Here is a 576,716-nt window from a genome sequence, read left to right as displayed (position 1 = left end):
GTTTTGATTCAGTTTTTTATTTCTACTTTTTATTATATTATTCTGTTGGATTATATTTGTATTATATTTTAGTCCATTTTTTATTCTAATATTTAACTATTTTTTTCTTGTCTATATTTCTTTTCTGTAACAGTAGAACAATTTACATCTCATTATGTCTAATCTTAACATAAAATGGAAGATAAAAGGTGGTTAACACATTAACCTTGAGGGCTCATCTCAAATTCTCAAATACTGAACTCGACTGTAGTGAAGATAGGAGTCAGAACTAGGCAATATACTGTATGTAATTAGTAGTAATAAATCATCTCTGCCTGGAGATAAATGATGATCCATTATGAAGTCAAAATACTAGCATCTGCTTGAGATATATACTTTAATACTGCACAGATTTATCTTATCCCCTGTAAATATCGCTGACCACATTGGATTTCCTATGTAAGATGTACATTTTTAAAGGTCAGAAAATGTAAATTGCCTATACATTTCTAACATTCGGAATAATGCAGTTGTGCAATCAGCCTACAAGTCACCAGAAAGTTTAGTGGCCCTTGACAAGTCTCTGGAGGGTCATGACTTTCAAATAAAGATCAAATAAATAATGTAAGACTACTTTCACACCTCCGGTGTGAAACTCCAGCATGGCTGTTCCGGCAGACAAGAGGAGAATCGGCCAAACACAAACCGCAGTATGCTTGTCTTCACCAGTCTCCATTATGCTTAATGGGGCCGGCGGACATTCCATCCGCATCCAGCAGCATGCCGGAATTCAAAATGGAGGTGTGAAAGTAGCTTAAGCCTTACATACAGTATGTGACCCACTCCCATCTCTCATCCATGTGTACATGTTAGATATCTTATTTACAAACCGTGGTTGCAGCTGATACAGGTGTTGGAAGGTCTCTAGGGCAATGTTCCTCAACTCTAGTTCTCAGGACCCAGCTGCCGCTCATAATTTGAGAATATCCCACAGAATGAATATCTGTGGGATATTCTGCTGCAATGACACTAATTATATCACTTGCTCAATACTAAGGAAATCCTGAAAACATGACCGGCAGATGGGCCCTGAAGACTGGAGTTGAGGAACACTGCCTTAGGGCGGTTGGCCCTATACCGTCAAGCCAACCCAAGTGCTGCAACCAATGGCTGCAGATTTTACCGTAAAAATTGTAAGTCCATTGGTTGCCGTGGGTGGGCAAAGCTTGGCCACATGTGGCTGGCTGCACCATGGGGTCGTACCTTGAAAGGGGGTAGCTCATAAAGACTTGTTGAATTAAAAAAGCTAATACAGAACCTGCTGGTGATCAGCTGTGATCGTCAAAATGGTGGCCACTGCAGGAAAATCACTGTATTACATAGTAACTATACATGTATGTACGGGTAAGATCTGCCAGAGCATAAGCCACTCTTTTACATTTAAAAAAATCAAGACAAAATATAATTTTTAACATTTTATGATACAGTTCAAAGTAAAAATAAATATATTTTGTAAAAAATACAGTATATTAGTATTTCTAAGCCTCTAATGCAATCTTATCTTATTTGGGCCTCATCAGTGAAAAAGTAGTGAGGCTTGGACCTCATCAACATGTGGTGTGGATAGGGTTTTGCAAAACATTTCTAAAGTTTGACACTGACCCCATAATAATGTCAACAGTTGTAATGTGGTAACATACAGTAGTTACAGTTTGTAACCTTAAATTATAACCTAAAATATTAATTAACTCCAGAAATTTATCTAGGTTTCTCTTGAACTCCTTTATCGAGTTTACAATCACCACCTACTCTGGCAGAGAACCCCACGCAAAGTCTTACTGCTCTTACAGTAGAGACCTCTATTTTGTAACTGCTCTTACAGTAGAGACATCTCTAGTGTGACTGCTCTTACAGTAGAGACCTCTGTAGTGTGACCACTCTTACAGTAGAGTTCCATAGTGTGACTGCTTTTACAGTAGAGACCTCTGTAGAGTGACCACTCTTACAGTAGAGTTCCATAGTGTGACTGCTCTTACAGTAGAGACCTCTGTAGAGTGACCACTCTTACAGTAGAGTTCCATAGTGTGACTGCTCTTACAGTACAGACCTCTGTAGAGGGACCACTAACAGTAGAGTTCCATAGTGTGACTGCTCTTACAGTAGAGACCTCTGTAGAGTGACCACTAACAGTAGAGTTCCATAGTGTGACTGCTCTTACAGTAGAGATCTCTGTAGAGTGACCACTCTTACAGTAGAGTTCCATAGTGTAACTGCTCTTACAGTACAAAGCTCCATAGGGTGGCTGCTCTTACTATAGAAAGCACCACTGTGTGACCGTTTTTACAGTAGAGAACTCCATAGAGCGACTGCTCTTACCCTAGAGAGCTCCATAGTATGACTGTTTTTACATTAAAGAGCTCCATAGTGTGAGATTTTCATGGTGTGACTACTCTTACAGGGAAGTACCATAGTTTGACCGCTGTTACAGTACAGACCTCTAGAGTGTGACTACTCTTACTATAAAGAGCTCCATAGTGTGACCGCTCTTAAAGTAGAGAGTTCCATAATATGACTATTCTTACATTAGAGATCTCCATAGTGCTACTTCTCTTAGAGTTGGACCTCTATAGTGTGACCAATCTTACAGTAGAGACCTCCATTGTGTGATTACTCTTACAGTAGAGACCTCCATAGTGTTACCACTCTTACAATATAGAGCTCCATTGTGTGATAGCTCTTGCAATAGAGTTTCATAGTGTGACTGCTGTTACAGTACAGATGTCCATAGTGTGACCATTCTTACTAAATATAGTTCTATAGTGTGGTTGCTCTTACAGTACAGAGCTCCATAGCATGACCTGTCTTACTTTAGAGAGCTCCATAGTGTGACAGTTCTTACTATAGAGAGCCGCATAATGTGACTGCTCATACCATACAGAGTTTCGTAGGGTGACTGTTCTCACAGTAGATGCCTCCATGATATGGATAATCTTACAGTAGAGACCTCCATAGTGTGACTGTTCTTACAGTCGAGCTCCATAATGTGACTGCTTTTACCTTAGAGACCTCTATAGTGTGACTATTCTTATTAAAGAGCTCCATAGTGTGACTGCTTTTACAGTAGAGATTTTCAAAGTGTGACTGCTCTTACAGCAGAGACCTCCATAGTGTGACTGCTCTTACAGCAGAGACCTCCATAGTGTGACTGCTCTTACAGTAGAGACCTCCATAGTGTGACTGCTCTTACAGTCGAGCTCCATAATGTGACTGCTTTTACCTTAGAGACATCTATAGTGTGACTATTCCTATTAAAAAGCTCCATAGTGTGACTTTTTTTACAGTAGAGATTTTGAAAGTGTGACTGCTTTTACAGTACAGAGCTCAATAGTGTGACTGCTCTTACAGTATAGAGCTCCATTGTCTCCATGTGGGTGTAGAAACCTTCTTTCTTCTAGAGGTAGAAGATGCCTCCTTGTTACTGTCACAGTCCTGGATATAAAATGGTCATGGTCGAGATCTCTGTACTGATCGCCCTTGTGGCCAATTTCATAGTAAATTGTATTTTTTCAAAATGTCTTGAAAACATCATCAGTTCTTCTCTCTACATTTGCACAGTTTTTGAAGGAACTCAACAGATAAGTTTTTCTTTACATCTTAGAGAACTAACCACAGATTTTTTTTGTGGATGTAGGCTTGCTCTAATCCTTCAGTCTCTTCATGTAATGCCAGACAGACTAGATGATTTGGAAATCAGGACTCTGTGGGGGCCATATTATCACTCCCAGGACTTCTTGTTCTTCTATACACCGAAGCTGGTTCGTAAGGACATTGCCTGTATGTTTGGGGTCCAGTCATTGATGGCACTGCATGATGTGTAAGTATCTGCCTGTATTTCTCAGCATTGAGGACACCAGGAATTCTGACCAAATTCCCAACTCTATTTGCTGAAATGCAGCCCCAAAATTACAAGGAACCTCCATCATGCTTCACTGTTGCCAGTTACCAGTTGGTAACTGGTACTCCCGGTCTCTGTGTTCCTCCCTGGCTTGGAGTGGAGGTTGCTTTGTGGGCAGGGATCAGTGGTACTCTGCCCTGCTACCAGCACATCAGCTAGGCTAGTCTGTGGGGAGTCAGTCTCTGGACAAGAGGATAGGGGAGGGCAGAGGCCAACTGCACTCTGCCCAGATGCCAGCTCTTCCGCTGGGGTAGTCTGTGGGGAGTCAGCCTCTGGACAAGAGGATAGGGGAGGGCAGAGGCCAACTGCACTCTGACCAGATGCCAGCTCTTCCACTGGGGTATCAAGACGATGCTCTTCTCTCCCTGCAAAACATACTGCCGCTATTCTCTGAAAATCCGGCTGCCTTTGGGGATCTGGGCCGACTGCACAGCATCACTGTAGGGCCGGTGGAGAGACCTAGGTCCCATATCCACCTGCCATATGGGGTTCCCCACAGGACCAGTCTATGAGGTCCCCTACCTCCGCAGCTGGTACTGAAGCAGGGGATACTTCAGTCGGGTCTTCCCAGCTGTAGGGTTGTAGGTCTGGGACTGCCACCCAGCTCTCCGGCAGTGTATATTGGGGTCGAATTGAGCTGAGGAAGTATTAGTAATCCTGCTCCAGCTCCCACTCCATTGTCACTAGAGATGCCAGGTCTTGTCTCACCTCTCTCGCTGTAGCCCAATCATGCATAGCCTCCCTGTAGTCATAGATATCCCAGAACCGGGACTCTCCAGCATCTCTGAACTCCGATTCTGCGAAGGCCTCAAACAACAGGCCAGGGCCATCATAATCCTCGCCCTCGGGTCTGTCATGCTCAGCCATCCAGGAGGAGTGCCGAATCACGTACCACCAGAGTGCCTGGTAGGCGTCGTCTAGCCACAGCTCCTTCCATACCAGGCTCTCGAGTTCTGTCACCCACTCATCCAGGGGCTGCTCTCCCAGAAGGGGCATTTTCCGGGCCACTCGCCTCCGCAACTGCTGCTCCTCACTGGGAAGACTCTCGCCCCATCAACGCTGTACATCTTCCAGGGCCTCGTGCCAGACGCCTTTCCGGACTGCATCCCTCCAGTCCGGGTTATCCTCCTCCTTGTAGTGGAACGCTGTCCAAAGACTAGACGATTCCATCGTGCTGTAGCCAGGGGCGCTGTACAGATACTAGCGTTGCCCTCACTATACTCCATGAACGGTGTCTCTGAGCTGCTTCTCCTCGCACTAGGACGCCATTCCACTGCTACCACCACTGTGCAGTACACAATTGTTTTAAGCCTGCCCTGAGCCAACTACTACTGAAAACAAACTTTTTTTCAATATCAATACATAATCGGCAGCCATTTTATGCAACAATAGTGCACCAGCACAGGATATCTGCATGTCTGCAAGTCCAGAAATACTGCTTTGAGACACTGTGGTAAAAAAACAACAACTTTTTTTCATATAGTGCACATCTAGGATTATCGCTGCATAAGTGACTGTAAAATTTAGGCCAGAAAAACGGCTTTCTCATACTGGGGCATACTGGGGCGAGAAAAAAAACATCTGTTTCATATAGTGCACATCTAGGATTATAGGTGCATAAGTGAGTGTCACATTTAGGCCAGAAATACAGCTTTTTGCTTACTGGGGTTAAAAAACCTTCTGATATACTGCACATCTGGGATTAGACGTGCATAAGTTACTGTGAAATTAAGGCCACAAATGCGGCTTTTTGCTTACTGGGGCATACTAGGGTGAAAAAAAAACATCTGTTTCATATAGCGCACATCTAGGATTATAGGTGCATAAGTGAGTGTCACATTTAGGCCAGAAATACAGCTTTGGCATACTGGGGCATACTGGGTGAAACAAACCCCTCTGTTTCATATACTGCACATCTGGGATTAGACGTGCATAAGTTACTGTGAAATTTAGGCCACAAATACGGCTTTTGCTTACTGGAGTTTAAAAAAAACCTCTGATATACTGCACATCTGGGATTAGAGGTGCATAAGTTACTGTGAAATTTAGGCCACAAATACCGCTGTCATATAGAGTAAAAAAAAAATTTGAGTGCAATACCCTACATCAGGGTTTTTATTGGCAGTTAATTATTTTTAACAGACTTAACCACTTTTTACTTTGCTCGGTGAACAATAACTATGAGGCAAACATCTAATAAGGGACGCCGTCATGGCAGCGGTGGTGGTGTTGGTGGAGCCTCTGGTGCAGGGAGAGTACGTGGCCGTTCTGCCACAGCTACTCGTCCTACTGAACCTACTACCTCAGGTCCCAGTAGCCGCGAGAATCTACAGCGATATTTGGTCGGGCCCAATGCCGTTCTAAGGTTGGTAAGGCCTGAGCAAGTACAGGCGCTAGTCAATTGGGTGGCCGACAGTGGATCCAGCACGTTCACATTATCTCCCACCCAGTCTTCTGCAGAAAGCGCACAGGTGGCGTCTAAAACCCATGCCCATCAGTCTGTCACATCACCCCCGTGCATATCGGGGAACCTGTCTGAGCCTCAAGTCATGCAGCAGTCTCTTATGCTGTTTGAAGACTCTGCTGGCAGGGTTTCCCAAGGGCATCCACCTAGCCCTTCCCCAGGGGTGAAAGACATAGAATGCACTGACGCACAACCACTTATGTTTCCTGATGAGGACATGGGAATACCACCTCAGCACGTCTCTGATGATGACGAAACACAGGTGCCAACTGCTGCGTCTTTCTGCAGTGTGCAGACCAAAAAGGAGGTCAGGGAGGAAGACTGGGTGGAAGACGATGCAGGGGACAATGAGGTCCTAGACCCCACATGGAATGAAGGTCGTGCCACTGACTTTCAGAGTTTGGAGGAAGAGGCAGTGGTGAGACTGAGCCAACAGCGTAACAAAAGAGGGAGCAGGGTGCAAAAGCAGAGCAGCCGTCGCCAAAACTGTTCGCCTGCTACTGGCCACCGTCACCAGAGACCGAGCACACCAAAGGCAGCTTCAAGGAGTTCCCTGGCATTGCACTTCTTCACACAATGTGCTGACGACAAGACGCGAGTGGTTTGCACGCTGTGCCATCAGAGCCTGAAGCGAGGCAATAACGTTCTGAACCTTAGCACAACCTGCATGACCAGGCATCTACATGCGAGACACGGGCTGCAGTGGAGTAAGCACCTTCAAAACCAAGAAAGGGCTCCTGCTCCCTCTTCTGCTGCTGCCTCGGCCTCTTCCTCCGCCTCTGGAGAAACGTTGGCACCTGCCACCGAGCAAACAGAGGATGTGCCACTAACACCACCACCTCCGTCACCAAGCATGTCCACCGTGTCACACAGAAACGTTTAGCTCTCCATCTCACAAACCTTGGAGAGAAACTGTAAATTCCCACCTAGCCACCCTAGATCCCTGGCCCTGAATGCCAGCATTTCTAAACTACTGGCCTTTGAAATGCTGTCATTCAGGCTGGTGGAGACGGACAGCTTCAAACAGCTCATGTCGCTTGCTGTCCCACAGTACGTCGTTCCAAGCCGCCACTACTTCTCCAGGAGAGCCGTGCCCTCCCTGCACAACCAAGTATCGGATAAAATCAAGTGTGCACTGCGCAACGCCATCTGTGGCAAGGTCCAACTAACCACAGATACGTGGACCAGTAAGCACGGCCAGGGACGCTATATCTCCATAACTGCACACTGGGTAAATGTAGTGGCGGCTGGGCCCCAGGCGGAGAGCTGTTTGGCGCACGTCCTTTCGCCGCCAAGGATCGCAGGGCATCATTCTTTGCCTCCTGTTGCCTCCTCTTCCTACTCGGCTTCCTCCACCCTTCTACCACCTCCGCATCCGGTCAGTGACAGACCTTCACCACCAACTTCAGCAAAGCAAGGGGTAAACGTCAGCAGGCCGTTCTGAAACTGATGTGTTTGGGGGATAGGCCCCACACCACGCAGGAGTTGTGGCGGGGTATAGAACAACAGACCGACAAGTGGTTTGTGCCAGTCAGCCTCAAGCCCGGCCTGGTGGTGTGCGATAATGGGTGAAATCTCGTTGCAGCTCTGGGTCTAGCCGGTTTGACGCACATCCCTTGCCTAGCGCATGTGCTGAATTTAGTGGTGCAGAAATTTATTCACAGCTACCCCGACATGTCAGAGCTGCTGTATAAAGTGTGGGCCGTCTGTGCGTGCTTCCGGCGTTCTCATCCTGCCACCGCTCGGCTGTCTGCTCTACAGCGTAACTTCGGCCTTCCCGCTCACCACCTCATGTGCAATGTGCCCACCAGGTGGAACTCCACCTTGCGCATGCTGGAGAGACTGTGCGAGCAGCAGCTGGCCATAGTGGAGCTTCAGCTTCAGCGTGCACGGGTGAGTCGCACTGCGGAACAGCACCACTTCACCACCAATGACTGGGCCTCCATGTGAGACCTGTGTGCCCTGTTGTGCTGATTCGAGTACTCCACCAACATGGCCAGTGGCGATGACGCCGTAATCAGCGTTACAATACCACTTCTATGTCTCATTGAGAAAACACTTAGGACGATGATGGAAGAGGATGTGGCCCAGGACGAGGAGGAGGAGGAGGAGGAGGAAGAGGGGTCATCTCTAACACTTTCAGGCCAGTCTTTTAAGAAGTGGCTCAGAGGGAGGTTTTTTGCAACAGCAGAGGCCAGGTACAAATTTGACCAGCCAGGGCCTACTACTGGAGGACGAGGATGAGGAGGAGGATGGGGATGAAGCATGTTCACAGCGGGGTGACATCCAACGCAGCTTGGGCCCATCACTGGTGCGTGGCTGGGGGGATATGGAGGACGCAGATGATACGCCTCCCACAGAGGACAGCTTGTCCTTACCTCTGGGCAGCCTGGCACACATGAGCGACTACATGCTGCAGTGCCTGCGCAACGACAGCAGAGTTGCCCACATTTTAACGTGTGCCGACTACTGGGTGGCCACCCTGCTGGATCCGCGTTACAAAGATAATGTGCCGTCCTTAATTCCCTCACTGGAGCATGATCGGAAGATGCGCTACTACAGGCGCACGCTGGTAGACGCGCTCCTGAGACCATTCCCGACTGACGCCGGGGGACAAGTGGAAGCACAAGGCGAAGGCAGGGGGGGAGGAAGAGGTCACCAACGCAGCTGTGTCAGAGCCAGCACCTCAGAAGGCAGGGTTAGCATGGCCGACATGTGGAAAAGCTTTGTCACCTCGCCGCAACAACCGGCCCCAACTGCTGATATGGAGCGTGTTAGCAGGAGGAAGCATTTGAACAACATGGTGGAACAGTACCTGTGCACATGGCTACACGTACTGACTGATGGTTCTGCCCCATTGAACTTCTGGGTCTCCAAATTGTCCACATGGCCAGAACTTGCCCTGTATGCCTTGGAGGTGCTGGCCTGCCCTGCAGCCAGTGTACTCTCTGAACGTGTATTTAGCACGGCAGGAGGCGTCATTACAGACAGACACAGCCAATGTGGACAAGCTCACGTTCATTAAAATGAACCAGGCCTGGATACCACAAGACTTGTCTGTACCTTGTGCAGAATAGACAGTTCTAACAGCCTCTACCATCCATCCTTGTACTCAAGTGCACTTATTCCTTTTTTTTTTTTTATATGTCCCAATATTTTGGGGGATACCCCTATGTAAAAATGCAAAATAACACACATCTGTGTTGGCTACTAGGGATGAGCGAACTCGAACTGTATAGTTCGGGTCCGTACCGAATTTTGGGGTGTCCGTGACACGGACCCGAACCCGGACATTTTCGTAAAAGTCCGGGTTCGGGTTCGGTGTTCGTCGCTTTCTTGGCGCTTTTGTGACGCTTTCTTGGCGCTTTTTGAAAGGCTGCAAAGCAGCCAATCAACAAGCGTCATACTACTTGCCCCAAGAGGCCATCACAGCCATGCCTACTATTGGCATGGCTGTGATTGGCCAGAGCACCATGTGACCCAGCCTCTATTTAAGCTGGAGTCACATAGCGCCGCCCGTCACTCTGCTCTGATTAGCGTAGGGAGAGGTTGCGGCTGCGACAGTAGGGCGAGATTAGGCAGATTAACTCCTCCAAAGGACTTGATTAACTGATCGATCTGCAGCTGTGGGTCATTGAGCTGCTGATCCTCAATTGCTCACTGTTTTTAGGCTGCCCAGACCGTTTGTCAGTCACATTTTTCTGGGGTGATCGGCGGCCATTTTGTGTCTTGTGGTGCGCCAGCACAAGCTGCGACCAAGTGCATTTAACCCTCAATGGTGTGGTTGTTTTTTGGCTAAAGCCTACATCAGGGTGAAGCTGTCACACCAAGTGCATTTAACCAGCAATAGTCTGTTTATTTTTTGGCCATATACTACATCAGGGGCAAGCTGCGCCTGTCACCAAGTGCATTTAACCCTCAATGGTGCGTTTGTTTTTTGGCTAAAGCCTACATCAGGGTGAAGCTGTGTCACCAAGTGCATTTAACCAGCAATAGTCTGTTTATTTTTTGGCCATATACTACATCAGGGGCAAGCTGCGCCCGTCACCAAGTGCATTTAACCCTCAGTAGTGTGGTTGGTCAAGCTGTGACACCAAGTGCATTTAACCAGCAATAGTCTGTTCATTTTTTGGCCATATACTACATCAGGGGCAAGCTGCGCCCGTCACCAAGTGCATTTAACCCTCAGTAGTGTGGTTGGTCAAGCTGTGACACCAAGTGCATTTAACCAGCAATAGTCTGTTCATTTTTTGGCCATATACTACATCAGGGGCAAGCTGCGCCCGTCACCAAGTGCATTTAACCAGCAATAGTGTGGTTATTTTTTGGCCATATCCCAGTCTAATTCTGTCACTAAATCCATACCTGTCACCCAGCGCCTAAATACTAGGCCTCAAATTTATATCCCGCTAAATCTCTCGTTACCGCTGTCCTGTTGTGGCTGGGAAAGTTATTTAGTGACCGTCAAAGCACATTTTTTGTTCTGGGTTGAAATACAATTCCCAATTTAGCAATTAAAAAATTTAGTGGTTTCTGCTATATCAGAGCTATTTGAAATCTATCCCTAAAAGGGTATATAATATTCAAGGTGCACATAGGGTCATTCAGAATAACTTCACACACACACGCTACTGTGCATTTCCAAGTCTAATTCCGTCACTAAATCCATACCGGTCACCCAGCGCCTAAATACTAGGCCTCAAATTTATATCCCGCTAAATCTCTCGTTACCGCTGTACTGTTGTTGCTGGGCAAGTTATTTAGTGTCCGTCAAAGCACATTTTTTGTTCTGGGTTGAAATACAATTCCCAATTTAGCAATTTCATAATTTAGTGGTTTCTGCTATATCAGAGCTATTTGAAATCTATCCCTAAAAGGGTATATAATATTCAAGGTGCACATTGGGTCATTCAGAATAACTTCACACACACCCGCTACTGTGTATTTCCAAGTCTAATTCTGTCACTAAACCCATACCTGTCACCCAGCGCCCAAATACTAGGCCTCAAATTTATATCCCGCTAAATCTCTCGTTACCGCTGTCCTGTTGTGGCTGGGAAAGTTATTTAGTGTCCGTCAAAGCACATTTTTTGTTCTGGGTTGAAATACAATTCCCAATTTAGCAATTTCATAATTTAGTGGTTTCTGCTATATCAGAGCTATTTGAAATCTATCCCTAAAAGGGTAGATCATATTGAAGGTGCACATAGGGTCATTCAGAATAACTTCACACACCCGCTACTGTGCATTTCCAAGTCTAATTCTGTCACTAAACCCATACCTGTCACCCAGCGCCTAAATACTAGGCCTCAAATTTATATCCCGCTAAATCTCTCGTTACCGCTGTCCTGTTGTGGCTGGGAAAGTTATTTAGTGTCCGTCAAAGCACATTTTTTGTTCTGGGTTGAAATACAATTCCCAATTTAGCAATTTCATAATTTAGTGGTTTCTGCTATATCAGAGCTATTTGAAATCTATCCCTAAAAGGGTAGATCATATTGAAGGTGCACATAGGGTCATTCAGAATAACTTCACACACCCGCTACTGTGCATTTCCAAGTCTAATTCTGTCACTAAACCCATACCTGTCACCCAGCGCCTAAATACTAGGCCTCAAATTTATATCCCGCTAAATCTCTCGTTACCGCTGTCCTGTTGTGGCTGGGAAAGTTATTTAGTGTCCGTCAAAGCACATTTTTTGTTCTGGGTTGAAATACAATTCCCAATTTAGCAATTTAAAAATTTAGTGGTTTCTGCTATATCAGAGCTATTTGAAATCTATCCCTAAAAGGGTATATAATATTCAAGGTGCACATAGGGTCATTCAGAATAACTTCACACACACGCTACTGTGCATATCCCAGTCTAATTCTGTCACTAAATCCATACCGGTCACCCAGCGCCTAAATACTAGGCCTCAAATTTATATCCCGCTAAATCTCTCGTTACCGCTGTACTGTTGTTGCTGGGCAAGTTATTTAGTGTCCGTCAAAGCACATTTTTTGTTCTGGGTTGAAATACAATTCCCAATTTAGCAATTTAAAAATTTAGTGGTTTCTGCTATATCAGAGCTATTTGAAATCTATCCCTAAAAGGGTATATAATATTCAAGGTGCACATAGGGTCATTCAGAATAACTTCACACACACGCTACTGTGCATTTCCAAGTCTAATTCTGTCACTAAACCCATACCTGTCACCCAGCGCCTAAATACTAGGCCTCAAATTTATATCCAGCTGAATTTGAATACAATACATTGGGCCAAATAATATTTTTGTTGTTGTGGTGAACGATAACAATGAGGAAAACATCTAGTAAGGGACGCGGACGTGGACATGGTCGTGGTGGTGTTAGTGGACCCTCTGGTGCTGGGAGAGGACGTGGCCGTTCTGCCACATCCACACGTCCTAGTGTACCAACTACCTCAGGTCCCAGTAGCCGCCAGAATTTACAGCGATATATGGTGGGGCCCAATGCCGTTCTAAGGATGGTAAGGCCTGAGCAGGTACAGGCATTAGTCAATTGGGTGGCCGACAGTGGATCCAGCACGTTCACATTATCTCCCACCCAGTCTTCTGCAGAAAGCGCACAGATGGCGCCTGAAAACCAACCCCATCAGTCTGTCACATCACCCCCATGCATACCAGGGAAACTGTCTCAGCCTCAAGTTATGCAGCAGTCTCTTATGCTGTTTGAAGACTCCGCTGGCAGGGTTTCCCAAGGGCATCCACCTAGCCCTTCCCCAGCGGTGAAAGACATAGAATGCACTGACGCACAACCACTTATGTTTCCTGATGATGAGGACATGGGAATACCACCTCAGCATGTCTCTGATGATGACGAAACACAGGTGCCAACTGCTGCGTCTTTCTGCAGTGTGCAGACCGAACAGGAGGTCAGGGATCAAGACTGGGTGGAAGACGATGCAGGGGACGATGAGGTCCTAGACCCCACATGGAATGAAGGTCGTGCCACTGACTTTCACAGTTCGGAGGAAGAGGCAGTGGTGAGACCGAGCCAACAGCGTAGCAAAAGAGGGAGCAGTGGGCAAAAGCAGAACACCCGCCGCCAAGAGACTCCGCCTGCTACTGACCGCCGCCATCTGGGACCGAGCACCCCTAAGGCAGCTTCAAGGAGTTCCCTGGCATGGCACTTCTTCAAACAATGTGCTGACGACAAGACCCGAGTGGTTTGCACGCTGTGCCATCAGAGCCTGAAGCGAGGCATTAACGTTCTGAACCTGAGCACAACCTGCATGACCAGGCACCTGCATGCAAAGCATGAACTGCAGTGGAGTAAACACCTTAAAACCAAGGAAGTCACTCAGGCTCCCCCTGCTCCCTCTTCTGCTGCTGCCGCCTCGGCCTCTTCTGCTGCTGCCGCCTCGGCCTCTTCCTCCGCCTCTGGAGGAACGTTGGCACCTGCCGCCCAGCAAACAGGGGATGTACCACCAACACCACCACCACCACCTCCGTCACCAAGCGTCTCAACCATGTCACACGCCAGCGTTCAGCTCTTCATCTCACAAACATTTGAGAGAAAGCGTAAATTCCCACCTAGCCACCCTCGATCCCTGGCCCTGAATGCCAGCATTTCTAAACTACTGGCCTATGAAATGCTGTCATTTAGGCTGGTGGACACAGACAGCTTCAAACAGCTCATGTCGCTTGCTGTCCCACAGTATGTTGTTCCCAGCCGCCACTACTTCTCCAAGAGAGCCGTGCCTTCCCTGCACAACCAAGTATCCGATAAAATCAAGTGTGCACTGCGCAACGCCATCTGTAGCAAGGTCCACCTAACCACAGATACGTGGACCAGTAAGCACGGCCAGGGACGCTATATCTCCCTAACTGCACACTGGGTAAATGTAGTGGCAGCTGGGCCCCAGGCGGAGAGCTGTTTGGCGCACGTCCTTCCGCCGCCAAGGATCGCAGGGCAACATTCTTTGCCTCCTGTTGCCTCCTCCTCCTTCTCGGCTTCCTCCTCCTCTTCTTCCACCTGCTCATCCAGTCAGCCACACACCTTCACCACCAACTTCAGCACAGCCCGGGGTAAACGTCAGCAGGCCATTCTGAAACTCATATGTTTGGGGGACAGGCCCCACACCGCACAGGAGTTGTGGCGGGGTATAGAACAACAGACCGACGAGTGGTTGCTGCCGGTGAGCCTCAAGCCCGGCCTGGTGGTGTGCGATAATGGGCGAAATCTCGTTGCAGCTCTGGGACTAGCCAATTTGACGCACATCCCTTGCTTGGCGCATGTGCTGAATTTGGTGGTGCAGAAGTTCATTCACAACTACCCCGACATGTCAGAGCTGCTGCATAAAGTGTGGGCCGTCTGTTCGCGCTACCGGCGTTCACATCCTGCTGCTGCTCGCCTGTCTGCGCTACAGCGTAACTTCGGCCTTCCAGCTCACCGCCTCATATGCGACGTGCCCACCAGGTGGAACTCCACCTTGCACATGCTGGACAGACTGTGCGAGCAGCAGCAGGCCATAGTGGAGTTTCAGCTGCAGCACGCACGGGTCAGTCGCACTACAGAACAGCACCACTTGACCACCAATGACTGGGCCTCCATGCGAGACCTGTGTGCCCTGTTGCGCTGTTTCGAGTACTCCACCAACATGGCCAGTGGTGATGACGCCGTTATCAGCGTTACAATACCACTTCTATGTCTCCTTGAGAAAACACTTAGGGCGATGATGGAAGAGGAGGTGGCCCAGGAGGAGGAGGAGGAGGAGGAGGAGGAGGAAGAGGGGTCATTTTTAGCACTTTCAGGCCAGTCTCTTCGAAGTGACTCAGAGGGAGGTTTTTGGCAACAGCAGAGGCCAGGTACAAATGTGGCCAGCCAGGGCCCACTACTGGAGGACGAGGAGGACGAGGATGAGGAGGAGGTGGAGGAGGATGAGGATGAAGCATGGTCACAGCGGGGTGGCACCCAACGCAGCTCGGGTCCATCACTGGTGCGTGGCTGGGGGGAAAGGCAGGACGATGACGATACGCCTCCCACAGAGGACAGCTTGTCCTTACCCCTGGGCAGCCTGGCACACATGAGCGACTACATGCTGCAGTGCCTGCGCAACGACAGCAGAGTTGCCCACATTTTAACCTGTGCGGACTACTGGGTTGCCACCCTGCTGGATCCACGCTACAAAGACAATGTGCCCACCTTACTTCCTGCACTGGAGCGTGATAGGAAGATGCGCGAGTACAAGCGCACGTTGGTAGACGCGCTACTGAGAGCATTCCCAAATGTCACAGGGGAACAAGTGGAAGCCCAAGGCCAAGGCAGAGGAGGAGCAAGAGGTCGCCAAGGCAGCTGTGTCAATGCCAGCTCCTTTGAGGGCAGGGTTAGCATGGCAGAGATGTGGAAAACTTTTGTCAACACGCCACAGCTAACTGCACCACCACCTGATACGCAACGTGTTAGCAGGAGGCAACATTTCACTAACATGGTGGAACAGTACATGTGCACACCCCTCCACGTACTGACTGATGGTTCGGCCCCATTCAACTTCTGGGTCTCTAAATTGTCCACGTGGCCAGAGCTAGCCTTTTATGCCTTGGAGGTGCTGGCCTGCCCGGCGGCCAGCGTTTTGTCTGAACGTGTATTCAGCACGGCAGGGGGCGTCATTACAGACAAACGCAGCCGCCTGTCTACAGCCAATGTGGACAAGCTGACGTTCATAAAAATGAACCAGGCATGGATCCCACAGGATCTGTCCGTCCCTTGTCCAGATTAGACATTAACTACCTCCCCTTAACCATATATTATTGGACTCCAGGGCACTTCCTCATTCAATCCTATTTTTATTTTCATTTTACCATTATATTGCGAGGCTACCCAAAGTTGAATGAACCTCTTCTCTGTCTGGGTGCCGGGGCCTAAATATATGCCAATGGACTGTTGCAGTGGTGGCTGACGTGAAGCCTGATTCTCTGCTATGACATGCAGACTGATTCTCTGCTGACATGAAGCCAGATTCTCTGTTACGGGACCTCCCTCCTCTGCCTGTGTGCTGGGCCTAAATATCTGACAATGGACTGTTGCAGTGGTGGCTGACGTGAAGCCTGATTCTCTGCTATGACATGCAGACTGATTCTCTGCTGACATGAAGACAGATTCTCTGTTACGGGACCTCCCTCCTCTGCCTGGGTGCTGGGCCTAAATATATGCCAATGGACTGTTGCAGTGGTGGCTGACGTGAAGCCTCATTCTCTGCTATGACATGCAGACTGATTCTCTGCTGACATGAAGACAGATTCTCTGTTACGGGACCTCTCTCCTCTGCCTGTGTGTGTGCTGGGCCTAAATATATGCCAATGGACTGTTGCAGTGGTGGCTGACGTGAAGCCTCATTCTCTGCTATGACATGCAGACTGATTCTCTGCTGACATGAAGCCAGATTCTCTGTTACGGGACCTCCCTCCTCTGCCTGTGTGCTGGGCCTAAATATCTGACAATGGACTGTTGCAGTGGTGGCTGACGTGAAGCCTCATTCTCTGCTATGACATGCAGACTAATTCTCTGCTGACATGAAGCCAGATTCTCTGTTACGGGACCTCTCTCCTCTGCCTGTGTGTGTGCTGGGCCTAAATATATGCCAATGGACTGTTGCAGTGGTGGCTGACGTGAAGCCTGATTCTCTGCTATGACATGCAGACTGATTCTCTGCTGACATGAAGACAGATTCTCTGTTACGGGACCTCCCTCCTCTGCCTGGGTGCTGGGCCTAAATATATGCCAATGGACTGTTGCAGTGGTGGCTGACGTGAAGCCTCATTCTCTGCTATGACATGCAGACTAATTCTCTGCTGACATGAAGCCAGATTCTCTGTTACGGGACCTCCCTCCTCTGCCTGGGTGCTGGGCCTAAATATATGCCAATGGACTGTTGCAGTGGTGGCTGACGTGAAGCCTGATTCTCTACTATGACATGCAGACTGATTCTCTGCTGACATGAAGACAGATTCTCTGTTACGGGACCTCTCTCCTCTGCCTGGGTGCCGGGGCCTAAATATCTGAGAATGGACTGTTCCAGTGGTGGGTGACGTGAAGCCAGATTCTCTGCTATGGGACCTCTCTCCAATTGATTTTGGTTAATTTTTATTTATTTAATTTTTATTTTAATTCATTTCCCTATCCACATTTGTTTGCAGGGGATTTACCTACATGTTGCTGCCTTTTGCAGCCCTCTAGCTCTTTCCTGGGCTGTTTTACAGCCTTTTTAGTGCCGAAAAGTTCGGGTCCCCATTGACTTCAATGGGGTTCGGGTTCGGGACGAAGTTCGGATCGGGTTCGGATCCCGAACCCGAACATTTCCGGGATGTTCGGCCGAACTTCTCGAACCCGAACATCCAGGTGTTCGCTCAACTCTATTGGCTACCTATTCCTCCTTTGCCGCCGCTTCTACCTAGACCGCCACGTGAGCCTACACGGCCACATCCACCCATTCACCGCCTCCTCAACCTCTTCCTCCTACATCATTCCTAATTTTTATTTTTTTAAGGTCTTCTATGTTTTTTTATTCATTTCCCTATCCACATTTGTTTGCAGAGCATTTGCCATGCTCTTAAGCACATTTTGCTGCCTTTTGCAGCCCTCTAGCTCTTTCCAGGGCTATTTTAGAGCCATTTTAGTGGCCAAAAGTTCGGGTCCCCATTGACTTGGGTTCAGGTTCGGGGTCAAGTTCGGGTGCCGAACGCTAACTTTTTTTTCAAGTTCGGCCGAACCTGCCGAACCCGAACATGCAGGTGTCCGCTCAACTCTACTGTTTACCAATGGGTTGTGCTATATCGTGTTCCTTGTTTGAAACGTTTAGATCATTTTTAGAATGGGTTGTGAAGCAAGAAGCGGGTTGGAATTCGATGTTGCACTATCTGGATGATTTTTTGTTTCTTGGGCCGACAGGGTCGCAAGTTTGTTCAGTTTTTTTGCAGATGATGGAGCGGTTGGCGGACAGGTTCGGTGTGTCTTTAGCATCGGAAAAAACTGAGGGGCCTGCTACATCGGTTACGTTTTTAGGTATAGTAATTGATAGTGTGGCAATGGAATGCAGGTTACCGGGAGATAAGGTGGTGGATTTCAGCAGCGAGGTAGCTTTCCTGCGTAGGGTGAAGAAAGTGCAGTTACGTTGAGTGCAGTCTGTTTTGGGTAAACTGAATTTTGCTTGCTGGGTCGGGTGTTTTGTAGGTGCCATCTCAGCCAGCTCATTCTCCCGCGGTGTTGCGATTGCTTCAGCACTTGGTCCTCAAAGGATTAAGATTGATTGCTTGTTTTGTGGTGGTGCAAGTCCCTGGCGTTGATAACTCAATTGCTGATTCCCTTTCTCGTTTTCAGTGGGACCATTTTCACAGATGACTGCCGAGCATGGACGCGAGGGGTCTGTCCTATCCTCAGGGGCTCTGGAGCGTGGCCTTGGGGTCTCCTCAGATCTGATTAGGCGGTCCGTGAGTAGGAGTACGTGGTCAGCTTATTCTTCTGTGGGAAAAGTTAGTGGATCAGGTAGGGGGCTGTAAGGTTGTGGAGGATTTTCATTTGTTACTGGTTTATTTCGTGGAGATGTCTTATAGTTCGGGCGTGTCTTTCTCAGTGGCTTCTAAAAGGGTTGCGACACTGGCCTTTTGGTTGCGTTTACATGGTTTGGCCGATGTGTCCAGAAGTTTTTGGGTGCACCAGGCTTTAAAAGGTTACCTGCAGTAAGGAAGGACACTCGTCGTCCAGTTTCTTTTTCAGTTTTGCAAAAATTATGGGATCAGGTTGGTGTGGTGTGCAAGTCTTGGTATGAGGTGTGTTTGTTTCGAGCCGCGTTTTCTTTGGCTTTCTTTGGTGCCTTTAGGGTCTATGAGCTGGTGGCTCGTAATCGGGCGGGAGGTGGTGTTTTGTTGCGAGAAGACATTTCCTTTTGATGAGGACGGATTGCGATGTGTGTTGCGTAGGTCCAAAACTAATCAAGAAGGTAGAGGTGTATGCATTTTGTTGCGCCCTTTGGGTGGGTCAGTGCTGTGCCCTATTCTGTGTTTAGAAGAATTTTTGACTCTTCGGCCGTGTGTGGCTGGTTCTTTGTTGGTACATTAGGACGGATCGTCTATGTCTCTTTTTCAGTTTGTTGCGATCTTTAGGTGTCTAGCTGCAGCAGGTTATCCGGCCATGGAGTTTGCGTCTCATTTCTTCAGGATAGGTGCGGCAACTGAGGTGGCTAGATGGGGTCTAGGTGATAAAGCTATTAAGTGGATTGGCAGGTGGGAATCAGAGTGCTTTCACGTATATATTCGTCCTCATATGTTATAAGTGGTGGGCTTCCTGAGCAGATGTTTGTTTTTCTGTTGTTTGTTATAGTTGTTTGTTATAGTTGCATGGCAAGGTCAAGTCTCATTGTGTTTGTTTACAGGGTCATCACCGTGTTTGGTGTGGATTCTTGGCCATTCCTATGTTCACTGGGGAGCGTTGCGAGCAGACGTCGGGAGGAATGGAAGGCAATTGGGTTTCCAGCCTGAGGATTTGCAAGTGCGGTGGATTGGTTTGCGGGGTTTCTTGTGGTGTCGGGTGTTACCGGAATTCCATGCTTTTGCTACGTTGGATAGGCCCCCCGACATTTTGGTTTTGCATGTTGGTGGTAACAATTTAAGTGTACGTCGTTCGAAGGATGTGATACGTGACATCAAATTGGACCTGTTAAGGTTGCTTTGCGATTTTCCAGATTTGTTGGTTGTTTGGTCCGAAGTGGTCACTAGAAGGTCATGGCAATTTACGAGATCAGTGGATTGTATTAACAGGGTACGGGCGAAGCTAAACAAGGAAGTCGGGCGTTTTGTACAATGCCAGGAAGGATTTGTGGTGCGCAATAGGGAATTGGAGGCTGCGTTGCCTCATTTCTTGAGGGCAGACTGTGTACATCTCAATGAGGTGGGTATTGATCTGTGGGCCTTGGGGATTCAAGAGGGTCTAGAGACAGCCCTGAGGGTGTGGCGGGATGTCCATAGGTGAGTTGTCACCTATGTTCATTGGTGGCAGGTTAATGAAGGGTCCTGGAAGGCGATACAATGTTTAATAGGTGCATGACACGTTGGAGTGTGCATCTCATGAGGTTCGTTAAGCTGATGGCTGGGGCTCCTGTTTGGGCTAAAAGGCCTACAGGGGTAGATGGAGATATCATTTTGGAGGATTTGGTGCCCTTGGGTCGGTGACTGCGGCCAAGGGCAAGGTGGAAAGTCAAGTGGAGATGGGGAGTGAAGAACGCAGCTTGCTTGGGTTGCCTTCTAGGATCCTTCCACAATGTGTTGGAATGTTATTGCACTTTATTTATGTGTTTATGTGTTTATTATTATGATAATTGAAAAAGTTGATGAAGAATGTGTTGGTTTAATAAACGGGCTGCTATGGTCTTTTTCACCAAGAAGTTGGTCTCAGAGTGTTATTTGGGGGGAGAGGGTATTAAGTGGTAGGTCTGGCAGCTGACTGAGGTGATCTTCCATCCTATTAAGTCAATGTACTTAAATGCAATGTACATATGGTATTTATGCTATGTTGTGTGGACGTGATGTTGTTCGGGTTCTGATTAGGCAACTTGGGGTCCTGGGTTGCTAGGACTGGTGGGCTGCAAATCACATCATCGTTTCCATGCCCTATAAAATGGTCGGCATTTAGAATGACTCACTTGTCAGCTATCTGGAGGAGGTGCCAACATTGGTGTCTGCCCAGGAAGAGCCTGACACTGACATGCTAGAAGGAATAGGGAGGAGCTGATAAAAGAGTGTGTTTTGGAGCTGAGGGGCAGAGTGCAGGTGGTCCCCATGTGGTGTCAAGCAGACCTTTGGTTGACCTGTGTATAATGGTAGGCCTGGGGCTTGTCCATAGGAGGTGTGTAAGTTAGCTGGAGGCCAGAGAGACTTGTTAATCACAAGAGATGCAGCGAGGCAGGAGGCTAGTTTGTCATACAAGGGGCCTATAGTGATGCTGCATAATGGGTCACCTATCTACAGAATCACTTCCACTTAGTATAGTGAGGCTGCCAATAGTCTAGCCATGTAAAGTGATCTGTACAAGCTTTTGCGAAAGCCCAAGGTGGGTGGGGTCGTGCAAGACTGAAACCGGGGATGGCTACAGGTAAGTTTGGATGGGGTTGTGTGTTACCCACATTGGTGATCAGGGAACTGAAAAGGAGTGGTGGTAGGAGAGGTGGATTTTAAAAGCGCTTTTAGGAATAGGACTGGAAGAAGTAGTAAGCCATCTCCTATTGTGTGGTAAAGTTGAACTATGAATTGATAGCCAACAGCTACAAATTCTGGAGAACAGTGTGAAGATAACACTGTCCTGGAGGTCTGTGGGAGGTGACACTGATCTGAGATTAATCTAACTAAGTTATAATTGTTGTATGCTAAAAACTGTTCAAGTATTAGCACTACCTGGAGTAAACTGCAACCTCTGAGGTTCTGTGCCTTATATCAGAAATTATAAGCATTAAGCATGTTTGTGAAAAATGAAGCTTAGTTATGGTACTGGCTCTCCTTAAAGAGACCAGCTCTGTATGGAGGCTTACTGGAAGTGCTCCATGGGAAAACAATATCCAAAGAGATATCTCCCAAGGAAAGATAATCATCTCCCTAGCACCACATTGTAGAAGTGTCTCCTTTTGTGTCAAAATCCAACTTTTTAACAAGCCTTGGGAGAGGACAAGGGAAAAGAGCCAAGCCAAATATCCATTCATAGACAGCTGTTTCGGGGTACTTACCCATCATCATTATGGAGTAGAATTCTGCCTGTCTAAGGGCAATAACGAAAAAAATCCAGCTCTATGATACATTGAATGCATTAGAGTTATAAAGAGTAACAGTAAATCCAGCAGAAATAATAACTCCTAAAATTACATAATTTATTAGATCCTCATAAAATGGGGAATAGAACCCCAATTATCCAAAAATAAATAAAGATGGCCAGTGATATACAAAATCTATAGGCCAGACATACAAACAAAAAATTAAGGGACCTAACAGGTGCAAATAGGAAGAGGAAACGATGAGATGGGGTTGGACCTAATCAGCTCTTTGCTACCCCAATCTATCCCTTTGCCCAGGGAAAACCCTGGATGGTAGGACCCCCCTGTCCTCGTACCTAAAGCTATATATGCCCTGTTTCTCCCTACACTCAATAATTATTACCTCTACCTCGACGACGCGTTTCACCCTATCTAGAGGGTTCCTCAGGAGGTTCTGATGATAAGTCAGCGATAGAAAAAATTATCATAAATCGATAAGCTAATATCAAAGAGTCATAAAAGTTGTGGCAATAACAATCATAAATACCACCGCTTCGCAGCCATGGCAATTCTATATTATCTCAACGTCTTCCATACGTTACTCCAAGTGTCTAGCCATTCAAATACCATCACAGTGGCACACACTGGTCTGAACCCTTAGATGATGGTTCACCTTGTGTCGCACCAAACTGACCACAAAGTATGGTTAAGGGTAAGTTATTATGTTCACAGTGAAGAGATTGCAATCAGTCAGGAGTATCTCTTCCACGTGCGTCCTCTATACAGGACGTCAGGAACACATGTTGCAATGTGCTTTAGTGACCCGTCAGATAACGGTCCTGCTCAAAATACAGCCATCTTTCAGAATATACTTCTTATGACGTTCAGATGGTCTAGACATAAAACACTTCGGTCAGGGGAAGACGTTGAATCCAGTGCCAATAGAGCTGCAGTCCCAATTGAATGAAGCTTAGTTATGGTACTGGCTCTCCTTAAAGAGACCAGCTCTGTATGGAGACTTACTGGAAGTGCTCCGTGGGAAAACAATATCCAAAGAGATATCTCCCAAGGAAAGATAATCATCTCCCTAGCACCACCTTGTAGAAGTGTCTCCTTTTGCGTCAAAATCCAACTTTTTAACAAGCCTTGGGAGAGGACAAGGGAAAAGAGCCAAGCCAAATATCCATTCATAGACAGCTGTTTCGGGGTACTTGACCATCATCATTATGGAGTAGAATTCTGGCTGTCTAAGGGCAATGCCTTGGATGTAGCTTAGATAGGGTGCAGGAATGGCTTAAAGAGACCAATCCTGTATGGAGTCTTACTGGAAGTGCTCCATGGTATGAAGACTTATTGGCAATTCTCCATGGCAAAACAATATACAGAGAGGTATCTCCAAAGGAAAGAGAACGATCTCACTAGCACCACCTTGTGGAAGTGGTTCCCTATGGGTAAAAATCAGACTTTTAAACTCAGCCAGCCAGAATCCTACTACATATTGGCGAGGGGCAAGCTCCCCGTAACAACTGTCTATGGATAAATATCTGGCTTGGCTATTTTCCCTTGTCATGTCCTAAGGCTTGTTAAAAACTGGGATTTTGACTCGTAGGGAGTCACTTCCACAAGGTGGCACTAGTGAGATGGTTCTCTTTCTTTGATAGATACCTGTTTACATATTGTGAAGAATGAAAAAAAAGCAAAATCATGCTGTTTTTACTAATGTTATCATCGATTTTTTCTTTAAAGGGGGACCACCTGACCAAACACTCAGGTTTTGTTTTTGTTTTTTTGTTTTTCGTGTGAAATGTCTAATTCTAAAAATAAGATAAAAGAAGCATAAAGGCCAACAAACATAATAAAGCAAAATAAAAGCAATGCTGATAAAGAAATGGAAAGGTATTGGGCCTGACGCGGAGGATAAGGGGGGAATTATCAGCCTTGATTTGCTACACTATGGCATTTTTGCAGCTGCATTTGCAAGCAAATGTTTAGTGAGTGGGAGTATCAGAGCAAGCGCCTTTATCCATCACATTACCCTAATAATTAAACTGTCAGCTTTGGATGTCAGGGCTTCAGTACTGGAAACAGGGGGGGGGGGGAGCAACTGGAAAGGAAACTGTGTTAAAAGAACTATGACTATTCTAAGCCATAAGCCTGTAATTTCTTCTTCATGTGATCATTGTGTTTTCACATATCTCACTGCTAAGAACTTTTCATGTACTTAAATAGGCTATAGTATTAGTATTATTATTATTATTATTTTTTTTTTTGCAGAGTGGGTTACTTAACCAGCCTGCAATGCACATCACCCTGTGTGGACATTTCTGGTGTATTTTTGATCATTTTAAGGAGTGTATCACTCTTACACATGGGAGGGGCGATAACTAAGTAAATAGGTGCCAGATTCAAAAATATTTCACTGTCCCCATTGTAGATTCCCTCAAGACCAAATGTAGATGGGTCCACTGCGGGGCTTCTTCCATTGGTACCAATAATTAAGGTGGAACCTTAAAAATAATTGCTACAAATTTTATCTTAACATAACTGGGATCCTGGATTTAAATCCGACTAAAAGGTTTGTATATTTTGTTTGGTGTATTTCCTCTGGTTACCTCCCACATTTCAAAATATAAAAGTATTTCTCAGCTGCAATACTAGTCACCTCCCATTGACAGATGTGGGACTATTTTTGCAAGGAAGAGTAGCCAAGATTATGGACAGCCCCTTTAAAGAGGGGTTTCATATTTGAGGAATATTAACGTCTTGGCAGTTAGGTCTAAAAGCTAGGACCCCACGGATCCAAATGGAGGTTCCATATATCCCTGGGGAAGTAGAGGCCATGGTCACCTTTATAGAATAAATTGACCTAGAACCCCCTGTTTTGGAAGTTGGGACATCTTGTCTTCAGACTTCCACTTGTCATGTCTAATGTTGAGGAAAAACTTTGAGATCTTTTAAGTCAAAAATGGATTAGAGCGTGTGCCTGGTTATAGAAATGAAATGTATCTAATGAAACCTGATACTTTTTGACCTTCCATAGAACCAATGTATTGATAACTCCACCCCAGAGGATCCACCTGAAGGCAAAACTTTTTTCTTTCAGTTCCAGTAGGTGTTTTTGGCCAATACATCATGAGTCATTTGAGCGCCCACCTCACCCAGAATTGTCTTGGGGGCCCTCAGGATGTTACTTTTTTAGAAAATGGGACAACCCTACTGATTCACTTATCTTTGCACTTATTGTGACCTTTCGTAATTGCTATAAATTACTAGTCAGCATTTCCTAATCACGATCTGCAAATGCATTTCTTGGCTGCTGATGCCGGGGAGATAATGAAATGTTTGCTTTGACTACAAAATAGATTTTTTTTTTTACCCAATTTATCCCAGCAATCTGCAGTCTATTGTCAATGTGGCTTATAAATAAACATCTTTGTCTATGGTCGTCATCAATTAAGACCTGAATTATAGTGAAGACTGCAGGATTTTTTAAAGGAATTTCCTAGACTTGTTTCACTTTCTTACTCTTTAATAGATTCAGTGATGCCAAAGCTGAATATATTAGGTATCCAGTAGAAGCTCCAGCGTTTGGGGAAAGATGGATATTAATTTTGTTGGACATTATAGAGTTGGACACCTTATAAAAATGGTTCAAACTCTTCTACAAAAGGGAAAATCCGACAGCGTATGATTTGTTACCTTCAAGAATGAATTCTTAACGAGGATCTGTCACATCTCCTACCATGTATATTTCAAAAATAATTCTTATATCTCTGTGTTGTGTCATTTCTCTGTTATTCATAAATTTCTATGAGGAATAAGGCTACTTTCACACTAGTGTTTTAGTTTTTCAGTATTGAGATCCGTGATAGGGTCTCAATGCCGGAGAAAAACGCTTCAGTTTTGTCCCCATTCATTGTCAATGGGGACAAAACGTAACTGAACAGAACGTAATGCTCCAAAATGCATTCCGTTCCATTTGGTTGTGTTCTCTCCGTCATGGGATGCGGAGCAAGACAGATCCAACATGACATACAATGCAAGTCAATGGGGACGAATCCATTTTCTCAGACACAATAGAAAACTGATCTGTTCCCCATTGACCTTCAATAGTGTTCATGACGGATCCGTGTTTGCTATGTTATAACGTTCATAACGGATGCAGATGGTTGTATTATCAGTAACGGAAGCGTATTTGATAAGCCCTACCGGATCCAGCAAAAATGCTAGTGTGAAAGTAGCCTAACACAGGAACTCTACTCAACATAGAATTCTAAGAAAAGCTCCAGTCCAGAACTGCGATACCATGGAAAACATACTTACTAACATAGCTCAGAAATGGAGATTGATCATCTTTAAATAAATCTGAAAGCCTCTAGTAAATGGATGGGATCCCATGGCCCTGATGGAAGGGACACAGGTTCAAATCTTCGTGGCATAGGAGACATCACATTGCTAGAACTGCAGGAGGGTAGAGAGCAGAATAAGTTGAGTATTGGTTATGTGGTGTCCAGGGTGGAACTATAATCACTGTCCAATTCACTCTCCCATCAGTCAGACTACGATCACAGTGTGTGCATCCTTCCATCTAGGTAAACTACAAACTGAAAAGAATGGCATGGTATCAGCAGGAGGTGCTCAAACCCACATGCAGTCGTGCATATATATATAGGGGAGCAACTCCTGCACTTGTGGCCCGTTGCTAATGACGATCCCCAGCAAAAATGCATACGGTGGAGGATGCCCACAGCGAACCACAAGTAACACAATAGACATCCTACACAAGGTAGCAATTATGTGGATGTGATAATCAATATAACAATATAACAAAATAATAACAAAGACAGGTGCACTCTGCGGTCTTACTAAACCCTCAAACTGATTTTAAAATTGAGAGATTAGTCAACATGTCCTACGGTGTAGGACATGTCTAAGCCCGGGCACCACACCAAGGTTTCTCAAGTAGCCCGGGACCTAACACTCTCCTACCTGAGCCGTATGGGCAATACCAGGAGCAAGTGGGCAAATTACAGGAGCATGAGGCCGACTCACAAACAACTCACCAGTTACCTCCAGCATGTAACCATGCTTGCAATGGGAGGAGGGAGGAGTCTGCAAGTCCCACTCAAGACTGGCTGATATGGCCCAGGCCTCACAGGTGCACCTAAATGTGGCCTGTAAACCTTGGCGTGGTGCCTGGGCTTAGACATGTCCTACAATTTTAAAATCAGTTTGAGGGCTAGGTAAACTACCCCTAATATATTTTTGAAAAACATTTAGAAAAAACCCCACAAATAATCGAGGACCAGATTTTACTGGCGTTACTTAAAGTTTTTTCAGAGCATAGAATCTCAAAGTAACTATAATCTATCGTGTCAGTGTTGTACCGTATGAAGTTTTCAAGAGCATTAAAATTAGTTTGGTTGATTTCATCCAATTGTTGAACATGAATCTGACCATAGATTTTGGGAAGACTCAGGATGACTCTTGTTTCTGGGTCAAGGATGTAAATTACAGATGTTTTCTTCCTTACTTTTCCTCTTGGCTCAAGATATTCCAGGATGAGTGCTGCAAGTGTAGGGGCGAATAACAAACTACATTTGTAGCAGACCAAGGTAGTGATTGGGCCAAGGCTTGTGATAAGGGTTTGAAGGAGGAAGCTAGCACTAGGTCATCAGTAGAGAAACCACAAACCACGATAGGGATCTCCACCTTGGTGGATTTTTGTATGACACTTGGGTGATAACATTTCTTAAACGAGTTGTCATGGTTGACTCTTATCTCAGGCTGGCATCCTGCTCTCATCTTCCACTGCTTGGGCTGATGTCCCACTCTCAGCTCCTGCTGCATGGGACAACGTCCATGCTCTCTCCATATAAGTTCCCTTCTATTGCCCTCTTGCTGGGATCTCTGGTACTCCTGCTGCGATCTTTGATACTCCTTTTGACACGTTTGCCAACTTTTGGTTTTTAATGGGTCAGCAGTACATCTGCTATTCCTATTCCCTGCAGCTCCACTTCCCATAATTTCCAGTGCTCTTGTAATTGTGTCTAGCCTGTTCTTCATTCCTGACCTTTCTTGTTTATTTGACTATGTCTTTCGCATGTCCTAAGCGCTGCCAGTATACATTTCTGACCTTACAGTACATTACCAGCCACAACCCCTGCTCCATTTGACTATGTCTTCTGCCTTCTGAATTGGTGATACATCCTGGTGTCATCTGTGCTGTGTCACATCAGTTATTGGTAATGGAGACTACTGATGAGGCTTAGCAAGCTTGGGGTTCATTTCAGCTAAGTCCAGGTCCCTAGGGGTTTAAGTTTGCATACCATTACACTCCGCTCATGGGTCTAGCCCTAAGTCAAATCATTTGCAACTAAGGATGAGCAAATTTCTTAAAATAACTTTTATTCTGATTCGTCTGAATTGGCAAAGAAAGATATGCACAATAGACTTCCTTCCAAAAGAAAAATAAAGGTAAGGATGCCTTTGCACATGGAGAAAAAATCCACCAGAAAATACGCAGCTGCAGATTTTTACAAAGGCTAAGGGTACCTCCACAACACCACCAGAAATCTGCAAAAGATTTTTTCTTTTGGAACAAATGTAAATTTGTTTCCCCAGAGGAGGGTTCCCTGGCCTATAAGACTCTGCATGCCTACTATGCATTCCCCATAAGGTGGAAATAGTACCCATTGGATCCTGACCAAGATAAGCCAGTTCTCCCTGGTCTGCACTGATGAGGAGCAGTCACCCTAAAACAGCTGTCTGCAGATAAGATCCAATTTATGCTTCAAGGCCTGTTTAAAATTGAATTTGCCTGGCCTATAAGACTCCTCTCACCAAATAGGCACTCTCCATAAGGAGGGAATGTCTCTCTCACAAAATTCTTCCTGAATGAATCTGAAGGATCTGTTAAATTTTAATTCTAACACATTGATTCCTTCATTTCTAGTTGCAACCCATTGGTTGCCTCCAGTAGCCTCTTTATAGGAGTTGTCTGAGAATTGGACAACCCCTTGATGGCCTTGAAAATAAGAAGATTATAAAGTTTCTATCATGGTTATCATTAATGTTCTACTCCAGCTCCACACTAAATTGGTTCTGTCACAGCAATATTGATGTGTGAGGTGTGATGACGTGTTGTCTATAGTAACACCACATAGTGTCCCTAAGGTAGCCAATGGCCACCATGATTAAGCAACATGGTATCTACGCCAAAAGATGAGTATTGAAGTATTGGGACTAATGAAGGACAGTGGTGGACAACTGCAGTAGATTTAGTATTTTCTTATATGGAGGACCTTCAAGGGGTTTACCACTCTAAGCAATCCCTTTAAAGGGCGATTCTGATATTTAAATATTATTTACCTATCCTTAGGGTAGGTATTCAATACCTGATTGGTGGGGGTCTGACTTCTTGCCCCCCTGGTGACCAGATGGGGCACCATTTTGATAGTGGGGGTAAGATAAGTGGACACCACGCAAGAGTGTTGCCGATTATCCCCTCAAGGAGATAGCATATCTAAAAGGCTAAAATCCAGTATACAGTATTTAACATTTCACTGCACCGTAACGGAATCGATCTTGACGTTGTTCCACTTGAACCCTCCTTCATCGGTTGTCAGCTAGAACAAACTTTTTAGCTAATTACAGGATGCCTTTGCATATGCAGCGATTCATCTTAGTTGTTCAAGCCGCCTGAAATGTATTGTGTTTTTTACTAAAACGCGTGTGCATCGAAGAAAATAAACAAAGTGAATCATTTGGCAAGTAACATGTATTGACATATTCAACCTAGCAGAATTAATTGACATATCCTAATTAACTAATGGACTGCAGTGATCTGCAACAGAATGCAAAAATATAAGCGCCTTGCTCGTATTTTCCACCATCTGAAATGTCTGTGTGAATTCAAATCTACCAGGTTAGTCAACAGTATTGATATCATCGCATAAGAACACTCGAGACAGCGAATGGGTCGTGAGATTATACTCAACATTTTTATTTTCTATATTTACGGTTGCATATATAGCACCAACATATTCTGCAGAGACTTTCACCAATCGCATCTGTCCTGATTCTCTGGCATTACGGGTGATGTTACGGGACACATGCTGCTGTAAGGCTGGGACTTCACACCGTTAAAAATATTGGCGGCTGGGGACAGAGTACCGCGGGACAGCCGCCGTCATCAGGCTGCGGAAAGCCTCAGTGTCCACAAGCCTAAATAGCAACATTTACAGGGCCAGCAATTTGGAAAGGTGCACATTTACTGCTATGGCCTGTGGGTGGGTGGCTGGGTATTTGCGCTTTCGTTCAAAGGCCCGGGGTACAGACATCTGTACGCTGCGCTGGGACACAGAAGTGGATGTGCTAGCTGATTGTGCTTGTGAAGGTCCAGGTGCAGGGCGGGAAGTATCTGGGCCTGCGTCTTGGACAGGGGATTGGCCAGTCCGTAACACAGGGGAAGAGGAGGCAATGATGTTACCTGCAGACACTGATTGTGGACCCAGGTGTTTGGCCCACCTATTAGGGTGCTTTGATGCCATGTGGCGGATCATGCTGGTGGTGAGGTTGCTAGTGTTCACGCCCCTGCTCATTCAGGTTGCAAATGACAATTCTTTTATCGTCCGCACTTTCCTTAAAAAAGTGCCAGACTGCGGAACACCTACCCCTTGGCAAGGGAGATTGCAGCAAGGGGGTGCTCCGGGGAACAGTTGCGGGCCTGTTTGGTGTGGCCCGCCTTCTCTCTTTTGCCACCCCACTGCCTCTTCCAGCCTGTTGCGGTGCTGTGGATCCCTCCCTTTCTGTACTGCTGTCCTTGCTCGGCTTGCCACCTTCCAAGGTTGGGTCAGTGATTTCATCGTCCACCACCTCCTCTTCCACTTTCTCACTCTGGTCATCCTCCAGACTTGTTGACCTAACAAGAACCTCACTTATTGACAACTGTGTCTCATCCTCATCATCAACCTCTTGAGACACTCATTGCCATTGACCCATTGGCAACTGTGTCTCATCATCATCATCCACCTCGTAAAACACTAATTGCCGTTCCCCACCATCATCTTCTTCTGACTATGGACTGCTCAAGAGTTTGGGAAACAGTGCTCAAGATCTCCTCATGTCCCCCCTCATTCCCCAAATCAAGGAATAGCGATGAAAAGAGCTCCTCCAAAAATCAGAGTGTGGGATCACTTGTTTGCCAAGACTCTCCATGGTGGGAGGAAAGAGGATCTGTTGACCAGACTTTTGGCTACTGAGACTGTACTTTGTGGAAGAACAGGGTGGCGCTTAACCGACTGGAAGCATTATCTCCTGCAATCCAACCGACCACCTGGTCGCACTGCGCCGCCCTGCAAACTGAGATATGAAGCTAGGTATCGTGGATGAGTGTGTTTCTTGTGCTCTGGCGGCAGGCACAGTTTCACTGCGCGCAGGGCCATGGCCTCGGCTTGCACCATCAGCAGCACGGCCACTTCTTCGTCCCTTTCTGCTCGCCTTGCGCATATTAAATGGTATATATGCTTGCAAGTATGTCACACGTACAGTAGCACAGGTTTTGTAAGTGTATGTGCAAATAAATTACACTAAATGTCATAGATATTTAGGATGCGCAAACGTTATACAGGAGATGTAGCGCAGGTAATGTCGCTGCCACCACCAGCAAAAAAATTACACTGAATGTCACAGATATTTATTGTAAGCAACCAGACAGAGGTTAAACAATAGTGGATTTATAAAATAAATGGCAGTACAGTCCAAACCAGTAAGCATATACAGGTAACCAACCCGAAAAATAACCTGTGCAGGGAAACACCAAGGGGACAGCCAGTGACCAGGCCAAAGTTGTTATGCGCAGTATTAGTCTGTGTAACGTGGTACCTAGGGATGAGACGTCAGGATTTCCAGGGTCCGATCCAAGGTCATACACGAGACAAACTGTTCAGCAAAGATGAGGTATCCAGAGGCAGTCTCTAGAGATAAATCAAGGAAGGCAGAGGTCATGCACAGGTAGTCTGGAAGAATATGAACCGCAACATACATCCGGGTTGTCAAAACAACAGTGGGCACTGACCAGCCAGGGAGATCACCTTTTAAGAACCTGCTAGCCAATCACACAGTGCCATGTGTCTACGCCTCATAGGTCATATAATGATCCTAATCCCTGACACTTGTGCAGCCTAGTCTGGTCCTTAGTCACTTAACCCATGCCTGCCCTCTAATCAACTAGAATTTACGTACAGGTATTTTCCCTGTCAAAGGCCGGCGTAGCGAATAAGATGCGTGTACGTTCGGCCGCGTATCCTTGTGCGAACCTCCTCTCAAGCGTGCACGCGGATGCTCGAGCGGACCAGCATGAATACATGATTGCGTCGGCACGGACGCCGGAACGGAACCCGCAGGTGATACCGGAGACCGGACCGGCCACTGCGTGCCGCCTCCGAAAGCACAGTGGTCTTCCCCTCCTGCAAAAAAAAAAAACCTTATACAGCTGCATCTATGGAAAAATAAAGAAGCTATAGCTTTTGCAAGGCAACAATGAAAAAAATTGCCTGGGTCCAAAATGCATGCAGATGCAATGATGCAAATTGATTTTATTGCTTATTTTTTACAATTAGGAAAGAGGGGCAAATTGTATACATGAATAAATTATATACTTGTGTGCCAGTTTGTGCTAAGGTATTAAAATCTTTCAATCCTTCAAGTGCTGTGGGCCACGGCATTTACTTGGCATTGCCGGGTGTGGAAGCTGGCCCAGACTCTCACACTTGAGGCTTTAAACTTTATAAAACACACAGTAGTTTAAGCAAAAATCATAGCGAGAGGTCAAAGCAGTAGCAAGAACTAGATTTCAGACAACCCTTGACTCCAGTAGACAATGCATCTAAGCTGGAATCACCAATCAAAGATGTCTCTTAACATGCCTTCTAAAGAGATACTTACCATGAAAGCTAATAGACCTTAGTTCTATGCATTTGTTGTGAAACATAACTTAAAGCGTCCCTGAGTTGTCAAAAAAGTTTGCATAATGGCTGTGCTTCATAATTGTGAAGGAACAGTTATGTTTGGGCTTACTTAAAGTTTTTATTAGCCATATTGTTCCCTGTTTCAGCTGCACAGCTAGATGCATTTCTCTCAGAAGCATAGGGTGTCTCCTTCTGTATGCAGTGATCTCACTTCCCTTATGTCCCACTATCTTTGTTTTCAGGTCCGGAGTTCACAGAACAGGTAAGGAGAGGGAGATGTCACTTACAGAAAGGCTCCTGTGATGTTAAAAAGCAGTGCATAAGCAGTTATTTTATCAGGCACAGGATTTCGGCTAGTTCTGACACCCCCCATTTCCTCTCGGCCATCTTCTGAGTCTGTTACCAGGGACAGATCTTGGCTGACAGCAGGCAGTGGACTGCAACTTTGGTGGAAGTGCGACCCCTAGTGGCCATGACTTTACAGCTTTTTTTTTCAGGTGGATGCAGACAGATTTTTTTTTATGAAGTGATTTAGAAATTAGCTATTTACACCATTCTCTATTAAATGAAACGAAATTGTGTGAAAGTACAGCGACTCAAACGCTACCTAGCATGCACAATATTGGCATTGTCTTACATGGCACATAGGACCCTTCAGGCACTAGGGCCCAGGTGCAGCTCCTAACTCTGCATCACCTATACCTTATTATACAGAATTCAAGCCTTTCCTTTCTTTTTTTATTCCAGACGGCCAATACTCCCCGTGTAGTTACGATGACTCTCTTGTGCTGAGCTGTCATGGTACGTTACCCCTTGTTTGATTTTTTAATGACGTCTCCCTGTTGGATTTGCCTTTCCATATCTCCTGGCACATTTCAGACAACATGTGGAAGGTATTGGCCCTGGACCTAGCACAGGAGATGGGCATATGCTGCTGCCTCTGCCAACCACAGCTATTTTAAGGTAAATTACAAGAGCAGAAAATGACAGGGAATAAGATAAACGTAGGCAATGCTTGAGATTTGTTTGAAGTTTTGTGTTGATTTTTTTTGTTTGGTTTTCATACGCAAGGCAACTTTATCGTGTACATGTGACGTTTCGGTCCTACTTCGACCTTTTTCAAACACTAAATGACAAAATACAAGAATTCATATTAGTATCAGAGAATTACAGGAAATGAGAAAACAAGATTATACAACATCCGTCTGTGATATTATATATATGGGATGGCCTAGTAGAGTCAAAATAAGTTTTCCCGAGCATATGATATAAAGTGGTATTGTCACAGCCTTTGCCGTGTGCGCCGTGACACTTGTGCCATGCTTGCGGTTGCCGATAGCAACGTGTTGCTGTTATGGCATGTTGTGGCAGTGTCTCGGCTTTGGCTGTGTGCGCCGTGACATGGTTGCCACGCATGCTGTTGCCAATGGCAACATGGTGGCTGGTGTGTGCACTTCCCCTTAAGTTGTAGCCTTCCCCTGTCCGGTGCTGTAAGGGTTAACCCCCTGATTGGGTGTGGTCACTAGGTGCTTCTTATACCTGTGGCCTTTGGCCAGGAGTCAGTTGTACTCCAGCCTTGGTGTGTGCTGGAGTTAAGCTCCTTGTCTGGATGTTCTATCTTCCTGTGTGAGGGCCACCTAGTGGGACATCGATGTCATCAGCGATGTCTTCCCATTCTATCCTCAATGTCATCCCGGTGTCTCCTTCCCTTCCTGTCCCTATTTGTATGGAGTGGGTTATGTTCAGGGAGTTGATATGTCTAGTTTGGTGTTACATGTCTGGTGGTGTTTGGTGTCCTGCATGTTTACTAGACATTCCCCTGTCTGATGTTTATTGCAGCTATGGGTGTCCTGGGTTCCTGTGTGGTTTGTGGTGTGTGCTGTGTCCTTTAATGTTGGTGTGGACAGCAGCACTAGTGCACAGGTTCCAGTGTGTCTGTGGCAGGCAAGTGTGTTATTGGCTCCGCTTACCTGCCATCTCTTTATGCTGTATGTGTTCCCCTCTCCTTGCAGCCTGGCCTCAGATAGAGACTCCTGTTCCTCCATGACTGGGATGAACAGGTTGTCTCTTCCCGGCTCCTTAGTGAGGGATTACCAGGGCGACTCAGGGTCTATAGGAATCCAGAGTATGAGTCGTCCTACCATCGGGGTCCGCTCATACGGTGAGGAGTCAGGGAGAGGATTATTACTCCTTTTGGCCAGGCTGATTCCCTTTTACCCTTTGACACCACATGGTGGGGGGTTTCCCCCACTCCCCACCGTGACAGGTATGTCGAGTTCAAACGAGCACTACTGAGGTAGAGTGTAAGCGGCAAATGTTGAAATCTTCCTATAGGGGCTGCATTGTATTATATCACATTATGGATAGGTATAAATGAAAATAAAGCTTGTCTAAGACAGCAATAGCCAAAAACGGAGAAGGACGACAAAGACAAAAACAAAAATTGGGCAAAGCGTGTAGATATGACACAGACATTTGTTTGGGCTGATTCTTCAATAATACATGATAAGGTATTAATCAGAACAGGCTGTTAATTACAAAACAGACGTTAGATGGTTCATGTAGATCGAGGTTAAAGGGAACCTGTCACCAGTTTTATGGTGTCCTAACTAAGGGAAACATAAATAAGTGACTAATTCTCTTAACAAAATGCTGGGTCACTTTCTTTAATTGACCCAGTCAATCTGCCAACATCTTGTATTAAAAAGCTCCAGCTGATAATGATGAGTCATGAATATTCATGAGCTCCTGACGATCCCCGCCCACCTGCTGATGAATGACAGTTTGTTTCCATATGAATCAGCAGCAGGTGGGCAGGGGAGTGGCTATAGCTCTGAATTAAATATACGCTGGACTCAATGACATCACGCTGGACTCGAATCAGCTCATTAGCATGCGGCATGCGACATCTTTGTGTGTATATTATGAGGTAACCATCTGTCACACCAGTAAGTGAATACATCTAAGGTACTTTTTAGTAGTTAATGATTGTATATAATTAGTTAGATTATAATCAAATATCCACATAAAAGGTTCCTTTTAAGGATGACAATATTGCTACATATTATGGGATACATCCAATTTCACATATTGACAAATTGAGACCTATTGGATAGACTATACTCTGCCGGGTCCCCTTGATGTTCGAAAGAAAGAACGAAACTCACCTAGTTGCCATGGGATGAGAATGAGAATAGTGGTTTGAGGAAGGTGTGCTCGTAAGTGCTTGTTTGAACTCGACATACCACTTTATATCATATGCTCTGTAAAACTTCTTTTGACTCTACTAGGCCATCCTATATATATATATGTATATATATAATATCACAGGCGGATGTTGTATAATCTTGTTTTCTCATTTCCTGTAATTCTCTGATACTAATATGAATTCTTGTATTTTGTCATTTAGTGTTTGAAAAAGGTCCAAGTAGTACACATTAAAGTTGCTTTGTATATGAAAACAAAATAAAAAAATCAACACAAAACTTCAAACAAATCTTAAGGAGTGCCTTAGTTTATTTTATTCCCTGTCTTCTATGGGGTTTGGGACCCCACAACTAAAGCACCTGATTAAAAGTAGAGATGTCCTGAACTATTCGCCGGCAAACAGTTCCCGGCGAACATCGCTTGTTCCCGTTCGCTGCGGCGGGCGAACATATGCAATGTTCGGTCCGCCCCCTATACGTCATCATTGAGCAAACTTTGACCCTGTACCTCACAGTCAGCAGACACATTCCAGCCAATCAGCATACCCTCCCTCCCAGACCCTCCCACCTCCTATAAAAAAGCAAGGACGGCAGCCCTCTTAGATTCATTCTGAAGCTGCAGTGTTAGTGAGAGCAGGGAGAGTGCTGCTGCTGCAGAATTAATAAGGAAATCAATAGCTAGGCCAGTGTATTCAGTGTCCACTCCAGTCCTCAAAGACTCATCTGATCTGCTGTAAGGACAGCTTCCTGACAGCACCCCAAAAAGCCCTTTTTAGGGCTGGTACATCAGTCTGCTTTTATATTATTTTTCTAATAATATATATTGCAGTTGCCTGCCCGTGTGTGAGAGGCCACAGGCCCACAGACTGTACTGTGTGCACACCACTCATATAGGGTGGTACAGTACCTTGCAGATAAAAAAGTAATTAAATTTTTCCTCTATAATATAATTGCAGTTGCCTGCCAGTGTGTGTCAGGCCCACAGACTGTACTGTGCCCACTGCCCACCACTCATATAGGGTGGCACAGTACCTTGCAGATAAAAAAGTCATAAAATTTTTCCTCTGTAATATAATTGCAGTTGTCTGCCAGTGAGTGTCAGGCCCACCGACTGTACTGTGCCCACTGCCCAACACTCATATAGGGTGGCACAGTACGTTGCAGATAAAAAAGTCATAAAATGTTTCCTCTATAATATAATTGCAGTTGCCTGCCAGTGAGTGTCAGGCCCACTGACTGTACTGTGCCCACTGCCCACCTCTCATATAGGGTGGCACAGTATCTTGCAGATAAAAAAGTGCCCACTGTAATTTTTCCTCTGTAATATAATTGCAGTTTCCTGCCAGTGAGTGTCAGGCCCACAGACTGTACTGTGCCCACTGCCCACCACTTATATAGGGTGGCACAGTACCTTGCAGATAAAAAAATCATTTAATTTTCCCTCTGTAATATAATTGCAGTTGCCTGCCAGTGTGTGTCAGGCCCACAGACTGTACTGTGCCCACTGCCCACCACTTATATAGGGTGGCACAGTACATTGTAGATAAAAAAAGTCATTTAATTTTTCCTCTGTAATATAATTGCAGTTGCCTGCCAGTGAGTGTCAGGCCCACAGACTGTAATGTGCCCACTGCCCACCACTCATATCGGGTGGCACAGTACCTTGCAGATAAAAAAGTCATTACATTTTTCCTATGGAATATAATCACAGTTGCCTGCCACTGAGTGTCAGGCCCACTGACTGTAATGTGCCCACTGCCCACGACTCATATAGGGTGGCACAGTACCTTGCAGATAAAAAAGTCATTACATTTTTCCTCTGTAATATAATTGCAGTTGCCTGCCAGTGAGTGTCAGGCCCACAAACTGTAATGTGCCCACTGCCCACCACTCATTTCGGGTGGCACAGTACCAGCAGGGAGAGTGCTGCTGCTGCAGAATTAATAGGGAAATCAATAGCTAGGCCAGTGTATTCAGTGTCCACTACAGTCCTCAAAGACTCATCTGATCTGCTGTAAGGACAGCGTTCTGACAGCACCCTAAAAAGCCCTTTTTAGGGCTGGTACATCAGTCTGCTTTTATATTATTTCTCTCTCTCTCTCTATATATATATATATATATATATATATATTGCAGTTGCCTGCCCATGTGTGAGAGGCCACAGGCCCACAGACTGTACTGTGTGCACACCACTCATATAGGGTGGTACAGTACCTTGCAGATAAAAAAGTAATTTAATTTTTCCTGTATAATATAATTGCAGTTGCCTGCCAGTGTGTGTCAGGCCCACAGACTGTACTGTGCCCACTGCCCAACACTCATATAGGGTGGCACAGTACCTTGCAGATAAAAAAGTCATTACATTATTCCTCTGTAATATAATTGCAGTTGCCTGCCAGTGAGTGTCAGGCCCATAGACTGTACTGAACCCACTGCCCACCACTCATATAGGGTGGCCCAGTACCTTGTAGATAAAAAAAGTTATTTTATTTTTCCTCTGTAATATAATTGCAGTTGCCTGCCAGTGAGTGTCAGGCCCACTGACTGTACTGTGCCCACTGCCCACCTCTCATATAGGGTGGCACTGTACCTTGCAGATAAAAAAGTAATTCAAATTTGTCTCTGTAATATAATTGCAGTTTCCTGCCAGTGAGTGTCAGGCCCACAGACTGTACTGTGCCCACTGCCCACCACTCATATAGGGTGGCACAGTACCTTGCAGATAAAAAAGTCATTTATTTTTCCTCTGTAATATAATTGCAGTTGCCTGCCAGTGAGTGTGAGGCCAACTGACTGTACTGTGCCCACTGCTAACCATTCAAAAAGGGTGGTACAGTACCTTGCAGATAAAAAAGTCATTTAATTTTTCCTCTGTAATATAATTGCAGTTGCCTGCCAGTGTGTGTCAGGCCCACAGACTGTACTGTGCCCACCACTCATATAGGGTGGCACAGTACATTGTAGATAAAAAAAGTCATTTAATTTTTCCTCTGTAATATAATCACAGTTGCCTGCCACTGAGTGTCAGGCCCACTGACTCTAATGTGCCCACTGCCCACCACTCATATAGAGTGGCACAGTACCTTGCAGATAAAAAAGTCATTTAATTTTTTCTCTGTAATATAATTGCAGTTGCCTGCCAGTGAGTTTCAGGCCCACAGACTGTACTGTGCCCACTGCCCACCACTCATATAGGGTGGCAAAGTACCTTGCAGATAAAAAAGTCATTTATTTTTCCTCTGTAATATAATTGCAGTTGCCTGCCAGTGTGTGTCAGGCCCACAGACTGTACTGTGCCCACTGCCCATGACTCATATAGGGTGGCACAGTACCTTGCAGATAAAAACAAGTCATTCAATTTTTCCTCTGTAATATAATTGCAGTTGCCTGCCAGTGAGTGTCAGGCCCACAAACTGTAATGTGCCCATTGCCCACCACTCATATCGGGTGGCACAGTACCCTGCAGATAAAAAAGTCATTTTATTTTTCCTCTGCAATACAATTGCAGTTGCCTGCCACTGAGTTTCAGGCCCACAGACTGTACTGTGCCCACTGCCCTCCACTCATATAGGGTGGCACAGTACCTTGCAGATAAAAAAAGTCATTTAATTTTTTCTCTGTAATATAATTGCAGTTGCCTGCCAGTGAGTGTCAGGCCCATAGACTGTACTGTGCCCACTGCCCACCACTTATATAGGGTGGCACAATACCTTGCAGATAAAAAAGTCATTAAATTTTTCCTCTGTAATATAATTGCAGTCACCTGCCAGTGAGTGTCAGGCTCACTGACTGTACTGTGCCCACTGCCCACCACTCATTTAGGGTGGCACAGTACCTTGCAGATAAAAAAGTCATTAAATTTTTTCTCTGTAATATCATTGCAGTTGCCTGCCAGTGAGTGTCAGGCCCACTGACTGTACTGTGCCCACTGCCCACCACTCATATAGGGTGGCACAGTACCTCACAGATAAAAAAGTCATTACATTTTTTCTCTGTAATATAATTGCAGTTGTCTGCCAGTGAGTGTCAGGCCCACTGACTGTACTGTGCCCACTGCCCACCACTCATATAGGGTGGCACAGTACCTTGCAGATAAAAAGTAATTTAATTTTTCCTCTGTAATATAATTGCAGTTGCCTGCCAGTGAGTGTCAGGCCCACTGACTGTACTATGCCCACTGCCCACCACTCATATAGGCAGGCCACCCCGCAGGGGCCGTCGTGGTCGTGGTGCTGTGATTTATTTTGGCCCTAGAATAATGCCCAGTGTTCAGAGTCCACGTATCCTGAACTCGAAATATTCTGAGGACATAGTTGACTGGCTTACACAGGACACCCAATCTTCTACAGCTTCCGCTCGGAACCTTGACGCACCATCCTCCAGCTCAGCTTCGGGCACCTCTTAAGTTACCATTTGCCTGCCCGCCGCCACCACCAACACTAGCACCACAGCCGCTTCACTTGATCAGAGGAGTTATTTACACATCAGTCGGAAGAAATGAGTGATGCGCAAGCATTATTGCCAGAGGATGTAGATAACAGGGATTTGTCTCAGTTAGGCAGAATTACACACATGGACGTACGGTGTGATAATGATGATGTTGTACCCGCTGCTGCTTCCTTTACTGAGTTGTCAGATACAAGTGAAACGGTTGATGATGACGATGTGTCCGTGGATGTCACGTGGGTGCCCGCTCGAAGAGAAGAACAGGGGGAAAGTTCAGATGGGGAGACAGAGAAGAGGAGACGAGTTGGAAGCAGGGGGAGGTCGTCGCAAGGAGCTAGTGGCACAGTCAGACAGCATGTATCGGCACCCGGGGTCAGCCAGACAGCACGCCAATCAAGGCCTGCTGTCACCACCACCAGAATGCCGTCATTGCAAAGCTCACAGTGTGTCATTTTTTTTGTGTGTCTGCCTCTGATAACAGTGATGCCATTTGCAACCTGTGCCAAAAGAAACTGAGTCGTGGGAAGTCCAACACCCACCTAGGTACAACTGCTTTGCGAAGGCACATGATCTCACATCACAAATGCCTATGGGATCAACACATGAGTAAAAGCAGCACACAAACTCAAAGCCACCATCCTCCTCCTGGTCCAGCATCTTCAGCCACGTCAACCACTGCTGTCCTCCTTGCCCCCTCTCAACCACCTGCAACTCCGCCTCTCACCTTCAGCAGTTCCTGCTCATTTGCCCACAGTCAGGTATCTGTCAAGGAAATGTTTGAGAGTAAGAAGCCAATGTCACAGAATTACCCCCTTGCCCGGCGTCTGACAGCTGGCTTGTCGGAACTCTTAGCCCGCCAGCTTTTACCATACAAGCTGGTGGAGTCCGAGGCCTTCAAAAGATTTGTAGCTATTGGGACACCGCAGTGGAAGGTACCCAGCCAAACTTTTTTTTTCACAAAAGGCAATCCCCAACCTGTACTCTAGCATGGTCAGGGCAGGTATATCACCTACACTGCGCATTGGGTAAACCTGCTGACTGCTGCCAAGCATGGAATGCGTGGCTCTGCAGCAGAGTTGGTGACACCGCCACTACTTGCAGGCAGGCCTGTTGCCTCCTCCTCTACTCTTCTACTCCATCCTCTTCGCTAACCTCCTCGACTGAGTCCTCTTCTGCTGCTGCGTCTTGCTCCACATCAACTGCACCCCCCCAGCTCCCCAGGGGCTATTCCACATCCCGGATATGACAGTGTCACGCCGTCTTGGGGTTGACTTGCCTGAAAGCAGAGAGTCACACCGGACCAGCACTCCTGTCCGCCCTGAACGCACAGGTGGATCAGTGGCTGACTCCGCACCAACTGGAGATCGGCAAAAATTTGGGCAAGTTGACACATGTGCCGTGCATGGCACATGTGTTAAATCTGATCGTACAACGCCTTGTGTATAAGTACCCAGGCTTACAGGACGTCTTCAAGAAGGCCAGGAAGGTGTGTGGCCATTTCAGGCGTTCCTACACGGCCATGGTTCACTTTTCCGATATTCAGCGGCGAAACAACATGCCAGTGAGGCGCTTGATTTGCGACAGCCTGACACGTTGGAATTCAACACTCCTAATGTTCGACCGCCTGCTCCAACAAGAAAAAGCCGTCAACGAGTATTTGTATGACCGGGGTGCTAGGACATCCTCTGCGGAGCTGGGTATTTTTTTGCCACGTTACTGTAGGCTCATGCATCCTTTTGAGGAGGTGACAAACCTAGTCAGTCGCACCGAAGGCACCATCAGCGACCTCATCCCATTTGTTTTCTTCCTGGAGCGTGCCCTGCGAAGAGTGCTGGATCAGGCCGTAGATGAGCGTGAAGAGGAATAGTTGCGGTCACCATCACCACCAGAAACAGCCTTATCATCATCGCTTGCTGGACCTGCGGCAACGCTGGAAGAGGAGTCTGAGGAAGAGGATTCAGAGGAGGAATGTGGCTTTGAGGAGGAGGAAGACCAACCACAGCAGGCCTCCCAGGGTGCTCGTTGTCAACTATCTGGGACCCGTGGTGTTGTACGTGGCTGGGAGGAAGAACAGACCTTCAATGAGATCAGTGAAGACGAGGAAAGGGACATGAGTAGCGCAGCTTCCAACCTTGTGCAAATGGGGTCTTTCATGCTGTCATGCCTGTTGAGGGACCCTCGTATAAAAGGGATGAAGGAGAACGATCTATATTTGGTGGCCACGCTACTTGACCCCCGGTATAAGCAGAAAGTGGCTGAAATGTTACCGAATTACCGAAAGTTGGAAAGGATGCAGCAGTTCCAAAACAAGTTAAAAAGTATGCCCTTCACAGCGTATAAGGAAGATGTCACAACTAGGGATGAGCGAACTCGAACTGTATAGTTCGGGTTCGTACCGAATTTTGGGGTGTCCGTGACACGGACCCGAACCCGGACATTTTCGTAAAAGTCCGGGTTCGGGTTCGGTGTTCGTCGCTTTCTTCGCGCTTTTGTGACGCTTTCTTGGCGCTTTTTGAAAGGCTGCAAAGCAGCCAATCAACAAGCGTCATACTACTTGCCCCAAGAGGCCATCACAGCCATGCCTACTATTGGCATGGCTGTGATTGGCCAGAGCACCATGTGACCCAGCCTCTATTTAAGCTGGAGTCACATAGCGCCGCCCGTCACTCTGCTCTGAATAGCGTAGGGAGAGGTTGCGGCTGCGACAGTAGGGCGAGATTAGGCAGATTAACTCCTCCAAAGGACTTGATTAACTGATCGATCTGCAGCTGTGGATCATTGAGCTGCTGATCCTCAATTGCTCACTGTTTTTAGGCTGCCCAGACCGTTTGTCAGTCACATTTTTCTGGGGTGATCGGCGGCCATTTTGTGTCTTGTGGTGCGCCAGCACAAGCTGCGACCAAGTGCATTTAACCCTCAATGGTGTGGTTGTTTTTTGGCTAAAGCCTACATCAGGGTGAAGCTGTCACACCAAGTGCATTTAACCAGCAATAGTCTGTTTATTTTTTGGCCATATCCCAGTCTAATTCTGTCACTAAATCCATACCGGTCACCCAGCGCCTAAATACTAGGCCTCAAATTTATATCCCGCTAAATCTGTCCTTAGTGCTGTAGCTGGGCGAGTTATTTAGTGTCCGTTCAAGCACATTTCTTGTTCTGGGTTGAAATACAATTCCCAATTTAGCAATTTCATAATTTAGTGGTTTCTGCTATATCAGAGCTATTTGAAATCTATCCCTAAAAGGGTATATAATATTCAAGGTGCACATTGGGTCATTCAGAATAACTTCACACACACCCGCTACTGTGTATTTCCAAGTCTAATTCTGGCACTAAACCCATACCTGTCACCCAGCGCCTAAATACTAGGCCTCAAATTTATATCCCGCTAAATCTGTCCTTAGTGCTGTAGCTGGGCGAGTTATTTAGTGTCCGTTCAAGCACATTTCTTGTTCTGGGTTGAAATACAATTCCCAATTTAGCAATTTCATAATTTAGTGGTTTCTGCTATATCAGAGCTATTTGAAATCTATCCCTAAAAGGGTATATAATATTCAAGGTGCACATTGGGTCATTCAGAATAACTTCACACACACCCGCTACTGTGTATTTCCAAGTCTAATTCTGGCACTAAACCCATACCTGTCACCCAGCGCCTAAATACTAGGCCTCAAATTTATATCCCGCTAAATCTGTCCCTAGTGCTGTAGCTGGGCGAGTTATTTAGTGTCCGTTCAAGCACATTTCTTGTTCTGGGTTGAAATACAATTCCCAATTTAGCAATTTCATAATTTAGTGGTTTCTGCTATATCAGAGCTATTTGAAATCTATCCCTAAAAGGGTATATAATATTCAAGGTGCACATTGGGTCATTCAGAATAACTTCACACACACCCGCTACTGTGTATTTCCAAGTCTAATTCTGGCACTAAACCCATACCTGTCACCCAGCGCCTAAATACTAGGCCTCAAATTTATATCCCGCTAAATCTGTCCTTAGTGCTGTAGCTGGGCGAGTTATTTAGTGTCCGTTCAAGCACATTTCTTGTTCTGGGTTGAAATACAATTCCCAATTTAGCAATTTCATAATTTAGTGGTTTCTGCTATATCAGAGCTATTTGAAATCTATCCCTAAAAGGGTATATAATATTCAAGGTGCACATTGGGTCATTCAGAATAACTTCACACACACCCGCTACTGTGTATTTCCAAGTCTAATTCTGTCACTAAACCCATACCTGTCACCCAGCGCCTAAATACTAGGCCTCAAATTTATATCCTGCTAAATCTCTCGTTAACGCTGTCCTGTTGTGGCTGGGAAAGTTATTTAGTGTCCGTCAAAGCACATTTTTTGTTCTGGGTTGAAATACAATTCCCAATTTAGCAATTTAAAAATTTAGTGGTTTCTGCTATATCAGAGCTATTTGAAATCTATCCCTAAAAGGGTATATAATATTCAAGGTGCACATAGGGTCATTCAGAATAACTTCACACACCCGCTACTGTGCATTTCCAAGTCTAATTCTGTCACTAAACCCATACCTGTCACCCAGCGCCTAAATACTAGGCCTCAAATTCATATCCAGCTAAATCTGTCGTTAGTGCTGTAGCTGGGCGAGTTATTTAGTGTCCGTTCAAGCACATTTCTTGTTCTGGGTTGAAATACAATTCCCAATTTAGCAATTTCATAATTTAGTGGTTTCTGCTATATCAGAGCTATTTGAAATCTATCCCTAAAAGGGTATATAATATTCAAGGTGCACATAGGGTCATTCAGAATAACTTCACACACACGCTACTGTGCATTTCCAAGTCTAATTCTGTCACTAAATCCATACCGGTCACCCAGCGCCTAAATACTAGGCCTCAAACGCAGCCGCCTGTCTACAGCCAATGTGGACAAGCTGACGTTCATAAAAATGAACCAGGCTTGGATCCCACAGGATCTGTCCGTCCCTTGTCCAGATTAGACATTAACTACCTCCCCTTAACCATATATTATTGGACTCCAGGGCACTTCCTCATTCAATCCTATTTTTATTTTCATTTTACCATTATATTGCGAGGCTACCCAAAGTTGAATGAACCTCTCCTCTGTCTGGGTGCCGGGGCCTAAATATATGCCAATGGACTGTTCCAATGTTGGGTGACGTGAAGCCTGATTCTCTGCTATGACATGCAGACTGATTCTCTGCTGACATGAAGCCAGATCCTCTGTTACGGGACCTCTCTCCTCTGCCTGTGTGCTGGGCCTAAATTTATGAAAATGGACTCTTACAGTGGTGGGTGACGTGAAGCCTGATTCTCTGCTATGATATGAAGACTGATTCTCTGCTGACATGAAGCCAGATTGTCTGTTACGGGACCTCTCTCCTCTGCCTGGGTGCTGGGCCTAAATATATGCCAATGGACTGTTGCAGTGGTGGCTGACGTGAAGCCTCATTCTCTGCTATGACATGCAGACTGATTCTCTGCTGACATGAAGCCAAATTGTCTGTTACGGGACCTCTCTCCTCTGCCTGGGTGCTGGGTAGTGTTGAGCGCGAATATTCGAAAAGCAAATTTTTTTCGCGAATATCGCAACTTCGCGATTTCGCGAATATTTCGAATATAGTGCTATATATTCGTAAAAACGAATATTCGTTTTTTGTTTTTTTTCCCCCCCCCACAAAATTACAGTACACATATAATTGATTGTTTCCCAAAGGTCCAACAGCTCAGATCTTACTCACATTGCCTAGAAAGTGATTGAGGCGCGAATCTTCGTAAGGCGATGTTATTAGCGCACATGCGAATATCGGCACGTCCCAGAACAGAGGCAAAGGGCTTTGCATTCATACATTAGTGAATTGAGTTGCGAATCTTCGTAAGGCGATTTTATTAGCGCACATGCGAATATCGGCACGTCCCAGAACAGAGGCAAAGGGCTTTGCATTCATACATTAGTGAATTGAGTTGCGAATCTTCGTAAGGCGATTTTATTAGCGCACATGCGAATATCGGCACGTCCCAGAACAGAGGCAAAGGGCTTTGCATTCATACATTAGTGAATTGAGTTGCGAATCTTCGTAAGGCGATTTTATTAGCGCACATGCGAATATCTACACTTGTCCCAGAACAGAGGCAAAGGGCTTTGCATTCATACATTAGTGATTGAATTGAGCTGCGAATCTTCGTAAGGCGATTTTATTAACGCAAATGCAAATATCTACACTTGTCCCCAGAACAGAGAGGCAAAGGCCTGTGCATTCATATAGTATAGCACCATATTCGCGAATACGTAGAACTTCGTAAAATTCGATTTACGAATATTCGTATTTTTTATTTTACTTTCCACCTTACAGATTACATTGATCTGTACTCTGTCAACTACTGTCATCACCCCCCACTGTATCTCGATTGATTCCCAAAAGTCTCACATTCCCTAGAAAGTGATTGAGGTGCGAATCTTCGTAAGGCGATTTTATTAGCGCACATGCGAATATCTACACTTGTCCCAGAACAGAGGCAAAGGGCATTGCATTCATACATTAGTGATTGAATTGAGTTGCGAATCTTCGTAAGGCGATTTCATTAGCGCACATGTGAATTTTGCATAGCATATGTATTATGCGATAATTCGAATTATCGCATATGCGAAATAATAACGAATTTGAATAATCGCGAATATTTTACGAATATTCTTTCGAATATTCACAAAATTTCGCGAATTCGAATATGGGACATGCCGCTCAACACTAGTGCTGGGCCTAAATTTATGACAATGGACTGTTGCAGTGGTGGCTGACGTGAAGCCTCATTCTCTGCTATGACATGCAGACTGATTCTCTGCTGACATGAAGCCAGATTCTCTGTTACGGGACCTCTCTCCTCTGCCTGTGTGTGTGCTGGGCCTAAATATATGCCAATGGACTGTTGCAGTGGTGGCTGACGTGAAGCCTCATTCTCTGCTATGACATGCAGACTGATTCTCTGCTGACATGAAGCCAGATTCTCTGTTACGGGACCTCTCTCCTCTGCCTGTGTGTGTGCTGGGCCTAAATATATGCCAATGGACTGTTGCAGTGGTGGCTGACGTGAAGCCTCATTCTCTGCTATGACATGCAGACTAATTCTCTGCTGACATGAAGCCAGATTCTCTGTTACGGGACCTCTCTCCTCTGCCTGGGTTCCGGGGCCTAAATATCTGAGAATGGACTGTTCCAGTGGTGGGTGACGGGAAGCCAGATTCTCTGCTATGGAACCTCTCTCCAATTGATTTTGGTTAATTTTTATTTATTTAATTTTTATTTTAATTCATTTCCCTATCCACATTTGTTTGCAGGGGATTTACCTACATGTTGCTGCCTTTTGCAGCCCTCTAGCTCTTTCCTGGGCTGTTTTACAGCCTTTTTAGTGCCGAAAAGTTCGGGTCCCCATTGACTTCAATGGGGTTCGGGTTCGGGACGAAGTTCGGATCGGGTTCGGATCCCGAACCCGAACATTTCCGGGATGTTCGGCCGAACTTCTCGAACCCGAACATCCAGGTGTTCGCTCAACTCTAGTCACAACATAACGGGAATCTAACAGGGGAAGAGGTGAAAGTAATCCTCCTCCTACCACGACCACGCCGGCAAGGACAGGATGCTTTACAGACGTGTTGTTGATGGAGGTCATGCAGAGCTTTTGAAGTCCTACGCATCACCACAGCCCTTCGGGGTCCACCCTCAGAGAACGACTTGACCGACAGGTAGCAGACTACATCGCCTTAACTGCAGATATCGACACTCTGAGGAGCGATGAACCCCTTGACTACTGGGTGTGCAGGCTTGACCTGTGGCCTGAGCTATCCCAATTTGCGATAGAACTTCTGGCCTGCCCCACTTCAAGTGTCCTGTCAGAAAAGACCTTCAGTGCAGCAGGAGGTATTGTCACTGAGAAGAGAAGTCGCCTAGGTCAAAAAAGTCTAGATTACCTCACCTTTATTAAGATGAATGAGGGATGGATCCCGAAGGGACTGACAGTGGGCGATACATTCGACTAAAAAAGGCCTGATAACTAAGATGAGCTGCCTTAGCCTAAAAATGGTCCACACGCTGCTGTATTTTATCTCTGAATGCCGGATGACTTGTGTGACTTATCCACCACCAACTAGGGTTCAAGCCGCAATGTTTTAGGGCACTTTCTGCCTGGAAAACATAAATTTTTCTGGCCTCTGGTGCTGCACTGTGGCTGCAAAAACAAAACAAAAAAAAAGGCACATACATGTGCATACAATTCCCCTTCGTGATCGTTACCTTGTTGTGGTGAAGGGGCTTGCGTATCACAATGAAGCGATCACCTCTATGAGTGCGCTGGCAATGTTGGCACACCCCAGATGATAAGCTTGTTGCTTCATTGTGAACAGACCAAAAGCGATCAGCTGGATAATTTTTCATAGAAAAAACATTAATTTTCTTTGTGATCATCTAAGGTGATCATTAAAGCCTACTAGGCCAACAATGGGCCCACACTGCAGAATCATTGTTTTCTGGGTCACTTAACTGTCACTGAACTACCTCAGCACGACCATAGGCTTTGATAAACCGCCATCGCCTGCAATCTCCCGAACGTGCGCACGAGCACAGTCATCACTACACCAAGATTGACGCATAGAGGAATAAAATTTATGTCATGAGTGTGTCAACTATTGACAACTCTTTGCGGTGCGTTAAACGGGGAGTTTGGTCTGTCACTGTGAAGCGGGCGTAACCCTTACACTACCTGATCGATACAACATTTTACCTGATCGCATACACACACTGGATGTTTTAAAGCACGTTTTTCCAAACAATTTAGGAATGTTAGGTGATTTATGCCCTTTATGGATTAAAACCCGACTCTGCGTCAACTACGTAATTTTCCATGGGAGTTTTGCCATGGATCCCCCTCTGGCATGCCACAGTCCAGGTGTTAGTCCCCTTGAAACAACTTTTCCATTACTATTGTGGCCAGAAAGAGTCACTGTGGGTTTTAAAATTCGCCTGCCTATTTAAGTCTATGGCGGTTCGCCCGTTCGTGAACATTTGCTTAAATTCACGTTTGCCATCAGCGAACGGAAAATTTTATGTTCGCGACATCTCTAATTAACAGTACACGAGTACCACATTCTACCAAAAGTACTACGTCCCGATACGTGCTGTGCCGAGTCAAGTACAACGTTTTCGTATAACCAGGAGGAAACGGACACAATTTTACCACAAGTAACACTATCAAGAGAATTCCTACAAACTCTGGCGTCGGAATTCAAGGCCCATGACTTTGAAAGGGAATCACGCAGGTTACTTAATTATGAACTTCATTGCGCCACTTTGGCAAAGTGCTTAAGAGTACAAAGAATCACGAGGGGCCTACGCATGTCAATACATCCCACTATCTTCAAGGATGATCCAGCATTCTGTGAACAATTCGAGCAGATCCCCAATAAATGTTCTTTAGATCTGATGACCCTGACTATTTCATATCTACAGCAATCCATCTTGACAACGAAAGAGCTCATTACTGCAGTTGAACAACAACTTAACGTGACCACACCATCTGAAGCATTTCACCAACTCCAAGAACGGGTGACTACAAGACTCCAGATGCACAAAAAGGAAGTAGAGGCCACAAAGAGGAAGGAATTTATACGAGACTCGGAAGACTACAAGAATAATAGAGTCTACAGATGGCAAGATTCCTACTCTTCAGACCGACCTCATCAAGATTATACTTCAGTATAGAAAGAAGCTCCAATACAACATAAGCCTCCACTTATTTTTTTTAGGGAGAAGAAACCAGTCAAGAGGCGACCGACGCGAAGGGGGGGGCCAGTGTTTCCAAAAGAAATCGGGACCCAATGACCACTTGATCACAGGTAAGACAGAACCTTTGTGCTCAGTACTGGAGACCATATCTCCAGAAGGATATTGATACTTTGGAGAGAGTTCAGAGAAGAGCTACTAAACTGGTACATGGATTGCAGGACAAAACTTACCAGGAAAGATTAAAGGACCTTAACATGTATAGCTTGGAAGAAAGACGAGACAGAGGGGATATGATAGAAACTTTTTTTATTTTTTTTAAAGTTTTTATTTGTCATTTTAAGAAATAAACATTTAGAACAGTTCAAAGAACCAGATTAACACAATTCAGTGAAAGTTTGAAACATGTTGGCAACGGTTTGGCACATTAAACAGATGTCATAAAAGTCTGGCAGTGTGATTCCTTCAGGGCTGCCTTTTCACCGTTGCTTCATAATAAATATCTTATACATTTTAATATCATTCACTCTCTCATACACCCCCCCCCGCAGCGCCGCCGGGCTCCCGCATTCCTTTAGACCACCGACGTTCTAGCAGTCAACCACAGTTCCCAACTTTTGTCAGATCTCTCAGGATTATTTCTAGCAAAATATGTCATTTTATACATTGGTAAGGCTTCATCTATACGTTGCATCCAATGTTGGATTGAGGGGGCTTTCAGGGGCTTCCAATTCAATAGGATAGAGTTTCTAGCATAGAACATTAGAAGTCGATATAGTTTTTTAGAGTATTTGGTTTGCAACACATCATCCACAAGTCCTAACAGACTATTTTCAGGGGAGCATACCGCTGGCAATCCCAGTTTCAAGTTCAGAAACTCATGAATTGCTAACCAGAATTCCGCAATTTTTGGACATTCCCAGATCATGTGCATTAGAGTGCCAGTCGCTCTTTTACATCTACAACATACAGAACTATTAAGTTGATGCATTCATTCCAGCCTGACTGGAAACAAATAGACTCTGTGTAACCCCTTCACCTGTTATACTTGAGCTCTCTTTCATGCCTGTCTTCTAGTCTAGTGATATCCTTCTGCCACTTTGCCAATGCTTTTGTCAGCGGAGAGGCCAATTGGGACATGAGTACTGAGTAGAAGGAGGATACTGGTTTACATAGATTTGTGTGTCTAGCAATTTTTTCAATCTCTCCATATTCTATCTTGATCCTTATGATAGAGACTTTTAAATACACAAAGGGAATCAACAAGGTAGAAGAGGAGAGAATATTTAAAAGAAGAAAAACTGAAAAAATGCCTAACCCACTACATTACGAGGAATATCATATACAGAATATTAAAAGTAATATAAAAAAAGATAGAATTAAAGGGAACAAATTTAAAGGGGACAGAACCAATCAGTGGTTAAAAATACCCATACAACACAACTATGTTCTGCCCAGCCGAGTTTGAGAATCATTACAGATCACGTCTTCCTCAGTTTTGGTATTTCTGTAGTGATTAGTGTGGTTATTGCACCATCTGTTTTGCTGTTACAAAGACTGCTGCATTGTGGGTGGTGCAAAGTATTGTGGGAGTGAAAAGCATCCTGGATAAGAGAAGCCTCCAGTCTCCAGGGCACATCAGCAGAGCTGTCCTGTTGCATATCTCCTTCTCAAACTCCACCATCCTTGTAAAATCATATCTGGTGAGAGATTTACCTTTGTTTCAGGGCCATTATGTTATGCAGAGCTGTTTAGTTAGTTGTTATTGTTACTCAGGGAGTTACTACTGTTAGCTAGCCATGCAATCCTATGTATAGGCAGCCATTTTACCATGTGCTTTCACTGATGACTGGTAATGTTATAGTACATGCAATTGTATGCTTAATACTTATACGTGCTATTTGTATTCTTGTAGTTTTACCAAACAATCCTGTTTTGCCAATCAACGATCCTGTTTTACAAATAAACAAGTTAGACTGCAAAGAACAGTCCTCTTATTAGGAAGACAGGAATGGTTTACGCTGAATGTCAGACTGCACACTGTGTGAACCTGTAAGAAGACAGAACAATCTATCTATCTATCTATGGTATGTATCTGCAGTCTATGGCATATCCAGCTAAATGTAGCAGCATCTGACCGCCATAACCATCATCTATTCCACAGACCAAATGTTGGCTCCAATAGCCTGAAGATAAATATCTCATGTCTGTGGCAAGCCTAATTCTAGTCAAAGACTGGTGACAAGAGCGATATGGATCATGCTGCTGGATTTCAACATGCTCACTTCTTTTGTTTTTATGGGATGCAACCCGCAACCAGAGTTGTCTGGTACTGGCATACTCCCCTATCCCTATTCAGAACACATTCATACTCAGACAAGTCGAGCATGCATAGACAGTTTTTCATAAGTTTTCTTTTATCTACTACCAAATAAATTCCATATTTTCAGGGTGGCTTGGTGATGTTGTCAGCAGTAGCAGCAGATCAATCGAGTGACTCTCAGGGAGGATCATTTGTGGCAGAGAAGATGCGTTCCTCCATGTTTTTGCCTGGCTATTGCGATACAGCAGATGTATGGTTTATGGTAAGGAGCACAAATGCCTCCACGTCTGGGAGATCGTACATTTTTTATGATGCCGCGGTGAAACACATTCTGTCTGCATTCGGAAATAACTGTGGAACAGATGGATAAGGTTCTTCATAAACTAATGTTGTGCATTAAAACATAATTCTCTCGATTTACAAGTAAAGTAATTATCCGCTATAGCAACAAAACATCCATTACCAGAAGTAACTGAAAGATAGGCAGAGTGAAAAATGAGGGGCAGGCGGGATGGAGGAGAAACCTAGTCAGAAGATGAGAAATACTGGACCACCAGACTAAGCCTAGAACTCAGGCCCATATAAATATATCTATATCTATATCTATCTATCTATCTATCTATCTATCTATCTATCTATCTATCTATCCATCTATCTCATATCTACTATATCTATTATCTATCTATCTATCTATCTATCTATCTATCTACCTACAGTATTTATTATCTATCTCACATCTATTATCTGCAGCAAGCCCCTGGGGAATCAAGAGCGGAGAATGGAAGTGGTAGTAGCCCGATGATGATGTGTCACAGTGTACTCCCTTCATGCTCCCTGGGGTTGATGCAGTCAAGGAAGGGCACCCTATATACCCTTTAAAGGGACACTGACAGGCCCAATAAGCATATTTAGCTATATATATGACTGCACAGGTCTTCTAATGTGTAATAAAAACATATAAGTATAACCCCTGTCCACCTTAGAAAAACAGTAAACTGATGTTTTATAACCTGATAGAATCGTCTTCTTTCTGCCCAAGGTGCGGGGTTTCAGCTTCACTTGCGCCCAGCCAGCCTCGCCCCAACCGCCGTTTTGAAGCGCCACCCAGCTCATCAATATTCACTTCGCTGGGCGGCTTCAGATGTGTTTGAGAGCAGCGCTCTGAAGTGCTTCTCAGAAGAGTGCCCGGCGCAGGCGCAGAACGCAGAGGCTTGAAGCGGTCTCAAAGAAGCAGAGGGGACGCAGGCGCGATGCGATCCCAGCCAGTGAGGGTGCCGGGCGCATGCGCTGAAGCTGAAATGGAGTCCGATGCCCATAGCTTTCTATTGGGCATGTGCCGGATCTCGGAAGGTCGGGGACAGCAGAAGCCGCCCAGTGAAGTGAATATTGATGAGCTGGGCGGCGCTTCAAAACGGCGGTTGGGGCGAGGCTGGCTGAGCGCAAGTGAACTGAAACGCCGCCCCTTGGGCAGAAAGAAGACGATTCTATCAGGTTATAAAACATGAGTTTACTGTATTTATAAGGTGGACAGGGGGTATACTTATATGTTTTTATTACACATTAGAAGACTTGTGCAGTCATATATATATATATAGCTAAATATGTTTATTGGGCCTTTCAGTGTCCCTTTAAGGCATTCCATGTGTAGTGTCCCACTAGGTAAAGGTGGGCACTACACAAAGGGTTAATATGTCTATTGCATTAATGTGATGTTTTATGTTCATTTCCCTGTGTTATCTGGGTATCAGGCCTGTTAGGGTGTAGTTCAGCCTCCTAGACATTAGAGGGAGCTAGAGAGCCCTGAGTATATATAGGTAGGCCCAGACAGGGGAGAGTTAGTGCAGTCCAGGTGGCTAGTAGTGTAGTCTAGCCAGCCTGAAGTTCCTGAGTCTATGTTAGCTCCAAAGAGTCACCCCATGAGAAGAGTTTTCCTCCTGGGAGAAACCTGCAGTTCCCACAAGCAGAGCAGAGCCTGTGTACCAGCTAATCAAGTAAGCTGAAGGGCAGAAGGGACATCGAGCTAAGGCAAGTGATATATACCTGAGGAAGATTGCTACCAAGGATAAAAGCCAGCATTTGGGCATACGGGCCTTGGAATATAGCCAGCCAGAATAACTGAGGAATAGTGCAGCCTGGTCTGGGAAGTGTTGATTGTTACCCTCTGAGTATCTTGCAAAGAACATTTGTCTGCCAATTATAAAGAGCTAATCATTATTGCTTCAATGTGGAACTGAAACTGAACTGTATAAAGTTGAACTGTTGTTCCAGTAAAGCAAAGTTTGGTTTACCTTACCATCGTGTTCCTCATTTACTACAACTAGAAATCGGTGTGCCACCGTTACAGGCACTGAGGTCACGTTTCTTAAAGGGACCTTTCCCCAGGCACATTAAACACCTGCAACATCCAGGGCACCTCATCCACCATCAGGCCTGGTCCCTATATACAGAGTGTGCCCCAGAAGACCCCTGTGCCAGCCTCTCCTTCACTGCTGTACGCCTGCCCAGGGTTTTCCTACAGAACTGTGAGTAACCCTCGCTTGCCCATAAACCGTGACCTCACAATCGCAATACCCTGCGTGATGCACATGTAGCTGTGGGCTCCCTGCCTGATGGTAGTTTGGGGGTATCCGTGATGTGGGTGCTAGGCAGGGCTTGATGTGATGCAATAGTGGAATGGTAAGTTCCACTCTATCTAAAGGTAGTCTCTGTCAGATTTATACCACTACACTGGACAACTTGCATATAACAACATGACACTTTGCTGGTGTTGGTACCGTTGATGGTAGAAACCAATACAATGGTGGCAAACAGACTAGCAATAAGAATGTAGGAGTGATAGTGTCCCTTTGGGCCACTACAATAACCAGTGTGGGATGTTAGGAGCAGTGGTGTGCCTCAGGTGTCTAACACTCGCGACGGGTCCTTTCTCTGACACTTCCCAATGTTTTAAAACATTTTTCCTCCTCACAGTAGTTATGTCCCCATTGTGCCCCCTCACAGCAATTATGCCGTCTCTGTGCCCCCTCACAGTAGTTATGCCCTCATTGCGCCTCCCCCTCATAATAGATATGTCTTCTCCGTCCCCCCATATCAGTTGCTATGCCCTATCACAGGAGTAATGCCCTTTCTGTGCCTCCTCAGTGTTAGGCCTCATGCACACGATAGTATTTTTTTGCGGTCCGCAAAAAGGGGTTCTGTTGTTCAGTGATCCATGTCCATTTTTGTTTCTGTTTGTCCTCCTTTATTTTTGGAGGATCTCCAGACATGAAGGAAAGTAAAAAAAAATCTAAGTCAAGTTTGCCATGCAAATGATAGGAAAAAAAACGGACGCGGATGACAATCTTGTGTGCCTCCACGTTTTTTCACGGACCCATTGACTTGAATGGTCCGCAAACCAACAGGTTATATTTTTTTGACGGACTGAAACCACAGATCACGGAGGAGGATGACAAACGGTGCATTAGCCGAATTTTCAACGGACCCATTGAAAGTCAATGGGTCCTCAGAAAATCGCAAAAAACGGAACAACGGACACGGATCGAAACAACGGTCGTGTGCATGAGGCCTTAATAAAACAGTAACTACTCACCTGGTCCCATTCCTGATCACAGATTGTGCTGCAGCACTGTGTGGGAGGTGCACAGGCAGATTCCCGGGTTCTTCCTACACAGTCCACAAGAGCAATCTGTGCCTGCAGGGCTGTATGGTGACGCGGCCTCTTTTAGCCTCCGAAAGACGCCAGAGGATAAGGAGGAGAAAGGAGAACCTGCAGTCTGTAAGTAAATAAGTGTCTGGGTTTATCTGCTTATTCTGTGTACAAGAGAAAGCACCAGTGTCCTAAATATCAGGATAGGAGTAGTAGTGCTCTTATTCTTTATCTATATATATATACACACACACTACTGCTCATATTCAGATATTTAAGAGACTGGTGCTATCTCTTGTATACAGAATAAGCAGATGTGGCCACAGATACACAACCACTCACACAGTAACACACACAGATACACAACCACTCACACAGTAACACACACAGATACACACACACAGATACACAACCACTCACACAGTAACACACACAGATACACACACATAGATACACAAACACACACAGACAAAGATGAACACAAGACTACGGGGGGAGCATTATATATAAACTGCCTATGGGCCAGTATACTAAGTGGGGGAGTACAGGGTGGCATTGTACTTAGTGGGGGACTACAGGGGGTTCCACAGGTGAACTACAGGGGTGCATTATATTACAGGGGGGCATTATACTACAGGTTGACATTATACTACAGTGGTGCATTATATTGCAGAAGTGAATTATACTACAGGGGGATTATACTACAAGGTGGAACACTACACGGAGGAAGGAGTATTATAATTAGGGTTGAGCGAATCGAATCCAACAAAGTAAAATTCGATCCAAATTTCAGGATTTAATCTGAAATAGTGTAAAAACACCAAAAAAAATTGCTGCCATCATCTTGATTGAAGATCTTGGCCAAAATCCTGTCCATGGTGACGTATGATGTCACCTCGTCGCGATCCAATGGAGGTGGTAAGTATGATTTCATTTTTTTTTACACTGTTTTTACACATGCCGCGATCATGTATGAACGCAGAATCTAAGGGGTACAATGATGGGGAGCAGCACAATTGCTGCTCTCTGTCATTGCACCCGCTACTTACAAAAAAATGCGTTTCATGACAAAGTAATTCGTCACAAAGCAAGTTTTTTTGTAAAATTTGGCGAAGCACCCGACTCGAATTTTGAAGACATTTGCTCATCTCTAATTATAATATAGGGGGAGCACCGCAAAGGGGCATTATAATACAGGGGGCACTGCAGCTGGGCTTTACAAATACTGGGGCTACTAAAGGGGACCTTATTACTACTGTGGGCTCTATAGCGGTGACTTATAAATTGGTTTTATTACTACTGTGGGCTGTAAAGAGGTGCCTTATAGAGGGGCCGTGTTACTGCTGAGGGAACTATAAGTGAACCTTATTTCTACTGGGGGTACTATGGGGATATTGTTACTACTCAGTTACTCTGGGGCAATATTATTATAGGGCACAATATTGAGGGCATTACTACTACAGGGGCAGCCCATTCTTGCTATTGGGGCACCGCAGGGGGCACTATTACTAATGAGGGCACTTTCAGAGAAAATTACTCTGGGACTGTGGGACTTTAGGGAGCACTTACTATGGGGGTACTATCCGTATGCGCTATTATTTTTGCAGTATACTATTTGGGGTCATTGGGGAGCATAGCAGGCACAGTATTGGGGTTAGCAGCAAGATAACAGCTTTGGGGGCACCAGGAGGGGGAGGATGATGGAAAAGTAATGGATCTAAGATGTCTGTGTGGTAAGCTCTGCAGACACGAGACGTGGGTGAAAGAAGGTGTCAAGGTGTTCTGGTCCGAAGGGAGGAGAAGAGGAAAGAGAATATCAGAGGAGACATCACTAGATGTAGGAGGTGTGTATGTACAGTACATCTATCTATCTAAAAACAAAAGATGAGGCAGCACTCCAGGTATGGTGAAAGGGTGTTGGCCCATTTATTCCCGAGCAATGTTTCAGCCCAGCACAATGAGGCCTTTGTCTTTTGTTTTTAGATTTATTATTGGAGGAATACCCTGAGGAGGAATAATCTTCCCAGAGGGATTGCACCCACACTCACTTATCCTGCCTGTGTTGCTGTCTTTTTTGTAATTTGTATCTATCTATCTATTATCTGTAACGCCCCAAAGTGGCATTACCACTTCTGCACCCCACTACTATCTCCTCTGGTAACCTCATGTCATTATGTGTATTTATTTAAGGTATAAACACTGTTATTGTTCATGTATTTTACCTGGTTCACCAGAAGGTGGCAGCAAGCATGGCAGAGCTACTGTTAGAGAGAATAGAAACCTTCTTTCCATTCTAATTCTCCCTCTAAGGAAGGGAGGGTTTTAGATAGTTAGAGGTCAGTTCAATTTGCCCCCTGCCAAAGGAAGGGTGTGCAGCAGGTTCATGTCCCTGCTGGACGTGCCTTGCCTAAGCCAGTCAGAGCACCTTCAGCCCTTCTGGATGTGGAGGCCACAGCTTGGAGCCTCTGAAGCCAGGAGGAGTTTTCCCTGGACACATCTAGAGTCAGACTACAGAGAGAAGTTGCAGCAGACAGCTAAAGCAAAGTTATTCAGTCAGTATGTCAGCACAGCAGAGCCAGAGAGCAACAGATGTAGCAGAGTTGAGTTTGTTCCCCTGCCAGAGATAATGCTAAGGCCTGCTGGGAACCAAGACAAAGCCTGAAACTGTTGGAGAAACTTTTATTGAAAGTAAAGCTGTTATTGAACTTCATCACAAGGTCTGAACTCAATTTATTTAATCATCACATTCATCAACAACCCCCCATTTTATTGATTGAGGGCCAACACCTGGGGTCCAGCGCATCCAGGTAGGAGTACCGTGACACGTGCACCAACATTAAGGGACATTTAGGACACCCTACACCACTCTGACATTCCTAAACCTGGGTACCATCCACAGTTTTACTAAAAGGGGCCCTGTGCCCTTGTTGCTTCATTGCAACTGGCATCAGGAAACAAGTACTAGTACTGTTAAAGGGCCTTTGGGGGAAGCGCCCGCTGGATATCTATCTATCTATCTATCTATCTCTTATCTATCTATCTTTCATTATCTATCTGTCTATCTATCTATAAATCATTAAAAGGGTTAATTAATACCCCAAAGGTATTATAATTATATTATTATAACAACCTATACAGAACTCATTTAATGTCACTGCACTGTGCGTACAGTCACTGCCACCCTTTTATGCTCAGTTCATTCTGCAATACATACTTTCGGTCAGTTAATACCGCCATGCTTTGCTCAGTTAGCACCATAATAACATGCTCAGTTAATGACACATTACAGACAGTGCTTGGTTCCTGCCTCCGTACAGCAAGCAGTGCTCATAGTCACTATACAGTACTTATATTATGTCGCCACATTGCACTCATTTAAAAAGGACTTATAATTTAAGAAATAATTATATTTCCCATAAAATATCAGTTCTGGAACATTGAATTGTGCCTATTCTCTATTATTCATCCTAGAAATGCATGATCAAAGGGGTTATCCAAGTTCGAGAATTCACCCCCATAAGCCCCGGCTCCTCACACACAATGTACTTACTCCGCTCCCTGGCACCCGCGTTGCTTCTCATACCGGCACGGCCGCTGCTGCATCCCCCCCATCTCGCAGATGAAAACATCCGGTGTGGGGGCAGCCAATAGCAGACGGTGACAGGGGCGAGCTTCCTTAGCCTCACCTTCAATGCTAGGTAAGCACGTTGTGTGTGAGGGGCCCAGGCATATTGGGGTGGATTCTAGAACTTGGATAACCCTTTTAATTGACAACTGGGCGTTGCCAGTTGAGGCTGACTGCCTACAAAGTCTAACGCTTTTCCAACTTCACTTGCATCACTAGACTGTGAGGTGATGGACCTCTTTAACATGTCCAGTTACCAATTTACAGTATTAAAACATTTCTAAAAGGAATAACACAGGAAGAATGCAATGTACAGTCGTGGCCAATAGTTTTGAGAATGACACAAATATTATTTTTCACAAAGTTTGCTGCTAAACTGCTTTTAGATCTTTGTTTCAGTTGTTTCTGTGATGTAGTGAAATATAATTACACGCACTTCATACGTTTCAAAGGCTTTTATCGACAATTACATGACATTTATGCAAAGAGTCAGTATTTGCAGTGTTGGCCCTTCTTTTTCAGGACCTCTGCAATCCGACTGGGCATGCTCTCAATCAACTTCTGGGCCAATTCCTGACTGATAGCAACCCATTCTTTCATAATCACTTCTTGGAGTTTGTCAGAATTAGTGGGTTTTTGTTTGTCCATCCGCCTCTTGAAGATTGACCTAAAGTTCTCAATGGGATTAAGATCTGGGGAGTTTCCAGGCCATGGACCCAAAATGTCAACATTTTGGTCCCCGAGCCACTTAGTTATCACTTTTGCCTTATGGCACGGTGCTCCATCGTGCTGGAAAATGCATTGTTCTTCACCAAACTGTTGTTGGATTGTTGGAAGAAGTTGCTGTTGGAGGGTGTTTTGGTACCATTCTTTATTCATGGCTGTGTTTTTGGGCAATATTGTGAGTGAGCCCACTCCCTTGGATGAGAAGCAACCCCACACATGAATATTCTCAGGATGCTTTACTGTTGGCATGACACAGGACTGATGGTAGCGCTCACCTTTTCTTCTCCGGACAAGCCTTTTTCCTGATGCCCCAAACAATCGGAAAGAGGCTTCATCGGAGAATATGACTTTGCCCCAGTCCTCAGCAGTCCATTCACCATATTTTCTGCAGAAGATCAATCTGTCCCTGATTTTTTTTGGAGAGAAGTGGCTTCTTTGCTGCCCTTCTTGACACCAGGCCATCTTCCAAAAGTCTTCGCCTCACTGTGCGTGCAGATGCTCTCACACCTGCCTGCTGCCATTCCTGAGCAAGCTCTGCACTGGTGGCACTCCGATCCCCAGCTGAATCCTCTTTAGGAGACGATCCTGGCGCTTGCTGGACTTTCTTGGACGCCCTGAAGCCTTCTTAACAAGAATTGAACCTCTTTCCTTGAAGTTCTTGATGATCCTATAAATTGTTGATTGAGGCGCAATCTTAGTAGCCACAATATCCTTGCCTGTGAAGCCATTTTTACGCAATGATGGCTGCACACGTTTCTTTGCAGGTCACCATGGTTAACAATGGAAGAACAATGATTTCAAGCATTACCCTCCTTTTAACAGGTCAAGTCTGCCATTTTAACCCAATCAGCCTGACATAATGATCTCCAGCCTTGTGCTTGTCAACATTCTCACCTGAATTAACAAGACGATTACTGGAATGATCTCAGCAGGTCCTTTAATGACAGCAATGAAATGCAGTGGAAAGTTTTTTTTGGGAATAAGTAAATTTTCATGGCAAAGAAGAACTATGCAATTCATCTGATCACTCTTCATAACATTCTGGAGTATATGCAAATTGCTATTATAAAAACTTAAACAGCAACTTTTCCAATTTTCAATATTTATGTAATTCTCAAAACTTTTGGCCACGACTGTAGAAGTATTAAAAAAGATGCTGCAGACGTGTTTCTTCCGATGGAATGCAATTATTAACTGAAATATACATGCCAGGGGTAGTGACCTCCTTAGGAAAGTGGTGGAGTTCTTCTAACATGACATATTGCAGTGAGATTTACTAAGCAAAATGCACCAAAATAACGGAGTATATGCGGCACATTCATTCAAGCCCCTTGTTTTTGAAGCGGCTGTAAAAAGAGACAAAAACAAATCGAAAATGAGGAGCTAAGTATTTTCTTAATTGCACGCCAGCCATGGGATAGGACAAGGAAGAAGAAAAGGCTATAATTTTCAAAAACATTCACTCCACGGCGCCTCCAATTAGAGATGGCCTTGCGGTTCGCGCCAAACGGGCGAACATATGGCGATATTCGCACCTGCCATATTCTTTTACATTGTGAAGAACTTTGACCCATGACACATCCATCAGGTGGTACAGGACAGCCAATTGAGACGTTTCAGCACATGGACTCACCTCCTACCTTATAAATAAACCCGATCTGGCTGCCATTTTACATTCTGTCTTTTGCCAGTGTAGGGAGAGGTTGCTGTGTGGAGCAGGGACAGGCTGTTAGAGACACCAAACGCTAGCTAATAGGGCCACAAAAGCCCTTTTAAAGACCGGTATAGGTGTGCTATCGATAGGTGTGACATACTGAGGGGTGTGATATACTTATAATATATTTTCTAAAATAGAAAGTATATTATAGTGCATTTGTATTGTGCAGCAGTTGTGTGCGGTTCAGCTGCGATACCGCAGCTACACAGAGTGACAAACACTATTGGAACAAATAGTTTCTACTGGTGTGATATACCATTTGCCCCCCAAAAAAACTGATTGAAGTAGGGTGTGATATACCAATAATATACATTCTATATAGTGCATTTAGGTAGTGCAGCATTTGTATGCAGTTCTGCTGCATTACTGAAAGGGATTTTTCATAATTTTATTATTGATACATCATAGACTATACACGATATGCAAGCCTCATCTCTTATGGAATACAGTACCCGAATTAGCACATCTCACACCCTTTGCAAGTTGCTGGACACAATAGCAGCACCTTCCTCCCTTAGAAAAGGCTATTTAAAATCGCACCTCACATACAATGACAGCAAACTATGACAAGTCATTCAACTTATTAGCATTTAGATCAACCTGGTCAATATGTAAAATAACCCTTTCATGTATTGTATATAGCAGATTTATACCAGTACTGTTTAACTTGTATCTCGCCACACATTATGTTCCCACCCCCAAGGCCTCCTAAGAATACCAGTATTGCTTCAGTTGTATCTTGCCAAACACTATGTTCCCACCCCCAAAAAGCCCTATAAGTATGTGCTGTGAAATAAAGATTTCAGATATTTGACAACCTAAGTTGAGTCTGGGCTGTCGTATCTCCTGGCCAGAGCAAATCGTATATTCATTGTACAGGGAAATATTCACGGGTTGGAGGTCTGATGCCTTATCGTATAACCATCATAAACCTGCCTGAAGGAAAACCGCTAACAGTTACCTCAGCTACACAGAGTGAAAAACACTATTTGTAGTCTGACGACAGTACCCATATCAGCCCAAGGAGGGTGGTCCCCGCTGTTGCTGCCTACTCCAAGATCTCTAATGTCAGTGGTGGTGACGATAATGACGTGTCGATGGACATCACTTGGGCGCCCACAAGAGAGAAAGAGGAGGGGAGTTCAGAGGGAGAGACGGAGCAGAAGATAGGGAGGAGAAGAAGGAGAAGCAGGCAGAGCTTACAGTGCACAGGAGGCAAAAAGCAGACTACAAATGTATCTGGAGCGAGCCATCCACCATGCACAGTCACATCTTGCGCTCCCAGGACACCGGCACATGGCTCCGCAGTGTGGGCTTTTTTTAACGTGTCAGCTGCTGACAATAGTGTTGCCATCTGCAGCCTGTGCTGTCAACGTATAAGTCGCGGTAAGCCCAACACTCACCTAGGGACGACTGCCTTAAAAATGCACCTGTCCTCCCATCACCGAGCCCAGTGGGAGCAACACTGTCCGAACCCACAAAGCCACACTCCTGGCGCTTCCGGTCCTGCCTCTTCTTATTCTCCTTCTCCTCTCTCCTCCCAGTTGTCCTCCACTCCACTTTCCACCGTGCTGTCGTCGCTTTCATGTGGCAAACGGCAGGCCTCATTGCCCCAATTGTTAGAGCGAAAAAAGATGATAACGCCGGATAACCCTCTTGCCCAACGGCTGACCAACTACTGCCATATATACTGGTGGACTCGGAGGCCTTTAGAAAATTTGTGGCCATAGGAACACCACAATGGAAGGTCCCCAGAAGGAAATATTTCTCCCAGAAGGGCATCCCAGAGCTATATGGCCTTGTTCAGCGGCAAGTGAATGTATTTCTGGCACACAGTGTCAGTGCCAAGATACATCTGACCACAGACACGTGGTCTAGCAAACACGGGCAGGGAAGGTACATAACTTTTACTGCTCATTGGGTGAACCTTCTGACGGCCGTCAAGCATGTAACCCGTAGCACCCGTGTGGATTTGGTGTTACCGCCACGGATTGCATGTAGGCCTGCCTCTTCTTCTCCTTCTCCTACTCCATCTTCCGTCTCCTCCTCGGCTGACTCCTCATTTTCCGCTGTTACTGCCTCTTCCGTTGCCCCCCCAAGTCTATTCAATGTGCCAGGTGAGACGTTGGCATGCTGTGCTGCGGCTGTTGTGCCTGGAAGCCAAGAGCCACACCGGTCCTGCACTGCTTTCAGCTCTGCGGTCACAGGCCGATCAGTGGCTAACCCCGCTCAATTTGACAGTTGGTAAAGTGGTGTGCGACAATTGTGCCAATCTGATGAGTGCGCTGAAACAGGGCAAAATGACACACGTGCCGTGCATGGCACACATCCTGAAATTAGTCGTGCAGCGATTCGTTGCCAAATACCCTGGGGTCCAGGACGTCTTGCGGCAGGCCAGGAAAATCTCTGGCCATTTTAGAAGATCTTACATGGCCATGGCTCGCCTTGCTGACGTTCAGCGGCGACACCACCTGCCCGTCAGATGTCTGATTTGTGACTGCCCGATGCGATGAAACTCCACCTTGCATATGCTTGATAGGCTGCTCCAGCAGAAACGTGCAGTTGACCACTACCTGTACGAACTCTGCAGTAGTGGCTGCTCATGCGCGACGCATGCAGACTTCTGTGGCCGTTTGATGAGATCACCAAACTGGTCAGTCACAGCCAGAGGGCCATCAGTGACATCGTACCTTACACCTTCTTTCTGGAGCGTGCATTGCGTTGTGTCATTGATCAAGCCGTCGAGGAGCAGGAGCAGGAAGATGAGGAAGTCGCAATGCTTGATGAATTCCCAGGGGGGACTAGTCCATCTGAAGGTACATAACAGGAGCCTTAAGAGGAGTCAGAGGAGGATGGTGCCGGGGTGAGGAGGAGGAGGAGCAAGAAGTGCAGTCTTTAAACGTTTCTGGGATCTCTGGAGTGTTCCGTGGCTGGGGGGAGGAGAACGAGGACGACATTATCCTGGATGATGAGCAGGAGCCAGGCCACTCCAACGCTTCCAGTTTAGTGCAAATGGGGGCCCTCATGCTCCAATGTTTTAAAAAGCATAAAGGGCAAGGACCAGTACTGGGTGGCAATGTACTTTGACCCCGGGTACAAACACAAAATGGCAGAAATGTTACCACCATCACAGAGGGCTGTCAGAATGCAGCACTTCCAGGCCTTGCTTCGAGAAATGCTGCATTCTGCTTTTGAGGGCGCTGGCAGAGGAATTTCCACTCACAGAAAAACAGTTGCGGGTATCAATGCAACAGCGCATGCATGAAGAGGGCGTTTTGAAGATATGTTGGTCACTTCGGATATGAGATAATTCTTGCAGCCAACCCATCCACAGCCGTCCTCCGGATCCAGCCTCAGGGAACTCCTAGACCAACAGGTGTCCGACTACATCGGGTTAACAATCGATGTGGACGCTCTGAGAAGCAATGAACCCCTGGACTACTGGGTGTGCAGGCTTGACCTGTGGCCAGAGCTGGCACAATTTGCCATGGAACTGTTGGCTTGCCCCTCGTCCAGTGTCCTGTCCGAATGGACGTTCAGTGCAACAGGGGATATTGTGACCGATAAGCAGTGTGGACTACCTCACATTTCTAAAAATGAATGAGGCATGGATCTCAGAAGAATTCAACACATGTGACTTGTCGACCACGTTTAATTGAATTTCCTCATAACAGCCCACAAATATCCGCCACCGACCCAGAACAATGAATAGTCCCTGTCTTAGGTAAATACAGCGGCATAAAAGGCCTTTCATGTCCGTTGAATGCCTAATTTTTTTGTACTGGCCGACACTTACTTATTTATCCTGTGACCGCCTAATGTACTTCCAGCCACAGAATCCAAAGTTCTTTGCTGTCAGGTGAACGCCTATTGCCTAATTTCTGGGGCCTGTACTGGCCGACAGTTAAATTTTTTATCTCTAGCCACATAATCACACCCTTGTCTCACTCCTCTGCTTCTTATTATGGTGGCGTATGAACCGCATTCACCATAAGGACCTTCTAATATTACAGGGTTATGTGACTTTGCCCCCCACCCTGTACTTTGCCCCTCACCCTGTACTGTGCCCTATTACCACACCCTGTGCAGTGCCCCTAGTCATTCCCTGTACTGTGCCCTCTTATACCCTTGTATCCGGTCACGGTATGGCGGTGTTATCCGGTCACTGTACAGAGGTGTTATCCGGTTAATGTATGGTGGTGGTATGCAATATCTGGATGGCCATAACTCTATCCCTTTCCCTGCCCACGCCATCCTTTTTTAGACCTGGCATGAGTGGGAAGAATATGCAGATTGCGGTGTTTGCGCCACAATCTGTGTCAGAAATACGCCTAACATAGACGTATTTCTATATAATAAATGATCTCCTAATTGTATTATTATTCGGGGGTAGGGCTAATATCTTTATATTATATAGATTCTAGTGTATTATACTGTGCCCTGTATTTCCCAGTAGAAAATGATCCTTGGGAAGCACAGTCCTCATCCCTGACCACCAGGACCAGGTAGCGCTCTGTCAGTACATGGCCGCCTCCCCTCTCCGCCACGCTGCTCCGCTGTGTACTGCTGCTTATTCTGACACTAGGACTGGGTTCACATTCTATTTTTGCCATCCATTTAATGCATACCAAAAATGTATGCGTTAACAGATGCCTCAGACTGATGCCGTACAGTGGCGCCCGTTCACCATGCAGTTCCATGGTAGAAATAAAATTTACGTTAACGTATGCATTTTTTTTAATGGACTCTGCAGAATACAAAAACATGAAGTGCTGCACATTTCTGTACATCAAACCGATAGGATATAACATTTTTCTAGGCTCCAGCAGGGCACATTTTTGAGAGTTTCCCTTTAAGACGCATAAAAATGGCCCCTGATTAAAATACATATTTTTTGTGGGAATTTTTGCCAATGATCCTCCTCTGGTATATCACTGTCCATGTTGTGGGACTATTTGTGCACTTCTAGTAAGTGTTTGCTGGCTGCAAATATGAGCTGAAGGTTTTTCAGGTTCGCCTGCCATTAAAGTGAATGCGTTTCGCGAACATTTGATCGCGTTCGCGAACCGTCCCAGCCGATGTTCGTCCATCACTACCTCTGATACATTGGGGTAATTTACTCTATTCTAGCCAAGTGGTACATTTATACATACCACAACACTGCTCTGTGCACCACGGTGGCTCAGTGGTTAGCACTGGTGCCTTCCAGTGCTGGTGTCCTAGGTTCAAGTTTGACCAAGGATGACATCTGTATGGAGTTTGTAGGTCCTCCCTGTGTTGCATGAGTTTCCTCTGGGTTCTCTGGTTTCCTCCCACACTCTACAGTCAGTGCTATATGAGTAAAATAAATAATGTAAACAATAGGTAAAACTGTTGTTGAGATGGAGTCCCCCTCTAAGGACCATGAGGCAGATATATAGATTTGCTTTAAGTTCTTTTTTGGCACTACTATATATACGACTTTCTACTTTTTTCAAATTTGCAAAATTTTTATGACTTTTCTCCTCACTTGTCAAATTGGGAAAATGGTGATAAATGTTGGTGTGGTCTCCATGAAGACATAACTCAGGTCAGAATGATCACGTGAAGTCGGGCAAATGGTTTTGATGAAAATCTTGTTCATAGCAGACATCAAAAGATAAATTCAGCATATTGCTCCCCAATTAATTCTCCCAGTTGTTAGTCTTAGCAAATGTGGACCTTCTTGGACCTCATGAATTGGAGATGAACAAATTTGCTGTGTCTGAATCGGCCAACAAGTTCCATCCAGGTACAATTCAATTCTTCCCGAATCGAAGGTCCTTTCAATGTCTGGAAAATCTCTCTATCTCTGGAAAAATTCTACCCAAATGAATCTGACGGGATTTAGATTTTTACCAAATCAGAATTTTTTTCAGAAGTTCAGATCGAATTTTGATTCTAGCGAATCGATTCGCTCATCTCTAATGTGAATCTAGAAAATCTCTAACCTAAATCAGAAAAAAAATGGTGGCAAAAAACCTGCCATTGCTACCCTGCCAAAGAATTATCAACATGGGCCGCTCACATGGAGTACCCGTGTAGATAAATCTTCCCACTTGTGATTTACTACAAGGTTTTCCTCTTGAGTTTGCAAAGATAAGTGTCTCCTGTATAAAGAAAGATGTTTATGCTGGAACCAAGGGGATGGGGGGGGGGGGGGGGGCACATCTTCTGAATGGCTGCCAGTAATAATATCATAGATTTGCGTTAATGATGGAAATAACACCGACAACAGCTGTTCCAGAACACAATGAGATCTCCCATCCATTAGGCAACGTTACCTCTGGCGATATTGACACTGCAGACATCTAAATGCTTCATGTGAAAGCTGCAAATACTTAAACACTCCAAGCAGCGAGCATAAATCACTGGTAACCATGGAAACCAAACGCATTCAAGACATACACTAAGGAGTAAACTTAAATGTTTGACTCAAAGTACAATGGAGGTTTTATAATAAACACGTTCCTTTGGGATTAGGGGTTGAACTTTTATCATAAAGATGCTCAGAATGATGGAATTTTTTTTTATAAAAGATTATACTCATCTCACTGATCCCCTGCTTTTCCCGTTCCGACATTTCCCCAAGGTCCCATGCTGGTCTCTACTTTTTGGTCATTTTCAACTACTCATCCAATCTCAGGTTGCAACGATAACCCACTTCAGTCAGTTAATAGGCGAGTGCCTTTTCTTTGTGTGTGGAGCAATACTTGGTAGTAGACACCGGTGGATGACCCTGGAATTTTTGGCACGGTAAGGCCTCATGCACACGATCGTTGTTTTGGACCGCATCCGAGCCGCAGTATTTGCGGCTTGGATGAGGACCCATTCACTTCAATGGGGCCGCAAAAGATGCGGACAGCACTCCGTGTGTTGTCGGCATTCGTTGCTCTGTTCCGTGGTCTGCAAAAAAAATATACCCTGTCCTATTCTTGTCCGTTTTGCTGACAAGAATAGGCAGTTATATTAATGGCTTTCCGCACCGTTCTGCAAATTGCGGAACGCACATGGACGCAATCCGTGTTTTGTGGATCCGCAATTTGCAGACCGCAAAACACACAACGTTTGTGTGCATGAGGCCTAAAGATGGGGATCTGTGCAGAAAGTATGAATGTTTTAAAAATAATATCTGGACAACCTGGGAGAGGACAACTCCCTGAGAAGACAGCTCACTGAGATGTTGAATAGACACTTATTGTATAAACAAGTCGGGCCGAATTGGCGAGAAACTGGCTCAATCTTCACATGGTGTTTGCTTAGAGTTTGCTTGATCCTCAGCAACCCATTTTTTTTTTTAACGTGGCAAACTGACAGTTTACCATAGTGAGATTGGTGGTGACCCACTGTTGCCAATTAGGCCAATTAGTTCCAATTGTTGGCTAGAGAGCAGGATGAGCTTGCTCATGTCTCCATGGAGCTCAGTGTTGTTGAAAATCTCTGAACACACTTATTTGTCTATTTCAGCTCCACCATTGAAGTCTATCGAGAAGGATGCTGATCCATGAGTACATTTTGGGGTTTTGTATAACAATTGGGTTTTCTATCTGTAACACTTCTCTTATACAAGGATACAAACCTATTTGGCCACTTTTTTCTGCAGAATTCCCATCGGCTAGATCTTCATTTTTAACTTCTTCTCACTTTTTGTTTTCCACTTCTACTTTTTCTTAAAATTCTTCTTCATACAAAAGTTGTTTTTCTATCAGCACCACTTACGTTCTAAGGAAAACAACCTGATGGCTACCCTTTTTTTCAAATTTCCCATAATCTAGATCTTCTTGGTGTTTACACTTGGGGTGATTTCTAATTGAGCTTCTCCATCTTCTTGACTCTTGTTCTCTTTTTTTTCTTTCTTCTTCTCATTCTTTGTCTTCTATATTCTTCTGTGTCATCTTCTTCTGCGTCTCCTCATTATCTCTTACTATTCCTTTTCTTTAGGTTCTTCATCTTCCTTTTTCTTCTTCTTCTTCCTTCTCCATTCCTTCTCCTTTTTTTCATTTGGTCTTCTTTTCTCAACATTCTTCCTCTTCTTCTGTGTAATGTGGGTTAAAGAGCTATTCCCAATGTGGACATTCATGGGAAATCTGTAGGCTATGCAATAAATGTTTGATAAATGTGGGTTCTACTTCTGTGACCTGCAACTATAATGAGAACTTGGGTTGCCCAAATGACCTGGTGAGGAGGTCTCCACATTCAAGTACAGGATGAATGCAGAGTTTTCACATAGGTGCAGCTTCCATAGGCTGGGAACAAATTAATCAGATCTTTGTTGCATATTCTTTGGATAAGCCAAAGGTATCCAAGTTGGCAATACCCCTTTGAGTTCAGTCGAGTACCTTTGTGCTCCCAGAACTGCTGATATCCATAGCATAGGTCATCAATGTGTAATGGAATGCTGAAGTGTTGTGGCCCTTGCACTTCCACAGCTTACATATGGTTGTGTCAGGTACTGCAACTCAGCCACTGCTCAGCCCTATCAACATGGATGGAACTGAGATGCAGTGCGAAACAAAGATATGAATAGCTCGGAGGTGGGTACTGCCATGAGGGGGCGGAAAGCTCCTGTAAGCTGCTGATTGCTAGGGGTCATGGGAATCAAACCACCACTGATCACATATTAAATCCATTATTTATTGGGATCAGTCGGATAATTTTGATATCTGACTAGAATTTCTATTTAGAAAGTTCATCTAGAAATAAAACTATGAACCTGACATGAAAATGTTTTTTCAATCCCTGACATCATTCATCACTCGGACTGTCTGATCATCCCTGATTTCACATCTGGAACCACTTAAACCAATCACTATTTCCCGCCTATACGGCAATTATCTATGCGATGAGTTTGCATGTCATGAAAATTACATAAATTTACCTTATTATCTAGATGCTTCAACGTTCCAGTAGTACCACCACCAGTAGACTGAATTTTTCTGTCCTATAAAATAAAGTTTAATTTTTTTTATGGCTTAAACTTTGATTTTGAAATGTCTTTTCTATATTTCATTAGAGAAATATAAAAGAGGCACTCTGGTGTCCCATGTGAGTTCTCCCCCCAATGCTTCTGGCAACTTTTCAACTGTAGGTTTCTGAGTAAAAAAATATCAGGCAGAATGTGTGTGTGTGGGTGGTTCCATGGCAATACAGGAATAATCTAGGTGACATTCAAAAATGTGCATAGCCCTATGTGAACTGCTGTTGTCACTCAGTCTCCTCCACTCTTCTTCCAGTGTCCTGTAGATGATGTAAAATTATTACATGCCCCTCCATGTAATAAGGTAAGGTATGCACACTGCCTGTGATGTCCTGCGTGCTGCTACAGGGGGCACAGTCTTCTACCTTGCTGGTGACTTACCGTTGCATCTATGTCTCTCCAACAGAGATAAACAAATTTCTTGAAATTAATTTCAGGTCCTATTCTAAAATGAAATCAAAAGTCTTCAGATTGCCCTGAAAAGTCATGTAAGTCACTGAGAGTTCACCTAGGACTGTATCCAACCCTTTTCAAGTTCTTTAATGTAAAGACAGCTGAATCAGGATCGCTAATGTTTAAGTTAATTCTCCCTCCATCGCACAACTACTGAGCACCCACAAAGTGCCACTGTAATACATAGAGATGACTCCTAAGCCACACACACATTGAGAGGACTCCAGGGCCACATGCACATTGAGAGGACTCCTTGGCCATATGCACATTGAGCATACTCCTTGGCCACACACACTGAGAGGACTTGTGGGCAACACGCAGATTGTGAGGATTCCTTGGCCACACACACATTTAGAGGACTCATGAGCCACACACATTGAGGACTCATGGACCACAAGTATATTTAGAGGACTCATTGGCCACACACACATTGAGAGGACTTCATGTCCACACACACATTAAGTAGACTTTTGGGCCACAGACACATTGAGAGGACTAATGGGCTACAGACACATTGAGAGGACTCATGGGCTACAAGTACATTGAGAGAAATCATGGGCCACACGCACATTGAGAGGACTCCTTGACCATATACACATTGAGCATACTCATTGACCACACACACTGAGAGGACTTGTGGGCAACACGCACATTGTGAGGACTCCTTGGCCACACACACATTGAGAGGACTCATGGACCACAAGTATATTGAGAGGACTCATTGGCCACACACACATTGAGAGGACTGCTTGTCCACACACACATTAAGAGGACTTATGGGTCACAGACACATTGAGAGGGCTCATGGGCTACAATTACATTGAGAGAAATCATGGGCCACACGCACATTAAGAGGACTTATGGACTTCATGCACATTGAGAGGACTTATGGGTCACACATACATAGTGGCGAGAAACTTCTAAGCGCCTGCACAAAAGTCCTTTTAATGGATTTAAGGAGCACTTTGCAAGGGAACAAAGGGGGAGTAAGGACATATAAATTAGCAATCCCCATTAAGCAGGTGCCTGTACAATTCATATAGTACTGCCTCTAAAAGCACCCCAGGAGAGTGACAGACCTACACAGTATAATAATATACTTACACGTTTTTACAGATTCATCATGACTAAACATGCTGGTTAAAGGCATAAGCATCTTATGATTCACATTAACACCTTTGTCCCCCCAGTCCACCCTAGAGAGGAAAGAAAGCAGTCCTGGAAACATACAGAATCACAATAGTTGCAAGTAAAACAGAGTAACTGTCTATATCATGCAAAATAAAACATACAGGGAGTGCAGAATTATTAGGCAAGTTGTATTTTTGAGGATTAATTTTATTATTGAACAACAACCATGTTCTCAATGAACCCAAAAAACTCATTAATATCAAAGCTGAATATTTTTGGAAGTAGTTTTTAGTTTGTTTTTAATTTTAGCTATTTTAGGGGGATATCTGTGTGTGCAGGTGACTATTACTGTGCATAATTATTAGGCAACTTAACAAAAAACAAATATATACCCATTTCAATTATTTATTTTTACCAGTGAAACCAATATAACATCTCAACATTCACAAATATACATTTCTGACATTCAAAAACAAAAGAAAAACAAATCAGTGACCAATATAGCCACCTTTCTTTGCAAGGACACTCAAAAGCCTGCCATCCATGGATTCTGTCAGTGTTTTGATCTGTTCACCATCAACATTGCGTGCAGCAGCAACCACAGCCTCCCAGACACTGTTCAGAGAGGTGTACTGTTTTCCCTCCTTGTAAATCTCACATTTGATGATGACCACAGGTTCTCAATGGGGTTCAGATCAGGTGAACAAGGAGGCCATGTCATTAGATTTTCTTCTTTTATACCCTTTCTTGCCAGCCACGCTGTGGAGTACTTGGACGCGTGTGATGGAGCATTGTCCTGCATGAAAATCATGTTTTTCTTGAAGGATGCAGACTTCTTCCTGTACCACTGCTTGAAGAAGGTGTCTTCCAGAAACTGGCAGTAGGACTGGGAGTTGAGCTTGACTCCATCCTCAACCCAAAAAGACCCCACAAGCTCATCTTTGATGATACCAGCCCAAACCAGTACTCCACCTCCACCTTGCTGGCGTCTGAGTCGGACTGGAGCTCTCTGCCCTTTACCAATCTAGCCATGGGCCCATCCATCTGGCCCATCAAGACTCACTCTCATTTCATCAGTCCATAAAACCTTAGAAAAATCAGTCTTGAGATATTTCTTGGCCCAGTCTTGACGTTTCAGCTTGTGTGTCTTGTTCAGTGGTGGTCGTCTTTCAGCTTTTCTTACCTTGGCCATGTCTCTGAGTATTGCACACCTTGTGCCTTTGGGCACTCCAGTGATGTTGCAGCTCTGAAATATGGCCAAACTGGTGGCAAGTGGCATCTTGGCAGCTGCACACTTGACTTTTCTCAGTTCATGGGCAGTTATTTTGCGCCTTGGTTTTTCCACACGCTTCTTGCGACCCTGTTGACTATTTTGAATGAAACGCTTCGATGATTGTTCGATGATCACGCTTCAGAAGCTTTGCAATTTTAAGAGTGCTGCATCCCTCTGCAAGATATCTCACTATTTTTGACTTTTCTGAGCCTGTCAAGTCCTTCTTTTGACCCATTTTGCCAAAGGATAGGAAGTTGCCTAATAATTATGCACACCTGATATAGGGTGTTGATGTCATTAGACCACACCCCTTCTTATTACAGAGATGCACATCACCTAATATGCTTAATTGGTAGTAGGCTTTCAAGCCTATACAGCTTGGAGTAAGACAACATGCATAAAGAGGATGATGTGGTCAAAATACTCATTTGCCTAATAATTCTGCACTCCCTGTATATCCATAACCATCAGAGCCATGTGCCTATATTATCAGTTTTTGGTAGGGTGATTGCCCATACTTACCCCCATCTTTTAATAGGTTCCATCCTCGGCAGCTCAGTTTATCTCAGGCTCATTAGTCTTGGCTAGTTTGGTATAAAATCTTGATCCTTGGCAAATATCAATAGAAGCAGTTCCGGGTTGCATTTGTACATACAGACATACCAGAACATTTATATGAATACTCACCTGGTAGTCTGATACATTGCAGCCCCCTCAGTCCACTGGAGGTCATGCTTTTAGAGCCGGTAGGGGGAAGTTGCAGCAAAGTCCTCTATTGCAGTAATATTGCCAATATAAATTATCTTTGTGTCAAGTATCATGTAGGATACAATCTGTGGAACCTAAGGATCTGACAAAGGGTGGCTGACATAAAGCAGATCCTCCTGGACCCCAATCCCCTCAGTACTTTCTCTAGAGATTTTGGTGGGCTTGCACTTATAGACAGCAGCCAATCTATCCAGGCAGAGCTTCAGTACAAAACATAGGGACAGAGCAAATGTCTCTGAGCCTCTAGTGAGATAGAAGGTGGATTTCAGACTACCTCAGACTCCAATGTTTTCTATAGTTTTACTGCCCTTGGAAGGAAAGTCCCATTTTAATAGAAAGTTGACAATAGCTGGTAATTTGGCCTCTAATGCATCTTGGATGAACTGGAGCCTTCATTGTCTCCATAACTACATTTACTACTTAGAAGAACATCTGCTGCATGTTTTGTTCTAGTAATTTCCAGAACAATAGCTTATCACATCTCTTCCCGTGTTTCAGAATCTGTTCGCTTTATTCCTGGAACTCCATATTCATGTACTTTGCAGGTGGAATATAAAGGGGCTAACCAGACTACAGATATTGATGACATATTGTTAGGATAGGTCATTAGTATCAATGGTGAGGGTGTTTGACACCCTGCACCCTCACTGTCCAGCTGTTTTGGGCAGCCTCAATGCCGGAAACTATGCAGAGTACGGAGCAGAAGCAGAAGGCTTCGTGCACTCAGTAGTTTCTGGCACCAGTCTATTCCAGTTTAGCTCCCATTCATTAGAATAAAAGCTGTAGTATCCCAGCATGGCCATTACACAGTGTATGGAGTCTTCTGTTTCCAGCTTGGTACACTATAGTTTGGCACTGTGGCTGATTAGTTAGGGTACTGGGTATCCGACCCCACCAATCCGATATTGATGAGTTATGGTATAATGAGAATAGGTCATCAATATCTGCAGCCGGACAACCCTATTAATGGTGAGAAATGTCCCTTTGCTCCAATATTAGGAAAGTCGCTATTTTTTTTTCTTTTACTACAGGTCAGAACAAAAGACTTGTATCTTTTTTGCGTATATCTTTTGCATATTCAGTCGTAATCTGCGACTTTTCCCTACTCATGCCAGGTCCAAAAAAGTGGGCGTGCTGTGGGTGGGGAAGGGGGTGGGTCAGCCAGCAGACCCCTCTCATTTATCATTTTCTATGCCTGTTTTAGGCAGGGGTAGATTTAGGCCGGCGCCTCTAAATAACTTAGGTGCATCATGCACCAGTGCATGCCGGTCTTAACAAATGTCCCCATTCGTGTCTAAACCAATAAATAATTATGAAGGTAGTCATAGACCTTTAATAGCTGATGGCTGAATGAGCAGTAGGCAGATGGCCATCCCTTCCGTCACCCTCATACACATGTAAACTCAAAATAGCCACCTATCAATACCTCTGATGGTGGCCTACCTGCCTTGAGAAAAGATCAGGCATGTTGAAATCCAACTGACATCAAGGGAAAGTTTCCAAACCTCCATACAAACAGGTGAAACTTGAAAAATTAGAATATCGTGCAAAGTTCATTTACAGTTGCAAGAAAAAGTATGTGAACCCTTTGGAATGATATGGATTTCTGCACAAATTGGTCATAAAATGTGTTCTGATCTTTATCTAAGTCACAACAATAGACAATCACAGTCTGCTTAACCTAATAACACACAAATAATTAAATGTTACCATGTTTTTATTGAACACACCATGTAAACATTCAAAGTGCAGGTGGAAAAGGTATTTGAACCCTTAGACTAATGACATCTCCAAGAGCTACAGACGTGGACAAAATTGTTGGTACCCTTTGGTCAATGAAAGAAAAAGTCACAATGGTCACAGAAATAACTTTAATCTGACAAAAGTAATAATAAATTAAAATTCTATAAATGTTAACCAATGAAAGTCAGACATTGTTTTTCAACCATGCTTCAACAGAATTATGTAAAAAAATAAACTCATGAAACAGGCATGGACAAAAATGATGGTACCCCTAACTTAATATTTTGTTGCGCAACCTTTTGAGGCAATCACTGCAATCAAACGCTTCCTGTAACTGTCAATGAGACATCTGCACCTCTCAGCAGGTATTTTGGCCCACTCCTCATGAGCAAACTGCTCCAGTTGTGTCCGGTTTGAAGGGTGCCTTTTCCAGACTGCATGTTTCAGCTCCTTCCAAAGATGCTCAATAGGATTGAGGTCAGGGCTCATAGAAGGCCACTTTAGAATAGTCCAATTTTTTCCTCTTAGCCATTCTTGGGTGTTTTTAGCGGTGTGTTTTGGGTCATTGTCCTGTTGCAAGACCCATGACCTGCGACTGAGACCAAGCTTTCTGACACTGGCTAGTACATTTCTCTCTAGAATTCCTTGATAGTCTTGAGATTTCATTGTACCCTGCACAGATTCAAGACACCCTGTGCCAGACGCAGCAAAGCAGCCCCAGAACATAACAGAGCCTCCTCCATGTTTCACAGTAGGGACAGTGTTCTTTTCTTGATATGCTTCATTTTTTCGTCTGTGAACATACAGCTGATGTGCCTTGGCAAAAACTTCGATTTTTGTCTCATCTGTCCACAGGACATTCTCCCAGAAGCTTTGTGGCTTGTCAACATGTAGTTTGGCATATTCCAGTCTTGCTTTTTTATGATTCGTTTTCAACAATGGTGTCCTCCTTGGTCGTCTCCCATGTAGTCCACTTTGGCTCAAACAACGACGGATGGTGCGATCTGACACTGATGTTCCTTGAGCATGAAGTTCACCTTGAATCTCTTTAGAAGTCTTTCTAGGCTCTTTTGTTACCATTCGGATTATCCGTCTCTTAGATTTGTCATCAATTTTCCTCCTGCGGCCACGTCCAGGGAGGTTGGCTACAGTCCCATGGATCTTAAACTTATGAATAATATGTGCAACTGTACTCACAGGAACATCTAGTTGCTTGGAGATGGTCTTATAGCCTTTACCTTTAACATGCTTGTCTATAATTTTCTTTCTGATCTCTTGAGACAGCTCTTTCCTTTGCTTCCTCTGGTCCATGTCGAGTGTGGTACACACCATATCACCAAACAACACAGTGATTACCTGGAGCCATATATATAGGCCCAATGGCTGATTACAAGGTTGTAGACACCTGTGATGCTAATTAGTGGACACACCTTGAATTAACATGTCCCTTTGGTCACATTATGTTCTGTGTTTTCTAGGGGTACCATCATTTTTGTCCATGCCTGTTTCATGAGTTTATTTTTTTACATAATTCTGTTGAAGCATGGTTGAAAAACAATGTCTGACTTTCATTGGTTAACATTTATAGAATTTTAATTTATTATTACTTTTGTCAGATTAAAGTTATTTCTGTGACCATTGTGACTTTTTCTTTCATTGACCAAAGGGTACCAACAATTTTGTCCACGTCTGTAATTGGAGTGAGGTGTCAGCCAACTGGAGTCCAATCAATGAGATGAGATTGGAGGTGTTGGTTACAGCTGCCCTGCCCTATACAAAACACACACCAGTTCTGGGTTCGCTTTTCACAAGAAGCATTGCCTTATGTGATGATGCCTCGCACAAAAGAGCTCTCAGAAGACCTACAATTAAGAATTGTTGACTTGCATAAAGCTGGAAAGGGTTATAAAAGTATCTCCAAAAGCCTTGCTGTTCATCAGTCCACGGTAAGACAAATTGTCTATAAATGGAGAAAGTTCAGCACTGCTGCTACTCTCCCTAGGAGAGGCCGTCCTGTAAAGATGACTGCAAGAGCACAGCACAGACTGCTCAATGAGGTGAAGAAGAATCCTAGAGTGTCAGCTAAAGACTTACAAAAGTCTCTGGCATATGCGAACATCCCTGTTAGCGAATCTATGATACGTAAAACACTAAACAAGAATGGATTTCATGGGAGGATACCACAGAGGAAGCCACTGCCGTCCAAAAAAAACATTGCTGCACGTTTACAGTTTGCACAAGAGCACCTGGATGTTCCACAGCAGTACTGGCAAAATATTCCATGGACAGATGAAACCAAAGTTGAGTTGTTTGGAAGAAACACACAACACTATGTGTGGAGAAAAAGAGGCACAGCACACCAACATCAAAACCTCATCCCAACTGTGAAGTATGGTGGTGGGGGCATCATGGTTTGGGGCTGCTTTGCTGTGTCAGGGCCTGGACGGATTGCTATCATCGAAGGAAAAATGAATTTCCAAGTTTATCGAGACATTTTGCAGGAGAACTTAAGGCCATCTGTCCACCAGCTGAAGCTCAACAGGAGATGGGTGTTGCAACAGGACAACGACCCAAAGCATAGAAGTAAATCAACAACAGAATGTCTTAAACAGAAGAAAATACGCCTTCTGGAGTTGCCCAGTCAGAGTCCTGACCTCAACCCGATTGAGATGTTGTGGAATGACCTCAAGAAAGCGATTCACACCAGATATCCCAAGAATATTGCTGAACTGAAACAGTTCTGTAAAGAGGAATGGTCAAGAATTACTCCTGACCGTTGTGCACGGCTGATCTGCAACTACAGGAAACGTTTGATTGAAGTTATTGCTGCCAAAGGAGGTTCAACCAGTTATTAAATCCAAGGGTTCACATACTTTCCCCACTTGCACTGTGAATGTTTATATGGTGTGTGCAATAGTGATGAGCGGGAGGTGCCATATTCGATTTCGCGATATTTCGCGAATATTCGAATGAATATTCGTGTTATATTCGTCGAAATCGAATATTCGTAATTATTCCAATTATCGCGAATAATATACGAATTTTTTTCGCGTATTGCGATTATTTATCTTGATAGTATAAGGCAACGTTCCTATGCTAATTGACTATGGCTAGGCTAATATGTGTATTTTACGAAATTTCGTGATTTGCTCTAACTTCGTCTCTTAGAATATTACGAATATTCTAAAAGACGAAGTTAGAGCAATATTACGAAATTTCGTAAAATACACATATAGATTGTAATTTAGCTAATATACTGCTATAATCCCTTTTTTTGCCTCTAATTTTTTTTTTGCCTCTTCTGAACTTAAGTTTTGTAAAATATGTACACTATTAACAAATATTACTATAGCAGTATATTAGCTTAAATACAATCTATGTGTATTTTACGAAATTTCGTAATATTGCTCTAACTTCGTCTTTTAGAATATTCGTAATATTCTAAAAGACGAAGTTAGAGCAATATTAAGAACATTTGCAAAAGCCGAAATTGCGATGCGAGTAATATAATACGAAATAATCGCATGAAGATTTCAACTTAGCAGTGCTATATTCCATATTCTAGCCTAGTATGGAATATAGCAGTGCTAAATTGAAATCTTCATGCGATTATTTCGTGTTATATTACTCGCATCGCAACTTGCGAAATTTCGTAAAATACACATATAGATTAGATTGTAATTTAGCTAATATGGAATATAGCAGTAAGTTGAAAACACCACTGACTGGAGCAGCCAGGAAGCCAGGAATCCAAAGGACAGGTAAGAACAACTTTAGAGAAGTGGGAAAGAAAAAAAATATTATAATAAAAAAAAAAAATACGAATATTCGAATTCGCGAATATATAGAACGATATTCTAAATATTCGCGAAATCTCGAAATTGCGATATTCGAGAAAAAAATTCGTAATTCGAATATTCGCGCTCAACACTAGTGTGCAATAAAAACATGGTAACATTTAATTCTGTGAGTGTTATTAGGTTAAGCAGACTGTGATTGTCTATTGTTGTGACTTAGATGAAGATCAGATCGCATTTTACGACCAATTTGTGCAGAAATCCATATCATTTGAAAGGGTTCACATACTTTTTCTTGCAACTGTATTTCAGTAATGCAACTTAAAAGGTGAAACTAATATATGAGATAGACTCATTACATGCAAAGCGAGATATTTCAAGCCTTTATTTGTTATAATTTGGATGATTATTACTTATAGCTTATAAAAACCCCAAAGTCTTAATTTTGAGGTCCCCTTTGCTCAGGGGGTATGGATTAATTAGCTGGCTAGAGTGTGACACTTTGAGCCTAGAATATTGAACCTTTTCACAAAATTCTAATTTTAAGCTGCATTAATGCAATGCCTTTTCATTTGCATTACTGAAATAAATGGACTCTTCCACGATATTCAAATTTTTCGAGTTTCACCTGTATAATAAGATAGTCAGCCGGTCCTGCCACAATCATTGGTTTTGCCCAACTTTGCTCTTTTGAGACTGTGCAACTTAAAGTTATTTCCTTCTGTTTTACCCTGTAAGAAAACATGGATATATCCAAGTAGTTCTCCAGACCAAATAATTAAGGGTTTTCTTATCATGGAATCTGTTGGCATATCACTATGTCCCATTAGTGGGGATCCAACCATTGCGATCTGTGCTGTTCACAGCCTTAGAAGTGGTAGGCGCATTTAGACTCTTGGTTTGGGTGCATAAATATTTTCCCTCTAGATATTTGCTGAGTTTTCAGCCCCTTCCTGATTCCTAGGATATCCAGGGAAATAACCGAGCAAGTCAAACAATTAATCTATAGTACTTCTCTTTCCCATGACTCTGGTTAACACTGGGGTTCCCGGCTGGTCCCAGGAATTATTTGCCATTAGCTTTTGTGGTGGTTGAATCCATAGATAACTGAAGTGGCCAAATGGAGTGGTAGGAGGTATGTAACCATAACTCCTACCCCTCCTATTGACAAATGTAGAAGTCAAACATAGTATGGAGATACAAACCTATTATGTGACTAATACATCTAGGTTTGGCACTGAAGACAGTAAATTGGTGTTTTAAAAATGGCACCTTAGCTCTCTGATTGACTGTGTGCTCTGTGCATAGTTCCTGGGGTATCCTTTCCTGCCCTGTCTTAATACTCATTGTGGCTGTAGCTGGAGAACTGAACAGATGGTGATGGACTGAGGGAAGGTGAGTATCTACATCTCCCTCCTCTCCCCTCTGCGTATTTTATTTAATACTCTAGATATCATTTTAGGGAGTGATTCTGAAATTTTACAGATATGCTGCATGGGAGAAAGGCACTAAAGATTGCTAGAAGATGCCACCCCTACTGAAGATGAGATGAATGCCACCTCTACGAAAAATGAGGAACATGTCACATCTACAGAAAATAAGGAAGTTGTCACCTTTAACGATGATAAGGAAGATGCCACCTCTACTGAAAATACCGTACATGAAGAAGATGCCACCGCTACTGAAGATGAGGAAGATGCCACCTCTACCAAAGATGAGGAACATACCACCTCTACCGAAGATGAGGAAGAAGCCACGTCTATCAAAGATGAAAAAGATGCCATCTCCACTGAAGATGAGGAAGATGCCACCTCTACTGCAAATTAGGAAGATGCCACCTCTACCGAAAATGAGGAATAAAGATGAGCAAATTTTTCAAAGATTCAACAACTTGGTTCACCAAATTTTTTAGAAAAAATTTGATTTGATCCAAATATATTCACGGCAAATTTTGTTAAAAAACAGCTATTTTCTAACTGCAGAGAGCCTTTATAGGGGTATAGAACACTGTGCCTTGCAGTAGTGAATAATACTGTGAGTCAGTAAGACATGCAGATGACAGTCGTCGCTCTTAGAATCACTGCACACTTCACTTATTTGGGCAGTCATGGGGCCAAAACTGACCAAATAACTCAAGTATGAACTCAGCCTTACAGGTCGATGTTAGCACCAAGAAGCAGCAAGTCGTCAGCTGATTCCACATAGATGTCTACAGAACCTGTTCTATTAAACCCTTATACAAGTTGAGGCCCCCAGACAGAGTGGAGAGGGTGTCAGCAGTAAGTTTGTGTTGACATCACTGATTATTTTGCCCTTCCTGTGATCCGTCAGAACAATAACCCCCAAAAAAACAGACCCAAAACAATGCACTGACTGACTTCTACCGCCGCTGCCTCCGTTAACCAATGCACCGCTACTTCCCAGGCATTCTACCCCGGGAACATTTGGCTCCCGACCTCCCACTGCTGCCACCCTGCTGACTCCTGGCCACGCTAGCGATTTGCTGGCTCCGCCGCTGCCTCACGGGCAAGCAGCCACCCTCTTCTCCCAATGATGAAGGCCCTTCATCAGAGGGGATGAAGACGTGATGACATAGGTTTGCTACATCGCTCTGCCCTGCAACCGCTCTATCCCACCGCACTATGCAAGACATGAGCCTCTTTATCTGAACCACAGGACGCCCCCACCTCTAGGCCCTTTGCGTTCTGCTGGACTGTACTCTCGGCGGATCCCCTCCGTTCGTCCGCCTTTTCTGGCGGTGTCTGCTTGCTGTCTCGCTCGCAGACAGTGATGTTTCGGTCTCCGCTGCTTCCTGCCTTGGATCTTCAGTGTCGGCTGGGACCTGGTTACAGGTTTGAAGTTTGAAGTATTGAATATATGTTGCTTCGTGTCCTCCTCTGCCTCCATGTTTGACCCCTCCTCCCCTATGCTCTATGTAATCGTTTTGTCGATCTCCCCGCTTCGTCTATTCATTTATAGGGGATATGGGACAGAAGGTTAAAATTTCTTAACTTTATAAAGTGTTTAAAAGTTTAGGCCTCTCCCCTGTGCAGGGCCTGGCACTTCTCTGTCTGACATACTGTTAGATCAAATAAATAAATAAATAAATAGGAAATTAAAACACCTAATAAAACTCTCACTTCAGCACACAATGGCTAATAAGCCTTTTTTTTTTACTACTTACACGCCAAAAAGGGCTTTAGAACATATAACTGCACCGCTAAATGGCAAATATATTTTACTTTTGCCACTAATACACACCAAAAAGGGCTGTAATTTTCGCACTTCACTACACAACGGCTAATAAGCCCTTTTCCCCCACTAATACAAGCCAAAAAATACTTTAGAACATATAACTGCACCACACAAGGGCAAATAAGACATATAAATATTTCCTTGTAATAAACCCTGTTAATGGCTGTATCACACAGCACTTGCACCCCAACTGTATGCTGGAATTACAGAGCTGTATAATGGCAATGTGGATACGCACTCAGTGCAGCAAGGTGTAATAGGATTGTTCCTATCACCCAGGCTGTAACCTCCCCGACTGAACCCTGTTCTACATAAATGCTGTGGAATGATTCCTTCCTATCCTTTCCCTACACCTTGAATAATCTTTCCCTGCACTTGTAAATCGTTTTCTTAGCACAATGAAGTCTTTCCTATCACTGTCCCTAGCGCCTGCTGACGTCTCTCCCTGCACTAAGTACACTGGAAAATGGCAGAATCTAAGATGGCTGAGACAACTATTTATAGGGCTGTGACATCACAGGGCAGGCTGGCTGCTGATTGGCTGCATGCATAGCATTATGGGTGATCTTGCTTTCCCAAAGTTCCTTTCTCCATATCCTCACACGTGAAGCAGCCATTTTAGGAAAACATTTGATTCGTTGCCACAAAGCGCAAGGAAATTTGGCTTCGGTGCAAAATAAATTTTCAATTCGCTCATCTCTAATGAGGAACATGTCACCTCCAACTTATCTGATAAACAGTATTACAAATATCTACAGTATATATTCACATGTACTACAGATTTATGCAATTAAGTCATTTAATTTTAGGTGTGAATTTAGAAAAATAAGGAGCAGGAAAATATGGTAATGATCACATGGAGAAGATAACTGAATATTGGGAGTTTTGAGACAGATGTTGTGGAGCACAATTGGAATCTCATTGATGATGTTTTGGGAGCCAGTTGACTATCCATTACATCTCTGTCCAGATTCTTCAAATAGACATTGTATCACAGACGATCTGAAAAATACTAAGGGAATTTTAATAAGATTTTACTTCAAGACACTGAGGCTCCTATTGCTTTAACCCTTTCTTTACTGTCCACCAATAGCAGCAAAGAAAACATGACATAATGGAAGAAACCATGGCAATGACCTTCCTTTCCTGCCCCCACCGCATATCCAGGTCCGCGCCAAACAGGCGCAAGCTTTGATGGATCAGGATCTTTCGGACCTCTACCAGAAAGGGGCGGTGGAACGGGCCCCAGACGGACATTCGGCAGTTGTTAGCAGCATTTTCCTAGTGGAAAAGAAAGGAGGGCAGATGCGCCAGTAATCAATCTCCGAGCTTTGAATGCGTTTGTGAGGTACCGCCACTTCAAAATGGAGGGTATTCACATCCTCAGAGATCTTCTTCTGCAACGAGATTGGATGGTGAAGCTCGACCTCAAGGATGAATATCTGACCTTCTGCGTTTCCTCTGGAAAGGGGACATTTGGCGGTTTACATGTCTCCCCTTTGGTCTCTCTTCAGCTCCTTGGTGCTTCACTAAATTAATGCGTCCAGCTATGCCTTGACAACATCCTCATCATGGCTCAGGACTGATCCATCCTTCTCAGTCATCTAAAGTCGTGGCCAAAAGTTTTGAGAATTACATAAATATTGGAAATTGGAAAAGTTGCTGCTTAAGTTTTTATAATAGCAATTTGCATATACTCCAGAATGTTATGAATTATGATCAGATGAATTGCAGAGTCCTACTTTGCCATGAAAATTAACTTAATCCCCCAAAAAACTTTCCACTGCATTTCATTGCTGTCATTAAAGGACCTGCTGAGATCATTTCAGTAATCGTCTTGTTAACTCAGGTGAGAATGTTGACGCGCACAAGGCTGTAGATCATTATGTCAGGCTGATTGGGTTAAAATGGCAGACTTGACATGTTAAAATGAGGGTGATGCTTGAAATAATTGTTCTTCCATTGTTAACCATGGTGACCTGCAAAGAAACGCGTGCAGCCATCATTGCATTGCATAAAAATGGCTTCACAGGCAAGGATATTGTGGCTACTAAGATTGCCCCTCAATCAACAATTTATAGGATCATCAAGAACTTCAAGGAAAGAGGTTCAATTCTTGTTAAGAAGGCTTCAGGGCATCCAAGAAAGTCCAGCAAGCGCCAGGATCGTCTCCTAAAGAGGATTCAGCTGCGGGATTGGAGTGCCACCAGTGCAGAGCTTGCTCAGGAATGGCAGCAGGCAGGTGTGAGCGCATCTGCACGCACAGTGAGGCGAAGACTTTTGGAAGATGGCCTGGTGTCAAGAAGGGCAGCAAAGAGGCCACTTCTCTCCCAAAAAAACATCAGGGACAGATTGATCTTCTGCAGAAAATATGGTGAATGGACTGCTGAGGACTGGGGCAAAGTCATATTCTCCGATGAAGACTCTTTCCGATTGTTTAGGGCATCAGGAAAAAGGCTTGTCTGGAGAAGAAAAGGTGAGCACTACCATCAGTCCTGTGTCATGCCAACAGTAAAGCATCCTGAGACCACTCATGTGGGGGGTTGCTTCTCATCCAAGGGAGTGGGCTCACTCACAATATTGCCCCAAAACACAGTCATGAATAAAGAATGGTACCAAAGCACCCTCCAACAGCAACTTTTTCCAACAATTCAACAACAGTTTGGTGAAGAACAATGCATTTTCCAGCACGATGGAGCACCGTGCCATAAGGCAAAAGTGATAACTAAGTGGCTCGGGGACCAAAACGTTGACATTTTGGGTCCATGGCCTGGAAACTCCCCAGATCTTAATCCCATTGAGAACTTGTGGTCAATCCTCAAGAAGCCGGTGGACAAACAAAAACCCACAAATTCTGACAAACTCCAAGAAGTGATTATGAAAGAATGGGTTGCTATCATTTAGGAATTGGCCCAGAAGTTGATTGAGAGCATGCCCAGTCGAATTGCAAAGGTCCTGAAAAAGAAGGGCCAACACTGCAAATACTGACTCTTTGCATAAATGTCATGTAATTGTCGATAAAAGCCTTTGAAATGTATGAAGTGCATGTAATTATATTTCACTACATCACAGAAACAACTGAAACAAAGATCTAAAAGCAGTTTAGCAGCAAACTTTGTGAAAACTAATATTTGTGTCATTCTCAAAACTTTTGGCCACAACTGTAGATTTGACAATGAATCTCCTGTCCCGTCTGTGCTGGTACCATTTCGCACCATGGACTTTCTGGGCTTCACGGTGGATTAGACCACATCTACGCTATGCCTCCCTCGGGAAAAAATCCATTTCATCCCCAAGGAGTTGTGCCGAGTTGTACCATTTTAGGTACACTTTTCTGACCCAGTATAATAGTAAAATAGGCTATATTAAAAATATGATTCAAAAAAACTGGCATATTCTTCAAAATGACCCTATACTTAGTAAAGATTTACCACTGAAACCTCCTGTAGTATTTAAAAAAGCAGATAATCTCTCCAATAAATTGGTCCGTAGTGCTAGTCTCGCCACCAACAAAAAACGCACCAATACCATTAAGGGTAGGTTCACATGGTGCGGCTTTTGCTTACCTTGCAAAAACCGTATCCTGAAACAACGAGAAAGATGTGTGGATCACGTCATATCCAAAAAGACAAAAGAGACCATATTTAAAATTAAGGGACATTTTTCTTGCAACAATGTTGGAGTCATCTATCTTTTGGAGTGCCCTTGTGGCCTCCAATATGTAGGCAGGACTACACGGAGCCTTAAGACTCGGGTGCAGGAGCGCATTCGTAATATCAAAAAAGACCCATAGTGTTTCGTTGCATTTTAAGATCCACCATGACAAAAATCCGAAAGGTCTCCGTTTTACTGGATTAGAATTAGTGCATACCCCCATTCGAGGGGGGGACTTTGTTGCCTTAATGAATAAAAAAGAGGTTGAGTGGATGTTTCGTATGGGCACCATTCAACCGCAAGGTTTGAATATCGAATGTGACATTAACAATTGTTTATTTTAATATATTCGCCGTCAGCTGTCCAGTCCTTTTAATGTTTTAGTTTTATTTTGTGTGTATTTGTTTTAACCTGTATTTTTGGAAGAGCCTATGATGTCATCCAGGGGAGGTTCCCTGTCTATTTAAAACACAGTGGTTTGCAATTACCAACCAACGCCCCAGACGAAGCATCAACGCGAAACCCGGGTCGGGCAACACTTCTGATTTTTATATGTTTTAGCTGTAATTTTTACCAATATTAAATTGTTTTCAATCTGACCTCTGGTACGCACATACTTCCCTTGTGGCTTTTTCCCCTGAGAGTTTCTGGACATCGAGTATGGTTGTAATCCAGGATTTGAGCGACCTATAGAAAATCTTATATGCGCACCTGACAAGTGAAGCCCTGTAAGTATAATCTGTTTGCAGGCAGTTTAAGTGTTGTGATATACTACACTATAGTCCTCTTTTCCATAGAGCTCTATCTTGATACCATCGATATCTATACACGCCTTCACTTACAAGGGATCTTGTGAGTATAAATTTGTTCACATGGAGCGTTAGTCGTTTGGAACCTGCTACACCATAGTGCGTTTTTTCATCATCCGCAGGTTTGCACACTTATGTTGGATTGTGAGGTGGCTTGTGATTCTACTAGTTGAAGATTCAAAAAGTGAACTTTATACACAGAGAAGATTTTCCTCTTGCAGCGCAGTCTTTTTCCGTATATTTTTGCCAAGTAATAGACTTTTCCCACATTGTCTTCAGACTTGCAGCGCTCGAGGATATTGGTGTATTTAACAGAGACTCTTTCTTTTTATTGCTTGTGCCGAGCCTTGATGGCTCCCCAGATCTCGCTGTGCCATCTGGCCCGCATTATCGGCCTCCTGGCCTCCTCAATTCAGGCAGTCTTCCCAGCCCCGCCGCCTTGCAACGTTTGAAGATTGCCCACCTACACGCGGGTGCTTCATATGGAGATCTCGTCTCACTGGATTCGGATCCCAGAGACGAGTTGTTATGGTGGATCCACAATCTCTCATCCTGGAACGGCAAGGCGATTTTTGGGCCCCAACCAGACTTTACGGTGGAGTTGGATGGCAGTCTTTGAGGTTGGGGCGCTCACTGCGAAGGTGTGACCACCGGAGGATGCTGGTCGGACGAGTCCCACCTCCACATCAATGCTCTGGAACTTCTGGCGGGATCCTTCACGATTCTCAGTTTTGCGAATGGGGTGGCCAAGGCGTGCAGCAGGCTGCACATGGACAACGTCTCGGCGGTGAGGTACGTCAACTCCATAGGAGGCACTCATTTAGCTACGTTATCTCGGCTAGTGAAGGACTTTTGGGCGTTCTGTCTGGCCAGGGACATTGTGGTACTGGCGGAATACCTTCCGGAGCTCCACAAAACTCACGCGGACTGGAGCTCTCAGTATATCAAAGATGGCAGCGATTGGAAGTTTCACGAGCAGGTGTTTGCTGCTTTATCATCTCACTGGGGAATTTGAAAACTCAGCTTTCCTGTTTTTACAGCTGGCGCCTGGACCAAGACGTAGCAGCGGTGGGCGCCTTCCTACAGGACTGGTCGGCGTCCCTGATGTACGCTTTTCCGCCATTTTCCATGATTCCACGGGTCCTGAGTTAAGTTCACCAGCAATTGGCCAAGCTCGTTTTGGTTGTCCGCTTTTGGGACACCCAATCTTGGTTTCCCCAATTGCTAGATGTGACAGTTGACACACTCTTCCTCCTGCCTTGCTTTCTGGATCTCTTACAAGGGCCATCGGGGCTTCAGCATCCTCTCATACTGGACGGCTCTCTTCGGCTCCTGGCATACAGAATTTCGGGAGCTCCTGGGAAATCCGGGGAATTTCGGAAACGACTCGATGTCTTTTGGAGGACGCATGGGCTCCCGACACAAGAAGATCTTAAAGAGCAGTCTGGAGATCTTGGTCTAACTGGTGCCTGGCTCGGGACTTGAATCACTTTTCGGCTCCTGTAGCGGAGATTTTGCAGTTCCTTACTTCCTTGTTCAGGTCGGCTATCTCCTCTGCTCACCAAGGTTTCGACGGGCGTCTACTCCGTGGTTTGCGCCTGGCTAGGCCCCCGAGGCCTCGGTTCTCCACGACTTGGTATGTGTCTTGTGCTTTGTCTTTTTTCTCTACCTGGCCATCCAACCCGGATCTCTCCTTTCGCCAGTTGTCGGCCAAGCTAGTTACACTCTTGTGTCTCATCTCTTGTAAGAGAGTATCCAATGTCCGGGCTCTGGATTATGATGCCCGTTCGTTCATTCCAGATGGTGTTACCTTCAACATTACTCGCCGCACCAAGACGCACATCCACGTGGTACATTATCCTGCTTTCCCTTCGACCCCAGCACTCTGTCCGATACTCTGCCTCAAGGAACATGAGGCTCATACGTTAGAGCATCGCTCTCCCGCGTCTCCCCAGCTTTTTCTTTCGTTCCGTCGGTCCTTCTCCCCTGTCACCAGCGCTACATTGGCTCAATGGGTTAATTGGGTTATGTCCTTAGCGGGAGTGGACACGTCAGTCTTCACGGCTCACTCCACCAGAGGAGCGGCGACCACTTCTATGGCGGTAGCAGGTGCTAAACTGGAAGACGTCATGAGGTTGGCGGATTGGTCCAGAGTATCCACCTTCAGGGACTACACTACATGCTTTCTCATCTGTAATGGGTCGGCTTTGAACTCGCAATAGGAGCCCCCGTGTCTTGAAAAGAAATTGCATGATTTTCCTATTCTTGTCACGACTGAGGATGGGGGAAACCCTCAGCCGTGCGGTGAAGGAAGATGGTCGCTGCTTGACCAGGACAACAGGATTAGGGAGCAGGTCACCTCCTATCGCGTCCCTAACCTGACCCTAACTCCTAGCTGCATGGGCCGACCTTTAAGGTAGGAGGCAGGGGCGTAGCTATAGGGGGTGCAGAGGTAGCAGTTGCTACCGGGCCCAGGAGCCTGAGGGGGCCCAAAGACCCTTGGGCTGCATAAGAAGATACCAGCATTATAGAAAGTGCATGCTAATCAAGATACACCTCTGGCTGGAGGGAAGGGGTTCGGTCAAGAATTTGACATGGGGGGGTGCTGTTAATTTTTTTTTCCTTGGGCAGCACAAAGGTTTGTGCTTCCCTGCCCCTGGCCACAAAGCACTGAGGGAAGGCGGGGCCCAAGCTGAACTCTTGCACTAGGGCCCATGAGCCTTTAGCTACGCCCCTGGTAGGAGGACCCATGCTCAGGAACCTCGGAGCCCTAACTCACCCTCCGACCGGTCCCTGGACTAGGAGTCAGGGTAAGACAACCTGTTCCTTCTGGATACGGAGGAACAGGAGTCTCACTGGCCAAGCTGCAAGGAAGGGAGAACAAATACAACCTATGGCAATGGCAGGTACTTGCTACAAACATAACACTCACCTGCCACAGACAACAAAGCCTGGAACCCATGTGGAAGTACTGCCCACAGACAACAGGACTCAGCACACAACACACAACACACGGGAAGCCAGGACCATAGGTGCAATAAAGAAACATAAAACCAAACACATCTTCTAGACACCAAAAGACATTATATTTGCTATGACCACTGGCAGTTGGTAAGTAACCAGGGGGATGTCTCCAGCCAGCATGGCTGAAGCACCCTCTCTGACTACTGCCTACAACTGAGGCTATATAGGGCCAAGAAGCCACACCCCACAGTCGGACACACCCAGTGACTCACACACACACACACTGGTGTTAACCCTTCCAGCACCAGGGAAGGGAAAACACAACTTAAAGGGGAAAGTGTCCAAACAACGAACACACTGTGGCTGTTGCCGCAGGCAACGACATGGGTGGCAACCATGTCCTGGGAGTCAGCCCGAAGGCCGGGACACTGCCACCACATGTACAACTCCAACCAAACGTTGCCACGGGCAACCACAGTGTAGGAAAGATGGCGGTGCACACCAAACATAAAACAGAGTGCACACAGACATACAAAAGTGCATACATACACGCACACAAACTTCAAGGGGACCGCACACATAGCTGTTGTCCGCGGCAACCGCACTTGAGGCCAGCAACATTATGCCTCCAGCTGCGGTTGACACTACAACCCAAACCGCGGGCAACTGTATGCGGCTCCCAAGGAGTCACGGCCATAAACATGGTCGTGACAATTCTATGACGTAAAATCATGATTTTATGAAAGACACGGAGGCGAGTATTGCCCCATCCTTTTGCCCGCCCTGGCAATCCTTTTGGTGTCAATATGTGATTTATTTTGCCTTGATTAGTTGCATTGATAATGATATTTATCTTCAGGGATGTTTGCCCTTTTTAGGTGTAATTCCGCAATTTCTGTCTTTCTTGTTTTGCAGGGTAGAATCATCGAGATCATTAGGAGCTTAACAGTGTGGCTCCAGTGCAGAGTTCGCCAGGCCGTGGCGGTGTTTCCAGTTCCGGAGAGTTCAGCAGTTTATGCTGCATCGGTTGAAAGGAATGTTCCAAATTTTTCCTGTTATTGAGTTGGTGTCACCTCGCTAAGAAAGAGGAAGGACTTAAGGATGTTGGGTCTATTATACTGGCACAAGATGGGGAGGGGCCTGTTGCCATGGTTTCTTCCTTTATGTCATGTTTTCTTTATTTCTATTGGTGGACAGTAAAGAAAGGGTTAAAGCAATACTCGCCTCCGTGTCTTTCATAAAATCATGACTTTACATCATAGATTAGGAAAATCATGCAATTTCTTGTGTTACATCCATTCACCGGTTTGATTGGTTGATATATTAACGCTTAGGACAGGTAGCTAACAATATCTTACACAGTAAAAGTTCAGAAAAGTTGAGAAATCTTTTTAATGGTCCAAGCTAGCAGAAGAGAAAATTGAAGCTGTCACGGGGAATGATTTGTTCCTCGCTGTACAGGACTCTAAAGAAGCTGAACTAGTGAAAGAAGAAATATGTGACATGCGAGTGACAGACTGGTGGCAGGTGCTAAAGACGTGGTTCTTTGGCATGTTCCCATTCTTATCACTTTGTATTACATTTTGATTCATTACTTAGCATTGATGGCTTGTTGACTGTCATGTCATATTAGAACATTTTCTTTTCCAGTGACAAGATGTTTTAGAACTTTTTTGTCTTCAGGTCAACCATCTAAGACATCAACCTTAATGGTGAATCCTAGGAAAGGAAGGACCACAAAGGAAGCGTTCTAAATGGGCCCTGATTTTGTTGCATGGCTATACCAAGGAAGAAGTTACATCTTATTTCGAGAAAAGATGAAGAACATTTTTATTACTGGGATCTTTAAGAAAATGTGTCAACTGAAAACAGATTCTATTGGGAATCACACCAATCTGGAGAATAGGAAACCAAGCACATACAAATCACTCTCCGTTGAAGTGTTTCTTTAGACAATTCCTACTTGTTCTAAGCTACCTGGACAATAAGCTGATCAAAAAGTGTCCCTTTGCTGAAAAAAAGTTTATGGGGTTGTCTGGGAATACATTTTTTCCTTTCCTTGTGGTTGCCCTGCCAGGCCTTGCAACTTACTAATGTACTTGAGTTGGGTGTGGTCCTCTGTGGAGACTGGATTTCTTCTGATGTCACGACCAGGCCTCCCATGATCTCTTCTGTCAGAATCCACACCCAAATAGTTGTGATGTCATACCTATGTGATCTTGATCAACAAGCATGGCAGGTGGAGTCACTGCTTGTCATATCGAGGCTGTGTGGGAGGAAACAGTAGGAAGGGGACGCAAAGGGATGAAGAAAGGTGTAGTCGGCTGAGTTTTGACCCAGAGAAGAGTGTAGTAGGCATTTACATCTTTGGATGATCTCTCACCACACAGCACTGTAGGAAGTATTGTGGCTACTGCCCATCTACGCCCACAAACTGGAAGTTCGGGTTTTAAATAATGGAGTTCAGAGAGAGCATGGAGATTAAAGTGAAGACTCAGGAAAAGTTGTCAGGTATACTATTATAATCTGTAGTTGTCTAGATGAGGTTTAGGCAATTAAATTACATTTTATTATGATCCCATACAATAATTTTAAGAGCAGCCACCCGAACCATGTACCCTACTGATCATACTTTCATGGTGATTCTGAAACCAGCCTCCCTTTGGCCTCAGGTTGTTGGGTAGGCCCTGCTGGTCCTGACCACAGTGCTGCTACAGTCCACTCCCAGCAGCTGCAGCTAATCATGAAAACTAGATCCTCCTACATCTCATCAGTCTATGAACGCATTTAAACATACTTCCATCATGTTAAAAGTAAAATTTGGGGCATTAAAGACTCCACCCCTGACTGCCCCCCAAAACATCTGGCAACTTTTGCAGCCTTGTTCACGGGATTGTCCCAGCAAAATCAGGACAGTTGGCAAGTATGTTTAAAGGGCTCATCACCTCGCCTGTGTTTAAAGGTATATCCTTTGCATGATTCTTGTTCTCATTTGCTATTGTTTCTGACCCTGACCTTGGGTTAATTAATGGCTTACACTTATGCCTTGCCCCTCGGTATTGATGCCTTATACCTGTTGTTCTACTCCTGGTTCTGACTCCTGACCCATTCTGGATTAGTAGAACTACAAGTAACAGCACTCTGCTAGTCAATTGCACAAAGATATAAGCAAACACTGAAAGAATAAATTCTTGGTGGTCATACTTACTGCAAATGCAGCTAGAAGCTTTTGCGAATATAATTGATCAAAAATATTTCGGGCCCATCTACCAGTCGACAAGGTAGCTTCTAATCAGATGGGTCCTACTCTAACATGCCTCTCCGGGGCTTACAGCCTACAATCTGGGCAAAGTAGTACCAAGCTGTATCCTACGCATGCCTCTCCCAGGCTATGAGCCTGCAGTATGGGCTGAGTAGAATACAGCTGTACAAGCTATCTAATAAAAGCACATGGTAAATGGGCTGGTGGTGCACGGTTTAATCTCACCACCAGGGGGAGCCACCCCCCTAGTGGCAGTGACAATGGGGAAGAAAAATAAACGAACCAGCACCCTGATAACAAGTGAATATGAGAACGCAGGTGCACGCTACCTTGGCTGAAATACAATTGGATTAGTAGAACTACAGGTAACAGCACTCTGCTAGTCAATTGCACAAAGTTATAAGCAAACACTGAAAGAATAAATACTTGGTGCCATACTTACTGCAAATGCAGCTAGAAGCTCTTTGCGAATATAATTGATCAAAAATATTTCGGGCCCATCTACCAGTCGACAAGGTAGCTTCTAATCAGATGGGTCCTACTCTAACATGCCTCTCCTGGGCTTACAGCCTACAATCTGGGCAAAGTAGTACCAAGCTGTATCCTACGCATGCCTCTCCCAGGCTATGAGCCTGCAGTATGGGCTGAGTGTCACAACCAGACAGCTGAGAAGCTCTGACAGAGGCCTTTCAGAACCTCCTCCTTGAATTTCTGTGTTGTGGTATTCAGCTCCTCCTCTCGTCAGCCTCTCTCAGCTGTCATGTGTTAATTGCTTCCCTTTAAATGCCTCCCCAGAATGCTTTTCTGGGCGGCTTATATTACTTCCTGGAGTGTGTGTGCACGCTGATCTGTCCTCCTGTTTGCCTCAAAGCTAAGTGTACCTTTATCTGTTAATATCTGTTTGCTGGATCCCAGGTGACCCTGACTCCCTCCGTGTCTTGTGTAGGGAGCCGGTGGTCGTGTCCCCTCACTATTGTAGGGTGCTCAGGGCTTTATAGTCAAGGTTCGTGGATATGCAAACCTCCACCATTCGGATCTTTGCATAGGCTGAGCAGCCAGGGAAAGTGCCAGGTCTTCTGCAGGGGTCTCCCTTGGTTCCTTAGCTTCTGGATCCAGCGAGTCATTTATGCATGTTGTTTTGCCTTGTTTCCTGTACACCGTCCGTGACATTATAAGCCGCCATAACCGTCTCAAGCATGGATCCGGTTTCACTTTTGGCTGAACGCCTTCAGGGTCTTTCATTGGAGGTAGCTGATCTCCGCAGGACTTTTTCTCAGCTTCAAGTGACCGGTTCAGCTGGCGTTCATGGAGTTTGCTCTGAGCCTAAGATCTCGCTCCCGGATACGTTCTCCGGGGGTAGTGAGAATTTTGTGCGTTTTAGAGAGGCTTGCAAACTCCATTTTCGCCTTCTTCCCCATTCTTCTGGTGATGAGGAACGGAGGGTGGGGATCATTATATCGCTGCTCAGGGGTAACGCTCAGTCCTGGGCCTTTTCGCTGCCGGAGGGGGCACGGCCCCTCCGTTCAGTGGATGAATTCTTTTTAGCCCTGGGTCAGATATATGATGATCCGGATCGTATTGCTCTGGCGGAGTCTAGATTACGTCTCCTATGCCAGGGTAAACAATCCGCAGAAATATACTGCTCAGAATTTCGGAGTTGGGCAGCTGATACTGGTTGGAATGATGCTGCACTCCGAAGTCAATTTTGCCATGGTCTTTCAGAGGGATTGAAAGATGCATTTGCCTTTCATGAAAGGCCTATTTCTTTGGACTCTGCTATGTCTCAGGCCGTTCGTATTGACAGGCATCTTAGAGAGAGAGGAGAGATCTCTCCTTCCTGTCATACTCGGTCCCAGGACTGTGCAGCGGTCCCATTCTCTGCGCAGGGGTCTCAGTCGCTGTCAGCCCCTTCTGAGCAGGAGCCCATGCAGCTGGGGTTGATTGCTTCTGACAATAGAAGATTCAGCCCGCTTGGAGGGTTTGTTTTTGTTGTGGAGGTATTAATCATTTGGCAAATATTTGTCCCTCTAGGAGATTCAGGCAGTTCTCTGGGTATAATAAAGAAACAAAGAGGAAAAAATCTTTGAAAAATGTTCCGTCTGTTACTATTGGCAGGGTTGAGGCGGAGATTGAAGGTTTTCCGTTTGCTTGTAGTTCCCGTTTTGTCCTGCCGGCTAGGGTGGCACTAGAGAGCAAGAACATTTTTTGTGAGATTTTTGTGGATAGTGGAGCAGCGGTCAATCTCATTGATAATCACTTTGCGATAACTCATGGTTTCCAGGTGTGCGCTTTGAGAAAGGATATTCCTGTGTTTGCTATCGATTCCGCTCCACTTTCTCAGAAGTCATTAAAGGGCATAGTTCACAATATCCGTTTAATTGTGAGTGATGCTCATGTTGAGGATGTGTCATGTTTCGTCCTTAGCGGTTTGCCGACTCCTCTAGTGTTGGGGCTACCCTGGCTCACTAAACATAACCCCACCATTGATTGGCAAGCGAGGCAAATAAATGGTTGGAGTGACTTTTGCAGAGAGAATTGCCTCACGACATCTGTTTCTGAGGTTGCTACTAAGACTGTACCATCTTTTCTCTCTGAATTTTCGGATGTCTTCTCTGAGAGTGGAATTCAGGATTTGCCCCCGCACAGGGAGTACGATTGCCCTATTAATCTCATCCCAGACGCCAAGCTGCCTAAATCTCGTTTATACAATCTTTCCCAACCTGAGAGGATCGCTATGCATGCTTATACCTCTGAGATTCTGAGAAAAGGACACATATGACCCTCGAAGTCACCTGTTGCCGCTGGTTTTTTCTTTGTTAAGAAAAAAGATGGTTCTTTAAGACCTTGTCTGGATTTCAGGGAGCTGAACAATATCACAATTCGTGACCCTTATCCGCTTCCTCTGATCCCGGACCTATTTAACCAGGTTGTTGGGGCTAAAGTCTTTTCCAAATTAGATTTAAGAGGGGCATACAACCTGGTCAGGGTCAGAGAAGGGGACGAATGGAAGACGGCCTTCAATACCCCTGAGGGCCATTTTGAGAATTTGGTTATGCCTTTTGGTTTGATGAATGCCCCAGCCGTTTTTCAGCATTTCGTGAACAGCATTTTTTATCATTTGATGGGAAAATTTGTATTGGTGTATTTGGATGACATTTTGATTTTTTCTCCCGATTTCAAAACTCATAAGGAACATTTACGTCAGGTCTTGCTCATCCTGCGGGAGAATAAATTATATGCGAAACTGGAAAAATGTGTGTTTGCGGTTCCAGAAATTCAATTTCTGGGGTTTCTCCTCTCCGCTTCTGGTTTTCGCATGGACCCCGAGAAGGTCCGCGCTGTGCTTGAGTGGGAGCTTCCTGAGAATCAAAAGGCGCTGATGCGTTTTTTGGGCTTTGCCAATTATTACAGGAAGTTCATTTTGAATTATTCTTCTATTGTTAAACCACTCACTGATATGACCAGAAAGGGGGTAGATTTTTCTTCTTGGTCAGTAGAGGCGCGTAAGGCTTTTTCTGATATCAAGGAGAGTTTTGCTTCCGCTCCCATCTTGGTGCAACCTGATGTTTCGTTACCCTTCATAGTTGAGGTTGATGCTTCTGAGGTGGGTGTGGGGGCGGTCTTGTCTCAGGGTTCCTCTCCTGCCAATTGGCGACCGTGTGCCTTTTTCTCAAGAAAACTCTCCTCCGCAGAGAGAAATTACGATGTGGGAGATAGGGAATTGTTGGCCATCAAGTTGGCTTTTGAGGAATGGCGCCATTGGCTAGAGGGAGCCAGACACCCTATTACCGTATTTACTGACCATAAAAATCTGGCCTACTTGGAGTCAGCCAAGCGTCTGAACCCGAGACAGGCCAGATGGTCGTTGTTCTTTTCTAGGTTTAATTTTGTTGTCACGTTCCGCCCTGGAGTTAAGAATGTGAAGGCAGATGCTCTGTCACGTTGTTTTCCGGGAGGCGGGAATTTTGAAGACCCGGGTCCCATTTTGGCTGAAGGTGTGGTGGTCTCTGCTCTTTTTCCTGAATTGGAGGCAGAGGTGCAGGCAGCCCAGTCAGAGGCTCCTGATCTTTGTCCTCCTGGGAGGTTGTTTGTGCCTCTCGCTTTAAGACACAAGATTTTTAAAGAACACCACGATACGGTCCTTGCTGGGCACCCGGGGGTAAGAGCCACACTGGATCTCATTGCTCGGAGATTCTGGTGGCCTGCGCTTCGTAAGTCGGTTGAGGGTTTTGTGGCAGCCTGCGAGACTTGCGCTCGTGCCAAAGTCCCTCATTCACGGCCATCAGGTCCTCTCCTTCCCTTACCCATTCCTTCCCGTCCTTGGACACATCTGTCCATGGACTTTATCACGGACCTGCCTCGTTCCTCGGGGAAGACTGTGATTCTGGTGGTGGTGGACCGTTTTAGCAAAATGGTGCATTTCATCCCTTTTCCTGGTTTGCCCAATGCTAAGACGCTGGCGCAGGCATTTGTTGATCACATTGTCAAATTGCACGGTATTCCTTCAGACATAGTCTCTGATAGGGGCACGCAGTTTGTTTCCAGATTCTGGAAGGCTTTCTGTTCTCGCTTGGGGGTTCGGTTGTCATTCTCTTCTGCTTTCCACCCGCAGTCGAATGGCCAGACAGAGCGCGTCAATCAGAATCTGGAGACATATCTGCGTTGTTTTGTGGCGGAGAATCAAGAGGATTGGTGTTCTTTTTTGTCCCTTGCTGAGTTTGCTAAGTCACCATTTTTTGGTGCATATGGGTTTCATCCACAGTTTGGGACTTTCTCGGGAGAGGGGTCTTCTGGTTTACCTGATGAGGACAGATTCTCCTCGTCTTTGTCATCTATTTGTCAAAAGATTCAAGATAATCTAAAGAGCATGAGTGAGAGATATAAGCGTGTGGCTGATAAGAGACGTGTGCTTGGTCCGGACCTGAATGTTGGTGATCTGGTGTGGTTGTCTACCAAGAATATCAAATTGAAGGTTCCCTCCTGGAAGTTGGGTCCTAGGTTTATTGGGCCTTACAAAATCCTGTCTGTCATCAATCCTGTTGCATACCGTCTTGATCTTCCTCAGACTTGGAAGATCCATAATGTTTTTCATAAGTCCTTATTGAAACCTTATGTTCAACCCATTGTACCCTCGCCTTTGCCTCCTCCTCCGATTATGGTTGATGGGAATCTTAAATTTCAGGTATCTAGGATTGTGGATTCTCGTCTTGTCCGCGGTTCTCTTCAGTACCTTGTTCAGTGGGAGGGGTATGGTCCTGAGGAGAGGATGTGGGTCCCAGTGACGGACATTAAGGCCTCTCGTCTCATCAGGGCTTTCCATAGGTCCCATCCTGAGAAGGTGGGTTCTGAGTGTCCGGAGTCCACTCGTAGAGGGAGGGGTACTGTCACAACCAGACAGCTGAGAAGCTCTGACAGAGGCCTTTCAGAACCTCCTCCTTGAATTTCTGTGTTGTGGTATTCAGCTCCTCCTCTCGTCAGCCTCTCTCAGCTGTCATGTGTTAATTGCTTCCCTTTAAATGCCTCCCCAGAATGCTTTTCTGGGCGGCTTATATTACTTCCTGGAGTGTGTGTGCACGCTGATCTGTCCTCCTGTTTGCCTCAAAGCTAAGTGTACCTTTATCTGTTAATATCTGTTTGCTGGATCCCAGGTGACCCTGACTCCCTCCGTGTCTTGTGTAGGGAGCCGGTGGTCGTGTCCCCTCACTATTGTAGGGTGCTCAGGGCTTTATAGTCAAGGTTCGTGGATATGCAAACCTCCACCATTCGGATCTTTGCATAGGCTGAGCAGCCAGGGAAAGTGCCAGGTCTTCTGCAGGGGTCTCCCTTGGTTCCTTAGCTTCTGGATCCAGCGAGTCATTTATGCATGTTGTTTTGCCTTGTTTCCTGTACACCGTCCGTGACACTGAGTAGAATACAGCTGTACAAGCTATCTAATTAAAAGCACATGGTAAATGGGCTGGTGGTGCACGGTTCAATCTCACCACCAGGGGGAGCCACCCCCCCTAGTGGCAGTGACAATGGGGAAGAAAAATAAACAAACCAGCACCCTGGTAACAAGTGAATATGAGAACGCAGGTGCACGCTACCTTGGCTGAGACGGAGAGGCATGCGTAGGATACAGCTTGGTACTACTTTGCCCAGATTGTAGGCTGTAAGCCCAGGAGAGGCATGTTAGAGTAGGACCCATCTGATTAGAAGCTACCTTGTCGACTGGTAGATGGGCCCGAAATATTTTTGATCAATTATATTCACAAAGAGCTTCTAGCTGCATTTGCAGTAAGTATGGCCACCAAGTATTTATTCTTTCAGTGTTTGCTTATATCTTTGTGCAATTGACTAGCAGAGTGCTGTTACCTGTAGTTCTACTAATCCAATTGTGTTTCAGCCAAGGTAGCGTGCACCTGCGTTCTCATATTCACTTGTTACGGAGGTGCTGGTTCGTTTATTTTTCTTCCTTCTGACCCATTCTGTGACAATGTCTTTATCTGATTCTCTGGCTTGTTGCATGCTGACCGCTATCTCATGGTTACCTTCCTGATTACACTTCCGTTTTCTGTAGCCACCAATCAAAGCTAGGGACTTTGACTTGGGAATTTGACCAGGATATTCCATACATTTTTGCAGAGATTAAGATTCCATACATCTTCGTGGGGTCATTTATTAAATCCTTCACACTGGCTTGCTAGCATCAAAATGAGGACAGTCCATTGATTTGAATGGACACTGTAGTTTTTCCTGTGAAGGTACTGCAGGAAAGTTGAAAACTTACTGCTGGATTATTGAATGCTGTGGGACCAAGCAGCGGGTTGTTCTGTGATCAAATTTTCAGAGAATTCTTTTAACATAACAAGTGTTAGAGGAGAACTATAGTGACACAGAAAAGAGAACTATAAGGTTCCATTCACACGTCCGCAAGTGTTGTCCAATTGCGGAACGGGTGCGGACCTATTATTCTCTATGGGGACTGAATGGATGCGGAGAGCTCCGGAAAAAAAATAGAGCATGTCCTATTCTTCTCCGCAATTGTGGACAAGAATAGGCATTTCTATGGGGGTGCCGGCCGGGTGTATTGCGGATCCGCAATACACTACGGAAGTGTGAATTGACCCTAAGACTTCATTTTAATATTCATTAATATTTAATTTGTTAAAAATGTATAAATTTGTTTTCTCTTAAAATGATGCTGTAGTTCAGTCAATTGTAGTAAATATCTACAGTAATTTTGGCATTCTCTCAATCACTAGTAACAAATTAGATAATTATGGGCGACCACCTGAATCAGACAAGAGAATATGAAATGAGTGGTCAGAATTAAAACTTAACATTTAATATGATAATTTTTAGAAAATAGGTCCCATGATAATTAAATACAAAACATAAACAAAAAGAAGCAACGCGGCGGTTTGCCACACAGGTAGTAATAGTGCACAGAACCCAGTCATACAAAAGAGATAAGGTGCTCGGCGGCACCAGATAATAACCAGGTGGTCCTACCGCTCTGATGAGAAGCTCCTTGAAACAACAATTGTCTAATCGGCGTTGATAGATGAGCACACCGTTGCTAGCGGCAGTTGTTTTGAAACAGGGCTGTCTGTAGTGCTGGCTGGCCCTACTGATACCCTAGAGCCCTACAATGGCCTACGTGACCGGATAACGGAAACCCGCAACCAGTCACCTACAGGAACCTCACCCTGGAATTAGTGCGCCCTAGAAAGCCCTTGCCTACCTGGTCCCTACACGCATGTTTCGCTGAAGGAGAAAGCTCATCAGGGGAAACACGGGAGCTTGGGCTGACACTGTGCAAGGTGCACTGACAATAGTGTCAGATGTGCACTCTGCACAGAGGCAAAGTATGACCACGATCCAGATATGGATCAACGTGGGCAGACTAGCTATAAAGGAAGAGGGGAAATCGGATATAGAACCCCTCTCCTGATAACAAACTCTGGCGCATGGCTGATGTAGCCTAGGTAGCGCAGAAAACCGCTACCCTTTTAAAGAGAGAGCCAGCCCCAGAATGAGGCTTGGCTAAGACACTCCTACCTCACTCGGAGGATGCGGTGCATGCTTGCGCATGCGCAGAGCGGCGGATCGCTTAGAGAGAGGGAGGTCAATGGGCGGACGGAAGTGATAGAGGTGACGCCACCGAGTCCTATCTCGCTCGACGCTGATACATGCCAGATGACGCGACAGTTGCCAAGCAAACAGGACGCTGTTTCCAGGCACCGACGGGCAGCGCAGCTCCAGATATGCAGCTGTGCTCAATGTATATATGGTATTTAATGGCAAAAAAGGGGGGAAATAGTAGAATCTTGAATATATTGGCGGTATATGAACACATATGAGGAGGAAAAGAGAGGATAGTGACACATATGAGGAGGGGCAAGGGGGGCGAGGAAATAAAAGGGATTAAAGGAGACAGCAAGAAAAACGGGCAAGAAAGATATATATTGAATTAAAAAGTATATAATTAAACGCAAGTTGGCTAAATGAAACAGCTGTAGTTGAGCTGTTCATTAAACATTAAGGCCCGTGGGTGAGACTGTTCCTAGTGTGTAAATCCAGCGGGATTCTGGAGTAGCACACGGTCCCAATCTCCGCCACGGGTTGAACGCACAACTTTTTCAATTCCCATTGCCTTCAGGCAATTGGGGTTCCCCTGATGGTAGTCATGGACATGCCTCGACACTGCTGTGTCCCTTTTGTTGGCAATGTCGCCAAGATGTTCGCCAAGGCGAAGCTCACGTCTGGTTTTTCCCACATATTCTATACCGCAATCGCAGGTGATCTTATAAATAACGCCCTGCGTCTTGCAGTTGATAAAATCCTTAATGGGAAATGTTTTTTTCAGGTTGGAGCTAAAAAAAAGTTTTACCTGTTTGAATAAAACCACAGGCTACACAACCACTGCACCTAAAGCAGCCCGTGGGACTACGGTCAAGCCAGGTGCCTTGTCTCGGCACCGGTGTAAAGTGGCTGTGCACGAGGAGGTCCTTCAGATTGCTACCCCTTCTGAAAGTTATCTGGGGGTAGTCGTGTATGACTTCCTTGATATCCGGATCCATCATTATGATGGGCCAATGCTTACTGAGGATCCCTCGTATTCTGTTGGCACAACCATCAAAGGTAGCTAGCAATCGGATCTTCTGGTCCTCAGGTGTTCTCGCCCTAGGCACCAGAAGGTCCGAGCGGGCCGTGTCGGTCGCCCTGTGGTACGCCTGCCTGAGTATATTGTCAGGGTACCCCCTATTTAGGAACCTAGTCCTTAGATCATTCGCCCTTTTCTTAAATTCTGGTCCCTCGGAGCAGTTACGCCTAAGGCGTAGATATTGGCCACACGGGATACCCCTCTTAAGGGGGGTAGGGTGGCTACTGCTCCAATGAAGGACCGAATTAGTAGAAGTGGGCTTTCTGAAGATAGTTGTTGAGAGTTCATCAATGCCTTTTTTAGAGATGGAAATATCGAGGAAAGGAAGGCTCACTGGATCAGATTCATGTGTGAATCTCAGACCTATGTCGTTACAGTTCAATTTGTTGACAAAGTCAGAGAAAGATGATTTGGAATCGTTCCAGATGATGAAGATGTCGTTGATGTAACGGGCCCACAAGCCTATGGGCCTGGTACTCGACGACATCTCCTCAGAGAACACACTCGTTGCCTCCCACCAGCCCAGGAGCAAGTTTGCATAGGCCGGCGCACAGGAACAGCCCATCGCCGTGCCCCTAAACTGGTGGTAGAGCTTCGTACCAAAATAAAAGAAGTTGTGCGTCAACAGATACTCAAGGAGTCTCAGCACAAAAGCATTGTGCTGAGAGAACTGACAGCCCCTCATGCTCAAAAAATGACCTACTGCCTTAAGGCCGGCTAGATGGGGAATGGACGAGTATAGCGCCTCTACGTCAATACTGCCCAAAATAGCCTGTGGTTCGATACTGACGCCATCAAGTCTTTTGAGTAGGTCCATAGTGTCCCTGACATAGGATGGCAGGGACACTACGAAGGGCATAAGGACTTTATCAATGTACATACCCAGATTCTGGCTAATACAGCCAACACCCGAAACGATAGGCCTCCCTTTAAGGGGAGTTGTCTCCTTATGGACCTTTGGTAGGCTGTAAAAAGTGGCAAATACCGGGTGTTTAGGATACAGAAAGTCCAGTTCTTCCGCGGAAATTAACTTTTTTGTTTTAGCGTCCTGCAGGATATCCCTGAGTTCTACTAGGAATGAGTCTGTTGGATTATATGACAGGACTTCATAGCTTTTTTTATCCCGAAGGATCTGTTCACACATAACCCTATGATCGTCCGTATCCAAGATCACCGTGTTTCCCCTCTTTGTCCGAGGGCTTCACGGTGACCGAGGAGTCGTTTTTAAGCAAAGTAATGGCTTCCCATTCTTCCCTAGTGCAATTATTGCAAGGGGGAAGTGATGTTATTTGTTTGAGGTCTGCTGTCACAAGTTGGAGAAAAATATCCAAGCACGATACATCACTAGAGGGGGGGGGGGGGCATCTTGGTGCCTTGGCACCTTGGCGAACATCTTGGCGACATTGCCAACAAAAGGGACACAGCAGTATCGAGGCATGTCCATGACTACCATCAGGGAAACCCCAATTGCCTGAAGGCAATGGGAATTGAAAAAGTTGTGCGTTCAACCCGTGGCTGAGATTGGGACCGTGTGCTACTCCAGAATCCCGCTGGATTTACACACTAGGAACAGTCTCACCCAAGGGCCTTAATGAACAGCTCAACTACAGCTGTTTCATTTAGCCAACTTGCGTTTAATTATATACTTTTTAATTCTATATATATCTCTCTTGCCCGTTTTTCTTGCTGTCTCCTTTAATCCCTTTTATTTCCTCGCCCCCCTTGCCCCTCCTTGTGTCACTATCCTCTCTTTTCCTCCTCATATGTGTTCATATACCGCCAACATATTCAAGATTCTACTATTTCCCCCCTTTTTTGCCATTAAATACCATATATACATTGAGCACAGCTGCATATCTGGAGCTGCGCTGCCCGACGGTGCCTGGAAACAGCGTCCTGTTTGCTTGGCAACTGTCGCGTCATCTCGCATGTATCAGCGAGATAGGACGCAGTGACGTCACCTCTATCACTTGCGTCCGCCCATTGACCTCCCTCTCTCTATGCGATCCGCCGCTCTGCGCATGCGCAAGCATGCACCGCATCCTCCGAGTGAGGTAGGAGTGTCTTAGCCAAGCCTCATTCTGGGGCTGGCTCTCTCTTTAAAAGGGTAGAGGTTTTCTGCGCTACCTAGGCTACATCAGCCCATGCGCCAGAGTTTGTTATCAGGAGAGGGGTTCTATATCCAATTTCCCCTCTTCCTTTATAGCTAGTCTGCCCACGTTGATCCATATCTGGATCGTGGTCATACTTTGCCTCTGTGCAGAGTGCACATCTGACACTATTGTCAGTGCACCTTGCACAGTGTCAGCCCAAGCTCCCGTGTTTCCCCTGATGAGCTTTCTCCTTCAGCGAAACATGCGTGTAGGGACCAGGTAGGCAAGGGCTTTCTAGGGCGCACTAATTCCAGGGTGAGGTTCCTGTAGGTGACTGGTTGCGGGTTTCCGTTATCCGGTCACGTAGGCCATTGTAGGGCTCTAGGGTATCAGTAGGGCCAGCCAGCACTACAGACAGCCCTGTTTCAAAACAACTGCCGCTAGCAACGGTGTGCTCATCTATCAACGCCGATTAGACAATTGTTGTTTCAAGGAGCTTCTCATCGGAGCGGTAGGACCACCTGGTTATTTTCTGGTGCCGCCGAGCACCTTATCTCTTTTGTATGACTGGGTTCTGTGCACTATTACTACCTGTGTGGCAAACCGCCGCGTTGCTTCTTTTTGTTTATGTTTTGCATTTAATTATCATGGGACCTATTTTCTAAAAATTATCATATTAAATGTTAAGTTTTAATTCTGACCACTCATTTCATATTCTCCATTCTCTCAATCAGCATGATGAAGTCTCCTAGAATGGCTTTCCAACAGTCTTGAAGGAGCTCTCGGAGGTGCTGAGCGCTTGTTGGCTGCTATTCCTTCACTCTGCAGCTCAACTCATTCCAAACCATCTCAACTGGGTTAAGATCGAGTGATTGTGGAGGCCATGTCATCTGATGCATCACTTGATCACTCTCCTTCTTGGTCAAATATCCCTTACGTAGCCTGGAGATATGTTTGGGGTCATTGTCCTGTTGAAAAACAAATTCCCACTGAGCACAAACCAGATAGGATGGCATGACACCTACAAAGCACCTCCACATCATCATACCTCCTCGTCTTCCATGCTACACATGTAGAAACCATCCGCTCACATTTTCTGTGTCTCACAAAGACATGGGGGTTGGAACCAAAAATATCAAACTTCATTTCATCAGACCAAAGCACAGATTTCTGTTGGTCTAATGTCCATTCCTTGTGTTTCTTAGACCAAGCTATTCTCTTCTTCTTGCTCCTCAATCGTGGCTTCTTTGCAGAAATTTAGCCATTAATGCCTGATTCTCGCAGTCTCCTCTGAACAGTTGATGTTGAGATGTCTGGAACTTGATATCTGTAAAGCAGTTATATAGGCTCTAATCTGACGTTCTGTTAAAGGGGTTCTCTCACTTCTCACTTCAGCAAGTGTAATTTATCATGTAGAGAAAGTTAATAGAAGGCACTTACTAATGTATTGTGATTATTCATATTGCCTCCTATGCTGGCTTGATTCATTTTTCCATTAAATTATACATTTTTCGATTCCAGTGTTACGACCACCCTGCAATTTATTAGTGGTGGTTGTGCTTGCACACTATAGGAAAAAGCATTGCCTCTTTGGTGGCCGGGATCGTGGGAGTGCACATAGGCTGGCGGTTTTTCCTATACAGTAGTGTGCAAGCTCCTGCGGGCAGTGTGAAGTAGCCAAGTTTTCTACAGCATAGATAACTCTTAGTCTACCTTTCCTGAGGAGGTCCTCCTGACAGCCAATTTCATCATAGAGTTTGATGGTTTTCATGACTGCGCTTGAGGATTCCTTCAAAGTTCTGGACATTTTCTGGACTGACTGACTTTCAAGTAATGATGGACGGACGTTTCTCTTTATTTGAGTGGTTCTTGCCATAATGAGGATAAGAACAGTAGTAGAATAGAGCTGAACATTATACAGACCTGTGGACCAATCCTACCTCTGCACAACACAATGGATGGGCTCGAACAAATTATAAAGGCAAGAAATTCCACAAATTAACTCCTGACAATACATACCTGTACATCTTCAGTATGAATCTACAATATAGAAAATAAAAAATAAGAGAAACCATGGAATGAAATGATGATATTATTATTATTATCTATTATTATAAGCAAAAATATAAGGTTTGATAACCATTTTCATAATGGACATTCTAATCATGATATAAATGTTATCATTATTATTATATACAGAAATCTAAGGTTTTATTACGGTATATTATTTTCATGCATAATATCAATTAAGTTATTACTACATAATTTATCCAAATTGTTACATATCATATATTATTTGACACACATTATTTTTGAAGTGCAATTAACAATAATTAAAGGGATTCTATCATCAGCATTGTCCTATGGAGCTATTTACATGTATCTACTGTCTATGCTCCCATCATTCATAAAATGGGTTTTGTTTAAGCTCAAAAGTATCACGTTTATGTCAAAAATCAACTTTGAAAATGTACCTGACCTCACCAACAGGTAGCTCATGAGTCATTAGTGTGTTGCACAAGACAAGGCAAGTCAAGCACTGACTGGTGTCTGCAGTCCTGTGGCTCCAGAGGCTCCTGCGTCACAGCAATCAGCTGACATCAGTTCCAGCGCATGTGCAGTAAGCAATTGAAGCCGAGGTGTCAGGATTGCAGTAGCACGCGGAAGACTTCTGCACCCACATGAGATTTCGCACTGCCAGATGCTAATGTCAGGAAGGCAATCTGAGGTCTGTAAGAGGGAGATGGGTGAGAGAACGGAAGGGGGTGAAGACTCGTGACTAGGGATGAGCGAACTCGAACTGTATAGTTCGGGTTCGTACCGAATTTTGGGGTGTCCGTGACACGGACGCGAACCCGGACATTTTCGTAAAAGTCCGGGTTCGGGTTCGGTGTTCGTCGCTTTCTTGGCGCTTTTTGACGCTTTCTTGGCGCTTTTTGAAAGGCTGCAAAGCAGCCAATCAACAAGCGTCATACTACTTGCCCCAAGAGGCCATCACAGCCATGCCTACTATTGGCATGGCTGTGATTGGCCAGAGCACCATGTGACCCAGCCTCTATTTAAGCTGGAGTCACTCTGCTCTGATTAGCGTAGGGAGAGGTTGCGGCTGCGACAGTAGGGCGAGATTAGGCTGATAAACTCCTCCAAAGGACTTGATTATTGATCGATCTGCAGCTGTGGATCATTGAGCTGCTGATCCTCAATTGCTCACTGTTTTTAGGCTGCCAAGACCGTTTGTCAGTCACTTTTTTCTGGGGTGATCGGCGGCCATTTTGTGTCTTGTGGTGCGCCAGCACAAGCTGCGACCAAGTGCATTTAACCCTCAATGGTGTGGTTGTTTTTTGGCTAAAGCCTACATCAGGGTGAAGCTGTCACACCAAGTGCATTTAACCAGCAATAGTCTGTTCATTTTTTGGCCATATACTACATCAGGGGCAAGCTGCACCCGTCACCAAGTGCATTTAACCTTCAGTAGTGTGGTTGGTCAAGCTGTCACACCAAGTGCATTTAACCAGCAATAGTGTGGTTATTTTTTGGCCATATCCCAGTCTAATTCTGTCAGTAAATCCATACCGGTCACCCAGCGCCTAAATACTAGGCCTCAAATTTATATCCCGCTAAATCTGTCGTTACCGCTGTACTGTTCTGGCTGGGCAAGTTATTTAGTGTCCGTCAAAGCACATTTTTTGTTCTGGGTTGAAATACAATTCCCAATTTAGCAATTTCATAATTTAGTGGTTTCTGCTGTATCAGAGCTATTTGAAATCTATCCCTAAAAGGGTATATAATATTCAAGGTGCACATAGGGTCATTCTGAATAACTTCACACACACGTTACTGTGCATTGCCAAGTCAAATTCTGTCAGTAAATCTATACCGGTCACCCAGCGCCTAAATACTAGGCCTCAAATTTATATCCCGCTGAATTTGAATACAATACATTGGGCCAAATAATATTTTTGTTGTTGTGGTGAACGATAACAATGAGGAAAACATCTAGTAAGGGACGCGGACGTGGACATGGTCGTGGTGGTGTTAGTGGACCCTCTGGTGCTGGGAGAGGACGTGGCCGTTCTGCCACATCCACACGTCCTAGTGTACCAACTACCTCAGGTCCCAGTAGCCGCCAGAATTTACAGCGATATATGGTGGGGCCCAATGCCGTTCTAAGGATGGTAAGGCCTGAGCAGGTACAGGCATTAGTCAATTGGGTGGCCGACAGTGGATCCAGCACGTTCACATTATCTCCCACCCAGTCTTCTGCAGAAAGCGCACAGATGGCGCCTGAAAACCAACCCCATCAGTCTGTCACATCACCCCCATGCATACCAGGGAAACTGTCTCAGCCTCAAGTTATGCAGCAGTCTCTTATGCTGTTTGAAGACTCCGCTGGCAGGGTTTCCCAAGGGCATCCACCTAGCCCTTCCCCAGCGGTGAAAGACATAGAATGCACTGACGCACAATCACTTATGTTTCCTGATGATGAGGACATGGGAATACCACCTCAGCACGTCTCTGATGATGACGAAACACAGGTGCCAACTGCTGCGTCTTTCTGCAGTGTGCAGACTGAACAGGAGGTCAGGGATCAAGACTGGGTGGAAGACGATGCAGGGGACGATGAGGTCCTAGACCCCACATGGAATGAAGGTCGTGCCACTGACTTTCACAGTTCGGAGGAAGAGGCAGTGGTGAGACCGAGCCAACAGCGTAGCAAAAGAGGGAGCAGTGGGCAAAAGCAGAACACCCGCCGCCAAGAGACTCCGCCTGCTACTGACCGCCGCCATCTTGGACCGAGCACCCCAAAGGCAGCTTCAAGGAGTTCCCTGGCATGGCACTTCTTCAAACAATGTGCTGACGACAAGACCCGAGTGGTTTGCACGCTGTGCCATCAGAGCCTGAAGCGAGGCATTAACATTCTGAACCTGAGCACAACCTGCATGACCAGGCACCTGCATGCAAAGCATGAACTGCAGTGGAGTAAACACCTTAAAACCAAGGAAGTCACTCAGGCTCCCCCTGCTACCTCTTCTGCTGCTGCCGCCTCGGCCTCTTCTGCTGCTGCCGCCTCGGCCTCTTCCTCCGCCTCTGGAGGAACGTTGGCACCTGCCGCCCAGCAAACAGGGGATGTACCACCAACACCACCACCACCTCCGTCACCAAGCATCTCAACCATGTCACACTGCATCGTTCAGCTCTCCATCTTACAAACATTTAAGAGAAAGCGTAAATTCCCACCTAGCCACCCTCGATCCCTGGCCCTGAATGCCAGCATTTCTAAAATACTGGCCTATAAAATGCTGTCATTCAGGCTGGTGGACACAGACAGCTTCAAACAGCTCATGTCGCTTGCTGTCCCACAGTATGTTGTTCCCAGCCGCCACTACTTCTCCAAGAGAGCCGTGCCTTCCCTGCACAACCAAGTATCCGATAAAATCAAGTGTGCACTGCGCAACGCCATCTGTGGCAAGGTCCACCTAACCACAGATACGTGGACCAGTAAACACGGCCAGGGACGCTATATCTCCCTAAATGCACACTGGGTAAATGTAGTGGCAGCTGGGCCCCAGGCGGAGAGCTGTTTGGCGCACGTCCTTCCGCCGCCAAGGATCACAGGGCAACATTCTTTGCCTCCTGTTGCCACCTCCTCCTTCTCGGCTTCCTCCTCCTCTTCTTCCACCTGCTCATCCAGTCAGCCACACACCTTCACCACCAACTTCAGCACAGCCCAGGGTAAACGTCAGCAGGCCATTCTGAAACTCATATGTTTGGGGGACAGGCCCCACACCGCACAGGAGTTGTAGCAGGGTATAGAACAACAGACCGACGAGTGGTTGCTGCCGGTGAGCCTCAAGCCCGGCCTGGTGGTGTGCGATAATGGGCGAAATCTCGTTGCAGCTCTGGGACTAGCCGGTTTGACGCACATCCCTTGCTTGGCGCATGTGCTGAATTTGGTGGTGCAAAAGTTCATTCACAACTACCCCGACATGTCAGAGCTGCTGCATAAAGTGCGGGCCGTCTGTTCGCGCTTCCGGCCTTCACATCCTGCTGCTGCTCGCCTGTCTGCGCTACAGCGTAACTTCGGCCTTCCCGCTCACCGCCTCATATGCGACGTGCCCACCAGGTGGAACTCCACCTTGCACATGCTGGACAGACTGTGCGAGCAGCAGCAGGCCATAGTGGAGTTTCAGCTGCAGCACGCACGGGTCAGTCGCACTACAGAACAGCACCACTTCACCACCAATGACTGGGCCTCCATGCGAGACCTGTGTGCCCTGTTGCGCTGTTTCGAGTACTCCACCAACATGGCCAGTGGCGATGACGCCGTTATCAGCGTTACAATACCACTTCTATGTCTCCTTGAGAAAACACTTAGGGCGATGATGGAAGAGGAGGTGGCCCAGGAGGAGGAGGAGGAGGAAGAGGGGTCATTTTTAGCACTTTCAGGCCAGTCTCTTCGAAGTGACTCAGAGGGAGGTTTTTGGCAACAGCAGAGGCCAGGTACAAATGTGGCCAGCCAGGGCCCACTACTGGAGGACGAGGAGGACGAGGATGAGGAGGAGGTGGAGGAGGATGAGGATGAAGCATGGTCACAGCGGGGTGGCACCCAACGCAGCTCGGGTCCATCACTGGTGCGTGGCTGGGGGGAAAGGCAGGACGATGACGATACGCCTCCCACAGAGGACAGCTTGTCCTTACCCCTGGGCAGCCTGGCACACATGAGCGACTACATGCTGCAGTGCCTGCGCAACGACAGCAGAGTTGCCCACATTTTAACCTGTGCGGACTACTGGGTTGCCACCCTGCTGGATCCACGCTACAAATACAATGTGCCCACCTTACTTCCTGCACTGGAGCGTGATAGGAAGATGCGCGAGTACAAGCGCACGTTGGTAGACGCGCTACTGAGAGAATTCCCAAATGTCACAGGGGAACAAGTGGAAGCCCAAGGCCAAGGCAGAGGAGGAGCAAGAGGTCGCCAAGGCAGCTGTGTCACGGCCAGCTCCTCTGAGGGCAGGGTTAGCATGGCAGAGATGTGGAAAAGTTTTGTCAACACGCCACAGCTAACTGCATCACCACCTGATACGCAACGTGTTAGCAGGAGGCAACATTTCACTAACATGGTGGAACAGTACGTGTGCACACCCCTCCACGTACTGACTGATGGTTCGGCCCCATTCAACTACTGGGTCTCTAAATTGTCCACGTGGCCAGAGCTAGCCTTTTATGCCTTGGAGGTGCTGGCCTGCCCGGCGGCCAGCGTTTTGTCTGAACGTGTATTCAGCGCGGCAGGGGGTGTCATTACAGACAAACGCAGCCGCCTGTCTACAGCCAATGTGGACAAGCTGACGTTCATAAAAATGAACCAGGCATGGATCCCACAGGACCTGTCCGTCCCTTGTCCAGATTAGACATTAACTACCTACCCTTAACCATATATTATTGGACTCCAGGGCACTTCCTCATTCAATCCTATTTTTATTTTCATTTTACCATTATATTGCGAGGCTACCCAAATTTGAATGAACCTCTCCTCTGTCTGGGTGCCGGGGCCTAAATATATGCCAATGGACTGTTCCAATGTTGGGTGACGTGAAGCCTGATTCTCTGCTATGACATGCAGACTGATTCTCTGCTGACATGAAGCCAGATTCTCTGTTACGGGACCTCTCTCCTCTGCCTGGGTGCTGGGCCTAAATATCTGACAATGGACTGTTGCATTGGTGGCTGACGTGAAGCCTGATTCTCTGCTATGATATGAAGACTGATTCTCTGCTGACATGAAGCCAGATTGTCTGTTACGGGACCTCTCTCCTCTGCCTGGGTGCTTGGCCTAAATTTATGACAATGGACTGTTGCAGTGGTGGCTGACGTGAAGCCTGATTCTCTGCTATGACATGCAGACTGATTCTCTGCTGACATGAAGACAGATTCTCTGTTACGGGACCTCTCTCCTCTGCCTGGGTGCCGGGGCCTAAATATCTGAGAATGGACTGTTCCAGTGGTGGGTGACGTGAAGCCAGATTCTCTGCTATGGGACCTCTCTCCAATTGATTTTGGTTAATTTTTATTTATTTAATTTTTATTTTAATTCATTTCCCTATCCACATTTGTTTGCAGGGGATTTACCTACATGTTGCTGCCTTTTGCAGCCCTCTAGCCCTTTCCTGGGCTGTTTTACAGCCTTTTTAGTACCGAAAAGTTCAGGTCCCCATTGACTTCAATGGGGTTCGGGACGAAGTTCGGATCGGGTTCGGATCCCGAACCCGAACATTTCCGGGAAGTTCGGCCGAACTTCTCGAACCCGAACATCCAGGTGTTCGCTCAACTCTACTCGTGACTAGAGATGAGCAAATCTAAGTTGACGAAGTGAAATTCGATCCGAATTTCAGTAAAAATTTGATTCACGCCAAAGCCGAATTTCCTCACGCTTCGTGGTAACGAATTGCATTTTTTCCTAAAATGGCTGCTGCACCTGTTAGGGCATGGAGCAAAGAACTCTGGGAACGAGGGATCACCCACAATGTCATACATGCAGCCAATCAGCAGGCATCCAGCCCTGTAATGTCACAGCCCTATAAATAACCTCAGCCATCTTGGATTCCGCCATTTTCCAGTGTACTTAGTGCAGGGAGAGACGTCAGCAGGCGCTAGGGACAGTGCTAGGAAAGACTTCATTGTGCTGAAAAAACAATTAGCAAGTTTAAAGGGATTCTGTCACCAGTTTTTTGCCCCTCCATTTAAAAATATGGTTATGTTCAGGGAGCTTTAGTGATTCCTAATGTGGTCTTATAACTGAAATCTGTAGGCTCATTTTGTCTAAAAAACGTTATAACTAACCTGTCATTCATCCAACTAAGGTGCCCAAGGGGATGTGTATGTCTTCCAGATGCCGCCCGCACCCACCGCCGTTCGTGCCCTGCTCCTCCTTTTCTGACATCAGCGCCGCCTCAGAATCCTTTGTTACGCCTCCGGCTCTCCCTCAATCCCCCCTCCTTCTTCTCTAACATCTCGCGCGTGCGCACAGGCCTGTGCCTGATGCGCCCGTGCGGACTTCTCCGTTCGGCTTCATGGAGCGAAGTGCGCATGCGCCGGCACTTCGCTCAACCTCCCGATGACCTGAACACTGGAGCCAACAAAGGATTCTGAGGCGGCGCTGATGTCAGAAAAGGAGGAGCAGGGCACGAACGGCGGCGGGTGCGGGCGGCATCTGGAAGACATGCACATCCCCTTGGGCACCTTAGTTGGATGAATGACAGGTTAGTTATAACGTTTTTTAGACAAAATGAGCCTACAGATTTCAGTTATAAGACCACATTAGGAATCACTAAAGCTCCCTGAACATAACCATATTTTTAAATGAAGGGGCAAAAAACTGGTGACAGAATCCCTTTAAGGAAAGATTAGTCAAGGTGTAGGGAAAGAATAGGGAGGCATCATCTACACTTATATATATTTATATATGTTATATTTCTTTCTTTGGGGTGTATTAATAGGAAAAAGAATATGTCTTAATTGCTGTTCTGCTGTGAATTGTGATTCATTTTTTCTGGGGGTGGAGTTTATTAATCAGAAAAAAAAAATATATGTCTTAATTGCCGTTCAGCGGTGAAAAAAAGGAAATATACGTATATCCTATTAGCCGCTCTGCGGTGAATTGTGATTGTTATATTTATTTTTTTGGGGTGTAGAAATAGTAAAAAAAAGGAAAAAATATAAGTCATAATTGGCATTCATAGGTGAAGTTACATTGTTCTATAGCCATTTACGTGGTGTGGAAAAAGGAAATATACATACGTCTCATTAGCCGTTCTGTTGTGAATTATGATTGTTAGATTTCTTTTTTTGGGATATAGTTATAGGAAAAATAATATGTCTTAATTGATCTTCTGCTGTGAATTGTGATTATTATTTTTTTCTTTGAGGGGGAGTTTATTGATCAGAAAAAAAAAATATATATATACTGAGCAAAAATAGAAACGCAACACTTTTGGTTTTGCTCCCATTTTGCATGAGCTGAACTCAAAGATCTGAAACATTTTCTACAGACACAGAAGACCCATTACTCTCAAATATTGTTCACAAATCTGTCTAAATCTGTTAGTGATCACTTCTCCTTTGCCAAGATAATCCATCCCACCTCACCGGTGTGGTTTATAAAGGTGCTGATTAGACAGCATGAATATAGCACAGGTGTGCCTTTGACTGCCCACAATAAAAGGCCACTCTGAAATGTGCAGTTTGATCACACAGCACAATGCCACAGATGTCGCAACGTTTGAGGGAGCGTGCAATTGGCATGCTGACTGCAGGAATGTCTACCGGAGCTGTTGCCCTTGCAATGAATGTTCATTTCTCTACCATAAGCTGTCTCCAATGGCGTTTCTGAGAATTTGGCAGTACATCCAACCAGCCTCACAACCGCAAACCACATGTAACCACACCAGCCCAGGACGTCCACATCCAGCATTTTCACCTCCACGATCGTCTGAGACCAGCCACCCGGACAGCTGCAGCAACAATCAGTTTGCATAACCAAAGAATTTCTGCACAAACGTCTCAGGAAAGCTCATCTGCTCGTCGTCCTCATTAGGGTTTGAACCTGACTGCAAGTTCGTTTTTGTAACTGACTTCAGTGGGCAAATGCTCACATTCGATGGTGTCTGGCACATTGGAGAGGTGTTCTGTTCACGGATGAGTCACGAAATTCACTGTTCAGGGCAGATGGCAGGCAGCGTGTGTAGCGTCGCGTGGGTGAGCTGTTTGCTAACGTCAACGTTGCGGATGGAGTGGCCCATGGTGGCGGTGGGGTTATGGTATGGGCAGGCGTATGTTATGGACAACGAACACAGGTGCATTTTATTGATAGCATTTTGAATGCACAGAGACACCGTGACGAGATCCTGAGGCCCATTGTTGTGCCATTCATCCACGACCTTCACCTCATGTTGCAGCAGGATAATGCACGGCCCCATATTTCAAGGATCTGTACACAATTCCTGGAAGCTGAAAACATCCCAGCTCTTGCAGGTGCAATGAGCAGGATACGGGAATTACACGCTAACACCAAATTATGTAGGTGTAGATGATAGTCTATGTTTTGTAGTTGTTCGTGACGCCAATTGCAGCGTGCGCAGGGTACTATCACAGTGCCCTTCCAAGATGTTATAACTCACGCCCCAGGTTAGGAATGCCAGAGTGGTGTGATTGCCTATAATGTCTCTGTATGGTGATGGTAATGGTGTCAACGGTGTCTCCTACCTGGGTACGGCTGGACTCCTGGCTCCAGGCTCACTTGCAATAAATTGAGTGTAGTGATAGTAGGGGTAATAGAGGGATTTTGCAGCAGAAATTGATGTCCAGACCTTTGGTGAAGTTAAAACTTGTCTTTACTGAGGATAACTTTCATCCAAGCAATGTACAGCTTTGGTCTTAGGTCCCAGCAGGTTTTAGCAATGGTTGGCAGGAATGGATCTTCTGCTCTATAAATCTGGAGCTTGCAGGAAAGAACGTCTGCTTAGTAGCTCTAAAACCTTTGTGTTTGTTAGATGTATATTTGCAGCCACACTGCGACGTGCACCTGCGCATTGGGATGTGCTGACCCCCTTTTGTGTTTCTAGTATTATATATATATACATGGGTGTGGATACACCATAAGCTCTACTTCTCCTATGGTCTCTCCTCCTTCTTATGGCAACTTGTGTTTGATAAAGGTCGTATGACCGAAACGTCACAAATTGGTGAAGTTGCCTAAAATAAAAACGAACACATAAGAATTCAATTTGAGTGCGGTTGTTATTCCGTTTATGTGTTAGTGTGGCTGGGAAGCCAACACAACCAGCACCATAACCTCAAGAGATAAGTGTGCCACGTCTTATCTATACAAAATATATATATATATATATATATATATATATGTATAAGAGTAGTGGCTGACTCCTATATGCTGGGTCGTGCACTCCCCTAGCCTCTTCTGCCTTACAGGCTGATTTTAATTAGCATGAGTATATAGTCAGCTCAACATGCATGCTGGTATTTGTAGTCCCTGGATTCCATGAAGGCCATTTTGGCTCCACACAGATATGGATCAACAGGGGCCCAGCATGCATGTGGGACCTGCACTTCCTGGATTTCATGGTCGCTGTTATGGCACCCAACAGGTGAGCTTTAGTGTTAGGACCCGTCTTATAGAGATCGCCTTGGCGTGCGGCAGATGGGCTGAAATGATTTTGTACAAAATGTATTTGCTAAGCATCTCTAAGTTATTAGCATAGCATTTACAATGTAATATACTTTTGTACTCTACCTTTGGTTTGTAGAGTGCTGTTGCACTATGTGTTTGTTAGATGTATATTTGCAGCCACACTGTGACGTGCACCTGCGCATTGGGATGTGCTGACCCCCTTTTGTGTTTCTAGCTCTAAAACCGTGGCAGGAATTTGGCTTCTGCATTTTCTTTCTATCTTCTGCTTTATGGGGACTGTCTAGCTGAGGAGAAATATGACTTCCCCTAGGTCTCTGGACTTTACTCACAGATATATTCTCAGGGAATGCTGTCGTCCTGGAACTCTGGAGATTGTCTGCTGTCTTGTCATCCAGCTGAGGCTGCAGGGCTCAGGCTGGGGGTTGTGATCAATGTTTCAGCCGAGACAAGATCCTGGCTTTGTTCCCTATATCAGGGAGCTCCTAACACACACACCCTACCCCACTAACTTCCTTCTTCACCCAGGGTGTAGGCTGTGGAAATAGTCCACACCTCCACAGAGGGGGAGCTAAGCTGGAATAAACCATTCCAGCATTCCATCTTAGAAATACTAAACAGTCCTTACCAGACCATTGCAGCCACCTGCTGGTGAACATGGAAAATACAACAATAATGGAATTTACCATTGGTTTATGCACATTTGTGAATGACATAATGTAAAATTACATCATATGAAAAGGTAAATGCTCTTAGCAGATTGTAGCAGGGTAGAAGAGTTTAGTAACACAACTCTGGGGGGTTACACATAGCCAGCATACTTGCCGGACATGTCACCCATTGAGCATGTTTGGGATGCTCTGGATCGGCGTATACGACAGCGTGTTCCAGTTCCTGACAATATTCTGCAACTTCCCACTGCTATTGAAGAGGAGCGGACCAACATTCCACAGGCCACAATCAACAACCTTTTCAACTCTATGCGACGGAGATGTGTTGCACTGCGTGAGGCAAACGGTGGCCACAACAGATACTGACTGGTTTTCTTTCTGACCCCCAGTAAGGCAAAACTGTGCACATTTCAGAGTGGCCTTTTATTGTGGGCAGTCTAAGACACATCTGTGCAATAATCATGCTGTCTAATCAGCACCTTGATATGCCACACCTGTGAGGTGGGATGGATTATCTCGGCAAAGGAAAAGTGCTCACTAACACAGATTTAGACAGATTTGTGAACAATATTTGAGAGTAATGGGTCTTTTGTGTATGTAGAAAATGTTTCAGATCTTTGAGTTCAGCTCATGCAAAATGGGAGCAAAACCGAAAATATTGCGTTTATATTTTTGCTCAGTGTATATATGTCTTAATTGAACTTGTACTACAGCCTTTTTTGGGGGGTATTTTTTTAAATGTAATTCTTTTATTATGCATTATGTCAGGCAGACAGATGACAGGCCCTTCAAAGGGAACGGGCAGAGGACAAAAAGTTTCTGTGACAGGCAGCAGAAGAAGGGGGTGTGGCTGCAGGAGTCACAGCAAGAGGCCTGAGCTCCCTGTTTCATCTTGCAGTCAGGTCTTGACCAGCAACCCAGCGGTGCTTGAATGGTTGACTCGGTCTTCGACTTTGTCGCAAGTGACATCAGACACCCGTAGCCAAGTGTCGGTGGGTTCCTCTGACACGACGCTTAGTTGGCATGGCCCGGGAGCAGGCCCTGTGCCCCCACCTGTCCTGAACCATCCTCTGTCATTTTCAGTTCCCTCAGTGCGAGAAGTATTTTATGCCGTAGACTCGGCTACATTTTTCAGTGAGGACGAGCTACTAGAGGACAGTCAGCAGCTACTGCCCAGCCAAAATCTGGAGGAGACATCCGCTGCTTCCTCCGGTAGGCGGGCAAGTAGTGATGATGAGAGTCGTGTGGGAGCAGGTGTTGCAAGCAGTCAGGTGCCTGGCCCTGAGACCGTTGAAGGGGACATCAGTGACATGCAGACAGTAGTGGATGATGATGATGTAGCCGATCGCACTTGGGAGCCGGGTGAAGAAGGGGCTTCATCATCATCAGGAGAAGAGGGTGGTAGCTTGCCAGTGAGGCAGTGGCTGAGTCAGCAGGGTGGCAGCAGTGGAAGGTCGGGAGCCAAACGTGCCTAGGATAGACCACCCGTTTCGCAGGAGCCTACCGGCCCGGAAAGTAGCGGTGCAGGGGTTCACGGAAGCAGCAGTAGCAGGCAGTCAGCGCAGAGTGTTCGGGGGAAAATGCCATACTCAGCGGTGTGGCAATTTTTTGTTAGGCCGCCGGAGGAGGTGAACATAGACATTTAATGAATTTGTGGGCAGAAGGTGAAGGGTGGCCAGGTTGCCAATTTTGGCACCACGGCCCTGCGTCAACACAAGCTGCGTCACCATAAAGTGGCCTGGTTGAACCGTGGCTCCGATGTGGTTGTCCAGCCTGTCGCAGCAACCGGTGGCACGCACCCAATTTTTTACAGTCAAGACTTCACCACCTCAGATGAAGGGAGCTGTCTGTCCTTCCTGATGCTCCTTCTACTCCTCGTCAGTCATTCCGTCAGCAATTGATCACAAAAGCGATTGCCAAGAGACGACAGTATGCGTGCACTCATCCAACGGCGCAGAAGCTGAATGTGCTCCTGGCCAAGTTGCAGGTGCTGCAGTCCCTCCCTTTCCAAGTGGTGGACTCTGCACCTTTCAGAGAACTGATGGCTTGTGCCGAGCCGAGGTGGAGAGTCCCAAGCCGTCATTTCTTTGCCAAAAAGACAGTAGCAGCCCTGCACACATATGTAGAACAGAAGCTGGGCCAGTCCTTGACCCTGTCAGTGTCTGCCAAAGTGCAAGGCAGTGCCGATGTGTGGAGCTGTAACTACAGTCAAGGACAATATATGTCCTTTACGGCCCGCTGGGTAAATGTGGTTCCCAGACCAGCCACACCAGCAACTTGGCCAGGTGACGCCGCTTTCGCCTCCACGTTCTCACGCTGTTGGTCCTGCGACAATGTCCGCCTCTGCCTCCTCATTCTCAACTGTGTCCTCAGCCTCCACTGCAGGGACAATTCACAGTGCCCCTCCAGCATACCACATGTGCAGGGCATGGCAGTGTCATACAGTTCTGCAACTAGTTTGAACGGAGTCACACAGGGGAGGAACTGCATTGCGTCCTTAATCAAGAAATTGAATCCTTTCTCCTCGACAACTTAATGTGCACCTTTGCCCATCCTCACGCAGGTATGACCGGCGGGGCCCTCTGTGCTCAAGTTCCACTGCCATAGCTGCTGGGGAGGGGTTGGGTGGCAGGAGCAGTACCAGCTCCATTAGCAGCAACTTAAGTCTAGAGTCGCTGATGAGAAGTTTTCTTAACCCCCACTGAAGAAACTTCTCACCAGCAGCAGCAACTAGCAGGTTGTGGCATACTTGGAGTGCACCCTGCCACCCCACATCGAAGATCCCCTGGACTACTGGACAGCCAAACTTGATTTATAGCCACAACTGTCCGAGTTTGCCCCGGCCAGCAGTGTGAATAAACTGACCTTTGTGAAGATGAATCAGAACTTTGTGAAGATGAATCAGGCGTGGATCAGCCAGGATTTTCAAACACCAGTGACTGATGCATCAGACTAGATCATCCATGGTGCCACACCAACACTTTGACAAAAGAGACCTGTTTCTTCTGGCTACCTGCTTCAGCTACTATTCTGATGCTGCCATCTGCCACACCTGCTGCCAGGTGCTCCTACTGCCAGCCACTATCACGGGGTGCCAAAGGCGCACTCGGTCTCCCATCAGCCGCAGACCTGCTGCTTAGCTTCAGGAGCGAGGTTCTGTGTTTGGCCTCGTTCCCAGGGCGGCTTTGCTAGCTGGGAGGCTCCCTGCTCCTAGGTCTGCCTTGAGCGCCGAGCTGATCACTCGGTGCTCGACTTGTCTGTCTGTCGGTCATGTGACGCTGGCCACGTCACATGACCCTCAGACCCCACTATAAATACAGGCAGCCTGCTGGCCACAGGTTGCCTGTTAATTTTAGGTGTCTGGTGATTGTTTTGTTCCTGCATACTTACCTGATCCTCCTGTACTGCGCATCTCTCCTGGTATCCTGACCCCGGCTTCCACCTGACGATTCTTTGCGGACTCCTGTTGTACTTTGTTTCTTTCCTGGTATTTGATCTCGGCTTTTCCTGACTATTCTCTGCTCATTCCTTAGTACTGCGTAGCTCTCTAGGTATTGACCCAGTCTGTTCACGTTCCGTTATTTGTCTTATCTGTCTTCCCAGCACGTATCCATCCTAAGTTAGGGACTGCCGTCTTGTTGTCCCTTGTCATTAGGACTTGCGAGGCAAGTAGGCAGGGCCAGGGGTGAGGGTGGAGCGCAGTGGTCACTATCCTCCCCCCTGTGTGTAGTGTACGTGACCGTCACAGCCACCATCTTCAGGTGGTACTGGTATTGCCCCCCACCTCCCTACTTAGTCACTGGGCCACTCTGTGGTCTCCTCATGCTGCTGCCACATCACTACTCTGTGGTCTCCTCATGCTGCTGTCACATCACTACTTTGTGGTCTCCTTATGCTTCTGCCACCTCAACACTATGTTACTGGGCCACTTTGTGGTCTCCTCATCCTGGTGCCACTTCCCCACTCTGTGGTATCCTCATGCTGCTGCCACCTCACTACTCTGTGGTCTCTTCATGCTGCTGCCACCTCAACACTATGTCACTGGGCCATGTTGTAGTCTCCTCATGCTGTTGCCACTTCACCACTCTGTGGTCTCCTCATGCTGCTGGCACTTCACCACTCTGTGGTCTCCTCATGCTGCTGCCACCTCAACACTCTGTAGTCTCCTCATGCTGCTGCCACCTCACAACTATGTCACTGGGCCACTCTGTGGTCTCCTAATGCAGCTGCCACCTCACCACTATGTCACTGGGCCACTCTGTGGTCTCCTCATGCTGCTGCCACCTCAATACTATGTCACTGGGCCACTCTGTGGTCTCCTCATGCTGGTAACACCTCACCACGCTAGTTTTCGGCCACCCTGTGGCCTTATCATGCTGTTCCCACCCTCCCCACTCCATGACTATGCCCCTATTTTGCCCTTTTAGCCTGGTTGTCATCATAATTTATTTGACCCTTCTTCTGATCTGTCAGAAGGAAGAAAAAATGAGACGCACAACGGATCCTTTGTATGTAGCAGCTTTAAGGCCTGTATGACATGGTCCCTATTTTGCATCAGAATTGGCTTATGATTTGGTAGCCAAAAGCAGTAGTGGGTACAAAACACAGAAGACATGCAAATATGTCATTCACGTGTCACCTCTGTCTTGTATACACTCCTGTTTTTTTATTGGCTTTAGCAATACTGATGGATTACTGACCAAATGCTGACCGAGTGAAGGCGGATGCTCCACAGACAGGATCCGTTTTTTGGGGGTTATTGTCCTAAAGGATAAGAGGAAGGGCAAAATAATCTGTGACGTCAACACGAACTTGCTGCTGACACCCTCTGCTCTCTGTCGGGGGGGGGGGGGGCCTCTACTTGTATAAGAGTTTAATAGAACAGGTTCTGTAGACATCTATGTGGAATCAGCTGAGGACGGTGTAAAAGGAGCGTGCTTCCTCTTTACACTAATATCGACCTGTAAGGCTGAGTTCACAATTGAGTTATTTGGTCAGTTTTGGCCCATAACTGCCCAAATAAGTGAAGTGTGCAGTGATTCTAAGAGCAACGCCTGTTATCTGCATGTCATACTGACTCACAGTATTGTTTCACTACCACAGCAGCACAGTGTTCTACACCACTATAAAGGCTCCCTACAGCCCGGAAATAGCTGTTTTTTAACACGATTTGCCACAAATAAATTTGGATGTATCACCATGTACCACCATATGGTTCTACCATGTGGCACTGTTCTCTCCAACTTCTAAGGGAGCATATGCAGTACAGTAGAGTCTCTTTCACCTCTATGGGCACCATATAATATCCTTTTATGACTCATCAGAAGTTGTAAGGAGCTGTTTATGAGGACCTGTTATACTGCGTTCAGAAGCTTCTGGCATTAAGCTTCTGGACCCAATATAACAGGTCCATTATGTACAACATGAAGGACCTATTTAAAGGGAACCTGTCACCTGGATTTTGGGTATAGAGCTGAGGACATGGGTTGCTAAATGGCTGCTAGCACATCCACAATACCCAGTCCCCATAGCTCTGTGTGCTTTTATTGTGTAAAAAAAACAACATTTGATACATATGCAAATTAACCTGAGATGAGTCAGAGCTTGAAAATATGACTCTTCTCTGGTCACACAAGTAAGATATGACTCTTATGTTAATTTGCATATGTATCAAATCGGGTTTTTTACACAATAAAAGCACACAGAGCTATGGGGACTGGGTATTGCGGATGTGCTAGTGGCCATCTGGTAACCCATGTCCTCAGCTCTATACCCAAAGTATAGCTTTTTAAGTTTGTCATCTTTTGCATTTTTTATGTTATTTTTATATGATTGCATTTTATATCTTTTTGATATAATTTTATTTTTTATATTGTTTTTTTCATATTTTTTATATTATTTTTTCCATTTAAAGGGAAATAAGACATGTTTCCGAATTTTTAATTTTCTAAAAATTCCTTTAAGATAATTTTTTTTTGTCTTTTCCATACTGCAAAAAGTTTTAACTGGGATCTCTGGAGCAGCAACTATTTTAAGCACATTTCAATATTGCATCACTGTCCTAGTCAATTGGTGGCTTCACGTTGCTAGGTTTCGATGCATCTATTGGCAGCAAAACCAACGCTTGAGATACTCCCTTTCCTAAAGATGCTTAAAATGCGTGGAAATTTCCATCCATATGAAAGACTGAAGAAGCTGAAATGGTATTTATGTCGTTTTCAAAGGATCTACATGGTAATTAAGTATAATGGTGCAGCTGGTCAGGAAGTCACTGAACACGGTGAAGTCACTGGACCATTATTACAGTCGTTAACGCTTAAGGAGACAACGCGAGGTTCTCTTGTCTTCCAGTATAATGGAACTGTGGCCCTTCGGTCATGCAAATAGTTAATGAATACTGTACATGTTATTAGTGCAACTCACGCTGAATGAAGACAGATTTAATCCTGACCCATTGCAAGGGCTAAAATAAGCCACAGGGCATTAAATATATGCTGATAGGTTTGAGACACTTGAGCCTTGGTTCCCGTAAGATTCTGAGATTGTAAACTATGGGACTAAATGTAGAAAAGCAGTTTTATTATTTATTCCATAGTCGTAGGGTTCATGCGCAGAGCCCTTTGGGTGGCACCATACTACAAAGGTGTAGGAACTTCAAGTGCCACCATATGGTGCCGCCATGTATCAAACTAAAAGAAACCTTCGTACAACTCCATATGCAATTGGGGCATACGGAGCCTGTGTAGAGGTTGGGAGTGGTAGTGGCCCGGATGAAGTGTTATGTCATGGTGTACTCCCTCGGGTCGTTGATCCCTGGAGATTGGTGCTGTGGAAATGTAAGGGTACTTTCACACTAGTGTTAAAGTTTTCCGGTATTGATTTCCGTCCTAGGGGCTCAATACCAGAAAAAAAACGCTTCAGTTTTATCCTAAAGCATTCTGAATGGAGAGCATTCCGTTCAGTATTTTAGCTTTTAGGATGTCTTCAGTTCAGTCACTATTACGGCATTTGGCCGGGGAAAATAGCATGCTGCGGTATTTTCTCCGGCCAAAATTCCGGAACACTTAATTCCCATTGAAATGTATTAGTGCCGGATCTGGCAATAAAATTGCCGCATTGCCGGATCCAGTTTTCCAGTCTGCGCATGCGCAGAGCTTTAGAAATGTGAAAATAATAAACACCGGATCCATTTTTCCAGATGACACCGGAGAGATGGATCTGGTTTTTCAATGCATTTGTCAAATGGTTTCCGTTTGCACACATTTTTGCAGATCCGGCAGGCAGTTCCGGTAACAGTATATTATATGACCATGAGCATGAGGAGTCTTCAAGGCAGCACATGGAGTACCTTCAGGTGAATGGTGACTCGGTGAAGGGTTTATACATTGATACTTCACTTCCCTTCACTCTGGGAAAAAGTTCCTTTTGCTGTCTTAACATTGTATCTAAACACCCTGGGCAAGGCAAAATGGCTTGTCAATGTTCCCCTCCCCAGGGCACATATTCGGATATCTTCCCCCCATGGTTACGATCCTGTCTCCATGCATCTGACAAAAAAACGATTCTCCGATTCTCATGTCAGAGGGGCTGCCTGGGTGAAAATGGGGATATGTATGGGTTCAGCTCTGAACCCGGACAAACCCTTTAAGTAGAAGCCTGAAAATGATGCAAATTCTGGTGCAAATCCCTGCCTATCCATGGTTCATGGTTTTATTTTTCAAATGCAGCAAATTCATTAAGGCAGAAGTATTGGTGGGATTCCTAGTCGCTATCCAGCAGATGTTCAGCCCTGCACTCATGACCTTACCACTGGACCTTCATACACCTGCCATCCATGGGCTTCTGAGAGGTGACAAAAAGGTACATTTTGTTTATTAGGTGACACTTCTTTTGGAACATAAAATTTATCTAAAGAATATGTAAGTTGTTTGTTTCCCACTACTTCACCTGGATCTTGTCCGATTTCTTTCATTGGGAAAAAAAAATCTAACCTTAAACCTTTAATCATATAAAAGGAGTACTTATGAAGCCCCAAGGTCCCAGTACAAAATATGCTTCAGGGCCCCTAACCTACCATATCCCATGTAGCAGAGGGACCTTTGAGCTCCCTAGGAGACTAGCACCTGGCTGCAACTAATATTTCTGCACCCATACAGCTAAGCCTCTGAGGATCACACTTGGGACCACCCCTGAGATTCTAAGGCTTAGAGCCACTTGGAGGCCTTGGTGCAATGATGCTTTACATGCTATTTGTATTTGAATAGCATCTGTAATCAATGCTGTCTGGGCTTGGAGGAACTTGGCTCCTGTTATGTAATAAGAATATTCTCTGCAGGGATGTAACTTGAAGTTCAAGTCCCAGCACAAAATATGCATCCGGGATCCTCACTTACCATGGCCCTTAATGCTAGCATCTTCTTATGTAGTAGAATAGCATTTTAGCTCTCCATGGCACCAGGTGCACATTTTATTTCTGTACATCTTGCGACGACCCTCGAGTAGTTAGGACCAATAGCCTTGAGAAAAAAGCAACTCTCATTTGCAGACCTTGTAGCAACTTTGAATGACATGGAATGTTTTATTGATTGGCAGCTGTGTAATACAACCTTTTGACACAGTTGTGTTGTCCCCCTGAACCCTTCCTGATATGATGTGACTGAAACACAGTGATTATATAGGGAGGCTGTCTTCTGAGGACAGGTTGTTCTAATGTTACAACCACTTGGAGGTACCGCCATTAGAATACTGGATCTGCTTTCAGTAATTTATACACTACAACCTGTAGACAGGATCGGTTGCTGAAAGAAGTAGCCATGTTTATTTAATCCTGGACACCCCTATCAATAGGGGTTGTCACAGAATAAGGACAGCCCCATCCACAGGAACGGTGTTAAGTGCCTGATTGGTGGTGGTCCGACCACTTGGACTGCACCATCATCATCTCCAATCTGGATAAAGTTGCGGTTGAGCATGCATAGCCTTGAGACATTATGGGACTGACGAGATAGGCACTCGCTGTACTCATCTACCTTTCACAGTTCCATAGGCATCCAGTGGTATGGCAGTGTGCATGCTCATCCTCCACTCCATCTGAAAGGGGTAAATGGTACCTATGTTCGACCGCTATTACCCCCATCGATCAGACAATTATCACCTATTCTGTGGATACATAACACGCTGTCATTCTAAGAAAACCCCTTTAAGCCACTGACATGTAGTGAATGGCGCATATGGGAACATATAGAAATACCAACTAACGAATTTCCACAAAGTAAGCTTTCCGAGTGATTCAAATCAGGCCATTAAACTCTAGTACTTGAGTTATTGCAGTAATAACCATAATTTGTTCTTTAATAGTACCTTACATCCTATCATCTCAATGCACTTCCAAGGCAAGCGGAACGCTATTATTACCTAATTGGTACTCATTTCACTCTCATTTTATGCTAGTTCAGAAGCCGGAGAGGTGATTGATCGGGACAGAACACTACCTCTTGTGTCGGTTCTGTTTTCCAAGATGTTACAAGGTCTCGATGAACCAGTGCGATGGGTGTTCGCTACATATTAACTTTCATCTTTAGGCCCCAATGTTATGAAATTATTTGCAGAAGAAGAGTCGGCTGATACATTGTGTCAGAGCTCATTTAATTATTATGCTCAGAAATTACATATCCAGGGATGAGATGCATGCTGTTTCTGACTTTTTACTGCCGGTCGTATTCATTATTGTAGTCATTTTTTATTTAATTTTTTGCAATTTTTGCCTTATAATCATTTTATGGCACAGGGTGGACTCGGTTCTGTCTGAGAGCAGCTTACGTTAAAATCCCATTGCTTTTCGGACATTGCATTGGGAAATGCTTCTTGCATGTACCGTATTTTTCGGCAAAAAAAATATTAAATTCTATTTTATTAGGCCTTCCCTGGTGGTTTAATGAAGTGGAGGGGTCAAGGTCACTAACTTGGTAATTTTTTTTACTCTTTTACGATCATGACATTATAGAAATATACACACACAGCTCTGCTGTATGCAGATTATAGAGACAGCAGTTTAGTCCGCACATTACACTGTGCACACACAGCTCTGCAGCATACACATTCTACATGTACACAAACACATTATATACACACACATACAGCTCTGCTGCATACACAGCTGACATATATACACAGCTGACAAACACAGCACTGCTGCATACTCAGCTGACAAACTCAGCTTTGCTGCATGTGCAATGAGCTGGACCGGGGTATGCACTCTGACGCCATAATATGCAATCGCTAGGTCAGATGTAGGTGATAGTTTATAGTTTTGTTTGTGACGCCAATTGCAGTGTGTGCAGGGTACTGTTACAGGGCCCTTTAAGGTGTTGTAACTCACGCACCAGGTTAGGAATGCCAGAGTGGTGTAATGTCTCTGTATGGTAGCCAATGGTGTCTCCTACCTGGGTACGGCTGGACTCCTGGCTCCTGGGTCACTTGCAATAAAATGTGGTGCTAGTAGGAGTAATAGAGGGATTTGCAGCAGAAATTGAGATCCAGACCTTGGGTAAAGTTCAAACTTGTCTTTACTAGTAGTAACTTTCATCCAAGCAAGGTATAGCATTAGTCTATGGTCCCAGCAGGTATTGGCAATGGTTGGCAGGGATTTATCTTCTGCTCTATCGTGTACCTGGAGCTCTGCAGGAAAGGACATCTGCTTAGTAGCTCTGTAATGTGGCAGCAATTTGGCTTCTGCACTGACTTTCTTCTGCTGTATTGGGACTGACTAGCTGAGGAGGAATATGGCTTCTCCTGGGGTCTATGGACTTTACTCACAGTTAGCTTCACAGGGTATGCTTCTTCCTGGAGTTCTGGAGTTTGTCTGCTTGCTTCTACCAGCTGAGACTGCAGGGCTCAGACTGGGGATGATGATCAATGTCTCAATCGAGACAAGATCCTGACTTTGGATCCCTATATCTGGGAGCTCCTACACGCACAGCCTTCCCCTAGCAGGTGTCACGAGGGTGTCAAGAGCCACGTCTGACTCCGTTATACCCGGGGTCAGGAAGTCGCAGCGGGTGGCTGCGCGCTCTATGTCTAAAGATCACGTTGTTTCTTAGTGATTGTTTTCTGTGTTTGCCTTGCTATCCTTTTTGTCTCACTCAGGGATCCGTAGCTTCTCCTCCTCAGCTGTTTCTTGTCTGCCACTCCCAACCTCCTTATATTCTCCTCTCACACTTCTCTAGTTGCCAGTTATAGAGCTTCCTGCCTAGACATCTATACTGACCCACTGGAGCTGTGAATCCTGGTTGTTGTTCCAGAGTGCTACCCTCCGGATCCCTGTTGGGCTTTTTGTTGTCTCCTATTGTCGCCCACCTGGGATTATATGTTTAGTCTGTATTGTCTGTCCTCCCCTTGGTGTTTTCCTTTAGAGCTAGTGGTGCGGACTAGTGTTCCCACCGCCCTGTTGACTATCTAGGGCTCATCTTAGGGAAAGCCAGGGTTTTAGGCACGTGATCGGCGTACGGGTGAGGAACCCGTCTAGGGACGTCAGGGCAGCCAGGTGCCAGCCGCAAGGTGAGTCAGGGGTCACCACCTTCCCTCTCACTTGGGCAGGGCCTTCCTCTTTCCCTCCCTCTGTGTCACGTATGTGATAGTCACGCCGATCGTGATATTATAACTGGCCCTTATTTTTTGAGAAAAAAAAATAAAAAAAAATAAAAAAAATTTCTCTCTCTACTTAGAATCCAATATGGATCCTATTGCTGCTTTGGCAAAACAGCTTCAAGGCCTGTCTTTGGAGGTGGCAGGATTGAAGGCGTCTGTCCTCCAACAACGAAGGCACGCCGAAACGCGCGTTGGGGTAGCGCCATCCTGGTTTTTCTGTTCACACCTGGTCCCATCTTGGTGAGTGTTTGATCACAGTTGTCCAGCCATGGCTATGTGCTGCCAGTGTTGAGCTATTTTGCCCGGTCCATTATTGCAGATCCATTGGTACACTGTCTACATTTAGCATGATCTATGTTCTCTGTACCAGTCATTATGCACTATAGCCATGGCGGTCTGACCCTTTCTTTGATCTCCACTCACCCTTTACCATTATTTATCTGGTCTGCACCTATGGGCTGGTCATTGTACCACACATCAGTAGTTGTTTTTCCCATATCCGCAGCAACCTCATTGATAGATTATTACATGTTGTGACCAGTGTGTCCATCCAGGATGGCGCTCGTTTTCTTTTCCTCTGCTCCCTCACCCTATTCTTGGCATCTACTATGTGTATTTTTATCATGAATTTATTAAAAACGTATATTCTTTTAACCAATGGTACTCTCAGCTCTTTTCTTCTGCTTTCTGTCCTCCAACAACAGCAGCAAATGCAGCAGACCGCAAGCTCAGCGGTTGCTATGGGTAACCAGGTTGTTACAGAACCCAAGGTTGTTCTTCCTGACAGATTTTCTGGGGGAAGGGACAAATTTGTGACGTTCCGTGAGGCCTGCAAATTATATTTTAAGCTGCGCCCTTACTCCTCATTTAATGAAGAACAGCGGGTGGGGATTGTTATTTCCCTGCTTCAGGGGGACCTGCAATCCTGGGCGTTCTCGTTACCCCCTGGTTCCCAGGCTCTCCGGTCAGTGGAGGGATTTTTTGGGGCTTTGGGTCTCATATATGATGAGCCTGACCGAGTCGCCCTGGCTGAGTCGAAGTTACGGAGACTCCTACAGGGAAATCGGCCAGCAGAGGAATATTGCTCAGAGTTCCGTAGGTGGGCTACGGATACTCGGTGGAACGACCCGGCTCTCAGGAGTCAGTTCTGCTCTGGGTTATCTGAAAGGGTTAAGGATGCGCTGGCGCTGTATGAGACCCCCCTTTCCCTTGACGCTGTTATGTCATAGATAGACGTCTTAGGGAGAGATCGAAAATTCCTGAGCAATCGGTAACCTCTCCCAAGCAGCAGTTAGTCTGTACTGACTTAGATGAGCCTATGCAGCTAGGAGGGACTTCTCGTCAGGTCCGTCCTCCTGAGGTTCGCCGTAGGGGGGGGGCTTGTTTTTTCTGTGGGGGGAGGGGTCATTTCATTAATGTCTGTCCCTCCTTTCTCAAAAACAAAAGACCGTCGGAAAACTACTAACCCCAGGCTGTGCGGAGGATGTCAGCCGGGGGGTATACGTTTCCTCCATACGAACATCTCAATTTGTGTTGCCAGCGGTTATTGTTTTTGGTGTGAAGACGGAGTCTATTTCTTTTTTTCTAGACAGTGGAGCAGGGGTAAATTTGATAGATGCCCATTTTGCCCGCACTATGGGTTTGTCTCTCTGTACGCTGCAGAGACCTATTCCCATATTCTCTATTGATTCTGCTCCTCTGTCTCAGAGAAACCTCACTCACATTGTCCATAACTTACACCTTCGGGTAGGGGACCACCATAATGAGTGTCTTTCATGTTACGTTCTGGAGGGCCTTCCCTCTCCTGTGGTATTGGGTCTTCCCTGGTTGGTAGCGCACAATCCAGTGGTGGATTGGCAGGCCAGGGAGATATTGGAGTGGAGTGAGCATTGCAGAGAGAATTGCTTAAATAACAATTGCTTAATCGCCTCCATAGCTTCCCTACCTACATTTATTTCGGACTTTGAGGACGTTTTTTCTGAAAAGGGTTGTCAGAAGCTACCACCTCATCGTCCTTATGATTGCCCGGTTAACCTGATTCCCGGTGCAAAATTACCCAAGTCCAGGTTGTATAATCTTTCGGGTCCCGAGAGACAAGCCATGAAAGATTATATCTCCGAGAGCTTGGCTAAGGGACACATCAGACCCTCTTCTTCACCCGTGGCTGCAGGGTTTTTCTTTGTTAAAAAGAAAGATGGGGGCCTGCGTCCTTGCCTAGATTTCCGTGAGCTAAACCGGATAACCATCCGAGACCCATACCCTCTTCCTCTCATTCCTGACCTTTTTAATCAGATTGCGGGTGCTAGGTGGTTCTCCAAACTTGATCTTAGGGGGGCCTACAATCTGATTCGTATCAAGGAAGGGGATGAGTGGAAGACAGCTTTTAACACCCCTGAGAGGCATTATGAAAATCTAGTCATGCCTTTCGGTCTGACCAATGCCCCTGCTGTCTTCCAACATTTCGTTAATGATATTTTTAGTCATCTCATCGGCAGGTTTGTAGTCATATACCTAGATGATATCTTAATTTATTCGGCTGATCTGAAAACACATGAAGTACATGTCAGGCAAGTACTGCAGGTCCTACGGACGAATAAATTATATGCGAAAATTGAAAAATGTGTCTTCGCCGTTCAGGAAATACAGTTCCTGGGATATCTATTATCCGCTTCAGGTTTCCGTATGGATCCTAGGAAGGTCCAAGCAATTTTAGATTGGGATCTTCCTGAGAACCTTAAAGCTCTACAACGGTTTTTGGGTTTCGCAAATTTCTATAGAAAATTCATTAAAAATTATTCAGTGATCGTTAAACCCCTTACTGACATGACTAGGAAGGGGACTGATTTTTCTAAATGGTCTGACGCCGCTAAAATTGCATTTTCCTCTCTAAAAGAGAGATTTACCTCGGCACCTGTTCTAATTCAACCTGATGTCTCCCAGCCTTTTATTGTTGAAGTAGATGCGTCAGAGGTGGGAGTGGGGGCTGTATTGTCTCAGGGTCCGTCTCCTGGCAAATGGCGTCCTTGCGCTTTCTTTTCCAAAAAGTTATCTACAGCAGAAAAGAACTATGATATTGGAAATAGGGAACTGTTGGCGATTAAACTGGCGTTTGAAGAGTGGCGTCACTTCTTAGAGGGGGCAGTCCACCCCGTCACGGTGATTACGGATCACAAAAACCTTCTGTACCTAGAATCGGCTAAGCGTCTCACCCCTAGACAAGCTAGGTGGTCGCTATTCTTTACCAGATTTAACTTTGTAATCACCTATCGTCCTGGGGCAAAAAATACCAAGGCAGACGCATTATCTCGTAGTTTCCCTGGAGGGGGTAATGTTAGTGATCCGGTACCTATTTTACAAAGAGGAGTGGTTGTCTCTGCTGTACACTCTGTTCTAGAGGGAAAGGTGTTAGAGGCCCAGGGGGATGCCCCGGCCTCTTGCCCCTCAGAGAAATCTTTTGTACCGTTAAACCTGCGTCTTGAACTATTAAAGGAACATCATAATTCGGCACTTGCTGGGCACCCGGGTAGTAAAGCAACCTTGGAGCTATTGTCTCGTCGTTTTTGGTGGCCAAGGTTGCGTCAGGATGTAATGGATTTCGTGTCTACTTGTTCTACTTGTGCACGCGCGAAAGTCTCTCATACACGTCCAGCAGGGTCTTTATTGCCACTTTTCATCCCCAATAGGCCATGGACACATCTATCAATGGATTTCATCACTGACTTACCTTTGTCTGCGGGTAAAACAGTTATCTTGGTAGTAGTAGACAGGTTTAGCAAAATGGTACACTTTATTGCGCTACCCGCACTTCCTAATGCTAAGACTCTTGCTCAGGTGTTTATCAGTGAAATCGTGAAGCTTCACGGGGTCCCTTCCGATGTGGTTTCGGATCGGGGAACCCAGTTTATTTCTAAATTTTGGAAAGCTTTTTGTTCCCGTTTGGGGGTACACTTGTCCTTTTCCTACAGCTTTCCATCCTCAGTCGAATGGACAGACTGAGCGTACCAACCAAAACCTAGAAACATATTTAAGGTGTTTTGTGTCTGAAAACCAAGAGGTGTGGTCATCATATTTACCGTTAGCCGAGTTTGCCATAAATAATCGCTGTCAGGAATCCACTGGCAAGTCACCATTTCTTGGTGCATACGGTTTTCATCCCCGATTTTGTACTTTCAAAGAGGGGGGTCTTCTGGGGTTCCCGAAGAGGAACGGTTTTCTTCATCTCTTTCATCGGTATGGCAGAAGGTGCAAGCTAACTTGAAAAATATGAGTGGTAAATATAAATGCATGGCCGATAAGAAACGGTCGCCAGGTCCGGACCTAGGAGTGAATGACTGTGTGGTTGTCTACTAGGAATATTAAGTTGAAGGTTCCCTCTTGGAAACTGGGTCCTAGGTTCATTGGTCCTTATAAAATAGTAGCCGTCATTAACCCTGTGGCTTTTCGCCTGGAGCTACCTCAGACTTTTAAGATCCATAACGTCTTCCATAAGTCATTACTCAAGAAGTATGTTCCACCTCTAGAACCATCACCGCTGCCACCTCCTCCTGTTATTGTGGATGGTAATCTGGAGTTTCAAATATCCAGAATTGTTGATTCTCGTCGGGTCCGCCGCTCTCTTCAGTATTTGGTGCATTGGAGGGGTTACGGTCCCGAGGAAAGAATGTGGGTTCCAGCGTCAGAGGTAAACGCCAACAGGTTAATTCAGGCTTCCCATGCCTCTCATCCTGAGAGACCTGGTCCTGAGTGTCCGGAGGCCCCTCGTGAAAGGGGGGGTACTGTCACGAGGGTGTCAAGAGCCACGTCTGACTCCGTTATACCCGGGGTCAGGAAGTCGCAGCGGGTGGCTGCGCGCTCTATGTCTAAAGATCACGTTGTTTCTTAGTGATTGTTTTCTGTGTTTGCCTTGCTATCCTTTTTGTCTCACTCAGGGATCCGTAGCTTCTCCTCCTCAGCTGTTTCTTGTCTGCCACTCCCAACCTCCTTATATTCTCCTCTCACACTTCTCTAGTTGCCAGTTATAGAGCTTCCTGCCTAGACATCTATACTGACCCACTGGAGCTGTGAATCCTGGTTGTTGTTCCAGAGTGCTACCCTCCGGATCCCTGTTGGGCTTTTTGTTGTCTCCTGTTGTCGCCCACCTGGGATTATATGTTTAGTCTGTATTGTCTGTCCTCCCCTTGGTGTTTTCCTTTAGAGCTAGTGGTGCGGACTAGTGTTCCCACCGCCCTGTTCACTATCTAGGGCTCATCTTAGGGAAAGCCAGGGTTTTAGGCACGTGATCGGCGTACGGGTGAGTAACCCGTCTAGGGACGTCAGGGCAGCCAGGTTTCAGCCGCAAGGTGAGTCAGGGGTCACCACCTTCCCTCTCACTTGGGCAGGGCCTTCCTCTTTCCCTCCCTCTGTGTCACGTATGTGATAGTCACGCCGATCGTGATAGCAGGGGGCGTACTACACACTAAAGTAACTTACTTCTCTCCCCATGAGGCAGGAAATGGGCGCAGCCCACTTTGCTCAAAGACGGGGAGCTGAACTGGAATGTACTATTCCAGCCTAGGAACACAAAACTGGCTTAAGTCCCTACTAACACATTGCTGCCACCTGCTGGTGAACATGGAAATCACAGCAATATACATTTAACAAGGATTTCAATGCACATTTGTGAGGATATTATGTGAAATTACACAAGATGACAAGGTAAATGTTTTTAACAGATTGTAGCGGGGTAAAAGAGTTTTGTAACACAACTCTGGGGTGTTACATTCCCCCTTACTTCGAGTTAAGCCGCCCTTGGCTTATGCTTAGGAGGGGAGAGGAATCAGCTCTGGGGTGCCCAAATAAAATACAGAGTGCTGCATGTATTACATATATGACATACATAGACAAAACATAAAACGGCTACCCTAGGTTCCTGCCCGCATGAGTAGGGTGTCCTAAGTAACAGTTTCCCTCTCGGTATAACCAGTGAACCAAGGTCTGCACTAAGCAATCACTACTGACTAACTTTGAAGTGTTCTGGCCTTTAAACACCAAAGGAAGCATGGGGGTGTCTTTACTCTGTAGTCCCACCATTATGTAATGAAATGCCCGCAAATGGAAGGGTGGCTTTATCCTGTATTCCCTTCCCTGCACCAAAGTCAAAATATAAGGCTTAAAACACGATCACTACAGTGACTATGGGTAGCTAAATGGCACTAAGGTTTGAGGCGCCATACCTTAGGCAAAGGTACTTCTGGCAGTCACAGGAGGAGGGTATAATAATCCCATGAAATTCCTGGAAGAAACACCTCAGGATGGGAGCAATCCTGAACATATAACAAGCGGGAAGGAGGGGTCAAAAACTCCTCTAACCATTCCCGAAGCAGCGGGGTTACCCGTGTAGTTACTAGACCTGCCGGGACTTACCACTTGGTCCTACCTGTGCACTATGAGTAGGCCATTAGTACTAAGCGTCCGTATAGGCAGTCCGTATGAAGGGGGGAGAGAACAAGAGCTGTAAAGTAAGGCACACAGGAGTAAGTTGCTACTGCTCTGGCTAAAGGCAAAAGTTAGTGCAGTTTCACAAAAAGTGCATGAGGTCACATTGCGGCACCTAGAAGAGAATACACACAATGGGCATATTATTCTTGAACGTTACATAACCTGTAAACTGGAAAAATGAATGTAATCATATCACATAGGAATCACAAAGAGCTCAGGTATGTGTTTGAGTCTTTTCTTTGGGTGCAAGTTTCTAATGTTTGCAGTAAACCATTTTTAGAAAATAGTGCAAATTTATTAGTGAAAGAGTATGCTCAAATATAACTTGAGTCCTTTTGCTTCTTGAAGGGCTTAATGTAGAATCCTCTGAAAACTGTAAAAGTCAATTGTAATCCATAGGAATAGTAAAAGTTAATTGTAATCCATTGGGAGATATAAAATGTCACATAAAGGTTATCAAGTAACCTGAGAAAGGGGATAAAACGATGTGAACTTGGATGCAAGGGGTTAAATGATGATGGAGGAAGTCCTTACTGCACATGACATCAGGGCGAGGACAAAATAGGGCCACCTGTAAAAGAAAAACATTTAAAAAATACCAACGGGTCTTCACTCATCAGGAACAGTCCGCGACGTGGCTCCCAAATAGTCCTTATTTTTAGAAAAGGATGGCACTTTAGAGAAGGATGTCCAGGTTATTACTGAGCTGCTGAAGCGCATTAGAGGGCGCTCTTGTCTCTCTCTTGTCTCAAAGTCGCAGCTGTAGTAGTACGCCACTGCCCTCTAGTGGTGTCCTTAGAATTTGGCTGAGCAGACAGCCTGGTGAAAGCAGTAGTGACATGCTGCAAGCCGGGATCCCTAGCCGATGCAGAGGTGGTCAAAACCTCCGCCTGAAGGGGTTCTGGTAGGCAGACAGAGGGTGCCTGGGGTTGCTTCCATAGTAAAACATATGGCTGCACTCTAGGGTTAAAAGTGAGAACCGAGTTATTTATCTGGCCCACCCGCAGCGTTGGTTGCGCAGCCAGGTCAGGGATGAGTGGTCGAGGCTCAGGCTGCGGCTGTTCCCTGAAACGTAATTCGCCATCCTGAGTTTCTTGCAGACAACAGACTCTCCATGCAGAGCCTGGATCTTCCTGTCAGGTCGCTGGGGTAACTGCAGGGGTTAAAGGTTTGGCCAGCAGGGTCACTCCGGCAGCAAATGGGCCTTGTATGGAGCGCATAGGGGTATATTCACCTGATCCCCTGCGTACAGGTTGTGACGGGCCTGGGACAAGTATTGGCGCTTGACAGAGCGGCAGCCCACAAATATTTCCTCCCCACTATGATTGTCCTGCAGGAATCCGATGCCTCTCTCCACTGAGAACCAGAGTACGGTCCCAGTGCGTCTGGTTAGCTTAGGGTCTCCTGGCTGGGGATCATCTATAACTTGTTTCACCCATTCTTCCACGGCTGATTTATATTCACACAGATCAGTGTCCGGCAGGAAGAGATAGAAGTGTGCAGATGCATAACTCTCTCATTGATCCAGCAGAGTGCTGTGCTGGACAGTCAGGGAAGTCTGGCACAGCTGGGGGACCATAGGGAAAGTGACAGGACTGTTATTAAGGTACTGCTCATCTATGGCAAAAGACCTTACTGCCCGTGGTATAGGTATATTGTTTCGGCACCCACCACACTTCTAGCATGGACTGGACACCTATGGAAGGTCTGCACCCCACTGTGGGAACTGCATTATGTCTATGGTAGGAGCCTTACACGTCTATTATCAATTTGCAGCGTTGTTTGGATTCAATAGAGGAGAGACTCAGAGATACAGTAGCTGCTATTCTGCCTGCTTTCCCAATTACAGCCTTGGAAAAAGTGTGTGTATGCTCTGGAGAGAACATATCTTTACAAGTGTGATCTGCAAAAAAACTGCCTTATTAAAGAGACTGTTATTTGTAAGAAAACGGGCAATAACACATCTCCATGATATCGATAAATATCGAAGGGTTAACCATCCAAACCAGGGGTAGAATTACCTTTTGTATCTGACAATGCCTCCTGCATCTCCTTCAATTGAATAGGGGAGTTGAGTATGTCCGATTTCTTGTTCGGGATATCGATCTGGCCCAAATAAGCCTCTATGTTCTTCTCTTTACCATTTAATTCTGAATGATATAGAACAGAAAAATGATTTAAGAATTCAAGCATAATCTTACCAGAATTATTCGTTAATTGTCCCGAATCTAATTTTATTATAGCCTCTTTGATCGGCAACTACCGCAGCGAGTAACTTCCCTGGCTTGCCCGCGTCACAATATTGTCTCTGACCTTGAAAGAACATTTTATGTTGCGCCTTATTATTAAGAAAATTTTTATATTCATCATTAGAGTCTTTTAACTGAAACTGGGTCTGCTCATCAATCTTTAATGCGATGGCCGCCTCAAGCGTCTTAATCCTCTCCTCCAAAGACTTCTCTTTTTTTGAGAACTCAATTCTCTTCTTTCTTATTTTGCTATAATATAGTCACCTAATAAAAGCCTTCAGCGCTTTCCACGCAAAATGATAATGTGTTGATCCGATGTTTTGACACCAAAATTGGGAGATTTCTTTACTAATCAACTCCTGTTCACTTATTATATGTATCCAGTGAGGGTTGAGCCTAAAAGGTCTTGAGCAGCTCTTAGATCTCTTTCCTTAATCAAAAGTAAAATCGGAGAGTGATCCGAAATGCCATGGGCCTCATATTTCATTTTTCTTATTTGATCAATCATATCGCTATAAGCGAGTGCGAGGTCAATGTGTTACTATAACATGAAAAGACCTTTCTGTCACCGTATAAATATCTCCAAATATCAATGAGCGCCATTTTCTGACATCAATTATATAATACTGAATATTTCCCGGAGTTTTCCTTTTAATTGGAAAGTTTAGATACTCTATCTATATTGGGCTCCGTAACACTGTTGAAGTCCCCCGAGATGAATACCGAGCACTTATCTTTACTACAAATAAACGAGGCCAAACAAAAGAAAACACTTGAAGAAAAAGGAGGAGCATTATATATAAAGGCTAATATATACGTTTTAACGGCCGTATAAAAAGACAAATCTGCCCTATTTATCAATTAAGTAATCCAATGGTTCATAATCCACCCCTTTATGGACGTATACACTGAGCCCGCGTGAAAAAGAGGACAGACAAGAATGATATTCCAGTTTAGCCCATTTCTTTTTTCAATGGACCGGATTTTCGGAGGACGCATGTGTTTCCAGCAAAGCTACAATTGCCGGCAGGTTTTGTGGTTTTGCCCCCCAGCCCTTGAACGTTCCAGGTCAACCCTTTTGAGGGTCATAGAATGACTTTAAAACGTGTAAAATAAAAAAATAAAAAAACTACCGGTAGTCCCACTGTTTCCAGCGATGGCAGGCGTGCCCATCCTCCCCCAATCCCAACCACCCTACCCCCCAACCTAACACAGTGGTTCACAAGGACATTAACATTTACAAGTAATAAATGAGTCTCAATCAGAGTAGAGACTACCCCCTTCTTTGAGGGAGGCATCAGTTAAATTTTGAAAAAGGGGAAAGATGATAGTGATAGTGGGTCTTATTAGCTTTTGAATACGGATTACAAGATCTTGGCCAAATTGTTAGCGAACCGACTCAAAAAAGTAATATCTAGCCTGATCCAGCAGGATTCATTCCGGGACATCAAATTCAGTCCAACATCCGTAGAGCTTTTTTGAATATACCGATGGGCGAGGGGGGGGGGGGGGGGGGGGGCGCTCCATCCTGTCTCTTGACACTGCAAAGGCATTTGACAGGGTGGACTGGTCCTTCCTCTGGCAGACCATGGACCGGATGAAGTTGGGAAATAAGTTTATAGAGCTAACGCAGTTATTATATTCCCAGCCCATTGCTAGAGTTAATATGAATGGGTTAAGTTCCCCAATTATACCGTTACAGCGTGGTACCAGACAGGGTTGCCACCTCTCCCCCCTGCTTTTCTCCGTCTTTATGGAGCCTTTGGCTTGTAAAGTCAGGTCCGACGAGGGGATAGCAGGGTTTGGGGGAGGAGGGACAACAGGCAAAATTAGTCTTTACGCTGATGACGTTTTAATATTCTTGAATGATGGATGGAAAGCAGTGCCTCCTTTTACCCAGATTATAAATTATAGATGAATTTGGTGGAATATCGAGCTATCAAATTAACTGGTCTAAATCTATGCTACCTCCTTTGAATCGCACTGCCCCGAATAAAGATATCATAGTTTGAGTTTTGTCCCCCCTGGATCATTTAAATTACCTGGGGATTAAAATAGGCACACAACTACAAAGCTATAATGAGTTAAATGTTACCCTCATGATCAATAAAGTTAAAGAGAAAATTAGTACATAGTACAATAGCGCTGGACGGGTTAAAAAAAATAATAAAAAATAAAAAAATGTAACTCACCTTAGTCCACTTGATCGAGCTGCCCGGCTTCTCGTCTGTTTCCTTTGCTGAACAGGACCTGTGGTGACGTCACTCCGGTCATCACATGATCTTTTACCATGGTGATGGACCATGTGACATGGACCATGTGATGACCGGAGTGACGTCACCACAGGTCCTGTTCCTGAAATGAATGCTTACCACAGGTCCTGTTCAGCAAAGGAGACAGAAGAGATGCCGGCTACGCGATCAAGTGGACTAAGGCGAGTTCTTGAGGCTCAGTGTTAACTTCCCTTTTGTTATTTTGGTGGTTATCGACATTGGAAATGCTGTATTTATGTATTTTTTATATAAAAAAAAAAAAAAAAGACTGTTATTTGTTTCAACTAAACAGATCTGGCCATTTACTCCACAATCATCCACCAGCCCCTACTTCTGCCCTTTCGCCTTGCACCCATCTACCTAACATCAAGAGCACCCCCACCTAACACTAGGCCGGAGCTGCAATACCACGGTAGAAAGGGGGTGCCTTCCATTCACTGCAGGCCCCAGAGAGCGTTAGGGTGAGGAGGACAGCCACTATGAATCAACTACTACTCTTATCAGTCCCACAACAACCATTCCTCTCCTCATGGCGGTCTCTCCCCCATGCAGGTCGCTGCACAGACATGCACTAGTGTAACGTCAATTCTTCAGTGGGAGTCAATGGCAAGTGTATTCAGTTGTTTAGTTATATACACCACTGTATAGCATGTGGACATTTCTCACACCTCTTAGCTGGAACCCTAGCATTGAGAGTGCTTGTTTGTAAGTAAAATTACAGAAAAAAGGGATAAGAAGACATGGTGAGCACCATATTGTCTCTCTCTTTTGGATTTCCATTGGATTTACTGTATATGCTTTTAGTTGTGGCTGTGACTGGTTTTACATTCCAGTCACATTCACTAAAGTCTCTCTCAGTTGTAATACCAGGCACATCCACTATCATAAGGATGGTGCTGTGGCTCTTAAAAAATGAGAGAGAAGTTATCTCATCAGAGATGTGGATTCTCCAAGCCACAATAACTGAAGTGCAGAGTCTAAGAAATATCCTCTCCTTTCTTCACCATTAACATTTGCCTGGAGGTATGCACTTTCCTGATTGGACTCCCATATCACAGGTCTAGCCACTGAAGTAGTATGACGCTAGGTTCTCGTCTGCTGAGTTGTTTCAGCTAAGTTAATTCCCTGGTAGAGCAGATCTTGCTCAGGACAGATAGGCAGTGGTGGTGCAGCAGAGCAGAAGGACAGGTGCAGCAGAGGTGGTGAGCCAGGGCAACAAAACTGGAGAACCAATGCACCAGTGCAGCATAGCTAAAGAACCAGGAGCAGAGCAGGTGGTTCGGTGTCATAGAGTTGTAAACCCAATGCAGCAGAGCTAATGGTCTGATGAAGCAGAGTTAAACAGAAGACAGATAAGGCAAAGTAAAGTTGATGCAGCTCTGGAAAACAATACTGCAAAACTGATATAGCAGGGTTGCTGGAGACTGGTATTGCATACTTGATGTAGCAGAGTTCTGGAGACTAATATAGTAAATTGATGTAGCAGAGTTTTGCATAGCAGAGCAGATGTAGCAGAGGTTAATATAGCAAAGCTGATCTAGCAAAGTTGACGCAGTGGAGTACTAGAGACTAATAAACTGGGTAGACGGTAACCAAACTGAATAACCAGGCGGTGTCCTACAATCTGAGCTGGGTTAAAATGACCTGCCAGAGGAGGGGAGCAAAGCAGTGCATGGTGCTGGATCCCAGACAGGTGAGTCAGGCACATATAGTCAGGCACTGAGCCAGCAGTATGATCAGGATGCAATCGACTAGAGGATGAGATGGGACTGTAGTCAGGAATGCAATCAGGAGTAAGAGCCAGGAGCAGAACAACAGGTAACAGGCAGACAATCCAGAAGGCAAGACAGGAATGATATCTAGGAACAATTCTGAGGTCAAGGTCAGGTTCAATCAGGAGTCAAATTCAGAAACAGTAGCACCAGACCAAGAGCCAGGAAAGGGTATCTATGATCCTCAATTTGAGGGCAATGAATGACAGGCTGAATGCCACCGCTGTGGTTAGAAGAGCTGTAGCTAGATCCAACAAAGTCTCTGTAATGACCGGCGTCACGCACAGGGAGGGAAAAGGGAAAGCCCTGCCCAAGGGAGAGGGAAAGGTGGTGACCCCGGACTCACCTTGCGGCTGGCACCTGACTGCCCTGACGTCCCTAGACGGGTTCCTCACCCGTGCGGCGATCACGTGCCTAAACCCTGGCTTTCCCTAAAATGAGCCCTAGATAGTGAACGGGCCGGTGGGATCGCTAGTCCGCACCACTGACACTAAGAGGGAAACACCAGGGAGAGGACAGACAATACAGACAAACACATAAACCCAGGTGGGCGACCACAGCAGACCACAAAGGTCCAACAGGGATCTGGAGGGAAACGTTCTGGACCAACAACCAGAGAACGCAGCAACACAGCTCCAGTGGGTCAGTATAGAAGTCCAGGCAGGAAGCTCTATATCTGGCAACCAGAGAAGTGGGAGAGAGGAATATAAGGAGGTTTGGGAGTGCTGGACAAGGAACAGCTGAGGAGAAGGAGCTACGGATCCCTGAGTGAGCCAAAAAGGGTTGCAAAGCAAACCCAGAAAGCTACCATAAAGAAACAGCCCTATCTTACATAGATCGCGCAGCCAACCGCTGCGACTTCCTGACCCCGGGTATAACGGAGTCAGGCGTGGGTCTTGACACCCTCGTGACAGTACCCCCCTCTCTACGAGGGGCCTCCGGACACTCAGGACCAGGTCTCTCAGAATGAGAGGCATGAAAGGCCGGAACTAGCTTGTCGGCGTTTACCTCAGACGCAGGAACTCACATTCTTTCCTCAGGACCGTAACCTCTCCAATGCACCAGATATTGAAGAGAGCGGCGGACCCGGCGAGAATTAACAATTTTGGATATCTGAAACTCTAGATTACCATCCACAACAACAGGAGGGGGTGGCAGCGGTGACGGTTCTAGAGGTGGAACATATTTTTTGAGTAACGACTTATGAAAGACGTTATGGATTTTAAAAGTCTGAGGTAGCTCCAGGCGAAAAGCCACGGGGTTGATGATGGCTAAAATTTTGTAAGGGCCAATGAACCTAGGACCCAGTTTCCAAGAGGGAACCTTTAATTTAATATTCCTAGTAGACAACCACACATAGTCATTCACTCCTAGGTCCGGACCTGGCGACCGTCTCTTATCAGCCATGCATTTGTATTTACCTCCCATATTTTTCAAGTTAGCTTGCACCTTCTGCCATACCGATGAAAGAGATGACGAAAACCGTTCCTCTTCGGGAACCCCAGAAGACCCCCCCTCTTTGAAAGTACAGAATTGGGGATGAAAACCATATGCACCAAGAAATGGTGACTTGCCAGTGGATTCCTGACGGCGATTATTTATGGCAAACTCAGCTAACGGTAAATATGATGACCACAACTCTTGGTTTTCAGACACAAAACATCTTAGATATGTCTCAAGGTTTTGGTTGGTACGCTCAGTCTGTCCATTCGACTGAGGATGGAAAGCTGAGGAAAACGACAAGTGTACCCCCAAACGGGAACAAAAAGCTTTCCAAAATTTAGAAATAAACTGGGTACCCCGATCCAAAACAACATCGGAAGGGACCCCGTGAAGCTTCACGATTTCACTGATGAATACCTGAGCAAGAGTCTTAGCATTAGGTAGTGCGGGTAACGCAATGAAGTGTACCATTTTGCTAAACCTGTCCGCTACTACCAAAATAACTGTTTTACCCGCAGACAAAGGTAAGTCAGTAATAAAATCCATTGACAGATGTGTCCATGGTCTATTGGGAATGACGAGTGGTAATAGAGACCCTGCAGGACGTGTATGCGAAACTTTTGCGCGCGCACAGGTGGAACAAGAAGACACAAAATCCAATACATCCTGACGCAACCTTGGCCACCAAAAACAACGAGACAATAGCTTTAAGGTTGCTTTACTACCCGGGTGCCCAGCAAGTGCCGAATTATGATGTTCCTTTAATAATTCGAAACGCAGGTTCAACGGTACAAACAATTTCTCTGAGGGGCAAGAGACCGGGGCGTCCCCCTGGGCCTCTAACACCTTCCCCTCCAGAGCAGAGTGTACCGCAGAAACAACCACTCCTCTTTGAAGAATGGGCACCGGATCACTCACATTACCCCCTCCAGGGAAACAACGAGATAGTGCATCAGCCTTGGTATTTTTTGCCCCAGGACGATAGGTAATAACAAAGTTAAACCTGGTAAAAAATAGCGACCACCTAGCTTGTCTAGGAGTGAGACGCTTAGCTAATTCGAGGTACAGAAGATTTTTGTGGTCCATAATCACAGTGACGGGGTGGACTGCACCCTCTAAAAAGTGACGCCATTCTTCAAACGCTAGTTTAATAGCTAATAGTTCCCTATTGCCAATATCATAGTTCTTTTCTGCTGCAGATAGTTTTTTAGAAAAGAAAGCACAAGGACACCATTTGCCAGAAGACGGACCCTGAGACAGTACAGCCCCCACTCCCACCTCTGACGCATCTACTTCAACAATAAAAGGCTGGGAGACATCAGGTTGGACTAGTACAGGTGCCGAGGTAAACCTCTCTTTTAGAGAGGAAAAAGCAACTTTAGCGGCGTCAGACCATTTAGAAAAATCAGTCCCCTTCCTAGTCATGTCAGTAAGGGGTTTTACAATAACTGAATAATTTTTAATGAATTTCCTATAGAAATTTGCGAAGCCCAAGAACCGTTGCAGTGCTTTGAGGTTCTCAGGAAGATCCCAATCTAAAATTGCCTGGACCTTCCTAGGAATCATACGGAAACCTGAAGCAGATAAAAAATAACCTAGGAATTGTATTTCCTGAACGGCGAAGACACATTTTTCAATTTTAGCATATAATTTATTCGTCCGTAAGACCTGCAGTACTTGTCTGACATGCGCCTCATGTGTTCTCAGATCAGACGAATAAATTTAAATATCATCTAGGTATATTACCACAAACCTGCCGATTAGATGACTAAAAATGTCATTAACGAAATGTTGAAAGACGGCAGGAGCATTGGTCAGGCCGAAAGGCATGACTAGATTTTCATAATGCCCCTCTGCGGTGTTAAAAGCTGTCTTCCACTCATCCCCCTCCTTGATACCCCCTAAAATCAAGTTTGGAGAACCACCTAGCACCCGCAATCTGGTTAAACAGGTCAGGAATGAGAGGAAGAGGGTATGGGTCTCGGATGGTTATCCGATTTAATTCGCGAAATTCTAGGCAAGGACGCAGACCCCCATCTTTCTTTTTAACGAAGAAAAACCCTGCAGCCACGGGTGAAGAAGAGGGTCTGATGTGTCCCTTAGCCAAGCTCTCGGAGATATAATCTTTCATGGCTTGTCTCTCTGGACCCGAAAGATTATATAACCTGGTCTTGGGTAATTTTGCGCCGGGAATAAGGTTAACCGGGCAATCATAAGGACGGTGAGGTGGTAACTTCTGACAACCCTTTTCAGAAAAAACTTCCTCAAAATCCGAAATAAATGTAGGTAGGGTAGCTATGGAGGCGACTAAGCAATTGCTATTTAAGCAATATTCTCTGCAATGCTCACTCCACTACGATATCTCCCTGGCCTGCCAATCCACCACTGGATTGTGCGCTACCAACCAGGGAAGGCCCAGCACTACCGGAGTGGGAAGCCCCTCCAGAACATAACATGAAAGCATCTCATTATGGTGGTCCCCTACCCGAAGGTGTAAATTATGAACAATGTGGGTGAGGTTTCTCTGAGACAGAGGAGCAGAATCAATAGCAAATATGGAAATAGGTCTCTGTAGTGTACAGAGAGACAAACCCATAGTGCGGGCAAAATGGGCATCTATCAAATTTACCCCTGCTCCACTGTCTAGAAAGAAAGAAATAGTCTCCGTCTTAACACCAAAAACAATAACCGCTGGCAACACAAATTGCGATGTTCGTATGAAGGAAACATATACCCCCCGGCTGACATCCTCCACACAGCCTGGGGTTAGTAGTTTTCCGACGGTCTTTTGTTTCTGAGGAAAGAAGGACAGACATTAATGAAATGACCCCTCTCCCCACAAAAAAAACAAACCCCACGCCTACGGCGAACCTCAGGAGGACGGACCTGATGAGTAGTTCCTCCTAGCTGCATAGGCTCGTCTAAGTCCGTACAGACTAACTGCTGATTGGGAGGGGTTACCAATTGCTCCGGTTTTTTCAACCTGTCCCTAAGGCGTCTCTCTATTCGGATAGAAAGGGACATAACCGCATCAAGGGAAAAAGGGGTCTCATATAATGCAAGCGCATCCTTAACCCTTTCGGATAACCCAGAGCAGAACTGACTCCTGAGAGCCGGGTCGTTCCATTGGGTATCCGTAGCCCACCTACAGAACTCAGAGCAATACTCCTCTACCGGCCGCTCTCCTTGTAGGAGTCTCCGTAATCTTGATTCAGCCAGTGCGACTCGGTCAGGGTCATCATATATGAGACCCAAGGCCCCGAAAAACTCATCCACTGACCGAAGAGCGTGGGAATCAGTGGGTAAAGAGAACGCCCAGGACTGCGGGTCCCCCTGCAGCAGGGAAATAACAACCCCCACCTGCTGTTCTTCATTACCAGAGGAGTAAGGGCGCAGTTTAAAATATAATTTATAGGCCTCACGGAATGTCAAAAATCTGTCAGGGAGAGGGACCTTGGGTTCCGCAACAACCTGGTTACCAGTAGCAACCGATGGGCTTGCGGTCAGTTGTAATTGCTGCAGTTGCAGGAGGACCGACGCCTTCAATCCTGCCACCTCCAAAGACAGGCCATGAAATTGTTTGGACAGAGCAGCAATTGGATCCATACTGGATTCTAAGTAGGTAAAAAATATATATATATTTTTTTATATATATTTTTTTTTTTACCTACACAAAATAAGGGCCAGATATAATGTAATGACCGGCGTCACACACAGGGAGGGAAAAGGGAAAGTCCTGCCCAAGGGAGAGGGAAAGGTGGTGACCCCTGACTCACCTTGCGGCTGGCACCTGACTACCCTGACGTCCCTAGACGGGTTCCTCACCCGTGCGGCGATCACGTGCCTAAACCCTGGCTTTCCCTAAAATGAGCCCTAGATAGTGATGGGATCGCTAGTCCGCACCACTGACACTAAGAGGGAAACACCAGGGAGAGGACAGACAATACAGACAAACACATAAACTCAGGTTGGCGACAACAGCAGACCACAAAGGTCCAACAGGGATCCGGAGGGAAACGTTCTGGACCAACAACCAGAGAACGCAGCAACACAGCTCCAGTGGGTCAGTATAGAAGTCCAGGCAGGAAGCTCTATATCTGGCAACCAGAGAAGTGTGAGAGGGGAATATAAGGAGGTTGGGAGTGCTTGACAAGGAACAGCTGAGGAGAAGGAGCTACAGATCCCTGAGTGAGCCAAAAAGGGTTGCAAAGCAAACCCAGAAAGCTACCATAAGGAAACAGCCCTATCTTACATAGAGCGCACAGCCAACCGCTGCGACTTCCTGACCCCGGGTATAACGGAGTCAGGCGTGGGTCTTGACACCCTCGTGACAGTCTCCTGCTGATGTCATGACCAGAGGAGAAGACTAGAGCTGAGTGAGGTAATAGAAATCATTAGAAGAAAATGAATTAAAGTCATGTAGTGTCCATTCCTCTAGAGGCCTTTCAGACTTGCTCTGCTACTGTCTTACATCTGATATATCCCAATTCAAAGTGGAGGTACAGTGTACACAATGTCTTTCATATGATGGAATCTTAACCATTATGTTTCTGTGTCTTGAGCTGCATTGGAAAATATCTTCCCAGATGAAGCAACCTGGTGATGGTGATGTATTCTGTTGGGACTGAAGCTTCATATCATGGGACAACATGATGGTCCTACTGAATTAGAGGCCATCAGAAGACATGCTGCTCCTCAAGAACCATGGGTAACCTTGCCAGTAAGCATCACACTTGGAAGTAAAGAACACCAGACTGCTCCACCAATGTACCAGAGGACCATGCTCTAGCAAAAGACAACAATGGGGGTTTTAACTTTACACCTCGAGGCTCTGCTCTCTCCACAACTTCTGCACCCTCTGGACTTTGACTGACATGAATAGGCAGTGAAAGCATCATCACACCTTGTCCTTTTAATTAAAGTGCAGAGGGTGCAGCAGTTGCAGAGAGAGCAGAGCCTCTAGGTGTAATGGTAACGCCCCCGTTGCTCCTAAATGCTCATTGGCATTAAATAGAACATCATTTTTCTCAGCAATGTGGGCACATTTGAACATGGGACCAACACAGATGCCTTCAGCTGCCAAGTGCACATGTAACAGGTCAGCCAGTGTCATAGGGACAAAACTGCTGACAGAGGCCCTTTAAAAATGGTGGTGCATGTTCTATGTAGATGTTAAGTGGACCCTCAGACTCATCTCTTCTGGTTGTAGACACAAAGAACCACTGTTAATAATATCTAACTGCACCTAAATGGTGCTTAATGACAAGCCCATCCTGCAATTCTCAAGTAGACAGAAATTGTATCCACTCTCCTTGTGTAAATAACTGACTTTAAGGCTATGACATCATGTTTTGTATTGGAAAAATTAGCCCGATCTGATATATTCCTACCGAAATCTAAAAGTGAAGGTTATGGGAATATTTGTTAAGCATGAAGGCTTCCTCACAGATGGTAGGTACACATTAACAGATGTTACAACTCAGACGAGACCTCCATAAGTCCATAAAGCATCCTTTATAGTGCTTTGTGGCTTCTATTACTACTGTGTTATGTTTGGCCACAACGGAAAGCGAGATCACGGACTCAATATTGACTAAACATGTTTTCCAAGCTAAGTAGATGATTCAAGGGTTAAACAAGCATTCTCCGAGGTATAATTATCCTTGCATGGCTTGGACTGCAGCTAATAAAATTGGCAGATTTGCTTCCATTTTGCATGGCTCGAGGCTACCGAGAGGCTCCCCTGGTTTGTTCCAAGTAAAATATTCAGCAACGAAACCAGATGGACGATGAGGTGTTTGGAGCTTATTTTTATACCGATGCTATTTAATCCATGAACAAGCTCATACATGTTCAGACTCAATGGGAAACGTCAGGGCTCGCGTCGAGCTATCTATCTCGTGACAGGACGCCTGATATATCCTCTATGCAAGCAGCAAATAGAAAATTTACCAACAATAAATAGAGAATAAAGAAACCTGGATGGTAATCAATCAAGCAGATTGCGTTGGTGAGATTCAGGCCCATCTGTTAAATGTTTCCTGCCAATGTTACTGCGATAATGAATAAAGGCAAAAGGTTCCACTTGTGGCTTTTGTGTTTTCTTCAGCAATATTCTGCTTTCATCCCATATCGGATTGTTTCTCCAACACTGAGAAGATGCCAACGACACAGCGAGAAGAAATGGAATGGCTCACGTTATGTCAGGATCTATTGGGTGGTTTAGTCGTCACTTCTATCATTTATGTTCATGTAATTAGCAGAGAAGTGGAGAATATAGGTATCAAAACAGGGGTTCAAGTTTTGGCCCTCCTCCTGATCCAGAGAAGTTCTTTCTCTGGTGGACCTAGCCAAACCTTGAATCACATAGCCCAAGGGCATAACTGGAGGTACTGGTGGGGCAAGTGTTGGCTTTGAGAGGATAAGCCGTTCTGCCTTGTCCTAAATATTTACCCCAGATGACCTATTTGAATGGTTGTCAAGTAATGCTACATGTCTGGTCGACACCAGCTCGCCCGCAATATCACCGGGGCTTTCAGCAGCCAAAACTAACCTTCTCCCACTGAGAAAGTTCTTCATTTAGGTTAGAAAAAAGTTGGTACTGGAGTGATAGGCTTCAGGAAGTTGCACAGTGAAAGTGAAAGTGAATAACGGAGAGCTCCCAGAGACTATTATTGAGTTGACATTTGCCAATCGGAGTCATCGGGATCCTCCAGTTCTTCAATGGTTGAATACCCAAATTGCTGTCCTCACAAGATGGTTGGGGTACACCACGGTGATTCTACTGCCATGCTTTCCTCATGTCTGACTGTGTGGGCAATCAGATGGCCTGAAGAAGGTCTGCTGCCCAAAAACATTTGCCACTTCTAATGTGTTTTGCCCTTAAGAAACCAATAAAAACATATTGAATATAAGTTTCAGTTATCAGTTAGATTCATCATCTGCATCAGGTGCAAGATACAGGAGGCTGGATCAAGGGTCAGGCCAATGGTTGGTACGCAAGAAATTAGAGCAGAGTCAAGCAAGAATGGAATATACAAGAATAATCATGAAAACATCAGGAAACACACAGGATTAATAGCAAAGCCAGAAAAATATGGAAAGGACTGTGCCGCCATTAAGGGTCCATTCAGACATCCACAAGTGTTTTGCGGATCCGCAAAACACAGATACCGGCCATGTGTGTTACACATTTTGCAGACCCCACATGGCCGGTCCTGTGATAGAAATGCCTACTATTGTCTGCAAATGCGGGCAAGAATAGGACATGCTCTATCTTTTTGCGGGGCAGCGGAGCGGAACTACCGTGTGCTGTCCACACCTTTTGTGGCCGGATTGAAATGAATGGGTCGCACCCGTCCGGCAAAATTGAGGAACGGATGCGGACCCTAAACTATGGACGTCTGAATGGACCCTAAGTGTTATCTTAATATAATTCAGCATCAGAAACGAGTTACTTTTGTAATTTACTGTTAGAAAAATGCTTCAGCGTTACGATGGTAGCCCATGTCTGCCGCTGCCCCGCTACTTCAGGCTAGCACTCACCCTGTCTGTTGCAGTTTCAGTACTCCAGCAGCGGGTCCGGCATCTGTGTCCTGTGTGTCTATTCTTATTATTCTGATATTCTTCATGGAACCTCACCTCATTCTGCAATATTGTAAAGGCTAAAAGCAAACAAACAAGGCAACGGCACTCTGCAAACACAAATACTAACGTCAATACAATAGTGCTACATTATAAATGTGAGATTCTTAGCAAATACATTTTGTACAAAATTATTTGTGCCTGTCTGCCAGCGTCTAGGTAATCTCTCTAGGACAGGAACCTAACACTAAATACTACCTCCGCTGGTGCCCCACTGGCCTCTATTGAATTCAGGAAATGCCTGCTCCACATGCACGCTGAGCCCACACTATATTGTACCTCTTTGGTGCCACAATGGCCTCCATTATGTTCAGGGAATGCAGGTTCCACATGCATGCTGATCCCACTCTGCATTCCACCTCTCCTGGTGACAAATGGCTTCCAATATATCCAGGGAGAGTGGCTACAGCTTTACACTTGCACTAATTAAAATCAGCCTATGGGATGGACAGGCTAGTCAGGTTCTGTGCGCAGCTGCTGTTATTGTGTTAAAGGGGTTCTGCAGTTTGTTTAAACTGATGATCTATCCCTGGATAGATCATCAGCATCTGACCGACTGGGGTCCGACACCCGAAACCCCAACCGATCAGCTGTTTGAGAAGGCAGCGGGGCTCCAGGAGCGCCGCGGCCTTCTCACTGTTTACCGCAGGCTCAGTGATGTCACGACTATTATCACTGGCCTTGGCGCGGCTAAGCTCAATTCAAGTAAACAGAGCTTAGCCAAGCCCAGGCCAGTTGATACTAGTCGTGACGTCACTGGGCCTGCGGTAAACAGCGAGAAGGTCGCGGCGCTCCTGGAGCCCCGCGGCCTTCTCAAACAGCTGATCGGCGGGGGTCCCGGGTGTCGGACCCCAGTCGGTCAGATGCTGATGATCTATCCAGAGGCTAGATCAGAGGATAGATCATGAGTTTAAATAAACTGCAGAACCCCTTTAATCAGCTCTCGTATATATTCTGTGCTGCCTGTCTCACTCTCTTGCTAGATCCTGAAAAGGTGCTATAATCTGCTTGTCTGCCTGTGTACCAACTTCTGCCTGCTTCCCGGATTCTGACTTTTTGTCACCTGACCTGATCCCTGCCTGTACACCATACGGACCCAGTGCTGCCTTCCCTGACCTTCTGACTTGTTTCATGTTTGTATGAACTCAGCCGGTTACTGACCCCTAAGTGCTCCAACCCAGTGTCTTTAACCCAAGTGAGTCAGCTGCCAACCACGCTGGGACTGCTCCAGGAGGTACAGGTCTGGTGCCTCCCCTGCAGTGAAATCTAAATCCTGATAGAGAGGTTAAAGGGTGAATACCAGGGGACTGCCAGGATAACACCCTTAGGTTTAACCTAAAGTCAAACTAGTTGGTTGACACAGTGGATCCACACCCACTGATCGTAGCATCCAGTTGTGAGATATTGTCTTTACTTCATTCTAATGGTGCCCTTTGGCGTTTAATCTGTATAGTGAAGTGCACGTCCACCTATTAGTCCACCTAAGTGGTTGCATGTGCTCAGTTCCATCCTCAACCTGCAACACAAGCAGCATCTACTGTTAGAAGCTGTGTTAGATATAGGGAGAAGGCTGCACCAACCCCCCAGAGATATATATATAAGGGACTAAGGGCCCTTTCACACTTGCGTTGTCCGGATCCGGCGTGTACTCCGCTTGCCGGAATTACACGCCGGATCCGGAAAAACGCAAGTGAACTGAAAGCATTTGAAGACGGATCCGTCTTCAAAATGCGTTCAGTGTTACTATGGCAGCCAGGACGCTATTAAAGTCCTGGTAGCCATAGTAGTAGTGGGGAGCGAGGGAGCGGTATACTTACAGTCCGTGCGGCTCCCGGGGCGCTCCAGGATGACGTCAGAGCGCCCCATGCGCATGGATGACGTGTCCATGCGATCACGTCATCCATGTGCGTGGGGCGCCCTGATGTCACTCTGGAGCGCCCCGGGAGTCGCACGGACGGTAAGTATGCTGCTCCCCCGCTCCCCGCTACACTTTACCATGGCTGCCGGGACTTTAGCGTCCCGGCAGCCATGGTAACCATTCAGAAAAAGCTAAACGTCGGATCCGGCAATGCGCCGAAACGACGTTTAGCTTAAGGCCGGATCCGGATCAATGCCTTTCAATGGGCATTAATTCCGGATCCGGCCTTGCGGCAAGTGTTCAGGATTTTTAGCCGGAGCAAAAAGCGCAGCATGCTGCGGTATTTTATCCGGCCAAAAAACGTTCCGTTCCAGAACTGAAGACATCCTGATGCATCCTGAACGGATTTCTCTCCATTCAGAATGCATTAGGATAAAACTGATCAGGATTCTTCCGGCATAGAGCCCCGACGACGGAACTCTATGCCGGATCCGGACAACGCAAGTGTGAAAGGGCCCTTAGCTGCAGCAGAAAGGACATGCCCCTTGACAAAGGATACACCCCTGAGTTGCCAGTTTGAAATATCAGTAGCAGTAAGCTAGACCTGCCTGAAATAAATCTAGCAGAGTAATTCAAGAAATGAATGGTGAGATCTCTGGATCCAGGTGAGGTACGAGACTGGTTCTAACTTAGATAGAAAGAGGTGTTCATGTCCTATATGATGCTTTCATATGTTTAAATTAATCATAGGATAATCTCTTTAAATCTATTTTCAGTGATCATGAACCAGGTATCAATCACGCGTAAAGAGCGGTGGTGTCGCTAAGGCATGGGACACCATGGCTATTGGTGGGTCAATATCAACCCCTGCTAGGTAAATGTAGCACCGCTTACAAGGTTTTTCCAGGATCTTTTTACTAATGACCTCTCCTCTGGATAGTTCATCAGTATCTGATCAGTGGGAGTTCAACATCTGGGCCGAGACCCCCGCCGATCAGCTGTTGCGCTCACAGTAGCGCTGAGGCCTTGTCTCTGCTCAGCAGCGCCATTCATTTATAGTGGCTGTGTCTGGTATCGCAAGTCAGCTCCATTCATTTTAATGGGGCAGAGCCGCACCTAGACCATGTGACCGAAGAACATGACGTAGGGAAAGCTGCGGGAAACCCACTGCGCTACTTCTCAAACAGCTGATCAGCGGGGGTCCCGGGCGTCGGACCGATCAGATACTGATGACCTATCCAGAAGATAGGTCATCAGTAATAATATCTCAGAAAACCCCTTTAATTCACGGTCAATATACGGACACAACTGTTATATAATTACATTGTTTATCCATTTTTCTAAATATGTAAATAAAAATGTCGTAGATAATAGTTACACGTTTTCAATTAATAAAGTAAATATGTAAATGTGTAGAAAACTGAGCCAATTATGCCGATGTCACAGATCCTGTACATTGCGTTACATGTGGTGTCAGTGTATTCATTGTCTTCTCATTATTAGGCATGAAAAGGATTAGAAGAGTCAATTTAGCGAGCCTAATAATATTATCCAACACAAGAGAGACATGACAAGCGGACGACGGGCCCGGCCGCTAACAATCTTACATTATTCTCTATCTTACAGTGAAGTTAAAGGGAACCCTAAGAGGAGAAGTCTATTACCAGCTGCCAGGATGCATGGGGGCTGTCATGTGGACGTTCCTATACAGTGCAAGCTCGTTTTCTTGGGTATCACTTTCTTTTATAGTAGAAATGGGTAGGTATTTGTAGCCTGCAAACCATGTAGTTTGATGAAGACGTCAGAGGGTGTGAAGGAACGGTAGATGTCCATCATCACTACTACATCTGTAAAATTAAAACTAAAGTTGGAGAGGACGGATAAAGCTAAGCCATAGGCTTATAAAATGGTGTGATATATCTGTATGGTGGAGCTCTGAATTTATGACTTGACGGATGAAATAATTCTTGCTGTGTGCAGCCGCCACTAGGGGGAGCTCACTGTATTAGAAAGGCTTGTATTTAAAGGAAAGCTGTTAAGGTTTATGCAGTTTTGCACATTTAATGCAGTCCTAATTGCTAGCAGTGCGATATGTTTTACTCTAAAATGCTGCAATGTCTCATTGCTTGGATCTCCCCTGGCTTTAACCCCTTAGTGACCACCCATACGCCTTTTTACGGTGGTCACTAAGGGGCCTTAGGCTGGGCTGTCTTTTCACAGTGGCCCGGTCTAAGCACTGCATGGGTCCCCCGAGCGGGGGCTTGTCCAGCAAAAAACAAGCCCTCATGCAGCGACAGAAAATAAAAAAGTTATAGCTCTTGGAAGGTGACAATGAAAAAAGGAAGAAAAACGCATATAGGCATATTTATTATCCCCATAGTCAGGGTTATCTGTGATATACATTTATAACTGATTATTGCTGAATAGCATATACAATAAAACACGTTTTTTCATAAATTTTTTCACATATTTAAAATTTGTTAAAAACACTATATCTATATATATATATATATATATATATATATATAAACCCCATAACAACGTATAACTTGTCCTGCAAAAAAGGCCTCAAACAGCCACATGATAGTAAAAAAGATAAAAATAAAATTATGATCTCTGAATGATGGTCAAGCTGAGTTCTGAAGGAGCTAAAAAAGATCTAGTATGACCGAGCCCTAGGCTTATTTCACTTCGTCCTATACAGTAAACCAAAAAAAGGTCTGTTTCAAAATTAAAACATATGGAAAAGTATTCCTGTTGTAAGTGAACACTAATAGAAGGGGGCTCAAGTTTTTTTTTTTTTTTAACATAATCTAAAATACAAAAGAAATACAAATAAATGTATTAATAAATGAAAACATGAACAATAATCATTATAAAAAATTCTAACATTATAATAATATAATAATATATTAAAATAATATAATGATAAAAAAATAATACTTGAATACTAATAGATAACTAACAATAATAACAATAACAAAATACAACATAATCATAGCAGTAAGCATAAGGCCTCATGCACATGACCGTATTTTGTTTCCGTGTCCGATCCGTTTTTTTTTTTCGGATAGGATGCGGACCCATTCATTTCAATGCCCTATTTTTTTCTAGTTTGCGGACAAGGATAGGCATGATTACAATGATTCCGGAAAAAAAAAAAACGGATCCCCAAAACACATACGGTCGTGTGCATGTAGCCTAACAGTAATAATAATTATAAATAGAATTATGAGTAGTAGTATGAGTAGTAGTATACTATATTATAGTATAAGTATTAGTATAAGAATAATAATAATAAAAAGTAACAATACTATTTTTATTATATTAAAATGTAATATCATAATTATTATTTTATGGTATCTAATATAATAGTAGTAATAATAATGAATGATAATATATGGTAGAATAATCAAAAAAAGCACTAGCGTTGGATAAAAATAATGCAAAAATAATAAATTGTGCAATATGGTGAATATTAGTAAAATAATAATGATGATAATAATAAATAGTAACATAATAATAATGATAATAATAAATAGTAAAATACTGGTAATAAAGTATAATAATTTTACTAATTGTCGTTGCCTTTTTATTTGCAGTATGAGATTAAATGAATAATCTGTGGCTTTACTGTTAAATAAAGGTATTTAAAAAATGTCCTTTCTGCTTCATTTATCAAAAAGATGAGTAAAGGTTAAGCAGCATTATTATTACAGAATGGGTTTTTTCATCATCTCCGGCGGTTTAATAAATCAGCCGGTGTCCAGGAGAATATGCTCCATTATTGATTACAGATTATCTGCATTCCTGAGCATCACTTGAAAGAAGAAGAAGAAGAAAATCCCTTTATTGTTCCTCAGTGGGGAAATTTTGGCATAACAGCAGCAATCACATTCACAACAGGAGCAAATATAAGAGTAATTAGAAATTAAAGAGTAAAAATACAAGAAAACCATTTACTTAAAAAATTCACTACAGTTTTTTTGGGAAACAGTGGTGGTTAGAAATCCTAACTGCTGCTGAGAGGAAGGACCTCCGATAACGTTCCTTCGTGCACTGAAGGAGCTCTCCAGCTCCACAAAAGCTTCATGATGGATGGGGTGGAAGCAGGGCCGGTGCAAGGATTTTTGCCAACACAAGCAAAGCTACATTTTGGCGCCAACCCCCCTACCCCGGAGCTCACCTGGCCTTGGCCCTGGTCCTGTCTGCAGCAGCTGGCTTCTCCTCTGTGTGGTCCTGGTATCTTCGCTCTGCTTCATACCATCGCTGGTTTAAGGACCATATTTTCCCCCCTATAAGACGCACCTTGGTTTTAGAGGAGGATAATAAGAAATTTTTTTTTTCCATTACACCTCAGGTCAGACCAGCAATCAGACCCCTAATGTTAATCAGACCTCAGCTCACAGCCCCAATCAGACCACCACAATGTTAATCAGACCTCAGATCAGCCCCCCATGTCAGCCATTAGCCCCGCATGTCAGCCATCATGCCCCAATGTCACATTTCTCCCCCTCCATGTCACATCAGCCCCCCATGTCAGCCATCATGCCCCCCATGTCACATTTCTCCCCCTCAATGTCAAATCACCTATGTCACATCAGCCCTCCATGGCATATCACCCCCTCCTTTTTACATCACCCCTATGACCCCCTATTGTGTCACATTTCTTCCCCCCCATGGCACATTTCTCCCTCTCCATGGCACATTTCTCCCCCTCCATGGCACTGCCACTGTCACAGACTACAGACAACCCCCCCCCCAATTAATGTTGTGTAAGTAAAGTAAGTTAGTAAACATTATGTGCTCTGCTCTGCGTGCGTGCGCTCACCTACCACTGCAGTGGGCAGTCTGGCTGTGTGTGACTCACAGACTCACAGCATGAGTCACCACCAGCTCCCTCCAGTACCTGCTGCTGCCCGCCGCTGCTGGCCGCAGCACCACTTGCCACGCCAGTCACACCCCCTGACCGGTCCTGCTCACTCACGTGCTGCTCTGTGAGTGAGAGCTGCACCGGGGCTGCACACACGGCACACATGCACACAGCGCAGGCTGGGGCGGGCGCCCGGTGGCGCTGCGGTGCAAAAACTACTCGGAAAAAAAAAGTTCATTTTTCCACCCACCCTTTCTCTGCGCCGGGTGCGCCCTAAGGAAGCAGCTTGGTCTGCCTTATGATAGCGCTGGGTCTGGGTGGAGGACATTGTCTAAGGGTCCATTCACATGTCCGTTGTTGAATTCTGCATCCGTTCCGCAAACTTGCGTAACCTTATGCGGACCCATTCATTTTCAATGGCCTCCGCAAAAATGCGGACAGCACAATGAGTGCTGTCCGCATCCGTCATTCCGTTCCGCGGGCTCCGTTCATGCGGATCCGCAAAAAAATATACCTTGTCGTACTATTTGTCCGCATTTACGTTCCGTGGTCCGATTGTAGTCAATGGATCCGCAGAAAATGCGGATGACATGTGGAATTCAGCAATGTTCCACATGTCATCCGCATTTGTGGATCCGTTTACAGGAAACTAAAAAAATATAAGACCTGCCCCTTGTGACATGAGTTTCAGTACCAAGGAAAGCTGTGTAGCGAGCAAGTAGACAAACAAAATGGCCTATGAAGTTGAGCAATTGATCATCAAAATACAGGCGCGCCATTCCTTGTGGGACACTAGGAAGGACGAGTTCCACGACCGTGCACTGAAGGACCGAAATTGGGAAGAAATTGCTGCCAACTTTCTGGGAATCGGCAAACATTGCCAAAAGGAACAAAATAAGTGAGTATAGAAATTTTTATATATAATGTGTAATTTTTTTGTATAGATTCAGACATAAGGTCCGTAAGTGTGCCATAAGCCCTGGAACAGCGTGGACAGTGTACGTCTGAGTGACAGGGAATCTTGGATGCTCATTAGAACATTTTCTATGCTGCTTCAGGACATGGCCACTCACTGTGTTTTCTAGATGAGTGATGCTCAACCTGCGGACCTCCAGTTGTTCTAAAACTACAACTCCCACCTTGCCCTTCTGTAGGCTGATATCTGTAGGCTGTCCGAGAATGATGTGAGTTGTAGTTTTGCAACAGCTGGAGGGCCGCCGGTTGAGAATGCCTGTTCTAGATTTTTTTGTACAAGGCCTAGTCTTTATAGCTTTGCATACATTTATTATTCCCTTTCTGCAATGCATTAATCAACATGTTGCATAGCAACCGTGGTCCCATTTTTAAAAAAAAAAATTCAAAACTTAATTAACTCCATTATATAGCATAAATTTACATTTTTGGTATAAAATTTTGTTTTATATTGATCTCTTTCATAATTTCTAGTTGTTAGGCAGAAGGATGTGGCGGCAGCAGGGTCCGTCTGGCTCTTCCTGCGGGGGATCAGACTTCTGGATCCATTCTAAAGGTGACGCTTGATTCCTGCTCTGGCCCATTATATTGAATGGGGCTGGAGCGGAAATCTAGCAGCACAGTAGTATAGCTTAAGCACGGATTCGGCTGGCTGTTCCCCCGACGGAACTTGCTTCCGCCAGTAGGAAATTAGATTAAAAAAAAAATTCTCGGTTTTCATTTTATATTGATGAGCTCCTATCTGTGTAGGTCACCAATATAAGATGATTTTACAAAAAAAAAAAGATATATATATATATTATAGTCTAAAAATCAGCTTATAATGATACACAACATGATGGTTTGTATTGTTTTAATCACAACAATGCATTACCAGCCTTTAGCTGAATACAAACAATAAAAATCATCATGTGCTGTCCCCTTAAAATGCGGATGTTCTGTACTTACCTTGTCTGCAGAGAAGTTTATTATTTGTGGATCGCGGGGCTGATTACGTCATGTGTTGTTCTAGTTCCAAGATGAACCCAGACATATCCCCTTAAAAATGATTTGAAAAACGTGACATTAAAAAAAAAATATATACATATTATTTAACTTTTTAAGACGTAATTAGAAATGAGGTATTAGAAGGTATTTACACCAAATTTAAAATAAAATTTGGATTTTACAAAATACCTCAGCCCGCAAGCCCACGTCAAGGGTCCTCATTCTCTTGCGAGTCCCTAATCTAAACTAACAACAGCGGATCTAGCTAAACTAAGAAAAATGTATTTTTAGCAAAATTTAAAACCAGATTCCAGCTGAAATCAACGTCTTCCATGGATGGCATCGAACTGCCACGACAATGCCCCCTCAGGGCTGCAGAAGTAGTCGGGGTAGAGTTCCTGAATAGCTAGTCCAGCCGTTCCAGGGCGTTCAGGCGGGCTCGGGTCTAAAACGACAGGATATGTCATATCTAGGCCCAATTCTGCATCTGTGGAGGCGTTGTGAATCCTGGTGAAGTTGTGAAGCAGTACACAAGCCTGTATCACCAGGGTGGCATTGTCTGGATTCATCTGTATGGATGACATGAATACTCTCCACTTTGTGGACAGTATTCCGAAAGCGCACTCCACAGACCGACGGGTGCTAGTCAATCCATAGTTGAAGATGCGCTACCGGTCATCCAGATGGCGTCTAGGGAAGGGCCGCATCAGGTGGGGTGACAATGCGAATCCTTTGTCTGCCACGACCACAAATGCAGCCGGCGGACCTGCAGATCCGGGAAGTCTACTGGGTTCTGGCAGGGCAAGCTGGTTTGTCTGAAGCTGATCACCCTGTCACGGAACGCCGAGGATCTTGCTCTCCTCAGCGCCGTCGGCGTCACTTTTCTGTGCAGGAGAGAGGATGCGCACAGCATCCTCGTCTCCTAGGTAACAGGGGGCTGGACGGACTGGCCCTGCACTTCTCCACCGTGCGGCCGGCGTCCTCAGTTCCCCCAGTAACCAGGGGAGGTCTGAGCACCGAGCTGGACACTTGGTGCTCAGCTGTTCTCCCTGGTGTGGGTCATGTGGCGCTGGCCACGTCACATGACCTCAGCCTGCCAGTATTTAACACGCAGCCTGCTGGCCACAGGTTGCCTGTTAATTAGGTATCTGGAGATTGTTTGGTTTCCTGCCTACTTACCTGATCCTGTTCCCTGACGATCCTCTGCCTGCTCCTCCTGTACTGCGCATCTCTCCTGGTATTCTGACCCAGGCTTCCACCTGACTATTCTTTGCGGACTCCTGTTGTACTTCGTTTCTCTCCTGGTATTTGACCTCGGCTTCTCCTGACTATTCTGCTTATTTCTTGGTACTGCTTAGCTCTCTAGGTATTGACACGGTCCGTTCACGTTCTGTTATTTGTCTTGTCTGTCTTCCCAGCACGTATACTAAGTTAGGGACTGCCGTCCAGTTGTCCCCTGTCATTAGGACTTGCGAGGCAAAATTGCGAATTTTTGTGAATTTTTCAAAATTTGGGGAAAATGTGGGATTTTTTCATAAATAAAGGTGAAGTACATTGACTCAAATTTATGACTATAATGAAGTACAATGTGTCATGAGAATACAATCTCAGAATGGCTTGGATAAGTAAAAGCGTTTCAAAGTTATTACCACATACTGTAAAGTGACACATGTCAGATTTGCTAAATTAGACCTAAATTAGAAGGGGGTAAATGGCCCGGTCTGGAAGTGGTTAAACAAATTTTTTTTTATGGTTTCATTACAGTTTTAGTTCATAAAAATAGTGAAAAATTCACATCTTTAATAGGCGTCTATCACCAGTAAATGCACTGATACACTGATAAACCTGACACCATGTCTTCTATGGCTAGATGAGCTGAATGATACCTTTTAGCAATCCATTGTTTCATCCTGGAGAAAAAGTACTTTTAGTCCATATGCGAGTGAGCAGTTAAGTGCACTGAGGGCGGGCCCAAGGCACTCTGTGCACTTTCTCCAAAAGAGATCAAATAAGATCCTCAGGGAGCTTTATATGTCACGCCCGTGTGTGGGAGGGAGACACCACACTGGACAAAGAAGGAGAGGGAACAAGAAACAAGGCCGGAAAGCTAGGGAAGAAAGAAGGATACCTCCTAGTTAAATCCCTAGTCACAGTCCTGACTGGCTATCAGTATGAACAGACCCCAAAGGTAGGTGAGCTCATACGCAGGAGTACCTAGAGTCCAAACTCACCCTATAAGACCCTGGAGATAGTGACAGGACTGAGACTACCTGTTCCTCCAGAAAGAAAGGATGACCAGGAGTCTCCCTCAGGCCTATAACAAAGGGCAGGGGAAAAACAACACACAGATAAACAAAAACAAAATGCAGAAGAGAAAGAAAACAATAAATTTTCCAGTAGCTATGGCAGCAACAGGAACTCAGCCGAGAACCAAACATCAGCAGACCACAGATACCACTGAGGCTATAAACCGCACAGCATTGTGGGAGAAGCAAGTATAAATAAGGAAAGTTAAATGACCACAATGGCAACACCTGGAGGTTAGAGGTGTGGCCAGTATCAGAAACAACACAGACGTCTATTGATCCACAAGAAAACCTGTCAGATCAAAGCATGTGTTGCCAGTCGCGGGGACATCCATATGTTTCAGTACGTCCGTGACATTATAATTCTGTACATATTTTCTCCATGTGCAGATGTGTCCTTCCTTACCTTTCCCGAGAGGGGTGGTGTGAGATGACCTGTTCCTTCTTAGCACGGTGTGCGGACATTTAGCTCCATTCAAAAATAATAACCACAGCTGAAACTGCAGTGGATTGTGATAGCACCAAAATCCTCCCTGTGGACGTACTATAAAAGGGTGGACATATTTCTAGAAGAAGCCCCAGTAACTCCATTTAAGATGGTCCTACACATAAGATGTCCAACCATCGAATGCATAAGAGGGATCTTGAGTCTTCCTCAACTGTAGATGTTGGAGGAGAGAAGGATCAGACAGTAGGATTTCAACAAGCCTGATCCTTTTCTTCTCAAAGGAGGTACTCTGCTGCCAGATTTCTTGTTAATATAATGTTCTTCAGTTTGAGCCCATCCTCGTTAGGGTGACTTAGGCCACCAGAATTTCACGTGATCTAACAATATGGCTTGATAATATTTTTGAATATCAGGTGAGCCCGTTCCAACATATTTCCGACTTGTGGTCATAACTGAAATTTGGGTTCCGGGATTTACTGCCGGACCATATGAGAGAATTAATAAGTCTTTGTAAATTTTTAAGGACACCTTCACAAGCGGCAGATTTTGTGGCAGAAAATTCTGCAACTGAAAATCATTTTCATTCACCGTAGGGCTCATGTACATGACTGTATGTATTTCGCGGTCGCAAAACACAGATCCTCAAAAAATATGGATGACATCTGTGTGCATTCCGTCTTTTGCAGAACGGAACAACTGGCCCCTAACAGAACAGTCCTATCCTTGTCCGTAATGTTTTTTTTGTTTAATCTCTTTTTTATGAAATCAAGATTCAAGATTCATAAAAGTAAAGTCATTCCAGTGTACATCAGGTATGGACCACATACAGCAGTCACAAAATTCACAAGTTGATAATAGAATATTGACAGTATGTATGCAGTGGCGTAACTACCGGGGAAGCAGGGGAAGCAGCTGCTTCGGGGCCCGGGCTGCCAAGGGGGCAGCGTGTGTGACAGTTTATTTTTAAGTTAGTTAAATATCGTGTTCAGGGCCCCTTCACAGCAGCCGCTAGTGTGATCTAATTTTACTGTCTGCTAAAGTCTCCTGGTCTGGGATTCGAACCCACAACCTCCAATCTATTAGTGAATCAGTGGCAAAGCATTTACCCTCACAGCCATAAAGGCTGCATTACAACTGACTGTAAAAAAAAAAAAATACATCTATACACATGACAGCTGCCCAAACACACCTAGCACTGCTATATCTGTATATGACAGCTGTCCCTGCACACTCAGCTCTGCTATATCTCTATATATGACAGCTGCCCCAGCAAACCCAGCTCTACTACATCTATACACATGACAGCTGCCAAAACACAGCCAGCTCTGCTACATCTATACACATGACAGCTGCCCCCAACACACCAGGCACTGCTATATCTCTATATGACAGCTGTCCCAGCACACTCAGCTCTGCTATATCTCTATATATGACAGCTGCCCCAGCAAACCCGGCTCTACTACATCTATACACATGACAGCTGCCGAAACACAGCCAGCTCTGCTACATCTATACACATGACAGCTGCCCCCAACACACCAGCACTGCTATATATCTATATGACAGCTGTCCCAGCACACTCAGCTCTGCTATATCTCTATATATGACAGCTGCCCCAGCAAACCCAGCTCTACTACATCTATACACATGACAGATGCCTAAACACACCCAGCTCAGCTACATCTATACACATGACAGCTGCACCAGCACACTCAGCTCTGCTATATCTCTATATATGACAGCTGCCCCAGCAAACCCAGCTCTACTACATCTATACATGACAGATGCCCAAACACACCCAGCACTACTACATCTATACACATGGCAGCTGCCGAAACACAGCCAGCTCTGCTACATCTATACACATGACAGCTGCCCCAACACACCAGCACTGCTATATATCTATATGACAGCTGTCCCAGCACGCTCAGCTCTGCTATATCTCTATATATGACAGTTGCCCCAGCAAACCCAGCTCTACTACATCTATACACATGACAGATGCCTAAACACACCCAGCTCTGCTACATCTATACACATGACAGCTATCATATATAGAGATATAGCAGAGCTGAGTGTGCTGGAACAGCTGTCATATAGAGATATATCTGAGATACTGCTATATCTGTATATGACAGCTGTCTCAGCACATTCAGCTCTGCTACATCTCTATATATGAGCAGCTGCCATGTGTATAGATGTACACTTAGCCAGCTATAACAGTAGAAGTCTCATATTTTTTCAGCCAGCATCAAGGCAGCTCCTATGGTCTAGTGGTTAGCTGCTCTGCCTCTGAAGCAGAAGGTCGTGGGTTCGAATCCCAGCAGACTCTTTTCTGAAATACAAGCACTGACTCCATATAAGGACATACAGGGCGGGACACAATACAAGGCGGGACACAGGAAGAGGCTGCATCGCATCGCTGACATGGAGGTAAGTAGAAGTGTTTATTTTATTTTTTTTAATACCCACTGTTACTGCCATGGGGGGAGCAGAAGGCACCTGATACTGGCACATGGGGGGGAGTGGGGTTGGCACCTGATACTGGCATGGGGGGGGGAGAGAGGCACCTGATACTGGCATGGGGGGGGGGGGGAGGGAGAGAGGCACTTGATACTGGCACTTTTTTTGTGGTGGTGGTGGGGGGGAAGATGGCACTATGATACTGGGACATGGGGGGGGGGGAGGCACCTGATACTGGCACCTGGAGGGGAGAGGGGGGGTTGGCACTTGATACTGGCACATGGGGGGGGGAGGCACCTGATACTGGCACATGGGGAGGGGGGAGGGAGAGAGGCACTTGATATTGGCACTTTTTTGTGGGGGGGGGAGATGGCACTATGATACTGGGACATGGGGGGGAGGAGAGAGGCACTTGATACTGGCATGTGGGGGGGGGGGGTTGGCACTATGATACTGGCACATGGGGGGAGAGGCACTTAATACTGGCACTTTTTTGCGGGGGAGATGGCACTATGATACTGGCACATGGGGGGAAGAGAGAGGCACTTGATACTGGCACATGGGGGGTGGGAAGGAGAGAGGCACTTGATACTGGCACATGGGGGGAGATGGCACTATGATACTGGGACATGTAGGGGGGGAGAGGCACTTGATACTGGCACATTAATGGGGGGCATTATGGGGGACACTAGGCTGGCAGCCTATCAGAGGCCGGGCACTGAGGGGCATCTACTGGGGCACTATATATGGGGCATTTTATACTGGTACATTTTGGGGGGCACTAGCAGGAAGGGGGGAGAGGAGCACTATGGGGGAATTTACTGGGGGCACTATATAGGGGTATTTTATACTGGCACATTATGGGGGCACTATGGGGACATTAGCTCAACTGGGGGCATTACAAGGGTGTATTTTTTGCACTGTCACATTATAAGGAGAATTATTACTACTGGGGGGGGGGGGGGGGGCATTATGGTGGGTTTTATTACTGCCCCATGGTATGACCCCCTAGTAGCAGCACCGGCCTCTCCCTGCTTTGCTATCCCTCTGCCCTTTCTCCAAATCCTTATTATAAAATCTTTCTCATTAGGATAAAACACATCAGCTCCGCCGAGCCCCCGGCCAAAGTGTGGAAGTGGCGTCCGAGATCCCCAAGGGCCGAGCCAAGTAACTGTAAGTGTTCATGTGGAGTATGTTTATGTTATGCACATATAGCCTACACTGTGCCCCACAATGTACAGTATACTGCTACACTGTGCCCCACAATATACAGTATACCACTACACTGTGCCCCACAATATACAGTATACCTCTACACTGTGCCTCACAATATACAGTATACTGCTACTGTGCCACACAATATACAGTATACCTCTACACTGTGCCACACAATATACAGTATACCGCTACACTGTGCGACACAATATACAGTATACCTCTACACTGTGCCTCACAATATACCGCTACACTGTGCCACACAATATACAGTATACCGCTACACTGTGCCTCACAATATACCTCTACACTGTGCCACACAATATACACTATACCGCTACACTGTGCCTCACAATATACCTCTACACTGTGCCACACAATATACAGTATACCTCTACACTGTGCCACACAATATACAGTATACCTCTATACTGTGCCACACAATATACAGTATACCGCTACACTGTGCCAAAGGAGTTGGGTTTACACAGGAGGAGGGAGGTGCGAAGCGCGCTGAGGGGGGCCCTTACAAATATTTGCTGTGGGGCCCAGTCACTTCTAGTTACGCCCCTGTATGTATGCATAGTTCTTACATAAGCTATGATCTGTGTGCTAGAGCCGAGTGAAAGGTATGCAAGATTTCATTAACACCATGAACTAAGAACTAAAACAATCATCGGCTAATTGCCAATCAGTCACCTATCAGTGACCTAAAGTCAACTGACCGGGTAAACAATCAGAGGCTTGAGACAATCTTATAATCTGGTATAAGGTTATGGGAAAAAGAAAGGTTATTTTCACCTTTTAAGATGATCACAACGTGGTCTTTTAGTACTGTACGTTCCTCCAAGGTTGCCAAGTCCTAAGATATCTGGCCCTGTCTCCATTCTCTCAACCTGCTAGTTCCACCATCCTGTTCACTTGCTGCATTTTTTCTTTCCACATGTCTATTGTGGGAGGTGAGGTTTCTTTCCATTTAGTTGAAACAAGTAATTTTGCTGCAGCTATCATATCTGTAATGAGGTCATGTTGGGAGATCCAAAATGTTGGAGAGGTAACCATAAGAGTACCAGATCCGGGGTTAAAATAATGGAGGACGAACAGATGTCATTAATGTTTTTTTCTATTGTCTTCCAGTATTCTGTAATCAATGGACATGTCCACCAAATATGGAGCATGGTGCCATTATCTTTTTTGCACCTCCAACAGCAATTGTTTGGTAGTAGGCCAATCGAATGGAGGAAGTCAGGCGTTTTGTACCATCTAGTAACCGTTTTATAGGAATTTTCCTGAAAAATGATAGACTTAGAAAAACCACATGCATTTGACTGAATGTATTTTATCTCCTCTTCTGAGAAGTTCCTCCCCAATTCCCTTTCCCAATAACCAAAGTAATAAGGTTTCGGATGAGCCTGCCTATTCAGAAGGTTAGTATATGTCAGAGAAATAATCTTTTTTGGCGGGTCTGTGCATAAGTTAAGATTTTCTAACCATGTAGGATCTGGTAGCCATTTGGGTAACATCCCTTTAAACCTATTACAGGTTCGTTAAAAATGTAAGCTGTGTATATTTAGGGGGCTACCCAACTGTAATTTGGTGAATATCTCTGTTAAGGTTATCTGGGAAGAAGGAATGATGCCTTCTATTCTTATGTTGCATAACTTATGCCACCATCCTGTTGTCATTAGTAATTTGTGGTCTATGAAATTAGGAATGACACTCATGGGTGCTAGTTTAGAAATAGAACTGTGACATTGTGGTAGGAGAGAAGATTTTCGGCATACTTTTATCATCCCTTTTGTCATGTCACATATGTATTTTGTTGAGCCGGCAGTGGATTTTGTGTCCAGACTAAGGGATGTAAATACCGTCCCATTAGGTGTCTCTCTATGTCTAGGTATGTTGTCGTTAAATTCTTGTTGGCTATTAATGACCATCTAGCTAGTTGTATGGATTAGTGGGCAAGATCAGGTAGTGAAATCCCTCCTTTATTCTTTTTTTGGATGAGCAAGGAATGGGCTAACCTGGGTCTTCTTGCTTTCCAAAGGAATGAGATGAATAAACTCCTGAAGTGGGCAAAGTAAGAGGAAGGGATTGTGATAGGTAGTGCTTGCATGACATAAAGTATTTGTGGGAGTAGATAGGTAGATAGAAGGTTTTTCCTACCAAACTAAGACATGAACGGGATTTGGATATTGTTCAGAAAGGCTTTGGATGCCCAGGTATTTTAGGGCTTTGGAAGGCTATTTAAAAGGAGAGGACCCCTTGAGATCCTGAATTAAGTGTGGAGGTATATTGATATTTAGTATTTCAGATTTAGTGAAATTAATTTTGAAGTTAGATTCCACACCATAATGTTCTAAAATCTGCATTATGACCGGGAATGCCTTATTTGGGTTGGAGATTAGTAATAGCATATCATCTACAAATGCTGCAGTCTTATGTGTGTATCCTCCCATGGATATTCCCTGGATCATCTCTCATTGTCAGATTTTTAATAGAAACATTTCCAGACATAATATGAATAGGGAGGGTGAAAGTGGACAGCCCTGTCTAGTGCCATTTTTAATAATGAACTCCTCTGATAGGGTGCCATTAACTATAACTTGTGCTGATGGTCCTGTGTATAAAGAAAACACTGCATTGATAAACTGTTGTGGGTAGTTTTTCCAAAGTTTTTTTCATGAATTCCCAATTTACTCGGTCAAACGCTTTTTCTGCGTCGGTTCCTAAAAGCAACAAAGGGATTTTACTTTGCTTTGCTGCATGAATTGCGTTTATTATTCTCCAGACATAGTTTTTGCCTCCTCTCCCAGGAATGAAACCTACGTCTTCTGGGCCTATTCAATTATTTAAATGGGGGGCTCTTCTTTGTGCTAGTAATACTAATTTTGACCACCACTTGAGGTCGTAGTTGAGTAACGATATAGGCCTACCTACCAAAATCTTCAGGGTCTTTACCTTCTTTCTGAATGATAGTGATGTGGGCTCTTAGAGCTTGGGGGGGGGGGGGGAATGACACACCTTTAAGGAGAGCAATGCATAGGTCCAAAACATGTGGCAGTAGCTGTAAATTTTTTATAGTAAATAATTGGTAGCCCGTCTGGACCTGGGCTCTTCCCTGACGGGATGGCGTTAAGAACTTTTTCTAGTTCTGTTACTGTAACTGGGGTTAGCAACTGCTCCTGCTCTTCTTCTGAAAGCATAGGAGAGTCAATATTATTGAGGAAAGATGAGATGACTGAGGTTGTTTGGTCGGTCTGATTTAGTTGTTGTGTTAAAAGGTTATATAGATTGGCATAATATGCCTGGAAAGCTTTAGCTATGGCCGGGGTTGTATTGACTTTTTGTGAGTCTTGCGTTTTGATCACTGAGACAAAAGTCTTCAACCTTCTTTTTTATAATGAGGTGGGACATTAATTTATTCCCCTTGTCTCCATGAGCATATATTTTGTATTTCAGGAGTTGTAAGGATTTAGCCGCTTTAATATGCCTTGTGTGCCTCCCAGACCATAGACTCAGATATTTCTGGTGTGGCATTGAGTTCAAAGTAATCTTCCAACTTTTTGCTTAATTTTTGCATATGAGTTGGGGATTCCAAAAGAGTATTATTAAGTCTCCACGTCCATGCCCTGGGAGGCAGGCACTTTAAAGACAACGACATCATGATTGGGGCATGATCCGAGATAACTATATTTCCAATTTCTACTCTGCTAGCTGTTTGTATGTGGGAGTCTGATAAAAACATATAGTCTATTCGATGATATGAATTATGGACTTTAGAATAATATGTGAAGTCCTTTTCTGTGGGATGTGTGAGTCTCCACATATCTGTTAAGTGGGCAACTGCAAGTGCCATCGTAAGTTTTAACAGTTGTCATTTTGAACATCTTCCTATCTTGTGTTCTAATGGATCTAAGGCAGTGCTTCTCAATTATTTTCTGTCATGCCCCCCCTAGGAAGAAGAAAACATTTCGCGCCCCCCGCGCGACTGTAAATAGTATGGTGGGATCTGTGGATGACGGACACTTATGGGGGGGATCTGTGGCTGGCACTGTTACAGGGGGATCTGTGGCTGGCACTGTTATATATGTGCCATCCACAGACCCCCCCACCCCATAACAGTGCCATCCACAGTGCCCCCCCAGCCCATAACAGTGCCATCCACAGACTCCCACCCCTTAACTGTGCCATCCACAGATTCCGTGTGCCCGCCGCCGTTTAAAGTTATTAAACATGCCCCCCTCACTCCTAATAGTACTGTATATCCGAATTTCTTCTGTGTAATGCCGGCAGGCAGGCCGGGCGGCCGGCGCGTCCCTCAGTGATGTCACTTGTCTGCGCCGCCTGCTTCATTCATAAAGCAGGCGGCGCAGGCACGTGACATCACTGAGGGACGCGCCGGCCGCCCGGCCTGCCTGCCGGCATTATACAGAAGAAATTCGGATATACAGTACTATTAGGAGTGAGGGGGGCATGTTTAATAACTTTTAATTCAATAATACATTTTATATTAGTATACCGGAGGGAGCGGTGGGGCGGGGCTATAGTACAGTGACCGCACCGCCCCACCGCTATTGCCGGCCCCCAGCTCCTCCTCCCAGTCTCTCCCCCGGCCCCCGCTCCATACATCGCGTCCAGCGCCTGCGCCGGCCTCTGATCAGAGGAAGGGAGATGAGCGCTTCCACAATGGAAGCGCTCATCTCCCTGCCGCATATTACACTGCGAGCTGTCGGCCGCCCGGCGCCCAGCCCGCACACCCCAAAGGCCGGCCCTGAACGAGCCCCCCTTTACGGAGCCTGGCTACCCCCCTGGGGGGCGCGCCCCACTATTTGAGAAGCACTGATCTAAGGGGATGTTAAGATCTCCTCCCACTATTGTCATCCCTTCAGCGTAATCTCTCAATTTTTTAAGTGCTTCAAGTATTCACCGTATTTGGTTCCTATTAGGTTCATACATATTTGCAATCATGACTTTAGTGTTGAGTAGTAGTCCTTGGATAATTATTAGCCTGCCTTCTGGGTCTGAGTATGATTTTACAAGTTGGAATGGTATAGAGTCTCTGATAGCAATGGACACTCCTCTTGAGGCTGATGAATGTGTGGAATGGAACCATTAAGAGTATTGTGGTGAGGGTAAGTTTGCTATATGGTTATGGTGGAAATGGGTTTCTTGCCAAAGTATTATGTCAGCTTTCTGTTTGCGTAAGAGACTAAATATTTGTCTACGTTTTTGTGGGATATTAAAACCATTAATGTTATGTGACCATATGTGTATGTCAGACATGGTATTTTTGTGTTTTCCCTGGTAGTGTGACCATTTCGCAAGCCTCTACGAACATGAGCGTTTACAATAACAGATATACATAACATTTAACATCTGTAAATACATACAGTATTAATGGTACAACCATCTCCAAGGACCACACCCAGAATCTTATTGCATGTATAATGTACCAGGCAGATATCATCTGGAGTAGGGCCAGGGAGGTGGGCTGCACCTGTTGAAGAGGGAGAAAAGCCATTATTGGCCAGAAAACTAGAGAGCTTATAAACTAATGAACTAGTGTATAACAGGTTACAGTTATATCTAAGATAGATTAAGATCCATTAGTTTGAGTAGATGAGACGAAGATACCCCAAGTTTGAGGGACCATCCTCCCATCTCTGCGCATTTAGTGCGTATGGATCTCCTATTATTTAACTTCTTCAGTAGGAATAATGGTTACACTCACTCAGTGGCGACTCTAGGAACAATATATAGGGGGGGCACAAAGATACCACAGTCAAAAATGGGGGGGCACAAACAAAATAAGTATATATCAATAAGATTACAAAATACGAGTGAATTGCGATATGCAGGGATACAGTTATAATAAAGCAATTTACTTACAAAAGAAGCTACTCAGTCGTCTGCTGTGCCGTCCTCTGCTTGCATCCACGTATTCTTTCCCCTTCTTTCTGTCTCTCGTCAGTGCACAGGCACACTGTTATGGTGGATCTGTGGAAGACACACTGTTATGGGGGCATCTGTGGATGACACATTATGCCTCTCATTAGCCCTCATTATGCCTCTCATATCAGCCCCCATATCAGCCCTTATGCCTCATTAGCTCCCATATCAGCCCTTATGCCTCATTAGCCCCCATATCAGCCCTTATGCCTCATTAGCCCCCATATCAGCCCTTATGCCTCATTAGCCCCCATTATGCCTCTTATTAGCCCCATTATGCCTCTTATTAGCCCCCATATGCCTCCAATTAGCCCCCATATGCCTCCTATTAGCCCCCATATGCCTCCTATTAGCCCCCATATGCCTCCTATTAGCCCCCATATGCCTCCTATTAGCCCCTATATGCCTCCTATTAGCCCCCATATGCCTCCTATTAGCCCCCATATGCCTCCAATTAGCCCCCATATGCCTATTAGCCCCCATATGCCCCCATATGCCTCCAATTAGCCCCCATATGCCTCCTATTAGCCCCCATATGCCTCCTATTAGCCCCCATATGCCTCCTATTAGCCCCTATATGCCTCCTATTAGCCCCTATATGCCTCCTATTAGCCCCCATATGCCTCCTATTAGCCCCCATATGCCTCCTATTAGCCCCCTTATGCCTCCTATTAGCCCCATATGCCCCCATATGCCTCCAATTAGCCCCATATGCCTCCAATTAGCCCCCATATGCCTCCTATTAGCCCCCATATGCCTCCTATTAGCCCCCATATGCCTCCTATCAGCCCCCATATGCCTCCTATTACCCCATATGCCTCCTATTAGCCCCATATGCCTCCTATTAGCCCCATATGCCCCCATTTGCCTCCAATTAGCCCCCATATGCCTCCAATTAGCCCCCATATGCCTCCAATTAGCCCCCATATGCCTCCAATTAGCCCCCATATGCCTCCTATTAGCCCCCATATGCCTCCTATCAGCCCCCATATGCCTCCTATTACCCCATATGCCTCCTATTAGCCCCATATGCCCCCATTTGCCTCCAATTAGCCCCCATATGCCTCCAATTAGCCCCCATATGCCTCCAATTAGCCCCCATATGCCTCCTATTAGCCCCCATATGCCTCCTATCAGCCCCCATATGCCTCCTATTACCCCATATGCCTCCTATTAGCCCCATATGCCCCCATTTGCCTCCAATTAGCCCCCATATGCCTCCAATTAGCCCCCATATGCCTCCAATTAGCCCCCATATGCCTCCTATTAGCCCCCATATGCCTCCTATTAGCCCCCATATGCCCCCATATGCCTCCAATTAGCCCCCATATGCCTCCAATTAGCCCCATATGCCTCCAATTAGCCCCATATGCCCCCATATGCCTCCAATTAGCCCCCATATGCCTCCTATTAGCCCCCATATGCCTCCTATTAGCCCCCATATGCCTCCTATTAGCCCCCATATGCCTCCTATTAGCCCCCATATGCCCCCATATGCCTCCAATTAGCCCCCATATGCCTCCAATTAGCCCCATATGCCTCCAATTAGCCCCATATGCCCCCATATGCCTCCAATTAGCCCCCATATGCCTCCAATTAGCCCCCATATGCCTCCTATTAGCCCCATAGGCCCCCATATGCCTCCAATTAGCCCCCATATGCCTCCAATTAGCCCCCATATGCCTCCAATTAGCCCCCATATGCCTCCAATTAGCCCCCATATGCCTCCTATCAGCCCCATATGCCTCCTATTAGCCCCATATGCCTCCTATTAGCCCCAAATATGCCTCCAATTAGCCCCAAATATGCCTCCAATTAGCCCCAAATATGCCTCCAATTAGCCCCCATATATGCCTCCAATTAGCCCCCAAATAGCCCCCATATGCCTCCTATTAGCCCCCAAATATGCCTCCAAATGCCCCATATGGCTCCAATTAGCCCTTATATGCCTCCTATTAGCCCCCATAATGCCCCCAGCAGCCACATTTTTTATAAAATAAAAAATAAAAACACTTACCTCTCCTGCTCCTGGACGGACGCCGCCTGCCATTTTCTCCTCAGTCGACTGTGCTCTAAACTGGCGCGCACAGCGTGAGGTCACAGAGCGCCCTCACGCTGTGCGCAGCCCTGCACAGCCGACAGCCGAGGACCAGGAAGTGGTGAGTACAGAGCGTTCACCACTTCCTGGTCCTTCGGTACTAATGAGCGCTTCCATAATGGAAGCGCTCATTAGTATTCACTCTGGGGAATCAGCGGGGGGGGGGGGGGCACCCGGGGGGGCAAGGGACAACATAGGGGGGGCAATTGCCCCCCCTCGCCCCCCTCTAGCGACGCCACTACACTCACTCTCTTAAGCAGAGAGAGAAAGGGTTGGAGAGAGTCTGGAAACATCTCCACACCCTAAACCTGGGAACATGAGTGTAATCCACAGTGAAGGTCAAAACATTTCTTTCAAACTTATAACAGCAAAATATACTGGTTCAATCTCCTTCTTAAAAAGGGAGAGAGAGTCATGTGGTGTTTCTTTCTTGAGGTATCTTCTTAGTCTTGGGGGATCTTGCTGTGCGGACCAGTTGCCATGATGGTATTTTAGAGAGGTCCGGTGGCAGGGGGTCTGCTGATAGTGGTAGCCACGACAGGATTTCTAATGGGGTGATCCCCAGGTTATCCCAGGCTTCCGCTAGATCTTGTGGCCGTCTTTAACTGAAGCTAGGCCAAACGGGAACAGCCATCTCACCGGTAGTTTGTGCGCCCTGAGTGCGTCTGTTAACGGTTTCAAAACCCGGCGCTTGACAAGTGTACTAGGAGCCAATTCCTGGAAAACTTCGATCGGGGCTCCTTTGTATGTGAGATCGTTCTTATCTCTGGCAGCACGTAACAGCACTGCTGTGTCCAGATAGTTAAGCAGGCCACAGATTATGTCTCTTGGGGGGCCTCCTGAGGGCGAGCGGGGTCTTAGTGCTCTATGGGCTCTTTCCACTATAATGCATAAAGCTCTGTCTGCGCCTATTAAGGAAGTGAAAATTCCAGACACTGTTGGCATCACCGCCTCCGGGCGCCATCTTGTTTTTACATGCTGGCGATGTTCCTCTCTTTTTAAAGTATTTATCCATCTCCGACTGAGATTTTCCAGTTCTTGGTGTGCTAGGAATACTCTCTGAGCGATCACGGTTTGTCTTGACCATGTTGAGGTTGTTGTAAGCCTGTTATGCTGGAAAAGGCAACAGCTTCGGTGAGGAGCTCTGAGATCAGGAGTCCATCACGTTCCGTGGCTAGCTCTGCCCCCCTTTTCCGTAATGTTGACAATAATAGGACATGTTCTATTTTAGGGCGGAATGGACATACCGAAATGGAATCCACATGGAGTTACTTCAGTTTTTTTTTTTGGACCCATTGAAATTAATGGCTCCGCATATGGTCCGGAAAAACTGAACGGACTTGGAAAGAAAATATGTTCAAGCGCATGAGCCCTAGATTTGTTAGGGATACCTATATTATATCTTTGGGATTTAACATCATTTATGTTGTCGTTGGACACTTTTCAGTAATTATTTAGGACAGTTTGGGCTTCAGCCAGAGATTTTGGGGGATCACATAATGTTAAAATTATTTCATCAGCATAAAATCCAATTTACTATATGTTCAGTGTATCCAAATGTTAATCCATAAATGTTGTTTTTTTGTACGAATTGCTTTGGCAAAGTATACCATGATTAACCCCTTCCTGCCTTCCCAGACCCATAATGTTTTTATTTTTCCATTCACACAGCCGTATGAGGGCTTGTTTTAAGCTGATCAAATAGCACTTTCTAATGGCACCATATTGCGTACGATGTAGTGGGAAGTGAGAAAAAAATTCCTAATGTGGAATGGGGGCAACACAATTATGCCTCGGTTTTATGGGTTTTTGTTTTTACGGTGTTTTACCCTATGTGACAGAACTGACAACTGACCTGTTCCCTTCAATCTCTGGATCAGTACGATTACAGCAATACCACATTTATATAATTTTTCTTGTGTTTTAATACTGGAAAAAAATAGTTTTTTTTCATCACCATAATTTGCCCATAACTTTTCATTTATGTCTACAGAGCTGTGTGAGGGCTCATTTTTCATGGGGTGATCTGTAGTTTTTTGTGATAATATTTTGGGGTGTGTATGACTTTTTGATCACTTTTTATGAAATTTTTTGGGGTGGTGGAGCGACGAAAAAACAGCAAATTGGCCATTTTGATTTTTGCTTCCGTTACAGTGTGCACAATATGGTATAAATGCATCTATATTTTAATAGTTCAGGCATGTGATCTTTATTTTTTTAATTGTTAACTTACTTTTACTTTTATTATGGGGAAATGGATTTATGGGGTTCTAAATTTTTATGTATTTCTTTTATTTTCTTTAGATTTTTTAAAACTTTTCTTTCCTTTTTTTGAATGTTGTTAGCCCCCTAGGGGACCTGAAAGTACGATCATCAGATTGCCTTTCTCACACTAATGAGAATGTGATTTTATACATTTGTGTGTGTAGAATTCAGTATATACTTATGCAGTCCTGCCGCCTACACTAAATCCAGTAGTTGCACAGGCAAAGTATCCAGCAGCCGTCAGTAGTAATAAAATAATATAAGCTTTATTTCTTCAATAACTAAAATCCAGATGTGCAAATCATTTAACTCTGATGCTGACATGGACTATAAGAAAATGTTGCAGGCCAACATTTCAATATACCTGTGATGGGCCTGGTAGGCTTGTACAGGCTCAGGCCTATCACCACTAAGGAATGCCTTCTCCGATCTCAATGAGGGAAAAGTGTTTCTACCCCAGGAGTGCAGCACTCCCCGGGGAAAGCCGCAGTTCACCACAGTTTAATGTCTGCAATCAGCGTTATTACCGAGTGCAGACACTAGCCCTGGGTATCCGCTGTGTGAAACAGCAGGCACCTGATAGCTATGCCATCCATTTTGCTCCGGAGTGGTTGTCATCTGTAAAGACCTGACATCCACCATACATTTACGGCATATCTTACTATATGTGATAATGTTTTCACTGTCTGGTCCTATCAAAGTATATGGGGCATGAGAGAGCAGAGCCTCTAGGTGTAATGGTAACGTCCTTGTTGCTCCTAGAGGCTCATTTGCATATATTAGAACATAATTCTTCTTAGCAATGTGGGCACATATGAACATGGGACCAGCACAGATGCTTTCAGCTGCCAAGCGCACATATATTTATAATATTAATATACATGTTATATATATATATATAAAAAACACAAATGCTGCAGCAGCACAGTCAGAGTTGGTGGACTGGGTGCAAATCCCCACAGAGGTAGGCTTCTTCCTCCACGATGTATAAAAAATAAATAACGAGGCAGCACTTCCAGCTTTAGTGAACGGGTGAAGACCCCAAACTTTAATCCAAGCGACGTTTCGGCCTGCTCATACTGTATATACAGTACAGACCAAAGAGTTTTATTTATTTTCATGACTATGAAGGCATCAAAACTATGAATTAACACATGTGGAATTATATACATAACAAACAAGTGTGAAACAACTGAAAATATGTCATATTCTAGGTTCTTCAAAGTAGCCACCTTTTGCTTTGATTACTGCTTTGCACACTCTTGGCATTCTCTTGATGAGCTTCAAGAGGTAGTCACCTGAAATGGTCTTCCAACAGTCTTGAAGGAGTTCCCAGACATGCTTAGCACTTGTTGGCCCTTTTGCCTTCACTCTGCGGTCCAGCTCACCCCAAACCATCTCGATTGGGTTCAGGTCCGGTGACTGTGGTGGCCAGGTCATCTGGCGCAGCACCCCATTACTCTCCTTCATGGTCAAATAGCCCTTACTTTCATAGTTTTCCCAATTTCTCGGCTGACTGACCTTAATTTCTTAAAGTAATGATGGCCACTCGTTTTTCTTTACTTAGCTGCTTTTTTCTTGCCATAATACAAATTCTAACAGTCTATTCAGTAGGACTATCAGCTGTGTATCCACCTGACTTCTCCTCAACGCAACTGATGGTCCCAACCCCATTTATAAGGCAAGAAATCCCACTTATTAAACCTGACAGGGCACACCTGTGAAGTGAAAACCATTTCAGGTGACTACCTATTGAAGCTCATCAAGAGAATGCCAAGAGTGTGCAAAGCAGTAATCAAAGCAAAAGGTGGCTACTTTGAAGAACCTAGAATATGACATATTTTCAGTTGTTTCACACTTTTTTTGTTATGTATATAATTACACATGTGTTAATTCATAGTTTTGATGCCTTCAGTGTGAATCTACAATTTTCATAGTCATGAAAATAAAGAAAACTCTTTGAATGAGAAGGTGTGTCCAAACTTTTGGTCTGTACTGTATATGTATATATATATACACTATGTGCAGAATTATTAGGCAAATGAGTATTTTGACCACATCATCCTCTTTATGCATGTTGTCTTACTCCAAGCTGTATAGGCTCGAAAGCCTACTACCAATTAAGCATATTAGGTGATGTGCATCTCTGTAATGAGAAGGGGTGTGGTCTAATGACATCAACACCCTATATCAGGTGTGCATAATTATTAGGCAACTTCCTTTCCTTTGGCAAAATGGGTCAAAAGAAGGACTTGACAGGCTCAGAAAAGTCAAAAATAGTGAGATATCTTGCAGAGGGATGCAGCACTCTTAAAATTGCAAAGCTTCTGAAGCGTGATCATCGAACAATCAAGCGTTTCATTCAAAATAGTCAACAGGGTCGCAAGAAGCATGTGGAAAAACCAAGGCGCAAAATAACTGCCCATGAACTGAGAAAAGTCAAGCGTGCAGCTGCCAAGATGCCACTTGCCACCAGTTTGGCCATATTTCAGAGCTGCAACATCACTGGAGTGCCCAAAAGCACAAGGTGTGCAATACTCAGAGACATGGCCAAGGTAAGAAAGGCTGAAAGACGACCACCACTGAACAAGACACACAAGCTGAAACGTCAAGACTGGGCCAAGAAATATCTCAAGACTGATTTTTCTAAGGTTTTATGGACTGATGAAATGAGAGTGAGTCTTGATGGGCCAGATGGATGGGCCCGTGGCTGGATTGGTAAAGGGCAGAGAGCTCCAGTCCGACTCAGACGCCAGCAAGGTGGAGGTGGAGTACTGGTTTGGGCTGGTATCATCAAAGATGAGCTTGTGGGGCCTTTTTGGGTTGAGGATGGAGTCAAGCTCAACTCCCAGTCCTACTGCCAGTTTCTGGAAGACACCTTCTTCAAGCAGTGGTACAGGAAGAAGTCTGCAAGGTAAGAAAAACATGATTTTCATGCAGGACAATGCTCCATCACACGCGTCCAAGTACTCCACAATGTGGCTGGCAAGAAAGGGTATAAAAGAAGAAAATCTAATGACATGGCCTCCTTGTTCACCTGATCTGAACCCCATTGAGAACCTGTGTTCCATCATAAAATGTGAGATTTACAAGGAGGGAAAACAGTACACCTCTCTGAACAGTGTCTGGGAGGCTGTGGTTGCTGCTGCACGCAATGTTGATGGTGAACAGATCAAAACACTGACAGAATCCATGGATGGCAGGCTTTTGAGTGTCCTTGCAAAGAAAGGTGGCTATATTGGTCACTGATTTGTTTTTGTTTTGTTTTTGAATGTCAGAAATGTATATTTGTGAATGTTGAGATGTTATATTGGTTTCACTGGTAAAAATAAATAATTGAAATGGGTATATATTTGTTTTTTGTTAAGTTGTCTAATAATTATGTACAGTAATAGTCACCTGCACACACAGATATCCCCCTAAAATAGCTAAAACTAAAAACAAACTAAAAACTACTTCCAAAAATATTCAGCTTTGATATTAATGAGTTTTTTGGGTTCATTGAGAACATGGTTGTTGTTCAATAATAAAATTAATCCTCAAAAATACAACTTGCCTAATAATTCTGCACTCCCTGTATATATATATTGTGATACAGTGAGGGGAATGGTCTGAGCCCGCGAGACCCCAGTATTATGACTTATTTCACCTCTTGCAAAAGTGGCTGCAGCCTGAGTCCCATGGCTATGCTGGATCGACTATTAGCTGATATGTTCTAGAGGGCTCCAGCACTGGATCGGCCAGGTGTCTCCTGGCAATGCCCTGAAGATGGTGGACCTGGTGGAACACTATGAGGCTACTAAGAATCTACAGGGGGTTTATTTTGGGAGGGGGGCAGTCAAACTCCGGAAATCTCCACCCCAGGCCCTAAGATTTGAGCCAATGAAACCCACCAGGGATGTACCCACTATGGGCCTGGCTCCGTTAGTCTGCTGGCAGTGTCAGGAGCCTGGCCATGTAAGAGCTGACTGTCCTCATCGGGTTGAGCCCATGGACACTAATTGTGGTTACCGTCAGTCGCTATATGCCAGGAAACTGTGTGCAACAGGTTCCCCCGGAATCTCTAGACCACTTGTGCCAGATGGAAATGGGAGACACTCAAGCAGAGGTGCTGCTGGACTTAGGGAGCTCGGTGACCCTAGTAAGGGATACCCTAGTGCGGTCCACTGAGTATACTGGCCGGAAAGTCGGGGTGATGTGCACCCATGGAGACTTAAAAGACTACCCCACCGCGCTGGTGTCTTTAACCATGGTAGCCAGCAGGTGGACCCACGAAGTGGCAGTCACCACAAATCTACACTACGAACTCATAATAGGGAGAGACTTTCCGGGCTTCCTGGCCCTATAGCCAGTTGTAAGAGTTACTGATACCCGTGAGTCAGGGGTAAACCCAGGAGATTGGCCTTATTCAGGAGGAAGGCCAGAACACTGGGAACCTGAGGCCGAAGGGCCAGCAGTAGGGGTGACCGCCACTTCGGTGGAAGAGGGGGAGACAACCCCGCTGAGTGTAATGGTGGGAGACGTGAAGGTCTTGCCACTGGGCCCTGAGTTGGCAGACCTCAACGTCTCCGGGGAAAATTTCGGTACAGCGCAACGCCAGGACCCAACCCTATCTTGAGCCTGGGAGAATGTGGTAATAATTGATGGTGAACCACAACAACCTGGGGCCGAGTCGATGTTTCCCCGTTTTGTGGTACATCAGAATATGCTGTATTGGGTAAACCAGCTGCGGGGAGAACATATTAAACAGTTGGTGGTGCCCCAGGCTTATCGCAAACTCGTGTTAGAGTTAGCTCACCAACATGTTCGCGGGGGTCATCTGGGAATGCAAAAAAACACAGGACAGGATATTACAACGGTTTTACTGGCCCAGTGTGTTTAGCGAGGTGGACGAATTTTGCAAGTCTTGCCCGACCTGCCAAACAACTAGCCCCCAGTACCTTTTCTGCATTCCCTTAGTACCTCTCCCGATCATTGAGGCACCGTTTGAGCGAATCGCTATGGACCTCATAGGCCCAGTACCGAAGTCCGCTAGAGGACACCAACACATCTTGGTCGTCCTAGATTACGCCACTTGGTATCCTGGAGGCGGTGCCACTGCGACATACATCAGCCAAACTTCTAGCTAAAAAGAAATTGATTCTGGTCCGCGCTTCTGCCAGCAGAAAGTAGCCAATTGTGCACACAGGCACTGTGTTTCTCACAGGCAGACGCCCTGTTCCTCACTCCACGCTGCCAAGCAAAATATCATACACTCCAGCACAATCGTCCACTTGAAATCAGCATTAAAATGTTTAGTCAGTCCGCTGTCCGCCCGACCCGGGTTTCGCCCAATGGTTTCTTCAGGGTTAAACTTATAGCTAAAGAGTTAATAGAGATGTTTTCCTGAGTGGGGCTACCTAAAGACTGACTGACCAGGGGACCCCTTTTATGTCCAAGGTCATGAGGGAACTCTGTAAGTTGATGCACATAAAACAGCTATTGACAGCTAAAGAGTGGTGTCTAAGGATGGGAAGGACTGGGACCTCCTTCTGCCCTATCTTATGTTCGCAGTGCGAGAGGTGCCCCAGGCTATATGGCAGACATCCTCGTGTTCTGTTGGGCATAGCCAAAGAGGTGTGGGAGCAACAACCCACCCCGTATAAAAGTATTATTGAATAAGTCACCCAGATGCAGGAACGTATGGAAACAGTGTTGCCTCTTGTAAGAGAGCATATGGAGGCAGCTCAGCGAGCTTAAAGTCATGTCTATTATACTGTGTATATATATATATATATATATATATATATATATAAAGAATATTCCACGGCACTCCAGAAAAGTAAAATGAATGTGACACATAGTATTCTTTCTTACTGCGTTTTTGGCGATTGGATCGCTTCAACATCCGCTGGCACCCTTTTGCTTTTGGAAGTGCGGTGCCGTTCATACTATATATATATATAAATAATACGTTCTGAATTGGGCAGCAATATCTTGAGGGTTACTGATTTTTTTTGCCATTTGGATCAAGTAAGTGGGCAACACGTTGTTTAGCGGTTTGTGGTGAAACTGCTGTGCTGGAAACCTACCAATTGAGTTTATATCCTATTATATCATAGTTGGACTTTAATGTTGGGTAAAGTTCATCTCTTCATTTTGTAAGGGTCATGGAGTGATTGGGAGGAGGGGACTTTTTGTTTTCTAGCTTTGTAATTTCAAAAAGGTTGTTTAGAACTTTTTTATTTCTTATTTATAATTTTTTTTAATAGAGGCCGAGTTTTTAATAAATAGTCCACATATAAACGCTTATGTGCATTCCATATGCCGCAAGCCCTGGAGGAGTGGAGCAGAGGATGGGAGTGGTAGTGGCTCTGGCTTCATTATTTATTGACAGTGGCAATCCTTACTGTACATCGATGGTCCCTAGGGCCAGGGCAGTGAAAGGAGGGTGCATCCTTTCTTCCCTTGGGGCACACCCTTATGATGGCAGTCAGGGTGCCCCTGATGCTAAGGTTTTGTATGTCTGCAAGACAGGGAGTGTAGGGGCTGTGGCCGATGAATGGTGCTGGAGTCAGTAACCAGGCCAGACATAGAAAATAAATATCTCTCTTTACTAAAGTGCAGAATGGGAGCTGTAGTACATCCAGCGGTATCAAAATACAGTTCCAAGTTATTCACAGTGCAAATCTTTCCAAATAGCAATGTATTGATTTGAGCAAGGATGGGGATTGTAGTACTCCTTCCTTCTATCTCTACAAAATCTCCCTGCAGAATCTAAGGCTGGTGCCTGGCAATAAGGTTATTCCAAAGTTGGCTGTAATTCTCAGCTAGGGTATACAGGATTGACATATGGTTGGCCAGACCGTTCCAAAGTGTGAAGGGTGTATCAGCAATGCCCCTCTCACTGCAGTAAAGTCTCTATCAGCCTTAAACAGCAAGTACCTTACTGAACGACTCCAGTTCTCGGCCATGCATATTCTGACCCTTCTTGGTTCTTTCTATATCTTTTCCTGGAGTAGAAGCTAGGGGCAGATCTAAGTCCAACACCTAATTTCCTACAGGGGCACAGTCAGGATTATTAACCCTAACTGATCCATACAAAACTATACTGGGCTGTACAATGCATTAAATAATATCACCTAACATCACATAACAAGAACAGCTTGCAAGTTCCCTATTCTGGGATGCTGCACATACCGACAATAGGGTTAGGGGCAGAGTGAGCGTTAAAGTAAAAAAAATCCTAGTAATGTGCTAAAATGTAGTTCTTTAGATGCCAAATATAAACCGGAGTATTGTGTGTGGGTCTGAAAATTCAATAGATATCGGGACGTGATCTGACAATGAAATGAGGCCTATTGCGATGTTCTCAACCCTAAACAGGTCTTGAAGTAATATTCAAAACATATCCAATCTATATTATGAAAGGTGGGAGGCGGAGAAGAAGGTGAAGTCCTTCACAGATCCATGTTGGCTGCACCAGATATCCAAATGACCTTCAATAATAATTAGTTTACGTATAGATGAAGAGACTCTAGTGCTGGATCTGTATATGGAAACGTGACTTTATTTAAGTCATCTCCTATCAAAACATGTCCACTACCTCCCACGGTAGTCTGGTCAGTATTTTGTATAAGTTATGTGATTTTACTGAGGGCAAATGATACATTATTTTAATTGCAATCATAACCCCTCTACTTTTGCTATCTGTACTGGATAGAAGGATACGGGGAAATTTAGGATGGGAAAACTTGTTTTTTTCTTTATGAAAGTACTTCTCCTGTGTGAACAAGACATCACAATTTTATGTGGTAGCTTCTGTCCACATGAGATGTCTTTTATGGGAAAAGGTGTTGTCCCATCTCACACACTGGAGGAATATTGTTAGGACATGCCACCTTTGTATAGATATATCAGGGAGCAGTACAGGGATCACTCCCATCATCTATTTATCCCCAGGACTGTGACGAGGGGACATCCTCTGCGTCTGGAGGAAAGAAGGTTTGTACACAAACATAGAAGAGGATTCTTTACAGTAAGAGCAGTGAGACTATGGAGCTCTCTGCCTGAGGAGGTGGTGATGGTGAGTACAATAAAGGAATTCAAGAGGAGCCTGGATGTATTTCTGGAGTGTAATAATATTACAGGCTATAGCTACTAGAGAGGGGTCGCTGATCCAGGGAGTTATTCTGATGCCTGATTGGAGTCAGGAAGGAATTTTTTCCCCTGAAGTGAGAAAAATTGGCTTCTACCTCAGTTTTTTTTGCCTTCCTCTGGATCAACTTGCAGGATAACAGGCCGAACTGGATGGACATTTTTTATTCAGCCTTATAAACTATGTTACTATGTTCAATCTCTAGAAAGGGTTCCCCAAAGCGAAGGAGAAAGCACTCTGCTTTCTCTATGGGAAAAGAACCGAGTTATAAAAAAGAAAGAGACAGGAGGCCGCGCCTCATGTGTGTTGCTGTTTTTACAAGAATTATATATCAAGACTTCCTGCTCTTTGAGAGCAGCCATATGGGACATAGAAACAATGGGGGAGATTTATCAAACTGGTGTAAAGTAGAACTGGCTTAGTTCCCCATAGCAACCAATCAGATTCCACCTTTCATTTTTCACAGCTCCTTTGAAAAATTAAAGGTAGAATCTGATTGGTTGCTATGGGCAACTAAGCCAGTTCTACTTTAAACCAGTTTGATAAATGACCCCATTGACTTCTATGGGAGTTTTCTGGGTATGACAGGACAGAGGTGATATCAGCTATTGTAATCCTGCCTGTAATGATAATGAGATGGTCACTAAAAGGTTACCTATACAGACCATAAGGTCTCTACATATTATTAGGCCTAGTGGCCAGTGTGAAAAAATACTTGATTTTAGGCTATTTTTTAGTGATATGGAAAATTTACAAACATCACCGATCAGCTGTTAGAAGAGGCCGGGCACTCTGTGAACAGCATGGCCTTATCCTAGGCCATGTGCAGGGGTGTAGCCAGTGGCGTACCTATCATATAGGCAGACCACGCAGCTGCTATGGGGCCTTTGAGAAAGAGGGGCCCGAAGTGGAGGAGAGGCCCCGCCCCCTAATTGCTCCTGTTTATCTTTCTAAAGCTAAAGGACCTTTGATGATATCATCAGAGGTCCTGTAAGGCCTCTTTCACACGGGCGTCAGTATTTTTGCCCGGATAAGAGGCGGGTGCGTTGCGGGAAAATGCACAATTTATCCGCGCGAGTGCAAAACAGAAGTTCGGGCTTGGGATTGATGTTCTGAAGATTGTATTATTTTCCCTTATAACATGGTTATAAGGGAAAATAATAGCATTCTGAATACAGAATGCAGAGTATAATAGTACTGGAGGGGTTAAAAAAAATAAAAAAGTTAACTCACCTTATCCTCTTGATCGCGTAGTTCCCGGTCCCTTCTTTACTAGCTGTGGGCTAAATGACCTGTGGTGACGTCAGATCACATGCTCCAATCACATGGTCCATCACCATGGTGATGGAGCATGTGATCTGACATCACCACAGGTCCTTTAAACCACAGCTAATAAAGAAGGGACCGGGAACTACGCGATCAAGGGGATAAGGTGAGTTAACTTTTTTATTTTTTTTTAACCCCTCCAGTACTATTATACTCTGCATTCTGTATTCAGAATGCTATTATTTTCCCTTATAACCATGTTATAAGGGAAAATAATACAGTGAATAGACTGTCAGCTAGCAACCATGCGTGAAAATCGCACCGCATCCGCACTTGCTTGCGGATGCTTGCGATTTTCACGCAACCCCATTCATTTCTATGGGGCCTGCGTTACGTGAAAAACGCAGAATATAGAACATGCTGCGATTTTCACGCAACGCATAAGTGATGCGTGAAAATCACCGCTCATGTGAACAGCCCCATAGAAATGAATGGGTCAGGATTTAATGCGGGTGCAATGCGTTCAACTCACGCATCGCACCCGCGCGGAATACTCGGCCGTGTGAAAGGGGCCTAAGGGAACTGCACAGTCTAAATGTAGTTCCCAGGTTAGAACAGTGCATCTGCCAGGACCTGTGATGACATCATCTTCAACATCACAGGTCCTGCAGAATCTAGCAAAGGAACTGCACCAAAAATGGTGTAGTTCCTAGGTTTCAAAGGTATATCTGCCAGGACCTGTGATGACATCATCACAGGTCCTTCAACCCCTAATAGCAAGTATTAGAAGTTCACAAGCAGCTCTGCATTGATCCATACAGACTGGAATGGTAAGAGAGGCCCTCCACTTTTTATCATTTACCCCCCCCCCCCCCATGCCCTGTTTTTACTCATTGCTCACTCATATATAATACTTCAGACAGATACAGTGACCACTACCTCATGTACCTCACACACCACACAGTGACCATAATGTATAACTGACCACATATTTCTGAAAACACTGCATCTACAGTATTATACCTTGTATGTCTCACATCAATAAACTGCTCTGTGTGTATATATATATTTATATATATACACACTGCATATATTACAGTATTATAGATGCAATATGTACAGATATATAGTATATACCGCAGTGCACTGATATGTGAGGGATAAGGTATAATAGATGCAGTGTGTACAGATATATAGTATATACAGCAGTGTACTGATATGTGAGGTACGAGGTATAATAGATGAAGTGTGTACAGATATATAGTATATACAGCAGTGTACTGAAATGTTAGGTACGAGGTATAATAGATGGTATGTACAGATATATAGTATATACAGCAGTTTACTGATATGTGAGGTACGAGGTATAATAGATGCAGTGTGTACAGATATATAGTATATACAGCAGTGTACTGATATGTGAGGTACGAGGTATAATAGATGCAGTGTGTACAGATATATAGTATATACAGCAGTGTACTGATATGTGAGGTACGAGGTATAATAGATGCAGTGTGTACAGATATATAGTATATACAGTAGTGTACTGATATGTGAGGTATGAGGTATAATAGATGCAGTATGTACAGTTATATAGTATATACAGCAGTGCACTGATATGTGAGGTACGAGGTATAATAGATGCAGTGTGTACAGATATATAGTATATACAGCAGTGTACTGATATGTGAGGTACGAGGTATAATAGATGCAGTGTGTACAGATATATTGTATATACAGCAGTGTACTGATATGTGAGGTACAGGCTCTCAATACACTGCTGTATTTACTATATACCTGTACACACTGCATCTATTATACCTTGTACCTCACATATTACACTACTGTATATACTATATACCTGTACACACTGCATATATTATACCCCGTACCTCTGTTGTGCATTTTCATACGTATACAATATTATCTAATGACATTATTATAACCAAAATGAATGCTCATTGCCTTTAAGAAGAAATCAGCTTGAACCAAAGTTCTATTATGTGGCTGAGGAAGCCAAGATGAGTTCATGGCAAGTTCAGTTTATATAAAAATAATTGTGAACATGAACGGACATTGTATTTAAAAGTTATTACTAAAGATATGGGATTATCTATAAGGAGTAAACTAACTTCCTCAGACATGTCTGTCTGGAGGGAACAAGGTTGTTTCATGGATAAGCCATGACGTGATAAGGATTCATATCCTTGAGGCACACCTGCTGTATGAGGTTCAATTTATATATTCATAATATATGTATGGTATATTTAGTTTACAACATATGTTAATCAATAATTCATATAATGTGTTATCTATGTGTAACAATGTATTGATTTATATAGATATTATACCATGTATTTATCATTTAGAAGGTATTTTAGAAGGTACAGAAACATTGAAGTAAGTTTATATTAATTGGATTTTTGAGAGGAGTAAATGTTATTTCAAAACAATAGTTATTCATGGATGTAGATAAGTGAAATATACAAATTCCGATGCCAAGCATCAAAGCCGTTATATAAAATTTTCATCAAGTCAACCTATATTTCTAAAAGATAGGAGAAGACAGCCAACTCCAACAAGTCCAGGATATAGATAATTAAAAGTGTCAGGAAAAGACCTTCCTCAATGATGTATATAAAGAAGGTCAAGGAAGTCATGTGAACGTAATATTATATATTTCGTTTTAATGCTTAAAAGTTGTGATGTTCATCTGCAGTACCGCAGTACCATCTGGAGGCAGATGGACAATATTATATTATTTCATTATTTGTTCTATACCATATTAGGAGTTAATATGACATCATGGTGTTATTAGCATGCGAATATACCCACCTTACCTGGTTGGGAATCCCTAATCTAAAGGGGATGATTCTTAGATAAGGGGGGGAATAATTACTCGTGTGCGGAGCAGCAAGGGAGATCCAGAGGGATCCATATAGATCCATATTAAGCCTTAGATCCATCCATCCATTTATTCAATCAAAAAGAAAACTTTACCAGAAGAAGATTTTTTGGGGGGATTACTAGGAACGTTCTTCAGAACTGGTCCCATCTGAACTCTGTCTACCTTTGACCCGGTACCGTATATTTTGTTTACTACTCGTGATATTAGGCCGAATGCACACGGCCATGTTCTGCGGCCGAGAGCGGTCTGTGGTAACATGGCCTGGCATCCTGTTGAGAGCAGGAGCGCACGGCGTCATTGGTTGCTATGATGCCATGCGCTTCATGCCGCCGCTGGACTACAGTAATACACTTTAAGAGTGTATTACTGTAGTCCAGCGGCGGCATGAAGCACACGACATTATAGCAACCAATGACGCCGTGCGCTCCTGCTCTCAACAGGATGCCAGGCCATGTTACCACGGACCGTTCTCAGCTGCGGAACACGGCCGTGTGCATTCGGCCTTAATAAGATATTTCTCTCGGTATATAGCCAAGAGTCCCCATACTGTGGGAATATATAGTGTTAGGCGCCTCCATAATGCTGATTATTCTCATAGCAAAGATGCATATTGTTAATGGAAAATCTGACATTTGAAAAGAGGACTAAAACCCTTGGAAAGTTATTTTACATAGTCTGATTGCCGAGCTGAATATTTTATCATATTAATATCATATATTTTTGATTGGTCATAGGAAAACAGAGTCAAGGGATAACAGTTATTTTCCTGTATATCCGTGTTTTATTGCTATAGCCTGTTTGATAAACAGAAGATCCTAAGTTTCTCTTGGTATATGAGTCTGTTTGTTAAAAGTATGACACTGGTTGTCATAAATCACTAAATCATACTGTGCTGATCAGATAGGGGTGTGTTAACACCACCGTGTGGTACATTTTGGGTATTATTTTGTAACTTCATAATTTGTTTTGCAATTGTATTGATTTTTATATTCTTTGTTTTATAATAAACGATTATTTATTTTTGCATATACAATTGTCCCTTTGTTTCACTGCTTGCACAAATCAAATTAAGATACTTGATAAAAAGAACTTAGAGGCGTGTTTATGTCCGCCTGAAGGATAATATCATTTTTATGTTTTTTTCATCCTCTCTTTTATATGATTTTTTTTTTAAATAGAAGATATATGACACCTCAGATATCAGTACACTGCTGTATATACTATATACCTGTACACACTGCATATATTATACCCTGTACCTCAGATATCAGTACACTGCTGTATATACTATATACCTGTACACACTGCATATATTATACCCTGTATCTCACATATCAGTACACTGCTGTATATACTATATACCTGTACACACTGCATATATTACACCTCGTACCTCACATATCAGTACACTGCTGTATATACTATATACCTGTACACACTGCATATATTATACCCTGTACCTCACATATCAGAACACTAGGGAATATACTATATACCTGTACACACTGCATATATTATACCGCGTACCTCACATAACTGTACATTGCTGTATATACTATACATCTGTACACACTGCATTTATTATAGCTCTTTTGTGTGCCAGGGCTGTTTTGTAATCCCAATCCGGCCCTGGTGGCATAAATTATAAAACGCAGCAGCAAGAATAGTTCATGGAACAAAGGGAGGGGCTATAAAAGGGGAAAGGGGGCCCAATTTAGATTCCTGCTATGGGGCCCAGTGATTTTTATGTACACCCCTGGGTGTAGCTAAAGGCTCAGGGGCCCTGGTGCAAGAGTTCTGCTGGGGCCCCCCTTCTCTCAGTGCTTTGTGGTCAGGGGCAGGGAAGAACATAGCCTTTGTGCTGTCTGAGGCAAAAATCAAAATGCCACCCCCTCCCCCAATGCCAAATTCTTAACCTAACCCCTTCCATCCAGCCAGAGAGGTAACTTAACCTGCATGTACTTTCTATAATACCGGTATCTTTGTATGTGGCACATGGGTCTTTGGGCCCCCTCAGGCTCCTGGGCCCGATAGTGATTGCTACCTCTGCACCCCCTATAGCTACACCCCTGGCCATGTGACATCATTGTAAATTAGTCACGTGGCTTAGGCGGCGCTCAGTCCAACTAAAGTGAATGGGCTGCAATACCAAGCGCAGCCACTATATAATGCCTGGCGCTGTGCTTAGAAAGCACTCTCAAGAGCTCTGGTGAGCCTGACATCTTCCTGAAACAGCTGATTGGCGAGGGTGCCGTGACTCAGACCCCCACCGATATAATAATGATGAATAGGGCTGAACGAATTGAGCTTTGGATCGTACATCCAAAGTCACCGCTCCAAACTTCGGTTTAATTCTGTATGGAGATCCGTCTCAGTACAGCACTAAAATGTACGGCCTCCGACGAGAAGAAGTAATCCAAGCTGAGTTTGGATCAAAGTTTTAAAATGTTTTTTCAGTTTAAAAATCGAATACTGAAGTCATTCACCAAAGTCTCAAGAGACTTTGGAAATAACTCACTTTGCCTCTTCGGAGGCCATACAGTTTAATGCTGTATGTAGAGGGATCCGACGATTTGAGCAAAGTGACTTCGGATCTAGGATCTAAAGCTCGCTTCACTCATCACTAATGATGACCTATCCTGGGGATAGATCATCATTATCTTTACCTGGATAACCCCTTTAAGAACAGCTTATTTCCTGATGACACATTCTCTCATATTTTTTGCACACTATTCTGTTCTCCACTGATAAAATTGTTCCTATGTTTTTCGTTAAAGGGATCATCCCACCGTTAAAGGGATCACCTATCCAAGAACGCATCATGATGCTCAAGTCAATGTCTATAGAACTGATCAAGATAGCAAAGCACTATGCTCGGCCATCTTCATCAGTCTCATAGACTTTTAAAAGTGTGTGACCACCACTCCATTTCAACTCCTCTGTTATGGAAGCTTGGGACCCTCATTCTAGTGACTAGTGCTGGTGGGGTGTCCAGCAGTCAAACATTTAACACCTATCTTTTGAATGGGCAATAAGTGTTTTTTATGTGACATCGCCTTTAAAAACCTAATTTCACAACTGTTTTTATCTCTATGTAGTTTCCTGCTGGTCCATTGACTGGGGTGGCCTGAGTTGAACATTGATTTGTATTGGCACACCTTGTAGACACAAACTGTTCTTGGAGAAAAACATTTTGACTGTCATTGATTTGATGAGAGAGTCTTAGTTGTGGAATCATTTACATGTCTGCTTTCTGCTTTCATCATGGATATCCTTGGCCCAACCAGTAGTAAATCACGAGGAAATGATTTTGTTATAGCCGATGAACTTTTAATCAATACATTGTCCTTGGTGGAAACGATATCTTCTGGAAGTCTTGGAAGTTTGTTCTCCTCCATTCTGATCTTCTGCAATTGGTCTCTCTTGGTGAGGCATCGATATGGTGTGTGAACTCTGAGTCGTGAAGGTTTTTGTTCATTCACATAGACACTGTCAGCCATTGTTGCAATTTTTTTCATTTGTGCCTCTTTCACTTGTGCAGGAAGGTCTAATGGAGCCAATTTAAGTGGTCGCTTTTGTGGGAAATTGTCGACGTTTTTTGAATCGGTTGATGAAACTTTTAAAGAATTGAGATTGTTGCAAAGACCCCCAATGGTTATCACTTCTCCTTCCATCAGAGCAGTTTCTGGACTTGAGATCAATAATTTTTTCTTTAGAAACTTTCTGTCTTTCTTTAGAGATGGTTTTACTAAGCCAATTGTGGTACGTTTGACCAAAGTCGGAACATCGTTGTCAATTACTGTATTTTTTTCATTTTTTCTGTTACAAGGCTCAAGCACCTCCTCATTCAATGAGGGCTGAAAATAAAAAAATAAATGCACATAAGAATATTAAAATTACAATACTAACTAAACACAATAATATGTTTCTATGTGATGAGAACTCTGTCTATCTATCTATCTATCTATCTATCTATCTATCTATCAATCTCTGTACCTCTTTCTATCTATCTCCATCCTTCCATAGTTTTTTCTCTGTTTATTTATCTCTCTCTAGTGCTCTCTTTCTCTAGCTTTCTATTTATGAAAACCAGAGAGACATCATAGATATACAAGATCTACACCAGAGACACATCATAGATATACTGGACCTACACCAAAGAGACATCATAGATACACTAGATCTACATTGGAGACACATTATAGATATATTAGATCTACCCAAGAGAGACATCATAGATACATTAGATCTACACCAGAGAGACATCATAGATATTCTAGATCTACACCAGAGAGATATCATTGTTATACTAGATCCACCCAGGAGAGACATCATAGATATTATAGATCTACACCAGACAGATGTCATAGATTTACTAGATGTACACCAGAGACATCATAAATTTACTAGAGTCAGGGGGGAACTAACTATCCTTAGGGAGAGAGCACCTTAATCAGTGTGAGGAGACTCATAGGCCATACATGCCCCTCTGGAATTCTGGGAGGGAAGGGATGCAAATGAGCTCTTAACAAGCTCTGCCTCTAATGCCACCAGATGTAAGGCAGCTATCCTATAAGTCAATGTCCAGCTTTTAAAATAAGCCTTGAGACATGATTTGGATATTAAATAAGTCAGCACCTCATCTGCAGACACCTGTTTCTGGGTGATTGCCCCTCATCAGTGCAGGGTGAGAGGCTAATTTTAAGAGCTGAACATTGACTTATAGGATAGCTGCCTTACATCTGGTGGCATTAGAGGCAGAGCTTGTTAAGAGCTCATTTGCATCCCTTCCCTCCCAGATTTACTAGATGTACACTAGAGACGCATCATAGATATGCTAGATTTACCTAGGAGAGACATCATAGATACATGCAATCTACACCAGAGAGACATCATAGATATACTAGAATAGATCTTCACCAGACAGATGTCATAGATATTCTAGATCTACACCAGAGAGACATCATAGATAGATTACATCTACACCAGACAGACATAAAAAAAGACCGGGCACACACCAGAGATACTCACGGGGTGAATTGATGTTGTATGAGTTGGCCTCCTGGATCTTAAATGCTTTGTTTCCATGGTCATTGGTGGTTCGGACTCATCCTCTGGAAGCATCTCTTTCTTCTTTCATCATGAGGAAAGACTTTCCTCTGAGGTGGATTATGCAGATAAAGATTAAGGTCAGACGTATTTATGGAATCGTCTTAGTAAAAGTGAAGATTACACAATCCTGATGTGAGAACTCAATGCCACGAGCTGGTCACCTTGTGCATGTGTTATCTGATAATCTCTCCTGCTCTGGATTGAGGCCAATTTAAAGGTTTTTCCTGTTGAATTTTAATCTGCTGTGGAAAAGAGACAATAAAGCTTTGGTTGGTGGGCGTCTGATCCCCGAGACCCAAATTTTTGTCAAGAACGGAGCAGTTTCAGCCCAGACGCCTCCTCTACGTTCCAGTCATTTAATGGATATAAATGTGCAGTCTGTAAGCCTGTGGCTGCTCGGTAGCAATTAGGGCTACCATTCAGCCCTGTCTTGAAATATGAGGAACTTCCCTTTAAAGAGGCTTTCCAAGATTCCAATATTGATGACCTATCTGTAGTAGTGTTGGGTGCGAATTCGCAAATTTTAATCGCAAATGTCGCCACTTCGAGAATTTGTGAATATTTAGAATATTCTCGAATATTCTAGCTTTTTTCTTCATCAGTACCCTCCCTTCATGCTTGTGGGCCAATGAGAAGACAGCAATACCTTTGTCTGAGCTTAGCAACATCCTTAGCAACCAATAGGAAAGTTGCCTACCCCTTACTATATAGGAAACACCCCAGCAGCCATTTTCTGTAGTTTTATGGAATTCTGAGAGAGAGCAGTGTCATTGCTGTATTCTGTGCTTTACTGTTTAATTACGGTACATTAGTTAGTTAGCTTATATATATAATACAGACAGCCAGTGTAGGTTAGATCCTGATATAGTGTAGCTGATAGGTTCCAGTGCAGGGTGTTAGGTAGTGTGATAGGTTCTGCTGTCCATGCAGTCATAGTGCTGTGATGTCACAACAATACTTAGTGCACCAATCAGTAATATGTAGTCAGACCTGCTAAAATGTGAAGTTGCACGTATTGCGCTAAAATATGTGCATCATTAGTGCCGATTTGCGCAATTGCAAATATATTGGAGCACTCTATCTGCATATAAAGCTATTGTAATGTTCTGCCGTGCCAACCATTTTCTCCAGTCTCAAGAAACGTCTAGCAGCTTGAAAAATGTAGCAACAGTGAGCCACGCCTGTATTGCGCGCAGAATACGCAAATATTACATTGCCGATTTTCGCAATCAAGAAAATAATCGCGAATTCATGACGAATATTCGCGAAATATCGCGAATTTGAATATTGCCCCTGCCGGTTAATCACTAATCCTGTCGGATCTATCCTGCCGCTATTTCATGTGTGCCCCCGGACTGTCGCTCAGTCCCCATTGACTATAATGGGAGTGGGGGCGGAGTTCCGGCGGTAGCACGGCAGCGCACACCGAGAGGCAGCCGGACTAAAAGTACTGCATGCAGTAAACCAGTGTAGGTGGTAGGTGAGAGAAAGATACTATCCAAGCTGATCTCCATGCCGGAGAATAACTCCCATCCCATGCATGAGATGGTGATAGTATTGGGCAGTACCGTCAATGACCGACTGCTTCACCCCAAGTGTGAGAAGGAGCGCTATCGGAAGTCATTCCTACCTGCTGTGGTTAGGGTGTACATTCAACACCGGAGGTTCCTGTGGATATCATCCCATCCAGAGACTCAATTCAATGAGCTGTGATATTTATAGCCCTTGGGCCAGATTTATCATTAGCTCAAGTCAGAATAATGGAGTGAAAAAGTCACAAATTTTTGCGCAATCGCTTAAACTGCGCAAAAATTTGCGACTTTTTTCTGCTCTGCGCTATGCTCGCCAGTTTTCTGAAAGTGGGCGTGTTTTCTTATGTAAATGAATCTCTAGACAGATTTACTATTGGGACATTTAAAAAGTCGCAAAAAAGTCGCAATTTCACTCCAGTGAGGACCATGCTTATCTTATGAGACTTTTTAATAGAACATGCGACTTTTTCATAAAAACGTGTGACTTTTTCGTAAAGATGTGCGACTTTTGTAAAGCTGCTTACTGACGGATAAACTGCTACCGTCAAACCACATTTATTACAGTCTTAAAGGGCCGATCATAAAGCTGACTTTAGCCATATGTGAAAGTGGAGTGAGCTGTAATGATAAATCTGGCCCCTTATTTTTTACATTCTTTTATCTGTAATCTACTGTCACTGTAATGCATTTATTTTGGAGGTTTTGTATTCCCTGTGCTGCTGTAACACTGTGAATTTCCCCATGTGGGACTATTAAAGGATTACCGTATTTCATCTTAAGCCACAAATGTCTGATAGGGGTGGGTTCCACCTCTGGCATCTGCTTCGATCCCAAGAATGGGTCCCCCTCACGCCACCTGAAATGTAGTCTCCATTCTCTGTAGCAGAGCAAGTGCGCTCATTTTATGGAAGTCTCGCAGCAGTGAATGTAGAGAGCCGCAACGGCCGGACCTCCTCGCTCTTCCTGGCAGCGTTCGATGGACCCCATTCAGGAGGCAGGAATGAGTCCCAGAGGTAGGACTTGCACCTGTCAGACATATATGCACATCTTGTCCAGGATTCACAAGCTAGAACCATACCTTAAAGAGGTTTTCCGATGATATGGCATCGCAGTCTGATCAATGGGGTGTGACTTTTTTTTAGCTTTTTTTTTTACACTTTTTATTAGCTTTATTTGCTTTTCTCACATTTCTTTCATTATTTTGTAGCAACATTTGAACCAATCTTGCACACGAACGTTGAGTGTTTTGCAGTCCGCAAAATACGGATACCGGCCGTGTGCACTCTGCATTTTGCAAAATGGAAGGGCCGGCCCCTAATAGAACAGTTCTATCCTTGTTCGTAACGCAGAAAATAATAGGACATATTCTTATTTTTTGCGGAACGGCCATGCGGACAGATGGACGCGGAGTGCACAAGGAGTCTTTTCATTTGTTTAAAAAAAAATTTGCAGCTCCACTATAATAAATAGTTCCGCATACGAGCCACAAAAAAAAAAAAAAAACGGATATAGAAAAAAAATCCTGAGACTTTGGCTCAGTGACCTCACCTGTGAGCTGTTCACATTTTGTGCATATCTCAGCAAGCCATTGACTTAACCCCTTACCTAGGACATACTGTATACCAGGGAGGGCTGTCATTACTGCACTTGTCCACTAGATGTCTCACTCTTGTCAAGTATGAAGCTGCACCCAGACTAGAGTGAAGTAATGATCTGCAGAGCTCCAGGTATTGCCAGGCATCTAAAAATCATAATCCCCAAGTACATAGAACCTTTCCGTCATCCTCTTCTGTCAAGTTGTAAAAAATATTTTTAGTCTTAGGGTTTATTCACACAACCGCACGTATTCTGCGGTCCGCAAAATGCGAGTCTGAGTAAAATACGGGTGATGTCCGTGTGATGTCCGTGTTACACCCATTATGAAAATGCATATTCTTGTCCGCAAAACAGACAAGAATAGTAAATGTTCTATTTTTTATGCAGGACTGCGGAACGGACATACGGATGGGAACAGCACGCAGTGTGCTATCCATTTTATTTTATTTTTTGCGGACCCATAGAAATGAATTGGTCTCTGTCCGTTCATCTGCAAAAAATGTGCACAGTTGTGTGAATAGGACCTTATTTATATCTGTTCCTGGGAAAGCTGAGTGATGAACGCTATGGCCACCAGGGACGTAGCAAGTGACAATGGGGCTCCATAGCAAAAACTTGGGTTGTACCCCATGCATCCTTCCAGGGCTTGTACCACTCACCTCTACGGCTACTGGTTCATTGGACGGAACTGGGAAGCTGGTGTGTCAGAGCTTCTCGCCTGGATGGGTTTCGTTGAGGGCGCAACACCCGATACAAGTCTGGCTGGTGCTGCCAGGCTTCTCCCTCCAGGTGCCACGTGCCAGGCTAAGAATCCAAAGACGAAGAGGGTGCGAGATACAGCAACGGCGCAGCCAGGTAAGTCCAGATACCTTGTATTTTTAAAACATTTCTTCATTGACGTTTTCTTTACAGTCATTCAACCTGTTGTCCTTTGGTCTGATGAAGGGGCCGGTGCGGCCCAGAAACGTGTCACCTGAAATGAAAACTTCGATAAAGAAATATTCAAAAGATACAACGTATCTGGACTGATTGCGCCGGTGCCGTGTCCCGAACCTTCAGCTCTATGAGTGTCCTCGTGAGTGGAGATCTTCAAGGTCAAATAGGACTCAGGTGGGTTCGGAGATTTGATAAGAGAGAGCAGTAGAGGCGCACAGACCACCTACGGCGTGCGGAGTGCCCCTTGGTTAGAAGATATGTAATAACAGTCTTGTCGTTTTTTGCCGCATGGAGGGATGAGCATTTTGGGATTTTTTTTTGCTATTTTTTTGGATTTCTAAAGTAAAAGTGACGGAATCTCAGCTGTGAAGTGTCTAGATGTAAAAAGGGAACTCGCAGCAGGAGGCCGGAAACCCATCCTGACCTTGTTTAGCTCTCAGAGCTGGAGTTTGTTACAATGTATCAGTGAAGGTAAGAGCTATCTGCCTGGAGTCAGGAGAGATCTGCCAAGAAATGCAAAAAAAAGTGACAAATAATAAACTTTTTTTGGGGGGAAAAAAAAGATTAAATAAAACACCATGAATTTCACAGATTTTTTAGGCAACTTTTTTTTCTCCTTTTTAGAATGAAGTAAGCAGAGGATCTGGCTGATCTCGCGACCTTGAATTTGCCTCGGAGCCTGGCAGCACAATTACCCATTGTAGGTCACTGGTGCTCGGCGTGGACAGGTCCACACAAGCCTTGCCTCCAGGTCCGCTCGCCTCCATCGGCTCAGGCCTCCTCGCCCTCCATCCATCTCCTGCTCTGAACTTGTCTGAGGTCAGGAGCAGTGACAGAAGAGGGAGCAGGTCTTCACAGCTCACAGGATGAGGAGTTTAACCCCTTAGTGACCACCCATGCTTTTTTACGGCGGCCCAGTCTAAGCGCTGCACGGGTCCCCGGCTCTCACATGAGAGCCTGAACAGCACGGCGCAGACGCGAGATTTAACATGCACTCAGGGCCAGCAGGAGGATGCGAACGTCGCCTAGCCCTGTCAATCAAGTCTCGGAGGTAGGTGACAGAGGTGGGAGAACGGAGCCTCTAGGAGCAGGAACAACGCCCCCCCCTCCCCCCCGCTTCTAGAGGCTAATTTGCATATTATATAAGTTACATTTATGGAGTAACAGGGGCATAGATAACACTAGGAATAGGCTAGTTAGGTTCAGCTGACATTAGCACATCGCTAGTGTCTAGGGTTGCCACCTTTTCTTCAAGACAAGTGCCGTGCCCGCACCCCCCCTTCCAATTAATATTTTTTATTAAACACTTCAAATGTTTTAAATAACTTTTTTAGAAGTTCAGAGGTCCAGGTGTGTGGAGAGGACGGCAGTCACGGTGTTGGTCGCAGAGGTCGACTCCCAGACGAAAAGAAGAAGAAATTGCTCCACGCGCAGGCTGCCGGAGAATGATTTCTCCCACGCTCCCTCTCTATCTCTGATGTCACTTCCTCTCACTAGCAGAGAGAAGGAGGGAGTGTCTGAAGACAGCGCCGCCCTGCTCTAGCATCACTTACAGCTGACCGCCACGCCGGTAGTGACAGCTGATCGTCCGCTGCTTACACCTCATCGCCGGCCGCTCATGGTCACCACTCGCCGCCGCTCATCGCCAGCTGTCAGGTGAGCAAGTCTGCAGCTAGAAATGAATCCTGTGCCCGGACTGTCTGGGTCATTCCCGTACGGGTGGCAACCCTGCTAACGTCAACCAGTTTAATTTGGGTATTTCTGGTGACAGAAACCCTTTAACGCATTTAACTCTACACCTGTAGATAGATAGATAATAGATATGAGATAGATAGATATATGATAGATAGACAGGACCGTATTTACAATTAGGCACCCAAGGACACATGCCCAGGTCGCCTCCCATCAGAGAGAGTATTTCTGGATTTTGTTTTATTTTTTTCCCCACTTCCCATACCAACTGGGAAACCTGACCACCAGGTAAGGGGTGGGGAGGTTTATGGCTAATTTCTTACAAATTGAGAGAGTTCTGCACAAAACAGAAATGATTAGAGCAAGACCTGAAGGACCTGTGATGATGCCAGTAGGGGGCAGAGCTCAGTCATGGAGAGTACAAATGGTGGTGAAGGACCTGTGATGATGTCAGGAGGGGACGGAGCTCCGCAGTGGAGCGTACAAGTGGCGGTGAAGGACCTGTTCAGATGTCAGGAGGGGGCAGAGCTTAGCAATAGAAAGTACAAGTGGTTGTGAAGGACCTGTGAAAATGTCACTGTCATGTGATCAGTTCAGGAGATGACAGATGACAGCAGTGAAAAGCTGAAGTGGTGAGGTAAGACCTGTGATTACGTCTGTGACAGGAGAGGGGAGCTTTGTGTGGTGTGAAAAGCAATTGGTTCAGTGTAAGAGCCAGAGAAATTCTGAGAGTTGTAGTTCTCTCTTAACTCCTCCTCATCTGATATTGCATAATAATGACCTGAACATGCTGGGAGATGTATTTCTCTTATTTTTCTTCCCTGTAATGTCTTCTGATATCACACAATAACAGCCTGGACATGCTGGGAGTTGAAGTTCTCTCCTCTTATACCTTCTTCTTATTAAATGTCGTTTGATCTCACACAATAACAGCCTGGACATGCTGTTCTCTCCTATTATACCTTCTCCCTGTAATGCCCAATGGTTCCCCGCTCCACCTTCTCCTCTCCACATCTGTAAACATCTGGTTTGACATCGCTGCAGCCAATCACTGGCTGCAGATCCCCTTGCGTCATGTGACCATTTGTCATGAAGTAAAGGGAAGCAGTCACCACTGTGACCAGGCATTGGCTGCGGCGATGTCAAACCAGATGTTTACAGAAATTGAGCCCAGCGGAGTATTGTAGACCTGGAGGAGAAGGAGCCGAGAGCCAGCACTGGCAAGCAGGTAAGTAATCTTACCAACCTCCCCTCCCTCCTGTTTGCCCAACCTCTTTAAGTATGTGCCAAAGTACCAAACAATGAGATGTTTGATAAATTTGGTGCTAAGTACGTAAATGCAGACTCAAGCTAAATTGCTGACATCAAAAATTCCCGTCATGATACAGTAAATTCCCCGTTGTCTGAAGGCCTCATTAGGGGGGAAGAAGAAGATGTGGAAGAGTTATACAGAAGAAATTAGGAAACACACTCTCTACAGGTGTCAGGACCATAATCTCCTGCTCAGCATGTCTCCTTGGAAGTAGAAGGTCTTGGTCCGTCATCAGATGAAGAACACAGAGAACCTCCTCAGTAAATCACTTATGGTACACGGCTGGAGAGTTCACCACCACCATAATCATGATGTTCCCAGCTACTTTCTCAGGCTCAGAAGTGATGAGTAGACTCATCTAAAGTCTTTAAGACCTGTTTGCTCACAGACCCTTGGCCAAGGACTCTCATTTATTTTTTACTTCTTGTTGGTTTCTCTCAGAATATGGTGTATAATTTTAGAAGCCACAACCCAAAAAAAGACTCGCTGGAGAGGGAACGTATAGTCAAGATGTTTTTCTTCTTGGGTTCGACCACATTGTTTGGGAGAATAAAGAATTAAGCCATCACTTAAATGCTGAATATTTTTAGTTTACAATTTTTTGTTTTATGATTGGGCTTCTTTATAATTTTGTACCGTAAAGTTAATTCTATGGGGATGTAAGCTTGGTTCAGAAGAACCTTAGGGTTTCAGGTGTTTAGTATGGATTGGGACAGCACTGGGCACCAGAGCAAGAACAATTTATGGGCCCCTTACTCTTCAGTACATCGTTATTGAGCACTTAGTATGGTTCAGTAACAATCTCACAAAAATTTTCAACCATGAGATTCATTAGCTTGGTCCCTTACAGTCCTAGTGGGCTTGCTACCTGGAGCCTCTACAGTACAGTACCTCCTCATTGCTCCTATCTCATGTTGAGGCATAGAGAAGAGACATGACCTCTGTTCATAAGACATTCAACAGAGCTTTTCAGCAGCACACATCGTGCACAGAGAGCCATATGGTCACTGCTATATTGAGGCCATGCACACAACATGGGGCTTTGCTCTAGGTGGATAAGGGGTTGTTTGAGATTAAGAATTGGGAAGAGTAGGGTCTTTAGCATAGGCAGCCTTGCCATCAAGGTCAGTGGTGCCACCACCAGTAGTCACAGATGAGAAGACCTGCCAGGGCTCGTTTTTCAAGAAACATTGCCACCCTTCTATATAGTCTGTGTGTAGTATTCCAGCATAGCAAGTATTATTTAAAGGGGTTGTCCAGGACATGGCTGCTTTCTTCAAAAGCAAGCAAAAAAAAAAAAAAAAATCCTAAAAATGATCTTATCTTTTTCAGACAGATTTCTTGGGTTGATGAATGCCTGTTCGGCGAGGCGTTAATATATGGAGGCAAGCTGCATTTGGTTAAAAAATAATTTTCCTATAAAGCCATTTGCATCGTTCCAGGGATTTTATTACATGACTCATTTACTTAAGTAAAAGATCTGCTTTTTTCGCAGAATCGTTGGCAAATATAACAGAAAGTACAGAAAGTAATATATACATTCCCCTCTAGTGGTCCAAGTGAGGAGTCTGGTCAGATTAAACCCTTCCCCCTATGGACATATTGGTACATCTACATGATCACATGGACATGTGATGGTCACCATCAAATGGTCGTGTCCAGTAGTGATCACATGAAGAGCCAATGGGTAACTATGCCCTGGCTGACAAAGTGCTCGGCCAAGCGAGTGACCCAATTCCCCTCAAAACTAGCTGCACCACCAGTACCTCCTAGTTCTGCCCTTGATATTATGTCATATCACAAACACTTAACTCATAGTCTCTTTGGAGACAAAGGGACAGTGCCCATGGACCCTTGTGCAGGAGTGTGATTCATGACTATGGCTAGGAATAGAGACAGTTTGTTATCCCCCCATCCCCTTTAAGCTATGTGGAGGCTCCTTTCAATTAGCTATCACCCCCCAATATGGGCCCACTAGGTTTCTATTGATTGCCACAAGACAACCCAAAGCAGTAAGAACCCTCTGATCTTCATGGAGATAGGGAAAGAGCTTGCAGGTCACGGTCCTCCAGACAACCAATAATGGTCAATGGAGATGAAAAATAAGTCTGGCTTAGTTATGAGATTAAGTGGGTCATGTGGCCCTGGTGGACGGACCAAGTCATGAGAAAAAATGGTTCATGGAGCACCAGAAGGCAGTAATGGCCATAAGACATGTTAGGTTGAGTAGAAAGATGTACTCACCAGACAAGTTGGATTATAAGAAACTCTACAACTGAGGTTTGTTACTTGAACCACAGGGAATTTGCTGTGTGTTTGTAATGGGGTGCAGGAGGCCAGAAGCTACATATGAGAGGCCCACATGATGTCTAGAAGGCTCACTGAGGTTTTTGAGTAAACATTGACAATGATTTCTTGGTGTTTTCTACTGAATGATCAGAGCCTTGGAAGCACTTGCTTGAAATTTTTATGACTTTAGGGCTCATGACTTTAAAAAGCTGAGAGACATTGATCTACAGGCTGAAGTTTAATTAAGATGTCTGATGGAGCATGAGGCTGGGAATATTAATATGCCATTGGATTTAATTTAGAACTACGTTGGGGTTTTCAGATCTGTAAAAGTTGGCAGAACTTGTCTTATTTAGGTTGTGCATTAGCTCATTGTATTAACTGGTGCTGGGTCAGTGCATGAGATGAAAGGTCCTCTGATAACTTCTTAGAACAGTAGCTAAGGCCACCGAAAGTTTGTTCTCCATCCATTGCAGTGTACCCACTTGCGTCGTGCATCGTGGTCATGTGAATTTTGCTACTGGTACAATTTATAGGGAACATATCGCTAGTAAATGGGGCAATAGATCAATCAGGTTTTTACTATAAACATATATTGTAGAGTTTTTTTAATGTATAGAAATGTTTTTACACTGGCTATTAGGGCGAATCTGATAGGTTGACACTTCCTCTTTTCTGTAGCTCCCTTCTCAGCTTTGCTGTATAGACTGGGACTGGATGAGCAGAGTCATCTCATTATCATTAGAGGGCAGTCATAGCTAAAGAACAGCTTTAGAGAAAGTGAACCTGTTTGTGACCCACCAATGAGGCCAGGTGAGGCGATCGCGTCAGGCAGCACCAGGTAGGGACAAGAGGGGGGCAGCGGAAGGGCCATCGGCAATGAGCGTTGTGGCAAAAGGGTTAGGTTAAGAAATTGGCCCTTCATTTTTAGGATTGATAGGAGATCATACCTCCACTGATGATATTCTCATTACATGACATCCCTTTATAAAATGGGAATAACCCTTTAAGTCATCGGGGTGTCATGATACAAGAAGATAAATAACGCAATGACAAATCCAGCTCTGCTACGTCTGCACCTTAAAGTATGCAGTTGAAAAAACTCAATAGGTTTAGCTGCAGTCCCATGGGCATCCCTAGTAGTGTTGAGCGCGAATATTCGAAAAGCAAATTTTTTTCGCGAATATCGCAACTTCGCGATTTCGCAAATATTTCGAATATAGTGCTATATAATCGTAAAAACGAATATTCGTTTTTTTTTTTTACAAAATTACAGTACACAAATAATTGATTGTTTCCCAAAGGTCCAAAAGCTCAGATCTTACTCACATTGCCTAGAAAGTGATTGAGGCGCGAATCTTCGTAAGGCGATTTTATTAGCGCACATGCGAATATCGGCACTTGTCCCAGAACAGAGGCAAAGGGCTTTGCATTCATACATTAGTGATTGAATTGAGTTGCGAATCTTCGTAAGGTGATTTCATTAGCGCACATGTGAATTTTGCATCGCATAATATGTATTATGCGATGCGAAAATTCGAATTATCGCATATGCGAAATAATAACGAATTCGAATATTCGCGAATATTTTACGAATATTCTTTCGAATATTCGCGAAATTTCGCGAATTCGAATATGGGACATGCCGCTCAACACTAATCCCTAGATGACATATCACATTATCACAATGAGCAGTGCCATATCACAATCTCAGCTCTGCTACACAAGGTCCCAGTTCACCTGCCTCTTCTATGAGAACTGCATCACAGTCTACAGCATAACTCCCATCCTCTTCTCATTCCACAGCGACAGCCATGCAAGTAAAGACACGCTCAATGTATAACCTCATGCTATACAAGAAGAAACTGTATCATCTCGACAGTCACGCCACCACGGCCCTAGAAGAACTAATGAGATGCAACCAAAAGATCTATTTGGGTGTAGACCACTTTACGTCTGGAGCCACATCAAACATTGTGGCTAGAAGGAGAACAACACCCTTGGAACGCAATAAGACGTAATCAAGAAGGGTTCAATCATGACCGACCTGTAATAGAGCTCTTCAATGTCCTAGGGTCATGTTCTTAACACAATGTTCCAGGAGCTTGGTCCCACCAGAGGTGCGGCTGAGGGTTACACAGGCTGCCCTGAGACAAACCTGTGGAAGGTACAGTAGTAGCTCCAGTATAAGACGTGCGGCAGTTTGCTATGCATCCAGTAAGACCAGTGAGACTGATCCTAATGCGTGACAATATCACTTATCTCAGTGGCCAAAAAAAACAATCTACATGGCAAAGGTGGCATCTAAGGCACCAAACAGATGGAATCAGGTTCAGCTCCAATCCAGGGCAGCAGGAATCCAGCTGACACTGCTGAGCGCAGCCATACAATCCTGCCACCGGGACCGTAAATGTACTGTGCAAGGTGGGAAGGGGTTAAATGATAGGCTTTCCCTTTGAAAGCGTAAGGGATGGAAACGCTGCCGAGGATTTTTGTGTCGTAAATCCGCAGCGATTTCCAGTGGCAGTTAAGTGGACGAGATTTTAAGAAATGCTAATAAATCCGATGCGTCAATTGACCCGCAGTGTGGATTTCTTCAGGGTTCGGACGCGGTTTCGCATTTTGCGTGCCACGGATCGACCCATAGTTTTAGCCCCGTTTCATCGGGCTAATCCTAATGCGGATACTTGCTGCGGTTTCCTGAGGTGGAAACGGGCAGAAATATTGGCTGGCGTAGTTTTTTCGCCAAGAGCCAAACTGCCATAGATGCACCTAATTTACGACGAGGCGCGCGCCTTATCATAGCACATCGCAAGGGGGAAACTAAGACCGGCGTAGTAAATGTGCCTTGATGTGTACAGAGCCCAAGGTCACTTTTCAGGCATATAGTTGAATGGGAGCTCGGTAGGTAAAGGAGTCAAGTTGTTTCTTGCTCAATTCTCTCAGTATATCAAGTCCTGCTCTCCGCTGAGGGTTCGTTACAATTGTATCCAGTCTACGCAATGCTCTGAGAGCTAAACACATCAGCAGCAGTTACACAGCTCTCTCTGTCAGTTTGCTACAATGTATCAGTCCAGGCTGTTAAGCTCGCAGAGCACTGTCTAGACTGGATAAATTGGCCACCATTTACTAAGACTGGCTTTTTACGCTGGTCTTAGACTCCTGCACTGATGTTAAGTTTGGCCAATTTGCGCATAAAATTAGATGCATTTTCTGCACCTGGAGTACCTGGCTTTTCTGCCAACATTTTTACGCAAGGAAACAAGCTAAGGGTTCATGCACACGACCATTGCGTGTTTTGCGGTTCACAAATTCCAGATCCGCAAAAAACTGATATGTTAATTCCACATTTTGGGGGAACTGCATGTCCAGCCCATAATAGGACTTTCCTATCCTTGACTGTATTATGGACAAGTTCTAATTTTTTTTTGCTGACATATGGCCATGTTTTTTATACGGACCCATTGAAGTGAATGTATCCAAATACTGGCTGGAAAAAAAAAAAAAAAAAGCATGGAAGACACATTGTGTGCATGAGCCATAAATGTTAGTAAATTTGTCGGATCCAGATCTCAGCCCCGCCACGCCCAAGTGATTAAAGCTGCACAAAAACACCAGTTCAACAAAATATTGTTTAAAAAGTCACAAAAAGGGGGATTGCAAGTTTTTCAATGCCTATGATCTCAGATTTCTGCTTCCGATTAAAACTGGAGCACTCTCATTCAATGACAGCAAGCAGAAATCCTAAAAATGTTGAAGAGTTGAAACAAAAACGGGGTCATTTATTCAGGGACTTAGGACTATAATTGTGGCAAGCCCCTTTTTTATCTGGCCCAGCGACAATATATACGCACGGCTGGTTTCATGCCGCGTTCGGCAGTTGATGGGGAGAGGAGCGTGTCGGGGGACATGCTGAATATTTCCTAACATTCACTAACTGCAAATTTACTAACGGAAGGACTGCCATAGACACGCCTCATCATAAGACCTCTTTCACACAACCGTATGGCTTTTTCAGTGTTTTGCGGTCCGTTTTGCATGGATTCGTTGTTCCGTTTTTTGTTTCTGTTCCGTTTTTCTATTCCGTTTTTACTGTATATACCATAGGGAAAAACGGAATGGAAAAACGGAACAGAAACGAAAACTAAAAACGGAACAACGGATCTGTGAAAAACGAACCACAAAACACTGAAAAAGCCATACGGTCGTGTGAAAGAGGCCTTAGGGTCCATTCACACGTCCGTGGTGTACGGTCGACCCCCCCCCCCCCCGTAATTGCGGACAAGAATAGGACATGTTCTATTTTTTTGCGGATGGAGAGAAGCAGGCGTATCCTTTGGCGTATCCACCGCCAGTCTAAATCTATGACAGCTTCCTTGCTTGCTTAAATTTAGACCTTTTTCTAGCCTAATGTCCATGCCCACGTCACGCCCCCTTTATTAGACCGGGCATGAGCGGGAAAAAGTCGCGGAAGTATGCCAAATATAGGAAAATTTATTTTAGTAAGTGACCCCCTAAAATTTGCCCCAAAATTAGGAATTTAATTAAAAGGGTTTTCGGAGACTTTTGGGTCCATTCACATGTCCGTAGTGTATTGCGGATCTGGAATACACCCCCATAGAACTGCCTATTCTTGACAAGAATAGGACATGTTCTATTATTTTCTGGAGCCGCGGACCGGAAGATCCAGCACGTGCTCCGGAACTGCGGATGCAGACAGCGCATCCATTCCTGCCCCATAGAGAATGAATGGGTCCGCACCTGTTCCGCAATTTGCGGAATGGATGCGGACCCATTCTGAGGACGTGTGAATGGACCCTAATACTCATGACCTATTCTCTGGATAATCGGTATCTGATCTGTGGGGGTCCAACACCTGGGACCCCCGCCGATCAGCTCCTCTGATCACTGCAGCCTTCTCCCAGCTAAGTTATAGTAGGCAGAGTCTGCCCTTGTTCTTCTGTAGCACTGGCCAATCGCATTGCAGAGAAAATAACCTCCCAGGCTGTGAGCTCTGCGCTGCGATTGGCCAGCGCTAGAGCAGAACAAGGGCAGACTCCGCCTACCATAACTTAGTGACTGAAATCTCCGCCTACTATAACTTAGTGAGCGGAGATACCGGAGGGCATAGCGGGAGAACGGAGCGGCGCCCAGGGATAATAGTAAGTGCAGTGAGATCCCCGGACGCCGCTCTACATGTCTGTATACTTAGTTCACAATGTCAGGATCGGTGAAAGGTCCTCTTTAACTGTTGTAAAATCCCTTTAATCTTCATGTACAACCTCTTTGACGTGAGGGTTTGACTGCTAGATTTTTTTAATGTATTTTTGGGTTATGGTTTTCTTTTAATTTTATTAGATTTTCTCAGTTTCCATTTTTTCTTTGAAGTCCATTTTCCTCCTTTGGGGTGAAATATTGGGGTCCACGCCCTTAGATACCTGCGTCCCCATTGCTGCCATAGGATGTTATATTGGACTAATCTGCTTATTTTTCCTGATGAAAGAAAAAAAAAATATGCAAGTTTTTATGAAAGTTACCTAAGAGCAGTAAAAAAAAGAAAACCCATCACTGCCTGATAAATGCCCCACTGCTCCAGGAGGCCGCGCGGTCCTCATCGACCCTTCAGTGGCACCTTAGAACCGAACCCGAGTTCGGGAAATGTTTTTTTTACAGTAGAGAACAATTTCTGAAGTCATCCCTAGTTTCCAGTAAAGCTGTTCTGGAGGAGAAGCCGGTAAATCTGTGCAGAGCTGGAGAGCCTGCACAGTCGCATCCTGTATGCAGGTATGGCACCGAGATTAGAACTGTGGCATTAAAAGTTGACCCAAACCCCCGTAAATCTCCTTTTCACATGATTTTCTGGTTTCAGAAATGAACAATTTGACGGGCTTCTAATTTAAAATAATTGACGTTTCAGATTCTCACAATTTTTCAAGACCTCTGCTTTCTGTCAATGAATGAGACCACTGTGGTTTCTATTCAGAGGCAGTCAACCTGCTCTGGCCAAGTGGATACAATTGTCATTCAAAGGAACTTTCAGTGTTTGCGTCGAGGGAAAGCAATCTGTCCAGTCACAGGAGGATCAGACACATCTCAGGCTACTTTCACACTAGCGTTTTCGTTGAATCCATCAGGGCTCAGCAAAAACACTTCCGTTACTGATAATACAACCGTCTGCATCCGTTATGAACGGATCCGGTTGTTTTATCTTTAACATCGCCAAGACGGATCCGTCATAAACGCCACTGAAAGTCAATGGGAGACGGATCCGTCCCCTTTTTATTTCACTCTTTTTGCACTGGATGAGGATTTTTTTGTATCTTTTATTGTAAACATTTTTCATTTTCTTTAATACATGTCTGGACTGTGCAGTCATCCGCTCCCTTCGGTGACACAGTACAAACTGCCATACTGCTCCCGTCAGTGCTTTAGTCAACTAGAACGGCAGTGAAATGGTTAAAGAAAAGGACTCCATGGCTTCCATCACAGACAGGTCCATGGATCCCTTCCTCATATTACCCAGCTACAATATCAGCTGATATTTTATTACCCATTATCTCCCTTGACCACATTGTGTATTACCATTAACCCCTAGAATCCCAGCAAACAACCCCTTATATCTCAGCTTCCCAGACTGGAAGGAGTCTGATTATAGGAGAAGCTGTGACTGATGACAACTCAGTTTTTAGATTTTGAATGAAAAGTTTTATTTTTTAACATAACTGATGGAATTCCGTTTGGGTGGGTCTGTGCCGTGCGTCTCAGGGTCTAGCCTCGCGGTCCTGCCCTGTGCATTTAATGTATGTAATTTACTCTAAAAATAGTGTCTGTAGGGCACCGAGTAAAGGCCACGCTGTTTATAAGTATTTGAAAATTCTTTTGAAAATGACCACAAGCGTCTAATTGTGAAAGAAGTCTTTAATTCAGATGAGCGAGGAGGGGGCAGCACCGGGACGGACCCGGACAGAGCTCTGTAAGTGGCTGCCGGTACCGCCGCTCTCCGCCGTCTGCATGGTGGGCCCGGCGTTAGGTCTCCGCCGTCTGCATGGTGGGCCCGGCGTTAGGTCTCCGCCGTCTGCATGGTGGGCCCGGCGATAGGTCTCCGCCGTCTGCATGGTGGGCCCGGCGTTAGGTCTCCGCCGTCTGCATGGTGGGCCCGGCGTTAGGTCTCCGCCGTCTGCATGGTGGGCTCGGCGTTAGGTCTCCGCCGTCTGCATGGTGGGCCCGGCGTTAGGTCTCCGCCGTCTGCATGGTGGGCCCGGCAATAGGTCTCCACCGTCTGCATGGTGGGCTCGGCGTTAGGTCTCCGCCGTCTGCATGGTGGGCTCGGCGCTAGGTCTCCGCCGTCTGCATGGTGGGCTCGGCGTTAGGTCTCCGCCGTCTGCATGGTGGGCTCGGCGCTAGGTCTCCGCCGTCTGCATAGTGGGCTCGGCGCTAGGTCTCCGCCGTCTGCATGGTGGGCTCGGCGTTAGGTCTCCGCCGTCTGCATGGTGGGCTCGGCGCTAGGTCTCCGCCGTCTGCATGGTGGGCTCGGCGCTAGGTCTCCGCCGTCTGCATGGTGGGCTCGGCGCTAGGTCTCCGCCGTCTGCATGGTGGGCTCGGCGCTATGCTGCTGTTCTGGGGCTTCTGATTAAGAGAGAATGAGAACTGTAATAGTGACACTGTAACTGGTGCTACTATAGGACACTGCTACTGGTACTACTATAGGACACTGCAACTGGTACTACTATAGGACACTGCTACTGGTACTACTATAGGACACTGCAACTGGTACTACTATAGGACACTGCAACTGGTACTACTATAGGACACTGGTACTGGTACTACTATAGGACACTGCTACTGGTACTACTATAGGACACTAGTACTGGTACTATTATAGGACACTGCTACTGGTGCTATTACAGGACTCTGCTACTGGTACTACTATAGGACACTGCTACTGGTACTACTATAGGACACTGTAACTGGTGCTACTATAGGACACTGCTACTGGTACTACTATAGGACACTGCAACTGGTACTACTATAGGACACTGCTACTGGTACTACTATAGGACACTGCAACTGGTACTACTATAGGACACTGCAACTGGTACTACTATAGGACACTGCTACTGGTACTACTATAGGACACTGCTACTGGTACTACTATAGGACACTGCTACTGGTACTACTATAGGACACTGCAACTGGTACTACTATAGGACACTGCTACTGGTACTACTATAGGACACTGCAACTGGTACTACTATAGGACACTGCTACTGGTACTACTATAGGACACTGCAACTGGTACTACTATAGGACACTGCAACTGGTACTACTATAGGACACTGCTACTGGTACTACTATAGGACACTGCTACTGGTACTACTATAGGACACTAGTACTGGTACTATTATAGGACACTGCTACTGGTGCTATTACAGGACTCTGCTACTGGTACTACTATAGGACACTGCTACTGGTACTACTATAGGACACTGTAACTGGTGCTACTATAGGACACTGCTACTGGTACTACTATAGGACACTGCAACTGGTACTACTATAGGACACTGCTACTGGTACTACTATAGGACACTGCAACTGGTACTACTATAGGACACTGCAACTGGTACTACTATAGGACACTGCTACTGGTACTACTATAGGACACTGCAACTGGTACTACTATAGGACACTGCAACTGGTACTATTATAGGACACTGCTACTGGTACTACTATAGGACACTGCAACTGGTACTATTATAGGACACTGCTACTGGTACTACTATAGGACACTGCTACTGGTACTACTATAGGACACTGCTACTGGTACTACTATAGGACACTGCAACTGGTACTATTATAGGACACTGCTACTGGTACTACTATAGGACACTGCAACTGGTACTACTATAGGACACTGCTACTGGTACTACTATAGGACACTGCAACTGGTACTACTATAGGACACTGCTACTGGTACTACTATAGGACACTGCAACTGGTACTACTATAGGACACTGCTACTGGTACTACTATAGGACACTGCAACTGGTACTACTATAGGACACTGCTACTGGTACTACTATAGGACACTGCAACTGGTACTACTATAGGACACTGCAACTGGTACTATTATAGGACACTGCTACTGGTACTACTATAGGACACTGCAACTGGTACTATTATAGGACACTGCTACTGGTACTACTATAGGACACTGCTACTGGTACTACTATAGGACACTGCTACTGGTACTACTATAGGACACTGCAACTGGTACTATTATAGGACACTGCTACTGGTACTACTATAGGACACTGCAACTGGTACTACTATAGGACACTGCTACTGGTACTACTATAGGACACTGCAACTGGTACTACTATAGGACACTGCAACTGGTACTACTATAGGACACTGCTACTGGTACTACTATAGGACACTGCAACTGGTACTACTATAGGACACTGCAACTGGTACTATTATAGGACACTGCTACTGGTACTACTATAGGACACTGCAACTGGTACTATTATAGGACACTGCTACTGGTACTACTATAGGACACTGCTACTGGTACTACTATAGGACACTGCAACTGGTACTATTATAGGACACTGCTACTGGTACTACTATAGGACACTGCTACTGGTACTACTATAGGACACTGCAACTAGTACTATTATAGGACACTGCTACTGGTACTACTATAGGACACTGCTACTGGTACTATTATAGGACACTGCTACTGGTACTGTTATAGGACACTGGTGCTACTATAGGACACTGCTACTGGTACTGTTATAGGACACTGTAACTGGTACTACTATAGGACACTTCAACAGGTACTATTATAGAACACTGCTTCTGGTACTACTATAGGACACTGCTACTGGTACTATTATAGGACACTGCTACTGGTACTATTATAGGACACTGCTACTGGTACTGTTATAGGACACTGCTACTGGTACTACTATAGGACACTGCAACTGGTACTATTATAGGACACTGCTACTGGTACTACTATAGGACACTGCAAGTGGTACTGTTATAGGACACTGTAACTGGTACTACTATAGGACACTGCTACTGGTACTGTTATAGGACACTGTAACTGGTACTACTATAGGACACTGCAACTGGTACTACTATAGGACACTGCAAGTGGTACTGTTATAGGACACTGTAACTGGTACTACTATAGGACACTGCTACTGGTACTGCTATAGGACACTGCTACTGGTACTACTATAGGACACTGCAAGTGGTACTGTTATAGGACACTGTAACTGGTACTACTATAGGACACTGCTACTGGTACTGTTATAGGACACTGCAAGTGGTACTACTATAGGACACTGCAAGTGGTACTGTTATAGGACACTGTAACTGGTACTACTATATGACACTGCTACTGGTACTGTTATAGGACACTGCAACTGGTACTACTATAGGACACTGCAAGTGGTACTGTTATAGGACACTGTAACTGGTACTACTATAGGACACTGCTACTGGTACTGTTATAGGACACTGCTACTGGTACTACTATAGGACACTGCAAGTGGTACTGTTATAGGACACTGTAACTGGTACTACTATATGACACTGCTACTGGTACTGTTATAGGACACTGCAACTGGTACTACTATAGGACACTGCAAGTGGTACTGTTATAGGACACTGTAACTGGTACTACTATAGGACACTGCTACTGGTACTGTTATAGGACACTGTAACTGGTACTACTATAGGACACTGCAACTGGTACTACTATAGGACACTGCAAGTGGTACTGTTATAGGACACTGTAACTGGTACTACTATAGGACACTGCTACTGGTACTGCTATAGGACACTGCTACTGGTACTACTATAGGACACTGCTACTGGTACTACTAAAGGACACTGCTACTGGTACTATTATAGGACACTGCTACTGGTGCTATTACAGGACTCTGCTACTGGTACTACTATAGGACACTGCTACTGGTACTATTATAGGACACTGCTACTGTCACTATTATAGGACACTGTAACTGGTGCTATTACATGACCAGCGTATTGTCAAGTCGCTTTACCTCACACTCTCCCCTCCTTCTCCAATAAAGACACAACTCCTCCGGTGGATTTTATTGGCCACAGCAGCCATTTATTTATTAATAATAATAATTTAAGCATAAATAACATATAACATAACCAATCCAAGGCCTTTCCTTGTGAAGGCCCCCCGCCCAAGAAAAACGTCCCCAAAACACAGAGAAACATGCCCAGCAGGAGAGGGTCCTTGGAGCCCCGTAAAACCTGACGGGTAACAGCCCGTGCCCTCAATTAAATTACCTCCAGCCGATAAACGCCAGCTCGGAGGCAGAACCAGAAACCATGGGCAACAACCGTGGGGCAGATACCCGCCATATCACACCCCAACATCCAATATCTGGGGTGTTCAGAGCCCCTTTGGCTCCCTCCCCACCATGCCAGAGCCACCATAACCACCAACTCCAAGGACCCACCCCCGCCACGACCCAGGGGGGTGACGCCTCACCTCCTTGCGTCCCGCCACACCCACAGAGCCACTTCAATTCCATCCTGTATACCTGAACACCACAGATCGATACCCACCGCATTACAAATGAACCCCATCCGCCCTCCAGAACCCCCCTCTCCCGCCTCCAGCTCTCTATGCCAGACCGCAACACCGCCATTCCTCACCACGAACCGGCCCACCGCCCTATTAACCTTTATCCGGGCTTTGTTCAACCTCTCTACCGACCTAGCGTCCCTCCAATGCTTATGCGGCACCATATCCGACCAGACCGTAACCATACCAGGACACTGAGCCCACAAACGCAGCAAATCGAACTTTATGTCCCTCGTAAGCTCTCGAAAAGGGCGCCCCCCCCAAATCGTTACCCCCTACATGTAACACCAAAACCCCCGGATACGAGTCTAACCTGGTAAAACTGTAAAATTCTGGAAGAACCCGGCTCCACGACATACCTCTAACCCCAACCAACGAACCACCGCCACCTCTTTAGAAAAGCCCAACTGCCTTCCATCCGACCTGACCGCTGCTCGCAACGCTCCCCAAAACACGTACGAGTGCCCCATAATCCACACCAGGCACGCCACACCACCTGTAAGAAGCACAAAATAAAATACGTCAACCAGGCAGCAAAGAACAGCTCCCCACCTGTTCCCCCAGCCCAACAACACTACCTCCAACCCCCCCCCCCCCCCGTTATAACAACGCGGGCCTAACATAGGACCGGAACCGCAGCGACTCCCATCGCCCAATGCGACGAATGGCCTCCTCATTCAATCCTCTCCTAGCCGCCTCGGTGGCAGCACCGATCCGGAATGAATGCCCCCCAAACAATGCTGGATCCCTGCCCAGCCCTTTTAAACAGGCTCGGAAATACCGCTTTTTAAACTGGAATCTAGAAAGGAAGGACCCGTCACCATGCACCAACAACGGTCCGCTCCCCCCAACCTCCTGCCCCCAAAAATTCCTAAGACACCGAACTGGGCATGCATCCGACCCCGCCACCTGATATAAAACCACCCGACAACCCCGGTCCAACTGATCCGTTTTTTCGACCGCCGAATAACAAACTCCACCCTGTCCTGAAATAAAACCACGTCCTCACCCTGCAGTCCCCCTGCTCTACACTTACTCAGGCTAACCAATTCTCCAATGCGCAATGCACCAAAGAAAGCCAACGAAAAAGCCAACTTAAACAGCTTAACTTCACTAACTGATACACAGACCTTTTCCAACTGCTCCAACATATCCCCTAACAACTCGAAAGAAACCGGCCTGCGCGGATCCCCACCCGGTGCCCGCCTCCTCCAACCCTTCAAAGCCTGCAATACCCAGAATGATTTAGTCACATCCACTATACCCTGACCCTTACAACCAAAAGCCACCCCTGCCATAAACTTACTCATTCTGGACACTGACCATCCCTACTCTCTGCAGTGCCCCACAAAAAGCAACATCATAGCCCCTTCCTCCAACTCGCACCCCTGAAAATGCTCCCTCCATTCTTCCCATAATCCCCAAGCCCTGTCGTACGCCGCCCAACTCCCCACCGACAGGGATCCCCTCACCAAGTCGCCAGCCGACCAAATGGCAGATTCCACAGTTCCTGCGGGAAACTCGTTCCTTGCACGTCCGCTTCTGGTGACAGCACCCGAAACCGCTCCCACTGAAAACGAGACAAAGCATCCGCAATTGAGTTACTCACCCCTGGTACATGGGACGCTACAATCCAAGCATTCAACGATAAGCAACTCAAAACCAAATGTTAAAGCAAACAGACAACCGGCGGAGACGAGGCCGAAACACGGTTAATGGCCTCCACAACCCCCAAAATATCACAGTGGAATCGCACCTTCTTGTTCCTGAAATGTTCCCCCCAAATGGACACTGCTACCACAATGGGAAAGAGTTCCAGCAACACCAGATTCTTCACCCAGCCCTCCTCCTGCCATTGCGTAAGCCACTCCCCTACACACCAACGACCCTGTAAGTACACCCCAAACCCGTACCCCCCAGCCGCATCCGTAAAAAGGTCAAGATCCGCTGCCAACACCCCGTCCGCCATCCACAAAGACCGGCCGTTATACCGTTTCAAAAAGGAAGCCCACACCCACAGGTCCCCCCGGAGTTCCCGGGTAAGCCGTACAAAGTGATGAGGGGCCTGAACTCCCGCTGTCGCCTGTGCCAACCTTCTACAAAAAATCCGCCCCATGGGCATTATCCGACAGGCAAAGTTAAGTTTTCCCAGCAAGGACTGCAATTCCCGCAGACGCAGTTTCTTCCTCCCAGAGGACGCCGCGATCACCCCTTGCAGGTCCTCAACCTTGTCGTCCAGCAACCGACACTCCATCGCCACCGTATCAATGACAATCCCCAGAAAACAGTGCCATCGCAGGACCCTCTGTCTTTTCCGACGCCAAAGGAACCCCAAACAGTCGTGCCATAACTTCGAACGAATGCAGCATCACCGAGCACCCCTTCGACCCCAGCGTCCCAATAAACAAAAAATTATCCAAATAATAGATAATAGAACCCCAACGCGACCATTCCCTCGCCACCCATTCCAAAAATGTACTAAACTTCTCAAAGTAGGAACACGAAACTGAACAACCCATGAGCAAACAGCGATCCACTAAAAAAAAAAACGTCCCAAAACAACCCAACAAGTGCTGACAGTCCGGATGAACCGGTAGAAGACAGAACGCTGCCTCAATATCTACTTTCGCCAGCAAAGCCCCTTGCCCATAAAACCGAACCCAACGAACTGCCTCATCAAACGACGTATACACCACCGAACACAACTCCGGCGCGATACCGTCATTAACCGAATCCCCTTTTGGAAATGATAGGTGATGTATAAGGCTTATTAGGCACCCTCTTCGGTACAACCCCCAACAGCGATAACCGCAAATCCGGCATCGACAGATCCTTGAAGGGGCAATGGCACCTCTTTTTTAATTTTTCCGTCACCACCCCTGGAAGCTCCCTCGCCGACCTCAAGTTCTTAGACTCTTGCAAAATTTCCCCCTCCACGAACGGGATACGAAAACCTTCCTCAAAACCCAACAACAAAAAACCCGCCGCTGCCACATTCAGATACCTATTTAGGAAGGGCACCATCTCGGTTACCCGGATGGGTGTCTGCCCCTTTTCCAGCCGAATCGCCCCAACCCTTCCCTTTTTCGACCGCTGAAGCACCGCTGTGCTCCATGACTCCCTCCACATGAGGAACATTCGTGCTTAAACTTGCACTTGTCCCTATACTTACATCCCCCTTCATTGAACAGGAAGCATAAACCCTTTTGCGAGGCCGCCGAGCGTTCCGCTTGCCCAGAACCCCCGGCTCCCCCTGGAAAGGACTGCCCCCTCCTGACCGGAGCCATCACCCTCATCCACAATCCGATGTCCTTATGGTCCCACTGGATGGTGGACCGAGCCGCTTTCCGTTGCCTAAATTGCTCATGGTACTGCAACCATCCCATCCCCACATATGTCCGATAAGCCTCGCCTATTGCATCCAGGTAGCAGAAAAGCACGGAACAATTTTCTGGCACATTTTCTTCAATGACACTGGCCAGGATCACAAACGCCTGCATCCAGTTTGAAAAAGTCTGCGGAATCAAACGGCACCGCCGCTTGTCTTCGTCCTCCTTCCTCTTATCCTCCCTCCTATCTCTATCCAAATTAAACCGTTCCAGCGGGAGCAAAGAGAATATGTCCACGTAATCCCCTTTTCATATTTTTTCCTTCTACTCCGACATAAGGTGGGCCCCCAGCGGCCCTTCAAAACAAACGTACACCTCCCCTCTTGCCCCATCGTCCAACCGTGGTTCCACCCCATCCCTTTCCGTACTCGCTTCCTTATCTCTACCCCCGGCCTTGTCCGCCGGACCTGCCACGGGAACCCCCGACGACCCACCGGTCCCTGCGCCCACGATCCCGCAGTCCCCCGGCCTAACAGACCCAGCCGACTGCCCCTGACCCCCAGACCCTGCCCCTTGTACACCCCAGGCCGCCACCGGTGACCCTGTCCCTGGCCCCACATTTACCAACCCCATCACTAAATCCCTCAACCCCCCTAACAATGCCTCTAATCCCCCCGCAACAGACCCCTTTGGGCCCCCCCCCCGATCCCAGGACTCCCCCCAATACAAGCCACCGCTAATGCTGATTTCCCCAGCATCTCACCTGGCTGCGTGGACGCTGTGATTCCACCAGCCGAAACGTGATGTCGTGGATCTTGACCGGCGCTGATCTCCCCTCTGGACGATCTCCAATCTTCAGCATTACCAGTGCCCACTCTTGCTGCTTGAGATCGAAGAGCCTGCAGTTCCGGAGCATTTCCCCGGATGAAGCTGACACTGGAGCCTGCAATACTGGAGCTCGACCACTGGAGGCCGCCATTTCCACAGAAGACGTCGATGCTGAGCAAGCTCCGCGCTGCCCGATCAGAGAATCCTGCTCCCGGCCACCATCTTGACCACGCCGTCCCCCAGATGGATATCGGACTTCACTCCCACGCCCTGCAAGGGGAGCCCACTCTGGCCCACCTGCCGATCCTGGTCCCGCTCCCACGTCGCCTGATTCAGGGGTGGAGATGTCAGGTCTCTCCTACCCAGGGCCCCGCCGTAAGTCCAGATTCCTCCCGGCACGCGACCGCCCGGCTCTACTGCTCTTACCTGCTGCGCGTGCCGGAGGGTCCCTGGTGGGGCTCCGTACCCGGCGCCGGACCCTCGGGGTCTCCTCCGGACTGAGGCGCGCCGGAGGCCTGGTCCTCCGCGGCCGGCGAATAGGGAGGGCTGTGGAGGCCGAATCCCTGACCCCGGAAGCAAGCCTTGGACCGTCGCCTGGAGCCATTCGGGTCCTCTGCTCTTAGCCGCCGCCCGGAGCTGCGCCAGCAAAGCTTCCACAGAAGACATCTTGGGAAAAGGTCAGTCACTACAAGAGGTAACACAGCAGCAGGACAGGGGCTGCTGCTAGACTGATGTCCCACATAAGATGACCCTGATCCCGCCTCTCGCTGCCCTTAATAAACCCTACACTCCTCCCCCAAGGTCCCCACACCCCCCATCCTTGCAATACCCCTTAACTCCGAGCTTCCCAACTCACTCCCTCCAAACCCCTGTCATGCCAGGCCTACCCCCAGTCTTGCAGCCTTAAATCCGGCCTGTGCTGGACACTGCTACTGGTACTATTATAGGACACTGCTACTGTCACTATTACAGGACACTGTAACTGGTGCTATCACAGGACACTGTAACTTGTACTACTATAGGACACTGCTACTGGTACTTCTATGGGACACTGCTACTGATACTTTCTTTCTCTCTTTCTTTCATCTATTTATCTATCTACAGTGGGGAAAGTAAGTATTTGATACACTGGCGATTTTGTAAGATTTCCCACCCACAAAGAATGGAGAGGTTCGTGATTTATATTGTAGTACACTTCAGAATAAATAAAAAATCTGGAAAATCACATTGTATGATTTTTAAATAATGAATTTGCATTTTATTACATGAAATAAGTATTTGATACAACAGAAAAACAGAAGTTAATATTTGGTCCAGAAACCTTTATTTGCAATTACAGAGGTCAAACGTTTCCTGTAGTTCTTGACCAGGTTTGCACACACTGCAACAGGGGTTTTGGCCTAGTCCTCAACACAGATCTTTTCCAGATCTTTCAGGTTTCGGGGCTGTCGCTGCGCTACATTGAGTTTGAGCTCCCTCCAAAGATTTTCGATTGGGTTCAGGTCTGGAGACTGACTAGCCCACTCCAGGACCTTGAAATGCTTCTTACGGAGCCACTCCTTGGTTGCCCTGACTGTGTGTTTTGTGTCATTGTCATGCTGGGAGACCCAGCTACGACCAATCTTCAATGCTCTTACTGAAGGAAGTAGGTAGTTGGCCAAAATCTCATGATACATGGCCCCATCCATCCCTCCTTCGATACGATGCAGTCGCCCTGTCCCCTTTGCATAAAAGCACCCTCAAAGTATGATGTTTCCACCCCCATGCTTCACAGTTGGGATGGTGTTCTTGGGGTTGTACTCCACCTTCTTCTTCCTCTAAACACGGCAAGTGGAGTTGGTACCAAAAAGTCTAGAATGGTCATTGGTGAACTTCAAATTGGCCTGGACATGTGCTGGCGTGAGCAGGGGGACCTTGAGTGCCCTGCAGGATTTTAATCCATGACGGCATAGTGTGTTACTAACGGTAATCTTTGAGACTGTGGTCCCAGCTCTCTTCAGGTCATTGACCAGGTCCTCCCATGTAGTTCTGGGCTGATTCCTGACCTTTCTTAGAACCATCCTTACCCCATGAGACAAGATCTTGCATGGAGCCCCAGACTGAGGAAGATTGACAGTCATCTGGTGTTTCTTCCATTTTCTAATAATTGCACCAACAGTTCTTGCCTTCTCACCAAGCTGCTCACCTATTGTCCTGTGGCCGATCCCAGCCTTGTGCAGGTCTACAGTTTTGTGCCTGGTGTCCTTAGCTCTTCGGTCTTGGCCATGGTGGAGAGCTTGGAGTGTGATTGATTGTGTGGACAGGTGTCTTTTGTACAGGTAACGAGTTCAAACAGGTGCAATTAATACAGGTAATGAGTGCAGAGTAGGAGGCCTTCTTAAAGAAAAACTAACAGGTCTGTGGGAGACAGAATTCTTGCTGGTTGGTAGGTGATGAAATACTTTTTTCATGCAATAAAATGCAAGGGAATTATTTAAAAATCATAAAATGTGATTTTCTGGATTCCCCCCCCCCCCCCCCCTAGATTCTGTCTCTCACAGTTGAAGTGTACCTACGATAAAAATCACCGACCTCTCCATTCTTTGTAGGTGGGAAAATTTGCAAAATCACCAGAGTATAAAATACTTGTTTTCCCCACTGTATCTCTCTATCTATCTATCTGTCTATCTGTCTATCATCTATCTATCTACCGTATCTATTTTCTAGTCTATCTAATCTATCTTATTGTGTGTGAATGTTAGCCCTCAAACTATCTATCTATCTATCTCATATCTATCTATCTATCTATCTAGAAATCTATCTATTCATTTATATTCATTTATATTCATAAATATATAAATTCATTTATCTGTTCATCTATCTATCTATCTATCTATCTATCTATCTATCTATCTATCTATATATTATCTATCTGTCTATCTATCTAATCTATGTGGGTGAATGTTAACACTCTCTGTTATTCAGGGCCGGTGTCAGCACCCGGCATACCTGGACAAGTGCCGGGGCCCACTGCTCCTGGGGGGGCCCACTGCGCTGCTATGAGCACTTCCATCAATACCATCCCCCTCAGAGCCCCTTCCACCTACTTGCTGTGTCCACCCCTCTTGTCCATCCATGGCCCCGGGCCCCTGTCTCACTCCTCTGCCTCTCATTATGGTGGTGTCTAACCTGTATGCACCATAAGGACCTTCTAACGTCACAGGGTCACGTCACTGTGCCCCCCAACCCGTACTGTGCCTCTTATACCCTGCATTGTGCCCACTTACCATACCCTGTACAGTGCCCCTAGTCATTCCCTATACTGTGCCCTCTTGTACCCTTTTATCCGGTCACTGTATGGTGGCGCTATATGGCGATGTTAACCAGTTACTGTATAGCAGTTTTATCTGGTCACTGTATAGAAGTATCCAGTCACTGTATGGCGGTGTTAACCAGTTACTGTATAGGAGTTTTATCTGGTCACTGTATGGAAGGATCCAGTCACTGTATGGCGGTGTTAACCAGTTACTGTATAGCAGTTTTATCTCGTCACTGTATGGAAGGATCCAGTCACTGTATGGCTGTGTTATCCGGTGACTGTTTGGAGGCGTTATCCAGTTACTGTATGGTGGTGCTATCCAGTTACTGCATAGCAGTGTCGGTCATTATATGGCGGTTTTATCTGGTCACTGTATGGAAGTATCCGGTCAATGTATGGCGGTGGTATCCAATAACTGTATAGCAATAACTGTATCCCTTTCGCTGCCCACGCCATCTTTTTTACACCTGGCATGAGAGGTGAAAAATTGCAGATTGTGGCGCAAAGGACGTTTGCGCCACAATCTTTGTCAGAAATAGGCCTAATATAGGCGTGAAATGATGTGAACCCACCGGGGGGGTTCGGGGGGATGGGGTTTCGTACATAAATTTACTGTGGGGCCCAGTAGGTTCTATCTAGTGAGGGCCTCTTACACAGTATAATAACCCCAGTGCCCCCATACAGTATAATGATCCCCAATGACCCCATACAGTATAATGACCCCCAGTGCCCCCTGCATACAGTATAAGCCCCAATGTAGGGGCCACTGGAGGGTCATTATTCTGAATGGGGGGCCACTGGGGGATCATTATACCTTGTGGGGGCATTGGGGGATCATTATACTGTGTGAAGGGCCACTAGTGGTCATTATACTGTGTGAAGGGCCACTAGTGGTCATTATACTGTATGGGGGCCTCTGGGGTTCATTATACGGTGTGGGGCCCACTGAGATTTATCGCACAAGGGCCCACATGAACCTGGAGCAGGCCTTCTTTTTTTTCTACTTCCTTTACAGTTGAAGGAATCATCGTTCTGTTATCTTTCTCATAGTGATATGCGGTGATCGGACTCTGTCGTAAAACAACGATAGAACTTTCTCTGCCTTGTTTAAGTCTATTTTACGTTCACAGGAAACTATTTTACTTACGGTAAATTCTGTAATCCCCCCTAACACCAGCGATAAGCTGGAATGATGTCAGGCGCAGATTAAGTTCTAGAAGTTCTATTTGGGATCTGATTATTAAAATACACCTGGATGAAAATAGTGACGGAATCCATGACACCTCCTGTCTGCGCAAAAGTATTCACATCCCCCAACCAGGATTATAGTCACCGAGGATTACACGTATCAGTATAGGAACTGAGGAGAGGAATAGAATTCTATTCAGGCGCAAAAGACAACAAATTCTGCAGAAATCAATAAATCTTTTATGACGTCGTCAGAAGTAAATCATTAGTGTCAGTCTCAATCCCGAGCTGAACCTGGAGTTCTAGAGCCCAAGGCAGAATGAGGTGATCTGCACATTGTAAGCAGCAGGATCCGATTTCAAACATTACAAGACGGATCAGTCAGCAGAAGAAAAGTATTTCTCAGCTTCCAGGACAAAAACATGTCAAGTGTAGGTTACGTTTCCATCATTAGGGGGCAGTATTATAGTAATTATATTCTTTAACATGGGGAGAGTATCATAGTACTGTATTTATATTCTTGTACATAGGAGCAGTATTATAGTAGTTATATTCTTGTACATAGGAGGCAGTATTATAGTAGTTATATTCTTGTACATAGGAGCAGTATGATACTAGTTATATTCTTGTACATAGGAGCAGTATTATAGTAGTTATATTCTTGTACATAGGAGCAGTATTATAGTAGTTATATTCTTGTACATAGGAGGCAGTATTATAGTAGTTATATTCTTGTACATAGGAGCAGTATTATAGTAGTTATATTCTTGTACATAGGAGCAGTATTATAGTAGTTATATTCTTGTACATAGGAGCAGTATTATAGTAGTTATATTATTGTACATAGTAGGCAGTATTATAGTAGTTATATTCTTGTACATAGGAGCAGTATGACAGTAGTTATATTCTTGTACATAGGAGCAGTATTATAGTAGTTATATACTTGTACATAGGAGCAGTATTATAGTAGGTATATACTTGTACATAGGAGCAGTATTATAGTAGTTATATTCTTGTACATAGGAGGCAGTATTATAGTAGTTATATTCTTGTACATAGGAGCAGTATTATAGTAGTTATATTCTTGTACATAGGAGCAGTATTATAGTAGTTATATTCTTGTACATAGGAGCAGTATTATAATAGTTATATTCTTGTACATAGGAGCAGTATTATAGTAGTTATATTCTTGTACATAGGAGGCAGTATTATAGTAGTTATAGTCTTGTACATAGGAGTAGTATTATAGTAGTTATATTCTTGTACATAGGGGCAGTATTATAGTAATTATATTCTTGTACATAGAAGCAGTATTATAGTAGTTATATTCTTGTACATAGGAGGCAGCATTATAGTAGTTATATTCTTGTACATAGGAGCAGTATTATAGTAGTTATAGTCTTGTACATAGGAGCAGTATTATAGTAGTTATATTCTTGTACATAGGAGCAGTATTATAGTAGTTATATTCTTGTACATAGGAGCAGTATTATAGTAGTTATATTCTTGTACATAGGAGCAGTATATAGTAGTTATATTCTTGTACATAGGAGCAGTATTATAGTAGTTATATTCTTGTACATAGGAGCAGTATTATAATAGTTATATTCTTGTACATAGGAGCAGTATTATAGTAGTTATATTCTTGTACATAGGAGGCAGTATTATAGTAGTTATATTCTTGTACATAGGAGCAGTATGATACTAGTTATATTCTTGTACATAGGGGCAGTATTATAGTAATTATATTCTTGTACATAGAAGCAGTATTATAGTAGTTATATTCTTGTACATAGGAGCAGTATTATAGTAGTTATAGTCTTGTACATAGGAGTAGTATTATAGTAGTATAATTCTTGTACATAGGGGCAGTATTATAGTAGTTATATTCTTGTACATAGGAGCAGTATTATAGTAGTTATATTCTTGTACATAGGAGCGTATTATAGTAGTTATATTCTTGTACATAGGAGCAGTATTATAGTAGTTATAGTCTTGTACATAGGAGCAGTATTATATTAGTTATATTCTTGTACATAGGAGCAGTATTATAAGTAGTTATATTCTTGTACATAGGAGCAGTATTATAGTAGTTATATTCTTGTACATAGGAGCAGTATTATAGTAGTTATATTCTTGTACATAGGAGCAGTATTATAGTAGTTATAGTCTTGTACATAGCAGTATTATAGTAGTTATATTCTTGTACATAGGGCAGTATTATAGTATATATTCTTGTACATAGAGCAGTATTATAGTAGTTCTATTCTTGTACATAGGAGCAGTATTATAGTAGTATATTCTTGTACATAGGAGCAGTATTATAGTAGTTATATTCTTGTACATAGGAGCAGTATTATAGTAGTTATATTCTTGTACATAGGAGCAGTATTATAGTAGTTTATTCTTGTACATAGGAGCAGTATTATAGTATTATATTCTTGTACATAGGAGCAGTATTATAGTAGTTTATTCTTGTACATAGGAGGCAGTATAGTAGTTATATTCTTGTACATAGGAGCAGTATTATAGTAGTTATAGTCTTGTACATAGGAGCAGTATTATAGTAGTTATATTCTTTACATAGGGCAGTTATATAGTAGTTACTATTCTTGTACATAGGATGGCAGTATTATAGTAGTTATATTCTTGTACATAGGACGCAGTATTATAGTAGTAATATCTGTACATAGGAGGCAGTATTATAGTAGTATATTCTTATACATAGGAGGCCGTATTATAGTAGTTATAGTTCTGTATGTAGGAGCAGTATTATAGTAGTTATATTCTTGTACATAGGAGGCAGTATTATAGTAGTTATAGTCTTGTATGTAGGAGCAGTATTATAGTAGTTATATTCTTGTACATAGGAGGCAGTATTATAGTAGTTATAGTCTTGTATGTAGGAGCAGTATTATAGTAGTTATATTCTTGTACATAGGAGGCAGTATTATAGTAGTTGTATTGTTGTACATGGGGGCAGTATTATAGTAGTTATATTCTTGAACATAAGGGGCAGTATTATAGTAATTCTTAAATGTATTTCCACACTGTGTTTAACTATTAAAGGGGTTGTCAATTTTATTTGTAGTGATGACCTCCCCTAAGGTTAGGTCATCAATCTCAGATTGGCGGGGTGCCGACTTCCAGCACCCCCGCTGATCAGCTGTTTGACGAAACTGCCCTCTCTTCATTGTTTACCTACTCGACATCACAACCGCTATAGTGAGTCGGTGTAATTACATCTCAGCTATCCTATTTAAATGTCTCACCTCTGTTTTGGACTTTGAGGACAGGAGTAGCGAGGCAGGAGATGGAGAGAGAGAGCCTTCTGGTAGAAGGTAGCATGGAGTTGGTAAAAGAAGTTGTGACGTCACTGGTCAAATGTTGCCTACGGTTAGATAGTAAGAGGTATTATAGATATAGTGTGTACAGATAGGTAGTATATACAGCACGTACTGATATGTGAGGTATGAGGTATAAATTACACCTCGTACCTTACATATCAGTACACTGCTGTATATACTACATATCTTTGTCTATTATACCTCATGCCTCACATATCAGTACACTTTTGCATATATTATATTTCTGTACCCACGGCATCTATTATACCGTATATTACCTGATGTATGTGTGTGTGTATATATATATATATATATATATATATATATATACAATGGATATAAAAAGTCTACACACCACTTTTAAAATGTCAGGTTTCTGTGATGTAAAAAAAATGATACAAAGATAAATCATTTCAGAACTTTTTCCACCTTGAGGCCTCGTTCACACTTCAGTGTTTGGTCAGTGATTTCCATCAGTGATTTGTGAGCCAAAACCAGGTGCAGCTCTAAACATAGAACAGGAGCAGATCTTTCCCTTCTACCTAATGTCTATGGAGGCTCCACTTCTGGTTTTGGCTCACAAATCACTGATGAAAATCAGTGACCAAACACTGAAGTGTGAACTAGGCCTTTATGTGACCTATAAACTTTACCAGTCAATTGAAAAACAAACTGAAATCTTTTAGGTGGAGGGAAGAAAACAAAAAAAATAAACAAATAATGTGGTTGCATAAGTGTGCACACCCTCTTATAACTGGGGATGTAGCTGTGTTCAGAATTAAGCAATCCCATTCAAAATCCTGTTAGATAGGAGTCAGCATACACCTGCCATCATGTAAAGTGCCTCTGATTAACCCCAAATAAAGTTCAGCTGCTCTAGTTGGTCTTTCCTGAAATTTTCTTACTTGCATCTCACAGCAGAAGCCATGGTCCACAGAGAGCTTCCAAAGCATCAGAGGGATCTCATTGTTAAAAGGTATCAGTCAGGAGAAGGGTACAAAAGAATTTCCAAGGCATTAGATATACCATGGAACACAGTGAAGACCGTCATCATCAAGCGGAGAAAATATGGCACAACAGTGACATTACCAAGAACTGGACGTCCCTCCAAAATTGATGAAAAGACGAGAAGAAAACTGGTCTGGGAGGGACCAAGAGGCCTACAGCAACATTAAAGGAGCTGCAGGAATATCTGGCAAGTACTGGCTGTGTGGTACATGTGACAACAATCTCCCGTATTCTTCATATGTCTGGGCTATGGGGTAGAGTGGCAAGACGAAAGCCTTTTCTTACGAAGAAAAACATCCAAGCCAGGCTACATTTTGCAAAAACACATCTGAAGTCTCCCAAAAGCATGTGGGAAAAGGTGTTATGGTCTGAGGAAACCAAGGTTGAACTTTTTGGCCATAATTCCAAAAGATGTACTGCGCTCCTTCTTTTGTTTTTTCTGATATACCCAACAGTATATAGTAGAGTAGTATAGCACCCCACAGTATACAACACACCACAGTATACAGTAGAGCAGTATAGCACCCCACAATATACAGCACCCCACAGTATACAGCACCCCACAATATACAGCACCCCACAGTACACAGTATAGCACCCTATAGTATACAGCACCCCACAGTATGCAGTATAGCACCCTATAGTATACAGCACACCACAGTATGCAGTATAGAACCCCACAGTATATATTATAGTATTCAGACCGGAGTGTTCCTCCCAGGGTGGCGTTTTTTCACCTCCCTGCTTCCTCTCTCTCTTGTCCCCCTCATCTTTTATATGAAAAACATTTTATATTTGTCATATCATAATAAAGGATTTATTACATTTATCATCTGGCGCCTTGGCTCCTTCTTTCGTTTTTTCTGATATATGCACTCGGGAGCCTGTGCCAAGGTATTCTCTAGGGGTGTGATTGTGGGTGTACTGGGTGGGCACGGGCCCCCCCCTTCTTCTTTTTTCCCCTTTGTAGCACCCCTGGGGTCGCCCCATTGTTTCCTATATACTGTTGGGTGCTGTATACTGTGTCATGAGGAAGGATCTGTAATATATGTTGATCCGAAACATGTTGATGAAATGAGCCAGTAGTTTGGTTTTTAAGTACATTTCCTAATAAAATACGCACTGCGAGGTGAAGCTGGACAATCTACTTTTTTCGCTATTTCTCAGCCTTGGTTCCGGTTCTGTGTCCGTGCTCCTCGGTGGTGTATGGTGAGGTGAGCTCCAACTTGGTGTTTTTACGTTTCTGTATACTGTGTGGTGCTGTATATTGTGGGGTGCTATACTGCTCTACTGTATACTGTGGGGTGCTGTATACTGTGGGGTGCTATACTGCTCTACTGTATACTGCGGGTTCTGTATACTATAGTGTGCTATACTGCATACTGTGGGGTGCTATACTGCATACTGTGGGGTGCTGTATACTATAGGGTGCTAAACTGTGTACTGTGGGGTGCTGTATACTATAGGGTGCTATACTGCATACTGTGAGGTGCTGGGGTGCACTGTAACGCTAGGGTGAGCTGAGCCCCGGTCTCCTTCCTGCAGAGCGGTGCCCACTTCCAGCCTGAGCCCAGCTGCTCAGAGCACTAATCCTGAGCCGCTAGAATCTTCAGAACTGGAAGTATTTACAGTCATTCACTGTACTCTACCAGGTGTGTGGATTTTTTGTGTGTGTTGTGGTGAGGGCGTGATTGCATGCTAGGGTGTGGTAACGCGGGATCCAGGGGGCCCAAGTAAATTTTTGCCCAGGGTCCAATCAATATTAAAGATGGCCCTATCTATCTATCTATCTATCTATCTAATCACTATATTTCTATATCTATTGTAAGCTTTGGGGTCTTTAAGCTCCGCGAGACAAGTGCAAAAAACCGTGTCAGTAAAGCAAAGGGTCTTTATTGGTGACCAAACAAAACAAAATAAAGCTTTTCTTCAGCATCCAAACCGTCACAACAAAAGTCCTGCTTGTTTCCAGCACAAATTAGGAAAACAGTCTTTCTTCAGAAAAACAACCAAAAGAAAGGCACATACGTTTTTAGTAGAGGTCCTTCAGACCTTCCCTGCAGACACAGCTTCCCTTCCAAACTACTCAAAAGTCCTCTCTGAGCAGCTAGCAGACTTCCATCTTATCCTCACAGGTGCACTCTCCCAACCCACACCCTCCAGCATCACTTCCTGCTTTAATGGGTGGTTGTCTGTGAGATCTTAACCCCTTGTGCGCTGGCTTCCAGGGTTTAGGAGTGGAGGCTTCATCCCACCCAAATAACACTTTGGAGCCTCCAAAATTCCAGGCCCCAAACTCCTTTACTAAGATAGAGAAGACTGCGAGCCAGTCCTCTCTGAATTAGCGCCTGCCTGGAACTTTTCACCCACTTTTGGGTGACCCCCTGAACCTTCTACCTCTATTTAAATGGACCATAGTCCAAACAGTGGTGCCGTATAGCACCCGTCCAGGACCCACCCCCGGTGTCCTGTACATATCCCCCCCCTCTGCCTCAACGCGGAGGTGTTGGAGGCAACAGTAGACACCATACAATGGACTCGGGAGAGGGCATCGGCATTCTGATGCTGTCTCCCGGGTCTGTGCTCTACCATGAAATTGAACTCCTGGAGAGAAAGGAACCACCTTGTTACCCTGGCATTGGTGTGTTTATTCTGTCTCATCCAGGTAAGCGGAGCATGGTCTGACACCAAGCGGAACTTTCTGCCCAGGAGGAAATATCGCAGGGAGTCTAGAGCCCACTTGATGGCCAGACACTCCCGCTCTACCACCGCATAGTTTCTTTCAGCTGCCGTCAGCTTCCTACTAAGAAAGACCACAGGGTGCTCCTCCCCATTGATTTCCTGAGACAGGACCGCTCCTAACCCTTCGCTTGAAGCATCTGTCTGTACTACAAAATCTTTTGAAAAATCTGGAGCTACAAGCACCGGATCTTGGCACAAAGCTGTCTTAAGCATTTGAAAAGCCGCCTCGGCCTCGGCGTTCCACTTTATCATCACTGACTTTCTGCCTCTGGTCAGGTCGGTCAGTGGTGCAGCAACAGTGGCAAAGTTGGGGACAAACCTCCTATAATAGCCAACTATGCCCAAAAACGCTCTGACCTGCTTCTTGGTTAGGGGACGGGGCCAGTCCTGTATGGCCTCCACCTTACTCATTTGGGGCTTCACCAGCCCTCTACCCACAATATACCCTAGGTATTTTACTTCCTCCATCCCAATGGCACACTTCTCGGGGTTGATGGTGAACCCTGCTCTTCTTAAGGAGTCTACGACTGCCTGAACCCGGGGAAGGTGGGACTCCCAATCAGTGCTGAAGATGACTATGTCATCTAGGTAGACAGAAGCGTACCGTTGGTGTGGACGCAGAGTTTTGTCCATGGCCCTTTGGAACGTGGCCGGGGCTGAGTGTAGACCAAATGGCATCCTCTTATATTGGAAGTGGCCTTCTGGGGTAGAGAAGGCTGTCTTCTCCCTGGCTTCCTTAGTCAGGGGAATCTGCCAGTACCCTTTTGTGAGGTCTAGCGTGGTAATGTACCTGGCAGGCCCCAACCTTTCAATTAGCTCATCTACTCGTGGCATGGGATATGCGTCGAACTTGGAGACTTCATTAAGCTTTCTGAAGTCGTTGCAGAAGCGGAGGGCGCCGTTGGGCTTGGGTACCAACACAATTGGACTTGACCATTCGCTCTGCGACTCCTCAATGACTCCAAGCTCGAACATTCTTCTAACCTCTTCGGACACTGCCACCCTATGAGCTTCTGGGATACGGTAAGGCTTTAACCTGACTTTTACCTTGGGCTCGGTCACAATGTCATGCTCGATGACGTTGGTGCGACCGGGCAACTCTGAAAACATATCTCTATTTTTTTGTAGAAACTCTTTTGTTTGCTGGGTTTGAGGTCTAGTCAGGGTAGAAGCAACCTGCACCAAGTCGATCCCTGCATGGTCCCCTGACTGTACCCCTACTACCGCTGACACTTGTTCTCTGTCTCTCCAGGGTTTCAACAAATTGATGTGATAGATCTGGTATGGTTTTCTTTTCCCTGGCTGGTGTACCTTGTAGTCCACCTCACCGAATTTCTCTACTACCTCAAATGGGCCCTGCCATTTGGCCAAGAATTTGCTCTCTACCGTGGGTATTAGAACAGCCACCCGGTCTCCTACTTGGAACTGTCTAATTTTAGCCGACCTGTTATACACTCTTCTTTGGGCATCCTGGGCCTTCTGCATGTGCTCCTTCACCAGTGGCATCACCTTAGCCACCCTTTCTCGCATTTGAGAGATATGTTCTACCACCGTTTTGTGTGGTGAGGACTCACTTTCCCATGTCTCTTTTACCAGATCGAGTAACCCCCGGGGCCTTCGTCCATACACTAATTCAAATGGCGAAAAACCTGTGGATGCTTGTGGGACCTCCCGGATAGCAAATAACAGGGCAGGGAGTAACATATCCCAATCCCTTCCCATCTTTCTGGACTACTCTTCTCAACATGGACTTTAGGGTTTTATTAAATCTTTCGACTAGGCCATCGGTCTGTGGGTGGTAGACCGACGTCCGCAACTGCTTAATTTGGAACAATTTGCATAAGTCCGCCATTACCTTTGACATAAAAGGGGTACCCTGGTCTGTCAGGATCTCTTTGGGGAACCCAGTTCGTGAGAACATTTGAAACAACTCCCTGGCGATGGCCTTAGAGGAGGCTTTCCTCAAAGGGACAGCTTCTGGATACCTAGTTGCGTAGTCTAGGATGACCAATATATATTGGTGGCCCCGTGCCGACTTTACCAGGGGTCCCACCAGATCCATAGCGATCCGTTCAAACGGGACTTCGATAATCGGCAAGGGCACCAGAGGGTTTCTATAGTGTGGCGCTGGGGCGGTTAACTGGCAAATGGGACAAGACGCACAGTATCTTTTAACCTCGGCCTTCAACCCTGGCCAGTAAAACCGGTCGTTTATCCTGGCCTCTGTTTTCTCCGCCCCCAGGTGTCCTCCCAGTGCATCGTTGTGGGCTAGATCGAGGAGCATCCGCCTATACGGTTGGGGAACCAGCAACTGCTCTATAGTTTCCCCTCGGCTCTCAGCCACTCGATACAGTAAGTCCCCCTTCAACGCAAAGTGAGGGAACCTCTGATCTGCATCTGGCATTTGCGGGACCCCATCAACAACCGAAACCTGCTCTCGAGCATTGACCAAGGCAGGGTCCCGTAATTGGGCGGTACCAAATGCACCTCTGGACACGTCTAGATCTGGATGTACTGGCCTTGAGGATGTTTCCCCTTCATCCTCCTCAACTGGGGAGAGCTCCTCGTCATCCTCCCCCAGCATGACTTGTAATGGGAAGACCTCCCCCCTCTCAGAGATCAACCCGGGTTTAAGACCTGGGTCAGGGGCATTATCCTCCACATCAGCATTCCCTGCGACTTCATTATCAATGGTAGGTATTTCTATATCAGAGGGGTGTATTTCAGCTCCGGACCCTGTCCCTTCCAGGCCCAGTGCCCCCAGTTCCCCCGGTGGTGCCATTTGCACCTCGTTCCATAGTTCCAGAAATAGTGGACAGTCCCGCCCCACTATGATGTCATGAATTAAACTGTTTACCACCCCGACCTCCTGTGTAACTGAGGCACGGCCATAAGAGACAGTCACCGGAACCAAGGGGTACTCCTTGGTATCCCCATGAATGCATACCACCCGAAGAGTTTTAGTCACTGGTCTAAGCCTCCCAAGTACCCTGGCATGTACTAATGTTACCATGCTACCGGAGTCCAGGAGGGCCCTGGCAGGAAGGTGGTTCACCCACACTTCACACTCAAACCGTCCTGCAGCCAGGTCAAGATGAGTGGTACACACACTTCGCACATAGAAGGAGCTTCTCCGACCGGTTCCGCACTCCATAGGCTCCTCCTGCAGTGGGCATTGTGCCCGGGTATGCCCCCAGGACCGACATCGCCAACATTGTATGTCTCCCATCTTTGGTACAGGAACCGACCTCCGTGGTTCTAGGGCAGATGGTGTAAACCTGCGGACGCCAACATCTGGCAAGGCTTCTCTCCTCAGGTTGGTGGCTGGTCTGGGTGTCCTTGGCGTGGGTTCTCGACGCTTGGCAGGCCCAAGCAGGTCCTCCACCACGGTATACCGTTCAACCAGCTCGATCAGCTGGTCAGCATTAGTAGGGTTTCCATGGCTTACCCAGCGCTGTAGGTCATCTTGTAGGGACCGTAGGTACCGGTCCATCACCACTCGTTCCACCATTTGTGGACCTGACAACTTTTCTGGCTGCAGCCATTTTTTAACTAACTGAATTAGTTCATGCATCTGGGACCTGGGTGGTTGGTCTGATTTGTACCGCCAGCGATGCACCCTCTGAGCCCGGACAGCTGTGGTCACTCCCAGGCGGGCCAGGATTTCAGCTTTTAAACGTTCATAGTCTTTGATGTGCTCAGCTGGGAGGTCAAAATAGGCCTTTTGCGGGTCACCAGTGAGAAAAGGCGATATAATGCCGGCCCATTGGTCCCGGGGCCACGCTTCTCTCTCTGCTATCCTTTCAAAGGTGGTAAGAAAGGCTTCCACGTCATCGCTGGGTGTTAGTTTCTGCAAAAAATGGCTGGCTCTAACAGACACTGGGTTGCTAACGGCAACGACCGCTTGCGCTTGTCCCTGAGCCAGCTGCTGTACGGCCTCCTGCAAGGCAGCCACCTGTGCTTGAGTGGACTCCTGCTGGGCCGTAAGCTGGGCGGATAGCAGCCGTGTATTTTCCTGCTGCGCAGCTATAGCCTGTGCCAGGGCCTGCTGCTGCTGAGCCATTGCTTCCTCATGGCGACGGTTTGACTCTGCTGACGCTTGCTGCTGGGCCACAGTGGCTTGCTGCTGGGTCACAGTGGCTTGTGCCAAAGCCTTAACGACCTCCTCCATGCCTTTGTCTGCTGTTTGTAACGCCTGGGCTGACTTTACCCACGACATGCCATAAGTATACTGTCTCTTTAAATGTCAGTTTTAAACGGTTTTTTTTGCGCCTGCAAATGCACTTTGCCCGCATCCTCCACCAGTTGTAAGCTTTGGGGTCTTTAAGCTCCGCGAGACAAGTGCAAAAAACCGTGTCAGTAAAGCAAAGGGTCTTTATTGGTGACCAAACAAAACAAAATAAAGCTTTTCTTCAGCATCCAAACCGTCACAACAAAAGTCCTGCTTGTTTCCAGCACAAATTAGGAAAACAGTCTTTCTTCAGAAAAACAACCAAAAGAAAGGCACATACGTTTTTAGTAGAGGTCCTTCAGACCTTCCCTGCAGACACAGCTTCCCTTCCAAACTACTCAAAAGTCCTCTCTGAGCAGCTAGCAGACTTCCATCTTATCCTCACAGGTGCACTCTCCCAACCCACACCCTCCAGCATCACTTCCTGCTTTAATGGGTGGTTGTCTGTGAGATCTTAACCCCTTGTGCGCTGGCTTCCAGGGTTTAGGAGTGGAGGCTTCATCCCACCCAAATAACACTTTGGAGCCTCCAAAATTCCAGGCCCCAAACTCCTTTACTAAGATAGAGAAGACTGCGAGCCAGTCCTCTCTGAATTAGCGCCTGCCTGGAACTTTTCACCCACTTTTGGGTGACCCCCTGAACCTTCTACCTCTATTTAAATGGACCATAGTCCAAACAGTGGTGCCGTATAGCACCCGTCCAGGACCCACCCCCGGTGTCCTGTACACTATCTACAGTACCACACAGAAGTGAGTACACCCCTCTCATTTTGGTAAATATTTTATTCTATCTTTTCATGAAAGAGCACTGAAGATCTGACCCTTTGATACAATGTAAAGTAGTCAGTGTACGGCTTGTATAACAGTGTACATTGGGTGTGCCCTCAAAATACCTCAACACACAGACATTGTCTAAACCACTGGCAACAATAGTGAGGACACCCCTAAGTGAAAATGGCCAAATTGTGCCCAATTAGCCTTCTTGCCTCCCCGGTGTCATGTGACTCGTTAGTGCTACAAGGTCTCAGGTGTGTTACATTTGGTGGTATCGCTCTTACATTCTCTCTTACTGGTCACTGGAAGTTCAACATGGCTCCTTATGGCAAAGAACTCTGAAAAAAATGAGTTCTTGCTCTACATAAAGATGGCCAAGGCTATGAGAAGATTGCCAACACCCTGAAACTGAGCTGCAGCACGGTGTCCAAGACCATACAGGAGTTTAACAAGACAGGTTCCACTCAGAACAGGCCTCGCCATGGTCGACCAAAGAAGTTGAGTGCACGTGCTCAGCGTCATATCCAGAGGTTGTATGAGTGCTGCCAGCATTGCTGCAGAGGTTACAGGGGTGGGGGTTAGCCTGTCAGTTCTCAGACCATACACCGTACACTGCATAACATTGGTCTGCATGGCTGTTATTCCAGAAGGAAGCCTCTTCTAGAGAAGATGCACAAGAAAGCCCACAGAAGGAAGCCTCTTCTAGAGAAGATGCACAAGAAAGCCCACAAACAGTTTGCTGAAGACAAACAAACTAAGGACATGGATTACTGAAACCATGTCCTGTGGTCTGATGAGACCGAGATAAACGTATTTATTTCAGATGGTGTCAAGCGTGTGTGGCGGCAACCAGGTGAGGAGCACAAAGACAAGTGTGTCCTGCCTACAGTCAAGCATGGTGGTGGGAGTGTCATGGTTTGGGGCTTCATGAGTGCTGTTGGCTATGGGGAGCTACAGAACATTGAGGGAACCATGAATGCCACCATGTACTGTGGCATACTGAAGCAGAACGTGATCCCCTAAAACTGGACCGCAGGGAAGTATTCCAACATGATACCGACCCCAAGCACAACTCCAAGATGACCACTGCCTTACTAAAGAAACTGAGGGTAAAGGTGCTGGACTGGCCAAGCATGTCTCCAGACCTAAACCCTATTAAGCAGCTGTGGGGCCTCCTCAAACAGAAGGTCTCTAACATCCACCAGCTCCGTGATGTCATGGTGGAGGAGTGGAAGAGGATTCCAGTGGTAACCTGTGAAGATCTACTGAACTCCATGTCCAAGAGATTTATTGAGTTCTTTGGAGGGCACACCAAATTGACACCGTTATACAAGTGTAACACCCCAGAGTGGTGTTACCACTTCTGCACCTTGCTACTATCTTTTATGGTCTAACCTGTATGTCACCTATATATTTATTTCCAGGTCTCTCAACACTGTGCATTTATAATGTTATGTAACTGTTCATGTAATGTGCCTGGTTCACCAGCAGGTGGCAGCAAACACGGCAGAGCTATAGTTAGATAGAATGGAACTCATCATTCCTGTCTCCCCCCCCCCCCCCCCCCCGCTTTGGTCAGAAGTGGACCATTCCTGCTTGCTAACAGAAGGAGATGGGGCAGTTCTGGTTGAGACTCCATGTTGGAGCTGCCAGGATTCTAACCTATTCTTTGGCTGAAGATAAGTCCGACGAAAAAGTGCAGCATAAAGAAGAAGAAGCCAAGTTACCAAGTCAGCTTGTCAGTAAAGCAGAGTGAGAGAAGGATTGAGCAAAGTTGGGTTTGCCTGCCAGTTTAATGCTAAAGCCTGCTGAAACCAAGACAAAGCCTGAAACTGTTTGAAGAAACGTTCATTCAAGTAAAGCTGCCATTGAACTTCATCTCAAGGTCTGGACTCAAGTTATTTCTTCAAATCCCTCAATTATTCCCCCTATGTATTGCTTCCGAGCCAAAGCCTGGGGTCCAGTCGTATCCAGGTAGGAGCACCGTGACACACATAAAGAGACATTTTAGGCCGCAACATACAACTCAGCATTTTCTACACCTGGGACACACGTTATAGAGAGGGCCCTAGGGGGAGGCGCCCATTGCACAAGCTGTAAACTGACTACTTTACATTGTATCAAAGTGTCAGATCTTCAGCGCTGTCCCATGAAAAGATAGAATAAAAGATTTACAAAAATGTGAGGGTTGGACCGTGTATTCACTTTTGTAAGATACTGTTTCTACCTATCTATCTCTATCTATCTATCTATCTATCTGTCTATCTGTCTCTATTATCTATCTATCTATCTATCTATCTATCTATCTATCTATCTATCTATCTGTCTCTATTATCTATCTATCTATCTATCTATCTATATCTATTATCTATCTCTATTATCTATCTATCTATCTATCTATCTATCTATCTCTATTATCTATCTATCTATCTATCTGTCTCTATTATCTATCTATCTATCTATCATCTATCTATCTATCTATCTATCTATCTATCATCTATCTATCTATCTATCATCTATCTATCATCTATCATCTATCTATCTATCTATCATCTATCTATCATCTATCTATCTATCTATCTATCATCTATCTATCTATCTATCATCTATCTATCTATCTCTATTATCTATCTATCTATCATCTATCTATCTATCTATCTATCTATCTCTATTATCTATCTATCTTATCTTTCCTCGTTCTTTGTGTCAGCGAATCGATTTAACCTGAAATAGTATATAAAAAAAAAAAAAAATTCATACTACCCTCCTCCATTTGCTCGCAACGGGCCGCCAGCCTAGCCGGCGTGTTGACGTAATCTCGCGCCGCACAGGATTTCGGCTGAGATCTTCAAGCAAGATGGCGGCGGCCGGCCCGTCGCGAGCAAATGGAGGCGGTAAGTTTGATTAATTATTTTTTTTTATTGTTAATTTTACACTCAGATGCGGTGATCATTTATGAACGCAGCATCTCAGGGGTACAATGATGGGGGCGGCGCCATCGCTGCTCCCTGCCATTGCACCCGCTACTTACAAAAAGAAATGCGTTTCGTGATGAAGTAATTCGTCAACTAGTGAATTTTTTAGTGAAATTCGCCGAATCGAACTTTTAAGAAATTTGCTTATCTCTATATATCCTTCTGTCCATCTCATTCTCTGTCTGTACGTCCATCTGTCTATCTGTCTGTACGTCCATCTGTCCATCTGTCTGTACGTCCATCTGTCTATCTGTCTGTACGTCCATCTGTCTATCTGTCTGTACGTCCATCTGTCTATCTGTCTGTACGTCCATCTGTCTATCTGTCTGTACGTCCATCTGTCTATCTGTCTGTACGTCCATCTGTTTATCTGTCTGTACGTCCATCTGTCTGTACGTCCATCTGTCTATCTGTCTGTACGTCCATCTGTCCGTCTATTTATCTATCATATTTCTATCCCAGCATTTTTCATGTATTTTACCAGTAACAAAAATGACTTTTCAGGTTTTCTGCTTTTTAAAATCCGTTCCGTCGGATCACGTCCTGTTTCTTCCTGTAACTACTGTACCCAAAATTCCCCGGCGCCTGCTGCCGTCCCTGTCACACTGTAAGGTTATTTCGGATGCTGCATTAAGGGGACAGAAATACCCAGAAAAGTGGAGCTGCTCTATAATTGTAGAGAGTTGTCCCTGTGTCTCCCATGGTGGCTTCTGAAACTCTATCTCCTGCCTCCCGGCCGCCCCTCCTCTGTGCAGCAGCTCAGCCTCCCTCGTCTGCCCCACACTTCTCCGCTCTCATCCCCTCCCTGCACTGAAGCCACCGTCCAGTGCCCCTGCACCAGCTTCAGGATCATTGTCCTGGCAGCAGCCACCAACCAACTCTGGAATTCCATTTATGTTTGGTGGCTTCTCTGCCCACCTCGTCTTCTCGCCTCTCCTGGGATTTTGGGATGTAGTTTGATCAACTTTTTGCACTTTGTTGCTGAGACTGAACTTATCTGGGAAGCTGAGAGAGAGGTGGCATCTCTGCCTGGTGCATCTCTGCCCGGTGTATCTCTGCCTGGTGCATCTCTGCCCAGTGCATCTCTGCCTGGTGCATCTCTGCCCGGTGTATCTCTGCCTGGTGCATCTCTGCCCAGTGCATCTCTGCCCAGTGCATCTCTGCCCTGTGTATCTCTGCCCGGTGTATCTCTGCCCGGTGCATCTCTGCCTGGTTTATCTCTGCCCGGTCTATCTCTGCCCGGTCTATCTCTGCCTGGTCTATCTCTGCACGACGGTCTATCTCTGCCCGGTGCCCGCCTGACTCCTGGATGACTGGTAATTTCTACTAGGTATGTAAAGTTATTTATCTACAATGTGTTGTATCTCATATGTGGTGCCGACATGTGCCATAGCGCGGTACATAAACATACTCCCATCAGTTCCCCTCGCCAGAAGAGCTCACAATCTATTGTCCCGTTCAGTTTCATATGGGACCAGTCTGCTAGAAGTTTCTTGTAACTTCCACCTGTCTTTGTACTGCATGTGGCTTTGGCATGAGGGGAGGGGGCAAATAACTATAATACATGGCAGATGTAGCAGAGCTGACTGTGTCTTCTGGCTCAACAACAAGTTTACAGATCAACCGAATGCATTTTTTGATGTTACTAAGGTGCTCAAAAACCCTATTCAGCTCTGCTACATGTCAGCGGTAACTGTAGAAAAGCTCTAATACTACAAAAGGCAGAGGACGACACTCGGGCAGTTTTGTGATCTTGCACTCGGTCAACTCTGCTAAATTTTGTTAGGAGAAATTAATGAGGCTGTCTCACCACGCTAGGAAATGCCCCCAATGTCTGATAGACACGAGTCCCACCTCTGGGACCCGCACCTGTCTATAGAACGGTAGCCCACAGCGTGAAGCAGGGCACACAGCGCATGCGCGGCCGCCCTCCATTCATTCCGATGGGAGCGCAGAAAATAGCCGAGCTGGAGGCTTGGCTATTTTCGGCAGTTCGATTGAAATGAATGGGAGGCGCACCCCGCCAAAGCGCAGCCTCCGCTCCATTCACTTCTATGGAGCTGAAATACCCAAGCCAGCGCTCAGCTATTTTCGATGCACCCATAGAAATAAATCAAGGGTGGCTGTGCCTGCGCAGTGCGCCTCCTTCAATTTGCCGGCTCCGTTCTACAGATAGGTGTGGGTCACATATTGGGGGCTTATCCTAGCAATATGCCCCCAATGTCTGAGGTGAGACAACCCCTTTAGGATTATTGTGTAATGGAAAGAAAGGACTGGATGATCGGAGCTTTGTAATGGGCGTCCAAAAAATAGGACATGTTATATTTTTGGTCGTTTTCATGGCCAGACGGACCCCACAGAATTTTTTTTTTACAGTTGCTAAAAATTGTTACAAGGGCCTTTCAGGGTATAACTCGCATCATCCACGTGCACGAGCAGGGACATGTGCTCTTCACTAGATGCAGCAGGACCTGATGACATCACATGATCACGCTGGGAGCACAGGTCCTGCAGCATCCAGCGAGGAGCAAGTGGCCCCACGGGTGGGTGAAATGAGTTTTTTTGGTCTGTAGTATACTGGGTGGTGTTAAGAGGGGCATAAAAATGTAAAATACTGGGGTACACTATGAAGGGCCTTATATATACTGGGGGGCACTAAGATAGGCCTTATATCTACTGGGGGGCACAAAGATAGGCCTTATATCTACTGGGGGGCACAAAGATAGGCCTTATATCTACTGGGGGGCACTAAGAAAGGCCTTATATCTACTGGGGGGCACAAAGATAGGCCTTATATCTACTGGGGGGCACTAAGAAAGGCCTTATATCTACTGGGGGGCACTAAGATAGGCCTTATATCTACTGGGGGGCACTAAGAAAGGCCTTATATCTACTGGGGGGCACTAAGATAGGCCTTATATCTACTGGGGGGCACTAAGATAGGCCTTATATCTACTGGGGGGCACTAAGATAGGCCTTATATCTACTGGGGGCACTAAGATAGGCCTTATATCTACTGGGGGGCACTAAGATAGGCCTTATATCTACTGGGGGGCACTAAGATAGGCCTTATATCTACTGGGGGCACTAAGATAGGCCTTATATCTACTGGGGGGCACTAAGAAAGGCCTTATATCTACTGGGGGGCACTAAGATAGGCCTTATATCTACTGGGGGGCACTAAGATAGGCCTTATATCTACTGGGGGGCACTAAGATAGGCCTTATATCTACTGGGGGCACTAAGATAGGCCTTATATCTACTGGGGGGGCACTAAGAAAGGCCTTATATCTACTGGGGGGCACTAAGAAAGGCCTTATATCTACTGGGGGGCACAAAGATAGGCCTTATATCTACTGGGGGGCACAAAGATAGGCCTTATATCTACTGGGGGGCACAAAGATAGGCCTTATATCTACTGGGGGGCACTAAGATAGGCCTAAGGGTGGGTTCACAACACGTTTTATGCCTCCGTTTGATATATACGGATACATAAAAAAAGGATACAAAACCTCAGCACATGATATATATACGTTTTTTAATAATTGAAACTCTATGGTGAACGGATGCCACTGTAGGGCATCAGTCTGAGGCGTCCGTTTAACGTATACGTTTTTTGTAACAGATGGGAAAAACATGATGTGAACCCAGCCTTACAAATACTGGGAGGCACTAAGAGGGGCCTTATATATATACTAGGGCGCACTAAGAGGGGCCTTATATATACTGGGGGGCACTATGAGGGACATTATATATATATACTAGGGCACACTAAGAGGGATCTTATATATACTGGGAGGCACTGAAGGGGACATTCTATATACTGGGGGGCACTAAAAGGGACATTCTATATACTGGGGGGCACTATGAGGGGCATTATATATACTAAGGGGCACTCAGAGGGGCATTATATATACTAAGGGGCACTAAGAGGGGCCTTATATATACTAGGGGTACTAAAGGGGACATTCTATATACCGGGGGCACTAAGGGAGCTATTATAATATATATAATGGGTGACACTAAGGGGGCATTATATTTACTGGGGTCACTAAGAGGGGCATTATATATACTGGGGTCACTAAGAGGGGCATTATATATACTAGGGGCACTAAGAGGGGAATTATATATACTGGGGCACTAAGAGGGGCATTATATATACTGGGGGCACTAAGAGGGGCATTATATATACTTGGGGTGGGGCTCTAAGAGGGGCATTATATATACTGGGGGCACTAAGAGGGGCATTATATATACTTGGGGTGGGGCTCTAAGAGAGCCATTATACTATATATACTGGGTGGCACTAAATGAGGCATTATATATACTTGGGGTGGGGCTCTAAGAGAGCCATTATACTATATATACTGGGTGGCACTAAAGGGGGCATTATATATACTGGGGGCACTATGGGGCCATTTGATACCCAGGGGGCACTATGGGGGGCATTACGTATACTAAGTGCAGTGTAAGGGTGGGATTAAAAAAAAAAAAAAAAAAAAAAAAGCTTATGAAATGAAATTCATCTGTTTTTATTGCCAACTTTTAATGACCATTACAAAATGGCCACTAAAAATAGTCATGGCCAGAAAATGGAGGCTCACACTGATGCAAAATGACCATGAAAAATTGACAGTGTATCCGTGAATAACCCCATAGATTGTAATTGGTTCTAATAATGGCTGTTAGGGTTGAGCGAAGCCGCACTTCGGATCAAAGATCCAAAGTCACTTTGTTCGAACCCTCGGACTTTGATTGTACAACTTGAAAACCATCCGACTTCCGATTGCTGTTTTACAATGATTTTCAAGTTGTACAATGGAATGCCGAAGTTCTTAACGAACCAGGCTTCGCTCAACCCTAATGGCCATGGGCCAGCCGTTTTATTACCTCCGTGAATGAGGCCATGATACTACTTCTACAATTACCCCTACTACTCCTAACGGGATCTTGTCCCCTCACGGCAGCATAGTGATAGTGACAGAGCCACTGATTTCAGCAGGCTAATAATCAGTACTTTTACGCTACTAACGGCTGAATTTCGCAGTGCGCAACAGTGAAGATCAATTCAGGATTTTTTTTTATTTTATTTTATTTTTTGGGCCAAAAAATCACCAGGTTCAAAACTGTGTGTGAAGAAACCATAACGCAAGGTTCCCATCTGTGTTCAGAAATCCGTCAGGTTCACCGCATGCGGCAGAGCTGGTCACTTCCTTTCCCTCCGGATCCCCATTGACTATAATGGGATCCAACAGGGATCCGGCCACTTTCCAGAAGAAGTTCCAGCTTTCGCCAGACAAAACGTCATGCATGCAGGACTCGTTCCAGTCCATGTTCTGGTCCCCGGACTGTTTACATCCAGTGGTGCATGGACATGGTCACATGCTCTGCTGCAGCCAATAACTGGTGACGTGGCCACAAGTGGCACATCACCGCTGAAGCCAGTTATTGGCTGCAGCAGAGCCTGTGACCATGACCATGCAGCATTGGAGGTAAACACTACAGGGACTGGAAGTGGATATGCGGGAACCAGCACAAAGGACTGGAGAAGGTAAGTACAAATCTTCTATTACGGAGGGCAGGCTGTGGACATTAGATAAAATGTCTTCACTCCCGGAGAACCCCTTTAATGCTTCTTCTGCTACAGCGCATCATAATGATCCAGCAGGAGGAGCTGAGCAAATGGATATATAGTTTTATGGGAAAACATTCAGTGTAAGTCCTGCTCTTTCTGCACTTGATGTCCTACAGGGATGGCTGCCAGTCACTGAACTCCTAAGCCCAGAAAGAGCAGGAATTTAAAGGAACTATGCAATGACTAGAGGCCAAGCATTGCCTTTCTGGGCATCGCGTGAGAGGACCTATCCTGTAGTCACTTGCAGCAGGGCACTGACACATCCCAGCACCAGGAATTAAGCTTTTCATGTTGGCCCCCGTCAACACCTGCTGCAGTTTTATGTGCACAGCTCGAGGGGCCCACGGACGTTACTGATGTTATTTGTGTATGACTCCTGGCATTGTGTGTCATCTGCTGCTTGTAATGTGCTAAATAAGTCATCACTGTCGTGTATGATATGTGCTTTACAGACAGCTTGGAAAAAGCAGTGCTGCAGTGTAAAGCATGATAAAAGTAGCACTTCTGATGAAACAGAACAATTTTAGACCACCTTAGACTCCCATAGACAATGCAGCTAAGCTGGAGTAATTGATCATAGATGTGTCCTAATGGATTAGAGCTAAAGTTCAGGCAATGTGGGCAGGGGCGGCATAAGAGTATTATAGGCCCCGGGCTGTTTACCCATCTTGAGCCCTCTATTTACCCCGACCATCCCACCTGTCACTTCTGCCCCATATTTTTTTCCTGGTAAATATAAAAAAACGATTCTACATATATAATATAACACCCCCAGCCCCTCATAGTGTATAGTGTACAACACTCCACAGGGTGCAGTATATAACACCCCACAGTATATAATACACCACCCCACAGCATACAATATATAATACAACATATATAACACCCCACAGTATACAGTATAACACCCCACAGTATACAGTATAACACCCCACAGTAGACAGTGTATAATAAGCCACACAGTATACAGTATACCACCCCACAGTATACACTATATAACACCCCACAGTATATAATACACCACCCCACAGCATACAGTATATAATACAACATATATAATATAACACCCCACAGTATACAGTATAACACCCCACAGTATACAGTATAACACCCCACAGTAGACAGTGTATAATAAGCCACACAGTATACAGTATAACACCCCACAGTATACACTATATAACACCCCACAGTATACACTATATAATATAACACCCCACAGTATACACTATATAATATAACACCCCACAGTATACACTATATAACACCCTACAGAATACAGTATGACACCCCACAGTATACAGTATAACACCCCAGTAACATACATATCTTACTGGTCGCATGGTGATGATGTCATCACAGGTCCTTTCCCCTATGAGCATTGTCCTTTCCTTCCTTGTAATGGGCAGTGATGGGCCCCACAGAAATATTGGGCTGGAGCTACAGACCCAAGCACCCCTATTTTAATCCGCTCCTGAATGTGGGAGGAAATGAATGACGCATGAGCATCACATGGATCAGCTAAATATATATATATATATATATATATATATATGTATATATACACACAGCATGTCCGTCTGTACAGATGAAGGAACAGGTGCTGGTTGATAGTCATGAATGGCCGCCATTACTGTTTGTGCTCTGAACTATCATTCTGCAATGCTGTATAGAGTCATACCTCTTCTTACAGCTCTCTTTTCCTTGCTCTCTGTGAAAGTGTCAGTCTTCACTGTCAGTCTGCAATTTTATTCTAAAAAGGGCAAAATATCTAAATTAGTCGCTAAAAGAAAAGTCCATTTGGCCACCTGGCAGGCGCCTTCTCCTCAACACAGTCTTTAAGGGAACTTCCAGAGACTGGTAGGAACCTGCTCAGGGTCTACGTTTGATGGTGGACAATTATATGACGGCTATCTTTCTTTGTTACCAAATGTACAGAATGTCCTACCATGAGACCCAAGGAGGAGAAGAAGCCAGCCACTTCCTCCCTCACCGTTATGACTACGAAGGACAATTCCCAGCATCCTTTGCTTTCCCTCTACCCGTAGTTAGCCTCTGAATGACCAGGGGACAGAAAAAGACTTAATAATGCTTATACCTACCATGGGAGAAGCTGAAAAGTGCTGCTACAAGCCTCCCGAGTGGCCTCCTTCAGCCACCACTAGAGGGAGCTCACTGCCTTTAGTACTAGGTGTACAAATCCATTTTCAGTGAGCTCCCCCTAGTGGTGGCTGCAGGTAGACAGCATTCTCTAATTTAACAAGTCAGGAAACAGAGCTTCCCTATGCAAATATATTATGAAATGGGCTTCAGTACTTTTGGTGGAGCTCTCAGTGGACGCCATCATGAATACTGTGATTGGAAGGGGGGGCTCGACTATTTCTGCATATACTTATCGTATATCTCCCAAGCATTTTAGTTTAGATAAGTCTGGAAAAAAAAAACTGACTGTATTATAGTCCAGATCTCCATTTTTAATTCTGCTAGATGGCACTGGAAACAGTCAGTAAGCTTGTTGTCAGACACACCCTCTAAATGGTATATAGACTGCACCTCTCAATATCACTGCAGACATCGAACTAGCAGGGAATGTCAGGAGATTTCAGCTCTGAGGCCTGAAGAATTTATTTTACCAGCCAAATGCTCATTATCGGTTGTATGAATCCGCCTCCGTGTGGTGAGTTATCATGATGAGAAAACGATGCAGCAGAGTTCACTTACACATTCAGCTCTGCTACATCTGTCAGTATAGCGTTCATATCTCAATCTCTGTACATTCCATTGGAAACCTCGGATGTTCTGGTCTGCTGGATGTTTACCTACAATCCACGCTCTGAAATGCGGTTTTCTAGTGGAGGTCGGTGCGTGTATAGCACGCAGGCGAGGTATTCCTTTGATACGGGGATAATGCTGTTTTCTTGTACATACCGTGAAGAGGCTCCATGCCCGTCTGTAAATATAGATGTACATGTCCTGATAATGAGGAGACAACGCTCGCCACCTACGTGGTCGTCGGCGTGCCAAACTGACGCCTTCCCTCAAGGGCGTAAGTACATAGGTGATGTTGGTGCAGTGTGTGTCCTGTAGGGGGCTCCAATGAGAAGCTGGCAGAGCAGGGAAACAGCGCGGGGAGAACTGAATCTCCGTCTCCTGTAGTAGACTGCTGGTAAAGCTGCGCTGACCCGGGTCTGCCTCTGGTGAAGGGTCCGACGGAGCAGCAGCAGCAGAAGAAGAGAGGTCACAAACTTTGTGGGACAATTCGCATCAAAATGTTCCCAGGACTGGAGATTTACTGGAACTCGATTTAAATTTGATTCGGGTCCAAATAAATGTGACTGGTATCAAAAGTGCTCCGCTTACCCTGAGTAGTCGCGTGTGACACGTTGGGGTCTCCGTTGGCCGTATCCAATACTGACTGCGTCAGTAATGTCAGAGGGACAGTGACCTACCTGACCGTGGGTAAACGGGGGGAGCCGGTAGTTAGAATTTTTTTTTATTTTTTACGTGAAAGTAAAATATGAGTTTTATGACCCTAAAAAATTTCTCTTTTTTTGTTGCAAATGCTCCCCGTTTAGTATACACATACATTCTCCTATATCTTATCTTATCTATCTATCTATTTATCTCATATATATCTATGATATATTTGTCATTATCTATTTATCTATATCTATCTAACTCATATTTATCATCTATCTATCCATTCATCACTCTATCTGGTTCACCGTACATTTCTCAGGAGGAGGTCATCCACTTTGAACGTCTCTCTCTCTCATGGTACATCCATAAATTAAATCAGTAATGCACTGAACTGACTGAGTAATGGCAAACAGAATATGGCAGCACACCATTATACGTACAAACAATTGAACTAGGGATTAGGGATTATTCTGGATTACAGCGGTTTTATACTTACTATACATGGAAAATGGAAGCTCTCTTCGCACATTTTCGATTAAACGTGTCAGGCCCATCTACCAACGTCAAGGTGGCTTCCACAGATGGGTTCCTAACACTAGCAGAACTGCCTCTCCTGGGCTTAACCTAAGCCTACAATCTTCAGGGTGGTGTAGGAACGGTAGGTGGTGATGGGTGATGGGTCATCTGCCCAGGGCTTCTGAGCAGAGTATAAATATAGCTGGTACCTACACCGCCCTGAACATTGTAGGCTTAGGTGTTAGGAACCCATCTGCAGAAGCCACCTTGATGTTGGTAGATGGGCCCGATACAGGTTTGATCAAAAATGTGCGAAGAGAGCTTTTATTTTCCATGTATAGTAAGTAAAGAACCGCTGTAATCCAGAATAATCCCCAGTTCTATTATCTGCATGTGTAACAGTGTGCCGCCATATGTATTGTTTGCTGTTTGTATTTAGCCTTATTGATGTGCACCTGTGACTTCTGACATGCTAGTCTTAATTTTCTTGCACTGAATGAGTAATACTTTGCTTCTCCTGTGGTGGCGCTGCAGGAGAATTGAACCTTTGCTGATGGATTCCTCAACAGATTACAATTAATTGTTGGGGTCTCGGGGGCAGGACTGCTAATGACGGACTATCATCATCATCATCATCGCCACAATCATCTATATATATCAGATATAACAATCACTAAGCAATAGACTGGCTGCTTCTATCAGTGGCTCCTCCATGACTGTGCAGTTTGACAAGACACTGCCTTAATTGGCCTAAAAATTGACAACCATTTTTGTAAGTCAGAAATGTTCTTATAGCAGTTGTCAGTTCCCTTCCCCCCCACTCCTTTTGGCAGCTCAAACATTGTACGTTTCTCAGCAGAGGGCGCTAATGAGCAGGTCCCCATAGGTGGCGCAGGTAACTCCATTTGGGTGACTTGGCTGAGAAATTAGGTGTCATGTATTTTTTAGATGTTTTTGTCATACCCCACACATCGTCCGCTGCATTTACATCAAGTCTTTAGTCTATAAACCTATTAATACTCAGCCAAGTAATTGGTAGAAACCATTGTGAATGTGAAGTTGTACAAAGCCGCTTTGATGCGGGGGTCTTAGGAGTGGATTATACTATTACGAGGGGGGGAGGAAAAGTGCAATACCCCACACAACGTCGGAGCGCGCATTCCTCCAGCGCAGATTATGCAAAGTCTGAAAGAAGATTACTCAAGGATAAATTTACTCAAGACGAGCGGAATTCTCTTCAAATTCAGAGGAAGACATGAGCAGAAATGTAGAGGATTCATTAAAGGGTCTTTCTCCTTTTTTTCTCATGTCTGTAGGCTGTGCTTGGTATTGCAGGTCAATCAAAACTTTATTAGTCGTTAATCAGCATGTGAACAGCGGCGCTGTACGCCTCTACTGTAGGAGTCCACCAAATGCAGACAAATTGATACATTTGTTACAGGTGAGCGGATGAGGCGGATTGTAACGTTTCTATCTGCTCAGATGACGGATGCTTCTGTTCCTTCTGTCGTAAGGATTTTTACAATGGAAATAATGAATGATGATTTTCCATAATTAAAAATGCTGAGGGAGAAGGATGAAGCCTCCCGTCTGTTAATCTTCATTACCGCTAGAACAATGGCGTGACACCGGATCAATTAGCGCAGCTCCGGAGCCCCCATTACTCCAGTCTTCCTAATTGCTGCCATATAAATGTGTCCTGGAGCAATAATTCATGAGGAGCGGCTAGAAGATGGACCCTGAAGGATCTTTAATACGATCAAACACGGGGTGGACTATTAATTGGGGCCATTAACATCCGTGTACCCATGGCAACACTGAACTAGCAGAGAACAGGGCAGGATGCTTTATCTTGAGGATTTTGCGCCAAAGAATGTACCTATGAGGATGATAGACTTCATGAGCACAGGTCAGGAAGGGTTATCTTGGATTTACATCAAAACTAGTGTATCCAAAGTGAACTTTGATATGAATTTTAGGAAAAATTAGATGCGTCACGAAGCCGAATTTTTTTGCGCTTTGTGGTAACAATTTTTTTTTTCCTGAAATGGTGAGAAAAAAAATACTCACCTTGTCCACTTGATTGCGGAAAGGCCTGTCTTGATTGAACACCAAAGAACCTGCGCTGAGCGTGATGACATCACCACGTGATTGCACTGGCTGCGCACGGTGATGTCATCAGTGGCACTGATCCCAGACACCCCTTGGCAGTGACTGTGATCAGAGATAACTCCAGTCATGGATATATAACCCTTAAATTTCCATGGTCAATTGCGACCATGATCATTTATGAGGGGGGGGATAGTCCTGATAACCAAATGGTACGTTAGCTGGGAGCCTTTCGAAGGCTACCAGGCCTGCCATAGTAAGGATCCTGTTAAGCATTGCCTTAGGCAGGGCTTAATAGGAGCACAATGATTTTCCTATACACTGCAATAGTAAAGGGCCGATTACACGGGCCGAGACTCCCAAAGATAATTGCAAACAAGTGTTCTATGGAATGCTCGCTATGGATTATCTAGCGGTGTAAATGTACCGCTAATTACCCAATGAACAAGTGAAACTTTTTTTGTTCATCAAGTAATTTGATCATTTGTGCGCGCACAAAAATGATCGTTTACTGCAGCAGATTGTGCTGTATAAACACGGTATACAACGAGTCAGTATGAGGAAGAGCAATGGCTTTAGCGATCACTCTTCCCCATACTGTGGAGGAGATCGCTGCCTGTAAACGCAGCTTTCTTCTCCGCTGACAAGCAACAGATTGTTAGGAAGGAAAGCTTCCTTCCCCACAATCTGCTGCTCTGTTGTCCCCTGTAAAGGGACCTTTAGTCATTGCAGTCTATGTTAGAGGTGAGCTAATGATTGCATGTTCAAGTCCCCTAGGGGGCTAAAAGTCAAACCAATAAAAAATTTTTTTTACAAATTCAAACCACCCCATTACCCAAATTACACATAAACAATTAAAGATGAACATCATTGGCATCATCACATTCAAAAATGGCAACACTTAAAATATGAAAGTATTTTTCCCCTATTTGCGAATCGTCATTTTTTGGGATGAATAGTGTATTTTTGTTTGAATTTTTGGCTTCTAAACAAATTAAATAAAACATGTTCAAAAAGTCAAACATACTCCAAAATGGTATCGATAAAAAGCTCTGTAAATATTGTATTTTTTAAATTTTTTTATTTGTTTTATTATTTTTAAGTGATAAAGCATAAAAATCTGTTGGTATCATTGTAATTACACTGTGATTTAACCACACAGTGAATGGCCTAAAAACAAAACTCGTTTTGAATTGCGTTGCAGTGTGATGTCACCATCAAATCCCGGAAAAAAAATTGAACAGGCTTTTGGGAAAGGGTTGGTGCCATTAAGCTATTTACGGTATTTATGCAACTCGACGCAGACGATACATAATTCATACAATATGCCAGTTCACGCACGCTGCCGTTCTCCATCGTTAATGCCGTCCAAATGATATAACACTATTCCTAAATAATCTAAATACTTCAACTCAAAAGGGCAGCATACCTACAGTCTGTACATGAATATGTATGCAAAGTATGCTCCATAGATGGGGAGCATGTGCGAGCATGCCCTGGAAACCCTCATCTGCCCTTCCAGCCTGAGGTGTTTCACACTTCTCTGCTGTTTCACAGCTTTGTGCCTTTACACTTGTACAGAGAAATGAAATCTCGTATGGTTATGGAGCCCAGCACTTGGTGGGTTCTGTAATGCCCTTGGCCACTTGTCTATTGATAGCCATGAGAATGAGCTATGATGTCGTAAAATAATTTTTGGGATTACTCTCTTACTATTCAATATCATCAGTGGATTAACACAAGGTGCTGGACAAAGTCCTGTAGACTTTAGGTGCCATATTTTTTTTTTTTGCAGCCACATAACCGGAAAGGTCAATAAAAATTTTTTCAAAAAGTTGGCCGTAAGCTTCAAATTTCTAAGAGACTTGGTGGCCGCTTTTCTGCCTAGCTTTTGGTTGCCCCTACATATGTGACCACTGTGGTAAATGACTGGCCTCAAGATGCATGGCTCAAGACAGCTGCGGCCAGAGTAGACGAAGCCTCCTCGCTGCGGCCAAATAAACAAAGACTAGTGGGGAGCATAGGACCAGCTCATATGGAATGGGATTAGGACTTTTATTATTTTTTGCCATCGCCCTCTTGGCTAGATTTTATCAAGACCCCTTTGAGTACACATGGTAGTTTTATAGTCAGATTGCTGATTCTTCTTTCTCCTGCACCTATAGACTTTAGACAGTTGATGATCCTGCTAAAACTGTCAGGTTCAGCTGCCATTTATCCAATGTGTACATAGACATATGTACCTGTGTAGGCAGGGGGTATTTACAGTATTAGCTGGCATCTTGTAATATACAGGCATGCAGGCACATAGGTGAAGAAGCATGAAAAGCACAATCCTTGACATTGGTGATGCCACAGCAATCCTAAGTGGCATTAAATCGACTGTGCTGCACAGAACTGGCCAAGATAATGAAAATAAACCACTTTAGAGTAATGGTGAGATTTTATAGGGAACATTCAGGTATTTTTAGGTATTTTACCATTTTTAGCCTTCACAGCAAAAGAAGAATCATCTTATTCCTGCCAATCTGCAGTGTCTCAATGGCTTTGCTCCTCTTAATAAAAACATGTCGTAGATATATAGGAGATGATCCTCAGCTCATCTAATCCTCTGAATCCTGCGATCAGTTACACTGTATAACTATATAATACAGTATTAGTGATGTTTCTTCCGCTGTACTACCCTCAGGGCACAGATCTGTTTCCCACATTATAAACCACGTTATTATCACACTAGCCTGAATTATAATTATAGCTGTCAAGAAAATATGAATGAAAGTTCTGTATAGGGAGCGCGCGGTGCAGCATTCATGAAGAATTATGATATGTAAAATGTAAGATCTAGGTCCCATTCACACAACCTGATATTTGAGCGATTTTGCAGAATGGATTTGGACACATTCATTTCAAAGGAGCCGCAAAAGATGCGGGCAGCACCCGGCGTGCTGTCCGCATCTGCACTTCCGTTCCGTAGCCCCACAAAGTACGCCACTGCGGCCAAGAACATGCATTTCTATCATAGGGCCGGCCATTCCGTTCTGCAAAATACGCAACGCACATGGCCGGTATCCGTGTTTTGCGTATATGTAATTTGCCGAAAGCAAAAATGGATGAGCCCTAACCAGAAGATATGGAACGGAGGATCATATGAGATTAGAAAAATAAGACTACTTTTTAGAAACAGCGCCACACTTGTCTATGGGCTATGTCAGGCATTGGAGGCTGAGCTGCAATACTGTATATAGCCCATGGACAAGAGCGGTGACATTTTTTGGGGAAAATTAATTTCATACAACCATTTTACTCATTGTACGATTGAACCTTAATATTAGATATAAAGAAGTCTTCCAGAGTTGTCCCCACCTATGGTGTGCATACCTTTTGTTACAATCTCAATGCATTTGGTTTTAGTGCACCAAGGGTGGGACAGAGCTGCTCGGTGCACCATAGCTCCTCCATTTTTTCCTCCCTGATTGACAGGGCCACACTTCTCCAGCATCAACGCACCGGGCCCTAAAATCCTGCACCTGGGCCATTCATACAAACCTTGGTGCATGTACAAAACAGTTTCTTTAGGCCGGCCCCGGGCGAGGGTTGTTCTGCTCACATGTGGTGTTCGAATTTCCAGCCCAGGCATGACATTTTAGGTCGTAGTGCAGTAACACTGTATTATTTGGGGTACTCCTCTCACCCACCCTAGAAACATTGTTTTCTTCACCAGTTCTCTCAGCCACTGGTCTTAGTGGTCACTCGTCACAGCCAGTGATTGGCTGAATGGCCTTTTCCTGTGTGTCAAGCCAAGACGGGAAGTGGTCAGCGACAGGGACTACTGGAATGGCAGGGGAATCGGTGAGCTGTGTAGTTTGTAGAGCATCTTTGTTATTTTGAACCTTTTCTGGCCCCAATTTTTAAGCCTGTTATCTACCTGGAACAACCCTTTAACTCGTCATGCAGGGCACCCATTTTATTCTGCTGTCTAATAATGAAGGGGGTTGTCACAGACCCTCCCCCATGAGCCTTTTATACCTTTTTGATTTTGGTGGTATTTGTTTCTTTTCTTCGACTTGTAACAAGTCTTTGTTATTAGAAGGTTCTTTATTTCAGCTACGAACAGTCTATAGATGAGAGTCCTGCTGAGCTTTAGTATCTCGTATTCTGTATTGATCCAGCGAGTCTATTGCTCTGGAGTTCCATTCACTGCCTTGTTATGGAGCTATAGGAAGGGAGTTGCTTTTATGTTCACTTTGGTATTGTGCTTTTTCTGAATGTTGTGATTGTTGGCAGGTTGGAGGAGGCACTTTGCAGAGCAGCAGGTGCGGAGTCAGGGCGGACGTAGATTGTGTTCTAGCTCTGCATTTTTCATTATTTGCTTCCTTACACTTGTTAAGTGTCTTATGTATATTATTGGTTGATCATTAACTCCTTGGAGTCCCCTGTGAACCTGGAAAACAGAGGCTACAATCTATCTTTAACCCTGTCAATCCCCTTTAGAGAGAAAAGTAGAATGCACTGGGGCCCATTACAGTACCCAATTGGTGCTGGTAGAAGAGAGGGACTGCAATACAGACTCATGGCAAGAGTTTGATCACTCCATCCACAGTACTGTGTAAAATGCAATTAAGTGGTGATTTCTTTAGTCATTAACGAAATTACGGCCAACGTACCCGGACCTTGGTCATGGTCTTAGTAGTGAGAGGGCAGAACGAGTCATGCAACATCTCTGGCGCTGGAGGAGCTCCCCCTTACGCACAGGCACTCTGCAGTCTCTTATAACGGTCCTAGAGGCGGCCATATTCGAGGCGCACACTTCCTTCCTGTATTATCTGCATAGGCTGTGCAAGAGGGCATGTAAGTTTTATGGCAGCTGCAATGACTGAGAGTCAATTCACTGAGAAATCTAATTCTCCAGGTAGTGGTAAAGTATAGTTATTTCCCCCCAGGGAGCTAATGGGGAGCTTTATACAGATTCTTATCTGTGTGTATAGTGTTATCTGAATACATCCTAAAAGGTATCATGCAGTTTATGAAACCTATTTTCATACACCGTAATAGGGAAATCTGGAATATACAGGGGGGTCCCTTGTATTATTCAAGATCCTCATCAGAGAAGAAAGAGGTTACATGGAGCCTTCCACTCTGGAGGACCTGTCCTGTCTTGCAGTACATAGACAACTCATTCATGTGAAGGGCAGTGGGCACTATGTAATGCCTATTTTCCCCTGCGGAGGTGCCGTAGGGAAACTGCACACTGCCAGGTTTCCTCACAGGTCCAATTAGCAGAACCCTTTGTGATCTGCTTATTATGAAATGGAGGTGAAGCGCTCCAACTGTTGACTGGTTTATTAAAAACATAAAAAAGGGAAGATAAAAACATTAATAAAGTGCTACCCATTTTGAGCATGGACTACTCTTCATTAGACATAAACCTTCCTATTGGGAATGACTTTTTACTTGCGAGTTTCACCCTATGTAGTGCCCCATCCATTTCATCCTGCTTAATGTCAAGGGATTCTTCTGATGCGTAGGGATTGTCCAAAGTGGAAAAGCCTTTTAAGTTGGTCATATACATTACAGAAAAGTAAACAGGCTGTCTATCTAAAGTTTATAAGGTCAGCCTAAGGACCCATTTACACGGGCCGAGGAACTGGGCAATTATTGGGGACCAACGTTGTTACGAGCACCAATCACTCAACAAATGATCAATGAGTGATCGAATCTTTCATGTTCGGCTGAAAATCCTCGGCTCAACACCTTTGGACAATAGAAGTGTTTGGGGATGAACGATCATAGTAATGATTGTTCATTCCCATACAGTACCGATAATTGCTGCATGTACTGTAAACTCTTCTAAAGAGCCAGTGATGATCGAGTATGAAAGATGCTCATTCCCGATCACTGCCCACTTTATTAGTCCATGGAAAGAAGGGGGGAAGGGGCAACTGTCAGAAGAAATTCAAGCTGAAAAGAAGGGATTGTAACCCAACAAATCATTTATTTGCTATAGGGATAAGCGCCACAAAGTCACATGTCAAAAAAATGATTATGGTATGGCCAGCATGATTTGCATTGCTTCCACGTACCGATACGTTTTCATGGCTTGGAATGTATAAGTAGATGCCGTACGTCGCTTGTGGATTCTTTTTCCCAACTTAAGTCCCTTGAAAAAACTGAAAGAAATGTACATCCAGAGTGAAGTCTTACTCTCAGGACTGTTCCTGCATCCCTCGTGTTCAGACATGAAACAATTAACCCACTCTCACAACAAAGGCAGATTATTATCACGCGGCATGAAAAGTGAACTGATACTTTGTAGCAAACTCAGTATTTTACTGTAGGGATCAATTACTTTTTCTTTTTGTCTAAAAATGTAAAACGTTTATCCTACCAGATTTTAAAGGGCATCTGTCAGCAGTTTTGTACCTATGAAACTGGCTGACTTGTTACATGTGCAGCTGAAAGCATCTGTGTCGGTCCCATGTTCACATGTGCCCGCATTGCATGAGAAAAATGAAGTTTTAATATATGCAAATGAGACCATAAGAGCAATGGGGGCGTTACCATTACACCTAGAGGCTCTGCTCTCTCTGCACTTTGACAGGACCAGGCAGTGTAAACATCATCAAATCTGGCCCTGTCAATCAAAGAGCAGGGGGCGCAGCAGATGCAAAGAGAGCAGAACCTCTAGGTGTAATGGTAACGCCCCCATTGCTCCTAGGGATCATTTGCATAAATTAAAACATTTTTCTCAGCAACGCGGGCACATATGGACATGGGACCAACACAGACTCCTTCAGCTGCTAAGCCCACATGTACAGTAACAGGTCAGCCTGTGTTATAGGGACAAAACTGCTGACAGATGCATTTTAAGTTTCAGTAGCCTGCATGTTAGTAAAAATAGACTTCCCTATGATAAATTCTGTTAATGTTCAGTGAGAGTCGACTTTTTTGTCCTTAGGGGAGGGCTCGGTGGACACAATAGGCTCTTGTTCTCGGTGTATCATTTTTCAAGGGGAACCGGCTCAATAGAAATTAGATGCTCAGGAGATTGTGTTCTTTCGTTATCCTCAAATGTTAAGGACATAAGAGGACAAGGAAATGTATGTGACCTAAAATTTTGCAGCACCTCTGGCAGATGTTATTGAGATTCCATAAGGAGAGTTTGAGTTTTCTAATAAACCCCATTTATGAATGTTAGATCCTTGGGGGCCCCACCGATCACTAGTATAAGAGTCCCGGGACTCCTCATGAACCCGAATGAAAAGACGACAAGGTTGTCAAATGTTTCCATAACTTCCAAAGAGATGTATTGCATGGTAATGAACACATAATGTATCCCCACTGTAGTATTGGGGAGGGGTGGGAAAGGGGTATCTAGAAAGCTTCCATTGAAATAAACAATTATTTCTACTACCACTAGGGGGAGTTTAATTCATATGGATATGGATTTAATAAGTAGCCACTCTATAACTCCCTATGAGCTCCCCCTAGTGTTGGCCTCCAGACAAACAGAATATTATCAGCAGGTAACATGTCCATGGCTGTGTGAAGGGGGGCGGGCAGGAAAATTGAGCTCTGACCCTAAAAATAATTTTGGATCTACTTTAAAGGGGTTGTCCAAGTTATATTTATTGATGACCTATCCTCAGGATAGGTCATCAATATCAGATCGGCGGGGGCCCGACACCCGGCACCCAGTTTGAAGAGGAGGCGCGCGCCGTGCCAGCACTGCCTCCTTTTCACTGCTTACCTTCTAGCCATTGGATCTGCAGTGGTGAGCAGGTGTATTTACACCCAAGCCGTCCCTTTAATTTCAATAGGACGGCTTGGGTGTAATTACACCTGCTCACCACTGCAGATGCAATGGCTAGAAGGTAAACAGTGAAGAGGAGGCAGCGCTGGCACGGCGCGCGCCTCCTCTTCAAACAGCTGATCGGCGGGGGTGCCGGGTGTCGGACCCCCGCCGATTTGATATTGATGACCTATCCTGAGGATAGGTCATAAATAAATACAACTTCGAAAACCCCTTTAAGTAAGTAGAAAAAAATACACTGATGAGCAAAAGGGTAACAATGTTTTGAACTTTTGACTTTCAGGCTTCATACCTCACCATCCACTACAGCTTTGAACATGAGACTACGATAATTTTATAGATCTTGGTTATCTCATACATAAATTGGACCTGCAACTATTTAGCATATAATTAGTTATACAGAGTTTGGTCATGTAACTGCATTGTTACTGTTTTTCTCCTAAAATTAAAAAATGTAATTATTTTTATTATTTTGTTAGTATTTTGTAAATCTACCTTTGGCTTTCCATACTGCCTGAATCCTTATGGGCATGCTCTCCATCAGATTCAAGCATGTCTCAACCGAAATCTGTTCCCAGGTCGCTTCTACATGTTCCCAACGTTGATGCATACTGGTCGACTCACTTGGGTACAAATACAACTTTTTCTTTAACTCTACCCACAAGTGTTCAATTGGGTTGAGATGTGGGGACTGTGGGGGCTGATCCAACACCTCTACTTCATTGTCATTGAACCATTTCTTCACCAATCTCAGTTATGAGACCCCCATCGATCTTGGTCAAGTATCCAATGCCTTTGGCTGTGAAACAACCCCATATCATCAGACTTCCTCCACCGAACTTGACAGTTCCTTGAATTTGTCGATCTGTTAGCCCTATTTTCCCTTGTTTCTTCCATACTCATTTGCACCCATTAGAGCCCAGTCTATTGACTTTTGTTTCATTGCTCCAAATCACACATTTCCAATCTTCTACTGTCCACTGTTCGTACTTTTTTGCAAACTCGAGTCGACACTTCTTATGATGATATTGAAGTCGAGGCTTCTTCACCTTATTCCAGACTTGTGTAATGTGCATTGCATGGAGCTTGCATGGATGTCTGTGATTTTACTTTTATGAAGCATATGAGCCGCCTCCACTGCTGTGTTTGTCGCTCCAGAACTGATAGACCTTGTAATGAGCTGACTTGTTGACTCTGATATTTTGCCTGGATGTCCACCTCTTGGCTTTGGAATGGATGGACAGACTCCATTTCGTATTCTTCCAACTGCCATGGACCTCACATGTGTCACGGACGGTGTACAGGAAACAAGGCAAAGCAACATGCATAAATGACTCGCTGGATCCAAAAGCTAAGGAACAAAAGGGAGACCCCTGCAGAAGACCTGGCACTTTCCCTGGCTGCTCAGCCTATGCAAAGATCCGAATGGTGGAAGTTTGCATATCCACGTACCTTGACTATATAACCCCTGAGCACCCTACAATAGTGAGGGGACACGACCACCGGCTCCCTACACAAGATACGGAGGGAGTCAGGGTCACCTGGGATCCAGCAAACAGAAAATAACAGATAAATGTTCAACACTTAACTTTGTACCAGACAGGAGAACAAGGTCAGCATGCACACACACTCCAGGAAGAAGTATAAGCCGCCCAGAAAAGCATTCTGGGGAGGAATTTAAAGGGAAGCAATTAGTCCAACACATGACAGCTGAGAGAGGCTAACGAGATGAGGAACTGAATACCACAACAAAGAAACTCAAGGAGGAGTTTCTGAAAGGCCTCTGTCAGAGCTTCTCAGCTGTCTGGTTGTGACAACATGAGGCAGTTTGGCAATTTTCTTGGCTGAGATACCACCATCGATTTGCCGAATGATGCTGTTTCTCTTTTCTAGGGAAATCTTCTTCATGGGAATGTGAGAACAGGTTGTAATTTGTAGTCTACAAGAAGAAAAAAATTCTTCCACCACCAGGAGCAAAACAGTAACAATGCAGTTACATGAGAAGAATCTGCGGAACTAATCACATGCTAAATAGTTCTAAGTCAAATTTATATATGAGATAGCCAAGATGATTGTCTATAAAATAAAGGTAGTCTCATGTTCAAAGCTGGATTTAGCCCAGTTCCACATCATTATCTTGATGTATGATGGTCAGCTAGTCAGAGTACAAAGCTTCTATTGTGAGTCTGATCTCTGCTCCTGACTCAATCCTCCACCAAGCAGCCACCAGCCCTTGGTCTCTGACTTTATGTTGACCAACTGTTTCTGTGTCAGTTGTCGATGATATAGGATAATCTGGTGATACAATCTGTGTGTTGACCACCAGGGTAGCAATTCTCCTGCCCCAAACTCTTAAAACCTGAGGGGCTTAGAAACCCATCTTCACCTACTTAACTGGTTATTTGTAAGTTAGTAGAGAGGGCTCTCATGTTTTAACTATATCAGAGAGAGACCACAAAGAGCGCCTCCTACTCTAGAGGACTGTTGGTGCATTGTATAAAAAAAAGTCACTCAGCCCAGTGTGCTCCTGTGGAGGTGCTACAGGGAAGTGAAACACACACTGCACAGATTACAACTGATCTGAATTTGCTTTCTATAGGTTGGACATGGATGCTGAAAGCCCTAACAAAGACAGTCACATTTTGCAGGTGGTTTCAAAATATGTTAATGTTGCCACAATCTCTTTGCATAGAACATGCTGTTTAGTCCAATGGTGATGCTTACTAACCAACACGAGAGTCCACTGTGGTCCCTACTGGGTATATGATCCCATTGAAGTAAACTACTGAAGAAAAAGGTTCCAAAGTATATGCCTAATGGAAACAGCCACTCCTCCAAAGGCAGCCATACCTGATAGTTATGGGTATCCCAATGGTCATCTGCTATCACCTGCAGAAGATTTGGTCAGACCTTAATTTCTGCAGTAAATGTTATGGCTTACTATGTACTACTTGGATGGTCTGCCAGAGTTGGAGACTATCTTTCCATTCTGGCTCAAGAAAGGGGGAGTTCCAAGTTTGGGATCTGTTTTATGGTGTTGAATTGATATTCCCTAATAGGATGTCCTCCAGAGACTACAAAGGGCCAAAAGGGAACCATTCAGAGAGTTAGATACTACCAGCATGGTATAACTTTACTTTAGGTCTTTTCTGATATATCATGACATACTTAGAAGGCCTTATTGTTTTAACAAGTATCTCTAAGCAGAATTTACCTTTTTTAAACCAGTCATACTGCCTTGTACGGTTGATCCCGCTGATTAAAATGATGCCTATCTTGTGAAAATAAGTTGCAGCATTCCAGAAAAAAAAGATGTTTACTCTACATCCAAGTGAGGGCTTCGGTGCACCAATGGGTGGGGCCTAGCCCCTCTGTGCACCTACGCTTCTAGTGCTGGCCACGCCCCTCAGTGCTCTGAAGCTCTAATTTCCATCATGAACAAAAGTATTTTTTTCTCAGGAAATCCACAACCGATTTTCCCAAGACAGGTATCATTTTAATTAGCAGGATCAACCTTATCATTTACTATGGATTTATAAGGCTAATCCTGTTGACAGATGCTGTTTAATATGACCTTTAAGATAGATCCAACTTAAAGCACCCAAATGGTTTGTAGACGTGACTCTAGTTGTCCACTATGATTTACAAGGTGCTTGCCACTGACGTGGGTGATTAGGACAATGTGAAGTTCCGCTACTATTTTGGGGCTGTTATATGACACTTGTCACACATAGCAGTGTTAGGGGTCTACATTCAGCGTTAAATTAAAGTAAGATGTTTTGAGGACATCCCTTGCTTTGAAGATGAGATGAAACTATTTATTTTGTCTCTACCTAAGTATATCCTGGATGATAAAACCTGGGATGTGTGGAACGTTACTCGGGACGGTGCTTGCCTTTTTTGATCATTGTGACATTTAAGCCCCTTGGATGTAATTAAGTTCTATATCTCTCTATCATGTAATACTACCACACCACAGGAGTAATGGTAGGCTGGCCATGGCTATACAGGCTTAACTGGTGTTAAACATATTTAATGGGTCTGGCCCTCTGACTGATTCCTCATGTGAAGACATCTACCTTAGGCAAAGTCAAACCACTGGGTAATACTGTATATTAGTGTTGAGCGCGAATATTCAAATATCGATTTTTTTTTAGCGAATATCGGCACTTCGCTAATTCGCGAATATTTCAAATATAGTGCTATAAATTCTTTTTTTTTTTTTTTTTTTATATTTTTATCTTTCCCACTTCCCTAAAGTAGTTCTTACCTGCCCTTAGGATTCCTGGCTTCCTGGCTGCTCTAGTCAGTGCCCGTTGCCACTTCTGCCGACTTCCGTGCTCATGGAGCGTCCCCATCACCATGGGAACGTCTCCATACTAGAATGTACTGTCGGATTTGAGAATTACGTTGAAATCGCAATTCGATTAATTCAAGTTATAATAATCGAATTGCGATTTCAACTTGGACCTTGCTTTTACTATGGTTGGCTTTGCTAGAATTAGCGAATATGACGAATGTATTCGTCATATTCCTCAAAACGAAGATTTGTCAACTTCGCTAATTCTAGCAATCAAATAGGAAAGTTGACTATAGAGACAGCTAAGTTTAATTCGCTATGCGAATTACTTAGCTTTTTTTTTATAAATAGAATAATTATAATAATTATCAAGTATTATAATTATTCTATTTTTTTTTTTAAAAAAAGCAAAGTAATATAATCGCATAGCGAATTAAACTTAGCTGTCTCTATAGTCAACTTTCCTATTTGATTGCTAGAATTAGCGAAGTTGATGAATATGGAGCTAAAACGAAGATGGAGAATACTTTGTTATCTTCGTTTTGTGGAATATGACGAATACATTCGTCATATTCGCTGATTCTACCAAGCCAACCATAGTAAACCTGCGCTAGCTCAGTCCCACCCACTTGACCGAGGCTGAGCTGCAGAAACGTCATGTTGCCAATGGATGTGATATCACAGGCCAAGGAAGAGGCCACAGTGCTCCACTAATCGTTGAAGGTGCCAGAATTGAGTCCCCCATTGACTTGATATTGATACCCTATCATCTCCTGGTCAGTACTGACATATTGTTTTCTTCTCACATAGGTGAAAATTTTTAATGAACCCATGCCCCTGTAAGGACTTGTGGAAACCATGCGGATCACCATGGGGTGGCGAATATTTTGCTTATCACTCCTGATCTTGGTCCTGGTTTTTGGAGGAGGAAACTCACAGGCACAGAGAGCCGGTAAGGTGTTCCACTACATACAATGAGCATGGCTGACAACTACCCGGAGCTACAGTATGCCTAGTGCTGGATATTATGGGAAAGCAGAAAAAGATATCAAGACTAATCCACTGTCCCCTCAGGTCCTGCACTAGACACATACCTGTATAAGCAGAACTCTCTACTGAAATCAATGGAAGTTATGGGAGCAGCCAAGAGTTGCTGTTTCTGTAATTCCCTTAGACGACAATAGATAGAGGTAAATTTAAGGGGTTGTAAACAATTAGAAAAACATGATTTGGCACCAAATTATAAGTGGGTTGTGTCAGCTCTACTGAAGTTTAAGGAGTTACCCACTTTATTTTATATTGGTTACCTCTCCTCTTTATAGGCCATCAGCATCTGATTGGTGGGGGTCTGACTCTCGACACCCCCGCCGATCAGCTGTTTGAAGAGAAAGCACAGCTTGTGCGAGCGCTGCCTTCTCTTCTTTTCACAGCGGTGAGCAGGTGTACTTACAACATAGTCGTCCTCATTCACTTCAATGGGACAATTCCTTCCAATTCAAGTGAAGAAGACAGAGCCATCCTATTGAAGTGAATGGGACGGCGTAGTTGTCATTGCACCTGCTCTTTACTGCAGATCCAATGGCGAGCAGGTAAACGGTGAAGAGAGGGCAGCACTCGAATGCTGCTTTCTCTTCAAACAGCTGATCGGCGGGGGTGCTGGGAGTCGGACCCCACCAATCAGATACTGATGACCTATCCTGAGGATAAGTCATCAATATAAAAAAAGTGGACAACCCCTTTATAAAGGATGAGACTTCTTTGAACAATAATATAACTGGTATATTTCTTCTCGCTATGTCAAAAATATAACTGCCTTAATACTGTTTCCTATGTGCAGGAATATAACTATTATAATACTGATCCTATGTATAAGAATTTAACTACTATAATACTGCCTCCTATGTACAAGAATATAACTACTATAATACTGCCTCCTATGTACAAGAATATAACTACTATAATGCTACTCCTATGTACAAGAATATAACTACTACAATACTGCCCCTATGTACAAGAATATAACTGCTATAATACTGCTCCTATGTACAAGACTATAACTGCTATAATACTGCCTCCTATATACAAAAATATAACTACTATAATACTGCTCCTATGTACAAGACTATAACTACTATAATACTGCTCCTATGTACAAGAATATAACTACTATAATACTGCTCTTATGTACAAGACTATAACTACTATAATACTGCTCCTATGTACAAGACTATAACTACTATAATACTGCTCTTATGTACAAGAATATAACTACTATAATACTGCCTCCTATGTACAAGAATATAACTACTATAATACTGCCTCCTATGTACAAGAATATAACTGCTATAATACTGGCTCCTATATACAAGAATATAACTACTATAATACTGCTCCTATGTACAAGACTATAACTGCTATAATACTGCCTCCTATATACAAGAATATAACTACTATAATACTGCTCCTATGTACAAGACTATAACTACTATAATACTGCTCCTATGTACAAGAATATAACTACTATAATACTGCTCTTATGTACAAGACTATAACTACTATAATACTGCTCCTATGTACAAGACTATAACTACTATAATACTGCTCTTATGTACAAGAATATAACTACTATAATACTGCTGCTATGTACAAGAATATAACTACTATAATACTGCCTCCTATGTACAATAATATAACTACTATAATGCTACTCCTATGTACAAGAATATAACTACTATAATACCGCCTCCTCTGTACAATAATATAACTACTATAATGCTACTCCTATGTACAAGAATATAACTACTACAATACTGCCTCCTATGTACAAGAATATAACTACTATAATACTGCCCCTATGTACAAGAATATAAATACTATAATACTGCCACCTATGTACAAGAATATAACTACTATAATACTGCTCCTATGTACAGGAATATAACTACTATAATACTGCTCCTATGTATAAGAATATAACTACTATAATACCGCTCCTATGTACAAGAATATAACTACTATAATACTGCTCCTATGTACAAGAATATAACTACTATAATACTGCTCCTATGTACAAGAATATAACTACTATAATACTGCTCCTATGTACAAGAATATAACTACTATAATACTGCCTCCTATGTACAAGACTATAACTGCTATAATACTGCCTCCTATATACAAGAATATAACTACTATAATACTGCTCCTATGTACAAGACTATAACTACTATAATACTGCTCCTATGTACAAGAATATAACTACTATAATACTGCTCCTATGTACAAGAATATAACTACTTTAATACTGCTCCTATGTACAAGAATATAACTACTATAATACTGCTCCTATGTACAAGAATATAACTACTATAATACTGCTCCTATGTACAAGAATATAACTACTATAATACTGCTCCTACGTACAAGAATATCACTACTATAATACTGCTTCTATGTACAAGAATATCACTACTATAATACTGCTCCTATGTACAAGAATATAACTACTATAATACTGCCTCCTATGTACAGGAATATAACTACTATAATACTGCCTCCTATGTACAGGAATATAACTACTATAATACTGCTCCTATGTACAAGAATATAACTACTATAATACTGCTCCTATGTACAAGAATATAACTACTATAATACTGCCTCCTATATACAAGAATATAACTACTATAATACTGCCTCCTATGTACATGAATATAACCTTTGCCCTGGTGCCTATGGGGGCTGGTGGGGGGGGGGGGCAACAGCCCAGGTGCCACAGCAGGATGGTAGTATTACACATAGTATCTGATATTTTGGGAGCCCCTGATGCAGATTTTGCATCGGGCTCAGAACTTGATCAAACTCCTTTGGGCTCACATATATCATATCTTTTGTCCTTGCCATGTCTCTATAGTCTTTAAATCCTGCCAAATGCTAAGTTTCCCCCACAACAAATCAAAACATGCGGGATTCTTTCACGTTACCTTGTTTTCGGCAGAGGTCAGCGGAGATCTGACATCCACCACCGGCCTTGTCAATCTTCTTTCTAAGAGAAGGAAACAAAAGAGGCACAAGAACAAAAACGCGCAGGAATGGGGGGGACATGGGAGAGCAATTCCCTAAAGAGATGCAAAGTCGATACATTGTATTTCCTGCAGAGCTTGGGGGTTTTGTATGGAAAGAACCTGAAATAAATGTTACTTACTGCAACCAAATAATGAGAACAATATTAAGGCTACTTTCACATTAGCGTTTTTACTGGATGCGGCAGGGTTCAGCAAAAACGCTTCCGTTACTGATAAAATAACCATCTGCATCTGTTATGAACGGATCCGGTTGTATTATCTGTAACATCGCCGAGACGGAGCTGTCATGAACTACACTGAAAGTGAATGGGGGACGGATCCATTTTCTATTGTGTCAGATTGTGTCAGAGAAAATGGATCCGTCCCATTGACTTGCACTGTGGGTCATGACGGATCCGCCTTGCATCGCATCCCAGGATGGAAAGCAAACCGCAGCACGCTGCTCTCCGGTATGAGAACGGACTGTAATGCATTTAGGAGCACTCCGTTCTGTTCATTTACGTTTTGTCCCCATTGACAATGAAAGGGGAGAAAAGCGTTTTTTTTTCCGGTATTGAGACCCTATCACGGATTTTAATACCGGAAAATATTAACGCTAGTGTGAAAGTAGCCTAATACTAATAGTAATATTGGAGTTAAGAACGAGATATATAAATAATATGATATAATTAAAATATGATTTAAAGAGTATAAAAATAATGAACTAACAATACATAATAATTAAGGGCGAGCGAATCGAGCTTCGGATCTCAATTTAAATCCTTCCACTTTGTTTCAATGCTGTACGGAGGCCTGAACAGTGCCCCAATTGCCCTTGAAAGTTGTGTATGATGCGTTGAGCTCCCCTAGGAATCAGTTCACACATGTCTAGCTTTTAATAATAATAATGATAACAACACAAAAAAAGATTTAGACTTCTGACTCAACCCTCTCAAAAAATATAGACCTCCAAACCAGACCCCATAAATTCAGACTCAATCCCTCTAAACTAATACAGACCCCATACACTTAATGTACTCAGCTCACTCCTTACTCACCATTTTGCCTTCTTGCTGCTCTCCCATGAAGTTTGAGGACCTGCTGAGGTCATGTGACCATGAGCAGGTCCTTTGGGTCTTTGGAAAAAGCAGCCTTGTTGTAGTTTTTTGTCATGCTTTGCAGCACACAATGCAATACAACCACAATGCACTTCAAATGCTGTATTTGGGTTAGGGATCATTAGGATCATTGCATTGTGCATCATGCCTTGAGGCATCAAACCGCTCATACTGTAATGGGCTATTGAACCCTCCGATTGATTTTCCTACACTGTGCTTGGGCAGGAGGAAAAGTATAATCATTTTGCCATAGCACAGGTCAGGCAGCAGTGCCACTTGTTTCTGTGGTCATTAAAAAAGAAAAAAAATGTTTTTTAAAAAACAATGTTAAAAAAGTAAAACAAAAAGTACATCCATTTATCCTATCCTCTCCTGTCATCCTCACTCACTTCCCCTCCTCTCATTTCACCATCCACCACATAATGGTGGATGGATTTCCCAATTTTAAGGTGACTGCTAGTAGGTTAAGACATTAATTGTTGAGATTCCCCAAAAAAATCTTTGCATACTCTTCTAAAATAATATATTTTTAGCTATTTTTTTTATTGCTGATGTTTTTAAGTGTCAAATTATCCAAAGAAACACACTTTGAATAATACAAATTATAATAATACAGTAATAATAATCTCACAATCGAATTTCTTTTTTAGGTTGTAAGAATGTCCATTATGATTTGGTCTTCATCTTGGACACATCCTCCAGTGTAGGCAAAGAAGATTTTGAAAAAGTCCGTCAATGGGTTTCAAACTTGGTGGACACTTTTGAGATTGAGCCAGATAAGACAAGAGTGGGAGTTGTAAGATACAGCGGCAAACCATACACGGAATTCGACCTGGGGAGATATCAGACTCGAGATGATGTGAAAGAAGCCGCCAGGAACATTAAGTACTACGGTGGAAACACCAATACGGGAGACGCTCTTAGATACATCACAACATATAGTTTTTCTGAGGAGGCTGGTGGAAGACCCAGAGAACGAGCCATTAAAAAAGTTGCTATCCTTTTGACCGATGGAAGAAGTCAAGACTTGGTATTAGAACCTGCAACGGCAGCTCACAAAGCTGGGATTAGGATTTTTGCTGTAGGTGTTGGGGAAGCTCTTAAAGAAGAGCTGGAAGAGATTGCATCGGAACCTAAGTCGGCTCATGTCTTCCATGTCTCTGACTACAACGCCATCGATAAAATCCGAGGGATATTGAGGAGAAGACTTTGTGAAAGTAGGTAACTTATTCTTGAAACTTTTGGTTCCTAGAGCTGAGCGAATATTATGATCTCATATTTTATGGTGAGATTTGTGTTGTTTAATATGCCGATTTATAGACATTCACAAAGATTCAACTTTTTTTAATGGACACATATTGGACAATGGTTGACTGCATGATTAGGGCTAGTTTTGCCCTGAATACAAAAACAAAAGGTCCAGTTTTACTGCTGCCATATACATAGATGTCATTAAAATTGATATTTGCTTAAGAAATTCTCAGAACAGTTAAAATAATAAAAAGGAGTAATACCTTACTGATTCCCTGCCTCTCCCATTCCGATGCTTCCTGGGTCCCTCGTTGGTTTCATTTATTACTGGTCCCTCAAAATATGGAAGTTTGACCACTCAGACATTTCTAATGGCTGGACAAAACCCCTTTAAAGGGAACCTGTCATCAACTTTATGTTGATTGTACTGAGGGCAGTATATAGTAGTGACAGAAATGCTGATTTTAGCGGTATGTCACACATCAAGTGGTTGCCGAGAATCGGTTTGTTTCAGACCTGAACATAAACACTATGGGATTATTTTTTACATCAGAGATCCAGGAATCTCAAATCAACTTTCTGGATTTAACCATCTTCAGGGACAGGATGGGCAATATTGGCACACGGCTTTTCCGCAAGGAGACTGCAACAAACAGCCTCCTTAGTTGGGACAGTTGCCACCCCCTGCCCCTGAAGAGGGGAATTCCAAAAGGGCAATACCTTCGGGTAAGGCGTAACTGCTCCAGTATGTCGGATTTCAGAACGGCATCCAGTGATCTACGAACCAGATTTAGGAGTAGGGGGTACCCACAACATGTACTAACTAAAGCGTACCAGCATTCACTGGCACAAAACCGGGATGCCCTCCTTACCCCTAGGTCGGGATCGGCTGGAATGGACCAGTTGCGCATCATAGCCACATATGATGAAGCACACAACACAGTGCGTGACTTGCTGACGACCTACTGGGGTATTCTTAAATCAGACCCAGATATTGGGGATATGATAGGCGATGTACCTCTAATCACGTACAGACGTGGACGTAGTTTGAGAGATCGCCTGGTGCACAGCTTTTTTCAGGGCCCGACTACATCCACATGGCTGAGTACCAGCCTCAAAGGGACCTTCCGCTGTGGCAGCTGCGTGGCTTGCCCTGCAATCCAGACTGGCGCTACATTTATCTGTAGCGTCACCGAACAGAGATTTACTATCAGATCATTTGTCAATTGCAAAACAAGAGGCCTGGTATATTTGGCCACTTGTGTTTGCGGAAAGCAATATGTGGGTAAAACCACAAGAGAATTCCGTAGAAGAATAGCAGAACATCTAAATGACATCCGCAAAGGGGCGGATACCCCGATTGCTAGACACATATCGACCATGCACAACGGTGATGTGGATGTCATCAAATTTCAGGCTGTGGAGGTGGTCAGAAGATCGCCAAGAGGAGGCGACTTTGATAGGCGGTTATTGCAAAAAGAGACACAGTGGATTTACCGCCTATGTGCGCTCCAGCCCCAGGGACTAAATGAGTATAATTCCTTTGTGTGTTTTCTCTAGATCCCTGGAGCTGAGGTGCAACGGGGGAACATTAGGGGTGATGACATACTGCCCACGATCCGTGTGTCTCAGCGGCATGGACTACTAATGACTCTATGTCATTAGATCACCTAGGCAATTGAGGGGGCTAGGAGATACCAGGGGTGTGATAGTGTAATTATTGGTTGTGGATTACTTATACCACATTATACCATACACTGCCCCTTTAAATCAGCCTGATCACAGTATTGCCGTCTAGTAAAAATGCTGCTGGGTCTTTCCTGACCCTCCTGTATTGTCTCCACCACCACCGATTGATGTCCTCAATTAATTAAATAAAATAAACAAAATTAAATAAAATACAATGTAGTTCATACCACTTCATGATCCCTGTCCCGATCGGAGCTATACAAACGTTGCCAGGGTAGTAAGTCGCCGTATATATTTACTCTAACTTTAATGTAGAATGTTATTACATTCATCTGGGCCGGTCTCATCGAGGGGGCGGCACAATGGGGGCGGGATGGATGATGCGGCGATGCCGTGCCTCCTGCGTCCTCATTGGCCGTTCTGCAGGCGGGGCTCAGTTGAGGGGAGGAGGACTCTCCTCATATTCTGTGCACCTGAGCGGCCGCGTTCGGCCACCTCGTACTTACAGCTGCAGCCTCTGTAATGGAGGCTCAGCAGCTTTGAATATTTATCCTGCGAACCACAGATACACGCTCCTGACGAGCCTTATGGCGAAACGCGTTGAGTGTGGTGTGGGGATGAATCAATGTTCATTTGTATCTGCTTTGCGCTCACACTGCAGTTGAGGTCTGCGGTTCTCAGCCCTCTGCAGTTAGATGAGCAACAGCAATCCAGATCTGCCTGTTTCACCCAGCTTAGCTTAGATCCAGTGATTCGTGTCTGCAGGGCCGATTCTTAGACATCCGTTTCACATGAACGGATGGATTCAATTGAGATCGGCTTCTGCAGGCAGATGTTTATCACTGGATTAGTCTATCCATAACTTTAGTCGAGGGATCCATGAGCTGGCAGTGATTCAGAGCACACTGACCGCACCTTAGTGCTTACTTCTGTGGAATCAATTAGCACGGCCCCATGGCCCTCTGCTTTCACTTGCAGTATAGCACTAGCCTGCGGCATTTCTAGTGACCCCATCCGCAGCTGCATTTACCGTGTATGCGGCTTATAGGTCCTCATATCGACCCTATACTGAATGGATGGTGTCCTAGAATTTTAATATAGGTTAGTCCCCCTTCCCTTTTGTTTTTCTGATTAATAAAGTAACAGTTTTAACAGAAATGTAGCGTTCCAAACGACAGTGATTTGATTTTGATAGGTGGAACGTATACCATATATCAGTTATACCAGTGAAGTTGCCGAGAACCAGCATCATAATCATTGCAGCCCGGGCCTTGAAAAGAGTCAAATCTACCTGAGAAGAGTCATAGTTATTCTTAATCTCCTGCTCTCCCGTCCATCTGCTGATGATTGGCAGTTCTCTTCTAGAGAGAAAGAGAGAAAACTAGGTAGAAGACTGTCAGCCATCAGCAGGTGGGCAGGAGAGCAGGAATTTATGAATAACCATGACTCTTCTCAGGTGGCCGTGACTCTTTCCAGACCCAGTCTGCAATGTTTGTGATGTTGGTTCTTGGCAACTACTTACTTTTAACGTTTAAATTACAGACTCACCTGTCTCTACTTTATTCTGCCGTTAGTATGGGCAGCATAAAGGTGATGACAGGTTCCCTTTAAGCACATGGAGCAATAAATGTGTAACAGACATTGGGAGTGGACCCACTGTGCTAACTGACCAGTTGGCTTTGGTCTTTTCCTAAGGGAATTATCCTGGAAGTCCCCTGGTTCACACCCTTAAACCCCCTATACAAGGATCAGGCCGTCGCAGCAGGAGAGCCTCCAGGCTGCTACCTCCTGGAAAAGTCCCTATGTAGTTGGCAGCTGACCCGCTGGGGTCAGAGGCACTAGTGCAAAGAAACAAAGGATCAGATCATACTGTCACCGCCAGACATCTGAGTAGCTCTGACAGACGTTCTTCAGAACCTCCTGCTTGAGGTTCTTTTGTTTTGCTTTTGTTTTGTCATCTCGTTTCCCTCTCTCAGCTGTCATCTAGTTGCACTGATTGCATCCCTTTAAATCCCCTCCCATACTGCATCATTTTGCGGTTTATACAACTTCCTGGAGTGTGTGCATGCTGGATGCTACAACTGATGCTTCTACAGATAAGTCTGTTCATTTATTTGTGTTTTCCTGTTTGCTTGATCCTAGGTGACCCTGACTCCCTCCGTATTAAGTGTAGGGAGCCGGTGGTCGTGTCCCCTCACTATTATAGAGTGTTCAGGTGTCATACAGTCGAGGAACGAGGGTATGCAATTATCTACCATAGAGATTTTTGCATAGGCTGAGCAGTAAGGGAGAGAGCTAGGGCTGTTACAGGGCTTACCCTTTGGTTCCTTAGTTTTGGATCAAGTCAGTCGGATATTCATTTGTGTCTTCTAGTTTTCTGTAACACCTTTCGTGACACATACTAGTAGTCAGAAACAGGCTGAGGTCAGGGCAGGCAGAGTATGTGCATATCCGTTAAACAATCAGAGGTCAGGGCAGGAAGCAGAGAGTCAATAACATAACAAGGCAGAAGTCAGGGCAGGCAGTGGAGAGTAAGAGTCGATAAAACGGTACATGGGCAGGCTAACAGAAAACCACTCCTTAACTGGAAACTAGCAAGCTAGAAAACTGAAGGGGTGGCCATAAATACCCAAAGGTGACCAGCCATTGGATAATTGAAACAATTATTAACTAACCCTTTAAGAGCTGTGAGATGCACGGGTGCCCTAAGGAAGACAGGAAGCCTTGCAGCTTGGTGCTGGCTACCGCCTTAAATGTAAGAAATAGGAGTACAGAGGCAGTAAGGAAAGCATAGAAAAGTGGGGATAGGTGAGTAATGTGGCATCTGTGCCCACCCTGGGTAGTGGGATAGCAAAGGGGCACAAAGCGCCTCCATGAGAGAATGATTCATCAAAGCCTAAATTGTAGTAATTATGGTAACAAAAACAATTGGCCCTGACTAATAAAAATATAGGTCATCTGTTCGCAAATTTATTGCCCAAATTTTCTTGGTTACATTCAGTGTTATCATTGACGTTATTGGTGTATTCTGGTTGTTACAAACTATCCCCTATCTGGGAACCCCACCAATCATGAGAATTGACTGGAACACATGCTCAGTTGCACATTAGATTATCGACGGTTGAACCCACCAATGTTGACCTGACCGGCCGATTATCTAATGTGTGTGGGCAAGTTTAATTTCATCCCTTTGCTCTGGAAGGAGATAAACAACCACCAGATGTGTCTGGCAGGGGCTTTTTCCTCTATTTCCATTGAAAACACATTCCAAACTGGGCATGCATGTATGTGGGGGAGTTGGGGGGAAGAGTTGTTGGCTAAATGGGATTACTTATTGAACTGTGAAATTTTTTGACAATTTCAGTTGGGTGTTTTTTTGTTTTATAAGTTTGGTTATGGTTGTCTCACAATGACTACTAATCGAGCTAAACTGAAAAGGTCTACAGCCCCGAGAAAGCCTCTGTCTGTGCATCGCATTGTGAGACAAATGATGGATTGAGTTGTCTGTGGTCATGACGGGTCCCACCAGCTGAGGAGCAAAAGTGCACAAGTTCTTTGACCCCTTCATCATTCAAATGCTTTGACATTGGTGTATTCTGCCCTAGATGTGACAATTTTGGATGTCCTACAATTTAGTTTTCCCTTGATACAAGTTCAGCTGAGGCTTTACCAACTTTTTCAGTCTTTTACGAATCCATGACTATACTTCCCTCAGGACAATTGGTTGTCAACTCTTGAGTCCAAGTTGAGTTTCATTGTTGGTGGCATCTCGTATGTTGCATGTTTCTGGAAACTTTAGGATTTCTGCAATCCTCAAATCACTGTGAATTTATTTTAGCAAATGTGCTGTTGTTAGGTCACTGTTCTCTCCTTGGTTCATGCTTACAGAGGACACATGGACGCATTTAAGGTCACCTCAGCTGTGACAAAATGTCACATGTTGAAGTTGTCTGGTTACTACTGGGTGACCATGTGTAACCATTGACAGGGCCAGATGAGATGACTATGTAGGAACCTGGTCCTGTCAATCACGAAGAGGAAGGAGGAGGAGCAAAGGTGTACAGAGTGGCTGCCCTAAAGACACTTTACTTTTTTATTTATTTTTTAAGTAGTAAAGCGCAAGAAAAACCATATCAATTTGGCATCGTTGTAATTGTACTGACCTGCAGAGCCAAGGTAACATGTCACTTTCAGCACACAGTGAACACCGCAAAAACAAAGCCCCATAAAAATCATGGCAGAATTTTTATTTATTTTTTATTTTACCCCACAATGATTTTTTCCCACTTTCCAGTACATAATATAGTAAACAAAAAACACAACTTATCCTGCAAAAAAAAAAAAAAAAAGCTAAGACAGCTACGTGAACGGAACAGTAAAAAAAGTTTTTGGACAAACAAAAATGAGAAAAAAATAAAAATGTTTAAGGGTGGATTTCCTTTTCTGTGTCTGTTTTTGTGTCCCTCAGAATAGTCAGGTCAGAGGTCAGAAGGTCGCTGGACATCTCTCTGACCTTCTCATGTCACATGCTTAATAGTAGGGTCATCCACTAGGAATTCTGTTATTTTACCCACTGACGGCACAAAAAATGTGTCTCCAAAATCCCAGAATGTATTATTTATCATATAAAATGTACCCTGCAGATGTGACTGTGGATCTGCACGGTGAAGAGAACTTTCCTGTATGACCGGAGCTACACTTTTACTTGTTGACCCTTTGTATACTGTAAATGCTATCGTTTTCCTTTATCAGCCCACGCTCGATACTATGTATCATTTTTACACTAATATTTTTTTTTAAAGTTGCTTCACTGTCAACATGGTCTAGTCAAGAAGCCAAAAGCCAGACGCCTGCTGCAGGCGGAGGAGCACAGAGGTGGAGCTATTCCGCAAGTTCGTGTCCCATTGCTCATGATTGATGGGGCTACGCTTACACAGACTCCGCTACGCCCTGACTTGTCAGACAAAATAACGACCAGACAAAATATTCTGTCTCAACTAGTAAAAGTCACTCTGGTTATTGTGTGTGTAATAGACATTACCTGTTACTTCCATTTACATCAAACAGCGCCTTTCAGCAGGGTCAGCCCTATTGAATAGTCATTCTGCCTGGTAGGGTTGATTCTGCTGATTAAAATTATACCTGTCTTGTGAGAATCCATTGCTGCTTGTGAGAATCCATTGCTGCTTTCCCAACAATACACTTTTGTTATTTATGCAAATCAATGCTTTATGCAAATTAGGGCTTCTGTGCACCAAGGGACCCCTCAATGCACCTCAGCTTTTCAGTGCTGACCACACCCCCTTATTTGCATAAAGAATAGAAGTGTTTTTTCCCCCCTCCTTTGGAAAGTGATTTGCAAGACAGGTATCATTTTAACAAGCAGGATCAACCCTACCAGATAATATTCTTCAAATGGGTCGATCCTGCTCTTCAAGTCTAGGTGCCCAAGCTATAGTAGGGGGTGACCATATGTAGAAGTATCTCCGTTGTATATAAGATCTTTAGGGGTGTTCACAGCTCTCATAGGGCCCCATAGCAAAACTTAGATTGCCCCACCCCAATGGTTTTTATGACAAAATATAAATTGTGGATGACATTTTTCAATAAAAAAAAAAAAACTGGAAGAGGAGCTTCATGAATACGGCACTCTTTCTGAACCCCACATTGCTCAATGTATTTACATCGGACAACTGGCATAAATACTGTACATTGGTAAATCTCCTCTTACGCCAATTAATCCTCCGATGCCCTGAGATACATTATAAAAGTGACTGCCTGCAGCCACCACTAGAGGGAGCTCAGTGCATAGGAATGTATACATTTACTATTGAACTAAATGGAAACTGTAAAAATCTCCACGCTATGAGGAAATGGCAGCTAAAGGAAATGGCAAGGATTTATGTTGCAGAAGAGGTTCAGCAACGGGTTCCCTGGGGCCCCATAGCAGGCACATGATCAGTCTACTTAATAGGTCCTCCTTTGGAGGTGTTATATCTCTCCAGAAAGGGGGTACATTAGATTTTTTTCATCTTTAATATTATCAATCATTATCGCTTTAGAATAGTCCATCAGTATCAAATTGGGGACTCCTATTACCACCACTGATGGTCAGACCGAGGGATCCCCTTCACTGTTTACCAGTGACGGCGCCAATTTATTTGGTAGTGGCTGTGCCTGGTATTGCAGCTCAGTCTCATTCACTTGAGAATGGAAGTGATCTGCAGAGCGAGCACTGAGACTTGTACATAGTGGAGGGGAATGGAGGGCTAACTGGATAACCACGGGCCCTTGAGTCGGCTGATCGGTGGGGGTGCCGACTCCCACCATCTGATATTGCCCAATACTATTTAATATCAAATAGTCCTGTAAAATATCGGAGTCCTGAACATTCCGTTTTGCGGAGGCCTCTCCAGTCACCTCATGGGGCTTGGTGGAAGTGATCTACAACACACCATAAATACCCGAAGCTATTAATGACTTAACAAGTCGTCGTATCCAGACGGTGGATATGCTCTCTTTATTTTGGAAGGCTCCACCGTGTCGGGGCTTGAATTCCTGCCATCTCTATCAGGTTACAGGCTGCTCATTGGGACGAGATGCCTGTTATTTATGACCACAGATTCCAGTGATGTCTGCGGAGGTATTATAGGGAACATCTCTGAAATGCACACGGCTCAGTTTTATCAAAGAAACGCAAAGTCAAAAATAACAGAAGAGATTAGGATATTATAAAAATATAAGTAAAGGGGTGGGGAGCATCTAAGGTGACATCTGGTCAGGACACTGGTTCTATACATGTAATGGGACTGGATCAGGACAAGATTTCATGGAGGTTAGGGTCCAAAGGAAAAACCAGAAGCTTCTGAACCCAATGCAAAATCGGTTACCGGGACCTTCGCCTACCATGTTGATAAGATTGGTGTGACAGAGGAGCATTTTTGGCCCCCTCAGACTCCAGGGCTCTGGTACAACTGATAACTCTGCACCTCCTTGTTAAGATCCCGTATATAAGGGCTTGTCTCATCACAGATATTGATGGCATTTTGCTCGGACATGCCATCAATGTCAGACAGGTATAGGTCCCACTTTTAGGACGCCCTCCTATGTCCAGAATGGGACGCCCTCCATTCCAGTTCCAAAAATAGCCGAGCGCTGGATCAGCTATTTCCAGCAGCCCCATAGCAGTGAACTAATAGGTGGCCCTGTATACGCGGGGAGCCCTACATTCACCTCTATGGGACTGAGCTCTCTCGCTTGGCTATTTTTGGCAATGGAGAGCACCCATACATGCGCAGTGTGCTCCTTACTTCACTTCAGATAGAAGTGGGTCCCAAAGGTATGACCCATACCTATCTGACTTTGGTGGCATATCATAGCAATAGGCCACCAATGTCTGAGATGGGCCAATCCCTTTAATCCCTTGAGGAACCAAACTTTTTTGTTTTTCATTTGAATTCATTGTACTGCGTTATTTAATTTTTTTATTTTTGTTTAGATTAGCTTTGGCAGAACATGACGATTTTGTGTGGGACTGGCCAACTATCCTACACGTATGATGGTGTCCCGATTCTACCAGTATCTTGGGCGGGGATTGGGGTGCTAAGGATCAGGTTGGATTTCAACATGCCTAATCCTTTGTTTTCAAGGTACATAGGACACTATCAGAGGAGTCTAGATGGGACAGAGGAGTCTGGAGGGAATGGAGATGTCTGTCAACAGCTTATTCCCCTACCCCCATTCAGAATACATGTACACTTTGCCGAGCCTATGCATATTAGGGAGAGCAGAGGAATAGTTGTTGGCTGAATGACCATTGGACTGACAGTCATCTATGGTGTACGGGCACCTTTATTGGTCAACATAATAACAATGGCAGAAAATTGCTGTCTAGAGGTGTAGGGGCCCCAACATATTTGCTCCAACTTCCTTTTCAAGATCCTTGGGTTACGTCTCAATGCGCAGAACATGCATAATGGGAATCTCAGCACCGAGCGCCATAAAATAAAGGGATGCTACAACCAACCTGGACTGAGCTCCCCCCTCCCAGGGACCACTAGCAATTACATGGTCCATATTTATGGTATGTACACCTTATATGCTAAGCACCTATCAGAGGCACAACTTTAAGATCCTGGGCCCTAGTGCAAAATCTGTAAGAGTCCCTTACCCATGACATGCTTTCTAAAATACAGGTGTCTAATTGTATGGCAGAGGAGTCTATGGGCCCCCTCAGAACCACCTATAGCTATGCCCCTGCTCCCACCATTGATAAACTTAATGTGTCCGCACATGAGTTTCACAGCCTAAATTTAAATGAGTTTTATGGGGAGAATCTTTAAAATAAATGGGCCAGAAATTGTAAAAAAAATTACAAGGAGTCATTGCTCACCTCCACTGGTCCCCAGCAAATCACTGGTCCTAGCAGAGGCTCGCCTCCACTGATCCCCCAGCAAATCACTGATCCTCTGATCCCCAGAAAATCACTGGTCCCAGCAGAGGCTCACCTCCACTGATCCCCCAGAAAATCACTGGTCCCAGCAGAGGCTCACCTCCACTGATCCCCCAGAAAATGAATGGTCCCAGTAGAGGCTCACCTCCACTGATTCCCCAGCAAATCATTGGTCCCAGCAGAGGCTCACCTCCACTGATTCCCCAGCAAATCATTGGTCCCAGCAGAGGCTCACCTCCACCAGTTATTTGCTGGGCATGCCTTGCCTAACATTTCCAGCATGTCGACCCAGAACAGGAAGTGCAGCGGGCGCTGATCAGTGGAGGTGAGTAATGATTCTTTGTTGTTTTTTTTTTTTTACTGGGAAAGATCTTCAGATAAACATTATGAGAGATGTACTTATATTATAAATATATATATGAACCGGTCAGGACAGGGCCCACTAAAAAGCCTCCTAACAAGCCACCTTACCCATACAGGACCAGAGGTATTTTCACCCTCTGTGCTTCATCCTCGATACCACAGAATAGATCCACAGGTGGTATATTTACTTTCATGTATCAGAATGGGTTTATTTTGCCGGCAAGCACATGAATTTCTGCAAGCTCCATTCAGATGATGGGGGCATTGGCAGATATTCTGCCGTGTGTGATTTGACCCTAGAGATTTATTATTTTGAAAGGTTTCCTTTAAGCACCTGACAGCTTCACATTGAGCCGTACCTCCATTATCTCCACAACTGTTGTCACCGTCTCATAAGCCAGCGATGAAGAGCACAACCCTTGATAATCCCCTTCGCTTCCGTGTCAGGCAGCTGCCAGCTCTACGACAGCCGTCCAATTACCAGCACTTCATGTTCAGACGATATTGCCGTCCGGCCCTTTCTGCAGATTGGATAATCTTTTATGAAGTGTTTAAGTGCTCCGGTTTGTTATCAGTCCAGACAGACAGATTACACGGAGGGGACTCGCCTGTGACAAGCCAATATTAAACAAGTCCAAATATCAAGTGACTCCAAAGATAATGCCTGTGAAATATGACGTTTCCTGCCAGTCGAGGTAGCGTGCGCTTCAGGGACGCCTGTGCATGAAGGTGGTCACCATGTAGCTGGGAAGAGTATGGCCCTGTCCTATCCATTCCTATAAGCTCCCCCTCTTTGCTCCCCCTCTTTTTTCCCTACAAAGTCATCAGTAAAAAGGAGAGGATAATAAAAATGAGAAATCAGATATCAAAAAATACGATAGGACGCTTTAAAGGGGTAGTCTCATCTGAGACATTGGTGGCATATTGCTAGGATGTGCTACCAATGTCAGACAGGTGTGTTTCCCCGCTCCTATTTCCAGAACAAGCCCCCAAAAGTAAAGGAGAGCAAAACTTGCCTGCGCAGCATGCTCTCTATTCATTTTTATGGGAGTGCTGGCTCAGCTATATTTAGAAGACCTATATAAATAAACAGAGAGCGCACTGCGCAAGCGCGGCCGCTGCTGCATTAATTTCTATAGGACTGCTGGCGATAGATGAGCCTTTGCGCGGCGATTTTCCGCTGTCCCAAGAAATGAATAAAGGCTGTTCTCCGCTCACTTCGGGGGTCCTGTTCTAGAGATATCCCACCAATTTGCCACCAATGTCTTAAATGAAACAACCCCTTTATAATAGAACAAATGAGAAGTTTTTAACTGCAGAGCCTGTTCTGGGGTCTTTGTATAAAGGGCCTGATTGTATCTGTGTTTATTGAGGGATCTGGTCTGTATTAGTTTAGGTGTCTGGTGTGGGTGTTAGTTTAAGGGTTATGGTTTGGGTTCTGTATGAGTTTACGGGGCCTGGTCTGGAGTCTGGATTGGGGAGGTCTGATCTTGATCTATATTAGTTTAAGGGCCGGGCCTGGTCTAGGGTTTGTATTGGGGAGGTCTGATCTTGATCTATATTAGTTTAAAGGGCCTGGCCTAGGGTCTGTATTTTGGAGGCCTGATCTTAATCTGTATTGGTTTAGGGGCCTGGTCTAGGGTCTTTATTGGGGAGGTCTGATCTTGATCTGTAATAGTTTAAGGGCCTGGTCTAGGGTCTGTATTGGGGAGGTCTGATCTTGATCTATATTAGTTTAAAGGGCCTGGCCTAGGGTCTGTATTTTGGAGGCCTGATCTTAATCTGTATTAGTTTAGGGGCCTGGTCTAGGGTCTTTATTGGGGAGGTCTGATCTTGATCTGTAATAGTTTAAGGGCCTGTTCTAGGGTCTGTATTTGGGAGGTCTGATCTTGATCGGTATTAGTTTAGGGGCCTGGTCTAGGGTTGGTATTTGGGAGGTCTGATCTTAATTGGTATTAGTTTAAGGGCCTGGTCTAGGGTCTGTATTTGGGAGGTCTGATCTTGATCGGTATTAGTTTAGGGGCCTGGTCTAGGGTCGGTATTTGGGAGGTCTGATCTTGATCGGTATTAGTTTAAGGGCCTGGTCTAGGGTCTGTATTTGGGAGGTCTGATGTTGAACTGCATTAGTTTAAGGGGCAGGGCTAAGGTCTGTGTTTGTTTTACAGGAGTCTGGACTTGGTGTTGTTTTTATTTAGGGGGGTGTCTGTATTATTGATCCAAGACATCTGGTCTGCAGGCTGCATTTAGGGTTGTAGTCTTGGGTCTGTAATAGTTCAAGGGGTCTGGTCTAAGTGTGTCCTAGTTTAAAGGGCCTGGACTGGGCTGATCTGGGGTCTGTATTTGTTTTACAGGAGTCTCGCCTTGGTTTTGTGTTTTTTAAGGTGGTCTGTATTATCTACTTAGGAAGTCTTGTGTAGTAGTTTAAGATATTTGGCCTGGGGTCTTTATTTAGCCAGCCTGGTCAAGAGCTGTATTAGCTTAAAGATCTGGTTTGAGGTTTGTATTTAGGGGTCTGGTCTGAGGTCTGTAATAATTTAAAATATTCGGTCTGGATCTGTACCATGTGTATTATCTTACAGATCTGGTTTGGGGTCTGTATTAAAGGGTTTGGGGCCTGTGATAGTTTAAGATGTCTGAGGGTGGTCAGGGGTCTGTATTATTTATACAGTAAGTCTGGTCCGCGGTCTCTTCTTTAGATGTTTCATCGGAGGTCTGTATTCATTTCGGGGTATGATGCCTTAGGCCCTATATAAATAGTTGGGGAATATGGTAAAGAATCTTGCATGCCACTAAATACGTTGAAAATACAAAAACAGCTGAGAAAACATAGGAAATCTGATGGACCCATGATGTTGAAGGTTGACCATGTGAGAGCGGGCACCATAGTAATATTGGCACTAGGGCAGCTCAACACGTGTCCCTGTCATTCGGATTCTTTTTCCTTTCTGTAATAGTATTGCAAGTCTTTGAAGTATAAAAGCCAAACTCCAAGTCCCTTCCACTCACTGTGCCCCTCTCGGTGGACTTCTACCTCTTTAGTATTGTGGTTGCTCCCGTAAGAGTCCTCTGCTGCATATGAGGGAACCACTGCTACATGTGACATGTAAACCGAGGGGCCCCGGGCACTGTATGTGTCTGTTTTGCATCAGGACATAAATGACACCTTTGTTTTTTAGTAGTCTTTATTTATCATTTTAAAAGAGAAAAACAAAACATATAAAATAGTTCACAACACAAGTATCACGCGTATCATAGAGACATTGCCACAGCTTGCTTGATACAATAGAGAGAACGCCATAAAATACAGACAGTATTTCTCTGCTTAGCCTATAAATTCGCTGTTGCATCTTAATAACTGCAAGATGTTCTTTATTACCATTCACTCACACATACACACCACCGCAGCACTACAGCCCCCCATCCTGATTTAGATCACCGCTGTCCTAGCGGCCAGCCATGGACCCCAAATCTTCTCAAATCTCTCTGGATTCCCCCTGGTAATGTAAGTCAGCTTGTACATTGGCAAGGCGGCTTCAATAAGCTGCACCCAGTGTCGGACTGAGGGAACCCTCGGGGGCTTCCAGTTCAGCAGGATATCCTTCCTAGCATAAAACATTAGAAAACGATACAATATCCTAGAGCAGGGATGCTCAACCTGCGGCACTCCAGCTGTTGCAAAACTACAACTCCCAGCATACCCACAGCAGGGCATTGTGGGAGTTGTAGTTTTACAACAGCTGGAGGGCCGCAGGTTGAGCATTCCATTTCACTAGGGCACTGGACAACGGGGATGTCTTCCGGTTCAGTAGTACCAAATAAAAGGAATGATACTGGCTTGTGTAATATTATTTGTCTAGCAATTTTTTCAACCTCTCCGTACTCTATCTTGATCTTGCCTCTTCCAAATTGTTCAGCGCAGGCATGTCTTAATTTGAAATATCTATAAAGACTGATCCGGGGCAGGTGAAATTCATTCTTTAAATCTACAGAGTCTCTCTGAGTATAGTTGGGGCTCTGGTAGCCTTGAATTCCTCCACAATGGCAGTACAGGAGACCAAGCCTCCCCTGTCACCCCACACCGAGGCATACTGATTCCACACTTTAATCACTGCTGTCCTATTAGAAGTAAGACACCTAACTGAATAATTGCCTGCTCTGTAGGGAAAGTTCGGCAAAACCTTGTAAGACCCGCTCTGTAGGGAAAGTTCATCAAAGCCTCGTAAGACCCCAGGAGTGCCGCTTCCAACACTGTTGCAGGATTATTGGCATCCGCTCTCACCCACCAACTTGCATATGTCAATTTGACTGCACAATAGTATTTATAGATGTCTGGTAAGGCCATACCCCCCTGATACATGGCGCTTTGAGAGTGTCTTTAACTAGTCGCTGTCTCATATTGGCCCAAAGGGGGTTAGCATCTTGTCAATCACCAAAAAGTGGGATTTCTGAGGGGCCATTGGTGTCGCCCTATACAGATAAAGCAGCTTGGGTAGAATTATCATTTTGAAGATATTTATACGCCCCACAAGGGACAGAGGAAGGATCTCCCATGCCTTCAGTTTCCATTGTTGGTAAGATGTTGAGGGGGAAAAATTGGTGAATGTCCTTATGCACTATTATCCCTAAGTATTTAAACTGGTCCTCAACCAATGGTTTCGATTGAGGTGAGACAACCCGTTTATCCTCCCTATCCACCAAATAGAGAGCAGATTTAGCCCAATTGACCTTCAGACCAGAGAACCTACCATACTCATTAACCACCTCCAGAAGTGCCTCCATCAACTTCTCGGTATCTCCTAGATAGACTAGCATGTCGTCCACATATAGAGACAACTTCTCGGTGATCCCTGCAATATTCCATCCCTCTATACTGTTGGAGTTATTTAACAAACTGGACAAGGGTTCCATCACCAATGCGAAAAGCAGCGGGGATAGGGGACACCCCTGACGTGTGTCTCTAGTCTCTATGAAGGGGGAATGATTTAGATAAGTTCCCATTCACTCGAACTCGAGCTGTGGGTTGTGTATACATTTAGACGCAGCCATTTCAGAAAATTTCCTGGAAACCCAAATCTGTTTAAAACTTCCCACAAGAAGACCCATTCCACTGAACCAAAGGCCTTCTCATTATCTAACAAGGCTATAGCTCTGTTTCCTACATTTTCATGTGTAATTTGCAAATTGGTATAGAGGCGCCTAAGATTAATATTGGTGGATTTCCCTGGCATAAAACCAGATTGCTCTGGCTCCACTATGGATAGAATAACCCCTGCCAGCCGTAAAGCCAAGACCTTAGCCAAAATCTTAGCGTCTAGATTTATAAGAGAGATAGGCCGATATGAGCTACACTGATCAGGAGGCTTCCCCGCTTTACAGATCACCACTATAGTAGCCTCAAAAAATGAGGGTGGCAACTCAGATGCCTCCAGAGCATATTCAAACAGCAAACTTAACCGAGCACCGAGTTCCTCATCGTATAACTTATACCACTCAGCGGGAAAGCCATCCGGACCAGGAGTCTTATGAGAGGCCATTGAGCCTATTGCCCTCTGAATCTCAGTTACAGTGGCAATGGCTGAATTGCTCACTCCCCTCATCACCGCCTCATACGCCTCCCATTCCGTTAATGGATTAGAAGATCCCTCATTAGCTTTCAAATACTCCTCCAGTTCCTTTCTACAAGTAGCTTCCACCGGGAGCACCTGTAACCACATAGGGTTAAGTCTCCATGTCTTGACTGGGCCCGCCAAAGGCTGGGACAGTAGCACCTGTAATGGGGCATGATCTGATATGCCTCTTGGTAAATAGCTAACTTCTCTTACCATGAGCAGAGAATCGGGATTTCCAAATGCCAAGTTTATACGTGACATAGTGTTACTAGAGGCCGAATAACACGAGAACTGCCTGGCGCTGGGGTTTCTCCATCTCCACAAGTCTTCTAAATTATGCGCTATCGCCCAGTTATATAGAGATGGGTTGTGTCTACTTGGAGGCTTGAGCCTGTCAAGTTGATTATCCAAGACTGCATTAAAGTCCCATAATATAATAAAGGGAGATTGGGGCAGTTGTGAGACCCTAATCATGATCTTATCCAGTATGGACCTAGAAAAAGGGGGAGGTACATATAGACCCACTATAATCATATGACTGCCCCGTACCATACTGTACAGGATCACCTATCTACCATGAGGATCTGTCGAGACTGTGTGCAATTGTAATGGCGTTCTCTTACTGACAAGGATGAATACTCCCCGCGCTGTATTCGTATATAGTCGCATGGTGGGTCTGCCCCACCCAAAGGTGTCGAAAAGACAGCACCTTACGGTCTCTTAGATGCGTCTCCTGTAAAATAATCAAATCGGAGTTGTAAGTCTTTAATTAGTTGAACACCAAAGCTCTTTTGACCTTGCAATTTAAGCCCCTCACCTTCCATGAAACTATCTTAAGCATTGCCATAATGAGAACAAAAACTTGTATCTCTTAATGAAGAAGCCTACAGCGCCGCGGTGACATTCACACTTCCATTCACACCAATCTAGACCTAACCAATAACTTCCCTTACCCCCTCCCTGCCGACACATCCTCAACCTGCCTGGGCCTCTGATCCCAATTTCATACAAAAGTCAAAAGCTAACCTGACACTGGAACTAGAGGCAGGTCGTCAGCACATATCAACCGCTGACTGAAAAGTAACCCCTAGCCTTCAACTGCTCCCCTACAATATTGCACTTTACTAAGGAAGCTGGTAGCAGAGTGTCACTCGGATAGGTTCCCCTGCCACTAATCTCTATCCTCCCATCACTTACGTCTAAGAAAAGGAAAACTCAACTTCCTGAGTCTAGTGAAAAGGAAAAAACATAAGCAAAGTGATGTCTCTTCAAGAACCATATTTGCATCCCCAACTCTAACACCTTTCCCCACCTCATATATATCTTGTAGCAGTTTCACAACGAAAGATGGGGGACACCCCGATCGTAGAATACAGTTATATTAAGCAGACGCTGCCGAGTATCCAGCCAATTCAAAGCTTCTTCAGGCGTCTGAAAGAAACGAGTTGTCCCGTCTACTTGCACTCGAAGCGTGGTCGGGTAGAGCATTGCGTATTGTATGCCTAGTTCCCTCAGTTTGGCCCGGACATGTGTAAATTGTCTCCTCTTCTTCTGTACCTCAGTAGTAAAATCAGGATAGAAGGATATCTTAGTGTTCTCGTATGAAACAACAGTACCCTTTTTTCCTAGCTGCCGCCAGAATGTTATCTCAGTCTCTGTAGTTTAGGATTTTCATTATAAATGGTCTCGGCGGAGAACCTGGAGGCAGAGGCCTAGTCGGGACTCTGTGAGCCCTTTCAATTACAAAATATTGAGAGAGATGCAACGAGGAGAGCACCGACTTAGGCTTCATGCACACAACCGTTGTGTGTTTTGTGGTCCGCAAATTGCGGATCTGCAAAACACGGATGGCATCCGTGTACGTTCCGCAGTTTGCGGAATGGCACGGACAGCCGTTAATATAACTGCCTATTGCCTTGTCTGCAAAACAGACAAGAATAGAACAGGTTATATTTATTTTGCGGACCACGCATCTTTTGCGGCCCCATTGAAGTGAATAAGTCCGCATCCAAGCCACAAATACTGCGACTCGGATGCGGACCAAAGTAACGGTCGTGTGCATGAGGCCTTAATCAGATTCTCAGCGAAAGCCTCAGGGTCAGTATGTGGCAGGCGCAGCACTATGAAGTGCCTTTTGCGCTGTGGCATTAGAAGAATTTTGGTATCTCTGACTTTTAGTCTAAACAGACTGTCTGTTACTCTGTAATTCCTCTATCGCCGTTCTATGGAAACAGTAGATTTAAAGAGGACACCAAATGCTTCAAATAACTTATTTATTAACTTTTCTTCATATATAACACTGCCGCCTCCGCAACAGATAGTCCATGTACATAACACGTGTTGAAAATATATCACAAGATGGCGGTATGCATATAAGATGGTGGTTCAACTGTTCAATATCTTGTCATTCAACATAAAATGGTGGATATATTTCTCTCTTCAGTATCTGTACTCTCACTTTAAGTTATTTAAGCACTTTATGATCTCTCTGAGAGGTATATCTGAGGTCTAACTAATAGTTCACTTGCAGTATGCAGTTAGCAGTGACTATTTGCAGATTGGTTGAGTATGATCTGGTATGGTTGTATGCAATTTGTATGGTTGCAATTGTAGTTTGGTGGAACTGTAAATAAACACATATATATCTAGTTCAGTATACAGTTCTAAACACAATACTAACAACATGAACATTATATAACTGTTTTAAATACCTATATTGGCCTCTTGTTCCCATAAAACTCAGCTTTCAGTGCCGTGAATGTCTCTTCAGCTCATGTCTCTGGTGAATAATGATTCTAGCAGCAGGAGCTGGGGAAATTCCCAGACAGGCTGTCTGTGAGGCTGACAGTGAAATAACCCGGTCTTCAGATGCATAAACGGTAAATAACTGAGGGCTCCCACTTCCCCTCCTACACCTACATATGACTGGGGAGTTGCATAAGAGGCCTCACAGCCACATTGGCAAGGCTATGGTGTCTGCGTCTCTCCTACCGGTAGGGATAGTGTCTCACTCCTGTGGGGGCCGTGGGGTGACTCTAGTACTTCTCCGCAGGGAGTATGTGCCAGCCGCGGGGTGTCCCCTGCCTCACCACACCAGCGATCTGCGCCGCGCAGCTCTCTTCTCTCCCTCCGAGATGGCGGTTCCCGAGTCTCTCAGGCTCGGTACTGCACGCGTTCCTCTCCCCCAGCAGCAGCACACTTGCAGCTCAAGTATGTCCAGGGGTGTCCAGGGGTCTCTGCCAGGTGGGGAAGGCAATCGTCAGATTATTAGGTCTCGTTCTCATCACCGTTTCTCCTTTCCGTTCTCCAGCTCTGTTGAGGAGCAGGAGAACGGAAAGCACGGATTCTGCAGATAACTGACACCTAAGTGAGCTTAACGGAGCCTAAAAACCCCATAGACTATAATGGGGTCCGTTTGGTGTCCGCTCAGAATAGGACTTTCGTCTCCGCTCAAAAATTGTGTTCTAAGCGGACACCGAATGGACCCAATTATAGTTTATGGGGTCATTAGGCTCCGTTACGCTCACTTAGGTCTCAGTTATCTGCAGAATCCATCCTTTCCGTTCTCCTGCTCCTCAACGGAGCTGGAGAACGGAAAGGAGAAACGGTGATGTGAACGAGGCCTAAGAAAGGCCCCATTCACATGTCCGCAATGTTATTCCGCATTTTGCGGAACGGATTTGCGGGCCTATTCATTTCTATGGGGACGCATTTCCGTTCCCGAAAAAAATAGAACATGTCCTATTCTTGTCCGCAATTGCAGACAAGAATAGGCATATTCTATTAGTGCCGGCTATGTGCGGTCCGCAAAATGCGGAGTGCACATTGCCGTGTTCGTGTTTTGCAAAACACGTTACGAACGTGTGAATGAACCCTTAAGGGAGATGGGGAAATCAGGATACTCTGCAGGATTCTTAGGAGAGCTCTCTCTAATGCCGCCTCACGCCATGCTTGCCAGGAGACGCCCCCCATAAATGACAACTTTGTTCCCTGTGCTGAAGCTGCTCTGGTGTCCTCAGTAGAAGTCCTACAGGGCTTGTGTCCATCATAAACTACAAGTGGCCATAAAATGTACAAGACCTGATCCGTGCAGGACACGGGCCAATAAATGAGCGAATAACATGAATAAAGGAGCAAGTTAGAAGTCAGCAGCCGTCCCCTCCGTTATAATAGGCAGGCAGTAAATTATCCAGAACCCCCTCCCAGTACAATGTGAGGAAGACTACAAATAAGAAGGACTGCAGAGGTAAAGGAGACCCTAGATAGATAGATAGATAGATAGATATATGATAGATAGATAGATAGATAGATATGAGATAGATAGATAGATAGATAGATATGAGATAGGAGATAGATAGATAGATAGATAGATAGATAGATAGATAGATAGATAGATATTAGATAGATAGATAGATAGATAGATAGATAGATAGATAGATATGAAAGATGGCAAGAAACTTTTCATTTACTCTGTGTTTTTTTCTTTTGATCTTTGTGTTTTTCTGTCGTATTTTATGATCTTAACCTAGTGTCACAAGGAACAAAGCCAAGTTAACGACCTCAGCTCTGCTACCTCAGTGTAGTCTTCCCGTCAGTCCATGCCCTGCAGACCTCGTCTTTCATTAACCCTTCGTATCATCAGCAGCTATCACATTTCATTCTCATTCAGCGGCTAAGAATATTCTTTAGTGGAAGCGACACGAGTTCCCCCAGCGAGCGGGAGACGGTGCGGTTTGGCCAGAGTTATTTTTATTTGAAATTACGGTTCTAGTGTTACACGGAGTCTCGCAGCGGAGAGCGTGGAGGGAGCTTCTTGGCAGGAAAATCACAGCATTGAGTAGACAGAAGATGAAAAAAGACAATTTACTTCTAAGGGGCGAGATGTTACCTCCTGACCTCAGCGAAGGCTCCTCGGCTTCCACGTTAATAGTTTAGGCTCTTATACGAGATTTCTCCTGCCGCCTCCTTATGACATATCAGGGACCAGGCTTGGGCTGGCCCACAGGGGTACAGGTGAATCCCCCGGTGGGCCCCTGGTCTTCCACCCCCCGCATAAGTGGCACATGATACAGTAGACTTTCTGCACTACATATAGATCGGAGGCATACAGCACTCCAGTCTATGTTCATGTAATTCTCTGTAAAATATTTAGCAAACTACCGTATTTTTTGCACTATAGTGGCCCCCAGCAGTAAAAATGCCCCCATAGTGGCCCCCAGCAGTAATAATGTCCCCCATAGTGGCCACCAGCAGTAATAATGTCCCCATAGTGGCCCCCAGCAGTAATAATGCCCTAATAGTGGCCCCCAGCAGTAATAATGTCCCCCATAGTGGCCCCCAGCAGTAATAATGCCCCCCATAGTGGCCCCCAGCAGTAATAAAGCCCCCATAGTGGCTCACAGCAGTAATAATGCCCCCATAGTGGCCCCCAGCAGTAATAATGTCCCCCATAGTGGCCCCCAGCAGTAATAATGCCCCCATAGTGGCCCCAGCAGTAATAAAGTCCCCATAGTGGCCCCCAGCAGTAATAATGCCCCCATAGTGGCCCCCAGCAGTAATAATGTCCCCCATAGTGGCCCCCAGCAGTAATAATGCCCCCCATAGTGGCCCCCAGCAGTAATAATGCCCCCATAGTGGCCCCCAGCAGTAATAATGTCCCCCATAGTGGCCCCCAGCAGTAATAATGCCCCCCATAGTGGCCCCCAGCAGTAATAAAGCCCCCATAGTGGCTCCCAGCAGTAATAATGCCCCCATAGTGGCCCCAGAGGCCCCCAGCAGTAATAATGACCCCTATAGTGGCCCCCAGCAGTAATAAAGCCCCCATAGTGGCCCCCAGCAGTAATAATGTCCTCCATAGTGGCCCCAATATCCCCCTAAACTGGTCCTAAACTGTAATCGTTATTTTTTTTGTTGCTGAAAAAAAAAAATACTTACTGTACCTCATCCACTTTCACTTGCAGAGGAAGTCGCTCTTCTCTTGATTCTTAAGGACTTGCTGAAGGACCTGCGCTCAAGCATAATGACGTCACCACTTGCTCCCTGCATGATCATGTGGTGACATCATAACACTTGAGCGCAGGTCCTTTGACAGGTCCTTTAGCATCAAGAGGAGTGACCGTCTTTACCCGTGCAAGTGGATACGGTGAGTAATTTTTTTAACCCCTAAAAGGCCCTTTAGCACAAGTGTTTCCCTGCAGTAGCCCTTGGGATTGGTAGAAGTTGATGGACCCCATTATTACGTGAGAATGGACATTATGCATAAAAAATGTATCAGAGGTACAAAATTAGAAAAAATGTGAACACTTTTTTATTGGCAACAGGAACCAAGAACCTCCACTGATCCTGATAACCACTGAAACCCCACCAGTACTGAGAACCACTGATTCCCCACTGGTCCTGAGAACCACTGAACCCCCACCAGTACTGAGAACCACTGATTCCCCACTGGTCCTGAGAACCACTGAAACTTCTATCATAAAAAACACTGAACCCCTACTGGTCATGAGAACTATAAATTTTTTCCTGAGGACCATTGAACCCTATCAATCCTGAGGACCATTGAATACCCACTGATCCTTAGAACCACTGAACTACTGTTTCTAGGGACCATTGAATCCCAACTGATCATTAGTAGTGATGAGCGGCAGGGGCAATATTCGAATTTGCGATATTTCGCAAAAATATTTGGGTGAATATTCGTCATAAATTAGCAAATTCGAGAATTCGCCATTATATTCTTGATTGCGAAAATCGGCAATGTAATATTTGCGCAATGCGTGCGAAATACAGACGTGGGTCACTTTTGCTAATTTCCAGCTGCTAGAAGTTTCCTGAGACTGGAGAAAATGGTTGGCACGGCAGAACATTACAATAGCTTTATATGCAGATAGAGTGCTCCAATATATTTGCGATTGCGCAAATCGGCACTAATGATGTGAATATTTTGGCGCAATACGTGAAACTTCACATTTCAGCAGGTCTGACTACTTAGTTATTACTGATTGGTGCACTAAGTATTGTTGTGACATCACAGCTCTATGTCTGTAGCATGTATGTATGGACTGCAGAACCTATCACACTACCTAACACCCTGTAGTGAAACCATTGAACTTGACCATATCTTGAGGCCCACTGAACCCCCATTGATCCTGAGAACCATTGAACTCCCATCAAACCTGAGAATCACTGAACCCCCTCACTGAACGCCCACCTATCAGATGTTGGAGATATCTGGTTGGGATGTTTTAGCAGTGTTAAGGGTCTTGAGGGTCATTGAAGCCGGCATGTTGATCATGTCATGTTCTCCCTGGTGTGGAAGCTGTGAGTAGCAGGAATGTGTGGCATACATGGGATGACACCGATCCTCTCATGTGTCACCTTATCTGTGCCTCCTCGGAGCAGAGAAGATCACTTGTTACAACCTGTTTACGTTGTAATCACTTCATGTAATGTAAGGTGCCATGGGCTAGTGACCGGCAGCAATTATTGACTATACATGGATGATCGATTCAAAAATGCCTAATGGGGTGGAAAATGCCTCAAGATCCAGTAGACTGGGCACAATAAACCCAATGCAATGAAGAAACGCCCACTAATATGTAAGATGGCACCTGGGGTTGTCAATGATTCGAAAAACATGGCTGCTTTCTACCACATAACATCATCAAACCTTACTAGGCTCGTGTCTGGTATTGCACCTCAGCTCCTTTGAGGTGATGCAGTTGAGCTGCAGTACCGCACACAACCTGTGGAAGGCGGCAGCTATGTTTTTTCTAATCTTGAGGAAAAAAACTTTAACTCCTTCACCCCCTGTTTTTCATTTTTGCATTTTCTTTTTCACTCCCTGCCTTTCTGGAGCCATAACTTTTTTATTTTTCCATTCACATACATGTAAGTTTTAGATTCTAGTGACACCATTTAATATTGCCTATAGTACGATGCAGTGGGAAGCTGGAAAAAATGACCAATGGGGTGGAATTGGAAAAAAAAAATGGGTTTATGGGTTTCGCTTGTACGGCGTTCCCTATGTGGTAAAATTGGCGTTACCTTAATTCTCCAAGTCAGTACGATTACAGCAACTTGCATTTACATTTTTTTCTTTACATCGCCATATAACCAGGCCTTTTTTTCTGGCGAAACGCCCCGGAACGGCGTTCCGCCACCTATTTTGACTCGCCCCGCCCCCCTCATGGGCGTCCGCCCGCCGCCGCAAACAAAATAACCCAGTTGTGAACAAGAGAAAATCCTCTGTGATTCTGCGGTCCTCTCCGGTCTCCGTACTCACAAACTCAGTAGCAGGCAGGCCGGGCGGCAGCGCAACTCACTGACGTCACCGCCTGCTCCTCCTGCTTCATTCATAAAGTGGGAGGAGCAGGCGCGTGACGTCAGTGAGTTGCAGAGACAGAGGGAGAGGATCGCAGACTCGCAGAGGATTTCTCTTGTTGTTTAATGGATAATGCTTATTTTTGCCTACATAATGCGGCATTAATCTGTTATTAAATTAATAATGCCTCAATATTACAGTGACAGTGAGCGGGGCCCGGTGTAATACAGTGACTGCACCGGGCCCCGCTGCTATTACAAGTTCAAGTTCAACACCAGATGCCGGCCCCCAGACCCTGTATTGGGGATTTACTTCACAGGGACACTGACTGTTACGGGGGGATCTGTGGATGACACATATATAGCATAAGGTGCTATATGTAAGTTTCACCCACAGATCCCCCCCACAACAGTGTCACCCACAGATCCCCCCCCCCCCCACAACAGTGTCATCCACAGATCCCCACAGCCACAACAGTGTCATCCACAGATCCCCACAGCCACAACAGTGCCATCCACAGAGCCCCCCATACATTTACTTTTATAGCCCCCCCCTCCAAGTTTTACTTGCATCCCTGTTTTCTAAAGGGGCGGTTTTAGGGGGCAGTCCTAGGGGTGGGTAGGGGCGTGGCCAGGGGAGGGGGGGGGTGAGTTCCACCACCTTTTCTTTGAGAAAAAAAGCCCTGCATATAACCTTGTAGTTATGTGTACGGATCTATGTGAGGACAATTTTTTTTTGTGGGGCTTTTTGGGGTGTGTATGACTGTTTGATTACTTTTTAAAAAAAATTTGAGGGAAGTGAAGCGACCAAAAACGGCAAATCGTTCATTTATTTTATTTTTTTCCATTTTGCTTGCGGTATGGGATAAGTATTTTTGTTTTAATAGTATGTGAGTTTTCACACACGGCAATGCCTGTGATGTTTGTTGGGGAAAAGGGGGGTATTTGAATTTTTATATATTTTTTATTGTTTTTATATATATATTTTTGCACTTATTTTAATAGTCCCCTTAGGGAACTTGAACAATCATTAGATTGCCTCTCTCATAAACCCTAATGCATTAGTATTGGAGTCTATGAGGATCACACTGTGTTCCTATGGAGCCCTGCTACAGGCAGAGTCTTCATAGGAACCTGTCTGTAGCAGCCTCGGATCATTCAGGAGGACGCTTCCGGGCTTTTGAGCTCCCAGATGCATTAGCAATGGGTGCCTGCAGTGCTCGTGAGCGGGTACCATCTTTAAAGTCATGTACGGCCCTGGGTGGGAAGGGGTTAAATGGCGGTCACCCTTGTGACCTTTGGACATGGACATACAAGAAGTGAGGAACTGTCCATAATTAGAAAAACATGGCTGTTTTCTTCCAGCACCGCACCTGTCTGTGGGTTGGGTATGGCACTGCAGATCTGCTTCCTTGAAGTGAATATACACAGGTGTGACACTATGTTTGGACCATAACAGCCATGTTTGGCTCATCATGGACAACCTCTTTGGACTTTGAGACACCTATGAGAATCTTTCACTGACCTTATTGCCATCGCAACCAACCAAAGCTCAATTTTCCAGGCTGTACTGTTATAGGTTGCTATGGTAACGAGGCCTAGTCACCTGTAGGAGGCCTTGTTTTTGTAGATTTTGCACAAATGAAAAACTCTTACTCACTTTTACCATTCCTTCTAGAGAAGCAGGAGAACTTGTGGAGTAAACCACAAGATTGCTAAGAGTCGTAATTATTGTGTACGATGATTGGCTTGTGATGGCGGAGGCACAATTACAGGTTTGTCTTCCTTCTTCTCAAGTGTTTTCTCTTTTTGACTACAAAGGCAGGAAATGTCTGAGGGAGCGATAACTGCAGATTGTGTCAAGTACATGAACTCCATGATGGTGCTACATGAGATGGTGGGTGCACTGCTGGCATGGTAGACATCCGGGACCATTTTTAAGATTAGTACAGGAGGTTCTGTTGTTTGGGGCCCAGACCAAAAAGGGGCCAATCTGCAGCCCATTATTCACCCCACAGAAATAGCATAAAAGTCCTACATCGAACAAGTGCAATGATGTCACACAGTCTACTTATCAGATCAGTCTGTGATTGGACGGTGATGTCACACTGAGTGCAGTGATGTCACACAGTCTACTTATCAGATCAGTCTGTGATTAGACGGTGATGTCACACTGAGTGCAGTGATGTCACACAGTCTACTTATCAGATCAGTCTGTGATTGGACGGTGATGTCACACTGAGTACAGTGATGTCACACAGTCTACTTATCAGATCAGTCTGTGATTGGACGGTGATGTCACACTGAGTGCAGTGATGTCACACAGTCTACTTATCAGATCAGTCTGTGATTGGACGGTGATGTCACACTGAGTGCAGTGAGGTCACACAGTCTATGTAGCAGGTCAGTCTGTGATTGGATGGTGATGTCACAATGAGTGCAGTGAGGTCACAGTCTATGTAGCAGGTCAGTCTGTGATTGGATGGTGATGTCACAATAAGCGCAGTGAGGTCACATAGTCTATATTGCTGATATCAACCATGGGAGCTGCTTATGTGTAGGACTAGTACAGCCCTCCCAAGTGTCCCTCTTTTTGAGTTAAGTCCCTCTGTCCCTCTTTGCTCTTTAAATGTCCCTCTTTTTGATCTGAGGTATAGATTTGCCACATAACATTACAAGTACAATTACAATATTGACCCAGAAGGTTTTTGTCTGGCTCTTCTCTGTATATTTGAGCCTGTCTTGCATAATTTTTCATTATTTGATGCTATTTGGATTTTAGACATTCCTATATTCCGATAATTTTTGGCTATAGTGTAAAAGAAAACTGTTGAAGTGTATAAAGGTGCAGGAAAAACGGGTCTTTCGCACAATAAACCTTATGTGTCCCTCTTTGACCATACAAAAACTTGGGAGGTATGGGCTAGTAGGAGAGTCATTGTCTCACTGTCAGACATCCCCTTTAACCATTTAGACACTGGTTTGTCATGTCTGTCCATGTGCTGTGTCTCCTACTCATTTGAATGGAGCCACAATACCGGACACACCTCATAGTTGGTCATTTTCCAGACCAGAGAATTTCCTGACAGTTTATCTTGAAGATCTGAACCTATCAGTTTACATACGAATTAATAAACTTTACAACCAAGAACTTTTTGTTCCTCCTTTACTTGCAGTCGGATAGATACAGTTCTGTCATTAACTGTGTATATCTGTACCTAGGAAAGCTGGGTGTGAAAATCAGTATGGCCACTATTACAATATCTCACCTAAGGTTTCCATTACAGCTCCTCCAGCTCCTCCTGCCATTACAGCTCCTTCAAAGGATGGGCTTGTAAAACTCATCGGTGGCTTATCTTTAGGATAGGACACCGATGTCTGATCAGCAGTGGCCTGAGTCTCGTGGCTCGCACCAATTGTTAGAATTGATGGCACAGCAGTGCCAAAAAGCTGCATGTCACTTCATCTCCTGCACTAATGGGAACCCAGCTTCATAGCCTTTCATTCCAAAAAGCACTTTGCCAGTTATTTTAAAGGAGTATTCCTATTTTTATTTTTAATTTATTTGTTTATATAAAAGAAAATCAGTTTTCTGATATACATGTTTGTTTTTTTTTATTCTGCAAGCATACCTTTCTTTTATCAGGCAGCTAACCCCTACGGTCAGTAACATGGTATAGCCCATGTATCAATGCTGTGTAATGTATCTGTGGTCTAACTGAAACATGGCATCCGTCATGTGACACTACTCACATCATATAATCCCTGACATTCAGTAAGCAGCAGCGTTACATACATTCATGTCAAGTAAACAGGACTAGTATTGGAATCATGATTTTTATTGTGGTTATTATAGTAACTACATTTCTGTGTGTATTTACATGGTGGCCTGTCTGTAGGGGATTTTTACAAATGGCCCCCTGTCTGTAGGTGATGTTGTAAAATGTCTGCCTGTCTCTAGGTGATGTCATTTTGTTAATAAAGTTTAGTGTAGAAAAAAAACTAGCAAACAACACACAGAGTTCTGTTTGTACACAGACACTGACATAGTGAGATATTTCTATAGGTAGTAATACTATATATATGTTCAACTTTTAGATATCTGCGCAGTTAATTGAAAGCCAGGTCACATGATACTTATGAGGGTTAGTTTAGAGCGGTGTTCAGACATTTAAGAAAGCTTGTTGAAAGGCTGCAGGGCAGCCAATCAACAAGCTTTTAAGCTGTTGGCACTTAGAAGCCATCACAACCATGCCTACTAATGGCATGGCTGTGATTGGCCGGTGCATCATGTGACCCAGCCTCTATACAAGCTGGATCACGTGTAGCACCGCCCATCAGCTCAGAGTAGTGCAGGGACAGGAAGCAGCTGAAGTAAGGGAGAGTGTTAGGAATCTCATCTGGCTATTTATTCTGTAGGTGACCTATAATGATTTTTTTTGTAGGTGCAATACACCAGCTTTGCACCCCTGACACAGAAATATAATAGTTAATCTGTCCGTTAGTTCGGCCGGTGATATATACCCAATTTATGTGTGAGGTACACCTGCACTGCATCCGTGACAGGGAAATTAATATAGTTAATCCGTCTGTTAGTTCGGTGGGTGACCTCAAAGAATGAGGAGAGCATCAAGTAAGGGACGTGGCTCTGGTCGTGGTGGTGTTGGTGGAGCTTCTGTTGCAGGGAGAGGACGTGGTCGAACTGTGGCAGCTACACTCCCAAATGAAACACCTTCCTCGGGTACGCGTAGGTGACAGAACCTTCAGCGTTATTTTGTAGGCCCGAATGCCAGTGTACGAATGGTGAGGCCAGAACAAGTAGAGGCGGTAGTAGATTTGTCGGCTGACAGTGCCTCCAGTTCCTTAACATTGTCTCCCACCCAGTCCCCTGCTGAAAGCGCAGAGTTGGCACCTGCAGCCCATGGGCATCTGTCACCTCACCGCTTTGCAAATCAGCCAAGCAGTCTGAGTCCCAAGTCATGCAGCAGTCTCTTCTGCTTTTTGATGACTCTGCTGGCAGAGTTCCCATGGGCCATACACCTAGCCCTGCCCCACAAGTGGAAGAGATTGAGTGCACTGATGCCCAACCACTAATGTTTCAGGATGAGGTTATGGGAGGAGCACTGCAACACGTCTCTGATGATGATGAAACACATGTGCCAACTGCTGTCCCGGCAAGGAGGGTAGGGATTGAAAAGTGGGTGGAAGATAATGTGAAGGATGATTAGGTCCTAGACCCCACATAGAATCAAGGTCATGCGAGTGACGTTTGCAGTTCAGAGGAAGAGGCGGTGGTTACACAGTGCCAGCCACACAGCAAAAGATGGAGCAGGGTGCAAAAGCAGAGAGTCCGTCCCCGAGCCAGTACGCCTGCTACTGCCCAACGCACACAGGGACTGAGCGCACCAAAGCCTGCTCCAAGGAGTTTGCTGGCGTGGCAGTTCTTCAGACAATGTGCTGACGACAAGACTCGGTGCAATTGGAGCCTGAAGCGAGGCATAAATGTTCTTAACCTGAGCATCACCTGCATGACCAGGCATCTAAATGCAAAGCACGAGCTGCAGTGGAGTACACATCTCAAAAACCATGAAAGATCTCAGGCTCCTCCTGCTCCCTTTTCTCCTGCAGTCTCGGCCTCTTCCTCCCCCTCTGGAGTGACAGTGGCACCTGCCACTCCGCAAACAGAGGATGTGGCAGCAACACCACCACCTCCACTACTGTCACCAAGCATCTCCACACTGTCCCATAGAAGTGTTCAGCTGTCCATCTCCCAAACACTGGAGAGAAAGAGGAAGTACCCCCCTACCCATCTGCCATCCCTGTCCCTGAATGCCAGCATTTCAAAATTCCTGGCCTTTGAAATGCTGTCATTCCGACTGGGGGAGATGGAGACTTTTAAAAACCTTATGGCGGTGGCTGTGCAACAGTACGCGTTTCCCAGCCACCACTACTTCTCCAGGCGAGCCATCCTTGCCCTGCACATCCAAGTGGCGGACAAAATCTGGTTGATAGCAGTTTGGCGCATGTCCTTCCACCACCGAGGATTGCAGGACGTTTCTCGTTGCCTCCTCCTCATACTCCGCTTTCTCCTCTACTGCCTCCTCATCCGGTCAGCGTAACACCTTCACCAACAACTTCAGCACAGCCAGCGGGAAAACTACAGCAGGCTGTTTTGAAACTCTGTTTGGGGGATAAACTCCACACCGTGCAGAAGCTGTGGACGGGCATGGAACAACAGACCGATGAGTGGTTGGTGCCGCTGAGCCTCAAGCCTGGCCTGGTGGTGAGCGATAATGGGCGAAATCTCGAAGCAGCTCTGGGCCTAGCCGGTTTGACGCACATCCCTTGCCTGGCACATGTGCTGAATTTGGTGGTGCAGAGGTTCCTGAAAAATTACCCCGATGTGTCAGAGCTGCTGCCGAAAGTGCGGACAGTCTGTGCGCGCTTTCGGCATTCTCTCCCTGCTGCTGCTTGCCTGTCTGCGCTGCAGCGTAACTTCGCCTTCCCGCTCACCGCCTCATATGTGACATATCCACAAGGTGTAACTCCACCTTGAACATGCTGGAGAGACTGTGCAAGCAGCAGCAGGAGATAGTGGAGTTTCAGCATCTCTTCACCACCGAGTGGGCCTCCATGCGGGATGTGTGTGCCGTGTTTTGCTGTTTTGAGTACTCCACCAACATGGCCAGTGCCGATGACGCCGTCATCAGTGTTACTATCCCACTTCTATATCTCCTTAAAAAAAATCTTCGGGCGATGATGGAAGAGGATGTGGCGCAGAAGGAAAAGGAGGAGAAAGAGGGATCATTTCCACGGTTATCAGGCCAGTCATTCATAAGTGGCTTGGAGGGTGGGTTCCTGCACCAACAGAGGCCAGGTACACAACTGTCCAGCCAGGGCACAGTTCTGGAGGATGAGGAGGAGGAGGATGATGATGAGGAGGAACCGTGTTCATAGAAGGGTGGCATCCAAAGCAGCTCATGGGCATCACTGGAGCGTGGCTGGGGGGATACAGAGTACACAAACGATACACCTCCAACAGGGGACAGCTTGTCGTTGCCTCTGGGCAGCCTGGCACACGTGAGCGACTACATGCTGCAATGACTGCACAACGACCGCCGAGTTGCCCACATTCTAACCAGTGCTGATTACTGGGTGGCCACGCTGCTGGATCCCCGCTACAAGGACAACGTGCAGTCCTAAATTCAGTCACTGGAGTGTGATCCGAAGATGCGCGAGTACAAGCGCATGCTGGTAGATGTGCTGCTTGTGGCATTCCCACCTGACAGCAGGGGCTCAGTGGAAGCACAAGGCAAAGGCATAGAAGGAGGAAGCACCTCAGAAGGCAGGGTTAGCATGGCCGAAATGTGGAAAAGCTTTGTCAGCACGCCACAACAACCATCAGCACCAGCTGATACGGAACATCTTAGCAGGAAGCAGCATTTCACCAACATGGTGGAGCAGTATGTGTGCACATGCCTACATGTACTGACGGGTCTGCCCCATTCAACCTCTGGGTCTCCAAATTGGGCACATGGCCTGAGCTTGCCCTTTACGCCTTGGAGGTGCTGGCCTGCCCTGCGGCCAGTGTATTGTCCAAACGTGTTTTTAGCACAGCAGGGGGGATCACAGACAAGCGCAGCCGCCTGTCCACAGCCAATGTGGACAAGCTCACGTTCATTAAAATGAACCAGGCATGGGTCCCACAGGACTTGTCCGTACCTTGTGCAGAATAGACATGTATACCGGCCGCACCCAGCCATGGTTATACTCCAGTGCACTTTCTCTTTGCGTTCTATAAAAAATAAATAAATTAAAAAAAGCTATCTCTTCATTTTCCACCGCCGCTTCCACCTACACCGCCAGGTCTACCGCCTCCTCAACCTCCTACTCCTTTTTGACCTCCGCCTCCTAGTTCAAGATAATTTATTTTTATTTTTTATTCTATTCTATGTTATTTTAAGTTATTTCCTTATCCACATTTGTTTGCAGGGCAATTGTCCTCCTCTTACCCCCTTTTTGCTTCCTTTTGCAGCCCTCTAGCCCTTACTATGACTATTTTACAGCCATTTTAGTGCACATCCCTAGTGAGGGTCACATGACGGCAAACATATGACTGCTGCTGTGTTTAGTTCTGTCCAGCTCTTTTATAGATGCATTTTAAAGCACTAAAATGGGCCGTACCATTTTCTTTTTTCTTTAGGAAAGGCTAGTGTATTGATATAATAAAGGTCTACAAACAAAAATTTACATAGACGTATATTAAAACATTTTTTTAACATTCTATTATCTAAATAAATGTAATTATTAAAAATGGAATACCCCTTTAAGTCCCATGAAAGGCCTGGGTATATGTAACTGTACAACGGTTGAAGCATCTATGGGGGATGCAGAGGCAGCAATCATTGGACCCAAGACCACCACCGATCCTAGTTATGTCACCACAGTCTTTTTTCATTATGTGGCCCCTTTAAAGAGTCGCTGTACTTTCACACAATTTCATTTAATAGAGAATGGTGTAACTAGCAATTTAGTAAATCACTTCATTTAAAAAATCTGCCTGCATCCAGTAGGTGGGGTCTCATTTCCACCTAGAGAGGAAGTGGGAGCGTGTCAGAGCTAGCTGAGATCCTGAGCCTGATAACAGAACTGTTTCTACTGAATTCACTGGAGCCTCCTGCCTTTCTGTAAGGGCTCAAAAGGATGGCCGAACGGGTGTGGAACCATTCATTTCAATGTCCGCATCCATAGTTCCGTTCCGCGGCCCCGCAAAAAAGATAGAGCATGTCCTATTCTTGTCTGCAATTGTGGACAAGAATAGTAATTTTTTATCATAGTGCCAGCTATGTACGGTCCGCAAAATGCAGAATGCACACAGGCTGGTAGCCGTGTTTTGCGGATCCGCAATTTGCGGACCGCAAAACACTAAAACTGTCTGAATGGGCCTTAAGTCTGATCTATCCCTCCTGTTCATCCTGTTCTCTGAGCTCTGGAGCTGAAAACAAACATAGTGGGAAGTAAGAGAAAGGAGGTTAAAGCAGTACAGTGCAGGCAGAAGGGAGATACCCCCTGCTTGTGAGAGAACTGCATCTAGCTGTGCAGCTGGAACAGGGAATATGACTGAAAAAAGACACATACCTTAACAGCTATGATTATACAAAGAAGCACAGCTGTTATGAACAAGTAGAGGAGGTGGAAATCCAGGGGTGGAAATCTAAGTTGGGTTCCTTTAGATACAGTTAATCTGTAAATCTGAGACATTCATTTTTAGTTCGAACCAACTCCATTAGCAAAGTAAACTTTCCCTGTGACCCCCCACAATCTCTGAAAATGTCTTGGAAATAAATAATTAAAATGTAAACGTGAGGCAGTCGAGCCATTCAATGGAATTAAAATACATGTCTAAATCCCCGGGTCGTGTGCAAGAGGTAGATACATGACTTTCCGCTGGGCTCTTCTGAGAAAACACAAATGAAAGATGGGGTTTAACACTGTGGAATGCTATGGAGATTTCCTGTCTGCTGCCTGTTGAGGGGTTGGCGTCATATCTTCCGTCAGCTGGGACCTGGCGTCACTGATGCATCCCTAATGTTAACACTGAAGCTGAACATCCCCTGAAGAATATCACTCGGGGGGTTGGCTAGAACCTAGGTTTTGCTCTATTAGACATCTAATGAAGACCCGGAAGCTGAGCAGATTATTTCTGCTGTTTTGCTAAAGGTCACGCTTTTGTTGTGTACGTCTTCCCCTGATGACAATCAATAAAGCACTTGGCAGCAGTCAGTTGTGTACAGACGCGGGTCCCACGCCTCATTACTTATGCTGGGCTGGGAGGAAAGTTTTGCTCCACCAGGCTGCAAAATGAAATTCATGAAATGAAGTTGAAGAAGAAACTAGAAATAAGTGGAGAGGATGTGGAATACTTTGCCACTCTAAATGTAAAAGAGTTTGTGCAGCAGGACCACATTCAATGGAGCCTACAGGCAGTGACCATGGCCTAGAGAGGCCAATTATTTTTCTTTTTATTTTAGAAAACCTTTTCCATCTTCTCCTTTCCTTTCATCATCCTTTTCCTTCTTCACTGCCTTCTTCCTTTCATTCTCTTCTTTTCTCTCTTCTTTCCTCCATCTCCTCCTGCTTTCTCCAGTCCCTCCCATCTTCCCCTCTTTTTCTGTTTCTTCTTCTTCTGCCATTCTCTTTTCCATCACCCTCTGCTTCTCTCCATCTTCTTATTCCTCACCTTTCCTTTTTTCTCCTTATCTTCACATCTTCACCACGTTCTCCTTGTTCCATCTTTCCTTCTATCTTTTCATTCTCCTTGTCAACCTTGATTTTCTTTACGTCTCCATCTTCCACTTCTCTACTCTATCTCATTAGTTTGTCCTTCTTCTCCTTCCTCTCATCTTCCTTCTCTCCTCAAACTTCTCATTCTTTACTTCCTTTTCCTGTCCATTTCTTCTTCTGCTCTTTCTCCATTCTTTCATCCTCTTGTTTTCTTCCTCATTTCCCTCCTTCTCTTATTTCTCTCTCTTTTCTGTTTCTCACTTACCACCTTAAAGATTTACCTCTTCTCTCCTTATCTCTTTTTTCTTATCTCTTTCTCCTTTTAGCTCCCCTTTCTTCTCTCCTACAGTACTCCCGAAACCCTACCTTCTCAACCTATCCCTTCTTTTGCCCTCCTTGTTCTCCTTTTTCCCTTGCACTACTTCTCTTTCTTGCATACTCCATATTCTGTCGCCGTCTCCTGTTCTTTATGCACATTGTACCTCTACCTCTCTTTGTCTTTCTTCTGTTTCTTTCCCCATCTCTACTTCTCCTTCTTACTTTTTTCCTCTTTCTCTCTCTCTTTAGCTTGTACTTACTCTCCACCTTTTCTCTTCCTCTTCCAAATCTTCCTTCTCCTTCTGATGTCTTCCTTCTCTTTGCGGTCCATTTACTTATCTTCTTCTCTCTTTGCTACCATCTTTTCTGTCCCTATGACCTTGTCCCCCCCCTCTTCCTTTTTCCATCCACCTAACCTTTTTCCATCTTTGTCTTGACCCCTTTTTCTCCTTCTGTCCTCCTCTTTCTCCATCTTGACCTCAGGCTTCTCGACTTTCTCTTCTTCCTTCTATTTATCTTCTTCTCCCCTCTTTTTCTCAGTCTTGTCCTTCTCCTTCCCTTTTTTATTGCTACCGCATCCACCCACATCCATCTTCTCTTTTTTCCTCACCTTCTTCTTCCACATTTGTATAACTTTTATCATTATTAACATTATCCTTCCTCTTCAAAGTAACGTTTGACACCTGTTGAACTTCATCTCTTGCTGAATATATTTCTTCAAAATGTCCTGTCTTCTGTTTGGGTCTTTTGGGGTCTTTGTTCTTTTTCCATTCTGGTCATTATTATCCAATCCCAATCATTGGCCAAATCTTCTAATGATTTTCATATTTCATTATTATGTATATGTTGCATGTTTTATAAAACAGAGAGACCTTCAATTTAACTTTCAGGGCACACAGAGGTTCTTGCTTATCGTGTGCCTCACAATCCAGTTTTGTGGGAACATTTAAAAAAAACAATCTAGTTCCTGTGTATCCTAACTCTGCTGTATATTCAGATTCTGAACACTGTTGGACCTAATCCTTATCACACAGCTCATGCGTTTGTTACAATGTGTCAGTGTAGGTAAAAGCAAACAGCAACATTTTATAGAAGAAACTAGAAGAATGCTCTATAACACTTGGGTTTACTACAAAAAATGACATAATCCAATATCTCTCCTGTCCTGGATTATAGGTTGATAGCATCTCCCTACACTGATACATTGTAACAATGCCATAGGCTGTGTGAGCAGGACTTGGTTGCAGAGGGCTTCAGGTTTATCCTGTCATTACTCCTTACCACATTTGGCAGGAAAATGTCACAATATTGTAATTTGATAACCATGGTGCCAGTTATGATGTGATAAGTTTTATATATAACAGTGCCCATACACCTTCATATGAGGGCATATATATTTTTAATGGGAAGATATGGAAAGAGAAAACCATTTCCAGATAGCTCTCCCAAATTCAATGTGGCTCATCCTTTTCTCCCTCGACTTCATCTGTTGGGGAACATTTGTAGTTCCCCATATACATTGCCAGCTGGGCCATTAGAAAATGGCAGGTTCAAGCAACAATAGACCTTCATATATGGGTACTTTAGTGCATAAAGAGAAAGGTTTACTAAGACTGGCAGTTAATAAGGCTGCAATGTACTTACCTGACGCTCCCATTGTGACCTTGCTGTGGCATCGTGTGGGTGATGCAGCAGGGCTAGTCACCTATCAGTGTGCAGGGATGTCGGACCTTTCAGGTTCAGTACCGGCGTCCCATGCATACTTATGTCTGTGTTACCTGACCTATCAGGTTCCATGCTTCCTTCTAGCGGGAGATTTTAACAGGTGACGCCTGACCACAGTTGCCTGTGATTGACCTGCTGTGCCTCTATCTCTCTCATTAGGTTGTCCTTCTTTTTCTTCTTTTCCTTCCTCTCATCTTCCTTCTATCCTCAAACTGTGATTGACTAGTGTTTTTGTAACTTCTTAGATCCCTGGAAATCAGACTTTTGGGATTTCCCCTGACTTGGTCCTGACTGACGATACTTTGACGTACCCTACTTGCACTGACCCAGTCTGGTCTTGATTATGTGTTTTTCTTTTGTTCTGATTCTAATGTTTATCTCTGGTTTGGATTCTGGCCTGGTTTTGGTCCCACTTTTGGATTCTCATTTGGACTCTGCAGTGCTCATCTGGTTTTGACCTTTTCTGACATTCCCTTCCCCCCTCTGGTTGGGCCACGTGCACTTAGTTGTTAAAAGGGACCATCACCTAGTTGGGACCCGTTGTATAGGATGAATCATCCAAGTAGGCAGGGACAGTGGTGCGGACTAGCAAAAAGTCTGCTGTAGTAAGCAGTGACCGACTTTACCAAGACGCAAAGCAAGGAAATGCTTGTGGCACCAAAGACCAAGGGGCATCTCTGCTGGCCACAAGTGGAAAATAAAACGAACTAAAGGGGCTGACATACACTGACGAGCAAAAGGGTAACAATGTTTTGAACTTTTGACTTTCAGGCTCCATATCTCACGATCCACTACACCTTTGAAAATAATCTTCAAAGGAGAGAAACAAAAGCGAGCGGCACTCACCAATTTGTAGAAAAGGTTTTACATACATACACTACACCTTTGAACGTTAGACTACCATCATTTTATAGACATTCGTCTTGGCTATCTCATACATAAATTAGAATTGCAACTATTTAGCATATGATTAGTTATGCAAATTGTCATGTAACTGCATTGTTACTGTTTTGCTCCTAAAATTCTTTATTTTTTTATATTTTGTTAGCATTTTGTAAATCCACCTTTTGGCTTTCAACACTGCCTGAATCTTTCTGGGCATTTTCTCGATCAGATTCCAACATATCTCGACCGAAATATGTTCCGAGGTCTTTTCTACATGTTCCCAACATTGGTGCATACTGGTCGACTCACTTGGGTAGGAATACAGCTTTTTCTTCATCTCTACCCACAAGTGTTTGATTGGATTGAGGTCTGGGGACTGTGGGGGCCAATCCAGCACCTCTACTTCATTGCCATTAAACCATTTCTTCGCCAAACTCGACGTATGCGTCGGGTCGTTGTCCTGCTGTTACACTATGTTGTCCTTTCCATGTCCATAGTACTCAAATGTACGAAGTAACTCGTCTTGTAGGATACTAGGATACTCACATATAGCTCAGTATTGTGACCACCATCGATCCTGGTCAAGTATCCAATGCCTTTGGCTTTGAAACAACCCCATATAGTCAGGCTTCCTCCACCGAACATTACAGTTCCTTCAATTTCTCGATCCAGAGCCCAGTCTATTGACTTTTGTCTCATCGTTCCAAATCACCCGTTTCCAATCTTCTGCTGTCCACTGTTCATACTTTTTGGCAAACTCGGGCCAAGACTTCTTATGATGATATTGAAGTCGAGGCTTCTTCACCTTTTTACATGACAATAATCTGCATAACTAATCATATGCTAAATACAGTAGTTGTAAGTCCAATTTATGTATGAGATAGCCAAGATGATTGTCTATAAAAGGATAGTAGTCTCATGTTCAAAGCTGTAGTGGAGGATGAGATATGGAGCCTGAAAGTCAAAAGTTCAAAACATTGTTACCCCTTTGCTCATTAGTGTATCACCTATGCAGAATTGCAAAGTTAGGGGTGTCCTTCTCAGCTGTAGAGTAGCAGCAAAATTGCCAAGGTGCACCGCTAAGTTGAGAGTAGGGCTTGGTGGTGTGATGGGGCCAGGGGTGCACCTAGCCTTTCTGCTGCCTGAGGTGAAAACTGAAATGACGACCCCCCCCAATTCCAATTTCTTAACTTAATCCCTTTGCCACAATAAAAACGCTCATTGCCCATGGCCCTTCTGCTGTCCCCTCTTTCCCCTACCTGATGCTGCCTGAGGCGGTTGCCTCACCTAGCCTCATTGGTGGTGAACCCCTGGATGGGATAATTTTGCCTGAGGCCCCAAAAATACCAAATCCACCCCTGCACCAAATGTATTAGGAAGCAAGAAGTGTAAAAGGCCGCAAATGATAGCTTAAATATGGCATGCATCATATTTTGTGACTTGTTTACTCCACATTTGAAGCATAAAACTTTTGATCAATCTGTGCCCCAAGTCTGTGGTTTTATCTTGAAAAAAAAAAAAAGTTAAGTAAAATTATCTGATGATAGCTGCATAAACACACATTCCTGTCGAAGGCTCACTCTTATCTTTTCGTGGCCGTGACGTGGTATTTTGTAGCTGCTTTCTCTCAACTTCATACATTGCTACAAAATACAAAACCAAATCCACACAAAATTGCTGCAGTGATCAGACCTGGTCACAAAAAATGCAGACGTGTTATGTCACCGACTCCACCGGTTTCACAGATGATCTTTAAAATGAGACGCAACGAAAATGAAACCTAGCCTGAGTAATCTTGTAATCCTAATCAAGAACCATCTGTCATAGAGGACGAATATATATATAAAAACTATACATACAAGCTGATTTTGGGGCAATAAAATTGCAGATTCTCTTTAAAAGCTTTTTAAATTTTATGCAAATAAATGCTCCCAGTCAGACCAGCTGGTGGAGAAATGTCTACAGAAGGCATTGTCTGTAAGACCCACTATGTCAACTTGATCTCTGTGAGGAGAACCAGTACCACCCGAGTGCTACATCAAAGGCATCTCACCCAGCCAAACAGTACCCTGCTCTGTACAGTACTGTCTAGGGCCAAGAACTAGGATCAAGTCTGTGGTTTGGCTGGTGTCCCTAGTCAAGTTCAAGTGAGCAGGACAATGACTTAAACTGTGGCAACCTCTAGGTTGCGCCTAAAGGTTATGGCCACCTATGGTAGGAATTTCTAGTCATTTCATTTTACTTATTTAGGGCTAAAAATTATTTTTTAAAGTGGTCCTTATTTACCACTGGCTACAGTTTATGTTCTAAAGCCTTTGCTTTTAGTGTATCTGCAGACCATTTATTTCTACCTCACACTAAACCCGTCAGGGAGCTGGTCTGACGGCTCTATGTGTAGCCCTTATCTCTAAACTCCTAACAGCTCATAAACACTAATATAGCTAAATTCTTATCAAACTGCTAAGATTATGGCCTAAAAGAGTGTTTATGAGTAGTCTATGCTGGCCATAGACTTCTATTATGATGGAATGCCTCTTATAGGCTTCCGTGGTGCATGCCGTCATAGAATTCTGTTATGTCCCGTGGTAGCAGAATCCAGAATGGGATTCTTAGATAACCTGAACCTGTACCCCAAACTTAAAAACACAAGTTCGCTCAACACTATTAATGAGCTGTCAGGAGTTCAGAGATAAGAGCCCAGAAGTTTTTGGACAGTCCGTAAAAATAGGCAACTTTTTTCCTCTGTCCGTAAAAAAAAAAGATCTGTCTGTGATTTATTTAGAGGCTGGTGCTAGTTGATTAGGTTATTTTGCTGGTAATTATCATCATTTTACAGCTCACAGTAAATGTTGATGATGAGGTCATGTCAGAATACTGTGCTACAGACATGTATTACTTATAATCGTTATCATTCATTATGGTTTTCTAATTGGACTGTAAAAAAAATTGGTCTGTCCCTGATTTTGGGATATATTGTCTATAAAAAATAAAAATTCTGGTTGGCAACCCTGTAAGGGCCACATATTGAGCCATCAGAGCAGCTCCCTGACAGATTCAGTGTGAGGCAGAGAGCAAATATCTGTAAATGTGAAAGCTGTAGAGGAAAAACTGCTGGAAATTTTTTATAAAGACCAACTGAAAAAATGTGTAGCCCAAATCAGTAAAATGCAATGTTAAAGAGGACCTTTCACCTAAAAAAAAAATGTAAACTAAGAACATAGCTTTACTTACATGCCCCCATTAAGTGTTGATCGTTTTTTCTTTTTTCAAATAGTGCCCCCGTTTGTCCGCTATGCCCCCCCGGAATAATTCCCGCCGTCTATGGTAATGAGCCAGCCTCAAATGGGCTGGCTTTAAAAGTTCTCCTCGGCGTGCCTTCTCTCTTCTCCCTGGCACGGAGCGCATCCAATCAGCGCGCTCCGCTCTTAGCCAGGGAGAAGACGCTCCAGTTCTCGCGAGACTTCAGAGAACTGGAGCGATTTCGTCTATCCGGCTAAGAGCGGAGCGCGCTGATTGGATGCGCTCCGTGCCAGGGAGAAGAGAGAAGGCACGCCGAGGAGAACTTTTAAAGCCAGCCCATTTGAGGCTGGCTCATTACCATAGACGGCGGGAATTATTCCGGGGGGGCATAGCGGACAAACGGGGGCACTATTTGAAAAAAGAAAAAACGATCAACACTTAATGGGGGCATGTAAGTAAAGCTATGTTCTTAGTTTACATTTTTTTTTTAGGTGAAAGGTCCTCTTTAAATCAAAATTGCCCCAAAGGTGTCTGTAGACCCAGTTTTCTTTCTCCTGGACAATTTGCATACTTTTTTTTTTCCTACAGTAAGTAGCATTGCCTGTGAGGTCTCTGTAAGAAGAATCCGTACCCCTTAGGAGCTTATAGCGAGGGAGGTGTGTCTGCTCTCCAGAATGCTTTTAAAAAGTCACAAAAATTAAGAATCAGCAATATTTTGGGCCCATGTGTGCAAAAATGTTGGAATAGTTAGCATTTTTGTACCACGGCAATTTTGAAAATTGGGTGAGAAAATGAGTGTCGTCAGTTATGTTAATTGGTTCTACTCCTGATTTATCAACTGAGACTTTTTTTAAAGTTGCAAAACTTGTCTCAATCTCACTGCTGTAAAGGGATGATGTAGAAGGTGGAGGGACATCTGAAGAAATAAGTGCCAGGGGGGAATTTATCAAAGGTCTGTGCCACTTTTTTGTGCACAGAAAAGTCACAAATTTTGCTACGTCACATATGTCAGCGCTATATAAGTGCATAAAATAAATACATTTATAAATAAACTCAAGATCAGTACAGGATAAGTAATGTAATGTATGTACATAGGGACTGCACCAGCAGAATAGTGAGTGCAGCTCTGGAGTATGATACAGGCTGTAACTCAGGATCAGCACAGCATAAGTAATGTAATGCACACAGTGACTGCACCAGCAGAATAGTGAGTGCAGCTCTGGAGTATAATACAGGATGTAACTCAGGATCAGTACAGGATAAGTAATGTATGTACACAGTGACTGCACTAGCAGAATAGTGAGTGCAGCTCTGGAGTATAATACAGGATGTAACGCAGGATCAGTACAGGATAAGTAATGTATGTACTATAGAAAGGCACAAGGGACAATCATAGATGGGACCATTATAGATGGAAGATATCTGTCACCGAGGTTCCTTGCCTCGGTGAAGTAGGAGCCAGTAGTGCATATGTCCGCAGCAGTTGCTAATGGACACTTTGATAGTTAGCATAGCTGTGAAAAGCTAATCCGGGCCGGCTCTTACTGGGAGCAGCCAAAGTGCAGAGTGGGTGGCTGTTCCCCATTGTCCAGGCCGGGTTTTGACAGGCTTACAAAAAGTCAGCCAGCAGGGTCAGGGGTGTGATTGCCTGGCTGATGGTGGAGCTCTGTGTTTTTGGAGCCGAGTGAAAACCGGAGGGTCTCTGCTGAGAGACAAAGGACAAAGCAAGGTCCCCATCCACTCCATGGGGAGTACGGTACTGTGCCCTAAAACTTCCTATGTGATTGTTCAGATTCAAGACTGAATTGTTTTTCTTTAAGTGTCGGCTAAAGTAAGCTGATCACTACCGCCTGTTGAACTGTGGTGTGCCAACAATAAAAGACATTTATTACTTTGATTTCCACCACTAAAAAGCTACTGTGTATTTATCTGAAGGCTAACAATTGGTGGAGGATGAGGGCACACCCAAGATTGCTTGAAGCAGCAACAAGTTAAATGTCAGAAGCTGTTTTTTCCCCCTCTGGTTGGAGTCTTAAAGGGCCAGTAGCCTAACTTACTGAATGGACTTTTTTGTTGAAAGGAAGTTTTTCCATTGATGTCCTGGGTGAAAGCAGCAGCGGAGCTTCAACAAGAGTCAATGAAAATGGAAGATCTTTTCAAGCAGATGGTGCAGAGAAATCTACAGCAGCAACAGGCATTGGAGCAGCAGCGACAGGCCTTGAAGCAGCAGCAAGGGGCTCATGCAGAGGCAGACTGCAGATGACTTAATAGGCTTGGTAGAGAGGAACTATGCCGTAGAGCCGACCCTAGCTGCCTCAGGATCCTTGAACTCCCCCTACTGGAAGGCACAGGTTGACTCTGAAGTGCAGAAAAAGGGACTAAACCCCCCCCCCCCCAGAGAGGTCATCTGCTGGAGGTGCCATGGCCTGGGACATATGGCAGCCCAATGTCCCATTAGCCCAGAACAAATGGACTGTTCTGTGGGGGAGTAAAGCAGGGTGGACATGGTGCCTGGCTGGGGGTAGTCAATGGGGCACCTCAAGAGCCAGGGGCAGACGAAAGGTACCCTCACTTTGTAATGAATGAAAACTTGTTGTACCGGGTGAGTAAAATCTGGGAACAATTAGTTGAACAGCTCGTGGTTCCTAAAGCATACCGACGCATGGTAATGGACTTGGCACATAGTCATGTATTAGGGGGAACTTAGGGACCGATAAAACTCTTGAAAGGGTTTTGCAGAGGTTTTATTGGCCCGGGTGCTACAGAGAAATTCAGGATTACTGCCAATCCAGCCCTACGTGCCAAGTAACCTCTCCAGTCGCAAACTTCCGCAGCCCTCTAATACCATTACAAATTATCAAGATACCATTTGAGAGAATTGCGATGAATTTAGTCGGGCCTTTGGTAAAATCCACAAGGGGGCACCCATATATATTAGTGGTAATGGATTATGCTACTCGATACCCTGAGGCGGTGCCCTTGAGGAAAGCTACCTCTAAAGTTATAGCCAGAGAACTGTTTCAGATTTTTTCCAGAACAGGGCTGCCCATGGAGATCTTGACTGACCAGGGGACCCCGTTCATGTCCAGGGTCATGCAGGATCTCTGTAAAGTATTAAAAATTAACCAGTTGCGTACCTCAGTGTACCACCCACAGACAGATGGCCTGGTGGAACGCTTCAATAAAACTTTGAAGGCCATGTTGAAAAAAGTGGTTGAGAAAGATGGCCGAGATTGGGATTACCTGTTACCTTATCTACTGTTCTCAATCAGAGAGGTACCCCAAGTGTCAACAGGTTTCTCGCCTTTTGAGTTGTTGTATGGAAGGCATCCACGAGGCCTGTTAGATATCGCTAAGGAAACCTGGGAGAGTGAGGTCACGCCTTACAAAAGTGTCATTGAACATGTGACTACATTGCAGGAGCGAATAGCTCAAATGTCTCCTATTGTGAAAGAGCATATGCTCCAGGCACAGGAGGCGCAAGCAAACATATACAACAGGACGGCCCATCTTAGACAGTTTAGTCCTGGTGACCGGGTTTTAGTCTTAGTCCCCACAGTGGAGAGCAAGTTCCTGGCCAAGTGGCAAGGGCCCTATGAGATAACTGATAGGGTGGGCGAAGTTAACTACCGGGTACATCAGCCAGGTAGGCGAAATCCCTATCAAATCTACCACATCAACTTGTTAAAACCATGAAAGGATAGGGACCCTTCTGAGAGCCCATGTCTGTTGACCCAACTAGACGCCACAATCGACAATGTAAAAATTGCTGAAACCTGTCCCCTTCCCAAAAATACCAATGCCAGCTCCTGTTACAGCAGAATAGGGACTTGTTTACAGAAACCCCTGGCTTAACCAAGGTCGTGGAACATGAAATTCTAACGGAACCTCAGGCGCGAGTAAATTTAAGACCGTACAGGATACCTGAGGCCCGAAGGGAGATAGTTTCCAAAGAGGTCCAGAGAATGTTAAAACTGGGGGTAATTGAGGAATCAAAAGCTGGGTGGTCTAGTCACATAGTGCTAGTCCCGAAGCCCAATGGAGAATGGTGATTTTGTAATGACTACCGAAAATTAAACAAGGTGTCCAAAGTAGATGCTTATCCCATGCCCCGGGTGGATGAGCTCATTGAGAGACTAGGGCCAGCTCGATACATAACGACCCTGGATCTTACAAAGGGATACTGGCAAATTCTGTTGACGAGAGAAGCTAGGGAAAAAACAGCGTTCTCTACACTGGAAGGGTCCTTCCAGTATGTTAGGATGCCGTTCCGGTTGCAAGGGGCCCCCGCCACCTTCCAGAGAGCTATGGACCAAATCTTACGCCCACACCGGGAATATACGGCCGCTTACTTGGATGATACAGTGATCTTCAGTCAAGATTGGGAGAGTCACCTCAGTAAAGTTCAGAGCATCCTAGATGCGCTACGAAAGGCCGGATTCACTATAAATCCAAGTAAGTATGCCATGGGGTTGGAAGAGGCTCGATACTTGGGATGTATCGTAGGAAGAGGTATAATAAAACCCCAAGTAACTAAAGTGAAAGCTATCCAAAAATCGCCCCGCCCACTTACAAAGAAACAGGTCAAAGCCTTACTCGGTATTGTGGGATACTAGAGGAGATTTGTTCCTAAGTTTGCAGAAATAGCAGTACCCCTGACCGACCTTACAAAAGAGGGGAAGTCTGCTGTGATCAAGTGGTCCCCGGAGACTGAAGAGGCCTTCCAAAAAGTTAAATCCGCCCTCTGTAGACAGCCCATCTTGGTAGCCCCTGACTTCTCCCGGGAATTTATTGTTCAGATGCTTCAGAAGTAGGCATAGGGACAGTAATGTCTCAAGTCATAAATGAGGAGGAACATCCCGTGTGTTACCTCAGCAGAAAACTGTTCCCGGTAGAGCGGAATTACTCTATAATTGAAAGGGAATGCTTAGCCATTAAGTGGGCCCTTGATTGTCTCTGATACTATCTCCTGGGACGGAGATTTACACTGGTCTCGGATCATACCCTTCTGAATGGTTAAGAGAGAAAAAGGGTAAGAATGCCCATGTCACCCGTTGGTTTCTAGCCCTACAGGACTTTAGGTTTTCGGTAGAGCATAGGCCGGGCAGGCTACAAGGAAATGTGGATGCCCTGTCCAGAGTACACTGCATGTTTGCTGGAGTTGCTCATACCCCCGGCTTTGGGCAGAGGGGGGGGGGGGTATGTAGAAAGGCACAAGGGACCATTATAGATGGAAGATATGTGTCACCGAGGTTCCTGGCCTCGGTGAAGTAGGAGCCAGTAGTGCATATGTCCGCAGCAGTTGCTGATGACACTTTGATAGTTAGCATAGCTGTGAAAAGCTAATCCGTGCCGGCTCTCACTTGGAGCAGCCATAGTGCAGGGTGGGTGGCTGTTCCCCATTGTCTAGGCTGGGTTTTGACAGGCTTACTAGTGACTGCACCAGCAGAATTGTGAGTGCAGCTCTGGAGTATAATACAGGATGTAACTCAGGATCAGTACAGGATAAGTAATGTATGTACACAGTGACTGCACCAGCCAGGGGCAGAATAAGTGCATGATAGGCCCGGGGCTGTCTACCCAACTTGGGCCCCTCCCTCCATTTTAGTTTAGTTTTTTTTTGTATGAAGAGGCTGCTGTGCTTCATGAGCGCCACAGTCTCTTCCTAGGACATATGACATCTTCAGAATGTACCCCAAATTGGGTCCTAAACTGAAAAATTTGGTCGCCAAATTTAAAATACATATAATTATAATAAAAAAGACATGGAGGAGAATACAGCACCACATACCTGTTACATCCAGTGACATCTCCTGTCATGTAAACCTTCTCTTTCCTGGTCTCCTCCATTTGACCCAGACCACCATGGCAAATTCTTTCAGCCGCATCTCGTCTCTACAGTTTGTAACACAGACACGTTAGATTTCTCAATTTTTCCATCAACCTCCCCATCCTGGTGTCCCCACAGTGTCATCCTGCTGCCACCCCCAATACTGTGCCCGTTGTGCCCCCCAATGCCCCAGGAACTATACTGCTGAAAAAATAGTGACCCTGAAAGATATAATTGGAGTCATTTATCAAACTGGTTTAAAGTAGAACTGGATTTCCAAAAGAGCTGTCAAATATGAAAGGTGGAATCTGATTGGCTGCAATGGGCAACTAAGCCAGTTCTACTTTACACCAGTTTGATAAATTACCCCAAATGTTCCTATAGTGTCCACAGCAGCTATAATGTCCCCTAGAGTGCCCCCAGTAATAATAACACCCTATATTGTGCTCCAGGCAATAATCCCTGTATGGTGTCCCCAAAAATAATAGAATTGCCCCTACAGTGCATTTCCAATAGCAACACCCCCATATAGTAATTTCCACCTCACTGCCCCATATAGTAATCCCCCATAGTAATTTGCCCCCACACAGTAATTTGCCCCAAACTGCCCCCACATAGCAATTTCCCCACACTGTCCCTGCATAGAAATTACCCCACACTGCCTCACATAGTAATTTCCACCACACTGCCACCCATAGTAATTTCCCCCACCCTGTCCCCACACAATAGTTTCTCCCACATCGTAATTTGCCCCCACACTGCCCCCACATAGTAATTTGTCCCCACATAGCAATTTCCCCACACTGTCCTCACATAGTAATTTCCACCACACTGCCCCCACATAGTAATTTGCCCCCACATAGTAGTCACTCCCATAATAATTTGGCCCCACACAGCCCCATATAGTAATTTGCCCCCACATAGTAGTCCCTCCCATAATAATTTGGCCCCACACAGCCCCATATAGTAATTTGCCCCCACACTGCCCCATATAGTAATTTTCCCCCACATAGTAGTCCCTCCCCATAATAATTTGCCCCCAGATAGTATACCATCCCATAATAATTTGCCCTCACAGCCCCCACATCCTCCCCCCTCCCATGTACTCGATGTCTCTTAATATGTCCTACTGTTTGTCCCCCACATGTCCCCCAAAGTAGGCACATGAAATAAAAAATAAAAAAAATGGAAAAAAAATGAAAAGCTAAATACTCACCTATGTCCAGGGCCAGCCGCTTGCTCGCAGAGGAAGGCGGGATGAGGCAGTGCTGCGTCCCGGCACAGGCGCGCGATGACATCATCATGCACGCCTGCATCGGGATTTTACTACCGCATAGGCCTCAGGCCTATTAGGCCTGAAGCCTAGGGCGGTGATCGGCAACAGGACAGGGAGCTATGCGCTCCCGTGCCCCGCCGCAGTATGTGGGCGTTCGGGTTGGCGTTGGGCCCCCCAGCGGTGCTGGGCCCGGGACTGCTGACCCGAACATCCCTATTGTAATCCGCCACTGGCACCAGCAGAATAGTGAGTGCAGCTCTGGAGAATAATACAGGATGTAACTCAGGATCAGTACAGGATAAGTAATGTATTTACACAGTGACTGCACCAGCAGAATAGTGAGTGCAGCTCTGGGGAATAATACAGGATGTAACTCAGAATCAGTACAGGATAAGTAATGTATGTACACAGTGACTGCACCAGCAGAATAGTGAGTGCAGCTCTGGAGTATAATACAGGATATAACTCAGGATCAGTACAGGATAAGTAATGTAATGTACACAGTGACTGCACTAGCAGAATAGTGAGTGCAGCTCTGGGGTATAATACAGGATGTAACTCAGGATCAGTACAGGATATGTAATGTATGTACACAGTGACTGCACCAGCAGAATAGTGAGTGCAGCTCTAGAGTATAATACAGGATGTAACTCAGGATCAGTACAGGATAAGTGATGTATGTACACAGAGACTCCACCAGCAGAATAGTGAGTGCAGCTCTGGAGTATAATACTAGGATGTAACTCAGGATCAGTACAGGACAATTAATGCAATGTACACAGAGACTGCACCAGCAGAATAGTGAGTGCAGCTCTTGAGTATAATACAGGATGTAACTCAGGATCAGTACAGGATAAGTAATGTAATGTACATAGTGACTGCACCAGCAGAATAGTGAGTGCAGCTCTGGAGTATAATACAGGATGTAACTCAGGATCAGTACAGGATAAGTAATGTAATGTATGTACACAGTGACTGCACCAGCAGAATAGTGAGTGCAGCTCTGGAGTATAATACAGGATGTAACTCAGGATCAGTACAGGATAAGTAATGTAATGTATGTACACAGTGACTGCACCAGCAGAATAGTGAGTGCAGCTCTGGAGTATAATACAGGATGTAACTTAGGATCAGTACAGGATAAGTAATGTATGTACACAGTGACTGCACCAGCAGAATAGTGAGTGCAGCTCTGGAGTATAATACAGGATGTAACTCAGGATCAGTACAGGATAAGTAATGTAATGTACACAGTGACTGCACCAGCAGAATAGTGAGTGCAGCTCTGGAGTATAATACAGGATGTAACTCAGGATCAGTACAGGATAAGTGATGTATGTACACAGTGACTGCACCAGCAGAATAGTGAGTGCAGCTCTGGAGTATAATACAGGATGTAACTCAGGATCAGTACAGGATAAGTAATGTAATGTATGTACACAGTGACTGCACCAGCAGAATAGTGAGTGCAGCTCTGAAGTATAATACAGGATGTAACTCAGGATCAGTACAGGATAAGTAATGTATGTACACAGTGACTGCACCAGCAGAATAGTGAGTGCAGCTCTGGAGTATAATACAGGATGTAACTCAGGATCAGTACAGGATAAGTAATGTAATGTACACAGTGACTGCACCAGCAGAATAGTGAGTGCAGCTCTGGAGTATAATACAGGATGTAACTCAGGATCAGTACAGGATAAGTAATGTATGTACACAGTGACTGCACCAGCAGAATAGTGAGTGCAGCTCTGGAGTATAATACAGGATGTAACTCAGGATCAATACAGGATAAGTAATGTATGTACACAGTGACTGCACCAGCAGAATAGTGAGTGCAGCTCTGGAGTATAATACAGGATGTAACTCAGGATCAATACAGGATAAGTAATGTATGTGCACAGTGACTGCACCAGCAGAATAGTGAGTGCAGCTCTGGAGTATAATACAGGATGTAACTCAGGATCAATACAGGATAAGTAATGTATGTACACAGTGACTGCACCAGCAGAATAGTGAGTGCAGCTCTGGAGTATAATACAAGATGTAACTCAGGATCAGTACAGGATAAGTAATGTAATGTATGTACACAGTGACTGCACCAGCAGTTTTGACCCATGTTCAGGTAACAATCAGACTCCAGCTGCTGCTTTTATAAATATCCATGAATGGCAAATTCTCAGTTTCGGACCCTGCAGTATAAATAGCCCCCGCCCAGGTTGAGGGTCAGTTGTGTCTCCAGCTGTTCAGTCCTCTGAAAATATCCAAGAACAGTGGAAGCTTCTTGATATTCTACCTTCTTGAGATCTTTATAGGTAATGATCTTCTGGAGGACAGTAGGGCCGTGTGTCAGCATTACTTGTGCCATTAGGACGGCTGTGATGGAGAGGAGGGTGCATTAAAACCTCGGACGTCTGAGCCGTCAGAGGGAGGTGATCTGTGTCCGCCATATTGTAGGAGGTTGAATCTCTTGGGTCTCAATGCAAATTCTGCACCTGACCCCAACCTACCATGTGCCATTCACTACTGGCAGAGGGGTGTTTATACCCCCCACCCTCCCTCGGGCTCCAGGTGAGACCACTGCCTCTGCTACTCCTTATCTCACAAGGGCATGGAAGGTGGAGAGGCCCATAAAGGGGAGCCGATCCGGGTTTGGTGGGCTATGCTTCTATGTCATGGCCCGTCATCATCTGAATGCTGACATGTAATACTACATTTCCCTGCAGGGGGCGCTATAGGGGAATTTCCTGATTAACTGTAGCTTTCCAGGGAAAAATCAGCTGTTTGCTGGGCTGCCAGGGGTGAAAACTCCAACGTATTGTATGTAGTCACAGCAATATATGGTATTACACTATATTATGCACTAGTACATTATACTAGATTATACTTTATACCATTATATTATACTATATTTTTTAACACACTATTACATAATACTACTTCATATTGTATGCTTTTATTTGATATTACACTGCTACACTATACAGTCTATACATTGTGTGTTATACCATGTCACACACTGTTACATTATACTATATTATACATTATTACATTACATTATATTGTATACTATCATTTGATATTACAATATATTATACACTATTACGCTATACAGTCTATACATTGTATAGTATTATATCATACACTATTATATTACATTATACTATATTATACTATAATGTATAATATACTATTGCCTTATACTAAATAATATTGTATTACTATTATTTTATATTACGCTACTACAGTATACATTATATTGTATTATATTATATCATACACAATTACATTATTCTATATAGTAATTTATTACATTATGCTATATATTATAATACACTTACATTATATTCTATACTATCATTTTATATTACACTATATTATACACTATTACATTACCTGATACTATATTGTACATTATTACATTCTATAAAATTATACTAAATTATATTGTATATTATTATTTGATATGACACTACAACACTATGCGGCCTATGCAGTATACTATATTACACACCATGTGCACCACATTACATCACCATATACATCATATTATACAATATTATATCTTTACATCATATTTTATATCATTCCATTTAGCACACAATCTACAGTACAGCGATTTCCCAGTGTCCCCGGCGCTGCGCTGTTATAAATGCTTCCTCGCTGTCATTCTGTAATACAATGTGACATATCTGTGACAATACAAGGGACAAGGACCAGAAAAGGCTCCTTTTGTGAGGGCGCAGCGCCCTGGTGATGAGTCGTCCGCTTCTCCTTGTACAAAGGAAACCGTTCGGGTGGGAAGAGAACACAAAGGAAAGGGAGTCGGATTTTCTTTTGTCCGCACTTTTTGTCCTGAGAAGGATTTGTCGTTACGTTACATCTAGCCGATGAATTAGGAAACCTCCAGAAGAGGCACCGAGGAGGCACCAGGGAGACAAGCCAGGCGCCTCCTCTAGGCAGTTGTAGACAGATGTGTAACTGTAAGCTTCTGGGCCCCACAGAGTAAAATCTGTGATAGGGCCCCACACCTTCCATGTGATGTGTATAATTCTGGTCCACTGATTTGGGGCAAAGAGAGTTTTGGTGCAGAACCTGTACTACTTCTATTCTGATACAATATGAGTGTCAGTCTTTACTGTAGTCAAATCATTCTATTCATGAACTAAGCAGTTCAGTAAGAACAGGCTATAAGTCCTACCAGGCAGCGGAGTGCATGAAATTGGGGAGGAAGATCGAACAAAGTTAAAGGGATGGTCACAAAGAATGGCAATGCAATGTACCGAGATTCATCTAAATGTATAGTAATAATATAATAACTATTAGATACAATGGAAGGTAAAACTGTAAGGGGGAATTTTATACAAACTTTGTAACAATGTAGCCACTTGTATTACCTGCAGTACCACTGTTCACCACTACCAGAGGAAATATTTTCCATGGGCATCTATGCAACAGCGCCCCCACGTGTGATCGAAAACAGAGCTAAAATACATATCTGTACATAATGTCATAAATGACATCACAAAGCTGGTTTTAAATCACCAATAAGTAGTTTTACATTTATTTTATTATTTTCCAAGTTAGATCTAAAGAGGATATTCACATCAGTCCAAACTATTAGTCTGGGTCGTGTTTTCAGAACATGACCCCAATACATTGTTATTGCTGCAGTGACGCCTGCTGGTCAGTAGAGGTAGTGCTTAAACTAAAATAAAAACTTCTGGCTAAATTAGCATTTTTTTTTTTTGTTGCTTAGTTTGTCCTGCTGGTTCACGTAGTAGAAGAAAGTTAAAGGCTATGGGGGGCATTAATCATTTGATATTGTTTTCGTGTCACATTTAAGTCTGGTTTTGAGTTGTGTGGTTGCACAAAATTTATGAAATGGTGCACAGATTTCATGCATTTGGTGCAACAGCATTGTGTTGTATGACTTAGTACACCAGGGGGCTGCTTGGTGTAGGATGCGACTTTTCTAAGGTTTTTCTTCGACTTTTCAAGTGTTAGGCCCCTTTCACAGGAGCGAGAATTCCACGCGGGTGCAATGCGCGACGTGAACGCTAAGAAGATAAAGGATGAGCGACCCGGGACCCCATTCACTTTATTATTTTCTATTATAACATGGTTATACAAGAAAATAATAGCATTCTTAATACAGAATGTTAAGTAAAATGTCCCTTGAGGGTTAGAAAAAATAATAAAAAAATAACTCACCTCATCCACTTGATCGCGCAGCCGTTATTGTCTTCTTTCTACTTGCAGGACCTGCAAAAGGACCTGCGATGACGTCAGTGCAGGTCCTTTTGCAGGTCCTGCAAGAAGAAAGAAGACGATAACGGCTGTGCGATCAAGTGGATGAGGTGAGTTATTTTTTTATATATTTTTTTAACCCTCAAGGGACATTTTACTTAACATTCTGTATTAAAGAATGCTATTATTTCCCTTATAACCATGTTATAACGGAAATTAATAAATTCTACAGAACACCGAACCCAGACCCGAACCTCAGCGAAGAAGTCCGGGTCTGGGTACCACAGTCAGTTTTTTATCACACGCGTGCAAAACGCATTAAACCGCTTTGCACTCGAGTGGAAAAAACTAAACACAATCACAGAAAAAACTGACTGAAATTGCGTGCGCACTCGCGCGGGTTTTCCGCATTGTATCTGCAAAGCATTCGGCCCTCATCCGCGACGCTCGTATGAAAGATGCCTTACAGATAGTAAATGTGCCATAATCCAGGTCTAATCTCACTTTTCTGCCTTAAACATAGACCACTTCGAAAAATGGTGTGTCTCCTAGATGACGTAAAAAAAAACTCGCAATAGGCCTGTCATACGGCATTTTTACACCAAAAACCTTATGTCTGGCTTGATAAATGTCCCCTATGTTCTTTTTGTTTTGTTTCAGAAACAGCACCACTCACAGGCTGCACATGGTATCACAGTATTCACGCAAATCAGACTGAGATGCAATACCAGACATAAGCCAGGGACAAAAGTGGCACTGCTTAAAAAAAAACACAGAATTTTTGGCTAAATCTGGACAACCCCTTTAAGGGAGTCTCTTGCCTTTGAACTAATATGTATGATGGTAATTTGAGAGTCTGGGCCACTGCAACGTCTGGGGTACGGAGGGGCCAGATTTTGGAATGGGTTTGATCCCTGGCTTGTTGTTCAGTGGTGGTGACACCTGCTGCTAGGACTGTCTAGACTGGATACAACTGTAGCAAACCCTCAGCTGTAAGTACATCTAGGCATATCTAGAAATATATGCCTTAAATGTCCTATAGGTGCTGGTCCACTTGGACTCATCTCTAGAATGGGGCGCAAGTTTCAGAGGTCAAGGAGACCAAAGCGTGACTTGGATCACCTACTGGCTATCTTTTATTTTTATTTATTAAAACATATACCTTTATTGATTCTATTTTAAAATTCCTCAGAGTGAGCAGTGAGACTGTAATTTCCACTGTGTATTTCTCTTCTCAATACACATCACATAGTAGGATAGCACCTGATATACTTTCTCAGGGCTCGCCCTACTGGCCAATATCTCTGCAGCAACTTTGTGTTTAGTTGCCTATAAATCTCTGCTTTAACTGCTCACTAGCTCAGTCTGAACTAAAAAATTATTAATGCTCCCACATCCCTACATGTTTCGCCGAACTTCGGCGTCCTCAGGGGATAATGCAGGTTTGCATTGGAAGGGGGGATCCCTGAATATTATAGGTTCGGTTCCTATGGGTGGGGTTTGAATAACCTATCAAGGCTAGGCTCTCTATGATTGGCATTGGTAGCAGCCAATCCCTGTTTTATTCCCGTATCAGTTGTCCACGTCACCCTGCTTGCACTGGTGACGTGGTCTGGCCACTCCCCTTTTACCTCCGTCACTTCAGCTTCCACCAGTGACGTTCCCGGGCCTCGGTCGGATGGCGTGTGTAGTTCCGGTGCATAGATATCCACGTCATTCGTCCCTTATTGGTGACCTTTTCCTCGGCGCCGGGCACTCTAGGATGACGTCTATTTTCTATCATCGTCACGGATTCCATCTACGCATGCGCCGGTACTTAGAGTAAATTTTATGTTATTATGTCCGATATTTTGAAGTATTATGCGCCTGTGTTCAACCATGCCTTTGATGGAGATTTTATCATCAGGAGTATTGTGAATATGAAGTTTTATTCTGCCAGGTGCTGTCACACTTCGGTGTGGGAGGGAAACACCACACCAAGCATAGGAGGGAAGGGGGGACCAGGGAATCAGGCCTGAGAACTAGGGAAGGAAGATGGACACCTCCTAGTGAAAACCTCCTAGTGAAAACCCTAATCAAAATCCTGACTGAGTTCCCACGCAGGAATACCTAGAGTCCTATCAAGCCCTATAGGACCCTGGAACTAATGGCAGGGGCAAGACTACCTGTTCCTCCAAATGGAAGGATGAGCAGGAGTCTCCTACAGGCCTAATACAAACAATAGGGAACTGCAACACACAGAACCCAAACAAAATACAAAAGGGAAAGGAAAAACTTTACTTCAAAGGAGCACTGGAAGGACAAGGAACTCAGCTGAGATCCAACCGCAATCTATCCAAAGGTCCAAACAGAAGCTATAAACCGCACAGCATTGTGGGAGAAGCTACTATAAATAGAGAAGGTTAATTGACCCTAATAGCCACACCTGGGGAAAGAAGGTGCGGCAAGCACCAGAAACAACACAGACGTAATTTGATCCAAACGGAAAACATGTCGAATCAAACCACGTGTTGCAAGCCTCACCGTTCTCCTGTCACGGGAACGTCCGTGACAGGTGCTGCTCCTGCAAGGTCTCCTGGTTGGATGCTACAGCTGTCACTCAGAAAAAATGGGTGGGGCTGTAAAGCAGTTCAATGCAGGGAGCTCCGCCTCCTGAACACTTGCAGGAGCAGAATCTGGCAGAATAAAAGTTCATATTCACACTACTCCTGATGATAAAAGGTCCACAAAATATATGTTTGTTGTGCTCTCCCCAGCCCATACCTGGAGCTGTCAGCAGTTTTGCAAACTCAAAACTGCTGACAGACTCTCTTTATATAAATATTGGCCAACCATCTAATGTTGTGGGGCCTTCCAGCTCCCCCATGGCAGATATTAGGGGAGAGAAGATTCTGACATGTTTGATGTCAATATGCCAGATCATTTTGCGTTTGGAAAATTATACCGTCTCTCCCATTCGCAACACATGTGTGCGCCAGCTGAGCCGTGCATGCATATGTATTGTGCTATTGAATTAACTGAATTCAGAAGAATAAAAAAAGATTACAAAGTTGACAAAAGTAAAGTAAAATAAATTGTAAAACAGTTGTAAGAACGTGCAAGCAACACGAGAGCAATCTGTGTTCTGGCAGCGGAGACGTTTCCTGCCCTAGTAAATAGCGGCTGTGCAGACGGGGACAGCTGTGCGGCTGCCACTCCTTTAATATGACCCTTGGAAATAGCTCGTGTGTTCCAGCTGACAGCACCGGCTGCCTGCCAGCGTGCTATTTAGTCCCTGGAACAGAAGTCTTTGGTTCATTATCTGAACCGATGCTAAACTTTCAATCAGAGTAATTTTCTCAAGTCTCTCACAACGTACAGCAAAGGGAGTCATTAAGGGCGTCAGGAGCGGTTATTTGAAGCGCTCGCTAATTAAGCCTTTGCGGAAAGTTTCCTTCTTGGTACGTCAGGTTGTCGTACTGTACGAATGATCCTCAAGTGGAAAGAGGTTTCATCGAAAAACTCCAAAAATACCCAGACTTCAGACACTAGTAGGAGGAGGAAGTGGTGAGGAGCAGGAGAATTAAAGGGATTCTCCATCTTTAGGAAGCAACCTCCTCTAAGTATGTGAGTAATGAAATGATGGTATCATGTCACCACTTTCATAAGCTTGATGTCAATCAATGGAATCATTATTGTTTAAATTTAGAAGGGGAAAACATGTCTTAATCAACCAAAACTGACGAGTTCTGTGGAATCGGCTGAACATTAAATGTGATAAATCCTTCCCCAGTGTCTGGATTTGCTGTATTGGAACTGGCTGTGGTATGTGCCCACTGTGGTGTGTGATCCCCACACCCAGACGTCACTCACTCAGCACCTAGGACTGTGTAAGTGAGCGCTGAAGTTCTTTTCAGGACGTACCGTAGATTATATAGAGTGAGGAATTCCAGATACGGGAAATGTAGGGCTGAGAGTGAAGAGTGTGTACTGGTGTAATGCTGTGTATAAATGCTATAACCGTCACTTCATCTCCTTTTTTCCAGACGTCCTTTGTCCAAATGTGAAAGTTGAGGGCGATCGTTTTAGACACAAGAATGGAGAAAAAGATGAAATTCCAGGTATGAATTGTGTGCTCTGCGGGAACTGTAATAATGATAATAATTAGATAAAAGTAGAAAACAATAATATTTATTAATATTTCTATTATTACTATTTTTAGTCTATGATAATAATTTTCATTAGTTTTGCAATTCTTAATCATAAAATGTTATAAGATTCATATTTCATACTATTATATGATATTACTATGAAAAATTTACTAGCTTTCCCTCTGAGGATACAGTCCCGACAGTAATTGAGAGTCTTTCCTCTATGAGGAGACGGTCCTATCAGAAATTGACAGCCTTCCCTCTATGAGGAGACGACTGACAGTCTTCTCTCTATGAGGAGGACGTCCTATCAGTGACTGACTGACAGCCTTCCCTCTATGAGAAGACGGTCCCATCAGTAATTGACAGCCTTTCCTCTATGAGGAGGAGGTCCTATAAGTGATTGACAGCCTTCCCTCTATGAGGAGACGGTCATATCAGTAACTGACAGCCTTCCCTTTATGAGGAGACAGTCCTATCAGTGATTGACAGCCTTCCCTCTATGACTATGTATACAGAGAGAGCTGTCAATCACTGATAGGACCTCCTCCTCATAGAGAGAAGGCTGTCAGTCACTGATAGGACCCCCTCCTCATAGAGGGAAGGCTGTCAATTACTGATAGGACTGTCTTCTCATAGAGGGAAGGCTGTCAGTCTCTTATAGGACCTCCTCCTCATAGAGGGAAGGCTGTCAGTCACTGATAGGACCCCCTCCTCATAGAGGGAAGGCTTTCAATCACTGATAGGACCTCCTCCTCATAGAGGGAAGGCTGTCAATCACTGATAGGACCGTCTCCTCATAGAGGGAAGGCTGTCAGTCACTGATAGGGCCTCCTCCTCATAAAGGGAAGGCTGTCAGTCACTGATGGGACCGTATCCTCATAGAGGGAAGGCTGTCAATTACTGATAGGACTGTCTTCTCATAGAGGGAAGGCTGTCAGTCTCTTATAGGACCTCCTCCTCATAGAGGGAAGGCTGTCAGTCACTGATAGGACCCCCTCCTCATAGAGGGAAGGCTTTCAATCACTGATAGGACCGTCTCCTCATAGAGGGAAGGCTGTCAGTCACTGATAGGGCCTCCTCCTCATAAAGGGAAGGCTGTCAGTCACTGATGGGACCGTATCCTCATAGAGGGAAGGCTGTCAGTCACTGATAGGACCCCCTCCTCATAAAGGAAAGGCTGTCAATTACTGATAGGACTGTCTTCTCATAGAGGGGAGGCTGTAAATTACTGATAGGACTGTCTTCTCATAGAGGGAAGACTGTCAGTCTCTTATAGGACCTCCTTCTCATAGAGGGAAGGCTGTCAGTCACTGATAGGACCTTCTCCTCATAGAGGGGAGGCTGTCAATTACAGATAGGACTGTCTTCTCATAGAGGGAAGGCTGTCAGTCTCCTATAGGACCTCCTCCTCATAGAGGGAAGGCTGTCAATCACTGATGGGACCCCCTCCTCATAGAGGGAAGGCTGTCAGTCACTGATGGGACCGTATCCTCATAGAGGGAAGGCTGTCAATCACTGATGGGACCCCCTCCTCATAGAGGGAAGGCTGTCAGTCACTGATGGGACCTCCTCCTCATAGAGGGAAGGCTGTCAGTCACTGATGGGACCCCCTCCTCATAGAGGGAAGGCTGTCAGTCACTGATAGCACCTCCTCCTCATGGAGGGAAGGCTGTCAGTCACTGATAGGACATCCTCCTGGACTTCATGCCCAAAATGAGCAGAAATTCATACATTACAAGTTTTACTGAATCTTTTCCCATAAAACTATATATCAGTATCGGCCCCTCCTGCTCTATAATATGCTGCCTGCAGATTCATTTACTTTTTCAGGGTCTCAGGTTCCCTTTAAATATTTCAATGTCTTATTAATACTTTTCGAATTACTAACCATAATTATAGCGAGTGTTGTAACGAAGGTTCAGCAACATAATATCTATTACCTCTTATTGTGGAAGACATAGATAATCTGTCAGCAGATACACAACTGACGTGAGTCACTCAGATCTGAATCGTTCATTACAGCCAATATTAGAAAGCAGAGAATATAATTGGACCCCGGGGCCCCTAATCGTGACTTTTTACGGATTCATCTGAAGGTCTCCCAGCAGGAGATCTCACATAACATACTGTGGTTTATTTCCAGAATCATCTAATAGCAGTGACAGAAATATGATTTTCTCTAATTCCGGGACTATAAATAGTAGATAAACCATCTGGACCAGAGAATATTGCTTTTTATAGACGTTGGACGTAAACCTGGTATTATACGTCCGCTTCTACTACAGATTTAGTTCAGAGCAGGTTTACTGGAGTGACATCCAGAGAGGAAAGCAGAGCGCTGAACACGTCAGCCATGTCTATAGATAGCAGAGGTCCTACTGGATGAGATGTCCATGGCATTTTCTGCTATATCTACACCATAGTACTCAGGGCATGGTTGGGGAAACATGGGGGGCTGATCATTTGGACTCACTAATAGTATAACATAGTAGACACCAAAATATTAGAAATTGCACTTAAAAATCTAAGAACATACAAAAACAAAAAAAATCCTTAGTTGCAATTAATACAAAAGTAATATTGTTTAAAATATTTTATAATTGAAAAGTCAATGTAAATATGACAATTTAATTAATTACACAAGAATCCTAGAATTAAAAATTATTTTGAAAAATATGTACTGAATAAGGGTCTTAATAAGCATCTTAATTATAGTATCAACATATAAATCTGTGCAAAATACCAAGAGCTATGACTATCCTATAGCTGCTACAGTGCAAATAAACTAAAAAAAATGCTCTTAATATAAATATACTGTATGTGCCACACTATAAAGTGCAAAAAGGAACCAGTAAAGTGCAATTGCAAACATCCACAGAAAATATATATATATATACTGTATATATTAACTAACAAAATTAAATAAGCAACAAGTGAGCACAAGCTATAGCATATTGTACTCACTTGCTGCTTGCTTAATTTTGTTAATAAATATATTTATTTTTATATATTTTTTTCTGTGTATTTTTGCACTTTTTTATACTGTATTTATATTGAAACCATTTTTTTTTAGTTTGTTTTGCTGTAACAGCTATAGGATAGTCATCACTCTTAGTATTTTGCACAGATTTATATGCTAATACCGTAATTAAGATGCGTATTGAGTACATATTTTTTAATTATTGGATTTTTGTGTAATTAATTAAATTGTCACATGTACATTGGCATTTTTAATAATAAAATATTTTAAATGATATTACAGTTGTATTAATTGCAACTAAGGATTCTTTTTTTTCGTATAATATGCTGCCTTAGGAATACTACCATACAGAACTTCAGAATATCAGTTCCCATATAATACTGCCATATAACGCTTATATGACAATGCTGTATAGCAAAGACTGTAAGACGTACTGTAATTGTATCAGCAGTGCCTACATAATACTGCCATATAGGGCTGACATCAAAATACTATATAATGAAGATGTAACAGTACCATATAGTACTAACATATTGCAGATATTTAGTACTTACGTAATAATGCCATATAGTGAAGACATAAACATAATGCAGTACAGTACTTCCATACAGTAACTATAACAATGCTATATAGCAAAGAAATACTGTAATCTTACCAACAGTGCCTACATAATACTGCCATACTGGGCTTACATCACGATGCCATATAATGAAGACATAACAATGTTTAGTACTAACATAATAATGCCATATAGTGAAGGCATAAACATGCTTCCATATAGTAACCACATAATACTGCTATGTAATCCCTACATAATATTGTCATATATTGAATACTGTACCTTACAGCACCCCACAATACTAACTTATAGTTCTTACCTAGAAAATGCCAGATAGTGAGGACATAAACATAACAGTTCCATACAATGCTCACATAATATTGCCATATAATGCTTACATAATAATGTCATACAGTGAAGACCTTAAAGTACCTGCATAATACCTGCATACAACACTGACATAATAATACCACATAGCGAAGACATACTGTACACATACTGTATTACTGCCTTATAGGACTTACACAGTGCCATATAGTGAAGATATAACAGTACAGTATACAGTACCAATATAATCCAGCTATTTAGTGCTTAATTAATGTCACATAGTGAAGGCATAAATATAACACTTCCATACAGTGCCCACATAACACTGTCATATAGTGTAGACCTCACATCACTCACATAAAACCGACATATCGTACGTACCTAGTAATGCCATATAGTGATGACCTTAGACTATCTTACAGTGCCCACATACTGCTGTTATATGGTGCTTAAATTATAATGCCCTTTTGTGCACACATAACACATACAATACTAAAATAACAGCGATATGTTGTGCTCAAATAATAATGCTATATTGACCTCACAAGCAAGAAAGTCACATAGCGTTCGAGTCACAACAAAAAATCTGTAACGGAATTAAGACCTCCCCTCCCCTCATGGTGTTTACATTGGGCTTCTTCAAGGACCAGGGCCTAGGTGCTATGTCTACATCTGTAGATAAAATCTCTAGATAAAAGTTTAGGAAGCCTAAAATAATTGGTGACTTGCAAAATATACAAAAAGAGACACCTTCTGTCAAGAATTGCTGTTTTGCTTGTAATACCCTGTCTGACCACATGATGTGCTGTAAACAAAAAGCACAAACACTGGCTGCAGACATGAGTAGTGAAGAATGTTACAGCACCACCTAGTGGTAGGAAGGGTTAGTGCTGACTACTGTTTCATAGGTCCATCATCTCCAAGCACTTCGGTACTAGGAAAATCATATTTTTTTCGTTTTTTGTGGTTCAGGTCTCATACATTTTTCCTTCCATTCGATGTGCATTAAGAAACAGAATATAGATAAATTGCAGGGAGGGAGATTTGCTTTGACAATAAGTTTTAATTATATGGACATTAATTCAGTTTCGCATAAACCACCGAACGTATATCTATAAGATCGCGGTGTCCTCAGCTCCGGAAAGTCACATGATTAATGGCGGATCCCAGGCCTTGCATATTACAACCGCTAATAAGACATAACTTTGGGAAATGAGTAATATCCATATGCATCGCAGGAAGTGACCTTCGCATCGGCGCAGAGGTCAAAAGCCTTTATTCATTTCCAAGAAAAGGCTGCCCTGAAACGACCCAAAGATGAGGATGATAAGTCACTGACGCGTCGTAACAGGATCAGACAGGATGGTTATGGGAATTAAGAGAATTCTAATAGTCATTTACCGTATCTCCTGCTATGTACAATAGATAGATATGAGATAAATATTAGATAGATGGATACTATAGACATTAGATAGATAGATTTTGATCTTCACCATTCTTTCATATTGAGATCACTCGTATTTGTACCACCATCTTGAATAATCTCTTGGAAGGTGCTGGTCCATCTTGCTGAGATCCACCATCTTCTAGGTGGCACCAGAAGGTTTTCTTCTATCTGGAAGTTTTATGGTCTATAAGGTATAACCTGTTTTCCGTGTTGTCTCTTCTTATGACAGGCTTTGACCTCATGGAGTTATTCAACATACAAGACGTCATTGGAGGGAGAGAGACCGGGGTGCAAAGCTCCTACGTGCGTCTAGGGACATTCCCCATCGTACAGAGAACTGAGTGAGTCCACCACATGGCTGTCCATGGGTCCTAGACATCTGAATATTTTTACGATTGTTTAGGGATTCACTTTTCCTATTCAGTGGTATTGTCAAGAAGCAAGTCCTTAGCAAGCTATCCATCTCTGGTTAGGTCTTCAGGTCAATGCCAGGCTGGCGCAAAATTAAAGGTAGGGTGGATCAATGAGACCTGGGTGTAATGTGGCCATTCTTACTGCTGTAATAGGTACATTGTCTATAAGAATACATGTGGATGGAGAACTCTGTGCAGTAGTTTAGCTAAAGAGGGAGCAGAGGTAGTGTTCTCTGCAAGTTCAGAGCCCATACTGCACTCTGAAGCACCATTAACACCTGTATCATAAATGGTGCGAGTAGATGGTGGGTCTGGCAAGGTCAAGCAAGTCGGCAAGTACACAGCTTTACTCAAAAACAACAGTACGAGAAGGAGTTACCTTGAAGAACTGAATAGTGGGCCATCCTTAGTTGTGGGCAACTCAACTTAAAGCCCCTCAAACTTGATTGTGCATGGGTGCCCCAAACACAAGATCTCCATTTATCAAACTTCTCAAGAGTTTTATTCATTAAAGGGTTTTTGTCACTAAAACTTTTAAACATTTGTTAAACCAGCACCTGGATCTGAATATTTTTGTAATTGTATGTAATTAAAAATGTTGTATAGCCTCTGAATTATTTAATGAATTCCATCTGTATGGCGCCACCTTCTGTTTGTTGTTTTCCTTATTTCTTGTCCACCTTACTGAGGTGGTCGCACGCGCTCAGTTTAACTCTTTAGCCATATCTGCTGTTAGAAGCTGTGACAGTCAGACCTCTTTCACACGAGCATTACGGATTCTCTCAGGGTCTAGTCAGGAAAAAACTGATAGTTTTGCACGCCAGTTCTATCGGTTTTGTCTGCAATCACATTTAGCGTTTCCGCGCAGGTGCAATCAGGTTTTGATGTGTTTTCTTACGAAAAACTGAAGAATAACAATCTACCATCTTTTGGCAACCATCAGTAAAAAACGCATTGCACCCTGACGGAAAACTCTCTTGTGTGAAAGAGGCCTTACATGGAAAGAGCTAAGCAGAAAGGACATGCCCCCAGATGAACCGCTGGAGCATTGAATGGGGAGATCTATTAATCCATATGAGGTCCAGGGCTGGTTTTGGCTTTGTTAGAAGGAGGTTATGACAACCTCCTTCTAACAAAGCCAGAACCAGCCCTGGACCTCATATGGATTAATAGATCTCCCCATTCAATGCTCCAGCGGTTCATCTGGGGGCATGTCCTTTCTGCTTTAGCTCTTTAGTCCTATATGATGTCTGTTTTTATTTTTTTTACATCAATCAAGATCTTGATGTAAAGATCTGTATGTGACTTGCATAGCATGGGGCAGCGATATCTAAGTCCCATCACATAATAATAGAGCAGTCAATGCCAGATTCCTTCACACCCACCTAATAACCCTTCGCAACATACTGATCGTGCCTTATGTATTGTGCGACAGACGGAAGGAACTCAGCATAAGAATGTCAAATGTCAATATATTCATAGACTGAGAGAAAAATGAAAATGACCCGTCAGCAAAAAAAAATCTACAGGAGCCCATAGTTCTCAAGATGTTTTTTTCTTTTAATTCCCTGGCCTCTGTCTCCTTGATAGTTGGTGAATCTGATACATATGTACAGGGCTGTAATACAAATGGTAAAACGAAAAACCCCAGAACAGTCAAGAAAAATGAATTCATCAACCAATACAAATAAGAGAGGCAGTTAAGAAAAATGAATTTGGTAAAAAATAAATAAATTATAAAATATAAAAAAAACTACGTGTTATAACTTAAAAAAAAAGACCACAAGCAAACTGAATACATCTGCTAATCTGCTAACGGGAAAAAGACACATGTGATGTCACTGCAGTTATCTGAAGGAAGCACACTTGTGATGTCACAGCAGTTATCTGAAGAAAGCACACTTGCGATGTCACAGCAGTTATCTGAAGAAAGCACACTTGCGATGTCACAGCAGTTATCTGAAGGAAGCACACTTGTGATGTCACTGCAGTTATCTGAAGGAAGCACACTTGTGATGTCACAGCAGTTATCTGAAGGAAGCACACTTGTGATGTCACAGCAGTTATCTGAGGGAAGCACACTTGTGATGTCACAGCAGTGATCTGAAGGAAGCACACTTGTGATGTCACAGCAGTTATCTGAAGGAAGCACACTTGTGATGTCACAGCAGTTATCTGAAGGAAGCACACTTGTGATGTCACAGCAGTTATCTGAAGAAAGCACACTTGCGATGTCACAGCAGTTATCTGAAGGAAGCACACTTGTGATGTCACTGCAGTTATCTGAAGGAAGCACACTTGTGATGTCACAGCAGTTATCTGAAGGAAGCACACTTGTGATGTCACAGCAGTTATCTGAGGGAAGCACACTTGTGATGTCACAGCAGTGATCTGAAGGAAGCACACTTGTGATGTCACAGCAGTTATCTGAAGGAAGCACACTTGTGATGTCACAGCAGTTATCTGAAGGAAGCACACTTGTGATGTCACTGCAGTTATCTGAGGGAAGCACACTTGTGATGTCACAGCAGTTATCTGAAGAAAGCACACTTGTGATGTCACAGCACTTATCTGAGGGAAGCACACTTGTGATGTCACAGCAGTTATCTGAAGGAAGCACACTTGCGATGTCACAGCAGTTATCTGAAGAAAGCACACTTGCGATGTCACAGCAGTTATCTAAAGGAAGCACACTTGTGATGTCACAGCAGTTTTCTAAAGAACGCACACTTGTGATGTCACAGCTGTTATCTGAAGAAAGCACACTTGCGATGTCACAGCAGTTATCTGAGGGAAGCACACTTGTGATGTCACAGCAGTGATCTGAAGGAAGCACACTTGTGATGTCACAGCAGTTATCTGAAGGAAGCACACTTGTGATGTCACAGCAGTTATCTGAAGGAAGCACACTTGTGATGTCACAGCAGTTATCTGAAGAAAGCACACTTGCGATGTCACAGCAGTTATCTGAAGGAAGCACACTTGTGATGTCACTGCAGTTATCTGAAGGAAGCACACTTGTGATGTCACAGCAGTTATCTGAAGGAAGCACACTTGTGATGTCACAGCAGTTATCTGAGGGAAGCACACTTGTGATGTCACAGCAGTGATCTGAAGGAAGCACACTTGTGATGTCACAGCAGTTATCTGAAGGAAGCACACTTGTGATGTCACAGCAGTTATCTGAAGGAAGCACACTTGTGATGTCACTGCAGTTATCTGAGGGAAGCACACTTGTGATGTCACAGCAGTTATCTGAAGAAAGCACACTTGTGATGTCACAGCACTTATCTGAGGGAAGCACACTTGTGATGTCACAGCAGTTATCTGAAGGAAGCACACTTGCGATGTCACAGCAGTTATCTGAAGAAAGCACACTTGCGATGTCACAGCAGTTATCTAAAGGAAGCACACTTGTGATGTCACAGCAGTTTTCTAAAGAACGCACACTTGTGATGTCACAGCTGTTATCTGAAGAAAGCACACTTGCGATGTCACAGCAGTTATCTGAAGAAAGCACACTTGTGATGTCACATGAGTTAGTTAAAGGAAGCACACTTGTGATGTCACAACAGTTATCTAAAGGAAGCACACTTGTGATGTCACAGCAGTGATCTGAAGGAAGCACACTTGTGATGTCACATGAGTTACTTGAAGGAAGCACACTTGTGATGTCACAGCAGTTTTCTAAAGAACGCACACTTGTGATGTCACAGCAGTTATCTGAAGGAAGCACACTTGTGATGTGACAGCAGTTAAAAGAAGGAAGCACACTTGTGATGTCACAGCAGTTATCTAAAGGAAGCACACTTGTGATGTCACAACAGTTATCTAAAGGAATCACACTTGTGATGTCACAGCAGTGATCTGAAGGAAGCACACTTGTGATGTCACATGAGTTACTTGAAGGAAGCACACTTGTGATGTCACATGAGTTACTTGAAGGAAGCACACTTGTGATGTCTCAGCAGTTTTCTGAAGGAAGCACACTTGTGATGTCACAGCAGTTAAAAGAAGGAAGCACACTTGTGATGTCACATGAGTTACTTGAAGGAAGCACACTTGTGATGTCACATGAGTTACTTGAAGGAAGCACACTTGTGATGTCTCAGCACTTATCTGAAGAAAGCACACTTGTGATGTCACAGCAGTTATCTGAAGGAAGCACACTTGTGATGTCACAGCAGTTATCTAAAGGAAGCACACTTGTGATGTCACAGCAGTTATCTGAAGGAAGCACACTTGTGATGTCACAGCAGTTATCTGAAGGAAGCACACTTGTGATGTCACAGCAGTTATCTAAAGGAAGCACACTTGTGATGTCACAGCAGTTATCTGAAGGAAGCACACTTGTGATGTCACAGCAGTTAAAAGAAGGAAGCACACTTGTGATGTCACAGCACTTATCTGAAGAAAGCACACTTGTGATGTCACAGCAGTTATCTGAAGGAAGCACACTTGTGATGTCACAGCAGTTATCTAAAGGAAGCACACTTGTGATGTCACAGCAGTTATCTGAAGGAAGCACACTTGTGATGTCACAGCAGTTATCTGAAGGAAGCACACTTGTGATGTCACAGCAGTTATCTAAAGGAAGCACACTTGTGATGTCACAGCAGTTATCTGAAGGAAGCACACTTGTGATGTCACAGCAGTTAAAAGAAGGAAGCACATTTGTGATGTCACAGCAGTTAAAAGAAGGAAGCACACTTGTGATGTCACAGTAGTTACCAGAAGAAAGCACACTTGTGATGTCACATCAGTTATCTGAAGAAAGCACACTTGTGATGTCACAGCATTTAAAAGAAGGAAGCACACTTGTGATGTCACAGCACTTATCTGAAGAATGCACACTTGTGATGTCACAGCAGTTACCAGAAGGAAACACACTTGTGATGTCACAGCATTTATCTGAAGAAGGCACAGTTGTGATGTCACAGCATTTATCTGAGAAGGCACAGTTGTGATGTCACAGCATTTATCTGAAGAAGGCACAGTTGTGATGTCACAGCATTTATCTGAGAAGGCACAGTTGTGATGTCACAGCATTTATCTGAAGAAGGCACAGTTGTGATGTCACAGCACTTATCTGAAGAAGCACAGTTGTGATGTCACAGCATTTATCTGAAGAAGGCACAGTTGTGATTTCACAGCACTTATTGGCAGGATGTCACAATATGGATCTGCAGCTTTTATTTTAACAACTACTGATGCATCATGCAGAAGATGTCACCCGTGGAGTCCACCCTCTGAGATTCCAATAAGGATAGTTCCCCTTAATGCTAGTGAACAGAGGGGGTCTCTGCACATGGACCCTAACAATCGCAACATCTGATGCGTCTCTATGAAATGTCTTTAACTGTCCGTCAGCTCTAATAAAGGACAATTGTTAGGGGTTTCTCGCTTTGGCAAATCCCTACTTGCTAGAAGGTTTCCTTGGCAAGTTTTACTGCTCAGTGCTGTTAGGGGTGTGTCTGACAGCAGCTTGCTGACGTTTCCAATAACAATGTCACGGCAGTGGGTGTGGAACCAGTGTGTTAACCGACAGCTTTGACTTAGGGCTAATCCTAAGGACGTTATCCAGGCAGTCCCAGTTATTTACCCTTTATTCCCTATTCAGGGATCTGGACTTTGGTACAGGGGAGCCATGAAGCCACTACCTCCTGGATTAGCCTGTGTGTGGTTAACAGCTGACCCATGAGAGTCAGAGACACCACTGCAGGTCACTGAGGCATCAGGCTGAGTCATAGTCAGAGAGAGTCCAAAGTCTGTGTAATGACCGGCAACACGCACAGGGAGGAAAACAGGGAAAGCCCTGCCCAAGGGAGAGGGAAAGGTGGTGACCCCTAACTCACCTTGCAGCTGGCACCTGCCTGCCCTGACGTCCCTAGACGGGTTCCTCACCCGTGCGGCGATCACGTGCCTAAACCCTGGCTTTCCCTGAAATGAGCCCTAGATAATGAACGGGCCGGTGGGATCGCTAGTCCTCACCACTGACACTAAGAGGGAAACACCAGGGAGAGGACAGACAATACAGACAAACACAAACACCCAGGTGGACGGCAACAATTGTCCACAAAGGTCCAACAGGGATCCGGAGGGTAGCGTTCTAAGGCAACACTCAGAGAACGCAGCAACACAGCTCCAGTGGGTCAGAATAGATGTCCAGGCAGGAAGCTCTATATCTGGCAACCAGAGAAGTGTGAGAGGGGAATATAAGGAGGATTGGGAGTGCTAGACAAGGAACAGCTGAGAGAAGGAGCTACGGATCCCTGAGTGAGCCAAAAGGGTTTGTAAAGCAAACCCAGAAAGCTACAATAAGGAAACTTCCCTATCTGACATAGAGCGTGCAGCCAACCGCTGCGACCTCCTGACCCCGGGTACAACGGAGTCAGGCGTGGCTCTTGACACCCTCGTGACAGTACCCCCCTCTCTACGAGGGGCCTCCGGACACTCAGGACCAGGTCTCTCAGGATGAGAGGCATGAAAAATCCGGACTAGCCTGTCGGCGTTTACCTCAGACGCAGGAACCCACATTCTTTCCTCGGGACCGTAACCTCTCCAGTGCACCAGATATTGGAGAGAGCGGCGGACCCGACGAGAATTAACAATTTTGGATATCTGAAATTCCAAACTACCATCCACGACAACAGGAGGGGGTGGCAGCGGTGACGGTTCTAGAGGTGGAACATATTTTTTGAGTAACGACTTATGAAAGACATTATGGATTTTAAAAGTCTGAGGTAACTCCAGGCGAAAAGCCACGGGGTTGATGATGGCTACAATCTTGTAAGGACCAATAAACCTAGGACCCAGTTTCCAAGAGGGTACCTTCAACTTGATATTCCTAGTAGACAACCACACATAGTCATTCACTCCTAGGTCCGGACCTGGCGACCGTCTCTTATCAGCCATGCATTTGTATTTACCTCCCATATTTTTCAAGTTAGCTTGCACCTTCTGCCATACTGATGAAAGAGATGACGAAAACCGTTCCTCTTCGGGAACCCCAGAAGACCCCCCCTCTTTGAAAGTACAGAATTGGGGATGAAAACCATATGCACCAAGAAAAGGTGACTTGCCAGTGGATTCCTGACGGCGATTATTTATGGCAAACTCAGCTAACGGTAAATATGACGACCACAACTCTTGGTTTTCAGACACAAAACATCTTAGATATGTCTCCAGGTTTTGGTTGGTACGCTCAGTCTGTCCATTCGACTGAGGATGGAAAGCTGAGGAAAAGGACAAGTGAACCCCCAAACGGGAACAAAAAGCTTTCCAAAATTTAGAAATAAACTGGGTTCCCCGATCCGAAACAACATCGGAGGGGACCCCGTGAAGCTTCACGATCTCACTGACGAATACCTGAGCAAGAGTTTTAGCATTAGGTAGTGCGGGTAACGCAATAAAGTGTGCCATTTTGCTAAACCTGTCCACTACTACCAAAATCACTGTTTTACCCGCAGACAAAGGTAAGTCAGTGATAAAATCCATAGACAGATGTGTCCATGGTCTATTGGGAATGACGAGTGGTAATAGAGACCCTGCAGGACGTGTATGTGAAACTTTTGCGCGCGCACAGGTAGAACAAGAAGACACAAAATCCAATACATCCTGACGCAACCTTGGCCACCAAAAACGACGAGACAATAGCTCTAAGGTTGCTTTACTACCCGGGTGCCCAGCAAGTGCCGAATTATGATGTTCCTTTAATAATTCGAGACGTAGGTTCAAACGGTACAAACAATTTCTCTGAGGGGCAAGAGACCAGGGCGTCCCCCTGGGCCTCTAACACCTTCCCCTCCAAAGCAGAGTGTACCGCAGAGACAACCACTCCTCTTTGTAGAATGGGTACCGGATCACCCACATTACCCCCTCCAGGGAAACAACGAGATAGTGCATCAGCCTTGGTATTCTTTACCCCAGGACGATAGGTAATCACAAAGTTAAACCTGGTAAAAAATAGCGACCACCTAGCCTGTCTAGGGGTGAGACGCTTAGCCTGATTCGAGGTACAGCAGATTTTTGTGGTCCGTAAACACAGTGACGGGGTGGACTGCCCCCTCTAAAAAGTGACGCCACTCCTCAAACGCAAGTTTAATAGCTAACAGTTCCCTATTGCCAATATCGTAGTTCTGTTCTGCTGCAGATAGTTTTTTAGAAAAGAAAGCACAAGGACGCCATTTGCCAGGAGACGGACCCTGAGACAGCACAGCCCCCACTCCCACCTCTGATGCATCGACTTCAACAATAAAAGGCTGAGAGACATCAGGTTGGACTAGTACAGGTGCTGAGGTAAACCTCTCTTTTAGAGAGGAAAAAGCAACTTTAGCGGCGTCAGACCATTTAGAAAAATCAGTCCCCTTCCTAGTCATGTCAGTAAGGGGTTTTACGATCACCGAATAATTTTTAATGAATTTCCTATAGAAATTCGCGAAGCCCAAGAACCGTTGTAGTGCTTTGAGGTTCTCAGGAAGATCCCAATCCAAAATTGCCTGGACCTTCCTAGGATCCATACGGAAACCTGACGCAGATAAATAATAACCTAGGAATTGTATCTCCTGAACGGCAAAAACACATTTTTCAATTTTAGCATATAATTCATTCGTCCGTAGGACCTGCAGTACTTGTCTGACATGCTCCTCATGTGTTTTCAGATCAGACGAATAAATTAAGATATCATCTAGGTATATTACCACAAACCTGCCGATTAGATGACTAAAAATGTCATTAACGAAATGTTGAAAGACGGCAGGAGCATTGGTCAGGCCGAAAGGCATAACTAGATTTTCATAATGCCCCTCAGGGGTGTTAAAAGCTGTTTTCCACTCATCCCCCTCTTTAATACGAATCAGATTGTAGGCCCCCCTAAGATCGAGTTTGGAGAACCACCTAGCACCCGCAATCTGGTTAAACAGGTCAGGAATGAGAGGAAGAGGGTATGGGTCTCGGATGGTTATCCGATTTAATTCACGAAAATCTAGGCAAGGACGCAGGCCCCCATCTTTCTTTTTAACAAAGAAAAACCCTGCAGCCACGGGTGAAGAAGAGGGTCTGATGTGTCCCTTAGCCAAACTCTCTGAGATATAATCCTTCATGGCTTGTCTCTCTGGACCTGAAAGATTATATAACCTGGTCTTGGGTAATTTTGCGCCGGGAATAAGGTTAACCGGGCAATCATAAGGACGATGAGGTGGTAACTTCTGACAACCCTTTTCAGAAAAAACGTCCTCAAAGTCCGAAACAAATGTAGGTAGGGTAGTTATGGAGGCAACTAAGCAATTGCTATTTAAGCAATTTTCTCTGCACGGCTCACTCCACTCCAATATCTCCCTGGCCTGCCAATCCACCACTGGATTGTGCGCTACCAACCAGGGAAGGCCCAGCACCACCGGAGTGGGAAGCCCCTCCAGAACATAACATGAGAGCATCTCGTTATGGTGGTCCCCTACCCGAAGGTGTAAATTATGAACGATGTGGGTGAGGTTTCTCTGAGACAGAGGAGCAGAATCTATAGCAAATATGGGAATAGGTCTCTGTAACGTACAGAGAGACAAACCCATAGTGCGGGCAAAATGGGCATCTATCAAATTTACCCCTGCTCCACTGTCTAGAAAGAAAGAAACAGTCTCTGTCTTATCACCAAAAACAATAACCGCTGGCAACACAAATTGCGATGTACGTATGGAGGAAACGTATACCCCCCGGCTGACATCCTCCACACAGCCTGGGGTTAGTAGTTTTCCGACGGTTTTTTTGTTTCTGAGGAAAGAAGGACAGACGTTAATGAAATGACCCCTCTCCCCACAAAAAAAACAACCCCCACGCCTACGGCGAACCTCAGGAGGACGGACCTGACGAGTAGTTCCTCCTAGCTGCATAGGCTCGTCTAAGTCCGTACAGACTAACTGCTGCTTGGGAGGGGTTACCAATGGCTCCGGTTTTTTCAACCTGTCCCTAAGGCGTCTATCTATACGGATAGAAAGGGACATAACTGCATCAAGGGAAAAGGGGGTCTCATACAATGCAAGCGCATCCTTAACCCTTTCGGATAACCCAGAGCAGAACTGACTCCTGAGAGCCGGGTCGTTCCATTGGGTATCCGTAGCCCACCTACGGAAGTCAGAGCAATACTCCTCTACCGGCCGCTCTCCTTGTAGGAGTCTCCGTAATTTTGATTCAGCCAGTGCGACTCGGTCAGGGTCGTCATATACGAGACCCAAGGCCCCGAAAAACTCATCCACTGACCGAAGAGCCTGGGAATCAGTAGGTAAAGAGAACGCCCAGGACTGCGGGTCCTCCTGCAGCAGCGAAATAACAACACCCACCCGCTGTTCTTCATTACCAGAGGAGTAAGGACGCAGTTTAAAGTATAGTTTACAGGCCTCACGGAACGTCAAAAACTTGTCCCTTCCCCCAGAAAATCTGTCAGTGAGAGGGACCTTGGGTTCCGCAACAACCTGGTTACCAGTAGCAACCGCTGGGCTTGCGGTCTGTTGTAATTGCTGCTGTTGCTGGAGGACCGACGCCTTCAATCCTGCCACCTCCAAAGACAGGCCATGAAATTGTTCGGACAGAGCAGCAATTGGATCCATACTGGATTCTAAGTAGGTAAAAAAATTTTTTTTTTTTTTTTTACCTACACAAAAATAAGGGCCAGATATAATGTAATGACCGGCAACACGCACAGGGAGGAAAACAGGGAAAGCCCTGCCCAAGGGAGAGGGAAAGGTGGTGACCCCTAACTCACCTTGCAGCTGGCACCTGCCTGCCCTGACGTCCCTAGACGGGTTCCTCACCCGTGCGGCGATCACGTGCCTAAACCCTGGCTTTCCCTGAAATGAGCCCTAGATAATGAACGGGCCGGTGGGATCGCTAGTCCTCACCACTGACACTAAGAGGGAAACACCAGGGAGAGGACAGACAATACAGACAAACACAAACACCCAGGTGGACGGCAACAATTGTCCACAAAGGTCCAACAGGGATCCGGAGGGTAGCGTTCTAAGGCAACACTCAGAGAACGCAGCAACACAGCTCCAGTGGGTCAGAATAGATGTCCAGGCAGGAAGCTCTATATCTGGCAACCAGAGAAGTGTGAGAGGGGAATATAAGGAGGATTGGGAGTGCTAGGACAAGGAACAGCTGAGAGAAGGAGCTACGGATCCCTGAGTGAGCCAAAAGGGTTTGTAAAGCAAACCCAGAAAGCTACAATAAGGAAACTTCCCTATCTGACATAGAGCGTGCAGCCAACCGCTGCGACCTCCTGACCCCGGGTACAACGGAGTCAGGCGTGGCTCTTGACACCCTCGTGACAGTCTGTGAAGGCAATGTTATATCAGTACGGGTAAACAGGCACAGGTCAAGTCAGGCGGCAAAGTATCTATACAAGTAAACAAGCAGAAGTCAGTACACAGGCAGAACAATATGCACAAAAGCTATGCAGGAACATAGCAGAAAGCAACCTATTGCTCAGGCATCTTTCCACTGAGCAATAGGTTCCTTCCTACTAAAGTACCCGAAGGTTGCCAGAAGATTAAGATGGGTTTGCACTGACTCTTCAAGAGCTAGAGGAAGCACACATGTGTTCCCTATGGGCAGGGGAGAAGGGGTCTTGCTGGAAAGCAGGCGGCAGCCTGTGTGGAGGGATAGAGTAAGCTCAGCGGCTTGGCCCACTTGAGGGAAGACAGCATGATAAGGGTCCGGCCCGTTGGGTAAGTAAAGCAGAGTAGCAGTGGCTCACAGCCTCCAGTGTAACAATAACTAGTAGAATTGCTTGCAAAGCAAAGTTCAAGTAGAAAAAAAAAATCTAATATTAAAAAATGGGCTTTGTGTAGTCTTCTTCTCCCAGTCTTCTATGACTCCCAAATACCAGGTCGTTTACTGCCAAAAACAAAAGCCAGAGTATCAGATACTGGATGCAGGAAAAATACTGCAACATGGTATAAGACAGTATACAGTATATACTTCAAGTGTGAGAAGGGCGAAAGTTACAAAATGTTGGATTTGATTTGTTCTTATGTAAAATGTAATTACCTTGAAATACCACGTAAAGCAGCAGAAGCCTGATTCATGGGATGCGGCCCATCAGGAAGATTGTGATCATCTGATTCCCATTTAATATGTCTAATCACGGCAGTAGTCGTAGACGCTCGATGAGAGAATCTCAAATCTCAGTGAATCATTCCTCCCAGAGCTGACATGGTGCTTTGTTTAGGTATCGTTGTAAAACTGACTGTAGTCTGGATTTAAAGGGATACTGAATATGTATCCTGTGCTTACATTGGTAAAATTGGTTAAGGAAGGCGTAGATACAGCATTACCAGAAGGCATGATGATTACATCCACAAGGGATATACATGGTATTAGTGCTGGCCATTAGCTCCCCCAGTAGCCTGCTTTGGGCCCAGGGGCCAAAAGCAGGCTACTGGGGGAGCTAATGGATGTAATCATCCCTTGTGGATGTAATCATCATGCCTTCTGGTAATGCTGTATCTACGCCTTCCTTACTGAACATCTGTAGCTAAGTATCGCTCTATTTACACTATCGCCCTTATATAATTGATCACATCTACATCTTAGCTGGACTTTGTCCAAATTTCTACCTACCTCCTGATGAGCCTGATTGTATACAGGTGAAACGCGTTGTGGTGTGTGTAATAAGATGTGCATATTTTAAAACGTGCGTATTGTACTTTTGAGTGGAATGGTGATCTCCTCAGTATCTGGACCCCCTTCCACCCTTATATTGTCTGTATAACATATATTTTTGATTTTCGGAAAGAGGCAGGTGGCGACCCCATCTATTTGAACCACCTTCCATTCCCGATTTATCGTCATTACGGTTATTGTATACCATTTATTTTTCCCTGGCTAGGGTCAATCTAGGAATTTGATTAGTCTTAGGTTCGGGGACAGGGAACCCCCACCATCAGGGGGTCACCCTGGGCTGAGCAGTTTTTTAGGGCTTTTTAGGGTAAGCATTGTGTCTGCCCTGCCCTTTCCTCAGACCCTGTCTTATTTTTGACTTGATCCTCGAACTGTCTAAGCCTACTGACATTTTGTATCACTAGTAAATGTTCTATTTAGGGGTCACTACTCCCCTGTCAAAAGAAATATATATATAAATCCTTTTGAAATTGTAGTACACTCTGTCGGTATATACATACCTATACCCACATTATCACTAATAAAGGTATTTTTAAAAGTCACTAATTCTAAAAAGTAATTTATATAAAACCCATGTGATAATAAAATCCAGCAACAATCCAATTACTAGACAATTATAGTTTATTCTAGCTTGCAAGTTCCTGTGAAGGTGTGCTGTTTCATTCTACTGACTTGCCCAATTCCTGACTCTGATTCTCCGCTGCCTGACCTGTGCCTGATTACTATTTTGATCCTTTATTGCCTGACCTTTGACTGTTCTTTGGATAGCCTATACTCTGCCTGCCCTGACATCAGCCAGTCCCTGACTATGATTTAGCCTGATCCCCCTGTGCTCTGAAATGGTGTCTCTGAAATCAGACAGAGACTACTCCAAAAGGTTGTAATCTGGTGGTTCCCCTGCAACAAAGTCCAGATCCTTGTTTAGGTGTTAACGGGTTGAATACCAGAAGACGGCCATGGATAGCGCCTTTAGTCAAATTGTAACAATTACAAGTTCAACTGAAACATTTTCCTTAAGAATTATACATCTGCCCTGTTCCTCCTGTAAATTACATTGTGACTTAATATGGATAAAGAAATAGGTTGAAAATATCCTTTTTGATTTTTTTCTTACACAGGGATATATTTCCACAAGGCCTGCCGGATGAATATGCATTTGTAACCACATTCAGATTCAGGAAAGCCTCTAGGAGGGAAGATTGGTACATCTGGCAAATTATTGACAAGTACGGGATCCCACAGGTATCTTCTAAAATATTTTAATTGATTTAAAAAATATCATTTTTTAAATTCTACAGCCCCCAAAACATTGCTGTGTGTTAAGATGTAAACACTGGGGTGGTCATTTATTATTTGTTTTGCGCCACTTTTTGGCATATTTAGCTCACTGATTTTGTTTAAATTTTAATGTAATTTTAATGTAGTTCCAACAAAGTAGGAGGCTACTGGTGTGTGTTTAGGAATGACTGTAGCCAAGGAAGAAAGATGAGGGCCCCCAGGATATATTGATTCATTTATCAATTTAAAAAAAATTGGACGCTATAATCAGATTAATCAGAAAGCATAAATATCAAAAGTAGTACACAATAGTTTTACACAATAGAGGTATAGATGTTAAAAATCAATGTTAAAAATCAAATTGAAAAAAAATGGAAAAAGTAATGAAGAAATAATGAGAAAATTGTGAAAATGAATGACAATACGATTTAAGTTTATTTTAACTTGTATAGTCATTTATGTTCACAATTTCTCATTATTTCTTCATTACTTTTTTATTTTTTATTTTATTTTTTATAATTTTTTCCACCTTTTTCACTTTTTTTAAATTTTTCAATTTTTTCAGGCTGGTGTGCAGGTTTCATCTTTTCCAAGTACAAAGTTGTGTGACAATAGAAAAATGATATTGACTCATTAATACAAATCATACAAAGTTTTTATTGTTGTCACCTTTTGGCACTTAGGGTAGTTGTCACCTATTGGTGCTTTGGGTAGTTGTCACCTCCTGGGACCTGGTCTAGTTGTCACCTCCTGGCACTTGGGTTAGTCATCACCTAATGGCACTTGGACTAATTGTTGCCTTCTGGCACATAGGGTAGTTGTCATCTTCCGGCACCTGGAGTAGTTGTCACCTTCTGGCAGTTAGAGTAGTTGTCACCTTCTGGCACATAGGGTAGTTGTCATCTTCCGGCACCTGGAGTAGTTGTCACCTTCTGGCAGTTGGACTAATTGTCACCTTCTGGCACATAGGGTAGTTGTCATCTTCCGGCACCTGGAGTAGTTGTCACCTTCTGGCAGTTGGAGTAGTTGTCACCTTCTGGCACTTGGAGTAGTTGTCAGTGACAACTACTCAAACTGCCAGAAAGTGACTACTACTCCAACTGCCAGAAGGTGAAAACTACTATGATGATCAAGCAACTTTCATGATGATCTCAAATTTTATAAAGCAAGTCAAGTTTTGCATCCTTTATCCAAAAGGTGACTTGAAGTCTGTGGAGTTAGAGTTAGGGCTGGAGGTGACAACTTTAAGTGTTAGAAGAGGACAACTATTCCAAGAGCCAGGAGGTGACAACTTGGTGACTTGCTTTATAATACTCAAGATTGTCACAAATTATTTTTATATACACAGTGCCACTCCTGTCCAGGGACTGGCACTGCAGTCAGTCCTGGGTCCACACTTAGAAAAGGGCTTTTTTTTCCCAGAAACAGCGCCAGACCTGACAATAGACTGTGACAGGAATTGCAGCTCCTTGACATTGAAGTGAATAGGCAAAAATCACAATACCTGACCTAGCCCATGGGCACTGTTTCTGAAAAATATCTACATTTGGACAATGGCCATTCCACCAAGGAAGAGGGCTCCTCTGAGAGGCGGTATATGAATGGAGATGGTCCGCGTCCAATTACGAGTAAGGAACCAGGAAACTTCTGAGAGTCATGGCCATATTATTTCTCACTCACAGGTGTCGCTGAGGCTGGATGGAGAGAACAAGGCCTTGGAGTACAGCTCAGTTGGGGTCACGAAGGACGCTGTCAGAGTAAATTTCCGCAGTGGCCAAGTCAACGAACTGTTTGATCGTAACTGGCATAAGATTTCGCTGCGGGTGCAGGCGAACACTGTGACCTTGTACATCGACTGCAAGCTGGTCATGACCCTACCCATCGAGGAGCGGGAAAATATCGATATCCAGGGAAAGACTGTGATCGGCAAACGCCTCTACGACAGCGTTCCTGTTGATGTAAGTTATATGTCTACATGAAGAAAAACATCATTCCTTTGTAGAGAACAGTTCTGCATGGGTAGATTCATTGATAGAATATAGATGGGTAGATATAAAAAAGATAGAGAGATAGATAGATATTAGGGCTCATTCAGAGGGCCGTATGCTGTCCGTAAAACTGCGGATCTGTTTTTTGCGGACAGTTCAGCATGTCCGCAAAAAAACAAATTACATTCCGTTTTTTTGCTGACCCATAGACTTCAATGGGGCCATGTCCTGATTTTCATTGACAAGTATAGGACATGTTTTATTTGTTTTGATGAGCCGTGGAATGGAAGAAAAGGGTCCCATAGAGGTAATCTAATCCAGAAAAAAATAGGGATATGCATTTTTGCGGACAGCATACGGCCGTCTGAATGAGCCCTTAGATAGATGTATAGATAGATTAGATAGATGTATAGATTAGATAGATAGATAGATAGATAATTAGATATTAGACAGATAGATACTTTAGATAGATATGACATAGATACAACATGGACACGCTCAGCTCTCCTGCACCATCAGTTGTGTTTGTGTTTTGCGCTCTCTGATGATCTTTTTCTTGCTTGTTTTTCAGTTTGATCTCCAGCGCATCGTTATATACTGTGACTCGCGGCACGCTGAACTGGAGACCTGCTGTGATATTCCCAGCGGCCCTGTAAGACATTATATCTGGACTTTTTGCGGTACTTTTATATTACATCAGCGACATCCTAGGACACCATAATGAGGCACAAGTTATAATAATGATGGCAACACATTCTCGCTCCGAATGCACTAGTCAGGGAGGGACGACATAGTCATTAATTGGTCGTAGCTCTGGGAGGGCACCCATGTTTCAGACTTCCACTCAGACACACTTGTGAACATCTCTGCTGCCTCTTTCCACCACTAGGGGGCCAATCTGTACCCAGCTGTATACAGCTATTCTATCGACCAGTGAAAGTGCAACCTCTAAGCCACAATCAGTTTTGCTCTGTGTCTCATCCTCCATTTCTGATCCTTCTAGTGTGTGGTCACTGTAGTCACCGAGCCTCCGCCTGTTATAACGACCCCCACTGTGGTGGAACAAAGGGGCACTGAAAATACCCTCAACTGTTCACATTGTCCATTTGGAGAGAAGGTAAGTTACCAGGAATACCTATACAGTAGATGTGATATATATATAGTCCTCCAGCCAAATTCATTGTTATAACTACATAGGATTAATGCTAGGGAGCACTACTAGTATCGAAACATTGAAACATTCGCCTCCACCATGTGTTGTCAACAGTCACATGACCACAACTGTATCCAGTCTAGACAATGCTCTGTGAGCCTAAACCTTGGACTGATACATTGTAACAAGCAGGGAGATTAGTGCCGCTGCTGCTGAGGTGTGCAACCCACAGAGCATTGTCTGTATCCACTTCTCAGCTGAGAGCAGGACAGGCTATGGACAGGGTTACTGCCCCTGAACGTAAACGAGAGTGTTCTCATTCTCTGTCTGCAAGCAGAGATCTTAAAAATAGTGAAGAAGCACAAAGTAAATTGTCGAGCGTTTCGCTATTTTCATTATAAGTGTTGAGCGAAGTTTAATTCTGCTGCTTCGCCAAATTTCAGAAAGAAATTTGCTTCCTTATGAAGTAGCGGGCGCAATGACGGTGAATGGCGATGGCGCCGCCCCCGTCCCCTTTTTTTGAACTCCTCAGATTCATTGCTAATCGCGGTTCCTGATGTAAAAATGGAGGCCTTTTAGGGGTGAGAAAAAAAATAAAATAATACTCATCTCATGTGTGAAGACGCTGCCTCGGCCATCTTGATTGAAGATCCCGCACAAAATCTTGCACGGTGCGTGAGACAGCATTATACTGGCTGGCGCGCTAATGTCATACGTCACCGCGCACAATCTTCAATCAGGATGGACGCGGCGGCCTCTTTGCGCTTAAACGGATGAGATGAGTATTTTTTTTAATGACATTTCCAGGAAAATTGATCCGTTACCACGAACCACTAGGAAATTCTGCTTCGCGGCCAATCAAACTTTTCCTGAAAATCGGATCGAAGTCCACTTTGGATACTTCGGTTTGCTCAACCCATTTATTATTTATATAAACCCTCTAATGATTACGTGGTCGTATCTTGGGCACAGATGGTGGATCGGTGCTTCGCTGATAAAGTTATGGATCACGAGTCGGGTCATACATCCGTCCTAAGAGATTTATTAGGATTATAATTCTGATCATTTTCAGGTGCAGGACTAATCCCCGACTCAGGGATACATTACACGTACTAATTAGTGTGTTCTTTGTATTTAGGGGGATATCGGCTTTCCTGGACCCATAGGTCCAATGGGTCCCAAGGTGAGTACTACTTTACTCTGGACTCCAATGGTTGGCATTATCTGATATTTCAGCACCTACTGATGGTAGCTGCATCCTCCATTAGGTTTTGATTGCTGTTCTTCAAGTAGGAATTATTTTAACGTTTTTTTATTTTTAATGTATTTAACCAAATACAAAACTGACAAATGAACCTACATAAGATGCCACATACAGTAGGCAAGAAAAAATAGAAAAGGAAATATATATATATTAGTTGATTTTTATATATATATATATATATAATTATTTTTTATTTATTAATGTATTAATAGACAACCATCGTCCAGCTGTTCCCTGCAGCCTCTGAAACTAGCACTGTAAATGGAGCAGGAAGCACAGCGCCGTTCACAGTGTAGTGGTCATGCTGGGATACTGCAGCTCAGCTACCATTGAAGTAAATGAGAGCTGAGCTGCAGTAACCCTGTACGGCCACTACACTGTGAACGGCGCTGTGCTTCCTGTTCCATTCACCATGCTAGCTCCAGAGGCTGCAGGGAATAGCAGATCAGTGGGGTGCGGGTGTCGGACCCTGATCGATCAGATATTAATGACCTGTCTGTTACCCGACGTATAAATGTGTTAGGTTACATTGTCATTTACCAGCACAGATAACTGTGACCGCACTGTCATTGGACAGCTGAGGTCACAGTGATGAGTGTGGAGAGCAGCAGAAGCGGTCTCGCTGTGTGGCATCCTTGTACCACCCTGCTACAAGGATCCATCGCAGTGTACAATGTAAAAGAGAGCGGGGAGCGGCTCTTCTTGATGTAAGAGTGCCCCCTGCAGGCTTGAATTACCCCCTTCCTGCCCATACTGTGGCAGGAAAGGGTTAATTCACTTAAAAAAAATTAAAAAGTAAAAAAATTTTTTTTTTTATAAATCATAAAAAAATAAAGAAAAAAAATTTAATAAAAAGTTATAGCAATAGTTACTAGTATTACCAATAGTTATAGTTACTAGCAATAGTTAATAGTATTAGCAGTAGTTATAGCAATACTTACTAGTATCAACAATAGTATAGCACACTACCTACATCCATGCAAACATTTGCATTCATAGAAAAATAGAATAAAAGGTCTAAGGTGTCCCATGAAAAATAATATTAAATACATGTAGTTTGGCTCAGAAATGAATTAGCTATTTGCAGTTAGATAGGCCCATTGCTTGGCCTAGTAAGGAAGGGGCATAAACACTCCGGTAATGAAGTGGTTAATTATCATACATAAAATTATAAATAAGTAAATGGAGTATTGAACAAATTAGTAAATTCAGAATAAAATTAATAATTATAGAGAAAAAATAAATAAAAAAATGACATACAGATGTAGCAGAGCTAACAGTCACGCTTGGTGAGTTATCACATCTAGTTAGCACGTTATGACTGTTAACTCTTCTACATCTGTAAATATTTGAGCAAATAAGTAAATACATTGATATGTAAATAGATAAACAACTAAGTAAATAGATAAATAAGCATCTTAAAAGAAACACGCTCCCTTATCATGTAATTATTTGAAATTCCAGTCGTTCCTGCATATTTTTTATGTATTTTTGTTTACATTTTTCAAAAGGGTGAAACTGGCAGTCCTGGGCCAATTGGACCTTCAGGTCCAATAGGAGAGAAAGGGGAGACTGTAAGTATTTGTCATTTTTATACCGTATTTTATCAGATATTATACTATTTTCTTCCTATACTTGAGGTTGCTGATAAGTAGAAATGAGCAAATTTCTTGAAATTCGTTTTGCAGATTTTTTTTATTTATTCTATACGGGTCCAAATCAATTCTACCCGAATCAAATATGCTCCAATTGCCCTGAAAATTGGTATATAACACTCTAAGTTCTCCTCGGACTCATATCTAGGTATAAGCGAACCTGGATGGACCTCCACGTTCGGGACCTTACCAGACATTATGACGTCCGGATACCGAACCTGAACATGGAAAATGGCTAAAGGTCACACACAGAATTGACAGACACATAAAAAAAAAAAAAATAAACAGAAAGAGCGTTGGCTTCTTCCTCCACCTCCTCTACGTCTTCCACCTACACCGCCACGTCCAAAGCCTCCTCCACTTCCTACTACACTTGGACCTTCCCCTCTAGGTTCAAGATTGTTATTTTCTATCCACATTTGTTTGCAGGGCAATTGTACTGCTCTCATGCCCACTTTGAAGCCTTTTGCAGCCCTCTAGCCCTTTCCATGACTGTTTTAGAGCCATTTCTAGTGCCCCAAAGTTCGGGTCCCCATTGACTTCAATGGGGTTCAGTGTTTGGGGTTAAGTTTGGGTCAAGTTCGTAAACCCAAATCGAACTTTGAAACGAAGTTCGGCCGAACCCCTTGAGCCTGGACATCCACCGGTCTGCTCATCTCTATTCATATCCAATGGATTCAGAGTGTGAGACCCTTTTGCTTTTTCACATTTTGTTAAGTTGTGCCTTCTGCTAAAATAAAAAAATATATATCAAGACCCCCCCCCCCCCCCCCCCGTCCCTATATTGAGAAAGTGAAAACAGAAATGTAGAAATGTTGGCAAAAATTTTTTAAAGGAAAAACTAAAATATTGCATGGGCATAAGTATTCAGCTCCTTTGCTCTGACACTTGACATTTAGCTGTTCGGCTTCCCATTTCTCTTTTTCATCTCTGGGATGTTTTATACCCTGATTGGAGTCACCTGTAGGCTGATAAAGGTGATCAGATAAGAAAATTATGGCACTGTTTTAAGTTATTTACAGGAGAAAAAAACAATAGTTCAGAATATTCAAGACTTTTGGGAGTTTGGATCACTTGAGGTTCCATATTCTTGTAAATGTAATGGTCCTTCATGTATTATGGTACCTACTGGAGTGGTCTCTAGAGTGTCATACCCCAGAGACCACCAGAAACTCAGAGACTCATGTGTCATTAACATAATGTTTGAGCACTTTATACTTTCAAGTGTCGGACGTTCAAGAAAATGCAGAACTGGGACTTCTTTTGGTCAGTGGTGGTATCATGGACTGGTAGTATTTGTATCTTGTCTCGTCCAGAGAAAGAATCAACTGGATGGCACAATTCACCCATCGGAAAAAGGTTCATGTTTTTCACAAAATTTTCACAAAAAGTCTATACATTTAAAAAAAATGAAGTAAAAACAATATAAAATAGTGTATTTTTGGCATATGATGGGCCAGTTTTTTTTTTTCCGCACTGTTCTCCAATGAATGGCTCAAGCGCAATATGAATGGAGCCCATCATAGTAAAGTGGTGGAACTGTCTGTCCCCAGTGGCACCCAAACCATTTGAAAACTTTACTTTGTGACAGTCCCTGATTCCTGGCCCCTAAGATTTAAGCTCTTGCTACTGAATTTTTCTCATATTTATAGACCTGATTAGTCTCATAGAACAAATGTAAAATTTACACCTGTTGGAATAATTAGACGGATATTTTTAACACGTTTCTAGCGCATTTATACTCGCACCTGCCACCAATTAACAGCTATTTAGAATATTATTTTTGAGGTAGGCTTTGCACAAATTTTTTCCAGCACATTTAAAAATATTTTTTATAAGGTAAAATTTTTATATAATTGTCTCAAACTTTAACGGTAAACTGTGAGGTCATCCATACGCATGAGACGCTGGTCGTACACTTATGGAGCTATTTATGCTATATGTGTCTATATGTGGTCACTCGGTGGTTGTCAGGTGAATTGCAGCATGTTTTGGGATAAATTGAAGGATGGACACTTCTGCACCTGTACTAGGCAATACCATATGCAGATACCCTTACCGGAGACGTCCTAGGTTGTTTGTTCCCTTCCAGCTCACTTATCTAACATTAGAAATGTGATACAAAGCAACCACTTATTTTTTCAATGAAGTGGAAATTTCAAATCCAATTTTATTTTTTTATTTTTTTTCCGCCGACTTTCTGCCGCCTGTTTATTAAACAAGATTTATTAGATAAGAGACAAAACTGGTGTTTACGCCACGCATTATCTTAAGTCTAAAGTTACAAAGTCATTTATTTTCGAGGAGAGAAACGATGATTGATGTGTCGGCAGCGGCAGAAATAACCGCTAAGTAATGTTGGCTCCGATTCCAAACAACATGAGTCATGTTTCAAATTTTCATTTACAAATAGGGCCCAAGGGAAATCAGGGAGCCGCCATACAATGAAGTGTTCGACATGTTCACATCAAGGATTGCAAATATTACATTTCAGAGAAAAATGGTGATCATCTCAAGACGTTCTTAGCATTACGTCTTTGAGGTGGATTATTTTTTAAATAAATTTACGTAAACACTTTAATGAGACGTTCTACAACATCTTCTGCCCCATGAAGTGTTCAAGATATTCTGTCACGCAAAGACCCTGATGTAAATAAACCCTTGTCCTCAATGGGGTTGGTCACTTTGGACCATGCCTTCTTGTTAGAAGGGTCCTTTAAACTTTTGCCGTTCTGTGACGTACTATTACATCACAGAGCGCTGGTTGATACCGCTCTGTCCTGTAATAGAGCTGTGCCTGCATGTATGTGCATTATACAGCTCTCACTGCCGAGATCAGAGATAACTCTGATCCTGGGGGTTAAATGCCACATATGGCAGTCAATAGCAACCACAAGGTTGTCACAGGCCTCTGGAGCCATGCTGACTGGAGTTCTTAGCACAACTGCTGGAGGGGGCATGGGGGAGGATCCATAGAGCGAACACAACCATCGAGGTGGTCCTACCGATGGTCAATTGGGTTCAAGTCTGGGGAGTTATGGGGCCAGAGCAGAGTAGTACCAGGAAACTGTGTGACTTGTCACATTGTCTTGCTGGAAGAACTCATTCGCCCCAAGGGAGACAATCAGCATGTATGGGTGTATGTGATTTGCAAGGATGGATTCATACCCATATTGGTTGACAGTTCCTTTCACATGGATGAGTGGTCCAGAGAATGCCACAAAAACCTTCCCCAGACCATAACGCTGCCCCCACCAGCATGTATTTTCCAGCAAAGGCTGCGGGGTGTTTGTTGTCTGATGTTTCTCTCCTAACACGCCAACGTCTATCTGTTCCATGAAGCAGAAAACATGACTCATCTGAGAAGACAACCCATTACCGATCAGCAGAGGTCCAATTTTGATACTATGCAAATTGAAGCCTTTTCTGCCGATGCAACTTGGTTAGCAGAGGTGCAGTGACTGCTCATCTGCCTGCTTTGGAGTCCCTTACACAGTCAGATTCACTGAAATGTTGTGTTAGACACACGTCTGGTCGCCCCTGAGTTATTTTGGCGGTGAGCTGCTCCACTATAGTGTGCCGGTCACCCTCATGCACCCGAACAGTTCACACTGCGCAATTTTCCAGGGTACTTAGTGCAGGGAGAGACGTCACAGGCGCTACGGACAGTGCTAGGAAAGAATTTTTTGGTGTATATTAATTTTCTTTTTATTTATTTGATCTAACAGTATGTCAGGCAGAGAAGTGCCAGGCCCTGCACAGGGCAGTGGCAGAGACCTAAATGTTTCTGGCGCAGGCACAGGTCACAGCAGAGTAATGGGGCGTGGCAGCAGGAGTCGCAGCGAGAGGCCCCTGTTCCCGTTGTCATCTAGCGGTCGTGTCTTGACCAGCAACCCAGCAGTTCTTGATTGGTTGACTCGATCATCCACTTCGTCCCAAGTGACATCAGACACCCTCAGCCAAGAGTCGGTGGGTTCGTCAGACACAACACTTAGTTGGCATGACCCGGGAGCAGGCCCTGTGCCCTCACCTGTCTCAACCTGCCTCTGTCCTTTTCTGTTCCCTCAGCCACTGCTGCCACCCTGCTGACTCCCGGCCACACTACCAACTTGCTGGCTCCGCCGCTGCCTCACGCGCAAGCTGCCACCCTCTTCTCCCGATAATGAGGAAGCTCCTTCGTCATCCGGCTCCCAATTGCGATCGGCTACATCATCATCGAGTACTGTCTGCATGTTACTGATGTCCTCCTTAAAGGTCTCTGAGCCAGGAGCCTGACCGCTCGCAACACCAACTCCCACACCACTCTCCTCATCACTACTTGCCCGCCTACCGGAGGAAGCGGCGGATGTTTCCTTCAGATCTTGGCTGGGCAGAAGCTGCTGACTGTCCTCTAGTAGCTCGTCCTCGCTGTATAATGGAGCTGAGCCCCCAGCATATAATACTTCTCTGGCTGAGGGAACAGAAAAGGACAGAGGAAGGTTGAGACAGGTGAGGGCACAGTCCCTGCTCCCGGGCCATGCCAACTAAGTGTTGTGTCTGACGAACCCACCGACTCTTGGCTGAGGGTGTCTGATGTCACTTGGGACGAAGTGGATGATCGAGTCAACCAATCAAGAACTGCTGGGTTGCTGGTCAAGACACGACCGCTAGATGACAACGGGAACAGGGGCCTCTCGCTGCGACTCCTGCTGCCACGCCCCATTACTCTGCTGTGACCTGTGCCTGCGCCAGAAACATTTAGGTCTCTGCCACTGCCCTGTGCAGGGCCTGGAACTTCTCTGCCTGACATACTGTTAGATCAAGTAAATAAATAAAAAGAAAATTAATACACACCAAAAAAGTCTTTCCTAGCACTGTCCCTAGCGCCTGTGACGTCTCTCCCTGCACTAAGTACACTGGAAAATGGCAGAATCCAAGATGGCTGAGGCTATTTATAGGGCTGTGACATCACAGGGCTGTCTGACTGCTGATTGGCTGCACGCAAGGCATTGTGGGTGATCCCTTGTTCCCAGAGTTCTTTTCTCCATGTCCTAACACATGTAGCAGCTATTTTAGGAAAAAATGCTTTTTGTTGCCAAGAATTCGGATTCGGTGCGAATTGCATTTTTCTAGAAATTCTGAGCGAATTCCACTTCGTCAACTTCGATTCGCTCATCTCTAATTATATGATCTGCATTTCTGATGTAATTAATCTTGATCTTATATTTCAGGGAGAGGCTGGAATACAAGGATTTCCTGGAATTAGAGGAGAAAAAGGAGAGAAGGTAATAACGCCCCATACTTGTCACTCTCGGGTGGATCTTATTCTTCAGTGTCATTTTAACAAAAGGATTGTGCCAGATTTTATTTTTTAATCAGGCAAAGTGATATAGTAATACCGTCCGAAGCTCCATCTCCTCCCCGCTAGTTCAGCCGTGATGTAATGTTGTGGCTGTAGTGATGACATGCCGTATACCGCACGTGACCGCTGCAGTCAATCACTGGACTCTGTGCTACACATCACCAGACCGCTGCTGTGCAATATACGGCACATCCCCTCTGCAATCCGGCAACAGAGTCTGGGGGGATCGGAGAGGTGTGGCAGCTCTAGAACTGAGGGCGTCGAGATATTATAACACCGTCCCTGACTAATATAAAAACAATCTCAGACAACCCCTTTAAATTACTTGTGCAATGAAATATTAGCAGTATTCCAGGTGCTGGTTGTGTGTTTGTTCTTTAGTGCCACTGCCTCTTATCACTGAGTGATGATGTCATTGCTTATTATCGGTGAGTGATGATGTCATTGTTTATTACCGGTGAGTGATGTTGTCATTGCTTATTATCAGTGAGTGATGATGTCATTGTTTATTGGTGATGTCATTGTTTATAATTGGTGATGATGTCACTGCCTATTATCGGTGAGGGATGATGTAATTGTTTATTATTGGTTGGTGATGATGTCATTGCTTATTATCGGGGAGTGATGATATCATTGCTTATTATCGGTGAGTGATGATGTCATTGTTTATTACCGTGAGTGATGTTGTCATTGCCTATTATCAGTGAGTGATGATGTCATTGCTTATTATCAGTGAGTGATGATGTCATTGTTTATTGGTGATGTCATTGTTTATTATTGGTGATTATGTCACTGCTTATTATCGGGTAGTGATGATATCATTGCTTATAAGTGGTGAATTATGATGTAATTGTTTATTATTAGTGATGATGTCATTGTTTATTATCGGTGGGTGATGATGTCATTGCTTATTATCAGTGAGTGATTATGTCATGGTTTATTATTGGTGATGATGTCATTGCTTATTATCGGTGAGTGATGATGTAATTGCTTATTATCGGTGAGTGATGATGTCATTGCTTATTATCGGTGAGTGATGATGTCATTGCTTATTATTGGTGATGATGTCATTGCTTATTATCGGTGAGTGATGATGTCATTGCTTTTTATTGGTGAGTGATGATGTCATTGGTTATTGGGTTAATAATAAAAGAGAAACATAGGGAACAATTGGGACGCTGCTCTGCGATGAACAGATTTATTTGTTAATTAAATTTATATTAAAAGAACATAGAAGGACGACGCATTTCAGCAGTGAACACAACCGCCACATGCCAGTATTCAAGTTCAGTAACTGCATGAGGGCGCTGTGTTATTATGGACCCGAAGAAGGTGACGCCTCACTGCTGAAACGTGTAGTGCTTTTATATTATTTTCATATGGTTTTGATTCAGAAATAATCCTGTACATTGATCGTAGAGCACTGTCCCAATAGTTTCCTATTTTTCAACCATTGTTCACCTGTTAAAGATCTGGATACCAGAGAGGAGGAGCAGCAGCCAGTGAACCTCAGGAGAGGTGGACCTACCTTGCAGAAATGTTGTGCTTGTCCTGCACAACTCCTTTTGGAAAGGGATACCTTTCTAGTGGACCCTGTTAGGGCTAATGTAGCAAGGATGGATGTAGCAGGGTCGGTGCTGTGACATAGTAATTGTAGCAGAGTTGGATGCAGTGGAGCTGATGTAATGGCAAGTCTAATGTAGCAGAGATGGATGCAGCAGAGTTGGTGTTGTGGTAGGGCCAATGTAGCATTGTTGGATGTAGCAGATCTGATGTAGTGGAAGGTCTAATGTAGCACAGTTGGATGCAGCAGCACTTATGTAGTGGTAGGGCCAGTGTAGCTGAGTTGTATGCAGCAATGCTAATGTAGTGGAAGGACTAATGTAGCAGACCTGGATGCAGCAGAATTGATGTAGTAGCAGTGTTGGAGGCAGCAGGTCTGATGTAGTGGCAGAGACAATGTAGCAGATCTGAGGTAGTGGAAGGGCTAATGCGGAAGAGTAGGATGCAGCAGAGCTGATGTAATGGCAGGGCGCAAAGCTGGTGTAGTTGAAGGGCCAATGTAGCAGAGTTGGATGCAGCAGAGCTGGATGCAGCAAAGTGGATGAACAAACAGAAAGGCAACGTGATGCTCAACTTTAGGCATCGTCCCACTGCCAGAGAAAGGTTTAAGCAACTGGTGTGACATTACTGTTGTGTATCAGGTTGCCATAGAAATCTGATGCACAAAAGAGAGAAAAATTCAGGAGTAAGGAGGGGAGCGGGGCAGAGACAGTTGAGTAATGTAATTCCAAGATGACTGATCCTTTTGTTCTGGCAGGGAACAAGTCACTGTCAGAGACGACAGGCAGTAGTTTGTTTTTTTGCATAACAACAATACGCATCATTTTTTATTTTAAAAAAAACCCAGTTGTAGAAATCATGTTTTTTCACTAGTTTGAGCCTTGCCTTCAGATAAGGTATAACAGTTTCTAGGGGTTTACAGCATGTACATTTTTTTCAGGGATCTTTTGGGCCTCCTGGTCCATTTGGCAGGGAAGGAGCCAAAGGAGAAAGGGTAAGTGTTACTTTGTTACTCATTGTTTCTAATGTATGGATTCTAGTCCATGATCACAATTGGGTGACGATTCCTGACCAGCTGGCAGCAGGTGTGTTGATGGCAAATTTTCCAGATGCCAAGTTGTTCGGTAAGAAGTAAGACCACTTCAGACTAGAGGCAGTTAGCAGAAGCTTACCAGCTGACTGTTGACTTTTAGGTTGGTGAAGGCTAAACTGAGATGCAGAGTCTTAGGTATCTTCACCCTCCCAGGATATTTCCAAAGAAATGGTCAGAACCTGATGGTGGGCAAGTGTAAAGGCAGCAAATGTCAGATGAACATCAGGTCCAAATCAGAAGAGAACGTCGAAATGTTATGTCAGGTTGGTACACTGAATATTGAAGAGCAGACTAAGTCAGGCAATCAAGCACAGGAGATCACAAAAATGTATGGATAAAAACAACCAGAAAACTCTTCACATGGTTGATAATCAAGCAGAGGAATATTGGATTGTTTTCCCTATCCTAGGTCAATCACATCACACATTGTATCAGTTGTTGATCTTGGAACCACATATTCCTCAAAGCAGAGAGTCATGGGTTCCCATCATTGTGATGACACTAGGACTCTGTCCCAGGCAACGTGTCAGATGGAGCGTCAATGCAGCTCATGTTGGCCGTGACAGTTGGACTGCAATGTGCCAACTAAAGAAAGTTCAGCTGTACAAAGACAAATTCATGTCCACATTTCATTGCTGTTTTTATTGCACTTAATTATCATCATCAAGGACTAATTGGTAATTTAGGTAACAATTCCAAAAATTAAGAAACCCTAGCTGCAATTGATCAACTGGTGAGGGTTTCATCTTCTTTAGAACCTTGGTGATAAACTAGGTCCTGTTGTGGCTGGACCTAGTTATTGGATCAGAAACTAGAGCTTCTAGATGATAGACCCTCTCTTGGACAGTCCAACCCTGTCCACTTGGACCATTTCCAATGCATTGGCAAACTAATAAATAGTGCCAGACATAATCATAAGTCCAGTGACTGTATCACATGCTTGATTTCAGAGCCTGATGAACTGAGTGTAGGTGATTCTACTTGTGAATGGGAAAAACATTGGCTCTAAAGAACTTTAATGTTGGCATGACCATCATTGCTTTGCATGTAGGTTTTAGGTTCAAGACTTAAAAGTTTTAGAGTCAAGTCTTTTCACACCCAAAAGTTTCATTTTGGGAGAAAAAAGTCAACAGTGTTCCTGATTGAAAACGGCTGATGAGAGTGGCTGAATACAAGTTGTGTCACACCCTGTCATGGTTGAACTACAACAGTATGTGGTTAAATCAGGTTAGTGTAAAGGTTGGAGAGAACATTACTCTAAAGGACTCTTGAGCATCTCAACTGAAGTAGGACAAGTCAAGTCGAGTCCTTGTTCCCTCTGAATCATGATGACATAAGGATGGGTTTTGAAAAGAACATGAGTACGTGTACCCATTTTGCCCACTTTTAAAATTTCAGTCTCGTGTATGGTCGCGTAGATTGAACATATTTTCCAAAAAATTATCTTTGCCAACATGTTCCTGATGGTCGAATTTCCTACTTTGGAGCTGCATGTTCCACTGTGGCCCCCAAAAAGTTACAAATACAACTCGTACAAAATTTTAAACATTGTTAAAGGGACCTTTCCAATTTTCAGTTGTCTCTACTAATGAAGACCTACTGTATAGTCTAAATCAGTGATGGCTAACCTCCGGTACTCCAGCTGTGGTGAAACTACGACTCCCAGCATGCTCTATTAATTTCTATGGAGTTCTGAGAACGGCCAAGCAAGTTTGCATTTTGGGAGTTATAGTTTTACCACAGCTGGAGTGCGTGAGCTTTGCCATCACAGGCCTAAATGATCAAATCAATGTTCCTGAACTAACTCATCCCTTTATGACTATTGTATGCTGAATATCTCATGGATGAAAACACAAGGGTGATGGTCCATTTCACAATTCTGTCAGGTAATGGTTCCAAGCATAGGAATATTTTCTTCATGAGCCTGCCTTACTCCCAAATCTCCATCTCACTAATGGAAAGTGTGGGTTGTGTACTGTACAGTTGTACCTCCAATACCATTTACTTCAGTTACTCTCTATCCTTGCTGCTTATTTTCCGACATATTGTTGAAGCCATGCTAGGATGCCTTTGGTTGAAATGAGTTTCCATCCACTATTAGTTAGGTGTATCTAATAAGGTGTAATTAAACCAATATAACCATTTACTCCAGAAAGCTTCACATAGGATATGATCACCATTTAGTGGTTTCAACTTTTTACTAAAAGTTGCACCAGTCCACCATATGTTGAATTTTATGTTGAGCACTTCTTCTAATGTAACTCTTGTACAAACTCATTTGGCTTTCACAATCATACATGGATTACTACATGGTCAGAGCGCAGAAATGATGTTTACAATGACTATTCCAACTTCTTCAAATTTCATTTTTCAGGGTAGCAAAGGAGAGCGGGGAGAAAATGGTGTTGCTGGCCCTCCGGGACCACAGGTAAGAGTTTGGTTTCCCTAGAACACTTGGTGGGAATATTTTAGATTATGGCACTGATCGTAAAGGAATATTATAAGTAGAGAACTTTCTTACACGACCACAGTCTTCATTTGGTTCCAAAAATACTGGTTTCGGTAACATATATATAAAAAAAACCTTTGCCAACATTTCTTAAATTTGTCATAAAGTACAAACCGGATTCCAAAAAAGTTGGGACACTATACAAATCGTGAATAAATACTGAATGCAATGATGTGGAGGTGCCAACTTCTAATATTTTATTCAGAATAGAACATAAATCACGGAACTAAAGTTTAAACTGAGAAAATGTACCATTTTAAGGGAAAAATATGTTGAATCAGAATTTCATGGTGTCAACAAATCCCCAAAAAGTTGGGACAAGGCCATTTTCACCACTGTGTGGCATCTTCCCTCCTTCTTACAACACTCAACAGACGTCTGGGGACCGAGGAGACCAGTTTCTTAAGTTAAGAAATAGGAATGCTCTCCCATTCTTGTCTAATACAGGCCTCTAACTGTTCAATCGTCTTGGGCCTTCTTTGTTGCACCTTCCTCTTTATGATGCGTCAAATGTTCTCTATAGGTGAAAGATCTGGACTGCAGACCGGCCATTTCAGTACCCGGATCCTTCTCCTACGCAGCCATGATGTTGTGATTGATGCAGAATGTGGTCTGGCATTATCTTGTTTACAAATGCAGGGTCTTCCCTGAAAGAGATGACGTCTGGATGGGAGCAGATGTTGTTCTAGAACCTGAATATATTTTTCTGCATTGATGGTGCCTTTCCAGACATGCAAGCTGCCCATGCCACACGCACTCATGCAACCCCATACCATCAGAGATGCAGGCTTCTGAACTGAGCGTTAAAAACAACTTGGGTTGTCCTTGTCCTCTTTGATCCGGATGACATGGCGTCCCAGATTTCCTAAAAGAACTTCGAATCGTGACTCGTCTGACCACAGAACAGTCTTCCATTTTGCCACACTCCATTTTAAATGATCCCTGGCCCAGTGAAAACGCCTGAGCTTGTGGATCTTGCTTAGAAATGGCTTCTTCTTTGCACTGTAGAGTTTCATCTGGCAACGGCGGATGGCGCGGTGGATTGTGTTCACTGACAATGGTTTCTGGAAGTATTCCTGAGCCCGTTCTGTGATTTCCTTTACAGTAGCATTCCTGTTTGTGGTGCAGTGTCGTTTAAGGGCCCGGAGATCACGGGCATCCAGTATGGTTTTACGGCCTTGACCCTTACGCACAGAGATTGTTTCAGATTCTCTGAATCTTCGGATGATGTTATGCACAGTTGATGATGATAGATGCAAAGTCTTTGCAATTTTTCGCTGGGTAACACCTTTCTGATATTGCTCCACTATCTTTCTGCGCAACATTGTGGGAATTGGTGATCCTCTACCCATCTTGGCTTCTGAGAGACACTGCCACTCTGAGAAGCTCTTTTTATACCCAATCATGTTGCCAATTGACCTAATTAGTGTTAATTGGTCTTCCAGCTCTTCGTTATGCTCAAATTTACTTTTTCCAGCCTCTTATTGCTACTTGTCCCAACTTTTTGGGGATTTGTTGACACTGTGAAAATTTGAATCAACGTATTTTTCCTTTAAAATGATACATTTACTCGGATTAAACGTTTGATCTGTCATCTACGTTCTATTACAAATAAAATATTGACATTTGCCATCTCCACATCATTGCATTCAGTTTTTATTCACAATTTGTTTAGTGTCCCAACTTTTTGGGAATCCGGTTTGTAAACTGATAGGGAGTCCAAACTTTAGGTCCTTTATGTTGTACATTTTTGTACTAAACAACTGATGTTCTTAGTTTATGTACATGTTGGGTACAGAGGTAACACCCAGGGCTTGGTGCCTGAAGGGGCCAAAAGTCCCTCTGCCGTATAAGAAGCCTCCCATATTTTAAATGGCACCTGCCTGGTGGGAGCCATGTTACAGATTTTGCACTTGGGCCCAGGAGTTTTAACTAATGCCTCAGACTATGTCCAGTATTTTTTTTGTCAATGTATCTCCTTCATTACTTGATTTTTAACTCTGAAGTTGCATGATTTTTTGGTAAACTCTTTTTTGCTTCTGTCTTCTGACTATTTCGATACCTCGAGCCACCTGTACTCAAATAGAGAGCAGTTGGACAGACAGTCAGGCAAGAGCAAATGAACATGAACGAAAGCAGTCTGCAAACTACGAAGGCTGGGTTTCCAATTAGTGACTGTGGGGCAGTAGTAAGACAGTGGGACTCGTGGCATGCAGCTCGTAGTGTCCCACAAGTGGAAATCCTCTGTGATAAATGCAGTTATTGATGGAAATGCTGAGAGATGGACCCTAACTGATCTAATATTGATGATCTAACCTAATGCAAGGCCAGACATCCCAAAGAACACCATTAAAGGGCAGAGGTGTAGCTACGCTTTCCGGCACCTGGAGAAAGGATTCACCCACTGCGCGCTGAAAACAGCGGTGCGCTGCGACAAATAGTTTTAATGCTAACCCATGCCTTTAACTCCGCCCAGTGCAAAACTGTACATAACCAATCCCACCCAGTCCCCATAGGATTATGGGTAATTAGCTTAAAATGTAACTCTTAAAAAAATCCTTACAAATATTTTTGCGCCTGTTTTAGGAGTAAAAATCTTTGCAAGACCCCTTTTGCAACTATTTAGGAGCGGAAAGGGTGTGACGGGGACCTGAATTCTGTCCCCGACACATTTATTATCTTTTAGACTGTAAAAGAGGAGTAAAACATACTGGAGGGGCCTGAGTAGTTTTTACTCCAGGCGTGCACCTAATTCATAAGTTAGGCCAATTCTCTGGTAGTGCGGAGGGGGACCAAAGATCGGCGCAAAATGATCCCAAGTATGTTACCTGGAAAAAAAACAGGGTACACAGCGGTACCAACACACCTCGCGATAAATGAAAGAACCATACAGTGGCGTAACTAGAGTTCTATGGGCCCCAGGGCAAACTTTGAATCCGGAACCCGCCCTTCCCATAATATGCTTTGTATTACGCTGCCGCTAATCACTACACAAATCGTCAGTGCTTACACCAGGTGTGGACTCCCCAACCCCTACAAATTAAATTATGCCCCCAATTTATAAAATATAAATGACCTGTTTTAATGACCCTTACTCTAATGGAACCCATGTGGTGAAATTGATTGCATTATAATGAATTACCTGCTGGCTGTGCTTCTGACTGTGCTGATGAAGCAAGCATGGCACAATAATGGCGGATCTCCTCCCTCACCACAGTGCTCCTCCCCTGCCGTTCCAAAGCCCCAACAGCCATTGGCTTCTTAAGTCAGTTGGTAGCCTATGCAGGATGGTAAATTAAAGGGCCCACCCTGGACTTACCATATAACTCACTCCCAAATCGTCCATCACATCACCCTCTGTGTCCAGAACTATCCGTACCCCCCCCCAGCACGTACACCAGCAATCCATCAGCAACCCCCCAGCATGTACACAGCTATCAAAGCCCCCCCAGCAACATTACCATTGATAACAGAACTAAGTAACATCAAGTTCAAACTTAACTCAAACTAACTCTCTCACAAATCCCAGAGTGCCCTTATTAGTAATAGTGCCCCCTACAATGCGCCCAATAATGATACTGCTCCCCAAGATTGCCCCTGTTAGTGATAGTGCCCTTTATATTGTGCCGAATAATAATGTCTACCATAGTGCACCCAACACTAATGAGGCTCTCTATAGTATTAATGAGCCCCCTCTGTAGTGCCTCCAGTAGTATTTATCCACCTTTATAGTGTCCCCAGTAGTTATAGTGTCCCCTATAAGACCACCATTGGTTACTGTCTAATGCCCCCCTATAGTGCCCCTATAGCTATAAGGCCCCTGTAATGCCTCCTACAGTTAAAATGTTCCCAGCAATAATAATTCCCTGGTTATGCTACCAGTATTAATTAATGCCCCTGACAGTGCCTTCAGTAATATTAATGCCCCCCCATCATTCCCCTAGTAAAAGGGCCCTTATAGTGCCTTCTATAGTCCCCAATAATAATAATGACCCCATAGTGACTCAGTATTAAAAATGCACCCTTAGTGACCCCGGTAATAAAAATACCCCATGGGGTGCCCCAGTAATAATAATGATCCCACAGTGCACCCAGTCATCATATCTCCTAATGTGCCTCCAGTAATATTAATGCCTCCTATTGTGTCTCTGGTAATAATAATGTCCCCCCACTACCCCCAGTAATGTCCATATACTGCCCCCAGTAATGTCCTTCCACTGCCCCCCTGTAATGTCACTATAGTGCCCCCAGTTATGTTCTTCCTGCACTGCGCCCAGTAATCTCCATATAGTGACCACAGTAATTTTCCCCCAGTCTTCACTCAGTGACAATGCCAGGTCCCCGTCAGAGCACTCATCACAGCAGCGTTCAATCAACTCGGTCCAGCATCTATCAGGCCCTAGCACTGCCCTACTAGTAGTATTCATGTATAAAGCTGGTGGGTGGAGCCTGGCCGTTGTTAGTCAGGCCCCGCCCCCACCCGCTTAGTTTGTGAGTACTACAAATAGAGCAGCACTGGGGCCTGATAGATAGATGCCGGGCCGAGTGGATGGAACGCTGCTGTGATGAGCGCTCTGGCAGGTGCCCAGCATGAAGTACAGTGCCGGGCCCCGTTACATGTGAGTGCAGCGCGATCGTTACACCCCTGGTCCTACGCATACAGGGTTTCACTGGCATGTCTGTGTGATATCCGCTGGATCTGGAACAAGGTCCATGAGGTGGTGGAGCAAAATCTATAGCAGGGGGCGCTAGTGCTGGTCTTGTAAGACCAAGCCATCACAATGTATAACAGGGTAATCTAGGGCATTTCCCCTTAGTGCTACCACACAGTACTTATGCCCACCTTGTGCCCCTCACAGTAGTTATATCAGTTATATCCACCTTGTGCCCCTCACAGTAGTTATAACAACCTTGTGCCCCTCACAGTAGTTATATCAGTTATATCCACCTTGTGCCCCTCACAGTAATTATACCCACCTTGTGCCCCTCACAGTAGTTATACCCACCTTGTGCTCTTCACAGTAGTTATTTCAGTTATATCCACCTTGTGCCCCTCACAGTAATTATAACCACCTTGTGCCCCTCACAGTAGTTATACCCACCTTGTGCCCCTCACAGTAGTTATACCCACCTTGTGCCCCTCACAGTAGTTATAACCACCCTGTGCCCTCACAGTAGTTATACCCACATTATGCCCCTTACAGTAGTTTTACCCACCTTGTGCCCCTCACAGTAGTTATACCCACATTATGCCCCTCACAGTAATTTTACCCAAAGTGTGCCCCATCACAGTAGTTATACCCACCTTGTGCCCCTCACAGTAGTTATACCCACCTTGTGCCCCTCACAGTAGTTATACCCACCTTGTGCCCCTCACAGTAGTTATACCCACCTTGTGCCCCTCACAGTAGTTATACCCACCTTGTGCCCCTCACAGTTATTATACCCACCTTGTGCCCCTCACAGTAATAATGCCCACATGATGCATCCTGTTCCATCAGCCATACCTACTGATAGTAGCTGTAACAGTTGCAGGGAGAGAGCTGTAGCAGAAAGGAAACACCCCTCAAGAAAGGACATGCCCCTTGAACTGTGATAGGGAGAGGGCTTCAGCAGAAAGGGCACTCTCCCTGAGCTTTGATGGGGAGATAACTGATGCAGAAAGGACACAGCCCCTATGCTGTATGCAGGATGAAATACACTTTATCTTAGCTGTGATAGGGAGAGAGCTGCAGGATAAAGTATAAAGCCCCCCCCCCCCCCCCCCCCTGAGCATTTTGATAGTGATAGGGAGAGAACAGCAGTAGAAAGGACACCTCCTGAGCTGACAGAGTAATTGAGGCAGTGAATGTGGAGATCTATGGATCCATGTGAGGTACAGGGCTGGTTCTAGCTTTCTAGAGATTGTCATGTCCTATATGATGTCTGATGGTCATTTTTTACATTAATAATGGGATAAAACCTTTAAATTCAACACATTACGGCTCTTGTGCTGATATTGGGCCAATCTATACCCTGAGATTCTGATTCTGTATCTTCTAATGCCTACCCTATTACATAGATATCCTTCAGTAGTGTCCTCACCGCACCTCATGGGGGCGCCGTACAGCAGAATACATAACGCCTCGGTGCCGCTGTACAGGGACTGCGTGCGCACGCCTTTCACATCCGTGTATGACACTATGCCGCCCCCTTTATTGCTAAACCTTTGATAAAATATTCTCCTTCTACTTCCCGGCAGTTTTAATAATTAAAGTGATTGTATTCTACAAATAAAGTGCAAGATGAAGACGGAACCCGCGGGACTTTACACCAAAAGGAACCCTGCTGCTTTATGTCTGTTCCCTTTTTTCTGGTATAGAGCCGCTAATGAATGTGGCATTGATTTAGACAATGGGGGCAGGAGAGATGGGTTTAGCTCTTGTGAATTGTCCGTATTCCTGCTTTAATTAGACCGAAGATTTGATGTCACCTTTATCCGAGTCCGATCAATAACTAAAACAGAATCTGATTGACCAAACACTAGGCGCAAAATTGAGTTTATTCATTATTAAACAGAGCGGTGGAGAAGTCGCGGTGTCTTTTAGAAGAAAAAAAAAAAAGTTATTCATTGAATGTGTGTATTGGGGACAAGATAATAAACGGGGTTTGATGGATATTGGACACAGAGGGACATTTATCTATGAGACAGAATGAGTGTCCGGGGTGTCGGACATCAGCTTGGGCCCATAAACTTCCATACTACTCAAAAGGTGGATAAACAACCATAACTAATGGACAATGTGCAAACCACAGAAAGAAAAATATCATAGGATGAATGCACAAGACTTCCAGTACACGCAGTCATCAAATATGTCCATACAGTGCTCAAAAACTACAGCCGTACAGTGCTACAATAATACTGCCACAGAGTGATTAAATACTATTGCCATAAAGTGTCCAAAATAATCTAAGACCCCTTTCACACGGGCGAGATTTCCGCGCGGGTGCAATGCGTGAGGTGAACGCATTGCACCCGCACTGAATCCGGACCCGTTCATTTCTATGGGGCTGTGCACATGAGCGGTGATTTTCACGCATCACTTGTGCGTTGCGTGGAAATCGCTGCATGTTCTATATTGTGCGTTTTTCACGCAACGCAGGCCCCATAGAAGTGAATGGGGCTGCATGAAAATCGCAAGCATCCGCAAGCAAGCGCGGATGTGGTGCGATTTTCACGCGCGGTTGCTAGGGGATGATCGGGATGGGGACCCGATCATTATTATTTTCCCTTATAACATGGTTATAAGGGAAAATAATAGCATTCTGAATACAGAATGCATAGTACAATAGCGCTGGAGGGGTTAAAAATAAATAAAACATTTAACTCACCTTAATCCACTTGATCGCGCAGCCGGCATCTCTTCTGTCTTCATCTTTGCTGTGCACAGGAAAAGGACCTGTGCTGTGCACATCACATGGTCCGTCACATGATCCATCACCATGGTAAAAGATCATGTGATGGACCATGTGATTAGCACAGTGACGTCATCAAAGGTCCTATTCCTCAAAGAAGAAGACAGAAGAGATGCCGGCTGCGCGAACAAGTGGATTAAGGTGAGTTAAATTATTATTATTTTTTTAACCCCTCCAGCGCTATTGTACTATGCATTCTGTATTCAGAATGCTATTATTTTCCCTTATAACCATGTTATAAGGGGAAATAATACAATCTACACAACCTTGGACCCAAACCTGAACTTCTGTGAAGAAGTTCGGCTCTGGGTACCACATTCAGTATTTTATCATGCGCGTGCAAAACACATTGCACCCGCGCGATAAAAACTGAACAACGGAACGCAATCGCAGTCAAAACAGACTGCAATTGGGCACCTACTCGCGCGGGTTTGCCGCAACGCACCCACAACGCATCCGGACCTTATCCGGACACGCTCGTCTGCAAGGGGCCTAATGGTGATCCAAAAATATAAAGTTATACAGTGCCAAAAATATTACCACATATGGTCTGGGGTGCACCACCAATGAGGCCAGGTGAGGCGAATGCCTCAGGCAGCACCAGGTAGGGGCAAGAGGGGGGCCATGGGCAATGAGCGCTTTCATTGTGGCAAAGGAGTTAGGTTAAGAAATTGGTTTTGGGGGGGGGGCGTCTCAGTTTTCGCCTCAAGCAGGAGAAATGCTAGGTGCACCCCTGCATATGGCTTAATACCATCATACAGGGCATTGTATCATACATCATACAGTATTTAAAGGGTTATTATTCCTAAAAAAAATTGGCAAATTTATAAGAAATGCCACGAATCTCCGATAGGTGCGGGTCCCACCTTCTGGGACCAATTCCTATCTCAAAAACGAGGCCCCATCATGAATGGAGAGCAAATTGCCCATGAATGGCCACTAGTGTTGAGCGAATCGAATGCCACAAAGTGGAATGTACACTGTACACTGCCAAAACAACACCACTATGCAGTGCTCAAATAATGTCACCATAATAATGCTATCATACTGTGCTCAATTAGTATTATTTCAGCACTGGATAATGTGGCATGCAATACTAAAATAATGTTGCCATACAGTCCCCAATAATACCAATATGCAGTGCTCAAATAATAGCACCATACTGTACCCTGACAAAATAATACCGTTCTCAATTACTATTATTTGAGTACTCGAGTAGTGAAAACAGAGTCAATGAGTGTCCGAATAATACACTCATAGAGATTACTCAAAAAATATTGCCACACAGCGCTGAAATAATGCCATCACACAGTGCTCAATTACTGGTATTTGAGCACTGTATAACAATATATCATACAGCACTCAAATATTTCAATACAGTGCCGATATAATGCCAGCATACAGTACTTATGTTTATTTTTTATCTATAGGGGCCAGAAGGACCCAGAGGACAACCTGGAGCCCTTGGACCAGTGGGTTCCCCAGTAAGTGACAAGCCATAGTGACCCGATACCATGGACACTGCTTTAATTTTTTTCATGTCTAGACCTTCTGGTATGTCCTTTTGGGATTTTACTTTATTTATTTTTCAGTTTTTTTTTATTTTCATTTTATTTTAGGGATTACAAGGAGAACGAGGTGAAAAGGGAAGCCGTGGAGAAAAGGTAATCATAGGCTCAAAATGTCTTCTAATTCCATAATTCACTTTCAAATCACTGAAATATTTTTGGTTCAAAATTTTTTTCATTGTTCAAAAAAAAAAAAAAAAAAATTTTTTTTAAGGAAATTCAAAAAATTCCTGCAATTTCAATGAAAATGTTAGAGTTGTATGAAAGTATTGGACAGGCAGTAACTTGTATTGTAGACAGGACTACACACAATGAAGAGGGATCCTGCCAAATCATGTCCATGTCGCCACAGGCCAAACTGGGCACTTGTTCACCCCCTGCCCCATTAGGAGATTATTATAGTAGGCTGAGGCCACCACCCATAGTTGGTAAGACTGAACTACATTTGTTGATCGGAAGCCTAGGGCAATGTTCACCTGACAGATTGGAAAAATCCATTGGGCATTTGCCATAGAATTCATGACAGAAGTCCAAGGCTTACCCTTGGATCTCTGCTGCACTTTTGCTGTTTAACATGGCACATACTGTAGAGTAAGCCAGTTCAGACCTTGTGTGGCCACCCCATGGCTCTGATTCCCATCAATATCAATGAGAGGCAGAATACACATGGTTTTCCCATGGAAATCCACTTGAAAATTCTGTCTTGTGAACATAGACTTGTAGAGTCGTCCCGTACCCCTAAGGTACCCCTACTGACACCTTCCTCTCCACAGAATGTGGTTTGGAAACAATGGAGACCACAACTTCTCCTTGTCTGAACTATTTATCAGTTAAAGGGAATGTGTCATCAGAAAATGACCTGCTGTTTAAATCCCTTTTTTTTAACATATGTTTAACATATTTTTAAATCATTTTTGGTGGTTATTTTTAATTTTCCATGTTACTTTTTATATTTACACTAAAAAGAAAGTCCTGCAGTTTTTGCACTGGCCACTAAGCCTAATAATTGGCGCCATTGCTTGGTCTGTACAGATCACTTGTATGCAGTTATCTGCTTATCTGTCATTCTAATCCTGCCTGTAATGATATCACCTCTGTGTAAAGATAAGACAGGATCTGCCATTCACAATAGGTGATTGTCAGAGCTTATCTATTATTTCCTTGTACATGAGCATGACTAGAAAACGCTTCCAAAGAAGTCAATGATGTCCCCTCCTGCCCATTGTGTCTATGGCCCGTGGGGCTGCCGTAAAGCAATTTTTTTAGTGCTGTGTAAATGCTGTTAAGAACAGCTCAGGCAAGATGGCCACCCCCATAATTATGTTCAGAAACTAAAATAAAAAAAATCTACAATCAGAAAATATTTTTATTTTTTTTTAAAAAGGTCACTATCTGGTTTTAACTGGCTGATAACATTCTTAGTGACACATTTCCTTTAAATCCGCTTGGCTTTAAAATGGAATTTTTATTTATTAGTTTTTTCAGAAGTTTCCATTATGGCTCTTTTATCGATACACTCCCTGGCCCATATTTACGCTGCGCCAGAATTCTGATTTATAGGAGTTGTCCGGTTCAGGAGTCAACAACCCCAGTGGTCGGAAGTTGTGCCCCATAAAAAAATTTTAAAAAAAATCCCACTTACCTACAGTCCCACCTTTTTTCAGCGCCACTGGCCCATCCCTGGCTTCTTCTGGTCCACCAATCACTGTCCTCAGCAGTCACACGTGCTTGAACAGCGATTTACTGCTAGTGATATGCCGTTCAAGCACATGTGACTGCTGAGGCTACGTACCGGCCGCAGGGGTGACGGGACCCGTCCACTTCCGATCCAGCCTGGAAGTGTCCCGAAATGCAACAATGGTGCTTGGACTACAGACAGGTGGGTGTCTGTATTAATGGGACACACCTACCTGACACTGGAACTGGACAACCTCTTTTAGGCATAAATCAATTTGGTCAATTTGTCGAAGTCTAAAACGCGTCGGTTCCTGGTGAAAAATAATGGTTTAAAATAAGCCAACCATGAGTATCTCGCGTCTTGCAACGCTCACCGAGTCCGTCACACACCGTGTGACAGATGTGATGCATCCGCTGGAGGATGCCGGCCAATGTTTGGACTCTCATAAACGCGTTTCAGTTTCCCCTCGGCCCTTTTATAAAGCAGACGGATCACTTTGAATCAAGCGCGGCCACTTATCAGCCGCCATCCATATCCTCTGGCGTCGTTCTGAGACCCTCGTTTCCCCAGACCTAATTACACCCAGGCACAATCTTTACTCCCCGATAAATGATTATGGATCTGCAGGGAGACTATTACGGCCTGCTGAAATATGCTGCCGAGCAGTCAATTTGATTAGTCTTTAGATGCATTACAGCGCGGCTTCAGATTTTGCCGGAACATTTTCATTTCTCATTAAACAATACGAGCGGAAACGGCCTAAAGTACGTGAACACCTTCATCCATTATAATAGGACTAAGGATAGACCATTATCTTCAGGAGGAACATAACTGGAGAGAGCTGGAAGCGCAGGGCCCCCGCAGTGTCCTATACACCTGGGAAATAACGCTCTGCAAATAGAACTATCCGCCGCTGGTACATTAGTACAATTTAATACAGTTCCATTGTCTTATACGTATTCATTAGGGAGAGAGATGGATTGACGCAGGCGGAGGAACACTAACATGCTGGATGCAAATTCTTATGTAAACGATTTGTGATTTATAGACTTAATTTTATCCAATATCGTAAATTAGCCTGCGACCTTAGGTAGAAAGGTCTTAAAGGGTGAATTATCTGCACGGATAGATTGGTCTCAGTGGAAGCTATACACCGTACCACACATGTTACATTCATGAGTCATACAGTGGTAGCCGGTCTTAAACTACACTGCTGCTGATTAGAATCATTTATTTTTTATTTTTAAAAAAATTCAAAAATATAAAAAAGGGCCCGGTTTACCTATTGCTACCACTAGGTGTCTTTTTACAGTGTGGTACAAAATTTGCCCAGGTAACACTTCTTTGTTTCCAATGTTACTTATGGACATGTTTCCTTGTAAGGGCACACCAAGTGGTTAGGAGGGGTATTGCAAGAAAGATATATTAAAGTAATCTTCTGGTCCAAGAAATTGGACCACATTAAAAGGGTGGTGCAGCAATTTATACTGATGACCAGCGGGGATCTGACACCTGCCAATCAGCTGTTTGATGAGGAGGCGGTGCTCCATGCGAGCACTGCTTCCTGGTCTTTACACTATGTGTAGTCTCCTGTGAGCGGCGGTGTAGTGTAATTACGATGCACGGAGTACATGCTAATGAACAGGAAGCGGCGCTTGCATGGAGCTCCACCTCCTCTTCAGACAGCTGATTAGTGGAGGTCCAACCTCCACCCTTTAGATCAGGCATGGCCAACCTGCAGCTCTCCAGCTGTTGTAAAACTACAACTCCCACCATGCCCTGCTGTAGGATAATAGATGTAGGCAGTCTGGGCATGCTGGCAGTTGTAGTTTTGCAACAGCTGGAGAGCCTCAGGTTGGTCATCACTGCTTTAGATATTGATGACTATCCTGAGGATAGGTTATCAATATAAATCGCTGCAAAACCCCGTCAACTAGAGAACGGACAGAATACTTACCCGGTGACCTCCTTATCTGCCATTTCCCAGGCTCCTCTTCTGTCCTTCAAGATGGCCGCATCACTTCTAAGACCACATGGTGCACACAGTGCATCGTTAGTCCCCAGACTTTTCCTGCTTGTCAGGCCATGGTCTTGGACTGGCTATCACTGTTGATATGAGCAGTACTGGCCAATCAAAGGGAAGAAGGGCGTGTCTTGGACTACCAACGTGGATCAGGCAGTGTGAGAAGCGGTGCGGCCATTTTGGACGGCAGAAGAGAAGCCTGGGAATTGGCGGATCTGCAGATGAAAACATGTAAAGGTGGTCGCCAGGTAAGTATTTTGCTTATTCCCCAGTTAGTGTGAGCTTTTTCTCATGAACTGGAGGGTCGCTTTAAAAAACTGAAAATGGTTTTAAATTGGCGCCCTAATAATGTATGATCTTTGGGGGTCTAACCGATGGGTCGAAGGGGCCACTATAGTCTGCTGATCACGATCAGATCAGGGGTGAGGGGGGATGAACTTAGGTACTAAGCACACCCATACTCTGTACCTAGCAGCATCCAGTGCCATGGCTCCTCCAGTCTGTTGATCGGCGTGGATTTCAGGGCGGTAGGTCCTCATCATACATCGATGGTCCTGGAACAGCTCCTTACCGCTTTTAATGACAAAGGCTCACTGTCTGTACCATAATTAGAGATGAGCAAATTATTGAAAAATTAGATTCGGCTGGTTTGTAGAATTTTACAGAAAAATGACAAATGACTTCATCATGAAGCGCAGTTTTTTGTAAGTAGCGGGTTCAAAGACAGGGAGCGGCGATAGCCCCGCTGCCCGTAATTGTACCCCTCAGATGTCACGTTCATACAGGATCGCAGCATCTGACATTAATAATAGAGTGTGGAATGAAAAAAAATATATAAATTACCTCATCCATTTGCTGGCGACAGGTCGGCCACCATCAATTTGCTTGAAGATCTTACGCGAAATCTTGCGCGGCCGGCATGTTGGCGTCATATGTCACCGTGCACTGGATTTCGTGCGAGATCTTCAAGCAAGATGGTGGTGGTTGGCCCGTCGTGAGCAAATGGATGATGTACAGGAAGTATGATTTTTACACTAAAATCGATTCGATACCACAAAGCACGAGGAAAATCGTCTTCGCAAGGAATCAAATCTATCGTAAAATTCGGATCGAAGTCCACTTCGTAGACTTTGATTCGCTCAACACTAACCATAATATTCAAAAGCTTAAAGGAATTGGCTTAATGGCAGAATGGCCTAAAAAAACTCCAGTTCCATCACTTTCTGGGTGTTAGCAGCTCTTCACTTCCTGGTCCCTATCAACACAGGAAACGCGACCACTCAACCAATCAGTAGCCTCAGTGGTGACCCGCCTCAGCCAGTGATTGGCTGAGTGGTAACATTTCCTGTGTTGAGAGAGGCCATGGCGTCGAGACCGTCTTGAACCAAGAAGTTTTGTAAAGGAAGTGTCTGGCGATCGGTAAGTTGAGTGTTTTTTTAAAAACTTTTTTAAGCTTTTTTCTGCCTCTTTTTAAGTTTTTTTTCCTGGCCAGGCAGGTTTTGATTGCAAACTGGGCAATTACAATGTCTCTCTGTAGCACTATAGGACTTTTTTAGTAGTGCAGCCTCAGGCATCAGGCCTGCAAATCTCAGTAATCATATTTCAGCATAGAAGCGAGATATTAAAAAAGCGGTTTGAAGATTTTTAGTGTGGCTGATTTGAACTCTCCTATGGAGGGTTTCCTTGATGTCTACTTTGGCTTCACTATCAGGTATGCCGCTGTCTCGTCCACATTACTCCAATGATTTAGGGATGCAAATGAGCTCTTAGCAAGCTCGGCCTCAGATGCCACCAAATGTAAGGCAGCTATTCTGTCAGTCAATGTCCGATCCTTTAAACAGGCCTCGAGACATGACATGGACATTAAAAAAGCCAGCATCTCATCTGCAGACATCTGTTTCAGCTGATTGCCCCTCATCAATGCCCCTGTGAATTACTTTTGCATGACTTCAGGGGTTCAAAGGGTTAAAGTGGAAGAGCACAATGAGGGCACAAACATGATTGCTATTTCTTATTGAAGTTCGACAATTTGGTTGAATAACCTATTTCCAGTTTTATTACGTGCATCAGAAATGTTCGGGAGAATCTGTAGATGACTACTGCCCCCTGGTGGACACAGGGAGAATACTCACCATGATGCTATCACACACAAAAAGCTCTGTGAATTTGGAAGAGGTGCGTTGCGACAGCATTACTTTATTAGAAAGTCTCCACTCTGGCTAATAGAGGGGGGTCGCACGCGAACCTCTATTATGATGCCCACAGGCATATACTAAGGTGTCATCTTCAGGAGAAAATGTTTTTTTTAAGTGATATAAGCACTTCAATGCCAGGGAAGGGGTCCAACCTCTAGGAATACCACTAAGTGCCTGAACCAAACAGCAAAATCTGTTTCCCTGCCCAGTTATCACCTGTCTGGGAAGAAGCAACGTCTCGGGGTTGTCCAGGATTAGAAAAACAGGCCTTCTTTCTTTCAAAATTGTGCAGCACTATGAAGTGCCTTTTGCGCTGTGGCATTAGAAGAATTCTGATATCTCTGACTTTTAGTCTAACCAGACTGTCTATTACTCTGTAATTCCTCTATCGCCGTTCTATGGAAACAGTAGGTTTAAAGAGCACACCAAATGCTTCAAATAACTTCTTTATTAACTTCAACTTTTCTTCATATATAACACGGCCACCTCCGTAGCAGATAGTCTATGTAGAAAACACGTGTTGAAAAGGTATCACAAAATGGCGGTATGCATAAGATGGTGGTCTTGTCATTCAACATAAAATGGTGGATATATTTCTCTCTTCAGTATCTGTACTCTCACTTTAAGTTATTTAAGCACTTTATGATCTCTCTGAGAGGTATATCTGAGGTCTAACTAATAGTTCACTTGCTAAATTTGGTTGCAATTTGAAGTATGCAGTTAGCAGTAACTATTTGCAGATTGGTTGAGTATGATCTAGTATGGTTTTTTGCAATTTGGATTGCAATATGGAATTAGAATTTGGATTGTGAACTTTCTAGTTTGCAATTGGTGGAACTGTAAGTAAACACATATAACTGGTTCAGTATACAGTTCTAATCACTATATTAACAGTAGGAACATTATATAACTGTTTAAATACCTATTTTGGCCTCTCTGCTTCCAGAAAACACAGATCTTAGTGAAGTAAATGCTTGTTCAGCTTCTCTCCTCTGGTGTAATGATTCTAGCAGCTCCTGCTAGGGGATTTCCCACACAGGCAGTGTGTGAGGCTGGCTGTGATTGGTTAAAACTCTTGCTGTGTGTGAGGCTGGCTGTGATTGGTCAAGACTCCTGCCCAGCAACAACAGTTTAACTCTATGCTTTCTGTTGTTTCTGCTGTATTATTGAGCTTACCTTACATTATATAATGAATCTTAAAGGCATATTATCTTTTCTGCTTCTGTGAACACAAAATATAACAGTTTTATGACATCCAAACATGAAGTCACTGTAAATAACTCTACTTTTGTCTTTAACACACAAACATAGGAACTGTATTAAGGTTATTGGCAGATTTAGCTGTATAAACATATAAGCTATATTAGCAACCTACAAGTCTTAGCTGGCCAGCTACAGGGATGTCTTTAAGTGGGGCAGTGCTGGCCGGTGGCTCCCTCTGCCACCATTACTAGTCAGCAGAGCCTTTCCACCTCATCTTTGCATATGGGGGCAGGAAAAGGAAGGAACCAGAGGAGGCAGGACAGCGCATCAGAAGAATGCTGAGGTAGTTATGTGGTGCAGCAGGGGAGATATTTTGTGCTGCACTGTATTAGTTATTTGGTGCAGCAGGAGAGACATTTTGTGCTGCACGGCAATAATTACTTGGCACAGCTGGAGAGACATTTTGTGCTGCACTGCAATAATTATTTGGCACAGCTGGGGAGACATTTTGTGCTGCACAGTGATAATTATTTAGCGCAGCTGGGGTGACATTTTGTGCTTCACAGTGTTAATTATTTGGCGCAGCTGGGAAGACATGTTGTGCTGCACTGTGATAATTATTTGCCGCAGCTGGTGGGACGTTTTGTGCTGCACTGTGATAATTATTTGCCGTAGCTGAGGAGACATTTTGTGCTGCACTGTGATAATTATTTGCCGCAGCTGGGAAGACATTTTGTGCTTCACTGTGATAATTATTTGGCGCAGCTGGGGAGACGTTTTGTGCTTCACTGTGATAATTATTTGCCGCAGCTGGGAAGACATTTTGTGCTTCACTGTGATAATTAGTTGGCGCAGCTGGGAAGACATTTTGTGCTGCACTGTAATAATTATTTGGCGCAGCTGGGGAGATGTTTTGTGCTGCACTGTGATAATTATTTGGCGCAGCTGGGAAGACATTTTGTGCTGCACTGTGATAATTATTTGCCGCAGCTGGGGAGACGTTTTGTGCTTCACTGTGATAATTTTTTGGCGCAGCTGGGAAGACATGTTGTGCTGCACTGTGATAATTATTTGCCGCAGCTGGTGGGACGTTTTGTGCTGCACTGTGATAATTATTTGCCGTAGCTGAGGAGACGTTTTGTGCTGCACAGTGATAATTATTTGGCGCAGCTGGGGAGACGTTATGTGCTGCACTGTGATAATTATTTGGCGCAGCTGGGGAGACATTTTGTGCTTCACAGGGTTAATTATTTGGCGCAGCCGGGGAGACATGTTGTGCTGCACTGTGATAATTATTTGGCGCAGCTGGGGAGACATTTTGTGCTGCACTGTGATAATTATTTGGTGCAGCTGGGGAGATGTTATGTGCTGCACTGTGATGATTATTTGGTGCAGCTGGGGAGACGTTTTGTGCTGCACAGTGATAATTATTTGGCGCAGCCGGGGAGACATGTTGTGCTGCACAGTGATAATTATTTGGCGCAGCTATGGAGACATTTTGTGCTGCACTGTGATATTTGATGCTGTATTAATTGGTGCTGCTATTACTGTACATTCTTTGATACAAAGGTAATGTGGTCACCGCATAGTAATAGTTGGTCGCTGGTGAGCCTCCAGCATCACCATCAAATGGGCTGGCGGAGCCCAAGTAGATAAAGCTTGAGAAGCCTTGGTCTACAGATCATGTGAGCTATAGAATCCAGGCCCAATTCAATAGAACTGGACAGCAGTACAAGACACAACCTATGGCCAGATGTGGCGCTGTTTCTGGAAAAAAGCAGCCATGTTTTTCTAATCCTGGTCAATTTCTGCAAAAAGCACTTTGATCCTTCTTTCTAAGCATTTGTTAAAGCCTCCATTGGTATCCCAACATTAAATCATTACTTCTTATGGTAGGAAGAGACCCCTTTTAAATATGGCTTTGCAATCTTATTTTCTGAAAAAGCTGAGTGCCAACCGAAAAAACTGCAGCTACAGCTCCCAGCTGGTTGTCACCCAGCTTTTCTCGAATTCTGAATGATAAAACCTGCCTGGTCGCCACTTCCCAGAAGCAGATCGAGTGACACGGTTTTTACTATTCATGTCATAGTTCCAATTTACAATCCTCTATTGTCCAGCTGCTCTCAGGACTTTATCTACATGCCAGCCAGCCGTATCTTCACCCACACCCAGTGACCATAAATGGGACATCATCAATAGGTCTGGCCCCGCGGCTTCCGGCAGAGATAGGTTCTCTCTGCAGCGGCTGGCCTAAGTTTTCCCAGAGGAGGATGATTAATCCGCAGATGATGGGGAGAGTTGTAGTGGGTGGCAAAAATAAATCCATTCAACAAAACATCAAATGCAATTCGAGGGGGTCTGCTAATTGTTTCTGTGCGTAATATCATGGACTTCAAACAGAGGAAAAAATTGGATTTTCCTTAGAAGAAAGTGAATTGTATAGACATTACGCAGACCAGGGCCTCTTGTGAAAGGCAGTCACAGATGGGGGTGGGGGTCATCACCAGTGTCCTGTTACTGGGAAGTACTGAGAATTGAGAGCAGTGTAAGGCCGTTCATGAGAAAAAGCACATATATTTTAAACCTTATTGCTTAGATACCATGTAGGGTCATTTATAACGTACCAAATATCATGCTTCTATAATACAGGGTGGGCCATTTATATGGATACACCTTAATAAAATGGGAATGGTTGGTGATATTAACTTCCTGTTTGTGGCACGTTAGTATATGTGAGGGGGGAAACTTTTCAAGATGGGTGGTGACCATGGCGGCCATTTTGAATTCAGCCATTTTGAATCCAACTTTTGTTTTTTCAATAGGAAGAGGGTCATGTGACACATCAAACTTATTGGGAATTTCACAAGAAAAACAATGGTGTGCTTCGTTTTAACGTAACTTCATTCTTTCATGAGTTATTTACAAGTTTCTGACCACTTATAAAATGTGTTCAATGTGCTGCCCATTGTGTTGGATTGTCAATGCAACCCTCTTCTCCCATTCTTCACACACTGATAGCAACACCGCAGGAGAAATGCTAGCACAGGCTTCCAGTATCCGTAGTTTCAGGTGCTGCACCTGCATATACTGTGAAGATACGAGATGTGCAGCACCTGAAACTAGTGATACTGGAAGCCTGTGCTAGCATTTCTCCTGCGGTGTTGCTATCAGTGTGTGAAGAGTGGGAGAAGAGGGTTGCAATGACAATCCAACACAATGGGCAGCACATTGAACACATTTTATAAGTGGTCAGAAACTTGTAAATAACTCATGAAAGAATAAAGTTATGTTAAAACCAAGCACACCATTGTTTTTCTTGTGAAATTCCCAATAAGTTTGATGTGTCACATGACCCTCTTCCTATTGAAAAAACTAAAGTTGGATTCAAAATGGCTGAATTCAAAATGGCCGCCATGGTCACCACCCATCTTGAAAAGTTTCCCCCCTCACATATACTAATGTGCCACAAACAGGAAGTTAATATCACCAACCATTTCCATTTTATTAAGGTGTATCCATATAAATGGCCCACCCTGTACATTTCTATAGGGGGCAGTGCTTTGTTTTTCTAATACATACAAGTCCCCTAAATCATGCCATCCTGACTGCCTGCCGCTACCACTAGAGGGAGCTTACTGCATACAAATGAATACAGCAGAGATTGAAGTCTGTTGTCATGCTTCGGTGTGGGAGGAAAACACCACACCGAGCATAGGAGGGAACAGGGAATCAGGCCTGAGAACTAGGGAAGAAAGATGGACACTTCCTAGTAAAACCCTAACCAAAATCATGACTGACTACCAGTATGAACGGACCCCAGAGGTAGGTGAGTTCATATGCAGGAATACCTAGAGTCCTATCTAGCCCTATAGGACCCTGGTACTAATGGCAGGGACAAGACTACCTGTTCTTCCAAAAGGAAGGATGAACAGGAGTCTCCTTCAGGCCTAATACAAACAATAGGGAAATGCCACACACAGAACCCAAACAAAATACAAAAGGGAAAGAAAAGACTTAACTTCAAAGGGGCTATGAAAGCACCAGGAACTCAGCCAAGATCCAACCACCAGCAATCCACAGGTCCAACAGAAAATATAAACCGCACAACATGGCTGTGTGCAGGGAAGCAAGAGATTCAGAGCTCTGTATCAGACAGAAAAAGAGTCTATGTCTGATTTAGAAAAACTACTCTCAAATACCTTGGGCCATCCAGATGTCGAATTGTGAATTGAATTTCTTATTAAATGTATGTACATTTAAAATTCTGCAGTTTTCAATTTGAATACTAAGCCTCGCAATAGTTTGGCCCTTTCTGTTCTGTAGAGATCAATTCTCAGAAGTCATTATCATCACAGGCAGGATTACAATGACAGGCAACACCTTTGTATAGATGACACAGTCTCCTTTCTTCCTGCTCGCCGCAAGTGTGCATTGCGCATGCCTTTGCGATGGGCTGCCCCCCAGAGCAAGAATGGCAAGTGGTATGTTGTGGCCCTAATTGATTGTGTCACGCTGCTCCTACCTGGATGCTGTTGCTCCCCGGAGTTAGGCTCGGTAGAAACAAAGTAGTTGTAGTTGTTGGTGTAAGTAGAGTCCAGACTTTGTGACGTTTAATGGTTTTTACTTGAATAAACTTGCAATGAACTTGTGTCATCCAAACAATACTTGATCTTTCTCTTGGCTCCAGCAGGCTAAGGGTAAACTGGCAGGTGAACTTGAATACTTTGCTTTCCCTCTGTGCGGTGCTAATCTCTAGCTTCAGACTGTTTCCTATCAGCTTCGGTTACTGTTTCTTGAGTGAGGTATCTTGTGATCCGATTGGCTGAGTAGTGGTCTTGGCCTCCGTTTTGCCTCTCAGAGGTACCAAGTCCTTTTATATATCAGGAGTGTGCTGCTCTCTGAGCTACTTTCCCAAAGCTCCTACAGCAGTGAGGAGAACCGCTCCCTCACCACACCATGCTACTTCACTCTATTGCTCCAATTCTTAACTCCACTTCTCAACTTCTCCACTCTCAACCCAACTATAGCTTCATCCAACCCCTCCCTTGGTAGGAAACAGGACTAGCTCACTTCTGCCCAAAAGGGGCAGAATGGAATTTTAACTTCCATTCTATCTAAAGGTACTTTCTGCCAGATACACGTCCACCTGCTGGACAACCAGGCATGTTATATGTAATAACAGTTACATAAGAATATTATTAAAGGGAGTCTGTCATCAGCATTTCACGTTAGTAACCCTTCCCATAGCTTTCTAGCATGCTTACAGTTAATAAAAACGTTACTTTTAGCATCAATCCTGGACTTATAAAACCGTCAAAAAACATCTTTGTAACATATGCAAATGAGGGCTCGCAAGTGTCCAGGGGCGGCGTTACCCTCGTAGGTGCCCTGCTAGCTCAGCCTTTTCTTCGCTTCCCCCCGCCCCTTCCTACCCTCCGCCCGCACATCCTTTCCCTCTGACCGCCTATCTACTAACTTGTTGTTTCGCCGAGATCCCGCGCCTGCGCACTCAGTCCGTCGGCCGGTGCATGCGCACTGCGATGCCCGTTCCTTGTACGGCATCACAGTAATTAATGTGCATGCGCCCTAATGGTAATTAATGCGCATGCGCCGGCTTCGCGCCGTTAGGGCGCATGCACATTAATTACTGTGATGCCGTACAAGGAATGGGCATCGCAGTGCGCATGCACCGGCCGACGGACTGAGTGCGCAGGCGCGGGATCTCGGCGAAACAACAAGTTAGTAGATAGGCGGTCAGAGGGAAAGGATGGGCGGGCGGAGGGAAGAAAGGGGTGGGGGGAAGCGAAGAAAAGGCTGAGCAAGCAGGGCACCTACGAGGGTAACACTGCCCCTGGGCACTTGCAAGCCCTCATTTGCATATGTTACAAAGATGGTTTTTGACGGTTTTATAAGTCCAGGATTGATGCTAAAAGTAACGTTTTTATTAACGGTAAGCATGCTAGAAAGCTATGGGAAGGGTTACAAACGTGAAATGCTGATGACAGACTCCCTTTAAGGCACAGTATCAGAGGACCTGGAATTAAATACACAGATTAAATTCTTTGCTAGCCGTTAGAGACAATAGTTAGATGTAAGAATGGTAGTGCCCACTTCTCTTCATACAGTGGATCGGCAGGGGTGCTGGGTGTCGGACCCCCGCTGATATGATATTTATGACCTAACCTGACGACAGGTCATCAACATTAAAAGCCTGGAAAACCCCTGAAATGGCAGTAATAAAAAATAATTCATACTCACCTCATCCAATTGAGTGCGAAGAGGCCGTCATGGCCATCTTGATTGAAGATCCCTCGCAAACTCTTGTGTGTGTGATGATGTATGACGCCACTAGGCTGGCCAGCGTGATGTCATGGTGTAAATAGAAAATTTCTAAATTACTTCTTTTAAAAAATATACCTGCACCCACCTGAAAAAAAGCTGTAAAGTCATGTTATCAGGCAAGATCCGTCCCTGGTAACAGACACAGAAGACAGCTGAGATTAATTGGGGGCATGTCAGAGCTAGCTGAGTATCTGAGACTGATAAAACTTCTGCTTCTACACAACTTTAAATATTATTGGAGACTCCCAATGGGTCTGTAAGTGTGATTTATCTCTCCTTATCTGTTCTGTAAGCTCCAGAGCTGAAAACAGACATAGAGAGAAGTAAGGGAAAGGACGTCACAGCAGTAGAGTGCGGGCAGATTCCAAAGAAGGGATCTACCTCTTGATTCTGAGTGAAATGCATCTAGCTGTGCAGCTGAAATAATATGGCTTAAAAAGACTTTAGGGGAGCCCAAAAACACTTGTTTCTTCACAGTTATGATTGTACAAAGAAGCACGGCCATTGTACAAACTTTTTTGAAAACTCAGGTACGCTTTAATCTATTGAATAATTTATAGAGCAACTTGCCCAACATCAGTGCAACCATGTAACAACCCATATGACACGGTCAGCACATCCCTGGGCTCTGTGGGACTTTACAGTTGACGAAATTAGTTACTTTGTATCTTGTCCTCCATAAATGTAACGAGCGGCTGCACTGTAGACAATAATAGCTGCGGCTCTTAGGAAAAGTCGTAACTGTCGCTGCCTTCATTTTCCAGAGCTAAATATGGATGGACCTTCTGAGAATAGATAGTTCATGGAAAAGCCAGACTTATCTTGTCCGCCATGTGCCTCTCCTGGGTTGGTGTGAATACTTTTTCTGTCAGCATGTAGCCACATCCTGGTCATTTCCGATGCCTCCTCTCATGCAGAACCAGAGGAGAATGAGGAGAATCAGTGAGGGCCGAGTCACAGGCGGAAATCTCCTTTATCTGCTCTACTACTATAGAAATACAGGGACATATATGGTACCGTACTTAAAGATTTACCCAAGGGTTTTTGCCAAGTTTAAAAAAATTCTATTCAGTTCTATTTTATAGAATATTGTCACCAAATTTCAATACCATTATTCCCACTAAATGGTGTCTCACAGTGCCGAGACCAAGGAGAAGTGCACCCACCACCGTGTCTAGAGTTGATGAGACCTGTCACCCCTCTAAGACATTCCCACTATGAGGGCCTATAAGGCTTCCTTAGGCCCCATTCTCACAACTTTAAGGGCTCTGTGCACATATTGCAGACCGCAAATGGCAGTTCCGCAATATACGGGCAACAGCCATAATGCGGATGTCCACCCATTGACTTGAATGGGTCTGCGATCTGCAAGATACAGCCAAAAATAGGACATGTCTTATCTTTTGCGGAACGGAGGCATGGATCGGAAGCACTACAAAGTGCTTCTGTGGGCTTTCGGGTCCATGCCTTCACACCACAACAGATAAGACATGTCCTATCTTTTGCTGTATCTTGCGGATCGCAAACCCATTTAAGTCAGTGGGTCCGCACCGCACTACTGAGTGGCCCTGGTCCGTTGACCGTGCATTGCAGACCACTATTTGAGGTCCACAGCATGGGCTCGGAGCCCTTGTGTTCGACTGAAGAAGCCCTTAGAGTCCGCCGGGTGGTTCTGGTGGGGCAGGACCGTGGCTCAGTGGTTAGCACTTGTGCCTAGGTTTGAATCTGACCATGTACAACATCTGCATGGAGCTTGAATGTTCTCCCCCGTGTTTGTGTGGCTTTCCTCCAGGTACTTCAGTTTCCTCCCACACTCCAAAGACAGACTGATAGGGACCTTAGATTGTGAGCTCCACTGGTGACAGCGGGTGATGATAATGTCTGTAAAGCGCTGCAGAATATGTCAGCGCTATATAAGTGAGTATAATAAAAAATACCCTGAGGGGTAGGGATGAGCGAACTCGAACTGTATAGTTCGGGTTCGTACCGAATTTTGGGGTGTCCGTGACACGGACCCGAACCCGGACATTTTTGTAAAAGTCCGGGTTCGGGTTCGGTGTTCGTCGCTTTCTTGGCGCTTTTGTGACGCTTTCTTGGCGCTTTTTGAAAGGCTGCAAAGCAGCCAATCAACAGGCGTCATACTACTTGCCCCAAGAGGCCATCACAGCCATGCCTACTATTGGCATGGCTGTGATTGGCCAGAGCACCATGTGACCCAGCCTCTATTTAAGCTGGAGTCACATAGCGCCGCCCGTCACTCTGCTCTGATTAGCGTAGGGAGAGGTTGCGGCTGCGACAGTAGGGCGAGATTAGGCAGATTAACTCCTCCAAAGGACTTGATTATTGATCGATCTGCAGCTGTGGGTCATTGAGCTGCTGATACTCAATTGCTCACTGTTTTTAGGCTGCCCAGACCGTTTGTCAGTCACATTTTTCTGGGGTGATCGGCGGCCATTTTGTGTCTTTTGGTGCGCCAGCACAAGCTGCGACCAAGTGCATTTAACCCTCAATGGTGTGGTTGTTTTTTGGCTAAAGCCTACATCAGGGTGAAGCTGTCACACCAAGTGCATTTAACCAGCAATAGTCTGTTTATTTTTTGGCCATATACTACATCAGGGGCAAGCTGCGCCCGTCACCAAGTGCATTTAACCCTCAATGGTGTGGTTGTTTTTTGGCTAAAGCCTACATCAGGGTGAAGCTGTCACACCAAGTGCATTTAACCAGCAATAGTCTGTTTATTTTTTGGCCATATACTACATCAGGGGCAAGCTGCGCCTGTCACCAAGTGCATTTAACCCTCAGTAGTGTGGTTGGTCAAGCTGTCACACCAAGTGCATTTAACCAGCAATAGTCTGTTCATTTTTTGGCCATATACTAAATCAGGGGCAAGCTGCGCCCGTCACCAAGTGCATTTAACCAGCAATAGTGTGGTTATTTTTTGGCCATATCCCAGTCTAATTCTGTCACTAAATCCATACCGGTCACCCAGCGCCTAAATACTAGGCCTCAAATTTATTTCCCGCTAAATCTGTCGTTACTGCTGTACTGTTGTGGCTGGGAAAGTTATTTAGTGTCCGTCAAAGCACATTTTTTGTTCAGGGTTGAAATACAATTCCCAATTTAGCAATTTCATAATTTAGTGATTTCTGCTATATCAGAGCTATTTGAAATCTATCCCTAAAAGGGTACATAATATTCAAGGTGCACATAGGGTCATTCAGAATAACTTCACACACACCCGCTACTGTGCATTTCCAAGTCCAATTCTGTTAGTAAATCCATACCGGTCACCCAGCGCCTAAATACTAGGCCTCAAATTTATATCCCGCTGAATTTGAATACAATACATTGGGCCAAATAATATTTTTGTTGTTGTGGTGAACGATAACAATGAGGAAAACATCTAGTAAGGGACGCGGACATGGTCGTGGTGGTGTTAGTGGACCCTCTGGTGCTGGGAGAGGACGTGGCCGTTCTGCCACATCCACACGTCCTAGTGTACCAACTAGGCTGGTGGACACAGACAGCTTCAAACAGCTCATGTCGCTTGCTGTCCCACAGTATGTTGTTCCCAGCCGCCACTACTTCTCAAAGAGAGCCGTGCCTTCCCTGCACAACCAAGTATCCGATAAAATCAAGTGTGCACTGCGCAACGCCATCTGTAGCAAGGTCCACCTAACCACAGATACGTGGACCAGTAAGCACGGCCAGGGACGCTATATCTCCCTAACTGCACACTGGGTAAATGTAGTGGCAGCTGGGCCCCAGGTGGAGAGCTGTTTGGCGCACGTCCTTCCGCCGCCAAGGATCGCAGGGCAACATTCTTTGCCTCCTGTTGCCACCTCCTCCTTCTCGGCTTCCTCCTCCTCTTCTTCCACCTGCTCATCCAGTCAGCCACACACCTTCACCACCAACTTCAGCACAGCCCGGGGTAAACGTCAGCAGGCCATTCTGAAACTCATATGTTTGGGGGACAGGCCCCACACCGCACAGGAGTTGTGGCGGGGTATAGAACAACAGACCGACGAGTGGTTGCTGCCGGTGAGCCTCAAGCCCGGCCTGGTGGTGTGTGATAATGGGCGAAATCTCGTTGCAGCTCTTGGACTAGCCAATTTGACGCACATCCCTTGCTTGGCGCATGTGCTGAATTTGGTGGTGCAGAAGTTCATACACAACTACCCCGACATGTCAGAGCTGCTGCATAAAGTGCGGGCCGTCTGTTCCCGCTTCCGGCGTTCACATCCTGCTGCTGCTCGCCTGTCTGCGCTACAGCGTAACTTCGGCCTTCCTGCTCACCGCCTCATATGCGACGTGCCCACCAGGTGGAACTCCACCTTGCACATGCTGGACAGACTGTGCGAGCAGCAGCAGGCCATAGTGGAGTTTCAGCTGCAGCATGCACGGGTCAGTCGCACTGCGGAACAGCACCACTTCACCACCAATGACTGGGCCTCCATGCGAGACCTGTGTGCCCTGTTGCGCTGTTTCGAGTACTCCACCAACATGGCCAGTGGCGATGACGCCGTTATCAGCGTTACAATACCACTTCTATGTCTCCTTGAGAAAACACTTAGGGCGATGATGCAAGAGGAGGTGGCCCAGGAGGAGGAGGAGGAGGAGGAAGAGGGGTCATTTTTAGCACTTTCAGGCCAGTCTCTTCGAAGTGACTCAGAGGGAGGTTTTTGGCAACAGCAGAGGCCAGGTACAAGTGTGGCCAGCCAGGGCCCACTACTGGAGGACAAAGGAGGACTAAGGTTGAGGAGGAGGTGGAGGAGGATGAGGATGAAGCATGGTCACAGCGGGGTGGCACCCAACGCAGCTCGGGTCCATCACTGGTGCGTGGCTGGGGGGAAAGGCAGGACGATGACGATACGCCTCCCACAGAGGACAGCTTGTCCTTACCTCTGGGAAGCCTGGCACACATGAGCGACTACATGCTGCAGTGCCTGCGCAACGACAGCAGAGTTGCCCACATTTTAACCTGTGCGGACTACTGGGTTGCCACCCTGCTGGATCCACGCTACAAAGACAATGTGCCCACCTTACTTCCTGCACTGGAGCGTGATAGGAAGATGCGCGAGTACAAGCGCACGTTGGTAGACGCGCTACTGAGAGCATTCCCAAATGTCACAGGGGAACAAGTGGAAGCCCAAGGCCAAGGCAGAGGAAGAGCAAGAGGTCGCCAAGGCAGCTGTGTCAATGCCAGCTCCTCTGAGGGCAGGGTTAGCATGGCAGAGATGTGGAAAACTTTTGTCAACACGCCACAGCTAACTGCACCACCACCTGATACGCAACGTGTTAGCAGGAGGCAACATTTCACTAACATGGTGGAACAGTACATGTGCACACCCCTCCACGTACTGACTGATGGTTCGGCCCCATTCAACTTCTGGGTCTCTAAATTGTCCACGTGGCCAGAGCTAGCCTTTTATGCCTTGGAGGTGCTGGCCTGCCCGGCGGCCAGCGTTTTGTCTGAACGTGTATTCAGCACGGCAGGGGGCGTCATTACAGACAAACGCAGCCGCCTGTCTACAGCCAATGTGGACAAGCTGACGTTCATAAAAATGAACCAGGCATGGATCCCACAGGATCTGTCCGTCCCTTGTCCAGATTAGACATTAACTACCTCCCCTTAACCATATATTATTGGACTCCAGGGCACTTCCTCATTCAATCCTATTTTTATTTTCATTTTACCATTATATTGCGAGGCTACCCAAAGTTGAATGAACCTCTCCTCTGTCTGGGTGCCGGGGCCTAAATATATGCCAATGGACTGTTCCAATGTTGGGTGACGTGAAGCCTGATTCTCTGCTATGACATGCAGACTGATTCTCTGCTGACATGAAGCCAGATCCTCTGTTACGGGACCTCTCTCCTCTGCCTGGGTGCTGGGCCTAAATTTATGAAAATGGACTCTTACAGTGGTGGGTGACGTGAAGCCTGATTCTCTGCTGACATGAAGCCAGATTGTCTGTTACGGGACCTCTCTCCTCTGCCTGGGTGCTGGGCCTAAATATATGCCAATGGACTGTTGCAGTGGTGGCTGACGTGAAGCCTCATTCTCTGCTATGACATGCAGACTAATTCTCTGCTGACATGAAGCCAGATTGTCTGTTACGGGACCTCTCTCCTCTGCCTGGGTGCTGGGCCTAAATTTATGACAATGGACTGTTGCAGTGGTGGGTGACGTGAAGCCTTATTCTCTGCTATGACATGCAGACTGATTCTCTGCTGACATGAAGCCAGATTGTCTGTTACGGGACCTCTCTCCTCTGCCTTGGTGCTGGGCCTAAATTTATGACAATGGACTGTTGCAGTGGTGGGTGACGTGAAGCCTCATTCTCTGCTATGACATGCAGACTGATTCTCTGCTGACATGAAGCCAGATTGTCTGTTACGGGACCTCTCTCCTCTGCCTGTGTGTGTGCTGGGCCTAAATTTATGACAATGGACTGTTGCAGTGGTGGGTGACGTGAAGCCTGATTCTCTGCTATGACATGCAGACTGATTCTCTGCTGACATGAAGCCAGATTGTCTGTTACGGGACCTCTCTCCTCTGCCTGGGTGCTGGGCCTAAATATATGCCAATGGACTGTTGCAGTGGTGGCTGACGTGAAGCCTCATTCTCTGCTATGACATGCAGACTGATTCTCTGCTGACATGAAGCCAGATTGTCTGTTACGGGACCTCTCTCCTCTGCCTGGGTGCTGGGCCTAAATATATGCCAATGGACTGTTACAGTGGTGGGTGACGTGAAGCCTGATTCTCTGCTATGACATGCAGACTGATTCTCTGCTGACATGAAGCCAGATTCTCTGTTACGGGACCTCTCTCCTCTGCCTGGGTTCCGGGGCCTAAATATCTGAGAATGGACTGTTCCAGTGGTGGGTGACGGGAAGCCAGATTCTCTGCTATGGGACCTCTCTCCAATTGATTTTGGTTAATTTTTATTTATTTAATTTTTATTTTATTTCATTTCCCTATCCACATTTGTTTGCAGGGGATTTACCTACATGTTGCTGCCTTTTGCAGCCCTCTAGCCCTTTCCTGGGCTGTTTTACAGCCTTTTTAGTGCCGAAAAGTTCGGGTCCCCAATGACTTCAATGGGGTTCGGGACGAAGTTCGGATCGGGTTCGGATCCCGAACCCGAACATTTTCGGGAAGTTCGGCCGAACTTCTCGAACCCGAACATCCAGGTGTTCGCTCAACTCTACTGAGGGGTCATTACCTGGTCCAGCTTAATTGCAGAGATATTATTCTGAAAGTTGTGGTTCTGCCACATCCACACGTCCTAGTGTACCAACTACCTCAGGTCCCAGTAGCCGCCAGAATTTACAGCGATATATGGTGGGGCCCAATGCCGTTCTAAGGATGGTAAGGCCTGAGCAGGTACAGGCATTAGTCAATTGGGTGGCCGACAGTGGATCCAGCACGTTCACATTATCTCCCACCCAGTCTTCTGCAGAAAGCGCACAGATGGCGCCTGAAAACCAACCCCATCAGTCTGTCACATCACCCCCATGCATACCAGGGAAACTGTCTCAGCCTCAAGTTATGCAGCAGTCTCTTATGCTGTTTGAAGACTCCGCTGGCAGGGTTTCCCAAGGGCATCCACCTAGCCCTTCCCCAGCGGTGAAAGACATAGAATGCACTGACGCACAACCACTTATGTTTCCTGATGATGAGGACATGGGAATACCACCTCAGCATGTCTCTGATGATGACGAAACACAGGTGCCAACTGCTGCGTCTTTCTGCAGTGTGCAGACTGAACAGGAGGTCAGGGATCAAGACTGGGTGGAAGACGATGCAGGGGACGATGAGGTCCTAGACCCCACATGGAATGAAGGTCGTGCCACTGACTTTCACAGTTCGGAGGAAGAGGCAGTGGTGAGACCGAGCCAACAGCGTAGCAAAAGAGGGAGCCTGCTACTGACCGCCGCCATCTGGGACCGAGCACCCCAAAGGCAGCTTCAAGGAGTTCCCTGGCATGGCACTTCTTCAAACAATGTGCTGACGACAAGACCCGAGTGGTTTGCACGCTGTGCCATCAGAGCCTGAAGCGAGGCATTAACGTTCTGAACCTGAGCACAACCTGCATGACCAGGCACCTGCATGCAAAGCATGAACTGCAGTGGAGTAAACACCTTAAAACCAAGGAAGTCACTCAGGCTCCCCATGCTACCTCTTCTGCTGCTGCCGCCTCGGCCTCTTCTGCTGCTGCCGCCTCGGCCTCTTCCTCCGCCTCTGGAGGAACGTTGGCACCTGCCGCCCAGCAAACAGGGGATGTACCACCAACACCACCACCACCTCCGTCACCAAGCATCTCAATCATGTCACACGGCAGCGTTCAGCTCTCCATCTCACAAACATTTGATAGAAAGCGTAAATTCCCACCTAGCCACCCTCGATCCCTGGCCCTGAATGCCAGCATTTCTAAACTACTGGCCTATGAAATGCTGTCATTTAGGCTGGTGGACACAGACAGCTTCAAACAGCTCATGTCGCTTGCTGTCCCACAGTATGTTGTTCCCAGCCGCCACTACTTCTCAAAGAGAGCCGTGCCTTCCCTGCACAACCAAGTATCCGATAAAATCAAGTGTGCACTGCGCAACGCCATCTGTGGCAAGGTCCACCTAACCACAGATACGTGGACCAGTAAGCACGGCCAGGGACGCTATATCTCCCTAACTGCACACTGGGTAAATGTAGTGGCAGCTGGGCCCCAGGTGGAGAGCTGTTTGGCGCACGTCCTTCCGCCGCCAAGGATCGCAGGGCAACATTCTTTGCCTCCTGTTGCCACCTCCTCCTTCTCGGCTTCCTCCTCCTCTTCTTCCACCTGCTCATCCAGTCAGCCACACACCTTCACCACCAACTTCAGCACAGCCCGGGGTAAACGTCAGCAGGCCATTCTGAAACTCATATGTTTGGGGGACAGGCCCCACACCGCACAGGAGTTGTGGCGGGGTATAGAACAACAGACCGACGAGTGGTTGCTGCCGGTGAGCCTCAAGCCCGGCCTAGTGGTGTGTGATAATGGGCGAAATCTCGTTGCAGCTCTTGGACTAGCCAATTTGACGCACATCCCTTGCTTGGCGCATGTGCTGAATTTGGTGGTGCAGAAGTTCATACACAACTACCCCGACATGTCAGAGCTGCTGCATAAAGTGCGGGCCGTCTGTTCCCGCTTCCGGCGTTCACATCCTGCTGCTGCTCGCCTGTCTGCGCTTCAGCGTAACTTCGGCCTTCCTGCTCACCGCCTCATATGCGACGTGCCCACCAGGTGGAACTCCACCTTGCACATGCTGGACAGACTGTGCGAGCAGCAGCAGGCCATAGTGGAGTTTCAGCTGCAGCATGCACGGGTCAGTCGCACTGCGGAACAGCACCACTTCACCACCAATGACTGGGCCTCCATGCGAGACCTGTGTGCCCTGTTGCGCTGTTTCGAGTACTCCACCAACATGGCCAGTGGCGATGACGCCGTTATCAGCGTTACAATACCACTTCTATGTCTCCTTGAGAAAACACTTAGGGCGATGATGCAAGAGGAGGTGGCCCAGGAGGAGGAGGAGGAGGAGGAAGAGGGGTCATTTTTAGCACTTTCAGGCCAGTCTCTTCGAAGTGACTCAGAGGGAGGTTTTTGGCAACAGCAGAGGCCAGGTACAAGTGTGGCCAGCCAGGGCCCACTACTGGAGGACAAAGGAGGACTAAGGTTGAGGAGGAGGTGGAGGAGGATGAGGATGAAGCATGGTCACAGCGGGGTGGCACCCAACGCAGCTCGGGTCCATCACTGGTGCGTGGCTGGGGGGAAAGGCAGGACGATGACGATACGCCTCCCACAGAGGACAGCTTGTCCTTACCTCTGGGAAGCCTGGCACACATGAGCGACTACATGCTGCAGTGCCTGCGCAACGACAGCAGAGTTGCCCACATTTTAACCTGTGCGGACTACTGGGTTGCCACCCTGCTGGATCCACGCTACAAAGACAATGTGCCCACCTTACTTCCTGCACTGGAGCGTGATAGGAAGATGCGCGAGTACAAGCGCACGTTGGTAGACGCGCTACTGAGAGCATTCCCAAATGTCACAGGGGAACAAGTGGAAGCCCAAGGCCAAGGCAGAGGAAGAGCAAGAGGTCGCCAAGGCAGCTGTGTCAATGCCAGCTCCTCTGAGGGCAGGGTTAGCATGGCAGAGATGTGGAAAACTTTTGTCAACACGCCACAGCTAACTGCACCACCACCTGATACGCAACGTGTTAGCAGGAGGCAACATTTCACTAACATGGTGGAACAGTACATGTGCACACCCCTCCACGTACTGACTGATGGTTCGGCCCCATTCAACTTCTGGGTCTCTAAATTGTCCACGTGGCCAGAGCTAGCCTTTTATGCCTTGGAGGTGCTGGCCTGCCCGGCAGCCAGCGTTTTGTCTGAACGTGTATTCAGCACGGCAGGGGGCGTCATTACAGACAAACGCAGCCGCCTGTCTACAGCCAATGTGGACAAGCTGACGTTCATAAAAATGAACCAGGCATGGATCCCACAGGATCTGTCCGTCCCTTGTCTAGATTAGACATTAACTACCTCCCCTTAACCATATATTATTGGACTCCAGGGCACTTCCTCATTCAATCCTATTTTTATTTTCATTTTACCATTATATTGCGAGGCTACCCAAAGTTGAATGAACCTCTCCTCTGTCTGGGTGCCGGGGCCTAAATATATGCCAATGGACTGTTCCAATGTTGGGTGACGTGAAGCCTGATTCTCTGCTATGACATGCAGACAGATTCTCTGCTGACATGAAGCCAGATCCTCTGTTACGGGACCTCTCTCCTCTGCCTGGGTGCTGGGCCTAAATTTATGAAAATGGACTCTTACAGTGGTGGGTGACGTGAAGCCTGATTCTCTGCTGACATGAAGCCAGATTGTCTGTTACGGGACCTCTCTCCTCTGCCTGGGTGCTGGGCCTAAATATATGCCAATGGACTGTTGCAGTGGTGGCTGACGTGAAGCCTCATTCTCTGCTATGACATGCAGACTAATTCTCTGCTGACATGAAGCCAGATTGTCTGTTACGGGACCTCTCTCCTCTGCCTGGGTGCTGGGCCTAAATTTATGACAATGGACTGTTGCAGTGGTGGGTGACGTGAAGCCTTATTCTCTGCTATGACATGCAGACTGATTCTCTGCTGACATGAAGCCAGATTGTCTGTTACGGGACCTCTCTCCTCTGCCTTGGTGCTGGGCCTAAATTTATGACAATGGACTGTTGCAGTGGTGGGTGACGTGAAGCCTCATTCTCTGCTATGACATGCAGACTGATTCTCTGCTGACATGAAGCCAGATTGTCTGTTACGGGACCTCTCTCCTCTGCCTGTGTGTGTGCTGGGCCTAAATTTATGACAATGGACTGTTGCAGTGGTGGGTGACGTGAAGCCTGATTCTCTGCTATGACATGCAGACTAATTCTCTGCTGACATGAAGCCAGATTGTCTGTTACGGGACCTCTCTCCTCTGCCTGGGTGCTGGGCCTAAATATATGCCAATGGACTGTTGCAGTGGTGGCTGACGTGAAGCCTCATTCTCTGCTATGACATGCAGACTGATTCTCTGCTGACATGAAGCCAGATTGTCTGTTACGGGACCTCTCTCCTCTGCCTGGGTGCTGGGCCTAAATATATGCCAATGGACTGTTACAGTGGTGGGTGACGTGAAGCCTGATTCTCTGCTATGACATGCAGACTGATTCTCTGCTGACATGAAGCCAGATTCTCTGTTACGGGACCTCTCTCCTCTGCCTGGGTTCCGGGGCCTAAATATCTGAGAATGGACTGTTCCAGTGGTGGGTGACGGGAAGCCAGATTCTCTGCTATGGGACCTCTCTCCAATTGATTTTGGTTAATTTTTATTTATTTAATTTTTATTTTAATTCATTTCCCTATCCACATTTGTTTGCAGGGGATTTACCTACATGTTGCTGCCTTTTGCAGCCCTCTAGCCCTTTTCTGGGCTGTTTTACAGCCTTTTTAGTGCCGAAAAGTTCGGGTCCCCAATGACTTCAATGGGGTTCGGGACGAAGTTCGGATCGGGTTCGGATCCCGAACCCGAACATTTTCGGGAAGTTCGGCCGAACTTCTCGAACCCGAACATCCAGGTGTTCGCTCAACTCTACTGAGGGGTCATTACCTGGTCCAGCTTAATTGCAGAGATATTATTCTGAAAGTTGTGGTGATGGGGTCCCTTTAAAATTAGTGCCCTACAGATGTGGTGGAGCTAACGACACATATGCGCTTTTTTACCAGAGTGTTTATACCAGCTATTTAATGTTAAAGGAGTCTCCCAAGAGTGACCTACCGTCAGGATAGCTCATCAATATCTGATCAATTGGGGTCTGACTCCCAACATCCCCGCCAATTAGCACCTTGAAGAGGCCATGGCTCTCAGGTAATTGTAGTGTCCTCTTCTGGTGACATCACGTTCATCGGTGGCATGGCCTGTGGATGGGCTTGGTCTGCAATACCAAGCATAGCCACTAGGCGATGTATGGCGCTATTCTTGGTATGCTGTGATGATGCTGCCTGCCCCTTCAAAAAGCTGATCAGTGGCTGGATGTCAGACCCACACCAATCAGAAATTGAAAACCTATGCTGAGGATTGGTGATCAATAGTCAACTACCGGAAAACCTCTTTAAAGTAACACTGCAATACAATGCCCACACAATACCGCCATACAATGCCTAATAAGTGAAGAGCATAATAGAAAAGAACCTGATCATCAATGATAGTGAAGGTTTATATGCTCCACTTTCAGGTGAGAGTTCAGTCCTTGAGGCCGGAAAAACCTACCACAATATCCTGACTCATTGAGTTAACAGACACTTTTCAATGGGAAATTCAGCGCTGCTACATCTGCACAGTGTAATTGCTCTCATGATGAGCTGGGTGCATACAGTGATTCACATAAGTTCATTGCCCGCTCTTGTCGTTTCCTTTATTTCAAATACAATAATAGAATTACAGCGTCCTTATGAAATATCAATAATCCATTAACTTCTGGCGTCCTGATCTTACGAGGACGCTGATCCGTTCAGTAAATTGCTACGAACTCATTCTAGAAGTAACAGAAGAAATGGCTACCACAGCCGTTCCAGGGTGGCGCTAATTCAGATGTCGGAAAAGCGACTCCGAGCTTCAATCACTATTCTGACGATCTGCAAGACACCTCGAAGGAAGAGTGCAAGAAAGATGGACGGGCTGGAAGGAGAAATGTATTTCCTTTAATTGCGCTATCACACATCGCTGGGGTCGGGAATTAGATTTTGCCTTTGATACATTGAGAATGGAGCCTTGACATCCGCGACATATTGCGTTTGTCACTTTGTGTGACTTCACCTGGCAGAAAGAATTCAGTTGGCATTTAACCCTTTTCTGGATACACAACTTTTAATGCAACCACTGACAGCAGGCAATGGGGTGGGAGGGGGCTATACCTGGCACTAGGGGCATTGTGGCTGGATTTTGTTGATAGTATTGGGATAAAACAGTGTGGATGGCACTGCAAGTGAAGGATACGCTGTGGCTGGCACTGTGTGTGGAGGTTACGCTGTGGCTGGCACTGTATGTGAAGGTTACGCTGTGGCTGGCACTGTATGTAAAGGTTACGCTGTGGCTGGCACTGTATGTGAAGGTTACGCTGTGGCTGGCACTGTATGCGAAGGTTACACTGTGGCTGGCACTGTATGCGAAGGTTACACATGGCTGGCACTGTATGTGAAGGTTACGCTGTGGCTGGCACTGTATCTGAAGGTTACGCTGTGGCTGGCACTGTATGTGAAGGTTACGCTGTGGCTGGCACTGTATCTGAAGGTTACGCTGTGGCTGGCACTGTATGTGAAGTTTTCACATGGCTGGCACTGTATGTGAAGGATACGCTGTGACTGGCACTGTATGTGAAGGTTATGCTGTGACTGGCACTGTATGTGAAGGTTATGCTGTGGCTGGCACTGTATGTGGAGGTTACGCTGTGGCTGGCACTGTATGTGAAGGTTATGCTGTGACTGGCACTGTATGTGAAGACTATGCTGTGGCTGGCACTGTATGTGGAGATTAAACATGGCTGGCACTGTATGTGAATGTTACGCTGTGGCTTGCACTGTATGTGGAGTTTACACATGGCTGGCACTGTATGCGAACTTTACGCTGTGGATGGTACTATACATGGAGGTTACTCTGTGGTTGGCACTGTATGTGAAGGTTACACTGTGGCTGACACTGCATGCGGGGGTTATGCTGTGGCTGGCACTGTATGTGGAGGTTACGCTGTGGCTGGCACTGTATGTGAAGGTTACGCTGTGGCTGGCACTGTATGTGAAGGTTACGCTGTGGCTGGCACTGTATGTGAAGGTTACACTGTGGCTGGCACTGTATGCGAAGGTTACACATGGCTGGCACTGTATGTGAAGGTTATGCTGTGGCTGGCACTGTATGTGAAGGTTACGCTGTGGCTGGCACTGTATGTGAAGGTTACGCTGTGGCTGGCACTGTATGTGAAGGTTATGCTGTGGCTGGCACTGTATGTGAAGTTTTCACATGGCTGGCACAGTATGTGAAGTTTTCACATAGCTGGCACTGTATGTGAAGGATACGCTGTGACTGGCACTGTATGTGAAGGTTATGCTGTGGCTGGCACTGTATGTGGAGGTTACGCTGTGGCTGGCACTGTATGTGAAGTTTTCACATGGCTGGCACTGTATGTGAAGGCTATGCTGTGGCTGGCACTGTATGTGGAGATTAAATATGGCTGGTACTGTATGTGAAGGTTACGCTGTGGCTTGCACTGTATGTGGAGTTTACACATGGCTGGCACTGTATGCAAACTTTACGCTGTGGATGGTACTATACAAGGAGGTTACTCTGTGGTTGGCACTGTATGTGAAGGTTATGGTGTGTCTGGCACTGTATGGGAAGTTTACAGTGTGGCTGTCACTGTATGTGGAGGTTACACTGTGGCTGACACTGCATGTGGGGGTTATGCTGTGGCTGGCACTGTATGTGGAGGTTACACATGGCTGTCACTGTATGTGGAGGTTACACTGTGGCTGACACTGCATGTGGGGGTTATGCTGTGGCTGGCACTGTATGTGGAGGTTACGCTGTGGCTGGCACTGTATGTGGAGGTTATGCTGTGGCTGGCACTGTATGTGAAGGTTACACTGTGGCTGGCAATGCATGTAGGGGTTACACTGTGGCTGGCACTGTATGTGGAGGTTAGGCTGTGGCTGGCACTGCATATGTGGGTTACACTGTGGCTGGCACTGTATGTGGAGGTTACACTGTGGCTGGCACTGCATGTGGGGGTTACACTGTGGCCGGCACTGTATGTGGGGGTTAGGCTGTGGCTGGCACTGCATATGAGGGTTACACTGTGGCTTGCACTGTATGTGGAGGTTACACTGTGGCTGGCACTGCATGTGGGGGTTACACTGTGGCTGGTACTGTATGTGGAGGATACACTGTGGCTGGCACTGCATGTGGGGGTTTCACTGTGGCTGGTACTGTATGTGGAGGATACACTGTGGCTGGCACAGTATGTGAAGGTTATGCTGTGGCTGGCATTGCATGTGGGGGTTACACTGTGGCTGGCACTGTATGTGGAGGTTACGCTGTGGCTGGCACTGCATGTGGGGATGTAAGCCGTGTACCGGGATGGGCTCCCCAGGATACAGTGAAGTCAAGAACGAGGAAAGCAACTCCAACACCAGCTTTTGCCAAAACAGAATTTTACTAACACGTGGTAATAAACACAACCGCAAATGCTGAGAACATACAATACATTTACATACACCCAGCCCGAAGGCTGAGACCTCTGTGTTGCACAGCACGGCACCCTCTGATGGATGCTGGAGGAAATTTTGCGGTAATTTACCTACTGGTGGGCACAACTAAAACTGCCTTGCCATACCTATTATTACCCTGAAGCAAACACAAACAATTATTTGGGTGCTTAGCACGGGCTAGCCTGCGGTGCAGCACAACAGTTTACAATCTTACTGCACTCTATAGTATTCCCCCTCCGATAACTATTCCGGTAGCATGTGCCTAAGTATTACTCATGAGCAAAACGCTGAACTGAATTGAGTTTGTGGGGGTGTTTATCAGCTCTCAAATGTGCAATGTCCCTTTAATTAATGGAGTCCTTGTAGTAACAGTAGCAACACTTTAGGCCTCACACAAAGCAGAGACCCTAACTAGCTAACTACAGGCCTGGTCTCAGTCTCTAGGCGCCAACACTGCAGTGAAGTGCGTGCACAATCTTACCGACCCGGGTCAGCTCTTTATCCGCTGATAACTCTGAGCCGAACAACCAGTCTCTCCAGAAAACATGAGGTTCCGCAGGGTATGCAACTTTATTCCTCAGCTCTTATCAGCCTTCCCGGAAACAATCCTCTTTCCCCTGGACAGGATCTGAGTCTTGGATAATGATCAAGATCACTCAGCTGCACCTCTGGTCACTGAGGGGTCCTCTCACTCCTGGATCCATCAGATCTTCTAAGATGGCTGGTGCTTATTCTAGCAAGCTCTCAAACCCCACCTCCTTTGAATATTCAAATATCTGCAGTCTATTAGCTGTGTTTAAGAAACAGCGGCATCTTGTGGCCAAACAGCAGACTATCGGTCCTGATCATTTAACTTAATCCACACACAAACAGTGTTCAAACAATAAGAGCTGTTTCTCAATCTCACAGGGGTTACACTGTGGCTGGCACTGTATGTGGAGGTGACACTTCCGGTGCTGTATTTGTATCATGCAATAGGCTCTGTAATCCTTCTAATCTATTTGTCTAAGGTCTTCCCACCTGAGGGTGGTTCTCAGTTTTCTGCTACTTCCTTTCTCTCATACCCCCAAACTCATATTGATATCAACCCTTGTCCATTATTTTGCAGGGTCATACAAGTGGTTTCAGATTTACGCCCTTCAGCCATGTCTGTTTTTTGGCGCTTGTAGAAGAACGCGTCCGCTCGGAAGCACAAAGCCTTTCCAGCATCCTGGAGGCTTAATTAATAATGAAGTTGATTGAATATTTTTATAGTGTGCCCAGAACTCATTCATTATATATTCAGAAAATATATAAACAACATGCAAATCCAATTCCATGAGGCATAATTCAATTTCATGTAACTGGAAATGCGCAGCCCTGGTGATCTGGCATCGTAGGCTGGTAACTATTTGATGTATCATCAGGGCTTGCTATCTTCAGATGAGGACATCTGACCCGTGTCCTGATAAAACTAGATGGGATAGGATACACTTAGGGGCACAAAGAGATGAATTCCGCCCCCCCCCCCCCCCCCCCCGACTTCTTATAACGAGGCTTGGCTGCGGGGAATGTGTCATATGATCACTTCCAGATGTACTGAGTGGCTATGAGGGTTTCCTTAGAGGGGAGGTGCCAATGTAGTAAGCTAGTTTACAGTCCTTTTATTGGTAGAAGGGGCACTTAGTGGTCACCCACTAGTTCAACTTAAAAAAAAAAAAAAATTGTAAAATATCCTCATGTAACAAGGCTCTGATTACAGACACCCTTTATATTTCATAAGTGTATCCATAGGTGAAGAGGCAGCAGTTGCATTTGGGCTCTGGTGGCTGAGCAGGGGCAAAAAGTCACCAGTATTCTTAACGGCACATATTGGGGGGTGTTACATATTTTGCGTTGGGGTCCAGCAGCTTCAAGTTGTATGATTGTATCCATCAATGCTCATCCTGTTTCTATTTTCTAGGGTGACAGAGGTATTGACGGATTTCCTGGAAAGCCGGGTCTAGAAGGAAAGGAGGTGAGTGATGGTACCCTTCGCTAATAAATGAATGTCTTCAATAAGTATTGTATTATAATTTTAGATAATTGTTTATGGTAATTTAATCATTTTCCAATAATAAATATATGAACCAATGGAGATCACTCACCTTTGATTATTTTCTCTATTACAGGGAGTAAAAGGCAGCATTGGATTACCAGGTCTGAAAGGGCTGAAAGGAGAAAGGGTGAGTTTGGACCCCATGGCGGTGCCACTTCTACTCAGAGACATTTTCCTGTCTCTATTGAATGGATAATGTAATTTTTGTTATATATAGTTAGTGTTTTTCTAAGCCAGCTGGTCAAATTGTTAGACAGCAGACTGTTGGGTGCCCAGCAGTCACAGGGGACCCTGGAGAGAAGGCAGAGGTAGTTTTCACAGTTTCTGTGCATAACATCACTTTCTCCATTGGTCCTGGTGGTCACTGACTGATCACGTGATCGCCGGATATTAGCTGTTGGGTCTAACTATAAGTGAAAAAAAATATATATATATTTTTTTTTTAAGACTGTTGAATGGTAAATTTATATATCGGGGTGGTGGGATGTATCATGAGGCAATATTGTAACTCAGGAATTTAGGAAATTTTATTAATATTTAACTTTTTCTAACTTTTTTAGTTATTTTATTTTAGAGGCAAATACTCTTTAATTGGATGTAATGATAAACATGCAATATTATAATTTTTTTAATTTTTTTTAATAGGGTGTAAAGGGTGAAGGAGGACCACCAGGATTACCCGGAAGTGTTGTAAGGGCATTATTAATTCTTAACACTTTTTTAGCAATGTTTTGAGATAATAATAAGTCCTCTTATTTATTGTATTCACTCTATTCGAACTAGGACTCTTTAAAATATACCTTTTATTATTTATCCTTAAAATATATGCCCCATGTTGGTGGCTGATAACATACAGAAGTGCAGACCTAAGGCAGGCTACTTAATACTACATATACAGTATATATATATATATATATATATATATATAGTACAGTGGTGCTATATGTGTAGTATTAAGTAGCCTGCCTTAGGTCTGCACTTCTGTATGTTATCAGCCACCAACATGGGGCATATATTTTAAGGATAAATAATAAAAGGTATATTTCAAAGGGTCTTAGCATTATTAATTATTATTTTTCACTCAGAATGAGAAGAAATTTTTAATAAATGAGAAATGGATTTATGTAAAATTGCTGCTTGTTGCATTGCAGGTACAGATGGAGGGACTTAAGGGAGAACAGGTGAGATATCCGTTATATACTTTATTATTAGTATATTTTTCTTAAATTTTTTAATAATATATATTTTTTATTTATTTATGTTTTCTTCAGGTGGACTTAGCTAAACAAATATTAACAACTTAGCAATGCTGCAGATATATTTAACCCTTTCCTGATGCAACGATTTTCCATTTTGTTCATTAACGTTTTTTTACTCCCGGCATTCCAGGACTCATAACTTTTTATTTTTCCTTTCACATAGCCATATGAGGGCTTGTTTTTTTGCAGGACAAGTTGGACTTTCTAATGGGCACCATTTAATATTGCATACGATGTTGTGGGAAACATAAAAAAATTCTAAATTGAGCAGAATTGAAAAAAAATAAAAATAAAATCCCTATATGTTAAAACTGTCCTGTTGCCTTCATTTTGCAAGCTGATAAAATTCAACAATACCACATATTTATAGATTTTCTAAAAAAAAACAAAAAAACACAGGGACACTCACCCTGTGAATCGAGGTGCAATCATTGGTACCTCTGCACCTCAAAATTGTATAATTTCACTGCTAGTCTTTTCAAAAGAAACCGTCTATTCAAGACCCTATTGTTCACTTTTAAATGAATAGAGTGGGGTCCCCATCCCGGACTCTTCAGGCAGAGCAGCTACGAACAGTGTCTCTTGCTTTGGAGGACCTGTGCATACATTACATGGATGGCCTATTCATTTCATTGGAAACTGTGTAATGCTTTGCTTCCCCTGTGGTGGCGCTGCAATCAAATTCAACTCATGTTGTCAAATTCACAAATAGATTGAAGCTGGTCCCAGCAGTACCGTGCTCTCATCAGTCTATCATCTGACGATCCTTTTAAAGAGGACATGCCCTTTAAGCTTTTTAATGTGACATTATTCAATACATGAATATGAATTATAAATACCCAATCAATGTTTCTTCTTCTTTTTACAGGGAATCCCCGGGCCACGTGGCCCCCACGGTCTTGCTGGGCCACCTGGACCACCAGTAAGTCTCTCCTCAGCGATAAGAGGAACAATAAAAAAATAAAATAAATAACATTGAATGGAGAGCAAACTGCGCATGAATGATATGCTCTCCGTTCACTTCGGAGCCCTGCTCTGGAGGTAGGAGCAGAGACCCACACCGATAATTCATTGACGGCATATCCTAGTGGTGTGCCACACAGTAAATGTCCCAGATGTAACAACTCCACTATGTTTATGGTGGGCATCCCGGTATAATGGTGGCGCTCTGTAGTCGAATCAATAGCCGTTACATAGAAATGTTCTTCCTTACCTTTCCTCTTATCTTGATAAATTTTGAGATGTGTGGGATAAGATAAGCAGCTTTTTTTTTATAAAAAATAAAAACACTAAGCAATGCAGGCATGGATATCGGGGGAGAGTCAGGAGGAATAGCAGTGAGCTAATAGCTATGTAAGATGTTTCTCTACCTTAAGATGTCTACCATTATTATGCACATGCGTGGCAGAGATCCAAAGGTCAGGCTTGGATTTCTGCTGCAGAAATACATTTCTAACAAACTGAAAAAATAAAATAAAAAAATCTCCTTTCAGGGGCCTGAGGGACCCAAAGGCAGCCCTGGTCTTCCTGGACTTTTAGGACAAAGGGTGAGTACAACTCATATGTGAGGTTCCTAGTAGACTATGAAATATTTATGTGATGTCTACATATGTAATGTCATGGCTGGGGATTGAGCAGGGCCCTCACGCCTGATGTAGATGAGGCCCAACTAGAAATGGTGAAGCAACAAGAACTTACTGTTGGACACGACGTGTACACCACAGCCACCAGTTTGATATGCACAGTCTTCTCCATAGAGGGAGCAGTTCATAGAAAAGTCCTTTCACAATGGTGACCATCTTGGCAAAGCTTGTATCTCCTTATGGTGCTCCCAGGGACTATTTGTATCGACCTCTTAAAGGGTATCTTTCACCAGTTTTAAACTGGTTACAGAGACCCTGATTTGGAGTAGAATGGAGTAGCTCCAGTAGGATGGAGTCTACTTAATGTAATGATTGCTCTCCAGAGCCCTCACATTCACGAGCTCCCGGCTTCCCTGATCAGATCCAGATTGGCAGCTTTCTCCCTATACATAATATAGGAAGAAATCATGTCAATCATCTGCAGGAGGAGCTGTAGCTGATAAACATCAGGAATCCAGTGCTCTGGTCCCATTGGATCTCCCCACCACAGAAAGCAACTGAACAAACTAAAGTTTTACCCTGCATTTGAATCTGGGTCTGTGTCACCAGTTTATGCTGCCCTCAAACCTAAGCCCAGATTCTCTTTAAGATCTACACCAGAAACCAGAGTTGTTCCCCACAGCTTCTCAGTTCCTCAGCCAGGAATGTTATCTATTGAGTTATGATGCCCATAGCACCAGCTCTTTACAGTCACCACTGCAACACACAACTGGACTTTACAGCTCCCAATACAGGAGACTATGTGATGCCCAACCAACTGTTTCATAGGAAGGCTGTCCCTTAATATAGAATTCCTGGCACAAGGTCCAGATGAGGAATGCACCCCATGCATGTTCACATATTTATAGACCATTCACCTTGTAAGTCTCCACCAATCATGGCATCAGCGACTGGACTTTTCCCAGTGCCATATTGGTTGGGCATGGCCAAATGCCCTAGAGAACCATTAAGTGAGTTGAGAAGTAAAACACTAATAAAGGACAATAACAACTACACGCCCCAAAATAACCAGTCGGCAAGTGACGATAGGTAAAACTAGGGGTGTAGCTAAAGGCTCATGTGCCCTGGTGCAAGAGTTCAGCTGTGGCCCCCCTTCGCTCAGCGCTGGTGCACCTAGCTTTTATGCTGCCCAAGGCAAATATTAAAATGCCCTTCCCCCTTCCCTCAAGTCCTATTATTAAAGGGGTTGTCCTCTTTTTACTACTGATGACCTATCCTCCAGGATAGGTCACCAATATCAGATCAGCAGGGGTCCTCCGGCACCCTCGACGATCAGCTGTTTTAAGAGAGGGCAGCGCTTATATGAGAGCTGCTTTCACTGTTCTGTTCACCTGCTTGCCGTATCATTTGCAATGATGAGCAGGTAAACAGACCAAAGAAGGCAGCACTCATAAAAAAAAAAAATAATAATCCTTAAAAGACATACTTGTAAAACATTACTTTGACAGATCGCCTGCCACCCCGACTGGGTGCCTCCATCGAACGATTATCCTAGTGCTCGCCAAGGACCATCAGCACCGCACTCGACACCATAACCACTGCAAACCACATGAACGGCCGCAGCTGGTTCGCTTGTGTCTCACGGTGGGGAGTGGGGGAAACCCCCCACCGTCCGGTGTCAAAGGGTAAAAAGGGTAAAAAGGGTATCAGCCTGGCCAAAAGGAGTAATACGGGAGCAGGTCACCTCCTACAGCGTCCCTAATCCTCTCCCTGACTCCTCACCGTATGAGGGGACCCCGATGGTAGGATGACTCATACTCTGGATTCCTAGAGATCCTAAGTCGCCCTGGTAATTTCTCACCAAGGAGCAGGGAAGAGACGGCCTGTTCATCCCAGTAATTGAGGAACAGGAGTCTCTATCTGAGGCCAGGCTGCAAGGAGAGGGGAACACATACAGCATAAGGAGATGGCAGGTAAGCAAAGCCAATAACACACTTACCTGCCACAGACACACTGACTGGAACCTGTGCACAAGTGCTGCTGTCCACACCAACATTAAAGGACATAGCACACACCACAAACCACACAGGAACCCAGGACAACCATAGCTGCAATAAACATGAGACAGGGGAATCTCTAGTAAACATGACACCAAACACCACCAGACATGTAACACCAAACTAGACATACCAACACCCTGAACATAACCCACTCCATACAAATAGGGACAGGAAGGGAAGGAGACACTGGGATAACATTGATGACCACAAGGGTGGCCCTCACTGGACAGATGGAACACCCTGGACTGGAGCAGAGCTCCAGCACCAACCACAGCTGAAGTACAACTGCAACCAGCCAGCAAGCCACAGGTATATAACAAGCTTGTGGCCACACCCAGGACCCACCATAATCCCCACTAGCTAGAAGATTAACCCCTTGCTCACCAAACTGATCTCAGTATCCAAGCCATAGTATATAAGGAGACCTGGGACCACACCGAACTCACCACTTTGCTCTAGCCAGAGTATTAACCCCACACACACACCACACAGCAGGGAGACACTACTTCAAAGGGTATTGCATACACAGGCAAAAGGCAGCAGGTTGCCGCAGACAACAGCATGCGTGGCCAGCAATTCACGGCACACACAGCAAAACCTGTGACACTGCCACAACATGCCAAAACAGCAATATGTTGCCACCGGCAACAGCAAGCGTGGCAAAAGTGTCACGCGTACATCATAGGCCGTGACAGCTTGACTCTGCTGCAGGAGAGTGATGCCACCCATATCATCTCCTGGGTAACCACACTGCCGCTGGGGAGAGTGGTCGGCTACCTCTTCTCCCTGGAACGCCCTCTGCCGCTGGGTAGTGACCATCTCCACTCCCAGTGATGCTTGCTGCTGAGATGAAGAACCGACAGTCTCCTCTCTGTGTGACATGGGCTGCTGCTGGGGAAAGAGACTGGTTGTCTCTTCTCCCTTTATAACACGCTGCCGCCGGGGATCTGGGCCGGCTGCCCAACATCCCGGCAGGACCGGTAGAGAGACCTCGGTCCCATCTCCACCTGCCGACTGTGGGTCCTCCTATAGTGCCCGGTATGCATCATCCAGCCAGGTCTCCTGCCATACCAGGGTCTCGCGCTCCGACACCCACCCCTTCCGGGGCTGCTCTCCCGGTAGAGGCATTCTTAGCTCCACTCACATCTGCAACCTCTGCTCCTCACTGGGGAGAATCTTGCCTCACTGACACTGCACGTCCTCCAGGGCCGCGTGCCATAAGCCTTTCCAGACTGCATCCCTATAATCCGGGTGATCCTCCTCTTCATCATGGAACGCTGTCCAAGAACTAGCTGATTTCATGCTGCTGTAGCCAGGGGCTCTGTACGAGTACTAGCGTTGCCCTAATTATAAATCCACACATTGCTGATGTCTCTAAGGTGCTGCTCCTCGCACTAGGAAGCAATCCCACTGCTGCCACCAATGTAACAGATCACCTGCCCCCCCCCCCCACCCGACTGGGTGCCTCCGTCGAACGATGCTCCTAGTGCTTGCCATGGACCATCAGCACCGCACTCGACACTATAACCACTGCAAACCCCATGAACCGCTGCAGCTTGGTTTAGGGTTTCGCCGTTCTCCACCCACCCTGGACCCAGGGCCGGGCTCCTGCTTCCAGTGGGTGAACCTCTCCTTAGTCCAGAGAGTGAAACAGGAACAGGAACAGCTCTTACAAGAGCTAGGGATTATACTCTGGAGAGTATAATGATTATAGCAATCCCCAGAGTGTAGTTCTCCAATACCCCAAACATGAGCCCAGACTTTATGAAGGGTAGAACAGGACACTTTAATGCCAGTCAGCACTCACAATATATACAATTCCACTGGCCAGAGGCACACCCCTCTGCCTGTGATACAGTTAACTAAGACAATGGCTAACTCAGTATACATATACAGTTCAAGAGAACTAACAACATAACTTAATCAAACATGAACAGCATGCAAACAGACATCCCCTGTGTCTTAATGAAAGAATAGGGAGAGAGTAGACACATGCAATGGGATTATCTCCTGAGTGTATCAGAGGGTGATCTACTCCTCTACACCGGAGTCGGCTACTTAATCCCATCACTAACACAATAGAACAAAGGGACAAATGAACTAACACATTCCTTGGGACCCTCAGTGCAGAGTTAACCCTTTTTGTGTTGCTGGGTTCACCTCTGCACCTTTAATGGGCAATAGGAACGATATGGTCTATAATACTCCACACATAAATCAGGGTTAATAGTTCCTTGTAACCCCAAGAGACTGAGGAAGGGGGGGGGATCTTCATAGTTCTAGGTCCATAGTCCGTAGGAAGGAGGCTAGCCCTCAGGCCTCTCCAGCAGCCGCAGTGATGGTTCAGTCCGTCACAATACATACAGCGCTACAGAACATACAGGGTCATACAGCCCCACATATGTACCTCTTACATCCAGTGACTTATCTTCTCTGATGTAGACATTCTCTTTCCTCTTCTTATCCTGTCAGACCAGACCGCCATGGTGACTACTTTCAGCCATGCCTCGTCTCTGCAGCATTTAACAGACATCTTACCTTCCTACTTTTCCATCATCCTCCTCACCTTCTCAACACCCCATCCTGCCACCCCCAATACTGTGTCCATTGTGCTCCCCAATACTTTCTGTCAGAAACAGTTCCCCTGAACATACTGGTACCACACAGAAAACCCCCTTTATATCATGCGCTACTACAATAAAATCCCCCCTTCCTTTCAGATCAGACCCCCATATAAAACCCTAAATGAGATCCCCCAATCTCAGACCCAACCCCCTTTAGACCTCTATGTCAAACCCCATATAAGACCCCAGTTTTAGACCTCAGATCAGACCCCGACCCAATATCAGACCTTATATAAGACCCCCATTAGACCTCCAGACCCCCATATAAGACCCCCATTAGACCTCCAGACCCCCATATCAGACCTCTAGAACCACATTAGACCTCCAGACTCCCACTAGACCTCCAGACCCCCAAAGCTGACCCCCATTAGACCTCCAGACCCCCCATATCTGACCCCATTAGACCTCTAGATCCCCGATAAGACCCCCATTAGACCTCCAGACCCCCAATCAAACCCCTATTAGACCTCTGGACCCCCAATCAGACCCCCATTAGATCTCCAGACCCCCAGCCATACCTCTCCAGACCCCCAGTCAGACCTCTCCAGACCCCCCAGTCGGACCTCTCCAGACCCCCAAGTCGGACCTCTCCAGACCCCCCCAGCCATACCTCTCCAGACCCCCAGTCAGACCTCTCCAGACCCCCCAGTCGGACCTCTCCAGACCCCCAAGTCGGACCTCTCCAGACCCCCCCAGCCATACCTCTCCAGACCCCCAGTCAGACCTCTCCAGACACCCCAGTCAGACCTCTCCAGACACCCCAGTCAGACCTCTCCAGACCGCCCAGTCAGACCTCTCCAGACACCCCAGTCAGACCTCTCCAGACCCCCAAGTCAGACCTCTCCAGACCTCCCCAGTCAGACCTCCAGACCCCTCTGTCAAACCTCCAGACCCCCCCATTAGACCACTCCAGACCCCCCAGTCAGACCTCCAGAACCCCAGTCAGACCTCCAGATCCCCATAGACCACTCCAGACCCCCATTAGACCTCTCCAGGCCCCCCAGTGAGACCTCTACAGATACCCCTGTCAAACCTCCAAACCCTCCCAATAGACCACTCCAGACCCCCATAGACTACTCCAGACCCCTATTAGACCTCTCCAGACCCCCAGTGAGACCTTTCCAGACACCCCTGTCAAACCTCCAAACCCCCCATTAGACCTCTACAGACCCCCAGTGAGACCTCTCCAGACCCCCCATTATACCTCCATATCAGGCCTCAGATCAGACTGTAAAATAATAAAGTAACTGCCGCCACTCTCCTCGTCATGGCTGTCGTCTCTTCTCACGGCCCGCGCTGCAGTCACCTGACCTCCTGCAGCGCCGATGCTGCAGGCAGCCAAGACACAGCAGCGCCGGCCCTGAGAAGAGCGAGCAGGAGGAGGGGTAAGTACTGTACAGCGCTCACAGCGCTTCTCTCCCCCTCCTCCTGCAGACTAGTGAGCGCTTCCATTATAGAAGCGCTCACTAGTATTCTCTTTAGAAGTACATTACCACTACCCTCTGGGCCCCCCTGGCTGCCACAGTCATCAACATACATGAGTAGCAACAACCTCAATGAATCATGAGGGGGTCCCTCCATATGAGTGTGGATTCTATCCTTTGGGTATCAATGGAGTTACTGTGGGATCAGAGAAGGCACTGGGGGCTGCCGTCCACTGAGGCATTTTTTAGTTTTTCAGTCCTCTGTTTACCCTAGAAGGAGTGATGCAGCTACTTTTGTTCAGATCATGCAGTATACATATACGTTTTTTTATATGAGTGAACTTTTTCTTTAATACATTAGTGAACCCTTCTGAGAAGCTGCCTCAGGGCCTCTCATTTTGCTTGTTCTCCTTGAAAGAAGAAACTCAGACTACAAATGCCGCCCCCGCTACCCTCACCCTCTGCTTCTCTGTTGTTTTATATGCTGCCAGGGCAAATTAAGGAAGCTGGCCAAGCTCATTGACATGCTAGCTGGATCGATTAGCATCTTTTCCGGCAAACAGTGAAGAACGGCAAAAAAAAGGCAAATTGTCTTGGGATATTTTACATGCCTTGGACAAAAGGAGATTGTTACTGAAAGGCTACAGCTTAACCAAGAAATTGTAGTTATAAACAGGGTTCCATGAACTACTTGCTCCTACCAGTAGATTTCCAGTCCCTCTTTGTCCAAATTGATTGCCAATGCTTATAGCCATAGTCCCTTCACCTCCTCTGCTTGGAGGGTGAGAAGGAGAGATGTGGGTGCACAGTACTGAACTGGTCAGCATCAGGCTATTTACCTTTGTACTTGGTCAGCGCTAGCGGCTCTTCTACTTTTTAGGCCCTGCTGACAAGCTGCCATGCTGTCGTCTTCCCCTCTTTGGGCTTAGATATATGGCTGCTTAGCTGATGGCCCCAATCACTGTCTGTCACACTGGCAGCTCTTCTCCTCTTCAGGCTTTGCTGACCATCTGCCATGCTGACGGCTCTTCTATTCAGCTGTCATGCTTTTGGCTCTTCTCCTCAGGCTCTGCTGACAGATGCCATATTGACAGCTCTTCTCTTAAGGCTCTGCTAAGTGGCTTCCACGATGGAGGTTCTTCTCCTTGGGCTCTTCTGATTAACTGGTGGCTTTTTTCATCTTCAGGTTTTGCTGACCGGCAGACACATGAGCAGCTCTTCGACTCAGTCTCTATTGACCAGCTGCCAAACTGTCTGCTCTTCTCCTCTTCAAGCTCTGCTGACTGGCTGCCATGCTGGCTGCTCTTCTCATCTTCAGGCTCTGCAGACCGGCTGCCATGCTGGATGCTCTTCTCTTCTTAATTTTCTGCTGAGTGTCTGCCCTGCTGGCTTCTCTTCTCATCTTCATGTTCTGCTGAGTGTCTGCCATGCTAGCTGCTCTTCTCCTCTTCAAGCTCTGCAGACCGTCTGCCATGCTGGCTGCTCTTCCCATCTTCAGGTTCTGAGTGTCTGCCAAGCTGGCTGCTCTTCTCATCTTCAGGTTCTGCTGAGTGTCTGCCATGCTGGCTGCTCTTCTCATCTTCTGGCTCTGTTGACTGGCTGCCATGCTGGTTGCTCTTCTCATCTTCAGGTTCTGCTAAGTGTCTGCCATGCTGGCTGCATTTCTCATCTTCTGGCTCTGTTGACTGGCTGCCATGCTGGCTGCTCTTCTCATATTCAGGCTCTGCAGACCGGCTGCCATGCTGGCTGCTCTTCTCATCTTCAGGTTCTGCTGAGTGTCTGCCAAGCTGGCTGCTCTTAGGCTCTTCTCATCTTCAGGTTCTGCTGAGTGTCTGCCCTGCTGGCTTCTCTTCTCATCTTCATGTTCTGCTGAGTGTCTGCCATGCTAGCTGCTCTTCTCCTCTTCAAGATCTGCTGACTGGCTGCCATGCTGGCTTCTCCTCTCATCTTCAGGCTCTGCAGACCGGCTGCCATGCTGGCTGCTCTTCTCATCTTCTGGCTCTGTTGACTGGCTGCCACTCTGGTGGCTCTTCTTCTCTGGCTCTTTTGATCAGCTGTCATGCTGACAGCTCTTCTCCTCGGGCTCTGCTGACTCTGCCCTGATGTTCTCCTCCCAGAAATAAAATCTAGAAGGGTGGAAAAAACTCAAACAATGGTACCATACACACTACGAGCAACCTGAGGATAAAATATCGGATGGGGGCATTGGAGGCATCAAACCTCTAGACCTCAGATCAGAGTCCTATGAATTCAGATCTGAGACAAGGCCACCTAAATAAACCAGACCCCAAATAAATACAGAGCATGTGTTAACAGGGGAATGGCAACTCACACTGGGTTTGACTTGCATGATTAAAATATTAACAATTTAAAATTCAGGAAGGGCGCTGGGGGCAGAGTATGGATCCACTAGGTATTCCCTCCTCAAGTATGTGTGCGCCACTGGCCTGCCACAGATGTCCTACATACTGCCTGCCACAGATCCATCTATGGTACCAGCATAGACAGCTCAAGTGGCCCTATAGGGGGCATCTGTAATAGTATGGGGGCACCTCTGGCTTCAACAACAGGACATTTGTGGCTAGAATTTCACTGTTCCTGCCATAGATGTCTTCCAGCCACAGATAACCCATCGTTGGCCTTACTTTCCAATTCTAGCCACAAATGTCCAGTTGTTGAAGCCAGAGGTGCCCCCATACTATTACAGATGCCCCCTATAGGGCCACTTGAGCTGTCATTGTATTGCAAAGGAATTTCATTTAGAGTTGCAGTGACATTTGGTGCACCACTGCGCGGTATCCATCACCCTCCAAGAACATGCACTAATTACCCTCAGGTCATGTGTTCATTAATGCCTTGTATCAACAGAAACATCTTCACTAATTACGACTCGCCTTCATGGAACGCCCGGCGCTTAACAGATGAACGAATTTCACTGCAGCTATTCGAGTGGAAACCGAATGCAGCCTCTTGTCTTGGACGTTTTTTTTGTAGTCACTTTTATTTTCCTTGCGCGTTTTCCGCTCACTAAGTCATATTTTCGCAGTGGCTGATCTGACGGCTGTTAATGGTGCGTGCCACTTCATTGAGCCTTCGCCTGCTTTTTGGCACTGCGGTAATGAGTGTTATTACGGGATATATGACTGCCCTCCTAACGAGGATCTTTAGCACAAATAAGAGGCGAGACGGTAATTTTCTCCCATCTGTACGTTACAAGGAGTCGGCCGGCGGTTCAGGAAGCGATGTTCGCATTTATGGCTAAACTTCTAGTGCCGAAAAATATGTATTATCCCGAATCATCGAGGGATCATTTGTTTTCTACATGGTAAAAATATGTTTAAGGGCTCATGCAGACGACCGTATGTATTTTACCGTCCGCAAAACACAGATCCGCAAAAAATACGGATGACGTCTGTGTGCATTCCGTATTTTGTGGAACGGAACAGCTGGCCCCTAACAGGACAGTCCTGCGGACAATAATAGGACATATTCTATATGCAGAATGGACATACGGAAACGGAATGCACATGGAGTAACTTTTGCAGACCCATTGAAATGAATGGTTCCGCATACGGTCCGCAAAAAAACCCGAACAGACACGGAAGGAAAATATTTTCGTGTGCATGAGCCCTATGGCGGGGAATGATGGTGACTAAGTTATGTTTAGAAATTTCACTGCTTTCACCCTTACTCTGAAAGTTTTATAGATTGAATTTTTTTCCACAGGGAGAAAAAGGTGAGGGCGGTTTACCTGGCGTAGATGGCATCTCGGGGCCTGAGGTGAGTGTATAGTCACACCATCTTAACGTGGTATATAGGTATTATAGCAGAATATCTAACCGTCCTGTAAGTCTTTAGCCCAACGAACAATCTGCATAGAGTTGAATAGAAGAAGAGAGGAGAGGGAGGAGGGGGATGCAGATGCAGTTCTATATTTTTCTGTGTCTGAGACTGGATGCTGTGAGAGGGGAGTGAAAGCTGAAGAGGGGAGACATCTGACATCAGACCGCTAAGCACAGCACAAGCATCCCTCCAGGAGTCCATCCAGGCATGGAGAGAGAGAGAGAGAATATAAGGGATTTTACAAGCCATGAAGAGGGATGTAAATAGAAAAAAAAAAGTTAGATAGAAGCCTTTTAAATTTCTACTTGCAAATCAAATCATGTACTTGTGCTCCCTCTAGTGCTGCAAAATAAAAACTACACCCTTCCAATTGCTACCAAACCCAAACCCCTATCTTTGCATAATCTTTTGATTATTAAATCTTGAATATTATTATTATTATTATTTTTTTTTTTCAACTGAAGATAAGTATCTAATATTCACTTTAAAAACTGCATATCTGCAATGGGTGAAAACTCTAGAAGCAAAATTACTTCCTGCACTAAAGGAGTTTTTCAGGATGTAGCTCCATAGTAAAAGAGGGCCTAGCAGTGAATTGCTTCTGCTGTCCCATTGACAGTGAATGGAGTGGTAGTATGCATGCATGACCACAGCTCCATTCAAACTGTGATCTTTGGGGGTGCAAAGTAATCCTAGGGATAAGGGATCTTGTCACGATGGCACAACATCTTTAATTCCAGCGATAGCCGTATTAATCCATATGTAGAGGTCTCCCCCTAGTGGTGGTTATAAGGGCTGCAATAATAACCCAGTAATGGCAGCAGTGCTCCCCCGTGTGGTGGTGCGCTAGATATTACACATAGCAATTAGCACAGTGCATTGTACATCCGGATGTACGGCCAGACGGAAATATTACTTAACTGGAATATGTCATAGGTTTACTTTGTAACAATACAACCAACCACCTGCTTTTATTTCAGGGACCCCCTGGGCCACCAGGATCTGCCGGACCACCAGGACCTCCAGGCCTCCAGGTACGTCCATCCTCTTTTATGTTAATGACTATACACAGTCGACTCTCCCAAATAATCAGTCAAATATCCTCACCCCCGGCCCATCGGGGGTCATGTGTACAGCTAATGTGAAGTAAATCGCGAAGTGATATTCATATGAGGACCACAATATACGGCCAGTTATACAGTGAAAAACCCACAACCAAAAAATAAAAGAAAATGAATTACATCTACTTGATTAGGGGCTACTTTCACATCTGCGTTTTTGCCATCCGGTTTTGAGTCCGGCATAGGATCTCAAAACCACAGCAAAACGCTTCCGTTATGATAATACAATCGGCTGCATCTGTTCAGAACGGATCCGGTTGTATTATATCAAAAATGAAGAAACCGGATCCGGCACTAAAGCCACCGTAAGCGAATGGGCACCGGATCCGTTTTTTTTTCGTTTCTGACACCATTGACTTACATGGTTTTCGGTGCCGGATCCGGCTTCTTCAATTTCTCCTGCAGCGGTTTTGTGTCCGGCATGGCAACGCAACAAACCGGAACGGAATGCATTCTGGCGCGCTCCGTTCCCTTTTGTTCAGTTTGTCCCCGTTGACAATGAATGGGGGTAAAACGGAAGCTTGTGTTGCGGTTTAGAGAGCCTGTGCCGGATCTCAAAACCGGATAGCACGACGCAGATGTGAAAGATAGCCTAGCTATGTTACCATTGTAAAGCTTCCACTTACCGGATAAGGGTCCATTCACGCGTCCGCATGAATGAAGAACGGGTGCGGACCCATTCATTTCAACGGGGCCGCAAAAAATGCGGACGGCACACAGTGTGCTGTCTGCATCCGTAGTTCCGTTCCGCGGCCATGCAAAAATTATAGAGTATGTCCTACTTTTGTCCGCAGCCACGGACAAGAATAGGCGTTTCTATCATAGTGCTGGCCATGTGCGATCCGCAAAATATGGAACGCACATGTCCGTGCTTTGTAGATCCGGAATTTGCGAACCGCAACTTGTGGAAGTGTGAATGGACCCTAACTAATCTAAAACCACAATAAATATTACCACCATCTCTAGGAAGCTGAGATATGACGCGCTGTTTGACGGGGTTTTCACACTGGGCAGATGGGTTAGTGGTCCCTGTGCAGTCTGTAGCATGGAGGGGACATTATGGAGACCTTTTTCTGGTGGAATCAAGGTTGACCCATTTATAGACCGTTCTTCACCAAGGTGTAGATCCTAATCCGTTGTACCACAAAAACACCCCCCCCCCCAAAAAAAAACTCCCAGATCTTCACATATTTTTGCCAGAAGTGACCACTAGTGCCCCCTACATGAGCAGATCATCAGACCAGACAGATACAGTATATCAGGCTGGATCCAAGAAAACCAAAATGGTTCCTCCCAGCAAACAGCTCCCCAAATCTCAGCTTCCTGGATCATGGAGTGGTATACGTGCTATATGTTTTACTGTGTGTATGTGCGTAGAAAAGCATAGTCTACAATAATATACCGCCAAAGAAACAAAGAACCTCCAGCCACTATCAGCCAAATGGAGACTCCAATGGCACCTACGGAGAAAAGAGCCCAATCGATAGATCGGAAATATAGGCGCGAATACTTATCCGCCACAGACAGAAAAAGAGCTCGACGTGATGTGTACCGAGCCTACGGCAAAAGTTCACTGTACTGAGGTCACTTGGTGGGGTCCTTCTAAAGCTCTGACATCACAGCCGGTGACATCACCACAGATAAGATGCAGAATCCGCTTAATATTACTGAAGATGTCCGCATCTGTTCTAGACTGAAAGGGACAATGAGGAGAACGAAACGTTAATCTGCTTAATTTTTCAATTATCTTTCTAACATTTAGAAGATAATGAGAATTATCTCTGTGATTAGTTCATTTGGCAAAGAAACGCTGAGGAACTTGGACACGAACCAGAGAACGATCACTCGCTAGGCAGACTATTTGCATACATTTGGAGATCAATACAGCCATCATCTCCGCTACGGTCCTCCATCACGGAACAGAGCTGACATTTTTGAAATGTTTTAAGAAAAATCATATCTGATATTAGGAACAAAAAAGTCAATTCGCCCAAGTTCAGTAGTTAAAGGAATTTAAAAACTTTGGAAAAAAAAAACACAAAGGCGCAGAAACACTACATCTCTGCAAATGCTGTCCGAACATGTGGAGTACAGGTCACATTTACAGTCAATTACCTGTAATCCACCCACTTGTACAACTGAGCAGAGCCTATGAGAGACGAAGGTTCATAACAGCACTTCTATCCCTTTCAGTCCTGCACAATTCAAATGCAGTATAAAAATACTAACCCCTATGATATGACAACAATAACATACAAACCACCAACGAATATTGACCCTAAAGTACAAAAATATGTCTATTATTATACTACCCCCTATATACAATAATATAACTGCTATAATACTGCGCCTATGTACAGGAATATAACTACTATAATACTGCCTCCTGTGTACAAGAATATACCTACTATAATACTGCTCCTATGTACAAGAATATAACTACTATAATACTGCTCCTATGTACAGGAATATAACTACTATAATACTGCTCCTATGTACAAGAATATAACTGCTATAATACTGCTCCTATATACAATAATATAACTGCTATAATACTGCTCCTATGTACAAGAATATTACTACTATAATACTGCTCCTATATACAAGAATATAACTACTATAATACTGCTCCTCTGTACAAGAATATAACTACTATAATACTGCCTTCTATGTACAAGAATATAACTACTATAATACTGCCTCCTATGTACAAGAATATAACTACTATAATACTGCCTCCTATGTACAAGAATATAACTACTATAATACTGCTCCTATGTACAAGAATATAACTACTATAATACTGCTCCTATGTACAAGAATATAACTACTATAATACTGCTCCTATGTACAAGAATATAACTACTATAATACTGCTCCTATGTACAAGAATATAACTACTATAATACTGCTCCTATGTACAAGAATATAACTACTATAATACTGTTCCTATGTACAAGAATATAACTACTATAATACTGCTCCTATGTCCAAAATATAACTACTATAATACTGCCTCCTATGTACAAGAATATAACTACTATAATACTGCCTCCTATGTACAAGAATATAACTACTATAATACTGCCTCCTATGTACAAGAATATAACTACTATAATACTGCTCCTATGTACAAGAATATAACTACTATAATACTGCTCCTATGTACAAGAATATAACTACTATAATACTGCTCCTATGTACAAGAATATAACTACTATAATACTGCTCCTATGTACAAGAATATAACTACTATAATACTGCTCCTATGTACAAGAATATAACTACTATAATACTGCTCCTATGTACAAGAATATAACTACTATAATACTGCTCCTATGTCCAAAATATAACTACTATAATACTGCCTCCTATGTACAAGAATATAACTACTATAATACTGCTTCTATGTACAAGAATATAACTACTATAATACTGCTCTTATGTCCAAAATATAACTACTATAATACTGCCTCCTATGTACAAGAATATAACTACTATAATACTGCTTCTATGTACAAGAATATAACTACTATAATACTGCCTCTATGTACAAGAATATAGCTACTATAATACTGCCTCCCTATGTACAGAATATAACTACTATAATACTGCTTCCTATGTACAAGAATATAACTACTATAATACTGCCTCCTATGTACAAGAATATACTACTATAATACTGCCTCCTATGTACAGAAATATAACTACTATAATACTGCCTCCTATGTACAAGAATATAACTACTATAATACTGCTCCTATGTACAAGAATATAGCTACTATTAATACTGCTCCTATGTACAAGAATATAACTACTATAATACTGCTCCTATGTACAAGAATATAGCTACTATAATACTGCTCCTATGTACAAGAATATAACTACTATAATACTGCCTCCTATGTACAAGAATATACCTACTATAATACTGCCTCCTATGTACAAGACTGTAACTACTATAATACTGCTCCCTATGTACAAGAATATAACTACTATAATACTGCTCCTATGTACAAGAATATAACTACTATAATACTGCTCCTATGTACAAGATATAAACTACTATAATACTGCTCCTAGTACAAGAATATAACTACTATATACTGATCCTATGTACAAGAATATAACTACTATAATACTGCTCCTATGTACAAGAATATAACTACTATAATACTGCTCCTATGTACAAGAATATAACTACTATAATACTGCCTCCTATGTACAAGAATATAACTACTATAATACTGCTCCTATGTACAAGAATATAACTACTATAATACTGCCTCCTATGTACAAGAATATAACTACTATAATACTGCTCCTATGTACAAGAATATAACTACTATAATACTGCTCCTATGTACAAGAATATAACTACTATAATACTGCTCCTATGTACAAGAATATAACTACTATAATACTGCTCCTATGTACAAGAATATAACTACTATAATACTGCTCCTATGTACAAGAATATAACTACTATAATACTGCTCCTATGTACAAGAATATAACTACTATAATACTGCTCCTATGTACAAGAATATAACTACTTATAATACTGCTCCTATGTACAAGAATATAACTACTATAATACTGCTCCTATGTACAAGAATATAACTACTATAATACTGCTCCTATGTACAAGAATATAACTACTATAATACTGCTCCTATGTACAAGTATATACCTACTATAATACTGCTCCTATGTACAAGTATATAACTACTATAATACTGCTCCTATGTACAAGAATATAACTACTGTCATACTGCTCCTATGTACAAGAATATAACTACTATAATACTGCCTACTATGTACAATAATATAACTACTATAATACTGCTCCTATGTACAAGAATATAACTACTATAATACTGCTCCTATGTACAAGAATATAACTACTATAATACTGCTCCTATGTACAAGAATATAACTACTATAATACTGCCTCCTATGTACAAGAATATAACTACTATAATACTGCTCCTATGTACAAGAATATAACTACTATAATACTGCTTTATATGTACAAGAATATAACTACTATAATACTGCCTCCTATGTACAAGTATATGAATATTACTATACTTTTGTGTAGTACAATCCATATTTCTTATCTTCTTGTGTTCCCTTTGCTATTATTTGCTGTATGTTGATGATTATTTATGTTATTACACAGCAGGAAGTAACAGTTTATATAAGTTGTGATGATTTGGGGCAGGGATGGTAACATCATAAATCCATGAATCTATTACCGCTGTCAGGGGCACTCCGCCCACACCTGTGACTCACATATTAGATTACACACTACAGCGATTCCCTGCAGATGTGGCCCTCGATGTGTGTGGGTTTTAATTAATTCCTCGCCCTGTCCCCCGTGCACCCGACCTCTGATATACTGTAAAATAAAATGCTTTATTCATGACTTATGCTATTGACAGTATAGCGGGGGTGTCTGTGCGCGCGCTGTGCATTCTCTATCACTTTTTCTTTTGTGTTTAGGGATTACCGGGTGAAATAGGATTTCCTGGGAAACCTGGAAAAATTGGGCCCCTGGTAAGTACCGGTATACGGGAAATGCAGGGGAATTGGGGAAAAGTGAAAATAAGCAAAACTGCATTTGGGAAATTCATCTATATGGAGGATATAGCTTCATCTGCACTGGAGGGTTAAGGTGGCGCCTGCAGGTATTTGGGCACTTTCTAATAATATGGCCACTATCTTGGCTCCAGCTCCAGAACTGACACTCTGGTACCCATGCTCTGACTCTGAACCACATTACTTGGGTCGGCACACACGTGCACACACTGGAGTAGTATTACTTGCCAAATTCATGTCCAGCCGGATTCTGCTTCTTGGTAAACCTGACCAATGTTTTGTCGCCCTCTGCTGGAGTTAGATGTTACAGCAGCATTTCTCTGGGCACAGACCACTGTCAGCACTGATTTTCTACCCCATCATACCCCAGGCACACAACGTTCTCCATGTCAGACTGCAATGTATGCCATGCAAGTGAGCAGTATAGATGTGCCACGTGATTAGAAAATGACAAAAAATGAAGTGTCAGAATCTCAGTCACTACCATACCCTTACACTAGATGGCGCAAGAATCAGATGGAATAAATCCAGGTGTAACCTGAAATATTATAGATAGAAGCTGAAGTTCATCAGATGTCTGTTTACTCTGCATTAACTATTTATTTCATAGGGATCAACTGGAAAAGATGGAAAAGATGGAGTGGATGGAAAACCTGGCCCAAAGGTGAAATGTATCTTCTGTACGCATGGGATAGATGTGACTCCTCTATACACACTGCTCTATGGGTGGGGTAGATGTGACTCCTCTATACATACTGCTCTATGGGTGGGGTAGATGTGACTCCTCTATACATACTGCTCTATGGGTGGGGTAGATGTGACTCCTCTATACATACTGCTCTATGGGTGGGGTAGATGTGACTCCTCTATACATACTGCTCTATGGGTGGGGTAGATGTGACCCCTCTATACATACTGCTCTATGGATGGGATAGATGTGACTCCTCTATACATACTGCTCTATGGGTGGGATAGATGTGACTCCTCTATACATACTGCTCTATGGGTGGGGTAGATGTGACTCCTCTATACATACTGCTCTATGGGTGGGGTAGATGTGACTCCTCTATACATACTGCTCTATGGGTGGGGTAGATGTGACCCCTCTATACATACTGCTCTATGGATGGGATAGATGTGACTCCTCTATACATACTGCTCTATGGGTGGGATAGATGTGACTCCTCTATACATACTGCTCTATGGGTGGGGTAGATGTGACTCCTCTATACATACTGCTCTATGGGTGGGGTAGATGTGACTCCTCTATACATACTGCTCTATGGGTGGGGTAGATGTGACCCCTCTATACATACTGCTCTATGGATGGGATAGATGTGACTCCTCTATACATACTGCTCTATGGGTGGGGTAGATGTGACTCCTCTATACATACTGCTCTATGGGTGGGGTAGATGTGACTCCTCTATACATACTGCTCTATGGGTGGGGTAGATGTGACCCCTCTATACATACTGCTCTATGGATGGGATAGATGTGACTCCTCTATACATACTGCTCTATGGGTGGGGTAGATGTGACCCCTCTATACATACTGCTCTATGGATGGGATAGATGTGACTCCTCTATACATACTGCTCTATGGGTGGGATAGATGTGACTCCTCTATACATACTGCTCTATGGGTGGGATAGATGTGACTCCTCTATACATACTGCTCTATGGGTTGGGTAGATGGGACCCCTCTATACATACTGCTCTATGGGTGGGGTAGATGTGGCTCCTCTATACATACTGCTCTATGGGTGGGGTAGATGTGACTCCTCTTTACATACTGCTCTATGGGTGGGGTAGATGTGACTCCTCTATACATACTGCTCTATGGGTGGGGTAGATGTGACTCCTCTATACATACTGCTCTATAGATGTGATAGATGTGACCCCTCTATACATACTGCTCTATGTGTGGGATAGATGTGACTCCTCTATACATACTGCTCTATGGGTGGGGTAGATGTGACCCCTCTATACATACTGCTCTATAGATGTGATAGATGTGACTCCTCTATACATACTGCTCTATGGGTTGGGTAGATGGGACCCCTCTATACATACTGCTCTATGGGTTGGGTAGATGTGACTCCTCTATACATACTGCTCTATAGATGTGATAGATGTGACTCCTCTATACATACTGCTCTATGGGTTGGGTAGATGGGACCCCTCTATACATACTGCTCTATGGGTGGGGTAGATGTGGCTCCTCTATACATACTGCTCTATGGGTGGGGTAGATGTGACTCCTCTTTACATACTGCTCTATGGGTGGGGTAGATGTGGCTCCTCTATACATACTGCTCTATGGGTGGGGTAGATGTGATTACTCTATACATACTGCTCTATAGATGTGATAGATGTGACTCCTCTATACATACTGCTCTATGGGTTGGGTAGATGGGACCCCTCTATACATACTGCTCTATGGGTGGGGTAGATGTGGCTCCTCTATACATACTGCTCTATGGGTGGGGTAGATGTGACTCCTCTTTACATACTGCTCTATGGGTGGGGTAGATGTGGCTCCTCTATACATACTGCTCTATGGGTTGGGTAGATGTGACTCCTCTATACACACTGCTCTATGAATGGGATAGATGTGACTCCTCTATACATACTGCTCTATGGGTGGGGTAGATGTGGCTCCTCTATACATACTGCTCTATGGGTGGGGTAGATGTGACTCCTCTAGACATACTGCTCTATAGATGTGATAGATGTGACTCCTCTATACATACTGCTCTATGGGTTGGGTAGATGTGACTCCTCTATACACACTGCTCTATGAATGGGATAGATGTGACTCCTCTATACATACTGCTCTATGGGTGGGGTAGATGTGACCCCTCTATACATACTGCTCTATGGATGGGATAGATGTGACTCTTCTATACATACTGCTCTATGGGTTGGGTAGATGTGACTCCTAAATACATACTGCTCTATGGGTTGGGTAGATGTGACTCCTCTATACACACTGCTCTATGAATGGGATAGATGTGACTCCTCTATACATACTGCTCTATGGGTGGGGTAGATGTGACCCCTCTATACATACTGCTCTATGGATGGGATAGATGTGACTCTTCTATACATACTGCTCTATGGGTGGGGTAGATGTGACTCCTCTAGACATACTGCTCTATAGATGTGATAGATGTGACTCCTCTATACATACTACTCTATGGGTTGGGTAGATGTGACTCCTCTATACATACTGCTCTATGAATGGGGTAGATGTGACTCCTCTATACATACTGCTCTATGGGTGGGGTAGATGTGGCTCCTCTATACATACTGCTCTATGAATGGGGTAGATGTGACTCCTCTATACATACTGCTCTATGGGTGGGGTAGATGTGACTCCTCTATACATACTGCTCTATGGGTGGGGTAGATGTGACTCCTCTATACATACTGCTCTATGGGTGGGGTAGATGTGGCTCCTCTATACATACTGCGCTATGGGTGGGGTAGATGTGGCTCCTCTATACATACTGCTCTATGGGTGAGGTAGATGTGACTCCTCTATACATACTGCTCTATGGGTGAGGTAGATGTGGCTCCTCTATACATACTGCTCTATGGGTGGGGTAGATGTGACCCCTTTATACATACTGCTCTATGGGTGGGGTAGATGTGACTCCTCTATGCATACTGCTCTATGGGTGGGGTAGATGTGACTCCTCTATACATACTGCTCTATGGGTGGGGTAGATGTGGCTCCTCTATACATACTGCTCTATGGGTGGGGTAGATGTGATTACTCTATACATACTGCTCTATAGATGGGATAGATGTGACTCTTCTATACATACTGCTCTATGGGTGGGGTAGATGTGGCTCCTCTATACATACTGCTCTATGGGTGAGGTAGATGTGACTCCTCTATACATACTGCTCTATGGGTGGGGTAGATGTGACCCCTCTATACATACTGCTCTATGGGTGGGGTAGATGTGACTCCTCTATACATACTGCTCTATGGGTGGGGTAGATGTGACTCCTCTATACATACTGCTCTATGGGTGGGGTAGATGTGACTCCTCTATACATACTGCTCTATAGATGAGGTAGAAGTGACTCCTCTATACATACTGCTCTATATATGTGATAGATGTGACTCTTCTATATATACTGCTCTATGGATGGGATAGATGTGACTCCTCTATACATACTGCTCTATAGATGAGGTAGAAGTGACTCCTCTATACATACTGCCCTATATATGTGATAGATGTGACTCTTCTATATATACTGCTCTATGGATGGGATATATGTGACTCCTCTATACATACTGCTCTATGGGTGGGGTAGATGTGGCTCCTCTATACATACTGCTCTATGGGTGGGGTAGATGTGACTCCTCTATACATACTGCTCTATGGGTGGGGTAAATGTGACTCCTCTATACATACTGCTCTATGGGTGGGATAGATGTGACTCCTTTATACATACTGCTCTATAGATGGGATAGATGTGACTCCTCTATACACACTGCTCTATGGGTGGGGTAGATGTGACTCCTCTATACACACTGCTCTATGGGTGGGGTAGATGCGACTCCTCTATACATACTGACCTATAGATGTAATAGATGTGACTCCTCTATACATACTGCTTCTCTTGATGGGATAAACGTGACTTCTCTATACATTATGCTCTATAGATGGGATAGATGTGACTCCTCTATACATACTGCTCTATAGATGGGATAGATGTGACTTCTCTATACATACTGCTCTATGGGTGGGATAGATGTGACTCCTTTATACATTATGCTCTATGGATGGGATAGATGTGACTCCTCTATACATACCGCTCTATGGATGGGATAGATGTTACTCCTCTATACATATTGCTCTATGGATGGGATAGATGGGATTCTTCTGTACATACTGCTTCTCTTGATGGGATAGATGTGACTCCTTTATACATACCACTCTATGGATGGGATAGATGTTACTCCTCTATACATACTGCTCTATTGATGGGATAGATGGGATTCTTCTGCACATACTGCTTCTCTTGATGGGATAGATGTGACTCCTCTATACATTATGCTCTATGGATGGGATAGATGTGACTCCTTTATACATTATGCTCTATGGATGGGATAGATGTGACTTCTTTATACATTATGCTCTATGGGTGGGATAGATGTGACTCCTCTATACATACTGCGCTATGGATTGATAGTTGAGACTCCACTATATATACCGCTCTATGAATGGGGTAGATGTGATTCCTCTATACATACTGCTCTATGGGTGGGGTAGATGTGATTCCTCTATACATACTGCTCTATGGGTGAGCTTGACGTCATTTACTTATGGCCATCTTGAAATATTATATTCAGCTCTTCTTTTGCACTAACATTATAGGGGGAACAGGGAGAACGTGGCTTAGATGGATCCCCCGGAGTAACTGGTCCACGGGTAAGTACCTATCACATTTACTGGTTGTTTTTCACATTGATGTTATGGTCTCCAACCTCAGGGCCAATTTATTGCCCTATCTTTATATTTTTTGCCCCACTATAAATAGCATAACCGTAAATTAGATGTTTATAGTGACCAAATAATTTATTTATACTCAGTGGTGTGCCTACGGTGTTTGGCATCCAGGGCGAGTCCTTTCTCTTGTACACCCCCCTTCCCGGCAATACTTTAAAAAAATTGTACCCCCTCACAGTAGTATTGCCCTCATTGTACAACTTTCCCAGTAGTTTTGTACAGATGTGTACCCTCTCACAGTAGTTATGCCCACATTGTGCCCCCTCACAGTAGTTATGCCCTCTCTGTGCCCCTTTCACAGTTGTAATGCCCTCTTTGTGCCCCCTTCACAGTAATAATCCCCATTGTGACCCCTTCATAGTAATCATGCCCACCGTGCCCCCTTCATAGTAATAATGCCCATTGTGCCCCTTAATAGTAGTAATGCCCTCTGTGCCCCCTTCACAATAATAATCCCCACTGTGTCCCCTTCATAGTAATAATGCCCATTGTGGCCCCTTAACAGTAATAATGCCCATTGTGCCCCTTAATAGTAGTAATGCCATCTTTGTGCCCCCTTCACAGTAATAATCCCCACTGTGTCCCCTTCATAGTAATAATGCCCATTGTGCCCCTTAATAGTAGTAATGCCCTCTGTGCCTCCTTCACAGTAATAATGCCCATTGTGCCCCCTTAATAGTAGTAATGCCCACTGTGCTAGTAATGCCCTCTGTGCCCCCTGCATAGTAGAAATCCCCATTGTGCCTCCTTCACAGTAATAATGCCCACTGTATCTCCTTCACAGTAACAATGCCCACTGTGCCCCCTTCACAGTAATAATGCCCTTTGTGCCATCTTCGTTGTAGTAATGCCCTCTGGCTCTGTGTCCCCCCCATAGTAATAAAGTCCTCTTTGTCCCCTCCATAGTAAAAGTCCTCTGTGCCCCCTCTATAGTAATAAAGACCTCTGTGCCACCTCCATAGTAATAAAGACCTCTGTGCCCCCTCCATAGTAACAAAGTCGTCTGTCTGTGCCCCCTTCATAGTAATAAAGCCCTCTTTGCCCCCTCTGTATAAAAAAAACACAAAAAAAAACACAGTAACTACTCACCTTGTCCCATTCCTGAAGCTCACATACCTCTCTTTCCCACTGGCACAGATCGCGCTGCAGTACTATGTGGGCGGAGCTTATGCAGATTACCAGTGCGATCTGTGCCTGTATGATGAATCGACTCTGGCCTGAAGTAGGAGAGGAGCACGGGGAGCTGAGCGGTGAGTGACAGGACCGCAGCTCCCAGCACTCCAGCAATGAGCGCTTCCATCTGTATTGATGGCAACGCTCATTGCTTCTGGCACCCCCCTGAGAGCCGACACCTGAGGCGGACCGCCCCCCCCCCCTTTATCTCTAAGCTCCTGGAGCATCTGGTCTCCTCTAGCCTTAACCGCTATCTCTCTGATCACTCTCTCCTTGATCCACTACAATCTGTTTTTCGCACCCTACATTCAACAGAAACTGCCCTCCTGATAGCAAAATGCAACGGTGACTACTCTCTGCTAATTCTCCTTGACCTCTTTGCAGCTTTTGACAGTGTAGACCACCATCTCCTACTCATCATGCTCCAATTAATCGGCCTAAAGGACACTGCCCTCTCCCCAATTGGACAAACCGTCAGCAAATTTGGTTTCCAGTACCATCTTTATGCTGATGACACATAACTTTACACTTCATCCCCCGACATCACCCCTGCTGTACCACAGGACACCAATGACTGTCTGTCCGCAGTCTCTAATATCATGTCCTCTCTATATCTGAAACGGAATCTTTTAAAAATGGAACTTCTTGTGCTGTCTCCATCTACTAACCTACTCAAACCTAGTATCTCTCTGTCAGTGTGCGACACCATCATCACTCCTAGGCAGCGCCCACTGTGTCGGGGTGACGTTTGACACTGATCTTTCCTTCACCCCCTATATTCAATCTCTTGCCCGCTCATGTCGCCTGCACCTCAGAAAACATCTCTAGACTCCGCCCCTTTCTCACTATGGAAACAATAAAAACTCTCATTGTTGCCCTGATCCATTCCCGTCTCAATTACTGTAACAAATTACTAATTGGCCTTCTTCTCACCAGACTTTCTCATCTCCAATCTATCCCTAATAGAGCAGCTAGGGTCACCTACCTGTCCAACCGCTACTCAGATGCCTCCACTCTGTGCACTGGCTGCCCGAACAGCATAGAATCCAATTTAAACTGCTTGTCCTCACCCACAAAGCTCTCCACAGTCCTGCACCCCCTACGTCTCTTCCACCATCTCTGTCTACCACCCTACCCGTGCTCTCCATTCAGACAATGACTTACGACTGACTTCCACCATAATCCAAACCTCTCACTCCCGGCTCCAAGACTTCTCCCGAGCTGCGCCAGTTCTCTGGAATGTCCTACCCCAAGAAATTAGGTTAAACCACAACATACACAGTTTTAGGCGCTCCCTAAAAACACATCTTTTTAGGGTGGTCTATCACCTCCCCTGATCTAACTCCTCTCCATACATAGACCGTTTATCATTTCCTGAACCTGATCCTCCGCCAAACTCCTCCACCGCACCCAGAAGCACTTCATATATTGGCTGCTGATGGCTCATGCAGCTTTATATCTGCTCCCCTATTCTCCCAAGATGTCTGGACCATTGTACAAAACAAGCACTTCTACCTTTTGTGTCACCCCTATCTCCTCATAGATTGTCAGCTCTCGTGAGCAGGGTCCCCATTATTGACTTGTCTGTTGTGATGTTATTTATGACTGTTTGTACATGAACCCCTGAACCAGGGGCGTAGCTGAAGGCTTATGGGCCCTGATGCATGAGTTCAGCTTGGGCCCCCCTTCTTTCAGCACTTTGTGGCAAGGGACAGGGAAACACATAGCCTTCGTGCCACCTGAGGCAAAAATTTTAACGACACCCCCCCCCCCTCAATCCGAATTTTTGACCTAACCCCTTCCCTTCAGCCAGAGGTGTAACTTGACCAGCACGTACTTTCTATAATACCAGTGTCCTCTTATATGGCACAATGGTCTTTGGGCCCCTCAGGCTCCTGGGCCTGGTAGCGACTGCTACCTCTGCACCCCCTGTAGCTACGCCCCTGCCCTGAACTGTAAAGGGCTGCGGAATATGTTGACTCCATATAAAGATCATTATTATTATTATCCTGACTGAATAATGCCGCCATACTGTGATCTTTATTAATATCCAACCCTGACTGAAGAATACTGTCATAGTATGACCATCAATACCACCATATCCTGACTAATACCTGTATTGTGTGTCTGAACAATACTGTCATACCACAGCCATTATTATCATAATAATATCCTGCTAACTATGACCATTATTATCACTTAGTAATAATACTAAGCTTTGATCATAATATACACCATGCCGTCTCTAAATAAAGCCACTATACCATAACTGTATTACACCACTATGCCATGACTATTATTAATATCATACACTGACTAATACTGCCATATTTATTTATTTATTTTATGCACTTATATAGCGCTTTACAGACATTATATTATGACCATTATTACCACAATACCCTGACTGAATAATTCCTTTACCGCCATGAATACTATTAATAGCAAATTCTAACTAAATAATACCACCTTATCATGACCATTATTACCCTCTTACCCTGACTGAATAATACATGTATACTATGTCTGAACAATGCGGCCAAAATGTGATCAGTATCACAACCATACCTTAACGAAATATTTCATAACCATTACTAATATCATACATATGACTAAATAATACTGCCATACTATGACCATTACTACCACTATGAGCTTAGTAAATAACACTGCCATACTATGACCATTACTACCACTATACCCTAGTAAATAATACTGTTACACTATGACTACTACTACTGTTCCAGTAGTAAATAATACTGTCACACTATGACTATTACTACTACTGTACCCTTAGTAAATAATACTGCCATACTATGTCCATAACTGCCACTATATCCTAGTAAATAATACTGCTATACTATGACTATTACTACCACTATACCATTAGCAAATAATACTACCATACTATGACCATTACTACAGCTATTTCCTTAATGTATAATACTGCCATACTATGACTGTTACTACCACTATACCCTGAGTATATAATACTACCATATTATGATTACTATTACCACTTTACCATTACTGAATTATACCACCATATTGTGCCTGAATAATACTGCCATACAATTGCCATTATCACAGAATATTGTCATTTGGAGACCAGTTGTTACCCCATACTATACAAATATAGAAATAAAGCACTGATCAGGTGCAGTACACATATAAATTCCCAAAATAGGGACAATTAGGTTTCTGCCCCACAAAAACCAGGGACCTTCCAGAAAATGGTAACTTTAGGGGTAGACTTGTATACACCCTGCCCCATATTGGCCAGATTTGTGGAACACTCAAGGAAAAACTGAAACTATTGGCCTGTATGCGATGAAGTAACATCTTGAAGTCGGATACTTTCCCGTCTTTTTACCTGAATGGGACGGATCAGTCGTAACTTCCATGCTCTGCTGCCCGCCATATCACAGGACCCTGCCGATCAGATATTGATAACTTATCCGAAGGACAGGTCATCATATGGGAAAACCAGACAACCCCTTCTAGGCTCAGAGTATTTAGATGCGGTTGTAATGCTCTATATGACCACTGGGTGGCAGCAGACACTTGTTTGTGATGATTGCCTATTTATACTATGTAGCAATTCTTCTTTATTACTATTATTGTTATTATTCTATTATATTTTGTAATCATTACTTGTCATATGCTTTATTTCACAGGGTCAGCCTGGTGACCGAGGACTATCGGGTCGGCCCGGAGAAAAGGTAAAATATCAGTATAAAAGTTTCATAATTAATTATAATGATGTATATCAGTGCGATTATAGTATATTCTGCATCAGATGCACAGTTCTGGCGGGCATGACACTGCGTGGGCATCCCAGGGTGCTGCTGACTTTATAGCTGCCAGTAGAGGAATTGTCATCAATATTCTAAAGCAGGGATCGGCAACCTCCGGCACTCAGGATATTCTGAAACTACAACTCCCAGAATGCTCCATTCACTTCTAGGGGATTTGTTAGAACAGCCGAGCATGTTTCCATGCTAGGAGTTGTAGTTTCACAGCACCTGGAGCGCCGAAGGTTGCTGACCCCTGTTCTAAAGTAAGAATTTAGTGGGTTCACGTAATACCTTTTTTAAAAACTATTTTTGTGAATTCACCTGCAGCAAATTTGGTTCAGAATTTGAGTGGAACGGACTTTCATCTACAGACATTTCTGCAACAAAGGTTCTGCATGTGTAGATTTACCGTCCAGGGGGTAGAAAAGCTGGGTTATTGGAAGCTGTAATGACAGCCATGTTGAATGGCTCTTAGAGTAACCAATAACCATCAGGACGGAGGAGAACCCGCGGGTGGATAACACCTCCGACTGCTAAATGTCCTCCAATATATTAATATATATATATATTATTATTATTTATTGACCTGCCTGAAAGATGGTGTCAGCCGGATATCGTGTAAATTGTAGAATGCTAACAGTAGTATTACCCCCTAAAATAATAAAAAAAAAACTCATGAATATGAGTCCTGGAGTCGCGTCTTCTTCGCCTCAAATCTTCCCTTTGTCTATAGTTATTATGTTGCACCACATCACTCCTTATAACCTCCGCAACAGCAGTGATGGTGGATACGTGAAATCCTTTATAACAGTGATTTATATTCCATAGGGTGAAGCCGGCCCCCCGGGATTATCAGGAGCAGATGGAAAGAAGGGAGACCGGGGAGACCAGGTAACGGACAATATTATTATTATTATATATATATTTTTTTATTAATGACATTTTATATTATTTATACTGTATTTTAAATTTGTATTATTTTTTTTATTATTCTATAGTATCTATAGTTTATATTTGTAATTATTATTTATTTTATTGTTTATATAAATTTTTTTTTTAGATTTTTACATTATTGCTTATAGCTTAGATTTTTATTTTATATTTGTTATTTATTTATATTTTTGTTATTCAAATTATTTTATTTTATATTGTCACTTTTAGTATTCTCTTACTTATTATTATTGATATTTGACTATTATTTATCGTTTTATATTATTATTCATATTGTATGTTTTGGCTACAATTATTATGATCATTATTCTTAGTTACTTATTTTTTTTTATATTGTAGTTTATATTTTAGATTTGCATTAGTTTTATTGTTATTTTTTTTACATTTTAGATTTTTTTTTCTTATGATGATTATTATCTGCAGTAGTACTGTCCTATGGACTGGTCCCTGGCAGGAGGCAATGGGCATGAGATTGTTACTGATAATTTGTTTCACTTTCTTTTACACCGAAGTTTGATACATTTTATTTTGATAGGGCGAGCCTGGGATTGCTGGACCATTAGGACCTAAGGGAGATAAAGGAGATAAGGTAATTATCATATAAGGCTGCAGAGGGCGTTATCACCACCTTTAACACGTCCCCCTCCCCCCAAAAGTCACAATTAATTACTTTTATTCCTATGTTTGTTTATTGTGCACGATTGTTCCGTTAAGAAATAGTCACATTCTGCCACCATTCAGATACTAGATTGTCCGATTTGCTTAACCTTCAGACGTCTAATTGCCAGAAGTCCAATAATCCAGAAACTTAAAGAACCCGATAGTCGGGTATCTCGTTGGAATTCATAGTTTATGTATCAACTTTTGGACCTGCAGTGAGAATTGCGAATCCTGAGAAAGAATAAAACAAATGTACGCCACAGAAATACTTTATAGATTCACCCCGTTGCTTGTACACACTTAAAGGGACATTAATATAAAAGACAAAACTTATGTATCCACATTCCTGAACCAGTTCTTCTTAAGACTGAAATTTAAAGGGTTAAAAGGGACCCCCAAAAACTATACTTTCTGTTTATTCCCCGAAGGCCTCCATTAATCTCCCCCTCCCTTCTCCATGGCTACAGCCGAATGAACAGAGTTCTGACTTCCAGCACTTTGTTATTAATAAAAAAACGATTTGCTGCAACAAACCCCCCACCCGTGGACCCAAGCAAGACCAAGTCCCGCCCCTTTTAAATAATCCCCACCTCTTTTCTGTACGTGTGAAGAACCAAAAGGAAACAAGTCACAGTTTTAATAGTATTATTATTATATTTTGTATTACTACAGTATTTAAGTAGCGTTCCTGTTTTCTTTCTATTTATTTATTTATTATTGCTGTATTGTCCCTTTTTAATTTTGGGTTCTTCCTTTTTCTGGCGCCGCTGCTCCTCGTGATTCCTGGCGTCCCTCATATCCACCAGATACAGTATACACCAAACTAGAGGTGTGTGTGTGACAGAGATCAGCGGCGCCAGAGTAAAATCCGTAAAGCGAATAATCTAAAACTATCCATTTTCCCAGTGAATTGATCTCTCATCGTTTAGGACATTTTATGCCCTCTACTGACCATTGTCCTCTGCTCCGCAGGGTGCCGTAGGTCCTCCCGGTGTGCCGGGGACGGCCGGAGGGGTAAGTAGCAGCCGTGAATTGCTCTCCTTTATCGCTGCATTATATGTAGTAGTATTATACCGTATGTCAATATAATTAGTGATGAGCCAAGTTTTAAAAAATTCTATTTGGCTACTTCATCGCAAAATTTGATTTGTTACGAATTACTTTGTAACAAATGGCAAGGGCAGAATGATGGGGAGCGGCGATCACGCCAGCCCCCCGCTCATCATTTGACCCCCTCAGATTTCACGTTCAATGCTGATCGTGGCATCTGAGAGTCACATTCAGCCTATCACGGGGTTAATCACTGATGTCCTCACCGCGCATGCCCAGCGTGATCACATGATGACGTTACACATCAGCGCACGAGAGAATTCGTGCGTTTTCTTCAGTCAATCTGTTCCCTGGTACCGGTGGGTGCAATTACACCCACTAACTGCCCCTCCCAAATACAGGGACTCCTATATAACGCACATGACCCCCCTCATCCAGTACACTGATTATGAGAATTTTCTTGGTACAGAGCTCCAAATCCTCAGCACAGACATTGATAACACTCTGGCTACCACTAGAGGGAGCTCCTGCGCTTACTGTAGACCAGGCATGCTCAACTTGCGGCCCTCCAGCTGTTTCAAAACTACAACTCCCAGCATGCCCGAACAGCCTTCAGCTATCGGCCTACTGCAGGATATTGTGGGAGTTGTAGTTTTAGAACAGCTCCCTCTAGTGTTGGCTGCAGGTTATTAGCATTTTATCATTTAATTCTATACCTATGCAGGGGGATTTGGAGCTCTGGATCAGATAATCAATAAAAAAAAATATGTATATTAAAAATATTACATTTTCGCTCAGTTGTTATTCATCAATAGTTCCATCCAAACACAATTTGGGAGGTTGTCACATAAAAGTTCTCCTCATCTGGCTCAGTGCACCACATGAAGACACTGAACAAGCAGGGATTGTTAGGTAGAATTGAATGCAGTCACCGACCGCACTCTACTGTATTATTAATTTGGCTTGAAACTAACAGATTTGTTTCCTTCCAGACGGAGACAGTGGTCGGTGAGCCCGGGTTACCCGTAAGTACCGTTAACATAAACTCTTAGCTATAGAGATGTAGCAGAGTTGAGATACGTGATTGGTTCCGGCATAGTAAATGCAGTCCTATGGAAAACGCCAGATAATAAAGAGTGATCTCAGGGGAAAGGTCACACCCTAGTGCAGTGTTTCCCAACCAGTGTGCCTCCAGCTGTTGCAAAACTACAACTCCCAGCATGCCCGGACAGCATTTGGCTGTGCGGGCATGCTGGGAGTTCTGGTTTTGTAACAGCTGGAGGCACACTGGTTGGGAAACACTGCCCTAGTGAATCCCTAAACTGAGCCCTGACTTCTATCCGTATGAACAGACCTCAATGGTAGGAATGTTCATACACAGGATCCTAGAGCCCAATCTGACCCTAAAGGACCATGGAAATAGTGTCAGGACAAAGACGACCTGTTCCTTCCCAGCTGAAGGAACAGGAGACTCCCTCAGGCCTAATACCAGAAGATAGGGCAATACAACAAACTAGAAATAGGGAAAATACACTTAACTCTGAAGTACGCGGACGAGAACCAAACTCCAGCACTTCCACAACCAGAAGGAGCTATCCATCGCATAGCATGATGGGTGAGACCAGACTAAATGGAGGAGTGGGAATGACCACTTGAGCTACACCTGAGACAAGAGGTGAGGTCATAACCAGCAACAACACAGAAACAAGTGAAACCAAAAGAAGCTGTCGGGTCACGTGCAGCCAGTCTCTTAGATCTTCTGACCCCTGTCACGGGAGAGACCGTGACAATATTTTGCCACAGGACAATCTCGGCTCCGCTACATCAGTCAATAGAAAATACCGTCACCATATTTACTTATGGCAGTGATAACCTGAGCACCTGTTGTCACGGCAACCACTGTGTCGCCTGTACAACAAGTGCGCCGCCTGAAAAGGAGATCATGTACGGTATGAAACCATGGCGGGAGAGGACGGTAAACACACACCTACTCTAACCTCGGTCCCCGAACCCCCTTCCCTCCAGCCCAACGGTTAAAGACATGCTTGGAAAACATTACATACGGCTAGGGGTGAGCGAATCGACTTCGGATGTTTGCATAAAACTTCGTTTCAATACCGTACGGAGCGAGCGCTCTGTAAGTATTAGAATGTATTGGCTCCGATGAGCCGAAATTATTACTCCACAAAGTCTCACGGGACTTTACATAATAACTTGGCTAGTGACCAGTCTGACCATTGAGTACATAGTCTCATATATTCCACCATTATGAGCTGATTGCTGGGAGGTTTCTCTGTGTAAACACAATATTAACTGCTACCAGTGGCTGCAATTTCTACTTTCTACCACTAGATGGTGATATTAATACTGTCCCCACATGAAGGACCCATGCAGGCGTCCACAACTGTTTTGCGGTCCGCACATGGCCGGCGCTATGATAGAAATGCCTTGTCTTGTCCGTGTCTGCGGACAAGAATAGGACATGTTCTATTTTTTTGCGGGGCCGCGGAATGGAAGTGCGGATGGGGTCAGCACACGGTGTGCTGTCCGCATCTTTTGAGGCCTCAATGAAATTGAATGGGTCAGCACCCGTTCCGCAAAATTGCGGAATGGATGCGGACCCATTTTGCGGACGTGTGAATGGACACTAAAGGGCATTTGTAGTTCATTTCAAGCTAAAGGAGTATTCTGATTGTCCACAGGATGAGGGATAAATATGAGATTGGAGGGGGTCCTACTGCTGACCCCCCCCCCACCGGTCACGAGAATGCAGACCCTGCTCTCTCCATTTATCTCTATGGAAGTTCCGTAAAGAGCTGAGCGCTGTACTCACTGTCTCCGGAACTCCCGGAAAGGCGCATGCTCGACCTCCCGCTCCGTTCATTTCAAGGGTCCCTGCGGGGTACAGGGTCTCCATTCTTGTGATTGATGGGGGTCCCAGAAGTAGCATCCCCACTGATCTAGGGACTGGGAATAACCGACCTCCCAACCTGATATTATCCTAAGCATAGGTCTATCTCATATCTATTGTATCTTCTATCTATCTATCTAATATCTATCTATCTATCTATCTATCTCATATCTATCTATCTGTCTGTCTGTCTGTCTGTCTATCTATCTATCTATCTATCTATCTATCTCTCATATCTATCTATCTATCTATCATCTATTATCTATCTATCTATCTATCTGTCTGTCTGTCTGTCTGTCTATCTATCTATCTCTATTATCTATCTATCTATCTATCTATCTATCTATCTATCTCATATCTATCTATCTATCTATCTATCTATCTATCTCATATCTATCTATCTATCTATCTATCTATCTATCTATCTCTTATCTATCTATCTATCTATCTATCTATCTATTATCTATCTATCTATCTATCTCATATCTATCTATCTATCTCATATCTATCTATCTATCTATCTATCTATCTATCTATCTCATATCTATCTATCTATCTATCTTTCTCTTATGAACATGTAATTATGGTTCTTTTTCTTGCTCTTAGGGAATTCCTGGAGAGAAAGGGAATAAAGGAGACCAAGGAAATCCTGGCGATCCGGTGAGTGACATCAGTGACTACAATGTGGTCGTCTCCCAGTTTTCGGAGAGAGAGAGACCGGAGGGGCGCAGTGTCGAAGCCTTATGTCGGGGTTTTTAATGCCCATCATACGTGGCTGCACAGTGCCCAGACTAACCTATTGTATAGACCAGGCATCCTCAAACTGCGGCCCTCCAGCTGTTGCAAAACTACAACTCCCAGCATGCCCGAACAGCCTACAGGTATCAGCCTACAGCAGGGCATTGTGGGAGTTGTAGTTTTACAACAGCTGGAGGGCTGCAGTTTGAGGATGCCTGGTATAGACCGTGCCCAGCTGTGCCCGGGCATTGCCATCCTCTGCCCGGACACAAGATGTGTATTTCCTGTATAGTCCACCTGTTGTAGAATACCATACAATGGCAAGGACCGCCTTGTGCCGATCGTTGCCCGGGGCTGCTGGACTCTGCCTGCCCAGTGTGCCGCGCGGCGCTATGCAGCAGAAGCGATCCGCCGCTCAGCAGAGGTCTCCAAGCCCCAGAGAACCGCAGGACATTTCCTTTAGTCCAGTATTATCGGGACCGGACAGCGGGGGCTTATTCTGGATTATTGGAGAGTTTTATCTGCTCTTTTTTTTCAGTTCTGTTCGGGAAAATGTATCGGACTATTGGACTTTGTGAATGATTTGATTTTCTGGATTACTAGATGCCAAAATTTAAAGATTTTTTTACTTTTTCTTTGTTTGCAATTCTCAATGTACTACAGCAACTATCATCCACCTGCATCTTCTCTATAATATTCCGTTCTTTTTTTTTTTCAGGGGCCACAAGGACTGCCTGGAGATGTGGGCCCCCTTGGACCTGTAGGGCCACAGGTAGGTAAATGGATGCGGTAATGACTTTGTATTGGTTTCCTGCAAACTGAATGACCTAAGAAGAGAGTGATCTGCAGCCCGTCTCTTTATGGCGTTACGACACTACAACCCCCATCATGCCCTGACCGCTGCTGCTGTCCTTGAGTTGGGCTTGTCTGATCAATAGTTAAAAATCAGTAATGACTATCCTCCAACTGAGGATGTTTCATTAGGTGTAGTTCCTGCAGTGACCACCAGGTGTCACCAGCACAAGGAATGTATTAGGGTCTACATAGGGCTGTTTTCTTCTAGAACCAGTGCCACCCTTCTCAATGGGCTGGTACTGCAGTTCCCACTGAGCAGTGCATGAGGCTTATTTGGAGCATTTCTGTGCTGTCCACAGTCCAGGCAGCAGGGGGCAGCACTTTTGTAAAGCTGTGACATTGCATTGAAAAACCCAACACCAATTACAGCAGCTGCTGAGCAACCATTACAGCATCTGCCCCGGATGCAGCTTGGGTAGTGCCGCCGCTCCCTCAGTTTTGAAACTAAAACTCCTAGCATGCCACGTCAATGCACTTACGGACCTTGCCTCCTCCCTGGAATAGGTGGCTCCGCAGGATCCATCGTTTTTCAAATTGTGCATCATGAACTACTTACGAAGCGAATGGGGCAGAGTTTGGAGCCGCGGACAGTTCCCCTTTAAATACGACATAGGATCATTGTGTTCATCATTCCCTCCTTATAGCCAAAATTGCATTGATGAGCGGAGTCGAGCTTCACATTGTGTTTCCTCCACCTGTCCATAAAGCCGCTTTTTACTGACGCCTCGTCCCTCTAAGTGGCTGCTGCCGGCCTCTGGGGACATTGATGAATAAGTCATTTGGCAGTAAAAGCTGCGGAGCTGTCAGCTCTGTACACCCAGCGTGGCTGCCCCTTTATTAGAACGCTTTCATCTCCTCGTCTTATGGTCTCCAAGGGCTAGGGGCTCTTTACTTTCCTTTTTGCAGGTGAGTAGTTGTGCATACTAGAGTACAGCTGCTATATCCAGCAGTGTAGCTGGGGGGCGCTGTGTTGCTGGGTGCCAAGGTGGGCACCAATAGGTCACTCTTCCTTGCCAAAGAGTATTTAGATACAAGACTTGGGTGACAAAATGATTCTGAGTGACAGACAGGTGGGTAATAACTCATGTGGGTGTCATCATGGTGGCCGCCATGGCAAAAATAAAAGCTTTTCTAGAGACAGATATACTGTAGCTAAAAGAGGACGACTAAGGGGGCTTTGATACAATATTATAAGCTCTTAGATCCATATAAACATTGCTGCCCCAAATGACAAAATCAGCTCTGCTACATCAGTGTTTGGAAGCAGATATTGCCGGACAGTGTTACAAAGGTAGGTGGGGTTCCTGGGCCTCTACCAGGGTCCGCACCTGCCTTATGCTAGTGCTTTCTCATGGGGCAGAGGAACCTTTGGGCCCCCTCAAAATCCAGGACCAGTTACTACCTCAGCACCCCCCATGGTTGCACCCCTACGGAAAGTATTTGGCACAGAGATACCTGAAGCAAAACAGGTTTCATACTCCGTTTTTAAAGGGCCACAAACCCACAATTTGCAGGTTATATCAGTGCAGCACGTAGATGGAATGTCCCCCCACCTCAAGGGTCATGGAGGGCAGCTTCTTTATTAAGAGGAGTCCTCTGCCACATCCCTTGTATTCGGTAAGGATGAGCGTTCACTGAGCATGTGGGTCACTGTGTACGGTGAATTTAACTAAAACCGCCTGATGACGGGCTGACACAGCAGAATCGGGAATGAGACGGAGCAAAGATTGCAAGAAAGAGAAAATGTAAGAATGTCAAATTATTCCGGGTCACTGCCGCTTCCTGTAGTACAGTAGCCAGATTAGAAAGGCGTTGATTCTTCTCAGCCATCCTGGAATCAAAATGGAAGGAGAAAGACCCTTCTGCTAGACATGAGCATAGACCCAACGTGGAAGTCAACGTAGAAGGAAAATGACTTTCCACCCCAAAAAATACCAAGACTAGCGAAACCACCCTTTATTGTAACAAATCCAGATCCATGATTAAAGCAGAAGTGACTTCCATCCCCTCACAGAACCAGGAGCTACAACTGATCAGGACAAAGTATCATCATAAGAACCAGTAAGCATAACCCAAAAAGGGGGGAATATGAGTCAAAGTCCAAGAAACAACTATGATACAGACCACAGCAGCACCTGAGACACCAACGCCGTTTCGCAGTCGCTTCCTCCAGGGGGTTTCCCCCCACATGGAAGCCAAGGTGGAAGGTAATATATGAACATGGACTTAGAAGCAGAAGGACAGTGACCCTTTCTACCCCACATGGAGCAATCATTATTCTTCCATATTGGAAGGAGATGAAGGTGTTAGCAACTACATGTGCTGATCTTGCGTTCCTTCAAGATGATGCCTTCTTCAGGCTCAGGCTATATGCAAGCCTACCAGGTTTTGAATGTCTTCTCTACGTATATGATGTATGACTAGAGATGAGCAAAGTTCTCAAAACGTCGATTTGGCTGCTTCTCGGCTGCATGTCTTCGTTAGTAGTGGGTGCAATGACGGGCAACAGCGAATGCACTACCCCCCCATCATGGAACCCCCTCATCAGTGTTAATCGCTGATCGCGACATCTGAGATGACCATTGAGGGCTGTCAGGGGTTAATCTGTTTAAAAAATAATAATAATAAAAATATCTCATCCATTTGATAGCGAAGAGTCCTCTGTGGCTATCTTGCATGAAGATCCAGCGTGAAACCTTGCGTCATGGCCTCATCACACTGGAGTGGTCGTCATATGTCACCGTGCATGAAAATTTGCATCGGATCCTTATTTAAGATGGCCACGGAGGACTCTTCGCGCAAAAGGATAAGGTAAGTATGATTATTGTTTTTTGTTTTACCGCCATATTAGGGAAAATTGATTTGTTACCACGAAGCACAAGGAAATTCGGTTTTGGGGCGAATCAAGTTTTCCCTGAAGTTTGGATCGAAGTCCACTTCATGAACTTCGATTCACTCAACATTAGGTAATGACATTTTCCTAGCAGACCAAAACTGTACAAACGGAGAAGGGTGTGCATACCTATGGGGGGTGGGGTGGCTATGAAGATGGAGACAGATTGTTGGCTACATCCCTTTTCCATGGGCTTAATTTGTGTGTGCGATTAATCCATGGGGCAATCAGGGTGACCTTGGCATTAGATGACACATCTGAGTAAAACTGACCACAACTTCTGTTTTTACTTAACGCAGGGTCCAGTGGGAGAACAAGGAACCAAAGGAGAACGTGGACCTAAGGGAGATATTGTAAGTATGTCTTAAGATATACCTCAGATAACTTAAAGGTTTAGACTTTAATTGCTAGATAATAAAGGGGAACTTTGGAGGAACATCTAGTGATGCCACAATACATTTATTTATAGGGATTTCCAAGATAATATAACATTGACTACTTTCTCCATAGTGTCTGATATTACAGATTAGCCCTATTCACTTCTGTGAAGCTGAGCTGCAATAGCAGACACACCCAAGAACATAGTGTTTGGTACAGGACTGGCAGGTACTGATCAATGTGATGGATTCAGCTTCCTCTTGTACCAAATAAGTGGAGACAAGTCTGTTCTAGGGTGGGATAATACCTTTGAATACCCAATTTGTCTTCCATGTTGTAGAATCCCATCAACACTATCAAGACAAAATGTGTACAATGTAGATTAATAATATTTGCCCACCTGTCTGTGGGGATGACACCAACATGAGTGGCCTCATAGGCCCAATAGACCAAACTGCTTACTTTCACTTTAGGGAGCTATGGCTTATGGAAGCATCCTCAAGCATGGCACATGTCAGTCCTCATAATTACCCTTATTACATAAGATCATGAGAAGGTTTGAACCTCATTTCGTGTCCATGTTCTTTGTTCTATCATACAATACCTCGAATCAACTTGTATTATTCATCTCTCATACATTTCACTTTATCGTGCTACACCTTTTTTACCATCAGGGTCCACCAGGCCTTGCAGGTCAACCTGGAGCCAGGGGACTACCGGGGAATGTGGTAAGTGTTCTCGAGTATTTCTAGAAATACAAAAAGTTACCATACATCACTCAAGGGGCAGAGTGAATGCCTCAGCCAGTCCCTCAGGTTCATAAGAGGACATTTTTGGGTGGCCCTATAACAGATTTGCATTGGGGCCCCTTAGTTTTAATTTAAACCTCAGGCTATCATATAAAATACAGGCAAAAACTGAGTTTTTTTAATATTTTGCTTTCACAATCCAAATCATTCTTTTGTCATTAATGTTTTATTTTTTTATCTATTTATTCTACACTTTTTAGCACTTTTGCATGTTGGTGATTTTTCGGTCTATTGGGCACAGGACAAGAGGGATCTCTATATATTCAGGCACCTTAATTTAACAGGAAACTTGAATTGGAGAAAAACTTGCAAAAATATTCACGCACTAGTTATAACAGCTCTACAACCATAAAAACAATATAAAATATAACAAAAATAAAATAATTGTAGTGTCACCTTCCTATAAATCTGCAATCAGTTTAATGATTTTATAAAGAGACTTTAGTACAAAAAGTTATAAAAGGTTTAAAAACCTTCTGTGTAGTGTTAATTGAGAACCAAAGTGCTCAAGTAGAACACTTTGCGATGCTCGGGTGTTCTACTAAGCACAATGGAAGAACCCCAGGCACCCCCTGCTCTGAAGAGGGGAGGGTGTCAGGACTCTAGTTCAGCTCTATATTTATAGCTATATCCATATATGGAGTCATGGCTTGAGGACACCCCAGTGTATTTAAATCTAATTTCTGAACAGTTTCTGCCAGGATTTGAACTCCCAATTTTGTACATTAGAGGCAAGGACCTTATCCACTCAGCTATAAAGCTGAATGCTAAACTGTCAGAAAAACCTCATAGTAGTTTCTGATGTAGTGAGTATTCTTATTAAGCAGAATACTTATTTTATATTTCTATGCAGGTTAACATGTAGCTCTATAGTGTAGTGGCTAACATCCTTGCTTCTAATATACAAGGAGGTTGAGAGTTCAAATCCTGGCAGAAATATATGCTAAATTACATTTAAATACACTGTGCCAAGCATAGCGATGCTCAAACTAAACTGGTGTTCGGCCGAGCATGCTCGATCAACACTACTTCTGTGTATATAGGAAGCTGTTCCCAGCGTGCCATACTTACATACATTAAGAGGCTTGCATAGACATGTTACATGACAGATCTAGAATCAAGGTCATTCTTTGAAGCTGGAGCATGTGTTATAATAAGCAAAGTGCTATAGAAGGTATATATAGAACATAATGAAAGGACAGGAAGTAACTGTAGAGGTGATTTCTTCCATCTACAACGAGCTTCAAGTTGGCCTTCTCAGGACTAGATGTAACAATTAGAGATGAGCGAAATTATCAAAAATTCAATTCAGCTGCTACGCCGAAGTTCACAAAGAAATTTGATTTGTGACAAATTACTTTGACACAAATCACATTTCATTGTATGCAGTGGGCACAATGCTGGGGTACAGCGATTGCGGCGCCCCACGTCATTGAAACCCTCAGATGCCGTGTTCAACACTGATCTGAGGGTCACATTCAGCCTATCAAGGGGTTAATCAGGGGTTAAAAAAAAAGATCTCCTCACCTCATCCATTTGCTCACATAGAGACCGACACGGCCATCTTGACACGGTGACGTCTCATGGCAGCACTCGCAAGATTTGGGGCATTTTCTTCAATCAAGATGGCCGTGTCGGCCTCTCCGCGAGCAAATGGATGAGGAGAGTATGTATTTTATGTTCCCACGAAGCGTGATGAAATTCGGCTTTATGACGAATTAAATTTTTCCTGAAATTTGGAACAAAGCCCACTTCATTAACATTGATTCGCTCAACATTAGTTCCAATTATGAATGAACCATATGATTAATGGGTTATACCAGTCTTTGTATATCTCTCATCATATCCTAGAAGATTCTAGGTCTTCTAGGTCATCTAGATTTTTATAACATTAATGAGTCAAAGACTAACTGATGTAGGTCTACCTTCTGAGGCTTCACCTGTATGTAGATGCATTACTCCACTGCTGGCTTTGAATAGAATTGGTCCAGGTTTGATTGTGTAGCCAGAAGTCAAAGATCCACAACTGACATGTTCTAAAAGTCAATGGAAGGGCAAGTCAAGTGCAACCAGATGGGCAACACGGTGAAAATAGATCATAGTGTAGTAGGGTTTTTTTGGACTCAAGGAGGGACAGCCTCAAGTCAGGCTGTATTCTCATATGGTTCAACAGATTCTTTACTCAGCTGAATGGTATGTGCGCCATGTCTGAGGCACAGATATATAAGATTCATGGAACGATATGAAGATAAACATAGAGGTGGTAAATGGTTACAGTTAGAGATGTCTAAGTACATCTGCCCAACAGGTCACCAGCTTGTAGAATGCAATCAGTGAATCTTTTATTGGCCAAACGTATCTGCCCAGTTTTATCTAAAATATTTATGGAACCTGTAAAACCTAACGCCATATACAGAATCCTGTAGCATTACTAGAAATCATTTCATAGACATAACACTTTCTTCTCTGCTCGCGAGTCACAACCAAAGCCTCATTCAGAATTGTGTTGACTTCCTATTACCAGAGAGCAGTGCCTTGTGGGAACTCAGCCCAGTTATCCAGCTATAGTTAAAAGCTTTGGATACCATTGGGATAATTTTTTTCTTTTGAGGCTAAAAATCATTTTTCCAGTTGGTCTTTAAAAATGTTCAGCCATTTTTGAGATACAAGGGTTTAAAAAATCTGTCTATTTGCAGACTGTCAATGACAGCTCACGAGAAACCTTATCTCTGACCTCCTGACCTCATAAACACTCATTATAGCTAAACTCTTATCAAACTGATAAGAATATGGCTTAAATGAGTGTTTATGAGGTCAAGAGATCAGAGATAAGGCTTCAGCTGATGGAACTGAGAAGTGATACTCTGCAAACAGACTGATTTTTTAACCCTTGTATCTCAAAACCAGCTGAACAATTTAAATAAAGACCAATTAAAAAAAATATTTTTAACCCAAAATGAGTAAAGTGCAATCATAAAAAAATTGCTCTAAAGATGCTCATACCCTTTAAGCTGTTTGGTCACATGACTGTGAAGCATACTGTAGTTGCATGAACAGAATTCTTGGAGGCAGCATAAGATTTAACTGCAGTATAATAAAACATATATAACGAATGAGGTTAAAAAGCAAGGTTTTACGGCAAACATCAATCTTGGTATTTTTTTTCTCATTAGTTGAATAAAATCATAATCCAAATGCTAATAATTTTAAATCCATTTTTTAAGGGAATTCCAGGAGACGCCGGTTTGCCAGGAAAAGATGGACTGAAGGGCGAAAAGGTGAATAGATCTAATATGATTTTGCAAGCAATGAGACAGTAAATGGTACCAGCACAGTAGGCAGGGACTGCGGGGAGCCGGGCGCTTTTCCATCTGTATTCTGTCTCCTTCATTTTCCTGATATTTCTACTAAAATTGAAACTGAAAAGTTCATCAAATCAGATGTTGTCTGCCACATTTTCCCATCTGTTTACTGGAAAGCAGCAAGAGGGGAATTAGGAATGTGAAACCTGATGCTGAGTGTATGGGTCAAGAATAAGCCTGGCTGGTCAACAGCTTAAAGGCAAAATGGCCTACTCCACAGCAAAGGTCGAGGCCGTTGTATAGTGCATGCAAAAATAAGTCTAAGGTGTGTTCCCCTTTAAATATATTATTGTTTGTTGTGCCCCCATTATTGTCCCCATCTATTGACCACACATGACTGTATGCCTATTTTATTCTGTGTACATTGTGGCTGATGGGTTGCTGTATGCCCAGTGTTACACGGCACAAGAAACATAGTTTCCTGTCTGGCAGCTTGCAGAAGAAGACGGTGCTAAGCATCAGGGAAGGCCCACGCGGAGCAAGCATTGTGCCATGACATTGAGGAGAGGAGGGGGCAGCAGGAAGAGCTTGGTGCCTCAGGGATGATTGTGTCATTGGCCACCTGGAATGCTCGAGTGCCTGGGCAAGTGTTGCAAAAGAACAGGTCTCAGAACAGCTGCCATGAATTTGGTGTTGAACTGGAAGCCCGAGGTCTGAGACAGTGAGAGCCCCTGCCCTAGTAAAGTAGGTTCAGAGAGGGTGCAGAATGACCACCCAGAGGCCTAAGTGAAGCCATGTCTCCAGTTGACCCGAGTGATTGGATCTACGGGAAAATTTGGGGACAATTGCAAGAGAGATGTGCATTAATGAAAAATGTTAAGAAGTTAGGACTGCCTTCAGCGGGCATTCAGCATCCTGTGTTAGGCTACTTTCACACCTCCAGTGTGAAACTCCGCTATGGTCGTTCCGATAGACAAGAGGAGAATCGTCAGCTTGTCTGCGAGAATGCGTATGGATCTCCGCCAGACCCAATTGTATAGGATGGGGCCGGCAGACATTCCATTCGAATCTGACAGCACCTGATACGGAGAATTCTGGAAAGATGTTCTCTGCTGGAACCAGAGATGTGAAATTAGTCTTAGTGTTATACTATTGTACTCCAGTGTTGAGCAGTATACAATATATATGAGGTTCACATTGCACACTTGCAGCTGAGTGTAGAGGACTTCTGGGGAAGTTTGTGGTGTTGTTTCCATTAGGACCTATGAAGACCTATGAAGATGCAGAGGCTGTATGAACACCAAATGAACGATGCAACCACATAAGTTGTGTATAAGGTTAGAGCCCACTGTGGAAGAGGGTATCCTCTCTGAGGCTTACAGTGGCATGGCACAATTGGGAAATTGCCGGCAGTTGCTTTAACACAACCTAACTTGGTGGGTCCTTGACCGCAGTTGAAGAACCTCTCAGTTTCATTCAAACAGGAAGCTATCAATGGAAATGTAACAATATCACAAGATGCTTGAGTTGAGCCTTTGCCTGCTGTTTATGGTATTATAGTAGATGGTCAATAACCAATATGGAGGCTAGTAAAGGGGTTGTCCACTATTGAGAATGAGAGATGAGTAAATTGATTCTAAATTCAATTGGATTCAACCCAAAATTTTTTAAATGTGTTGCATCCAAATCCAAGTTTTTGTTGATTTGATTCAGTCAAATATTGGATGGGGGAGAAATTAGTTTAAAAATTAGATTATGACAGATATTAGTAATTAGAGATGAGAGAATTTATGAAAAGTTTGATTCGGCTGATTAGCCGAATTTTACTATTTTTTTTTCTTTGTGACAAATTATTTCATCATTAAGCACATTTTTTGGGCGGGTGCAATGACAGGGAGCTGCGATAGTGCCGCCCCCCATCATTGTACCCCTCAGATGCCGCATTCATACATGATCGTGGCATCTGAGTGTAAAAACAGTGCGAAAGTAACATAAAAAAATTATTAAATCATACTTACCTCCTCCATTTGCTCCCGACGGGCCGGCCGCTGCTATTTTTCATGAAGATCTGGAGCGAAATCTCACGCGGTTCAAGATTTTAGGTCAAAACGCTGGCCAGCGTGGTGACGTCTTACGTCACCACGCACAGAATTTTGGCCGAAATCTTCAATTAAGATGGCGGCTGGCGGCCCGTTGCGAGCAAATGGAGGAGGTAAGTATGTTTTTTTTTTGTTTCTAACACTATTTCAGGTTAAATCAATTCACTAACACGAAGCACAAGGAAATTCGTCTTCGAGGCGAATCAAATTTATCCAGAATTTCGGATCAAATACAACTTTGTGGGATTTGATTAGCTCATCTCTATTAGTAATATTATAGAAATAAAAAGTGAGTGCATTAACAAAGTGCAGCTGAATTACATCGCTATTCGCTAACTGATTTGTGATTTTTGTAAGGGTGAACCAGGCAGAGAAGGAAAACTTGGACCACCAGGCCCACCTGGAGATGCTGGCTTGGCTGGTTTACCTGGACTACCAGGACGAGGCAAGGATGGTGAAAGGGTAAGCTTAAGAAACATAAAGAAATACAGCACAACCCTACTTACGTTCTCCCCATACACTCAATTGCTAGTTAACCTGTTGTTTGGTATTTGACGTATGAGTGTCCAGTTCCAGCATTGTATTAGCATTATGAAAAATATACTGGATTTAATGCCCTGTTAAACCTCAAGGGGGATACTGGGGAGACATTATCTGTGTCTTTCCTGCATTTCCTTTTCTATAGATGTCCCCATGATAAAACAAAGGCTACACTTTGCTTTTTAAGTTCTCAATCAGAAGGGAAGGATGCAATAAGATATTTCAGTCAATGCCATTTGTTATTTCTATTGATAGGAAATCAATGTTTTTAGTACCATAGAAGGCATGTCAAATTAGTTGGCGTGTCATTGAGAAGCATTACCTGTATGGCCAGTTTTACCTGGTAATTTGTATAGAACAATGCAGGGAGGACAAATATCTTGTCTTCCCTGCATACTTTGAGTATCACTGTACACAAGGGAAATAGCAAATGTTATAAAAAATGTAATATTTTAATTGTAATGTTTCATGTAGGGTGAACGCGGAGCTCCTGGCCCACAAGGACAACCTGGATCTAAGGTAAGTCAAAACTCTGCGGTCATAACACAATGGTCATGAGTCCAGTAACATCAGCAGTGATCTTTGCTTGTTGACTATATAGGTAGGTAGGTCTTAAAACTTCTGACTTGTCATAGTGACATAATTGGTTCAAAGGGGCAGAAGAACTAAGCTGAGCATTTTGGCCCTTTAGCTATGACCAAAATTAGTAAAATCCTCTGTGTCATCAATGCTATATTCCCTCTGAGGGAACCTTGTTACTCCTAATGGACCGAGAATTACGATAAGTTAATTTATTTGGTTAACCCTATTAATGGGGTATCTTCCAGGAAGAGAACCATCATTAGTGCCGAAGTGGCTCCCTGTGAAGGAAAATCCAACTTTTTATCAAGCCTTGGAACATGACAAAGGAAAATGCCAAGCCAGGTAGACGAGGGGCAAGCACACGGAAACAGCTCTCTATGGATGGATATCTGGCCTTGCATTTTCCCGTCATATTTCAAGGCTTGTTAAAAAGTTGGATTTTCGCTCATAGGGAGCAACTTCCACAAGATGGCGCTAGCGAGATGGTTCTCATCCTTGCATATTCCTGAAGCATTGCCAATAAGTCTCCACACCATGGAGTGCTTCCAGTAAGTCTCCATACAGGACTGGTCTATATAAGAAATTCCAGCACCCTGCCTTAACCCTATTTAGAAAATAAGACATTTTGTGATCTATTAGATCAACATCATTCCGTCCATCTACGCAGTGTATCTCTTTTGGAACATTTGAGGGGTCAAACAAGGATTAGTTCACCACAGATTTGCTCAACATAGTCTTAGTTGGGCAAGTTGACTGACTTGATTTTGGCCTCTAATATGAGTTTCTCCAGCTTGTCTTGTCTTCTGATGGGTCTTCAGACTTCTCAATAACATGTTCTTGATTACTCAACTCATCTCCATCGTATCAGTCATACCATTTCATCCTCTTCCATTAACACTTTCAAGCATAACTAGATTTGTCCAAATGTCCTACCTACTATGAAATGTTAGTATGGTTATTTATGCTTCAAGGAAAAGTTGAATCATGAGGTCAATGATCTACTTGTCTCCCTAGCCATCTATGGTCTTCTCAAAAGTTCTTGCCAGCAACATAAACAACATAAATTTTATGCTAACATAAAACATTTATCATAGCAGTACCATAGACCTTGAATGTAGTAGAAGTGCACATTCTCAACAAAAGCTTCATTCAAGCATCTCCTGCAAATGGTCGTGCAGCAGGGCAGACGAGGGGGCATCATTTTCCACTCTACCTATCGTGGAGGCCTCAGTGTTTATGCCCACAAAGATCTAACATTTATCACCCATCCAGTAAATAGGTGATAAGCGTTTTAGGCTGGCATACCCTTGTAACATAACATGCATTTAAACGATTTGTGAATGAATAATCTTACGCAGGCTAAGTGAATAAATATATTTACTAAGTGATTAAATATAAGATAAAACAGAGAAATCACATACAGAATAGTAAAAAGTAAATAATCATGAATGGCCCTGCAATATGGGGTGACACTCCGGTCAGCATATGGTAGCACATGGACAACACCCCAGGCTATACAAGAGATATGGCAAATCAATACTTCATCCTACCTAGAATGAAGTCTTTAATAGAGTGCCCCGAATGTATGTGTGCCACAGAGTTTAAACCGTTTAGCCCCTCGTCCAGTGTGCAGCATGCATGCCTCTAAGATCACTCAGGAATGTGTTCTTATCAGCACAATGGGGGATGGGTATTACATTACAAGGCACATCATTAAACAGAATGGTTATAATAAAAGGGAACAGAATTAAAGGGACAGACCCAATCAGTACTTAAAAAAATGCCCTTACAATACAATCCCCTTAAGACTCTTTGTTAAAATAATTCCCTTCTAGCCTTACTCTACCAAGTCCTGTGATTTTTTTTTTGGGAGTGTCTTCTCCCCTAAAACTACCTTAAAAATTTACTATGCTTGAATTTCATGGCCGTGTTAATACAACTGAATAAATTCTGTGCAAAGATAAAGACACCAGGCAGCTTCAGAAAAGACACGTGTTAAGTGCCCTGTGGGTCAAAGACTCTCAGGAGGATCTCATCCACAGCTGTATTAAAAAACAAAACAAAACAAAAAAACAGCAATGGAGAGACATAAATATAAGAAAATTGAAACAAATGAGTAGGAAGGAAAGAAAATATAGACTGGAGTATTAATAGGTGTGATATGTGCGGAAAGTCACCAGATGATTTATTCTACTGACACAAGTAAGGAAAAGGAGAAGAAGAAATGCACGGCTGGGCAATTAGCGTTTGGTACAATGCATTCATTTTTCTCCCTAATTGCTCCCTGGAGCTTTCATTAAAATGGTATTTAGTGACATGGCCGTCAGAAGCAGCAGATCCTTTCTTCTGACCTGTGTGTATAATGTTCTGTAGGCTCCAAATGAATACTAAAATTATTTTATCACTTGGAAGAGTCCTTAAAAATCAGGTACTTCGTCATGCCTTTGAACGTTTAGATGTTCCAAGAGTTTTCTGTCTTTTTCAAGGTTGTTTAGAACATGAAGAGTTAAGATGACAGGAAAACTTTTTTTAGTAATGACTGACCAAAATGCGTCCTTCACTGCATATACACTCATTAAAAAAAATAAAAAACATAACTCACCCAGATAGAAATGTCGAATTGCTCCAAAACTCGGGTGTCAGGCAGATATGATAGCATGTGCCACAAGAGGGAGTAAAAGTGCTTCTCCTACTGCCCTATAAAAAAGCTCTCAGAGGCAACCTTTGGGTAGTGTACTTCTTAGTGAGAGATTGTTGACTTCTAGACACGTTTCTATGATGCACACAAAGACATTTGACAGGCTTGGGGAGGCGGCACATGACTGGACTGAGAGAACCAGGATGGTTGTTTTGATTAACTGTCCACTGTCTAGGCTGTTCTCACCAATCTGTTAGGAGGTGTTGCGAGCAGTAGTTAGGTGAGGGCACACATGGTCAACACGCCCCTGATGGTCCAGGCAGACCATCAATAGAGAGGATCATTTGATGTAGCATGTGCAGCTCTCACAGTTTCATTGTCTACCATCCAGACACAAGTGGCCCTGTCAACTTTGTTTGCAGTCGTGCTATGAACAAGAAACCTGGACTGCTATGGAGTGGAAATGTATCATCTTTAGTGATAAATCCAGGTTCTGTTTGGTATCTGATGATGGTCAGGTTCGCATGTGGAGGCCTCTTGGTGAGCGCTTCAATCCTGGCTTTGCTGTGGAGCGACACACTGCCCCCACAGCTGTTGTGATGATCTGGAGAACCAATGCATACGACCCTAGTAGTGATACAAGGGACACTAACAGCTCAGCGATATGTGCAGGACATCCCGGTGCGACATGTGATCCTCTCATGGCAGGATAATAGGTTTCCAGGGATGTCTCCATCAGATTACAACACTTCCTTGGCTGTACTGGTGGCAGATCTATTGCCAATTCAGCATTTATTGGACCAGCTGGGACACCAGTTTCAGCAACCAATGAATGTGCAGGATCTACAGACCCAGCTGTAACATCTGTGGTCAAATATGCCGCAGGATACTAGGAACCTGTATGCCTCCATGCTCAACCATATTTCATCTTGCAACCAGGCTAAAGGACGTATCTCATCTTGCACCAAGGCTAGAGGCTGTATCTCATCTTGTATCCAGGCTAGAGGCTGTATTTCTTTTTGTATCCAGGCTAGAGGCCATATATCATCTTGTATCAAGGCTAGAGGCCGTATCTCATCTTGTGTCCAGGCTACAGGCCGTATCTCATCTTGTATCCAGACCAGATGCCGTATTTCATCTTGCACCCAGGCTAGAGGCTGTATCTCACCTTGCATCCAGGCTAGAGGCCGTATCTCATCTTGTATCCAGACTAAAGGCGGGATTTAATCTTGTATCCAGGCTAGAGGTCATATCTCATGTTGTATCCAGGCTACAGGCCGTATCTCATCTTGTATCCAGGCTAGAGGCCATATCAAATCTTGTATCCAGGCTAGAGGCTATATCTCATCTTGTATCCAGGATAGATGCTGTATCTCATCTTGTATCCTGGCTAGAGGCTGTACCTCATCTTGTATCCAGGTTATAGGCTGTATCTTATCTTGTATACCGGTTGTAGGCTGTATCTCATCTTTTATCCAGGCTAGAGGCTGTATCTCAACATGTATCCAGGCTAGAGGCTGTATCATATCTTGTATACAGGCTAGAGGCCATATCTCATCTTGTATCCAGGCTAGAGGCTGTATCTCATCTTGTATCCAGGCTAGAGGCCGTATCTCATCTTGTATCCAGGCTAGAGGCTGTATCTCAACATGTATCCAGGCTAGAGGCTGTATCATATCTTGTATACAGGCTAGAGGCTATATCTCATCTTGTATCCAGGCTAGAGGCCGTATCTCATCTTGCATTCAGGCTTAAGGCCGTATCTCATCTTGTATCCAGGCTAGAGGCTATATCTCAACATGTATCCAGGCTAGAGGCTGTGTCTCATCATGTATCCAAGCTAGAGGCTGTATCTCAACATGTATCCAGGCTAGAGGCTGTATCATATCTTGTATACAGGCTAGAGGCCAAATCTCATCTTGTATACAGGCTAGAGGCCATATCTCATCTTGTATCCAGGCTAGAGGCTGTATCTCATCTTGTATCCAGGCTTCAGGCCGTATCTCATCTTGTATCCAGGCTAGAGGCTGTATCTCAACATGTGTCCAGGCTAGAGGCCGTGTCTCATCATGTATCCAAGCTAGAGGCTGTATCTCAACATGTATCCAGGCTAGAGGCTGTATCATATCTTGTATACAGGCTAGAGGCCAAATCTCATCTTGTATCCAGGCTAGAGGCTGTATCTCATCTTATATCCAGGCTAAAGGCCATATCTCATATTGTATCCAGGCTATAGGCTGTATCTCATCTTGTATCCAGGCTAGAGGTCGTATCTCATCTTGTATCCAGGCTAGAGGTCGTATCTCATCTTGTATCCAGGCTAGAGGTCGTATCTCATCTTGTATCCAGGCCAGAGGCACCCAATGATGTCCTATAACCTAGTACAGTTTTCCACAATAATCCTCTCCTTTTCTCTAATATTATAATCACTTCCATTTCTTATCATTACAGTCACACAGAGAAAGATTCAGTCCAACATCTCCTTCTTGGTGCAGGATTTTTTTGTCATTGAGTGTAAATATATACAGTATATATTCACTCAATGAAAGCAAGCAAATGGAGACGATGTGCCTTGACCTTTGATCTTGCTGTATTTTGGGTTATCCTACATCCAGGTGCACTGTCGATACCAGAGTACTGACAGATGTGTATAAAGGGACATGTAGCAGCAAGGTCCCTCATAAGACTGTCAGACACAGTACCCAAGTACTAGTGACAATGCCCCTAGATAAATGAAAGACTAGATGACCCTATTACAATGACAGCTGAGTGCTTAAAGGTCCACCCACAATGCCCTTATAACAATGACAGCTGTAAATCTTCTAATGCCAACTACACCAATGACAAGTGCAGTGTAACGGCAGTTGCTGACCGCAGATGTTCCCCTACTCACCGCCACAGTCCCAGGCTCTGTGTTTAAGTTAGCACTGTCCTTCCTGGATGCCTCCTTCATTGTCCATGTCCAGCTGCATTACAGGCAGGTAGCTGTGGTGTTCTGTTGTCAGTGTCTTCCCATTCATTACCCCTTCCTGGATTCTGTCCTTGCAGGCATCGTCCTTCCTAGAATCCACTACACAGTTTCCTTCCAGCCCTGCACACTGCATGCCTTCCAACCGGTTCTCTGTAGCACCTCCTTAAGGGCCAGCGTGCATCCCTTTCTGTTCTCTAAATGTTTTGCACATGTGACCAATCCCAGCCTTCCTGCACCTATATAAGTGGTCCAGCCCCCTTCCCAGGTGCCTGAGCATCAAAGGTCCTTGAGCCCTACAAAGATAGAATTCTTTTGTGCTTGAGTTCCTGTGTTCCTGACCCATGCTTGTCTTCTCATTCCGCTAACTGTCTGATCCTTGCCTGCTATGACCTGTATCTGTGCCGCCTTCACTGACCTATTGCTTGACTTCGCCTCTGCCTCATCCTTGGTCCTGCACTGTCGTGCATGGTTATGACTCGGCCTGTTGACTATCACTGTACCTTTGGTACCTTGCTCTGGTACCTCGCTCTGGTACCTCGCTCTGGTACCTCCTGGTCTGCCTGGAACAACTGCTTCCTGTGCAAATCCTCTTCAAGAGGTAGCGACCTGGTGTTCCCCTGGGGAAAGTCTATTCCCCCATCAGGGGTACTTCGAAGAACGAGGGGTTCGCTTAGACAATGCCCTTAGAGGAGGAAGGTCACATGGCACAATGGGTTCACCCTGACTGATTTGTGACATGCAGTAACCACAATACCAGCTGAGTCACTCCCAATCAGCCCTTGTGCCATCTGCATTGTGTTTAATCAGCTGTAGTGTACTTACCTGCTCCACCCACCTTCTGCAGCCAACAGGAAGTTACATACTTTTCCTTTCCTGTGGCAGGAATGAAGCTCTCCAAGACAGTGTTTGTAATCTGGGACTGTTCAAATGAATTCAAGATGCTTGGAAGGCTAGCCTTCAGAAGAAGGAGCAGTCCTTCTTGCCCTTAATGAATTAAATTGAGGCTCTGGGTGTAGCAGCATGATGGAGGACATGTTGAGAGATACGTAGTATTCTACTTCTACAATTTAGAGAATGCTTTTGTGATGATTGCATGGAAGAAGTTACAGGGGACGCTGACAGCAGAGTTTCATTTTGTGGCAGATAGTATAATAGTATTATGATCGTTGGGTCTTCTGAAGGTTCCTAATCACCATGCCAAGTTTTTCATTTTTAATGTTTCATAATTTTAAAAACGAAAAACTTTGTTAAACTGTTTATACATTTATTTTCAGATTCTTTTTTACGCCATACCTTCTTCTTAGTCACTCTTTGTTAAAGGGATCTGTTAAATTTGGAGTACCGCACACCCTTGATTGCTGGTGCCAGCAATCGTGATCAAGTAGTAGAAAATTGCAGCACACAGTATTTTTCTTTGCTTGTTAAATTTTAATCATCATATGATCATGATCCAGTGCAATTACAGGGTATATAGGACGGGCATGTGTAAATCAGTATGGCGAGTCGGCGACCGGACGTTTCGGCCTGTCAGGGCCTTCTTCAGCGGTCTTAATCTAAAACAGAGCAAAACGTACTTCCGTAAGCAATGGGGTACATGCATAGAGATCAAAATTGATGAAAAATTATAAAGAAAGTTTTTTTATATATAGAACACAAAATAAAAACATATTGAAAAAAAATATATATATATGCGGAGGAATTAAAAACAAGAGACAGTTTGTTAAAGTCTAGGAGTGAACAGAATCGTATCGCCAACTATGGTACAGAAGTTGCAATAATGACATACATAAATGCGGTCTGTTGTTCTCATGGTGGGTCATAGGATCTTATTAACTCATGGCCTATTTTTCCAGTATAAATAGTATATATACCTGTGTATATCTATATGGCCAGAAGACGTATATTGGACTAGACAGCTCTAACTGGAGCAGCAACAAGGTAAACATACAGCATAGGCAACATTATTGGACATTCATGCAAATAGTTATACATTCACCACTGTTAGGAAGGTAGCAAAGAGTTAAGGTCCTATCAGTATTTACCTGTAGTTGTGCCCCTGTGGTGTGTCGTGCTGTATGCAGGGCATTGACACTGAAAGCGCGCCCTTTAACCCCTTAAGGACTTAGGGCGTACCGGAACGCCCTATTTCCCGAATCCCTAAGGACTCAGGGCGTACCGGTACGTCCTAAGTTTAGATTGCGGCGCCGCGGGGGTTAATCCGAACAGGATGCCGGCTGAAATCATTCAGCCGGCATCCTGTCACAACGCCAGGGGGGTCAATTCAGACCTGCGGCTTGCTGCGTTTTCGGCAGTTTCTGATCAGAAACTTTAATGTGCGGAAACTATAGATTTTTCACCCCCCCTGCACCCCTGAATGATTTGATACCGGCAGGTGGTGCAGGGGGGGGTGTTGCGGGCGGTGCGGGAGGCGGGCGGTGTGGCCGCCTCCTCTTGAATATTCATTGGTGGCCAGTGGGTATACCAGAGTGTCCGCACATTGCTGACACTCTGGTATAAACGGATGACATCTGTGATGCGATGTCAGCCGTTTAACCCTTTCCATACCGCGGTCCGTACAGATATGGAAGAGCAAAGGTTAACAGTCGGGAGCTCCCTCCCTCTCCGATCGGGGGGCTGCTGTGCCTTTTCAGCCCCCAGACAGGATGGGGTCACAGAGGGAGGGAGCCCCCCTCCTTACCCTTCCCCGTCTGTTCAGTTGTGTCCACAACTGAGCAGACGGGGAAGGTTCCCATGGCAACAGGACGCCTTCTCAGGCATCCTGCTGTCCATGGTGCTGAACAGATCTGTGCTAAAGGCATAGATCTGTTCAAAGTGTAAGTAAAATACAGTACAATACACTATATAGAGTACTGTACTGTATTATACAGACATCAGACCCACTGGATCTTCAAGATCTCGGTAAAAAAAATGTAAAAAAAAAATGAAAAAAGTAAAAAATAAAAATAAAAATAATTATCACTGAATAAAAAATAAATAAAATAAATACACTACACATATTAGGTATCGCCGCGTCTGTAACGACCTGATCTATAAAACGGTCATGTTACTTTCCCCGCACGGTGAACGCCATATAAAATCAAAAAATAAAACTATGAGAAAATTGAAATTTTGCCCACCTTACTTCCCAAAAAGGTAATAAAAGTGATCAAAAAAGTTGCATGTACGCCAAAATAGTACCAATCAAACCGTCATCTCATCCCGCAAAAATCGTACCCTACCCAAGATAATCGCCCAAAAACTGAAAAAAACTATGGCTCTTAGACTATGGAAACACAAAAACATGATTTTTTTTGTTTCAAAAATAAAATCATTGTGTAAAACTTACATTAAAAAAAGTATGCATATTAGGTATCGCCGCGTCCGTATCAATCGGCTCTATAAAAATATCACATGACCTAACCCCTCAGGTGAGCACCGTAAAAAAATCTAAAAGTCATATGCACCCCAAAATAGTGCCAATAAAACCGTCATCTCATCCCACAAAAAATGAGACCCTACCCAAGGTAATCGCCCAAAAACTGAAAAACTTATGGCTCTCAGACTATGGAGATACTAAAACATGATTTTTTTTGTTTAAAAAATGAAATCATTGTGTAAAACTTACATAAATAAAATAATTGTATACATATTAGGTATCGCCGCATCCGTGACAACCTGCTCTATAAAAATACAACATGATCTAACCTGTCAGAAGAATGTTGTAAATAACAAAAAAAACTGTGCCAAAAAAGCAATTTCTTGTTATCTTGCCTCACAAAAAGTGTATTATAGAGCAACCAAAAATCATATGTACCCTAAACTAGTACCAAAACTGCCACCCTATCCCATAGTTTCGAAAATTGAGTCACTTTTTGGGAGTTTCTACTCTAGTGGTGCATCAGGGGGGCTTCAAATGGGATACGGTGTAAAAAAAAAACAGTCCAGCAAAATCTGCCTTCCAAAAACCGTATGGCATTCCTTTCCTTCTGCGCCCTGCCGTGTGCCCGTACAGCAGTTTACGACCACATATGGAGTGTTTCTGTAAAGAATCAGGGACATAAATAATGAGTTTGTTTGGCTGTTAACCCTTGCTTTGTAACTGAAAAAAAAATATTAAAATGGAAAATCATCCAAAAAAGTGAAATTTTGAAATTGTATCTCTATTTTCCATTAAATCTTGTGCAACACCTAAAGGGTTAACAAAGTTTGTAAAATCAGTTTTGAATACCTTGAGGGGTGTAGTTTATAGAATGGGGTCATTTTTGGGTGGTTTCTATTATGTAAGCCTCACAAAGGGACTTCAGACCTGAACTGGTCCCTAAAAATTGGGTTTTTGAAAGTTTCTGAAAAATTTCAAGATTTGCTTCTAAACTTCTAAGCCTTGTAACGTCCCCAAAAAATAAAATATAATTCCCAAAATGATCCAAACATGAAGTAGACATATGGGGAATGTAAAGTAATAACTATTTTTTTAGGTATTACTATGTATTATAGAAGTTGAGAAATTGAAACTTGGAAATTTGCAATTGTTTTACAAATTGTGGGTAAATTTGGTATTTTTTTTATAAATAAAAATGAATTATTTTTACTTCATTTTACCAGTGTCATGAAGTACACTATGTGACAAAAAAGACTATCTCAGAATGGCCTGGATAAGTCAAAGCATTTTAAAGTTATCAGCACTTAAAGTGACACTGGCCAAGTCCTTAAGGTGAAATAGGGCTGAGTCCTTAAGGGGTTAAAGCGGCGAGGGACGCCAGGCTTGCTGGTCACGTCCGGCTTGAGTCACGTGACATGGGCGGAGCCGACGTGCGTTCCACCTGCGTGTCAAGCGCTCAGGCCGGACGGTGCTGCGCTGTCTGGGAGGAGGAGAATGCCGAGTCATGTGATGTTATCACATGTCTCGGGGGAGGGTCTGTTTATATTCTAGGCGGTATGCCAAATAGGATGAATTATAAGGGCAGACTTTATATAGAACATAAGGAAATTATTAGTGGCATGCCATATATGAACAATATACAGGTGTCTGGGCATAACAGAATCGGTAATGCCACTATGGGCAATATATAGTGACCTCTAGAGAAGCGCATATAAAGATTCTAAATGTCTATTTATTCTATCTACAGTATCTTTATATTAAGCCCCATCATATCGGACTCGTGAACGAGCCTCGCCTCTAAAAATACGTTTTTACTGGACTGGCCAATCTTGCTGGTGCACCTTCGGTGTGAAAAACTGCCAAGAATTAACATCTAGAAGAAGTAACATGATGAATTAGAACTTCGCAAATTTCAATTTCAAGTCATAAGCCCAATTTCCTTCTTAACAGTTTAAATGAAAGTTTTTGATCTGATGGAAGTGAAACAAGTAAAAATCTCATTGTCCTTCAAGCTTTACTGGTTTTGAAAAATTGCGCAGTAGGGGAAGAGTTTTAGGTGCCGCGACTTTGTGTTCATTATACTGGAATAAGGGTACTTTCACACTAGCGTTATAGGAATCCGGCAGGCAGTTCCGTTGCCGGAACTGCCTGCCGGATCGGAAATCCGTGTGCAAACGGATACCATTTGTTTCTGGATCCGGATGCGGATGCGTTTGACAAATGCATTGGAATACTGGATCCGTCCCTCCGGTGTCATCCAGAAAAACGGATACAGTATTTTTTTTCTTCACACTTTAAAGGGTCTGGATCCGTTTTTCCAGAACTCTTGGTACCGGATCCAGCATTAGTACATTTCAATGGAAAATAATGCTGACATTCAGTCAAGTGTTCCGTAATTTTGGCCGGAGAAAATACTGCAGAATGCTGCAGTATTTTCTCCAGCCAAATACCGTAAAAGTGACTGAACTGAAGATGAGGCATCCTGAACGGACTGCTCTCCATTCAGAATGCATTAGGACAAAAATGAAGCGTTTTTTCCGTTATTCAGCCCCTAGGACGGAAATCAATACTGGAAAACTTTAACCCAAGTGTGAAAGTACCCTTCGACGATGAAGCAAATTCTACTTCAGAGACTCAATTACTAATCACATTTTTCAGCTGTTTCTTTATATTCTACTTTGCAGCATTCATGTAATAACCTGTCAGCAGGATCAGCCCTATTAATCCCTTCAAGGCATGTGACGTGACGTACAGGGCTATGAGTAAATCTCATAGGCCCCAGCTTTGAGGTCTATGAGAGAAGCAATCTGATGATTGGTTATTCAAATTCCCTATAGGAACTATTAAAAAGTGTAAAAAAATGAGAAAAATGTTTTTTAAAATATATTGAAAATAAAAAATTTAAAAATTCAAATCACCCACCTTTCCCCAAATAAAAAAAAAAAAACTGTAAAAATCATGGCCATCGCCGCATGTGCAAACGCCCATACTATTAAAATATAAAAATATTTATCCCATTTGGCAAATGGCGAAACAGAAAAAAAGTCAAAATGACTGATTCGCCGTTTTTGGTCACTTCAGCTCCCACAGAAAATTGAATAAAAGGTCATCAAAAAGACATACACGCCGCAAATGGTATCATTGAAAAGTACGGATCGTCCTGCAAAAAATGATCCCTCAACCAACTCCGTACACATAACTACAAAAAAGTTATTGAGGTCAGAATATGGCGATGAAAAGAAAAAACAAATACATATGTGGTATCGATGTAATTGTACTGACCTGTAGAATGAAAGTAACAGGTCAGTTTTTCCGTATAGGGAACGCTTTAAAAACAAAACCCATAAAACTGTTGCGGAATTGCATTTTTTTATAATCTAACTAATTATATACAATCACTAACTACTAAAAAGTACCTTAGATGTATTCACTTACTGGTGTGACAGATGGTTACCTCATAATATACACACAAAGATGCCGCATGCCGCATGCTAATGAGCTGATTTGAGTCCAGCGTGATGTCATTGAGTCCAGCGTATATTTAATTCAGAGCTATAGCCACTCCCCTGCCCACCTGCTGCTGATTCATATGGAAAAAAACTGTCAATCAGCAGCAGGTGGGCGGGGATCGTCAGGAGCTCATGAATATTCAGGACTCATCATTATCAGCTGGAGCTTTTCAATACAGGATGTTGGCAGATTGACTGGGTCAATTAAAGAAAGTGACCCAGCATTTTGCTAAGAGAATCAGTCACTTATTTATGTTGCCCTTAGTTAGGACACCATAAAACTGGTGACAGGTTCCCTTTAACCACTGCTCTCAGCACCTCCTACCAAACAGGTCAGATCAGCCTAAGTGGTAGAAAATTTGTCGGAATGAGTCAAATTACCATTTTTGTTTCTCTCAGTCCAATGTGCCTCCAGTCAACTAGGCAAAATGTCTTTGGGAGTCGTAGAGGCATGTCTAGCAGTCGACTAATATCTCACCATCTACATATGTGCCTGAGACATAACTACATGCTGCGTTTTGGAGCAATCTGACATTTCAATATGGGTGCGGTATTTTATTTTTATTTTTTATTTTTATCTTTTGCCATGCACTACTTTCCCACATACAATGTGCAAAGCTTTTCTTTCCCTCTCTATTTACCTGTCCCTAGGATAGGTGGGGTCCACAGGGTGACGGACGGAACAGTAGAATGAAGGAGCTGCTGTGTTTCACCCTTTTTACTGTTTTATGACATACAGTGGCACATGAGGACAAGCAACCATGTCCGATACTACAGCTCAACACTATGCACTTGAAATCAGGTTCAGACCTCCATGCAGGGGCATAACTACCATAGCAGCAGCCCATGCGACAGTTATGGGGCCCAGGGCAAGAGGGGGTCCCGTCTTAGTTGGGATTATCTCCTCTTCTACTGGGGGTGGAAACTTGGTCAGGACTCTACCCTCTAAAGCAGGAGTGCACAACCTTTTTTGGTCTGGGGGCCGCATTGTCACATCGCTCTATTTCAAGGGGCCGCAAATAAAAAAATGTTGATCGGCGCTCATCTGCCTATTACACAAGCCAGTGCAAAGTGACTGGGGAGGAGTGATCGCCGCCACAGTTGTGCTGCAGATAATCGGACATCTTTCATCCTGATAAAATATGCAAATCAGCCGACAAATGAGCAATTCCTTGTTTATCGACTGATCAGCTGCACGATTATACTGGCCAGATATAAGATATGAGCGCTCCGATGAACACTTGTTCCCAGTAATTGTCTCAAATATCGTGCTGCAGCATAACCCCTGAAACCAGTAAGTTATACTTACCTGCTCCCCGCCTCTCTGGTTCGTTGAATTGCCTCCGCTGTTTACAACTGGCAGTGCATGGACATGGTCATACACCACTCCAGACAATGACTGGCTTAGGCAGTGATGTGGCCACAAGCAGCGTGTCACTGCTGAAGCCAGTCATTGACTGGAGCCGTGCAAGTGACCATGGCCATGCACTGACAGGTGTAAACAGAGCTGGAACCGGAAGATGGAGGCAGCGGGGGCAGTGCAGAGGACCAGAGCGGAGTAGAGCAGTTAATTATGAATTTTCGATTTCAGGGGCCGTGCTGCAGGAACTTGTTAAAAATCATTTTTTACCAGAAAAGTGGCGACATTTCCTTCCATCCTGCCTCCTATTTATAAATCGGCGGTTTCCTTCACTGCAGAGGACGGAGCTCACTGGTTACTACCATCTCCTGCCAATCCCGTTATAGGCGCCCTGCAGTAACCAGTAAGCACATTACCTTGCTAGTGGGGAAGGCGCCTATTGGATAACGCTTGAATGACCAGGCCCGAAAAGGCCTTAAGGACCAAACACTTTTTTGTGATTTAGCGCGCGTGGTCGTTCAAATGGTTGCAACTATCTTATTTGTTGGACTACCAAAATAATTTTTTAACAATTTTTATTTGGGGGAAATTGTACAAAACGTTTTTAAAAAGTATATTTTTTTCAAACTATAGCTCCTTATTCTTTAAATATGCAAACTGACACCAAAATAAATTATTATAATTAGTTCTCTATTTTGTGTAGGCCATTTTGCTATATAATATATATAATATGAAAAGTTTCACGTGAATGGAGTGGGTGGGTGGGTGTTTTTTCTTTTATGTATCTTTTTTTTTTTACTTAAAGGGAGTCCGTCACCTCCATATGGCCATATACAGTGCTTACATGGCTCTGTAGCACACCTACAGTCATGTGAAAAAATTAGGACACCCTTTGAAAGCATGTGGTTTTTTGTAACATTTTTAATAAAAGGTTATTTCATCTCCGTTTCAACAATACAGAGAGATTAAAGTAATCCGACTAAACAAAGAAAACTGAAGAAAAGTCTTTTCAAGATCTTCTGTAAATGTCATTCTACAAAAATGCCTATTCTAACTGAGGAAAAAGATAGGACACCCTTGCCCCTAATAGCGAGTGTTACCTCCTTTGGCTGAAATAACTGCAGTGAGACGGTTCTTGTAGCCATCTACCAGTCTTCGACATCGGTCTGAGGAAATTTTACCCCACTCCTCAATGCAGAACTTTTTCAGCTGTGAGATGTTTGAGGGGTTTCTTGCACGTACAGCCCTTTTCAAGTCACCCCACAGCATCTCAATGGGATTCAAATCTGGACTTTGACTTGGCCATTCCAGGACTCTCCATTTCTTCTTTTTCAGCCAATCTTTGGTTGATTTACTAGTATGTTTTGGGCCATTGTCATGTTGCATGGTCCAGTTCCGCTTCAGCTTTAATTTTCTAACTGATGGTCTCACATGTTCTTCAAGCACCTTCTGATACACAGTAGAATTCATCGTGGATTCTATGATGGTGAGCTGACCAGGTCCTGCTGCAGCAAAGCAGCCCCAAACCATGACACTTCCACCTCCATGCTTCACAGTTGGTATGAGGTTCTTTTCTTGGAATGCTGTGTTTGGTTTACGCCAAACATGTCCTCTGCTGTTGTGTCCAAATAATTCAATTTTGGACTCATCTGTCCAAAGAACATTATTCCAGAAGTCCTGGTCTTTGTCAACTTTATCTTTGGCAAATGTCAGTCTGGCCTCGATGTTTCTCTTGGAAAGCAAAGGTTTCCTCCTTGCACACCTCCCATGCAAGTTAAACTTGTACAGTCTCTTTCTGATTGTAGAGGCATGTACTTCTACATCAACAGTAGCCAGAGCCTGCTGTAGTTCTCGAGATGACACTTTAGGGTTTTTGGAGACCTCTTTTAGCATCTTGCGGTCTGCTCTTGGGGTGAACTTGCTGGGGCGACCAGTCCTGGGCATGTTGGCAGTTGTTTTGAAAGCCCTCCACTTGTAGACTATCTTCCGGACAGTGGAATGGCTGATTTCAAAATCTTTTGAGATCTTTTTAAATCCCTTCCCAGACTCATAGGCTGCTACAATCTTTTTTCTGAAGTCCTCTGACAGCTCTTTTGCTCTCACCATGGTGCTCACTCTCACTTCAACAGTCAGGAGCACACCAAACTAAATGTCTGAGGTTTAAATAGGGCAAGCCTCATTCAACATGCAGAGTAACGATCTACTAATTATGTGCACCTGGTGTGATATACCTGTGTGAGATCTGAGCCAATTTAAGAGGGAATACATGTGAGGGTGTCCTATCTTTTTCCTCAGTTAGAATAGGCATTTTTGTAGAATGACATTTACAGAAGATCTTGAAAAGACTTTTCTTCAGTTTTCCTTGTTTAGTTGGATTACTTTAATCTCTCTGTATTGTTGAAACGGAGATGAAATAACCTTTTATTAAAAATGTTACAAAAAACCACATGCTTTCAAAGGGTGTCCTAATTTTTTCACATGACTGTATACAGGATTGTAACGGTACCTTTGTTCTTTTCTTTAGACTTGCACCAGCAGTAAAAACAAAGTTTAATTCATATGCAAATGAGCACTCGCAAGTGCCCAGGGGCGGCGTTCAGTGTGTAGGTGCCCAGGCTGCTCTGCCTTCTTTTCACTTTACTCCTCCCCAGCCTCTGCCTTTGCCCGCCCTCCAAGTCCAGACCTATCGATGAGGCAAGAGACTTGGAGGGCGGGCAAAGACAGAGACTGGGGAGGAGTAAAGTGAAAAGAAGGCAGAGCAGCCTGGGCACCTACACAGTGAAGGCCGCCCCCTGGGCACTTGTGAGTGCTCATTTGCATATGAATTTAACTTTTTCCTGCTTGTGCAAGTCTAAAGAAAAGAACAAAGGTACCGTTACAATCCTGTATAGGTGTGCTACAGAGCCATGTAAGCACTGTATATGGCCATATGGAGGTGACAGACTCCCTTTAATATATTTCTGCTGCATAATATGTCCCTCAAGAGGTCATAAAAAGACTTTGGGGCACACTGTCACTTTTTAAAATTTTGCACTTTTTCATAAAAAGACTGTGGTGGGACAGTGAACACTCTTTTATTAAGCACTTTTTCATTTTATTTAATTTTTTAATTTATTTAGTTTTCACATTTTTTAGAATAATTTTTAACTTTTTTATATATTTTTTACCACATAATTTGTCCCCAAGAGGTCACTGAAAGAACTTTGGGAGACAATAAGTGACTTTTTTTTGTACTATTACCACTGTAACTGGAGCATCCAAAGGAGCCCCAGTTACAGGAAAACCAGCCTGCTGCGGAGACTTTGTACCAGGGCAGCGCTCCTCTGTTCCCGAGACACCCAGCGATCACGTGATCGCTGGGTCTACACTGCAGAGCGCTCATAGAGGAGAAGGCAGAAGTGCTAATAAAGCACTTCTGTCTTCTCCTCGGCTTCCCCGCTCTCACTAATAGCCGGGGACCCTTTCTGATCCTGCTACAGTAGAGGAGCAAAACCTGTGATCCATCTGCTGTGCGGCGCTCTGTGCAGAAACACAGCTAATTGCAGGATCAGCTGTGTTTCTGCCAAGCAGGGTGGGGGCCGCAAACCATGGCTCTGGGGGCCGCATGCGGCCCGCGGGCCGCAGGTTGTGCACCCCTGCTCTAAAGGGTAAACAACTTTTAGCAAATGAGGCAGTGGAAAAATGGCCCAAGGATCATTGAAAAGGGTTTAGGCAGAAACCTTTCTGTCCTGTGTGGGGGGCTTGGTTTGATCCTTGCTGTGGGGCCCTTACTTCTCTATGTATGCCACTGCCTCCATGGATCACATATCGGTGGTCCATAAGATCTGTGTTGTAAAGAGAATATGGGGCTTGAAGAAAAGGTGGTAGAAAATGAGAAGAAGAAAAGGTGGTAGAAAATGTTGAGTTTGTCTGGATGATCCTAATTGAGCATTTCCCCTAAAAAGTAAATAAATAAAAATAGGGTTAGGGAAGTAGGAAGAAAAACCGCTCAGAATCGAACAGTGTGAGACCAGGTAAAGACCCCTCAGATGAACTACGGTACATCTTAATGAATCTCCAATTAGGTTGACTTAGAGAGAAAATAGAAGACATCCCAAATTGACCAAGGTCGATTCGAAATTAATATGCCCTATGTGCCCCTAGATGAACCTGGAGATTCACACGATAGACTCCCGTGTAGGCTTCACGACTCAGAAGCAAGAAGATCCTTGGGGGTGGGGCTAATTTTTCTGGAACCCTGATTGGCACTTTAGGAATCCAAAAGTGTATCTTGGTCCCTATGCAAAATCTGTAACAAGACCCCCACTTACCATCTGATATTTATGATACTGCTGTTTTTTGGAGTGACAAAGAGGACTCTGAGTGCCTTCAAGAGCCTGGGCATAAGTGCCACATCTATACCCCCTTAAGCTACGTCCCTGCAGGAGCCAATTTAGTAAAGGCTGTTGTTCTCAGTACCTGAACAACAGGATTTTTTGTTTACAAATGAATTTATTTATATAAAACCTGTCCTGGTGAGATGATGCAGAAGATGTTATGTTCTCACAGCTCACTGATTATAACAGTATTATGTACCATGTACAGCATATAAATACCAATATTATAGGTACTTCAATTCTAGATTGCTTTTTGACATTCTGGCTATATCTACGTTTATTGATGACTTATTGTTTCATGGACCATATCCAAGGAAGTTTCGCTGCCTTCTAATCTGAGACCTGCCAGACTTTCTTCAGCTGCTGGAAACATTGCTCTTGCATTATGCTGAGTGAGACAAAATGCGGATAAATGAGTCACAAAAGAGAACTAGAAATCTAATTAAAGTTTTACTTAGGGTTGTTTTGAAGCCAAATTTTTTTTAATTTTCAGAAAATATAATTTTGTTAAGAAATTCAGACACTTGTGGGAGAGAGACATCTGCCATGTTGTTAGAAAATACATTTAAGATGCACTTAAGTATAGATAGGGCGGCCTACTACAAATTAAAATGTGAAATTTGACTACAAAGTGGTCAATGGGTCTAGTTTCTTAAGGCTGGACTCTTTTAAGGAGAACTTTTTAGCAGGGCCAACCCTTCTGAAAGTGTTGATTCTGCTGGTTAAACTAAACCTAAAATTTGTTTTACTGTTGTAGAGATATCTTAGTTTTAAGTAATATTCTAAGTAGAGCTTTAGTGCACCAAGGGGCTTTAGCCTCTTGGTGCACTGTAGTTCTCGCACTTCCCATACATAGCCTCGCACCCTTCCCTAGACAGGGTCAGGCATCTTCTTTGTGCTCTTGCCTCTCCCTGTAATCCTGCGCATGCACTGTAGATTCTGTAATTGATACATGCGCGGTACATCTCCTTCAGGTTTCCCAACAGCTGAGAGGATGAAGCAAGAGCACAATGAAAATTCAAAAAGAAGCCAATGAGACTCAAAAATGTATAAAAGTATCTTACATTTTTGAGTCCCATTGGCCTCTTTTTGGATGTGTGCGTGGTGACGTTCCATGGGCTTTTTTGATATTAATTAATGGGATGGTGAGGTTTTTGTAGGTTATATAAGAGTACAATGAAGATGCCTGACCCTGTCAAGGGGTTCAACTCATGAATGGAAGTAGCCCTAGAATTTTCCTCTTGGATGATCGTAAAAAAATATATTCATTGGTAATTAACGGCATTACCCAACAACGGGCATTCAACACCTATCTTCAGGAGAGCATTAGCTGTCTGATCGCTGGTGTATGCCATCACTGGTACCCCCACCATCACTAGAACGGATGTCAAATGGAGGGGTGAAGAGGAGCTTGAATGAAATGGTAGTTGAGCATACGTCCTTCAGTGTCCTGTGTCCTTCATAAAATAACCCCTTAATGCTCATTAATACTAGGGGGCCTTATTCCAAAGCATTCATGTATTTATGAGTGCTGCATTAGAAGCTTGGGATGGGTGTCCCATACTGAGTGTAGTGGAGCTCGGCTGTCTAATGAAAGTTGGGCTCCTTCTCCAAGGACGATAATATATTGGCTGCAGTTCATAAAAGTGAGGGCAATCCCTTCTGCCATTCGTTGTGCTCTCACTTTTCCTGAAACAACTGGATTAGGCCTCATGCAACCCACCCTGTCATGGGTTGTGTGACTACTTTCTTCCACTATTGTTAGCTAATGGAGGAAAACCTTTGTAGATGGGTATAAAGCTAACCAACAGTAAGATAGGCACTCTAACTCCTTGAGCACCAGCTATAGGCTCTGTCCACTTATTGCTTGCTTGAACTTTACAGGGAGACCGAGGATCTCCAGGCCTGCCTGGACAACCAGGATCCCGTGGTCCACCAGGTATAGGAATTGATGGCAATCCGGTAAGTACACTTTCCAAAATGACGTTAGTCTAACTTTATTTTCTTGCTGGTCCTGTTTGTCACAGAGATTTTTTGTACCAGATGTCAATATAGAAATTTTACTAATATGTAATATAAAAAAGTCCAGTACCATGAAGATCTCAGGAGGTACTGGTTTGTACCTTGTTCTGTACAGATGAGGAGCAATAACTCTCCCCTGTAGCTGTCTACAGATTAATGTCTCTGGTTTTGTTATTATGTCCTTTTTATTTATTATGTCCTTTATAGAGCCCCGATGTATTCCATAGCGCTTTACATACATTATCATCACTTGATGTGATCTTGTGGGGGCTCACAATCTAAATTCCCTATCAATATGTCTTTAGAGTTTGGGAGGAAACAAGGAGAACAGACAAACTCCTTGCAGATGTTGCCCCAGATGTTGTCTAGTCGTTTGTAAGACTGAAAAAAGACATATGTCCATCCAGTTCAGCCTGTTATCATGCAAGTTGATGCAGAAGAAGTCCAAAAAAAATCATGTGATGTAGAAGCCAATTTTCCTAATTTTAGCGGAAAAAAATTCCTTCCCGACTCCAATCAGGCTTCAGAATAACTCCCTGTATCAACGACCCCTCTCTAGTAGCTATAACCTGTAATATTCTTACACTCCAGAAATACATCCAGGCCCCTCCTGAACTCATTTAGTGAATTCACAATCATCATCGGGTCCAAATAAACTCTACCCGAATTGCACTATCCCTCATTCTCTCCCAAACCTTATCATTAGATTCAGAAATTTTTGAATAATTTGGGTCAAATTCAGAACCGATACACTCATCTCTAATCCCTAGTCATGTTCCAAGACTCTTGCTCCAAGGCTCATACCTAAATTTTGGCCCTACTTGAAGGAGAGCTAATTTCTTTAAAAAAAAAAAATCTCTTTTATAGTCCGATGGGCTTGTTAGTAGTAACATGCACATGACCTAATTCCTGTAGAAGATTATAGACTGCTTTGCAAGGTTGAGTACACAGTGCTCTCGATTTGTTTCTAAACACCTTTAACAGTAGAAGAAGGATTTTGTTTCTTGATCTTTCTTGGAGAAGTAATGTGATGTAATGCCATATGGTGCTTCGCCTTCACAGTTGAGATTAAGTGTCTAAGCTGATTTCCATATTGAAAAAATTTTGGTAAAATTCTCTTCATAAAAGATTTAATATGACAGGTTAAGCTCTATGTACTAGATTACTGGAGATAGGTCAATGAACAAAAAATGTATTATGATTTTCAGATTTTGAGTCTTGAATGAAGTCCCCTCCCTAATATAAGGCAATGGGCCACTATTGTAGCTCTTCAAGGTTTTTGCCTTATGGGTCAACACTGTAATGCTGATGGATTTTTGTTTTCTTTTATCCTTTCTATATTACTGTGTACCTTTTTTTTTTGCACAGGGCTCCCCAGGACCTTCTGGAGAAAAAGGAGAGCAGGTATTTTCTAATTTGATTTCTTTCTTGGAGTTGACAAGCATGTAGATAAAGACGGTGCAGAGTAAGAAGTTACAGACGTGGACAAAATTGTTGGTACCCTTTGGTCAATGAAAGAAAAAGTCACAATGGTCACAGAAATAACTTTAATCTGACAAAAGTAATAATAAATTAAAATTCTATAAATGTTAACCAATGAAAGTCAGACATTGTTTTTCAACCATGCTTCAACAGAATTATGTAAAAAAATAAACTCATGAAACAGGCATGGACAAAAATGATGGTACCCCTAACTTAATATTTTGTTGCGCAACCTTTTGAGGCAATCACTGCAATCAAACGCTTCCTGTAACTGTCAATGAGACATCTGCACCTCTCAGCAGGTATTTTGGCCCACTCCTCATGAGCAAACTGCTCCAGTTGTGTCCGGTTTGAAGGGTGCCTTTTCCAGACTGCATGTTTCAGCTCCTTCCAAAGATGCTCAATAGGATTGAGGTCAGGGCTCATAGAAGGCCACTTTAGAATAGTCCAATTTTTTCCTCTTAGCCATTCTTGGGTGTTTTTAGCGGTGTGTTTTGGGTCATTGTCCTGTTGCAAGACCCATGACCTGCGACTGAGACCAAGCTTTCTGACACTGGCTAGTACATTTCTCTCTAGAATTCCTTGATAGTCTTGAGATTTCATTGTACCCTGCACAGATTCAAGACACCCTGTGCCAGACGCAGCAAAGCAGCCCCAGAACATAACAGAGCCTCCTCCATGTTTCACAGTAGGGACAGTGTTCTTTTCTTGATATGCTTCATTTTTTCGTCTGTGAACATACAGCTGATGTGCCTTGGCAAAAACTTCGATTTTTGTCTCATCTGTCCACAGGACATTCTCCCAGAAGCTTTGTGGCTTGTCAACATGTAGTTTGGCATATTCCAGTCTTGCTTTTTTATGATTCGTTTTCAACAATGGTGTCCTCCTTGGTCGTCTCCCATGTAGTCCACTTTGGCTCAAACAACGACGGATGGTGCGATCTGACACTGATGTTCCTTGAGCATGAAGTTCACCTTGAATCTCTTTAGAAGTCTTTCTAGGCTCTTTTGTTACCATTCGGATTATCCGTCTCTTAGATTTGTCATCAATTTTCCTCCTGCGGCCACGTCCAGGGAGGTTGGCTACAGTCCCATGGATCTTAAACTTATGAATAATATGTGCAACTGTACTCACAGGAACATCTAGTTGCTTGGAGATGGTCTTATAGCCTTTACCTTTAACATGCTTGTCTATAATTTTCTTTCTGATCTCTTGAGACAGCTCTTTCCTTTGCTTCCTCTGGTCCATGTCGAGTGTGGTACACACCATATCACCAAACAACACAGTGATTACCTGGAGCCATATATATAGGCCCAATGGCTGATTACAAGGTTGTAGACACCTGTGATGCTAATTAGTGGACACACCTTGAATTAACATGTCCCTTTGGTCACATTATGTTCTGTGTTTTCTAGGGGTACCATCATTTTTGTCCATGCCTGTTTCATGAGTTTATTTTTTTACATAATTCTGTTGAAGCATGGTTGAAAAACAATGTCTGACTTTCATTGGTTAACATTTATAGAATTTTAATTTATTATTACTTTTGTCAGATTAAAGTTATTTCTGTGACCATTGTGACTTTTTCTTTCATTGACCAAAGGGTACCAACAATTTTGTCCACGTCTGTATAATTTTGCATTGGGTCCTGGATTCTTCATGTTCCGTCTCTGGGAGTTGATATAACTCTCAGTGATTGAATCCTGGTCGCTGGCACAGCCTTTCTCTCTTGGCAACATGTGATAGGATAATTTTAGGTCATATTCTGTTTTGGACTAAACATATATCCCTATGTTTTACTTACTTAAAGGGGTTCTCTGGGCTGCAGATACTGATGACCTGTCCTCAGGATAAGTCATCAATATCAGATTCGTGGGAATCCAAAATACAGCACCCCACCGATCAGCTATTTTGCAATGCTGTGGTGCCCAGACACCAACAGAGTATGAAGCTGAAGCGGAAGGCTCTGCACACTGTGTAGCGTCCAGTAGGCACTCGTGTACTGAAGCTCAGCTCCCATTCACTTGAATAGGAGCTGAGCATCAGTACTCCGGCATGGCCACTTTGAGGTCTACGGAGCCGTCTGCCTCCACAGTTTCAGTTTCCTGTGTCGCGGCTGCCCATATCAGCTGATTGCTGGGGGTGCGGATATTGGACCCCCACTCATCTGGTTTTGATGACCAATCATCCAAAAGGTTATGTGTTTCTGTAGCCTGGAGAGCCCCCTCAAATTTACTTTAATTTCTCATATCCTGCTATGAACAAATAGTAAACTAGAATATTTTTTAACCATAGCCTGAAGAAAACCTTACATCAAATTCCAAGATTTTAATATTAATGCATACTTACCAACATTTCAGTTGGTAAAATCCGGGCATACAAGGCCCACCCCCAGGAATACCCCAAACATGATGGGACAACACGAGTTTGTCTCCAAAAATCAGGGACAGTCCTGGGAAAATTCGGCAGAGTTGGCAACTATGTTAATGGCCCATCCTCAGATATGAGATCCATGTGGGCAGTATCAGATTGGGGTTCCTTGGGCCCCCCAGAGAAATTAATTTTGTGGGTCCACCATCAGTCTATACAGAACATGTGCACGTCCACTCCCTAATTTCATTGCATGACAAATAGACATTAGCAGTAAGTGATTGGCCCACCAGAGGATCTTCTGGTACTCTGGTGGGTTAGTCCAACACTACATGTGGGTCTGACACTCTGCACCCCGACAATCGGCTGTTCTGCAGTATCCGTTCCAGAGCCAAAACTACACAGCTCCGTCCATTGTGCAGTGGACAGAGCTGGTTACTACTGCTCCGCTCCCATTGAACTGAATAGTAACCCGATCTATCCACTACACAATGGATGGAGCTGTGTAGTAGCTACTGGAGCAGCTGATCGTTGGGGCGCAGGGTGTCAGATAAAGATGGCTTGTCCTGAGGATAGGCCATCAATAGTAAAATCCTGGAAACCTCTTTAAACTCACAAGAAATGTTACATCCTTGCCCTGCAGTAAATGTAAAATATTACACTGCAACAATTGCCTCCTATGATTATATTTATAATCCGAGTGAGACAAGATTATTTAATGGCTGCACTTGAAGAAAGAGAAAATTGTCATTTTTCTGAGTCTGTCAAATTATGTAAAACCTTTATAAAGAGAAGCGGCTTTCACTTTTATGACCCATACAAGTCTTTTTTTTTTTCTTTTGTCAGAATGTTCATTTTTCTTTTACTTATTTATATGTTAAAATGTTCTAAATCCTAAAAAAGAATATAAGCATAAAATAATGTAAAATAAATCAGCATTAAAAATATTAATAATTGTTATGACCAGCGGGTGAGAACCCGATGCTCCTGAGTGTGAACCCACTGGACTGACCTCCAGGTGACACAATACACCCAGTGGATGCCCGGAGGCAAGTGGCGGATACGTAGTCATGGTACAAAGGCAGAAGTCAAGGCAGGTGGCAGTCAGGAAAAGTCTGTAAATGTAGATCAGGGTCAGGGCAGGCAGCAATCAGGCAAACTCTCCGTAATACGTAATCTGTAGTCTGACAAGACAATGACAAGAACCAACAGAATACCTTAGCTCAAACAGGAAACTAGACCAGCTAGGAACCTAAGTTGCTCAGGTGCCTTCCTGTAGAAGGGCGCTGTTCATGAGTCATGATTCATGAACAGCGCCCTCTATTAGTTGCATAATGTTATGACAAGACTATTCACTGAGATCATATTCGCTATATTGCTCTATATTTAAAAAATGAATATATAGCAATATAGTGAATATTATGTAATAATTATGTAGTAAGTCAGTGATAATATCTGACACTGGAAAAGCTGGGTAATAACTCAGTGTAGATTGCGATTTATTACCCAGCTTTCCCAGTGTCAGATTTTATCACTGAGTTATTACCCAGCATTCCTAGTGTCAGATATCATCCTAGTGTAGATCGCGAATATTCTAATTTTCCATGCAAAAGGCTATACTAATAAGCTTGTTATAAGACTCAGTCTAATATTCTTGTCATAAGACTGTGAAACCAATAGATGACGCTAACTCAATAGCGCCATCTTTTGGTTTTCATAGTCTTATGACAGCTGAAAAACAAGGCAGATTCTGATCATTTGCATGTCTTTCCCATATGCTCATGTTTATGCAAATTAGTTTTTACGTGACAAAACTGTATAGAAAGGTTATTAAATATTATGTTAGGACAATCAGAACACTTTTTGTCACACTAATGATATTGATCTAGGTGCGCAGGTCCACCCAAGCCATCCAACAGATGGAAAATAACTGAGGTTTACTGGTTCTCAGTCAGATGAGAGCTGGTTTGGAATATCTCATAGTGCACAAGGCTGCCATTGTAAGGTATGCTGGCTGTTATCTGTCTCATGAATAGATGGATGGCTTGCACATACCTGGCTTTTGGCATATAGCCTTTGTGTGGTTGTCTATTGTATGTCATACATAATATGAGTCTAAGACGCATCCAGCTATCCTCTTAATGCTGTTGCCAAACCATTTGGATGGGGTTTCCATCAATTTCTAACCTTTTTTTATGAACCAGGCATCCTCTTCTCTTCAAAGTAGGAGGTGCCTGGGGTTCTCACATTGACTTCCATTATACTCAGGTGCTCGGCCGAGCATACGAATATAGCAATGTGTCTGGGCCGAACACCCGAATACTTTGGTGCTCGTTCATCACTAATCACCACCTCAAACGAAGCTGAATAAAAAGTGATCAAAAAGTCAGAAACACTCCAAAATGGTATTAGTAACCACTACACTACAGATCACTCCGCAAAAAAGTAGATTTTTTTCAGTGTTAGAAAACAAGAAACTATATAAATGTGGTATTGTAATCTTACTGACCAGGAGAATGAAAGAAATAGGTCCGTTTTATCACATACGGAACACTGTAAAAATTAAACCCATAAGACTGTGGCTGCATCTTTTTCCAATTCCATCCTATTTGGAATTTTCTTCCAGATTCCCTCTACGTCATATGTAATATTAAATGGAGTTATTACAAAGTACAACTTTTCCTGCAAAACATAAGCCCTCATGTGGCTAGGTGAACGGAAAAATAAAACAGTTATGGCTCTGGGAAGGCTGGGAATAAGTAATGGAAAAACGGAAAATCATCATGTCCTCAAAATGTTAAAAAAAATTGAAAATAACATGGACTATAAAAGTAGGCAGTCAAGAAAAATCTTTTAGGACAAAAGCTACACTGGGGCTTATTATCTAACCACTGATGACATCACCAGTCACCCTATGTCTTGTAGAGCAGTGTTCCTCAGCACTGGTCCTCAGGGCCGACCTGGCGGTCATGTTTTCAGGATTTTCTTAGTATTGAACAGGTGATGCAATTAGTGTCAATACATCAGGACTTACCACAGGTATTCATTCTGTGGGATATTCTCAAATCATGACCGGCATGTGGTCTCCTGAGGACTGGGGTTGAGGATCACTGCAGTAGAAGACCAATATATTGAAATTACAATAAGCTTGTGGCTTAGACACATTTGTAACTTTGTAATAATAGAATCGGGACAAAAATCAAAGGGGTTTGAAAAACAATGCAGTTCCAAAAATTTTTTTTTTTTGCACTTTTACAGGGGGTTAGAGGTCTTGCCGGCCCAGCTGGTCCCCAAGGTCCCCCTGGACAAGATGTAAGTCATGAATAAATACACTGTTCTGTATAAATATGATTTGAAAGTCAATTAACTAATAAAAGGTAATTGTGGAATTTTTGAAAAAGTGAGACTAGGAAATTCCTCAAATTAAAACCGTTCCCCCAGGGGTGATCACTATGGCTCCGGCTGCTGAAAGGTAACTCATGGAAAAGCTAGGAGCACCCATGCAATACTGTTTTACACTACTCCTATTAAGATGCAATGTGATAAATGCTCATGCTATGGAAAAGGGTGCATGACCCCTATAAATTATACTGCCTTCATGAGACACCCTCTTTAAAGGGAACCAGCCACCATGAAATTCGGTGATAAACCAGGCACAGTACCTCAGCTGAATGATACCTTTAAAGGGACACTGACAGGCCCAATTAGCATATTTAGGTATATATATATGTCAGTACAGGTCTTCTAAAGTCTATTAAAATCATCTAAGTAGCCCCCCTGTCCACCTTATCAATACCGAAATAAAAAGTTTTAGAACCTGCTTGTCCGGTCACCAATCTGCCCAAGGGGCGGCGTTTCATGTCAAAATGCGCCCAGCCAGCCACTCCCAACTGCCGTTCTGAAGCCCCGCCCAGCTCATCAATATTCACTTCACTGGGCGGCGGCAACAACTCTCCCGACTCAAGATCCTGCGCATGGCCCATTCAATCCTCTGGGCACGTCCTCCGTCCAATCTTCAGCGCATGCGCCCGGCCGGGGTCACATCGCGCCTGCGTACAGAGCGCTGCAGCCTCTGCTTTATGCGCATGCGCCGGGCACTTGAGTCGGGAGAGTTGTAGCCGCCGCCCAGCGAAGTGAATATTGATGAGCTGGGCGGGGCTTCAGAAAGGGAGCGGCTGGCTGGGCGCATTTTGACATGAAACGCCGCCCCTTGGGCAGATTGGTGACCGGACAAGCAGGTTATAAAACTTTTTATTTCGGTATTGATAAGGTGGACAGGGGGGGCTACTTAGATGATTTTAATAGACTTTAGAAGACCTGTACTGACATATATATACCTAAATGTGCTAATTGGGCCTGTCAGTGTCCCTTTAACTTACCGATCCGTTGCTTCATTCTGGAGAAAATGTACTTTTAACTCCAATGCAAATGAGCAGTTGAGTGCACCGAGGGTGGGCCTGAACTACTCTGTGCACCCTTGCTCCTCTTGCTTCCTCTAGCCCTTCCCTCTTGGTCTTGAGTGACAGTACCAGGTTCCTGCATAGTCATCTTACCTGGTCCTGTCAATCAAGAAGGAAAGGGAGGGTCTGGCAGAGGAAGCAAGAGGAGCAAGGGTGCACAGAGTGGCTTTGGCCTACCCTCGGTGCACTTAGTTGCTCATTTGCATATGGATTCAAAGTCCTGTTTCACTAGAATGAAGCAACGGATCGCTAAGTGTAAGGTGTAATTACATCCAGCAGAGCTAGCCCTACCGACACTATGCCTGGGCGTAGCAGGGAATTTCTCGCTGACAGACTCCGCTTAAAGGAAAGGTCTTCTGTGCACATTATATATAATTATGTCACTTCTCAAAATCAATGAATTTCCTTCCAGACCATAATAAAAAATAAAGGGAAAAAATATATAATTTCCTTACTGAGTTCCCACTTTGAATGCAAAAAAAGAGAGTCGCCTGCAGACCTTTCTTTATGCGGATCGACTTTCAGAATTACCTTGTCGCTGGTCTTTCATCTTAGGCTTTAAAGCAGAAGCTCAGAGCAGAAAACAGACAGAGTTGACTAATTAAGTGGAAAGAAAGCCGAAATACCTCCATAATCATGCCGCTATCCATTTACATATGGAAGTGTTATTTTCATTCAGTCCCTGGTGTGGGGGGGAATCTTTAAACTAATAAGGATATCTCATATTTACATAGTGAAGACGCCATCAATAATGAATTGGCTGTGACGTGAGGGCTGCAGTTACTTCACCGATGTTTCATTGTATTCCAGGGTTTTCCAGGAAATCCGGGAGAGAGAGGACCTCCAGGTGAACCGGTATGTGGATAGACCACTGTAGACATCAAGAGTCCGCCATTATCGCATGTTGTGATGTATTGATGGACCCCCTGTAGAAGACAAATTGGGGCTGGATATTGTAGAATGGAAATGTCTGGTACAATATAGATTTCCTAGATGAAAACTCACTGGACAACACCATCTGTACAGACAGTGAGTCAGCGAGGAATTCTAGAAGATTTCAGCTGTGCAGTATAAATGCAGCTCAAAACTAAAATACAGTGTAGATATTTGGTAAAGATTTACTGGTATATACCCTATTGAAGCTGAAATGAATCCTCCACATACCTAGACCACCAGGGATGCTGACATTAAAGAGGTTGTCCAATTTTTTTTTTTTTTAAAGCAGGTAGTGTGATAAAAAAAGAAATAAAAAAATTATACTCATCTGAAGACCACTTAGGTTAGTTATTGGCTACTGTAGTCCCGTGCTTATGTAGAGCATGATGAGTTCCCAAAGTAGAGGTGCTGGAGCATCAGAGGACTCAAAAGTTACCTTTTTAATATTCCCACACTCCCTGCTTTTAGTTTTTGTTTTGTTTTTGTTTTTACTCCTGGACAACTGTTTTAATCCTTTCACCACTCTAGATCACCAGGAAAGCTTAAATGAATCCCTCCACTAACCTAGACCACCAGGGAAGATAAAATAAATACTTTACTACCCTATAACCAGGAAAGCTTAAATGAATCCCTCCACTAACCTAGACCACCAGGGAAGATAAAATAAATACTTTACTACCCTATAACCAGGAAAGCTTAAATGAATCCCTCCACTAACCTAGACCACCAGGGAAGATACAATTAAATACTTCACTGCCCTGTACCCGCAGGGAATCTGAAATTAATCTCTTCATTAAGCTACAAGTCATGTCTCAAGGCCTTAAAGTGTCCAACATTGACTTATAGAATAGCAGCCTTACATTTGGTGGCTTCAGAGGTAGGGCTTGCTAAGAGCTCATTGGCAGACTGCTAGAGATGGTAGAATACATCATGCCACTACCCTCGACCACCAGGGGATCTAAAATTAAACCCTCTACTACACTGAACCACCTGGGAAGCTAAAATCGAACCCTCTACTACCCTGGACCACCGGCAAATCTGAAATGAGTCCCTCCACCACCCTAGACCACAAAACAAAATTTACTTTAGTCCACATCTATTTTTTTCTTTATTTTCGGTTGCTTAATGTAAGTCTAAGTATCACAAAACATGGAATTTCAAATTAAACTGATGATTTAATCCATACAGACATGTTGCATGTGTGTTGCATTTCTTTTCTTTAGGGTCCGGCCTCATTGATCAAAACACCAGATCTGGAAGTCTATGTTAAGGTACAATTGATGTATTTTTTGTATTTTATAGCTAGAATGAGCCCATAGTAACTTGCTAGCTGACAGATTTCTAATCCTACTTGAAACATGTCATTCAGAAAGCTCCTTTTGAGTAATGAAGGATCCATAATCGGATCCCATAGGTTCAACAGATTAATGTCCAACCAGTTCCCTAAAATTTTACCCATCTGTAAGTTAAGCAATAATGGTTAAAGGGGTTTTCCAATCCTATAAAAATCCCCCCCATATGCCAGGCCCCCCACACTGAATATACCTGGCTCCATGAGCCGCTCTGGTCCCCGCACCGCCGCTGCTGCTTCTCCCCGTGTGCAGATGAAAACATGTGGTGTCACGTATGACGAGTATAATTATCCATACAGTAAACACCATGGTAGATTAAAAAAAAATTAAGATCTCCTAATAATGACTGTAGCATACCTGGCCTTCTGTATTAAAGAGATATTGGTGCTTTTACCAATTTTGGGCTCCTTAAAGAAGATTAGGAGGGTAAGACTTTTTGGTCAATTCCTCATCGTTTGCTCAAATTCTGGTTCCTGTAAAGAGAAAGGAGAACATATGTTCATTCCACTAGTATTAAAGAGCACTAAAATCAAATTTTTGTCCAATTTTGTAGGACTTGTGCAGAGATTGTCCTCCAGGTCCACCAGGGCTACCGGGAATCCCAGGATTTAAAGGTGATAAAGGTCTTCGTGGTCCTCCAGGACAGGATGGCATTGATGGTAAAAAGGTAAGCCTAATAGACACTTCTACCTTAAGACTGTAATTTTAGATATTCAGAAGGGTTCTGAATTTTTTTCGAGTAAGCCTTGACTATAAATTTCGAGTGAGCCATGTTGTGGCTATAGAAACATGATAATCATTTGTAAAGTTAATGTCACAGTGTGTTCACTGTGTCACAGGTTGCCATGTGCGCTCGCTTTAGTTGCTATGGCGTACTGGCTGCAGGCTTCTGTGTAGGCTGGTTGCCTTGGGCAATGTGTAGTTGCAGCGGCCTGTGGGTGAACTGTTCCCAGCAAATGCATGCTCCCCTCCCTGTTTGTCTGGTTCAGGTGGGGTTAATGTTCTGGTCTGGGTGTGTGTGATAGGTGGTCAGATAACCTTGTTAACCTGCTATATAATCCTGTTGTGGGTTTGGGGTGAGCCTTTCTCCAGCTTTGCTTGGTGCAAGATCTATGCACCTGACCTGGGGTATTCCATCTGCCATGTCTGTGTGGTCACCTTGTCTTGGTCCCTGCTTGATGTTTCGTTGCGTTCATGTCTCTGTCTGTTCACCCACGGACTAACTTCACATAGGGAACAGGCATCTCCTAGTCCGGTTCTATGTCTTGTCATACAGCTCTGTCTGTTTGCCCATGGACTAACTCCACATGGGGAACAGGCATGTGCTAGTCTGGTTCTATGTCTTTTCGTATAGCTCTGTATGTTCGCCCATGGACTTACTCTGCATGGAGAACAGGCATCTGCTAGTCCAGTTCTGTGTCTTATGGTGCAGCTCTGTCTTTGACGGCCATGACTCCGTTCTGCATGGGGTCCAGGCATCTGCTTGTCTCCTGTCTATGCAGCTCTAACTGTGACCGCCATGCATCCGTTCTGAATAGGGTCCAGGCATCAGCTCCTCTCATGTCTTAGCAGCTCTGCCTGTGACTGCCATGCATCCGTTCCGCATGGGGTCCAAGCATCTGCCTGTCTAGGAAGCTCTGCCTGTGACCGCCATGCATCCCTTCCCTATGGCGTCCAGGAATCTGCTTGTCTCCTGTCTATGCAGCTCTGCCTATGACTGCCATGCATCCATTCCGTATGGGGTCCAGGCATCTGCTTGTCTCCTGTCTTTGCAGCTCTGCCTGTGACCACTATGCATCAGTTCCGCATGTGGTCCAGGCATCTGTTAGTCTGGTTCTGTGTCTTGTCTGAACAGTGTCCTATGTTCGGTTATGTTTGGGTTCCTGTTCATGTGCCTGGGTTCCAGTCTAGTCTTCTGTTTGTCTTAGTCTCTGCAGGTAAGTGGCCAAGTACACCAGGACCATCCTGGAGGTGCGACCTGGTGAGCCCATGGTTAAGTTCACCCCCACCATCTGAAGCTCTGTGAAGAATGGGGCTCACTTAGTCTTCTCCCACTGGGTTTGGCCCCAAGTCAAACTGGTGTGCTTGGTCCAGTGGTATTATCTGACACTATACTCTTACCTGCTGGTCCAGCTTTCTGTCACCTCCTTATCTCTGTTAATAAAGTATTTGTTTCGGTCCTTGCGTTGTGTGATTGCTTGCCTTGTTGTTGTATGCCTTAGAGATGTTCTAGGGGTCCGTGTGACCCCTTTAGAACATGACAGGTAATTACATTTTAATTGCGAACGTTCTTACACATAATTATTGTTTGTATATCATGCGGCTGCATGTTCATCTGTATTTCTACAGGGAGAACAAGGCGTCATGGGTCCTCCTGGGCCAACAGGCTTGGATGGTATGAAGGTGAGTTGCATTATTAAGAACACGTAGCAATTATTCCAAATGACAGATTAATATTTGCTGCCTGAATGACAAACATCCTTGATTGCGAGAACCTCTTTCTTAATGGATTACAGTACAGTGCACACAGTATCAGTGTTTTTAGCGTCCTCACTTCAAGGGCATTGCTGTACTTACTAAGGACTATTGGTTTGTCCTGCATCAAGGGTCAGTGCCTGTGAGTGCATGGAAGTTGTATGCTGATGGATACAGTAGAGAAGGTTATCAATACGGGAGGCAGAAATTTGCCCCTTTTTTCAGAAACCGATCTCAAAACTGGTGAAGCAAGTGCAAAAAGTGTCTCAAATGTATAGATTTGATGGACATGTTCTCCATTTCCTTCACTGGTGTCAAATATTTAGTTTCCTGTCCTAGCCTTGTATCTACATACCCTAGACAAGGTACAATGGTTTCCTTACCATTGGATCTTACTTAGTTTATTTATTTATTGGGGAGTATATCCTTATATTATTTGGGAACTTTATGGTGCACCACAAGGGGTGGGCAACAGTAGATGGTTCTCAGTCCACTGTGGGTTTGGGAATCAGGTCTACTGTTAGTAAGGATTCTCTAAAGGGGTTTTCCAAGACCTTTATACTGTATCTGACCAGTGGGGGTCTGACACCTGGGACCTCCGCCGGTCAGCTGTGTGAGAAGGCACCGGCGCTTGCTCTGCTCGCCAAGAACAGCGTCGTACACTAGACATCACATGGCCTTGTCTTAGCTGCGAAAAAGACTCTGTGCTAGTGCGAGCACCAGTGCTTTCTCAAACAGCTAATCTGCGGGAGTCCTGGGTGTCGGGCCCCTCCCAAATCAGATACTGATGTCCTATCCAGAGGATAGGTTATCAACATAAAAGTCTTGGAAAACTCCTTTAACATAACCACTGTTATTTTTAGTTATTTTCCATCATAGAATCCCTGACAAAATAGACACCAGTGGTGGCTGAAGGACCCCCTTGACTATAATGGGTCCTTTGGGTTTCCATCATGGAAAAATGACACAGTATGCACCTCTATTACATCTGGCATTTTTGATGGAGCCTCCAAAGCTGATGTGAACATTGTGCTTGGTCTGATAAAAGGCATGGCAGCCAGTACCGCAGTAAACTGCTCAACAAGGTGACATGGCTTAGCCAAAAGTGGGTATAGCTTGGCAGAATAGAGGTACGGCCTGATATATGACAATGTGCACCAACATTTTTGACAGAATATTTGGCAAAAAATTCTGGCACAAAGTAAGCCAACTACTAGGAGGTATAAACTTAGACCAAACAGCCTAAAGATGCGCTAGATTTATCAGCCAGCATCTGCCATTGAGATAAATCTGGTGCATCTTTACACTGTGTACTCTAATATTGCATTGTCTAAATCTTAGACAGTATAAGCAAATCTGCCTCATTGAATCAAGCAAACATTTTTGTTCATGGCCCTTTACTATGACTGCCTAATAACTTTGGTTTGTCTGACCTTTGTGCATCAGTTATTTAGCAACGACTTGGAATGACTTGTATAAAATATCGTACCAAGTAGAGTAGACTTCAGCATGTCCTCCAAGGATTCTTTATTCAAATTGAGTCCAATTTTTTTTTATTAAGTGCTAAAGACTATATCCTAGTCTGTCTCACATTGGTGCTGCTTTCATATTATATTTTTCTTCTCTTGTATAAAATACCAGTCACTGTCATTCAACTAGATGGAGAAATGTTCATATTTTCCCCCATATTTGTTATAGGGCAGCAATGGGGAACGTGGAACGGAAGGAGAAGCTGGACCGAAAGGTGAACAGGTAAAATATTTGGATAATGTTTGTAATATCAGGTTCATGTTTTAGACAATGGTTGGCTATGTTTATCAAGGTGTTGTGTCACTCTCCCCCTCTTAAAGTGCTCCCGTGAGCTGCTGTCGACTATTGATCACTACAAAATAGGGCAGGTCTCTATTACTGCCTGGAAACCCTGACTAGAGTCCACCAGAGGAAGAGCAGTCCTCTTTGATGCCTTTATGTCACATCTTAATCATCACTGTCCGTTTGGATATCAGGATGAATGTTTCTTTGGGGATATGCCTCTATAAGTCCCTGTATTGCTTGCCCACCCATCTATTTGACTGAATGTCTTTGGTGGTGGGATGCAGTATCTCACCGATTTTTTTTACGATTACATTTTACTTATTTTAGGGAAAAAAAATCTATAGTTTTTTATTAATGTTCAGCTGTTTCTGAGATACAAGGGTTAAAAATCAGTCTGCAAGCTGTCACAGTCTGCATTCTTAAGGTACCTTTACACGAGCCGATTATCGTATAAATTATGGTTAAATCTAACTTCACGATTATCTTGAGAGCAATTAACGATAGAGGGACAACCGACCATCGGTAGATTTCTCATTGTCTTGATTGCTTGTGTGGGCACAAAATCATCATTGGACGTTAACAATTTCATACGTGTAGTGTTTATTGAGCACCAAAGTGCTCGGGTGCTCTGGCCGAACACATCGGGAGCACCTGAGTATAATGGAAATCAATGGGAGAACCCGAGCATTAAACCAGGCACCCCCTTCTCTGAAGAGGGGAGGGTGCCTGGTTCACAGGAAAAGGTCAGAAATTGATGGAAACACCAATGAAATGGTTATGGAACAGCATAGGGAGGATGTCTGGAGGCATCTTGGACTCCCAGGTGGCTGCTGGGAACCATGTTGTCCGAGTAGTACGTCACTTTTACAGACTGACAATAATACGCACAAAATCGATTTTAGAGGAAAAATAGTTAGGAAACATTCTTTTGTGTATATTTACTTGTATATAAAGTGCAAGTGCTGCCAAAAATTAAAAGGAAGAGGCACTCCGATACAACCTGTATATCACATAAAGGAGGGCCTCATTCACATTGTGGTACAATCGTTCAGGTAGTGGGACTGCTACACTCATAAAGCCTATGCACTAAGTGAAAGGGCTGCCAAAAATTACAAGGAATCGGCACTACAATACACCCTTTATTACACATAAAGGAGGGCATCATACACAACCTTGAAAAATTATGATTGATGGCCTGCTGGTGACTCTCAAAAACATTTGGAGCAAGGGCCTGCTGATCTCTCCATCTAAAACATTAGGGGCGAGGGCCTGCTGCCGCTTTGGTGACTCTAGATAACCTGGGGCCGATCGCACGTCCCTGTGGCGGCGATGATCCATTCGGATGTCTGCCCTATCAACTTTCAATGTTATTTTCCGGGCAAACCATGTAGACCTTGGGTAACGGGGGAATCATGGTTCGTTTCCGGAGAGGGAGCCTGAGAAACGGCTACGGCTACCACAGCCAAGCAAGGCAGCATGCGCACAAATTACCTATTAGCTACAATTAGGTGAGGGCCTGCAGGGGAGCTGACCCTGTAAAAGATTTTAGGTGCAGGCCTGCTGGTGAGCCGACCCTGTAAAATATTTTAGGTGCAGGCCTGCTGGTGAGCTGACCTAGTAAAACATTATATGCGAGGGCCTGCTAGTGAGCTGACCCTCTAAAAAATTATATGTGAGGGCCTGCTAGTGAGCTGACCCTGTAAAAAATTATATGCGAGGGCCTTCTGGTGATCTGAGCCTGTAAAACATTATATGCGAGGGCCTGCTGATGAGCTAACCCTGTAAAAGATTTTAGGTGCGGGCCTGCTGGTGAGCGGATCCTGTAAAAGATTGTAGGTGAGGGCCTGCTGGTGAGCTGAACCTCTAAAAGGTTGTAGGTTAGGGCCTGCCGGTGAGCTGACCCTCTAAAACATTATATGCAAGGGCATTCAGGTGAGCTGACCCTGTAAAAGATTGTAGGTGAAGGCCTGCTGGTGAGCTGACCCTCTAAAACATTATATGCGAGGGCTTGCTGGTAAGCTGACCCTGTAAAAGATTTTAGGTGCGGGCCTGTTGGTGAGCTGACCCTCTAAAAAATTGTAGGTGAAGGCCTGCTGGTGAGCTGACCCAGTAAAACATATGCGAGGTCCTGCTGGTGAGCTGACCCTGTAAAACATTGTAGGTAAGGGCCTGCTGGTTAGGTGACCCTGTAAAACATTGTAGGTGAGGGCCTGCTGGTGAGCTGACCCTCTAAAAAATTATATGCGAGTGCCTGCTCTTGAGCTGACCCTCTAAAAGGTTGTAGGTTAGGGCCTGCTGGTAAGCTGACCCTCTAAAACATTAGCAGGTGAGAGCTGCCTCATGCTTGATTCATTGACTATTACCTGGTGGCGTGCACTCCCTGTGTGGACCCAATTCAGATACAGCGTTTTTTTTCCTGTTGGAACATGGCACACCTCTCGTTATGCCCTATGGATGATGATGATGACACGATGAGAAAAATGAATTTCCAATCTTAGGGAAGAAATTAAGAAAGCTCAAGATTCACTATCAGCACTTTCTAACATGCCGGTTTTTGTCGAATTAGACAACCAACTCAAGGACAATCTGAATAAAGTGGAAGAGGATTTAATGTTGTTCAAACAGAGCAAGTTTAATAGGGATCTATTGGACTATAGCAACAACACAGTCTACACGTGGGCGGAGACTCTTGTGAATACACCTCGCTCTATTTTGCGGAGATCCCGTTCCAGATACAGACGAGCAACCAAGGTATCATTTAGTTCAACTGAACGAGGCTCAACGGAATCTTTACCTGAAGTTGATAACTTTCCTAATGGGCTTTGGAACATTCCCCACAGTCTACTGCTCAGCATGAAAGACAGTCAAAAAACAAAGGGCAGGCAAGTGGCACAGGAAAAAGTCGCCGCTATCCGTCTCGACAGAAGAGATGAATATGGACATTCAGGTACTCAATATGTCGGCGTCTATTCTTACATCAGATCAGGTTGGTGTTTTAAAGAAAGGTTTATCGTTTTCACCCACTCACCATTTTGATTTATATCGCACCATCCTGGACGTTAATAGATTTGCCCGCAATCTTACTTTGAAAAAACATTTCCAAGATGGACTTTTGGAAGATGCCCCTGATCCTGTCACCGCACTGTCCCCTTTAATGTCTGAACATAATGTATATGAGGGGTTAACAAACATGTCTCTTTCAGTTATGTCTATGTGTAATACCTCCAATGGTTTGGATAGTGGGAGTTGCAGTGCACCACCTCCTGTTACCAATACCAGTGGGATGAAATTTGTTGAGATGGTCCACTGTGAATCCCTTCAAACCATTTCACAAAATGAGTCTGGTCATATTAACTCCTCGAGAGATTTCAGGACCTCTAATAGAGATTTCTATCCTATACAATCCCGATCTGCAGCATTAGATAAATATCAGGAATTAGTGGAAAGAGACTTATGCCTCTTATTTGATGTTACTCAATCCAGAAGACACTCCAATATGACTCTGACAAAGAGACCTGCACTCCGGGATTTAAGGGATAGAAAGGACATCATAATAAGGGAGGCTGATAAGGGCGGAGCAGTAGTCATTTTGGATAGGGGTCTATACAAACAACTAATTACAACTATGTTGTATGACACCCAGGTTTATGCTCGATTGTCTGGTGATCCTCTCCTATCCTTTCAATCTGAAATGAGAAATGTTTTGGAACTAGGCGTGTCATCTGGGTGCCTCAGCAATAGGGAAAAAGATTACATTCTTGTGGAACATCCGGTAACTCCTATTTTCCATGCACTGCCGAAGGTCCACAAGAACACTTTTCCTCCCCCTCTCAGGCCCATTGTGGCTGGAATTGGCTCCTATTCTGAACGCTTTTCAAAGTGGGTGGATTCCCTCCTCCAACCCCTGGTTCCGTTGAATCCTGGATTCATACAGGATTCACGTTCTGTACTCCAAGCTTTTTCGGGATTTAAATGGAAGGAGGATCTTGTGTGGATTACAGCAGACATTAAATCTTTATATATCAATATTCCACACAATTTAGCCCTTACATCCCTACGTTGGTTTCTAAACCATTACAGCAATTATACTCTTGAACTTAGGGAATACATTACCTTGGTGGTGGATTTCCTCCTCAGACACAATTATTTTTTATTTGATGATTCCTTTTTTTTTTCCCAGCTATCAGGGGTGTCGATGGGGGCAAGATTCTCTCCCTCCATTGCTAATATATTTATGCCATGGTGGGAGGGTTATTTTCTCCTCATTGACACCTCTCCTTTTATGGATCGCCTGCTCTGGTATGGACGTTAAATTGATGACCTGCTTATGGGGTGCTCCGTGGAACAGTTGCGGGCCTGTTTGGTGTGCCCTGCCTTATCCCTTTTGCCATCCTACTGCCTCTTCCAGCCTGTTGCGGTGCTGCAGATCCCTCCCCCTCTGTACTGCTGTCCTCGCTCGGCTTTCCACCTTTCCAGGTTGGGTCAGTGATTTAATTGTCCACCACCTCCTCTTTCACTTCCTCACTCTGCTCATCCTTATCCTCCTTACTTGTTGACCTAAACACAACCTCAGTGTCTCATCCTCTTTCACAACCTCTTGAGACAGTAATTGCTGTTGAGTTATTGGCAACTGTGTCTCATCATCATCCACCTCATTAAACAGTAATTGCCATTCCCCACCGTCATCTTCTTGTGATTGTGGATGCTCAGGAGTTTGGGAATCAGGGCACAAGATATGACCCTCTTCAAGCGTGCTTGGCGAGAGGGCCAAATCAAGGAATGGCAAGGAAAAGAGCTCCTCTGAATATCCGAGTGTGGGATCACTTGTTTGGCCAGACTCTCCATGGTGGGGGGAAGGAGTATCAAGACTGGACTTGGTGGAAGACAGGGTGGTGCTTAAGCGACTGCAATCAAACCAACCACCTGGTCGCACTGGTCTGACGTCAAGAGTGGTGTCCTGCACCGCCCTGCAAACTGGGACATGACGCTAGGTATCGTGGATGACTGTTTTTCTTGCGCTCTGGCAGCAGGCACAATTTCAACGCGCCCAGGGCCACGGCCTCTGCGTGAAGCATCAGCATCGCGGCCACTGCCCCGTCCCTTACTGCTTGCCGCCTTCATTTTAAATGTGATGTATGCTTGAAAGTCCGTCACACGTACATTAGTGTAGGATTTGGAAGTGTATGTGCAAAAAAATTTATAAAGGTATTTGGGATGTGGAAGCATCACACAGGAGATATCCCGCAGATAATGTCAATGCTGACACCAGCGGCTAATAAAAAAATTACAGGGAATGTCACAGGTATTTGGGACGAGGAAACGTTATACAGGAGAGGTACCACTGGTAATGTCACTGTCCAAAGTGTCTATGTAAAAAGTACACTGTATGTCAGATAAAAAATTTAGGCGCACACTTTACACAGGAGATGTGGCGCAGCTAATCTCACTGTTCGCAGCAGACATCGTCTATTGAAAAAGTACACTGGATGTCACAGATATTTTAGGGATGCGCACACTTTACACAGGAGATGTGGCGCAGATAATTTAACTGTCTGCAGCGGCCTATTAGACGCTATTTAGCGCAGGATGCGCTAAAAATATATATTGCTGCTTTCACACACGATAGTTCTTAAAAGGACTTTTGGGTCTATAAAAAGTTTTTCTAATAAAAATCTTCCAATAACACTCCCTACACTAACTGTCCCTTCTTCAGCACAGCTCCCTGACTAAGACTGAGCCGAACACGTGTCAGTGGGTGCTTTATAGCACCCGATGACGCGTTCCGGCCAGCCAATCACTGTAATGCCAATAGGCAACATGCCTACGGCATTACAGTGCGTGCCAGTACCTCTCTGCACGTTTATTGGCTGCGTAGCGCTAATGTACCGCCATGTGCCGAGCATCGAGATGCTCGAGCCGAACTAGTGTTTGGCCGAGCATGCTCAATCAACACTACATACGTGTAAGCAGGAATTGTTCACTGCACGCCACTCAAATTTCGCTTGGTGTAAATGCAACAGTCTGCTTTACAAACAATGGAATATGCGATTGAATTGATGATTTTGTGAACGATAATCGTTGCTTCTAAAGGGTCATTGTTGGAACGTTCACTATACCAAGAAACAACTCATTTGTTGCCCCGTGTCAAAGTACCTTTAGAATCCAGTCATCTAATGGCTCATGTAGAGCTCTTATCTCTGATCTCTTGACCTCATAAACACTCATTATAGCTCACTTCTAATCAAACTGATAAGAATATGGCCTAATGAGTGTTTATGAGGTCAGGAGATCAGAGATAAGAGCTACACAGGAGTCATTAGATGACTGTGACAGCTTGCAAACAGACTGATTTTTTAATCTTGTATCTCTGTATTCATAAAAGGTGTACATAGCCTTTCAGAAACAGAAAATTAGCCAATAATGATAGAATTATTCTTATGTCCTTTGTTGTTTGATGATGTCACCATAGACTGTGTATCCTATTCCAGGGTATACCAGGAATACCTGGCTTCATTGGACCACCTGGTACCTCAGGACCTCCTGTAAGTTTTTCTCATCTTCAGCTTTACAACTTAGTATTTTCCATGTATTATTTGCAGTTTTAGTATGAATTTGTGCAACAACTCAAAATTCCTAGGGACGCAACATGCACCGATTTTTCACATAAATATGTTTGATCTTGCATGCCAGTCATGATGAAGAGAAATCTGTAAAACATGTCTAAAGGGCACCAGATTTACCACACCACTAGATACCCCCTCCCCCAAATAACTTTTAGATTAATCTACTCTTTTTGTCGGGTATAGATTTCTGTCACTTGCCAACAATGAGTTACACATGTGAGTTTGGTGCAACCTCCATACCACTTGGTATATTTGTTTTAACAGGAAGATATTGGTAAGTGATGCTACATGGTTCTCTCCCACAAGAGAAAAGCCAGACATATCATCCTTTGAAATGAAGAGGATGAGTCATGTGGCACCAAATTTTCACAAATCATTTGGACCGCGCACTCCCACCCATTACCCAGGGCATCTAATATATAATATAGCTGGATTCTACATTGTCCTGAATTTTGTAGACTTAAGCCCAGGAGGAGCAAGTCTAATAGTGTAGGTCCCATCTGTTAGAAGCTACCCTTTTGCTGGTAATGTAGATGGGCCCAACAAAATTTCTATCAAAAATGTGCATAAGAAGCATATAATTTTCAGATGGTAAGTACAGAAGTAATGCAATTCAGATTGATCCATATTTCCAGTGTTTGCATGTGTCTTTGTGCGTGGAGCAGTGTACAGGTGCCACTCCATTCACGTCTCACACCACGAAGGCAAGTATTTCAATTCTTTTCAGTAATTGCTTCATCTTCTGTCATTTATTAAGGGACCTGATGGCTTACCTGGAATCATGGGCCCTCCTGGACCCACAGGAGAAACCGTAAGCAAAATATTTACTAATATTCATATATGCATTGTGCCATTTGCTACATTGTTCAATGTTTGTTACTATGGAACTATGATTATTTGAAAATACAAAAATACAGAATTACAGCTACGTGATGAGATTTGTTCAGTGGCTATACACACATATAAGGGAGCCCCATAGAAAATGTGCTCCGCTCTATGGTTCTGGGTTTTGGCACATAACTAGGCAATTTGCCTTGTACAACCAAGAGCAAAGAGTAGGAATATGACTAGCGTCCCTCTCTCCAAGGGTTCAATAGCAACTCTATGATTTACCTCTGTGGTACGTGCACCCTTAAATGCATATTTAAAAAATTGGGACTCTGTGGTAAAAAAAAGTAGAGATTAGCAAATTGATTCTAAACAAATTGCATTAATTACGCATTTCACAAAAATTCTGCTGCCAAGCAAATTCTACGTTTTGGTGATTCGCTTCGGATGAATCACACAAAACAGCCCCATTTTCCTGTAAAAATTAGCATGAAAAACTGTACGGAAAATGAGGTTAGAGTATAACATGACTCTAGGAGGGATTGGCTCCGAGGCTGACAAACGGGTTGTGAGCCAATCAAGGGGCAGGATTTTGACAAGCCCTTCAGTCTCTGGGACGTATAGTTGAGCCTTTTTTAATTACCGAGCAAACAGCTGCTATTTTGCTACCGTGTATAATTTAGCAGTTCATCATATTGTACCAGTGTGTTCGTAGCAGGGCACATTTTATTGCACCTCTGTAAGTTGTCGGAAAAATTGTTTCAATTTAGCTACCATTTGTAATTGGGCACCTCAGCGCATTTCAGTGCATCTATATACCAGTTTCACTCAACACATTTTACTGAGTCAATATACTATGCAGTTTTATTTAATACATTGTATTATCTTAATAAACCATTGTAAATTGTCAATATCAGCGTGCAGTGTGTTTGTAGAAGTTGATGAATGCTTAATTGTGCCTTTAAATTGCGTTTTTAAATTGCAGAAAAAAACACTTGCCCATTTGGTAGTACCGTTTAGTAATCAGCGTACCAAACCCAAGACTTTGTATTTACAGGCCTCATAATAAAATGTCTGGTAAATATCATAGTGGAAAATGAAAGATTCCTCAGTCATAATGTAGGTGGCTGTAGTAGTGCAAACAGCAGTAGCAACACTAGCCGTCCGGCCAGTAATAGTAGTAGTAGTAGTAGAAGGCCACCATTTTCTTTCGCTTCCAATAGGCGCCACATTATCATTGAGGAGAAAGAGGATGAGATTGCGGACTTGATGGCTCACTGCTCTCAGTCACAGCAGGATGATATTGAGGTGAATTCTGAGTCTGACAATGTCCCTTGGAGCCAAGGGTCACAGCATTTTGCCTGTTCCTCCTCCTTGCAGCCCCAGAGAAACCTTTCAGTTGCATGATCTGTCTTTACTGCCCTGTCCTAGTGGGCACCTTCTTTTTAGCTAAGAGGCAGCAAAAAAAAGGATACTCAAGATAGTCTCCCTGTTGATGGCTTATGTTAGAACAGTCAGCGTTTGGATTGCCATGAGGAGGAGGTTCAGGCAGAGGTGGAAGACCCCATGCATAGCTGTGTCATTGCTGATGGTAGTAGTGCCACTTGTAGCCACGGTTATGTTGGCAGGGAAATGATAGCCCTTGCAACAGTGGCACTTGGAGCAAAGACAAAGGAGAAAGCTGGGAGGAGGGCAAAGAAACCCACAATGACCTATCACAGGCTGATAAAAGTGTCAGGGTCTGTGAGAACAATAATGATGGCGGAATGATCGGCCATTGCATGACATGAGCTGCAAAATTCACGGGAAGTCCACCTTTCATATGCTAGAGCGTCTGTACAAGTAGAATACAGCTGTGAATGATTTAATCATGCTCCAGATCAACTCAGCAGGGAGCATGTGTTTAGAGGTCAGGCAGTGGCAGCTCATCAGAGAGGCATGTTGTGTGTTCCTGCCCTTCGAAGAGGCCACCAGATTTGTCAGTAGTAACAACTGTGGCATCAGCAATGTCACCCCCATGATATTTATCTCAGAGAACAAGCTCATGCTGATGCATCAAGGGACAGCGGAAGAAGAACAGCTTTGTACTGACAGGGGTATCATTAGCATCAAGCAATCTGCTGATTACTGGATAGACACATTTTTAGACCCTTGCTATGAAAGCAAAATGGAGGAATTTTTTCCTGTTGCTGAAAAGGAGGCAGAATTGCTGTATTACCCCAAACTTATCACAAACAGCATATTGGTACCTCAAAATTGCTTTATTTAGTTCAAGCTAAAGCTAGGGTTCAGTGAACAAGAGAGCCCCAGCATTCATTCTTGACCCCTCTAATTCAGATATTGACTTTTCTATAGGGTCTCCTAGGTTGCAGTCTCCAGATTAGTCTTCTGTAGCAGCAGCTGGCTAAACCGTGGTATCTTGTGGTCAACCAGCAGAAGTCAGGGCAGGACGATTACTTATAAGGAAGGACTGGGGATCAGGATAACGGAGAGTCAGAAGAAGACAGGTCACAACAGGAAGGTGCTAGACTAGAAATTGCTCTAGGACAAAACTAGCTAGGGAAGAACCAAGACCCTGCACAACCAAGAATAAGGTGACATGAAATAAAGTCTGGATCCTTAAGAAGACAAGAAGTTACCAGGCCCGGTAGGATCCAGGTGACATTGGGAGCAGGATTAAGAGGGACGATATTTAACATAATGAGCTCAGTGGAAGTCAAAGTAGTCCAGTGTCTAACATCTCCTGAATGGGAAAAGTGAAGCAAGGAAATGTTTTTTTCTCGCCAAACATCACTTCTGGCTCCGCAGAGCAGCTTTATAAAGTCATACCAGTCGCTCCTATTATAAAATAAATTGAAAGCTCAATCACATTCAGAGGTTTATTGTACCGTTTTACAGAGAATAATTGCATCGGCCCAAAGGTCAAAATACAAAGACAAATCTAATTACAAAATTTTATTTGAAACTACAAAAGAATTCTTCTATATGTAAAGTTTTCTAAAATGTCATCAAAAAGGAAAGATCAGGATTGGAGATAAAGACATACAGCATCCACTATACACTTATTGGGCTGGTTGACGATGGAGTGGGGAGGAATTGAAGGATCAGACCATGGATCTAATAGCGGAGGAGAGCCTGAATTTAGTAATCTATCTGCTCTATCTTCTGTAGTAGCGAGTCATAAGCCCAGTATTATCTTTATTAAATGGTGGCTCAGTGGTTAGAACTGGTTCCTTGCAGCACTGAGGTCCAACGGTTAAATATGACCAAGGACAACATCTGCATGGAGCTTGTATGTTCTCCCCGTATTTGACTAGGTTTCCTCCGGGTTCTCCTGTTTCCTCTTACACTACAAAGACAGACTGATAGGGAACTTAGATTGTGAGCCCCATTGGGAACAGTGAGTAATAATAATGTCTGTTAAGTGCTGCGGAATATGTCAGCGCTATATAAGTGAGTAAAATGAACAAATAATGCACAGTATATACACTGACTCCAGCAGCAGAATAGTGAGTGCAGCTCTGGAGTATAATACAGGATGTAACTCAGGATCCGTACAGGATAAGTAATGTAATGTATGTACACAGTGACTCCACCAGCAGAATAGTGAGTGCAGCTCTGGAGTATAATACAGGATGTAACTCAGGATCAGTACAGGATAAGTAATGTAATGTATGTACACAGTGACTGCACCAGCAGAATAGTGAGTGCAGCTCTGGAGTATAATACAGGATGTAACTCAGGATCAGTACAGGATAAGTAATGTATGTACACAGCGACTGCACCAGCAGAATAGTGAGTGCAGCTCTGGAGTATAATACAGGATGTAACTCAGGATCAGTACAGGATAAGTAATGTATGTACACAGTGACTGCACCAGCAGAATAGTGAGTGCAGCTTTGGAGTATAATACAGGATGTAACTCAGGATTTGTACAGGATAAGTAATGTAATGTATGTACACAGTGACTGCACCAGCAGAATAGTGAGTGCAGCTCTGGAGTATAATACAGGATGTAACTCAGGATCAGTACAGGATAAGTAATGTAATGTATGTACACAGTGACTGCACCAGCAGAATAGTGAGTGCAGCTCTGGAGTATAATACAGGATGTAACTCAGGATCAGTACAGGATAAGTAATGTATGTACACAGTGACTCCACCAGCAGAATAGTGAGTGCAGCTCTGGAGTATAATACAGGATGTAACTCGGGATCAGTACAGGATAAGTAATGTAATGTAATGTATGTACACAGTGACTGCACCAGCAGAATAGTGAGTGCAGCTCTGGAGTATAATGCAGGATGTAACTCAGGATCAGTACAGGATAAGTAATGTAATGTATGTACACAGTGATTCCACCAGCAGAATAGTGAGTGCAGCTCTGGAGTATAATACAGGATGTTACTGACGATCAGTACAGGATAAGTAATGTAATGTATGTACACAATGGGGAACGCAATTTCTTTTAATTAAGAATGCACTGGAGTATAAGGTGCCATAATTATTAAGAGGATCCAGCCTCTGCAAGCTCTATAGTGTGAAGTCACACTACAAACATTCTATAATTCACTTTTGCAAGTTTTATGCAAATTTTGTGTAAAGGTTGCATGATGACACTGTTGTATATGATTCGCTATTTCTCATGCAGGAACATTTGTCGATTGTCCCATCACAGATGTATGTCAATACATGTGTTATGTCACGTTTAGATTAACCTGACATATTGATTCTGTATGGCCAACTGGCAGCTGCAATGTAATATTGCACCATTCGATTGGTGACTATCCACCATGGAGCCCCAAATATAGTCTCCAGTCAACGAAAGAAAATATTTATAATGTTACTGAACATTTTATGTAGATTCAAACTCTGAAAATTTCTCCTAATTGGTGGTAAATTCTGTTCAATTAATTAACCGTTTGAAGCTCTATAAAAATGGACTTGTGAGGAACAAGTTAATATAGAAATATCTTACAGTATTTATGGGGTGACTGTGTTTTACATGGGAGTACAATGGCCCCCTGCCAGGTGCTCTCACACTTAGCAGAAGACACAGCCCGACTCCCGCTGTGAACACCGTCTGGAGAAAGGTGATTTACTTAGACAAAAAAAAAAAAGCTCATAACGGGCTTCTCGGCACCACGGGAAACTGCTGAGCACTGATTGAATTCTGAGATTGAAGACAGGGAGACGAAGAAGACAAAAATTGCTTCTCCGAATTGAGGGCAAACAGCAAAGCGACTCTACTAATGAAACAAGTTTACATGAGCATAATATCCAGATAAAAGATTATGTAATGCTTGTAATACTCTCACTTAAAACCACCTGGAGCATTCTTCTCATGTTCCAGTCAGCAGTTTATGAGTTGCCTAGACCTCTAGGAAAAGACAACCTCTAAAGTTCAACATTAGTGATTGTAGGGGATGTCTTCCAGGTGACCCTATGGTCTATAAATGTAAAAACTTGTTGACAACCAAAGTTGGATGGAAGTACCTTCTACCTACTAGAAAAAAATATTTTGATGTACCACCATTAGATGCTTAAATGTAAGCTCCTGGGCCTCAATGTAATATTGGTAACCGGCCCTCCATGCCTATCATATGCCATTATCTTTCCATGTTGCAGAGGAGTCTTTTGGCCCAGATCTGACCCCTACCCTATCCTCTTCTGTAGCTACTGCCCACCCTTAGTCTGTACAGAAGATCTGCATGTCTGTTGCTATTATTGCTCATACAAGGTGGCCATGCACATTAGCACACCCAGCCATCCATCTACTATCTATGGGGTATTCTGTCTCTTTCTTGTTGGAGAGAGAGGGGGATATTGAACTTTAACGTGTCCAATTCATTGGTCTCAAGGGAGATATGTGGGTACTGAGGGTTTTATTGCCCTTTTTTATCAGCCAGGCTTAGAGTTCATGTGTATGGAGAGTGTCAGGAGAAATAGCTGTGTCAGGAAAATGCGTATTCAGCCTATATCTACATTATCTTAGGGATATGGCCACCTTTATCATTCAAAAAATCAACTAGGCTCCTAGTTCATGAATCAACTGTGTAAGACATAGTCCTAGGAGAAAGTAATTGCCTTCAGGTCAGCTACAATGGGCTTGTCTTCTGCTGAACCTCTGGGACCCATTACTGCAGCAAAAACTGAGCCCTCCAGAGGACTTAATGGTATTATGGTATGCCTACCCATCCTTGGTGACAACCCTTACTGATTTTGTAATTGTAGTTGCTAGTGGTTGTCACCCTTTCTTTGTTACCCAGCTTGGAAATGTACATTTTAAAACTCAAAAAGTATAATAACAAATGGACACCGTCAAGAGAATGACTTACGCTTACAGGTCATGTTCTAATTTTCTTTGAAATGGTTTCTAAGCTATTGTTTGGCTGGACATTATTCATATTTTCTGGAACATATACAAACTAGTAAACTAAGCACAGGCTGATTTCATAATTAAGATCAGGAGAGTCATTTGTGCCTTAAAATGTCCCTGATGAACAAACTAGGACCTAAACATCTGTATTTCTGTAGATGAATGGCCCTGACTATATAGTACTAGTTTAAATATGAATGGCTTGCTATGGATTTGATAATGGTTGGTTGATCAAGTGATTGATTGATGATCATGAATACATATTTCCTAAAATTCTCTTTGCTGGTTTCAGGGAAAAGAAGGACCACCAGGACCAAGTGGCCCCCCTGGACTACCAGGACTACCGGTACAAGTACAATCTGTTTTTCCATTTTGATGTACCCTACTACAGTATTATAAGTTAGTAGAGCAGAATCATCTGTTCAGAATCCTTAACTCTTTCCCTGCCGCTTTGAAGGGCCTGACCTGTCCTAAATTACACCAAAAAATGAAAAAAATAACCCAAAAGCTGGATGAAAAAAGATAAATACTTTAGGGGGTCAACTTAAAAAAGTCACTTTGAAGGTGTTTCTAATGTTTTGGCGCTCTACAACCAGCAATAGAAAAATAGTCCACCAAAAACCAAAACACAATTTAGTCCTTTGAAGTCTTGCGACGGGCCAGACAAATAGATAAACTACACAAATAGCATCCATTTTCATAGGACAAACATATGGTAATGGTTTCAGAAATGTTTGTTCTTGAAATATTTTGCAACAGTTATCAATTCTTTTTCCTAAAAAAGGAAAAATATTATAATTTTTTCCTTAAAGGGGATTTCCAAAATTTTAATACTGATGACCTATCCTCTGGATAGGTAATCCATATCTGATCGGTGGGGAACTGACACCCTGTACTCCCGCCGATCAGCTGTTTGAGAAGGCATTGGAGCTCCTGTGATTGCCGTGGCCTTCTCACAACTTTTCCTAGGCCAGTGACGACACGTTCATCGGTCACGTTGCCTAGGAGCAGCTCCACCCCATTAAAGTGAATGAGGCTGAGCTCCATACCAAGCATGGCCACTATAAAATGTACGGCGTTGTGCTTGGTGAGCTGTGAGAGGACAATGATGCTCACCGGAGCGCCGGTGCCTTCTCTAACAGCTGAACAGAGAGGGTCCCGGATGTCGGACCCCCACCGATCAGATACTGATGACCTAGCCAGAGGATAGGTAATGAGTATTGAAATCTTGAAAAACCTAATCTAATGGCACAAAAGAATGGTCTAAGGTGTCCCATAAAAAATAATATCAAGTCAATAAAGGTTGGCTCAGAAATTAATTAGTTGTTTTCCTAAAGATTACAACTCATTCATGGAGACATACGAGAGGATATGAGCCGGTATGTGAGCTCTGTACTTTTCACAATGTGCCTATGTCTGTCTACTGTAATATTCATGCCCCAGTCAGCTCTTTACAATATTTAATAACTCTGTCAATCCTGTTTCTTATAATTTCCTTGTATTTTGGTTTCAGGGCATCACTGGCAAAGACGGCAAAGACGGGAAGCCGGCGGCACCTGGGGAGGCAGTATGTCATTCTTATTATTAAGTAACGTGGCAGTGGCAAGCATATTAACAAGCACTTGGGCTGATTTATTGGACCAGTCAAAATGTCACCTTCTGCTTTGTCACCATTATGAGAATTGAGACACCTGGGAATTTTTAACCTCCTTTACTGTGGTAGAAGACAAATATTGAAAAATACTATGCATTTACTAAATCTAATATAAAATATAGGGCATCATGTGGACCATACATTGCTGAAAATATATGTAAACAAGTGACGGCTGTATAAATATACCTTTTAAAAAGTCTAGTCTTCTAAGGTAGCTTTCTGCTAAAATTTTTAACCTGACTTGATTACTGTAGAGTGAACCACAAGAACATTAATGAGATGAGGCAGCAATGTTAGATCCTAAACCACTTATCCTGAGGCATTGTGGACAGAGCTGTGAGCAGCTAGACATGTTCTTACCCTACTTGCCACAATGATGTTAAAAGGAGACTTTCCTCAAAGTAACATCAGAAAAAGTTAAAAGCTCACATATATCTAGACCCTCTAAATAATATTATTTTACCACCATGCAAAACAATATAGTTACAATACTGCATCTTATGTAAGATCGTATAACTACTATAATACTGCTGCTATGTACAAGAATATAACTACTATAATACTATCTTCTGTGTACAAGAATATAACTACTATAATACTGCTCCTATGTACAAGAATATAACTACTATAATACTGCTCCAATGTACAAGAATATTTCTACTATAATACTGCTCCTATGTACAAGACTATAACTACTATAATACTGCCTCCTATGTACAAGAATATAACTACTATAATACTGCCCCTATGTACAAGAATATGACTACTATAATACTGGTCCTATGTACAAGAATATAACTACTATAATACTGCTCCTATGTACAAGAATATAACTACTATAATACTGCTCCTATATACAAGAATATAACTACTATAATACTGCCTCCTATGTACAAGAATATAACTTCTATAATACTGCATCCTATGTACAAGAATATAACTACTATAATACTGCCTCCTATGTACAAGAATATAAAGACTATTATACTGCTCCTATGTACAAGAATATAACTACTATAATACTGCCTCCTATGTACAAGAATATAACTACTATAATACTGCCTCCTATGTACAAGAATATAACTACTATAATACTGCTCCTATGTACAAGAATATAACTACTATAATACTGCCTCCTATGTACAAGAATATAACTACTATAATACTGCTCCTATGTACAAGAATATAACTACTATAATACTGCTCCTATGTACAAGAATATAACTACTATAATACTGCCTCCTATGTACAAGAATATAAAGACTATTATACTGCTCCTATGTACAAGAATATAACTACTATAATACTGCCTCCTATGTACAAGAATATAACTACTATAATACTGCCTCCTATGTACAAGAATATAACTACTATACTACTGCCTCCTATGTACAAGAATATAACTACTATAATACTGCTCCTATGTACAAGAATATAACTACTATAATACTGCTCCTACGTACAAGAATATAACTACTATAATACTGCTCCTATGTACAAGAATATAACTACTATAATACTGCCTCCTATGTACAAGAATATAACTACTATAATACTGCCTCCTATGTACAAGAATATAACTACTATAATACTGCTCCTATGTACAAGAATATAACTACTATAATACTGCTCCTATGTACAAGAATATAACTACTATAATACTGCTCCTATGTACAAGAATATAACTACTATAATACTGCCTCCTATGTACAAGAATATAACTACTATAATACTGCTACTATGTACAAGAATATAACTACTATAATACAGCTCCTATGTACAAGAATATAACTACTATAATACTGCTACTATGTACATGAATATAACTACTATAATACTGCCTCCTATGTACAAGAATATAACTACTATAATACTGCCTCCTATGTACAAGAATATAACTACTATAATACTGCTCCTATGTACAAGAATATAACTACTATAATACTGCTCCTCTGTACAAGAATATAACTACTATAATACTGCTCCTATGTACAAGAATATAACTACTATATTACTGCTCCTATGTACAAGAATATAACTACTATAATACTGCTCTTATGTACAAGAATATAACTACTATAATACTGCCTCCTATGTACAAGAATATAACTACCATAATACTGCCTCATATGTACAAGAATATAACTACTATAATACTGCTCCTATGTACAAGAATATAACTACTATAATACTGCTCCTCTGTACAAGAATATAACTACTATAATACTGCTCCTATGTACAAGAATATAACTACTGTAATACTGCATCCTATGTACAAGAATATAACTACTATAGGGGGGCGGAGCTTGACCTTGGAGCTGCATGGCAGCTTGTTCCTGAGCTCCTCTCCCAGGCAGCTATTATAGCCCCTTTTATTAGCTATTTGCTCGGTGCCAATGGGGAAACCAGGCAAGGACCGTCACCCTGAGACACCAGAGCCGACTGGGGCCCGTTCCAGGCAACCTGAGATGGATAAATTCCTTAAGAAACAGTCCAGGACTCCTGCTGCTGCTGAAACATACAAGAAGGCGCGGCAGCTCTCTGAAGCAGATGAAGGCTCTGAGGCAGGAAGCACTTCTGATGTCTCTGATTGCAGACCACTGAGAAAGAGCTCCTCACTCTCCAAAGCAGATCTCAGGGACATTCTGGAATCTGCTCTTGCACCTCTTAAGAAGGACTTGGGGGAGATAAAAGGGGATCTGCGACATATTGGGAATCGTGTGGAGTCCCTGGAGCTAGCACAGGAAGCCATCCTGGTGCATGAGGGTAAGACCAGCGCAGCCCTGCAAACCCACAGAGACTTGCTAAACGACGCGCTGATGCGCATAGAGGATCAGGAGAACCGGAGCCGGCGGCGAAATATTCGCATCCGCGGCCTACCCGAAAATATTGCGATTGACGCGCTTCATTCAGTCGCATGCGAAATTTTCTCCTCCCTGCTGGGAGCTGAGAGAGCAGCTCCGATTGTGATCGAGCGCATTCACAGAGCCTTAAGGCCCAAGCCGAAACCTGGTGAGCCGCCGCGGGATGTAGTATGCGGCATCCTAAGCTATGTGGACACTGCTGCACTGCTCAAGGCAGGAAGGGAGGCCGACCGCATCATGTACGGTGAGACCCCAGTCCTTTTCTTCCAGGACCTGGCCCCCTCCACCTTAGCCAAGAGGCGCATCGTGAAGCCGCTCCTAGAGGCCCTTAAAGCCACAGCTACGCCATTCCGATGGCTCTATCCCTTCGGTCTGGCCATTTTGAAAAATGGGAGGCAGTATACGGTGCGGACCCCGGAAGACCTGAAAGCAATATGGGGCCCTCTTGGGATTGAACCCATCACAGTTCCCTCGTGGATGCCGGCTGATCAAGGGGACCCCCTGCCTACCCCTCCGGGTATAGATTCGTGGCAGCAAGTTTCACCTTCCAGAGCTGGGAAACAAGGAAAAGGCCGATCGCAAGCACCTGTTACCTGACTTTGTTCCGGGAAGCGCTGAAGGCGCTTTTGTTCACTCTCCACTGAGTTCAATGTTCTGTGACTTTGCTGGGTCCCAAGACGTAGGAACTCTGTCTGGCTCTGCCTGAGCTGAAGTTTCATCGTTTGTCCATTTGGACTTATTTTAGGTCTTGGCCCACTGCCCCGTTCCCATGGGTTTTGGGCCGGACCCTATGCTTTACTACCTTGCCTGCATGAGATGCAGGTTACGAGCTGTATGTTAGCGCACTGACTGCACTGTTAGTTATGCGGGGGTTATATGTCTGCCCTGTTGTCAGTTATGTTACTGATTATGTCCTCTCCCTCACCCCCTTCCTTTCCACCCCCGGTGGCCCCACAGGAGCCCCCCTCTGACAGATCCCGGCTGTTTGCCGCTATGAAAAAGGATCTCCATTGTGTCAGATGCTGGGTGGGGTCACGTGCTCCCTGTCCATGGGGAGACATTCTTTGTTATTTGGGTTGTGTTACTGTCTCATTTGTTATGTTTTTTCTTTTGACTTTCCCTTCCTCCTCTTTCCTCCCTTTCTTCCTCTTACTCCGTCCGTGGCTTTCTAGACTGGATGTCCTCTTGCTCTGGGCCGACAGGCCTCCTCTGTCTTCACTATGGCCTCTGTTGTAGTTGCCTCGCTGAATGCCAAGGGTCTGAACGAGCCATGTAAGCGGTCTCAGGTGCTCTCTTTGTTACTGAAAGATGAGGCCTCCGTTGTATTCCTCCAAGAAACTCATTTTAAATCAGGGAAGATCCCGAAATTGTCCCAAAACGCATTCCCACAATGGTTTCATAGCTCTTTTGCCTCGGCTAGCAGGGGGGTCAGCGTGGCCGTCCACAAGCGCCTACCCTTCAAACACTCCGCTGTCCTTGCGGACACTGATGGTCGCTTCTTATTTGTTAAGGGGCACATCGCTGACGCGCCTGTTACCCTGGCTAATTTATATGCCCCTAATAGGGGTCAGATCCCCTGGCTCGTTCGGACTCTTGAGCAATTACAGGCTTTTAGTGAGGGCATGCTTATACTAGGAGGCGACTTTAATGTGACTATGGAGCCAGGCCTTGACTCGTCCTCTCAGAGGTCTGAGTTGTCCCACAAACTTCTGCGACGTCTGAAGACTGCGCTGAAGAAGCTGCGGGTTATTGATGTGTGGCGCACTATGCATCCCTCTGGTAGGGATTATACGTTTTATTCAAACGCTAAAAAATCCTTCCATAGGTTGGACTACTTGTTTTTATCCTCCCCCCATATTTCTCAGGTGGTAGACACGAGGATTGGGAACATTACGCTTTCTGATCACGCCCCAGTATTTCTCCGAGTGTCTATGACAGCTCTTCCTAAACGTGAGAGAATATGGCGTCTTAATGACACATTGATCTCCGACCCTACCAATGCAGCTAGAATCTCCCGGATTGTGTCTGAATTCTTCTCTCTTAATGCAGTGGGCGACCCTCCTCCCTCTCCCTCCATCTTGTGGGAGACTCATAAGGCGGTGGTCAGAGGAGAATTAATCTCCCTGGGCTCGCATGTTAAAAAGTTGCGCTCCAAGGCTGTAGATGACCTGCTGTCCCGCATAGCGAGTCTTGAACTGACCCATAAGCAAACCCAGGCTCAGGCTGTGGCTGCTGAATTAGCGGAGGCCAGGACGGGACTGAAAAACTTGCTCAACGCCAAATCAGCAAAACTTATATTCCGCTCCAGGTTTAAAGCTTATGCCCATGGGAACAAAGGTAATAAACTGATGTCTGCCATGGCTAAGCAACGTCACGTGGATTCATTCATTCCTGCTATTCTAGATGCGGAAGGCAATAAGCACAAGTCGACTCACGATATAGCGAAAGCGTTTAGTGCTTTTTATGCGGATCTGTATAACCTCCCCACTCCAGACCGTCCTGGTTCAGCCTCTATTGAGCAAGCCACAGATGAGTTCCTGTCCACTCTGAAGCTGCCCTCTGTCAGTCCCCTGCAAGCTTCCCAACTAGTCGCCCCTGTATCAGGAGAGGAAATTGGCAAGGTCCTTTCCTCCATTCCATCAGGTAAGAGTCCTGGCCCGGATGGACTCCCTATATCGTATTACAAGACCTTCAAAGACGTTTTGACCCCTCACTTTCAGGCACTTTGTAATTTCCTCCTGACTGGAGGTTCTCTACCCCCCCAAACGTTAGAGGCCCACATAACTATAATCCATAAAGAAAACAAAGACCCCCTCCACTGTGGCAGTTATCGCCCGATTTCACTGCTAAATGCGGACGTCAAGTGGTGGGCCAAGATACTGGCGCAGCGAATACAGCTGATCCTGCCGGATCTTATTGATAGCGAGCAAGTGGGGTTTGTGCGTGGCAGACAGGGCTGTGAAAACACGATACGTTTGCTCCATCTTATGGATTGGGCTAGAAGCTCCTCCACGCCTCTGGCTTTGCTGAGCACGGACGCGGAGAAGGCCTTCGACAGGGTCGGTTGGCATTATATGTCACGGGCCCTGTCGAGGTTTGGTTTCCCAGATTCGTTTATATCTGCGATCTTCACTCTGTATTCAGCCCCGTCTGCCAGACTCAAAATAAATGGTACGCTTTCTCCCTCCTTTTCCATATCCAATGGGACAAGACAGGGGTGTCCTCTCTCCCCATCTCTATTCGTCATAGTGATGGAGACTCTGCTGTGTAAGATCCGGCAGGATCCTGCGGTTAGGGGCTTGACCATTGATTCTCGGACCCACTTGACAGCCGCATTTGCAGATGACCTACTTATTATGACTTCCAATCCCGAAACATCCTTCCCTAGGCTTTTGTCTCTTTTTGAGGAGTTTGGCCATGTGTCAAACTTTAAAATTAACTATGGCAAGTCCATGGCCCTAAACGTTACATGTCCAGAATCGGTTAAAGAGGCCCTTCAGAATAATACCCCCTTTCACTGGGCTACAACAGACATAGTATTTTTGGGTGTGCATGTCCCGGCTCAGGCGAAGGACTTATTTGCTCTGAATTATGCCCCCTTATTGTCCTCAGTTAGGAAGCAGCTGCACTCTATTAAACTGCCGTTTATTTCTTGGTGTGGGAAGAGGAACTACCTCAAGACCTTTATAGCTCCTAAATTTTTGTACCTTCTGCAGGTGTTGCCTATCTGGCTGCCGCACTCATTTTTTGTAGACATCCGCAGAGTTTTCTCCCTCTTTTTGTGGGGAAGTAAACCCTCCAGAATTGCTTATTCGGTGCTGACCAGAGAGAGGAGGTTTGGTGGCTTTGGTCTGCCCGACATACGTTCCTACTATGTGGCCTTTCAACTATTTAGAGGTCTATCCCTCCTCAATAGCACTTATAGTGCTCCATATGTGTGTCTTGAGCGCTCCCTGCTCTCCACTAGAATGAAGCGGATTCTCTGGGGGCTGTCCCCTTGTTCTCCGGGTAGTTCCTCTTTGCCACTCCTATGGAAGGGTATGTTTGTTGAGTGGGCCAAGCAGTTTAAGGATAGAACACTTGAGTTTCCCATACCGGGTACTCCGCTTTCCTCTTTACAGTTTTATGTCCATCCGGAAGCTGAGAAGCCCTCAGGTATCTGGCCTCTTTTGGCCGAGATCCCTTTAAGTGAGATCCGGTCCCCGGATGGGTCCCTGGATTGGTCCACGGTCTTGAATGACCCTAAAGTCAAAAAAGCTTCCTTCCTGCAGAGTTTTGCCCTGCAGAAGGAGATTAAGATGATTAAGCTACCACCCCCCACCACCTCTGGAACCCCCTCTTGGCTGTCTAGGAGACTATCAGATGCCCGTAGGATCCCTAAACCGCTGTCTACCATATATAAGGAGTTACTCTCAGCCTCCCCTCCTGAGCTACATTTCCTTTCTTCATGGGAAAGGGAATTGTCCATCCACCTTACAGACCCGGAAAGGGCTTTTGTCCTTACGCACTCTCACGGCTTTAGCCGCTGTATTAAGGTACAAGAAAACTCGTATAAGCTGCTTACGAGATGGTACAAGTCCCCAGAGTTTTTGCATAGGCTTAACGCAGATTTCCCAAGTGAGTGCTGGAGGTGTAGAAAAGACGTAGGCTCTCTGTCACACATTTGGTGGCACTGTGAAAAGATTAAAGCGTTCTGGACCAGTATAGAAGCTCTGATAAATGAGGTGTGTGCTAAGCAGGTTAAGCTGGATCCTAAACTGATCCTGCTTTGGTGCCCTAATGACTCGCTTTCCCCCTGTAGATCTGATCTTCCTACTATGCTCATCACGGCGGCGAGACTGCTTATCCCGCTGCTTTGGAAGGATACTGAACCTCCCACTGTTTCGATGTGGAGGGATAAGGTGGATCAGATCTACAGGTTTGAAGAGCTGGCCCACTGGGAATCTGGCACGCGTTCCCGCTTTCTGAAAATCTGGTCGCCCTGGAAGACATATAGGAAGTTCCCCTGACGGAGTTGGGGAAAACTCCCCTACCCCCCCCCCCCCTTCCTTTCCCTTCTTTCCCTCTCTTTTCCTCTTATTTGTGTTATATTAGATTTTTATTGTCTGTCACATTTGATGTATCATTTTGTACAACATGTGTTGCACTGACATGCAATTGTGGTCACGTCCATGGCTGATTTGTAACTATGCCTTACCAGTGATGCTACGATGGTTTGTGATCGATTGATATGCCTTACTCTTTGAATAAAAATAAATTTGGTTAAGAATATAACTACTATAATACTTCCTTCTGTATACAAGAATATAACTACTATAATACCTCCTATGTACAAGAATATAACTACTATAATACTGCTCCTCTGTACAAGAATATAACTACTATAATACTGCCTCCTATGTACAAGAATACTACTACTATAGTACTGCTCCTCTGGACAAGAGTAATGGGTTGACCTTTGATGATTTTTGGAGTGTGTGGATCTGTCTGGTATAGTCTATTAAACCTTTTGAACTGTATAGTATGTGCATATACAATTATGCAATGACCGGCAGAATACCTACAGTCAGGTCCATAAATATTGGGACATCGACACAATTCTAACATGTTTGGCTCTATACACCACCTCAATTGATTTGAAATGAAACGAACAAGAGAAAATTTACGTTCCTAGTCCACCCATACTTTTCTAGTTAGTTAGAAGCAGACACAGAACTGTGGCCTGCGGCAGAGAGTGCAGTGCTTCTGAGTGCAGGAGTACTTTTGGATACAGTAATATTGTGGTGGGTTAGTTAGAAGCAGACACAGAACTGTGGCCTGCGGCGGAGAGTGCAGTGCTTCTGGATACTGGGGATATTGTGGTGAGTTAGTTAGAAGCAGACACAGAACTGTGGCCTGCGGCGGAGAGTGCAGAGCTTCTGGATACTGGGGATATTGTGGTGAGTTAGTTAGAAGCAGACACAGAACTGTGGCCTGCGGCGGAGAGTGCAGAGCTTCTGGATACTAGTGATATTGTGGTGAGACAGATTATTTATAAAAATGCCCCAGAATGATAGGTGCTCTCTACAAGGAATGCTGCCAGCTCAGTAAGACGGCCAGATATGCTTAACAATCCTAAGATTATGCTTCTTCATGTGCAGTAACCCCGAACAGCACTTCATTTAAAATAAATAATGTAAGAATTATTTATCAAGGTTTCCATATCCGGCAAATGAATCAACTCTGAAATATCAGCGATAGCAGAACTATGAGACCAGGGAGAACCCTGTGATCAATGAGCGCAGAGCTGTGTTTCTCCTCCCTGCCAGTGTTGTTGACTGATAAATAACCCCAGCGTGAGCTCCCTGCGCTGCCTGCATTAATATATCAGACAACAGGAGGAAGCAAACAAGTGGAGCACATACAACTAAACATATGGATATAATAACATAGTCAGGTCCTTAAATATTGGGACATCGACACAATTCTAACATTTTTGGCCCTATAAACCACCACAATGGATTTAAAATGAAACAAACATGTGCTTTACCTGCAGACTGTCAGCTGTAATTTGTGGAATTACAGCAGTTTGCATCTGTGCCTCCCACTTGTTATGGGACCAAAAGTAATGGGACAATTGTCTTCTCGGCTGTTCCATGGCCAGGTGTGTGTTATTCCCTCATTATCCCAATTACAAGGAGCAGATAAAAGGTCCAGAGGTCATCTCCAGTCTGCTATTTGCATTTGGAATCTGTTGCTGTCAACTCTCAAGATGAGATCCAAAGAGCTGTCACTATCAGTGAAGCCATCATTAGGCTGAAAAAACTAAACAAACCCATCAGAGAGATAGCAGAAACATTAGGCCTGGCCAAAACAACTTTATGGAACATCCTTAAATAGAAGGAACGCACCGGTGAGCTCAGCAACACCAAAAGACCCGGAAGACCACGGAAAACAACTGTGGTGGATGACCGAAGAATTCTTTCCCTGGTGAAGAAAACACCCTTCACAGCAGTTGGCCAGATCAAGAACACTCTTCAGGAGGTAGGTGTATGTGTGTCAAAGTCAACAATCAAGAGAAGACTTCACCAGGGTGAATACAGAGGGTTCACCACAAGATGTAAACCATTGGTGAGCCTCAAAAACAGGAAGGCCAGATTAGAGTTTGCCAAACGACATCTAAAAAAGCCTTCACAGTTCTGGAACAACATCCTATGGACAGATGAGACCAAGATCAACTTGTACCAGAGTGATGGGAAGTGAAGAGTATGGAGAAGGAAAGGAACTGCTCATGATCCTAAGCATACCACCTCATCAGTGAAGCATGGTGGTGGCAGTGTCATGGCGTGGGCATGTATGGCTGCCAATGGAACTGCTTCTCTTGTATTTATTGCCAAATGCTTCAGAACCCATTGGACAACGCTTCACAGTGCAGATGGACAATGACCCAAAGCATACTGCAAAAGCAACCAAAGAGTTTTTTAAGTGAAAGAAGTGGGATGTTCTGCAATGGCCAAGTCAATCACCCGACCTGAATCCGATTGAGCATTTCACTTGCTGAAGACAAAACTGAAGGGAAAATGCCCCAAGAACAAGCAGGAACTGCAGACAGTTGCAGTAGAGGCCTGGCAGAGCATCACCAGGGATGAGACCAGCGTCTGGTGATGTCTATGCGTTCCAGACTTCAGGCTGTGAATGACTGCAAAGGATTTGCAACCAAGTATTTAAAAGTGAAAGTTTGATTTATGATTATTATTCTGTCCCATTACTTTTGGCCCCTTAACAAGTGGGAGGCACAGATGCAAACTGCTGTAATTCCTGCACCGTTCACCTGATTTGGATGTAAATCCCCTCAAACTACAGCTGACAGTCTGCAGGTAAAGCACATGTTTGTTTCATTTTAAATCCATTGTGGTGGTTTATAGGGCCAAAAATTTTAGAATTGTGTCGATGTCCCAATATTTAAGGACCTGACTATGTTATTATATCCATATGTTTAGTTGTATGTGCTCCACTTGTTTGCTTCCTCCTGTTGTCTGATATATTAATGCAGGCAGCGCAGGGAGCTCACGCTGGGGTTATTTATCAGTCAGTCAACAACACAAGCAGGGAGGAGAAACACAGCTCTGCGCTCATTGATCACAGGGTTCTCCCTGGTCTCATAGTTCTGCTATTGCTGATATTTCAATGGTGATTCATTTGCCGGATATGGAAACCTTGATAAATAATTCTTACATTATTTATTTTAAAGGAAGTGCTGTTCGGGGTTACTGCACATGAAGAAGCATAATCTTAGGATTGTTAAGCATATCTGGCCGTCTTACTGAGCTGGCAGCATTCCTTGTAGAGTGCACCTATCATTCTGGGGCATTTTTATAAATAATCTGTCTCACCACAATATCCCCAGTATCCAGAAGCTCTGCACTCTCCGCCGCAGGCCAAAGTTCTGTGTCTGCTTCTAACTAACCCACCACAATATTACTGTATCCAAAAGTACTCCTGCACTCAGAAGCACTGCACTCTCTGCCGCAGGCCACAGTTCTGTGTCTGCTTCTAACTAACTAGAAAAGTATGGGTGGACTAGGAACGTAAATTTTTCCTGGAAAGTGGGTAATTGGAGAATATAAGGATACAAAATAGAGGATTACGGCACAATTTAAAGCTCCTGGTCTTAAGGACAGACCAGGTGACAGGAAAAAAGTACCTAGAGCAGAGGCGCCAAGGGGTGGAAGTGGAGATTACTAAAAGAAGTGTAATGGAGATATACCCGTCCAAAGCGATGGATAGGGGGAGGCAGCACAAGTGTTTCGGTGGGTCAAAGAACAACCTTGCCCACTTAGAAAATACTAGAAAAAAAGAGTCGGTGCAGGAAAAAAATGAGAAAGGTAAGGTAAGGGAAGAACCCTTTGCACCCGTTGTAAAAAGAAACACGTGATAGGCGCCAAATCCCTTAGTCAATATTAGTGATGTAGATTATACTAAATGGTTTCTGACCCTCACATGGGTCTTTTTAAGGATGAAACTTAGTACAGAATAAACAAATACTCCAATGTTGGTGTTAGAAATGGAGGAAGTAAAGTACACTCACTTCACAGGGGGGTAGTCATCAGGATAAGCTCAAGACACCTGGAACTATTAACCACCCCGGCCAGGATCGCATGTAGGAATCTTAGTGACTGAACGTAGCCTACACAGAATGGCTTCTGGTCAATCGCTTTATTAATAATACGTGGCTCAGCGCGTTCCGAGGGTCTGAGGCCCTCTTCTTCAGGAGAAATAAAGGAGCTCAATTACAACATATAACAGAAAAAACTAAAAGGCACAGGAGAAGATTGAAATAAAAATATAAATATATATAGGTCCCATATGTCCTTCTAAAAAATAGCGGTAAAAAGTGGGTAATTGCCCAGGGCCCCCATTGACTAAGAGGGCCCCCAAGAACTGGACCCACTGAAGCCACCTAAGAGTGGGACCTTTATTGCTCTTGAACACAAGGAGATTAACCTCTTCTCTAGCCTAGACCACCAAGGTATATATCATTAACTTTTACACTATTTAGGTTTTGCATTGTGGTATTTTTTAGGCACTGTTATGGCAGAATTATGTAATATAGTATTGTAAATAAATATTATTTTGCACCTGATGGCAGTATTATGGAGTAACCGTATGCCTCCTCACTGTTTTCACACAATGTTAGCAGTTTTTGCTTGCTGTTTGAGCTGGGAAAACTCCCGGTGCATGCGCCATACATATCCATTGGCCCCCAATCACCCTGACGGAGGCTCAAATAGTGACCTCCATTGGAATGGTATATTGTGTATGTTTTTGGTTTTCTGCCATATGGAATAGCACGGTCCAGTGCAGTATGCCATACCTTTATAGAAGCATCCAGTAAAATTATCAAGCATGGTTTAAGCCTAGGAGCTTATGGGTATCAAATGCTACTTCAAAATGCAGTGTGAAAGCTCTGCCATTAACAGGAGAGGAGGAAGATGGAAGGGAGTAACTACACTGCCTGATCATAATACACACATTGTTTGTAGTCTGTATCCATGGTGACACATAGATCTGCATAGATACTGTAGACACAAGTGTTAGGCGATTTTGGATCAGGCATATTTTGGAGCAACTAAAATGATAATTGCAAAAGTATACACATCCTTCAATGTCTGTGATTAACAGGTTTCAAAAAGTTTGAGTTACTTTCCAATAAACCTAAATCTTTTCAATCCTTCAGATGATGGGCACCAGTCCATAGAAAGGATACACTGCAGCTGGAAAAAGTACAGCGGAGAGCGACTAAACTGATGAGGGGCATGGAGGGTCTTAGTTATGAAGAAAGATTAAAATAATTGAATTTATTTAGTCTTGAGAAGAGACGTCTAAGGGGGGACATGATTAACCTATACAAATATATAAATGGGCCATACAAAAAATATGGTAAAAAACTGTTCCTTGTCAAATGCCCTCAAAAGACAAGGGGCACTGCCTCCGACTGGAGAAGAAAAAGTTCAGTTTCCAGAAGTGTCAAAGCTTCTTTACTGTAAGAACTGTGAATCTGTGGAATAGACGTCCTCAGGACGTGGTCACAGCAGGACAGTTATTAAAAGGGTTTAGATAATTCTTAAAAGTATACAACATTAATGCTTATGAAAACGTGTATTTCCTTCTGGGATTCGCGTCCTCACCTATCCCTTGGTTGAACTTGATAGAATTGTCTTTTTTCAACTGTATTAACTATGTAATTTTATATGTAAATATGTATAATAATGTTCTTTTTTACATAGGGGAAACCAGGAGAGATGGGACCTCCAGGCCGGGAGGGGGCTCGAGGACTGCCCGTGAGTATATGATGAAGTAATAACCACTGATCACAGGGGTCAAAGGAATCCATGTGAAACGTATGTGGAATGTTCACATTGGTATGTTCTGATCATTATCTGCTGTCACTGCTGCCTGTTTTAAAGAAGAAAATGTGAACAGGTGACAACACATGGAGGAAGATAAAAAAAAATAATTAAGCTGGCGAGGTCCATATCTAAAAGTTTTCATTCTGGATAAACAGTGTTGATAGTTTTGACTTGTAGACCTCAAATTCCAGACTATTGGACGGTCCCAGGTTAAAAATTTTGCGTTGCATATTTTAGAGTGGATTGTGCACCATTATGAACTGATTTCAAGGAGTTCTTCAGCAAAACTTTATTAGGGATAATATTGACCTGAAGAATATTTCGTCCTTAAAGGTTTTTATTTTTCTGGAAAAAAAAGAGCCAAATCGACATAATATAACAAGAAAATGGTTACTCACCTAATGTGGTGTCCAGCACTGCAGTTCCAGTGCTCCCCGCTGCAGCAATGATATGTCCATCTATCTCCATGACCATCACAGTCAATATCTAACGATGTGTAGTTCCAATGCTGAGGGCAGTGATTGGCTGCAGCAGTCATGTGGGTAGATGGACAGTAGGTGGGGCTTGGTTCCTATTGTCATTGGAGAAAGGGAGTGATGGGACGGAATCTGTACAGTGTGATGGAATATGTCGGTGCCATATAAGCCACAGAAAACAATTCTCATTTGTCAACATCATAAAGGCAACCTCGATATCCAAGAATTATATGAGCAATTAGGGAAGGAGCTCCTTAATGAGGAGCAAACCCTCCCTGACCTCCACTGTACATGTATGGTGGTTAGTTCCCACACACTGCCATACATGTACAACCCAGTCATCGTGCGGGCTCAGGACATAAGCCTTCACCATTATCATCAGAGATAACTTCAATCCCCTCCATTTAACCCCTGAGATGCTGCAGCCAACAGTGACCTCCACATTTAAGTTTTTTTAAAGAGATGGGGGCTCCTTTGTACCTCATTGCATTCACACGGTGCCAATAATTGCTATGGCAGCCCCACAGTACGCCATCTTAATACACTTATTAGGACTGCAGTGTATACAGAGTTTAATAATAGTTTATTAATAACTAGACATTAAGCCCGTTACAATAACGGGCGCTAGAACAGTAGTGAATAAATATTAGTAGGAACAGTCTATATCACATGGCAAGGAAACTTGACCACATTGACTGGTGACTGAGACTGGTGACTTTGGGTGGTGGCCGAGACTGGTGGCTGTGGCTGAGATTGCAGACTGCAGCTAGTGGCTAAGACTTCTGGCACTGACTGGTGACTGTGGCTGAGACTGCTGGCTGTGGCTTGTGGCTGAGACTGCCGGCACTGAGTGCTGGATGTAGCTGAGACTGCTGGCACTGACTGGTGGCTGTGGCAGAGACTGCTGACAGCGGCTGGTGGCTGAGACTGCTGGCACTGACTGGTGGATGTGGCTGAGACTGCTGGCACTGACTGCGTGGCCGAGACTGGTGACTGTGGCTGAGACTGCTGGCTGCGGCTTGTGGCTGAGACTGCTGGCACTGAGTGCTGGCTGTGGCTAAGACTGCTGACTGCGGCTGGTGGCTGAGACTGCTGACACTGACTGGTGGCTGAGGCTACTGGCTGCGGCTGAGACTGCTGACACTGACTGGTGGCTGAGGCTACTGGCTGCGGCTGAGACTGCTGAAACTGTGACTGGTGGCTGGGGCTGTACAATTTGCACTGACTGCTGGTGCTGAGACTGCTGGTAGCGATTGGTGGGTCAGACTACTAACAGGGGCTCCTCTATATGGCTGATAGTGCTGGACTGACGAACAGAAATGGTGGTGCTCCGACCTGTTTGCCAGCGCACAGGTTTGGGTGGTGCAGGCAGCATGTGGAGCGCCATGTCCTGATTGGTCGACGCGCTGGTGTGAGCGGTGCGGGGGACGTGTTATTAGGGTTATTCCTGCAGTATAGAAATCTTTTGCTAGAGGTAGTTGTGCATTGTGTGTATATATATATATTACTCTTTATATGAGGCAAGGTAACCAAAAAATGGCTGTTTTGGCACAGTTTTTATTAGTTTTTTTACAATGTTCACCTGACAGAGTAGATAATGTGATATTTTTATAGAGCAGGTGGTAACGATGCGGTGATACCTAATAAGTCTATTTTATTTTGGATTTTCACAATAAAAAAAAAAATTGGGGAAAAAATCATGTTTTTGTGTCTCCATTTTCTGAAAGCCATATATATATATATATATATATATATTTTTGGGATGATTGTCTTTAGTAGGGTCCAATTTTTTGCGGGATGAGATGACTGTTTGATTAGTACCATTATGGGGCACATATGACTTTTTGATTGCTTGGTATTACACTTTTAAGGTGATAAAAAATGGATTTTTTGGCACTTTTTTATGGTGTTCACCAGATGAGTTGGACCACATGCTATTTTTAGAGAGCAGGTCATTACGGACATGACGATACCTAATATATGCATTTTTTTAAACTTTATTTTATTCAATAAAAGCATGTTTGAAAAAAGCCTTTATTTTTTTATTTTTTAGACGATTGACTGAGAGGCTAATTTTTTGTGGGATGAGGTCCCGGTTTGATTGGTGCTAATTTTGGATACATATGACTTTTTGGATCACTTTTTATACCATTTTCTGGGAAATGTGGTGGGCACAATTGCAATTCCAACCATATTTTTTTATGGTGTTCACCATGCGGTAAAAGTAACATGATCCTTTTTTTAATCAGATCCTTATGGACACGGCAATACCAAACATGTTTAGTGTTTTTTATTTTTTACATTTTTAACCAATTTTTTCTTTTTTCACTTTTTTTTTCACATTTTTTTTGGGACCCAGGCCCACTTGGTTCTTGAAGATCCAGTCGGTCTTATGGCTTACAATACACTGCAGTACACTATATAGTGTACTCCAGTGTATTGAACTCACACTAAGGGCTCATGCCCACGAATGTAAGTGCTCCGTGCCCATGCTGCAGACCCCCACAATGCACGGGCATCGGCCGTGGGGTATCTGCAGTGGATCTTGGACCCATTCACTTAAATGGGGCCTGCGATCCGCATCCGAGGGTCCGTGGATGCACGGCCAGAAACACCATGGAAGCACACTGTAGTGCTTCCGTCTGATTCCGATCCATGCTTCCGCACCACTATCAAAAAACTATCAAAAAACTATCAAACAGTGTTATGTACTCCAGAAATATACCAATGAGAAATACAAGTCATCCAATAAAAATCATTAAAAAAGTTATGGGTCTTGGGAGGCGGCGTTGTGAAAACATTTGCTTTTCTTTTTTTTTTTATAAAGGATTTTATTGTGCAAAACTATATTTATTTGGTATCGCTGTAATCGTACTGACCCAGAGAATAAAATGACATTGGCTGACCTGTTCCATGTGCGCTCGGCAGCTGAAGGAGTCTGTGTTGGTCCTATGTTCATGTGCCCTCATTGCTAAGAAAAATTATGTTTAAATATATGCAAATGAGCCTCTAGGTGCAACGGGGGCGTTACCATTGCACCGAGAGGCTCTGCCCTCTCTGCAACTTCTGCACTCTCTACACTTTGATAGAGAGTGTCAGGTGTGATGATGTTTTCACTGCCTGGCAGGGTGCAGAGGGTGCAGCAGTTGCAGAGAGAGCGGAGCCTCTAGGTGTAATGGAAACGCCCCCGTTGCTCCTAGAAGCTCATTTGCATATATTAAAGCTTCATATTTCTCAGCAATGTGGGCACATAGGAACATGGGACCAACACAGATGCCTCCAGCTGCTGAGCGCACATGGAACAGGTCAGCCGGTGTCATAGAGACAGAACTGCTGACAGATGCCCTTTAAGCAGAGCTCCAGTCTCTGCTCCGGACACCTCTGCTCTAGCAGGATGCATAATATTGGGAAAATACATTTGCTGTCGTCTCGCAACACTGAAAAATACGAGCAAAGCGGATCTAATGATGGAGGTCGCCCCGTGAAGCTCAACAGCCTCCGCAGCAAAGAGGAAAATTACTTCTGAATGAATATTGGAAATCAATATTTTTTACTGAGCCCACGGCGGGATCCGTTACTGCCTGCTGGACGCGAGTGCGGTCACGGAGGTGAGCGAGGCAGGACTGGATGTGCTGCATGGACTAAATGTCTCTCACTTGAGGCCTGGTAATTTATTATGACCTTTTCCTGGACATGAAAGACCATCCTAATTAGGAGGATCGGAACAGACGCCTAAAGGGATACTTTTTCTACCTTACTCTTGAACAGGAGCTGTCGCCTCTACTGACGAGTGTGTTTTAGTAACTAATTGCATTCCCCATGTAACAACATTTCTGGAGCATATAAAATTTTGAATCTATAATGTGACGTCCCTCTATTATTCCTGCTAGAAGAACGAATGATGAATGAATGAATGAATTGCTGGTAATTTGCAATAAAGGTCCATCTGGGTGTTACCAGTTGGGGGTTGTCCTTGCACAGTCTGACACTGGGAGCACTGACTGGACAGTGTCAGACTGTGCAGGGACACCCCCCAACTGGTAACACCCAGATGGACCTTTATTGCAAACTGCTAGTAATTCATTTAGAACTTTTAGTAGGAAAAATGAAGGAATGGCACATTAGAGAATGATAACAATAAATGCTCAAGAATTGTTACTACACGAGGAATGCAAGTAGTTACTAAAACAGAGATGTGAGGAGAGGGGGCAGGGCTTCTTTAATGGAAACATCTATTATTGTACTTTTATATTCTACTTATATATGTACACAGTGACTCCACCAGCAGAATAGTGAGTGCAGCTCTGGAGTATAATACAGGATGTAACTCAGGATCAGTACAGGATAAGTAATGTAATGTACACAGTGCCTGCACCAGCAGAATAGTGAGTGCAGCTCTGGAGTATAATGCAGGATGTAACTCAGGATCAGTACAGGATAAGTAATGTAATGTATGTACACAGTGACTGCACCAGCAGAATAGTGAGTGCAGCTCTGGAGTATAATACAGGATGTAACTCAGGATCAGTACAGGATAAGTAATGTAATGTATGTACACAGTGACTCCACCAGCAGAATAGTGAGTGCAGCTCTGGAGTATAATACAGGATGTAACTCAGGATCAGTACAGGATAAGTAATGTAATGTATGTACACAGTGACTGCACCAGCAGAATAGTGAGTAAAGCTCTGGAGTATAATACAGGATATAACTCAGGATCAGTACAGGATAAGTAATGTAATGTATATACACAATGACTGCACCAGCAGAATAGTGAGTGCAGCTCTGGAGTATAATACATGATGTAGCTCAGGATCAGTACAGGATAAGTAATGTAATGTATGTACACAGTGACTGCTCCAGCAGAATAATGAGTGCAGCTCTGGAGTATAATACAGGATGTAACTCAGGATCAGTACAGGATAAGTAATGTAATGTATGTACACAGTGACTGCACCAGCAGAATAGTGAGTAAAGCTCTGGAGTATAATACAGGATGTAACTCGGGATCAGTACAGGATAAGTAATGTATGTACACAGTGACTCCACCAGCAGAATAGTGAGTGCAGCTCTGGAGTATAATACAGGATGTAACTCAAGATCAGTGCAGGATAAGTAATGTAATGTATGTACACAGTGACTGCACCAGCAGAATAGTGAGCGCAGCTCTGGAGTATAATACTAGATGCAATGCAGGGTTATTCCTTGAAACCCCTTACACTTCTTTAATTTAAACCATCATGTGAAAAGATCAAAGCTGATCATGGTATATAATGGGAAACGCTAGATGTTCCATGGATAGTCCACTGAGTTACCCGTGGGCCGTCTGTGTGTGGTGCCGGTTGTTAGGACATACTGTACTGTCTAGGGAGCCAATGTACGCATTTTATAGTGTGAACAGTCACCTTCCTGGAGTCTGCAGGTGACACGTCCATCTCTGCAAAATCTGCATTTATAAGACTTCACAGGGAGGTTTGTCAGCACAATAGGCTTAGAAAACCTCTGCACCCGGATAAATACTTTGTTACTCTGTTACCCCTTCCCTCCATTAGGGATCAGTGATGAATAGTTCTGTGCACAGCTAAAACAAAGCAGAAGGAGATGAAAAGCTCAGACTCATCGCTGCAGATGTCGTCCTCATTAATGATTAACACTAATGAACGCTGCAAGGAAATGATCAATGAACACATGAAGAAACCAATGAGAGTGACATCGATATGTTTATTGAATTGTGGTGAAAACGGCAACTTCACAAATAGATTTCATTATAAATATCTAACCGTGTCCAGCGCCTGTACAGACTTATCGGTCTCCACGGTTACAGACTACAAACAAACCCTGTGTAGTCTGATCCCGAAGCCACGTGTTACTCCTATCCAGCTTCTTGCCATCATGCAGCGGATCTGACTGCACAGGGTTGTTTGTGTAGTCTGTGACCGCGGAGACGCATAGCTCTGCCCAGGAGCTGCAAGCGCAGAACAACAGAATTTTTACAAAGTTTACAAAGTTACTCCATAGTTTTTTTGACGCAACTAGAAGTAGAATTGTTTGGATATATACTGTAGGTTCATGGTGGAAGCTGCCAGGTATTTTTTGGAGTTCGTTAAAAATGTTTTCTGGGACAAAAATATTGATGACGCATCGTCAGGATAAATCATCAATATCTGATGAGTGGGGGACCGACTGCTGGCAGTGAGGTTCGTGGCTTCTTCCTGGGCCAGTGTCATCACCTTCATTGGTCACATGAATGGGCCTGGACTGCAATGCCTCTAAGGGCATTCCGTCATAGAATTGCGTTATGGTCCGTGGTAACGAAATTCATAACGCAATTCAGCTTTTACCAACAAACGAAGTGTGAACGAATTTCAAAATATGAAATTCTCTAATCTCTAATTGTTATTATCATCTAAACACTGTCACAATTTTGTTAATTTATAAATGCATTTTTTTTTAGGGTTTCAAGGGGCACAGAGGAGATGCAGGATTACCTGGCAGCAGAGTAAGTTCTGTAGTCTTATTATACTATGAAATATGAATAAATTCATGAATTAGAGGTGTTTTCCTCTACACCAAATCATGACCTAATGCTAGGAGATACCATCGCTTTCTGATCTGTGGTGGTCCAACTGCCAGTATCCTCACCGATCCTAGGAATGACATTGTGAACCATTGCTTCTAAGGCGACTTTCACACTTGCACTTTTAATTCCTGTATTGAGATCGGGCAGAGGATCTCAATACCGCAATTAAACTGATCCGTTTTGATTTTGCACATCAGGATGCCTCCGTTCTGTTAGGATGCGGTTGTGTGAAATCGAAAACGGGAAAAAAACGTATCCGTCACTACAAACATTGAAAGTCAATGGGTGACAGATCCTATTTTTTTGGCTCCTAAAAAAACGGATCCGGCCCTGATTGCAATGTAAGTCAATGGTGATGGACCCGTTTTTTTAGGAGCCTAAAAAATAGTTACCCATTTTTATGATCGAACACAAAACGCAGTGCAGCCAGAACGGAAGACGGATCTCTGTCCATTCATAATGCATGGAGACAAAACAAAACTGTTTTGTTTCCGGTATTGAGATCCTCTGCCGCATCTCAATACCGGAAAAAAACAACAACGCAAGTGTGAAAGTAAAGCCCTCACACTAAGAGATACAGTATATGTATTTGTCTATGTTAAATGAAACCTCAAAAGGAGCTGTCACCCCTCCTGACAAGTCTGGTTTGGTAAATAATTGTATTCCATGTGAAATTACAACCCTGAGCATTTATTCTCATATTTTGTGCCATTCCTGTCTTACTCCTATTAGAAATGTATGAATACATTGACAACTGGCTGTTACCAGTTGGGGGGGGGGGTCCCTGTACATTCTGACATTGACAGGCCGTGCCAAGACACAACCCCTTTGGCAAAGTAAACAGTAAAGCCAAGCTGGCATTTTATCAATGAATTTAGGGATAATGGAAAGATGCCCCGGAATTGTTATTTTTATGAGGAATTAAAACAGTTACCAAAACAGAAATGTCACGTGATGTGTCACCAGTCCTGGAATGTCTGCTTCAGTAAATACTTGTGTTCTTCAGAAAATTACAATTCTGCATAGTCTTTTCTTATAACTCTGCATTGTTCTGATCCTCTGTATAACTCTGCATTGTTCTGCTCCTCTATATAACTCTGCATTGTTCTGCTCCTCTACAGTTATATAACTCTGCATTGTTCTGCTCCTCTACAGTTATATAACTCTGCATTGTTCTGCTTCTCCATATAACTCTGCATTGTTCTGATCCTCTATATAACTCTTCATTGTTCTGCTCCTCTACAGTTATATAACTCTTCATTGTTTTGCTCCTCCATATAACTCTGCATTGTTCTGCTCCTCTATATAACTCTGCATTGTTCTGCTCCTCCATATAACTTTGCATTGTTCTGCTCCTCTACAGTTATATAACTCTGCATTGTTCTGCTTCTCCATATAACTCTGCATTGTTCTGATCCTCTATATAACTCTTCATTGTTCTGCTCCTCTACAGTTATATAACTCTGCATTGTTCTGCTTCTCCATATAACTCTGCATTGTTCTGATCCTCTATATAACTCTGCATTGTTCTGCTCCTCTATATAACTCTGCATTGTTCTGCTCCTCTATATAACTCTGCATTGTTCTGCTCCTCTACAGTTATATAACTCTTCATTGTTTTGCTCCTCTGTATAACTCTGCATTTGTCACGGCTGAGGATGGGGAAAACTCTCAGCCGTGCGATGACAGAAGATGGTAGTCACGACTTGGCCAGAAAGACAGAATTAGGGAGCAGGTCACCTCCTATTGCTTCCCTAATCTGACACTAACTCCTAGCGACATGAGCCGACCTTGAAGGTAGGAGGAATCATGCTCTGGAACCTCGGGTCCCTACTAGCCCTCCGCAGGTCCCTAAGCTAGGAGCTGGGTAGACTACCTGTTCCTCCTGGACATGGAGAAATAGGAGTCTAAAGATGGCCAAACTATAAAGACAGGGGAAACAGAAACAGTCATATGGCAATGGCAGGTAAGTGCAACTAGTACTAACACCTACCTGCCACAGACACAGAGCCTGGGACCCAAGTATAAGTGCTGCTGTCCACAAACACAATAGACAGAGCACACACACCACACAGGATGCCAGGAAACCATACACTGCAACAAATAGACATGACACACAAACACATCCTCATAGCATCGTGTATAACAATATATAACAATTTGTTTATGACCACAAGGGTGGCCCCCACTGGCAGATGTAATACCAGGAAGGTGTCTCCAGCAAAGCATGGCTGAAGAACCCCTCAGCTTCAGATCTCCAAAGAGGCTTTATAGCCCAAAGTGGCCACACCCACACAGACACACACAGGAGAGGGAATTAACCATTCCAACACTAACCAGGGAGTGAAACCACTTAAAGGGGAAGTGTCCAAATGAAGATCACACTGCAGCTGTTACCGCAGGCAACGACATGGGTGGCAACCATGTCCTGGGAGTCAGCCAGAAGGCCGAGACACTGCCACCACATGTACACAACACCACACGTTGCCACGGGCAGCCACAGGTGAAGGGAGTGCACACATAACATAAAACACCTAGTGCACACCAGACATACAAAGTGCATAACATACACACACACCTAACTGAGAGGTTGCTAGGTGCAACCGCATGAACATTACCGCAAGCTGCCTAGCACCAGCTCAGGCTGCTCTACTGCGACAATACAAAATAACTTGCTGCCCGTGGCAACCACAAGTGAGGCAGCACACTAGCGGCCCTCACCTGTGGTTGAACACCCAATAACAAACCGCAGACAACAGCATGCGGTTCAGGAGTCACGACCATGACCATGGCCGTGACAGCTTTGTTCTGCTTCTCCATATAACTCTGCATTGTTCTGCTCCTCTATATAACTCTTCATTGTTCTGCTCCTCTATATAACTCTGCATTGCTCTGCTACTCTATATAACTCTGCATTGTTCTGCTCCTCTATATGACTCTGCATTGTTCTGCTCCTCTATATAACTCTGCATTGTTCTGCTCCTCCATATAACTCTGCATTGTTCTGCTCCTCTATATAACTCTACATTGCTCTGCTCCTCTATATAACTCTGGATTATTCTGCTCCTCTATATAATTCTGCATTATTCTTCTCCTCTATATAATTCTGCATTGTTCTGCTCCCCTATATAACTCTTCATTGTTCTGCTCCTCTATATAACTCTGCATTGTTCTGCTCCTCTATATAACTCTGCATTATTCTTCTCCTCTATATAATTCTGCATTGTTCTGCTCTCCTATATAACTCTTCATTGTTCTGCTCCTCTATATAACTCTGCATTGTCTTGCTTCTCCATATAACTCTGCATTGTTCTGCTCCTCTATATAACTCTGCATTGTTCTGCTCCTTCATATAACTCTACATTGCTCTGCTACTCTATATAACTCTACATTGTTCTGCTCCCCTATATAACACTGCATTATTCTGCTCCTCTATATAACTCTGCATTGTTCTGCTCCTCCATATAACTCTGCATTGTTCTGCTCCTCCATATAACTCTGCATTGTTCTGCTCCTCTATATAACTCTGGATTATTCTGCTCCTCTATATAATTCTGCATTGTTCTGCTCCTCTATATAACTCTGGATTATTCTTCTCCTCTATATAATTCTGCATTGTTCTGCTCCCCTTTATAACTCTTCATTGTTCTGCTCCTCTATATAACTCTGCATTGTTCTGCTCCTTCATATAACTCTACATTGCTCTGCTACTCTATATAACTCTACATTGTTCTGCTCCCCTATATAACACTGCATTATTCTGCTCCTCTATATAATTCTGCTATGTTCTGCTCCTCTATATGACTCTGCATTGTTCTGCTCATCCATATAACTCTGCATTGTTCTGCTCCTCTATATAATTCTGCATTGTTCTGCTCCTCTATATAACTCTGCATTGTTCTGCTCCTCTATATAATTCTGCATTGCTCTGCTCCTCTATATAACTCTGCATTGTTCTGCTCCTCTATATAACTCTGCATTATTCTGCTCCTCTATATAACTCTGCATTGTTCTGCTCCTCTATATAACTCTGCATTGTTCTGCTCCTCTATATGACTCTGCATTGTTCTGCTCCTCTATATGACTCTGCATTGTTCTGCTCCTCTATATGACTCTGCATTGTTCTGCTCCTCTATAAAATTCTGCATTGTTCTGCTCCTCTATATAACTCTGCATTGTTCTGCTCCTCTATATAACTCTGTATAATTCTGCATTGTTCTGCTCCTCTGGAAATGTATGAATACATTGACAACTAAGTGTAACCAGTCCGGTTGTCAGTAGAGCGTGTCAGTACCAGGTCTGACAGTGGTAACGGTAGTAAGACGTGTGAGCGTCACATTCCCGGTCTGTCATCTGGTAGCGCCCAGTTCTCTATTTATGTACACATTTCTAGGAGCATTAATAGAACAAAGGCACAAATTAGAATTGTCATTTTATCAATAGTTTTAATCTTAATTAATGTAGACATCAACGAGCAGAAGTGTCCTCTTTAACTTTTCTCAAACTCCAAGACCAGTTATGAGTCTCTGATCTAAATGTCCTACACAATTTTGCATAATCGGTTGTCTAGATTTTCAAGAATATTCATATACATAAAAAAATTGGGAAGTTTAATTTAACATTCCTTTTTTTTTTTTCATTTTCTTAGGGAGAACCTGGTGTAACAGGACCTCCAGGGCGAGAAGGAATATCAGGAAAAGATGTAAGTCCTGAAGGAATTTATTAGGGTTGGTTCACATCACGTTTTTATAGTCCGTTTAAAGTATACAAAAAACATACATTAAATGGATGCTTCAGACTGATGCCATACAGTAGCATCCATTCCCCATAGAGTTCCATTATAAAAAAAAAAAAAATTATAAATTTTTTTACTGGACTGTGCAGGATACAAGAACGTGATGTGCTGAGTTTTTGTATCCTTTTTTTTTCCAACGTGTACGTCAAATGGAGGCATAAAACGTGTGATGGATGTGAACCCACCCTTAAAGGGGTCATCCGGGAATTTTTAACCAATCATCTTATCCTTTGGGATAGACAATATTTGTAATTGACTTACTTTTAATATGCCTCATGAATCCTCCATCCCGAGGATAGGTCATCAGTATCAGAATCTTGGGAAAAAAAACTTATTGTGTTAACGCAACAAAAACACATTACAACAAATCACGTTGATAGTGACCACACTGTCACAGCTGGTGTAGAAATAACACTATCTTTACTTTGCTTTTCCATGATTGGTTGGAATTTTCAAAGTTCCAGACAACCCCTTTAATCTCTGGGTTACACCATAAAGCACAACATTTCCCCCCCATTTTTTTTTTTATTTGAATGTTCGATGGCAAGTGCTGAAGCCTGTACTGGCCTTGGCAACATAAAAACCAAGCAGGACTGGCATGAACAACCCGGCATACGAGATACTACAACTTTTAGCCACTGCCTTTGTGATATTGCCTATGATGCCTTCTAAGTAGCTAATGGCAGTGGTGGTTGGTGGTCATGGTGCCATGGCTGGAACATGCTTCAGGTGCAGCCTGGTAAAAGACAGTAAGTCTTTTCTAAAATGTGGGATTTTAGGTATGTAAAACTGTATTGAACACAAGCAGGATTTCCATATTTCACCTGGATGGGTTTTCAGTGAATACAGATTTTTTTTTTTTTCCTCCATAAACAGAAGCTTCATACTTACCTGCTCTCTGCGGCTCCAGTCCTCCGCACTGCCTTCTGCATGTCCATGATCCCGTCCTCCACGCTGCCTACTGCATGTCCATGTTCCGGTCCTTCTTACTGCCTACTGCATGTCCATGTTCCTATCCTCCATGCTGCCTCCTGCATGTCTATGTTCCTATCCTCCATGCTGCCTACTGCATTTCCATGTTCCCGTCCTCCGCACTGCCTACTGCATGTCCATGATCCCGTCCTCCGCACTGCCTACTGCATGTCCATGATCCCGTCCTTCGTACTGCCTACTGCATGTCCATGATCCCGTCCTCCGCACTGCCTCCTGCATGTCCATGTTCCTATCCTCCACGCTGCCTCCTGCATGTCCATGTTCCAGTCCTTCATACTGCCTACTGCATGTCCATGATCCCGTCCTCCGCACTGCCTCCTGCATGTCTATGTTCCTATCCTCCATGCTGCCTACTGCATTTCCATGTTCCCGTCCTCTGCACTGCCTACTGCATGTCCATGATCCCGTCCTCCGCACTGCCTACTGCATGTCCATGATCCCGTCCTCCGCACTGCCTACTGCATGTCCATGATCCCGTCCTCCGCACTGCCTCCTGCATGTCCATGTTCCTATCCTCCACGCTGCCTCCTGCATGTCCATGTTCCAGTCCTTCATACTGCCTACTGCATGTCCATGTTCCCGTCCTCCGCACTGCCTACAGCATGTCCATGTTCCTATCCTCCACACTGCCTCCTGCATGTCCATGTTCCAGTCCTCCGTACTGCCTACAGCATGTCCATGTTCCCGTCCTCCGCACTGCCTACTGCATGTGCATGTTCCTGTCTCCGCACTGCCTACTGTATGTCCACGTTCCCGTCCTCTGTACTGTCTACTGCATGTCCATGTCCCAGTCCCCACATGGTGTTTACATCCGCCGCAGCCTGGGTATGGTCACATGCTCCGCTGCAGCATGGCCACGTCTCCACTGAAGCCAGTCATTGGCTGCAGCAGAACATGTGACCATGTCCATGCTGTGGTGGATGTAAGCAGTGCGTGGACTGGAACATGGACATGTGGTAGGCAGTGCAGAGGACTTGAGCGGCGGAGAGCAGGTAAGTATGACTCTTCTATTTACAGAGAAAGGCTGGGGGCACTTACAAAAAAATCTATATTCCTGGAGAACCCCTTTAAAGGACCCTTTCCCCATCCTCAGCCAATGATTGGCTGAGCTGGCAGTCCAAGCCATTTTTGACATGTCGAATCGGAAACCAGGATGTGGTGAGGGGTGGGGAAGGGAACAGCCTCCGAAAAGCAGTGGTGGGTGATCAGTGAGGTGAGAAAGGATGGTTTGTTATTGTAAGACACTCTGACCCCATTTTTAATTAAAATGATTCTCCTGGAATACCCCTTTGAGGAAAGATTTTGAAGAGAGCATTCTATCGACGACATTCCCAATGTGAAATAATATATTATTTGGCTTTTCACAATTCATAATTAACAATTTGATGTTTTGCTTTTTTCTATATTTGATTAGGGAGACCCCGGACCACCAGGACACCAGGGTCCAAGAGGAATTCGAGGCCCAGCTGTAAGTAATCCTGCAATGGGGAAAGCTGTGAATATTGTGATGTGTGTGTGAAAGACTATCAAATCTAGCTACAACTACATTATGACAATTTTCAAAAATGTATTTTATAATTCACCAAATGGTCGGCAGAGTGTGGCGGCATATGCCGGTCGTTAGATTCTGAGAATGCCACCAGAGTAGCAGGGAAGTCTTGCAAGTCCCATTCACCAGAACGGAGCTGTGATTTCAAAACCATCGCTGACGCCCCCACATTCTCCAACAGGTTGTGTCTGCTATTGGAACTCAGCCGCATTCACTTCAATAGAGTGGGGCTGCAATACCACACACAACCTGTAAACAGGTGTGGTGCTGTTTTGGAAGAAAGCAGCGATGTTTTTTCAAATTCTGGATCACCTCTTATGTAAAGCATACATATTCTGGCAATACACTGTATAGGGATCAGCAAAGGAACCTTCACCCACTGCGCGCGCGCTCGCCAGATTACCGGATATTCCATACAGATGAACAGACCACAGCATCGCAGTCGTTTTACACACCGGCTTTCTCACGCTGGGGTACATGTTCTGTACAGTCCAGAGTGCAGGATTTTGCTAATGGACACATACTGTACCCTGAGCCATTCTCAATTCCTGCGTCAGCGGTCACATCAGATTACGGATATCAGTGGTGAAGCCTGAGGTGTCGCAGCGTCTCTCATGAGTAATCTACAATTGACGTCATCATTCCCAAAATATCATTTGTTTCTGATGCATCATGTTCTTCATGTCTTAGAGATGTCTTTGCTGTCATGGAGACTCGAAATCTGTAGGTCACAGTCCAGTGAAATTATTAAAAGGGACATGTCACCAATGTCAGAGAGGTGCGGGTCCCACCTATCTCTAGATGTTTTGGAGAGTCAAACAAGATCAAAAAAGAGTCAAACAAGATTTCGCCAATTTACGACACTCCTATCGAAGTGAATGGAGAGTTGCCAAGCTTGCATGGTGTGGCCTTGTTGACTTTCGGGGTCCCGTTCTAGACATCTCAGAGGTAGGACCCGCACCTATCTGACATTAGTGGCATGTCCTAGCGATGTGTGAGATGGGCCAAGGAGCCGTTACCTCTCCTAACATGTCAGTTTTAATAACCACTTGCATCCTTCATGTAATAACAATTCTGGAGCATCTCTTCTTAGCACTCTGTGTTGTACCATTCTTCTATTATTCCTATTAGAATTATATGAATGAATTGCCAGCAGTCTGCAATAAAGCGCCCATGCACAGTCTGACACCGGCAACAATGATTGCATAGTGTCATACTGTCACTGCCGGCCCTGTGAGAAATCTGAGGAGATCAGATAGACTAGCTGCACGTGAGTCTATCTGACAGGTTCTAGGTGTTTCCTTTCAGTTTGTTGTTGGGGGCGGGATCCCACTTCTCCACAGGTTCGGCTCGTTTGCTGGTTAGAAGCTCTATTTTAGTCTGCCTCTGACTTCTCACCATGCAGTTGATATTTCCTTCTGGAGTTCCTGCTGGTTGTTTGTGGATACCTTGTTCCTCATTCTTCCCAAGCTAAGTTCCGCTTTTGCCCTGTGTTGTTTGTGTCAGTCTAGTTCTCAGGGAGACGCTGGCCCCTTCACTGTGGAAGGTACCGGTAGTCTCATTCCCCGTTCCCTAATATAGGGTTTTCTACAGTATTAGCAGGGTCTAGGTACGAGTGCATGTGTTCGTCCACCATTAGGGCTTACACATACGGTCAGGAGTCAGGGAGAGACTCAGGGATTGCTAAGAGGTAACCACCTCTCCCTCACTAGCTTCTAGGCCTAGACTGTTATCCTATGCTGTCTGTTTATCTGGTGTACCTGTTAGCCACATTACCCCATGAGAAATACTGTTCTGGAGCCCCCCACTGTTTCCAATGTTTTCATAATCATCAAGTAGGAATAATAGAGATATGGCACAACGAATAGATGCTCCGGGATTGTTACTGCATAGGGAATGCATGCAGTTACATTACAGAAATGTCAGGAGAGGTTACAGCTCCTTCTTAAAATCTTTGACCAGGCGCTTTAAGACAACCCCAGGCTGATAAAATAATGTACATACTGGTTATTTACAGCAGATCTCTAGGCTCCTCCCTCTAACTGAGGCTCCTCCCCATCATGCAGCAGTTTATTTTCTTTTCCCATTGGTGATGGCTTGTTGTCTATAACCCCCCATTCTTGATGCAGTGGATCTTGGTTCTCAGTGCTGAAGCTCTTGATGACCAGGGAATGTGTGGCGGGGGGCTTGTGCACGGCAGCCAATCTGAACAAGAAGAGCATAGTTTACAGTTTTGTTCTATGAACAAACTAGTTTTGCATCATATTACTCACTGAACAGGGCCTCCTTTGTCAGATACATCTATTCGCATGACGGTAGGTAAGCTACATGGCATTCTGGGATAGCAGTCTGTCTTAGAATGGCCAAAACGCAGTGAGAAATAGTTGAAGTATTCCCATCTACATATATGGCATATCGGGACATGCTTGCTCAGCAGTTTTCATAACTCCCATAGAAATGAATGGAAAGAACCTCACATGTGCAGCCACTTCTCCAATGTGCGCTTGGTAGCTGAAGGCATCTGTGTTGGTCCCATGTTCATATATGCCCACATCTCTGAAAAAAATTAGGTTTTATTATATGCAAATGAGCCTCTAGGAGCAACGAGGGCGTTACCATCACACCTAGACGCTCCGCTCTTTCTGCAACTGCTGTGTCCTCTGCACTTTGATTGATAGGGCCAGGTAGTGTAAACGTGATCACACCTGGTCCTGTCAATCAGTGCAGAGGACATGGCAGTTGAAAAGAAAGAAGCATTTAGGAGTAATGGTAACGCCCCCGTTGCTCCTAGAGACTCATTAGCATATTTTAAAACTTAATTATTCTCAGCAATGCGGACACATATGAACACGGGACCAACACAGACGCCTTCAGCTGCCGAGCGCACATGTAACAGGTCAGCCAGTGTCATGGGGACAAATCTGCTGACAGATGTCCTTTAAATTATTTTTAAGGAGGTTGTCCCATCTTACCGTTACTAAGGCGAGATGGAACCAACCACCAGTTGGACGGGAAACTGCAGAGCTGGCCGGTGCTCTCCTGTTTCTGTTGATTCCCAGCCGTCTAGTGGTCGGTGCTTAGTCCCATCTCACTTGAGTAACGGTAAGATGGGACAACCCCTTTAAGTCTGTATCATAAAAGTAGAACAAAATAAACATAAAGAGCTGGAAAATGGATATCAGTTTCAAAAATGTAAGCATGTGGAATCCACCAAACATCTGATTTCATATGTGTAGCATCATGTGCTCTTTACTGTTTGATTCCTAGGGCAAAAATGGGTTGGCCGGACCTCCGGGAAATGCTGGGGCACCAGGTCCAATAGTAAGTATTAAAAATGTACTGTAACAGTATAACTAGTATAACACTGCCACTTTGTAGTACTCCTATCAAAGGTACAAGAATATCACAGATATAATACTATAAACACAGAAATATTTGCAGTCATCTTTTTTACTTTGTACTTTTCTTTTCTGCATTTCAGGGGCCTAAAGGAACCAAAGGAGAAACAGGAGCTGCCGGAATCCCAGGGTTTCAGGGACCGAAAGGACCACAAGTACGTAGATGATCTGTTACGTGATTTAGAGGTTCACAGACTCTTTATCTATCTGTCTATCCATCTGTCTATATATATCTATCTACAAAAATAGAAGATGTGAGCAGCACAGCAGAAAATTGTGGTAGGGTGCCAGCGACTGCGTAGGCGATTCAACTTCCAAAAAATATAAAGAAAAGTATTCCACAGCACATCCCAGGCGTATAGTTCAAAGCTGTTTGGTGATTGAAATACACTTTTTTTTTTAAAATATACGCCTGGGATGTGCTGTGGAATACTTTTCTTTTTATCTATCTCTCTCTCTCTCTGTATGTCTATTTATCTATTGTGTCATCTTGTCTTACAATGGATGTTTTCTATCCTCCTTTGTTTGAGAGTTTTTTTTTGCATTTCGTAGGGAGCCCCCGGTGAGAGTGGTCCACCTGGCAAGGAGGTAAGACTTTTTCCCCTTTTAACGAGGACCTCTGATCTCTCCTGACATGTCTATTTTAGTAAATACTTTTCTCTAAGTGCTCATTCAGGCAACCGTATGAATGAGTCCGCATCCTTTCGGCAATTTTGCAGAGCAGGTGCGGACCCATTCATTTCAATGGGTCCGCAAAACATGCAGACAGCACGCCATGTGCTGTCCGCATGCGTGGTTCCATTCCGCGGCCCAGCAAAAAAATATAGTGCATGTCCTATTCTTGTCTGCAATAGACATTTCTATAATGGGCCGCTCATTCTATTAATTGCAGAACGCACACGGGCGGCATCTGTTTTTTTTTTTGCGGATCCGCAATTTACGGGCCACAAAACACGGAGCGGTCGTCTGAATGCGCCCTAAGAAATGATTCTGAAGCATTTTTTTTCCTAGGAGTTTGCATCCCTGGAATTGTAGCGGCATTACCATGACATCTCCTTATACTGTGTGACACTAGACATATGAAAGATCTCCAAAATCTCCCAAATGTCCTTTTTACCTTTTGATATTTTTTTTATTAATCCTTCCTCATTTTTAGGGAGCTGCTGGAAAACCCGGGGACCGGGGAGCTAAAGGAGAGAGAGTAAGTTATTTATTGCATATTTCAAGCTCCATTTCCATTGGAACATCTACTCTGCTGGTGCAATAGTGCATTGACTCCAAGTCCTAGCATCTCTAGGTCGCTTAGACGTGAAGCCAGTTGTCATGTGTAATTGGATTTGCCTATAGTGGGGTGTTTGGAGGTATATTGACCAGGATTTGACTATGGTCAGGAAATTTAAGGTGCCATTCATGGAAGACTGTATTTGTTCACTGGTTCCGATATACTTCTGTCTCATAATGGGAACTGTATTGGGTGATATACAGGGTATCCATTGGTTCATAGACTTCTATTATGCACTGGTTAATGGAGATGCTTAAAAGCAGCTGAACAGTAATGTGAAAGGTCTAAAATCTCTTGAAATGTTGTATTAGCCCCAAGTGACATACTGTAGCTTCTTATAACTCAGCCGTCTTACCAATATGATTCACTGTAATTTATAATATCTTTACTTATTCATGATTTACTAAATTTCAGGGTGATCCAGGTACTAAAGGTGACAAAGGCATGCAGGGAGAAAAAGGTCAATCTGGACAACCGGGTAAACCAGGCCATAAAGGATACCCTGGATTAATAGGCCCATCAGGACAACCTGGAGAGCAAGGAACATCGGGACCTCCAGGTTCACCAGGATCTCCAGGATTGACTGGTCCTAGGGTAATTTTATATTATTTAAAAGGACATAACTTTTTCATAGTTAAGTTTACAATTTCTTGTTATTTGATACATAGACTTTTAGAATACTTTGTAACTTACAATGTCAGACTTTAAGACTATAAAGTCATAAAATTGGCAAATCACTATTTAAAGGACACCTAAAGGTGAACAACCCTTTTAATCCACTGGATGATAGCTTAGATCCTGATTTAACACCTAGTTGCTAGAAAAAAAAGGCCACCATGTATACATGGTTTATCTGTGAGTTAATGTCTTGTGGAGACTGAAATGTGACACAGATTATTAGCCAAATCAGACATACCATCTGTATCCAAAGCCTTGACTAACCAAACCAGAGCCACACATCTGTAGACAAAACCTTGACCGGGCAAACCAATGAGACCCATCTGTAGACAAAACCTTGATGAGTCAAACCAGACACACCCATCTGTAGACATAGCCTGGACCATTCAAACCAAAGACACTCATCTATAGACATAGCCTTAATATTCTAAACTAGAGACACCAATCTGTCAGCAGTGCCTTGCTTGACCAGCCAAACCTGAGACCTCCATCTATAGTCAGTGCCTTGACCAACTAACAAGAGAAACTTATATGTTTGAAAAGTCTTGACCAGCCTGAAGCAGAGATGCCCAACTATAGACAGAGCCTTGATCAGAAAAACTAGAAACACCCATCTGTAGGTAAAGACTGGGAAAGCCAAACAGAGACACTTATCTGTAGACATAGCTTGGTCCATCCAAACCAAAGACACTCGTCTGTAGTCATAGCCTTGACCAGGCAATCCAAAGACACCTATCTGTTGGCAGTGCCTTGACCAGACAAACCAGAAGCACCTCTTTGTAGGCAGAGCCTTGACCAGACAAACCAGACACTCTTTTGTAGAAGACCCCCATCTGTAGACAATACCTGTACCAGCTAAATAAGAGACACCTATCTGTACCCAGAGAATAGTTCAGCCAAACGTCTTCATATGCAACAACATTTAAAAATAAAAAATCTGCATGTTTAAGCCCTGCCCAATGGTCCTCTCTGAAATGCCCCCAAACTAGCCACTTTGCTAGACTGATTCACAAGATTGTCCTGGCAAAATTGGGGCTGTTGGCGGGTAGCATGCTTGTTGTTTGGTTACCTCATTAGTTCACAGAGCATTGCAGTCTCTGGATGTTTTAGACAAATCAAAAAAGATCCATATACATTACTAGCTGGGGCCTCTCTCTTCAAGGGCCACATAGCAATTGAATGGAGTGCCTCTATGGCAAATGTGCCCTTAGATTTATATTATTGGGATTGTACCTTACCCACAGGTGGAGAAATTTTGGCTCAACTTCCAATGTTCTTAAGCTGCAGAAAACCATTATCTGTAAGCGAGGTCTGGTATCCATGGCATTTGTGATTCATCCTATTATCCATGGCTGCCTATTAATTTTATTTTATTTTTGGATTAGTTTAAAACCAAATTAGTCATGTAGCTCTTTTCTCAATCTTTGTAAATTTTGTTGCAAAGTGTTTTATGATTCCTTTCAGGGAGAAACACCTTCCATTGATATTTTAAGGAGACTAATTCAAGAAGAGTTGGGAAAGCAACTCGAAGGTACGTCAAAAAACTAGCAAGTAGAGATGAGCATATTTATTTTCTAAATAATCAGTGAAAACATGGGATTCAATTCAGATTTGTGCCCAAATTAAAAGCGTTTGAAAATTAGCCTGAAAATTTGTATGGGGCACCCTGAGGTCTCCGAGGACTCTTTTTCTCTCTTGTTTTTCAACCTTTTTTGGGGTATTTTTTAGGAACCCCTCCTCCTTCTTTTAAGCTCTTTAACACAGACAGCAAAAGTAAATAAAGTCAGAATGAAAAAAACATACATAGCTATAGGTAAACGCATGGTTGACGATGTTAACAAACAGCCTGCTAAAAAACACACTGCACTGTCACATTTGTTGTGCTTTTTAAAATTAAAATCCATTAAAAACACTGCTATTGGCATAGTAAAATATGCTTATTTATGTACTTATAAATGGTAGAAAAATTGCAACAGATATTTTTGGATGCTAGCCACAGGCCCAGTGTACTGCAAATACACTGTACACTTGTATTTATGCACTAAAACACACACTTATAAATTGTAAAAAAAAAATTGCAACAGGTTTTTGGTGCAATTGTGCAGCATATGCAGCGAAATATATGCTGCTGGTAATGCTGGGAAATATGACTATAAAATAGTTTGAACTGTAGAAGCTTTGGAACAGTTTTTTGGACAAAAAAGTCTAGCGCATGCACAGAAAAAGTGCACTGAATCTTTGAAACTTTAGATTAATTTGGAAGAAGAATTGTTGTGAAATCCTTGATGAAGCCGATGCATCAATTCGCTCATCTCAATTAGCAAGCCTTTGTTGTAGGTTATGAATTTGGTCAATTTTGCAAGTCTATATATTGCATAAGAAATTATATATTATGTATATAATAGAATTATGTATATGTACTTGCTTATGAATTATTGGGCACTGTTATTAAGACCGGCGTTTTAGGCGCCGGTCTTAATAAATCCCTGTGCTGGCGGTGAATCCGCCGACTCTTCTAAATGTAAGACAGCCTCCCAGCTGTCTTACATTTAGACCATCTTCTATGCCTTAACTAGCCATAAAAAATGGCCCACGCCACACCCAATTTTTTAGACCTGGTGTGAGTGGGGAGAAGTTGCAGACCTATTTCTAGTTAATAAATTACCCCCTATATTCCTTTGCAAAACTATAGGGGTTAAACAAACAGTAGTCACATCCAGGTCCTGGTGCCTAGAAGGACACACAGGCTCACAGAAAAAGGCACCATCATGATATATGGCACACGGAATATGGATTGTAGTCCAGCAGCTTCAGGTTGACTCCATCTACATATGTATAGTACTGAATCTCGACCCCCTAAAATTAAAACATAAAGAGCATTTCACTGTCTTGTCTGATATGGTACTTAGTGGTGACTAATCAAAAGTACTAAGCTCATGTCAAACAAGTGACACAAGATTTTTTATGGATTTTAGAAATATTGACCCCTGCCTTTATTTATTTTTTGTCTGTCTACTTTTTTTTAGCAAAATTATCCTACCTCATGTCCCAGATGCAGCCAGCTCACATTAAATCCTCCCAGGGCAGACCAGGATCACCAGGTACTCCTGGGAAAGATGGAAATGATGGAAGACCCGGTCCACCAGGAGAACCAGGACAGCCTGGGCAAATGGGATCAGAGGGGCCTTCAGGACCTATGGGTCCAAAAGGTTAGAAAACATTAAGATGTCCTTATACATTATCTATGTATATTTTGAATATGACATTGGTTGTATTCCTCATATTTAGGCCTTATGCACACGACCGTTCCGTTTTTTGCGGTCCGCAGATCCGCAAAAAACGGAAGCCGTCTGCGTGCATTGTAGACATGACTATTCTTGTCGGCAAAACGGACAAGAATAGGACATGCTATATTTTTTTTGCGGGGCCTCGGAACGGAGCAACGGATGCGGACAGCACACGGAGTGCTGTCCGCATCTTTTGCAGCTTCATTGAAGTGAATGGGTCCGCACCCGAGCTGCAAAAACTGCGGCTCAGATGCGGACCCGAAAAAAAACCGGTCGTGGGCATGAGGCCTTACTGTGAAATATTCAACTAACTGTAAAATATTTTAAATACCTTATGAATGATCTCTGAATTCATAGAAAGATCCACCATTCAGGACCCTAATCTAACAGCTAGTGTAGAAAGGGGCTATGGGCATCTTTTGCTTTGGAGGACCTACCATTAATGTCAATAGGTAACTACATGGCATGCAAATGTTCGGGCACAATTACTGTTGCTGTGAACCTTTGGAGGCATTTTATTTTATTATTGCATTTTACTCATTTTTAACTAAAATAATTTTTACAATTGGTCTTTATTAAAAATTTGGAGCCATTCTCCCTGTACAGCTTTGAGATTTTCTAGTAGCCTGCTGTCTGTTTTCACTCTGTTCATTCTGGCAGCTCAGCTGACAACTAGTGATCTCTGACCTCCTAAACACTCATTATAGCTCCATTGTTATCTTACTGATAAGATTGTGGCTTAAATAAGTGTTTATAACCTTGTAGTAATTTAGAGATAAGGGTTATTGGATGACCGCACAAAGTGAAAGTGAAAGTATAATGCACACAGCTAGATAGTTTACGCTTTGTGATAGAACAGCTGAATATTTTAATAAAAAACTATTGAACAAAATATTTTTAGCACAAAATGAGTAAAATGCAATCAGAAAAAATTACCCCAAATGTGTACATGGCCTTTTGGAGATCATTTCATTTTCAACCTAAAGTCAAAGGTAAAGATGACACATTCCCTTTTCATCTTTTACTTTTTCAAAATAACAAAAAGGAAAAGGGCCCCAGCATGGTTAATACCTGGTAGCACCCCCTTTGGCAAATATCACATCGTGTAAATGCTTTTTTTAACAGCTAAGAAAATTTAAATTCTTGTTTGAGTTTTTTTTGCCATTCTACCTTGCAAAAGTCCTCCAGTTTCCTGGGCCATCTTGCATGTGCTGCTCCTTTGAGGTCTATCCACAGATTCTGAATGATGTTCAGCTCAGGGGAATGTGAGTGCCATGGTAAAACATTCAGCTTGTGCCTTTTGAGGTGGTTTCAGGTTGCCTTTAACTCAGTTTGAAATATAATTAAGAAATGGCAGTTAATAAGAACAGTAGAGGTCAAGAGAAGGTCTGGAAGACAAAGAAAAATTTGTTGTAGGATTGCTAGAAAGGCAAATCTTAACTCCTGCTTGAATACAAAAGACTTTCAGGAATATTTGGCAGATTCTGGAGTTGTGGTATATTATTCAACTGTTCAGCAACACCTGCACAAATATGGCCTTTATGGAAAAGTCTATGACAGTTCTGATAGATATAGACAACAGATGTCAGGTAGTTACTAGTGTAATTTAATTATAATATAATCACAGAGTACCTTCACCAGTGTAAAACGTAACCTTAAAATGTAAAAGGTTACGTTTTACACTGGTGAAGGTACTCTGATTACTTTATGGAAGAGTCATCAAAAGAAAACCTCTCCTGCATCCTCACCACAAAATTCAGCATCAGAAGTTTGCAAAAGAGCAAGCCTTATGCTGTCACGGATGGTGTAACAGAAAACAAGAAGTTACAAATAAGGATCCGACTGGCTTGATCCAAAACTAAGGAACAAGAGGGTGAGGTCTTCTCAGCCCATGCAAAGATCTCTATGATAGAAAATTGCATGCCCTCGTGCCTCAACTGTATGACACCTGAACACCCTATAATAGTGAGGGGACACGACCACCGGCTCCCTACACTTAATACAGAGGGAGTCAGGGTCACCTAGGATCAAGCAAACAGGAAAACACAAATCAACGAACAGACTTATCTGTAGAAGGATCAGTTGTAGCATCCAGCATGTACACACTCCAGGAAGTAGTATAAACTGCAAAGTGATGCAGTATGGGAAGGGATTTAAATGGATGCAATCAGTGCAACTACAAACCGGATTCCAAAAAAGTTGGGACACTATACAAATCGTGAATAAAAACTGAATGCAATGATGTGGAGGTGCCAACTTCTAATATTTTATTCATTGGTTTGAATTGGTGATCCTCTACCCATCTTGGCTTCTGAGAGACACTGCCACTCTGAGAAGCTCTTTTTATACCCAATCATGTTGCCAATTGACCTAATTAGTGTTAATTGGTCTTCCAGCTCTTCATTATGCTCAAATTTACTTTTTCCAGCCTCTTATTGCTACTTGTCCCAACTTTTTGGGGATTTGTTGACACCGTGAAAATTTGAATCAACGTATTTTTCCTTTAAAGGGATTCTGTCACCAGTTTTTTGCCCCTCCATTTAAAAATATGGTTATGTTCAGGGAGCTTTAGTGATTCCTAATGTGGTCTTATAACTGAAATCTGTAGGCTCATTTTGTCTAAAAAACGTTATAACTAACCTGTCATTCATCCAACTAAGGTGCCCAAAGGGATGTGCATGTCTTTCAGATGCCGCCCGCACCCGCCGCCGTTCGTGCCCTGCTCCTCCTTTTCTGACATCAGCGCCGGCTCAGAATCCTTTGTTACGCCTCCGGCTCTCCCTCACTCCCCCCTCCTTCTTCTCTAACATCTCGCGCGTGCGCACAGGCCTGTGCCTGATGCGCCCGTGCGGACTTCTCCGTTCGGCTTCATGGAGCGAAGTGCGCATGCGTCGGCACTTCGCTCAACCTCCCGATGACCTGAACACTGGCGCCATCCCGCCATGTGGGCGGCATCAGGAAGACATGCACATCCCCTTGGGCACCTTAGTTGGATGAATGACAGGTTAGTTATAACATTTTTTAGACAAAATGAGCCTACAAATTTCAGTTATAAGACCACATTAGGAATCACTAAAGCTCCCTGAACATAACCATATTTTTAAATGGAGGGGCAAAAAACTGGTGACAGAATCCCTTTAAAATGATACATTTACTCGGATTAAACGTTTGATCTGTCATCTACGTTCTATTACAAATAAAATATTGACATTTGCCATCTCCACATCATTGCATTCAGTTTTTATTCACAATTTGTTTAGTGTCCCAACTTTTTGGGAATCTGGTTTGTACATGACAGCTGAGAGAGGCTAACGAGATGACAAAACGAAAGCAAAACAAAAGAACCTCAAGCAGGAGGTTCTGAAGAACGTCTGTCAGAGCTTCTCAGATGTCTGGCGGTGACATATGCATTTTGGGACCAAGTCCTGTTTATCAATTAGGTAAAAATGGAACTCTTTGGCCACAATGAACAAAGGTATGTTTGGAGAAAAAAAGACACAGATGCTTTGGGGTTGTGTTGCTGCCAATGGCATGGGGAATATTTTACAGGTAAAGGGAAGATTTAATTCAAAGAAATTCCAGCAAATTCTGGAGGCAAACATAACACCGCTGTAAAAAAGTTGAAGTTGAAAAGAGGATGGCTTCTACAAATGGATAATGATCCAAAACAATCCTTAAAATCCACAATAGACTACCTCTAAAATGTAAATGATGAACATAAAAAACAAAAACAAAAAACTGGTTTAAAAACAAAGGGAATGTGTCATCTTTAAGGGTCCATTCACATGTCCGTAAGTGTTTTGCGGATCCACAAAACACTGACACCGGCCATGTGCACATAATAGAAAACTATAATAGAAAATGCCTATTCTTGTCTGCTATTGCGGACAAGAATAGGACATGTTCTTTTTTTTTGCAGAGCCGAAGTTCGGGGCCGCGAAACTGAAGTGCGGACGCGGACAGCGCACTGTGTGCTGTCCGCATCATTTCCGGCCCCATGAAAAATTTATAGGTTTGCACCCATAATTGTGGAACAGATCCAGACCATTCAACAGACGTCTGAATGGAACCTTACTGTATGCCTTTTGGAGATAATTTCATCTTCAACTTGCTTAACTGTTCACAGTAACAGTAATTTTGATGAGGGGTGCCCAAACTTTTTTATTCCACTGTATGTAATGCTTTATTTCCCCTGTGGTAGCACTGCAAGACAGTGACCATTTGCTGATGAGTTCCACCACCGATTACTAGTGATTCTAGCAAAAATTCACCCTGCGATTGTCAAGGCTGAGAGCATTATGCAAATGATAGTTCTGCATCCGAAAAAGAAGGAAACAGCTTTTTGTAACATCTTTTGGGTTTGTTTGTTTTTTTACTCAGTTTATTAAAGAAGGTAAAACATGACACATTGTACCAGGGTTTAAGTTTTTAGTTCCTAATATGTCTATGTGTCATATTGTGTGTTCTACAGGTGAAAGAGGATCTAAAGGTGAACGAGGGGAACCTGGAGTTGGCCAGCGAGGTGAAATTGGTTCACCAGGGATTCCAGGTATTTGAATGAAACATTGTATGCAGTAATTGATTATTTTTACCTCATATTTTATACTTTGGTATGCCATTCTACCACATTCAACCTTCTTCATGATTTGGCAGTTTACTCTATATTATGGTTGCTCATTGTCCTATCATTTGACCTAGTGATCTCCACAATCGTTAGTCAGCCACCTGTATAACAACAAGTCAATGCTGGGAGCTCCACTTAACCCAGCAGCTACTGACTCTCCAAGTGTGCAGGCTCGTACAGACAAAGTTAGCTCATGGCATTGTAGGCTTTTCAGTGACCAGTTATTTCCAGTGATGTTTGTCTCAGCGTTCCTCATGCTATATGCTTCTATGTAACAATGGATTTTCCTATGAATCAATAAAGAACTCGAAGGTGATTCACCCATGGATTGTGAGTATGGAATTAATTTCTCACTTAAAAAGCTTTATATACTGTGAGGTAACTTTTTATCCACACTTGGAGTGTCAATCATATGACCTCACATACGTTTTTGAGCTATTGTGAATGTGATTGGCCAGGTCCTCACAAAACAAGTGAACTAGCTCCTCCCCATAGACTCATAGGCAAGCCACTTAGATTTACAGGGATTGGGACTGAGTTGCAGTATCAGACACTACCACAACCGTATCTGTTAGACTCTGCCTGTGTAAACGGAGAGGTTGAGGCAATTTAGCAGGAACACCATGGCACTTTCATCCATGGTAATCTGTGGAAGTCACAGAAGTTGGAAGTGCATTGACTAAACTTGATAGCTTATCCTAAGAATAAGCTTCACAAGTTTTGGGATTTGTCTTGTCAACTTGTATTTTAGGGAAGAACTTAACTTTGTAAAGTGAAATCTAAAATATCTCTCTCCTTAGGTGTTCCTGGAGAACCTGGATATGCCAAAGATGGGCTTCCTGGAACCCCAGGTCCACAGGGTGAACCAGGTTTACCAGGGCATGCTGGTCCTCAAGGACCTCCTGGAATAAATGGACAATGTGACCCATCACAATGTGCCTACATTGCCAGCTTAGGATCTAGGCCTGGTAATGTCAAAGGACCCTAAGGACATCTAAGAAGACCCAAAAGGACTCACCAAAACTTGAATTTATTGCTGGTTTAAACAACCTTCCTAAATGAAGAGTATTTCTAATGCTTCATGCACACCAAGGATATTCTGGCTGAGGGGGGAAAAAATCCAGTTTTTCTTATTTTTTTTTTTGATGGATGAAACCAATTATTACTGCCGGTCGGTCAAGGCTTTTGTGTTATTACATTATGTGTGTCATTTATATATTTTTTATTTAAAAGAAGGACTTTGAAAGTACAAGATGTTGTTTGGAGACATTTCAAAGGAGAAACAGTTCCAAGGGAATTCAAATACAACTCTGTCTCAATAATATCACTCCTGGTCTAAGAAGTAGCCTAAGACCAATGTTCCCCAAAATATAGCAGCAAACCCTGGGAGAGAAGATGCTCCTTCTGTTTTCCCTTCTGTTTAGCCTAAAGCCTACACAGCATTTAGTGAACATGGCATACATTTGGACACTATTGGGGTCATTTATCAAACTGGTGTAAAGTAGAACTTGCTGAGTTGCCCACAGCAAACAGATTCCACATTTAATTTTCCAAAGGAGCTGTCAAAAATGAAAGGTTGAATCTTATTTATTGCTATGGGGGACTAAGCCAGTTCTACTTTACACCAATTTGATAAATGACCCCATACATTTTTATTATCTACAGTTCTCCCTTGGTGTATTTTGCCTCTCTTAATTGTTCAAGTTGCCTAGCAACCCTTGTCTTGCTCTCTGAGTGACAACCAGTTCAGTACATGGTGGCTACATACCCTGATGTGGTCACAAAAAGTTCTGTTTAGAAAACACAGGGCAAAAAGTAAGCAAGTCAAATTAGAAATGGGCATGAACAAGAAGGAATGCCGGTTATGTGCTACCTGTGAACCAAAAATTAAGATTTGGGAAGAAAGTGGAGGAGCAAAAAGAGTCAATATTGTGTCTGATATAAGGGTTGTAGAAATACAGAATATTTGTTAAGAAATTCATCTTTTTAGGTGAAAAAAGTTGAACAACTCCTTTCTAATTTGGCTGGAGTATACATACTTGAAATTTGTCGTTGTGTTAGCTCAGATCTTGGCAACAATATTAGATCAGGTCTAGGCAACTTTCAACATGAGCCCTGTTTTACCCTCTAAGCCTGCGCAGACTCCCATATCCCTCTTATTCTATGATATCACTTAGAAGTAAAAAAAAAATATTGAGCATTGGTGTGGAGCCCCAGCTTACGCAGCTAGCATAGTCCTTATTAATGTTGGGTTCCCAACAACTGTTCTCAGGGTTCCCAGTTCAGATGGGAGATTTCCTTTACGTATAGTTCCAGCAGTATTGATTAGCCATCTCCTTATGTGGTTGAAGGATCTCTAAGCCCACCAAGGCACCAGGTTCCTAGTACAACTGCTACCTCTGTACATCCTTTAGGAACACCCCTCAAGAGATCTCTTTGAGTAAGGGCAGCTATGACTTGCCCTAAAAGTCGAGCTATTCAGTACATTTATTTTCAAATGACAAGGCTCCCCTGGAAGTCAGAAATGCCAAGATAGCCCATAAAATTCCCCAAACCACATATTTGCCTCAATCTGGTCTATGAATCAAGGTATTTTTGACACTTGATCCCGCTTGGTGCCTCCACTTGGCTGAGGAGGCTTAATTGGAGGTGGTATATTTTAGTTGCAAGACCACAAAGGTCTTTAGTTGAGTCAAATGCACCCGCCACCTCTCCATCCGAGCAACAGTTGCCGTTAAGTGGTGGTATAACCCCTATAGTACCACAGCAATCATTTACTGGACAGCTCAGTGATGATGAACGAGAAAGAAGGTCATACTTTTACGTCTCTTTGGAAAATTTTGTTGTAGCTTATAAGAAATGTATTGTGCTGAAAATAAGTTATTTGTTCATATAAATCAAGATATTACGGAATTCAAAAAGTTGCAATTGATGGATTGACCTTCATTTACTTTGGTGCTAGTTTTTCATTCAGTTTTTTGAAGATATTTTAGTTTTTTTTTTGCCGGCCATCAAACCTTCCGTTGCGGCATACAGGGGGGGGGGGTGAACCTGAAATATAAATTGTGACTGTCTCTGAAATTCAACTTTTATGTATTTAAAAATATATATATTGTACTGACATAAAAATTCTGTTAGATTTTATTTATTTTTTCTTAATTTGGGTCTTCAGTTTGATTGATCCTCTGCTATGAATTAATGTACACTAGCTACTTTACGTAATTCCTCATTGGTAGACAGATTAAAAAGCCACACCCCTGAGGAGTTCATCAAAACTTTCAGGAATGTGAACATAATATCACCACAACATGGGGAGCCTCTGAGCATCAAAAAATAATATGACTGTGTCTTCTCAACATGAGAGAAGGTCTCTGCCACAGTGAATGCTTTCTACTGTTAAAGGGAATCTCTCACCAGGAAATTCACTGCTTGCTCAGCTGAATGTAATGATACCTTTCACTTAGTGATCCCGGGATTCATTCTGGAGAAAAAGCACTTTTAATCCATATGCAAATGAGCAGTTAAGTGCTTCGAGGGCGAGTTCAAGCAACTCTGTACACCCCTTCTCCTCCTGCTTCCTCTATCAGCCCTTCCATCTCCTTTATTGACAGAGCCAGGCGAGATGACCATGTAGGACTGACCTAATGATGCATAAAATGGTAGAATTACTGCATGTTCTCATCATGTTCATCAGTGCCATTCATGGGACAATTCCTGAATGGCACTGTCGGCCACTGTAAGAGAAGATGGGTACAGTAGTTGTTCTAGTAAGGATCCCGGATGAAGACAATCTCATGTTACTTTGTCAGCATTGCAGGGATATAACTCATGTGCATACACTGTAAAACCTTCCTGTTTCTTATTAGCGCTGCAGTGTTTAGTTTTTTTGTGAGAATTCTGTCTATCTCATATCTATCTATCTACCACGTTCTGGGGGCCAAGGCAGACCTCCAGGACGTCTTGCAAACAGGACACAGGCAGAAAACAGACCAGGGACTATCAGAGTACTTTATTACACATGTAATAAATGAACATGGCAGTAATGATATGCAAGTTATCTAATAGTGGTAGAACTACCACAGAACCAAGTGCACCGGCAGACCAGAGGCAAAACCCAGAAGGGGCAAAAAGTCAGTCAGCCCCGTACTTCACAGACCCCCTACTGATGGGGAGGAACTTTGCTGAGGGCTCACTGGTCTCACCTACAGGAAAGTTCCAGTACACTTGGCTGCTACCTGCAAAGGACCACAGACAACAGGACTGAAACCCAACCAAACTCAGGACATGGATCAGACAACAAATGGGAACCAGCACACAAGCAGATGCCTGGACCCCATGCAGAACGGAAGCATGGCGGTCCCAGGCAGAGCTGCACACAGACTGGAGATCATCCCTCCAGAGAACCCAGGAGCTATCTCATGAAGTCAGGACATACACAGGACGGGAACAGACGCAGTTAGAGCACTGCTAGGCTGAACAAGGTACAGAACAGGTACAGAAGATCAGGCAAGGCTTTAACATCAATGCTTTACCAGGTGACACCACACAGAAGGGCAGATGACAAAGCCCCCCTGGGTCAGAAGCAAGGCACAAGACAGACTGACCACAAGCCCCACAGCTCACAGATAGATATAGCATCTAATAACCCAGGCCCAGACCAGGGAATGTTAACCCCACCAGAACCAGGAGTACCAAGAACTATAGAACAAACAATCACACGTCAGTTCACACCAGTCACAGAATGCTGCAGCCAGCACATCCCAAACAACAACCAGCATACACAGGATAACTGCAGCCAGTACGAGGTTACAGCCAGCCAGCCTACACAGCAACTAGGAGTGACAGAACCGCACAGTCATACAAACAGACATGCATCCACATACTCAGACACTGTTCACACACAAGGCTGCAGCCAGCACGCATCACAGAACCAGCATACAATGGAACATCCACAGCCAGTACACAAAGCGCATGCAGCCAGCCTGGCACCGGTGACAGGAGCCAGAGAGATATGGACGTCGGGAGACACAAACACAGACAACAGTCCACACACAAAACCGAGCAACCAGCATACACAGGAGTCAGCCAGAGAGCAAGCAGCCAGCCTGCACGGCCGCAACTGTCACAGTGACCCGCACTGTGACACTATCTATCTATCTATCTCATATCTATCTATCTATCTATCTATCTATCTATCTATCTATATATATATATATATATATATATTATCTCTCTATTATCTATCTCATATCTATCTATCTGTCTATCTATCTCCTATCTATTATCTATCTATCTTATATATATATATATATATATATATATATATAAGAAGAAAAAGTCCAGCGGGAGCACCAACCGGGTTGCGGGTGCAAAGTCCAGCAGAGGGCAACGGCTGTACCCAAGATTTGTAGAGACGAAAAAAGTCGGACTGCACTCCAAAATGATGGTGAAATAAAGTGTTTTAATCACCCATAATATGGCAACTTGCGACGTTTCGGCTCACAAGAGCCTTCCTCAAGCGTTCCTCACCGCTTGAGGAAGGCTCTTGTGAGCCGAAACGTCGCAAGTTGCTATATTATGGGTGATTAAAACACTTTATTTCACCATCATTTTGGAGTGCAGTCCGACTTTTTTCGTCTCTATATATATATATATATATCTACTGTACATAGCAGGAGAAAAATGACGATTAGAATTCAATTCCCGTAGCAATCTTGTCTGATCCTGTTACAACACATCAGTGACTTATCATCTGGGCTTATGTAAAAAAAAGGAGAACTCTATGGGGAAAAGACACTGTACTGAAGTGATAAGTGTTGAGAGGTTTCACAGTGTAGCAGATCTGCTGCGAGCGTTGTATGCCGTTATCACCATGTCAGTCATGGGACAGAAGGAGAATCGGTAATGTAGACAAAAGTATTGCTGACTGAGTCAGAGTATTTCCAAAATGGCAGGGCTCATGGTGTATTAGTTGTATGCAGTACCTACCAAGCGTAGTCCATGGAAGGACACCTAGTGAACCGGTGACAGCACAAATTAGTGACAACATTCCTTCTGGCGATGGTAGAAAGCTGTCAGCATGCACAGCACATTGCAGCTTACTGTGTATGTGACTGAGCGCCTATGCTGACCTGTATCAACCACCGAAAGTGCTTATAATGGTCACCTATCAGAACCAAACCATGGAGCAATGAAAGCAGACAGCCTGGTCTGATGAATCAGGTTACATCATGTGGGTGGCTTAGTGCCAATGCTCACTTGTATCCACCATCAAAACAGCTTACAATGGTCACCTATGAGAACCGGACCATGGAGCAATGGAAAAAGGCAGTCTGGTCTGATCAGGTTACAACATGTGGATGGCGGGGTGCCTGTGCTTCATTTACCTAGAGAAGAGAGGGCACCAAGTGAACTATGGGAAGAAGACAAGCTGGCAGATGTAGTGTTATAATCTGGGCAATGTTCTGCTGGAAACCTCAGGTCCTTTTATTTTTGTGGATAGGACATTTACCACCTACCTAACCACTGTACAGATAAATTCATGGCAGTGGTGCCCCTTAAAAGCAGTGGCTTCTATCTGTAGGATAATGCCCCGGCCATGAAATGAGGAACACGACAAAGAGCTCAAGGTCTCCAAGTTTCCCAGATCTCAATCTGATCGTCGTCTGTGGGATGTGCTGGAAAAGTCCCATCCATGGGGGCTGTATCTCAAAGATGTTGACATCTTGGTGCCAGATAGTCATGTGGTACCATAGAAGTTTTGTGGAGTCAATGGCTCCAGTGGTTAGAGATTTTTTGATGCCACAAGGTGGAACCTACATAGTATTAGGCAGACGGCTGAATGGTATATGTTATCTACAGTATTTTCTAATTCAAATCATCATCCAGTAGAATTATGAAGGTTACATTATCCCTTTAACATTCTTTGCACCTTTAGCTCTAATCCTCTTCAGTGTAAAAACTGTATCGCAGAGTTTGTGCCAAGCATTTCACAGCCAGCCCATATAAATGATGGCAGCGTTCCGGCAGAACATTTACATAGTGGAAGCCGCTGGTGGAGCTCATGTAAATACATGAGATCAGATTCTGCAGCTTTCTGTCACATCCAGGTTCTGTGAAGCAAATTCAGTAAGAGACTGTAAAAAAACAAAACCTTTCTGACCCACAAGATGCACTGCAGACTGCAGCACGTGAGCCGGGAAATAGATGCTGAATAATGAATAGCCTGGGAGGGAGGGGAGGATGGTGAGACCCTCAGGACCAAGATTATTATCGTCTTCAGAATGTGATGTACAGGGAGTGGCAGAGCAGCTGCATACATAGACCTATCTTTGTATAAAGCGTTTCTATCCTGCCTCCAGCAGTACAATCGAGCAGTCAACATCCTCTAAAGAGAATGATGTGACTCTGCACCATCTCTCCCAGTCTATACAGCAAAGCTGACAAGTGCACTGCAAAAAAAAAGGAAGTCTTAACCTAATGAGATTGCTCCAAATGATTTCTTTTTAAATAAATATGTGTTTACTATAAATAAAAATCTTATTTAAATAATGATGCAGGGAGTGGAAGAGGAGTTGCATTCACAATCTTATCTTCCAGCAGTACAGTCGAGCTGTCAACCATCCCGTAATGAGAAGAAGGTGACTCTGCCCCATCTGTCACAATCTAAACAGCAAAGCTGACAAGTGTGCTGCACAAAACAGGAAGTATTAGTCTATTGTGATTGCTCCAGTAGCCAGCGTGAAATTTTTGTAATATTCCAAGAATTTTTATTTATTTAATAAAAACAGCACAAAAATGTAAAAAAAAAAATCATAAAAATCTTAAGAAATCATAAAAATATGACATTGCCTTTAAAGGGGTTATCCAGGATTTTGATATTGGTGGCCTATTCTCAGGATAGGACATCAATATGAGAACTGTGGGAGTCCAACTCGGGCATCGCTGCCTATCAACTGCGGCAGCTTTTACTGGAGATCCAGTGAGCACTGCGGCCTCCTTGCAGATTACCAAGCACAGCGTCGTCCACAGTGGCCGTGCATGGTATCGCAGCTCAGCCTCAACTATTTGAATGGGACTTAGCTGCACCTAGCCCATGTGACCAATATACGATGACGTCACTGGTCTAGGAAGAGACCCAACCACACACAGAGCACCGCCGATTAGTGGGGGTGCCTGCACTTGGACGCAACCAATCTCATATTGATGACCTATCCTAAGTATGAGCTATCAATGTCAAAATCCCAGAAAACCCCTTTAATTGGTTATGTCCAAAATATACTTCTAGGCTAGTTTGGAATTTAGATAGTAATCCCCAACGCGGATAGGGACCGGTGTGAGTAATGACAATCTCTGTACAGCACAGTGGAATTAGTTGGCGCCATATAAATAAAATAAGAATAAATGATAATAATAATTAGAGTTGAGCAGGGGCGTAGCTATAGGGCGTGCAGAGGTAGCAGACGCTACCGGGCCCAGGAGCCTGAGGAGGCCCTAAGACCCTTGTGCTGCAGAAGAAGACACCGGTATTATAGAAAGTGCATGCTGGTCAAGTTACATCTCTGGCCAGAGGGAAGAGGTTAGGTCAAGAATTTGGCATGGGGAAGGTGTCATTTTAAGAGTGCGTGCTTCTGGGCCCCTGGCCACAAAGCACAGAAAGTAGGGGGGCCCAAGCTGAACTCTTGCACTAGGGCCCGTGAGCCTTTAGCTACGCCCCTGGTGTTGAGCGAAGTAAAGCATCCAAAGTGGAATACGGCCCAAATTTTAGGAAAAATTTGATTCTAAACGAGGCCGAATTTCCTCATGCTTTTCTAAAATGGAAGCTGTCTTAGACAGAACAGAAATAAAAACAACAACTCATCGATGACGTCACCAAGTGATTACGCTGGGAGCCTGCGGTGATGTCATTGTGCTCAATGTAGATCCTTTAGAAGGTCTTTTTCAATCAAGATAGGAGCAGACTGCCTCTGCGCGACCAAGAGGATGAGATGAGTGATTTATTAATTTTTTTAAACCCAAAAGGCCATATTGTTTTTAAACGGCCGTAAGATGGGTGCACTTCTGTCTATGCAGCCGTTAAAAACGGTCTCTTTGATTGATAGGCATAAAAACTGTTTTAATATAGCGATTTGTGACAAAATAATTTGTAACAAATCCAATTTCTTGTCAAATTTCGGCGAAGCTGCCAAATTGAATTTTTCAAAACTTTGTTAATCTCTAATAATAATAATAATAATAATAGGATGTTGTAGAACCGTAACACTCCATGTTGTAAAAGCTCGTCCAGAGGACGTAGTAACATTGTCGGTTCTGTCCTCCGAGTACAAAACAATTTCCAAAAATTGTTGCTTTTTATTTACAAAATGTTGAGGTTTTTGTTAAGTGGTAGGCAATTAAAGAGTGCCGTGTTTGTGTGAGGGGAGGCGGGGCTTTAATTATTTAAACCTGGCTCTCCTGCCCCCACTTGTCGGTTCGAATGCTTTCGAATCGGCTCGTGGGTTGGTGCCAGAGAAGTGCGTGCGTCACTGGAGAATCGGGTGGTCGGCTGCGTCGGGCTCGTCGCTTCGGTGATTAGGTAGGCAGGGTGGCTGCACACCCGTCTCGCTATGTATAACATGGGGCGCTGCCGAGCGTGCCGCCGGGCCCCAGCCGCGCTGGCGACTGCCCGCACTCCCGATCGCTTCCGGCACCCCGCTCCAGACACCCCGATACAGGCACCCCGATCCGCTCCAGGCCCTGCGCCAAGCACCCCTGCTCCCACGTGCAGCGTCCCCCAGGCGGGCACCCCTCATCTGTGGCTCAGCAGCGACGGGTCACACGTCCTTCACATACCCAGAGCAGCGGTCACGCCGGCCGTCGGCTCCTCAGTGCAGCTCACTGGCTTGCTGCGCTCCAGCAGGCCCTGGCTTGATAGAGGGCGACACCTACAGGCCCATACTGGTACTGCAGTCCAGGTACAGGGCTCCTTGCTCAGGCACAGTGGCTAGGTACTAAGGTAGGACCAAAAAAAAAAAAAAAAAATTATATTATATATTTGGGATATGTTTTATGGATCAAATATAAAGAGTGCTCCAAAAAGGGGGGCTGACCACGTCACTTTGCGCACGCAGCCGGGCCGCCCGCTAGCCCATACGGCGAGTCAGGGGGTTGGTTCGGGCGCAGTCGCAATAATCCGGTGGACAGCAAAGGAGCGGTGGCAGGAGTGAAAGGTCACCCAGTCACCGTGCGCTCACTCACATGTCTGTCCTTGTTTATTCAGGTCCACAGGTGGTTGGCTAACTTACGATACTGTGGGGTTTGTGGCTGTCATGGCCGCCAGGTGAGTCAGGGGTGGTGCAGGCGTGGGCCAACCCCCTCCTTTTCTCCTGCATAGGCTTGGGGGACGGGGGATGGTGGACTATTATGGCCAGGCCTCTGGCGCATCTCTTACAGGGTGGCGCCTACAGTCGTGGCCTTTGGTGGGGGGGGGGGGGGGAAATAAAATATAAAATTGGTATAGATAGGAATGTTGCTTTGCCAGGTCTGTCACGACTACAGACTCCTTATAAAGCCCTGCCACGACTGCAGGCATCAGTCTGTCACGACTACAGACCCGCTCTAAAGCCCTGCCACGACTGCAGGCATCAGTCTGTCACGACTACAGACTCGTTATAAAGTCCTGCCACGACTGCAGGCATCAGTCTGTCACGACTACAGACCCGTTATAAAGCCCTGCCACGACTGCAGGCATCAGTCTGTCACGACTACAGACTCGTTATAAAGTCCTGCCACGACTGCAGGCATCAGTCTGTCACGACTACAGACCCGTTATAAAGCCCTGCCACGACTGCAGGCATCAGTCTGTCACGACTACAGACCCGCTCTAAAGCCCTGCCACGACTGCAGGCACAAATCCGTTATGACTACAGACTCGTTATAAAGCCCTGCCACGACTGCAGGCATTAGTCTGTCACGACTACAGACTCGTTATAAAGCCCTGCCACGACTGCAGGCATTAGTCTCATGTCAACAGACTCGTGAGGTAATACTACCACGTCTACAGGCGATGGTCCGTTACCGCTACTTCCGAGGTAGGGTCCCCTCACGACTACAGGGGCCAGTCGGTCACATCCACAGACTCGGTCGCACTCCCGTTGACTACAGGCACTGGGGGGGCATCTACAGGTAGTTAGTTGCGTCACGTCTACGCACGCGGGTCAGCCACGGCCTGGGGGGTCAGCCTTCTCGGTTACAGGTAGGTCCGGTCAGACCTCAGTCTCCCAGCGGGTTCCAGTCACAATAACCAGCCCCTAGGGGGGGCACTCCCGCGCCGGCGCATAATGCCAGGGAGCTATGTGGCTCCCCACGCGGCACACGATTCAAACCGGCGAGGGCCGGGGCTCCGGCGGTGGGTCGGCCCTGGCTGAGGGGGGCTCCCCCGCACTGGTGCACTCTGCCAGGGAGCAGCGTGAGCTCCCCACGCGGCTGGGGGTAAAGGTGCTGGACACCGTTTCCCCGCTCCTCATCTTCAATAAAGTCTGGCACGGGCCGCCGTGCCGTTAGGTAGGCAGGGATCGGGGGAAGGAGTACCAGGCTCGGTCAGGGGGAGCAGATCATAGGCGGTGGCTGGCTTCCTGCTGCCGGCCGTACAGAAGGTTCCAAGGGGGTCATTTAGGCACAGGATGTTAGTTAGTCTGTGCAGGTGACCTGCGTTATACCATGCTCTTCATGCTCGTACTTAGAGCTGTGCCCATACTGGAGCTGCGTAAGTGGTTTATAGTTTAAAAAAATAAAAAATAAAAAAAAAAATATATATAATTCAAACCACAATTAGAGTCTTTCACGCATGGCTTCTCCGTTTTAGGTTTACACATATGACTCCACCATTAGAGTCTCACACATGGCTTCTCCGTTTTAGGTTTACACATATAGTCCGCCATTAGAGTCTTTCACGCATGGCTTCTCCCTTTAGGTTACACATATGACTCCGCCATTAGAGTCTCTCATGCATGGCTTCTCCGTTTTAGGTGCACACATATGACTCCACCATTAGAGTCTCTCACGCATGGCTTCTCCGTTTTAGGTTTACACATACGACTCCTCTATTAGAGTCTCTCACGCATGGCTTCTCCGTTTTAGGTTTACACATATGACTCCGCCATTAGTCTCTCATGCATGGCTTCTCCGTTTTAGGTTTACACATACGACTCCTCTATTAGAGTCTCTCACGCATGGCTTCTCCGTTTTAGGTTTACACATATGACTCCGCCGTAAGAGGCTCTCACGCATGGCTTCTCCGTGTCAGTTTTACACACATGACTCCACCATTAGAGTCTCTCACGCATGGCTTCTCCGTTTAGGTTTACACATATGACTCCGCCTTTAGAGTCTCTCACGCATGGCTTCTCCGTTTTAGGTTTACACATATGACTCCACCATTAGAGTCTCCCACGCATGGCTTCTCCGTTTTAGGTTACACATATGACTCCGCCATTAGAGTCTCTCACGCATGGCTTCTCCGTTTTAGGAAATATAAAGAGTGCTCCAAAAAGGGGGGCTGACCACGTCACTTTGCGCACGCAGCCGGGCCGCCCGCTAGCCCATACGGCGAGTCAGGGGGTTGGTTCGGGCGCAGTCGCAATAATCCGGTGGACAGCAAAGGAGCGGTGGCAGGAGTGAAAGGTCACCCAGTCACCGTGCGCTCACTCACATGTCTGTCCTTGTTTATTCAGGTCCACAGGTGGTTGGCTAACTTACGATACTGTGGGGTTTGTGGCTGTCATGGCCGCCAGGTGAGTCAGGGGTGGTGCAGGCGTGGGCCAACCCCCTCCTTTTCTCCTGCATAGGCTTGGGGGACGGGGGATGGTGGACTATTATGGCCAGGCCTCTGGCGCATCTCTTACAGGGTGGCGCCTACAGTCGTGGCCTTTGGTGGGGGGGGGGGGGGGAATAAAATATAAAATTGGTATAGATAGGAATGTTGCTTTGCCAGGTCTGTCACGACTACAGACTCCTTATAAAGCCCTGCCACGACTGCAGGCATCAGTCTGTCACGACTACAGACCCGCTCTAAAGCCCTGCCACGACTGCAGGCATCAGTCTGTCACGACTACAGACTCGTTATAAAGTCCTGCCACGACTGCAGGCATCAGTCTGTCACGACTACAGACCCGTTATAAAGCCCTGCCACGACTGCAGGCATCAGTCTGTCACGACTACAGACTCGTTATAAAGTCCTGCCACGACTGCAGGCATCAGTCTGTCACGACTACAGACCCGTTATAAAGCCCTGCCACGACTGCAGGCATCAGTCTGTCACGACTACAGACCCGCTCTAAAGCCCTGCCACGACTGCAGGCACAAATCCGTTATGACTACAGACTCGTTATAAAGCCCTGCCACGACTGCAGGCATTAGTCTGTCACGACTACAGACTCGTTATAAAGCCCTGCCACGACTGCAGGCATTAGTCTCATGTCAACAGACTCGTGAGGTAATACTACCACGTCTACAGGCGATGGTCCGTTACCGCTACTCCCGAGGTAGGGTCCCCTCACGACTACAGGGGCCAGTCGGTCACATCCACAGACTCGGTCGCACTCCCGTTGACTACAGGCACTGGGGGGGCATCTACAGGTAGTTAGTTGCGTCACGTCTACGCACGCGGGTCAGCCACGGCCTGGGGGGTCAGCCTTCTCGGTTACAGGTAGGTCCGGTCAGACCTCAGTCTCCCAGCGGGTTCCAGTCACAATAACCAGCCCCTAGGGGGGGCACTCCCGCGCCGGCGCATAATGCCAGGGAGCTATGTGGCTCCCCACGCGGCACACGATTCAAACCGGCGAGGGCCGGGGCTCACGGTAAAGGAAGGGCTCCCTCTGATCCGGTGCACATCGCCAGGGAGCGGCGCTGCTCCCCACATGGTACGAGTGTCCAGCCGGCGGTGGGTCGGCCCTGGCTGAGGGGGGCTCCCCCGCACTGGTGCACTCTGCCAGGGAGCAGCGTGAGCTCCCCACGCGGCTGGGGGTAAAGGTGCTGGACACCGTTTCCCCGCTCCTCATCTTCAATAAAGTCTGGCACGGGCCGCCGTGCCGTTAGGTAGGCAGGGATCGGGGGAAGGAGTACCAGGCTCGGTCAGGGGGAGCAGATCATAGGCGGTGGCTGGCTTCCTGCTGCCGGCCGTACAGAAGGTTCCAAGGGGGTCATTTAGGCACAGGATGTTAGTTAGTCTGTGCAGGTGACCTGCGTTATACCATGCTCTTCATGCTCGTACTCAGAGCTGTGCCCATACTGGAGCTGCGTAAGTGGTTTATAGTTTAAAAAAAAAAAAAAAAAAAAAAAAAATATAAAATTCAAACCACAATTAGAGTCTTTCACGCATGGCTTCTCCGTTTTAGGTTTACACATATGACTCCACCATTAGAGTCTCACACATGGCTTCTCCGTTTTAGGTTTACACATATAGTCCGCCATTAGAGTCTTTCACGCATGGCTTCTCCCTTTAGGTTACACATATGACTCCGCCATTAGAGTCTCTCATGCATGGCTTCTCCGTTTTAGGTGCACACATATGACTCCACCATTAGAGTCTCTCACGCATGGCTTCTCCGTTTTAGGTTTACACATACGACTCCTCTATTAGAGTCTCTCACGCATGGCTTCTCCGTTTTAGGTTTACACATATGACTCCGCCGTAAGAGGCTCTCACGCATGGCTTCTCCGTGTCAGTTTTACACACATGACTCCACCATTAGAGTCTCTCACGCATGGCTTCTCCGTTTAGGTTTACACATATGACTCCGCCTTTAGAGTCTCTCACGCATGGCTTCTCCGTTTTAGGTTTACACATATGACTCCACCATTAGAGTCTCCCACGCATGGCTTCTCCGTTTTAGGTTACACATATGACTCCGCCATTAGAGTCTCTCACGCATGGCTTCTCCGTTTTAGGTTTACACATATGACTCCGCCATTAGAGTCTCTCACGCATGGCTTCTCCGTTTTAGGTTTACACATATGACTCCACCATTAGAGTCTCCCACGCATGGCTTCTCCGTTTTAGGTTACACATATGACTCCTCTATTAGAGTCTCTCACGCATGGCTTTTCCGTTTTAGGTTTACACATATGACTCCGCCATTAGAGTCTCTCACGCATGGCTTTTCCGTTTTAGGTTTACACATATGACTCCACCATTAGAGTCTCCCACGCATGGCTTCTCCGTTTTAGGTTACACATATGACTCCGCCATTAGAGTCTCTCACGCATGGCTTCTCCGTTTTAGGTTTACACATATGACTCCACCATTAGAGTCTCTCACGCATGGCTTCTCCGTTTTAGGTTACACATATGACTCCGCCATTAGAGTCTCTCACGCATGGCTTCTCCGTTTTAGGTTTACACATATGACTCCACCATTAGAGTCTCTCACGCATGGCTTCTCCGTTTTAGGTTACACATATGACTCCGCCATTAGAGTCTCTCACGCATGGCTTCTCCGTTTTAGGTTTACACATATGACTCCACCATTAGAGTCTCTCACGCATGGCTTCTCCGTTTTAGGTTACACATATGACTCCGCCATTAGAGTCTCTCACGCATGGCTTCTCCGTTTTAGGTTTACACATATGACTCCACCATTAGAGTCTCTCACGCATGGCTTCTCCGTTTTAGGTTACACATATGACTCCGCCATTAGAGTCTCTCACGCATGGCTTCTCCGTTTTAGGTTTACACATATGACTCCACCATTAGAGTCTCTCACGCATGGCTTCTCCGTTTAGGTGTACACATATGACTCCGCCATTAGAGTCTCTCACGCATGGCTTCTCCGTTTTAGGTTTACACATATGACTCCGCCATTAGAGTCTCTCACGCATGGCTTCTCCGTTTTAGGTTTACACATATGACTCCGCCATTAGTCTCTCATGCATGGCTTCTCCGTTTTAGGTTTACACATATGACTCTGCCATTAGAGTCTCTCACGCATGGCTTCTCCGTTTTAGTTACACATATGACTCTGCCATTAGAGTCTCTCACGCATGGCTTCTCCGTTTTAGTTACACATATGACTCCGCCATCTGAGTCTCACGCATGGCTTCTCCGTTTTAGTTTTACACATATGACTCCGCCATTAGTCTCTCGCGCATAGCTCCGCCATTAGTCTATCGCGCATGGCTTCTCCGCTTTAGGTTTACACAGATGACTCTGGCATTAGAGTCTCTCACGCACGACTTCTCCGTTTAGGTTTACACATATGACTCCGCCATTAGTCTCTCAAGCATGGCTTCTCCGTTTAGGGTTTACACATATGACTCTGCCATTAGAGTCTCTCGCGCATGGCTTCTCAGTTTTAGGTTTACACATATGACTCTGCCATTAGAGTCTCACGCATGGCTTCTCCGTTAAAAAAATAAAAAATAAAAAAATAAATAAAAAAATGAAAAAAATAAAAATTTTCCACTTTTTCTTTCAGGTTTGTCCAGGGGCAGATCGGTTGCCAATGCCAATTCCTCACCAGGCCCAGCTGCGCTGGGACTAGTCTCTCATCTCACCATAGCTAACAGACTGATGGCCAATTCCTTGGCCAGTAATACCCTGAGGGCTTACAAGACAGCTTGGCGCCTGTTTCAGAAATATGAACACCTACCCGGCTGCTGGCCGGGGGGACTATCACTCACCTATTGGGCTTCGTCAGGTTTTTTGCCACTCTCAATTAAACCTGTCCTATAGCACTGTTAACTATACCTGGCAGGTATTCAGCACATTCGGGTTTAGTTAACAGGTTCAGGGGTCGATCCTCTCTCGATCACAGGACATTCCTTCCACAGGGGCGCAGCAGCTGCGGCGTCCATGCATAAGGTACCAGTACATGTAATCAAACGGTTGGGTCGTTGGAGTTCCGCGTGTTCCATGCGTTATATCCCGGATCCTTAATACAAAATGTCACTGGCTTTCCGAGTTTTGGTTTTGTAGTTTCTGTTATCAAAGTCTTTCAAAACTCCTATGCATGGTTCTTTTGGCCCCTTTAGGCTACCCTTCGATAAGCAGTTCCGGCATAACTCTGCTGCTTCTAGGTAGGGGGGGGGAATGTAGGCTTAGGTAGGGGACCCTCTCGTAATGAGCCGATCCGAGCACAAGTGGTAGGCAATTAAAGAGTGCCGTGTTTGTGTGAGGGGAGGCGGGGCTTTAATTATTTAAACCTGGCTCTCCTGCCCCCACTTGTCGGTTCGAATGCTTTCGACCCACCCAGAAGCCCTCCCTTCTTCTCAGGACTCATCATTGGTGTGGCCCCCTTTAGGCTACCCTTCGATAAGCAGTTCCGGCATAACTCTGCTGCTTCTAGGTAGGGGGGGGGAATGTAGGCTTAGGTAGGGGACCCTCTCGTAATGAGCCGATCCGAGCACAAATAGATTTTTTCAGTATTTGTTTTCTCTGAGTTACGAATAAATGGTGTTTGTAAAATGCTCTCTTGCAATATGCAGCCAAGACGCTCTTTAAGGCGCTTGTTACAGTTAATTAAGGAGGATTAATCAAATATTTATGATGCACCCGTGGAGCAGCATGCTTAATGCGAGCGGTTTTGCTTTTGATCACGTCGGCCATTGATAATAATAAAAATTGTTTCAGCTGTGACTACATGTATTATGGAGGCTGAGATGGCTCGACAGGTTTGGGCTGTGATCACTGATGAACTCCGGATTAAATATTCACAAGGATTTTCATCTACTGAACAGCAGGAGATTCAGCTTTTTTTTTTTAGAGGGCGACTGTAACATTTTTATGTCATTAGGACCCTAATGGGATTGGCCCGTTGATGGTGTATCGTCCCAACTCTGGGACCTACAGTACTGCTATTTAGGGAAAGAGGCTCCCGTGAGCACTCAGAATGCTCTCCAGGCATTGCTATAGGAGTTCCAAAAATAGCTGAGTAAGCCTGCTCGGCTATTTTCAGAACGCCCACAGCAAAGAGTGCATCAAGCAAGTGGGCCATCTCTCCATCCGTTCCTATGAGACTGTGGGAAATAGCCCAGCCAGTGTTAGGCTATACTTGAAACTCCCATAGTAGTGAACAGAGAGTGGCTGTGCATGTGCGGTTGCTCTCAATTCACTTCGGAGGTTGACATTCTAGAGAAAGGAGCAGGTCGCTAATGTGGAACCCTCACCTATCTGACATTGATGGCATATTCTAGCGATACACCATCAATGTCCCAGAGGGGAATACCCCTTTAAATGGTGGCCATCAGCAGAATTGTACTGTTTAAGGTTTGGTAATGATTTTCCAGGGAAGTCGTCATGACGTTTGCGGTAAAAACTAGGGATGAGTGGACCCGTGGATGTTCGGGTTCGCTGGGTTCATCCGAGCTTCGGGTCAAAGGCCGGGTCCCGAACTTGATCCGAACTCGAACCCAAACCCATTAAAGTCAATGGGGACCCGAGCTTTGGCGCACTAAAATGTCTAAAAAATTGTCATAGTAAGGGCTAGAGGGCTGCAAAAGGAAGCAAAATGGGGGTAAGAGCGGGACAATTGCCCTGCAAACAAATGTGGATAGAGAAAATGACTTAAAATAACATAGAATAGAAAAAAAAACAAAAAACATAATCTTGAACTAGGAGGAGGAGGTCAAAGTGGAGTAGGAGGTTGAGGAGGCGGTAGACGTGGTGGTGTAGGTTGAAGCGGCGGTGGAGGAGGAGGAGATTTGTTTTTTGTTTTTCCCTTTATTTATTTTTTATAAATTTAGGAAGACCCCGAAACATTGGGAAATGGAAAAGAGAATGTGCGCTGCAGTATAACAATGACTGGGTGCGGCCGGTATACATGTCTATTCTGCACAAGGTACGGACAAGTCCTGAGGGATCCATGCCTGGTTCATTTTAATGAACGTGAGCTTGTGCACTTTGGCTGTGGACAGGCGGCTGCGCTTGTCTGTGATAACGCCTCCATGCCGTGCTAAACACACGTTCAGACAATACATTTGCCACAGGGCAGGCCAGCACCTCCAAGGCGTAAAGGACAAGCTCAGGCCATGCGCCCAATTTGGAGACCAGAAGTTGAAGGGGGCAGACCAATCAGTCAGTACATGTAGGCGTGTGCACACATACTGTTCCACCATGCTGCTGAAATGATGCATTCTGCTAAGACGTTCCACGTTGTTTTGGCGTGCTGACAAAGCTTTTCCACATTTCGGCCATGCCAACCCTGCCTTATGAGGTGCTGGCGGTGCCCCAGCTGTGTTGGCGACCTCTTCCTCCTTCTCCTCTGCCTTTGCCTAGTGCTTCCACTGTCCCCCCGCTGTCAGGTGGGAATGCCATCAGCAGCGCATCTACCAGCGCGCGCTTGTACTCGCTCATCTTATGATCACGCTCCAGTGACGAAATTAAGGACGGTACGTTGTCCTTGTAACGGGGATCCAGCAGGGTGGCCACCCAGTAATCAGCACAAGTTAGAATGTGGGCAACTCGGTGGTCATTGCGCAGGCACTGCAGCATGTAGTCGCTCATGTGTGCCAGGATGCCCAGAGGCAACGACAAGCTGTCCTCTGTGGCGGGTGTATTGTCTGTGTCCTCTGTATCCCCCAAGCTATGCACCAGTGATGGCCATTATCTGCTTTGGGTGCCACCCTGCTGTGAACACAGTTCCTCCTCCTCATCCTCCAGAACTGTGCCATGGCTGGACAGTTGTGTACCTGGCCTCTGTTGGTGCAGGAACCCAGCCTCCGAGCCACTTGTGAATGACTGGCCTGATAACCGTGGAAATGATCCCTCTTCCATCATCGCCCAAAGCATTTTTTCAAGGAGACATAGAAGTGGAATAGTAATGCTGAGGATGGCGTCATTGGCACTGGCCATATTGGTGGAGTACTCGAAACAGTGTAACACGGCATACATGTCCCGCTCGTTGGTTGTGAAGTGGTGCTGTTCCGCAGAGCGGCTCACCCGTGCGTGCTGCAGCTGAAACTCCAGCATGTGCAAGGTGGAGTTCCACCTTTTGGGTACGTCGCATATGGGGCAGTGAGCGGGAAGGCCGAAGTTACGCTGGGGCGAGCAGCAGAAAGGTGAGAACGCCAAAAGCGCGCACAGACGGCCCGCACTTATTGCAGCAGCTCTGACACATCGGGATAATTTTTCAGGAACCTTTGCACCACCAAATTCAGCACATGGTCCAGGCAAGAGATGTGCATCAAACCGGCCAGGCCCAGAGCTGCTGCGAGATTTCGCCGATGAGTTTCAAAACAGCCTGCTGTCGTTTCCATAACCAAGTGGCTGTGCTGAAGTTGGTGGTGCAGGTGTTGCACTGACCGGATGAGGATGCGGTAGAGGAGGAAGCGAAGTAGGAGGAGTAGGCAACGAGAAACATCCTGCAATCCTCAGTGACGGAAGGACATGCGCCAAACTGCTATCCGCCTCAGGCCCAGCCACACTGTATTTACCTAGTGTGAAGTTAGGGAGATATAACATCCCTGAACATGCTTACTGGTCCACGTATCTGTGGTTATGTGGACCTTGCCACAGATGGCGTTGTGCAGTGCACACCTGATTTTGTCCGCCACTTGGTTATGCAGGGTAGGTATGGCTTAAGTAGTGGCGACTCGGAACCACGTACTGTGGGACAGCCACACCATAAGGTTTTTTTTTTAAGTCTCTATCTCCACTAGGCAGAATGACAGCATTTCAAAGGCCAGGAATTTTAAAATGCTGGCATTCAGGGCTAGTGATCGCGGGTGGGTAGGGGGGTACTTCCTATTTCTCTCCAGTGTTTGGGGGATCGACAGCTGAACGCTTCCATGGGACAGTTTGGAGATGCTTGGTGACGATGACGGTGGTGTTGTTGCTGCCGCATCCTCTGTTTCCGGGGTGGAAGGTGCCACTGTCACTCCAGAGGTGGAGGAAGAGGCCGGGACTGCAGAAGAAGAGGGAGCAGGAGGAGCCTGAGATCTTTCGTGGTTTTTGAGGTGTCAACTCCACTGCGGGTCGTGCTTTGAATTTAGATGCCTGGTCATGCAGGTGGTCCTTAGGTTTAGAACATTTATGGCTCGCTTCAGGCTCCGATTGCACAGCGTGCAAAACACTCGCATCTTGTTGTCAGCACATTGTCTGAAGAATTGCCATGCCAGGGAACTCCTTGGAGCTGGCTTTGGTGTGCTCAGATGCTGGGTGTGGTGGGCAGTAGCAGGTGTACTGTCTAGGGGACGGCCACTCTGCTTTTGCACCCTGCCTACTCTTTTTCTGTTCGGCTGGCGCTGTGTGACCACCACCTCTTCCTCCGAACTGCACACGTCACTGCATGACCTTGATTCCATGTGGGGTCTAGGACCTCATCATCCTCCACATCATCTTCCACCCACTCTTCACCCCCGCCCTCCATGCAGAAAGCTGCAGCAGTTGGCACCTGTGTTTCGTCATCATCAGAGACGTGCTGCGGTGGTCCTCCCATGTCTATATCCTGAAACATAAGTGGTTGGGCATCAGTGCACACAATCTCTTCCACTTCTGGGGCAGAGCTAGGTGGATGGGGACCAGGTGGGAGACAGTGTGAAGGAACTGGAGGCACTGTTAGCCACCCAATCTACTACCGCCTCTACTTGTTCTGGCCTCACCATTCATACACCGGTATTCAGGCCTACAAAATAACGCTGAACGTTCTATCGCCTACGTGCACCTGACGAAGGTGTTTCATTTGGGCGTGTAGGTGGCACAGATCAACCACGTCCTCTCCCTGCAACAGGAGCTCCACCAACACCAGCAGCACCACGACCTGGGCCACGTCCCTTACTTGATGCTCTCCTCATTCTTTGAGGTCACTCACCGAACTAACAGACAGATTAAATATATTAATTTTCCTGTCATGTATGCAGTGCAGGTTACCTTACACAAAAAACTAACAGACGGATTAACTATTATATTTTTGTGTCAGGGGTGCAAAGCTGGTGTAATGCACCCACAGAACAAATAGCCATATAAAATTCCTAACACTCTCCCTCACTTCAGCTGCCTGCTTCCTGGCCCTGCACTACTCAGAGCTGATGGGCGGTGCTACACGTGATCCAGCTTGTATAGAGGCTGGGTCACATGATGCACCGGCCAATCACAGCCATGCCACTACTAAGTGCTTACTGCTTAAAAGCTTGTTGATTAGCTGCCCTTCAGCCTTTCAACAAGCTTTATTAAATGCCCGAACACCGAACTCGAACCCAAACTTTGCTGCAAAGTTCGGGTTCAGGTCCGGGTACCCGAACTCGCAAAGTTCGGTACAGACCCGAACTTTGCATTTTGGGTTCATTCAACACTAGTAAAACCATTTTTTAACTTTGCAAAAAATTCATTTTTTTTTACTTACTGCCACTAACCAGCTACCGACCGCCTAACGCAGGGATGCGTCCTGCGGGCGGTCGGTCTGTTCCTCCTTGAGACGCCGGAGTGTCATCTCACGAGACGCGAGATTTCCTGTGAACGCACGCTCACATGAGCGCGCGTTCACAGGATCGGAAGGTAAACGAGTTGATCTACAGCCTGCCAGCGGCGATCGTTCGCTGGCAGGCTGTAGATGCGATTTTTTTAACCCTTGAAAGGTATATCAGACGCTGTTTTGTTAAAAGCGTCTGATATACCTTCTACCTGGTCCTCTGGTGGTCCCTTTTGCTTGGATCGACCACCAGAGGACACAGGCAGCTCTGTAAGTAGCACCAAGCACCACACTACACTACACCCCCCCTGTCACTTATTAACCCCTAATCACCCCATATAGACTCCCTGATCACCCCCCTGTCATTGATCACCCCCTGTAAGGCTCCATTCAGACGTCTGTATGTGTTTTGCGGATCCACAAAACACGTATACCGCGGATCTGCAAAACACGGACACCGGCAATGTGCTTTTGGCATTTTGCGGATCCGCACATTGCCAGAACTATATAGAAAATGCCTTTTATTGTCCGCAATTTCGGACAAGAATAGGACATGTTCTATAGGCTCTACAAAAAACGCAGTGTTCGCCCGATCAGGCCTGATCTTGTGCGCACACTTGCGTTCAGTCCGCCCCACCGCAGTGACATAATTTTTTTTTCTTTCTGATCACTACAAAAACACCGTAAAATTGCTGCGGCGCTATAAAGATCACTTTTGAGGGGCATGGCGAGTTTCTAGAAGATTTATTTTTTTGGGCACAAGTTAGCGGAAATTGATTATTTTTTTTTGTTTTTTTTGTTTTTTCTTACAAAGTCTTATATTCCACTAACTTGTGACAAAAAAATAAAATCTCATATGAAGACATTACACATTTATATTCCAGACTTCTTCTCATGCTTTAGGTCCCCTAAAATGCCAGGGCAGTATAAATACCCCACAAGTGACCCCATTTTGGAAAGAAGACACCCCAAGGTATTTCGTGAGGGGCATGGCGAGTTCATGTAAAATTTTATTTTTTGTCACAAGTTAGTGGAATATGAGACTTTGTAAGAGAAAAAAAAAACTAAAACATTTTCCGCTAACTTGTGCAAAAATATTCTAGGAACTCGCCATGCCCCTCACAGAATACCTTGTGGTGTCTTCTTTCCAAAATGGGGTCACTTGTGGGGTATTTATACTGCCCTGGTATTTTAGGGGCCCTAAAGCGTGAGAAGTAGTTTGGAATCCACACAGTATGGGTATATGTAAAATATACACCCCAAAACACATTGCCCTACTTCTTCTGAGTACGGCGATACCACATGTGTGACACTTTTTTGCAGCCTAGGCGCGCAAAGGGGCCCAAATTCCAATGAGTATCTTTACAATTTCACAGGGCATTTTTTACGCATTTGGATTCCAAACTACTTCTCACACATTAGGTCCCCTAAAATGCCAGGGCAGTATAAATACCCCACAAGTGACCCCATTTTGGAAAGAAGACACCCCAAGGTATTCTGTGAGGGGTATGGTGAGTTCATGTAAAATTTTATTTTTTGTCACAAGTTAGTGGAATATGAGACTTTGCAAGAAAGAAAAAAGAAAAAAATAATCATTTTCCGCTAACTTATCTCCAGTTTTCTGACAAACCTATAAGAATATTCTGTAAATTAATGTTTATGAACTGGGGGGGAACTAGAGATAAGGGCTACAGAATGATCTGTCAGAGCAGCTCCCTGACACAATGTAGTGAGAAGGAGAAAGCAACAGTCTGCAGAACCGCAGATACAGTAAAAATTAAAGCTGTAGAAGACAAACTGCTGAAAATATTTACAAAAAGAAAAGAATATATATATATATATATATTTATATATATATATATATATATATATATATATATATATATATGATGACAAGGCAACACTCCGGTCTCCATTGAAACAAAGTGGATCTTTATTACACCCAATGCCAATGCAACATTTCAGCTCTCTCATTGAGAGAGTTGAAACGTTGCATTGACATTGGGTGTAGAGAGCTGAAACGTTGCATTGGCATTGGGTGTAATAAAGATCCACTTTGTTTCACTGGAAACCGGAGTGTTGCCTTGTCATCTGCTACATTAGTGACTGTTTTTTCGTCCAAAACTTTCCAAAGACTTGCACCTGGCATTTAAAAAGGAGTGCTGCTGTTAATATATATATTAGTCCAAGGTAAGCAGAATGCAAAGGTGTCCATAAATTCTAAAAAGGTTTTAGAGGATTAGAAAGCATGTCTTCTTTTTGCAAAAACATTGCTACTTATCTTGGTCCAGGGGTTGTGACTGTTATCGCAGCTCAACTTCTTTGAAGTGAATAGTGCTGAGCTTCTGTACCACACATAAAATGTTTAAAAATAAAGCAACCATGTTTTTGCATTTGTAGAAATTCCCTTTAAGGAAGTTAGCCCTATGACAAGACCCCCAATCAGAGGTAGTGGGAAAGGAGAAGACTTCAGGGAGCACCATGACTGTACTACATAGAAAGATGTTAATTTGCAGGGTAGGAGTTGTATAATTTGACAGATTACTAACTCCCATCCAATTCCATTCACGGATTGCTGGATTCTCTTCACAGTTGAGATCAGGTACAATACCAGCCACAACCCATGGACAGCTGTGGTGATGTTTGCACATGAAAAAATCTGCAATTTTCTAATCCTGTACAACTCATGTTTAAGGGTTTATCTCATGAAGGCAAATTCTGTCCATATAGTCTGTTAATGTATATGATCATTATAAAGAGGGTCCCCACACTCGATACCCCCCCCCCCTCCATGAGTCAAAATGAAGATATGCGCTGTTTGAACAGATCCTATTCTGGCATCCATATGTACAGCCATCATTTAATACTATTGTTTGGAGAGAGAGGGACATTGGACGATTACCTGATTTGCATTTTGAAGGGGTTTGTTCCTATAGGACACCCTAGAGATGAGCGAAATTTCAAAAATTTGTTTTGGTCCAGCCAAGAAATTCAAAAAATATAAGAATCAGTTCTACTCGAATCAAAAGTGCTTTTAATGACTGGAAAAATCTCTCTTTCTCTATCTCTATCTCTCTATAGATCTTCTGAAGAAACCCTGATTCTTCCAAGTCAAAATAAAATCTAAAATTCTGGTCAAATTTCAATCCTAAGAAATCGATTTAATCATCTCTAGGACAAGCCAGTTAATGTTCTTTGATTCTGTATCCGTTCAGGTTTGATATATCAACAGGTTAAGAAAATCTTGACTATTTCTACAGTCAGAATGTTCTGTGGTCAATCTTGAATCCATCTTTGTTAGTTTTCTATCATTATTTCTCAATACTTTCTTTATAAACTGTTTCAAAACAGTTCTTGAGAATACAATTAGGCCGAAACAAATTGTCCTTCCTCTAAGTTCCTTGTAAAGCCCCATTCACTCCCAGTATCAATAACTGGCCTAAATACTTATACATGTTTCCAGAGGCTTTAACGATTACTCATTCAGCCTATTAACAATAACTTTAGTATCTTACATAACACATAAACCTATGAGCAAACAGTAAGCAAAGCAAACACCCCAACTAATCATTCTCTCCTTTCAGTAGGAACACATCAACACTTGAGTTATATAAACGTAGAAATGGGAAGGACAACTCATTTAAGACATCAGCTTCTTAGCAACCACCACCAATAAAAGGAAAATATTCAAAGAAGACCATTAAACTAACCCTAGCTATAATGTAACATAACATTTTGCTCTTCAAATGACTCTAGGAAGCTTGAACCTTGTTGGATCTTCTAGCAGAAGAATAGAAGTTATCTTCTAATTTTTGGTCTGTGATGGATGCAACTTGGCCTTCTTCAACAATCTCACTTTTTAAGCAAGGCTGGAAAGCATTCATAGAAAGCAGTTCAAGTGGAAGAGTTCACAAGAAAATCAAGGTCGAAGGCAAGGAGCTATCACGTCCTCCTTTAGATATATTTACATTTGAAGACTTGCACGTATTAAAGATGAGCCCAGAGAGGGAAAGTTGTCTTTCATATCAGATGAACTTTGTTCCAAAAGAGATCGGTTGTTTAAGAAGTTTGACAGCACTCTACTTGGACACAAATAACCTTGAAGAAGTTCCACCAGAAATAGGTACTTTAAGCTACCTCCAAAGACTCACACTCAGTAACAACTCATTGAGCTTTCTGCCTCCTGAACTTGCCAAGCTTCAAAACTTACAGAGCATCCATCTTGCCAATAACCATTTTATGGCCTTTCCCACCGTTGTTTGTCAGCTTCTTAATTTGACTTTCCTTGATCTGAGTGACAATAAAATTGAAGCGATCCCCCGAAGCATTCAACAACTGAGAAGACTCAACACCTTTCTAGTTATGCTAAATCTTCTGATGAATCTCCCTGAGGAATTTTGCTACTTGACAAAACTGTCTTGCCTTTGGCTGGGTGGCAATAGGCTGCAAGAGCTTCCAAAGACATTTGGGAACCTGATCATGCTAGACTGGGGCCATAACTATTGCTCCTATAACATAGAGGGAAATCCTCTCAAACATCCTCCAGTGGAAGTATGCAGCAGAGGACCCAAGGAAATTAAGGAATACTTTGATTCATACAACTAATGGGATATTCTCCAATGGACTGTATCTTAAGATGATAAATATAATCTCTCTGGTTCAAATTTTTTTAGTTATTTTTTTATTAGAATTTAAAATATTGAGATTGGGTTGAAAAATTTGCAAGTCTATATATACAGCCAATAAGGTGACTGCTGTTCATCTACAGCCCTAACAAACATATTGGGCATACTGGACACTTCACAATGCTATATATATTTCATTCTTAGGGGGATTGCATCACTATTGATACTGAAATTAGTTTTTCCAAAATATTTTTATTTTCTGGTACATTTTTTTATCCTATTTTCTGTAAATGATTATGGGGGTAGCCGTCATGCCTAAGCTACTGTCAACAGCATTCAGCAGTCACACAGGCCATAGGATGCTATAGACTGCAAATGACTCATTGCCTTCTATGGGAGACTGTTGTGGGCATGCTCTGTGACCTGTGCAGAGGTCATTGTGTGGGGAGGGGGAGGAGGTGAGCTGAGACTATCATCTCTTGTGAATGGTATCATTCTCTGTAATGTATATAGAGGTATCCTACTTGTGATGTGATCCTACCTGTAATCCTACTTGTGATAATAATGAGATGATTGCAGAGAAGTGATCTCTACAGAACAAACTTGTTAGCCTATATATAAACAATGAGGTGTAAAATTAGAAAAACATCACCAAAAAATCTCTTAAATGATATGCTTAACATAATATTGACTTAAAGTGGTTATCCTGAATTTACATATTGATTGTCTATCCTATGGATAGGTCATCAATATGAGACCGGACGAGTCCAAGCTCTGGTGAGCTCCACTGCCTCCTTGTGGCTTACCAAGTATGGCTCCGTCCACTGAATAGTGTTGGTGCTTCGTAAAGTAGCTCAGTCCCATTTTCTTGAATGGGATTGAGCAGGGCATAGGCCATGTGGCCAATGAACGTGAGGTCATTGGCCTAGGAAGATGCCTAAGTGCTCACAGGGCACCATGGCCTCTTGATACAGCAGATTGAGAGGGGTGCCTTGTGTCGGACCCCCACTGATCTTAAATTGATGACCGATCCTGAGGATAGGCCATCAGTTTGAAAATCCTGGAAAACCTCTTTAAACAATAGGTCATTTTCTGATGATACTGTTCCTTTAAATGCTACATGTAGCAACTACAGTATTACTATTATATTTGCTAATGTTTGGGCTTAGTATATCTGACTGTCTAATCCAATTTTCTGTAATCTAAATGTAGAATGAAATTGGGTATATTGGGTGCAGCAGGGATTTAATGTAATATAGAGATAGGAGAAATGTTTTGTACAACCAATGGATTCTTTCGGCTTTGGTAAAGAGATTTTCAAAATCTATGACCACTAATGAATCTTGGATGTCATTTGTTGTCCTTCATACTATACGAGTGTGCAGCATATGACATGAGGTTCACTAGAGATGGCTCTGTGTACAGACTACAGAGTACAATACAGGTGTTACATTGTATCCGTATTGTCTATCCTTCCCTCCCCATAAAGGGGCACGTAAGTCCCATAATGATTTGTCTATTTGCCCAGAGTATCCCAAACATTACATATTTTTGCCCCATATACCAGATTTCAATGTCAGCACTTACCTTCCCCTCTTCTCATCATCCCTGCATCCTGGCAGGATGTTTACATGCAGAACTTCCTGTTTTCTTCAGGGTTTTCTTTGGCAGGGCTTGATTTACCTGCCACAATGTTATCTCTACGGTAGTTATGCCACATACGCCTCCCCTCTCCATGTTAGGAGAAGCAACCACCATGAAACACTACAGAACAAAGCATGCTGGGATTGGTTAGCAAACTAGCAGAAAGCTGATGAGAACAGGAAGTTCTGCATGTAAACATCCTGCCAGGATGCAGTGATGCTGAGAACATGGGAAGGAAAGTGCTGACATGAAAAGCTGGTATATGGGGCAAAAATATGTAGTGTATGGGGTAGTCTGGGCAGATAAAAAAAATCATTACGGAACCGGAGAACCTCTTTAACTCTATTGCTAGTACAATATAGACAAATGCTATTTTTGTAACTTTATGTAAAAAAAAATGGCATTACAGGCTCTTTCAGTGCTCAAGGCAAACATGCCAAAACGTGTCCATTACCTAACAGTACTATATTATTGTCAGCCATGGTGTCCACATAAAGGGGAAATTGTACCTCCATGTCAGTGACAGCCTATGTTCACTCCAACTTTTGATGAAAACTGACACTCTCAGAAATGTGACAGACGATAGTTTCCCCATGACAGTGACAGTCAGTGTGCCGTACAGTCAGTGTGCTCAGTCAAATATGTGATGCACACTGTACTCCCATAAAAGTGACTGTCACAGTTTCCCCATAACGGTGACAATCACAGTGCCTCTCATAAGTTCCCGTCGCATTACTCCCTTTAATGTCCCCAATTACTACTTGTCACGTGAATACCACCCATGCCGCATCAGTATCATGTCACGGGGCACCACAATTGGTGTCAGCCACAATTCCCTCAAAGTAATTCACTAAACCATCCAAACCCCAAGTCTACTAGTCCCAGTACCCTTTAACCTCTTCAGGACCCTGCAATTTTCCTTTTTTTTTTTTACTCCCTGCCTTCCTGGAGCCATCATTTTTTTTATTTTTGTGTTCACATCGCCGTATGAGGGCTTCATTCTCCCAGTTAGTACAATTACAGTGATACTACAGTTTTTCGTCTGTTTTGAAACTTAAAATAAAAAATAAAATTTTGAAAGAGAACTGATTTTTTCTTCTAATCGCCGTATTGTGAACCCCTTAGCTTTTTTTATAGTTATGGCTATGGATCTGTGTGAGGGCTCAATCTTTGCGGTCGTTTTTATTGATATCATATTACAGTGTGTATGAATTTTTGATCACTTTTTATAAAAAAAAAATTGGGGGGAGGTAATGTACAACGTTCCCCATGCAGGATAAATATGTTTAGTACAGGCATTTTGGGATGTGGTGATGCTAATGACCTTTATTTTTGTTGTTTAGTTTTAAGGTAGGGAAGGGGGCGATTTGAATTTTTATAATAATATTTTATTATTCTTTAAGTCCCCCTAGGGGACTTGAACATGCAATCGTCTGATTGCTTCTCCCATAGACTGCAAGGATTTGACATTGCAGCCTATGAGAGTTTCATTGTGTTCAGGCAGGGCTCCATAGTAACTTCTCTGTGGCATGCCTTGGAGAGGTCTGAAGGTCCAAGACCTGGCATTGCCTGTGTAAATCAGCAGGCACGCTGTGGCTAAAGCATCCGGTGCTTACTGAGCGGGCGCGGTGTTTAAATTCTGGACATGTACGGTGGAGGTCAGGAAGACGTTAATATAAGCATGTACATGCTTCAGGATTTCCAAATAGCGAGTCCCTGAAAAGCAGGTGTGTAGACACTAGGGGGCGCTCAGTTGTAACTCGTAAGCCCTGCTCCGATCTCTGTGATCAGTGCAAGATGAAGAAGAGCTCGTCTCAAGAAGGATATCAAAGTCTGCATTATTCTGTATGGTCCGCAGTAACACTATGCTGGTCAATATGGAGGGCATTGTAGTACGCCCACTAGGCAGGTGTGCCCTAGGCTACAGCCTCCCCTGCCTACCCCTTGGCCCTGCAGAGCTTATTCACTGAACTTCAGCATTGAAAGATTATGAGTCATTTCTGTCTGATTTCCATGGTTCTGAACAGCTTGCTGCGGTTTTATCCTCTCATAAATTAGCTGTGAAAATGTCACCGGCATATTGTAAGAAACCTGCTAATGGGATTTGTTCCTTTCTAGACCGAAAATTGTGCATCTGCGTCATGAAACTTCAAAAATGTTAATTGCTTGCTGAGTTTTTCCACCTTTTATAGGTTCTTATATTGTTTAACATTTGCATAATCCTCGTGAAGAGAAGCGTTTAACATCCCCCAGTGAAAAAATAAAAAATAATTGTTCGGTTCTATAGGATCAGATTCATAGCATAAAATAGATTGTCTGTGGAACAGCTGCTTCTGAAAAGGTTTTACATAGGTCTACATACATGTATGCTATACTCATCTGTCCTCATCTGGAAAGCTGCCCCTGAGTTTCCTGGTTGATGAGTAGAATGAGAGAGAATCGGTAAAGACTGACACTCATACAGGCATAGTAAGAGGGAGAAGAGAATTGGGAGATGGGATGAACCCCAGCAAAGTGGGGATATGGACATAATTTCTGCTAATTTTCCACACATAATGTTGACCTGCTGCCACTAGGGGGAGCTCACTGCATACAATAGCTTTGTATAAATACATATAACGTGAGCTCCACCTAGTGGTGGCTGCAGGCAGCCAGAATTGTAACATTTAATGGTTGTGTGAAGAGAAGCATCTTTATTTTAATTTTTTTTAACTGTAGCCCAGACACTAACACAGATAATATATGTGTTTGGAGGGGATTTCAGATGTTTTATGCTTTCCCCAAAAACTTTTTGATAGAAGAGTGTCTTGCTGTACGCTGATCTTTGGAGGCCTTGCTGCTTGATCAGTGATCAGCTGCAATCAGTAAGGGAATCCAGCAGCAAGTGTTCAACTCCCCTGCAGCGCCACCACAGGGGAGATGAAGCATTACAGTGCAACCATTCAAGTCAATAGGCTGTTCTTAGTCCTGCTGGCTTTCCAAAAGGGTCAAATGGTGATAGCAATAATAAAAATATCTATTGACACCCAACTTTCCGGACATCCTCAACGTGTCCATGGAGCTGTACAAAATAAAATTAGGGCCCCATCGGAAATCTTAACTGGTGATATGTTGGGTTTAGCCATAATGCTCAAAACAATGTCCCTTCCATAGCCCTCTCTAGGAACAGAAGGATTTTTAAAGTTAATAAAGCCACAGTGATATGCAATGAATTCACGCTGAGAGAAAGCAGAGCTGCAGTATAAAGCATGGGAGGCAAGATCAGTAAGAAGTGCATTTCAGGCTACTTCAATCTCCAGTAAAGTTAAGCCTTTGTTCAAATCATCTCAGAGCCTTCCATCATAGGCAACCGTCCGGAGAATTTCCCAACATAGAGCTCCAGTGGAAGGCTCGCACAACGGCATACATCGCTCATAGGATCTCATAATTTTTTTTTACAATATTGTGTTTCACATCATGTGAACGTAGCTCAAACTGGATTCACTGATCAGTGCCATGTGACAGTGAAGCAGAGATGCAGTGTAAAGCATGGGTGATAGATCAAGAGTCTAATGAGACAGAATTTTAGATTACCTTCGACTTTGATAGGCAATGAATCTATAGCTATTAAATGCAGCAAATTATTACTGGTCCTGATATTGACATCTGAAAATCTCGTATCGCCCCCTTGGTCTCAGGTTATGGCTTCATAGCTGTTTATTTATTTGCTGACCCCCTGCCAGATGACAGGCGCTTATCAAGACACAATGCCAGGTAGCTCCTGCAGGTCTGCCAGGCTCTCTGCCCAGAATTATCTTCTGCCCAACAGAATTTCCCTGAAAAAGCAATGAACAGTGAAGGGTACGCGGGGACTTTGTGATATTTTTGCAGCCGGTTGGTTCCTGCTTGGCGATTCTCCAGGAGGCATCAGGTATGTGCTGAGTGACTAAATGTCAGGGAGGCGTTAGGGAGTTTGTGCTTCCTCCACCTCATAAAGCGTTTGTCTGGTAAGTGCAGCCGCCCGGCGCGCTCATTTATCATACTCTGCCACTGACACGATGGGATATTGTACAAACCATGCACATTACGCACATCGCGGTGGCCGCTGTGTTCTCTTATAAGGCAGGCCAATGGAGAATTCCGATTGTGCAGCCAATAATTTA

At 44.3% G+C, this 576,716-nt stretch overlaps 1 protein-coding gene across 1 annotated transcript; it reads left to right on the top strand.

The window, feature by feature from the left end:
• Positions 1-241,142: 241,142 nt before the first annotated feature.
• COL22A1 (collagen type XXII alpha 1 chain) lies at positions 241,143-546,921 on the top strand. The gene is made up of 64 exons (XM_044294919.1): positions 241,143-241,199; positions 264,467-264,608; positions 269,489-270,055; positions 327,358-327,432; positions 333,008-333,119; positions 346,982-347,105; positions 348,824-349,099; positions 349,701-349,781; positions 350,133-350,246; positions 351,421-351,465; positions 353,058-353,120; positions 358,412-358,465; positions 361,046-361,099; positions 363,573-363,626; positions 372,593-372,646; positions 372,782-372,826; positions 403,959-404,012; positions 404,167-404,220; positions 404,739-404,783; positions 405,245-405,274; positions 406,221-406,274; positions 406,846-406,899; positions 416,770-416,823; positions 417,867-417,920; positions 423,516-423,569; positions 424,222-424,275; positions 429,014-429,067; positions 433,996-434,040; positions 434,944-435,006; positions 435,602-435,655; positions 436,699-436,740; positions 437,769-437,801; positions 440,294-440,347; positions 441,144-441,197; positions 444,473-444,526; positions 445,226-445,279; positions 448,585-448,638; positions 451,119-451,223; positions 451,776-451,820; positions 472,001-472,078; positions 473,507-473,542; positions 479,249-479,302; positions 481,261-481,305; positions 482,610-482,657; positions 483,292-483,405; positions 485,088-485,141; positions 486,912-486,965; positions 493,517-493,570; positions 494,409-494,462; positions 501,151-501,210; positions 502,372-502,425; positions 516,143-516,196; positions 523,196-523,240; positions 527,970-528,023; positions 530,524-530,577; positions 533,926-533,979; positions 534,140-534,211; positions 534,609-534,644; positions 535,213-535,257; positions 535,753-535,932; positions 537,481-537,547; positions 539,043-539,225; positions 543,775-543,852; positions 544,728-546,921. The coding sequence occupies exons 2-64, from the start codon at positions 264,515-264,517 to the stop codon at positions 544,913-544,915; spliced, it is 4,845 nt and encodes a 1,614-aa protein (XP_044150854.1). The 5' UTR covers positions 241,143-241,199; positions 264,467-264,514; the 3' UTR covers positions 544,916-546,921.
• Positions 546,922-576,716: the final 29,795 nt, after the last annotated feature.

Source organism: Bufo gargarizans, chromosome 5 (assembly GCF_014858855.1).
Source record: "Bufo gargarizans isolate SCDJY-AF-19 chromosome 5, ASM1485885v1, whole genome shotgun sequence".
Classification (NCBI taxonomy): Eukaryota; Metazoa; Chordata; class Amphibia; order Anura; family Bufonidae; genus Bufo; species Bufo gargarizans.
This window is presented reverse-complemented; position numbering and strand designations above follow the sequence as displayed.

Bases quoted from the DNA above. Each gene is read 5' to 3' on its own strand.
- COL22A1 (XM_044294919.1), top strand. From the start codon at position 264,515: ATGCGGATCACCATGGGGTGGCGAATATTTTGCTTATCACTCCTGATC. The intron at 424,276-429,013 runs GTGAAATGTATC...CTAACATTATAG, and splicing joins ATGGAAAACCTGGCCCAAAG to GGGGAACAGGGAGAACGTGG. The intron at 530,578-533,925 runs GTAAGTAATCCT...TTTGATTCCTAG, and splicing joins GAGGAATTCGAGGCCCAGCT to GGCAAAAATGGGTTGGCCGG.